We start from the raw sequence: 453,426 nt of genomic DNA, 5'->3' as shown, positions 1-453,426 counted from the left end.
AGAGTCCAGGCCTCCCAGTCCAGCGGTGTGCTGCCCCTCGCTGCCACCCACTCCACAGTCAGCCTGCCCGCTGAGGGCAGTTAGGCCCCACAGCGTGAGACAAGGCCTGCCTGAGGCCTCAAGGCCTCTAGGCCCAGGCATCTGGGACAGAAAGGCCTGACTTGTGCTTTTGCCCACCTACTGCCTCTGCGCCCTCCTCTGACCATATCAGGCGTCCGTGGCTTCCCTGTCCAATGTCTCCGCAGGGAGACATCCAGCCTCCTGGCCTCCCAGGAGCCTCTCTGGCCCTGCACTGAGATCCCAGCAGTCAGGGCCTCCTTTCCAAGGCCTCTCCGCCTGCAACCACATCATCTGCCTGTGCTTGTCTGAATGGGGGTAGGGGGCAGGCAGTCTCTCTCAGGGTTTTTCCAGTCCCAGGGCCTCAGACCCTGGGCTGCAGGCAGTGCTGGCTGGGAGGTAGGGAAAAAACTGGGGACCTGGGATTAGGGTCCAGTCAAAAGTGACTGGCTCTGGGGCCTGAGGTCCAGGAAAGAATGTGAGGCCAGAGCGTGCAGTGGGTGAGCATGTAGGTAGTGACTGGGGTGGGTGTGTGTGACCTCAGGCACAGTGAGCCCCTCCCAGCCCCCCAGGCTTTGTGGACTGTGGAGGCAAAGGGAAGCTATTGCTAAGGCATGTCTCCAGCCTTGAGTGGTCATTTAGGGTTGTGACAGTGACAGTGACCTATAAGGCTTAGGGGCAGGTCCAAGGAGGAGTGTGATATGGGGACTAGCCAGGCTTCCCTGTCCCTTCTTGATAGAAGGGGGAGCCCAGCTGGGAGGGGGCGTCAGTGGAGGCAGGTCGAGGTAGTGTTGCAGGAGGTGTGCCCAGTACTGCCCGGTCTGCACCCAGAGGGGTGCTGAGCCATGTCACTGGGTCACCCGCGGTCTATGTGGGGTCTGGGTGGAGTGGGCTCCTGCTCGCGGTTACGCATTCTAGGAGATGCACCTTGGCCCGGCATGTGGGGAGCCAGTGGCTGTGTCCTTCGAACCTAGGGGAACCTTCCTAGTGCATCTGGGAGCACACCTGAAGACAGTGGCCAGAGTCCCAGGACAACGCGGATACTGAGAAGGGAGAAGTGAAAGTGAAAAACCCTGGGGCTTCCTGGAGACTCTGGGCCGGCCTCCTGGTGCACCCTCCTGAGGTCCTGGACCCTCCCCGGCCCAGGTGGTGGAAGGGAGAGGGGAGTCCTCCCAGGCCCTCATTAACCCCTCCCTGCCCAAGCTAGGATCTACGTGGCCGGCTATTTCGTTAAAAGCTCCAGAGCAGAGAGAATTCTTCGTGTTCCACCATAGGGTGCTGGGGAGACGGGAGGGGCCCGATCCCCGCCGTTCCGTTTGCTGAGCGACTCGTTCCACCCGCTACCGATACTCACCCGGGAGACTGCAGAACCCCGGACCCCGCCGCTCCACGCGAGGGCCCTCCTGGAGCCCTGGACTTGGAGGGCACCAAAGGGGCCCTAAGCGCAAGGCCGCTGGAGCCTCCAGCCCGCTGCAGAGCCGCTGCCTTCACCGCCCACCAGTACTGCGCTCCCCCGACCCTCCCTCGGTCCCTCCTGGGGCTCCGCACCGCCCTCCCGCTCCGCCACGCTCCACCGCCCGGCGACCCGCCGAAGCTCGTAGCCGTTCGCGCCGCCCCCCTTCGAGCAGGCCTCAGCCCAGAGGGAACGGGCGCGCTAGTGGTCCCGCGCCCCTCACACCCCGTCCCTCACGCGCGCGCCGTGCGGCTGCCTGCGGGAAGTCTTCATCCCTCACCTGGACCGGCCGCCGCTCCCTTCTGCCTCGCTCCCCCTGCCGGTCGCCTCTCCATTACCGCGAGGTAGGAGGCCTGGCCGCAGGGTCCCGGAGGGCAGAGCGCGGCCCGGGGTCCAGAGCTGCGCGGGATCGGCCTCCTTAGAGCGTGGTGTGCCGTAGCGGCCTGGGCTTCGCGGCGGGTCCCTCCGCCCGGGACGCAGAGTGAAGACCAGACCCGCATTTCGCGGCGCCAGCTGCCTGCAAGGTGGGTACTATGAGACCATTTTACAGGCCCTAAAACCGAGGCTGGGCTTTGACTGGCAACCAATAGTACAGAATGGGGACCAGAAGTCTGGCAGAGGTCAGGAGACGGCAGTGGCAGACGGGGCCTGGAGCCGCAGCCCCTTTTTGGCTGGGACAGGGGCGCAGCCTTTGCGTCTCCCTCTGGGCCCCGCGGAGGGTCCCACGTAGGTGCGGAGATTCGCCCCAGCACTCGCTGCGGGAGCCTTGCGTGCCTCGGCTCACTCACTACCACCTTCCCCCAGTATCTTCGGAGTTTCGCCTGAAGCAAACCCTATTTCAAGCCCCATTTCGGATGTTTTTTTCCCTAGCGCGCAGGAGGCGGCCCCTGGAGAATCTTGGCTCACTCGCTGCCCGCTCAGCTCCGCCTCCCCAGAGCGCAAGTGGCTCCCCAGGAGAGCCGTCAAGAGGGGCGCCCTCACACTCTTTTGGCCGGGACCCCTCGCCTCGCTCTGCCCGTTGTCGAGGCACATCCACAGCTCGGAATTCATTCCAGCCTCTTTGTTCCGAGCCTTGGGAGGACCTGTGCACCCTCGTGCATCTCTGGCAGGCTCGAAGCCCACCAGTCCTTGCACTCCAGTGTTCCTCGAGACAAGGTGCACACCACCGGCGCCCACAACGGGTCTCCAGCCAGCTGGGGCAAAAGCACACGCAGATGGATCTGTGCAAGCCGCCCACGGGATGTGAGTTTGTGGCGTACTGGGGACCCCCTCCCCTAGAAATCAGAGAATGGAGCTGAGTAGAACCAGCTTGCGTCTGAACCAGGGCTCAGACAGAGAGGGGCTGGGCTTTACTTGACCCTATTGATTCGTTTCAGGATTGATTAGGTGGGGACTGCGTCCCACGCCTCCCTAAACTCAGCCTCAGAGATCTCACTGGAGACCAGGAGCAGCCTGTACCCTGTCAGCAGCTCCTCCCCCGCCCGCAGTGCTGGGCCTTGGGGGGACCGAGTCTCAGCCGGGCAGCGGCAGTGGGCAGGAGGGGAGCCACCTTCGCCGGAGACGGGAGAGGTGGTGCGCCTGCAGCTTTGCCCTTCCTTCCCTGCTCCATCCCCACTTCTCCGATTCAGGATGCCTCTTGTAAGACCCTGGCCCTTCAGGAGCACCCGTCATTCCTCCACTCAACAATGGTGCTTTGCCCAGGACACCGACTAACCCGCTTTCTGCGTGGCCCCCGTGGGCCTGATGGGAGAGCGGGGGCCGCGGTGCTCCCTATCCCTGGGACCGCTGTGCTGTGACCTTCCTCCCCTCTGTCCCCGATGCGCAGAGCTGTGAGAGGACCCGAGGAGGGCTCCGCGCCACAGAGGACAAGCGGGCGTGGTCAGCGCCAGGTCTTCGGCAAAGCCAGAATCGGATTCTAACCTTCCTCCCGCACCCAGCAAGCGCTCTGATGGGCACCTGTGGAGGCACCAGCTTCACTCTTACGGTGGGTTTCCAGACCCTCGGGCGGGTGCCGGGCCAAGATTGGAGGCCCGCAGGGCTTTCAGTGTGGCCAGGGCGGAGGCCACAGGGGAAGGGGGTCAGAAGTAGCGCAAACCCTCACCTCCAGGCGCACAAATCCTGGACCCTCGTAACACACCCCAGCTTGGGGAAAGCAGTGGCTCCGCTGACCCCTAACTGCCCCCTGGCTCTTCCCTCTGGGCACCCCCTACTGAAGCAGTAGTCTGTGCCGACTCGCTGCCCTCCCCCCGGGCTTCCTCCTTGGTGTTGGACCCTTGGACTAACCTCTGTCGGGGGAAGGAGTCTGTGCCTGGCCTTGAGCTCTGTGGGGTGTGGCAGACAGCAGGCAAAGCCATGCCTGAGAGGCCTAGGTGTATGGCGGGGTCCACAGGAGGGGGGACACAGACTCCGAAGAAATGCCCAAGTGAGCCCGGGCAGACAAACTCAACGGAATTCCTGAAAAGACAGGGCTCAGTAACAGCCTGGTGTGTGCATTCTGGTGGCTCGGAGAGGGTATGGGGGTGAGCGGAGCCATGGCCGGGGAAGGGTTGGACCCGAGACTTCCTGGACTCTGGTGCCACCTGCCTCCTGGTCCCAGAACCTTGGGGGACTGATGACTGCAAGATGAACAAGGAGGAAAACTGGGATGTTGAGTGAAGCAGACACCAAAGGGAGTGACAGGCGGGTGTAGAAGAGAAGGCAGGACCGAGATGCACACCCCCCACCCAGACCCGTGACACCAGTGCCCCTCACAGCTGGGAGGGGATGGGCCAGGGTCTGTACAGCAGTGCACAGCTGGGTCAGAGCCTCCTGTGTGCACCCCCCTCGCTGTGGGTGCCATCTCCCGGGCCCAGTGCCCATGAGAACAGATGGGAGGAGGTGGTGAGAGGGATGGCCAGGCAGGATGGGGATGTCAGCTAGACCTGGGTAATGGCACCCCCTGTCCCCCACTGGGCACCAGGGCCCCCTGCAGGCTGGAAGCTCCCACAACTCCAGAACAAACAAACAAACATACTGGTGCACAGCCAGGTCCTGGGCTCTGATTTCTGGGCCTGTTGATTTAGCTGCCTCTTTAGCGGGAGGACCCAGCCACATGGGGAGCCAGCTGTCTATCTGTCTGTCTATCTACTGGCCCCACTAGTTCCTCCACTCCAGGTGCTCTCAGGCGGAGGTGGCACTCAGACACTCAGGTGACCTAGATTTAGGCTGCCTACTGGAGGGGTGAGGAAACCAGCCCCAGCAGCCCCTTTGCTTCCCTCTGTGGCTGGGGCAAGGGGAGCCACACTTTCCAGGGAAAGGGACAGACCCCAAAAGCCCCTGGGGTGTGTTAGCTGAGGGTAAGTGGCCAGAAGATGGAGACCCGTAGACACTCTCCTCAGGTTTCTCTGGCCAGCGGGCGACCCTGCTGGGTACCAGTTCCCACCCATCACATACCCTCACGGCACCCACAGCACCACACACTCGCCTATGAGCCTGGGCCTGAGTGGACATGTGTGAACACACTGCGCATACATGAACCCCTCCACAGCTGACTGCCCCCACACATGCATGTGAGCACACCACCCACACATGTGATCAGGGGCAGGCACATGCACACGCTGTTCACATACAGGCACCGGCACAGGCCAGAGTGCCCATATGGCATGTGCAGAACATTTACATGGGGATGCACGCATGTGCAGGCATATTCCTCACAGTGGCCTCTGGGGTAGGTCTTTAATGTCAGTGACACTCATTCCAGTAACTCAAGTGGACTTTAGACTCCGACAGTCCGTGTGGAGCCTCCTCCGGTAATGAAGGAGAAATAAACTGTTGTGCTTCTCTCATGTCGGGTCATTTCCTGAAGGTGATACACTTTGATGGTACCCCAGTGGGGATGGTCAGTGGCCAGGACGATGCTCTGGATGTTGGATGCAGAAAGGGTCTCCCATAGCGGGGTGACTCAACAGGGACTTTTCTGGGTGCAGTTCCCTGGGAGGTCTCTCTCCGTGCACGAGCCCAGCCCCGAATCGGGCTGGGTGGGTAAGATGAGCCCCAGGAAGTTCTGCAAAGTAAGGAACTGGGGTCAGGGCCAGGGATGATGAAGAATGACAGCTGAGCTAGCGACACCAGCACCTTTGTCCACAGGTCCTAGGGAGGGTATTCTCCCTATAGTCACTGGACATAGTGTGTCTCCCCTTAAAGATATTTAATGCCTTTAAAGTAATTGAATGTATCAGTCGCGGAATTTTCATTAAATGCTCCATAAGGTTAACGAATAGATTCAAGTGGCCCACAGACTGACTGTGACAGCCAAGTGCAACGGTTTGGAGCTCTGGGTGGAAATCCTGTCCCGGTGCGATGGAGGGTTGGCTGTGTGACTGTGCCCTTCTCTGCCCACTCTGCTCCCTGGCGGAGCCCCAGGGCTGCCGATGGTTATCTTAAGACCACACCCAGGTGCTGTAGCCTGGCACCCAGAGCCCCTGTGCCCTTTACCCTCAGCAGGCCCTCACCTTGCAATCACCCTCTGCCTGCTGAGCTGGGCTGCAGGGAGGAGGCAGGTCCAGCCTGGGGAGCATTGTCCAAGCGGTGGGGATGCTCTGTCACGGTGCAGTCGGCAGAATGGCCGGGTGAGTGGCCTGATGCGCAAGACTGAGGGCCAGCACCCCATGGGCAGGTGGGAGACTGAGGCCTGGGGAGACCAAGGCGGCAGCAAGACCTCCCTGGTGGACTTCCGTTGCCAAGAGGTCCCCTAGCCCTGCGGAGCCTCCTGCTTTCCTTGGGGAGGAGCTGCTGGGAAGCAGATGGAAATAACAGTTCAGTGGAGAATGTGACTCAGGCAGGTCCCCTTCCTTGGCCCTTCAGAGCAGGGCAGAACCAGAGCTGGTGGTGTGGCCCAGTCATCACGGCCTGGGACCAGGTGTGAGCCTCACCCTGCAACGCTGTGTGTTCAGGGACACAGCTCAGCCTTTCCAAGACTCAGTGTTTATTATCTAAGAAATGGGGAGAATGCTAGAGGCTCCACAGTGTGGATCAAGTGAGCTCACGCTACGCCTGAGTATGGCTCCTTAGCGGATGTTACCATTGCTGTTTCCCAGGCCTCCCTGAGTCAGCTGCCCCCCAATCCAGCTGGTCCCCCAGGACTATAGGTAGGCAGCTGTTACCTCTGTGCTCCTGCGGGGCCTCCAGGCCTGCCTGGCCTGGGGTTCCGGGAGAGGGATTCCTGGCTGTGCCCCCCAAAAGCCCAGTCAGGCATGCTCTGCCTGACTTCCCAACCAGCCCAGGTCCCACCCTCAGCCTTGGTTCCCCATGTCCATGCGCCGGGCCCCGCCCCACCCAGCCAGACAAATCCCTTCTCTCCTCTGTGGATCTGCTGAACCAGGTTGGAATTTCTCAAAAGCAAACAAATAGGCGAGCTCAGAGTTGTGCTTTTCAGAGCTCAGATTCCTCGGTCTGCCTGAGCGGCGTCAGGCCCGGCTGCTGCCCACGGCAGGCTGGACGGGCCCTCGCCCGAGCCCTCAGGACACTGTCCCCGAAGCACGGGGCTGCCCCAGTTCCTTCTGCTGCCCAGAAAGGACACTGGGCCTGGAGGGGAAGGGCGGGATGTGACCAGGGATCCACCGAGGGGACAGAGGCTGGTGACAGTGGTCTGCTGAGGTGCGACAGGCAGGGCTGGTGGAGCCGGGTGAGTGAGGGCTGGAGGGGTATGGGCTCGGAGGACCAGGCGGCCGTCTGAGCAGGTGATGATGTTGTCTAGGGGCAGGGCCCTGGAGGTTGTGTGGGAACATGGGGTGGGGAGGCCTGAGGCAGGAGGGCACCTCGAGAGGCCCACAGGCCCAGGAGGGAGGGCTGGGGTGAGGGAGGGCCCAGAGGGGGCTCTCACCAGGTGGTCTTAATCTCCTCAGTGAAATAGGAGTCCTGGGGGCGGGTGGGGGAGGTGGGAGCTTGAGACAGCTGCTGGGAGGGGATGGCCTGACAGCCCTGAGGCCCCAGTGGAGCCCCTGCCGCTGGGCCCACTCTCTGGTCAGCTCCTGGGTGGGTCTCTGGGCAGAGGCTCAGAGCCGGTTCTTCCACCCACCCCTCCCCCACCAGGCCTCTTCTGCCTTCATGGCTGAGAGGGTCTGGCCTGCATCTGTGTGTGTAGGGGGTGGCCTGGCCCTTCTTGCTGTCAGAGTGGCCACCAGTGACTGGGTGGGACAGAGGCTAGGTCAATTTTGTCTCTATTGCAGCCACCTTCTTGGATTCCCACCAGCCCACCAAGCTATCCCTAGCTCTGAGGTAATGCCAGTAGAGAGAAGGAAGGAGGAGGGAGGGGCCCCTGGCCAGGCCTGGACCCTCCACTTCCCTCCAGGGCCGGGCACTGGGATCAGAAAGACAGAGGGGAGGGTCTGACCGAATCTGCCCACTCCCACCATGCCTTGGTCTTTTCTTTTACCCACCAAGGGGCCTCCTGGGGATGGGACAACTGAGGCCAAGGCAGGGTGGGTGAAACCATCCTTGGCTGACAGGCATGGCGTACAGGAGGAGGCGTGGGCAACGTGGAGGCACCGGCTGCCCGTACTGATGAGTGGACTCTTGGCACCAGCTGTGGGGGCAGACAGATAGACGGATGGAGCCGAGCTTTCATCGGTGCCCGAGGCCAGCCCGGCCCCTCCCTCCAGGGTGTTTGTGGGAGCCAAATGGACCCAGGGCTGGGCCACGCTAGGTGGAGTGGGGGGCAGCACCTGGCTTCCTCAGGCCTCGCTGGCAATGGCTAGGACTTGAGTCCAGTGTGAGTCTGGGGTGCCCCCTGGAGAAACTGAGTCAGCCCTCTGGCAAAGCCAGTGTGGAGGGGAACAGCAGGGCTTCCCTGAGTCAGCCCGGCTCTCTTTCCAACTGAACGACATGCCCCTCTCTAAATTGCCTGCCTGCCGGCCTGGGTCGTGGCTCCCACCCAGGCCCCTGGCCATGTGTCTCCTCCTTCTTGACTCCGTGCCATGGTTCCGTCCCCACCAAGGACCACATCCATCTCAGGACTGCATCCTTTGGACTTGCTGGGCCCTTTGCTCTGCTTTGCCATTTCTACCTATTTGTTGAGCTTGTAGTGGTAAGTGGCAAGGCAGGACCAAGCTATCAGGGTGAGTGGCCTCAAAGGTCTGCCATGGAGTTGGCGCATGCATGGGCTAAGCTCACCCTCAGGAGCCGGACCTAAGTTGGGACCTGGGGAGTCAGCCCTCCCAGAGCCCCTTCAACTTAGCACCCAGATAGTTCTCTCTCATGACTTCAGATGTCACTCTTCCCCCGAGTACCTCCCACCCATCTCCGCACATTGGCCATTCTCACTGTAGAGGGTATTTTGGCAGATTCATTGCTAACGTCCTCTAAGACCAGCCAGAGTCTTACTTGAGAGGAGAATGCCTTCCCTTCTGAGAAGGGTCAGCACCCTTCGGATGCGTGCAGAGCTGTCCCAGGGCCGAGGCAAGTCTGGAATGGGATTGTTGCTCTCAGATGGAAAACCACGCAGTTTTCAGGGCTGCCTGGGACGTAAGCAAAGAGGGTGGCATGAGGAAGGGAGGAGGGCGGCGGGGGTGGCTCAGGCCACAGAGGGCCATGGGCACTGTGACTCCAGCTCTGGGCTTCTGGCTTTGCTTCCCCGGGATGAGGCCCCTGCTACAGGCAGCATGTATCGTCTGTGTGGAGTCCGCCCTGGACAGGGACCTACTGCCCCATGGCCTGCAAGCTTTCGACTTCAGGGCTCACTTTTCTTGTCTGCGGGCCCAAGCCAGAGCCCAGGCCCTCCTTGGCAGCCCCGGACTGGGGGCAGCGAAGAGTGACTGTGTTACGGATCCGGGGTGAGGGCAGAGGTCCAAGGCTGTAGCAGTGAAAGGCATGTCTCAGGTCAGCCCACAGGAGCCTCAGGGTGTTGCTGTGAGAAGTGATCGTGGCTGCTGGGCACCTCACTCTGTGTCGGTAATTATACCTGTTACAAATATGCTTCATGAAGCAGCAGTGGGCATTGAGTAGGTGCTGCAATCATTGCCCTGGGGTCTGGACAACACCCTCTTGGTATGGCATGTCACCTCCTCCATTCTACATCTGCTATCTTTCTTAATGCAACCCAAGTGTCCATGGCTCTGATCTTGAGACTGATGTCTCCAAATAGGTGCCCAGTTCCTGCCAGACCCGGCAGCCCCCTACCCCTCACCACTTGGTTTATGGCCTGGACATGCTCCCCAGCGTAGCTCCCTGTAGCCACCGTGGACAGCCAGCATCAAGCATCTTGGATTTCTGACAAGAGGACCTCCCACCTGGTGGCAGCTGATACCTGAGCCCACCCCACCCAGTGGCAAGGGGCAGGGGTGAATGACCTGGCTGGAGACAGCTGCTGTGGGAAAATCCCAATGTCACTCACACTGGTGCCAGAGGGGAGACTGAGGCACAGAGCAGGGCGAGGCCTTGGGCATCTATGAGGGGTCTTACCCAGCTGGGGTCCTGTCACTTCCCAGCCTGGCCCTGCCCTTAGCGCCCTGTACACCTCTGTTGTCCACCCGCCCGCCCAGGCAGAAAATGGCCATTTCCTCTAGCCCCCGCCCTGGGGAGCGACACGGAGCTGGCAAAACAAACAGGCCATTCCTCCTGTGGCCGCTGGCTGGTGATGGATGGCCAGAAGGGCTGGCTGTGCTGATGGACGACCGCCCATCATGTGTGGGCCAGGGGCGGGGGCCCAGTGAGGCCTCTGACACAGGCACAGACACACACACGCATGAGCCGTGGTGCTGGCCTTGTCCCCCACTGACCCGCCCCAGCCACAGACCCAGGTGGACAGAGACCTGGGCAGGTCAGTGCCCCCAAGCCTCAGTTTCCCCAACTGTGTGGTCTAGGCCCCCGTCATGGGTGGGGACTGAGTCAACATGACAATGTTCCTGATGGTGGGAACCTCCATGTACCCTCTGAGACTGCTCCCTGCTGCCCAGGTAGCAAGAACACCCACCGTGGTCTCTGCACTCTGGGCCTGGTCAGGCTGGGGTCCCCTGAAACCTTTCTCAGCTCCTTGGCCTGGAGGCTAAGGTGTGCGCGTGGGCCCAGGCATTCTCTCCCTGACCAGCACCCGAGTGTGTGCACGTGGGCCCGGGGAGTGTCCACAGGCCGGGCCCCCAGCAGAGCCTGAGCCGAAGGCACCTGGTCAGGGAGAAAGGGCCCTGGAGGCGCTGGGCTCCTCAGCCCGGAGTGAGGTGGGGCAGGGGTACCAGCTGGGGCTGAGGCTAGAGGAAAGGCCAGGTAGGAGGGCTCTGAGTCCCTGGGTCTGGGAGGCCTGGACGCCCTGCACTGGCCCAGGCAGCCCGGCAGCCCAGCTCCGACGTTCGCCAACCCTCTGCCCTCAGGGCCAGGAATGCCTCCCAGTACAGAAGGGAAAACTGGGGATAAGGAAGCTCTGGCTGGAGGGAATACAGGCTGGCACTGCGGCGGACCCTGCCAGGCACTCCGGAGCCCTGCCACACCCATGGATGGCAATCCCTTCCAGGCAGAGTGGGATGTGCCCACAGCCCCCTAGGAGGCCGTGGCTGACACGCCTCCAGCCTGGGCAGGGTCAAAGACCTTCTGGCCCTGAGTGCCGGCCACCTGTGGGCCTGAGGGACACCCTGCTACCCAGCCTGAGGCCTGTGGTAGCGTAGCCCACCCAGCTGGTGACCGGCTGGAGAGGAAGGGGCAGCTGTGACCAGGCCTCTGACCCCCCCAGCCGCTCAGCCCCAACGAGAGCACGAGAGCACGTCTGGCAGAGAGGAAGCTTCCAAGACCCCCACTTCCTGAACCTCAGAGCAGGCCAGGCTGGGGCCTTGCACTTCCCTCCAGAGCCCCCAGCCCTGCCCTCAGCTTCTCCAGCCCAGTCCCGAAGCCCCTCAGCTGCTTGTTTCCTGGGGCAGAGGGTGGAGGGGGATGGCCAGGCAACTTGCCCTGATCTGGGGTCAGCAGAGGCAGGAAGCCCCATTGAATGGGGTGTGAAGACCTGGTGGGTGAGGGGCCTGGGCGGAAGGGGAGGGCTGGGCTGAGGAGGGATTTTCTCTGGAGATGAGGCGGCCCACAGAGCAGGGCTGTGACTTCTACCACGAGACCTAGGCTAGCCCACTGCTTCAAGGCCCTGTGGAGGCAAGGGGGACCCACCTTTGCCACAGCCATGGTGATACTCTGATGCAGCTGTCGGCTTCCAGAGACAGATTAGGAATGCCAGGGGTCACCTCCTCCCGCCAAAATGGGTTGTGGGGGCAGCAGGCGGAGTGGGGTGTCTGAAGGAGGGTCTGTGGGCAGGGGTCTGGGGTCCCAGGTGGAGGGGTCTGGGGTCCCAAGCACTCTGGTCCAGCGAGTTTGGACTGTGTCTACCAGGCTGGGTGAGGCCGAGACATCCCTACCCGTCCGTGCTGCTGGGGCAGGAAGTCTGGGTCTGGCCTGGGCTGGCAGAATGAGGGCAGGACCACGGCGCCCACGTGGAGCAGGAAGAGGCCCCGGGCTCCAGGAGGGATGGGTGGCCTCTGAGGGGCTGTTTCCTCCCTGGGAATATCCTGCTGGGCAGCAGAAGGGAAGGGGAGCCCCAGTCCAGGAAGGCAGGAAGGGCCTGGGGCTCGCGTCCCCTCATCCCCTCAGGCAGGGCCCCGAGAGGTCCCAGGAGGGAGTGAGCTCATGGATGTCTGAGCCTCTGGAGCTCAAAGGCTGCTGCCCTCCCCCCACCCCAACCTGGAGCTCCTGCTCCCCACCCCACCCTTGACCGAGCTCCTGGAATTTCCAGCACCATCAGCCGTCATCCTCCCGTGGCCAGGAACACAGACCCTAGTCCAGTTTCAGTTCCCCACATGAGCCATGACCAGAGCCCATGTCTCCCAGCCCGCAAGCAACTATGGACAGAGGGCCAGGAGCTCAGGGAGAGGCCCCACATGCAGGAACCTACACCTCCAGCTCAACCCAAGCCATCGGGCTGGGCCTGGGCAGATGCCCAGCCCCAGCTGCCCCTGCTCAGGGCCCCGGGAGGGGTCAGCAGCCCAGCACCCCCCAATGGCCTAAATATAACCTGTGCAGGCGCCTAGCCGGGAATAGAGACCTCTGTCAGCTCCTAGCAGGTGCTGGTGGGAGGAAGGTCAGCATGATTGGCAGGGGTGCTGGCCAGGCAGGCAGCCAGACATGGGTCATGTGAATGTCCGTGGCAAGACCCAAGGGTGAGGCGGTATGTCCTCATAGGACAGCTGGGTGCCCGGCTCGCTGTGCAGAGCAGCCCTGGACCCTGCCCTCACCCTCTTCTGAGGCTTCTGTCAGGCCCCTGGGAAGGGTGGGCCTGCTCAGCCCTGACTGGGCGGTCAGGCCCTCAGCCCAGTCCCACCCTGCCACTCTGGCACCCACGGCCTCAGCCTCCACCTGTCCCCTCCACTCTCAGGCCCTAGCCTTCCCGGTATGTTCACCCTTGTACCAACCCACTCCAACTCTCTTCTTCAGGCTGTCCTGCGCTGACAACCAGCCCAACTAGCTCGACTCCAGTATCCTCTGGATGTCCCTCTGCACCTCACCCCTTGTCCCAGCCTCAAAGTGCTCCTGACCTGACAGTCAAGGGAAGTCCCTTGAGCCTCCCCAGCATCACCAGGGTCAGGCCTCTGAGGAAAGCAAGGGGGGCCTCAGCAGGGGATAGAGTCCCTGCTCCCAAACTTTCAGCCGCCCTCCCCGGCCCCTCAGATAGCATCCTGGGCCCCAGGTCCCTCCTTGGCCTGTCCCCTAAGCCCAGTGCTGCATCCCCCCCTGCTGGGCGACACCTGGACACCGAGCAGCCTGCCCTTGAATACAGCTCTCCCCAGCCAGCCCCTCCATTGCTTCCCTGCATCACAAGCCTTCTCTCCCACTCCTTGTAAAAGGGACACTGTCCATCTAAGAGTCTGCCAATATACTAAAAAATGCAAAGTACCCTGGGAGAGATGTATCCTTCCTAGTTTTCCACTGTGGTCATTCTAGTTACTTGAATCCAAGCCAACAATTTTTACCCTCATCTGATTGAAGTCAAGTGCAAAGCCCTTGGAGCAAGTGGCAGGTGCTGGGGAGGGGAGGCCTGCTCCAGGGTCCCGTGGTCTGGCCTGACCTCAGGGGGGTATAGGGAGGACAGGGGCAGGTGTTGGGGAGAGTGGAGGCTGATGAGTTCAAGACACCCGTTGCCACTAAACCCCACCGGGGTGTTTGTAGACTGAGTAAGCGAGTGTGTACCCAGCACCTACATGCCCCGCACTGTGCTCACCACATAATACGTGTCGCCATCCCAGAGGTCAGACTCCCAGAACCTCAGGCTCTGGGAGGGAGCCTTGGGTCCTAGGACTCTTCCTGAGGGGAACCTCAGGAAACCATACCCTTCAGCCCGCACTGCCCTCTGCAGCCCACTGTGGCCTTCTGGCCCGGTTCCAGGCTCACTACGCAGAAGCAGCCCATGGCATCCAGGTCAGCACCTTCTAGCTTGGCAGGTAGAAGCTCATCCCTTCAGAGACAGCAGGGCCGGCAGAGCGGAGGATGCCCAGCGTGGCAGGAGCTTGGGCCGGGGAGTCTGGGTGTTGGCTGGAGAGCCTGGACTCTGCACCCTGCCCTTCCCAGATACTCCTCCCACCCTCTCCCTCAGGACCCCAGGAGGGGCGGGACCCAGCTCCACGGCCCTGCCTGTGCTGGACACGGCGGAGGCTGCAGCAGAGGCTTGTTTATTCTTCATCTAGTTTTTCTGGTTTGGAGCCTGAGTGCCCAAGCTGAGCCAGGGGCCTGGGAACCAGTGGGAGGTGGGGATGGAGGAGGAGGGGGCTCTGGCAGGGGTGTGGCTGAAGAAAGGAATTGGGCCTGGTTGCAGGGCCACCCCTGGGCCCTGCCTTACTGCCACCTTTCTGTTCATATCTTCCCTCACCTGCTGACAAGTGGGTGAGCTCCACCCGGAGCCGCTGGGCTCACATGGGCTTCAAAGAGGAGGCTGGTCCTCAGTGCAATTGCCTCTACCATCTGGCCCCATCGCAGGCCTGGGGGGGGACCCAGGGTGCAGCCTCAGCGGGGCTTCTGTGGTCAGAGGGGGTGGGTGGGACAGGCTTCCAAAAGTGGGTAGCTTTGGTCCCCGGCCCCTTTGGCCTTCCTTGGGGAGAGGCCTGGGCGATGGGGTCTGTGTGTGGGGACAGTGGCTGTGAGCAGTCGCTCGAGACCCTGGAGTGTGGCGCTCTTGGAGGAGGCATCCCCCATCTGCATGGCACTGTCTGCCCTTGTTTTAAACCCTAGTTCCTTGGCTTCCTACCTCAACCTCTCTGTGCTTCTGGAGGGACGGACAGGGGCCTTCCTCTTCCTCTCCCCTCTTGCCCTCCTGTCCCATGTTCTACAGCCTGACTCCTCCCCATTCCAACCCGGCTGCCCAAAGGCCTAGGAGGCCTGCTCCTCTCCTCCAATCAAGTTCTTCCGCCTGCCCTTCTCCCAGACATCTGTGGGGACGCCAAGGCCCAAAGAGTGGAAGGAAGCACTGAGATGAAGCAGTCGTGGGTGGAGTGGTCAGAGCTGCCAGGGGGGTGATGGCGGCAGTGGTGGGTGGGTACTAGCTGTGCCCACTGGACAGGCAGTGACTTCTGGGCAGCCTGGCTTCCTGGGAGGGGCCACTCTTCAGGCTTCAGCGCCCAGTGGACACAGTGCCCCAGCCCCCTGGCCTGTCAGGGCCATTTGTCAGGGGTCTGACTGTAGTCCGCGGGGTCGTCGGAAGAGGGGAAGCCCTGAGAACCTGGCTGGACAAGGGAACTACGATATCTGCACCCCTGAAGTGGCGCCCTGGGGGGAGAGGCTCCCAGCAGCTGCCCTGCCTCTGTGCAGCCCACCCTGATCTCCCTCTGTGCACTCCTTCTGGGCACCCAGGGCTCATCACCCACCCGACATCCTCTCCATTTCAGAGCTAGGGAAACTGAGGCACAGTAGCACAGGGTGTCCCTCCAGGCCTGGCAACGAGTCCCCCCTGCCCTGTGCTGTCCACCCACACACCCAGCCCCTCCACCCATGGTGTCTAGTGAGGTGAGGGAGCAGGGCCAGGCCTGGTACTGCCCCAGGGAGGGGGTGCTGGTGACCTCCAGGGGGCGTGAGGCCCATAATGCCCCCTGTCAAGGAAGTGGGTTGAGCAGCTGGAGGTGGAGCCGGGGTGAGTGTGTGCCCAGGGTTTCATTGTTCAGGCCCCAGTCACTACTTTGTTTTTATCCTCAGTTGAGGACACACTTATTGATTTCACAGAGAAGGGAAGGGAGGGAGAGAGGGAGTGAGATACTGATGTGACATCGATCAGTTTCCCCTCGTATGTGCCCTGACCATTTACCTGACCTGCCACCTTGGAGATCCTGGCTGAGAATCAGGCCCACGACTTTCCAGTTTATGGAACGATGCTCCAACCAAATGAGCCACAGCAGCCAGGCCCCATGCTTTCTGAGTGTGCAAAGGCTTTCACAAGAGCAGAAGGGCCGGTGAGAGGCCGACCACGATTGGGCAGGAAAGCAGGGCTCGGGGTGAGCGGGCAGCACCCCAGCCCTGGAGGCAGGAGACTGGGATTCACATTTGGGTCTGTCCTCACCCACGCCTAGCTATCTAGAGCTCCAACCCCCCACCCCCAGGGCCCAGACAGGAGGGCCTCGGGGTCTGGGCAGCATCTCTGAGGAAGGAGCCTGCACAGTGGGCTGGCTGTGGGCTTTCCCTGGAACTCTGGAAGGGCTGTCTCCCCCTTGGCCTCGGTTTCCCATCTGTAAAATGATCGATGGCCCCTGAGAAGGCTCTTTGGCTCTGACAGACTCCGTGGCATGGGGGGTAGGGCTACAGCCCAGCCCCGCCAGCTGAACCAGACCAAGGACTCAGTGCAGGTGCTTTGAGAGCTGGAGGCCCCGCTGACTGGGGCGGTTAGGATGGCCCACCCTGGAAGAATCCCCAGAACATCTGCCTCCTCATCCCCTGCATTCCCAGCTGGTCCCCGGCTGGCCCAGCCCCCAAAACATTTTTTAGAGATTAGGCCCTAATCCTGTCATATCCAGCAGGTCCCCAGACTCCCTGCCCTGAGCTGTCCCCCCACCAGCCTGACCCCTCCGCCCACAGTGCTCCAGCCCTCAAGGCCCTAGGAGGCTCCCAGGAGGAAGAGGGCTCCACCAAGTTCCCGGGTGTGACTTGGAGCATGGGCCTCACCCAGGCTAGCTCTACTCAGCCTGAGTTGAGCTTCAGCCCTCTCTGTCACCTAGGTAACCAGGACACCCTTCTGATATTGAGATTAAGAAACCCTGGCATGTTGCTTTTTCATCGAGCCAGTTGGAAACCTATGCTCTTACTCCTGCATCCCAGGCAGACATCGCCAATAGATCCCAGATCTCCTGCTCCGTGGACTCAGAAGTTTCAGGTTTATCAGCCCTGAATTCCAGGCGGCTTCTGCCAGTGGGGCAAAAATAGCACAGCAACTGGCCTACCCTGAAGGCAGTGGGTCAGGACAGTCTGGCAGCATCAGGGAAGGCCAGGCCTAAAGGGGTTCAGGGGTCCCTTGTGCTGGAGGCCAGAGAGAGGGGCCAGCAGAGAGAGGGAGAGGGGGGTCAACACCAGGCCCCAGCCCTTGATGTTGAAGCCGCCCTTGGCTCTAACCCCTCAGAAAGGGTCCTGCTTCATTGTCCCTCCTGTCCCAACCAGGAATGGCAGCCCAGGGAGGGGCCAGGTTGGTTCCTGGAAGGGGTGTGAGGGGCGTGGGGACTCTTCCTCTCTGGCCGGCCCTGCCCCCGGGAGGCCTGGGCGGGAGCCTTGGTGCAGCTTGGGCTCCAGAAACATTTGTTTTAAGTCTTAAAATATCAGGTTCCTGCATCACGGGGCTTCCCCAGGGGCCTGCAGGCAGGCGGGAGGGATTTCAGGAGTACGAAGATTCCCCTCTGGCCCCCACCTCACCAGCCTCTCTCCCTGCCCCTTGGCCCGAAGGCAGCCAAGCATTTGGGGTGGGGTGGGGGGGGGCACTGCCAGCTGGGCCCCTACTCTCCTGTGGTAGGGGAGACCCCAGTTGGCCCACACCAAATCCTGTTCTTCAGAGCCCCTCTGCCGCCTCGGAATGAGGGCGGGGTGGAGACCAGGGTTCCAGAGGCCTCGGTCTCTCCCTAGAACTCAGATGTGCTTCGGTAGGACCTGTGAATGTGTTCAGCCAAGGACAGTTCAGCTGGGGAAACTAAGGCCCAGGGGGTGCAGGGAGTGGTGCACCCCCCCCGCAGTTGTCAGGCCCACGGTGGATGCAGGGCCACCGGGGAGCCATCTTGAAAGGATGATGACACCATGCTGATGCGGGGCCCAGCATTTAGGGTGGCTTTTTAGGGACAGTGATGCTTGCATGGGATCTTGAAGGTTGAGTAGGAGTTTTCAGATGTTTCTGGTCCTGGTTGGGAAGCTCCTGGACAGAAGGACAAGCCTGAGCAGGACCAGACTGGAGGGTACTGGCTGGGCCAGGCTTGCGGTGTCGAAGGGAGGGCCCTGGCGGGGTGGCGGGGACCAAGGAGCCTGGAACACAGGCCCGGGCAGGGGGCTAGCCCCAGGGTCGGATGAGAGAGGGGTGGAGGCTCAGAGCAGACCTGGGAATCTGCGGCTTGGGGGACACAAGAGCCCTCCTGGACCATGGTTCTGCCACTCAGCATGAAGGTGGCTCCCCGCTAGCTCTGCTGCCCCCAGGACCACTGCCTGGAGCAAAGGTCCAGCCCCGAGGCTGCCCATTCCCTCCCAGGCAGACCACCGGCCTAGGCCCGAGGGACCAGCCTCAGCACAGAGCGGGAATTGGAGCCAGGCAGCAACAGCTGGCCCCACTCGAGTGTCCCCCAGGGGCCACCGCCTTTGTTCCCAGGCCCCCATTCCAGTCGTTCCCAGGCTGCACCCCACCCCCAAAACACACTGCTCTAGATGTGGCCAGAGGAGGCTCTGCGGGGACCACCTGCTGGGAAATTTCACCTACCCCAGGCCACCAGGCCCAGCACCGCCCTGACTCCTGACTCTTCCTCCCTCCGCCTGTGTTCCTGGGCTCTGTCTCCCTGCAGGAACACGTGCTCCAGACCGAGGGAGGCCCCGGGAGATGCCTCCAGCCAGCCACTCGGGGTCAGCTGCACACGGGTCTGTGTGGGGGCAGAAGTATATCATTTTGGTGGCCGCATCCTTCTTGGTGGCTCCAGTGGGATAAGTATCTCCTTGCCTTCCTGCAGGGAAGGAAACTAGTCCCCTTCCCTGGTCCTGGGGACTGGTCCTGGGGACTGGTCCTGGAGAGCTCTGGGCAGGGCCCACAGACCCCGTGTGTGCTCCCGTTCCCTCACCCTCCCCACCCCGTGGGGCCTGGGGTACCACTGTCTGTCTGGGGCTGAGGCGGTGAGCGCTTGCATTGCCCTCCAGAGAGACCCTGGCAGAGCACCCCCCCAGCTGTTGCCCATCCTCCAGAGGATTCCAGACCCCGCCACACTCAGGTGGTGGCCTCTCGTGGAAGGATTGTCACTATGCTCGTAGTTGGCTGCCTCTGAGTGTCCATCCACCGGGTTGTTCTACTGGTTCTCAGGTCTGGGGCAAGTCCCCACTTTTACGAGTGGGGAAGCCCAGGCTGCAGCAAAGCCCTGAGGGTGTCCCGTTTGTCCTGTGGGTCATCAGCAGTGGCAGAGGTCAGGACAGTGTCTTGGCGTGGGGAGGGACAGATGCCTGAGATCCATACTGTCATACTGTCCTGCTTCATGGCCAGGGCTGGAGAAGGCAGGGGCCTGAGTGGTGCCCTCCCCACCCCAAACCAGGTGCCCGTCCCAGAGGGGCTGAGAGTGACACTGGGAGGAGGATTAGGAGGTCTTTGGCGCCCTTGAAAACTGAGCCCGAGGCCCGATCTGGGTGTGGGTGTCTGACCCTTCCGCGGCCTCCACAATCCAGAGAAAATCCTCGAGGCCAAGTTAATACCAAGACCAATTTTTATTTCAACAAAGTTAATTCTCAACAATGTGATACTGAGGGAGAGGGATTTTCCTGCCATAGAGGGGAGGGGGGCTGTGGCCCCGACACGGCGCCGTCCCTCCCCCTCACCCCAGCTGTCCCCCGGGGGACAGAGCAGTTCAGGATGCTCTTACGGGGGTGATCCCACCCCCAGCTTTGCTTCCTCAGGCCTGCAGGCCCTGCAGACGCCCTTGGGTCTGGTGCCCTTCCCCCGCCCCATGGGCTGCCAGCCCCGCTGCCTCTCCTGTCTCCTCACTGAGGGTGGGTTCCGACCCACCTGTGACTTGGGCAGAGAGGCTCAGCAAGCTTCCCTGAGGAACGCATGAGCTCGTGTCCCTTGGGTCATATAAACCTAGTGGGCACCCCCAACCACTTCCAAGGGTGTGGTGTGGCCTGGACTTGGCCCAGGGTGCTTGCTTTGGGGCTTGGGGGGGAAGAGCTGGGACCTTGGTGACAGAGGGTGCCCCCACCTCTGCCCACCTCCAGGATCCCCAGGGCAGAGGAAGGGAGAGGCTGGGGTCAGAGAGAGGCTCAGGTGACCTTACTATCCCCAAGCTGAGCCTGGGCCCCAATCCAGAAGCTGCTCTGCGGCCGAATAATGGATGGTGTGGACAGGTTGGGAGCCCCGTCAGAAGTCCCTTCTGAGGACAGCCACGTGAACGCACTGGCCCACCTTGCCCTCTGCTCCTGCTGCCTTCCAAGTGGGGTGCCCACCTCTCCCTGCTCCACAGGGGAGCCACCACTCAGGCATGGCCCCAACACGACCCCCAGTCCATGCCCAGTGCCCACAGGCGGCAGTACCCCAGAGTCTCCTGGTGGGCACAGCCGAGGGACACTCGTGAAGGGGGGGCCCTCCTGGGGGCGGGTGGGGGGAACCAGTGCACGCAAGGTTAGAGGCACACCGGGGTTGCTGGGACTGCTCGCACCGGCCCCGGGCTCCACTCCGAGGGTACTGCCCGAGGGCAGGGGTGGGGGCCCAAGGGCACCCTACGACAGGCCAAAGTCAAACCAGATGGGCTGGGGGCCCCGTGGGGCAGGCGGGCCATTCGTCACCGTTATCTGCCCCGCCGCCGAAATCACAAACACATTTTTAAGTGAAGGACTGGCTGCCACCGGCCTTCGGGCCCTGATGCCGCCCAGCTGTGGCCACACTGGGGGGGGGGGGTGCGGTTGAGGGGGGGTTGGGGGAGGGCATGGAGGGGGGCGTAGTGGGCAGCAAGCGTGGCCTGAGGGAGAAGTGCCTACCGCCCTCAACGTGCCCCCCGAGGCTGCCCAGAAAGCTGAACCGACCCCGAGCCCACAGCTGATATCTGTGGCTTCCCCAGCGGAGCTGGGGTGCAGGACCACGGAGCGCCCCCAGCTCTGCCCCTGCCTTCCTCCTGGGACCTTGGCATCATGGATTTACCCTCTGACCCACACGCTGATGTCAAGGCTCCAGGTTGGGGATGTACCTTCTGCATGGGGCTGGTGGCTCAGTGGTCACTTAATAGGATGGGACTGGGGGCGAGACCCAGAGAGACACAGTCAGGAATAGGGCCAGATGATAGAGGCAAGATAAAGGACGAGTGAGCCTGGTGTCTGTCACGAGAGCCACCCTGGGTGTCACACAAAGCTGACCAAGCCTCGGTGGCGTGGCTGTCTCACTCCCACTGTGGTGGGCTATGCCGTGTCCTCTAGAGTGTGCAGATGAGGGCGGGTGCAGGTGAGGGTGGCCCTGGGCTCTGTTTGGCCATCACTCTGGGAGCCAAATGGGGGTCCTGCCGGGCACCCTGGGCCCCCTCGAGGCAGGCCCACGGGTGTGGGAGGCGCCAGGAGAAATGGCCTGTGACGGGGGTGGGCATCGCAGGCGGGAAAGCAAACAGTGTCAGCGGCTAATGAGCGGGAACCGGGCCTGGGGCCGGGGGCCTAGGGAGGGGCACGGCCATCGCTCATCCTGACAGGCGGGCAGTGAGGGGGGGCCAGGGACCAGAGATGGAGGGGAGCATGAGAGCCGACAGAGGGTCCCTTGGAGACCCGACCCCAAACACAGACAGACAGACAGAGGGGAGGCAGCTACGAACCCCCCATCCCCCCGGCTGGCTCACATCCCCAGTTGCAGCCTCAGGGGACCCGGCTCCAGCATCTCCCCTGTCAGACCTGGCTGGCTGCCCCTCCCCGACCTGAAGGCTTTGCAGGACAAAGGAGACTGTGCAGGAATGGGGTGGGGGGGTGAGCCTGGGACCCACATATTATACACCGGGGATCAGGAATCTGGGGTCTTGAGGTCCTGAACCTCCCTGGGTCTCAGTTTCCCCACCTGCACAAGGCAGGGAAGGGCAGGCGTGCCCCGAGGGGCCCTCCCTGCCTTGACCTGCCACCGTCACCACTCCTCCCGCCCTGTGTGCAGCCCCAACTGTCCTCGATGTCCCCGCCCTTTCAGATTGCCCTCCCCCAAATCTTTCTGCCTCCAACAGGCCCAGTAGCAGTGGGTGGGCCAGCTGCTCCTGAGGGAAGTGGCCCCTCCAGTCCTGCATGTTAAAGCTCCTGTCCCATTTCATAGGCGAGAACACTGAGGCGCAGTGTGGGGAAGGTAGATGGATGCGTCTGACGTCGGGCTGAGCTTCTGGCACCCGTGCCTCTGGCAGGTTAGAAGCCTCTGCACCCCAGCCCAGGCCCAGGCAGAGCTGGCCCAGCCTTTTGGCCTCCCACCGTCCCTGAGCACCCTGAAGGGTCGGGGTTTCAGAGCCCTCCCAGCCCTGGCCCCAGTGGCCCTGTGACAGCCCGGCTGGTGGAGTGGCCTGTAGGTGCCTGCCTGCGGGGTGTCCAGGCTCCTGTCCTACCTCCACCAGGAGGGAGGGGCAGCCATAAATTCACACTGCCAGTCGCCTGCAGGATAAATGTGTCATCAGCTGCACGATTTACAAGCGCACCCCTGGCCCGAAAAGGAGAGAAAACAAGCCTCTGTGTACAGATGGCGTGGTGGGCAGTGATGGGTGGCTGCTGGGGGCACGCCGGGCATAGCGGGCCAGCGAGCCAAGCCCACGCAGGAGGTGTGAGGACACAGACAGACTCATACAGGAAGGTGGGATGATTACAGACACATCAGAAGGTGCACAGCAAGCCAGGGACACTCAGTGGACATGCCACTCAGAAGCATGTGTGGTTAGCCTCATATTAGACCCACATCCTCAGAGGAATCTGACCCAGGAAAGGGAACACAGGAAGGCTCACTGAATGCTTGTGCATGCACGTGCATGTGTGTGAGTGTGTTTGCATGTACATGTGTGTGCATAGGTGTGCATGCACATGTATTCATGTATGTAGGTTTGCATATGTGCATATGTCTGGGGGTGTGTTTATGCCTTTTGCACGTGTGTTTGTGTGTGTGCGTGCATTTGTCCATGTGTGTGAGTGCATGTGCAGAGTCTCCCCCATCCCTAGAGAGCCCACCAGGGGACCAGGTTCATTGCACCAGGAGGCAAAGCAAAGCAGGAGACCAGCTGGCCAAGCTGGACACAGGCGAGTGTGTTGGGAGACAGGGATGTGCAGAACAGGGCGGATGGTGGTGCCTTAGTCCCGTTTGGGTCCCACCTGCTTTGAGGCTTGACTTTTTCAGAGGCCTTGCTGGTCCCTAACACCTTGTCCACCAGGACTCTCTAGGACATTTCCAGGCTTGCGGCTGCCCTGGTGCCAACCTCGGTTATCTGCTGGTACCCAACCAGGCACGGTGGCCCAAGTCTGAGAATGTGAGGTGGGGGGGACACTGCACACCAGTTCCTCGAAGCCCCAGGGAGCACTCGGGGTAGGCTCTGGGAGAACCCAGGGAGGACCGGGAGGACTCGGGAAGGATTCCGGGAGGACCTAGTAGACGCTCGACAGCATCCCCAAAATCTGGCAAGGGCTTGGGAGCTTCACGGAGTAGCCTCAGCTGTGAACGCCCATCCACTCCTCCTGCTGGTCTTGCCACAGGAGGCTCAGGAGGACACCTGGGAGGATTCTGGTGTCAGCAGATGTCCAACTCCGGGAGAAGGGTTGGCAGAACCTTGGCACCTCTAATTGCGGAGAGGCAGCATCGTTGACCCCCACACCGAGGGCCCACAGAGCAGACACCTGGGGAGCTGAGTAGAGACCTCTGAGAACACAGACCCCCTCATCAGGGAGCTACTGCACAGGGACTTCAGACCAGGGACCCTCACAGACATTCCCACTGGAGGGACCCACAGGGAAGAGACAGGCAGAATAGGGACCCCAGATGAGGGACATGCAGCAGAGAGACCCACAAGATGGGAGCCCTCACCAGGGCACCCCCAGAACAGAGGGGGCCCAGGTGAGGCATTTACTGTCAGAGAGAGAGAGCTAGGTCTCCCACAAGTCTGACTATTGCCAAAAAGGAAGCCAATGGTCTTCCTCACCCCCCTTCTTCATGGACCTCTCAGGGGGGCACACCTGTGGGCTCCTTTCCCTGCTCTGGGTCTGTGTCACAGGTGCTCTTCCAGGCCCACCCCCAGACTTCACTCCTGCAGGAGGGCGGGCAGCCCCCACGCCACAAGCACCTTCCGTGGGCACACGGGGCACTGGCGGGCGTGCTGGGGCAGGCGGTTGTCAGGGGCGCCCACCCCTCCCAGCCCTGCCTAGACAGAAGCTCTTTCCTTCTTTGGTGCAAAGACTGACTGGAATTCTTCAAGAGCATCTTTAAATAAACAAAGCACAGAGAAAAGCAAACTCCCCAATACAAATCACATCCAAATAGGCTTCTCCGCAGACGCTCGGCGGAGCTGGGCCTTCGGTCCCCACACCTGGCCTCCTCAGAACTCCCCCTGCCCGGGCACCCACACCCTCCCCCCCGGAGCACGGTCACCCCGGCTATGCCCTAGGACCCTCACTCCCCCACCCCAACCCCCAGCCCCAGACTGCAGCCTCCCTCCCCTCCTGGGGCTGGGCATGCCAGGCCTATGCACCCACCTAGTCAGGAGAACTGACTATCTTGAGTACCCCCTATTTTTCAAAGGGGATGTCCATTAAGTGAAGTCTAAAGGATCACCTTGCAGACCCTCCCACCTCTGAGGGTTTCTTTACCCCAGTAGGAGTGCAGTGACCTTGTGGGGCTGGCCCCAAGATCCTGTGTGACTGGGACAGAGGCAGACAGAGCAGCACCTGGGCAGGTGGGAAGGGCTTGGCGGGCTGCCGCCTCCCCTCCCTCACTCCTCAGCACCTGAGGGTCTGTCCGACCCAGAGCCTCTCAGTTGGTCTGACGTGCTTAAACAGGGTGAGCTGAGCCCCCGACGAACACTGGAGGTAGAGAGCTGGCCGGCCCCCTTGGGCTGGGGAAGAGTTGAGGGTACGGGGTCTCCGCTGGATGGAGGTCTGGGGATGAAGAGCCCTGCGACCAGCCCTCCCCGCATGGCTGGGGGCCTCGGGGCAGGGCCCCACTCTGTGGGGCGCAGCAATGGCTGAGAGTGAGTGAAAGATCGGGCGGCGGCTCCCACTGCACACCAGGGCGCCCTTCCGCCCTCTCCCTCCTATGGGCTGAGCTCAGCACACCTCCCTGCCCCTTCGCTCTCTGTCCCCTCCCTGGGGAGGTGTCTCCTGACAGCATAATGCTGCTCCCTCAGTCTGGACTCCCCAGGAGGCCCTCCCAGTGCCCCTCTGGACACACCTGGTCAGTGCTTTAGGTGTCTCGGAGTGAGGGGGCAACTCAGGAGGTTTGTTCTGAGGGTCAAGGGGACCATCCACATGACAATCCCCAGGCCAACCCACAGGACACTCAGTGCCTCTCTCAGGCACCGGATTCCAATCGCTGTAAAAGTCTTTCAAGCCAAGCAAGTCCCCACCCCACCCCACCCCCACCACTCTTTAAGACACAAAAGGTCTCAGGATGGACACCGTACATTTCCTTGTGTACAGGTGGCCTTACCTCTGCCACGCCAGCCCTGAGGGGTTGTCTGTGGGACAGACCACTGGGGCAGCGATCACTGCCTGGCTGGGATTGGGGCTCTGGACAGTGGGAGTGCTGAGTTCACCCCGCAGGTCCTGGGGGCACCCTCACGGGGTCTCTCAAGCCTTGTCCACCAAGTACTGACCCCCAGGGGTGGGTACACCTGTGGAGGGGGCCCCGCCTGGCCCATCTCTCAGCACCCTTTGTTCAGCTGGCCTCAGCACCCTGTCGGCAGGGGTGGCCACAAGAAGGCGGGTGGGAAGGAAGGGCAGACAGCATTTCCCCTGAGGCAACGTGGACCCCTGGGAAGGCTTCACTGGGGAGGACCACCGACCACCAGTCCCCGCAGAGCCAGCACCCGGGTCTCCCGGAGGTCATCCGGGACGTCTCCCTGCAGACCCAGAGGATGAGGACGGTGAAGGGCGTACCCGGTGCAGACAACACTGGGCAGAGTCAGCTCTGGGTTTGTGACTGTGCTGGGAAAGAGGGGTCGGGGCCAATGGATGCCCAAGGGGGTATCTAAGGAGGAAGGGACACGGCTCAGGCCAGGCCCCAGTCACCAGGACCAGTGACCCCAAAGACCCCCCCGAGCCTGGGGGCAGTGAGGAGAGAGCCCCCTGCTGATTTATGGTGGACAGGAATTAGGCCGCTGAGGACTTGCTGCCTCCCTCCTCCTCCTCTTTCTCCTCCTCTTTCTCCTCCTCCTCCTCCTCCTCCTCACTGAGGGTCAACTGGGGTAGGGTGGCTCTCAGCTGGTCTCCAGATGGGCCTGGCAGAGGAGCACCTGGGGGTGGAAAGCCAGACGCCCGGAGTAGAGAGGCCCGGCCGGCCCAGTTGCCTGCGTCTCTCTCTGGCCGTCTCTCCACCTCGAGGTCTGTCTCTGCCTCAGGCTCTGTCTCTGTCCAGTGCAGCCCCCTCCCCACGACCGCCCGGGTGGGTAGGGGTGGGAGCTGGTGATTTATCACCCACTGCCTGTCTTCCATCGGAAACGCCAGGGGTGGGCGCAGACTGAGCAGTGAGCTATGGGCCCCCAGGGCTCCACCACCCACCCCAATGTTGTTGCTCTGTCTGGTCGGCGGGTGCACCCCCCACCACCACCAGGACGTGGCCAGGGGTTCAGTCCCCCAGACCTTCCCAGGGCCTCCTCCCCGGGCCTCACTCAAGTCCCCGCCCAGTGAGTGGCCAGCCTCCTCCCCAGGCTCCCCCTGGCCTTCCCAGGCTGGAGGAGGACTTTGGAGGACCCCCGCACCCCTTCCCCCACCACCAGGTTGGTCGGGAAGTGGCGAGGTCTCTGTTCCATTCCTCTGGGGGTCCTGCTCCGGGACTCCTACCCGGCGGGCTTCCGAGACAGAAGGGGCTGAGGCCAGCCCCTCACTGTCGCCTCCTTACCCGCCTGGCAGCCTCTTTGCCCCACCCCCTCCTCGGTGCACACAGCAGGGGCTCAATAAGTGTTTTCGGAGGAAACAGGCGTCGGGAGGGCGGAGGGCACACCTGGGCTGACCACCCCTCTCTCCCCCGCGCGGGACCGGCGGAAGAGGTCCCTTATCTTCCCGGCTGATGGGCTGTCAGCAAGCTGGGGGCGCGGGGAGGGTAAGAGGAAAGGAGCAGCAGGGAGGGAAGGGGCGGAGGGGGCGCTCACCCTTCCCCGTCTATCAGCGGACCCCGGCCCATCCCTCTCCACTCCCATGGGATGTGCCACCTGCCCGCCCCTCTTGGCGATCCTCCGCCCGCCATCCTGAGTAAGTTCTCAGTCTCCTGGTCTCTGTTTCTCTCCTTGGATCCTGGCTGTCTGCACCCAGCGCCGACCTCGCCGCCCGCCCCCTGCGTTTCTGCAGACTGCGAGCGCCCTCTAGTGCCTGCTAGGGGTCTTGGCGCGTGAGGGGAGGACTGAAAGGGGACAGCACCCACCCATTTCAGGGATGAGAACACCGGAGGCTCCCAGCGTTAGGTAACGGCTGTGTCTGCCCCGGGACTGCCATTTGGCCTGTCGGGGGCTCACTCTATCCAACGCTTTGACCCGTCACTCACTAGCTGGCTGCATGCAAGCTTGGGATGTGGCTTGAACCCCTGGTGGACCTCAGGGGCACAGACCAGGACTCAGTGTCCTGCACTACGTGTCTGGCCAGGGCAGGGCCAGGAAACTCTCTGCAGAGGACATTCGTGAGTGGGACCTTGAATAGTGTGAACATAGTTACAGCAGGAAGGGACAAAGAAAGGTTCAGAGACTCTGGCCTAGTGGGGCAAGGCAGACCAAGGCTGGGCCTTGACGGAAGGCAGAGGGTGCTGGGAGCCCAGGGGGGCTGGAGGGACACAGGTGTGGTCAGAGCACCCTCGGGCTGCAGGGCAAGGAGCCCTGACTCAGCCAGCCTGGGGGCTGGAGCTGTGGGAAGGCTGGGCAGGGCCTTCGAGCGGACGCTCAGCTGTTCCTATCAGGAAGGAGTCACGCCACAGAAGGGACCAGCCTGTCCGTGGGAAGGGGGCCCTGGAACTGGTGTGTTTTCCATGAGATGGAGGACAACGCTGAGGGGCACGGTAAGCCCCCTGGTCTGGGGGGAGGGGTCTATTCTCCTCCTCCCCAAACAGGGCCATTCAGGGGCACTGAGTTGGGACCATTCATTCCCCACACTCCTCAGAGACTGAGGCCCCGGGATCAGTGCGTAAAGGGTCAGCTCAGGGTCAGAATTGGCAGCCTGGAGAAGGTCAGCCATTGAGGCCAGGCCAGTGTTCTCCTATGGTCAGTACCTTGGAAGGGGCAGGCGCAGGAGCAGGTCTACATCATGGAGAACTGGCAAGAGGGGAGGTGGCTCCTTAGGTCTGACCACGTGGCACCATCAGCCTCTTTCTTCCATCCTGCCCCTCAGTGCCCCACGCCCACCCTCTCATTTGGGCGCTGGCCCAGGAGCCCTGAAGCCTGTGGGCAGTGAGCAGTGGAGCTGGCCTCCTGCTGACCACTCCCCACAGCTCCTGCTGGGGCCTCATCCCACAGCCTGGGGAGCCTCTTTCTCTCAGCCGGGGTCACCTAGGGTTCCCAGGGCTGCTTTCTTCTGGGCTCTGCATTCATCCCCTTGAGAGCCTCAGTGAGAAGGAGGGGGGGTCCCAAGGGCTCTGGGCCCAGCAGGAGACACATCTTGGGATCTGGTTTCCTGTGGAAAGTCGGGGGGATGCCTCCTAACCACGTTGGGACTGAGGTTAGGAAGCTGCCTGTGTACCTTGCTGTGACAACAACCATCACCTCTGACCCCACCAAGAGGCTCTGGGGTACTGGGCCACCCCCAGGGAAGGCAGGGTGGCAGTTCATTTGTACAAAGGAGCCACTGTCTCCGATGTGGTGATAAGCCTGGAAGCACAGCCGGATGCCTCACACCTGCCTACAAAGGCAGGGGTGGCTCCTGCCCCACGTCCCACCAGTAGCCCCGAGATAGCATCAGCCACACCGGAGAGTCATCCATCTTGTCCTACAAAGGCCAGGACAAAGGCCGTGTCAGCGGCAGCCTCCCCAACCCGGTCAGTGGAGGTCTGGACCTTCCTGTGCCAGGCGACTGAGGCCGGGGCCCGAGGCTCCACCGGGGTCCACGGAGAGCAGCCCTCACTGTTCACAAGGCCAGCCAGGTAGAGGCCACAGCTGAGCAGAAGCAGCGACTCGTGAGCTGCTCTTCCGGGCACCCAGGGCCCCAGTAGCTGCCTGTGCTGCACTGAGACGCCACAGTGGAGTCCCTGGCCCTGAGTGACTTCAGGGACCGAGAAGCCCCGAGTTAGTCTGCGCCGTTGGGGGAACCTTCCTGCAGTGAGTGGTGGCAAGGGGAGGACGTGAGTCCAGAGACCCTGCAACCCCCGGTGCCCACTGACCCCTGCGGGGACCTCCCATGGACCCCACCTTGAATGTCTCAGACACCACCCCACCTGCCCTCCAGAGCTTCTCAGTAGAAGTCCAGGCTGTTCCAGGCGGGCCACCAGACTGTCCTCACCATCCCCTTCATCCTGACTCCTCTGATGGCTGCCACCAGGGAAACCTCACATACTGAACTGTCCTCAGAGCCACCTCATGGCCTCCCTGGCCCCGGAAACTGCCACCCAGAGCATCTTCTCTGCCCTGCAGTGTCCACCCTGCCCCATGCAGTCCTTGCTGTCCCCACTGTTCCCACCGTCTTCTCACTGCCCCACAAAGTCCTCAGTCCCCGCGGTGTTCTAGCTGTGCATATAGCGTCCTCACTGCCCCGGAGTCCTCAGCCAGTGTCCTCTCCATCCCAGAGTGTCCTTACTGTCCAGCGTCATCGTTTACAGTGTCCTCACTGTCCAAACTGTCCTCACGTGTCCCCAGTGCCTCGTGTCCCAACAGTGTTCTCACTCTCCAGTGTCCTTCTCACTGTGTCCTCCTTCCCCAGTCTCCTCACTGTCCGCAGTGTCCTCGCTGCCCCCAGGGTCCCGTTACACGTTGTCCAAACCCACCAGTGTCCCCGCCACTCCACAGGGTCCCTGCCCTCCAGCGTCCTCACCGCCCTGCAGCGCATCATTGCCCTTTGGGCTTTCCTTCCCACTTGAGCTTCTTCAAGAGTCAGTAGCTGGGAAAAGCTATCGGGGTGTATGAAGGTGTGAATGTCCCCTTGAATAGTCAGTTACTCAGAGCTATTTCTGTGGTTTGGGGGAGAGGGTTTCCAGGTCTTTGGTGTAAAAACTGGTCGGATTGGGGAAGGGTTTATTCTGCACTGGAGTTTGGCATGAAGGACTCCACAGGGTTTGGGCTGCAGTTGGTCCCCTGGATCTGCCTGCGCATTCGGGGCGTGGACTCCCTGGGATTAAGGGTGGGCTTTCAGCAACTGGCCCCTGTGGGCCAGGGCCTGCAGGGGGTGTTTGGCCTGGGAAATGGTGCCTGAGTGGAGGAGAATGGGTCCGGGTTAGGGCCAGGGCTCCTTCGGGCAGGGTCCTGTGGAGCTGGCAGGCTCGCCTTGCTCAGCGCCAGTCCTCTCCTCTCGGGTCTCCAGCTGGTCCTGCCACTAGCGGGGCGGTCAGCGACAGGCGGTGCGCGGCGCGAGCGCGCAGCCTCCGCAGGCGGCACAGCAGCAGCGCCAGCAGCAGCGCGTGCAGCAGCCCGAGGCCGAGCAGCACCAGCGGTGCCACCAGCGACGCCCTGCAGAGCACTCCAGGCGAGCAGGCGGCACGAAGCTCCTCCTCGGTCAGGTAGGACAGCACGCGGCCGAGCAGGGATGGTGGCGCGGCGCAGCGCAGATCGCGGTAGAGCTCCCGTTTCAGACGACTCGCCAGCCAGGCACGCAGTGGCACCAGGCGGCAGTCGCAGCGCCAGGGGTTGTCGCCCAGATGCGCCTTACGCAGCCTGGGCAGCGTGTCCAGCAGCCCCGGTGGTAGCGCGGTCAGGTTGTTACCCGTCAGCACCAGCTCCGTTGTGTCCGGTGGGAAAGCGGCGGGCAGCGAGGCCCACGTCAGCCCGCGGCGCCCGCAGTCCACCAGCGTCCCGGCGCAGCTACATGGTGCCGGACAGCCCGCGGCCGGGCGGCTAGGCTGCGTGAGCAGCAGGAGCAATAGGCTGAGCGCCCCGCGCGGCCCTAGAAAGGAAGCGCTGCGGTGAGCTGGGTGGCCTGCTGGGCACCTGTCTGGGCTCCCTCACCACCCCGAGCGCTGAGCCTGACTCCAGCGCCCGCTGGAGACCTACGTCACACTTTGCCCGCAAACCTCACCACCCCACCACCCCGGGCACTGGCTGGAAGTTCCCTCTAAGTCTGACCCAAATCTTTCCCTACTGAAGCCAAAACGATGGGAGCGCCTCCCAACCGACTGGGCTCAGGGAATGGCCTCGCCCAGCCACCAGACTTACCAGAGCCCATGGCGAGAGGATGGTGGCCCGCCTTGCTCTGGAGCTGGAAGCACTGCTCGGAGAACCCGATGATAAGGCTGCCCCGCCCCTGCCGGGCCGGCGCTCCCGGTACCAGGCCCACAGCACGGCGGGCCGTCCCGCCAGAAATAACCCCAAGGCTGCCCCAACAGGCGCTGCGGCCGCCGATAGAGCGCTATCACCAGGGCCAGCGCCCTGGCACTTCCGCCCCGCCCCCCCTGCTCCCAGGGGCACAAAGAGCACTCGGACACCCGCAGCAACGTTCACCAACATTGTTCTCCTGTCGCCAGGACAGGACGGCATTCACAACTTAACAAAACTGGAGGATGGGGCTTGCGAAAGGGTTCATGCGGGTGGAGGGAGTGGGGGGAGGGCTAGGGAGCCCAGGGCAACAGTGCTGCTGGGGAGAAGGGACCCCCAGCCACAGGCAGGGAACAGCAGTCTAGGCATGAGGATTGCAGAGGACAGCCCACAGCCCCCTGCTCCTGCAGCCCTCCGAGAGCTGCAGCTGTGGGGGAGGGGAGGGGGCTATCACAGGCCTCCCAGCCCCAGGCCACCCTCCCCTGCAGCTGGCTGGCCTCCTTAGGTCTGAAGAGATCCTAAGCGCTTCCACAGCCTCGCCTGCCTGCTGAGCTACAGGGTGAGAGAGGACCTGGCCCACATCCACATGAGGCGAGGTCTCAGTGTATGCTGGGAGGCCCACGGGAGCAGGGGAGCACAGCTCCCAAGTCTCTGCTGTGGCACTGGGGTGGGGGAATAGGTTGGAGACCCCAGGGATCTGCTCCCCTATTCTGCCTTGGTTTACCTGCCTGCCTGAGTAGGGCCTGGAGTCTGGGTGCTGTGACCTTCTGGGGTGGAGGGAAAAAATCTCAAAAGTCACAGCCAACCCTAGCTCCTGCTCCCCCAAAGCCAAAGGAGGGGGCGTGTTGCCCAGGCCCCATGGAAACAGATACAAATGAAGGGAAGGGCTGATGCTGAGAATAAATTAGGGATGTCTGGAGGCTGTGACCCCGTGCCTCCAGGTCAGGACGGGGACAGTCCAGGTCTAGGTCACTTGGGATTGGGGTTGCAACCAGGCCTGTTAGAGGTCCAGAGGAAAAGGGTCGAGTCCAGGCCAGTTGGGGTTCAGGGGTGAGAAGGGCCAGTCGGAAAACCGGCAGCATATCCACGGCACTGTGGAGCTGGGGCGGGGTCACTGGTCCTGCATTTGCTGCTTCATCTTCTGCAGCATCTCCTGCATGCGCCTTAACTGAGGAGTGGGCCAGGGAAACCGGAAGGCGGGGTGAGAAAGGAGCCGGGAGGGTGCTGGCTCAGTCTCCAGCCCCGAGCCCCCGCCACTCCCCAAGCCATGCCTCACCAACCTCCTCGTCCTTCATCCTAATAAGCTTCTCCGTCTCAGCGTCGGGGGTGGGCAGTGGCAGGATGGGGATGGGGCTCTCCATGCGGTTGTCCTGGGTCAGTTTGCTGCAGGGTGGACAAGAGGGACAGTGCTGGTAGGAGGTTCAGCCAACCTCGCCACTACCAAGGCTGCCCTTCTCAGTTCCCACACCTGTGGGCTGGTCTGGGGAGACAAGGTGCTGGGGAGCCAATCTGGGGGCTGGTGCAAGGTCCCGGTCTAGGTGGGCAGCCTGATGTGCCCGAGGCCTCGAGGTGCACATCCAGGTCTGGGGTGGGGTGACGCACCTGGTCATCTGCTGGATGCAGTGCGCGCGGTAGTTCTCATAGTGCACGTCACACGTCACGTCCTTGAGGTCGTGCATGTGCGTGCGGATGAGCATGTTGCGCAGCTTCACGAAGTCGCAGTGAGCCTGGTTCTCCACTGCGGGGCAGGAGTGGGCAGTGGGTGGCGCGCCAGCCCAGGGGAGCTTTCCCACTCACGGGCTGTGCCCTATGCCTGGACTCACCTTCCACAATCCCCCAGGGGTACAGCCGCCCCCGGACTCGCTGCCCCTTGGCCTCCACCACGGTGTTGCTGCCGATAACCGCGAAGGGAGCGCTTTCCTGGGAAGAGGCCAGTGCAGGGGCTCACGCCCAATTAATATGGGTGCAGGGTTAGTGGTTGGAGAGGAGCATGGGCACCCAGGGTCTGGTCAGCCCCTCCAGCATCACCATCAACGGCCTCTCCCCAAAGAGATCCTGGTGTCACCAGCCCCCCACCTTATGGCCTCTCTGCTGCTGGCTGAGGCCAGAATGGGTGCAGCTTACATCTTAAGGCCTCTGACCGAGCTTATGCCTCCTAGCAATGCCCCTGCTGACTTTGGTTGGAGTCAAGGGCCTGCCTGACCCTGTTCCTGGCCTCTTGACCCCCTGTCCCCAGCTTGGGCTCAGTCATAACCACTCTAACTGCTGGGGCACTCAAAGCCACTCCCACCTCTGTTGCACAGAATTCTGGGAGCCACTGCATACTCAGCCCCGTGGCCACTGGCTGGGCCCCTCTACTGGTGACTCATGAGAAGACTGAGGAGCAGGGTCAGGATGGTGCCTTGTTGGCAGCTGTGCCTTTAGCTCCTGGCAAGAGCTCCGTGACTCACTAACCATGAGGGACCCAAACATACGAGCCAGGCAGGAACTTGGGCAACCCTAGCCCTCTAGGGCGAGGTGAAAGGACTCTACTGTCCACACCAAAGACCCCTATCCACCCCCCAAGCTGGACCTGGGCACTTGGCCCACCTCTGCCCAATGGACCGCATGCTCACCTTCAGTTCCCGATCCTGCTGCTTGAAGTCCTCGTCCTCGTCTGAGTCACACTCGGGGAACTGGTACACATGGATCCCAAACTTGTCGATTTCCTCCCGGATCTGCAGTGGGACAGGGCTCTCAGATCAAGGGTTGGCAAGGTCCCCTGGGTCTGGTGCGGTGGTGCGCAGGTTCAGTGCACCCGGTGCCCTCAGCCCAAGTCCTGGGCCAGGCCCCACTGCCACACAGGCTCACCCGCTCCTTCAGCTTCCGGATCTCACTGGGGACCAGACAGTCAGCCTTGGCAATGAGGGGCACAATGTTCACCTTCTCGTGTAGGGCCTTCATGAAACCTACATCCACTGGCCGCAACCTGCAGGGAGCACCCAGGGTGATGAGGGGCTGGTGGGGTTGATGGTAGAGCCGGAAGAGGGTGGGGGGCGCTCAGGGAGGGGATGGCTATGGGGTCTCGGCCCACAGAGTCACGCACCCGTGCCCGAATGGAGAGATAAAGTACAGGCAGCAATGCACCCGGTTGTCTTGGATGTTCTTGCGGTTGAGGCCACTCTCGTCCCGGAAATACTGCTCAAACTGCTGGTCCACGTAGTCGGTAATGGGCTTCCAGCTGCAGGCAGGAGGTGCATGAGGCTGGGCTGCGAGGGCAGCACACTGGCACCAGGGGAGACGGAGTCAGCCCGGGCAGGGACTGCTCCCTGGCCAGGCCTTCCTCACCATTCAGAGTTGTTCACGGCATCCCCAAAGCCCGGCGTGTCCACAATGGTGAGCTTTAGCTTGACGCCCTTCTCCTCAATGTCCACAGTGTGCTTCAGGATCTCCACCGTCTGGCTGATGCGCTCTGCAGGGAAGAACACATGGCTTGAAGGGACGTCTCTCACCCCTGACCCCCTACATCGAGTAGCCAGGATCCTTTCTCCTCCGTCTTAGTGTTTTGGCCCTGATCACAAGGCCTGACTGTGGTTTGGGCCACGCCTCCTGGACCCCCAGACAGAAGACTCATGTTGTGGGGAGAGAGAAGGGGCGCTGGATTCGGAAGGGTACCCTTTGAGGGGTCACACAGGAGGGGATGGTGAACCAGTGCCAGGGAAGCTTGGGGTCCACTTACCCTCAGCACTGAGTAGCTTCCGGTCCTTGTACAGGTCTGTTAGGAAGAGGCTGTGGACCAGCGTGGACTTCCCCAGGCCCGACTCACCTGCCCACAGGTACAGCGAAGGAGTCAGATTAGGTCTCAGGCCCCCACAGCAGAGCCTGGCCAGCCAGTGGCCCCAGCCACCCCGCCTGGGAGCCTGGCCCACTCACCAGCCACCATGAGCGTGAAATCAAAGCCCTTCTTCACTGACTTCCGGTGCACCTGGTTGGGCAGTGTGGCAAAGCCCACGTACTGCTTGTCGATATCCTGCGGGCGGGGATGGAGCAGGTCAGAGGTACCCTGGGGCTCCTAGGCAGCCCCATGCTCTGTCTTGTACCAGCTCAGGCAAGGAGGCAGCAGAAGACAGAGTCCCCAGGGTGGGCATTTCAATGGCAGAAAGGGGGCGAAGGCCTGGAGGCGGGAAGGCAGGTCAGAGGGTGGCTGGTGAATGCACCCTTGCCCTGGCTTCAGAGAGGGGCTTTGGCGGGCCTCAGGACGATGCCTGTGTGTGTTCGCCCCCGCGTGTAGGGGGACACGTCTGGCTGCAGCGGACACAGGCAGGGTCCTCCCTTGAGTGGTGGACAAAAGGCACCAAAACCAAGGCCCTTCGGACATGCCCCAGGTCCTTCATAGGAAGGAGAAACCCAAACTCAATAATCACCCCTCCCAAGTGTACCCGGGGGCGGGAGGCCCCCCGTGGCCCAGATCCAGCCGCGGGGGTGGCTGGCTGCAGCAACGACGGAGCAGGGGCTATTTATAGATAGCGGCGCCGAGCCACCCCCGCTGGCGGGTCCTGAGCCCACCCTCTGTGGGCCCTGGCACTGCGGGCCCCCGTCACATCCCAGAGCCCTGGGACCTGGCCCCAGCAGACGCGCACACACTGACCCACATTCCACTCCCCTCTCCACACACACCTTGAGCCGCCTTTGGGCCTGAGTCCGCGGCGACAGCAGCTGCTCCACCAGGCGGTCCTGGGGCGCCGCCAGAGAGTCCATAGCAGCGAACCCCCCACACACACCCTGCTGACGACTTGGGACCCCAGACCAGGTCAGGCCGACAGGGGCCCAGCGCTCTCGAGGGGCTCAAACGCTGAAGTGCCTCGAAGCCCTGTTCTCGTTCCCGTTTTAGGGACACGGGAAGTGAGCCCGGGAGGCCGGACGTGGCCCACCCGGGGTGCCGCCGACCTCGGAGGCCGCGGGAGCCATCCTCCTGCCTCTGAGGACCCGGACCCGCCCCAGACGCGCGGCGTCGCAGCCACAGCCGGCCCCGATCCGCACGCGAACCAGAGGCGGGGCTCCGCGCCGAGACCGCCCCGCTCGCCGTCGCCGGGAAACGGTCGCCTGGAAATTGGGCCGCAGGCGGAGCCACCGGAAAGCTGTCGCGGAGGGCCGGGCCGAGCACAGGCGTGGGGGGACTCGGCGCGGACAGGGAGCCCACGTCCCAGCTGTGACAGGACCCACGGCCTCAGTCCAGACGTCGGGACAACCCGGGTAAAAAGGGGTCAGGGGAGGCGGGTCCCACGGGTGGGCCGCTGGGGCGTGTGGAGGAGAGGCTGTGGCCGCGGTGTCCCGCCCCTCCAGAGGTGCAGTGCAGCTTCCGTCCGCCAGAGGGCGCCGGAGGCCGCACCCACGCAGGACCAGCCCGTGCCCCGGGCCTTCCTCGCAGACTCCGCGAGAAAGCTGCCGGCAGTGTCACAGAGTCCAGACTAACTACGGGCACAGTCCTCCTGGCACTGCCCCTCCCCTATGCTTGGGGCTGAACTGTCCCTTCCCTCTGGTGTGTGCGCCTGTTTGTATGTTTAGGGCTACTTAACTGGCGCGGCCCCAGAGACATAGCAGGGAACTGGGTGAGGACAGAGCCCACCTTCCTCAGGAATCAGAGCCAACCTCAGCCTGGACCTGCCCACCCCAGGCCCAAGGAGACTTACAGCAGGAAGGGGCCTGTCAGAGCACTAGCCACCTACCCTGCTGTACCTCTGGAAACTTGGAAGCTGCAGCCAGCATGTCACTCCACAAACCTGAAGGCCACGCATGCGTTGCCATGGCTTTCCCCAGAAAGCCCTTGCCAGAGGAGGGGTGTGTGGATTGGGCCCCTCCCTTCCCACGGGCACTCCTGAGCCTCTCTGCCTGCTCTGACCCACAGAACTAGGCACTCGGGGACTAGAGAGCTCCAGCCAGCTCAGCCCTTACCCCCTGTGGCCACCCCAGGGACCACAGTGTTCTCCTGAGCCACCAAACTCTCCCCAGGACGCAATCTGAACAAGACCGCACTGGCCGGACAAAAAGGGAGGTCTGGCTAGACTACGCGTGACCGTAGGGACAGGCGGACCCCAGCTCTCTCCCACCCACCCCTGCTGAGGAGCCTCTGTCCCTTTGTCCAGGCTCCTGGTGCTGCTGTGGGGCCTGGAGCTGCTGGCACCTGGGGAGGAGGAGTGGGCCCCCAGCTGGGAACAGGAGAGTCTTTCATGTGAGAGGAGAGTGTGGAGAACAGGGGAAGCCACAGGCACCCTGTCCTCGCTCCAGGCCATGCTGACCTGTAGGAGGCCTCTGGACTGAGTCCACTTTAGACAGGGCCCTCAGACCAACACCCGCTCAGAAGACTGGCATCTCAGGCCCAGGGCCTCTCCAGAAAGACAGACAGACCTGGGTCTGGGCTCAGGCTTGAGGGAGCCTCAGCTCCGCACAGCCTGGTATCTAACGGAGCTTGTGGCTTCCAGATTGCTTCACTTCCACCCCAGGTTAGGCAGCCTCTGGGAGCCGTAGGTCGGAAGGTTGGGAGTCTCACTCCCAGCTCTCAACTTGCCTGCCGCATCACCCAACTGTGCCCAGACAGGGTCTGTGGACTCCCTGGGGGAGCCGAGGAAGGGGCCCTGTCGCCCCCTTTCTCTGGCACTGAAGCACAACAAATTCTCCTCACACTTCCTGAGCCCTAGACGCACAGCTGTGCCCACCTCCTCCTGGAGCCTGAGACTCTCGAGGCATTTCCATTCTTAGAATCGCCCGAGTCAGCTCTGGAAGCAGTCACCAGAGCGGATAGAGCCTCCATCACTGCCTGAGACTGGGTGGGGGTTGGAGGAGGGGGCACAGAGTGCCACCAGAGACCTCTTAGTGCCTGAGATGCAGAGGAAGCACAGAGAGCTAACGGAGCTCCCCCCACTCCCTTTCATAGAGTGTGAACGAGCCACGGCTCAGTAACACCAACAATGGCAACAGTGAAGCCCAGTCGTGCTCCCCCCAGGTCCACAGGAGCCTGCTCCAAACACCTGGCTCCCTGGCCCTGCTCTGGGGCCTCCCCCTCTGGTCGCATGGTGATCTCTCCCTCAGTTTCCAGGGGCAAGAGATGGGTGAGGCTGGTACCTAGCTGACTTTGAAGGGGAGGTACACACAGGGCTGAAGGGGCTCACACGTCAACAGGAGAGGTCCCGGGTGGTCCTCGATAGCAATTGCTGAGCCCAGTGGCTCCAAGTGACTGCAGGCCCAGGAGAAGCCATGGGAGCTGGTCTCCCAGGCCTTTCCTCTCTCTCCCTAAATCAATGGCTTGGTGGCATGTGTCTCTGCATCACTGTCCCACTCACTCACGATGGGGAGGCAGGTCCCCTGCCTGGGCTCCCTTGGGAGCCCCTCACTGGCAGGGTGAGGTTGACGGTGCCCCTCCCCATGAGCCTCATGAGTCCCAGGGCGGGGCGTGTCCCTGCCAGGAGACTGACATCAGGCAGCCAGTGACTCCCAGCCCCCACCCCACCTACTGGGCCTCATCTAGCCCACCTGCTTACTCTGGGCCTGCACTCCAGGGTTCCATCAGCGTCTACCTGGTACATGAACCCCCATCCCCGACAGGGTTGCAGGGCCACCCTGGTGCCAGAGTTGGGCCCTTCTTTTCTCCACCAAAGATAGCTGTTCTCAAGCCAGAGAGGCTCTAGCAGGGATGCTCCAGAGTCCCCGGACCACCTGGTTAGCCACCCACATCCCCCTCTCCAGGTTTCCAGCTCTGTTTAACCCCAGCCTCCTCTGGGTTTCACGGTGGGTGCCCAGGCCAGCCTCCTGTCAGGTCCTGCATTCCTAGAGGGTGGGGACCAAGCCGACCCCTCTGCGTGACAGGCCTATTTGTACCCACTAGGTTGGAAGACCCTTGCTGGGCTCCATGATGACTCAGACCAGGCCCCGGAGACTCCCAGTCTGGGGAAGAGGCCTGGCCATAGATCAGCCCCAAACTGGTGCGGGGGAAGAAAAGACATAAGATGCAGAAGAGTAGGGTGGGGTGGGCAGAGGCTCCCCTGTGGGGCTACTCAGGGTCTCTGCTGGCCGGTGGACACAGAGACCCTGCCCCCAGGGTCCCCCAGCCTGTAGCCTGCCGTAACCAGTGCCCTTACTCCAGGTCCTCAGCACACAGCCTGAGACCAGGTCAGCCTGAGATGCAGGTGCTGGACCAGTGGGAGAAGGGCACGCAGCTGTCACACCTATAGGAGGGGTGCACACTCCGGCTGTAAGGGTCAGAGGCCAGACCCCTGGGTCGTGGCGCCCACTCCTCCCACCCGCAGCCCCAGGCACCGCAGCACTGCCCAGGCTGACAATCGGTTATCAGGACAGGGTGGGGAGACGGCCCGCAGGGGCGGGGTCGCGCCTGGGCGCTGGCAGCGTTGCTACCACAATAGGTGACAGCCGGCCGGTGGGCGGCGGCGCGCACGTACCTGCTTGTCTTCTGCTGGGTCAGGGTCGGTGCGGGGTCAGGGTCCGGGTCCAGGCGGTTCCGGTCCGGCGAGCGGGGGAGAGACGGAGAGACATTGTGAGAGACGAGCAGGCGGCGGGGACAAAGGCGCGCGCGGGCGCGCTGGCGGGCGCCAGGCTCACCTGGAGTCGCCAGCTTGCTCTTGTACCTCAGGCCTGTGCTCATGGTGGCCGCCGGCGGGGGACGTGCGGCGGCGGGCGCGCGGGCGGGGCGCGGCGACGAGCGGCGAGGCCGAGGCCGAGGCCGGGCTGCGGGGTGACCGGCCCTCCGCGCGCCACCGCCCGCCCCGCCCGCGCGCCCGGCAACCAATCGGCGCCTGCCGCGCCCACGCGCGACCCAGGGCGGCCCACGGGGGCGGGGACCCGGGTGCCCCCCACCCACTCCCGCATCCGCGGCCTGGGGGCCACACCCCTTTCGCCTGGTGGGCACCTTGCCCACCGCCCCACAATCCAAACCCAGGCCACTGACCATCCCACCCTGTGGCTCATCCCAGCTCCTGCTCTGCAAACCCCTCTGCTCCGCAGACCCACACTGGGGAAAGGGGGGTTCTGGCTTTCTGTGCTGGAGAACAGCAGGGGCACGTGAAGGGAGGACCAGGGCTTGCACCCCATTTGCATGTGAGCAAGTGGAGGCCCCAGACCTACAATGAAGACGGAACTCTCCGCCGTGAGTGCCTCCCATCCCTTCTGTCACAATCACACTCCCAGGACCCTCGGCCCGGACCTTCCTGGACTGCTCCCAGGTGTCACATCTGGAGCCTTTGGTCCCTCAGAAAAGGACAGTTAGATCTGTGGTCACCACCTCTCCAGGTGAGGGCCCCTAGGAGGGAGATGACCTGCTGTACCCTCCACAGGCAGATGTTCCTGTCTCTCCAGCCCCTCACGTGGGGCTGATTTGATTCCGCCCTTGGCCCATGGGCTGGGTGGGGAAAGAGGCTCCTGCAGCTCCTAGTCTCTGACTCGCCCCCCGTGTAGCACAGGGTCTGCTCTGTGAGCATCAGCAGCACCGTTCCTCTGCCAATTCTGCAGCCAAAGCACCCTCACCCCGTCCTGGGGCCGGCAGCCTCCTTCTGGTCCAGGCCTGGGATAAGCCTGGGACGCTTCACTGCTCCAACCACTCATTCAAAGCCTCGGGACCCGGTGTGTTCAGAATTCAGAATTCTTTGTATATGTTGTACATTATATGACACTTCTCTGGAACTTAGGGCCATACCTCACAACCATTCACATTAAGATTTTTGTTAGGGAGCACCACTATTCAAAGGAACTGAAGAAAAATAAAGACCATAATAAATTCGGGTCCAGCTTTGCCACTGAGTTTCAAAATCTTTGTTGCAGAGCTTTGGGGGATTTGGAATGTGGATAAAAGGAGTGGGGCCGGCCCTGACTGGTGGGGCTCAGTTGGCCGGGGGTCCACGTGCCTGGTTCAATTCCCGGTCAGAGCAGTGCCTGGTTTGTGGGTTTGGTCAGGGCTCTTGCATCAGTGTTTTCCCCCCTCTTCCTCCCTCACATCTCCTCTCTCTAAAAATAGATAAAATCTTTAAAAAATAAAAGGAATGGGGCCAGAGGGGACACACGAAGTGCCAAAGAAGACTTCCGAGCTGTTATCAGCTCTAAGGCTCTGTGGGAACCCTGTCTAGGGGGCCTGTAGCTTTGCAAGTGGTTCAGCTGGTCAGTGCAAAATGACACGTGGACATTTAGCATGGACTGACCCATGCAAGCCTGTGCTTGTGGGGACATAGGAGGAAGAACAGTAACCTGCCCCTGACCAGGCAGACATGCCCCTGCAAAGGGCCCTGACGCTGGATGCCACTCTTCTCGGCTCAGGGGATGGGGCCCCAGGCGGTTCTGGCCCAGGGGGGTCGAAATTGGCCTTGAGGAGAGTGGATTGCGTGTTAAGAGCATAGCTCGGCACTGTGCCTGTGAACAAGATTCTGAGTTTTGAAGCAATCCTGAAGGTGGGGGACAAAGAGGACAGGGTGCGCCACCTAAACATGATCTTTCTTATTAAGGTAAGTGCTCCGCAAGGTGAGGGATAGAAATGCAGTTGGATGAGAGAAATGCAGCGTTTCAGGTCTGGAAAACCAGCGTTCCAGCCTGGACACTGCCAGTGGAATGCTCTAAACCAGGCCCTTACACTGCTCTTGTCCATCAAACAGCACATTGAGAAGGGGCAGGAGTAGCAGGAGGGGAGCCCCAGGCTCCCCGATTGGGGCTGTGTCTGCTTCCCCAGCAGGCAGACAACGTGCTGGCTGTGATACAAAGAGCAGTAAGTAAAAGGCTCCTGGGTAGAAAAAAAATGCTACTTTTTAATTCATAAGGAAGAGAAGTTAATGAGTAAAAAAATAAACTACACCCAGACAAATCTGTTCAACCAACTTGGGCTACAAATAGCTTAACGCTTTTCAGAAAAAAAAAAAACCCAAAAACCTCTTAATTAAATTCTCGAGAGGCTACATTTAGCTTGCTGGCGTCTCCCCCCTCTGCACAGACTCGTGGGTGCTTGTGTGGTCACACGGGATGGCGAAGGAAGGAGCTGGTGGGAGATGGCCTCAGAGTCAACCCCAGTGTAGCAAAGGGACAAGTCGGGGGCAGGCGACATAGGTGCCAGGGTCCAGAGGTTTGCTGCAGGTGACACACAGATGTCAGGTGGAGCAGGGGCCGCTGACGGCCAAGCTCTAGAACACGCAGTCTGTCTGAGGATGAGGCAGCGGCCAAGCTGGGTGCAGAAGGTGAGACCCTGAGGCCCCTCACGAGGACTGGAAGGGAGGGGCCTGCTGGTCATGCCGGCCCACGAAGGGCAGACCGTATCCTTGAGGAGAGGGCTACAACGAGAGGAGGCATGTCCCTTCGTCTGGGTGGTGGTACAACAAAGAAGGACCTCAACCTCAGCTCAAAATGCATTTAACCCACTCAAGAGAAATCGTCGTAACTTGAAATGAAAACCTTACCTGAGTTCCTGCATCTGGATGGTCTAGTACATGGGGCAACAGACCCAGAGAGTCTGGGGACAGTGACGTAACCCTGGTCCCAGCGCTCTGGGAGCTGGGCACCGGACGGGCAGTGTGGAAAGACAAGACCCAACAATGTCTTCGGATTTTCAGGCATCCCAGAAGCCAGAAGCCCTGAGATACCCCTTTCTGCTCTGACTGCCCCTGGCAAAGTCCTGGTGGTAGGAAGCTCTCCCCATGCCTGGCAGCTAGTGGGACCCTCCCTGAGGCAATATCAGCAAAGGTCCGATGTAAGGCTCTAGGCTGCGCGTCTTGAGGCTTGGGTCCTCTAAGTCGCTCCTGGGAATCTGTTGTAGGGTGTGGGACCAGTGTGCAGAGCAGGCCAAGATAAAGCTCAGTGAGGCCTGGGAGAAGGACCTAGTGCGCCGGCTGATGGAGGGTGCTCTGCTCAGGCTTTGCCCACGGTAAGCACCCTGCCCTGACGCTGCCCTGTCCCCACCTGCTCTGCCGGCTTCCGCAAACAGCCCCACCTGTCCCCCTGCTCCTGCCACACTGTCCCGGACACTGCTGTGCTGCATCCATCTGCTTCCGGCTTGGGGGCTGTGCCCCCATGTCCAGTGTCCCTCTGCCAAGGGCCCTGTTCCTCAGGGTACAATATAGGGGCTGTGGAGGGCAGTGGGGGCCGGGGTCAAGTGGTCACCCCCCTCCTGCCAGCAGGTGCTGAACCTCGGCTTTCCCAGTGGTCTCCCAGGGCAGTTCCTAGCCTACTGCAAGGTGAATTCAACCCCGCCACCCCACCCCCACCAAGGATGGGGGTAGCAGGGCCCAGGGCACTCTGCAGCCCCCCACCTACAGGGCCCCATCTGGGACCCAGACTCGGCCCGGGAATGGGCGCTGTGTCTGTGCATAGCCTAGGAATCAGGGTCCAGCGTGTGGTGAGACCAAACAGCTGCACCCAGGCCTCCGAGCCTAGGCCTTACTCCTGCAAACAGGTGTGACATGCTCCCAGCCCGGCCGGGGACCTATCCTGGTCAGGCAGCCCTGTCTGACCCTGAACTCCATCAACTGGATGGCCCAGATGCCCTTCTGACACTGCTTTTGTCTGCTTCGGGGCGCTGCTCCCACGCCCCGTCCTCACTAGTCCTGTTGTCTCGGCTCAGCTGTACCCGAGAGAAGACCTGAAACTGTCCCAGTGCCTGCGGCTCCAGCAGGCAGGCGCCCTGCCCGCTGACACGCTCTCTCCGCCCTGCACCCGTGGGTGTTTCCTGCAGCTTCCTTGTACCCTCTGCCCGAACCGCCCTTCCCTGCCCCACTGGTTCACGGAGAGCCAGGCAAAGGTGCCATCCTGGTCCGGCTGAGCCAGGTGTGTGGGGCCAGGAGCTCGGGGCAGCTGTCTCAGAGCACACGGGGAAGTGTGTCTGCGGGGAGGGGCTCCAGAGAACACTTTTCTCGATCTCTTTGTTAGAAAATGTGTGGGGTCAGGACCCACACTGGTCCTCCTCGCCAATGAAGACAGGCCGATTGAAGAGCAGAGTCCCAGCAGCTGCCACTGCCAGGAGGGCGCTGCCTAGCCCGTTACAGCAGCCAGTGTGTTGCAGGGGACAGAGCTGGGTTCCAAGTGGGGCATAGCCTTGGGCTACACCACGTCCCCCATTCACTGGGCAACAGGAGGAGAGCTACAAAGGGCGCCTGTGCTCCCAGGCAGCGAGCCAGCCTGGAGACTGGGGACTGAGGGCCCCGAATAGTGGTGGACGCCACCTGCAGTGCAGGGCGTGGGCCTCTGGCCACGTCCAGTGAGACACAGTCCCCTGAAGGGCTCAGAGAGAGAACACAGAGGACAGTCAGGGCTGGGGCCAGAGCAACAGAGAGCCTGAGTGCCGTGCGGCTCAGTGTGGAAGAGCTGCCTGACCGTGTGCCCCTGGGGAACCTCTGAAAGGATGCACTGGCGGCAGCCAGGGGGCTGGACACCTCTGAGGCTCTCTGTCCTCACTGCAGTTCTGTGATTTCATGAAAAGCCAGAGGTGGAGACAGGAAAGGGTGCCAACATGGAGATGCTCCCGGAGGCATTCGTGCATTGAAAAAAATCCCACGGGAACACGTGCTGGCCAAAGGCAGAGCGTGGGGCTGGAGCACTGGTGACCTAGATCCCGAGGCGGCCAGCCAGGCAACGTGGGGAGCTCACTCCCCTCCCTGCGACCCGCCTCTCCGCCAGGGAAAGGCCCGGGGCTGGGCTTCCAAAGGCTGGCTCCAGCTGCCCGCTGCGCCCCAGCTCCCAGGTCTGCCACTGGAGCACCAGGCTGGAGAAGGATCGGCATACCCCCAGAATAAACAGGACACGGCGAGGGCGCCAGCCCCCACCACGAGCCGCACAGGCCCTGTCCTGCCTTGGCCCTGGAGCCCCACCCCACACACCCCTGGCTCTGCCCAGGGCGGGGTGGCGTTAGCTGTGCAAGGCAAGTGTGCTGCTGGTCACACCCAGGGCCCTCAGAACTGGTGTCCGTCCACTATTTTCCTTGGTTTCTGGTAACTGGCCACGCCTGGCTGAAGGCAGGGACTTGAGGTCTCAACTCATCGCCTTCCGTCCTTCCCTCTGCAATCCTCCTTCTGGCGGCCGGCCCTCGGGGGTCCCTACCTACCCCCGGCACACACCTCCGAGGAGGAGTTCAAGGAGGGCAGGCAGGGAATGAGGGGCTGCCATTTCGATGCCTGGGCTGGGCACCCTCCTCCCGCCTCCAGGCTGAGAGCGGGGTCTCAGGTCTCCTCATCTCTGCTCCCAGCTGGCCTCAGTCCCCACGGGGCGTCCCTCGCACACCTGCAACCAGACAGAGCTAGGCGAAGCCTCGGGATGGACTCCCCCAATTGGTGCTGAAGTCGTGCTGGTCCCCTCCCTGTTCCAAAGGCTGTCTTTGAAAACCGGAGCCTGTGAGGGCTGCCCGGAAGCTGACGGGAACCACCACCATGGCCCTGTCAATGAGAGAGCAAGAGGACACAGAGCCCAGGCTGCTTTCCAGGGAAGGAGGGCCCCTCAGCATCACCAGGGGCTCCAAGTGGCATGCGGGAGGCACGGGGTCGGCCACCAAGCCTCAGCATGTCTGGCCAGCATCCCAACAGCAGTGGCTGAGCAGGTTCAGACCACAGAGGCCTCCCCAGGTTGGTTTTGGGAGCTGGACCTGGGGACACCCAAGTGGGACCGTGTAGAAAAAGGAACTGCTAGGAGTCACTCCCCTCCCTCAAGCTTGTACCAAAGGCTTATTTTTGCAGCCCTGAGTCTTCTCAACCACCCACAGGTGTGGTGTGTTCTCAGGTATGTCCTGCCCCCGAATCTCCACTCTCACCTGATGAACAGCTGTGTTCAACCTCCTCAGCAGGACGCACCACTGCTTGCCAAACCGGTCCTCCCTCGGGACTTCCCAGTCAGCCGTGGGCAGCAGGCGGAGGGCAGAGTGTGCGCGGTCCTGGTGCCTCTCGCCTGCACTGCGGCCACCAGCCCTGCCTGGTCACAACATACAGCAGCACAGGTGGGATGACACCCCTGCCCTGGGGTTTCATGTTGGAGGGTCATGTGTCACAGCCCCCCATGCGATGTTGACCACAGGCCAGAAGAGAGGAGCTGGGCCATGAGGGCTGGTTGCAGAGCAGTCCTGGGCAGGCAAAGGCCAAGTCAGGTCCAAGGAAGTGGAGAAGTCTATGGGGCCTGGGGTGATGGCATCATGCAACCAGGAGTGCATTGCTGGGCTCGTGTCCCCACTGGTGCTCGTGTCCCCAGTGGTGCTGCAGGGAGCAGGGCCAGGTCAGCACGCCGATTGGGCCTTAGCTGTGGAGGTTCTGCCTGACCTCCTGCCCAGAGTCTGGGTCCAAGATTCCCATGACAGACACCGGTGTGACCAACCAGAGCACCTCTGAGCCCCAAATGCCCTGCCCCGGACCGGGCGCCTAGCTCTCCTGAGGTCTGGAGCACCATTTGTTGAAGAAATTTGTCATTCCCCATTGAATTGCCACAACACTTTTGATAAAAGTCCAGATTTTCCCTGTATATTGTGGATTTCTTTCTGGACTCTGAATTCTGTTCTGAAAAGATTATCTGTTGCTGTTAACAACTCGAAATTTAGTGGCTTAAAACATCAGTTCAGTCATTTTATTTTCTATCGTGGTGTCTGTGGGTCAGAAATTCGGGGGGGCTCAGCGGGGCAGTTCCCGTGACTTCAGGCAGACAATGGCTGGGGCCGCAGCAGCTGGCTGGACGACGCCTTCCCACCAAGTCTCGAGGGTCCTCTCTCTGCCGGTGGGCTGGCCTGGCCTCCTGAGAGCATGGTGGCTTCCGGGCCCTGCGGACCAGTGCTCCAGCACGCGGGGCAGACCCCGCACTGTCTTTGTGACCCGGCCTCAGAAGCTGTGCGACATCATTTCTGCTGTCATCTGTTCTTCCTAAGTCACTGTCGGCTCACCCGCATTCAAAGGGGAGTGTCGGAGTCTAGAAGAACATATGGGAGGGGAAGCATTGCTGGGCCGTCTTTGAAAAACATGGTCTATAAAATCTCATCTCATCCCATTGTTGGTCAATGTTTTATCTCTCTGGTCTAAAGACTGGGTCAGTTCTGTGACCTGTCTCTGGCCAGGGGTGTGGGGGTGAATGGAGTGGGTGGTGGGGAGACGCCCCGACTCTGCAGTTGTCACAGCGGGCCTGCAGTAGGACAAGGGCAGGCATGGAGAGAGGGCCACCGGAGGGAGGTGTGCGGTCAGGGACGTCGGCGCCAGGGGCGGGGGGAGGGAAGTGTGTCCCTGTGGGCCGGTTGGCTCTGACATGCCCCTGAGACATCACTCTGGGTACTTGGGCCCTGCCCATGCCGCGGTGAGTGACAGGGCTCAGAGACAGGAGAAAAGCGGGGTGGAGCGCAGCCTGCAGGGCCGGCACTGAGCTGAAACTCCAGCGAGGCTGGCGCTGCTCTGACTCAGGAAGAAAGCCCCACACAGGCGTGTTTGCGTTGGCTGCGGTTCACGTGCAGGGCGTCGGAGCTGAATGCGGCCGTCTCAGCTCCAGGGGAGGCGCTGAGTGAGGGGGCGCATTCCGTGCTGGCGGAGGCCGCTCCACCGACCGACCGTCAGGTAGGCGGGGAGGGGACACTGGATTGTGTTTGGCCGGGTCTCTTCAAGGCTTCGACACCTCCAGGGCCCACCAACCATCTGTGTTTTTCCTGTGTGGGCGACCCCCCTTTCCCGAATCATGGATCTAAGGTGATCATTAAGAAATCACTGTTGACAGAAGGTCGAGCTGCTGTAACCCCTCCCCAAAGTGGCTGCTCCGCCTTCAGCAAACTCCCTAGCATCCTGGGTCCGATCCAGGGGTGAGGGAGATGGTCTGGTGACCACCCATCCCCTCCCCCTGAGGCAGTCTCCTTGGCTCCATCATCTCCCTGCTCTTTCCTGAACCCCCACCTCAGGGCCTTTGCTCGTCCCTGTCTCCCAGAAGCTGCTGCTCCTGGTTGCCACTTGAGCCCACTGGCCTTCCTGGATGAGCTTCTCTGCTTCAGCACCACCTGAGTCACTCTTGGACACATCTTGTTTTTCACTTACCTCATAGCCTCCCCCTCGCATGAATCAGACCCCTGAGAGCAGGACTCTGGCCTGTCGTATGCACTCGGCTTGTCCATGGCACGTTACTGGGCACAGTGCCCAGACCTAATGGGAGAGGGAAGAGGCCACTCCCTGGCAGACACCGGCCCAAGGGTGCACCTCTTGATTTTTGTTTTCATTTGCTGGTGAGGGGCCCTCGCCACGGTGCTGCCCACAGCAAGGAGTCTGTGAGGGGGGGCTGCCAACACGAGCTTGGGTGAGAGCCCTGGGTGGGTCTGCATCCTTATCCCAGAACTCCAAGCCCCTGCGTCAGCCACCCAGCTGATAGCAAGTACACAAATGTCTCGTAGACCCTGCACCCTCCAGGGGCCTGTGCCCGCTCCTGCCCCGGGCTTCCCCATCTGACATGTGACATCACCACCCACCAGCTGCTCAAATAAAAATCTCAAAATCACACTGCTTGTCCTCTTTCCCTCAGCTTCCGCATCCAGTCCATCAGCAAGTGTTGCCGATTCTATACCCAAATGTATTCAAAATTGGCTCACTTAGCTCTATCATCCTGTATTAGTGCACTGCGGCTGCTGTAACGAATACCACAGATTGGGCGCTTAAACAGCAGAAATCCCTTTTCTCACAGTGCTGGGTGCTGGAAGCCCGAGATGGAGGTGCCAGGCTCAAACCGGAACTGCTTTCTCCTGAAGCCTCTCTCCTTACCTGGGAGATGTCCCTGTTACCCCACATGGTCATCCCTCCGTGAGCGTTTGTGTCATATAGCTCATCTTATGAGGACACCAGGTGGATTGGATTAGGGTCCACCCACATGGCCTCTTTTAACTCTAATCACCTCTGTAAATACCCTATCTCTAAATACTGTATTTTACCATGTATAATGTGTACTTTTTGCCCAAACTTTTGAGCAAAAAGTAACCATGGGTATAATGATTACATGCAGTGGGTACAATAATCCCGTGTATAATGTGCACAAAGCTGTGGGTACACATTATACATGGCAAATACTATGTAGTCACATTGGGAGGCTTTAACTGGGGTTGAAGCTTCAATATGTGAATTTATGAGGACAAAATCCAGCCCTTGATGCCACCCAATATCACCTTCATCTGCAATACCATGCCTCACCTAGGGCCTTGGGCCCTCTGTGGTATGGGGGAACCTGCTGGAATTGCTCATTCAGGTCCCAGGCTCCAGCGCTCACCATGCACATAGGCCCATGTGGGAAGGTCTAAGGCCACTTTCTATCCTGCCTCACTCTCTGCCTTCACCCTGGGCTCAGGCCAAAGGTCTTCTCGCCTGCCCTCAAACACACCACACTGGTATCAGTCCCTCAGGGCCTTTGCTCTGCCTGGAGTCGAATACCAGGGCCGCCCAGTCCTCCTCTCACAGTCCTGCTCCTGCACCTACAGATTTTTTACTAACAGCTTTATTGAGATGATTCACCGCATAACCCACTTTTAGCACTTTTACTACATTCGTAGAGTTGCGAAACACTCACCCCAATCAAATTAAGAACATTTTAATGGAGACATAATTTGCATACCATAAAATTCACCCTTATAAGGTGTATAAGTCAGTGGATTTCTAGTACATCCACAAAGTTGTACCTTGATCACTGATATCGAACTCTTGAATATTTCTGTCACCAAAAAGCAGGGACTCCACATTTCCCTCCCTCCAGACCTTGGTAGTCACTCATCTACTTTCTGTCTTTATGGATTTGCCTATTTGGGACATTTTATATAAATGGGTTCTGACAATATGTAGCCTTTTCTGTCTGGCTTATTTAACTTAGCATCATGCTTTCAGGTTCAACCGTGCGGTGGCATGTGCCAGAACTTCATTCCTTTTCATGGCTGAATAACACCCCACTACGTGGGCGGACCACATTTTTCACCCGTCCCTCCATTGATGGTCACGAGAGTCACTTCCGCTTCTTGTCTACCACGAACAGGCCGGTATGAACATTTGTGCACACGCCTTTGTGTGGACATTTTTCATCCCTCTCGGATACATAACCAGTGGGGAGGGCTTACTGGATCCCAAAGTCACTCTGTTTTCCTGATCGCCTGGATTTGTTATTACTTTCCTCCATCTGGGATGGAGGCATGAGGGCAGGGCCTGTGGCCCCTGCGGGTGGAATGACCTTCGTGCCCAGAGCTGCCAGGAGCAGGCTGGCACCGGAGAAGGAGAACAGGGCCCGCCCAGGCACACCGCTGTGTGCCATCAAGATTGTTCCCTCCAGCTCCTGCCAGCCTCGGGCTGCTCCTTTGGCCTCCTCTCCTCTCCCTCTTCCCAAACCCTCTGCCCGGCCCCCTGCCAGGAGCAGCACGGTGAGTCCACGTGGCACCAAACCCTCCCAGAGAACAGAGGCGTTGTTCTGTGGGCTCACCTGGAGTCTCACCCAAGGCCCCGATTCTGCTGCCACAGGTGTGCTAGGGACTGTGTTGCAGGGAGGCAGAGCGGAGAGGTCCTGCCCGTGTGGTCCAGTGTGACCCAACCCACCGTCAGAGGTCTTTGCTCTAAGGAGCTGCAACCTCTGTGCAGGACTCAGCTCTTCTGTTACAGAAAGTAGGAAAGAGCCACCACCTGAAAGATGAGTACAGGCCCCTTGCTTTATTGGTAACAGCTACTGGAGCCTCCCTGCCAGCTCCCCCCATCAGAGAGACATGGGGCTAGGGCTGGGGACTCGGGACTGGGGCCTGGGGGCTGGGGCCTGGGGCTGGGGAATGGGAAGGAAATTCTGACACCTGCTGCAACGTGGAGGAACCTGAGGACGTTAAGCCGAGTGAACGAAGCCAGTCACAAAAGGACGGGGAGTGTGTGATTCCATTTCCATGAGGTACTGAGGGTCATCAAATTCGTAGAGACAGACAGCACAATGTAAATTACCAGGGCAGTTCGGGAGGAAAAATGGGGAGCTGCCGTCTAATGGGGACAGAATTTCAGTTTGGGGAGATGACAGCGTCTGGAGATGGAGGGTGATGATGTGTGTAGAGCAATGTGAATATACTTAATGCCACCAAACTGTATGCTTAAGAGTGGTTGAAGTGGTAAATTTTGTTATGTGTATTTAACTACAAATGTTTTTAAAAATATTTTATTTATTCGTTTTTAGAATAGGGGAGAGAAGGAGAAAGACAGGGAAACATCAATGTGTGGCTGCCTCTTGTGCACCCCCTACTGGGGACCCAGCCCACAACCCAGGAATGTGCTCTGCCTGGGAATAGAACTGGCAACCCCTAGGCTCACAGGCCTGCACTCAGTCTACTGAGCCACACCAGCTGGGTGCCTAACTACACATTTAAGAACCAATGTGATGGCTATAAAGCTTCAGTTGTGAAGGATGGTTAAGGTCTAGAGACCTGCTGTGCTGTGCTGTGCAGCGCTGCACCCATCGTGAACAATCCATAAAAAATTTGTTAAGAGGGGAGATCTCATGATAAGTGTTCTTGACACAATAAAAAAGTGGCAGGCCCGTGTATGGAAAAGGTGGCAGAAGAAAAAACATGTGTGTACATGCGTACACGTGCTTGTACATGCCAAGAGTGTGCCCTGGAAGGATACCAAGAAGCTGGCCCATCCTTTGGTGGGTGACGGGGAGGGCACTGGTAGGCAGGCAGGAGCGATGGAATTCTAGATGTGTGAACCCTTGTGGGCTGCTGGAGCCTTGAAACTTGGGTCTCTGTGACCAACTGGAAAAAGTTCAGAAATAGACTGCAAAGGAGGCCAAGCCGAGGGGAAGAGCCAAAGCACCGGGGCAGGGTTGCCCCGCCCCACTGCGGGTGTTCGCCGGGCGGGAGGGGCAGCCTGCCCTGGACGAAAACCGGCTCCTCGTGCAGACGCAGCCACCCTGGCCTGCGCAGGATCTGCAGGATCTCTGATCTCCGGATGAAAACTCGAAACTCCGCCCGTCCATCAAGAGCTAACTAATGCTGAGGGTGACGAGTGTCCACACACCGAGCCCGGGCAGTGGGGACAGAGGCGACTTTGTTTCTTCCTTCCCCTTCTAACCTCACATGTCTTCCACACGGGAGGGCAGCGATGTGGTCGGCCTGGCCCCAGTGGCTAGACCAAGGAGAACAAACATATTTGCTTTGACTGTGGAATTCTGAGCAGAAGGCAGGGCAGGAAGAGCGGGGCGTTCCCAACGGTGATGCTCAGTCCAGGCGCAGACTCCCAGCTCTGCCGGGAAGAACCTCTCAGTGAAGGGTTATCCACAGCAGAGAATGAAACGAAATACACAGAAAAAGCCAAGGTCTGAGTGAAGGCAACTAAACCCACTCGGCGTAAAGTCAGGGATTTTAGCACAGACACAAAATCTTACAAAGAAAAGCATTTTTTTTTTCCTTCAGAATTCACATCCTAGCAGCCCAAGAAGTCAGGCACTTACCTGATTAAGGAGCAATAGTAAAGTGTATTAATGGCTTCTATTTTTATTTTCTCATTTTGGAAAATTTTCAGCTTTATTACAAAGTTGGTTTGAAGTTTGAAAATCAGAAGAAGATTCGGTATTTAAATTAAGAAGTCATTCCGAGGCATCTGGCAGACGAACAGACTTTCATTAGCCAAATCTTCCTAGATCAAGTTTCTAAAAGAAATAGACATGTCTCAGGCTTTCTCAGCAAAATTCCCACTGCTCCCGTGCCGCAATAAGACAGTTCCTTCTGGAGAACAAGAATGTCCCCTGAGAAGAGAGGCGCCGCCATCGAGCAAGGTCAGCCTCCCTGTGGGAAGGGCGAGGGCCCTGCCGGACACGCACACTCCCGATACACCCTTCTCCTGCCAGGCGGGCTCTGCACAGCCAGGAGAGACGGGCAGCACAGCCCTGGGTGTCTGCGTGGCCAAGGGGCCCCTGGGATGTGTCTGGTCCTGAGCAGGATGAGCTGCAGGGACAACATGAACTTGCCCTTGTGAGCAGAAGACTGCAGGCTACCACATTCATCATTTGGTTGTTGAATTGATATTTTGGATATATTGAGTTAAAAATATTAAAACAAACCTTACCTGGTTTGTTTGCTTTTTTTTTTAATGTGGCTCTGAAAAAAATTTAAGATTATACATGTGGCCAACATTTTATTTCTACTGGTTGACTTTGGTGTAAAAAAATCAGGAACAGACCCAAGGTCATTTGGAGATTTAAGAGATGACAAAGGCAGGGGAAAGGTGGACTCTTTAAATATAAATGACACTGAGACAACCAGGAAGCCATTTAGATACAGGAAAAGTTAGATGCGTGGCTCACTCCTTTACAAAGTGAAACTACATGTGTCTCGAAGATCTGAATGTAACAGATGAAAGCTCCCTGGTGTGGGGATTCGGAACTTGACGTGCACTTTGAAGAAAAGATCAACGTGCAATTACGTGAAAACAAAACACAGCTCCTGATAAAAGATAGCGTGAGTGAAGAGAAAACTCACAGGCCCAAAATGGCTTCACTCATGCTAAAAGCCCCCGACACCAAACCTAGATTTAATATCTGATCTAGTTGTGGTTTGAACCTCCCCCAGAAGTGTAATCTTAATGAACCTAACTAGTCGGAATTTTGTTGTCAAACACCAGTAAGGTAACCTGTCACGCAGGCCCCGTAGAAGGAAGAGACAAGGCAATTTCCCAGATAGACCTTCCATCCTCTTCCCCCAAAGAAGATGCCCCCAAACAACCCTTTCTTTTCCTTTACTGGTACCATCCTTGCCTCATCCTCCTTCACGTAAAATCCTTCCACTTTGTACAACCCCCCAGAACTCCCTCCTGGTTGCTAGATAGGACACTGCCCATTTCATGAGTCACTTAATAAAGCCAATGAGATGTTCAAATGTACTTAGTTTAATTTTTTTAACAAGACTGGTGAAACACAAGTGTGGAGAGAGCGTCTGCAGGCTACTCTAACATATAAAGAACTCAACATTCAAGGTGCAGGGGGAGATAGGAAAATGGGCAAAAGATACAGACCATACACAGCACAACATAAAAATGGTCTTAAGCACTCAACCAGATGCTCCAGTTCACACCCAGGAGGGAGCGCTAATCCGGCCACCCTGAGTCAGCTGCCCTGGAGACACAGGCCGCAGGGACCGGCGTGCCTCCCGCCTGGGCTGCACAATGCGTCAAGCCAAAGTGTGATAGGGAGGTGACCAATGGGACTGCATTTGCCTTTACCTTTGGGCCTGTGACCCCTCCCCTGAGAATATGCCCTGAAGATGCGCCTCCCACTGCACAGAGAAGCCTGGGGACAAACACACTCAATTCCCGTCACCACAGATATGAGAGCCAGTCAGAACTGCAGAGCAGCAGCTACGCAGGGAGGCACCTGCAGGTCCAACCTGCTTTTATGTGGACAAAAGGTCTATATTTATATCTATACGCACACACACAAAGAGCACGCATGGTATGCTACTTTTTTGTGAAAAAGAAAAGTAACAATACACATGAATGCATTGGTTTTCTGATACATGCAAAAGAAACCAGGGGACAGAACCAAAATGACATCAGGTGTCCGGCGGGGTGCAGGAGGCGGGGCAGGAGGGGAGGGCAGCATGGTCTTAATGGTTCTTGTAGTTGCAAATAAAATTCAATCAAGAGCACTGGAGAAGGGAGGCTAAAACTGAATACAAACAGAAAACCAACCCAGCCATGTTCCACACACACAGCAGCACCACAGAGAAGAAAATGAAAAGCAAACCTAATTCATTCCTGAACGTGATGCTCTGACTATAGACAAAGACAAAGACAAAGACAAAGAACAAAAATCTAAAGGCAAAAAGAATGTTGGCTGGTGTGGCTCAGTGGATTGAGTGCCGGCCTGTGAACCGAAGGTTGCCAGTTGGATTCCCAGTCAGGGCATATGCCCGGGTTGCAGGCCAGGTAGGTCCTCAGTGAGGGGCATATGAAAGGCAACCACACATGGATATTTCTCTCCATCTCTCCCTCTCTCTATAAATAAGTAAATAAATAATCTTTTTTTAAAAAGACAGAAAGAAGTTTGGACAAGGCTTTGTACTTTTACTGCTCGTGGTGGGTGGGCCGCGAGTTTGGAGGACTGACCAGGTGAAGATGCAGTGACGGTGTCTGAGGTCGGGGCTCTCCCGCGAGGGCAGGAGCTGCAGACACGGACTGGCAGACACAAGGAAAAGCCTGCGCTGCTGAGGCAGGACTAGAAGTGACCAAGGGAACTCATGACATTACTCATTATACATCTTTCTAGGACCTGGATGACACCTGGAGAAGATGAGCACACCTGCTTCCCAGATCTTGGTGTCGAAGGAGCCTTCTGCTCTAAGGGAACCTGGGCTGCGTGGAGAATTGGCTGGCACCGGGGCTGCGGCAGCGAAAAAACAGTGCCAGGAAGCAAGAAAGGGCTCAGACCTGACAGGGACGTGCCAGAGGACACAGGAGCCAGCCCGCAGCATCGAAGCGAGCGGCGATGGGAATGGGTTACACCTCGCTGAGTGAAGTGGAGAGCCGTACGCTCAAACTCCTGGCAGAGAAAGGGTGGGGTGGGCGGCTGGACGGTTCTCACAGTGGCACGCCAACTGGCGATGGAGGGAAAGTGGACGAGTTGCAGGGTCGTCATCTTGCAACCACCGCGGTGATAACCGGTTCGGGCGAGAATGGCCAATGAGCTAGGAAACCATCGGGCAAGAGGTTCCTGAGGAAGGATGTTTACTCAGAGTTCCTCCGACGGGCTCCTTATCACTGACGCGGGTGGGAGCCCCTGGAGGAAACCAGCTGCTCCAGGAGCATCACAGGCCTCTGGAGAAGGACTCGGTGTCACTCACAACAAGGGGCCACACGGGTCTCATCCGGAAGAAACACACATCCCAGCCAGGGACGTGCTGCAGAGCAGGTGCCTGTGTCCACAGACACAAATGTCAGAGACACGGACAGGGCCAAGCAGCCACTCCAGATTCCGGATCCAAAACAAGCTGTGGTCTTGGATGGGCGGGGAAGCGGCTAGAAAGGACATTATTGGTGCAACTGGCAAAGTTTGAATATGGACTGTATTTAATGACGGTGCTGTATCAACGTTAAATTTCTGACTTGGATAGTTGAGCTGAGTGTCCTTGTTCTTAGGTAAAATATGGTGAGTTTTCGGGGTAAAGAACTAGGACATTCCTAAAGGGTCTGGTAAAAATAATTACAGCAGTGACACCACGCATATTTATACAGAAAGCGAGTGAGAGCGGAAATGTCAGCAATTGGGAAGCTGAGGTGGAGGGTGACAGCAAGCACAGTGTGGTGGCTACAAGGCCAAGGGGACTCCAAGTGGCCAGCAGACCCTGCCTCCCAGCCACAGGAGGCTGAGGCTGTTCTGGAGGAGCCATCAGGGAAGGGCTGGGTCTAGCACAGAAGCCTAAAAGATGGGGAAGTTTCCAGAAGCAGAGGTTAGGAGCAAAAACGGCCAGAGCGCCTGGTATGGGGGTGGGGGCTGAGGAAGTTAAGGACCTCGGCTGCAACTTTCGGGGAGAAGGACCAGGGCGTTTCTCAGGGGAAATGGCATGGGCAAACCGGTGTTTAACGGGGGATAATATGGAGGTGTACGGTCGGAGGCTCAAGGGGCCAATTAGCAGGGAGGGAGCGAGGGCAGGGATGGATGGTGAGATGCAGTGAGGACACAGCAGTGAGGCGACTCTGGCCGCCCGCTCCGATCAAGCCGGTCCTTCTGGGGTTTCCACACTCACTGTGACCACAATTAAAAAGCAGACTGTAGACTCCAGGGCAAGCCACTCCTCCAACCTCCTGCCTGATGCCTCTCCACCCACCGGGTCCTAGCAGAGGCGCCCCTCCTGTGCACAGCTTCCACCCAGCTCCATGTGAGGGCAGGGTCACTCCCTGCACGGGGTGTGACAGGGATTCTAAGGCTGGGCCAAAGGCGGGCCTGCCTGTGGAGGCAGCCTGTTGCAATGTGTGCAGACCTGGGACGCAGAGAGGCACCTGCCAGCTTCCCCAGCAGGTTCCTGTAGCTGAGGGCCAGCGGCCCTTCCCAGATGTGTAGAAACACGAAGAGCTGTGTTGCAATTCATTTCTTTAGCAACGTTGACCCTGAGGGAACCTGGCCTGAATTGACAGCAGATGATAAACAGGCTCCTCGGCTAGGATGTCCTTGTCAGAGGGGGAGGGTGATCATCAGACCCCCGTGGGGAACGCAGGGACCATGCCATCATGAGGGGCGCTGTGGGCCCCAAGGTGAAGGACAGGCCCTTGCCCTCAGGTCAGTGCTGTGAGGGAGCCTGAGGAAGGAGAGCCTGAGCTCTTTGGGGGCGTGGAGTTCACGGGGAGGAGAGGGCAGAGAGCAGAGCCGTGAGGTGGCTGTAGGCAGGTGAGGACAGGGAGGAAGGAACAAGGACTGAGCACTAAGAAATGCACACCCAAGGCCGTTCCCCAGAGGGCAGCTTAAAAGTTTAAAAACACAATGCCTGGTTCTGCCCTGGATTCCCGATGGGGTCTCTGAGGGTGACCCCCGACTCCAGTTCTCGTGAAATGCAGATACTGGCTTACTGCCAGGCGTGCATTCAAACACCAGCCTCACAGTCGGCGTGATTTGAATTTGTTCTGCATGATCCAAATTACACATTGCTACCTGTTGTGCACTTCTTGTAAAAAATTAAATAATATATTTTTCAGGTACAGTAGCTGTAGATTCATATGCAGTTGTAAGAAATAACACAGAGCGGTCCCTTGTACCCTTTACCCAGGCCCCCGCGGTGGTAGCGTTGTGCAAAACTGCAGGGCCAGATCACAACCAGGACACTAGTGTTGGTGTGGTCAGGACACAGGGCACACTCGTCCCCAGAAGGAGCCCTCCTGTGCCGCTTTCACAGCCACGCCCACTCCCCTCTGCCCCCCCAACTCCTGGCAACCACCAATCTGTGGTCCATTTTTATAATTTTGTCATTTCAGGAATGTTATAGAAATGGGAATGGAATTATATAGCGTGTAAACTTTGGGGTTTGGATTTTTTCACTTGTAATTATTTGGAGATTCATCCAGTTTGTTATAACATCTCATTTCTTTGTTCTTCCATCAGCATTATGCAGCTTTATGTGTCCAAAATCTGTGTATATTTTATCAGATTTACATCTAAGTGTTTACTTTTGTGAGCAACTTTAAGCAGTATTGTATTTTTAATTTCAGTACCTCTATGTTTGTTAGCACACAGAAATACAATTAATTTGTAAAAATATTTATCTTATAGCCTATAACTTTTCTTAACTCATGTATTAGTTCTAGAAGGGTTTTTGGGTAGAGTCATTGCAATTGTATGTAGGTAATCATGTAATTTTTAAATAGGGGCACTTTTATTTCTTCCTTTGCTCACTGCATGCCGTTTACTTCCTTACTGCACTTGCTGGAACTTCCGGCACTATACTGAATAAGAGCGGTGAGAGCAAACATCCTTGCCTTCTTCCTGATCTTGGAGGGAGAGTATTTAGTTTTTCACCGTCAAGTATGTTACGGGTATTTTGTAATGCTTCTCATGAAGTTGAGGAAGGTCCCACCTTTATTCCCATTTTCAGAATTCTTATCATTAATGACTGTTGAAATTTGGTAAGTGCTTTTTCTGCATCAATTGATGGGATCTTGTGGTTTTTCTTTTTTAGCCTGTCAACATGTGCATTGCTTTTATTGCTCTTTTTTTCTTTTTTAAAAATATATTTTATTGATTATGCCATTACAATTGTCCCATTTCCCCTCTTCACTCTCCTCCACCCTGCACACCCTCTCCCACCCACATTCCTCCCCTTTAGTTCATGTCCATGTGTCTTAAGTTCTTTAGTTTCTACATTTCCCATACTATTCTTGCCCTCCCCCTGTCTATTTTCTGCCTGCCATCTATGCTACTTATTCTCTGTACCTTCTCCCCCCTTTTCCTCCCCCCCACTCCCCTGTTGCTAACCCTCCATGTGATCTCCATTTCTCTGGTCCTGTTCCTGTTCTAGTTGTTTGCTTAGTTTGCTTTTGTTTTAGGTGTGGTTGTTAATAACTGTGAGTTTGCTGTCTTTTTACTATTCATGTTTTTTATCTTCTTTTTCTTTGATAAGTCCCTTTAACATTTCATAAAATAAGGGCTTGGTGATGATGAATTTCTTGAATTTGATCTTATCTGAGAAGCACTTTATCTGCCCTTCCATTCTAAATGAAAGCTTTGCTGGATAGAGCAATCTTGGATGTAGGTCCTTGCCTTTCATGACCTGGAATACTTCTTTCCAGCCCCTTCTTGCCTGCAAGGTCTCTTTTGAGAAATCAGCTGAGAGTCTGATAGGAACTCCTTTGTAGGTGACTGTCTCCGTATCTCTTGCTGCTTGTAGGATTCTCTCCTTCATTTTCATCTCGGCTAATGTAATTATGATGTGCCTTGGTGTGTTCCTCCTTGGGTCCACCTCCTTTGGACTCTCTGAGCTTCCTGGGCTTCCTGGAAGTCTATTTCCTTTGCCAGATTGGGGAAGTTCTCCTTTATTATTTGTTCAAATAAATTTTCCACTTGTTTCTCTTCCTCTTCCCCTCTGGTACCCTATAATTTGGATGTCTGAATGTTTAAAGATGTCCTGGAGGTTCCTAAGCCTCTCCTCATTTTTTTGAATTCTTGTTTCTTCATTCTTTTCTGTTTGGTTGTTTCTTCCTTCTGGTCCACTCCATTGATTTGAGTCCCAGTTTTCCTCCTATCACTATTGGTTCCTTGTGCATTTTCCTTCATTTCACTTAGCGTAGCCTTCATTTTTTCATCTAATTTGCAACCAAAATCAACCAGTTCTGTGAGCATCCTGATCACCAGTACTTTGAACTATGCATCTGATAGGTTGTCTATCTCTTGGTCACTTAGTTGTATTATTTCTGGAGCTTTGATTTGCTATTCTGTTTTGGCCATTTTTTTTTGTCTTGTTGTGCCTGTTACTTATGAAGGGCAGAGCCTTAGGTGTTCACCAGGGCAGGGCAACCCAGTGGCTGGCTGGGTTGTGACACTGTATGTGGGAGTGGGGTCCGAGAGGGGACATTGACACTTACTCTGCTCTCTGTTGGACCTCAGTCCTTTCTGCCACTTCCCCCAAGCAAACTGGGCCCTTCTGGTGCTGATTGCCTCTGTGCATTCTAGGACCCTGTGGGTCTCTCCAATGAACTCTCGTGTGAGGCTGGGAGTCACTCAACCCCCACAGGTGTTTTGAGGCTTTATTTCCTGGCACTGGGACCCTGGGTTGCTTGGTCTGTCTCGCTCTCCAGTTATATGCATGCAAATGTGGGACCGCCCGGTCAGCCAAGCCGCCTTGCACACAGTGCCTCACTTCACACTTGCCCCCTCGCTGGGTCTGCCCATTGCCACCCCATGCCTGGGGTCTTCCAACCGCTGCCTGGGTGCCCAGGGCCTGCCCACTGCTGTCTTGCACGCCTGGGGTGCCTTGTGCACCCGGTGTCACCACTTCTTGTGCCGCGACCCCTGTCCACTTGGCTGCCCAACTCTGCCCCTCCTACCAGTCTGGATAAATATGTCTATTTTAACTCACTGGCTGTCCTACTTCCATACAGTTCAATTTTCTGTCAGTTCTGGCTATTACTTTGTTTCCGAATTGTTGTTGTCCTTAGTTTGGTTGTTCGAGGAGGTACAGTGTGTCTACCTACGCCTCCATCTTGGCCGGAAGTCCTGATTGCTCTTTGAATGTTGAACCAGCCTGACTCCCCAGGAGTAAAACCCAGTTGGTCATGGTGTATACTTATTTTTATGTATTGCTTAAATTCTACTTGCTGATATTTTATTGAAATCTGCATGTCTATATCCATGAGAGATAATGGTCTGTGACTTTCTTTCTGGTATTGTCTATGTCTGATCTTAATATCAGAGTAATTCTAAGAGCATGAAACAAACTGAGAAGCTCTCCTTTCTCTCCAGTTTTCTGAAAGGGATTGTATGGAAGTTGTGTCAATTATTCTTTAAAGTTGTTTTTGTTTTTTCTTTAAGTCTCCATTGGAACTCTATGGTCCCGGAGATTTCTTTTGGGGGGAGTTCAAAATTATGAATTCAATTTCCTTAATAGAACTATTCAACTTATCTATTTCATATTGGGTAAGTTGTGGTAGTTTGTGTTTTTCAAAGAATTGGCTCATTTAATCTAACTGTCAAGTTTGTAGCACTGTTGTATTACCCCTTTGATGACCCCAATCATGGCCCCTCTTTCACTCCTGATATTGGTCATCTGTGTCTTCTTCGTCGATGCTGCAAGAGCTTTGTCAATTGTATTGATCTTTTCAAAAAAACAGCTCTTTCTTAAATTTATTCTATTATTTTTGTTTTCAATTTCATTGATTTCTGCTCTTGCCTTCATTATTTTCTTCCTTCTGCTTGTGTTGGGTTTCATTTGTTCTTTTCCTAGCGTCTTGAGATTTGAGCTTAGATTAGTGATTTGAGACTTTCCCCCTATTCTTCTTCTTTTTTAAATCCTACCCAAGCACATGCTTATTAATTTTAGAGGGAGGCAGGGAGGGAGAGAGACACTGATGTAAGAGAGAAACATCAATCATTTGCCTCTCACACACGCCTTGACTGGGGACTGAACTCGCAAGCTAGGCACGTCTCTCCCTGGGAATCGAACCCATGACCTTTCAGTTTATGGGATAACAGTCCAACTGAGCCACATTGGCCCGGGTGAGAGTTTTCCTCTTTTCCAATGCATGCATATAGTGCTGTAAATTTTCCCTTTCCATGCTGCTTTATCGGTCCAGAAGTTTTGACATGCTGTATTTCATTTTCATTCAGTTCTATGTATTTTTTTAAAGTTCCCTCGATACTTCTTGTTCCCCATGGGTGATTTATAAGTGTGTTAGTTTCCAAGTGTTTAAGATTTTCCTGTTTTCTTTCTGCTATTGATTTCTAGTTTAAACCCATTGTAGTTGAAGAACTCATTCTGTATAATATCAATTTTTAGAAAATAGTTTTATGGCCCAGGATGTGGTTTATATCAGTGTATGTTCTATGGGCACTTGCAAAGAATATAAATTCTGCTGTTGTTGAGATAGAATGTTCAATAAACGTCAGTTAGCTTCTGTGGGCTGGAAGTGTTGTCCAGTTCTGCTATTTCCTTGCTGATTTTCTGTCTAGTTATATCAATTGTTGAAAGAAGAGTGTTGAGGTCTCCAACTACACTTGTGGATTTGTCTGTACCTCCTTTTAGTTACATCAGTTTTGTTTTACATGTTTTGCAGCTCCGTTGTTCTGGGCATACACATTTAGGATTGCTGTGTATTCTTGGTGGGTTGGTTACCAGCCAGATGAGACCTCAGTTCTCGTCTTCTTGAAGGAAAAATTTCAGTCAAGAGACACAGTGTAGAAAAGCAAGCAGGAATTCATTAGCTGCAGCAAAAGCACACTCAGATGGGACAATTATTAAAGCTGAGACAGTGAAACAGGGAAGGGCTTAGCATAGAAGAAGCAGCAGGACAGCCTAGGCGGGGCTGCTTTAGCTCACTAAGAAGTCAGAGAAAAGGGGGCTTTGAGACAGGGTCAGGGGGTTAACGTGGATGAGCTACCGCTGTCCCTTGCTCCCTGACTGCAAGTCTCTGGGGACTCTGAGTCCAGGAGATGCGGGCCTGGTGGGGAAGAGCAGGGTCAGGGGGCAAAGGCCCAGGCGTGCTCCCCGGAGGGAGAGCACATGCTGCCTCCTTTGTCTGGAGGGTTTTGTCTCTCTCTTGCAGGAGGGGATCTTAGGGCAGGTCTCCTGGAGGATCTTAATAGAATATTCATCAGCTTTCAGGGTCGTGGTCTCCGCTGATTGGTGGGTGCCAGGCAGGGCCTCATTAGTCAATGCAGCTGCTCCTCAGGCAGCCAGGATTCACTCATCTGGTTTTGCTGCTTTTCTGGCCTGGAACTGAAATACCACTGAGGCCTAGATGTCGTCTCCAGAGAGGAAGAGTCCGGGGTCTCAACTGCCTGACTGGGGATATGCTAGGGGAGAAAGTGTTCCCCTGGGGGAGAGGTCCTTGCTGTCCCAGTTTTGCCCCTAGCTGTAACTGCCTATAGCAGATTGACCCTTTAATTATTGCATAACATTAACCGCTTTCCCCAAGTAATTTTTCTTGTCTCGAAGTCTACCTTATGTGATATAATATAGCGTTCACGTTTTCCTTTGATTAATGTTTGTGTGAAATATATCGAAATGAATTTCTTGTGCAACGCGTTTAGTTAAAGCATGGTTTTAAATTCAGTCCACCAATGTCTGCCTTCTAAATGGGAAATTTAGGTAATTTACATTTAATCCAATTATTGATACGTTAGGGCTTTATTCTGCCATTTTATCCTGTTATTTTCTGTTTGTTCTGTTTTCTCATTTGATTTTTGGTTGCATTCTTTCTTTTAGCTTTCTGTGATTTAAACATTTTTTTTAGAATTCCATTTTGATTTATTTAGTGTTTTGAGTGTCTCTCCCTGTGTAGATTTTCAGTGGTTGCTCCGTGTTACATACAACCTATCACAGTCAACTGCCGTTGTCGTTTTACCAGTTTGAGTGAAGTACAGAAACCTTACCTCTCTTTATATCTCCGTACCCTCCTCAGTTTAAATTAATTGTCTTAAACCTTTCCTCTGCATACATTTTTTGCTGATCTGACCAGAAAAAAAAGATATGGTTTTGATTCCTGCACACCTGATGGTTATTGTCGTGTTGGCTGTTGCCGTTTCTTTACTTGACAACCTGAGGGAAAAAGAGGTCAGTGCCCTGCCTGAACAGTCAGGTGCGGCTGTGCCGCGGCACCCCGGCTGGAAACCGCGGTCCTACAGGTGCACTCACGAGTGCGCGTGAGGAAGAGCAGCGACAGCGGCAGCACTGCTTACAAGCCCAAAACCTCTCTGCGTGAAATCCGAATGTCGGCAGATAGGTGGAGGCCAGTGAAAAACAGTATGTCCATAGCCTGGAACGTCAGGAAGCAGTGAAAGGGCTGTGCCTCAGAGACATGTCCAGTCATGGACAATACCAAGACACACTACTGAGGAGAAAACTGGTAAGCCACAGGACGCCGTGCGTGTTGTGATGTCATTTACGTCATTAAGAAAATACCCAAAGTATATTGTCATTTAATATAAAAGTACAGAAAAACAGAGAAAATAGCCAAGAACACCACGCAGCAATCTGATGATGCCGGCTAAGGGGCACTGGGCTGTCGACACTCGATGTCATTGAAAAATGTTTTGACATGGTCCCCTGGGGCAGAGCAGATACAGAAGACTGCACCCAGGGTATGGCCTCACCTAGGGGAGACGATGCATTCGGAGGCCTCATGAATGACCAAGGTGGACGTCAGAATTGCCCGTGAGCGACGCAGTCCCCTCCTACCCAGTCCTGCCCCCTGAGGTTCCTATGAGACACGTGCGGGTGAGCCTGGCTGTGCCCGGGGGAAGCACACCCACACCCCGCAATTCTGACACGTATTTTGGGGCAGCGGGATCACCATTGCTAGCTCCTCCTTTAGAATTTTGCCTTCAGCTGGCACCAGCTGGCACCACTTCTGTGATCAGTCGCACCGGCCTGATGCATGTTTATTCCGCAACAGAAAAGTCCCAGGTCAGGCGAGGGGCCCTGATCGGCTCCTACTCCCTGGGACCTGGGGTAGGTTTCACTTCTCCGGGAATGCAAGTGTTCTGAAGGAATTCTTGTTTTTTCTCTGTTACCAAAATCTCTAAACAGGACTCTGCCTTCATTGTGTCAACAGGAATCTTCTTCATTCATTCATTAAGAATTTCTGGGTGCCTGCTATGAGTAAAATGCTTTGACCAGCTCTTTAATACTTATCACATCTACTCTAACAACAGCACAAAATGGCACCAAAGTCACCACGACCCCCATTTGAAAGAGGGGGAGACTGCGGGTCAGAGGGGTTAAGTGGGCTTCTGGAGGGTCCTAAGTCAGGACTTCTTCCTGATGCTCCCCCCGTGGACCGGGAGCCAAAGCACTTTCTGAAAAGGGAGTGGCACTCCCCACACCTGTGAGATGGGTGCCACAGCAGCAACAGGCACCATCAGTTCCACAGCCCCCGGCGGTGGGCAGCGTCTACAATGGACCACAGTCCACCTCCTGGGACGCATGGCCTGCACCATCCCCCATCCTTGGGTAACTTCCTTCAGACCAGCAGCATTCGGCAACACTGAGGGTGTCACTCTGGAATTAGACCACAAAAGCTCAGCCTCCGCCCCTTGCTGGCTGCCTGACTGACAGCGGGTTGCTGTGGGGAGGAGGCCCCCATGGCAAGGAACTGAGGATGGCCTTGTCCAACAGCCCACAGGAACCCGGTCCTGCCAACAGCCCTGTGAGTGAGCTAGGAAGGGGACACCACCCAGTGGAGCCTTCAGATGAGACCCCAGCCTTGGCCGACACCTTGACTGCAGCCTCCTGAGAGATGCTGATCAGAGGACCCAGCTAAGCTGTGCCCAAATTCCTGACCCACAGAAACTGTGAGATGGTCATTGTGTGCTGTTTTAAGCCACTAAGTTTGGGGTAATTTGTTAGGCAGCAGTGAGTCACTGATACACCTTCCTGATTCAACGATTACTCGTGTTTCACTTTGTTTTTCTTATTCCCAACTGGGGCATGCAGTTAACATGATGGTGGGGGTGGGGTGGGAATCACCATCGGACTGGCAGAGGCAGCCCCCCCCCCCACGCCACTTGCCCGGAATATGCCAGGTGGTCTGGCCCTTTTAACTTCCACTTTGCTGTCACAGACCAGGAACAGGAGAAAGAAGTAACCGTAGGGGAATTTCCTCAGTTCTATCCACACTTCAGTTTGAAATCTAAATGAACAAAAATAGACATCCCATTGAGTGACTTAGACTCTTTAAGGAGGAAGGTTGGGGGTGGGACAGGGTCGATTTTAGACTACAGACACGCCAGCAACTTCAGGATGTTCCCACGATACCGGCTGCATTTGTTAAAAATACCTTCAATTCCAAAAATTACAAAGAGTGCAACAAATCCTGTTCACTAAAGCCAAGAAAAACACAGCAAGTCAAACACAATGTATGGCTGAAGGAGAGGGATTCCCACCAGCAAGAAGACTGTCTGGCGGCCCTGCAGGCCGGGCTGGCCCTGCCCTGCATCCAGACAGCAGGGCCAGCTCCTCTCTGGAAACAGGCTCACCTCCTCCAGCTTCCGGTGCCTCCAGGGGCTTCTTGGAGGGCCCGTACCCTCCATGCCATGAACTGCAGCCCCAGTGGGAGGGTTTATGCCTCATCCAGGCACTGGGAACACGCAGAGTGCAGGGTGGGGCCCTGGCCTTTATGGCTGCAGAAGGGAGCAAAGCAATGCTCTAGCACAGCAGCTCCCCACTCTCGCCCGCCCAGCACTGGCTACAGGGCCAGGAGACTGCAGGCTCACAGGCACAGGACCCAGATTATTCCAAGGGACAAGACGGCCTGTGGGCTGGTTGTAACTTTCACATACAACCCCCGGCTTTGACCCTACAGACCTCTGTGAAGGAGATTCTGAACCCATCTCTCAGACAAGAGACCCCGAGGCTCTGAGGTTGTCCAGCAGGCTGCACCACTGCAGGGTGGTGGCCAGACAGCCTGGCTGTGTCCTCCCTCCCGCTGTCCACAGCAGCCTGTCCGGACTCTGGCAGGGTCTTCATGCTCAGGGCTACATCCTCCCCTCTTCCTCGCCCAGTGGCCCAGGGGCACTGTCCAGCTAAAGCTCCTGAGGGAATGTATCCTGCAGGGAAGGGACAGAGCCTTTCAAAGGGAGAACTTCGGCCTGGGCCTTCCTCCTGTCAGTCAGCCCCTGACTTCAGGTTGGATCTCTTGCTGATCTGCAGCAAAGAGTGTGCCTGCTCTTGACCTGAGGTGACCTTGTCAGAGAGCCTGGGTGAGGCAGCAGAGGGCGCGCACAGGGACCAGCAGACACAGCCTGCACATCCACATTCTCACAGATGGCTCTCTGCGGACCCCAAGCTGGGGCCCCCTCAGCTCAGAATGCCTGCTCCTTCCCACGCACGGTGGGGGTGGGTGGGGGTGGTGGGGGCCACAGGTGCCGGAACCACTGCAGCCAACCCCACGCTGTGATCTAGCTTCTCTGAGCCTCGCGTTTATTTTTTTTTAATGTTTGAATAGACTTTTTAGAGCAGTTTTAGGATCAGAGCAAACTTTAGCACAAAGTACGGAGATCTCCCACACCTTCCCTGGCTCCACACCCACAGCCTCCACACCGGAGTGGGACGCTGGCTGCAGTCAATGAACCTACAGTGACACGTCATCATCACCCAGAGCCCAGCTCTCACGTGCGGGGCCATTCCTGGTGCTGGACACCCTGCGGGGTTGGGCAGGTGTGTAGTGACCTGTACTCACGGTCCTGACAGCACGCGGACCGGTCTCACTGGTCTGCAGTCTCCTGCGTTCTTTCACCTCTTCCCCCTCCACCCCTGGCAACCACCCATCATTTTATTGTCTCTGTAGTTTTGCCTTTTCTAGAACGTCATACAGTTGGAATCATACAGTGTGCACCCTTTCATACTGGCTTCTTTTGTTTAGTAACATGTATTTAAGATCATTCCATGTCCTGTCATAGCTTGATGGCTCCTTTCTTTTTAGTGCTAAACAGTATTCCATTGGCTAGATACACCACAGTTTATTTATCCAGTTCACCTACTGAAGGAGGTCTTAGTTACCTCCAAGTTTTGGCAATGACTAATAAAGCTGCAGTATTCATCTCATGCCAGTTTCTGTGTAGATGCACGTTTTTGGCTCTGCTGGGTAAATACCAAAGAGAATGATGGCTGGGTCACATGTTAAGAGTATGGTTAGTTTTGTAAGAAACCGTCAAACTGTCTTCTAAGTGGCTGCCCCAGTTCACACTCCCATCAGCATGAACGAGAGTTCCTGTTGCTTCACACACACTTACCTTTTAAAGCAACAGTTACTGGGGGCGGGGGGGTTAGCATTAAATATCTTCTCTATAGAAAAATTGCAAACCAAAAGGAAAACTTAAAAGTTAAAATTAAAGAAGTAAACGAGCTCCCAGCCTGACGGGCATGTTCCAGGGCTCAGCTACCCAGCGACCTGCTGGGCCTGTCTTCACAGGGCGGAGGCGACTCACCAAGTCCTTACTCCAGCGCAGGGTGGAGTGAGGTCAGAGGGGGAAAGGCCAGGAGCAAAGGAAGCAGGGGAGGGAGGGGAGCGGCAGGATTCAGCCAGTCCCCTTCCGAGAGGTGCTAGGCTTCCAAGATTTGGCCAGGGTGGCTGATCCAATAGTGAACACCCTCGTTCGCAAGCCAGTTACCAGCCCAGGCTAGTGCCCGGGCCGCTGGACATAATGCTGGGGCGGTTTGGGTCTGATCTCACGTTTGTATTCCTCCTAATAATCTATAGTGTTTACAAATCGCATTTTTCCATTTCATTTCTAACGTGACAAGATCACAATATCCTGTATTTCTGTTCAAAGAGAACAAAACGAGAGAAATGAATTAAATGCAGAAAACACCTTTGGATGTGCTCTTTCACTCAGCTGCTCTTTAAATGGAAATTCTTTGGATGGACAGAGACAGGGACCGATCTAGCTCTGTAGAGATACCCAGCATCCGTCTCTATCTCTGAGAAAATATTAAGTGGACCCCTATATACCCATCAACTAGATCTTAAAATTATTAACATTTTGCCATATCTGCTTTATCTCTTCTTTTTCCTTTGTGAAGCATTTTCCAGCATAGCCCAGACACATTTTATCCTAAATATTCTAGGAGACATTAAAAGATAAGAAATTTTATTTTTTTTAATTTCACAATTTTTATTTGTTTTTAGAGAGAAGGAAAGAGAGGAAGAAAGGGAGGGAGAGAAACATGGATGCGAGAAAGAATCATTGACCGGTTGCCTCTTGCACATGCCCTGTCTGGGAACCGAACCCGCAACCCAGGCCTGTGCCCTGACTGGGAACCGAGCCGGCGGCCCTTTGTTTGATGGGACTCCTACGCCCTACCAACGGAGCCACACTGATCAGGGCTGATTTATCTCCATTTTAACCTATTATTTCCTTCCTTCTGCTTGCATTAGGTTTAGTTTGTTCTTACTTTGCCAGTTTCTTAAGGTGGAAATTTAGGTTATTGATTTGAAGATTTTCCTCTTCCCTAATATAGGTGCTTATAGCTTTAAGTTTCTCTCTGAGTACTGTTTCAGCTCTATTTCATAGTTTTTGGTTTGTTGTATTTTTTGTTTTTATGCCTCTCAAAGTATTTTCTAATTTCCTTTATGATTTCTTCTCTGATTCATTGATTATTTAGTACTGCGCTGTTTAATTTCCACATATTTGTGAATTTCACAAACTTCCTTGTTATTAATTTCTAATTTTATTCCATTCAGTTATAGAAGATAATTCGTATGATTTCAACACTTTAATTTTTTTAAGATTTTAGTTATTCATTTATAGAGAGGAGGGGGGAAGAGAGGAGAGAAATATCAATGTGTGGTTGCCTCAGTTGCCTCTCCCACGCCCCCTACTGGGGACCTGGCCTGGAACCCAGGCTTGTGCTCTGACTGGGAATCGAACTGGCAACCCTCTGGTTCGCAGCCTGAGCTCAATCCACTGAGCTACTCCTGCCAGGGCTCAACCCTTTAAAATTTATTGAGACTTGTTTTATAGCATAATATTCCATCTTTCCTGGAGAATGTTTTATGTGAATTTGAGAATATAATTACCTCTCTAAAGTCCCATCTCCAAACAGTCACATTCCAAGGTACCGGACGTTGGGACATATGAATTTCCAGAGGACACAATTCAGCATGAACCCTATGTATTCATCTTATCCGCCTATAGCACCTAACACATAAGGTGCGCTAAAACAGTGCACACATCAGCCAGCAATAGCAGTGCTGTGAGTGAGGTCACTCAGTGGCTTTGTCCTTTCCTGGCCAACATTATGAAACCCTGCATGTCCCTTTTTCAAATCACCACTAGAGGACAGTGAGCGCTCACTAATGCAGAGCCCAGGACCTTTCTGGCTCGCAGTGGTTTCCGAGTTTCTTTTCTTCTGTGACTTGCTGACATGACTAAAGGTCCCTACAGACCCGGGAGCTTTAAAATGTGCCCATGTTCCTCCTTTGGTCTCAGTGAGGGGAAAGAACCATCTCTTCCCAGGCTCCTTCTCTGTAAGATCACCTTCCTATACACTACCTGCAGGAGAGCCATGGTGTCCAGGAGCTGGACAGTAGGTACTTGAGACTCAGGACAGATTCTAGAAAGCATCAGAGAAGGCAGTGAATTCAAGCAGTGCCGTTAGTGGCTAGCAAGCCCCAGCAATCGGGAAGGCAGGAGGCCTCTCTGTCATCTCTTCAGCCTCCTGTCCCAGCTCTCGGGCCACCCTCCCCCTCCGACCCAGGGCTCCTGGATGCCCCCTCTCTTTCAATGACCACATGTTTTCTGCTGTGCAGTTAAGGATGGCCGCTGCCCATTGGTGACTTTGGGGTTGGGCAGAACTGCATGTAATCCTAGTTTTCCGTAAGAGGCCACTTTACACCCTTATCTGGACCATGCTTCTCCCACAGGAAGAGAATTCCAGGCTGGTTTTATGTGCTCTTGCAGGGTCTGGGGTTTAGGGCCCCCACATGGTGCCCCCAATCTGGCCTTTGCCCCCAGAGCCAATGGGAGCACATGGCTGCAGAAGGAGCACTGGCCTGAATGAGCACGGAGGTGGCAGGTCACCATGTTGGTGTCCCGGCAGCCACCTGTGCCAGGAGGTGAGGAAAATGAAATGAAGCCCATAGCCAAGACAACTTTGGATTACTGCCAATCTTCTTCCAAGTGTAAAACATCTAAAATGCTAACATTCACAAAGGTAGGAACCTTTTAAACTTCTAAGAAGTGTCCCTCCCTGTATTCGTGAGCACAGTTCGCCATAGCCAAGGGGGGGCGCAACCCAGAGGCCACCAGCAGATGAGTGGATGACAAACGGCGGTGGATGTGCACAGCGGACGGTGTTCAGCCCTGTGCCCTCTCTGTGAGGAAGGAAATTCTGGCCCCTGCGACAATGTGCACAAACCTGGAGGAAATCGCCCTAAGTGAAATAACAGTCACCATAAGACAAATAATGCATGGCTCCACTTACATGAGGTACTTAGAGAGTTTTCAGATTCATAGGAAGACAACAGCGGTTGCCAAGGGTTGAGAGGAGCAGGAAATGAGGATCTGTTGTTTAATGCAGAGTTTTTCAGCTGGGAAAGATGAAAAAGTTCGGAGGATGGTCGCACATCATGAGTGTATTTACTCCTGACATGGGCTCTGCCCTCAACCAGCCATGAAACCCTGGCAGAGCCCATTCTGCCATCTGGAGTCCTACCCCAGCCCCATCAGGCAGGGTCTGGGGGCATGGTGGGCTTGGGGGATGGAGGTGTGCCCATTTGCAGAGCCCACTCTTCTGCAAACGCCTCTCCTGGGTGGCTGTGTACAACGCTGGGCCATGAGTCTGTGTATATACATCCCTGTCCCAGGGCTTCTTAGCTGGGCCCATAATTCCATAAGGGCCCCATGCAGAGAGTTCATTCAGGGCATCCATAAACTTGGATGGAAAAAAATGAGAATTTTCACTAACCTCTAACTAAGATTTAGCATCCATCTATGTATGTGGCAACTGGTGATAGTTTCAGGGGTCCACAGGGCTTACCAAGTTATTTAAGGGGTTTGTGGTCCCTGAGGAGGTTAAGGACTGTTATGTCCTCAACATTTTCAGGGAACCAGGAGGCTGTCCAGCAACCCCCAGGGAGGGTGGGGCTGCGCACCAGGTGGAAGACTGCCCCAGGGTCAAGAGGCCCCTCTTCCTGTAAATGCCCCCCTGCTCAAGCCATGGGGCCAAGGAGAAGAGGAAGCCCAGCTGGTGGGTATGGGAGCAGGTGTGATGGGTCATCTGCATTACATGTGATGGCAAAGGCGACTTTGCAGGGATGGGGCAGGAGACGCCCTCAGTAACGGGAACCTCCCCTGGCTGCTCAGCATGCCCAGTGGTCGTACAGCCTCTGCCTGACACTCTGGCCCTGGTTCAGCAGGCAGGAGGGAAGAGAGACAGGTGGTCAGGGAGGAGCCGCAGCCCCTCTGAGGCCAGTTCTCCCAGAAAGCCCCAGAGGGTCATGGCAAGACCCCAGCACACTCCCTGCTGGTCACAGTCTTGGAGGCTGCAAGCTCGTTTTGTTTATTTTACTTTTAGACAGAGAAGAAGGGAGGGAGAAACAGAGAGAAACATCAATGTGTGGTTGCCTCTTGTTTGCCCCCTACTGGGGACCTGGCCCGAAACCCAGGCGTGTGACCTGACTGGGAATCGAACCAGTGACACTTTGGCTTGCAGGCTGGTGCTCGATCCACTGAGCCACACCAGCTAGGGCCATGCACTGAATTTTTCAAAGGGGAATAGAAGTAGGCACCAAACCACAGCCTTTCCTTTGGGACCCTTGTCTCTGAGTTACCTGGCCTGACAAGGATAGAAGTGGCCGTACCCTCACAGGGAGACATGTCTGCCAAACCCAGGCCAGTAGTGTGACATCCAGGCTCCTGGATTTGGGTCCAGGGTACAGAGGCTGTGTACAGTAGGGGTGCAGCAGCACCCTGTGAATGCTTCCAGGAGGCCCCCCGCCACACACACACACACACACACACACACGCGCGCGCGTGCGCGCGCGCAGGAGTCCTCTGGTGCAGTGGCCTGATTGCACCTGAGAGCCAGGCCTGGCTTGGGGTGGGCCCAGGTGGCCCTGGGGCACATGCTGCTGCCTCTACGCACTGAGGTCTCTCTTGGCCTTGGGCCATCAACCTCTATCTCTACTTTGCTGGCGAAGGCCCAAAATGCTGACTGGTGTTCCTAAACACAGGAAAGGCTGGGATACGTCTTAGGGAGAAAATACGTGTTCGATGAGCTTGGTTCAGCCTAAGTTAGCGCTGTGGGCTGGGAGCGCAACATTAACGAACCAACAATGTAGAGTCAATACTTCACATTGTTTAAACAGACACGCACTTAGGCTGTGTGCTCATCAGTGAAGGGAAGGTTGTGACCAGAGCTGACGAGGAGACCCTGGCCTTCCCCTGGGGCCTCGGGGGATGAACTCTCCTCACGTGGTTCCTGGAGTTCTAGAGCTGCACTCCCCAGGCCCAGAGCCGAGCCCTGCCCTGCCCTCTGGACTCCCAGGTGACAAGTGACGCTGCAGCGGGTCTGTGTCCCAGCTGACAGCTGGGGAGGGATTCAACTTCCTTCTTCCCCGTCAAGGATTGAAAGGCAATCCCCAAACAAAAGTAGGGCATTGCCGACCAGTGAAACTGCCACAAATAAGGATGGCATTTTCATGTGAAAACAAATGTCCCTTCCAGAGGAGCTGACCTCCCCACACTCTTTGGAGAGCATGTTAGTGTGGACTCGGGGACAGATGGCAGGTGGAGCTCCCAGAGCTATCTCGGGAGGTCTGGGGGTGAGGTGTGGACATACACAAGGGCCAGACTGGGAGTGTCTGGGCTTTCCGGGGTCCTTGTCACTGGAGGGCCCGGGCACCCCTGGATGACTATTTCTGGGAAGTCACAGAGGGGTTCACATGCTGGGTCCCCAAGAGTTATTCAGCCAGCCATCTGCGTGCAGGGCCCTCATCGTCAGGTACAGAGCTCTCACCACCCCAGGCCTTGGGAGGCAGAAGGGAAAACACCCTCAGCTAACACTCGGTAATATTAGGACAAAGGGCTCAAGGGCTGGTTTCTGCCCCCTTAAGGTACCTGGAGGGCACCATCTGGGAGCTGGAGGGGAGAGGAGCCCCCAGCTCCAGCCCCTGACCCCCTTTCCTTGCCTAAATTCCTCCAGTGTCTGAGCTTCGCCCGGACAGTGGGAGTCCCACACACTTAATAGCCCTCCTGCTCATGAAAACACTTCAGGTCTGTGCTGGATGCTTCCGGTCCCCAGCCCCTGACTTGGAGTTCAGGGTCGTGCACCCACCTAGCTGTACGATGTTACCTCTACACCTGGCTACATGTTTCTGTACGTAAATACTTCCCCTGATCAGACACACAGCCCACAGCCCAAGTGCTCACAGCAGGCCGGCTCCTCACTGAACCCCACCACTGAGGCAGCTGCAAGTGCAGAGACAGGCGTTGGGTCCGAGCACAAGCCCGACTGCCCGCCGCTGGGCTGGGACATGCCAAGTGGACGGTTCTGCTGAGGGGCACCGTGCTGCGGTCCTGCCGACACCCTGAGCTAGCTTCGGGGACTCTCAAGCCGTTTGCAACGTGAAAGGTGGTAACAGGGCCGCACACCATCATCCTTGGGAAGCCTGGGCAGAGGCAGGCAGGCAGCCCAGCAGTGGGAACAAGTACATGGAACAAGGACATTGAACTTAACAGAGATCTCCGTGATAAAAAGGCAACTGGAACAATGGGGGGAAAGTCAGAACCAGGGGGTGCAAGAATAATCTATCAGGGCTCTTACCCAGCGCTTTCCTGAAGGGAAAAAGAAATGCAATAAAAACAAACTCTATTTCATGGTGGCGACAATGAAATAATCTCGCTTCTTGCAGTCAGCGCCATTGGCCTCCAGAGATTCTATGTTTCTAAAGATTAGCCTTCCCTTGGGAGAAAAGAAACGGCAAATATTAGTTTCCTTCTCATGAAGTCATTCTTCTGAGCAGTTTTCCTCAGAAGGTCTACATGGCACAGCTTGTGAAACTGCGTTCCAGACCCTCTCAGCTCAAGTGGGGGAAAGGCTTGCAGGCACCTTTGAGTCCCAGCAAGACCAAACAGGAACTGCCCCCGGCCAGGCTTCCTTCAGAAGCAGGAGCGCCTTCTGCTCGCCCTGAGGGGCCACCCCCGGGCCAGCCATGTCTTCAGAAGGGACCCTCTAGTGGGGGCAGCAGGAGAAATGCTGATTTTTACTTCTGATTAGCAATTGTGTTCCAGAAATGTTTTGCGCTGAAATAATACACAAGCGGTTCCCTAGAGAAAATACACACGTTCGTTTTTTGGAACCACTTAACACAACCCTGAACCAAATAAGCGTACGTTTGGAACGACATGACACGATTCTGCACTTGGAAGAACTACTGGTACAAATCGATGTCATCACAATAGAGATTAATGTGCCCTTTTATTAACTTCACGGGCCGCAGGTGAATGGCAGGCCATTGTTGTTCGACTCGCTCGTATTATTTTCACATAAATCACGGTAACGCCTAACGACGGCTGAGCCTCTAAATCAACCCACCTTTTCCTATTTGGAACATAGAGTTGGGCTGTTGCCAAGAGCGCTGGCAAACAGAGGGCTACAAGTGGCATTTTAACAAGGAACGTACCCATTTATAACAGGATGCTGGGCACGGCTTGCAAGCACTTGCCAGGAGGACAAGTACGTCTTGGGAGTTTCTCAGGAACAAAGACATGACCTACTGCTGCTGGAGTCAAAAGGGGGACTCACGCTGTTCTATTGGGATAAATGGGCGGGTGGGTCCATGTGCCGGGCCGTGCAACAAAGCCCTGAAGCCTGGGGGGCTTACACAGGAGAAATGCACTTTCTTTCAGTTTTGGAAGCTGGGAGTTCAATATCACTGTGTTCAGATAGACGGATTCTTCTGAGACCTCTGTCCTCGGCTTACAGAAGACCATTGTCACCCTGTTCTCCCTCTGTGCTTGTCTGTGTCCTAATTGTCTGTGTCCTTACAAGAACACCAGTCAAATTAGAACACCACCCTAAAAAATATCATTTTTAACTTAATTACCTTGTTATAGACCTTCATCTTTGAATATAGTTACATTCTGAAGTACTGAGGGTTAAGGCTTCAAATAAGAATTTTAGGGTGTCACCATTCAGCCCCTAGTTGGGTACAGAAAGATGTTGGCACTTTTTGCTGCTGCAGAAGGCAATGGAAAGGAAGGAAGGGAAAGAATAGACAACACCTGATTCCCTGCCGCACGTTCCACTTCGCCACAGCCGCGTGGCCTGGCTTGGACCACAGGTGGGAGGGAGTGGAGGGGAGGGAGGTCTGCCTCCAAGATCCACCCCCACCAGCCCCTCTTATGCTGGACGCAGGGGCTGGATGGGGGCTGTGAGTGGTTTTGCATTTATGCTGTTTCTTGCTGAGACAGAGGGGGTGGCCTGAGGTTGGGGGCCAGCCCTGTGTGTCTGGGGCGGGGGAGGTCCTGCTATAAGGGGCAAAGGCGGCAGCATGCGCCCCACCCCCATCCCCTCTCCCTTACCCCCTCCAAACCTCCCCAACCCCACTCTCCTTGCTACCCAGAGTTCCAAGTGCACAGCGGGGAGATGGTTGGCAACCTCAGAAGATGTTCTCTCTCACTAGTCAAAACTTTTTGTTTTTACTTTTTATTTTTAGCAAACCAATAACGCTTACTCTTTCAAGGGTTTTTGCTCATCTTTCAAAAGATTTTATTTATTTATCTTTAGAGGAGGAGGGAAGGAGAGAGGGAGAGAAATATCAATGTATGGTTGTTCCTTGTGTGTCCCCTGCTGGGACCTGGCCTGCAACCCAGGCATGTGCCCTGACTGGGAATCGAACTGTGATCCTCTGGTTCACAGGCCCGCGTAAGGGGTTTTGCTCATTTTGGATTTGACACTAGGATCTGTTTTTCTCTGCATTTACCATGTGGACCCCAAAGGAAGGCATCCAGGTGCAGCTGCCTACCCCACACTTCAGCCCCCTCTCTTCCTCAAGCAAGGGCATCGGCTTTGGCAAATGCCAAAGATACCCTGCCATTAAGAACTTTCACAAATTCTATATTTAAGAGCTTCGGGCAAGAGGGAAACTGAGAAAAGTTGATCAAATGCTACCAGAGAATGTCCCAGCTTGGCAATGTATCACCAGAATTAAGAGAGCCTCCTACAGTGTTTTGGGCCCCGTGGACACATACTTAACAGAAATCACCTTGGGGAGGACTACTGTATTTGCAAATCCTACATCTGATAAGGGCTTCGTGTTCAGAATATATAAAGAACTACAACTCAACAATAAAAAACATCGAAAACAGTCAAATTAAAAAATGGCCAAAGGACATAAATAGACGCTCTTCCAAAGATGATGTACAAATGACCCAGAGGCCCATGAAAAGATGCTCCACATCCCTAACCATCAGGAGATGCTGATGCAAATCACAGTGAGATTTCGCCTCACACCTGCAAGGATGCCCGCTACCAAAAAACAGAAAAGAACTAGCGCTGGTGGGGATATTGAGGAACCGGAACCCTCGTGCACCCCGATGGGAAGGTAACATGGTGCAGCCACTATGAAAAACAATACGGACATTCCCCAAAAAAATTAAAAATAGAATTACCATATGATCCAGCAATTCCGCTTCTGAGTATATACCCAGAGGATAAAAAGTAGGGGGTCATCAAGAGAAATCTGTACCCCCATGTCCACAGCTGCATTAGTCGCAATAGCCAAAAGATGGAAGCGACCCAAGTGTTGGTCAGTGAATAAGCAAAATGTGGTACATCCAGACAGAGGAATATTATTTGGCCCTGAACAGGAAGAAAATTCAGGCACGTACTACCTCATGCATGAATCTTGAACGCCTTACAAGTGAAATAATCTAGTCAGAAAAGGACAACGACTGTGTGATTTCACTTGTGTGAGGTTCCCGGAGTCCTCAGCTTCACTGAAAGTGAGACAGCGGTCACAGAGGTTTGGGGGGGCAGGGAGCAGGAACAGAGTGTCGATTCTACAAGATGAAAAAGTCCTGGCGGTGCATTTCACAACAGTGTCAATATACTTAACACTACTGAACTACAGACTTCAAAATTACTAAGGTGATAAATTTTATCATATCTTTAACCCCCCACACAGAACCTGAGAGTCACCGGAATGACAGCCCAGCTCTTTCCTGCTTACAGGTGACATGACCATACCAATTTCTCCCAGATGATATTGTGCTGCTCCAGGAGTGCGGACAAGGTCAACAGAAGTATTCATCCCCAAACCACTACGACAGAGGTGGCCATCTGGTGGCTTGGGGATGTGCCTACCTTTCTACTGAAGCGGGCAGTGTTATCAGGCATTCTGCTCACACAAGTTCAAACAGTGCCCCACACCCAACGCACTAACCCCCTTGCCCACCTCCTTCCCCACCTCTATGGGCCTGCAGTCCAGGATGCAGAGCCGGTTCAGCCTCACCCTGAAGATGTTGCTAACGCTGCCCGTGAAGTCTAAAAGGATGGTGCTGGGCCTGCAGGGGACGAGAGAGGGTGCCTGCACCATCCGCTTCTCTCCTGGCCCAGAGCAGAGAAGAGAAAAGAGGACAGCAAACGCCTAGGAAAACTGCGAGCACTGCCTTCCAGGGCTGAACACGCCCCACCCCCACCTTCACCCCCACCCCGCGGGGGGCGCGCGCGGGCGCGCGCACGCACACTCCTGCCTTATTAATGACAAGAGAAGACCCGTGAGAAGACGCTGCGGCTGCTGCTGACTTTTCATGGGTCAAAAGACAACTTCACTCAGAGTGAAACTAGAGTGGAAAGAGATAGAGAGAGGGACCCATGTTTTAAAAAGTAAAAAAAAAGCTTTGACCAGGGGTAGACTCAGGACGCCCTCGCGCTGGTGGCCTGCGTGACTCAGGAGTTTCTACTGGAGCCGTTCAGCTCAGGCTGTAATTGGAGATGCGTCACTCCAGGGCGTGGGCTACTGAATTGCTTTTTTTTTCCTTTTGCTACCCTACATTATTTTCCCTTATAAAAACGGAACAGATATGATGAAAATAATTGCAAAAGAAACAGTAAAAAGTATACCTGTTTCTTTCAGATCCAGGTTTTGAACATTTTACTTTTCCTGGGAAATTGTCCATTTCAGCGAAACGTTCGAATGTGTCAGCACACAGCTGTGCGCAGCACCCTCTTCTTATGTTTCAGTGTCTGCTGTGTCCCATCCCTGCCCTCCCCTACTTTACACCACGGGAGTGAATGAAGGTCCGAGGCCATGTCGATTATCCACTGCAGGCCGTGGGAGTCACAAAGGGCCTGATAAGTGGACTCTTGTGGACCAGCGGAGGGGCCTCAGGTGCCTGGGCCCCAGCTCACTCCACCAGAGAAATTTTACTGGTTTCTCCTACAACACCATTGCCAGGAGATACTTCATTAAAAGAAAGGGTTTTACTACTGTCAAAACAAACCAAAAGCCACTGTTTTATTGCATTTCCCCCTCTTGTTTCATGGTGAATGGAAAACCACAAAATGAAAGAAACCACTCCTGACATACAAAGAGCTTGAGTCGTTCATGCTCACCAGCCTTAACGGAGTATATAGCCCACTGCGAAACAAAATTCAGGATGACAGAGGTGTTAAGAACCAGAAGGAGGGGGCTCCTGTGGAGGTCCCCCCAGCCCCCGAAAGACTGAGCCTCCCCACAGTGCTGGGGCCCACTGGGGCTGTGTGGCTGCCATGTCCCTCCTGTCACCCTGGCTTCCTAATAGTTACAGGGCAGTCAGAGACTCACAAGCACGCGAGGGCAATGGGAACAGCTCCTGAACAGTCCGACCTGGGCAGCAACCTCCGCTGTGCCCTTGGCCCCATGGAAGCCCCAGAGCCACGACAGGCCGGCACCATGCACATTGGGAGGGGGGAGTGATTGGGGCGAGGCAGTGACAAGAGAATAAAGCCAGCTACTGGCAGTTGATTTTAGAAGAAAGAATACTTTGTTTATTTCTTAAAAGGTGCCTGACATTCATGTAAGATAAAAAGAGTTCCGGAGATTGGCTGCACATCAATGCGAGTATAATTAGCGCTGCTACTGAACTGCACACTTAAAAAGGGTTGAGATGATACACTCTGTTATATCTATTTTACCATAATTAAAGAGAAAAAAGCAGGGGGATGCTTGAGATCGAGAGCAGGGCTCTGAGAAGCCAGTTCGTCTTCGGCGCTCTACCCTGTTTTGGTGGGCTTCAGCACACTTCCACTTACCCTCGCTCTAAAATCAAGACCTCTGAGGAAGGCATGGAGTGGTCACCAGTCATCATCTGGAGGCACAAAGTGGCCACAGAGATGGGCTGGGAAGCTCCACAGCCCAGAAGGGACACTATGGCACAGGGCGAAAGGGACAGCACAGCCCTGTGAACACGCAGCCAGGCAGAGCGAGGCCCAAGTTCCCCAGCAAGGTCCGCTGCTGACTCGGGTGTGGGTACTGCCCAGGCCCCTCAAAGGGCCAGACTCAAGTCCACCCTAACATCTTGGGAGTAAAAGAGCCATAAAACCCAACATGATCATTAAGGCCAGTGTTAGAAAAGCTGGTTTGGGGAGGAGAATTGAAATAGAAACTTTAGTCTCTTCCTGCCCAAGCCACCAAAGGGCCTGGAATCCCAGCCACTGAGGCTTGAAAGGAGATCCTGGTTCGGGGCCATGTCACCGCCCCCAGGAGCCCCGTCCCAGGCCACCAGGTACCTGCACCGTCCCTCCCTCCCAGGAGCAGTCAGCTTAGGGCTGGCACACCCCTCCCTAGGCTGTCCCTGGCTGTCCAGTGGCTGTCACACACATCACCATGGAAACAGCTGCATCCTGAGCCTAGGCTTATGTCACTGGTGAATCCTTCCAGTCTTGCAAATGGGACTTCCTCAAAGGGACCCCTTTCTGACAGCCCCCAATCTGAACGCAGCCCCTTCACCACACTTAGGTAAGTATTTATGTAGTGGGCCATCGCCAGCTCAAGTCTCTCTCCCCTGATACCTGGCCTACTCAGTTCCGTACCGAAGTGCCTGGCAGAGGTAATCATCTGTTGAAGGACACATGAAAAAGCAAAGCCCTGGAGGATGAACAGACTCATGCACTGTCCCTTGGCAAACCCACGCTGAAGGTGAAATCCGGCACACCCTGCCCCCCACTCCCCAGGATAGGCCCTCAGGACACTGGCCTGAATTTGGGGGACAAGAGATTTTCAGGAGCCTGCTGCTCCTTACAACTGCACTGTTTCAAGGTTGAGCATATTTGGCCCTGACTGATGTGCCTCAGTTGGTCGGGTGTCATCCCGCAAAGCACAAGGTTGCTGGTTTGATTCTTGGTCAGGACACAAGCCTGTGTTGTAGGTTCGTTGGAGGCACGTAGAAAAGGCGATGGATGGATGTTTCTCCTCCTACTTTCTCCCTCCCTTGCTCTCTCTCTGAAAATAAATAAATAAACGATTTCTTTTAAAAAGTTGAACATATTTGGGGAACAGCTATTGCAGGCACTGCTGACGCATCGTTGGCTCAGCGTCCCAGCCCTCTTCTCAGGAACCTGCCCCGGGCCCTGCCCAGGAAGCACCTGGACTGACATCACTCTCCTGTCGTCCAGCGGAGGACGGTGCATCCTGTGCTGCGTCCCCCGAAAGCAAACACAGCGCAGCTCCGGGAGAGGCCGGGAGCTCGGACACGGGGGTCACAGCTCCGTGCCAAGAGAAACTCTGCAGGCTGCAGACAAGGAGCCTGTCCGCACTCCTGACGACACAGTGGCGTCTCATTCCCCAGCGTGGAGAGGGGCCCAGACCTCAATGGGCACCAGCAGGCCAGCTCAGACCCACCGTCCCCGCCTTGTGGGTCTGGCTACATCAGTGCAAGGGCAGGCACAACTCTCCCGTGGTGATGGCGGTCTGTTGGCAGAGTGGGTGGGACTGATGGGAAAGGTCATGAGAGGGCTTTCCTGAGGGCTGGCAATGTTCTGCCTCTTTGTGAGGGCACTCATCTGGCAAATCTCTAATGGAAACTGAGATCTGTGCATTGCATCAGGCAAAAATTATGCCTTATTTAGAAACAAAACAAAGTAAAACCACTCCGCACCCATTAGGACAGCTACTATAATTTTTTTAACCATACAGAGGTCTTTTATTTCTTTACACTCACAGTGTCGTGAAGTCGTAGGGCACAGGCTCCAGTGCCCAGGCCCCTTTCCACTGCTTCTCACACAATGTGCGTCTCCGGGCAGAGCAGGTGGTGCTTCCATGGGACCAGGTGGCTTTCTCTGTGGCTGCCTTCTTTCCCGATCATGTTCCTTCGCACGTTTCAGGAAGCTGTCTCGGCTCCTAAAGTGCTTAATATGCTCAATATACCCATGAATTCTCTTGGCAGGAATCTTGCCCTTAACTTGTTTGCTCCCGACAATGCCCACGGCGTGCTGGGTGACGCTGTCGACTCTTCCAGTTTTGCCCTGGAAACATCTGGGGGCATCCTTTCTGAGCAGCGCCCATTCCCTCGATGTCTGCATCACCTTTCTTGTAGAGTCACATGCGTGTGGCCCAAGGAACAACTCCAAGTTTATTGAAATGCCTGGAGAGCGTCTCGGGGGAGAGGGGGTGCCCTTCCTCTTCCCCTTTGTGTCAGTCACTTCGGCGAATTACTGGAAGATGGCAATTCTGGATGAAAAGCTATCATTTTTTTTTTAAATGACAAGTGTTAGTGAGGGTGTGGAGAAACTGGAGCCCTTGTGCTTCATTGGTGAGAAGATGAAATGCTGCTGCTGCTACAGAAAACTGTACGGTGGTTCCTCAAAAACCAGAAATAGAACTGACATACGATCCAGCGACTTCACTTGGGTGCATCGCCAAAATAATCTAAAGCAGGGTCTGGAAGAGGTATTTGCACAACCATGTTCATACCGATATTATTCACAACAGCCAAGAGAAGGAAGTAGCCCACGTGTCTATTGATGGGTGAATGAAGAAGCAAAATGTGGCAATACTATGTAAAATATACGACAGCAGAATATCATCAGCCTTAAAAAAGGAGGGAAATCATGGCACATATTACACAATGGATGAACCTGGAGGATGTTATGCGAAGTGAAAGAAGCCAGCCACACATGTGCGCTTACACACACACACACACACACACACACACACACACACACGCTGTATGGTCCACTTACGGGAGGTACCTAGGGTTGTCAAACTCACAGAGACAGAAGTGAGAATGCTGGTTTCTGGAGCTGGGAGAGGGGGAATGAGGAGCTTTTTTTTAATGGGGGCAGAGCTTCAGTTTGGGAAGATGAAGAACTTCTGGAGGCGGATGGTGGTGACGGTTGTATAACAATGGGAATATTATACAACATTCTAAGATGGTAAATCTTAGACATGTCATACAACATGTCTAAGATGGAAAATTTTATGTTATATGTATTGTACTCCAATTTTTAAAAATCAAAAACATAGAAAGAAAAGTACCGTGAGAGCAAACAGATGTCTGTGAGCAGCACAGACAGCCAGCTCCGCTGCTGGTGCGTGGCCTTGTGAACGACGGTGTTTGTGTGAATAGAACATTTTTGAGGAAAGGATATTGGATCAGGGTAGCGCCTGGGCAGAGGGATGGGGGAGCTTGGGCATTGAACTGGGTCTCTGGCCAGACCCTGTACCAGTGTATACTTGACCGCAGGAAGCCACCGTTGCAACCTCTGGTAATAATTTGACTTCTAAGTAGACTTTTCTACTGAGGAGATAATTCCGCAACAATCTAGGTTCTCCCTGTTAATTAACACATTTGCATCATGATTTTTTTATTATAGTTAAGATTTCAGACAGTCTGAGCTTGAAAAAAACGAGTTTCTAGGTTTTCAGAACTACAGACTAGTAGCTCCCACACTCCTCCCACACCAACTTTATAAGAGTAAGCATTTAGTAATTATTTTCTGGTTGACTGTAAAATTCCTTTGCCATATGAAAGCTGTTATTTGTCTTTGTATCGCTTATGTCTAACACAGTCCTTGATATGCAGTAGGTATTCGATAAACATTTGTCAAAGGGAAAAACGGCTAAGATGGTAAGTTTTGTGTTAGATGCATTTTATCACAATTTTTTAAAGCCACACAGTGAGAGGCAAAGGACCTTTGCAAACCCAACAATGACCTCAACCTGGCTTTTCACCCAAATGCCACATTGTCCTGGCCAGAAAAGGCCACCTGTGAGCTAGAGACCCACAAGTCACTGAAGACTGATCCCAGGCCTGTAGGGCCCTGCCCAGCCCTTTAATGACCCTCAGCTCCTCCTGCTGTCTCAAAAGGTCACTTCCAGAGCCAAGGTAGCACTGCTACCCTTGGAGCAGAACAGTGCTGAGAAAGGCCAGGTACCACCATCACGTGGATGCCCTATTTCTCTCTCTCTCTCTCTCTCTCTCTCTCTCTCTCTCTCACACACACACACACACACACACAGGCTGCTGCACACAGATGGGCCAGCACAGGCAGCTCTCTCTAGGGGTCACTCTGGCAACACAGGGAAAACTGTCCACAATCAGTGTCTCTTTGAGGAGCGTCCTGTGAGCTCTGGACAGAGGCTTGACTGCCTGCCAGGGGCCCACAACAGACCCTAGTCCCCTCAATGAAATACAGGTGACTCCTAAGAGGTCTCAGACCCTGAGCAGCCACAGGTACAGAAGTCAGTCACCAGCATGACCTCCCTCTAGGAATCACACTGGTCACTCCCTGCGCACGTCTTCTGCCACACTGGTTAAAAGCCAAAGGTTTGAGCTGACCATGCGAAATGTTACTACAACCTAAATCTGTCATCACAGGAAGGAGCACTCTGTCTGAGGGCCAGAGAGCCCATATCTTTAGCTCTGTAGGCCACACGGGCTCAGCAGTATCTTGAAAGCAGCCACAGACAACATGCAAATGAATGTGTGTGACCGTGTTCCAATAGAGCTTTTTTTTTATGGACACTGAAACTCGAATTTCATGTGCTTGTCACAGGTTGTGAAATCTTTTTCTTTTTGTGTTTTTCCCCCAACCATTTAACGTGGCAACAACTATTTTGAGCTCCTGAGCCATGAGTTCAGGTGTGTGGTAGGCTCCGGTTACAGGGGTCCTGCGGGTGGCCCTTACCACCCCTCTCCCCAGGGATCAGCCCAGGGCAAAATATGAAGCCACAGTGACATCAGCTGCAGAGGAAGCAGCGTGGATAAACACAGAGAGAGCGGGGCCAGAAGGTCAAAGCCCACGTACCCAGTGGCCTGGATCTGCGCCCGGCACTGATGTAATCTCTCTGAGATCCGCTCAGTCTCCGAGATCTTCAACATCATCACTCTTTCTCCTCCCAAGACTGCTCAGAAGACACTTGCAAACCAATTCACATCCCTGCAGACCTGTAGTGGAATCTTTGCACTAGAAAATTAACCCAGACATGAACAATCACTGTCCCCAAGGAGGTAAAGCCACACTCAACGCACACTCTGGGCCGTGACGCAGGTGCACACAGGTGCACCCCAGCCCCAGTGACACAGGAATGGCGAGGGCTAAGACACTGCAGCACCACACATGGGCACACAGCCCCGTCCTGTCTCCCCTCCTGCACACCTGCAGCAGGTGCGGCGGGACCCCGGGACCACACCACCGCCACGGGCTCCCACCTCCCCCACGTATGGCCAAGTGCGGAGGAATCTCCTCTCCGACCCTTTTCCAGGTCAGGATCCAGAAACACACTCAATGCTCAGCTTCTCTGTGCTTGTTTCTCCACTGCAAAATGGGCATGAAGAATCCTTGCCCCTCACAAGTCATTGCAGGGATTGGGACAAAACAAACAAACAAAAAGCCCAGCCTCAGAGAGCCCCCCACCCCACCCCAGTTAATTGAACTGACTCCCTGCCGCACTCATTCTGTACAGGCCAGATGAAAGGTAACCGGACAACAAGAACTGCGTGCAGCAGGCTTCAGGACAGCGCTTGGCACACAAGCACTCAATCAATGTCAGCGTGGCCACTATCAAGCCTGACCTCTGACAGATCCCCTTCCTTTAAACAAGAACAGCTGTCCTCAGCCGGCTCCATCCAGGCCCAGGCCTCACCGCCTGGCCCAGGCCTGGAAGCCCGAGGGGCCAGGACACCCAGAGCCCACCTGGCTCCTTTGCATGCCCCCCAAGGTGGTGTCTGGGGAGGTGGGGGCTCCGGTGAAGCTGCACTTCCTGGGTAACCCCTGGGCAGCTCTGAGAGAAGCATGGGATGGGTGCAGCCTTTCTGTCCGGGAAGGTGAAACTTCCGGAGAAGTCAGCGGTGATGGCGGAACAGCCATGTCAAGGGGTTTAAAGCCACTGAGCTTTATACTTAGAAACGGTAAAAGGGGTCAATTTTGTGTTTTGTGTATTTCATCACAAGAAAAAACAACAAGGAAAAATCACCTTGGGGAAAAAATTTAAAAAGAATAATGTCCCGGCACTTCCAAGGTCATACTTAGATTTTTGCTTCCTATACCAGGAAACATGTAACTTTGCATTTGATTTACTGCCATCTTATCAGCACTTTCAAAGCCGTGAAAACCGGGAATCGGTGCTTCCAGAGCCACCGAGCAAAGATTAAAGTGTCCAGCACCCAACACAGCCTGCCAGCCTGCTTCCCGGCAGACCTGCCTCCGCCCTCCCCGTCTGGGAGCCAGGATCCACCCAGCCCCTGTGGTCCCAGATCAGAGTATGGGGGTTGCAGCCTTCGCCCAGGGGTCATACAGCCTCTCTCCAACTCCTGTCAGGTCAGAGGGCAGCCCCCTCACAAGAGTCTGCAAGCTGGCTCCTGAGAGGGGAACGCCACAGCCGCTCACTGAGGCTGCACATCCAGCAGGGTTAACAGCGCCATCCTGACCTCCTCCGCAGAGGTGCATCCAGCCGGGAGGCCTGGTGTGCCCTTGCCCTGCACCCCTGGTGATGACTAGCATCTGCCCAGGCCCGGAAGAGACAGGGTGGCAGCAGAGGCTGGACAGAGGGGCTAAGCGGCCCCAGCAAAACTTCAGGGAACTGTTTTTAAAACAAGGCAACTTGCTTCGGGAATCTGGAGATGGTAATGCCTCTGCTGTAACAATCCGCGTGGCGGGAGTCTGCCCTGCGCTGCTCTGGAACCCTGGTCTCCGAGGCCCCACGCCCACAGCCCCAGAAATGCAGTTCTAGGGAAGAGGCCTGTGTGCAATAAGTTGCTAATCTAGGTGGAGTTTCCTAAACCCAATGCATCTGTAAGAAAACCATGCTCCAAGTATTTCGTTTTCTCTCCATGGCCCTTTGCAACATCCTGCCATTTGTGACAAACATTTCAGAGAACAGGCAGTTTTAGAGAAAACAGGAAAAGTAAACTCTGAGTCTTTACATAAATATGTATTCTATCAAAATCTAAATTTAATCTATTCACTAGCGCAAGATAAATCAAAGGGCCACTCCGGAGTCTCTCACACAGAAAATGGTATCTCAGTGTTGTACCAGTTGCTCCTATACAATGCGGAGCTTTGAACTGTTTACAACAATATCGCAGATGCACTATCACTCAGGAACACTGTTATTCTGCCCTTTGAAGCCTCCTGCAGTTCAAGAATTACACAGACAGGAAGTAGAAATCAGGGCTTTGATTTGTTTAAAATAAATTAAACACAACAGCAACCATGTTTCCTCTTATTCAGCGGAAGGTACAGAAGACCAAAAATACCAGGTGTCTGAAATGCAGAGCCAGCCTCTCCACAGGCAAAGCTCCCCAACAGTGGTCCTTCACACGCATTTGAAGACCTTGCACGCACAAATTTTACGGAGATTACCGTTGTTCAAAATAACTTGGAATAACTCTGGGTTTCTGTCAGACTGAAGAGAATTCAAATAAATTTTAAATCGTTTTTAGAACATTTTAGAATTGAGTCTTTTTTTTCTTTCAAATCCAAACCTATGCTTAGCGTTGCTGAACCAGTGCCTTCTCTGCTAGACCTTGCTGTTGCAAAACCTGCCCTAGGAGGAACAAGCTTGGTGCTGCAGGTAGAGTGCGGGAGGCGGCCACGCAATGCCGGGGTCCGGTCTCCAAGGTCTTCCCTGTAGGGGGCAGGGGGCGGGGGGACCTGTGTCTAAGCATCGTGGAGGCAGACAGTATGGAGTGAGGACAGAAGGCCTGAGGCTGGAGTGCGTCGACCCCTCCTGCACTTGGTCTGTGAGGCAAAGGCGCATTGTCAGTCCACGCTGGCTGTGGGTCTACCTGCCTCAGGTGCGTGGCTTCGAAGGGTATCCTGAGAAGCAGGCACAACATGCAAACCCTTTGAGGTCTCCCGAGTCATTACCCTTATCACCCTGAGCCAGAGCAGCAAAGCGTGGTTGGGAAGGGCGTGGGCTTAAAGCCTCTACTGGCAAGTGGTGAGAACTCGGCCTCAGTTTCCTCATCTGTGAAATGAGGCTAATAGTGCCTACTGCAGGGAGTTGCGAGGGTGAAGTGATTTAAGAAATATAAAGCATTTAGGAAAGCTCCTGTCTGGACGGCAAGTGCTCACATTGTTTCCACGTTGTTTCCACGGTGCGGTGCACACCCACCTGCCTCCACCTCTTCAGCTCTAGGTCACTTACTTCCACCCTCACCACTCAGACGGCACTGCTGGCTCCCGGGACAGCAAGAGGGCCACTGACCCCGTTTCCAGTCTAAGCTTGTGTGTAGATTCCATTGGCTTTTCCCCATAGAAAATCACATCATCTACAAACAAAGATGTTTTCTTCCTTTCTTCCCAATATCTAGGCCTTTTGTTTCTTCTTCTTACCTTTTGCATCTGTTAGAATCTCTGGTATAAAAGGTGAATAAGTGATTTTGCACATCTTTGCCTTGTTCCTCATCCAAAGAGGAAAAGCATTCAGTCGTCCCCTCTTAAACCTGAGGCTGAAGGGGCTTTGTAGCTGTTTTCATGAGTTTAAGGAGAATCTCTTTAAATCGTGGTTTGCTGAGGGTTTTTAATTATTATTGTTATTACAAATAGATGTTGGGTTTTTGTGAAATGCTGTTCTGGATCTATTTAGGTGATTACAATGCTTCCCTTCTTGAGACCAATAGGAAGAATTGTGCTGATTGGCTTTCAGATACGAACCAACCTTTTATTCCCAGGATAAACTCTCCTGAGTGTGATGTATTATCTTTTTGACATAGGGCTGAATTAGATTTGATGCTATCTTGTTGAGGATTTTCACACCTGTGTTCCTGAAGGACCTGGCTCTATAGCTTTCCTTTCCTCTAAGTCTGTTCAGGCAGCTGTTTCAGTTACTTGCAGATTAACTTGATCTTTTCTTTCTTTCTTTTTTTCCCCTAAATCCTCACCAGAGGATATGTTTATTGATTTTAGAGAGGAAGGGAGAGAGAGGAAAAAAAACCCATCTATGTGAGAGAGACACAGATTGGTTGCCTCCCATTTGGGTTCCCGCTGGGAATTGAACCTGCAGCCTAGGCATGTGCCCAGACTGGGGATTGAACCCCCCAATTTTTGGTCTATAGGATGATCCTCCCACCGACTGAGCCACCCAGTCAGGGCTAACCTGATCCTCTCAACGCTTGTTTTTAAGCTGTGTTGGGAGAATCTAATGTACCCTCATTCTAGGGCTTGTTTACACCACTACTACCGTGGCAGGACCCTTTGGGAGTCTCTGCAACATACCCAGGAGTCAGCAGGAGCTGTCCACTGTGGCTGAGCCCTTGGGATTGGCCTCCTTGCAACTCCCTGGCAGCTGTTCTTGGCCCGTCTCATAGCATCACACGCAACACATGCTCAGCTCAGCAACCTGCAAACACCCAGGCCCCTCCGAGGCTTTCTGGATCTCCTTCTCTGCAGAGCTCTGTCCTCTCCAGGATGCTGTCCCACAAACCGTAGCTGAGTCCTGAGTCCCTTCTCTTCTCCTCAGTGCAGCAAAGCCACCGGACACTGCTCAGGTCCTTATTCCCCAAGCTGAGGCCCACAAAGTGCCCCCAGGTGGAATCCGGGGCCTGTCTTGTTTCCCTTTTCTCAGGGACACAGCTCTGTGATCGGCACCTGAAAGTAGTTGACTCATACGCAGCGGTGGGCAAAAGTAGGTTAATAATAATGACAATAAATACAATAATGAATGAATAAATGATAACGCAAGAATAAACCCTGCATTTTATGGATTCATAAACGTAAACGTACATTTGCTCATCCCTGTACTTTGTTAGGTTTCTGGCTCCGCAGAGCAGCAGCGTATGTGCCGTACGGTTATCCCATCCCGTTAACTTGGCCTTGGTATTGTCCACCCAAGAAGAGTCCAGCGAGCACTTGTACTTGACCCACCTCATAGCAGACACCACCCCAGAGAGCCACGTGTCCAGGTCTGAGGGAGGCCCTCGCTAAAGGGGCCTGTCACTCCCGAAGGCCACTGTCATGGTGCTTCCTGCCGGCACCTGTCCCTAGAAATCTAATGCAGGACAGTGAGAGAAGGACTGCAATGCCCGGTCTAAACTTCTGACTTGGGAAAGTTCTGAAGAGTACATTGTGAAAAAATTTGTTTCTTTATACAAAACAGATGTCAAAAGAATCATTTCAGTCATTCAGATTGAGTCTGGGGCTCGTTTTAATTATATAAACCCAGACCTATATTTTTTACAAACTGTCTGAAATCAAGGATAGCTGCATAATATCCACAATGGTGAAACACTGGGAAAAATCCAATGCCGATTATAGAGGAATGTATAAATAAACTATAATATAGCAACCTGACAGATTGTCATATGGCTATTAAAAACAAATGACATGTAAAAGATGTTTATGAGCAAAGCTGAGCAGAAAGGACCTCAATTGCCTGTGTACAGCGACCACAACAATGTAAAATCTGTGTCGGCATCATTAAAGACCAGAAGAAAGTCTGGGGGAGTGAAAGCAGCCATTATACAGGCTGGGATGGTGAAAATAAAAGCGAAATGTTTTTTCTTCTTTTAAAAAATGTTGTAATAAACCTTTTATAATTAAAAAGGGTTTAGAACAACTACCTAATGCCCAGCTATCAGTACTATGCAAACTTAACAAGCAATAATAATAGGAAAGAACCAGGAAGTGACCCACCAACTCCTGTAAGGGCAGGAGCAGAGCCCTGCTGGGCAGACTTCCTGCACACCCAGCCCGTGAAGCCAGAGCCACCCGTGGCCTCAGGCGGAGCTGGGAAGGACAGCAGATGCATTGGAAATGAAGAGCTGCCAAGCACCCCGGAGACCCCCACTCCCGGCCCCCCACCCCCACCCCCACACAGAGTTTCAAAAAAGAAAGTTTAAGAAAGTGACCATCTACGCGGCCATGGACTTGTCAGTGGACCATTTCAGGGCTTTCTGCATCATCCGGACAGGCCGCAAACCCTCACGTGGACCACCCCGTAGAAATAAGCAATGACGATCAGATGACGGCACCCGGCAACTCAGAGCATTCACGCTGGGCCGGACTCTGTTCCAAGGAACCCTGAGACAATGTGCACATCCTGTGACCACAGTCCCTGAAAACAACCCTGAAGAAAACTAGGTGTGTGAATCCCCGGCAACGCCGTCACAGGATGTGCGAGCTGCAGGGCTCGCTCAGCCTCTGTGAGCCTCCCCTTCCTGCCCCCGAAGGGGAAGGCGTGAGCTGCCATTCCCCTGAACTACGACATGCCCCCTTCCACATTTCTCACACCTCCCATCCGTTTGCTGCGCACATCTGCTGGGACTTCAGGCCACTGACTCACTGCACTGCCCTACTACTGCAGCCTTGCAGAGCCCTAGGACACACAGGTGTGGAGAGGCACGGGCTGCAAAGTGTGCAGACTTCAGACATACTGATGCCTGGTGGCTACAACAATGTAAGCAGCTAGCACTCACTGCAGCATTCCCATTCGCCAGGCCCTTGCTAAGTCATTTACACATATCTGCTCACTTAAACTTCACAACCACCTTAAGAATGATGATATTGTTATTATCTACATTTGAGAGATGAGGAAGCTGAGGCACAGAGAGCCAATGTGGCCCACAGTCGTTGTTCACCACATCAGAGACTGTGGAGAAATCTCTGCGCACTGCTGGTGGGAACGTGGAATGGTTCAGCTACTGTGGAAAACAGTTGGTGTTTTCCTCAAAAGGTCAAACGTAGAATTATGACCCAATAATTCCACTCCTAGTTGTAAACTTGAACTGAAAGCAGGGACTCGAACAGATGCTTAGACACCCGTGTTCACAGCAGCATTAGTCACAAGAGCCAGGATGGGAATAACCAAAATGTCCCTCAGTAGATAATAGATACACAAAATGCAGTCTAGCCATACAATGGAACATTATTCGGCCATGAAAGGGAGGAAATTCTAACATATGCTACATCATGAAGAACTTTGAAAACGGGCTAAGTGACATAAACCAGTCACAAAAGGACAAGTACTGTATGATTCAATTTATATGAGGTACTTAAAATAGGCAAATTCATAGAGATAGAAAGCAGAACACAGGTTACCAGGGGCTTGGGAGAAGGGAACAAAGAGTGATTATGCAATGGCTAGAGAATGTCAGTTGGGATGATGAAAAAAATCTAGAAAGTTTATGTAAGTTCTAAGTTTAACTTCAAACAATTGAATTATATATTGAGTGCTTCAGTCATTCTCCCTTCAATAAGAGCATTTCAGTAAGATCATTCTGGTTTTTTGTTTATTTGATTGATTGATTTTGAGAGAGAGAAAGAGAGAAAGAAACCGATTTGTTTTCCATTTATTATGCATTCACTGGTTGCTTCTTATATGTGCCTTGACTGGGGATCAAACCTACAACCTTGGTTTATCAGGATGGCTCACTAACCAACTGAGCTATGAGGCCAGAGCTAAGATCATTCTGCTTTAAAGATGGATAACAGATTGGTGGGGGGCAAAACTAAAGAAAAATGGGTTCTCGCAGTAATGTGGATGAGAAATGATGAAGACTTGCTTAGAGTATCGACTTAAGAAATCGATTTGAGAATCATCAGGGGATTTAAATGAACAGAACTTGGTGGCTACTGGATTTGGAAAGAGGTGGAAGGAAGAATTGAAAGTAATGCCCAGGTTTCTGGCTTGGTCAACTGGATAGAGGACTGCTTTGTTCACTGGTTTAATTATTCAGCAGTTTAGAATCTCTCATTCATCACTTTCCCAGGAATTAGTAGCAGGTAATGAGGAAGCAAGTAATAATTTTTAAAGGTCATTTGAGAAATACTTCTCAGCACTCAAAAGGAACAAATGTCTGATGTATACAACAACACAGATAAATCTGAAAAACGCTGTGCTTGAACAAAAGGTGCCAGACTAGAAACAGTATGTATGGAATGACTCCACTTATATAAAACTCTAGAAGATAAATCTAATCCCTAGTGACAGAAATTTGATCAGTGTTTGCCTGGAGCTGTGAGTGAGAAGAGGGAGGGAGAATGGGATACAGGGAAACTTACTGGGGGTGATGAAACAGTCTCTGTTTTGATGGTAATGGCAGTTACATTGACCAGTATACTTAAAACAAATACATTTTACTGTATGTAAATTGCACTTAAAATAAATTTGACTTTAAAAAGAACGATCAGAACTTTTAAAAAGAAAATTGGAACTTTAGATAAATTCATTCTTTCTTTGAAGGAGGGATTATCCTAGAATAGTTCATGGGCTTGAACTGCTGTGATAACAAACCTTCACGGTCCCATGGATTTCTACTTTTTGAAGCTATTACTCAAAAAAACAAGTTCCAGGTTTTAAAACTCCATGTATGTAGCTTTAAATCTGTGAGATTTTCTTTACAACTTATTTACTAAAATAAGTTCAATTTTATTCTTCATGAAGTCATCAGAATTTCATTTTTGGACAATTGCAACTTTAGATCATACCAGAGATCATACACTGGAATTACTGCGTTGCAGCCGGCAATATAAGAGAAAAATTCAGCATTTCGCTTTGGGGGCACATGGCCTCTGCTCCCGCGAACATCCTTATATTTAACCTTCATTTTCAAACAAATTGGATTTTTGCTGTGACTTAGGTGTGTTTAGGAAAGTGTGGATGGGACTGTTATGGGGCTGGCCAGGGCCACACAGCCTGTTGGTGGCAACGCCGGGACTGACACTGGCCCTGGCCTCTGGGGCTGTGCTCAGAGGTCCACACCCAACTCACCTCCATCAGCCAGAGTGCACCCTCCTCACAGACCTGACGTCCATGGCTGCTCTACCGGCACTTCGGTTTCTTAGCACCACTTCCATTCATTCGCTTGCCCGTCCCAGGCTGAATTACACCTTCTCAGTGTGAACAACTGTAGATCAGAAGTTTTCGCTGCTCTTAGGAAGTGGGTGCACATGATGAAGAACTCCAGTCTCTCTCCCACTCCATCCATCCCCCATCGCAGAAGTGTTATGGGTCTTCACAAAAATATTGTACGTATGGATTTACACGTGTATGCGCAACTAGGGTTTTAAAATGGTAGCAATCTATATGTGTCATTCTGAAACTTCAGTACTTTCCCATTCTTTTTTCTGATATAAACTATAATTATGTGAGAAAATACAGAATAAGAATACTGTATATAAGGGTTTTTTTTACTTTGGTTATATAAAGGTTTTTTAGAAATCAACTTTTTGAGGTAAAGTTTATGTATAAAACAGTACATTTATATTAAGTGTACAGCTCAATGAATTTTGATGAATGTCTGAACCTGTGGAAGTGGCCACTGTCACAATCAAGACACAGAACATTTCTGCCACCCCGAAAAACTAGTGACTCTTCCCAGTCAATCCCCCCACTGCACACACACACCAGAGCCTGGGGTTCTCTGTCAGTGTAGATTAGATTTGTCCTTTCTCAAGTTTTGTATAAATTGGATCACACAGATGCACTCTTTTGTTTGATTTCTTTCATTCCACACGTCTGTGAGATTTATTCATTTGTTACATCTCTCCTTCTTTTTGCTGACAATCTTCTACTGTATGGCTACACCACATTCGTTTATCCCATATTGATGGACATTTAAGTTGTCTGCAGTGTTATTAAATGAAGCTGATGCTGGTGTGGCTCAGTGCTTTGAGCTCCGGACTATGAAGCAAGGGGTCACCAGTTCGATTCCCAGTCAGGGCACATGCCTGGGTTGCGGGCCAGTTCCCTGGTGGCGGGTGTGCAAGAGGCAACCACACATTGATGTTTCTTTCCCTTTCTTTCTCTCTCCCTTCCCCTCTGTCTAAAAATAAATTAATTAATTTAAAAAAATGAAGCTGATGGTGTGTGAACTTTCCTATATGAATCTTACTGGACATGTTTCTCATGCACATGATCTAACAGTGGAATTGGTGGTTGTAAAGAGTAAATGAATATTTAAGAGTAAAGAAAACTGCCCAACTTTTCCAAACTTGTACCATTTTATATTCCCACCAATGTTATTTGAAAGTTCTAGTGCTTTTTCTCCTAGGCAACACTGAATATTTTGAAGTCTTTTTAATTTTGGTCATTTTAATGTATGTCTAATGGTATCTCTTTGCAGTTTTAATTTGCCCTTCCCTTATAGCTAGAGATATTGAATATCTTCTCACGTGCTCATTGGCCATTCTTATATCTTCTGTGAAATGTCTGCTCAAATTTATGCCTAAGTCTAAATGAAGTTTTGTTTGTCTTCTGTATAAAAGTCTTTTGTCACACATATAGCTTTTGAGTTCTCTTTCCTTTTCTTAAAGAGTGCTTTTAAAATAAGAGAACTCTTAAATTTTGATGAAGTTTAATTAATCAATTTTTATGGTTTATATTTGTGTTCTAAGAAATCTTTGTCAAGGTAGCCAATATTTTTTTCCGTTTTTTTCTTCAAGATTTATGTGTTAGGAACCACCCTGCCTGGTTTCAGAAGCTGTAACCCCCGATGGCTAAGGCTGAGTAAAAAAGACCTTGGAACCACAAGCCATTAAGGAGACAAAGCTTATCTTCCAGGCAGGGGTGGATGACTGGTTAGCCAATGATGGGTAAGATTCCCCAAGGGAGGGATGACCTAAGACAGGCACAGTTGTGAAGGAGCCATCAGAGAAGGACTTGGGGGACTATAGAAAAAGGGAATAATAGACCCTCACACCTTGGCCTTGACAATAGCCTGAGTCCTCATTCTGTCTGTAAGAAGTCTCCTTATCTCTTGGTTGCCCGCATCCCCCCGCCTGACTTAAGCCTAAAACAATGTGGGTGAGGCCCTGTGCTGGAATGGGCAGTTCCCTGGGGAGATCAGGCCTAAGAAAGACTGCATGGATTCCTGTGAAACCTGCTTTGCTAATACCCTCAATTTAAATGATAAGGGTCCAAGCATAAAATGAGTTTGTTTCCCGAAGTTTTATGGCCCTTTAGCCATCTGACCACAACTCAGAATAAGCCCTCATAGTTCTCAGAATGTCATCTATTGTTTGATCCTTACTGCCTGACAATGGTTGATGAGCTTTACCTGTACTCCTGTGCAAATTGAGCCCAATAAAAGCCCATTGAGGAACAGGCTCAAGGCCCTTCTCCTTTGAGACATCAGCCACCTTTCCTCCCCAAGCAGATCTCATCTTGGCAGACTTATTCTCATCTGTGGCGGATCAGGGGGAGGACAGGCTATGTGTAGGTTTATGGTCCATTTCAAGTTAATTTTTGTACACTGTATCAGGTAAGGATCAAGATTCATTTCTCCCTTTGTGGATATCCAGTAGTCCTAGCACTGTATGTTGAAAAGTCTATCCTTATACCATTGAACTCCTTTGGAACCTTCATCAAAATTAATTGACTATATACCTGTGGGTTCATTTCAGGACTCTCCATTCTGTTCCACCGATTCATATGTTCACCCTTATACCAGCACCACACTGTCTTGGTTATTATTGATTTGTAATAAGTTTTGAAATCAGGCAGTGTGTTCTTCCAACTTTGTTTTTTATTTTTAAAATTTTGACTTTTTTATAACTTGGCTTCAGTCCTTTGCATTTCCACATAAGTTTTAGAATCAACTTGTAATTTTTTTACATAAAGATTACTATTTGGAACCATTTTGAATCTACATATCAGTTTGGGGAGATTAAGATTTCAATGATATTAAATTTTCTAATTCATGAAGCTGGCATATTTTTTATTTATTTAGGTCTTTAATTTCTCTCAGCAGTGTTTTATAGTTTTTAGTGTACATTTCTTATACATATTTGGTTATGTTTATACCTGTTTTATGATTTTTGGTGTTATGGTACATGACATTTTTAAAACTTCAATTTCCAATTGCTTATTGCCAATATTCTAAAATACAATTGATTCTTGAACATTAACTCTTTATTATGTGACCTTGCTAAATTCACTAAGTTTCGATGGTTTTTTGTAGAGTTCTTGCAGTTTTCATGATCATGATCATGTCGTAAGATGGACATATCCCCTGTGAGTAAAGGCCATTTTATTTTTTTCCAATTTGTATGCATTTTTTTCTTGCCTTATTCCTCTAGCTAAGACTGCCACTAAGATGTTGAATAAATACAGTAAGAGCAGACATCCTTGTCTTTTACTGACCTCAGGTGGGAAATGTTCACTTAGTCTTTCATCTTTAAATATGATATTAGTTCTAGGTTTTTAGTATTTTCCCTGTATGAGGTCATGAATTCTTTTCCCTTCTTGGTTTGCTGAGAGTTTTTTAGATTTTGTATTTTAAATCATGAATAGGTGTTGGATTTTTCGATGTTGATTTTTATTTTATTTTCTTGCATCTACTGAGATGACCACATATTTTCTTTTTCTTTATGTTAATATGATGAATTACATTGATTTCTTTAAATCAGTGCATCCAATCTTGCATTACTGGGATAAACTCCACTTATCCGTGGTTTATCATCCTTTTTGATATGTTGCTGGAATCAATTGAGTAATATTTTGAAAGAATTGTTTATGTCTTTCTTCATGAGAGATACTGGTTGTAGGTTTCTTGTAATATTTTTGTCAGGTTTTGGTGTCAGAGTAGTGCTGGCTTATAGAATGTGTTGAGAAGTATTCCTTCTTTTCCTATTTTCTGAAAGACTTTGTGTAGAATTGGCATTGTCTCTTTCATTCATGTTGGGCAGAGCTCAACAAGGAAACCACCTGGGCTTGAATTTTTCCTTGTGGGAAGGTTTTTAAGTGCAAACTTAATTTCTTTAATACATGGAGGGCTACTCAGACTTTCTCTTTATTCTTGAGTCCCTTTTGGTAATTTGAGTATTTCAGGTAGTTTATTTCATCAAAGTTTTGGGCATAAAGTTGTTCATAATGTTCCCCTATTTTCCTTTTAATGTTTGTGGAATCTGTTTTGCTATTTCTTATACCATTGCCCTTGCTGGTAATTTGAGAGATCTTTTTCTTAGTCTAACTAGAGGTTTATCAATTGTATTGATCTTTTGAAAGAATCAGCTGTTGCCTTGGCTGCTGTGGCTCAGTGGATTGAGTGCTGACCTGCGAACTCAGAGGTTGCCACACGTGCCTGGGTTGCGGCCAGGTCCCCAGCTGGGGGTGTGCGAGAGGCAACTGATCTATGTTTCTCTCCCTCTCTTTCTCCAAAAATAAATAAATTAAATTTTAAAAAATTCTTAAAGAACCAGTTGTTGGTTTTATTGATTTTTACCTATCATTTGTCTGTTTTCTATTTCATTGATTTCAGTTACTATTTTGTTCCATCATTCATGCAATAATTAATTTTTAGCAATGAGGCAGAAAACAACTTTTGCATAACTGCAAACAAAACTCTGTTCCTCCTTACCGTGCTGGAACATCAGCATTCCTCAGATTGTTGATGTCCATGATTTTGATCACACTTTCTTATAAATAGGTGGCACCAACGCTGCTAGTAAATGAGTGGTTATCAAATTGAGGTAACTCTCCTCTCAGTTTCAAAACAGTGACAGGAAATGGAAAAAGGGAAAACACCTCAGCATTTGCAAGCTGGTGATAGTCTTCTGACCAGCACAGGAAGGAAATGACTGTGGGGACACCTGCGCAGTGGCTAGGGCCAGGCTCACCCCTTTTTGGATTTCATGCAAACAGCTCACACACGGACTTGGGCGGGTAACGGACAGCATTCAGGCACTGTCCTGCCCAGGCCGGCAGAGTGTGGGCTCCCCAATGGCACCTCCCCCTCAGTCTCTCTTTCCAGAAGGTTTGTTTTGGATACAAACTGAAATACTCACAGATGACATGACATGCTATCTGGGGTTTTCTTCTAGTTAATCCAGAGTGAGGGCAAGGGGGCAGGATGGGGGTGAACTGGGACCTGGTGGGGCTGGAAAGGGGTCATGGGGAGTGACTATACTCTTCTACATTTCCATTTTCCTATAATAAAGTTTTTTTTTCAAAAGTCCTCTTTTTTTGCCTTGGTATTTTCTAAACATCCAAATGATAATAATGCTCTCTAAACAAAAACAAGAGTGATTATCTCAGCAGAACTAACTCAACCCTATTCTAAGCCAGAACTAAGCCAGAAAAACTTACAAATGAACTCTATATATTTGCTCATTCAACATATATTTACTGAGAAACTACTCTGTACCAGTTCCTCTTCTGTGACTAAGCAGTGGGGAGCAGGTGTCCTCTGGGAGAGAGGCAGGGGTGCAACGTGTTGGCAGAGTGGAGAGCGGGGCTGCGGGAGGGTGGGGCTCAGGCTCTGGGCCAGGCTGTGCTGGGCAGGAGACCTTGCAGGCTTTAGACAGACTTCAATTTGCATCCAAGAAACATGGACACCTGCCTTCACGCAGGCCTGACTGGTCACTAACCACATTCTAACCACAATTGCTATTTGGCCAAGGTATAAAAAGAGACCCCACGTAACTGGGGCCTTAGAGCCCCAACTGGTGAACTGAAAGAACCTAGCCAGGGATCTCTCCACAGGCTGACACACAACATGTACCAAGCACCCAGGCCAAAGGAGTACCAGCACGGGCTGTGCCACAGAGGAGGGCCCTCAGCCTCCAGCTCCGTGCACAAGGCTCACACCCTCCCAGCAGCTCCAGGAGGCAGAGGTCCCACTTCTCCCAAACTCTAGCAGTGTTGGCACTGTCAGGCACATGAAGCCGAGCAGTCCTCTCGGCGACAGCAACCTGACACACAATGAGACCAGCAATTCTTTAACTAGAGCCCTGACTTTCTACACTCACACCGGAGTTGTTCACTTCTTCTTCCAACAGATACTTCCTGGGTGCCTACCACCAGCAGGCCCTGTGCTGGGAACCGAGGAAGCAGCACCTGAGCAGACTTGAGGGAAGCGAGCAGGGGACATACGTGCCCATCCCGGACTGCAGAGACAGCCTGCACCACACCAAAGCCCCAAGGCCAGAGCATGCCTGGCTGGCCAAGGATAAGGTGGCCAGTGGGACCAGGAGAGCAGTAGGTCACAAAGGCCATGGCCCCCATGGGGCTCTTGACTGTTACTGAGTGAATGTGGGCCAGAGCAGCGCAGAGAGCAACATGATCCCAGAGTCATGGCTTATCTCTCACACAATTGGAGAGAAGGTCCTCGGAGGAAAGGTCAGTCTGACTTTGCTCACATTCCCCATAGGGCTTCCCTGGTACAGCCCCTGACATGACCACTGAGAGACTCGGGGTTCTGACTACATTCTGAGGCCAATTATCAAACTAAGCTGACTGGGGATTTCTAAGCACATTAATTTCTACAAGGTGTTAAAGAGAAAGTGACTGAATTAAAAATAATTGGCCCTAAGATGTGAATTAATGAAAACAAGTGTCAAAACCCTCCCAAAAAGCTTAAGAAGGTGCTTATGCACCCAGCATCTAACTGGCAAAAATTCCAGCAGAGTAAATGTCAGGCTGTCTTCGCATCAAAGAAGGAGGGTGTGTGGGGTCCAGTCCAGACACAGACAGGGGAGCTCAAGTTCCAGGTCACTCAGGGTTACAGGATTCAGGATTACAAGATACATGAGCTCCCATCTCTGACCATTGCCATCTTCTGCCCTGTTCCCTCCCACCTGACCGAGACCTGAGCTCTGAGGTGGCTGTGACTCATCAGGTCTCCTCTGTTGGGTGTCCTGCCCCAGACACCTGGCCCTGGACTCGGCCCTGGGATCCCAGCTCACGGGCCTGCCAGACTAATTCACCTGTCACCAGACCAGGGCTCTCAGTTTGGATGTTCGGCAGCTTCGCCTCTGCTCACAACTTTATAAACAGGTGGACACAAATTGTCTGATTCTATTGAAATGAAATGTCTTGGAAAATTAATAGACACAGAAAGATCAGTGGTTGCCAGGGGCTTGGGGGAGTGGGGAATAAGTGGGAATAACTGCTCAATGGATGTAGAGCTTCTCTTTAGAGCGAGGCACATGCTCTAAGCTTGATTGTAGCAATGGGTGTAGGAAGTGTAGGATCTGTGAATTATATCTCAATAAGGCTGCTACCAAACAAATTGAAAAAGAAGAGGCTGGCACCCCCCAAATCCAGAACCAGACCTGTGTGTGCACGTCCTGGGAACTGGCTGTGGAGGCCAGGAAGCAGGGGGGCCACAGCAAGACAGAGGCTCAAGTGGGCAGAAGGGCGGGTGGCCTCGTCACCCCACAGCGCCCTGTGGGCTTTTAGCCTGGACTGTGGGGTGTTTGGCAGGATCGTATGGCCAGAAACCAGCTCGCCAAGGCTCTGGTGGTGGTCTGGGCCCCAGACACCCGCTCTGCAACAAAACCCAGGGGGAAGACACAGTCAAGAAAATCACCCCCAGGCCTGGTCTCCCCACTGTGAAACCAGCATGCACAGCACAACACACTAAGAACCTTCTAGTAAGTACACATACCTCCTTGACATCAGCGTGCTCACAATCTGTGTCCGATCTGCATGGAGCACGAGGGGTCCCACAGCGCTGAGGAATGCAGGAGCCTACATCCCCCCAAACTGCAGGCTCATCTTCAAGACGAATGTCTTTGCGAGAGGCTGACAGTCACTCTCATCCCCCACTGGTCACCTAGGAAACTGAATGCTCGGGGCAGGCAGGGGTGAGTCTTGTCACTGTAGCGTGGAGGGTTCCTGAGTGCTCATCAGTGACAGCCCAGGTGAAGTGCACCCGGGAGGCCTTCTAGGCCCAACACGCAAGGTTGCGTCACTCAGAGTTGTCACAGATGCAGAGACCAGGGTTCCATCCTCAGCGTGAGGCCTGGGTGTGTCACTCACCCTGTGGGAACACTGCAGGGGGTGCTCTGCTCTGTGTCCCCAGCAGAGCTGTCAAGATGCTTCAAAGGAAAACAAGCAGAGTCTGGTGATGACTGACACGGAGCCCTGGCGGTGACATGAAAGAAAGGCAACGTCTCAGATTACTGTCTAAATTTAGGCACATCCTTGGGCTTAAGAAGCTCTCAATAATTAATATCCATTTCATATTTAAAAAAACCCGTTACAATAAAGGAAAAGGAAAGCAACCCCAAAGAAAAATGGGTGAGAGAAACCATTTCCTCATGAAAGTTGACTATAGCCAATAAGTGTTTAAAGATGCTGAAATTTGCAATGAATTAATGTAATGTAAATTAAAGTATCGATGCAAGCTTTTTTACTCAACAAATTGGGAAAAACCTAAGAACGGTGAAATCCAGAGCTGGGGAAAATATGGCGACGCATGCCATCCTGGGACGACTGGGAGGCATCTGTTAAAACTCTGAGATGTGCAAACCCTTTGACCCGGCTGGAGGACTCCAGCTGATAAAGATGTTCACAAAAGCGCACAGACGAATACACGCTCACCTGTGCATTCCTCCCTCGGGGACATTCCCTGCAGCACTCCTCTGAACGGCAGAAATCTATGGACATCCGAACGTCTTCCAGCAGAGGAACAATTCCACAAATAATGATGCAGCCGTGTAAGATACTCCACAGGTTAAGGAGGAAAAGTCAAAGGAATATGTTAACAGTGATGCCATCGGGAGGATGGAATCTTAGGAGGAGACTTTCATTACAACCTTATATTATGTTATAACATAGAAAAATCAGGGAAAAAATTGTCACAGGAAACGAGTTGCTGAGGTGAAGGCGTGGACCCGTTTAGGTAGAATGTAAAGCCATGTATATGTACATATGTACATTAACTGTACAGAAAAGGGTCTACCAGGGAATGTATCTGTATGTTCTTGTTGCTGGTTTAACTTTTTTTAAAGAGAGTGGAAGGGAGGGAGACAGAGCGGGAGAGAAACATCGATCGGTTGCCTCTTGCACATACCCCAACCAGGGACGGAACCCACAGCGCAGGCGTGTGCCCTTCTGGGAATCGAACGGCAACCCTTCGCCTTGCAGGATGATGCCCAACCAACAGAACCGCACCAGTCAGGGCTGTGGTCTAACCGTTTTACAACAAGCATGCTGAAGCGAAGCCACTTTAATTTGGAAAAGGAAACAACCCAAGCTAGGCTGGAGCGCACGCTGGAGCTGGCCAGTGCTGCCCTGTCCTGGTCTCCCGCCGCCTGGGACCCCTCTCCAAGCAGCATTTCTGGCTCCCACCGTCGCCTGCCTGTGAGGGGTCCCCCAGCTCCTTTCCCCACCCAGATCCCTGCTCTGAGCTCCAACTCCACGCGACCAGTCACCTTGGCAACATCTCCCTCCAGCTCCACCAAATTGAATGCAGGACTTCTCTGCCACCCTGGGCCCTCCCTTCTGGTGTCCCATCTTAGCACAGGACAGCCCACCACCGTGACGCCGAAAGTCCCTCTCCCTGGCCCACATCCAGACTGGCACCAAGTCCTAAATCTCTCTCAGACACCCCCGTATCCACCTCTACCTCCTCCCACGCTGTTTCACCTTCCACGCTGCCGCCAAAACGGCAGCCTGAGGACAGTCAGCCCTCAGGCACTTCAGGCACTGCTTCAACTCTTCACTGTCCGTCCACGGCTCCCAGGACAAGGGCAATTCTTTCACGAGGCCTGGCACACCCGCCGCCCACCGCCCAGCCATCACCCTGACTCACCGCAGGTGCCAGAGACTACACAGGCGAGTCCCACCTTCTGGAACTCTCTTCTCCCCCTACCCCGTGGCGCCCAGTTAATTCTTAGTCACGCTTCGACCCTCAGCTCAGGCCTCAGTCCTTCTCTGAAGCTCCTTCTGACCCTCCCCCTAATGGTTTCCACCGTTCAAGGTTTTTATAACACCCGTCCCCATGCTTCAAAGAATTCCTCTCGGTTTGAAATTCAGTGTTTGCGTGATGCTGGATGAATGTGGACCCCGCGCCCGCTCTGCGTGCCGTGAACACAGCGGAACATCGCAGCACCCACACGCCCAGCGCGGCGGGTGCAGCCAAGCTGGATGCCGTGAGAAGTGCCTGGGTAGCATATTTAAACAAATGTGTCTGTGCTACACGTACCTTTGAACCTTTTCATGTTGCAATTTTCAAATATACATGAAAGCAAAGAGAAGAATACCATGAACCCCCCTGGGGCCATCATCCAGTTGCAATAACTATCAACGTGCTGCCATTTTTCTATCCACCCCTCAAACCTTTCCCCCTTCTTGTTTTTATTGTTCCGCTCACAAAGACCTCAGTATGGACACAGATGCACTTTCAGACACCTAAATGCATACCGGGGAGGAGCACTGTGCATCCACTCAGAGAAGCACCCGCCATGAGAGTTCATCGCACCATCGGGGTCATGTGCTTTCCACAAGCTCAGGTTCTCAAGCAGCCGAGGCTGGACCCCTCAGAATAGGCGCCTTGAACCTCAGGTGGTAAAGTTATTTGGCTGTGAGCCGAGTCTCTCCCGGCTCGCTGTCACACCCTTCCCGACACGAACAAACACAAAGAGAAGCGTCCCACAGAGTCACCTACTTGGCTGAACTGTGCACCTGGCCACCCTCTGGGAGGCTTCCTACGTGGGTATTTTTCTCCATTACACAAAGCATGCCTACGAAATACACCGAGAATGACAAAAACAGGAAGGTCCGATCTTGCAGAGTCTGAGAAGCCAAGGTCTGTCCGAAAATGGGGCCCAAACTCATAACCCAGGCCCCAAAGAAAACAAACGATGCCATGGTTTCTGCGTCCACTTCTAGCCTAAAAAAATACAATAGGGAGAGTAAATCACTGTTATTGCTAGCACTTGCTGAACATACAATGAAAAAGGATAAATATGTTTATCCCTAAGAGTCCCAAATAATTCCACAGCTGTTAGTTTTGGCAACCACCCTTCGGAGGGGAGAGGGCTTGGGCCACGCATCTCCATCATCACCGCAGGCGAAAATCCCACACGCCATAGGCACATCTTTGTCTGAAGGAAAAAATAGGCTTAAGTAATGAGATTTTTAAAAAGTCAACATCTAGAAGCACATGAAGGTTCAAGAGCCTCAATACTTCAGAGATTTGTTAGTGCCAATGCCTTACCCTCTTATCAATCCCAGTTGCATGACTGCTTCCTAGTAACCCTCTTGGCCAGGGTGCTGCCTGGGTAACTGGAAACCAGGTTGAAAAGTCTGTCCCTCTCCTATGGCCCACACTGAACCAGCTACCCCAGCCCTCCCTCTCCACCCCACCCCCGACCCCGATCCCTCCTCTAAGTGCTGTCCCAAACTCCCTGTCGCTTCCTGTGCTCCTTCTCCACCGCCATCACACCAGAGAGCCACACCTGGGAAGCCATGGGAGCTGCATAAGATCAGGTCATGGAAGACAGGTGGGCCTCAGCCTTCCTGGATTAAGCCAGGATTTGAGAAACTCAGAGGTGTTTGAGTCACTGTATCTTATTTTTCAGAAAAACAAAACTGAATTTAGGAGAGTGATCTGTGTCCATGCCAAATCGTCCTCCCTGAGTGGTGAGTTTTCACGCCGACGGCACTGCCTGAACCGAGCTGCGGCCCACCAAGGGAGGCCGTCTCAGTTCCCGGCTTTCCCTCTCCAGGGCAGAGGCTGATGCTACTTCTGCTTCTGTGTAGGCAAACCCAAGGCTGCACAGTCTGGTGGGCCCTTGGCTCCCCCAGCAAATCCCCATTTCAGTTATGTCAAGTTCAAGCTCCTTATTTGACTTGAACAACAAGAGAGGTGAGAGAAGGCTTGCAACCCTTGAAGGGTTAATTTTGGCTACCGAATTACCACTGTTCATAGTAAGATCTCAAAGACAAGTCAAATAAGGGGCCACGTGCCTAGTAGTCAAGAGCTGAGATACTGGGCCTAACCTACTGAGTTCAAAATTGGTCTCTGCCTCTCACTGACCAAATGATGCTGGACCAGCTATTCCACCTCACCCCAACCTCACTGCTCACCCCAACCTCACTCCTCACCCCAACCTGATTCCCTCTCTCTCCAACTTTCTTCTACTTCACATCAACCGTCCTCCGACCTCATTTGACTTTACTCTACCCCCCTCCCAGGTTACTACACTTGACCATGAAGTACTGTGTTTAGGAAGCACCCAATAAATATTAACAATGATTTTTTATCAGCCTTCGAAGTTTTTAAATTTAGTTAAAAATTTTCACCCATGACCGGTGTGGCTCAGTTGGTTGAGCATCGTCCTGTCAAGCAAAAGGCCGCCAGTTTGATTTTCTGCTCAGGGCACATGCCTGGTTTCTGGGTTCAGTCCCCAGTCGGGGTGCATACAAGAGGCAACCAATTAACATTCCTCTCCCTCCTTTCCCCTGCCTCTAAAAATAAATAAATAATATCTTTTTTAAATTTATGATTAAAAACTCCAAGGTTATGTATGAGTGGCCTTTGGATAAATTGTTATTACTTCCTTTTTACAAAAACATTAATTCATTATTGACATTCTGGGTCACAGCAGAGGAAAAGAAAAAGTCCTTCAGATAACTGTGTCGCCTCCGGCAAGGCACCTGCTATCATCGTGCCTTAATCTGCTCAACTACAAAACGAGTTGACAATTCGCCTACTCTGAAGAATGGGGATGAAAAATAATAAGAGCCTCTGTCCTGCACGTACGCACCCGACAAATACATGATACGGTGGTACCTCGGCACTGTCGTTAATTCGTTCCGGAACTCACGATGAGCTCCAAAACAGACAAGTACCCAGCAACGAAGTATCTTCTCTTCTGGGGCAGCATCATGATTCGTACAAGTCCTAGCAAGTGCGACATGTCTTGAGCAGGCTCTGAGTGCTGCAACATTGTTTTCTCATCAAAATGCAGGTACAGGGTTTGATGAGTGCTGAGATAGGACTGTGCTTTGAAAACATCCACTGCGTGTTGAGAAAAGGCAGGCTCCCGGCAGAGCTCCACAGGCCTGGGGGCCTCCCAGAGACCCTCGGGCTCCTGGATCCGTGTGGGTAAACTCAGAGTCAGCTCCCTGTACACACAGAAATGGAAGCACACGGTAATCACCACAAGTTTTAGTAGCAGGAAAGAGCCTTGAGGTGGTCCAGTCCCAAACTATCGTGTTGAACATGGCCTTGCCACGGCTGCTCAGACGCACCCCAGGGCTCTGTTCTCTGCCGGCCAGCAGACTGTCACCAGGCACCTCCATCTTGCCCTCTGGTTGGGGGGGATGCTCACTCAGTGCTCATCTGACTTTTCTGGCATCAATGTGGATGACAGCCAGATCTACACCTCTAACTGGGCCCTTTATTTTTAGCTTCTCCTGTATTTTCCGTGTACTCTACACAGCAGCAGTCCACCTGAACCCTGAGCACCTAGAACATGGGAAAGTGCTAAGTAAATATCTGTGCAGTGAATCGTCCCAGTATCGAGAGGTCGGTATTGCCGTCCCCATGGTGCATGTGAGACCGGCTCACCAAGGCTAGGAGAACTGCCATTCTGCTTAGCTAGTAAACCGCCAGCAGGTATCTCCACTAGGATGTCCTCAGGGCCCCAGGCACCTTTCCTCCTCATCCTCTACTTCCCCCCAACTTTCCCCATACCACTCTCCTTCCCAAACCTCCCAAACCCATGCAAGCCATGCTCCTGCCACCATGGCCCAGGGTCAGCCCCCACTGTCTCACACCAGCACTCCCTGCTACCCTACCATCTATCTCTCCCTACAGTTCCTCCCCTCTGCAACTGTTCTCCGTGATGCACCGAGGGTAAGCAGTCCCAAGTCAAATTTGAATGAGCCCTACTCCTCCCAAGTAGGTCCTTCCATGGCTCCCCCTTCCCCTGAGAATAAAACTTAAGCTGCACCTCCATTTCACTCTGCAGCAGCTGGTTCTGTTAGGTCATTTACGCTCCAGCATCTGTTTCTAGTGCTCTAAGCACATCACAAATGGCCTGGCCTTCCTGCTCCTGCAACTTGGATGCCCACATTGCTAGGAACCGCCGGTTCCCTGAAACTCACACCTCCCCTCCCTCAGGAGACTTCCCTGCCTCCACCCCCACATGGCTCAGGAGGGGAAATTGTAATGCTAAGCACACGGATAAAGGTATAATCTCCTCAGTTATGTGTCAATCTCCTCTATTCAACTAAAACATCTTCAGTGTAGAGAGGAAAAGTTTTTTTATCTTCTGATCCCAGTGTCTCACACAAGGTCTGCACTCTGCAGAAAATAAAATGTCTTAATGATTTAATTCCCCCGGGGTTTTCCAGACCCAGGAGTCATCTAGGTCCAGCTGTGATGAGGAGCCAGTGACGTCTGTCCAGCATTATCTCCAAAATCTCTGTGAAATCCTGCTTCCATCCCCATCTCCACTGCACTCAGGCCCTCATCACTCCAGGGACTATGAGATTAACTTCCTTCCTCCAACATCCCCTTTATACAATTACACCACTTCCTGTCTGGTTCCTGACAGAGCTACTCTACTTAAACACACATCTGATATTAGTTCCATGCCTGAAGACTCTCTGCAGCTTTTCATTGTCTGCGGGGGCTTTCCAGACCCTCCCCAGCCTTTCACCCCATCCCCCTCCAACCCTACCTACTGCCTCCCCACACGCCCAGCACTAGTCTGGCAGCCGTTCCCAGATGGAATGGGACTCTGCAGATGCACCAGCAGCCAGTGCAGGCTTTCGGGCATTCCCATGGCCAAGAGCACCCCACTTCCATCTCACCCTTCCAGGCCCAGTTCAGAGGTCATCTCTTGAGCGGAGCCTGCACTGACCCTCCCCCGTCCCATGCAGAAGTCACTCAGGCCTGGCTTCCACACTGGTCGTCTCACCATGAGGTCTGGGGGCGAAGTCCTGGCTACTTTGTCCCCTCAGTGTCCCTCTCACCATCCCTGCAGGTGAGCCAGGCCAGGCACACGCTGCCACACCCAACGCAAGCGTGTGCATGAGTTAGTCAAGCAGCCATCCCATTTCCTTCAATTTAATAATTTGCAGGGCTGAACAGTTGCGCACCCTCCTCATTTTAACAATGGGAATAAAGAGCTCCAGGAATATGACGTGTCTGGCCCAGAGCCACGGTGTTGGGTACAGCTGGGACCTTGACCATCCGATTAGAAATCTTATTTGCCAGGGTGAAACAAAACCCCACACTTAAACAGGCGATGGTGGACGGTAAGATACACAGGGGGCTTAGGACTGGGCGCCAGCTGTTCGGCACCGGGGGCCCCTGAGTTTGTGAGGGCTCAAGTCTCTCCATTTGCGCTCTCCCGCCTCGGAGCCCTGTTCTGCTCCTTCCACACTCGGCTGATGGGAACCATTCTGTCCTTTCCTGGTCCACACGAGAGGGGGGGAAACGCTGCCGTGTACCGGTGCACGTCTGCAGAAGAAGCCCAGGCCGGGCTGGCAGCGCCGCTCACCCGAGCGGGCCAAGCCTCTAGCCTCCCCAGCAGCCAGCCAGACACTGGCGCGCCGGCCGCCGTGAGCCAGTGCACACAGCGCCAGGCCAGCGCCGCGTCCGCACAGCCCCGCTCCAGCACGCTCCCCGGCCCCGCGCCCGTGGCCTCCTAGCCTGGCGCGACCGATCTCATTGAGAACTGGGCCACCGACGGGACAAATGTCGGAGCCCCTGGCTGCAGGCTCCTCGTGGGAGACCTGGAGGCCAGGGCTGCCTGCCCCCTCCCCTGCCCTGCCTGCTGTCACTGTGCATCCGGAGCGGGAGGCTGTGGTCCTGCGGACCAGAGGCCCCTGTACCCGCAATAGGGTGCGGAGCTGCCGCGCCCCTCCGGCGTCCGTGCAGGACAGGCCGCAGGCGTAGTGCGTGCTGCCGGGGCGGGGGCGCAAGTCCACCGGGTGCCTGGGAGGTAGGGATGCGCAGGCTGCCCCTCCACCCCGCAGTCAGGTAGAGTGTGAGCCGCTCTGGGGAGTCAGAGATGGCAGCCGCGATTTGTACCTACGCCTTGTTCCCGGGCTACTGACTTTCTTATTCCTACAAATTTCAACCAGACACGCAGAGGAGACGACGGCCTTGTGGTAGTTTTCGTCGGCCTCTCCAACGTGGTGCCCGACAGCGTGCGCTGGAGCTGGACCCCCTGAGTTAGGGTTACAGCTCCGTGGCTCACTAATCCTGAGAGCTGTTCCTCTTCTGTACCTCGATTTCCTCAGCTGGAAACTGGGGTTTGTGATCGCACTTCACGGGGAGTATTGTTGTGAAGATCAAATGAATTAATATTATTAGTAGAGGGTGAGAATGGTGGCTGGAAAGCACTATTTGAGGGTTTGGTGTTATTATTACTGTTTTTATTAGAGCTGTGTGTACCGGGATGTTTAATGGGTCTTTTCCTGTTACCCTGGAATTTATGAGTCAGGGCACAAAGCTGACCTAGAGGCATTTAATGTTCTACCCGTTAAAGAGAATCCCTGACACATAAGCAAGCACCCAGAGCTCATTAAAAAGCTGTAGAATTGGACCTGCCAGAGAGAGTACGGGGGAATTTGGGGAGGAAAATGGGAGTATTTCCTATCTTGATTGTGGTAGTAGATTACATAGAGTTCGGTACCTAAAAAGGATGAATGTTACTTACGTAAATTATACCCCAATAAACGCTAGAAAATTAAATTTTAAAAAGACCCCATTAAGAAAGTGAAAGACAAGCCACAAAATGGGAGGAAATCAAAGCACATCTGATCAAAGACTTCTATCCAAAGTACGTGAAGAACTTACTCAACCGTACAGTAAAACTTCAAACAGAGCAGACACTTCACCAAAGAAGACTTACCAATGGCAAATAAGTACATGAAGGATGCTCAGCCGTCGTTTGTTATTAGGGAGACACAAAGCCGTGTCTGTAAAAGGAGTTGTTGGTGTTCAAGGGAGCGTTTTGGCAAGAAAGCCCCCCTAGTCCTTGGGGAACGAGAATGAGCGTGAACCCCACTGGACAGTGGGGATGTCCAGTGGGAAAGAAGACCCAAGGTAATGCCGCATTGCGGGCATTACAAATGGGCTTTTCAAGAAATGGGGAAATTGGGAGCCTGGCTCTGATTCTGAGCAGAGCCAGACCTGCTGGCCTGCCTGCGGGCCCCAGAAGGGCTGACTAGTCAGATCCAGCTGTATCCCCCACACCTAGAACACCGGGAGGTGCTCAGTAAGTATTTGCAGTAAATATCCCCATTTTGAGAATAAGGAGACAAGCTCATGAGGGTAAAGAGAATGTCAGCTAGGCAAAATGAAGGTTATAATCAACTGACCTTAAATGAGAGACCTCATCCTGGATGACTTGGTGGGCACAGTGGAATCACATGAGCCTTTAGCAGAAGGCAGAGGAGTCAGAGTGGGCCAGTGCGGGCCAAGGAGTGAAAAGAACTCGACCTGCCACTGTGGGCTTTGAGGGGCCCATGAGCCAGGGAACTCGGCAGAGTCTGGACACTGAGAGTAACTTCTAGCTGATAGCCAGCAAGAAAGCAGGGACCTCGGTTCTGCAACTGTGTGGAACTGAATTTTGCCAACTACCCAAAGGAGTGTGGGAGTGGGTTCATCTCGGAGCTCACAGAAAAGGATGTGGCCCTGCCCACATCTCGACCGCGGTCTTGTGAGACCTGAAGCTCAGAACCAGCTGCACGTTTTGAGTGCCCATGCTTTTTCCAAATGTCTCCCATCTTCATTTGGACCCCCCATTATTATGACATGACAGCTGTTGTTGGTCACACTGACTCAAGCACTTGTCACCATCTGTTTTAATTGTGGATCCTGAGGACATGTTACCTTCTCTGAATTTCATTCACATCCCCCCACAGTTATGATAACAGTCTGTTTTATGTGCTGGAGGTTTATGGGTACACGTTTTCATACTTTGGGTTGGCAAACACTGGGGAGAAATGTATGGCGCTTCCCTGGACCCTGAGGCTGCAGTGATGCCTAGTCCCATTCTCTGGGCCCGCTGGCAGGGCAGGGGAGTAAGTGGTCAAGAGCGAAGGGCTGGTGAGATTCTGACTCCGACACTCCCAGCTCCATGACACATCACAGTGTCCTCCCCTCCACGGTGGGTATACTGATGCCTGAGCCCACGGATTATCGTGATTTTCTGCTTTATAATAAAAAATATATATTTGATCTGCCTCCCTGCTCCTTGGCAGAGAACTCCTAAAACCCTTGACATTTCCTAAGTGAGAAGAGCGCTAAAGATGTCTGTCTTTTGATGCAGGCGGGTTGCCAGGAGAACCAGCCATGTGATTACAGGGTTGGAACCTTCAGACCCGACTCTCGCCTCTGGAGGGGGTTAGGGAAGAGCTGGAGATTAAGTTCCATCGTCAAAGACCATTGATTTTATCAGTCACGCTGATGTAATAAGGCCTTTGTAAAAATCCGAAAGGACAGGGTCAGGAGAACTTCTGGCTTGGTGAACAGGGGGAGACTTTGGGAGAGTGGTGTGTTCACAGGGCATGGAAGCCCCACACCCTTTCCTAATACCTTGCCCCATGCATTTCTTCTGACTCTTCCTGAGTTATATCCTTCTATGATAAACCAGTGGCTTTCATAAACCAGCTAGAAAGCAAAATGTTTCTCTGAGTTCTGAGAGCCACGCTAGCAAAGTAATCAAACTCAAGGAGCAAGTTGTGAGAACCTCTGATTTACAGCCAGTTGGTCAGAGTCAGAGATTACCACCTGGACTTGTGGTTGGCATCTAAAGTGGGGAGAGTCTTGTGGGACTGAGCCCTCAACCTGTGAAATTCAATGCTATTTACAGGCAGATGGTGTCAGAATTGAATTAAATTGTAGGACACCAGCTGGTGTCCCAGAACTGCTCAGTGGTGGTGGGGAAGTCCCACACATCAGGAATGGGAGGAATTGGAAAGTCGAATACGTCCATCACCCTGAATAGTACCAGGCACACTACAGGTGCCAGGTGAGCACAGTTGCTGCTGCTATCCTTACGTTACTGACTGGTCAGCTCGACTGGGTTTTGTCACTGTGCTGATCCCCCCTGGGACACGTCTACCCCCCCGTTTGGCAGGTAGGTAAGGAAGCTAAAGGTGGGAGATGCTGACCCACACCTGGTGAGAGCCAAGAAAGAACAGAGCTGGTTCTCACCATTCCTGAGGCCAGAGGTGAAAGCAGAAGAACTTATACTAACAAAGGTGTGAATTCTTTTTTAAAAGCATAGCATTTACTTGTGGACAATGAGCTGGCAAGGGTCTTATCTGGTGTTGTCTGTGGGGTTCCCCTACCTCCCAGAGCTCATTTCAGGAGGCCCAGAGAGCAAGAGGCAAGGTTAGCCTGAGTGATGGGTGGTCACCATGCCTTCCTGCCCGTTAGAGTAAGGCAGAAGCATTCCACTGCCTTTCTGCGTCCAAAGCTTGCCCAGCACCAGGCCCAGCTCACATGCTATTTCTTCTGAGAAGCCTCCTGCTACCATGGCACTCACAGCCTTGAAAAAAACAGCAACACTAACTCCCCAAGTCCTTTGTTCAGGTCATCTGAGCATAGTATCACCCTACCTGGGGTGTCAGAAGGCTGAGCTTCAAGACACCACCACCCTTCCTCCTCTGGTATGGATTCTGGGCTCTGTGGAGAAGAGGAGCTTTACCAACTCTTTTGTTTGGAGGCATTTCCCAGGCCAGCACAGGACATTTGGGAAAGGGAAAATTACCTCCACTGTGGAAAGGACAATGGACCTCTGGCATTTGCTTTGGACCAGAGGGCATTACGCTGCACAGTCCAGATAACCTTCACTCCAAACACAGCCCTGAAGAGCGGGAGGACAGAGTGGGGGAGCCACCTCTCTCCACTATCCAGGGGCATGGCTATCATTGCCCATCCCTCCCCCAAAGCAGCCACCCCTCTGGGCTCCTAGCACATCCTGTCAGGCGGCCCCCTGCCCAGGCTTCTGAAACAGCTGGCCCATGAATCCCTGGTGTAAGCTAAGCCAACAGCCCACAGCCAACTTCCAAGCAAAATCAAAGTTTGCTTTTGATCTTATGCTTATGTTTTTAAGCCCCAAAGACTACCGGTTCTGGGAAGGACTGGGTCACGCCATGACCTTAGGAAGATTCTTGCAGCCTCTTTGACTCCAGGTTTCATCTCTTGACTTCCTTGGATTATAGCGCTTTCATCTTGTGGGCACTCAGTTGCCAAGTCCTGCTTCTCTGGAGGGAGGTGGCGAGGGGGAGGTCTGAGCTAAAGGAGCCTGCTCGGTGGCACCCTTCCCGTGGGGCTGGGGTGGGTGGTGGGTGGGGCCAGGCTGGCCGAGACACCCAGGGGACAAGGCAGGATTGTTGGCCAGTAGCCCCCACCTACTGACTTCCCCATTACTTTTGTTTGCATTTGTTTTATTATAAAGATGATACTGCATTTGTGTAAGAAAGTTTAAACCATCAATTGAAAAAGTCAGAGTTGCCCCATCTCACTCCAATCCCCCCGCCCCGAGGTCACCTCTCTTCACCATTTCTGGTTCCAGTTCTTACCATGTTTACCTTCGTGACTCCAAAGTGTACACCCCATGACTCGATTTCTAAACTACAGATAATTTCTCTTGGCTCCGTTCTACAAAAAATGGGAAGTGAACACATTTGTGTGACCTCGCTTCCTCTCAACCTCCCAACTGGTTTGTTGTTACTTTTAGTCCTGTGAATCCAGTGCTTCCAAAGAGGGCCCTCTGAGCATCTGCCTCAAACACGGGTTTCCAGGCCCCAGGCAAAATGATCAGAATCTGTGGTGAGATGCAGGAATATGTGCTTAGAATCATCACCTCTAGTTCATTCATATGTGTCCTTCAGTGTAAGAACCATCATCGTAATGCCTCCCTTCACACTGAAATAAATCTCCTCTCGGTTGGGATGGTCTTGTCTGCTCTATCAGAAATCAAAGGAGGGATGTCAGCAAAAATGGAGGAAAGAAGAACTGTGCATTCCACCCCTCCATAAAAACAATGGAAACATGGGCCAAAATTGTCAGGATCAACTTGCTTGGAACTCTGAAAATTAACCAAAAGCTTGTAGCAACCTGGGCAATACCAAGATGTCAATACTTCCCAAATTGATCTTCAGATTCAATGCCTTCTTTATGCAAATTCGAACTGTCTTAAAAAATGAGATGATTCTAAAATTAATTGCAAAGGATACAGAAGAGCCAGAACAGTCTCGAAAAAGAATAATGTTACAAGATTCACGCTTTCCAATTCCAAAACTTAACACCAAACTATAGTAATCAAGACCGTGTGGTACTGGCATTAGAACAGACACACAGGCCACCAGAACAGAATTGAAAGTCAAAAACAAAAATCCATACATTTGAAATTTGACATGGCTGCCAAGACCATTCAATGGGGGAAAAATAGTCTTTTCAACAAATGGTGCTGGGACAACTGGATGTCGGTACACCAAAGAATGAACTTGGACCCCTACCTTATACCATCTATGAAAATTAACTGAAAATGGACTAACTACCTTAATGTAAAACTGAAATTATAATGCTCTTGGAAGAAAATATATGTGAAAATCTGAAGGACCTGAGATTAGGCAACATTTTCTTACCGATGCTACCAAAAGCCCAGGCAGTCAAGAGAAAAATAGAAAAATTGGGCTTCACCAACAATCAAATTTTTTGTTCATCGAAAGACAGTTATCAAGAAAGTAAAAGACAACTCACAAATGGGAAATATTTGCGAATTATGTATCTGAGAAGGGTGGGATAGACAGAATATAGAAAGAATCCTTACAACTCAGCAATAAATAGAAAACCCGAAGTAGCTTTCGGCCTAGAGGAGGCAAAGGTACAACTTTCTTCGGTTGTCCCGAATCAGGGTTCATTCATCACCAGCCGCTTCCGCCGTGCCACCGAAGTTCAACCCCAACGAGATCAACATGCACTTGGCAGGGGAGTCTGTGCCACATCTGCCTGGCCCCCTAGATCAGTCCCCTTGGGCCTGTCTCCAAGAAAGTTTGGTGATGACATCGCCAAAGCCCCTGGTGGTTGGAAGGGCCTGAGGGTCACAGTGAAACTGACCTTTCAGAACAGACAAGCCCAGACTGAGGTAGTGCCTCCTGCCTCTGCCCTGGTCATTAAGGCTGTTAAAGAACCGCCACAAGGCAGAAAGAAGAAAAAAGAAAAAAAATTAAGCACAGTGAAAATATCACTTTTGATGAGATTGTCAACACTGCCCGACAGACGCAGCACTGATCTTTAGCTAGAGAACTCTCTGGAACCATTAAAGAGACCTGGGGATGGCCCAGTCTGCAGGTGGGCTGCAGTGCTGACGGCTGCCACCCTCACGACATCACAGATGCCACCCACAGTGGTGCAGGGGAGTGCCTGGCTAGTTAGGAACTATAAAGGAAAATATTTCAATCAGAGATCACTTGACAACCAAAAAGAAACCCACAAGACAGCCCAATTTAAAAATGGATAAAGTATCTGGGCTTGGCTGGTGTGGCTCAGTGGGTTGAGGACCAGACTGTGAAGCAAGGGGTGGCCTATTCAGCTCCAGTCAGGGCACATGCCTGGGCTGGGGCCAGATCCTTGGTGGGGGCCGTGCAAGGGGCAACCACACATTGGTGTTTCTCTCCCTTTCTTTCTCCCTCCCTTCCCCTCTCTAAAGTAAATAAAGAAAGAAAATCTTTAAAAATAAATAAATAAAAGTGGGTAAAGTATTTGAACAGGCAGTTCCCCAAACAAGATGTATAATTAGCTAACAAGCACATGACAAGATGCTCAACATTATTTACTAGTCATTAGGGAAATGCAACTCAACACTATAATGAGATACCACTTCACACCCATTAGAATGTGTTTAATTTAAAAAATTGACAGTAACAAGTGTTAATAAGGATGTGAAGAAATTGGAATCCTCGTACATTGCTGGTTGGAATGTAAAATAGTGTAACCACCGTGGAGAAGTTTTCCAGTTCCCCCAGAAGTTCCTTAAACACAGAGCAACCCTATGACTCAGCAACTCCACACCTAGTTGCTCAAGGGAAGTGAAAATATACAACCACACACAAGTTTGTGCACAAATGCTCATAGCAGCTTTATTCATCATAAAGTAAAAACTACCCAAATGTCCATCAGCTGGTGAAAAGATACAATGTGGTATGTCCATGCACCGGAGTGTTATTCAGCCACAAAAAGGACGGAAGGACTAACACGGGCTATCACACAGGTGAACCTGGGACATATTGCGCTAGGGGAAAGAAACTGACCACAAAAGGCTGCATATGATATGGTACTATTTACATACAATGTCCAGAACTGGCAAATTCACGGAGACAGAAAGTAGATTAGTGGTTGCCAGGGCTTTACTATTGTTTCCCGTTGTCAAGGTTTCTAATGTCGACCTCTGTTCTCTCGTTAGCTGGCTTCCATCTGGGACTCCACGGTGGGCTGGATGGTCATCGTGGTGGCTGGCGTGCATTTCTCTCTTGGTCACACCGGCCTGCTGCTCCCAGGGGGTTGGACCCTCAGTGAGAAGGTAGCTATGGGAAGCGGTGGTCCCGTCCGAGGCCAGGCCGCTCAGTACTATGCACGCGGGGGCTGTCGGCAGGAGCTGCGCTGCAGCGTCTATACGCAGAGTGCTTTAGACTAGACGGTGAAAATGAGCAAAGTACAGCAACACACCCTGGTGGGGATGTCACAGCTGCGATGCCGGGTGAGAGATACGAGATGCCAGACTGTATGTACATGTGATTCTGTGGCAGACTGTATTTTCCAAAGATGTCACAGACACAGAACTATCCAGAGATAGCTCCTGTCACATATTCTCTCCATAGTTCTTATTGTGGAAGATAACATTCAATATAAACATACAGTTTCACAGGTTGCTATAAAGCAATTATCCATGTAGCCACTCCCCAGGTATTGCCTTAGAACACAGGTGGCGAACACCAGGCCCGCAGGCCGAATCCAGTCCTCCACCTCGTTTTATCCGGCCCAGCACCTGGTGTCTACCCAGTGGCAGCTCTGAGCTCTCGCTTCACTGTTAAGGAGTAGTTACACTTATACAGTCCTAAGAGTGCATTTGGCCCTCTGGAGGCAGCCTTGAGGCTGACATAGACCCCTGCTCTAGCAGGAGGGAGGGGAGTGCTGTAGACTGGTTCTGTCCGCTGTCTTGATCCTCGTCCGTGGCCCAGGGTCTCTGACTCACTCCTGCCCCTCTGGCCCTGAGATCCACGGGCCCTCCAAGCCCAGCACACGGCAGGGGGTGATCTTTTTTCCTGCGAATGGGAGGCCCCTTGACTTCTGAGTCTGGGCACCCAGCCGAAAGACTACATGTCACCTGTCCTGACCACTAGATGTGGCCGTGTGATTACTGCGGAATGGCAGCTTCTGGTAAGCGAGCACTTCCTGGAAACCTGGGCTTTGATCCTGTGAGATCTCTTCCGGGCATCGGCCAGCGTCAGGGAGGGGGTGAAGGTGGGGCTCCAGTTGTTCTACTGTTGTGTCCCCTCCCTTCCCCGCACCACACCAGTGCTGTTACCGCTCCAGTCCAGAGTCTTCCCTTTCCAGGAATGCCTATTCCCACTTTTGCCCTGGTGAACTCTCACTCACTCCTCTAAACCCCCTTTAAAGGGGGCTGCTCTCCACAGTCTCCCAGCGTCCTGGGAGGGTGGCAGTTTCCTAGCTTCCCAGCCCTTCTCCACCTGGGCACTCAGTCTGAGGGGTCTGGAATGAGAGCAGAAGACACAGTCTTGAAGCGGCATCCTCGGGACTGTTTGCTGGGCCAGCGTTTGCTGTTAGGAGTCGGGCCCAGCCAAGGCCAGTCACAGGGGTATTCTGGCTCCGTCTCTCTGATGACAGTGTGAGGAGAAGGGGTGAACAAGGGCAGCTGAGGGGTGAGTTTGAACACTCCGAGCCCTGCCAATCTCCCTGGGCAAACACACGGGTTGGGAGGTATGACATCCTCCTGATTCTGGGAGGGGCTGAGGGTCAAGACAGCGTGCATCCTCAGATCCTTGGCATGGTCAGCGTGGCCCTGGATGTCCAGCTCTGACTCACCCCTTGTTTGGGCAAACCCTGGCCTGGGTGCCAAGTCCCGAGGGTTTAACAAAGGCAGGTTGAGCAGAGATAGGATCTGAGGACCAGCCGTGGGAACAGTGTGGGTGCCTGGCGTGTGTTTACAGCTGCTTCCTGTCCTGCCCTCCGTCTGGAGGGCTGGGTGCGGCCGCCGTCGGAGGAGGGGAGCTGCGCGGATCCTCCCCGACGCACCCTGCACACTAGCAGCAGGGGACGGGGTCAAAACATAAAGTTTTCGTGTTTCAGGGAAGAAGGCAAAGATGTCAATGTTAGGGATTATTACCTTTTAGGTGGCCGCTGAAATAGGCACGGAAGGTACCATTTCCAGACAGGTCAAAGGGAAAAAGAGGGAATAAGAAATAAAAATTTTAAATTAATCCAAAGGAAGACAGAAAGGAGGAGTGGGCAAGGGGAGCTTGGACACAGTCTGTTAATGATAAATTCTGATAGACCTGTAATCACAGAAAATCACAGAAAATTTGGGGATCAAATGCTCTGGATCCGGGGAAAGATCATCACATCATAGAGGGGAAAGCCGGCTTTCTGAAATGATGGGAGACCCTCCTACAAAGTTTTTTAAAACCCACAACATTGAAGGTCAAGGGAGAGAAAGATACGCCATGCAAAGGCTAACCAGGAGTGAACTTGTGGGCTCTGTTAATATCACACAAAACACAGTTGGAGGCTGCAAAACTCAAAATTGACCTTCTGGAAATACAAATATGAAACAAAACTCTGGCAATAGTAACAGGAAAAAGAGGAGGCACAAATAAAAACACTAGGAAAACAAAGTAGATTTAACCGTAGATGCACCAGCAAGTGAACAGAACTAGAAAAGGCTATTACTCAACTTGATGCCAAACAGAAAAACTGTGTTTTCCAGAATGGAGTCCAAAAGAAATGTAAAAATCTGAATTGTCTTACAGTGAAGGAAAGCAGTAATTTGAAATCTGCCCTTCCCCCATGTTCAAATAGCTTTGCTAACAAATTCTACCTTTCAAGAAACAGATTGTTCCAATCTTGTACAACTTATCTCAGAGAACAGAAAAATAGGAAACACCTCATTTTTTACAGGGCTAATATAATCTTGATATGCAAACTGAACAAGAACAGAACAGAAAATAAAATTACTAGTTAACCTCACTCATGAACATTGATGCAAACTGAATCCAATAATATATCAGAAAGGTCATTGTCGCAGCCAAGTTGGGTTTATCCACAGAATGCAAGGTTGGTGTAGCATAAAGTTACATAATTCTCCCCCCAAATTATATAATGTGAATCACCATATTAACAGAATAAAGGAAGAAAACCACAGTATTATTTCAATAGAGGCAAAAGAAAACTCTATCTAATAATTCAATTCATCCATAGTAAAAAAGAGAACCAAAATAGGAATGAAAGCTAACAGAATAAAGGCATCTACTAAGAAGCTATAGCAGACAACATAACAATGGATTATGGCTTCCAGCCTGAGACTTCCACACGGTGTACTCCACTGGACATCCCAGCCAATGCAGTAAAACAACAAACAAACAAACAAAAAGGGAAATAAAATGTACAGGATTCAGAAAGAAAAACACAAAACTCTCATTATTTGCAGACAATAAGATTATAAGGAAAACCCAAAGGCATCTACAAATAAATTGTTAGAATTTACTAAGGGTGCCGGATTCAAATTGAAGTTCATTTGCATTCTATACATTAGCAAAAATGAAAAGATTTCAGTTTTTAAAAGATGCTGTCTAAAATGGCAACAAAAATTAAAAGACTCTTGGACTAAATCTAATAAAAGCATTACCCTATCATATAATAAAAATAACAGCTCTGACATTTTTTATTGCCATTATTACTTTAGGCACTTTAACCCATTTTATTCCTGTTGTTCACTTATTAGTTACTCTTTGTTCTGTTTGTTCAATTGTTTAGGGACTGATTTCCTGTTTATAGAATAGATTTTTTTATTTAATGTATCATTACATTTCTTTTAAATTTGTTGAGGGATTTTTTTTATGATTAAGATAAGCATTGCTACTCTACTCAATCTTTATTAGCTTTCTTGAGATGTACTTTACATACCATACAAGTCACCCATTTAAAGCATACAATGAAGTGGTTTTTTAGCCTACTCACAGCTGTGCCACAATTTTGGAACATTTTTCTCACCCCCAAAAGAAACTTTGTACTTGCTAGCAGTCATTTTCCAGTCACTTCCTATTTCCCCTCCACTCCCCTCCAAGTCCTAGGCTAGCCTCTAAATTAAGTTAGCTTTATATGAACTAGCTCTTCTGCACATTTCCTATAAATGGAACCAAACAATAAGTATGTCTTGGCACCTAGCTTTTCACTTAGCATATTCTCTAGGTCCATCCATGTTGCACCCTGTATCAGTGCTTCAATCTTTTTCATGGCTGAATAATATTCCTTATGTGGATATACCACATTTTATTTGTCTGTTCATCAGTTGATGGATATTTGGTTTGTTTCCACTCTGTCTATTACGAATAATGCTGCTATGAGTATTTGTGTACAACTTTTCATGTGGATATGTGTTTTCATTTCTCTTGAGTATATACCTAGGATGGAACTGCTTGGATATATGGTAACTTTATATTGTTTAATCTTTTGAGGAATTGCCAGACTGTTATCCAAAGTGGCTTTATCCGATTACATTCCCAACCAGCAGTGTACGAGGGTTCTGATTTCCTCACATCTTCATCAATACTTGTTATTTTCTGATTCTTATAACAATCATCCTAATGGCTGTGAAATTGTATCACATTGTGGTTTTGATGTGCATTTCCCTAATGACTAATGATGTTGAGCATCTTTTCATGTGCTTATCGGCCATTTGTATATCTTGTATGCAGAACTATCTATTCAGATCTTTGACTATTTAAAAAATTGGGTTATCTGAACTAGATAGTTTTATTATTGAACTACAAGGGTTTTTTAAATATTCTAGATACAAGTGTCTTATCAGATGCATTGCATACACTTGTTCTGTTATAAGGGCTGTCTTTACACTTTCTTGATGCTCTCCTGTTAAGCATAGAAGTTATAAATCTTGACTAAATACAATTCACTTAGTTTTTTTCTTTTGGCACTCAAGTCTTTGGTGTTAGGAGTCTTTACCTAACCAAAGGGCACATTATATTTACTCCTATGTTTTCTTCTAAGAGTTAGGTATGCAATCCATCTGCAGTTAAATTTCACATATGTTGACAGAAAGAGGTCCAACTCCATTCATTCGCATGTGGACATCCAATTTTCCCAGCACCTTTTCTGTTATTCCTTTCCTTGTTGAATTTCTTAGTACCCTTGCCAAAATTCTACTGGACATTAATGTGAGAGCTTTTTTCCCTGCACTCTTAATTCTATTCTCTCAGTCTACATGTCTGTGCTAATATCAGCACCACACTGGGTTACTATAACTTTGTGGCAAGTTTTGAAATCAGTTGTGAGTTCCAGAACTTTGTTTTTCTTTTTCAAGAACATTTTGGTTATTTTGGATCCTTTCCATTCCAATACAAATTTTAAGGTCACCTTGTCAACGTCTGCAAAAAAGCCATCTGGGATTTGGACCGGGATTTGGTTGAATCTGTACATCAGTTTGGGGAGTGTTGCCATCTTAACAATAGTAAGCATTCTGATGTATGAACATAAAATATATTTCCATTTGTTTTGTCCTTACTTAATGTCTTTCAACAATGTAGTTTTCAGAATATAAGTTTTTCACTTATTTTGTTAAATTTATAATTTTTATTTTATTCTTTCAAGTATCTTATTCTTTTCAATACTATGGTAATTGTTTTCTTAATTTTATTTTCACATTGTTCATTGCTAATGAATAGAAACACAATTGTTTTTTGTACTCTGCATCCTTGATAAACTTGTTTGTTAATTCTAATAATATTTTAGTGGATTGTTTAGTATTTCCTATATACAATATTATTTCATCTATAATTAGTGATATTTTTACTTCTTCCTTTATAGTCCTGGCCTAATTAACTTGTTTAAAACCCCCAATACAATGAAATAGAAGCAGTAAGAGCAGACATCCTTGTCTTGCTCCTGATCGTAGGCAGAAGGTGTTTAGTCTTTCCTCACTGCAGATGCCTTTTATTAGATGGAAGCAGAGCCCTGCTATTCCTTGTTCACTGTGTGTTTTATCAAGAAAGGGTGCTGGATTTGTCAAGTTCTTTATCTGTGTCTATTGAGATGATCGTATTGTTATTGTTCTTGATGCTGTCAGTATGGTTTACTATATCAGTGGATACGTGGATGTTAAAACAACTTTGCATTCCTGGAAAATGTCATTTGGTCATGTTCTATCATCTTTTTTATATGCTGTTGGATTCCCTTTGCTAATATGTTGAGTCTTTTTGCATCTTTATTCATAAGATTATTAGTTGCAGTGTTCTTGTGACGGCTTTGTCTGACTTCGGAACAGGGCCGTTCTGGCCTCGTAGAGTTAGGAAGCATTTCCCTCTCTTCTATTTTCTGTATGAGTTTAAAATTAATTGATGTTAGTGCTTCTTTTAACATTTGGTAGAATTTATTAGTGAAGCCATCTGGCCCTGGACTTTTCTTTGTTGGAAGTTTTTAAAATGACTAACTCAATCTCTTAACTTACAGACCCATTCACATTTCCTGATTCTTCCTGAGTCAGGTTTGGCAGTTTGTGTTTCTAGGAATTTGTCCATTTCACCTACTTTATTGGCAAAAAAAATTGTTCATTGTATTCCCTTATCATCACTTCTATTATTAGCAAAATATCATTAGTTGATAGCTCATATTTCATTCCTGATTTCATTAATTTGTCTCCTCCCTTTTTTAAAGGTCAATTTAAATAAAGGTTTGTTAATTTTGTTGACCTTTCAAAGAGCCAATATTTGCTTTCATGGATTTTGAAGTTTTTCAGTGGCCCAGAACAACAGAACATGGTCTGTCTTGGCATTGGTCTTCTGGGCACTTGAAAGGAATGTGAATTCTGCTGTTGTTGGGCAGTGTTAATTAGATCCTGTCATTTAATGCTATTATTCAGTTTTTCTATCCTCTTGCTTATTTTTGCCTACTTCTATCCATTGTTGAGAAAGAAGTGTTGAAGCTTCAACTATAATTGCCAATTTGCCTATTTTTCCATTCAGTTTGATCACCTTTTGCTTCACATATTTCCCAGCTCTGCTGTTTGGTGTACACACATTTAGAATTGCCCTTTCCTCTTGGTGGGTTGACCCTTTTGTCATTATGTCTTTCTCTGTCCCTGGTAATTTTCTTCATGAAGTGTACTTTGTCTGGATGAAAATAGCCATTCCTGCATTTATTTAACTAATGCTTGCGTAGTGTATTTTTTCTTATCCTTTCAACCTGCACGTCATTGTATTTGAGTGAGTTTCTTTAAATAGTGCATATTTGGGTCATGTTTTTTATTTACTCTATCAATCTCTGTTGTTTAATCATTGTATTTAAATCATTTACATTTAATGTATTTATGGATATGGTAAGGCTTACATCTGCAGTTTTATTTCTATATACTGTTTGTTTGTTCTCTCTTTTCTTGTTTCACTTTTTCCCTTTTCCTGACTTCATGTGGTTTGCTCAGACATCTTTTAGAATTCCATTTCGAATTATCTATAGTACGTTTTTTTAAAAAACATTTTAAAGAAAATACTTTTTAAAGTTTATTTATTTTTAGAGAGAGGGGAAAGGAGGGAGGAAGAGAGAGAGAGAGAAACATCCATTGGAACCTGGTCCACAATCCAGGCATGTGCCCCAACTGGAAATCAAACCAGCAACCATTTGATTTGCAGGCTGATGCTCAGCCCACTGCGCCACACAAGCCACTGCTGAATTTCCGACAGTATGTTTGAGTGTACCCTTTGCATAGCTTTTTAGTGGTTGCTCTAGGATTACATTATGTAAACAAAATTCATCAAAGTCTACTGGTGTCAACATTTTACCATTTGAAATGAAATGTAGAAACCTCACCTCCCTTTATGTCTGTTACCTTTCCTCTATTTCTTTTATAGTTATCCTAGATATTTCCTCTACAGACTGTACATGGATAACAACTTTAGGCAGTATAACAATTTTTGCTGCAATCATCAAAATAATTTAGAAAACTCAAGACGAGAAGAAAAGTCTATTGTACTTGCCAAGATTTGGCTTATCATGTTCTTCCTTCCTTCCTGCTGGTCCCAGCTTCCTCCTTCTACCATTTCCTCTCTGTTTAAAGAACATCTTTCAGAGCACATCTGCCAATGACAAATTCACTTAGTTTTCCTTTGTCTGAGGACACATTTATTTTCCCTTCATTCCTGAAGAATATATGCACTAGATAATGAACTCTGGGTTGATATTTTTTTCCTTCTAGCCCTTAAAAACAAAACCTGCTACTTTTGCTGTTCTCCGTGTTCTGATGAGAAATCCTCAGTTGTTTGATCTGTGAAGTGTTCTTTTTTTATCTGGGTCCTTTCAATATTTATCTTTAGCTTTCTTTTAGTTTTTAAAATTATGATGTATCTTGGTGTGGATTTCTTTGGGTTTATCCTCTTTGGGGCTTGGGCAGCATCTTGAATCTGTAGGGTCTTTTCATTTACTTTTGCTAAATGTAGGACATTTCTAGCTTTTATTTCTCTGTGTATTTATCCTTATCCCCACCCTCTCTGTCCTCTCCTTTTGGAATTCCAGTGACAGGGACGTTAGATCTGTTAGGGTCCCACGTTTCCTGAGGTTCTGGGGTTGCCATCATTGTTGTTGTTTTCAGTCCACATTCTCTCTCATGTTGAGATGTAATAACCCTATTGTTCTATCTTCAAATTTCCTGATTATTTCCTCTGCTCTCCCCCCACTTCAAGGTTGAGCGAAACTCTAAACTGCTGTTAGTCCCAACCACTCTGGCCAGAATCAGAAGCTTTCCTTGGCATGAGGGAATCTATAAGAAAATATACCTTAATTTGTATCTTCTGGATATAGAAGGGCTTTTTTTTTAAAGATTTTATTTATTTATCTTTAGAGAGGAAAGGAAGGAGAGAGGGAGAGAAATATCAATGTATGGTTGCCTTTCGTGCATCCCTTGCTAGGAACTGGCCTGCAACCCAGGCATGTGCCCTGACTGGGAATCGAACCGCGATCGTCTGGTTTGCAGGCCTGCGCTCAACCCACTGAGCCACACCAGCCAGGGTGGATATAGAAGGACTTTTTGATGGATAAAAATAAAGATAGAAATCATCACACAGGAAAACCTTAATAGATTTAAATACTCAAAAAATAAACATCTATAACATTCTGAAAAAAATCATTAATCCCGTAGGTTAGGTAGCGAATGGTAAAAGAATGTGCCACGTATATGATAGCAAGTAATGTCCCTAACATAAAAAGTGAGAAAAACATCAACGTTCTATGTGGGTACATAGACAGCTCATTAAAGAGGAAATTTAAATGAGTGATATAAATTGGAAAAGAACATTTAACACCTAAAACTAATAGAAAAGAATACTGAGTGGCAACTGTAAATTTTTTTTCAAATTTAAACTCATTACTGTCCAAATAAATGCAAAATGAAGTTGACATTTTCTACCCATTCACTTAGTAAACTTTTAAAACTGAAAACCCATCACTGGTGACGAGAATGAAAACTCAGACTCAGCTCAGGGGTCTGGCGATACAGCCTCCTCCTGGGTGTGAGCCAGACGTTTTACTTCAAGGCACTTTTCCTGAGGAAATCATTCAGAATACCAAAGCTTATGAAAAGTGATACTCATAGCAGCATTAGTTATAATAAAAAGTGTCATTGACAAAACTGTCTTGAGGGAGGGTTGCATAACCAAAATAACCATCGTCAAGGTCAACCCAGTGTCCACCTCGAGCCAAAACGTACAGTTCACCAAGCCCCTGAACAATCCTTTTACGTCAAGTCCATTATCACGCCCATTTTACAGAACCTCAGGACAGACTGCCCTCGCCGTGCCCCGCCCCATCCGGGAGTGGTGGAGACAGACATTTCCACCCTGGCTCCGTCCAGCTCCCAAGGCCATCTTGTAGGCAGTTAGAAACAACGACAATCAAGAGGATGTATTTAACAAAGTCGGGACATGTTTACAATATGATGCTAAATGAAAAAGGAGGACCCAGAATCACTATGCTTTTAAGAGGAAAGAGTGCAAATTGTTGCAAAATGCAGAGAAGGAGGGACTCTGAGAAGGAAAAAGTTGGGAGAGAGAGGCCATGGCAGCAGTGCAGGCAGGGGTGCGGGGTGAGGAGTGAGGGTACTGCGGCCATTCCAGAGAATGGGGCCTTGGCCCCATTCCAGAGGCCTTGGCTGGCCTCCCCCAGGCTCCTGGGGTGGGAGCTAGGCCACACAGAGACCACCATCTGGCGCAGTTGTGCAGGCACACGGGTGTCTCAACCAGAGCTCCCTGCCCCGCTGGGGAAGGTAAGGCCACAGTGCCCTCCAATGCTGACAAAACAGCCAGCGGCACCCGCTTTCAGGGACAGAACTGAAATCAGATGAGTTCTGAAGGTCAAGGGAGCCAGGAAGAATATCTCAGGAACCTGAAGGGCACTTGGGAATGGCAGCAGAGGACCCAGGATCAGCGGTGGCCTCCCCTCCTACCTTGCAGCCTCCACCATGCAGGACTTGGTAACCAGTGGTGAAACTAAGACAAAGAGAGGCTAACTCACTAGTCTGAACTGTGAATTCACAGGTTGTTTGTCAAAGGTGCTCTGCGCATGAGTGCAGGTGGCGCCCCTCCCAGGCAGAGTGCCTCAGGTTCCCAGGGCAGGGCAAGGCAACACCCAGAACCAGAGCTACCTCTTGCAGCACTGTCTTATTCCAAGAAACATCTGCTGCATTGGAGGAAAACATCCTTAAGTGTGTCAAAGCCGAAAGATAGAAGGAATATTGTTTTTCCCTTCCCCTGAAATGAAATCCCTTAACTAGGAGCTTCTCAAACCCCAATCCCAAAGAATTGGACCCTAAATTTAGATTGTCCTTGGAAGGTCACCGGATAACCCTGGTTCAGGGTCAGCCAGCAGCTGCTCAAGATAACTTTGCTTTTCTGCTGACTCAGGCCTTTCCCTGACACAATTAATGAGATCCTGCTGCACTTCCCCTGGGGAAGAGAACAATGGCTGTAGATGAGCAGGTGGCCTTGGCTGGTACGAGCCCATTGCCACAGATCGGGGACTGACATCCCTACCCAGCCCCTGGGCCCCCACTGAACTTGGTTCGCAGGCCTTGGTCCACTGTGCAGCCCCAGCCAAGCCAAGCCCACTTCTATCTGTCCCTTGAGGCCCTGCCCCTGCCTACCTCTGGGTCTTGGCTGAACTGTCAGCTCCTCGGGGAAGCCTTCACTCTTGCACCACACGGCTCTCTCTTTCCCAAGGCCACAGCCCACCTGCGAGGGCCTTACCCAGTTACCACTAGAGGGTGGGAGCTGCCTGTGTTGTGCGCCACTAGAGAATGTGCTTGGTGCACAAATAAGTAGTCAGGAGATCCTCTTGAGTGGAAGAAAGGGTGGGCTGTCTTCATGCCTCCTCTCCCCACACCCCCTTCTCCAACCCCACCCCCAGGTCTGGGCTGGGCTGGGCCTCTCTGTGGAGGCTCTTGCTCCACAGTGGGCCGGGGCTACAACCAGTTCAGTGGTATTGAGGTAGAAATCAGATTGTGATAGGTAGAACCTGACACCCCCAAGATACTGTGAGGCTGTCCCCAAAGAGTCGTAGGATTGCTGGGGGTACCATGGGATGCCAGGCAGGAGGTGGGCCCCACGATGGGCCCCAAAGTGGTAGAGAGAGGGAGGAGGGAAGGCGAAGGGGGAGAGCCTCATGCATCTGCACCCCAAGTTGGCCAGAGGGGCAGCAAGCAGCCCCCTACCCGGTACAGGTGCATGAATATGGCCACTGTGTTGAGATTCATTCCTAGATACTAGTGAGGAAAACTAACAAGCAGATGGACAGTTGCAGCTTGGGCCTCTGGAGCAAGGTTAGGAGATGGGGCAGAGAGGCGTCTAAGAGCAAGTGACCTCGGCAACACAATGTAGACGGATGAGCAGGCCCCAAGCCAAGGGATGTGCACTGCAGGCAGAAGAGGCTGTGGGTGAGAGACAGACCAGCCTGGGGCCTGGAGGGAGGGGAGCCTGGGTGGAGCAGAGAGTGTGTGCTGCTGGACTGATCAGGCCCAGCGTAGCCAGGCAGATGTCGCCCTGGGCCACTCCCAGGAGTCAGCACTCTGTCCATGGGCAGTGAAAGCCATGGAGGGTTTGAAACAGAGTGTGAGCCAGGGGAGGAGCCTGCTGGGGTGGCCCAGCTGCCCTGAGGAGAACAGACCCAGAGGGGTCTGGGGCCCAGACGACCTGAGGCAGGGCAGCTATCCTGGGAAGAAAGCAGTGTAGAGTGTGGGGGGGGGGGGGACCCTGGGCAAGGTCCCTAAATTTGGGCTGGTGGGGAGCAGGATTGTGAGGGTGGGGTGAGTGGTGAGTGGTACAGGTGCAGTGGATGGAATAGGGGATGTCCAGGACGGTCTGCAGGGTGGAGGGGGAGAGTCCAAAGGTTTGTAGCAGGAGCATAGCAGCCTGGTAGTTAGCAGCTAGAAGGAAGCAGTGGTTCTTGGTGCTGGGAGGTGAGGTGGGGATAAGGAAGGGGATAAAACACATCCCCCACATCCCACTCCTGCCCACAGGGCCCAGCAAAGTTGCCTAACCGCCCCATGCTGGAGGAACAGGGTATTGGCCTTATCTCAGAGCCACCTGAGGAAGGAGAAGGGACAGCTTTGTCAAAGTTCCCAGGCTGTGGCTGGCCTCAACACACTAGGTCTTCTCTGTGGAGAGTCCTCTAGCAGAGCCAGGCGTACCAGGGGCCCCAGTCCAGGACCAAGTAGACTGTGCTGGAAACAAAGGGGCTCACAGGGAGTGGGAGGGGGCTGCCAGAATGGAGCTGGTGACCCCATGGGTTGTGGCCTACGGGGCCTGGTGCCCCACCTGAGCCTAGGGGGGCCCCAGTATTCAACCCGTTGGGCCTTTCGAGAAACTGCTGGGCCATTGTGCAGAAGAATGCCCGGAAATCCCGCACCTCCCTCCTCCAGCGAGGATGGGGGCTCTTCCTCCTGGCCAGGAAACTCCAAATTGACTTCTGGAGGGCGGTCTGGGGGCTGGGGTGCCAGGGTTAGCACTGGTGGGAGGGTAGAGCACACACCCTCTGTCCCTTTGTGTCTCCCCTGTCTGAATGCCAGAGGGGGCCACCGGCTGCTCCTGAGAGGACAGCCTGTATACTGGGTCATTGGGGAACACTGGGGACTTCCTAAAGTGGTCTCGCCTAAGCTAGGCCTCCCAGGATGGGGGGATGGGAAGCATCTCAGGAAGAGGAGCGGTCAGTGCGAAGGTTGGGAGGTCTGGAAAGTCTCTGCTGCAGGGGCAGAGTCAGGGTCTTCTGAGAGAGACCGTGTCTGTGCCGCCTGCTTTGTGTTGGGGCCTGAGAGCCGGTGGGCAGTGGTGCTGGGCAGGACCTTGGACGAGGCAGGAGGCCAGCATGACTCGCACAATCCTGCCGGGTCTCTCAGTTTGCGGGAGAGACAGCGCCACGTCTTAGAGGGGCACTGAGCAGTTAGGATGAGGTAAAAGAGTCTGAGTCGGGCTTCGACTCTAGGGCAAGCTTCCTGAAGGAACGAGACGAGCTGTGCTTGGCCGCGAGAGTCCCCCACGCAGTCCTCTGCATGGTGGTGATGGTAGGGACTCCTGCAGAACTTGGTCAAGGAAGAGGCCCGAGGGTAGAGGCCATCACGCTCGTTCCGGGAAGTGGAGGGGAAAACTGGGGATCACGTTGCTCCTGAAATGGTGAGGCAGGGACGGGCACGAAGGTGGCCCAAGCGGCGCGAGCGCAGCGCCCCCTTCCCGACTCCGAACGCGCTCGGCCTGGACTAGAAAACCGTGGGTGAGGGATCGGGGGCGGTGGCCGTGAGGGGCGTGGTTCCGGCATCCTCCGCTATCACCACGAGCAGTTATTTTCTTACCTGCCGGATGCTACGGTGTTGGCGCCATGATTGGCTGCGGGCTGATGGCTCGTGCGCCGATTGGCTGCTTGGACTCCGCGGCCGAGCCCGAGTCCGCCCCCCGAACCTTCAAATAAGTAGGACCGCGGGAGGTCCGAGCAGACGCGAAACTGTGCTGTAGGCGAGTGGGGCGATCTGACGGAGTGCAGTGAGCGGTTCGCGCCGGCTCAAAGGTAGCAGGATCCACTGCCGAGCCCCCTGCGGAGGTTCCGGGGCCGTCGGGTGCGCGTCTCACCTCCAGACATGGGGTCAGCGGCGCTGGAGATCCTCGGCCTGGTGCTGTGCCTGATAGGCTGGGTGGGCCTGATTCTCGCCTGCGGACTGCCAATGTGGCAGGTGACTGCTTTCCTGGATCACAACATCGTGACGGCGCAGACCACCTGGAAGGGGCTGTGGATGTCGTGCGTGGTGCAGAGCACAGGGCACATGCAATGCAAGGTCTACGACTCGGTGTTGGCGCTGAGCACCGAGGTGCAGGCGGCGCGGGCGCTCACAGTGAGTGCCGTACTGCTGGCGCTCGTCGCGCTCTTCCTGACCCTGGCGGGCGCTCAGTGCACCACCTGCGTGGCCCCGGGTCCCAGCAAGGCACGTGTGGCTCTTACAGGTGGCGCGCTGTACGCGCTCTGCGGGCTGCTGGCGCTTGTGCCGCTCTGCTGGTTCGCCAACATCGTGGTCCGCGAATTCTACGACCCGAACGTTCCAGTGTCGAACAAGTACGAACTGGGTGCTGCGCTGTACATTGGCTGGGCAGCCTCAGCGCTGCTCATGTGCGGCGGCGGCCTCGTGTGCTGTGGCGCCTGGGTCTGCGCCGGCCGTCCGGACCTCAGCTTCCCTGTCAAGTACTCGGCGCCGCCGCGGCGGCCCACGACCAGCGGCGACTACGACAAGAAAAACTATGTCTGAGGGCGCTGGGACGGAGGAGCCTCTCCTGCCAGCCGCGCTCACAAGCCGGAGGACTGGCCAGGGAGCCCTGCATGGACGGAGGCCTCCGCTGGGCTACGCCGCGCACTGGCTACGCGGAACGCATCCCACCAACGGAACCCTTCTCGGGCCCGCAGCCCGTCCGCTCCGACTGTCACTCGCTGGGCATTAGGTGGTGCTCTGCCCTGAAAAGGCAACGCGCACTTGCTCGGTTTCTTTTCTGTGGGGAGTGCTGGCTCCGATGAGGGTAGGGTGCGGGTTCCTTGGCTGTATGAGCACTGGACTAAAGATGCCACTTTTCTCCCTGTCCCTCGTGGTCTTGGACGCCACTGTACTTTTCCAGCGGCTCCTGCTGATTCCAGAGGGACAGACTGAGGTGCCTGAAGGTTGTGTACAGCTGGCCTTTACCCCATCAGCAGGGCCTGCGCCCAGGGGTCCAAGAGACTTGGTTTGGAGCTACCTCCCTCAACCCTGCAGCTCTCTGGGCCCACAACATCTGAGCGTGAGGCCGGGGCCCTGCTCTCCTTCAGTTTGGGGGAGGGTAAGAATTTGTTTAGTAAATGGTTTGAATACTTTCCCACCTGTGTTCCGTTGTTTGTCCATCCAGTCACCACCTGTGTCCAGCAGCTCCCCCACCCCACCCCCAGACTCATCCCTGAAAGGCCCTTGCGAGGACCTCCCACAGCTGTCTCTGGAGTCCATAAACCCCCCCCCCCACAGCCTTTTGTTGGGTCCTCCCTGCCACCTGATCACACTGGGTCAAAAACAGCCACAGCTGTTTCCTACCCAGGAAGGTGCTGTAGTCAGATCCGGAGTCATGGAACCTGGGAGAGGATGGAGACCCCAGCAGAGGGTGTGCGTTGGACCCCCTCCTCCCCAAGCAGTGTGTGGTGGGCTTGGGATGTAGGAAGTGCTGAGGGCGCCTTGCTTAGAAGAGGCTGGGCTCCATGGAGTGGGGGTAGGGGGAGCTTCCACCTGCCCTCTCAGGGCTTGCCTAACTCTGGGTCACATCAAATGGCCAGACATCTGCACAATGCAAACGGAGCTCTTTCTCCCTGTGTGCAATGAGAACGGACAAATCCAGAATGTGTGCTGGGCTCCGGCAGAGCTAGCTGCAGGTTGGCAAGTATGTTGCCATGGGGAAGAGGCCCCATGGCCAATTATTGCCTGGAGAGTGCCCAGGCCCAGGCCCAGCCCCTCTGCCTGGACTCTTCTGCCAGTCTTCTGTGCAGCTATGCCTAACCTGAGGGCCATCCCAGACTCGTGCCAGCCATCAGCATCTGCTAAGAGCACCCCGTGTGACCGCCCTCTGGTGGGAGGGACCCCTGGGAGCCACACTGGCCCCAGTCAGGTACCTGGGGGTAGGGTTCCCAGATCAGAACCAGACCTGTTACAGCAACTGAGAGCTCATTGCCTCCAGCCCTGTTCTAGGCACTTGAAATCAATGTATTTTTACCTTCTGCCAAAATCTAGGGCAGAGAAGCAGTGGATGGGAGCAAGGGAGGCATTCTAAGCCTGGTCAACAGGGAAGCTTGGCCATCTGTCCCCAACACCGGCTTCAGGGGCTCTGTCCAGAAATGCCAGGCTTGGTCAGGCTTCTTGGGTGGGTGGTGGGGGAGAGAACTCGAGGACATGGGCTTGGAGAGACTGCGGCAGAGCCAGTGAGTGGGACTTCCAGGAAGGATGAAACATCTGGTGGTCTGAGCTCCCCCAGCAGAGGACCTCAGCAGCGCCCCATGGCAGTCCCACCTGGCCTGTGCAGTGGGTCTCAAGGATCGCTCCCGAGTGCAGGAGTCTGCCACCCTGGTCCTTGCAAGGCCGCGCCTGCCTGCTGGGGCCCGCTAATACTGGCTATGGGGTATCTGACTAGGAGCAGTCTGTATCCCACACAAACCCATAGCCCTCCGACTTTTTCAGCTACCATTCATCAGCTGGCATTCTGAAAGGTGCCATAGGTGCCAGGCTGCTGCTTCTGAACAGCCTCCACCACTCATGGGTGAGGGCAGGTGCACAGCCTTGGATTTTGCATACAGCCAAGGTAGGCAGCTTGAGGGTAAGCCCTGACCGCTCATGCCAAGAACAGCAGGAGCAAACTCTGCTGCCAGAGGTCAGGGCTGGCCGCCACTGCTGCCAACCTCACTGTACCAACCACCCCTTCCCAAGGGCTGCCTTGAGACCTGGGCACATCTACCCACACCCTCAATTCCAGGCTCCCCACAAACCTCTCCCCACAACTGAGAGCCCACCCAAACCACTCTTCCTCCACCTGCCCTCAACTTCAGGAACTGCACCCAGGTGGCCATGTCTTTCCAGCCTGTCACCGGTGACTTGTATGAACAGCTCTCTCCTCCCCTGAAACAGGTGAGGTACCAGACAGACCTCCCAAAGGGCAGGAATGAATGCGAGCAGGGAGCATCCTCGCCTCCAGATCAGGCTCCAGAGACATCTGGGATAGTGGGACCGGCTGATCCCATGGCTCCCCTGAGAATTATTCCTGTTCTGAAAACTTATGAGGTTGCCGCAGTCCTGTCCAGCTTGGACATTCTGTGACCAAGACACAAGTGAAGCTGACCTTGGGGTCACTGTGTCTGCATCAGGGCAGGGAGCACTCAGCCAGCCCTTCCTGGCCTGGGGCCCCGCTGTGTGCCTGTGGGGCCAGTGGTGTATGGACAGATAGGTACTGGAGGGTAAGATGACATGATCAAGTTGAACTTGAGATGCTGTCAAGGATAGGAGGACAGGAGGAAGTGGCGAGAGGGTAGACAGAGCCAGGTTCTGGCTGGCACCGCTGGGAAGTGGTCAGCGCAGGTGCTGGGTGCTCCACGTGCTCAGGGGCCTGGCCTCTGCCCATTGCCGTCCTGACACGCCCCACTCATGCTGATTTCCTGCTGGGCCCAAGGGCGTTCAGGGCACAGGAACAAGGCTCCTATGAACCCACAGAAGGCTCAGGGCACAAATAAGTGCTGGCCCTGTGACCAGAGCAAAGGATGGGGCACTGAACCTAAAATAAGCATTTTATTCCATTAAAAACCACTGTCCCTACATTTAAAACTATGCCCATAACTTATAATCTAAATAAAAGCCTATTAATATAAATACGGAGAAGGTGGTCATTTCTGAAGAAATCCAACTCTAGAAAAGAAAAAAAGAAAGACATTTCAAACATTTCTGACTGTGAACACATTGCCCCAACCTGCCCCCCGCCATGTGCCAGGCTGCTGCTTCTGAACAGCCTCCACCACTCATGGACGAGGGCCACCCCAGAACTACCAAGGCGCCTGACCCTGCTGTCCTCACTGCACCTCCTGGCCAGGTCTAGGCTGTCATTTCCTTGACAACCCCTGAAGGCCTCCTGGACTCCCAGCACCTTTTTACTTTGCAGAGCCTTCCCAGTGGCTTTTCCAGCTTCAGCCCCACGCTGACTCTCCCCTTGCTGGGAGCACCTCCCTGCCACCCCCCAGCACACTGCTCCTCGCCCTTCCTGGATGGCCCACCCTGTGCTGTGTCTTGGTGGCAGGACACACAGCAGCACTGGCATCATCACTGAGCAGACTGCAGGGGAAGGGCTGCCTCAAACACCAGCCTCACTGCCCGAGAGCCCCACTTGTAACCTTTGATTGGGTCATAAACTTATACCTCTGCCCCACCCTAAGGCCCTGTGCTAGGGCTCAGCACTTGTCTAAGGGGTATCAGCCCCATTTTAGATGAAGAAATGGGTAAGGTACCCAACAAATCTTGCTAAAGACCCTAAAGGTCTGACCCCAAGGCCCCTCCTCAACTCAAAACCTGTGTACCCCAGCCCAACCTGACAGGGACTGTGGGGTTACTCAGGCCCCCTATGCCATTCTCGGCAGTGCCCACTGGGCCCCAACACGGGGTGGGCACCCGCTTTCACAGCTTCCAGCTCACCATGGATGGGGAAGCAGAAGCCTGGGCTGGCATGAGGGGAGCCCGACATCAGAGCCTTGACAGGCCAGACAGCCACAGCAGTGGCCCCAACGCGGGCTCAGGAAAAGGCAGGGCCGGGTGTGGGCATGCACTGAACAGCCCCTGTGGCCTGTTCGGCTGTGGCCCGTTGGCTCAGGAGCCCCCCAGGAAGGAGGCCTGTCCGTTACAGCGCATGCCGGTGCAGGCCTGCGGAGAGCGGACATTTTCTAACTCTCAGCCGAGTGGCTGACAACAGCGTGGCTTTCCCAAAAGTCAAGCACATGAGGGCCTGAAGCCAGGCTGGAGGGGCAACGAGGCTCCAGGTGGCCCCCTAGGGGCGCCCTCATTGCCAGCAGTGCCAAAGGCCTGCGTGTCCCTGGCTGTTGCTTAGCCCACAATGTGTTTGGGAAAAAGAGAGCAAATGCCAACTGTTTCTGAAGAAGTCTCAGGAATTTAAAGCAATTAGCTCCCCAAAATGCCCTATTGCGGCACTGCCACCAGTACAGAGACAGACATTCTGGGGAAAAATGTGTTGCCCCTGTCCTCACACTCACCCTCAGGACAGAAGGGAAACAAGCGCATCTAAAAACTTGCTCCGATCCTCCGCTTTCAGTTCAATTACTGCAGTAATGAAAGAAAAACATCTAGTGAGACGGGAGGAGTCGGGACGGGAGTGAGGGAGAAGTGAGAAAAACAAGTCAGAGCACATTAACTTCCTCTTCCCACCATCCAGGACTGGAACCCTCCAGCACATTCCAAAATGGACTTGGCTCCTTGGTGGCCTGGAATATTCTGGACTAAGAGGTTATACTTCTCCATCCCTCTGTACTTAATCTCTAGAAACTTCCAGCTGTCCTGTTGGTGAGGCTGGGGTTGTGGTCTGTAGCGAGGACCCCCAGGCAGCCAGGGAACTAGCACTGCCAGGCAAAGGAAGGAACACAGGGGATGTGATGGCGTAGAGCACCACAGCCCTGGGCTGAGACGGGCCAGCCCACCCTGCCGACAGAGGGCTGCCCCACACTGGGCTGCAGGAGGCCCTGAGGTCTGTCAGGCAGGAGGCGGGCATTCCATCTGCTCTGGTCAGTCCCTCAGCTTCAGCGTCCTCTTCTGTGAAAGGCAGACGTGATGCAAATCGCCTCCATCTCCGGGGGACCATCAGGCTCAGACAAACACATGGCACACACCCCACACCCCCCCCTCTAGACGGCAAAGCGAGCTGGCCTAGCCCTGACAGCTGTCTGTGCCGTGGGCCACAGCTCTAGAAGGGCCAGGCCCCGCTCGCCCGGGCAGTACTAGTCATGGCTCCCTTAGCCTGCCACCCGCCATCTCCAGCCACAAGGGAAGCCAAGCAGCTGCTGCCCACAGACCCTCCCCAAGTGGGCCCAGGACATCCTGCAGGTCAGCTAGCACCAACCTCTCCCACCTCCTGGACAGGAAAGTGAAAACACCCAACACAGCTGCAGCCCGAGTGGGCCCGGTGTGAAAAGCCGGCTCTCGACACTGAGGCAACCGGGACAAAGGCTGGGTCCTGATTGCCGTGATCGTCAGGTGAAGCCTTCTGTCCTCATTCCTTCTAAGGGAATTTCTCATTCTCTTCTAGCACACCCGTGACGTGAGTGTTGGTGCACTTGATACTGTCCCAGAGGCCCCTTAAACTATCTTTTTTTATTTTCTTCTTTTTGCTGTTCTGATTGGGTGTCTTTTGCTACCTCAACTGCCAAATCATTGCTTCAGTCCTGTTTCATTTATTCTGCTGTTGACCCCTTCTAGTGAGTTTATTCCTGACTGGTCCTTTTTTGTGTTCTACCTCCATTTTTATGTTTCCTCTTTGCTGACATTCTCACTGAGTTGTCTATTCTTCCCCTAAGTTCACTATGCATCCCTGCTTACAACCAGCATTTTGAACTCTGCATCTGGTGTATTGCTTGTCTTCATTTTGTTTAGTTCTTTTTTTCTGGACTTTTGTCCTGTTCCTTCATTTGCAACGTTTCTTTGTCTCCTCATTTTGGCTGCCTCCCTATTTGTTGCTGTGACCACAGTAGGCTGACCCCGTGGGGCAGGACTCATTTCAGCAGAGCTCAGGTGCCTGCCGAACGTGCCACTTCGGCCTGTTGCTCGTGGAGGTGGTGGGTGGTACTCTAGTGTATTGTAAATCTGTCTACCCGGTGCACCGGCTCTGGGGCCTCCTGGGAGATGTAGGCCAAGGTCAGTGGCTATGTGTGTCCTGCCTGAGGGCACCTGGGCATGAGCTACAAAGTGATTTGCCGGTGGCTGCCATGTTTGCTGGGCTTAGAAGTGCCCAGGCAAAGCCAAGCCACAAACCAAGGCTGGAGGCAGCTAGTGCCGATGTTTGGGCTAGAGGTAGCCCGAGGTACAGGGCATGCCAAGGCCAGATGCTACTTGTTTGGAGCTTGACCTTTGAGATTTTTAGGAAAGTCTGTAGCATGAGCCAAGACAGGCTGAGTCCTGACTGGTGCAGCTCAGTTGGTTGGGCACCGTCTGGCAAGGTGAAAGGTGGCTGGTTCAAATCCCAGTTAGGGCACATGCCTGGACTGCGGGTTCAGTCTCCAGATGGAACATGTACGACAGGCAATCGATTGGTGTTTCTCTCTCAAATCAATGTTCCTCTTTTCTCTCTCCCTTCCACTCTCTTTCTAGAAATAATGTAAATAAAATCTTAAAAAATAAACCCCAAACTCCACTGGAAGTGGCTTGGGTGGGCCTGCAAGTTGGGTGGGGCAGGGTCTCAGGGAGTCACCCGGGCAGCATGAAAGGTACTGGCCAGGCTGATGCAGACTCGGATACGGTATCTGCCTGAGCCTGCAGGAACAGGGCACAGCGGAGGAACCATGGCTGTGACAGCACTTCCGGCTTTCACAGACAAGGCAGCCCACCAGCCCCTGCCCCAAAGCCAGACAATTTAGTTCCTCCCCTTATGTCCCCGGTGCCTTTCAAGCTGCCCCCCCAGTGCTGGAGCTCAGAGCGGCTGAGCCCCAATAAGTCCGTACCCAGCCCTCCCCTTCAGAAGGAACGCCGGGGACTCCGGAAGCCCTCCGTCTCGCTCAGCCACAATCTGCTGGTTTTCACACCCAAAAGTAACGGGGACTTCTCTCTCCGCCACTGGAACCCTGGGCTGGGAAGTCCGGTGTGGAGCTAGGACTCCTCACTCCTTGGGGAACCTCCACAGCCAAGATGTCCCTCCTGAATTTTAACCACCACGGGTGGGTGTGGGACCCACCCATTCCACATCTCTACCCCTACCAGTCTCCGCATGGCTGCTCCTTTATATCCTTAGTTATAGGACGTCTGTTCAGCTAGACCTCGGGTGGTTCTCAGTGATGACTAGTCTGTAGTCTAGTTGTGATTCTGATGTGATCACAGAAGGATGTGAATAATGCGTTCATTTCTGTTGCCATCTTGATCGATAGCCCTAAGAGCTTAGGCCCTGCTCTTTCTACGACACGTAGAAGGGGCAAGTGACCCTGATGGTTTAGGTTGGGCCCTGGAGGCTCTGGTGGCTGGCTAGTCCTCCAGGCTCCTTGGTAAACAGGTCTCAATGGCCTAGGTAACCCCTAGGTAGTGTCTCCTGTGAGCTGGTCAGGGCCCAGACAGGAGGTGCAGGGCCCCAGGCACGCCAGAGCGCCCAAAGCTGCCTACTGAAGCCAGCACAGGGCTAGTTCTAACAGGCCGAGGGCCGCTGGCAGGGTACCTCTGGTGAGGCCAGCTCCCCTGGTTCCAAGGCCAGCCCTGACCTTCAGTGAGGGGCCCCCATTCATCAGATTCTTACCCGAGAAGTCAAAGTAGTTGTGCAGTGTCCGAGAGTTGGTACCCTCTGCTGCCTTCTCGAATGCCCGCCCAAAAAAGCTGCAGACACATAAGAGGCACATGAAGGGCCTGGCCACTGTGACAGACCTGTCCCACGCCCCTGGAACACACTGGAGTCGGCCCAGAACCACCCCCAGCTGCTGGTTCTGCCCATCAGCACTCACGCCCCTTCCTGGGCCACCGCCGTCTGAGGCCTCACCACCACTCACTGCACTGTCACCGCCTCTCACTGCTGCTTCCCACCTATACCCAACTGAGTCCTTCTCAGCCCTCAAGGAGTGAATGTCCGTCTGTACCCCCAACACTTCATGCCCAGGGCTCTGGCTGCAGCCTCCCTCAGGCATGGCACTGTGCCGGCAGCTGGGGCAGGTGAGAGGCAGATGCTCAGTGGAACCTGTGCTGGGATGAGGTGGGGGTCTCAGATGAGACCAGGTCTCACACAGCAGACTAGGACTAGGAGGAGGCTGCAGGGCTGGGCTGAGCTGTGGCAAGCAACTGGGACTTGGCCCAGCAAGGTCAGGGGGCAGGAGGCAGGAGTGCCCCAAGCTGCTGAGAGCACAAGGCAGCAGGGAGACAGCCTAGAGCATGGGCCCACCTGCCGGGGGCGGAAAACGGCTGACAGCAGAAGGAATGAGCTGTGGATAAGAGGCTCGTGGGCCCACCATACAGTACAGGCAAGAGGGCCATGTGCTTCGAGCTTCCATGGCAACTCTCACAGGGACTGTGCACATCAGTCAGAGCTAACACTAAGCCTGGTGACACATATGACATACAATGATAAAAGTGACAGCTGGAGGAAGGATGCAGGTGGCTGTGATGACCCACGGGGGAAGTGCTTGCTGGTCACCTTAGGAATCTGGGCCAGGAGCACCTGGACAGCTACGAGCTGCATGATCATGAACTGGAGACCCATGAAGTGACTTTGAAGAGCAGCCTAGCCACAGAGAAGCACTTGCCTTTAAAAGGCCCATCACCTCTCCCAACTTCCTACTAAATGGTCTTTGCAGACACAGGTCAAAGCTCACAACAGTGGGACTAGGACTGATCTGGATCAATGATCAGTGTCCTCCATGGCCGAGGCCCCAAACGGCTAGCTGGCAAAAATGAGGGACACAGGACACTCATCAGTCCTCAGTGCCCCAAGCTGTCCCACCAGGAAACTGAGTGGCATCTTCCTGCTACCTGCTGTCACTCAGCATCTGTCCAGAGTGGCTTTATAGGACTTGCTGGGGAGCACTAGACCCTGGGCACTGACTGCACCTGGGAGGCAAAGACACCTAAGAACAGTGACAGGCAGCCCCTGGGATGAGCCACCAGGTTCTCCAGTTTGCGGGAAATGGAGGGGCAGCAGGGAGTACCAGGAAGACCCTAGGCCCTGCCTGCTGGTCAGTACCTGGTCTGGAAGGAGTGGACAGGAGGAAACCCAACCTAATGCAAGAGGAGGGCAAGAACACAGCGCTGAAGATGCAGGGAAGGGCCAGAAAGGCAACTAGAAGATGTGGGAAAAGCTTCTTAGAAGTGCAAGATGAGCCTGTGCATTCACACACCCACTGGCCAGTCATTAACAACAGAGGTGGAAACAGCAGGAATGTCCAACAGGAGCAGTAACCTGTTGCCCACAGACAGAAGCCTCACAGGCCTGCCACATGGAGGAAAGGGTCTCCTTGGTGTGGCACTGAGGGGAAACCTCTCCCAACTCCAAAGGGCCCATGAGCCAGTGACGCCCCTGAGCCCCCGCTAAGCTCCCTGGCCGCGTGGAACAAGGCTCACTTCTTCCTGTCTGAGCTGTCGGTCTCCGGAGGGATGCCCACCACCGTCACTGTGCCCTGCTCCATATTCAGTGGGGCAGCCATCACCAAGGGCAGCAGCTTACAGCGCCGGTTCTTCGTCTGTGGAGGCAAAATACACGCTCACTCACGGCCCCACAGGGTGAGTGCAGCCCTCTGCGCCCAGCACCTTGATGGAGCCAACTGCTCACTCCCCAGAAGTCTCCAGGGGCCTCACATCACCAGAAGAGAGGCTCGAGCATGAGCTGCTCCATCCTCCTTTTGTGCTACCGGTTCCCTCCCTCACTTCCTTCGACTCCTGAGTTATCACCTCCTCCAGGAGGTCCTCCCCAACCAAGCCCTTCTCCCTCATCCTGCCTTGTGGAGGAAAAGTTTCCCTTCGGTGTGTGCCACCACCCGACACTGCACACACTCACTCATCAGTCCCTTCGTTGGCACGTGTGCTTCCTCAGCAAGGAGACACTCGTGTTTCCTTCACTGCTATGTCACCCACACCGCACAACAAAGGTGACCAACTGTCCTGATCTGTGGGGGCCTGAGGGGTGTTCTGGGACATTAACCTATATGGTTGGCTGGTCACCCTACAATGTTGGAGTCCAGCAGGTAGTGAATGTTTAACAAATGTCTGATACATGAATGGATCTGTGAAGTGGGTATTCACTCACCCATTCCGCAGATAGGGAAACAGAGGTTCAGGTCAAACAACAGATCTCACGTCCCACAACTGGTAAATGAAGAGACTGAGATTCAAACAGCCTAGCAGACTTCAGAACTCATGATTTGTCCCTAGTATATCTTTTGTCATGACTTGACTGTATTCAAGTACTTTTATTGGTCAGTTCAGTGGTGTGAGGGAATCTCAACCTTCTATCCAACATTCGTGTCAAGTAGCCCCCAGTGTGAGCCCTCATCCTGGAAGCAGACTGACTGCTGAAACGTGCAGGATCATCTTTTCCTTGACCACACCTGGGAAGGAGCTCGTGTTATCAGGGTAGGGTCCCTGCCCCAGTGACAGCTGAGGGGGGGCGGTCCCAGACCAAGGCAAAGAAAGGGGTTAGGCCACGGGGAAGACAGAACCACACACAGAAAAGGGGAAGTCAGCCCAGAAAACAGACTTTTGCCAGGAAGAAAATCCGCTCCAACCAACCTCACTGCCCCTTGGTCTGCAAACCCTGCTCCTACATGCTCTCTGAGGCCCCTCCACACTCATCTGAGTGACCAGGATGGCCAATGACAAAGTCAGAGCTTGTAAGAACCAGGAGGTTCATAGGGGTCGGCTGAGGAAAACAAGGCTCAGAAAAATGGAGGGGCTGGCCCGACCCTGCAGCGGGCGAACAGCCCCTGGCACCCAAGGCCAGCTTCTCCGGCTCCTCTGAGCACCGCTCGAGTGCCTGCCTCCTGGCATCCTCCCACCCAGCCCCTCACCGAATACACAAAGGACTTGAGCAGGTGTCTGCTGAGCAGACTCAGGGACGCTGGCTTGGAGAACAGTGCGACATCTGGAGTGCCCTGTGGGGGGAAGACAGCCAGTCAGAGGGGGCCACCAGCAGATGTGGCCCGGTGTCCAGCCCAAGTCCTAGGAAGCCTGACCTCCATGAGAGAGCAGTAGAGGAAAGGGCCCTGGGAGATGACGAGGTTGGTGCAGAGGCAGCTGGCGATGGTCTGCTGTGTGGCGAGCAGCTGCTTCTTGGCAAGCTCCAGGCCGTGGTACAGCTTGTCCAGGTTACCCCTGTAAAAAGGAGACACACAACTTCCGGCACAGTGTCAAACGGAACGCTCAGTTCCTGGGTCAGGAAGGGACGTGGGGGTGACAGTTGGTTTCTCACCCTCCTGAGTTCCCCTTCATGTGTAAGGAAGGAATGAACAATGTATAAACCCACAGTAATGGAGATGAGAGGTGGGAAGGGATGTTGGCATCAGAAGACTAGAGACTAAAAACCAAAAGCAGGGGGAAAGATTCTGCCCAGCAGGCCCTGGAAAGTGCCTGGAGGGCACCTACAGGAACGGCATGGGCAAGGGTTAGGGGGAGGACACCCTTCCCTGCAAAAAGGAGAGTTCCCCTCCAAGTGCATTAAAATGAGCCCTCATGGAGAAGTGAGGTCTGCAAGCAAAGCCCCTGCCCTCGCAAGTTAAGTTTCCCCAAGTGTCACACTGACTCTCACCCATCAAGACGAAGTGGTGCCTTCTGGCTGGCGGGCCGTGCCCAGAGACCCAGGGTGGCACACCCCGACTTGACTGCAAAAACTGCCAGGCATTTGAGAAATTTCTGGGGCCTGAGAAAATGACCCCAGAAGACGTCGAAGTAATGTGAAGAACAAAAGAAAACTGAAAGTGAACTCTAATATCTTCAGAGAGATTTGAGCAGTTAATAAGTTTATAAACCAAGCACTGGAAGCTATGAAAAAGGAACCATCTGAAACTAGAAAGTGTTTGTGGAAAGTAAAATAATTGCAAAAACCAAAAAATTCTCTTTCGAAGGCAAAAGGACAGAGTCAAGAAAAGCTTCCTTAACATCAATAACAAGGGAATCAAAATCATGGGAATACAAGACAAAAATAAGAAATAGAACTGTTCTAGGAAGTGCGGAAAGAAAATAAAAAAGACTGGTGTGTATACGTGTGTGTGTGTTGGGGGAGTCATAAAGAAGTAACACCAAACATACCATGAAATTCTAGAACAATGGAAATAAAAGAAGAGGTCCTATAAGCTTCTTCACGAAGGATGGGGACAAATTTACAAAAAATAGAACTCAAATAGCTCGGACTTCTCATTAGCACTACTGGATGCTGGAAGACAGGGGAGCAATGGAATCCACATTTAACAACAAACTACCTTCCACCTCAAATTCTCTATGAGCTAAATCAGCAATCAGATGAGGGCAGAACAGGTATTGTCAGATCTGTGCAAGAATTCAGAACGTTTATACTTCACACACACTCTTTAAAAGTGACACTAGAATTGTGCTCTAGCAAAATGAGGGAGTTAAAAAAGAGAGAGACAAAAGATGAGGCTCCCAAGAAATGCTGGCCCCAAACCAGGGTGTAGTCAAGGGCCATCCATCCATGACGGCAGTAGGCATAGGGGCTGCAGGTCCAGGCTAAACTCAAAAGACAGCATCCCAGGCCCTCACGGACAAGGGGGCTTAGGGAACACCTGCTGGAAGGAGAGCTGGGCACAAACTGGATATGGTAAAAGGCAACGAAGAGCTCCAGGAAGAGCAAAGAGCTATGCCAGAAAATAAGGTAATCACTGGTCATTACTGACTCTGAAAATTTTTTAAAATAAATTTTATTTTTTTTTAATGTTTGATTTTAGAGAGAAGGAAAGGGAGAGAGAAGGAAAGGGAAAGAAAAATCAATGTGAGAGAGAAACATCCATTAGCTGCCTTTTGTACGTGCCCTAACCGGGAATGGAACTGGCAACCATTCACTTTGCAGGACGAAGCTCAACCAAGCCATACTGGCTAGGATGACTCTGAAATATTTTAATAGCACCATGAAGTAACACTTTTTACTGCTTTCATCTTTTCGAATCAACCTTAGTCAAAAATGAGATGACTCACATTCTATTCTCTAACTTAAGACTAAGTGTTCTCAATCTTTAAAATGCAAAAGCATAGATTTCAGGAACGGAGAGGTATGCAGAAGGGTAACAGTAGGGATGCTGACACCCTTTTTTTTACAGAGAAAGGAGACGAGAGACACTGGCGACAGAACAACATGAAGTATGTTGAAGTTACGAAGGAGCTAAAAATACTGACAGACTAGAACAACAGGAGGGGAAGGAGCACAAAGGTAGGAAAACGCTCTTTTGTGGTCGCAGAATGTCAGCAGACAATGTCTGAAACTGACTTATCAATCTGGGATGAGGGTAGCAGTTAATAGTAGTCATTTTTGGATTTTCCCATATTTCCAAATAAAAATAGACAGAACAATTCAAAACCAAAAGTCCAGGACCCACATCTAAGATACAAACCCCCAAATATAAGCCAGTATACTGGACAGACCACCACCTGGCCACAAGATTGCCAGTGTCAGTGTGGGAGGGCGCAGAGAGGCAACAAGACTTAAGAATGATGAAAACTACAGGCAACTGGGGAACACTAAGAGGGGTTCTGCACTCTCCAAGCAGGAGAGTGGGAAGAGACTTGTTCAAGTACAAGGGGCGTGGTAAAGACTAGGGGGCCGGAGCAGTCTAGCCCTGGGAGTCCCACTGACAGGCAAGAGATCCCTTTCACGCCCGCCCATCGCTAAGGAGAAACTACTAAGAATAGAATCAAAATTGAGCAAGATAGTGACAATACAAAGAAGGAAAGAGAAGATACAGATAAAAACGCTGGGGATTTAGAGAAGGCTGTAGCCAGCACAATCAGGCAGTAAAATGAAATAAAAGGCAGATTGGAAAAGAAGCAGTAAAACTATCTCCATTTGTAATGACATGATCTTACACACAGAAAACCCTAAGAAATCCATGGAAAAATTGTTGGAACTAATAAACGAGTTAAGCAACATTGCAGGATGCAAGATCAATTTGCAAAAATCAACTATTTCTACGCAAGCAGAAATGAGAACATGGAAGAAAGAAGACAAATCCATTTATAATAGCATCAAGAAGAATAAACTATTTAGGGATAAATTTAACAAAAGAGTAAAATTTATTCTCTAAAAACTATAAAACATTAATGAAAGAAATTAAAGAGGATCTAAGTAACTGAAAAACCATCTCATGTTCATCAGTTGGAAGACTTAATACTGGTAAGATAGCAGTACTCTTAGAACTGATCTATAGGTTCAATGCAATCTGACTTCTTTGCAGAAATGACAAACTGATCCTAAGATTCATGGAATTCCAAGGAACACAAAATAGCCAAAATTTGCTGCAAATCTATAGTAATCAAAACAGTGTGGAACTATGATAAGTATAGACATATTGATGGACTAGAATTGAGAACCTAGAAATAAATCTCCCCATTTACAGTCAACCAATTTGCAACACGGGTGCCAAAATAATTCAATGGAGGAAGAAATCTTCTCAGCAAATGGTGCTAGATCATTTGGATGTCACATGCAAAAAAAAAAAAAATTAAGTTGGGCCTCTTCCTTACACCAAACACAAAAGTTAAACTCAAATAAGTCATACATCTAATATGAAGGCCAAAAGTATAAAACTCTTAAAGATTTTATGTATTTATTTTGAGAGAAAGGGGAAGGGAGGGGGGAAGTGACAAGGAGAGACATTAATGTGTGGTTGCCTGTCGCACGTCTCCAACCGGGGACATGCCCTGTACCAACTGGGAATCGAACCAGCCACCTTTTGGTTCGCAGGCCAGTGCTCAATCCACTAAGCCACACCAGCCATGGCCCAAAACTATAAAACTCTTACAGAAAGCAAAGGTATAAATCTTCATGACTTTGAATCAGGCAATGTTTTCTTAGATATGATACCAAAAGCACAAGAAACAAAAGAAAAAACAGATAACTTAAACATCAAAATAAAAAAACTTTTGTGCTTCAAAGAACATCAAGGAAATGAAAAGACAACCCATAGGATGAGGGACAAACATTTGCAAGCCATGTATCTGATAATGGATGTGTATTTAGAATATATAATACAATCCTCACAACTTAATAACAAATAGAACCCAACTGAAAAATGGACAAAGGACTTGAATAAACAATTCTCCAAACAAGACATACAAATGGCCATAAGCACATGAAAAGCTGTTCGACACCATTAGAAAGAGCAGGAAATGCAGATCCAAACCACAATGAGATGCCACTGCACACCCACTTCTGAGCGTGGTTTGCTCAGAAAAGACGGAAATAAATGTTGGCAAGGATGTGGGAAAATTCAAACTTTCACTCACTGCCAATGAGAAGATAAAATGGTGCAGCTGTTTTGGGAAAGTCTGGCAATTAGTTCCTCAAAATGTTGGACACAGGGTTAGCATATAACTCTGAAAGCCCATTGCTGGGCACATACCCAAGAGAAATGAAAGATGAAAACATATGTCCACACAATTTACATGTGCATGTTTATTCATAATAGTTAAAAGGTAGAAATTACCCAAATGTCTACCAACTGATGAATGGATTAATAAAATGCGGTATATCTCTATAACAGATTATTTGCAATAAAAAGGAAGAAACTAAAAGCCATTGAATTGTATATTTTAAATGGATGAAGTATCTGATCTGTGAATTATAGTTCAGTGAAGCTATTTTTTAAAAGTATGCCAGGGAACAGGACCAGGAAACTCCTGAAAGCAGGACCACTTTTTAACACTGCACAGAAGCAACAGAGTGGCAGCTCTCTGAAGTTAGAAAGTTCTGAATCATGCCTCCTCCTAAAAAGTCAGGGCAACTACATTCATAAAGAAAATGAGCAGCAGAAATCCCCTCAAAGTAACTACTAGAAAAAAAGAGACTAAGGAGAACAGTATCCCTGTTGGCGGTGAGTGCATTATGAGACATGCCTTCAAATGATCAAAACTGTAATGTTACACGCTATTTTAAACCAAGCTAAAGGTATGAAAAATAATGTGAGACATCTCAGGAAGTAAGATAAGAAAAAAATCAGAAATAAAAGATGGAAGAATAAGAAATGAAGACTAAACTAGAAGAAACATAAGAATAAATAAACACCACAAATAATGCCGTAAGAGGCAAAAAAAAGAAGCAACTTTTAGAAAGCAAAAGGAAAAAAGACAAAAAAAAAAAATCAAGAGAAAGTGACAAGTGGTGAAGATGGGCAGGAAACACGTCATGTGCACCCCTCCCCGCCTGCGAGACTCTGGTGCACTGTGATTCCAATTTGCACTTGAACAATTTCTGTAGTCCAGTCACCCCCACACCTCAAGGGTCCCTGAGACCTGCCTCCCTGGGCAGTGTGAGGTTGACAGCAGGAGGTGGCCCTGGGCACTGGAGGCCATGGCCACGTCCACTACCTGGAAAGGCTGTCCAGAGCCTGGATGAAGTTATCTGTCCCTGAGCTGTCCTTCTCAGGTCTCTCCATCAGTGACATGGTAGCAAAGACCACGTCACTGGCCAGGAACTTATGCTTGAAGCCAAAATGAATGCTGAAAGTCTGCACGCGCATGTCCTTCATCCTGCAACAGGAGGAAGCGATGTGGCTGTCACATGGGAGTGTCCTCACCTATGAATGGGCTCTCTCCACTAGGCCAGGACAATGGAATGTGCTGTTGCTCCCCTGCAACATGCAATGGCAGTGTGGCTACTTTGGTCTGAGAGTGGAGGGGGTTAGAAGGCCTGACATAAAGCCCTCTGACCTATGGCACCGAGCGCCTTGTCCAAAGCTGCTCAGCTGGTTGGGGGCAGAACAAAAACTGGCTGTCAGACAAGGTTGTGTGTGGTCCTCTCCCACGCCCCAGGATGCCAGGATCAGCCAGGCACAGCTCCTCCAGCTGTGCTAGGGAACCTGGATGGAAAGCACTGGCCTGATCCTGCCCCAGTGGGCTCCTCAGTGAGGGATGCACTGGGTTGACCGCAAACATCCACACTTCTGCCCCGGGATCTGAGGATTCTACGTCTTCTGGGCAATTTACAAAGCCCTATTTTTAACCCAAAGAGAATTCACAACTTCAGGAAAGACTCCACCGGTCATGCTCATTTGTGCATTCCTGGTTTTTGCACTATTTTAGGAATGTGGTTAAAGCTGAAGCCACAAGGAAGCTTAATACAGAAAAACATGACTTTACCCAAATTTATTTGCAGATTCTTCAATCATCTCCCGCAAATTCTCCTTCAAGGAGCTATCCATAGACTGAAACTTCTGCTTCACCTGTTTCAGGGGGAGACTGGAAAGATGGTTAAGCATTAGGCACATGAGCGACCTGGCTTTGAATAGAGAATGCTGAAACACCCAAGGGACGGAGAGAACCCTGCAAGGGGTCCCAGTGTCTGTAAACAAGGGACATCCTGTTTGGGCCTTCAGATGACATTATGGTCAATTCAGAGAGAGGAATGCATGGCAGACACAGGCAACAGCTAAATATTACCACGTCAGTGACAATGAAGGGGAGGGGCCTTTCCTTGGGGGCTGTAGGTGGAGGACTCCAGACTAAGGTGGTCACTCACCCCATGTCCGCGAGGAACTCCTGGAGCCGCTTCTGCCCGTGCACAGACCAGAGTTTGAACCTGGCTGCAGTGTAGCACGTGTTGCACAGGCTGTCGTGGAGGGACCAGTGCTGGTAGAGCACCAGGCGGAGGCTGGGCCCGCAGTCAAGGAGGCTGCAGTGACCTGGGGTTGCACCCACCCTGTGACAGCCCACTTTTAATGCTCCAAGAGATGGCCTGCTCCACTCACCAGGGTACAACCAGTTACCACCTGGGTAAACTGGAGCTCTTTGACCTTCGTAGCTAATTTTGACCCGCACAGAAAATTTGCAGGCTGGTGGGTATACACCATTATCTATGTGACAGACAGGAAAACTGAGGTTAAGGGGTTCTGAGAGTCTGTATACTGTGGTCAGAGAGCCCCTGTGGCTCCCTGTGTCCTCTACCTGACCCTGCCCTCTGTCCCACTCCACCCTTGCTGGGACCCCCTCAGCAAGCTCCCACCCTCGCTGCTCATGGAGTCAATAATGAGGCTGTGTATGAGGATGGGCCCATCTCCCAAGGCCTCTCCTCACACACTGGAGGGTCTCGGACAGGATGCCGGCTGGCCCTGACTGCATCTGAGTGCCGCCACTCCTGCCAACACACCGGCCCTGACCAGCCTCTGTCTTCTTCGCTGTGCCCCTCCAGAGGACTAAGCTTCATGACCACCATCCTCTTTGCCCATACCCCAGACAAGCCCTGGTCCCTGATGTCATGTCTGGACCCAGTTCCTGGTGGGCTCCTGCACAGTATGGCCCGTCTTCCAGGAACTCGAAGAGTTCCACAGTGTGGCCCCACACCCAGCACCTCTTCCTGCATCTCCCATATGACCTGTCCAAACCCATGTTTATTCACCCCCAGCCAACCCAGCACAAGGAAAGGGAGGCAGTCTTTGTCCTTACTCTGTCCACTGCCGAAGCAGCAACCCCAGCATGCCTCACGCTCACCACTGTGGTCTCACCCAAGCCACCATCCAGTCTCCTTCCCTCAAATTGGCAGTCCAGGGACCTTTTAAATACCAAGAACCAGACTCAGTCACTGCTGGGCTCACAGCGCCACCTGCTCTGGCCTCTCTGACTCCTAAACTCTGCCTATCTCTCTAGCCCCTTCCTTGAGTTCACCTGAGGGCCTTTGCATGGCCAACAACCTCTGCCCAGGCCGCTCTCCCTCCCACAGAGCATAGCTGAATCTCAGCCGGGGCAGTGGCCTCTCCAAGGACTTTCCCAAACATGGTCCCATTGCTCTTTGGTTACTCCATCAAACCCCACATGATCTCACAAGCACTCATGAGATGGCATCCACACTCTGTAATCACATGCTGGCTGACTTTTCTCCCGACAGGAGTCTGCAAATGTCACTGAACTGCCTACACCACACAGGCAGCCCCACATGCCCTCACTCACAGATATCTAGCGCCAGGCCTAGAATGAGCTCTAAAAAGATACGTGATGTTTCTAAAAAGAGCTGTGGTTTCTAGGAGCCAAAGCCACACAGAAAAGGTGAGGCAGAACCTGTTCCCCAGTACCTGCTGCTCTGCCCAGCACAGGGTCACATGGGGCACCTCTTCTTGAAGCCTTTTATCCTGTCTGCTGCCCGCCCTGGGGACATGGCAGCCACAGCCGCACAACCTGTAGCTCTGCAGCTCACAAGCACACCACACACAAGGTGCGTGAGCTGGAGTGTGCAGAGGTGAAACAAATAGCACACATAGAGCAAAGTGTCTGAGGGCGGGGGCACTGTCTGCACCCCGAAGGCATGAGTGACAAGGATACTCATACTCAAAGGAGATGCGCATGCAGTCCACGGAGAGGGCGTTCTCCTCGTCCTCATCCCGGTGGTTGTGCCGGGACACATGGCGCTGCAGGATGCCGACGTCCGTCACATACTTCATCCTGAGGAGGAAGCACCGCTGGCTTGGGTGGGCTCGCTCCTCTCCTCACAGGCAGCCTGCCGCAGCTTGCCCTCCCAGGCTCAGGGGCCAGCCCACCATTCAGGTTGTTCCTCACCACCTCTGCATAGAAACCATCATGGCAAAGGGGGTAACAGGGATAGGCAGCAGGGGGAGCTGAGCGACAGAACTGGAAGAGGTGAGCTCTGGTCTCCCTGCCCCCACCTCCCACTCCTCTGGGCATCAACTGCACTGCCATTACTTATGTGAGGCCTCCGGAGAGTGGGCACTGCAGACGGCCACAGCCCTGCCCACCAGTTACAATCAAGTGGACCCATCCCTGTGAGAGTGATCAACAGCAAAGGGTGTTGACCAGGCACGGGAAGTGCTTATGAGCACAAATACCCCAGTCCAGGTGGCCACTGAGCAGGATGGTGACAGCATGGCCTCTCCAGAGGGGAGGTCACAGGCCAGGAACGGTACTTGGCGCTACACACACCCCATGCTAGCCTTGGCAGGGGAGGAGGGAGGCCCAACGGGCAGCAGGCTGGGCCAAAATGACAAATCCAGGAAGTGCCCCAGGCCTGTGAAATCAGGACCCTCCCACGCCCTGGGCCATACTACAGGACCTGGACAGGTAAAGGAGGCGAAAAATAGGGAGCATGGGGACTTCTGCAGACTACAAGGAGGCTGTGCCAGGGACGATGCCACGTGACAGACTCGGGTTCCCCGGGAAAGGGTTAGCGTCTTGGGGCTGAGGTCTCTGATTCCCTCAGAGTCCCCATCTGACAGCCACCAGCGGAGTGGGGATGAGACAGGCCTCTGGCAGCCTACCCCTCCCTGGCACCTGCATTCTGGGGTGGCCTTTCAGCTTATCTATCCAACTCCAATGGCAAGCAACAAAGTCTGCCCGCCAAGGGGCTTCATTCTATGACAGCCATCCCCGCAACCCTCTCGAGCTTTCTCTTTGCTTTTTGAGATCACACCCGCCCTCCCTGGCAGGACCCCTGGGGCCCACCCCTCCTCCTGCCCCGTCTATTGCGCACGAGCCACGCCTCTACACTCGACCATGCCTGAAGCCCGGGGCATAAACAGCACTCAGAGCTGGGACTCTGGGCGCCCTCCTCTCCCCTCTGGCTCCACCTGCTGGGCTCCCCGAGGGTGGACAACATGTCCACAATAAGGCCACATGCTATTCTGACAGAGTTCCCAGCACTAAGCCCTTCCTTGGTGACAAGGACACAGGCCCGAGGCCAGCCCATCCTCGGTGGGGTCCACAGTGGTGCTGCCACCGTCCCCCCAGCGCAAACTCAGAGGCTGAGGCCAGGCCGTGTACATCGTCACGGCACAGGCCCGCCTGACCAGCCTGAGGGAGTACATCCTTACTGGGTGATCTTGTCCTGTACCCACTGGTCCGTTAGTCCAACGATGGCCCACCTGAAATGGGAGGTGGACAGAGCAGTGAACAGAGAGGGGCAGGCAGGAGCGTCCTGCCATTGTGACCAGACCCAAGCCCACCCTCAGGTAGGCAGCCCCCCTCTTCAGGGTGGACAGATGACGGAGGAGACTGAGGGCTCCTGGTTCAGTGTCTTCACAGCAGGAACTCTTGGTGCACAAGGAGACCGAGGACAAGGACACAGGGAGCTGCTCTCTGTACCCCGGCTGGCCCTCCACTCTCACCCTGGCCCTGCCAGTGCAGGACGGCGGCAGACACTGGTGCTCAGGCCTCTCGTGCCTCACTCTGCCTCTCTGAGCCCCTCAAGTTCCCCCTCTCTGCGATATGCCCACAGAAAAACATACCCTTGTCATATCCACAGCTCCCCGTCCTTCTAGAGTAAAATAGTGGGACACAGAGTGACAGCATTTAGGCCCCTTAATAACCTTCCACGTTTCCTTCTCCAAGTTTATCTTTTGTGGATGAGATACCAGAGATCTAGGCTGGCCTGACCTCCCTGGGGTCACAGACAGCTCACAGCAGCAGGGACCAGGACCCCCGGAATGTGCCATCTGCTGGTCCCATGCAGTGGCCTTCAAGACGCCCCTCCTGAAGAGGCCCACAGCTGAAAACAGCTGAGGACACGGGCACAGGGTGAGGCAGGAGAGGCCCTGGGGGTGGGAAGCTGGTCACTGGAGCACCCACCCCAGCTCTTAGTGCAGCACGCCCCCACCTCACAGGGACCTCTTCAGAAAATGCCACCTGGGCTGTCACCTGGGGACCAGCCCCACCTCCTGATTTTTCCACTCGTGCACCAAGAGCTCCTGCTTGAAGCAAACTCAGAGGTGGCAGGACAATTTTTCCTAAATCAGATTTCACCATATACCAGGGTTGCAAGGCTGCCGAGCACAGGCTGCCTCCGCTCCTTCCGTAACCTGAATTTCCTGGGCAGCAAGGCTCGGTGGTAGGGTGGGAAGGGAGGAGGCCCCACTGTCCTACTGTCCGACCCACTGCACTGGCAGTGCTTCCTCCACGTCTGACCTGAGAGCCTCACAGTTAGAAAGAAAACCAGGGCCACGCGCACTCCCAGAAAGGGAGCTGCGTTTGATGTCCCCAGCAGGGATAAGGAGAGTGCACATGGTGACATCCTCCTCCAGACCCTGCCCTCACTGTGGGAGGACAGAGCTGCTGGGACAAGGAAGCCACATGTGGCACTGACCTTGACTAAAGGCTACATACCACAGCATATCATTCAGATCCTTGGACATCATCCATGCCAGGTCAAACATCACCATGGCTGACTGCAAGAAAAAGAGAAGCCTGAGTCCAGAGACAGCCACGCCCACAGAAGGGGCCATCCACTGGGGCCAGGCCAGACCTGAATTGCCCAGGGCCCAGCCAAACTCCTGCACATCAAGGGTCTGCCCAACCACATATGTGTGGATTCTAGGCTAAACTGAGGAAGACAGAGTCACTCGAGTGACCTGAACTGTCTCCTCTGCTAACTGAAGTCATTATTATGCACATACTCCATCCAGCTGGGGAGGGCAGCCAGGTGCAGCATGTGCTAGGGCCTTTACACATTCCTTGGACCCCTTGGTGTTACCCAAGGGAGGCACTGAATTTGGGAAGTCAGGGACCACATCATCCTCATGACCCTTTGTCCACAGGCTCTTCCTGGCTGGCTGGTGGCCTCTAACACATTTCAGAGACGACCAGGTGAGGCAGGGCCTCGGTTCCAGTTACCTGGATATTAAAGAGGGAGGGGGCCTTAGGACCCCTTGTGAGGCAGGTCTTCCTAACATGACTGTCCATGGGTGGAAGCACACAGCTCCTTGCGAGCACAAGGTCTGTGTTTTAGTAGAAGGCAATGAAGGCGGCTCAGTGTCCGACTAGAAGACACTAAAATCTCCTAAGCTGTGAGAGACTGGACCTCCTTCTATGAAGAGGATTTCCAAGGGAACATCCACAGATCTGAAGGGACCTGGGTACCCGCTGCCCCGTCTGCACCTTCTCAGAGTGAGTATCACCCATCTACCACCCACTGGTTAGACATATCCATTGGCCAGGGCAAAGCAGAGGAGGCAAAAGGTCCCACTGTCCTCCTTCGAAGGACAATGGGACCTCGACATAAAAGGGACACTAGAGAGATGCTGTTCAGAGTTCAAGGCCCCAGGGCCAAATGCAAAGACCAAATATGGCATGTTCTACTGGAAACTTAGTTTCCAGGCCTCCTGAAGGCCCTGAGCTCTGCTCAGCACTACTGGACAAACAGAGTAGCTTCTGTATATGAAATTCTGTTCCATAATGCACACGGAAGAGGCTTTGTAAGTCTACAGTCTTATCTTCTTTCACAGAGGCTAATACAGACTAGTCGTATATTTTTAACTATGAATAAAAATAATCACTGGTGTTCTTTGGGCACGTAATGGGTGCGAGGAGTCATCCTAACAACTGCCTCTGAAGTGAAGATTGTTCTCCTTCTTTAATGGAGAGGAGGAATTTAAGGCTCAGAGATGCTCTACCACTTCCCCAAGGTCACACAGCAGGAAACTGTAGGGCTCAGATTCAAACTACACTTTTGTAGCTCTAAAACCCATGCTCATTCCTCATGTTTCAGGACCCTGACCTTGCCCCAGTGGGAACTCTGTAGTGAATTCTACCTATATCCATACTTACCGATGTCCCGTGATACTCGTACTGCTCATAGTCAAAGAGGATGTCTCTTCTGCAACAAAATAAAGTGCGACATAAAACGCGGATCTTCACCAGAAAGCTCAGGAAGCCAAAGATGCGGGGAAAATGGTAAAATTGGACAACACTCAAAGAAATGCAACTAAAGTCACGGTGCCTTTGTTTTCACTCATTGACTCCTCCTTGGAGTGTACGGGCACAAGGCTGGGAAGGGAGCGATAAAAATACAAACCCCTTGCGGCGATGGAAGATGTACAGCGGCACAGTCCCAGAACCCCACTGCCGAGGGGTTATCCCAAGACAACCACTCCAAGGAACAAGCAAGACCGAACTTGCTGTGTGCACAAGGTTGTTCACTGTGGCCTCCTTGTCATGGCAGAATACTGAAGCAGTACACAGTTCAGAAAGGAGGAGAACAGCCAACTAAGTACTATGTGCTTATGAAAGGCTGTTTGGATCTAAAAGGGTATATTAGGTGGGAAAAAGCAAAATTAGGCACCTATTATGATTATGTAAAATATGTGCAAGTAGAAATAATCCAGGAAGAGCAATCCAAAGCCAGAACCTCTTCCCTTTAGTGAAAATAGATTATATTCACTTTTCTAATACACTTCCCAAAATAGTTTGACATTTTCCTTCCACAAGGAACAGCAGGGCACAGCAGCCTGACCTTGAACAACTGGATCCAGCAAGGAATTCCCAGCCGGGGGCATTGCTGCATGTTCGCTTCAAGCTATAGAATAACCTATCCAATATTTTTATTTTAGAGCACTTCAGGTTTTAAATTTGCAATGTGAAAAGGAATTATGGATAACTTCATTTTTTCATATTTTTGTTCCTATGAAAAGTTCTATATAATTGGCATCTAACTCATTTGTAAAAATTCGTAAATAAAAGGTATCTACATCTAGAAAATAATAAAGATAAAAGAACCAGGGCCGTCACCCTTAACAGATGGCATGTATTTGGGAGAACTTTGGGCCTGTTTCTGTCACTCATGGGACCAGGACCACTACAAAAAGGACCCAGAGTTCTCCAATCAGGGATCACATGATCACTACCCACTGGCCCAGTGGTTCTACACTAAACAAATCATCCTCAAATGGAAAAAAATGCATGCAGCTTCCATGGAAAAAACAGGTGCCAGTGACGCCATAGATGCTCAGGGACAACGGGGTACTGCTTGAAATGCACACTCACCTCCGGGCTTCCCACTCTCTTCGTTCCCTCCTTTTCATGGTCTGTGCTACTATCTCCTGATACAGGAACAAAGAAAAGGGTAAGCAAATGAGCCAGGACTGCATCACCACAGCCTGAGAAGGTTCTGATTTGACGGAAGCCACTGGGCCCGGATCCAAAACATGGGTCATGCCCAGCCCCGAGCACAACCTGCTCCTGCAGAAGGGAGATGCCGCGGGGATGGCTGGGACCCCTCTGGCCCATCAGCACTGAAGATGCTGACGAGAGTAAATGCTTCCACAGTGTCTGCTCAGGCTACACTCTGTCTACCTCAGCTTTCTATTGCCCCCCACCATGATCTGGGATGAGTGCACAGCCACCTCACACTGGCATCCCCACCAGGTTAGTAAGAGCTAATGTTTCTTACATCCCAACACGTGTCAGTGACTATTGTAATTTTACAAGCACAATCTCATTTAGTTCTCACAGCCAAGGAGTGAGGTAGTGTGGCAGTTTTAAACGTCACAGTTCTGAGACTTCTGCTTCTAGGAAGATGTGATAAACATATTTTTCCCAGTATGTCCATTAACTGTACCTAAAAAACCTAATGTTATATGTAATATGAAATAAGATTCTGAAAGGTGGAGAGAAGAAAGGCTCACCAGCTAGGGACCCCAGGGCCCCAGGACCTAAGGAAATGACACACTGATAAATTCCCTGGGTTTATTTTTGGCTCATATATCCCAAACTTGGAGCTGAAGAAGCTAGTAACCTAATAACACCAAGTACAGGCAAAACAAAACAAAACAAAACAAAACCCCAACAAAAGCCAAAGTATCAGGAAGAAACAGCCTTCACATGCAAAATACTTGTAGACAGTAACTGCTCTACGCCAGCCAACACCACCCAAAATACCATGGCCTCACCCCCATCTACCCCAGTAAATGTCGAACACCTCCCTCCCACCTGTAACATTTCCCAATATCCCCACTGAGGGGGGCACCCAAGAAGCCCAAGCAGGGAGACTAGACTGTCCTTGCTCAGTGGTAACGTGGAGCCGATCCCCCCAGAGATGAGATCCCCCCAGAGATGAACGGAGGTCAACTGGGGAGCCTAATTTCTACCTCTGCCTGGCTGTGAAGAGTGCACACCGCCCACCGCCTCCTTTGCCAGAGTAGTACCGGAGGGAGTAGGTAAAACAAAACGTCCATATAAGAACCAGAGTCTCCTAACATAATACAAAAATGTCCAAGCTTCACCTGAAAAATCACTCATCGTGTGAAGAACAGGAAAACAAACTGAATACAAAAAAGGAAATCCAACACCAAAATGACAGCAATGTTAGACTTATGTGACAAAGATTTTAAAGCAGCCATCATATCAACACTTCGACAAGCAACTACAAATGTACTTGGAACAACAGCCAGCTCTGCCACTGCTGCTGACTCCTGAAGCTTCTTCACCAGAGTCCTTGAACTCTCTGGCCTTCTTTTTAATCTGCTGCACTGAATCACTGGTGTGCCCCACCACATCAGATGCGGCCATGGACATCAGCTCTGAGATCACCACCAAAGACTTAACAGAGAAGGAAGGTTTGGAGGAAGCAGAGAATGGACGAGATGCACTTGCTAATAGGAATGCCAATGAGGAAAATGGGGAGCAAGAGGACGACAATATGGTAGATGAAGAAGAGAAAGGAAGAGGGGAGGAAGAAGAGGGAGAGGAGGAAGAAGGCGTTGGTGAGGAAGAGGATGAAGATGAGGTGGCTAAAGCAGCTAAAGGCAAAAGAGCAGCTAAAGACGATGAAAATGATGACGCTGACACCAAGAAGCGGAAGACTGATGAGGATGAACATATAGCAAAAAATAAAAAGTTAAACTAAAAAAAAAAAAAAAGACTGCCATGACCTATGCACCCTCTGCTTCTCCTCCCAGAATCCCAAGGCGGTGGCCCTGGAGCAGAGTCCTGTCTGCCCTCCTGCTGGCAACACAGGCTCTCCACCACCCGACCCAACCGCAGCGTGAATTTGCAACGCAGGAGGGTCCCGGCTTTTTTTAATTAAAATTACTCTTTAAAGAATTTTGGATTTTTAATTTACATTTTATTTTTTCATACACATGTATTGTTAGGGATCAGCCACTTTGAATAAACTCAGGATGACCAAACCAGCCTGTGGAGTGTTCGCTGTCTTACTTCTGACTTTACCTGTGGTGGCAAGCAAATTCATTACAATCTCAGAGGAAACAAAAACCTTGTAAAAAAAATCTTATTCTGAGCATTCCAGTAAGTTTTTTTATTTTACTTAGCTGTACTATAAGTAGTTGGTTTGTACCATATGGTTAAAAAGGCCAAAGATAAAAGGTTTCTTTTTTCCTTTTTTTTTTTTTTGCCTATAAATTGCTATTTATTTATTTTTGGCCAATAGACGAAAGCTCTACCATACTCTGGCATCTCGTCAAGACCCCTGACTTTCTCCTAGTGCTACACCCGCTACTCAGTTCTCACCTGCCCACTTCCCCCATCAAGTGTCCACGGCCACGTTCATACACCGCCAAAGCCACTCCCGGTCAAGCCTCTTACCTTGCTGTATTTTTTCTCATAATATCTCACCCTGAAAACATGCTCTGTTTATGCTGATTTACATGTTCCTTATCTGTCCCCACCACGAGAAAGGAAGTTTCATGAACACAGAACTTTGTTTGCCCCTTGGTATCCCAGAGCCTGACCAGTATGGGGCGAAGGGTAAGTGAAAATGATACTTGGGGCCCAAGGAAAAGCAGCTCATCAACAATTAAAAGAACACTATAAAAAAGAAGCATTCAGAGGACATCTAAGGGCTCACAGAAATCAAAGATTCGAAGATAAAAACCAAAGGTCTGTCAGAAAGTAGAATAGATAAAAAGCCAGGAAGGAGGAAGGAAAATCTGAGCGTGCCTGATGGTCCCCACCAGATCACTCAAACTTGAGAGAAAGGAGTGGGCAAAGGGGAGGAAAGCAAGGAGACATTCCTGGCTTTGCAGGACACACCTGCCCCAGATGCACAGTGTCCCAAATATGGCTCATAAGGGCTCTGCTAAAGCATGGTATTTAGAGATGCCAGGCCCAGGATGAAGGGCATACCCGAGAACATTCCCGAGGCAATTTCAGCCTGCACACCAAGGATCAGGAGCCAGAGAGCATCAGCTTGTCAACACTAAGCACTAGAATAAAGCATGGCCTCCGTGTTAGAGGAACAACTACCTCCCACCTGGAATTCTACATTTCCGAAAGCCAGGCCCCAGATCTAGCACTGGCCAGGCCCCAGATCTAGTCTAGTAAGTGGCTCAGATCCAAGAGGCACAAGCCATGTCTTTGCGCACAGGTGCTTCCCCTGCAGTGACCATCTGGGACCAAGCCTGGCCGAGGGCCACAAACCCATGGTGCTACTCCATGGTGACCACACAGGAAGCAATTCTGGAAGGAGGTGGGAAAGGGAGGTAACACTTAGGCAATTTATTGTTTCTCCGTATCACTTTTTATAAACGTTTGCTGTCCACGTGCACAACTGAGCTCTTCTCTCTTTCATTTCATCTGGGGTTCTACTGTACAGATAAGAACACTGTGCCTCAGAGAAGTCCAGTAATCTGCCACGCAGCCAAAACACAGCACCCACACCTGCCGCCTCCCATCTAAGTCTGGGCCCAGCAGGCTCTGGACCGACCTCTGACCCCTCGAGAGACAAATTTCTTAAGATTGGTAAGCAGCCCAAACGCACCTCTTCTAACCCTTCTAACCGTGTGCGCTTCTCGGAAGGCTCTGACCCATCATCCTTTTCATTTTCCGAATGTTCTTCATCCTCCTCTGCATCCCTGAAGATGTCATCGTAGGCAGGAACTTCAAGGTCATCATCTTGTTTAATGAGTAGTTTGATCTAAGAATAAAACAAAGAGCAATCAAGTCTCTCTCTCTCTGTTGACAAAAAACTATTCATCATGTTAATCTCTTGAAGAATCTTATTTCCTAGTTGGGTGACTCATAACTTTTCTGTACATACAAGTAGCCACCTGTCTGTAATTTCAAACTTTCTTGGTATTTAAAAATTTTCATTTCCATTAAGTGAGGTGCTGGAGTTGCACCGCACTGTATGCAGAAATTACAAAACCTTGAGAACTATCCATAGCCACCAAGTCTGGAGAAAAACTCCCTCTTATGCCCCATACCAAGCCAACAAAATGAACAACCCCAACTTGGCCTGACAAAGGACATGAAGATGGGCAAGTCCAAAGTGAGTAAAACACCTGCCCCTAAAAGCCACTCCAGGCAGGTTGATTTCTCTGGGAGAAGCCTTTCACGTTAGAATTCCAAGGCTGACTCTTCGTTAACATGGGTGGGAGAAGATCAACTCAGAGAAAGGTTGGGTAGCTGCTGTGTGCCAGGCTCCCTGCTTGCTGCTCAGGAGTTCAAAGAGTAAGTGCAGCAGAAGCATTTTAGGCTGACGGTGGCCTTTCCCACCGCTGTTTTGCTGGTCCTCATGCCGCCCCTTGGATGGGCAGGGCAGATGCCTCTGAGTCCCCTTGATATTTAATGAGGCTGAGCTGTGTCTGAGTTCTGAGGGCAGACTCAGTATAGGGTTCTGATCCCTATAGCTTTCCGGTCAAACAAATCCTACAAATGCACTGAGCAACTCCAAGGATTAGATGTCACGTTTCTCATCAATGATACACAAAACCAGGTTTTTGTCTTGCTAGGACCACCGGATACAATGCTGTCACTGGCATACAAGGGAACAGACAGAGAGATGGGAGAATGCAGGAGACGGGTGGGCCCCAGAGGCCTAGTTACCTGGGTATCATTGTACACATTCACAACATTGACCGGCCTATGGGTATCACACACAAAAAATACAGAGTCTTCATCAGGTTGGAGGATATCCAATAGGTCTGCATTAGCTCCACAGTTAATGAGGATAAAATAACGGAACTGGGGGAAAAAAAGAGATATCATGAATGAAGTTAAATACATGGAGAGGGTCCCTTTACCTTCAGTGCACTAGGCCTCTGAGTCCTAGTGAGACACATCAAACCCCTAACACTTGGCAAGGCCTGATGGCAAGGGGCTCCAAACAGGGCCAGAGCTGGCCTGTACTCAGTGCTTTAACATACTCCATATACTATTTCATTTCCATCACAATACTGTGAGGTGTCCTATGGTTGTTCCCGCTTCACTGTAGAGCATGCAGAGGCTCAGCACACCTGGGTCTCACGCACTGGAGACCCAGAATTTGATGAGGGTCAAGAATTGGATGAGGAGCAGACCAAGACTTCAAAGGTATAACTGGGCCTCGCCAGATCTCAATCATTCAACTGTGATGAGCTGTCTCCCCATGCTAATAGTATTCTATAGGTTTAAAATTTTAGCAAATCTTGGGGAGCCCATACTTAACAGATACCTAAATATTGAGTTTTTATTACACCTCATCGCTATAGAAAACCCTTTCCTTATAAATACAGAACTCTGGCTGAGGTCCCTCCCATGATGACAGGAGCTCCAGGCCAGGATTTACCTCTGCCGGGCAGTCCTACATCCAGCCAGAGACTACAGGAGCCCTCTCTCACACTCCAGTCTCCTCCACAGGGTCTCGAATGGCCCAACTCTCGTTATAGCCCCGAGCAGAGGTGAGAGAAATCCTGACTTCTATTGTTTAAATTATGTTCTGGATTTCAAGTTGGAAACTAGAACATATCTTCTTGGAGAAGTAATATAAAATAATGGTCTAATATAAAATATAATTTTTAACTAAGCCATATCTAAAACAAACTGCTAAATTTCAATGACCTTACAGTGAAATGTCTGCAACACAAATTCAAAGTTAGAGGCCATCCATGTTCACTACCTTTTTTGGTTGTCTTGACTTGAAGGTAAGTCAACCAGACATAAAGCTTATATTTCTCTTCCATATTGCCTAATATATTTGATATTAAATAATAAGTTGTAGTTGAGTTTAAAAAGCCTAATTATTCCAAAGTATGTTTTGCATACCTGTTCTTTATGTTCAAGAAATGCAGTTTCAAGTTCTTGCCAACCAGAGACCGGAACCAGTGTATACTGTACGTGGTCGCACTGGAACAGGGCCTGGAGGGAGTATTTGAAGGCCTATTACATTTGGAATGTCTTTAACTTACCTTGAAATGCACTTAAAAAAAAAATAAGATGGATCGAGAGACAAATCACATGTGATAAAGTAAAGTTAGTAGCCCTGGCTGGTGTAGCTCAGTGGATTGAGTACGGGCCTACAAACAAGAGGATCATGATTCCATTCCCAGTCAGGGCACATGCCTGGGTTGCGGGTCAGTTCCCAGTGGGGGACGCACAAGAAGCAACTATACATTAATATTTCTCTCCTCTCCTTCCCTTCCCCTCTACAGATAAATATATAAAATCTTTAAAAAAAAAACAAAACAAAAGTAAGGTTAGCAAAATGTTAATGGGAAAAACTAGGGGATGGGGATGTGAGTGTTTACTATACTATAAACTTTGTCGAATATTTTTAAATTACCATTGGGAGAAAAGGTGATCTTATTTCTAGGTTTCTTTTTTTTAAGACTTTATCTATTTATTCTTAGAGAGAGGGGAAGGGAGGGAGAAAGAGAAAGACAGAGACATCGATGTGTGAGAGAAACAGCAACTGGTTGCTTCTCGTCAAGGCCCTGACCCACGGATCCTGCAACCCAGGCACATGCCCTAATGGGGAATGGAACTGGAGACCTTTTGCTTTGCAAGATGACACCAACCAAGCCACACTGATCAGAACTTTTTAGGTCTGCTTGGAAGTAGTTCCTGAAGCAAGGGTCTGATCAGAGCTCACATAAACTTCCATCACACCATATTCAAAATCTAACCAATGACCTTCCTTCCATAATAGACTACCCTGCATTTCCAGTATTGCTTATGGTACCACTATGCCCTAGATTGTCACCAATTCTTCTGTCTCAAACCCCATGTTTCAGAAGCCACTACAGGTCTCTCTAATGCAGTCATTTTTTTGCCTAGTTTATGCAAAACTACTACCTAGTCTCCCTGACTTTCGCCTAATCCTTTCCTAATCCAACCAATACTGTCCCGCCAGGGAGGCGACCTCTCAAAAGTCACCCTCCCTAGCTTTCGATTGCTGCTCCAGCCCCACCCAACCAGGGCTCTCACCTGGGAAGGGGTTTCTTCCCTTGCTCCTCACCTCCCTCCATGTTCCCCACCCCACCAAGTTCCCTGCAGACTCTATGCCCCTCCACCTCCCGCCCGTGCCCACCTTGCACTCTCACATCTAGCCCACTCCCACCCTCCCAGGGTCCTCAGTGCTCACCTGAAGGATCTTGCAAGCGCACAGAGCATCCACGTCCGAAGCCACAAAGAGAAGGACCCTCTGTCGGGTAAAGAGAGGGAGAGCTGAGCGCAGCGCCTCTAACCCGGACCCCTCGCATCCTCCCACGGCGGCTCTCTTTCATCCCCTCCCCGCGAAAGCCTCGGGGCCCAAAAAAGGGGGGAGTCACCTGGTTCTGGACCACCTCGTAGAATTCTTTGCGGAAATCGGACACGAACATGACCACAGCAGCCAGACACTCAGAGCTCACGCTTAGTCACCTAGAGCCCCGGCTGGGGTCAAGACTCCCGCCAAATCAGGGTTCTTCCCATTGGTCCAGGGGCCAACCAATAGCTACTTAACTCCCGCCTTTCTTTCTTTATGATTGGTTCATAATCGTCAAAGGCTCCGCCATTCACGATTGGAAAATTCTGTCCCTCCCCAAAGGCGCATCATCAACGTGCCCCACGAAAACAGTTTACCACTCTGACTCTTATTTACCCAGAAACCCCACGGTCTGTGGAAACCTTTACTTTGGGCAGAGAAGCCTATTACTCCCCGGCTAGAACTCCAGGAAAAATTAAGTATATTTAAACGTCGAACGAAGGCGTCAGTTCCAGATTGCAATAGGCTCTTGGTCTATTTCGAAGGCGGATGCGTAGCTTACTTCCGCTCGAGCCCTCACTAGCTGCAGCAAAGACCAGAAGGTCTATAGTGCATCTTGGGTAGTGTAGTCAGTAAGGAAAATGGGCCCTAGTAAATTCGCCTAGAGGGGGATACTATCAAAATGTAATTTTAAATAATGTTTTAAATCCCTCTGAAGTGGACACAAGTTCGAAAAGGTACTTCAGTGTTCATCCCGGGAAAACTTTAAACCCAGGATCCTCTGCTTGCCTTTTTCTCTTTCGCCACGGCTCCGTGGCAAAAGAGACACCTCCCCCCGGATCTCGAGTCCGGCACTTCCGGTGAGCTTCCCTGGACTTCCAAACTGAGGCGGCAGCGGCTGTGAGGGGAGCAAGTTGGCCGCCCCTGGTCTTAACGTTCCCTGGACTTAGTGGCATCCGCGTGTCAGAGGCGCCATCATGGTGAGCGCGGCGGGACAGGGCTCGGGAGCTGGGGCCGGGATTGGGACCCGGCAGGGCGGACGTGACGGCTGGGGAGATGCCGAGTCACCCGGGCCTGAGTCAGGCCCGTCTGCGCGTCCGGAGAACGTCGGGCCAGCGCCGTACCCCTGACCACGAACAGTTGTGGGTCATCCCCGGTAGTTGGAGACGTGGTTCGCTTTTCTTCTCAGTTGGACTTGAGTTCCTTCCATGTTTGCCTCCACCCACGGGTTTCGCAAGTGGTAGACACGGAACGGGTTTCCATAAACACCAAATTAATTGAAAGGCGGTTGGGGTGAGGAGCAGAATCAGGCGCTCCTCAGGAAGACTGCTTGGGGGGAAGGTCCCTGTGAGCTGGGACACTCCGCTCGTGCCCCAGTTCCTTGATTAGCCCAGTACTGCCTGCTTTAGTAACCATGTCTCCAGCTATTTAAGCGATTCAGTAAAGGTAACAGTCGTAGCTAGTATTTGCTGGCGCTTTTCCTTTTACACGGCTCTTTTTTAAAAAAAAAAACAACACCTACAGTCCCTCGTTACACCTATGTCATCTAAAGCTTACGGTGCCCTTGGAGACAGGAGTGATAATTATCGTTTTAACCATGAGAAAACTAAGGTTCAAAGAAGTAGATAGTTTAGGTCCCAAAAATGGGGAGTGGAAATTTAAAACCAAGCCTGTCTGTGAAGCTCCGTCTTTGTACACAGCCTTGCCTCGGTGTCGCCTGTTCATTTTTGTAAAAACGAGGAATGATTATTAGACTTTATCCTAAGTGTGTCTGTGTCGAATTGTACTTCCATTCTCAATTTTATCCACTTAACAGACATTGAAAACCGGGTGCGCGGTAGGCAATATGCTAGGCATTGGGCTTATTATAAAGGAAAGGAGGGTTTGGTGTGGGGAGCAGCAGGGAGGGGCAGAAAGTCAGGTGTCTGGGTGGGTTGAAGGCAGGCTAGTATGGGTATTAAGTACTTTGCCTATTTTCCTCTTTCAAATTGCAAAGAGAAGAAATGGTTTACATCAGGTCATGTGATGAGAGGGGCTCAGGAAGGCCCCCACTCTTCTTCCTTCTTTCATCCAGAAGCACTTTCATTTGTTTGGCTTCTGGCCAAGATGGTGTTGGTTAAAAGAAGAGACACAAAGGCTTGAAAACTGCTAGAACACAGGGAGTGAAGAACCATTTGAGATTTTAAGCAGGAGTGTGCTGCAGTTGCATTTTAAGAAGATAACTGATTCATTTTGCTAATTTTGGAACTGCTAGTAAACTCGTCAGTAGATGGCTTTCCCTCTGCTTAATAATATTTGGAATCAAGTCAAGAAATATTTGTCATTTGGGGTTCTATTTAAAAACTTATGGTAAAAAAAAACAATTTTAAGTGTACAGTTGAATAATGTTCACATGAGCTCTTTCATCTTGCAAAACTGAAACTGTGTACCCACTAAACAATCCTCTTATTTCCCCATCCCTCAGCCCCTCAAAACCAACATTCTACTTTTTGTCTCTGAATTTGACCACACTAGGGAATTCGTATAAGGGGAATCATCCAGCTTTTGTCTTTTTGTGTTCGGCTTGTTTCACGTAGTATAATATCCCCGAGGTTTACCCGTGTAACATATGCAAAATTTCCTTCCTTTTTAGGGCTGAACAATATTCCATTGTGTGTATACAGCACATTTTCTTTACCCACTCATCCATCAATGGACATTTCTGTTGTTTTTATCTCTTCTCTATTGTGAACAGCACTGCTGTGAACATGGGCATGCAAATATCTCTTCAAGACCCTGCTTTCAATTCTTTTGGATATAGACCCTGTTGTACTATTATATTCTTTTTTTGGAAATGTCATAATTGCAGTATTTTGAGAAGACCCCAGGTTGCTATGTAACATATTTTCTAAACTTCATCATAAGCCACAGCTTTAAGAGTTGGGATCTTTCCTTCTTGATGACACCATGTCTCAGGAGGGAAGGAGTGCCAGGGTGTACAACTTGAGGGCACACTGGAGGGGCACCAGCCCTGACCCTGGGCAGAGCAGAGAAGTTTCCTGGAGAAAGGAAAGGGGAAGAAATGAAAACACTGGATGCCACTCTCCCCACTGTCTGAGTGCCATTCCCTGGTTTTCTGCTTGGCTCCCTCTCCGGGCATTCCAGACACTGTAGGGTGCCTTCCTGACCACCCACTTAAAATGGCATTTCCAGGAGCTCTCTGTTCTTTAACCTGTTTTGTGCTCAGAGCATTTATTACCTCCTGACAACAGGTGTTTTTCTTCTGCATGTTTCCCTTGAATGTCAGCTCTTCCTGGGCAGAGGTTGTACCTGTTCTGTTAGTAAACAGACATCACTGGAGTGATGTTCCCCTAGTGCTTAGATCAGAGCCAGGGAGATAGTGGGCACTCAATAAATAGATGTTTTTTTAGTTAATGAGAGGGGAAATGTACCAGGCAGAGGAATCAGACCAGTGAGGGAATGTGGGGGGGATGAGGAAATGGCAGGTGTAGGAGATTGTGGGGCCTTCAGTAACCAGTCCAAGAGATGTGTGGAAGTCCTACCTGGATCTCAGCATGTATATGGGTGGGGGGGGTGGCTGAAAGAGATTAAGAACAGACTTAGTGTGCCCAGTTATTTTAGTAAGATCATAATATCTAAAGATGGTGGGGACTAGATCAGACGACAGACTGAGCACGGCACAAAGGGTGGAAACAAGTGTGAGATTCACTGTTCTGCCGAAAAGGGCTTCAGGCAGGCCGCTGTGGTCCTCCAGGAGTTCGATGCATCTTGGTCTTTGACAGTGTTTAGCAGCCATAACAACCCTGATCTGTTCTGGCTTTTGATGAGACGAAATGTACCTTTGTTTGTTCTAACTCTGGCATCTCTTTTCTTCTAGTTCTCTTTCAACATGTTTGACCACCCGATTCCCCGGGTCTTCCAGAACCGCTTCTCCACACAGTACCGCTGCTTCTCCGTGTCCATGCTTGCAGGGCCTAATGACAGGTCAGATGTGGAGAAAGGCGGGAAGAGTATGTGCTTGTTTTTACTTTGAATAGTAATTTTTCCTGCCCCCAACCTACAGTGCTTATAATCTTCAACAGTCCTTATTTTGCATGTGTAACAGTATCTACCTACAGTGAAAATATTGCTTGACCCAGATTTGCTGGAGTGGAGATGGGGGGGGGTCCAAGTTTGATTAGATTTATGGCTAGTAGCCATTTGGTTCCCCAAAATAAATTACAGCAAGTGAAATTCTTTTTGGAAGATCATTATTAAATTCTGGCTACCATATAAGTGCTTTTTAATACATTTTAAAGATACGACAGAAAACTGCATTTTGGCTTTTATTCTGTCCTTTTAATTTTTATTTTCTAATGTTTTTTTAATGTTCTTTCCACAGTAATTATGCCACCCTCAGCCCTCGATCAACTCAGTAAGTATTTTCTACATGACTTGAGAATTGAGGTAATATAAAGATGGGTGTCACATCTGGATGGGAGTTGTCCCTGGAATATCCATGCTGGGCTGTGAGGGCTGAGGCCACGGATGCCCCTGTGAGGTGGCCCTGGGGGCCATGAGTATTCAGATCCAGATCCCTCTGGGAGGGATCTCCCCAGACCCATATCTCTGATCTCATCAGTACTAAAGGAAGCCTCCAGCACCAGTGCTTATCACACTGCCTGAGCAGTGGATGCTGTTGGCTGGGTTTAGTAGGTCTTCTCTTAGAGGGTGATGGTTGGCTCCCAAAAGGATGCTCTGTGGCAGGGCTCTCTTCTCCTCCCCAAGGGTCTTTCCTCGGTCCAAGTCCTTATTTCTACCCCTTCTGCTTTAGTACATCTGCAGCCTGTCAAAAATAGTCTTCTACCCCTGAAGCTGTCCCTCTTACTGGCTCTGTCCCTCACCCCCTCATCCCTTGAGAGCAATTTGGAGTCCTCATGCCCTGGCTCCACTCCACCTGGACACAGAAAACCCTGATCACAGGTGCAGCCATTGCCTTTTGAAAGTCAGTGGTTTTTCTGGTGTGAATTCCTCCCATCTGGAGCAGGAGATGTGAAGGCCCCCAGCAGGAGGGCCCATACTTGGTGTTTAGGACACCTAGGAAAAGGGTGCCAACTATGGTGTCACTCTGGCTTGAACTTTGTACCTTGTACAGCCTGGCTTTAGACTAGTGACTTGGCCTATCTGAACTTAAGTGACCTCATCTTTAAACAGGGACACACAGCACCTGTCCATCAGAGCTGCTGGCAGGAGTACCTCCTCCTAGGCAGTACCCTGGGGTGTGTTTATAAACAGCCTGAACCCATGTAACACCCACCAGAAGGCGTGAAGTGGTAGTCTTTAGCTCTCACCGATGCCAACAGCAGCAATGGCCACACCCAGTGGAAGCCTTTAATCCTGGCTTCCACTCAGCCAGTGGGTAGATAGAGTTGAGGGGTTCCTGTCCCTCAGACAGGTCCCTGTGATAACAGAAGGGGTGAAGGTCCCCAGAGAGCCTGCCTTTCTATTTGAGCTGATCCAGGAGCTGAGCACCAGTGTGACCCTTTGCACTGGACTCAGGGACGGATCCAGTGTCTGTTAGATCAGTGTTGTTCAAGCCTTTTAAGTCATGGGAGAACCTGTCCAAATGAAATCTTACAAAATTTATAAAAAGGGTCGCTACTTGGGCTGGAGTAAGTGAGCAAGTGCAGACTGCTTGGGAGCCCCAAGGCATTTCTCTGAATCACAAAATGCACTTTGAAAACCAGCAGACCAAGGAACACAGGGTTTTCTTCCAACCACAAGAATTCTGAACCCTCGATTGGAGCGTGATCCAGTTCACCCTGTCTGACTTCATTTCCTTCCATGGCTCGGCAGCTGGGAGGTTCCCCAGGGCCTGAATGCCTGGCTTGTGTGCCCTTGTCCACCTGCTGTCAGCATTCAAGTGCCCTTTGTGATGGGGAAACGCCCAAGCCCACCACTGCCTCTGCAGTGACAAGCCACTTCAGGAGGCTGTCCTCTGCTACCTGTGGTGTCACACCCAAGTTTGTTGCTCAGTCTGCTTTACCAGAATTTTTAGGGGGTCCCAAATGGAGTCTGCCTCACCTCCCTGACTGCTGAATGAAAACTTCTGTTGCTGTGTTTGCCTAAATCAACAGGCCAAAGTGGGCTTCTGTGGGTTTAAGCCCCGGACTTGGCCAGTAGCCTGGGTTGAGTCCCAGCATCACTACTTCTGGGCCCTGGATCCTGGGCGTGTTGCTGAACCTGCAAGCTTTAGTTCTCTGTAGATAAAATGGGTAATGGGAAGACTGAGTGAGGGCCTGTCCCAGTCCTGGACTCTCCTGGGTCCTGCTCCCCATTGGTAGCCACTCCTTTTCGTGTCCCCTGCACTTCTGGGTCATCATGCCAGCAGTCCTGTTTACTTCCCTGTGGCCTCACCCTCTGAGGGAAAGTACTGTGTCGTGACCCTACTGGGAGTCCACACTGCTGACTGGTATTAGTCACCCTGCATGGTGTCCCAGCCTTCCTCCACTCCTAATGGCTTCATACTCTGTCCCTGTGCCCCAGTCTCACCTAATTGTCAGCCATTCCTGAACTGGCCGGGCTCTGCTGGGCTCCCCTCCCCTCTGTGCCGTTGCTCAGTCTGCTTACTCTGCCTGGAATTCCCTTCCTGGCCTTCCCACTGTGACTTGACTGGAGGACACCCTCTAAGAATAGCCCCGTTCCTCCTGCCCCACCCTTCCCACAGCACCACTGCATCTGGGTGCACTTGTTTTTTTCTCTGCTTGCTCACTAAGAACTTTCGAAGGTGGAAGTTTTGTCTAGCACATGTTTGGCACTTAAATTATTTGCAAATGAGTGAACATGCCACCTTTTAAAATTGGAATTTCAGGAAATCACAACTATAAGCTGCTGCTGAGAACCTGAGTCACTGAACTTTTCTGAGTTCTTGGCCAGGTCCTGTGATCTCACAGGGAATGTGGGGTGTGGTGGGTGGGCAGGCACAGAAGGGCTAAGCACCATGAGGGTCCAAGTGCCTGCTGTGGTGGGGCAAGGCTATTATATCCACGGCGGGTGCCCAAGAGGCTGCTTCCTAGGGGAGCCTGTTGGGGGAACAGGGTTTCTCTCCCTTGCAGAAGCCTTGTCACATAGCCTTTTTTGTTTTCAGGCCGACTCAACATTACCTACCCCATGCTGTTCAAACTGACCAACAAGAACTCGGACCGCATGACACACTGCGGTGTGCTGGAATTTGTGGCTGACGAGGGTATCTGCTACCTGCCACACTGGGTGAGTGAGGCCGTCCTGGTCTCTGGAGAGTGTGTGAGTCTGTCTTGGGGCTGGGACCTCAGGCAGGGATACCCCTTGCCCACAACCATGTGCAAGTGTCTTTCCCTCAGAGTAAGAGTGAGGGAGGGCATTTGGAATAGCTTTTTCTTTGATAGTTACTTAACTAGTAGACTAGACACCATATCCATGCCATTTACCTGTGAGCTCCTGGGTAAGGCTTTTTAAAGATAATAAAGCAGGAGCATTTTTTAAATGATCTAAGTACAGAATTTTAGATTTTTATACATTTTCTCCCTATTTCTAGTAGTTTCTCCCCCAACGAGAAACTCTGTTGCAGTGAGTGTGTGTTTACTATCTCGCCTATAACCGAACCTTTATTTTAAAGTACACACTTTGCTGCCATAGAAACAACCCCTTTCTAGAGCACTGGCCCTTCTGGAGTGCCAGGCAGGGCCAGCCTCTCCCTGGAGACCTCCACTCCATCACACCTGCTGCCTGGCCTGTGTTGTGCTGTTTCACAGTCTCAATCCTACTGGGATCTCTTACATCTCAGAGCCCAGACCCAGCTTGCTTTCTTGCTCACTTGTCCTTCCCAGCACTTGCCTCCTGTGTGTCTGGAGGTGCCCCTCCAGGGTTGGAGGCCTTCAGCTCATCCAGTAGAGTATGGTGGGTGGCTGAAGTATTGGGCAGTGACAGCTTCCCAAGGCAACTCAGGATCTGCAGAGACCCCTTCATGGCCCCTCTCTAGAGGTGAGAGAGGAGGGGTGATGCTGGGGTACACTAGATTCAAAGGTTCCCTCTCCAACCCATGGACTCAGTAGCCCTTTGTCTAGGTTCTTAGACCACTTTGAACCAGGAAACTAATTGAATCCTTTTTGTTGAGAAACATCACATCCCTGGGATGCTTGTTTTTATGTAGCAGCGAGCTGCTGGCTCACCTCTTCCTGAGCTGGCCTTCCAGCTCTCAGCAAGAGTAGGTGTTTGCCTGAGGTTTCTCAGCTGCTGCCACTGAGTCAAACCCCGTGAATAAGCATTCTGTTGGGTGATTGGCAGGCTCCATCCCACCTAGGCTCCTGGGCTTCTTCAGGGTGAGTCAGTCTGGAATGGGCTCCCAAGGAAGAAGCCACCTGTATGTCAGGCTTTAGCCTGCCCAGCGTATGGGTTGGTGACAGTCCTGCTGGTCATTTGATTTCCAGGAGCCTCATGTATCCTTCTTTTTCCTTTAGATGATGCAGAATTTGCTGTTGGAAGAAGGGGGCCTGGTACAGGTGGAAAGTGTCAACCTTCAAGTGGCAACTTACTCCAAGTTTCAGCCCCAAAGTCCTGACTTCCTAGACATCACCAACCCTAAAGCAGTGTATCCTTTTGAGACGAGAAGGGTTGTAAACAAAAGAGGGGTGTACTGGCAGTCGGCAAAACACAGTGCTTTTTTAAACGTGTGCCTACTTTGGGAAGCACATACTTACTGTGATTGGAGAATAATGACATTCAACCAGCACATCTGCCACAACTCGTGGACCTGAACCTGACAAGTGCACTAGACACTCTGTGGGCCTCTTCTGTATTCTCTGTGTATTTCTCACGGGCAAACCGGATCCCTTCCTTCAGGTGGACTGTGACACCTAGCACAAAGCCTAGTGTGTCCTGTAGAAGGGGGCCAACTGGTCTGCCTCTCAGCCCCCAACCCTCATGAGGCACTGGTGTCTGTGAACTTGCTACTCCCTTTTACCCAGGCTTAGGGCTTTTCATTCCAAACCAGTGGGGAGCAGTGGTTTAGTAAGTCTTCTCTCGGCAACAAGAAAGCAAAGGTTTTAGGTTCTAGTGATTTTTTTGGTAGGTTCTCTTCTAAACATAAGCCATATGTGTGTGTTTATAACTTAAGGAGTGACCAGTGTGGGTAAAGGGTGAGCTGTGTGAGGGCTACAATAACTTGGAGCCCCCAGTTTGGCTTGTTGAGATTATGGTATAGAGTAGCTACTTTATCACCTATTTGTTTTTAAAAATGCGTGTTTGGAAAAAACAAGTCAATAGTTAAAGAAAAGCTGCCTCCACCTGCCCCCACCTTCCCCCGCCCCTCGTACACTCTCCCCAGGCATGAGCTTGGGAACAGCCTGCTTCCAGCCGTGTTCAAGATACAGGTGGGTCATGTCGACCTGTCTTCTGAATGTGTCTGTGGGGTGGCGTGTTGAGCCCCCTGTAGCCAGGTCCTGGACATGCAAGGGTGCTGGGCTCTGCTCACGGCAGTCAGTGGTGGGGGCTTCCCATCTTGCAGGCAGGACAGTGTCCTGTGGCTAAGTCTCATTACCTTGTCCTTCAGAGCTTTGCTTGGAGATGCTTGTCTGGCTGTCAGTGTCGAAGAGCAGGGCCTGCCTCTGTGATCGTAGCCCCTCATGATTTTTCTCTGAATTTTTACATGAGTTTCATTCTCACTGGATTGCCTTCAGAAGCAATTTCTCTCATAGTTAACTTGTTAGTCTACAGAGGAAGGGCATTACTTTCATCATCAGAGTCAACAACCCAGTGCTCCCGGGTCTAGCTGACAGTCTGGATAAATGCAGTCAGCATAGAGCAGAGAATGTGGAAGACACACAGAGCAGCAACGCAGGAGCCATTTTCATCCTCAGAGGCCCAGTGGATCCGATTTGACAGCTCAGGGGTCATCAGGAGGAGTCAAGGACAGGGCACTCCTGCAGTGTGCATTTCAAATAAGGAGCGAAGGCATCAGTCTACACAAGGCCCTTTTTACAAAGTTGCTGTCACCATGGAAGGCTGCGTGACCAAGAAAGTGAACCTAGACAGCTTGGCTTCTCCCTCAGGCTCTAAGATCCTTTCTGGGATGTACCATGTCACAGTGGCGGATTCTGAAGCCATAGTTTATGTTTCTGCCTTGACACCATGTCTGCAGATTAGAAAATGCATTGAGAAACTTTGCCTGTCTGACCACTGGGGATGTGATTGCCATCAACTACAATGAGAAGGTGAGTGTGTCAGCCGTGGGGCCAGCAGCACCTAGAGAGAAAGAAGCATCCATCTGTTGTACCTGGTTTTTGTCAACTAATTGCTGCCTGCTGTTTGCTTTTTAGAGACCTTTACTACATTCAGGAACTGTGTTTTGATGATTGGTTGATTGATTACATTTATAGGTGAATAAGCATAACGCTGTCATACCCGTTAATCACACATCGCTGTATCATGGTACACCAGTTAGAAAGGTGTGCTGCTGATTGCGCCCCAGTTAGAAAGGTCTACACTGCTCCTAAAATCTGAGATGAGCCTTTGTGAGGCTGTCAGGACACAGAAACGGTCCAGTCTGAGGCCTTGTCCTTGTGGTTTCCTCCCCTGGAAGTACGTAGGCCCTCCTGGAGCTTTTCCGTGCAGTGCGCCTCTGGTGCTGCGGTCCACCTGGAAGCAGAGCCTGGGTCACCGAGTGATAATGCCACCTGAGGTCACCTCTCCTCATGGGATCCCACGTCCTTTTCCTTTTTTCTCAGGTCCTTTGGGCTTGTCCATCTTGGCACGAGTTTTTCAGGTCTGAACACCACTTTTGTTCATCCATGATTTCATAGTTGTTAGGTGTCTGCGTCTAGACACTTTAGCTGGAAAGTGAAATACTATGTTTCATCCTCCGTTTCTCATTTATTTCATGCATAGTGACTGATGATTTCCCACAATTCAAGACTAAGCATCCACTTACTCATTTTCTGTGGCACCTTGTCTGAGGGAAGGTGAAATAGTTGTTAGTCCTACTGATAGGCCATCCTAAGAGGCATGGAGCAGTGATGTGTGTATCCCTTGTCCACTGCGCCAGTGACCATGATTGACCCTCACAGAGTTGCTGTCAAGGTAGACTGCCTAGTGCTCAGGAGTGACCGTGGCCCTGGCGTGCCTTTTCTCTGAGGCCAGTTCTTAGCTCCTTCACACACTCTCCCATCCCCTTGGGGACTGGGGCCCTCATGGCCATGAACAGGGGCTTGTGGTTCAGCCAGTCCCTTCCTCCAGGGTGGAGAAGACAGTCACTGCCCCCGTGTCAGAGTAGGGATCTGGCGTGTTCTCCAGCGGCCCCTTTTCTTTGCAGCATCTGATACTGAGAGTCCTCACTTTTCAAGTTTTGGGGTTTGAATCACACTTTTCTCTAAAATTAAGAAGTAATCCTGTTGTCTTTAGCTTTGTGGGGGAACAGTTTAGGTATTGTCTACTTTAACTGATTTTATAAGCTTTCATATTTAATTACACATAGTCTTAATGTCATTCTTAATATTAAGGTAGTAATGCTAAATATAACTAAATTGATTATATTTTTGGACTGAAAGGGAAAAATGAATTACATGCTATATGGAAGCATGGGAGACTGGATACTCTAAAGGGCCCTTTGGTGGAACCCTGTTGTTCGGATCAAACCCAGGTTGTTAATTGCGTTGGTGGGCTCACGAGAAACATGGGAAGTTTTCAAGAATCTCTCTGTTCAATCATGGAGAGGCTTTTAAAAACAGACATGGCACATTGAGCCTTCTCACTTCACGTTGGTGGCTTCCCCCCAGTGTTTAGGTCTTTTAAGTGATGGCAGTATCTGGACTGTTCATTACAAAAGCAAGGCATATACTCTCGGTCAACAGAAATAACTTAAAGTGATGTTGAAAACAACAGATTTAGATACTCTTAGTTCCTGTCCTCTGGGTGTTTTTAATGTATATTTTTACACACACGATAACTATCCTAGACACATAGCACCATAATTGGTTTTTTCATTTATTTTCTTTTGGCTACATTGTATTCCACTGGTGACTATAACTTATCTACCTATGACTAAACTTTGACCATATATTACTCTTAGCAGTGTTGGAGTGAGCACCCTTAGAATTTTCTCTTTGTGTATTAATTATTTACTTAGAGTAAATTCCTGCCCTGGCCAGGTGCCTCAGTTGGTTGGAGTGTTGTCCCACACACCCAAGTGTCATGGAATCGGGGCACATACCAAGGCTGCAGGTTCACTTGCTGTTTGGGGCACGTATGGGAGACAGCCTATCGATACTTCTCCCTCTTCTCTCTCTCTTGCTCACTCTCTCTCCCCCACTTTCTAAAACTAGTAAAATATATCATTGGGTGAAGATTAAGGAAAAAAATAAATTCCTAGGAGTATACTTTCTGGGATAAAGGTTATAAATGTCTTTTGCAATTTGATTCATAATTCCCTTGCCTAATTTGAACCACTTTTGGGAAATAGCTTCTGTTGAATGATGGGCAGGCATCAAGGTAGTCCACCCCTATAGACTCATTGTCACAGCAAGTGGTGTGGCCAAGGAGGGTGTCGTGGAGGTGAGTGATATGTCTGCAAGCCCCTGGTCGGGAGCCGCAGTGACGCGAATGATGTACAACTCCCAGTGTGGCCGGGAAACTGTCCAGCTGATTTCTTTATCTTCCCACAGATCTACGAACTACGGGTGATGGAGACCAAGCCTGACAAGGCCGTGTCCATCATCGAGTGTGACATGAATGTGAGTGGCTTTGCTGCTTACAGTGCATTCAGGCCTGGGGGAAACAAGTATTCAGTAGCCCCTGCAGGCCAGCGTCCCAGATGGGTATCACTGTCACACAGCCCCAGGGACTCTTTGGGTGAGGGGGGAGGAAAATGCTACCAGAACATCTTGAGGAGGCTGCTGACCTGGCGATCCTTCTCAGGGCCAGTGGAGGTAGCAGACTTGCCCGTAGTTCTGAGATGACTGAATCCACTGGCATCTCAGACCTGCCAAGGAGTGAATGTTCTTAAAAGCTAAGGAAGCCCTCAATTAAAAAAAAAACTAAGGAATGCTACTCAGCTCCCAAGTAGGAAGGAACTACTGGGACACAATAGCGTAGTGGCTTTCCAGAGAATGATGCTGAGGGGGGAAAGCCAATCCCAAATGGTTCGCGCTGACTCCATTTTTGTAACATTTTGAAATGACAACACTTCAGAAAGAGAGGACAGCATAGTGGTTGCAAGGGGCTCTGGGAGGTGGAGAGGGCCACCAGTAAAGGTGTGGGTGTTAGATATAGAAGCATAACTCGAAGGGGTTATCCTGTTCAGTATCTTGACTGTGGGCAAGGACGCACAGAACTACACTGGTGATAAATTTTGAGAACTTGCAAAGTGAGTTCTTGTAAAACAGGAGTTCTGAATAGTGTAGATGTCAGTATCCTGGTGATACTATGGTATAATTTTATAAAAATTTCCCCATTGGGAAAAGTATACAGGGCATCTTTCTGTGTTATTTCTTACAATTGCACATAAATCTGTCAGTTACAGACAGCCAAGCTAGGGGAGTCTGAGTGCCCCCATGTCTCACAATTTCACTTTCACCTTGGGAACGCAGGTGGATTTTGATGCTCCACTGGGCTACAAAGAACCTGAAAGACAAGTCCAGCATGAGGAATCAACTGTGAGTTCTTTCTCCCCACCTTCCCTGCTCACCCTGGCAGGTTTGGTGTCCTCTTTGGTAATCGGGTTCGGGAGTGTGCCCTAATCTGTCTGTCCTGACTGCTGGCCCATGTTTGGCCTCTACTGGTCATTGCAGCCACATTCCCTGTTTTTCTTCCAGCCTTGCCTCCAGGAGATGTTTGGGTGCAGAGACAGTGATAAAAATGAGGGGCCCAAAGGAAAAGTTGGGGTGTCGCTGCTGGGAAGCTTATCTCCCATTTTTCTGTCCTTGGCAGGAAGGAGAGGCTGACCACAGTGGCTATGCCGGAGAGCTGGGCTTCCGAGTGAGTACCAGGCCACGTGTTCTACTTCCTGTGCTACTGCCGTGCTGTCCGCTCCTCCCAGCCACTCTGTGTAACGCTCCAGGGACCCAGCAGGGATTGGGCCTCTGGGTGTCTGTACACGCATGTATCTGCCACTGCATCTGTTCGTCTGTTATGGCACTTGACGTCCACTTTCTTGTGGAATCCTTCTAACAAATCTGGAAGGCAGCCACAACTTTTTCTCCTTTTGAATGTTCTAACCTACCAAAAAGTTAAAATAGTATGGTGGACACACATACCCCCTTCACTTAGATTCGCCAATGTGACTGTGTTTGCTTTTTCTCTAAGAACATGTCCTCTTTTCGCCAGCACTGTTTGAAGGTAAATTGTAACGTGGCCCTTCACCACTGCCGCCAGCCAGTCTCCCTGGGAAAAACGTGGGGGTGGTCTGTGTGAGGGCAGCGGTGCACTGGGGGGCAGTGGAGGAGGCAGGATTGGAAAGCGGAGCTGTGGGGCAGTTGCAGCAAAGGCTGTAGCCCACCACAGGGCCCCAAACTGGGTGGCCCTGCAAAGGCCAGGGCTAGGCCTTTCAGCTTATTATTGGCTACCGGCTGCCTCTGGGGGATGGCTGCTCTCGGGCCAGGAGGCTCCCTTCAGCTCACAGCAGTTGAGGGGCTGCTCACAGTCAAGAGCTCTCAGCTGCCCATCCTGAGGGACTGGGTGACGTCACCCTTCAGTGGTCTCAGCAAAGGGCGTGCATGTGCTCAGTCTCGGGGCTCAGTGCACCCACACTCTGCTGCTTGCCTGTCTAGGCCTTCTCTGGCTCCGGAAATAGACTGGATGGGAAGAAAAAAGGTGTAGAGCCCAGCCCTTCCCCAATCAAGCCTGGAGACATTAAAAGGTGGGTCTACCCTATCTCTGCCCCAGCCTAATGCTTTATCACCATCTAAGGAGGGTCTGTGCCAGACCGCTAGGGTGGGCAGGCGCACTCCAGCTTTGGAGACAAAGCCTGAATCAAAGAGACTGGCTGGGTAGATGAATCGCTTCCACCCCCCCCCCCCAACCTCCTGTCCTTGGGGGACTAGTAATCTATTTTTCTGTTTCGTGACTTCATCAAGTCACATACCTTAACTTCCCTCAAGCAGGAGGCAGGAGCTGCCTCAGTGAGATGTGTTTCTATTGTTTGATCCAGGGACTCGGAGCCAATTCCCTGCCTGGTGGCTGTCACAGTGGTGGCAGGGATGAAATATAACACCCGTCTACTGTGTGTTACAGCAGAAGAAAAATGCTAGAAATGGGTTTTTTACCCACTGTCTGAAGGAGTGAAATGAGTTTAGTGCAAGTGTACCCTTTCCAGGGTGATCCATGAGGTTGGAGGACAGATTTGATGAGGGCCTTCCAAGCCTCCAGGGGACCCCTCACTGCAGGCCAGGCCCCAAGTCTGGAGGAGGCCCCTGACCCAGTTGCCTACTGGTTCTGTCCTGGAGGGCTGGCCAAGGGCAGCGTGCAGTACAGCCACATACTGCAGAACAAGAATCGCCAGGAGGACACTCATCATCTCTTTGGCTTGCCTTCCTCTTTGTCAAAAAAGAATATGAGTTCTTTTCTCCTGGAACTGAAATTTCTCATCTTCTGTCTTTTTTACAGAGGAATTCCCAATTATGAATTTAAACTTGGTAAAATCACTTTCATCAGAAATTCACGTCCATTAATCAAAAAGGTTGAAGAGGTGAGTATACTTCATAGGTAATGAGTTTTATTTTCTAGCGATGACCAACTAGCAACACAAACACATAAAAGATATCTGCTGTTTTTGAGGCTATGATAGACACATTGTGATTGTGTGGTTGTGTTTTCAATTTAGTTGATTTTGATTTGTATTTTTATTTCAAAGACATTTCTTATGAATAATGTGGAAGTAAGGAAAATGTGGATGGTACAATACAAGAGTAACAGAAGAAAGCATTTTCTATAAACCTCCAAGAAGTTTCTGAAAGTAGTATTTTATCTTCACACAGGATGAAGCTGGAGGCAGATTCGTCGCTTTCTCTGGAGAAGGGCAGTCATTGCGTAAAAAGGGAAGAAAGCCATAAGTTGGGACTGTTAGCTGATTGGAAAATAAAATCACCAATTGCAGCATAATGGCTTTTAGTTACTGGCTCTCACAGGGATGAGACTACCGCAGAGAATGCTCTGTCACTTTAGCTTTGTTTAGAGTTACCTAAGAATGTGGAGTTTAACCTGGAAGTGGAACAGCAGGACTTTACGTACTTGAATTGGGGGAAGAGAAAGCTGTCCTGAGGTCCCAAAGGTGGCCTTGCCACTCCTTGCTTTCAGCCCCTGGGAGCTCTCCCACCGCCTCAGCAGAATTAGAGACCCCGTTCCTGATAAAACTCAATGGAGGGGATTGACTTGCTCTAACTTGTGTTCTTTCTCTTTTATCCTTTCTTTTTTGTCAGTCTGTAGCTTAGACATTGCTGTTGGCCTAGAGAAAAGTGGTTTAAATAGATTTGTGCTCTATAAATAGTTGTTATTCCATTACTCTGGCTGCAATTTAAGTATTTATTTTATATATTGTTTTTCCCCCCCGGAAGAACCATTCTTTAGAAGGAAAAACTGATCTGAAAGCATTTCTACTTTTAGAGTTCATTTGGAAATAACTATGGTGGGGGAAACCTTCGTGGTGAAGCACAGATGTGAATATTAGAATAAATAAAAGCTAAAGATAACAGTCCTCTCTTTCCTCCCCAATCCCCCACTCCCAGTGTAAAGTACTAAGTTATCCAAGGTTCTGTTGGCCTGTCTTTATTTTGTCTTGGTCTCAGATCCTCACTTTCTATAAAGTGAGATCTTTTGACATGTTAATCCAGTTACATTAATCTTTTTTGTCCCTTGAAAATAATTCCAAATGAAGAATTTCAAATAAAAACAGGGAATGACTAAAACCTGGATTGCCTCCAAATGTTTGATTAAGTGCCAACACGAACTGATGATGGGGACACTGACCAGGAGTTGGAGGAAGGCCTGCTTGCAGGAGACCCTCGTTCCATCCTGCTGTTAGAAAAGAGCTGTTCTGGGGTGCTTCTCCCGGACAATGTAGGGAGGAATGAGGCTCTCTGACCCCTGGGGTGGGGATGGCCAGGCCCAGCAGGGTCTCCACCTTGTACCAGATCTGCTGTTTGTGGGCAGAGGGGTCCTCTGCACAGGGCTCCCCCCAGCACTCAGAGGAGGAGAGGATGCACCACTCCAGGACATGAGCCCTAGAGCCCACCCATGTAACCTCAGTGAATAAGCATTGATGATTGTCATGATGACCAGGACTGGGCCTTGTGGCCCAAAACACCACTGGTGATGAATGTGGAGTGCTACTGTGACCTACCTGACCATTTACTTAAGGGGTCTCAGCTTCACCAGCAAATGTGGAAGCCCATGCTAGGTAGGCAGCCTCTACTGTCAGGGTCTCATTGCCTGACACATTGTCATTTATGCACAATAAAGAAAGAAGCTGGCCTTGGGTTTTTGTCTGAACTAAGCATCACTTACTGTATATGCATTGAAATCACTACTGTTCTCTTGCTGGAGATGCACTCTTCTGCTCTGGACAGGAGTGGACCCCAGTTGATGGATCTGGTAACACAGTGGGGTCACCTGGAGCAAATGTTCTGGTCATTACTGCTGTACCCTGGCCTGCAGCCTTATTGTCACACAGTGTCTTCTCCAAGCTTGGTCTGTGAGCCAACATGGCAGGACTCCTGATAACATTGCAATTTGCTGGGCTTCTGACCCAGTCTCAGTCCTAGAGGGGGCCCAGCAACGACCCAGCACATGATTAGGTTCGCAGAAGTCAGGGAACCATTGCATTGCTATTGTGGAACTTCCTGTCTCCAAAGTTTTCACTGCTAATCATACAAGCCATCTCTGGACTTGTATCGTGCTGGTCACAGCCTCCATTCTTTTGCTCAGAAAGCCCTTCACTTCCATCCTAGGTTCCCTCCGGAGTTCATCCGGCACCCTAGATACTCAACCCTCAACATATGTCATCCCCAGGCAACCCCGATTATTTTGTGAGTTCATCTCTGACCTTGAGTGGACACTACAGCAGTAGACTTGGCAGGTTCGCAACAGTATGTGCTTACTGCACACTACGTAATTACAATAAATCCAATCTTTGAAATTTATGAAATAATAGCCGCTGAAAAGAACTGGCCTGAGTGGTTTCAGAAACAGCCAACTTAACGTGGCTGTGCGCGCTGGGACGCCTGCCCAGCAGCAGGCGGACGTCCTCTACACTGTTTCTTTGCTGGCTTTTAGCCTCACCCTGCTGGCACACGCCCATCCACAGGGCTCCGCCCCTCCTCGCCTGCACCACCTTCCCCAGCTGTTATTGGCTGCCCCACTTAGATGTCTTGTTTATTGGCGCGACTGAAAGAGGTGGCGAGGATTTAAATCGTCATATCTGAGTTCCTCGGTCTCTCACGTGGTGTTGGCCTAATCAATCTTCATTGGCTAGAGGGCTGAGCAGGCAAGGGTTTGGTACTCCTCTTGACATGGCTGAGGGCGACGGCTGGCAGGTAAGTGTGGTGGGCACCAGGGACCTGCAAGACCTTGTCAGACCGTGTGACCAGCTTACCAGAGCTTTCTCCCGGGACCGGTTCCGGGTGGGCGGCACAGCGCCCGTCTTAGGTGCATCTCTCACTGCAGCCGCCACGCCCCTGCGAAGCCTATCGCGCCGAGTGGAAACTCTGCCGCAGCGCTGGGCACTTCCTGCACCACTACTACGTCCACGGCGAGCGGCCGGCCTGCGAGCAATGGCGACGCGACCTGGACAGCTGCCGCGAGTGGGAGGAGCGACGGAGCGCCGAGGCCCAGGTGCGCCCGGGATGCCGGGGGTGGCGCTGAGCTGCCTGGGCGGATGGCGGGGCACCCTAGTGCACAGGCCATCCCGACCACGTCCCAGGTCCCCGGACTCTGGAAAAGAGCACTGCCGGAGACCTCCCTTTTTTTGTGTGTTTTCTTACTTTCGAGAAATAGCAAAAATTAGTCTATTAACGCGGTTTTCAGACACTGAAGGAAAAGAGGTATAGATTGGTTTGGAAAAAGAGGAGGGTCCCCTTACCTGCAAAGGTGTTGATATTGCTGAATCCTGAAAGACCAGGAACCAGCCTTAGCAGCCCTCTTACAGCCTCAGGGGATCAAGCTAAGGAACAAGGTCCAGGAACGTGGAGCAGAAGGAGGGTGGACTGTAGAAGGGTAGGATGAGGCTGGGAAGGTACCAGACACCTGGTGGGCGTCCAGGGGTGTCTAACCTGCCTCCCGCCGGCCTCATGAGGCTCAGGATGGCTATGAATGCGGCCCAACACAAAATCGTAAATTGACTTACAACATACTGAGAATTTTTTGTGTGGTTACATGTTGCAATGTATTTAATGTGTGGCCCAAGACTTTTCTTCTTCTAGTGTGGCTCAGAGACACCAAAAGGTTGGACACCCTTAGATTCTAGCCTAAATGTGTGCTGAGAAGCATGATTTGATTTGTACCTTTAAAATATCAGTCTGGCTGCCAGGGTGGGAGAGTACATTATGGAGCGCACAGAGACCAGTAAGGAGGTGGTTTTAGTTGTCCATGCATTCAGCAGATATTTGATCCTGTGGGGCACTCTTAGGGATACAGGAGTGTTGAGAACAGAGCACCTACACTCCTAGCACCTACATTCTAGAGCACAGTGGTGCCTCAGAGCTGTTGTGGGTGGGGAGATGGATAGAAGCTGTGAGGGTGCATGGGGAGGTACCTGGGGAAGGGTAGCCTGCAGGACTGGTGGCTGCTTCAATGTTGTTAAGTGTATCTTATTATTGAAAGAAACAAACTGATACAGAAACCAAGCTACTGTATAAAAGAAAATGTGACAAATCTATAGTAAGTGGAAGTCCAAAAAAAATGGAAAAGATAACTTGTAGCCTGTATGGCAAGAGATTTAGTAACCTTTATATATATATATATATATATATATGAGCTCTTATATATCAGTAAGAAAAATGGAGATGACTTTAGAATAGAAAAGTAGGCAGAGGACACGAAGAAGGCATTCATTCAAAAAGAAAGCCCCCATGGCCTGGCATAGAAGTTGAAATGAGAGTGGGTGGTTTCCACCTAGCCCATGTCGGAGGCGTCCGTAGGAGTTTGGGGAGGCAGGAGTGCTTGCGCAGCATTGGTGGTGTCCAGTGTTCCGACTAAGGTCAAATGCATACCTTTTGACCCATTTTACCTCTAGAAGTTTATACTAGGGAAGTAATTGGGTAACAGAGCACAGTTAAAAGTTCAAAAATGGCCACTTTGTCACTGTTTGTGATAGTGCAAAAACCGAAAGTGTCCTAAATTACTCCGACAGACATTTGACCAAATAACTTCTTCCACACAGTGGAGTATTACATAGCCATTAAAGAATAGGTGGGAACATGTCCTGGTTAAAAACAGTAGCTACTAACATATCCGAGCACAGAAAGATGCCTTGGTGAAAAAAGTGGAAAATATACACTAGCCAGTAGAAGATTACTCCCTCTTTAGGGAAACATGTAATGGCTCTAAAAATTTAGGCCTAACAGTGTGTGGGGGACGCTGCTAACTTCACCTCGGGGGTGAAGGTCTGGGAGTGTTTCACATCTACTTTGGGTTCCTGATCACTTTTCAAACAAGAACAAAAACATCTATTTGAGACAATAGAGCTTAAGAAGAAAACTGAAATTAACATGTGTAAAGAGGCCAGCATAGCTCCTGGCACCTAGCCAGGAAGCCGTGTCACAGTTGTGATGTGTGTTTATTTTGGGGAGAGTGGCATCTGTGGTCTGGATTCTTCCTTGCCCATCCAGGGCTCCCTGGACATGTGTATCTTACCTGGTCTTCCTTCCCCTGGGCCACTCTTTCAGACTCTTTCTTGTCTTTTCTTCCAGCTCAGCTCCCAAGTAGCCTTAGCAGTTGAATCTTATCAGGTCAACCAAAGGCATCAAGCCCTGAGACCTGAGAGAAGATATTTGTGAAATTATGGTGATCTACACAGTACAGTTGATCCTTGAACAACATGGGTTTAAACTGCATGGGTTCATTTATTATGGATTTTTTTTTAGTGGATTCACACTGTTCAAACCTGTGTTGTTCAGAGGTCAACTGTATTTTCCACCCACAACTGGGAATCTGTGTGTGCAGATGGCCAACTGAAAGTATACAGATTTTCAACTATGGGGCAGGTTGGCACCCCTACCCCATGTTGTTCAAAGGTCAATTGTAGTTTCTCACAGTAGCGCAGGATAAAGTATGATCTAGCTCTGTGCATGCTAGTATGGAACAATCGCCAGGGTGCATTAGATGGAAGCAGAGTTTTAGAGTGGTGTGTATCATACGTTCTGTTTGTCTGTGTTTGGGAAGTGGCTGATGAGGAGGGAGGTACAAGGGCATGTGAGGTGTGAAGTGACCAAGGTCTCCCTTGCACAGCGGTCCCTCTGTGAGAGCGAGCGTAGGAGAGTCCAGGCTGCACGAAAGCACACCCTGGTGTGGACCCCAAGGCAGAGCCCCCCTGCAGACTGGCATCTCCCTCTGCCACAGGAGGAGAAAGACAAGTGACAAGCACCTTTGCACAGCTTCCTCTGGTCTGTTTCAAGTGGGGCTGTTGTATGCGACCCTAAGGACTCTGACTTGCCTGAACGTTCCAGTAGTACCTGGGAGCTTCTGCCTGGCTTGAAACACCAAGCACCACATCCCCAGGGCTACTTGCCCAGCCCTCACCTGCATTCCCGGCCCCCTGCTGCCATTGCTCTGGAAGACAGTTTTGCCCACTGCACAGCTTTCAGGAAGCCAAGGGCCATCGCAAATTGCTGCGAGCTACAGGTTGGGCTGTCTCATGCTCTTCCCGCCCACCTCCCAGGGGGACAGCAGCACAGCAGATGGTCATCCTGAGGTCTAGAATTCTCAAGTCAAGTCTTGAGTGGTAGCTATGACCCCTGGGGACACACAGAGGTGTCAGAATGAGGAAACTAAGTGGTCGTGCTGCCAAGAACACCTTGCCTAGCCCTGGTTTGGTGAGGACCATGCATGGCCAGCCACTGCTCACACAGGTTTGGCTATGGCCCGCTCACTCGCTCAGGTCCTCTGCAGACACAGATGGGGCGTACCTCTAGACCAGCATGCTGCACCTCCTAGGCTCACAGGAGGTGAGATTCTAGTTTTTAAGAACTGCACACAGCTAAGGACACACCACCTTCAAAAAAAAGTGTTCATGGATTCTTGGCTGAAGAAACCCAAACCTGGAATTTTGGTCTGCTTAACATTTCCCCTGGTCATTTTTAGAAAATGTGGAGTATGTCAAAGGCTATTTTACACATTAGAGTTAAAAGAGAAGCTGAAATGTAAATCAACAGTTTTAGTTGTTGGGACTGTTAAATTTTCTCATCCGATGTACTCAGACAGTGTTACAGTGAGGTCGTTAAGGTCGGCCGTAACCCCGCATGGCTGGAGAGGGATGACCACGTGAGGACACAGCAAAAAGGTGGCCATCTAGAGGCCAGAGAGGCCCTCAGAGAAACCAGCCATGCAGGCTGGCACTTTGTTCTGGCAACCCCAGCACCCTAATACAGCCACCATCCCAGACTAACAGTACTCAAGTAAGAGTCCTCAGCCCCAGCGGTCCCACCCTCCTGCGGGACACAGCAGCTTTGTTCATTAGTGTGTCCCTGGCCTGCTCCACCTTCTTCAGCCTCCCTCCCCAGCTTAAAATTCGAAGCTGGCCCTGCTGCTGCTGATGTGAAGAAGTTCATATGTCCTGCCTGACCTACCCATGAAGATACAGTGCACACAGCCTGCACATCCTTCACCCGTCTCTTGGGATCATTTTATGCCTCCTGCTGGGGGCATCTGCCCCACAGAACTGGCATCTACCTTTTTACTGGGGGACAATGGTCAAGGTTTGGTCATCCTCTCCCCAGTACCTGGTGAGGAAGGACAGTATCTCTCACCTGTATCCATCCTCAGATGAATTAATTTTGACCCCATCATAACACAAAGAAACACTTGATTACACTTACATTTATTCTCAGCATGGCTCACACTGTGACAAGCAGACCTGAGCCCTGGTCATTCTGGCTCTGAAGGGCAGAGTGTTCAGACAGCTGCCTCCAGCTCTACCTCTTGAATTCCACTTGTGTGTATACCTTGGTGATGTCGTGGTACCTGCCTTCAGGGGGCTGGTAGTTGGAGACTGGTGGTGTGTAAGTTGGCCCTTCTCTCTCAAAGGGGAACAGACTGGGGTCCCTCTTGATGGCCTCCCCATGCAGCTCCTGGGATGTGAGTTTCAGCTCTTGCAGAGCTTCCTGCTGAGCCTCAAGCATGGACTTGATGGCTTCCCTCTCCATCTCATGCTCTTGCTGCTTGTACAGGGACCATTTCTTCAGAAGCAAAGCTCTCCGCTCAGCCTCCTCAAAGGAGAGCTCTACCTGAGGCCGCTGTCTAGGAACACACAAATCCAAAGGTGTGAGCTGGGCAGCACTGACCAGGGAGTCTGGGTGACTGCTTATGGCCTGTGCATACTCCCTGCCAGACACAGATGGAACTTACGAAAGGAACTGAAAGTTTGGGACAAATTAAGAAATGGAATGTTCAATGTGGTGGCAGCTGCTACTGATGCAACGAGCCAGTGACATTTGCTTTACTTGAAGATAAGAGACACTGGTTCTCGGAGGAGACTATGGTAGCACTTCCTCTTTCTTAGGGAGTACTTTTGGTAAGAGGTGACTTTGGAGAAAAATGAAATGGTATAATGAAAACAGACGCCAAAATCCCAGGGAGTCGAGAGCCTATTATCAGCCCCAGAGTACCAAATGACACCTGCAGTGTCCCACTTGTATGGCAAGGTGCTGCTACTTTACAGATACCACATACTTTTATAAGGCAGTAATCCTGCGCACACACAACTGTGAGCATGTGCATCACAAAGCAAGAGGCTAAGGGCATTCTGCCACCAGGATGGGCAGTGCCTGCAGACCCAAGGCCCAAGTCAACAGTCACAAATACAACCTCTTCCAAAAGAACAACTATGAATTTTTGAGCAGCGCTGATAAGAACTTCACTCAAGTCTCTGGTCTGGCTTATCAGACAATTATTCTGAGTTTCTTTCCTACATTCAGCCATTCAAGAGCACCACCCAGGAATATTTTCCAACTCCTGCGAGACATAATCAAGGAGAAAAGGACTCAGCCCAAGTCAGCCTAAGCCTACTGACCCCTTCCCATCACTGGCATGAACTGCAGATACAATCACCTTTAGGCCATGAACTCCTTTGCCCTGAGGACTTCAACCCTAGAGGACCCTTACCTCACTTTATCCAAGAACCTCACAGGTGTAATAAAATCTTCAATGGGAATTAGCTCCTGGCTAGCCTTTTCTAGTCGTCGGATCCTCTTTTTCAAACGGTCTCTCACAGCTTGGTCTTTTTTAGGATCTATCTTCTTCTTCTTCCGCAGAGGTTCTGCTCTAATGGATAAAGCAAACATTAAAAATTTTCCTCTTCAGTCTCACAAACATCCTGAAACATGGCACTAGGTAAAGTACCCCAAGCTTTGAGCTCTTCACTGGGGAGTGGACTGTGTGTACATGACCCTGACCTTGTAAAACGAGTGTGGCAGGGAGATGTCCCCCACCCCAGGGTCCTTGTGAGAACCGTGTGGGCACTGTCAACCCAGGAAGGGGTAGAAAAGCTTCAGGGGTCATCAGGGTGTAAATTAAAGGGAAGTGCTCATCTTTGGTGCTAGAGTACAGGTGTGCCTTGAAAAGGGAAAATACCAACTGATGAACTAGAAGCTAATTACTCATATCTTAAATGAATTTCTGATTTATAAGAATGATTTCAGTAAGAGTAAAACAGCATAAAAATGACTGGCATGTCCCTACTTTGAGGGATTTCTTAATTAATGTTCTCATCCTAGAGTATTCACAAAAGTCTAATTTACACTCAGGAATGCATTTCCCATGGTGGTAATTTACTATTAGGAATAATCAAATCCTCTTAGCAGCAAGACCAGATTTCTTGAATCAAGTCTCTCGAAAGCATCCAGAGTTCCAGGTGGAAAAACTGGTCCTCACACCTCCCCTCACTTCTCCAGGGAGTCAGACATGGAAGGTCCATGGAGAAACAGAAGTTTATGCTTTGCCCTTTAAGACACAAGAATCCATTCAAAGCTAATTAAAGTTTTGTTTAAACTACTTTTACATTTTTTGTTTTCTGATTATAGACACAGCATAACAGAGAATGTTGAAAAGACATTAAAACATCTAGCCAAATTTAACTTGAGAAATCTTGTAGGCTACTAATTTTGTAAACCAAAGACTAGTCTTGCTTTGTTTTATTCAAGTGCCTATCTATGTTCTGCTGACCGCCCCCCGCCCCCCGCCCCAGTTAAGTTTACCTCATGGGAATGAGTTCCCAGAAGGACAGCAATGAGGCTCGCTGGTGGGTGTCTCTAATCTGTGTCTGCCAAGTTCCCAGTCGCCTGAAAGAGATAAGAGTATGTATAAATATCTCATTTTCCCCCAATAAACAAACCCAACCTCCCCTTTCTTTTTAACAGTGCCCTCAAAACCTAAAGCACTTAAAACTTCTAGATGTGACAGCAAGGTCAATGAGGGAGCTTTTTCAAAATCCCCGGGTCACACCCAAAAGCAGTTGCAAGGTCCTGCCAGCCAGTATCGTAGAATTCTCAGCTACAGAAAGAGGCGGGATCTGCCACCTTCTTAGATATCCGTGGACAAGGGCAGCTGCAGAGGAAGCGCAGGCAAGGCCTGTGCTAGCCAGTACGGAGTCCCCCGCGTGTGCCCCGGGCACCCCGCGTCGAGTCTGAGGTCCGTACTCACCAGCACGACGAGCACAGAGCGCGCGCGGTAGATCCCAGCACCGTAGCAGCCATAGCTACGGCTAAGGCAGCCAACCCGCTGCTTCACTGCGCGGACCTCCGCGGTCCGTCCCGCTGTGCTTCGCGATACGGTCCGGCCGTGCTGTCGATCCACACTCCCTAGTTCCGCCCTGGGGCGCGGTTCGCGCGTGCGGGATCACGCTAGGAGGGCCCGGACGTAGTGGCGGCGCGCGGGCACGCCCAGAACGGCGGAATGGATCACTCCTGGCCCTTCCCAGAGCTTGCCCCAGGCGGCCGTGTGTGTCCTCTCTTCTGCCTCGGTCCTGCGTCGCAAGTCCGAACATCACTCCCCTACCTCGTCGGGGTGCACCCCTGCGAAGGCCAAGACTCCTCAGTCCTGCCGAAGTGGCCGTGGGGATAGCCCTCCACTCCAGGTCTAAGTGTCCACGTCTGTGAAAAAGGTCCCCAATCTTCCAATAAACGCGCCGCCTCGGCGCTCCCCTAGTCCCACCGCAGGGTTGGCTCACCCCCCTGCATCCTTGCAACCCCGGGACCGCGGCCGCCCGCCGGTGGCTGCACGTGGCACGGCGCTCGCGAGATGCCCAATAAAACGCGTATTGATGAATGACGGAAGCTAGTTAATTAGTCGGTCCTAACTAGCGTGGTAGAGCTGAAGAGAGGCGGGCCACGCCACTCCGATCTTGTCTGGCTCCGCCGACCTGGGCTGAAACCCGAGGCCCCGGTCGCCCTCCAAGATCCCAGCCGACCCTCCCCCTTCCCCTCTTCTGCTGCTAGGTCCAGGCTGGACCCGAAGCGGAGCTGCCCTGCGCTGCCCCTGCCGGCAGAGGAGCTTTGGCGGCCCCGTCCGCGTGGGGAGCGGTTTCCCGCCGAGGCGATTTGGCAGGTGCAAGCCGTGACTTCCGGCGTTGCCCGGGAGCTGCCGGAGGAGGAGCGGCGCAGGGGATGCGGCTGTGGCGGCGGCGGTGGCGACCGAACGCGGGAGGCGGCTGTGGCGGCGGCCTGGGGCGCGAGCCGGCGATGGCCTGGCGGCACTGAGGGCACGGGGCGGGCGGCAGCTGGAAGGCGGGCGGCGCGGGAGGAAGCGGCGGCGGTGGCTCCATGGCCCGCGCGCGTTGAAGGACGCGGCTCTTGCCTCAACCCGGCGGCGGCGGCCGAACAATGAAGCTCCTGAAGCCGACCTGGGTCAACCACAATGGTAAGTGAACGCAGGGGTCTCGGGAGGCCGAGCCTGGCTTCAGATCCGGGTCTGGAGTCGAGTCGGAGTCGCGCGCAGGCCCTGCCTGCCTCGCTCCCGACGCCTGTGCCCGGTGCCAGAGCCGCGGGGCGGGAGGTAACGGACTTTGTCCTCGGAGCGTGTAGATCGGCGAGCCCCGGCACGTGCTCCGCCTGGCTGCAGCGAAGTCTACCTCTGCCCCCAGCACTTTGGCTGAGCCCTCGACCGCCCACCCGTGGTCCGTGGAGGTGCCGCGGCCTGGCTCTGGGGAGCGGCCCTTGGGCGCCAGCCAGTTCCTGCTACTCGTCTGCATCAGCCAGGATGTGTTCAGATGGTCCGATGTGTGAAACCTGGGCGCAGCCCCCCTTGTAGCCTTTCACTGGCAGGGTGAACACCTGAAATCTGCAAGTCTATGCCATGCTGGAGAGACTGTTATTGCTCCGGCTGAGGCTTGGAGCTGGTGACAGTGCCCCCCAGTTCGGGGACCATGGCTCAGGGCTGAGGTTCCCCAGCCAGTGGAACCACGTTTATTCTGAGCTGGGGCATCAGGGTGACTTGGGTTGAGGCCAATAGGATACAAATGTGTTCTAAGGGAGGGGCTTCCTTAGTTCTGTGGCAGTGCCCCAGTGCACACCCTGGGGGAATCAACTCTTCCAGGCCTCTGGTTGAGAGCAGACTGTGGTACAGAGAAGCCTTTGGTAACCAGCAGTGCTGTCATAGTTCTGCCTTGTTGGCAGCTATAGGAGTTGGTTTTAAACCCCCCCCCCAGGGAGATGAGGGGAGAGAGCCCCCTTCCCCTCCCTCACAGCACGGAAGTCCAGGGAGCACTCCCCAGCATAAGGCCTGTAGCCCTGATTCCAGCCTGTAGGCAGGCTACTGGTAGGCAGACTACTGGTAGGCAGGTCACCCCGATTCTGCCGTGTTCCTCATTTCTACTTTGCAGTGTGACCAGAAGGAGCTCCAGTGTTCTTTTAGAGCGAGTAGAGTAGATGCTTTTGCATCTTTTGTACATGTAGTCTTTCAATTTTGAACCTGATTCAGGGTTGCTCTCTACTGCAACTGAACAGATGTCAGTCAAAAGTGCTCTCCCTTTCCATCTCCTTGTGTGATACCTTTCTCATTTTTCAGGGTCTAGGTGAGGTCACCTTTTCCTTTTGTTACCATTGCTCCTGAGTTACTCCACTAGATGAGGTCTGTCCCTGTAGGTGTACTTTCCGTATGCCCCCCAGGTAAGGACTGCCTCATTTCCCTCTGTATTCCTTGCCACACTTAGGGCATATGATAAGTGTTGGCTAAAACAGATAAGAAAACTGAGGTTTCTGCAATTTATGAAGACACAGCTAGGTTTACTGTGCATGAAAGCAAAAGCTGTGAACTTTTTTTCACTTCTCCTGTGTTGGTTTGCAAGAGCGTTTCTTGATGTGTAGTATGCAGACCTTTCCCTGGAGAACTGGGCAGTTGATCAGTAATTATAAATTATGAATCAGAAACAGAAAGATTTCATTATGAACTAGTTATATAAGTGAATAGCTGAAGGAATTTTTATTTTAAAATAAAATTTTTTTCCCAGATCAGTTTGTGTGTGTGGTCAGTCAACCTTTCTCCAGTGTCTCTTCCACCTCCTGCCATATAATTTCTAACTTTGTGATAAACTCCTTCATAGAATACAAGTTCTGTGCTGTGTAAGCATATGTCAAGATGCTTACTTGATTATCTAGGTACAAACGAGTGAGAGTCTCCAGCCAGGCCAGCAGCCAAACATCCCAGCCTGGCAGAGTGGGCAGAGCAGTGGGCCTGGGCCCCTTGTTGCTATGGCCTCGTCATAGTCCTAGGATGGAACTTGATGATTTCTGCTCTGCCTTCTTCTCAATATAATTGTGGTGTGTGGTTGAGAAGGTAGACACAAAAGTGCACCCCAGACTATAAAATGCAGGACATAATAAAAAAAAATAATTGAGACTCTGGCTAGCTGGGGTTTAACTTTTTTAATACGTGTTCTTTGTTACATTTCCTTTGTTTTAAAATCTTCTGAAATCAACCTTTGTCTCATCAAGTGTTCAGAAGAACTGTCAGGGTGAATTACCACAATCCTGAAGGACATGCTGATGGTTTGAGTCTCCGGCCAGTCCCACTGAGCAGTCCTTTAAAAATGAGTGAATAGTGAGGGCTGCTGGGGCAGAAGCTGCTTAGCCAGAAACCAGAGTGTTGGGTGCTTTGGATTAACAAACTGAAATGACCATGGGACTTTGGAGAGTGCATCATACCACTTTCTGGCTTCCTGTCTCTGCATTTATGTCTCCTGACTTGTTTTGTGGCTTGAACATAATTTACCTGGTGTCTGACAGTCCAAAGAGGGAAGGAGCAGAGAGCCCACAATTGCCCTGTGGTGGCAGGATCCCTTCAGACAGGGTGGAAAGGGCAGATAGAACAAGGCATGGCTAAGGCAGAGCACGAAGTATATGTTGAGGTGTAGGCATACTTTCAGACTTCATTTTCCTGGCTGGTAATCGTAAGACCTTTTCTCTAAGGTTTCTCTAAGGCTGACCTTTTCTCAGCCTCAGCACTGTTGACATTTGGGGCCATACAGTTGTTCTGGGGACTGTCCTGTGTATGGTAAGATGTTAGCATGGCTGGCCTCTACCCATCAAGTGTCAGTGGCACCCATCCCCCCAGTTGTGACAACCAAAAATGTCTCCAGGAATTGCCAGTGTCCCCTGGTGGCCAGAATCACCCCCATTTGAGAATCTCTGCTCTATAAAGATCGGTAAGTTAATAAATCTTGAAGTTATCATACCAGAGTGAAGAGAGCCTTGAATATGAAATTAGAGAAGTCATAGTTTATTAGCTGTAAAATCTTGGGATTATAATTCTACTTTTGGACCTTGTAAAGTTGAATAAATATAAAGACTCATCCCTGTCATTTTACCCTGTACTGAAATATTCAAGTGCCTTAAGGTATATAATAAGAGCTACTAATATTTATAACTTATATAGAAGTTAACTGCCAGGCATTATTCACACATATATTTTACTCTGTATTCTTAGATACAATATTCCTTATATATTTTATTTTATTTTAGGCTTGGCTAACATAAGGGTCATTTCTTAGCTAGGTTATGGCTGTATATTAGTCAGAAAGTAAAAGCAATTGGGTTTTTGGTTGTAGAAAAATGTAGTTTGTATTTAGGAAATTTCGCTGAGGTGGGTTCTTCCCATCCCTGGCCCTTTGTTCTTAAGAGTTTTTCTGGAATTCTCACCCCTGGGGAGACGGCACTGATGCTCAGCTCTTCCGTGAAGCCCATTCTCAACAGAAGGACCAGGACTGAAAGAATGCTCATTCCGCTTTGGCCTCTGGCTCACACAGATGGCAGTGTTGTAAAAGATGTTTGGCAGATTTTCAATAATGGGATAATTTGTCGGTTAATCACATTGCCTTGTAGTGTGTTTTCTCTCTTGTCCAGTGATTGCATTATTTTTCTTCCCTACCCTATCTCATTCCAGAAAGGATTTTTAAGGCATCCTATTGAGACATATTCTGCATCGGAGTGAAAAGAGATAAGTCAGCTTGAAGGGGAAATGTGGGGAGGAGAGCACAACAAGGAAGTCGGGCCTGGGTGTGGAAAGGCCCTGCACAGCTGCTGGGGGGCACTGCAGACCTGCCTCTGAGAACAGGCTGGGAGGGACCTTAATGGTGATATTTTATCATTGCCATGGTTGTTAAGGTGAGCTTTGCAGTTGCTCTAGATCAGAGGTTCTCAAACAGGCCAGTGTCTGGAGGCGTTTTTGGTTTTTACACCTGACGGTGTGGGAGCCACTGGTGTCTAATGGGTAAAGGACAGGACTGCTGCTTACACCCTGCAGCGTGCAGGACGTATGCACTCACACTACCAAAGAATCGTTGGGCCCAATACGTCAGTAGTGCCGGGGTCAAGAAATCCTGCTCTAGATAAAAGTATCTTCATTGCTGTTTGTTTTTTCCTGTATTTGTCTCATCAATCCAACTGGATTGTGTCTCGAGGACAAGAGTTTTGCGTTTTATTTTGGAGTCTTGTTCTTGAGTCTCTGTGCTCTGCCGCTCACCAAATGTGTCATGGAAGGTTCTTTTGATCTCTTCCTGGTCTGTTAAATGAAGCCAGTAACACCTGCCTCACCTGCTGCCTGTGAGGGCTCAGGAAATGTGAGCTGTCTTCACACTGTTGGTCACTGACTTCTGCCTGAAGACAGTAGGTGATTTAATAAAGTAACCAGAATACATCTGAAGAGGATTTAGAAGAAAACTGGGTGGGATTTTGCCTTGGATAATATACATGTGGATTTTTCACTGATTTATAGCCAGACATTGAACCCTTCTAGAGAGAAGTTCTGTGGGGGTCAGAGGTACATGATGCTAGCCTGTGTGTGGAAAGCTATGAAGTAGGTGGGAGAGAGGGGTGGATCTACACCACATTCTAGAATGCAGGACGGAGGGAAACCAGAGCTAAATGCGTGAGCTGCCATGGCCCCAGGGAGGCGGCCTGCTTTGTGGTGTGCCCTTGGGTTGATCCTTGACCACAGGACTGTAATGGTGCAAAGGGCCCTGCTGCTGTGGGAGTGTCTGGAGCAAAGGCCCAAGGAGGGCTGACAGCATTTAAGAGGAGACAGAGCATGTTAGTGCATGACCGAGCAAATGAGGGGAGAGAATGGTAGGCAAAGCCTTAAGCACCTTGAGAGAAGCTTAGACTTTCTACTAGGGGGCTGGGGGAGGGGCACACTGAGGTTTCTGAGGACGCTGGATGTAACATCCTGTGTCTCCAGAAGACCCCAGAGGAGTTAAGACCGTTCATTCCCTGGGTCTTGGTGAGAGATGAGGGAGATATGGAGGTCAGTGCGGGGGCGGGGGGGGGGGCGGTAAGGAACGGACACGCACTGAATATAGGGAAGAGGCAGGTGAGTATAGATTTGAGTCACTCTCGGTTTTTTTTTTTTAATTGTTGTTCAAGTAAGTTTTCTGTCTTTTACTCCCATCCCAGCCCCCCCCCCCGAGTTTATTTCTTTAGTATGCTAAAGAAAGTAAGAATGAGGGCTAGAACAATTGGAGTTTCTTTAACATTTGTTTTTCTCTAAGAAATGGTTGAAAAGATGTTTTCACTTCATGAGCACAATTATAGTTTACATTTCGGAGGGACCTCTGGGCAGCACCTGGCTTTGGCCACTGAGGGGACCTGCTGCCAATTGCGCTGATCTTGGGCCTTGTCAGTGACTGCAGAGAGAGCCCTGCCTGCCTTGACCCCTCCTTTTCCTGCATTTCCCCTCCTTTTCCCCAGAGGTTGCTCAGCTGTCCTGTTTATGCAGGGTGTTTGCCTGTAGCCTGCAGAGGTGTCTAGCACATCAAAAATAGGTCTGGAATGAACCCTGAGACCAAAAAATTGATGCAAGCACATTTTATTATCATGTCAGGATGAACAGCAACACTAAGAGAGGTGAGTGGGGCCATTGGCCGTATCCACATTATTAAATAGCAGAAAGGGAGCATTGCAAACACCGTGTGGGTTGTCTGTCCTCTTCTGCAGGCCAAGCTGCAAGGGGCAGGTCTTAATAGCCCTAGTCTGTTATGTGGGTAAGTACCAGAGATTTGTTGGGGAATACCCATTTGATGCCATTCTAGCTGGTAAGACTGGGAAGGGGTGTCTACTGGGGGCTGCTAGGGAATCGGATAAGAGGAGATGTGTGAGAGGCCTTTCTTTGTTCACTGGACTTCAAACCTGTGATCACAAGGATGAGGCTCACACCGAGGATGACATCAGTGGAAGGATGTGGCTCCTTAAACTGCTAAATGAATGCACCCAGAAGTTGACCCATCTCAGAACTTGTTACGTGTAGATTACCCTTGAAGATCCCTATGACTTGCAGCAGAAAGAAAGATCCATAACATGCAGGTGGAAACAGACTGCGTGAGATTAGGTGACCTCCCCGGGACTATACTAGGTATAAAGGGATGAGTTAGGACTCACACCCGGACTCCAGCCAGAGGCCAGGCTTGCTCGTTCTAATTACCAGGTGTTGGTCCCAGTGCCAAGCACCTCTGTCCTGAAGAGCTTGAGCACCGTTTTCCTCCTTGTAAAGAGCTTTTGAAAACCTGGTATGTTGTGGTACCAGAAGTCCCTTGTTGTTGAATATTGTTGTCCTTTGGCTGCTTCTGTAGCCACTTAGAAGGCCTTGAGGCTTCTAACGTGGCAGATTTCCCTTGAGGTATGATTGGCAAACCTTCTCTGACATTTGGTTTTCAAGAGCTGGCCAGTCATGGGGTATCAACTGAGTGCTTTCAGGAACAGGGAGGTCCCTGTGCCCCAGTCATGGATTTTGAGTCTTCCTCATTTCCCTTTCTTACACCAATCACCTTTGCCTTGCTGGCTTACGTAGGGGAGGGGTAGAGACCTGACTAAAATTGAGGTTCTGCTAGAGACCTCCCCACCAAAAGTAAGCTATTGAAGGGCAGAGGCTTTGCCTTTGCGCTCTATTCCCAGGGCCTTGGACAGTGCTTGGCATGCACCACAGTAGGCACTCAGTCAATGTCAAATGAAGGTTGAATACTGGAGGAGGGCTGCTGGAAGGTGGCTGGTGGACGCACAGCTCAGTGTCTACTACCCTTGGCTGGCAGAATTGATTTGCTTCAACAAAATTCCTGTTCATCCTGGCTTGCTCTTCTAATAGATCAGCCTTTCTTATAAAATTTGCTGGGGATTCCAATGATGAGGGGAAGAAGTATTGTGTCCAAGTGCTTATCCAAGGAGCCTATTTATATATTATGATTTAGAGCTTTCTATTTTAGGAAGAGGGGGTAGATGAAACAGAACAGAGAGCAAATGGTTTAGAATACCCTTGCAAAAAGAAAAGCCATTCAGGTCAAAACCTGTCCTTAAAAGCAATACCTGCTTTGATGCATTACCAACTTAGAACAGCCCAAGTCACATAGAAGCTGACCCCTCCCCCACCCTTGAGGGACAGACAGAAAAGGCAGCAAGCCTCATTTGAGGGCCAGGAGCAGACTCCTGGGCTGCTGCATCCTCCAGTGGAAGGGCATGCACACAGAGGCACTCAACACATTCATCCATTCAACCAGTAACGAGTGCCAGTTATATCCCAGGGCTCAGCACTGTGAACCACCTGCATGCCAGGATCTGTTGAGGAGCAAGCAGCATGTGATGCATTCTAGGCAGTGAGGCCGGGACGGCTGTCTTCTGGGACTCCTGTACAAGCAGAAAAGGAGGTGTAGGACAGGAGCATGCTGGGGAGACAGAGAGCAGACATCATAAACATGAGCAGTTACCTAGAGCACTAGGCTAGTGAGTGTGGTGAGAAACAGCAGCCAGAGATGAAGAGTGCTAGGCTAGGGGTGGGAGAATTTTAAATGGGGTGATTTGGGAAAGCCTGAGAGGAAAGGTCATGTGTGAGTGGAGACCCTGTCACAGGAAGCAGACTCAGCTGGAGAGTTTTGCAAGCTGGAGAATTACTGGGGAGTGCTCTTAGGATCCATACCTGCAGGGTATTGAGGGCAGTCAGACTGGATTACAAGTTAAGTTGTAATGCAAGTGCAGCGAAAGTTGCAGCTGACCCTATGGGGGGCTCTCAAGCTGGGGTAGTTCTTCAAAGTTATTCTGAATTGAGGTGAAGGGCCCAGGCTTTTTATACTGCCAGGTCCACAATCATTAGGCACATGCTGTCCTGGGAAGGGGGCCTGACTTTGGTTGAAACAGTTCTTTTGCTGAGGGTAGGTCCCACCTGGAGAAGGACTCAGCTGGGAGCTTTCACATGCTGTCAACACTCCCACAGCTAGGGAGTATGCTTCATTCCTGGAGGGAGGGGACCTGGACAGGGTACCACAGCATCCACTCAGAACAGACCTGATGGCGGTAAGGAAGGCAGCCATCTGAGGGAGGAACATTCCAGGCAGAGAGAACAGCCAGAACTTGCCTAGTGGGTTTGAGGAACAATAAGGATTTCTTGTGATTTGAGTGAGACTGGAGCAACATAAGGGCAAGAGCACCAGGAGATGAGGCCAGAGGGAGAACAGTAATAGAGTGACCAGGAGACCCTGGTGGGCTATTAGAAGGCTTTGATTCTCAGTGTGATGGGAGCAGAGGAGTAATATGGTCTCACTTGGGTCTTAGAGATCTTCCCCACTCTGCCTGGGGACTAGGTTGGGAGTGGTAGCAAGAGATACCTGTTAAGAGGCTGTCGAAATGATCCAGGCAAAAGATGACCATGGTTTGGACCAGGGTGGTGTGGAGGTGAAGGTGCTGGTGAGAAATGCTTGGAGTGTGTGTGTGTGTGTGCGCGCACGCGTGTGTGTGTGTGTGTGTGTGTTACACGTATGCAGTACTTTTGGGGTTTAACTTACAGTAAAATGCACAGACCTAAGGTATACAATTTGATGAATTTTGACAAATAAATACACTCTCTAACCGATTCCCCACTCAAGATACAGAACATTTGCACTTCCCCAGAAAGTTTGGGGTCCAGACATACTGCAAAGGTAGAGTTGCCAGGGTGGAAGGTGAGGTATGAGACAAGGGCTGGCTGAAGGGCCAGTCCTGTGCGAAGGGTGGAGCTGCTCTCCACGGAGATTGGAGATCGGAGATCATCGGTAGTGAGAGCGGAAGAGGAGCGGCTGCAGAGAGCCAGCCCAGACTCCATTAGAGAGGGCGGTCAGGTGAGGCCGCCACCTGGGGCCTTCCCCCAGCACCTTTGTCATGGGTGGCCTCTCTGCCTTCTCCCTTTTGAAAGCGCTAGGGCTCCATTCTAGACCTATTAAGGAACAGGACAAATACCTTTTAGTTTTGGCTAATGACAGTTGCCATATATAATTATACCAGGACACATTTTATGGTATTTGTGTAGATACGGGTAATGAAGCATATTATGATTGGATATTTTTAACTTACAAAGTGTAAAATTCTTATAAAAGTAATACTTGTTTAATTTAGGAAAAATTAGAAAATGCAAAAAGGAGAACATTGTTAAAATTCATCTTTCAGACCATTTGAAAAAAATAACTGGTAACTTGGTGCTTTTTTTAAAGAACACACATATTATTTACTGTTACATACCACAATATACCACATTATAAAAGTATCTAAATTTTTTAAGACCTTAACCAAATCCCTGGTGCCATAACAAATTCAGTATTTCTATTGTGTAGCCTCCCTTCAGACCTTGCACATATAACTGGAATTGCTAACATGTTGCTGTGCCTTTTCCGTTTAATACTATAATTTGTTATTTCCTTTTTCTTTTTTTTAAATTGCAGTATAATTGAAATGCATTACATTAGTGTCAGGTGTGCAACATAATGATTCAATATTTGTAAATGTTATTAAATGATCACAAAATACATAGTTTACCTCTATCACCAAACATAGTTGCAGAATTGTTTTTTCCGGGATGGGACTGTTTTGAGGTTCACTCTCCAAGCAACTTTCTAATATGCAACAGAGTATTATTAACTATAGTGTTATTTTTTTAGCTGTGGTGGTGGTTAAGCAAACAGATCTCCCTACCCACCCAATGGGAATGTGGTTTTAATTGCTTTTAATTTTCTAATAGAACTGGCTGGAAGAGATGATTATGATTTTATTTGTGGAAATCCAATTTACAGGTAACTTTTAAAGAATATCTCTGTTCTGCAAAATGAGAGGAGAAAAGAATGTGAAGAACCAGATCATGACTGTTACCAAAACTTGATTATGTGGTGGCAGGTGCTGCAGGAGAAGTGGTTATGGTCTGCAAATGATACACCTGTTACTTTCCTCTACTTTAGTCTGGGGGAGGGGACAGTGGTTGCATGGTTGCTACGGCTTCCTTCTCATGCTGTGTCTGACTCTCAGCTGCCTGGCACCTATTAGATGTCTTGTGGTATTGCTTACCTAAGACTGGGGAGGTTTTTGTGGTTGAAAGTAGTAGAAACAATAGCAGCAGATGGCTCTGTGAGGTGGTTGGTGACATCTGTGTCCCCACCTCAGGAGATGAGGGGCCTACCTCCCAAAGATTGGGATGCTAGTGATCTGGGAAGGTGTGTTTGAACTTTGGGCCTTTTGCTGTGGGCCTCTCCACCATATAGATATATGTTTGGTTTGGTTTTGATTAGCATTTTCTGAGTTATAGTAAAACACTCATAACATAAAATTTATCGTCTTAACCATCTCTTAAGTGTACAAGTCGGTGGTGTTACGTATATTCACAGTGTTATGCAACATATCTGCAGAATTTTTTCATCTTGCAAAACTGAAACTATATATATACCAATTAAGCAACAACTCTCCATATTACCTTCCCCAGCTCCTGGCAACCACCGTTCTACTTTCTGTGTTTATGAAGTAACGACTCTAGAGACCTCATATAATTGGGATCCTACAGTATCTGTGCTTTTGTGACTGGCTTATGTCAATTAGCATAACATCTTTAAGGTTCATCCATATCGTTGCATGTGTCTGAATTTATTTTCCTTTCTAAAGCTGAATAATACTCCATTGCATGGATATACCACAAGTTGCGTATCCATTTATCCATCAGTGGACATTTTAGTTGCTTCCACCTCTTAGTTATTGTAATGCCTCTATGAATGTGGGTGTACAAATATGTCTTTGAGATCCTGCTTTCAGTTCTTTTGAATACACAGGAATACCCAGAATTAGAATTTCTGGATCATAGGTAATTCTGTTTTTAGTTTTTTGAGGAACCACCACACTGGTTTTGCATAGTGACTGTACTGTTTCACATTTCTACTCGCAATGGAAAAGCTTTCCAGTTCTCTGTATCCCACCAATGCTTGTTCTTCCTTTTTCTTTGATAGCACCCACCCTAATGGGTGTGAGGTGGTGTCTCATCATGATAGTTAATGATACTGAACTCTTTTCATAGGCTTTTTGGCCATTTTGTATATTTTTTTGGAGAAATGTCTGTTCAAGTACTTTGCTCATTTTTTTAGTTGAGTTTTCATTTTTTGTCATGTTTAGTAGGAGTTCTGTGTATGTTCTGGATATTAACCCTTTATCAGATATGTGATTAGCAAATGTTTTCTCCCATTTGGATTGCCTTTTTATTGTTTTAGATCCTTTGATGGGTAAAAGTTTTTAATTTTTAAGAAGTTAAGTTCATCTATTTTTCTCTCTTAACACCTTTGGTATCATATCTAAGAAATCATTGGCAAATCCAGTGTTGTAAAGCTTGTCCCTTATGTTTTCTTCTGAGAGCTTTCTAGTGTTAGGTTTTATATCTGGGTCTTTGGCCCATTTTGAGTTCGGTTTTGTATGTAGATTAGGTAAGGGTCCCACTCTTTTCCGCATGTGGACATTGTTTTCCCAGCCCCATTTGTTGGAGAAACTGCCCTTTCCTGTTTAATGGCCTTGTTACCCATGTCAGAAATCACTTGACCACAAATGCACAGGCTTATTTCTGGGCTCTCTGTTCTATTGAATTGGTCTGTATGTCTGTCTTCACACCATGACCATACTGTTTCAGTTACTGAGGTTTTGTAGGAAGTTTAGAAGTCAGGAAGTATGGGCCCTCCAGCTTTGTGCTTTTTTAAGATTCTTTAAGTTATTTGGGGTCCCTTGAGATTCCATATGAATTTTAGGGTGAATTTTTCTTTTTTCTGCAGTAAGTGTCATTATAGTTTTCATCATAAGATTATATATATCTATAGAGCTTTGGGTATTAGTAACATCTGAATATGAAGTCTTCTAATTCATGGACACAGGGTGTCTTTTCATTTATTTGTGTGTTTAATTTCTTCCAGCAGTGTTTTCTAGTTTTCAGTGTACAAGTTTTGGCCCCCTTGGTCAAGTTTATTTCTTAGTAATTTTTCTTTTTGACTTGATTTTAAGTGGAATTGCTTTATTAACCTTCTACTGTTCCACTGTTAACATCTAGAAATGCAATGGGTGTTTGTTGTTTGTAGATCCTTCAACTTTACTAACTTTGTTTATTCTGTGGAATCTTTAGGGTTTTCTACATGTAAGATCATGTCTTTTACATCCACCTTATATTTTAATATTATTTTGTAATTTTGTTCACTTAATAAATGTTTCAGCCCTGGCTGGTGTCGCTCAGTGGACTGAGTGCGGGCCTGCGAACCAGAGGATCACAGTTCGATTCCCAGTCAGGGCACATGTCTGGGTTGCAGGCCAGTTCCCAGCAGGGGACTCACAAGAGGCAACCATACATTGATATTTCTCTCCTTCTCTCCTTCCCTTCCCCTCTAAAGATAAATAAAGTCTTAAAAAATAATAAAATAAAAAAATAAACGTTTCAAAATTTGTTCACACCAAGTATTACTGGGTTGTGCAGGGATGTGTTCCCAGAGCAGCAAGCAGTGGGCGGAGGCCTCTACCTCCCCAGGTGCCCACTGCAGTGGGGCGCACTCACGGCTGTTCCCATCAGACGCACCCAGTGAGCTGGCCAGTGTGAAGGCCTGGAGAAGGGAATCTAAACCAAAGGTCCTGGGGCCAGGGGGAGGGCCAGCTGCTCCTGTCTGTGCCCTCCCTCCTCTCTGGCCAGTGCTCTCTGCTCAGAGTTTCAGTTCCACATTTGGACCTCCTCTGGGCATCTCTTCCCCCGAGTGCAGCCGGGTGCCCCCAGACCACACCCTGTTGAACCGAACCTCCCATAGCTTTTTCTTATTCCTGCCGGATGGAGCGCATTCATGCTCCAGGCATTAGGTCGGTAACTGCCAGACAGGAGACGGTGGCCAGCTGTGTGGCTCTGTAGAGAGTGACAGCAGGGTACTACATGTGGATTAAGAGGGGGGCCAGGAAGGTGGCTGGGAGGGGAGAGCTGGAGGCGGCAGAGCCCCAAGGAGAATGCGCTGGTGGATGTGCAGGAAGAGCATGCTGGCCTTGCTCTCCCAGAGGATAGGAGATTGCCTAGTGGTCTAGGGGATGGGGGATGTGTTAGTTTCTTTTGTCTCTGTCTCTACACAAAGGCAAATGCTGGAGCAAGTTGGGAGCTCATCTTTGTCCTTATGCTATGCCACAGGAAAAGCTCTATGAGTGGTTCAGCTGTAACATCCCTTTCCTTACCCGTAACCCCCCTCAAAGAGCCCTTTGGAAAAAGAGGTCTGTTCCCACTGAGGGAATGTGAGCTGCTGTTTTCCTTGGGACTGAAAGGCCTGGTGCTCCAAGGAGGCAGAGAGCCAGCACCATGCTGGTTGGTGGCTTTGTGTAGGCCCACTGTCAGATCTCATCTCTTCTGTGGCACATCACTGTGAAAGCTCCAGGGTGGCAGTTGTACCAGCCACATCTTCCACCAAAGTGGGTCTTGATTCCAGAAGTGTTCACATATGAAACATATACATGTTAGAAGCAGTATGACTCACACTGCGTGACTTGATGTATTCTTGAAGGAACACGTAATACATGTGTCAATGTCAGACTTAAGGAACTAACGAGCATCTCGAGGACTGGGTGCACGTTCCTTCCTGATGGCCCATTGTTTTGGTTAAAATGGCAAATGCCCAGCGAAGGTTGACTTGATCAGGAAAGTGAAAGAATTGCCATTTTGGGTTCTCTCTTGCATAACAAACTACCCCAAAACTTGCTGGCTTAAAAACAACGCATTTTATTATTCGTTTGTGGTTTTGAAACTTGTCAGGGTGCAGTAGCTCATCTTGGTTCTACATGGGTCTGCTGGGATGGCTCAGCTGGAACAGCTCATCTCGGATCACGTGGTGGGGCCTTGATCTCACTGTTACCTGGGTTCATCGACTGCTCCATGTGGCCAGCTTGGCCTCCTCTCAGCATGTGGTCTCAGGGCAGTCGAACTTCTTACATGACAACTGGCTTTCTCTAAAGAGCCAGTGTTGAACTGCTGGACCTTCTTCAGGCTTAACCCTGGAACTGGAGAAGTGTTGCTTCTGTGACATTCTGTTAAAGTGGGTCGCAATGGCCAACCCATATTCAAGGGGAGGGAAGCACAGGGGCCCACGGGACTGAGGAATCCAGGTGATTGATGCTCAGCATGGGCAGCCCCAGGCCCAGAGCCTCTCCAACCCTCTCAGCAGCTCCACCTCCCAGCTCACCAAGAGAGGCCACATACCACAGTATTTAACACCGTGGGCTCGAGCCAGATACCTGGACTCCACCGCACAGCTTGTGGCCTTGGGCATCAATTGTTAGCCTCTCTGCATGCCTCAGTTTCCCTCTCGTATTCCCCTCAGAGGACCATGTGAGATTTATAGCATGCCCTGAGCCATGCTGCCTGCAGGTTTGGAGAGCCATGTCAGATACTCAAGAACACGTCATTGTCGGGCAGCCGAGGGCCTGGCCTTGGAAAGGCAGAGCTCCACAGGACACACCCCAGCATGGCTCTGGTTCCCTGGAAGGAGTGGCTGGCTGACACCTCCATGGGCTGGCCTGCTACAGAAGTGGAGGTGGTAGCACCAATGGGGTCAAGTGTCCCCTGCTGCTGACGTCATCACACTTGGAGACATACACTCTTGAATTTTACAAGGCTCCTAGTGGTGCTCATTGGTCACTGTTCTCTGGCGTCTGGCAGTACTCCACGCCTCGTTCTTGGCACCAGGTGCCATGGTTTCACCATTCTGCACAGCCTTTGGAGCGGGGGTGTCTGCACCTCACACCTCTTAAGGCTGGGCCCGCAGCCCTAATTGTCCTTACTCGTTTCTTGAGGCTTTCCTGTGTGACACTCCTCCCGGTCAAATGGGCAAGAAACCTACCCTTTCACAGCTGCTTCCCTCCCAGGCCCTCAGCCCATGGGAAAGAGTGACACATTTGTAGTAGCTGCCTGTGGGGCTCTGGCTTATCACACATGGCAGCCACCGAGCCCAGGAAGGGTGTGGGTAGCCAGCATGAGCCTGAGTGCACATGCAGAGAAGGACCAGTTAGGGCACTTCCAGTCCTTCTCACCTGTGCTCTCAGCACCTGCCATTTTTGGCTCACTCTGTAGAGTTTTCTAGAGTTCTGTCTTGAAGCTTAAGGTGGGAGTGATGGTGCCTGCCCTGTCCAGGCGATCGATGGGTGAAGAACACCTGGCAGGCTTTCTCTTCAGGCCTTGGGGAGTGCACTTCACTGCCGGGCCTGGCTCCTTCAGAGCTGTGTAGAGAACCAAGCTGTGCTGGGGCTTGTCTCTCGAGTCCTTTGAATGAAATTTCAGAACAGACCAGGGCTGAAATTCTTGTGTGTTTGGGATAGCTTTGAGCACACTGCAGTGCTCCAGGAATGCGGTCAGCAGCTACTTGGCTGAACTTGATATGTCATTACAGAACTCTGGCTCTTGGTGTGGGCCTGAGGTGACCGAGGGGCTCAGAGACCAGGATAGAGATGCTAACGTGGTGTTGTGGGGGAGCCTTTGTTGTTTTGGATTCAGTAACTGCTGGAGATGAAACAACATGTGGTGTGATTTCTAAACTTTCCAAGGTTTCTACTTAACTCTCTGAGACAAAATAGGGTATTTGCACCTGTTTGCACAGCCGTGTCCCCCACCCCCTACCACGTAATGACCAATAAGAAGAGGAGTGCATTTCCCTTTGTCATGTGGAAACTCATGCTTGATTTGACTCTGAGGGAGTGGTCCTAACCCTAACCCTCCAAAAAAAAGGTGAGGGAAGCTGGGTGCTGCCTGGGGCCAATATGGGCCATTGCCTTCTAGGTACCAGCAATTGATTTTCAGCACTTGGGTGGGAGCCCTGGGAGGACTTTCAGCTGTTTGGCAGCTACTGCCCACACTTGCCACCTTGTAGAGCTGGTAACTTTTGTCCTAGTGTCCATGCCACCTCTCCTTGGGTGACAGAGACATAGCATCCTTGACCAAGAGACTTGACAACAGCCCCTTGTCTTTATCAGCAGTTGCTGTGCTCAGTTCATTGTCATGCCATCTAATTTGTCACTGAACAAATATTACTGAGCTCCCACTTAGCAGGCTGGTGCTAGAAGCCGCTGATGTGGTGATGAACTCGACTGTGATTGATATGGTACTCAGAGTCTGGAAGCAGACCAGGGAGCTAGACACATGCTCTCTGGCACTGGCCTCAGGATTACTTCCGCCATCTGCTGGCTTTGGGGTTCTTATGGTGCCTTTGCCAGTCTGGTCCACCCAGCTAGCCATCTAGCTTCGTGGGCTCTTACTGTAGGCTGGGGCCCTTACTGGATACTGTGGTGACTCTAAGAGCTAGTGCCATAGCCCTTTTCCCCTGGAGGGACTGAACATCTAGTTGAATGTAGGGCACATACCACGGAGGAGAGTTGGCAAAGGGAGATGCTGAGAAGGCCGTCTCTCCACAGACTTTGATGCAGCACAAATGTATGGGGTCGGGGGGTGGGGAGCTTTTTGAATGCAGAAGCGTGATGAAGGAAACAGTGTATTGCAGCCAACCACTGGCCTCACCCAGCTCTCAGACAGTTAGAAAAGCCAGGGCATGCTCCCCATGTCCAGGCTGACCCATGGGATGGGGAGATGGCCGGCTGTGCATAGCCCCCATGACGCAGAGCTGCTGTCACAAATAGCCTTTACAAACACACATCTTCGGAAGGCACTGGGCTCTTAACCAGTGGACCTCTGTGTGAGTGCCCGGGCAAGCTGTGAGCTCAGTAGCTCTAGTGACAGGGCGGTCTGTCCCACTTTTAGACTTTCAGCTATTTAAGGTCACTTAGAGAGTCTTCCAGTAGTTTATACCTCCAAGTTAGATTGCTCCACCTTTACTCACAGGTAAGTTATTAGCAGGATAGTATTTTTTCCTAGGATCAGTGAATAGGGACATTACTTGAATAACGAATATTTTTAAAGTTTGAGCCTGTCCCTGGCTGGCGTAGCTCAGTGGATTGAGCACGGGCCTGCGAACCAGAGTATCGCAGTTTGATTCCCAGTCAGGGCACATGCCTGGGTTTTAGGCCAGTTCCCAACAGGGGACACATGAGAGGCAACCATACATTGATATTTCTCTCCCTCTCTCCTTCCCTTCCCCTCTGAAGATAAATAAATAAAATTTTTTTAAAAAATGTTTGAGCCTGTTGCTATTCTGCAGTGAATAAAAGCCAAGACAGATGTTGTATTTTTTTGTTTGTTTCCAGGCAAGCCAATTTTTTCAGTTGATATTCACCCTGACGGGACCAAGTTCGCAACTGGAGGACAAGGTATGTTCATGGGATAACGGGAATGTTCACAGCCCTGCCAACTAGCTCTGCCTCTCTGCATTACCCTTTGAGGCATAGAGAAAATATTTGCTGTTTTCAGTATGGTTATAACTCAGTTTTAAGTCTGAACAAATTACATCAAAATATTTTTTTCACACTAGAGTGTGCTCTCTTTATATATTTTGGAAGCAGCTTTATTCTTCTAATTTCTGTTTATTGGGTTAATATTAAAATCAATTTGCATGTCTGAGACCAAGCTTATTGACCGTGGAGAGTGGCAGGCGGTCTCATAGACGAAGCCCCAGAGACGAGGACTCTTGCTTCTCATCTTGTTTTTGGCATTGTTTTCTCATCTGAAAGGGGAGAGGAGATGGGTAAACCCCAGAGCCAGTCGTGTAGTCGTTAGGCCCATTCTCTTGGCTCAGAGGAATTCAGCTGGGTTAGAGGGCAAGTGTAAATGTGCACACCATTTGAAAATATGGTCCATGGTATTGTTGGTGTGTTTTATCCAGTGTCTGCTGCAATACTGCAGTTACAACTCTGTTTGGAAAGACACAGTCACTTTTGAGGCCAGGACACCAAGATGCACACAGCGTTCCCACAGAGCCCAGTCCTCACAGCAGGGTCCTCCTCTGGCTGAGGCCTCCCGGGACAGGGCTTGGAGAGTGCCCCTGTGAGTTCCAGGTCCTCCTGCCAGGTACTGCAGGGCAGGTTGTCTGCAGACTTCCTGCTTCAGAGGCATGCAAGGAAGCCTTGATCTCCTTCCTGCGTGCTGTGGGTTGCACCCAAGAGGTGCCCACAGGCATCCCCTAGGGCCACTTAGCAGGGATGACAGGTTTCTCTCATCCGCAAGAAGTGGCACATCTTCCTGACCTACTTGGCGTAGCAAGCTCTAGGAGAGCTGATTAGGAAATATTTTTATATTGGCCAAGAGACAGGTGCAGGCATACCTTCTGGTAATTTTGACATGTCCGTATGCAGGCATTTATTGGTTTTTGCCCCTCTGTAACAGAAAGTTAAGTGAGGGACTAGACTTTTGTTAGTTATCAATAATGGAAATCTCAGAAAGAGGAATCATTACTAAAATGCATGGCTATATTTTTTAGCTCAGTACTCCATCAGCTTATGACCCCCTCATCTGTAGATGATGGCAAAGGGCAGGTAAGGTAAGAAGCATCTTCTCAGTGTTTAAAGGCACATTTCACACTTGGGTCTCAAAGAATCTAGTCAGCTGTGAGAATAGCTATGCGTTCCAGGCAGCACCTGAAAAGGGAGGGAAGCCCTGGCAGGGACTGTCCTATTCACCTTGGTTGCTAGGGAGCCTGTGTGTAAACCTGAAAGGGTGCTAGGACATGGGCTTTTCCAGCCTCTTCATTTACAAAGGAGGGGTCTGTGTCCTGGGCAGGAACAAGGAAGGACCTTCTAGGGGACCCTGGTATGTCCATGTTAGAGGCCAGATCGGCGCTCTGTCCTTACCTGATTCTAGTCCAAGAGTTCTTTTCATAAAGTCAGGTTGGCCTCAGCATAGTACTAAATCCACACTGTCTGAATCCCCATTAGCACTAGTTTTTCTTCATCTTCTCTGTAACTTACATTAGTAATTCAAATTCAGTCTCCTCCAATCCAGTCAATTATGATTTATGAAAAGTGAGGGCTGTGTCTCATAGTTAATAGTCTACTCCTTGTACATTGAGTTATTTCTGCCCCTTCATTCCAGGACAGGATTCTGGGAAGGTTGTGATCTGGAATATGTCTCCAGTCCTCCAGGAGGATGACGAGAAGGATGAAAATATTCCCAAGATGCTTTGCCAGATGGACAATCACTTAGGTATTACAGAGTGGCCCTTTGCAGGCTTTTCGTGTTGGCAGAGTGCCCAAGGTTAGCACATGTGTTTGTAATTAGAAAGATAAGGCCCCGTGCGGCGGTAACTCCCCTCGGCCTGCTGTCTGAAGGCACAGATGTTGGCTGCACACCTGGGTGAGTTATTCGGCAGAAGACTCGGCCCGCCCACAGAACCATCTTTGGACAGTCTGCAGGTACCTCCGGTGATTTCCTGCTCATGAGTCGTTACTGCCTGATTCCATGGGGCTTTGGGGCCAGCGACCTGGAAGCAGTAGGGTTCTGGGGAAGGGTACATAAAAGACAACTTACCAAATGTCTCAGATTGCCACTGTGTCACTCGGAGGCCCTCTGCCAGGACCCTGGACAGTGCTGTGGTTTCCTTTCCCGTGTTAGTGCCATTAGTTTCCCCCCTGCCCCTGAGCATCAGGGTGACTGTACCTGGCTCTGGGTTCCAACCTAGCTGCTTCCCCTGAGATGCTCCATTAACAGTTACATCCCCTTCCTTTACTGTGTGTTCTTGCTTCCTCAACATGTCTCTCGGCATCCTCCAACTTGGAGCGCAAGTCACCCACAGGCCGGGCGGGGGCCACAATTCGGATAGTGCCCCTCATGTTGCAGGGCCCCCAGAGGCTGGGCTGTGAGTGCTCTCAGAGGCTCCAGCCCAACTGGAGGGCAGAGGTGGGGTTCTGTTGGTCTCAGTGTATAAGTGCAGGGTCACCCAACATGCAGTGCTGACAGGTTTGGAAAATCTGAATTTAATTGCTGATAGGTAGAATGAAGTCAGTTTTACATTTTACCAAGCTTCTCTCTGAAAGCTCTGGAGAAGGCATCTCGGCCTATTTAGCTCATGCCTTCCTATCAAGAGTTGTCCCTGTTCAGAAATACATCTCATCATTAGACAGCCCTTTTTAAGTAATGACTTTGAGGTGTTTACCAGTTTTCATGGAAACGAGCCTCCTCCTCTTGACTATTTCACCCAGCACTAACACTTCCCCTTACGTAGCCTTTCCTCCTCCAGACTCTATTCTGTTCATTTATTTTTATAGCACAAGAAGGTTAGTGCTGTAACTGAATCGTTCTTCTAGGGCTTTCACACAGTAGATGCCTTGAGTAGATTAGACAGATTGGATTTTATAAAACCCTTTGCATCTTGCCAAACTCTGCATAAAATAAATGGGCATGACTGTTGGATTTTCATCACCCTGTTTCTTTTTCTTCCCAGCATGTGTGAACTGTGTGCGGTGGTCAAACAGTGGGATGTATTTAGCTTCTGGGGGAGATGACAAACTGATTATGGTGTGGAAGCGGGCTACGTAAGCATCATTTTTCTTTCTTCACATTTTATTCTTAGAAGCTTTTTTACAGTCTTTATCACAGTCACTTTCTCTACCCCAGCACTGAAGTCCCCAGAGTCCCAATTTCATAAGGAGTAGGAAGCCCACGTAGGCCAGGAGCAGCTGAGGAGTTGGAAGGCCACCCAGCTCCCTAGTAACCTGCTCCGCTGTCCCTTGCAGAGCTGCAGGGTTTCCACCTGAAAAGGAAGGGTGAATCCCTTCCAACGCTGACATTGGTGGCTTCGTTTGTTTTATTCTTCAAGTGAAATTTCCCAGCATACAATGTGTTTAAAAGTCAAGGTGCTTTGATAGAATCTGGGCAGGGGAATCCAGAGCCTGCCCTCATTTTCTGTCAGCCTCACTCTGACCTCTAAGGAGTCCCCATTCAAAAGCCCTTTCTCTGTACTAATATTGAATCAACCATCACCTGCAAAACTCTTTTCCTTTACACCTAGGCACAGTCTCTCAGGGTGGGTCCTGGGACTCTTCCATAACCAGCACCCCAGGTGACTCAGGGGCCAGTCAAGCTGGGGACTCAGGCTTACCCTGCTGCTCAGCCAGAGTGGCCCCATGCCCCTGGCTTTGAGAGCAGAGGCGGACTGTCCACTCAGATGCCTCAGGGAGTTCTTCCTGTGGGTTTGTGAAGAGTTCTGCTGGAGTGAAGGCTGTTAACGGAGGCGCTGTGCCTCCACAGTGTGGGCGCCACCTCCCTGGGGGCAAATGGCAAGAACTAGTACCCCTGGTTCAAGTGCTTTCTCTGCCTCAGGTCTTAAGGCAGAGGCCTTCAATTCATTACAAAAGGGCTTTAAAAATACTGTTGATTTTGCCGCTTTGGCCAACATAAATAATATTTGGTATATAATTTGGAATGCTGAAAAAATACGAAAGAAAAGTGTCACAGTCCCACCACCTAAAGAAAGCCATGGCTAATATTTTGGTATTTGTGTATGTGTCCTTCTGATGCATTTTCTATGCATATGTGCAATTTTTTTCATTACATATTCTGTCCTGTGACCTGCTTCTCTCACCTAATTATCTACTGTGACTGTGAACCTTTTCCTGTGCAATAGTCTTTTACCACAAGCTTGATGGCTGTGTAGTAGTAGTTCATCAAGTGCAAATAATCTTCCTAGTCAGCTCCTGCTGTTAAGCAGTTAGGTGCTTTCCAGCCATTGTCTGTTTTTGCTCTGTTCTGTCTGCCATGTTAAGCCGTGCTGCAGTACGCATCTCTGTGCAGTGTGCGGAGCATTCCCGGAGTGCCTTTCTGACTCCTCTTTCACACAGGTACATTGGCCCCAGCACCGTCTTCGGCTCCAGTGGTAAGCTTGCCAATGTGGAGCAGTGGCGATGTGTCTCCATCCTCCGGAGTCACTCAGGCGGTGAGTGGGGTGGCCTGTAGGGGTGGGCGGCCCTGGCAGCTGTCCGAGACCAGCAGCAGCACCTCCACGGCCCCTGTGGACTGATTTGGTCCTTAAAGCAGCCCTATGTCTGGGTCATTCTCCCCATCACCATCGGTCACACCCTGTCTGTCCCCCAAGGTCTGTGCAGTCACTGTCCCCACTGCCTGCCTCCAGCTGCATTCAGGGTCCCCACTCCTGCCCTCATGGGGTATATGTTTATATCTTTAATGTAGAACTCCCCACGTTCTGCTGTTTATCCTGGTGAACTGAATCACTACCTTCATCAGTGGATCACTAAGTCCGTAAGCACACTTTATTTATTCCACAGAAACTAGAACACAGGGGTCCAATGAAAAGTTTTTTAGTTGACCTCAAGTATGTTTGCAAAGTGTAAATAGACTTGGAATGGAAAGAAACACTTTACCGATTTGGACTGAAGAGGAGGAAGGTCAGTCAGTAGCAGACTTAAACCATGCGCTGTACACTTGTTTGGGTGCCAGAATTACCACAGTGAATACAACAACTTAGTCTTACCTTGGAAAGCCTGTGTTCTAGCCCAGGAATGGTCTGACGGGCTTCCCAGGCAGGGAGCCCAGCAAAAGCAAGAGAGGTTGGCTGTGTATGATGAGTTAGCGGCATTTCACCACTCATGAAGTGAGGAAGCAGCACGGAGTAGGGCCAGCTGAATGTGCAGGGACCAGGTCACGGAAGGCCCGTGCTCCCTGTAAATGGAGGTGTCCTTGTCATGGGAGAGACTGGGAGCCATTAAAAGACAGTTATTGGGGAAAGGAGGTTGTTTCAGTGGTTCTGGTAAAAACTTCAAGGGCCTGAACTAGGCCTATGATAATTGGGATAAAGAGGAAGAGACTGATTTGGGAAATTCTTAGGACAGAGCAAGGGAGGGATGAGGGAGATACCTAGCTGGGTGCCTGAGTAGCCAGTGGTGTCCTCTACTGAGACCATAAGAACAATAGGCTTATGGAGATGTATACACCAGTTCAGTGTGGGATATGCTTAGTTAGGGGATGAATCAAGAGACTATTGGAATTGAGCCTGGAACTCTGGGGAAAGATGGGGCAGAAGCAAGAGGTTTGGAAGGCATCAGCTGTAATCCATTGTCAGTATAGGCTCAGCAAATACCCTGCAGACACTTTAAGATGTCTGCAAGACTCTCTTGGGTGACCGGATTAATTCTAAATTTGCGAAGGCTGACAGTAGCATTGTGTTCTTGTTGATAACAGTAAAAATGGGTGCTTAATCTTACTGTTGCTCAGCTGTTCACAGTGAAATCTGGTGGCTTCTGGAACTTTGGCGCACATGTCTGTGTGGGTATCCAAGCATGGAGTGCAGCCTCAGTGAGAACTTTTACGGGGCTCCTAACCTGAGACTCAGGTTATGAGGCTGATCCATAACCTTGACTTCTCTTCTGGTCCAGTAGCCCAGGGTTCTCCCTTACCAGCCAGGTAGGGTTGCCTACCTTCAATAGGGGTACCTGCCACTTCTTATTCAGTGGTCTTGGTAGTAAGTATGGGTGGAACCATTTAAGAAGAAAAAGATCAGGGAAAAAGAAATAAATGGCCCTGGCTAATGTGGCTTAGTGGTTTGGGTGCCGGCCAGTGAACTGAAAGGTCGCTGGTTCAATTGCCGGTCAGGGCACGTGCCTAGGTTGCAGGCCAGGTCCCTAGTTGGGGGCATGCAAGAGGCAACCAGTCAGTGTTTCTCTCTCACTCACCAATGTTTCTCTCTCCCTTCCCTTTTTTCTGAAAATTAAAAAAAAAAAAAAACAGAATCTATAAAAGAAAATAAATGGATAGATAGAAAGCAGTGGGTCTCTGAAAGCAAAGTGTGAAAAACATCTACTTGGCATATTTAAATGGGGTAGGAAAGAAAACCTAGGTGAAAATAGAAGTAAAGGTCTAGAAAAACATTTAACCTAGAGAAAGAATATCATCAAAGAGTGCAAAATGTAATGTTCATAAGTTTTCAAAATTGATTCCATAAGGTTAAAAAAAACTGAACAAACTAGTAACCAATGAAGAAGTTGGGAAGGGGGGGAAAGGTACAGAAAATAAGTAGCATAGACAGTAGATAGAAAATAGATGGGGGGGCAAGAATAGCATGGGAAATATAGAATCTAAAGAACTTGAGACACATGGTCATAAACTAAAGGGGGGGTAATGGTGGGGACAGGGGGTAGGGTGGAGGAGAATGAAGGGGGGAATAGAACAACTGTAACAGCATAATCAATAAAAAAATTAAGAAAAAGAAAAGAAGTTGGAAGCCACCTTCAGAAATGGTTCCTGAGCCTAAATAATTTTTCGATGTGTTGTTTTAAGCTTTTAAGAATAATTACTCTGGAACATAGAAATACTTGTTCTTTAAAGGAAGCTATAGCCCTGTTTCCAAACTTAATAAAAATAACAGTGAAATGAAAGCATAGGGAAATATGAATAAAGATAGAAAAGTCAAATACAATACTCACAAATTTGAAAACATTCATTTTGACTAAATATGATTTATGGTGGGAGAATTTTGTGTAAAGAAAAGGTATTAATATAACTCAACATACTAGGAGGTTAAATGAGAAAAAAAAACAGTCCTCTGATGAGGTATTCTGAAAGGAATGTCAGATAACTCAGCATCAATTTCTAATAAAAATGCTTTTTAAGAAATTACCATAGAAAGTTATTTTCCTAACAGGATAGAGTTCTCTGTCTTTTTCAAAGCAAAGGTAAATGTTACAATTCACAGTTGAGCCTTGTTCCCATTTATATTGAGAAAAGACAAGGATGGTGGCTGTCGTTTAATTTGTCACTTTGAAATTTTTGCAGTACAGTGAAACAAATCAGAAGGAGTAGACATAAAGGAAAATAAGACAAAAATGAAATGATGTGAGGTGGTGTTGTGTGTCAAGAAAACCAAAGGAATAAAGCTTTTTGAACTTATGTAGCAGTGAAAAGCACTTCAGACCAATGAAAATGAGTTACTCAATGGGCCTCATATAAGGAAAAAATTTTAATTATTTATCTCTCACTGGTAATAGCCTATTAGAATATCTAATGATAGAGGAAGAACTACCATTGTAGGATCGGAAATTGTAAATACTCAGGAATAATTTTACCAAGAAGTGTATGAGATTTAGAAGACTTAAATACAGACCTCTTTTGAGAGATAATAATTGACCACTTCATAAATGGAAAGATTAACTGAAAAATAAAGACTTTATATTTTCTCCCAAATTTATATTTATTATTTATTTAACAAACATTCATTGAGCACCTTGTATACTCCAGGTGCTGTTCTACCTCAGGGGTTTACATCCCTGCAAAAGAGACAGATAATCAACTAGTCGTGTAAGAAGCTGAAAGATAAGTGCCAGGGAGCAAAATGAGGTGGGGTGCCATTTCATCCAGGGTTCTCAAGGAGGGCCTCCCTGAGAAGGTTCCATCCACGGAGAGGCCCTGTGGAGGTGAGGGGCAGCTGTGTGGTCTTCCAAAGAGCTGTCCAGGCCGAGGGAACAGCCAGGGCAACAGCCCTGGGGTGGGCGTGTGATTGATGTGGTCAGGGAAGCACAGGAGTGAGGATAGAGAGTGAGAGGGGTGGGAGGAAGTGCGGGTTATGGTGAGGGCTGTTGTCTGAGTGAGACAGGAAGGCTAGGCAGGGTGGTGAGCAGAGGAGTGGGGAGGCCTGTGGCAGCTGTACGGAATTCACGTTGTGGGGAACTACGGGGCAGACCAGGGAGACCAGTGAGGAGGCTCTTGACAGTCTAGGTGAGAGACAGGTACCGTTTGGACCTGCGTCTTAATGGCGAAAGTAAGGAGAAGTGGTAAGTTGCAGATTTTCTGGTCCATGGGATATGGAGTGTGAGATAAGCAGAGGCACCAGGATTCGGCTGGAATGTGGCCCGAACAGTGGAAAAGATGCAGCTGCCATTACTTGAGATGGGAGGTGTGTGGGTGGGACAGAAGTGTTTGTTGGGGGAAATGTTTAGGAGTTGTGTTTGGGGGTGCTGTTTGCAGCACGTGGCAGCCGTGTGAGTGGACCTGCTGTGTAGGCATTTGGATATATGAGTCTTGAGTACAGGGGAGAAGTGCAGGTGGAAACAGAGGCCAAGGATGGAACCTGGGGTTTGGGGAGATGAAGAACCAGGAAAAGAGGCTGAGATACAGAAGCCATTTAGGGTAGTGGAGAGTGCTTGAAGGAAAAGGGATTGAGTAATGTGTCGCACATTGCCTAAGGTCAAGTGAGGAGTGAGGACTGACCGTTGAACTTGACAGCATGGAGGCTACAGGAGGCCTTGGCAAGTATAGTTCATGTTAGTGTAGCTGAGTGAAAGCCTAATTGGAGTTCAAGGAAGACCAAAAAGAGGGCAGAGCCAGACCGAACCGGGCTGGGATTTGTCAGGTACCTGTGAAGATACAGGAGAAGAGCAGAAGGGATGGTGGAGCCAATGGGTGGTTGGTAGACTCTGAGCCGGATATAGAGACAGACAGTGGAAGGCCTGTAGCATTTCAGGTCTTAGCACCTGAAAGAACCATTGGAGTCGAGAGTGAGCTATAAGCACCAAATTGGTGGTAGGAGCATGGAAGGGTTGGAATTAAGACCAGGGAGGGACTCAGGGCGTGACCATGGAAATGAGTGGCTGAGGTAGTAGTGGAAGCCAAGGTCATTGGAGGAGAAGGAGGGATTTAAGGATCCAAGAACCTTAGGTGTTAGGAAATCATCCTCTTGGAATCACTAAGAATGACGATGGGAGTGTTGGCAGGAACGACAATGACTACAAAAATCTTCAGGTGTATGGAGGGTGTCAGGTGTGTGGGCTCTGCAAGGAGAAGGAAAGTGGGCAGTAGGGTTTTAAAACAAGCTGCAAAACTGAGGTCTAGGGAGAAAATTATGTCACATGTGGATTTATTCAGAACTTAGCAGTGTGGAAGAAATCATTCAAAGCTACAGTGTTTGTCACAGCATGAGTTTCCGGGTAAAACTAACAACACTGGAGTAGGCTGCGGGGTACCTAAGAGCCTGGTGTATCATGAAGGTGGCATCACTTATCAATAATGGAGAGAAAGGATTATTCCTCATTGGGGTAGAGTAACCATTAGCAATTTCTGGGTAAAGGGGAAGTAATTAGAGCCCCACTAACTACAGCATACACCCAAATAAATTCTGGGTATTAAAGAGAGAAACATTCTAAATAATTAAAGCAGGGGAAAACAAAATTGAATATGTATCAAACCTCTAGTAGAGGGAATGTCTTTCCAGATTAACTGAAATAAAAGGTGTCACAAAGGAGAATAACAGACTTTAGTACATAAACCTCCTACAATAGAGGAAGGTCAATGGGTGGAATTTGCAGCTAATGCCTGCAGTATCAATAGTCCTTGGAAATGGCAGAGAAAATCGCTTCTCTTTTCTGGATTCCCAGCTAACTACTTCTGTGCTCTAGGACTTAGGTACCACAGTGAGTCCTGAGGTTCACATGCCTGCCCTCCTGGTTCTCGGTCCTGGGTTTGTTGGATCGCTGCACAGGAGAGCTTGACAAAGACAGGAGCAGAGTCGTCCAAGGACAGGACAGTCTAGACAGATGGGGGAAACCTCCACTGTTACTATTAACCAAGTAAAATTTAAAATATAACAACATACTTAATAAATTAGAAGGGAAAAGATCGTAATCCCCAAGCTGATGTGGGAGTCTTGAAATGGACATTCTGCTTAGAGAAGTGTGAGGTTTTTGAAAAGCAGCCTACAGTTCTAAGAGATGCTAGACTTAGGAAAACATTCAGGTCTTCTTCCCAGATTCCCACTTTGGGTATCTGTCTCAAAGAAATGATCCAGGGTGTGGGGAGTAACATACACATGTGCTCGCGGGCACGAAAAACTGGAACCCATTCAAAGTTCATTGTTAAATTAGATCCGTTTATGAATGCTCTCAGTGACAGAATGCAGAACAAGTCACAAGGAGCCCTGAAGATCACATACACTACTAGAATATTAAATGCAGCGTACAAGTGCATATGCAGTGTGAAATACAAAGGCTAGTACAGTGTGGAAAAGTCTCATCAAGCTGTCACTAAAGATTGCTTTAAAAACTAAAAAAAAACAGCACAATAGAAGCTTTGTTTTGCTTACACTTCTTTTTCAAAAGCCTGTGAGGAGAGGACTGATAGCTGTTAACTTGCCGCTGCGTTCCCGTTAACTCACCTCACCCGCCATTCTGCACATGTGGCACTGCATCAGGCATGAGGTCAGAACCGTCGGTTAAGACTGTGCCTGTCAGTCACACCTGCGCGGTGAGATGGGCACCGTGACCACACGGTCAACCTTTGTGGATGCCGTGGTGTGTGTGCCGGACACTGTCCTATGGCAGTTTCTTGCCTGTAACCCTCTGAGGAGAGGTGCTTTTTTTAGTCCTCATTTTACATGTGTGGAAACTGAGTCACAAAGAAATGAGTGGGATTAACTGTGTGTGGGGACTCCACAGGGAAGGCGTACTCCTGTCAGGGCCTTGGAGAAGAGACCCGGTTCGTGAGAAGTAGGGTCTGAAGATGACTTTGCACTCACTCATTCAGTTAGCCAGCAGCTATTAGCTCTGACTGCATGCCCAGCATTCTGCTAAGTGCTGGATCTACAATGCCCACCAGGCTGTTTGAGGAGGACCCGGGTGGGATGGGAGAAGCCAGCTAGCAGGGTTGAGGAGAGGGCCCGGGCTGCAGGTCCAGTGGTTATCAGCTGTGGTCCTGTCGTTTGGGTGCAGTGCCACAGGCACCAAACCCCCGGCCGTGCCTTCAGTTGCTTCATGTGTGAAAGGAGTAAGGCAGGATCAGTTAGATGCTTCACATTTTACGACCAGTTGAAAACCCTTAGTGGGGAAGTTTTTCAGATTGGTTACAAGAAGAGGAATGGTGATAGTGTTGGGTCAAGTCTCAGACATGATACCAGGGGCTGGGGCCCATCTAGCAGACGCGGGTGTCATGTTACTGCATGCGCCCTTGCCAAGTCTGCACGCCAGGTAAGACTCACTGCCAACCCTCTGTCTTCCAGATGTGATGGACGTAGCGTGGTCTCCCCATGACGCCTGGCTGGCCTCGTGCAGCGTGGATAACACTGTCGTCATCTGGAATGCAGTGAAATTCCCAGGTCAGGGCCGCCTCTGGCTGGGTGGCGGCAGGAGTGGGTCACTCATCTTCAGGGCCAGCTGTCCATGTCTGGAGGGACTGGGCTCTGTCTCTCTGGCTGGTGGCAGCATGTCTCTCACAGTGGACAGGGATTCATGTGTCTTGTCAGTAATCTGGCTCTTTTTTCTTTATCAGTTACATTATGTTAAAGAAAACTAGTAACTGAGGGCTAACGTGGATGTGCTACAAATCGTGAGTGTGGTACATTCATTGACGGTGGAGTTGGGGACCCTGCCCAGCTTGTGCTTGGCTTGCCCTGACACTCCTGTCTGTCCTGTGCCTGCACACGCCTCCTGGCACCTCCACACAGGTGCCTTCATGGGTGGCCCTTCCTCCCCTGGGCCCTGGCCTCAGCTCAGTGGCCACCTCCTCTGTGGCACCCTTGAGCAGATGCAGGCTAACAAATCCAGTTTTGTAAAAGATTAATTTTTCTTAGTAATGTGTTTGAAGTCGTGGCAGATGTCATGACCCTCATAGCACTGCAATTTATAACTAGTAAGATATTTCTTATGCTCCTGCTTTGTATCTGGACTGTGTTTTCTCATGGGAAAGCATCATCCATGCACTTGATCGAAGCCAGTTTCTCTCTATAAGCCACCAGTATGTGTAAGGACCCTCAACCTGGCCACCAAGTGGCAGATTTAGAGGCTGGGTGACATGTAGGTTGCAGCTGTCTAGGAGGTCCTGTCTCACACTTTTTCCTCAGCAATGACTTACAGGGGACTCAGTAGCACCCAGTCCCCAGAGCCACCAGGGAGGTTCGCATCAGAAATGCCCATGTCACAGCCCAGGTGAGCGTGGACTTCAGTCCAGAAAGGCAAACCACAGGCAAGACCACCAGCTGCAGACAAGATAAGGGGGCAGAGTTTGGCTCCGGCTCCGGCCCAAGCCTGGGCCCCCGATTGCCTGCCCCTCCAGGGGCGCGTTCAGCCTCAACCCACACATGTTAGCTGTGAGTGAAGGGAATCGTGATGCCCACCTCCTTGGTGCAGTCATTTCTTCAGATGGGTTTTGTCTTGGTGGAAATCAGAATAGGGAGCTCTTCCGCCTGTGCCCAGGGGTAGTGCTGGCCAGGGTGCACTCCTGAAGTCCCTTCTCTGGGCTAGCCATTCCATAGCCCATGGGTTGTAGCTCATGTTTCTATATAGAGTTATTGTTTTCCCCTAGGTAGCATCTTCCCAACCTCTCTTTTTTTTCCCCCCCACAGAAATTTTAGCTACTCTGAGAGGTCATTCTGGCTTGGTAAAGGGCTTGACCTGGGACCCTGTTGGTAAATATATTGCCTCTCAAGCTGATGACCGCAGTTTGAAGGTGTGGAGGACACTGGACTGGCAGTTGGAGACCAGCATCACCAAGCCTTTTGATGAGGTAATGAGACAGCATAGAGAGCTCAGCCCAGCGGCCTTCCAGGCCTCCATGCACGGAGTCTGCACCTTGTGGGTGAATGCAGAGTCCAGTGGCCTGAGCAGACTGAGCAGACCAGTCAGGGTTCTCTGGGGCAGGCACTCTAGCCTGAAGAGTCGGGTGATGAAAATCTCTCATTTCTCAGATGCTGTCAAATGTCCAACTTTGAGGTCAAAAAGATTTATAAGTCTTTTATATGCACTAACCCACGCCGGGGATAGCAGGACAAGGGGTAGAGTTGGCTCTGTCTGGTGTTTTTCCCGACTGCTGGCCCTGCTCCCTGACTTCCATCTGAGGCCAGCTGACTTTCTTGGGTAGAATTACAGTAGTTTGCAAAATGTCTGGAGGCCAGACCACAGCCACTTGAGTAGCCCTTACTATCATCTCTTCTGCTCGAGTTCTCATTTTTTGTGGGATCGGCACTCAAGCTCACCATTATTCATTAGAGATTTTGTAAGTGCCTACTATGTGTGAGGCAGTACTGTGTGCAGGAAATAAAAGTGGCTCTCTGTGGAGTCTCTTCCTTAAAGCTGAGAACATGGCGGGAAAGGCAGACATCCACGTTGTTGCGGGCGTGGCGCTGGGGTTGCGGAGCGTGCAGAGACGGTCCGGGCGTGTGGCACGGTCTCGTCGGAGAAGGCTGCTTGGGACAGGGCGTGAGTGCAGCTCTGCAGGGCAAGTGGAAGTTGGCCCACTGCTCAGGGCTCGTTGTGGGAGGACAGTTGAGGTATGTGTTCAGTTCTGCCCACACCAGCAGCAGCTCCTGGACTGGGCACACTGGCACCAGCATTCACCTCACTTAGTCCCGCCCTTCTTGGCTGCAGCCTTGTGCAGGGCACACAGGCCTCACACCTGCAGCTCCTCCGGGGCAGGCCTGCCCTCCCTCGGTCCATGGCCTGGCTGGAAATCGTGTCACTGCATTTGGTCCCTGCCTTGTCCTGCCCTCCTCTGAGGCTGGGTGTTCAAGATTTAATCCCTAAGTCTTTGGGGCTGCCCTGGACAAACATCGAGCTTCAGGGGGTTGGCGGGGGCTTTTGGCCTGTATCATTTCACTTTGCAAGGGAAACAGAGAGAAGGGATGCCCTGACTCATCCCTCATTCTAGGTCAGGGGAACAGTGCCTTTCTACTGGGCGTTTTATGGTCTGTTCAGACTTCATAAATCTCTTCTCCTTCGCCAGTAGCATCACCAGGCTTCAGGTGAGGACAAGGCTTGAGAGAGTGAGTGGTGGCTTGTGGTCACCAGCTGCCATCACAGAGATGGGCTCCTCCGGGCCAACAGAGCTCATTCTCTACCGCAGTGAATGGTCTTCAGACTTCATGTAGTGGGGTTAACAGGTGCTGGGCAGAAAAAAGGGGTCAGCGGCCAGATTGACTTGGCCCATGCAGGGTTGATGGATACAAGAGGTGTCCATCCTGTGGGTCCCCTCAGGGGCTCCCTCGCTGCACTGTGCTCACCTCCTGCGGGAAGAGTGCAGCGTGCTGTAGCTCCAAATCCCATCTGACTGCCTTTTTTGTTGTGTCGTCTGGACACACTGGAGTTGCAGCTGTCAGAGTAGTCAGAAGCTTGGCTGCAGGCTCCCCCATCACACATTTACGAATCGGGGCTCAGCTTCATTCTCCAGGCCAGAGTGCAGGTCATGGGACTGGCCTTGATTTCCTTTCAAGCACAGCTGTTTCTTTCAGTGCGGGGGGACAACGCATGTGTTGCGGCTGAGCTGGTCGCCCGATGGGCACTACCTGGTGTCTGCCCATGCCATGAACAACTCTGGCCCCACCGCCCAGATCATCGAACGGGAGGGCTGGAAGACCAACATGGACTTCGTCGGACACCGAAAAGCTGTGACTGTCGTGGTGAGTGTACTCAGAGTGGTACCCCCAGAGCCAGGGCAGGGCTGTGCTCCCCAAGGCTGAGTCACATATGCAACTGAGGTGACGGGCTCTGAGACTCATCACGCGTCATGTTTTTATTTCATTATAAATACGTATGTTCTGATGTTTAAAAATTACATTTATGAAGTAGCATGTGTATTCATGTGTTTTATTGGCAAACTATAACATGAATAACACAAAAATCAGCCTCTGATTAGTAACACTGGTGCTCTGCACTAGCCTTTTTACACGTTCGGATCTGTTCATGAGTGCTCAAGCACACGGTCCTGTCCAGTGCCCCATGCACCAGGCTCTGGAGGGCGCTGTGCGGTTTTTGGTGCGGTTTTTGCACCCCCAAGCATGCATGCTTCTCTCCACAGTGACCTGTTGTAGTGTCAGGGCTCTGCTTTGGCTGTTGTTTGCGTCTGGAGCTGCCTGCCCAATGTTGAAGTGGCGGGAGTGGAGGAGGTGCCAGAAGATGTGGGCCCTGTTACCCTCCCAGGGGTCAGAGCTTATCAGCCACTCCTTTTATGCTTCTGAAAAGTGTCTAGGGGAGTGCCCAAGGCAAACAGCCTCTGAGAACCAGAATCTCCTCCACACTGGGTAACGACAGCAAAGGCAGCAGACTGACTGGCAAAGGCTGATAAAAGTGAAGTATCACTAGGCCCCTGACTTTATAGTCTTTTTATTGACCAAAATGGGCTCCTTCTTCCCATTGTTTGAATTGATAATATCATATATTATGACTTAAATTTATACAAACAATATCACTTCTTTAATTTTTTTGTACTACAGCCTGTGTATGATTTTGTTGGAAACCAGAACCACATTGCTAAAGTGTTTGACAGTCACTGCTTTGTAGTTTGCACAGTGCTTCCATGTGACTCTCTCTCTCGGGACCCTCACGGAGCAGCTGTGGGAGATGGTTGTGAAGATGCAAGCCCAGGACACACGCCTCTGGGTTTCGTGTCCTCCAGGCTCTGTGTACCTCTGGCCATTCTTGCCTACCCCCACCCCCCCGGGGGCGCGGTTAGAATGCCTTGTGCCACCTGACACCGTTCCTTCTCGGTTCTCCTGGCTTGTGAATTTCACCTCTGAATCTAGAGCTTCCAACTGTTTTCAGTCCAGGAAAGCAACAAGGACCTCAGTGTGTGCTTCCAGCCTTTCCAAAAATGACACCCAGGTTACACTGGGGTGGTCCCTGAGCTGACCTTAGCCTGACATAGCCACCATCCCTGTTTGTGAGATCATGTAGGGCTGATCAGTCGCTATAAGACAGTATTGACTGTGAGCAAGGAATACAGTGAGGGGAAAGGAATACTGGAGCAGCCTCCCCTCTGAACCTTGTCCCTAAAGCCCAGGTCCTAGAGCTCGCCCTGCCCAGGCCAGGACGGGTTCAGTAGCTCCCCTGCCATCCACCCAACTGCAGGCCCAGACTGGAGAGATGATAGAGCCTGTTTCAAGTCCTTGTCTCACAACTTACTCATCACATGATGTGGCACACGTTTTATGGCCTCTCTGAGCCTCACTTTATCCTCAGCAAAATGCCTCCTGGGTGGTTGTGAAAGTCACCTAGGGGGATGTCTGCGGGGGCCCTCCTGGCGGGCTGCGATGGTGCTAGTTTGCAATGCTTATCATGGGATACCTGCTTAATGCTTGATCAATTATTTTAGCATTTGTTATTTGGCTTTAGAAATTCAACCCCAAAATCTTCAAAAAGAAGCAGAAGAATGGGAGTTCTGCGAAGCCCAGCTGTCCGTACTGCTGCTGTGCTGTCGGCAGCAAGGACCGTTCTCTCTCCGTCTGGGTGAGCTCCCCACTCTGAGTGGTTGCTGCTCCTGAAGGACAACAGGAGACAGGGCTGGTGACGGTTTGGAGCCTGGAGGCCCGGAAGAGGAGGGACCCCTGCTTTCACCCCATACCTGCAGCCCGTCCTCCTGTAGCCACTAAGGGGAGCACTGGAGACAGGGCCTCGGCCCAGCCAGAGCGGCTCCTGTGTCCAGACGTGGGGAACACCCTTAGTGATTGCTGCCATGGTTGGCTTGTGGTGTTTGCTTCATTTTTAAAATCCTGTATTGACATAAGATCTACATAAAGTGTATTCACCTGAAGCATACAGTTCGGTGCATTGTTGTAACATATTTACATGTGTAACCACCACCACCCCAAAATGTTCCCCGTCCCTGCCTAGTCGAGACCCCAGCCTCCAAGTCCCCCTCAGCCAAGGCAACCACTCTAGTGATGTCTGTCACATCGAGGAGTTGTGCCTGTTCTTAAACTTTATTGAAATGGAGTCGTGTAGTGTTTACTTTTTCTTGCATTGCTTTCACTCAGCACGATGTTGTTGGGACTCGTGTATGTTGTTACATTTAACAATGGTTTATTCCTCATTGTTAATTTTCCTGTAAGCAGAGCGGATTTGAAGTTGTAGGTGTGAAGGTTATTCTCTGGCTGCATTTATTACGGTCGTTTGTCACAGAGAAATTGATTGCTATGTTACACTGTGATTTTTTCAGGCCCAGTATTCATGTTACATCCATTGCAGAACCTGACCCTAGTGCCATCATAGGCAGTTCCAGGCATGTTCTTCCTGGGCTCCTCCTGGCCTGGGGCTCCATTCATGGTGCTTTGACCAAAACATCACTGATCGTGTGCTCATGTTTCTTATAAAATGGAGGTCAGTTGCTCACACAGGTCCAGATTTCTAAAGGGGTGTATAAAGACTTTTTTTGGGAGGAGGGCAGAGCTCTTTATTCTAGAAGTAGAATTAGGGTAGGGGCAAGATTCTTCTTACAGATTCCGGGTAACTCAGACTGCAGCCCTTTCCTCAGGATTAAAGTGGCTGAAACGCCTTTTTTTCTGCAAGAACAGTCCCAGCCTCCTGGAAGCTTCCACAGTACCTGGTGGGAGCCCTGCAGAAGGGTGTTCCCACCCTGTCGGCCACGCTGCGGCCCCAGGACCTGTCAGCAGAGAGTCAGACACTAGTGTTTGAGAGGTGGATCTCACTGTAAGGGTGGGAACGTGAGGCAGGGCAGGGCCCAGCATGAGAGTGACTAGATAACAAATAGGCCTGTGTGAATGTTACACAGTCATCTAAAACAGCTGCCCTCAGGACATTTAATGACATGCTCATTAGGTACTAAGTGACAAAGCAGGCACAGTCATGTGTCTTATTTTATGAAAGAGAACAGCTCATCCAAGCATTAATAGTGGTTAACTTTGGGTCTGGATTAGGGCAACATAAACCATTTTTATGTGCTTCTGCACTGTCCACACCCAGTATAGAGTGACATTGTGTGACATACACCAAGCCTTGCACAATGTGTACCAGAATTCCTTGGACCCAGAGAAGACGTGCTGGGTTTTCTCTGAGGCTGTTTTCCTGTCCTGGGAGCTGTCCTTCCTGTCTTGTCCCCTGCTCAGGCCTTGGCATGCTATCCCCTGCTTGGTAGATCTTCTCTGCCCAAGTCCTGACCCTTGCAGAGTCCCCTTCTCCATTGTTGGTGGTCTGTGTAAAAAGGCATCTCTCTGCCAGATCACAATGAGCCCATCAGACAGGGGCCACTGTAATTTGCACATTTCAACAAGGTTTCTACAGATTAGGATCTTGGTGGTTGCTGTTTGAATAGAGATGAATGTGTCCTATATGTCAGCAAAATTCTTACCAAGGCTTCAAGGACTGGTAGTTCTTAACTGAGCTGAGTAGACAAAAAAAATGGTCTTAATTCATTTTATTAACCTTTGCGTCTTCCTTTCTTCTAGCTCACATGTCTGAAAAGGCCTTTGGTTGTCATCCATGAGCTGTTTGACAAATCCATCATGGATATTTCCTGGTAAGATGGATTCTTGTAATGATGTACAGGCGAGGAGCAGAGAGGCCATGCATTGAAATACAGGGGCCCCTGGGTGTGAGTAGATTCAGGTAGCCAGGAACACCACACCACCTTCTGGATTTTGCCAGTGGAGCAGACCCCAGGGTGCTGTTTGCACACAATTCAGGAAAGGGCAGCGTGGTCCTGCTTTTGGGAGAGCGTCTGCTGCTGTACTCCCTGCTTCACTGGGAGGTGCCCCTAGAAAACTCCTTGTCCAATGAACTGGTCCTTAGGAGAAGGAGAGTGCTGTGTGCCTGGCTAGCTCCACTTCCGCTGTCCTTGCGTGATCCAGATTAGCCTAGGTGCGGAGACACATTCTGCTCCTCAGTGACCTCCTTTAGATGTATACTCCCCCATGTGTTTTTTTAAATGGTTTCAAAAATGAGATAAATGAAATGAAATTCTTACAAAAGACATGGTAAGAGATACTTTGTGCATGTGCTTAGAACTAAAGGGTGCCAGAACCTTCTGGGACTCTATTGTCTCCCCTGTCCCCATCCCCACAAGGCCACAGAAGGAATCAGAGGTTCTCAGCGTCAACCGAGAGCCCTGCCCTGCTGTTCTATGCCAGCCACTGAGGCATGCGGAGTACCCCAGGCACTTGCTCCCAGGCTGCTAACAGTCGTCTCTTTCAGGACTCTGAACGGGCTGGGCATCCTGGTGTGCTCCATGGATGGCTCTGTGGCATTCCTAGATTTCTCCCAGGATGAGCTCGGAGACCCCCTGAGCGAGGAGGAAAAGGTAGGAGAATACACTGCTGGCTAGTGACCCATGTGCTACACACGCTCTGGGGCCGCAGAAATGGCCACGATAGCTCTGAGAGGCCTCTTAATTCATGGGTGCCCCTTCCATTGGACCCGCTTCTCCTTTTTCTTTCTTTTCTTCTTCTTCTTTTTTTTTTTAACTTATAAAGAGAGGGGAAGGGAGGGAGGGGGGGAGAGAGAGAGAGAGACATCAACGTCTGAGAGATACTTCCATCAGTTGCCTCTTGCACACCCCACAGTGGGGACCTGGCCCACAACTCAGGCCAGTACCTGATTTGGAATTGAACTGGCAATCTTTTGGTTGGTGGCAGGCTCTCAATCCACTGAGCCACACTGGCCAGGGCAGGACCCTTTTCTTGTGATATACACAGATACGTTGTTTCTTAATGTACTATTGGGAGTTCATCTTTTAGAGATTATAATCATTGTTTTCTTTACAAAATAGATTCATTTAAAAATGAGTCTCTGTTCATGTCCAAACTCAGTTCTGGAATGAAGAGTAAAATAATTTGGGGCATCTCCTCCTGAGCTGATAATTAGCCACACACTGGGAGGTTTCACCCTGGGAGAGAGCTGGGGAGAGAGAGCTCCCCGGAGTCCCCGTTCTCGTCCCTTTCCCCATTGTCTTGTACTGACACAGTTGCCACGAGGCAGCAACTAAATAGTAGTATTGACTGTTTCTCAGCGCTTATTACATGCCAGATTTCTGGATTGTGTGTCTGCATATATTATTTCACCTAAATTACACAAAACCCTTGAAACAGAGCTTACATGTTTCATCAGTGAGGTAACTAAGCCTCTCAGCAAATAGTATGGCCCTTGGCTGAGACCATATATGACCTTTTGGTACAAGAACAGAAACCTGAATCAGGCCCACTTAATGTCTTTGGACTAGACCTCTTGCCTGTGCTATGTCCAGGGCAGTGTGGCCCATGTGCCTTTTCTCAAGAGCTTTAAGAACAACTCTGCTATAACCATAAACTTAGAACCAGCATTTCTACAAATGGGCCTTTGTCAACACTAGTTTGTCTGATAGGAGCCCTCTGAAAGCTCAGAGCAGGTGGGCATCTCCCTCCCCTAGTGTTTCAGTTGCTAGTAGAAGCTCCCTCTTAAGCTGCTTTGTGGACTTCCCACTATGCTGTAAACCCTTCAAGGGTAGTGTGTCTGCCTTGCTGACAGCACCTAGCATAGAGCCTGGCACCCTGGCAGTTGATTGTCAGTGAAAGGATGAATGTCTCAGTGGCCTCAGGTCTTCCTTTCACCTTTTCACTGGAATCACTGTTCATGCCCCTCCCCCTTAAAGAGTCACAGTGGGAGCCTACATAATAACCTGTCTAGCTTATCATATTCCAGGTGACAGGTAGGGATCCCGTGTATGAAGAATGCTAGGGAAACTTTGGCCAAACACTGACTTCTGCCTTGAGATTCCAAGGGAGGGATTCAGAGAAGAGGGGCCAGGAACCAGGGTGGTAAGGGAGGGAAGTTCCTGGCCACATACAGGCATACCAGGCCTTGCAGGAGTACGTCCCAAGGTGCCACTTCCCCCATCTAGCATCCTCTGCTGTGAGGCAGATGCCTTCCTGACCTCCACGTTGTTTGTAACATATCATTACGTGAATCTCTTCATCGTATCAGTCACTCCCAGTGTTCTGGGGACATCATTCCTGCCCTCATGGTATGTTGTGTCATGGGACTAATGAGACTTGGGAAGATAAAGGGAGGGGCCCTGCTCAGAAGGTTTGGGACAGCAGGGACAGAGAAGATTTCCCTAGGTCTGCTGTGCTGGGCCCTCCCTTGTTCTTAGAAACACTGTTAGCAGCCTCATGGCAACTTCCAACCACACGGGGCTGATGGCTACAGATAAGAGCAGTGGAAGCGCACTCTGGGTTCAGCATCTGATTCCCAAAGAGTGTTTGGGGCTCTTGAAGTAATTTAAAAGCCTGAAGTTATCGATTTGAGTGTCTTAACTTTAGTTCAACAAACACTACTTGTTCTGCACCGAATATATAGTAGGTATTTTCTAGTTGGTTATTCATTTACTTTCGTCCCCAGCTATAGATACACAGGAGGCTATAAATATCTAGGGAAAACACAAGACTGCTGCAGAGTCATCTAATAGGCATCAGGCAGAAAGGGGAGGGAGGCCGTGGAGAGCTGGCATTGACGCTCTGGGACCCCTGTTCAGGGCTCTTTCTGCTCTCAGAGTCAAGAGAGCCAACACACGCACGGCTCACCCACTGGTGGGCAGTATCTATCGCTTGGTTGCTCACAGCTATTTGTACTTTTCTCTGCTTTCTCTAGAGCCACATTCATCAATCCACCTATGGCAAGAGCTTAGCTATCATGACTGAGGCCCAGCTCTCTACAGCTGTCATCGAGAACCCTGAGATGCTTAAGTACCAGCGGAGGCAGCAACAGCAGCAACTGGACCAGAAGAGTGCCGTAGCCAGAGAGACGGGATCAGCTGCCTCAGTCACTGGCGTCGTCAATGGGGAGAGTCTGGAAGACATCAGGAAGGTGAGAACTTGGCCCAAGGGCACTGAGAATATAGCACATGCTAGGGACGGGGCATGGGGAACAGGCAGACTGGGCAGGGCACAGACTCAAGTGGTCAGGAGGCAGGTGTGTGCTGGGCCTGGTGTAAGACCTGGGGTGAGCCAGCTTGGGCCCACTTGGCACCTTACCTTCAACTGCATGAGGTAGCAGTGGGGATTAAGCCACCTTTATCAAAGGCCTTTTTGCCTAAGGAGCTCTAGAGAAGTTCATTTCTTACAGGAAATTGGCCTTTCTAGGAAATTCTGTATGCAGCAGGTCCTTGAATAATGTCATTTTGTCATTACAACATTGATGAGAAAATAAAAAATTGATTCCTGGCTGGGCCCACTCTGTGTGGAGTTTGCACGCTCTCCCCATGTTTCTCCCACACCCCAAAGACGTCCATGTTGGGCTTACTGTCTCCGGTGTGCCCTGAGCTGTGGAAATAGGCTCTGGCCATCCATGACTCTGAACTGCAATAAGTGGGTTGGAAAATAATCGTCTTATTTGCTTTTCTTAATCTTTCTTACATGTATGTTGTAGCTCACATATATTTCATGTTTAATATTAGAAGTATTTCAGGTCTCTAATTTGGTGATGTTTTTATGATCAGAAATATGTCGTAGGAGCTTAACTCTTGTTTATATCAAATAGCCTATGGTGAAATTGGTTCCTTACATGTTGTCCTGCCCACAGTCAGTTTCCAAGACCCTATCGATGACACTAAGTGACGATTTACTGTACTGAGAACATTGGGTTTTAGTCTCTGCCCTTAGGAGACATCTGTGGGCCCCCCGTTCTTCATCTGGAGGTCCACATCTCACTGAGGGGCAGAAGGTAGAGAAGGGCAGCAAGGTTAGAATTGCCTAGAGTGCTTAAATCATCTTCAGGAGTTTGTGAAGGGTAATGAACATCTCCAGGTGGTTCAGATACCATGTGTGACTGGGAACCCTTTCTTCCACCCTCTAGTGGAAGAAAGTTTGCAAACCACAGCTTAGAAAACAATAGAGTGGCTTATGAGTGTAAGTCTCATCTGTTAGTTCCCTCCTCATTGATCCCCGTGGCTACTCACCTTCCCCTGGAACCTGGCCAGGCCTGCAGTACTAGTGATGAAGAGGGAGGGGCTGGAGCCGGTTCACCTGGAAGCGTTCTGTCCTTTCTCATTTACTATGCAGGAAGTGGAGCATGCACCCTGATGGAAACATTTGCTCCTGGATTAGGTGGCTTAGTTTAGTTGGACTAGAAGTCTATAGAAAGGGAAGTTAAAAAGCATTTTCTTAGAGGCATTATTTTTTGTTATTTGGAGATAGTTGGCATAAACTTTTCCATTCATTTATGTCACTCTGCTTTGCCAGAATCTTTTGAAGAAACAAGTTGAGACTCGGACGGCAGATGGTCGGAGAAGAATCACTCCTCTCTGCATAGCACAGCTGGACACCGGGTACTCGATCATTCACCAAGCTTTCCATGGCCTTGTCTGGGAGGCCTTCCTCTCGCCTTTCACCAGTTGGCACTTTCATAGTCAGGGTCTTCGCAGGCTCTTGGGCAGATCTGACCTATAGAAAATGGAAGTCGATCCCAGCTTCCCCTCAGCCTCAAAGTCCAGTGTTCCACACAGAGCCCTTACACAGACTTATTTCATCCTGAAGGTGGGCTAGGAAGAGCCTGTGACGGGCCAGCGGGCAAGGGCACCTTAGGAGCGCCATTGGATCTACTCAGCCAGCCCTGCTTCATTCTTGGTGGGGCACTGGAAGACACCAGGGAGAGAAATTGGACTGATTTTCTTTCTATTTCTTTCTTCCCTTTTATATATAGCCTTCTTCTTTTAATTGTGAAAGGAATATATATATATACACCTTGTTGAAAATAGTAGAATCCGTCCCCGACTGATGTGGCTCACTGGGTTGGACATCATACCACAAAATGAAAGGTCACTGGTTCAGTTCCCAGTCAGGGCAGATCCCTGGGTTGCAGGCCACGTCCCTAGTTAGGGAGCTGCGCGAGGCACCCAGTTGCAGTTTCCCTCTTTCGTCCTCCCTTCCCTTCTCTCTAAAAATAAATAAATAAATAAATTCATATTTGCTTTATTTTTATTTATTTATTTATTCTCAGAGAGGGGAAGGGAGAGAGAAAGAGAGAAACTGCAACTGGGTGCCTCTCGCAGGTCCCCAACCAGGGACCCAGCCTGCAACCCAGGGATCTGCCCTGACTGGAAATTGAACCAGTGACCCTTTGATTTGCAGGCCAGCGCTCAATCCACTGAGCCACACCAGCCAGGGCCATTTTGGTTTTTTAAAGAAAATGGTAGAAGTCCAAAGATGAGCATAAACATTATCCATAAATCAGTTTTTCAGGTATAATCACTGTTAATATTTTGGTATCTCTATCTCCATTCTTTTTTCCCCACTTGTGCCTTTACCTGGACCTTGTACTCATTTTAATAAATAGTCCTCAGAAGCACTGGCTTGCTGAATGGGCAGGTTCCCAGCCTGTGAATGCACCATGATTTACTTAACCAGCCCCTTCATAGACTTGTAGTTTTTTACTGTAAATGAATCTCTGAGCCTACCTGTGACTGTTACTTCAGACTGGGTCCCAGAAGTGGGATTGCTGGGTGCAGAGGGGGTCTCCGAGGCACACTTACCTGAGGGGGCCAGGAAAGGGAAGCTCACCTCTACGTGTTTGAGCACCTGTAGTGAGGCTGGCTTTTGTATGCATCCTTCTCCCCCAAACGACGTATATTAATTTGCTGATAAAGGCCTGTGTGAAAGAAAGCGATTACCCCCTGTTCAGGATGATTTACCTGGTTTTATACTCATGCAGTGGACCTGCTTGGGGCAACCACACACAGTAGGCCTCTACACTTTGCAGTTGTTCATCCATGAGCTATTCCAAATCTTGCAGGGACTCTAAAGAGACCTTCAGTCACAGGATGTGCTAATTGACCTCCTGGTGTTAGGTGTTTTGGCGCTGAGGCCCTGGAGGGCAGAGACCTGACTGGTACAGCCAGGATCAGTGTCCTGACTCCTCTCAGAGGGTAATTTTCCTTTGAGAAGAGTTTCCCATTGTGAACCTATATAGGGTAATGCTGCCTGCCTACCTTTTATTGGAACCAAGTGCCACCGAGTATGTGACTGTACTTTGAAGACTGCGAGATTTGCGGGAGGGTCATGAGGTGGAGGTGGTGGAGGTGGTGGCCGCAGCAGCACTTCTGTTCTGTAGGTCCATCCTCGTAGGCCTCCCACGGCGAGAGGCAGAGGGAGAAAATGGCTGCCTGCCTGCACCTGAGCCAGCTTCCTGCCTAGGGCTCATTTTCTGCCACCAAAACTTCATTTTCTTGATCTTCAGGGCTTTTTTGCCCTCCTGATACCTATGTTAAAGCAAGTAGTTACAGAATAATTATTAGCTAGCTAATTAAGAAAGAAAAGAAAAGCACAAATGTTTAAAGTAGGACTAAGTGGGAAATAACTATGGATAAAGAATAAATCAAAAGGATGAAAGTATTTGCTGAACTCTGCAAATAAATTCGAAAGTGGATGATTTTTGAGGAAAATAAAATTAGCAAACTGAAGAAATCTGTGCAGATGGATTATTATAGAAGTAGTAGAGAACACCGTCAAAGGGTTAACCTGCCAAAACCCACCAGACTAAGAAGGCTTCACGTGCAAATCCTAACAGACGTTCAAGGAACAGAGCATTCTAATATAATTGAAAATGGTCGAGTATGTAGAAAACAAGCCTACAAAATCTTTTTCTTTGAAATGACACAGTATTTACTTCAAAACTTGGCAGAGACAGAATGTAATAAATCCCTGGTCAGTTTCATTTCTGACTGTCAATGCAGAATCCTAAATAAATAGTAATAAACAGAACCTTCCAGTGTGTTGAAAGGTTAATACATTAAAACTAAATAAAGATTAATTTAGGAAAGCAAAGCGGTTCAAATTTTGGGAAACTTAATTTACTTCTACATGTCAGTAGATCCAAAAATTATGTGGTCATTTCTATAGATGCTGTAAAGGTATTTATACTAAACTCAACATCATTCTTATTTAAAATTCATTAAATGGGAATAGATGTATGCTTCATAAACTATCTTAATTCAATTAAATTTTAAAACTAATCAAATGTCTACTCTTGTGACAATAATTTGCCATTGTTCTAAAGGTCCTTGCTCAGTCCAGAGAAAGAATAAATTGGAAAGGATATGGAAAATGTATTATTATTTCAAGTTGATATGCTCTATAAGAGCATCATCACCTGGAAAAACTGCCATGTGCAATAAAAAAAGAAAGTAAGAGGACTGTATATCACCAATGTGATGAGATTAAGTAGCAGCAACTACTCTGAGAAGAGATAAAGGAAGAAACCAGTTTCACAAATGCAGTACCTGATGGTAACAAGAAGTATAGAAGATCTTAATGAAGAAAAAGGTTTAACCCTACTGAGAGACCTAAGAAATTCAGAGTTACAGGAAATGTGTATCATTTTTTTAGCTAGGATGACTCAACATCATAAAGTTGACAGATTTCTCTCAACTGCAAGTATAACATGAGCCGTAAAAATAAACACAGTTTTCTAAATCAAACAATCAGATTCTGAATTTAAGTAGAAAAAATAGGAATAGCTGAAATATTTTTGAAAAAGATTAATTAGGAAGACTAGCCCCATCAGAAATTAAGGGTTAGAATAATTAAAACAGGAAGATACTGACATATGAATAGACAGAATAGACATTGGGATACAATAGAAAAGTAAGAAATTAGTTCAAATATTTGTAAAAATATTAAAGGTAATGTTTTGCATCCTTGGTGAATCATTACCTAATTCAGTAAGTGGGAGTCAGGACTATTTGATACTCTAGAAACAAAACTGAAGCCCTGCCTCAACCTAAAAGTCTGAACAGCTCAGAGGTTTTTTTTTAATGTTTAACTATTTTGTTTAAAATTTTAGAAGAGTCCATAGAAGAATATTTTCATAATCTCTGAGGTAAAAACGTCTGCTCTGACACAAAATTTAGACCACAGAAAAAACTTTTGTGACCCATTTCTTTGCAAAATAACTTTTTTTTGCAAAGAAAATTTCATGATAAAGAATCAAAATACAATATTCTGGGGAATGTATTTGTTGCTCATATAAAGAATTCTTTTATAAGTGAATAGTCTTCAAATCAGTAATAAAGACCAAAAACCAGACAGACCAGCAGGTGAAGGATATGTACAAATATTTCACAAAAAAGAAAATGATGTTTCCATATGAAAAAATTTCAATCTTACATCAAAATAACTGCAAATTAAAACTGTAGGAAGATACTATTTTTCATCTCTCAGTTGTCAAATATTAAGAAATTTGATAAAATTTCTGGCAAGGGTGTGGGGTTATAGATACTCATACACAGGTTGTGATTTTAAACCTTTAAGGAGGGCACTTTATCACTATTTGTCACAGATCATTAATGAACATTTCACTGGCTGCTGCAATCCCACTTTTAGGAATTTATCTTAACGTCGAATGTGAAGCAACAAGTGTAATGACAATTACAATAATGGGCATCTTTGAGCAGCCGCTATGTGTTCTGAGTGTTCGCTACACTAACTTTAGTCCTGACAGTAACCTCCTGGGGAAGGTCCTGTCATTTTCTATTTTGCAGATAGGAACCTGAAGCACAGAGTGGTTGATGAGCCCAAGGCCCCAGGGCTGGTGCACAGCAGAGGAGTGAACCCTGGCTGGTCTGGCCCAGGGCCCTCAGCCTTAACACTGCGGCACCTCGCCCCTGTCGCAGCAGTGTCTATCACTGAAAAGGCTGGGACACAGCCCTGCCCGGTTGTTCCTCAGTAAAGACTGGTTAGGTAAATTATGGTACATCCATGTAGCCTGTAATGGAAGCGAGGCCCACTCTGTCTGCTGTATTTCATTAATTCTGAGGCTCGTGTTTGCACGTTTTAGCACCTCTGAGATTAGGGTGCATCTTATAACTGGTGACAGCTGACAGTTATATTTGTTAACAGTTTTTTCTCAGTGGTACGTAAAGTATCGGTTCACCTTAGATTCATTTAGACGGAGTATATGGAATGATTTAGTTCTGTATTTTTACAAATTTTCTTCCATAAAAATAAATTACCTTTGGATCCAGAAAAAAGTTCCTTAGGAATGTATAAAGTACTTGACGTGGACTCTGGTTTCCGAGGCTGACTTTGTTCTTCTTGGCCACAGGGACTTCTCCACGGCGTTCTTTAACAGCATCCCACTCTCAGGCTCCCTGGCGGGCACCATGCTCTCCTCTCACAGCAGGCCGCAGCTACTGCCCCTGGACTCCGCTACCCCCAACTCCTTCGGCACCCCAAAGCCTTCCACCGAACCCGTGGCAGCAGCCGGCACCAGGCCTGCGGGCAATTCTGTCAATAAGGACAGGTGAGTGAGGGCCAGAGTTGCTTCTGTCCCTAAGGGAAGTTCAGGTTTAGGCCATTCCAGGGACATTTCATGGCCCCTCCAATAAAAAAAGAAAGAAAAGAGATACTGTATTTTAGATGAGGGCCTGCTCGGAAGGGACGCCTTACTCAGGTTTGTCTCTGATGCATAGGACTGTGAGGACTTGAAGTCTTAGGGGAAGATGCATTCCCAGGATTTGGCTGCTAAGCGTAGAAACCAGCCAGGCACACGTCATCTTCCACAGGATCAGCCCCACCTTCTGGCAGGTCTACACTGGAGGTGGCGTGGGCTCCACTGCAGCATTGGTAGCATCGCCACACCATCATCGCAGGCAGGGTGCTCGTGTGCTGGGGCACAGAGTCCCCTTGCACTCTCAGAATTATGTTTGCTCAGGGAGCTTGTGTCTTCACCAGCCATTCCCCAGAAACCAAACGAGAAGTCAGGAAGAACCAGAGGAGCATGACCAAGAGCCAGAAGCCATTTTCCCAGGATCTGCTCTGGGCTACACATTGTCTTAGGGCCCAGACATCTACAGGGGGTTGACTGGTGGGTCCTTGTACCCAGAGCATGTGTAGGCTGGTTGAGAAAAAGGCAAATGCAGAGGTAGGGATGGCTCCTGGGGTCTCCTGGATAAATGGCTAGCCATCCAAAGTAGTGGGGTACAGGGATTTTTGATCTCAGGAAGGCTTATTAGAGGGCTCCCTGCTTAGGGCCTATACACGCCACCCAGGGGAAAGGGTTGGGGACATCAGCAAGAGTAGAACTCCAAGGCCCTGAGGAGTGACAGTAAAGGGGGAGAAAGCTGGGCTTCTGTGCTGAATCAGGTATCCCGGGCTTTTCCACGGAGTGGGGACTCCAAAGGCTCTGGACTTCCACCTCAGGAGAGTTACTCCAGGAGGCTTTAGTGCCCGAGTGTAGCTGCCACCCTGGCACACAAAACTGCTACTGTTCAAATGATTCTCCATGGGTGGGGACAGGTCTTATGTTATTGCAGCCTCCTACTTCCTGGGCTCTGCTGTCATGGCCACGGGGGCACGCACCAGTTGGCAGGCATCACGTGTCTGAGGGAAGTATGAGGGTAGAGGGGAAGGGGGAATGTGGAGCAGCTAGACAGTTAGGAAGCAAAACTTCTGGGAAGGGTGTCTGAAGGACAGAAAGCTCCAGATCTGTGAAATGTTTCAGCAGTTGGTCTTGCATTCCCTAGAGAAGAGGAGAAGGCTGTCAGGAGACCTGTCAGGTATCTTGTGTGGGGTCCGGGCAAGTGGATTTGGTCATTAGGAGGCCAGTGGTTTGGGGACCCGCTGTGAGAGATGCACTTGTACACAGGGAAACCCCTCAAGCTCATGCCTGGGCTCTCCTTTCCCAGGAGTAGAAGGCAAGGGCCATGGGGTGAACACTCGCACGAGAGTGTGAAGAATGTGTAGTTGTCACATGGAGGTGGCATGGGCCACCCAGACTGGAGGTTGAAGGCCGGGAAAAGGCAGTGGCTTCAGGACCCCAGGTGGGGCTTTTCTCATTGGACCCATTGTCAAAGTGGGAAAAGGTGGTGGTTGGAGTGTTTTTGGATTCAAGCTGTATTCAAGTTGTAGAGATGGGGCCAGATGGTGAGAAACAAGGGTTCCAAGAACCACTTTCTGGACCTCACGCTGCCCCCAGAAGCTCTCAGAAAAATGCAGTGGGGCAAATGGGAGTGTATTTTCTTATAACCTTCTCTGATAGCCAAACTTCCAGAATTTTAATACATGAAAAAATTTTTTGAATAATTAGGAATAGTAGATTATATCTTGAAATTTTTGTTTGTAGAAGTTTGATGTTTGTGTCCCTTTGACTTGACTCCACGTAATGCAAATCCCAGACTCCCAGATCCTTGATGAATTGTGCCTGACATGCTCTCCTGTCTTCTTCCCCTACCCCAGCATGAACGCTACCTCGTCTCCTGCTGCCTCATCCCCCTCTGTGTTGACAACCCCATCTAAGATCGAACCCATGAAAGCATTGGACTCCCGGTTCACGGAGCGGTCCAAAGCCACACCCGGTGCTCCTGCCTTGACCAATGTGACTCCGACAGCTGTTGAAAGGTAGGTGGTGGCTGCGTGGGGCTCCGAGGGACCAGGGAGAGTGCAGTCTTGGGCCAGCAGTACAGCGTCCTCACTCCTACCGAGCAGCCTGCACTCCCTGGATGCAGGGGGAGCAGACTCCAGTCTCTCCGTACTTGGGAGCCCCTGTTTCAAGGAGAAAGGAAGAGCTGCTTCAAGTGGGAAGGCTAATGGAAGGAGCCCCAAGTTTGCCCAGAAGAGGAGCCGGGGATGGTTGGAGAGATGGAAGGCTTTGATATTGTTGCATTGTGGTTGAGCTCTTGCTTCTTGCCCACCCTCTGCACCTCCCTTGGAGTGTGGGGGGGGGTTGGGGTCCGGAGGAGGTTTTGACCCAGCATTTAGAAAGAGTATATGTTCTGCAGGGACTTTCCCTCCTAGGGGGTACAAGTTCCCAATAAGCACTGCCTGAGATGGATCAATCCAGAGTTGTTTGTGGCTATGGGTTTTTCTATCATAAAGTTGTCAGATGCAGACTATCTTGTTTATATAGTGCATGAAGGTAGGAAAGATTAATATACTTTCCCATATATAAAAATTAACTCAAAATGGGTCAAAGAACTAAATGAAAGAGCTAAAACTTTAAAACTCTTAGAAGAAAACATAGATGTAAGTCTATGTGGCCTTGAGTTAAGCAACTTCCTTCAGGTGTCATCTCACACAACTAGAGAAGAAATAGAGTTCAGTGACAGTGTCTTTGACCCAGGGGCTCTGTCATGTCCAGAGGTATTTATTCAACATTATAATGGAACACATTTACCCAATTTCCTTAAAAGACAAGTGTTGAAAAATAAGCTGTTGATTATGAACCTCTCATTAATGTTTATGGAGACCGAAGGACTATGGGAAAATAGTGTAAACAGAGTATTATTTGAAAAAGACAGCATATAGTTGTATTAAAATATAATTATAAAGTAAATTAATCAGAAATGAAAGAGTTGAAATTATTACCAGTTTTACAAAAATAAGAAAGGTGAAGGTATTTAATTGTATATCAATAAGTTAGATAACTCAGGTGAAATGGATAAATTTCTTAAAGACATAAACTACCAAAATTGACTCAAGAAGAAATGGCAATATGAATAGACCTATAACAAGTGAAGACTTTGAATTAGTGATCAAAACAACTACCACTGCCCTGGCTGCCATAGCTCAGTGGATTGAGCGTGGGCCTGTGGACCAAAAGGCTGCCAGTTCGATTCCCAGTCTAGGGCACATGCCTGGGTTGCAGGCCAGATCCCCAGTAAGGGGGCATGTGAGAGGCAACCACACATTGATGTTTCTCTCCCTCACTTTCTCCGAGACTTCCCCTCTCTAAAATTAAATAAATAAAATCTTAAAAAAAAAAAAAAAAAACACTACCCACAAAGAAAAGCGCAGATGGTTTTATTCTTTATCCTACCAACCATTTAAATAAGTAATACCAATTCTTCACAAACTCTTCCAAAAAATAAAAGAGGTCAAAACATTTTCTAACTCATTCTGTGAGGCCATTATCATCTATATACCAAAAGCACACAGATACCACAAGAAAAGAAGACTGCAAACCAGTATCTCTTAGGAACATGGACACAAAAATCCTCAAAAATATGGCAACATATAAAGAAGCAGACACAGTGACCAAGTAGGATTGATCTCAGAAATGCAAAGTTGGTTCAACATGTGAAAATTAACTCACATAATGGACTATCACTAGGAAAAAATACACCATGTGATCAGAACCCAATACCTATTCATGATTTAAAAAAAAAACAACTCATCAAAGAAGGAATAGAAGGCTCCTTTCCCTAATCTGATAAAGGGCACTTTGAAAACCCCACAACTAACATACACTTAGTGGTAGAAGACTGAACGCCTTTCCCCTAAGGTCAGAAACGAGACAAGGGTGTCAGCTCTCCCCACTTCTGTGTCACATCATACTAGAGTTTCTGGGCTAAGCGACTTAAGCAAGGTTGTGAGATACGAGGTCAATACATAAAAATCACTTGTATTTTTATATACTAGCAAAGAACAGTCCAAAAATGAAGATAAGACAAAAACTCTATTTACTTACAACAGCATAAAAGAGAATAAAATACTTAGGAATAAGTTTAACAAAAGAGCCCTGACTGGTGTGGCTCAGTGGATTGGGCGTTGCCCTACAAACTGAGAGGTCACCAGTTCAATTCCTGGTCAGGGTACATGGCTGGGTTGCGGGCCAGGTCCCCAGTTGGCAGCATGCAAGGGTCAACCAGTTGATGTTTCTCTTGCATATAGTTTCTCTCCGTCTCTTTTTCCCTCCCTTCCCTTCTCTCTAAAATAAATAAATCTGTTTTAAAAAATTTTAACCAAAGAGTTACAGTGTAAGTATAAAACTTAGACTCTGGACACTGTAGTAAAGGAACACATTTCAACACGTTGTTGAAAAAAATGAAAGGAGGCCTGATTAAATGGACAGACATTTCATGGACTGGAAGACAGTATTGTGATGGTGACGGTGACTCCCCAAGTTGACCTACAGATTTATCACAATGCTTTCCAGAATTCCAACTGTCTTTTTTTTTTTAATTTTTAATTTTTAGAGGAGTGGTAGAGAAACATCAGTTTGTGAGAGATGTACAAGAGATACACTGATCTGTTGCCTCTTGTGTGCTGCCACCTGGGGACCTGGCCTGCAACCCAGACATGTGCCCTGACTGAGCTTGAACCAGCAACCTTTTGCTTCACTGGCCAGCACTCAGTCCCCTGAGCCACACCAGCCAGGGCTTTTTATTTTTTAGAAGTAGGAAAGCTAATCCCAAAATTCATTTGGAAAGTCAAGGGCCCCAAAGTAGCCAAACAGTCTTGGGAAGAAAGTAAAGTTGAGGGACTCTCGCTTCCTGATTTCAAACCTAACTATAAAGCAATAATAATCATGACATTGTGGTTTTAGCCCAAGCATACACATAAGGTCAAAAGAATAAAGTAAATCTAAAAATAAAGCAATATGTCTTTGTTAGCTCTAGGTTTTTTCTGGTTATTATTTATAAAATTGAGGCAGTTCTACTCTATTCCTAGTTTGCTAAGAGTTTTAATCATGTCTAGATGCTTGGTTTTGACATAGATGTTTTTTGAATGTTGAACCTGTATGCATACCTAGAATAAATCTCATTTCATCATTATATATTATTCTTTTTTATATATTGTTGGGTTCAGTTTGCTAGTATTTTGTTGATTTTGTGTTTATGTTCATGAGAGGTATTGGTCTGTATGTTTTTTTTCTTGTCTGTGTTTGTGCAGGTTGAAAGAGCAGAACCTTGTGAAAGAGCTGAGGCCCCGGGACCTGCTGGAAAGCAGCAGTGACAGCGATGAGAAACTTCCTGTGACCAAGCCCTCTTCACTCTCCAAGCGAAAGCTGGAGCTCGAGGTGGAGACAGTGGAGAAGAAGAAGAAAGGGCGACCCCGGAAGGACTCTCGACTCATGCCCATGTCTCTGTCTGTCCAGGTGAGGCCAGCAGGCCTGTGCCACCTTCCACAGTCCACCTGCTGAGCTTGCATGTGCCCAAGTGGGAGAAGGGAGGCCCTGCACACCAGTGTGCCTCATCAGTGTGGGAACAGCTGGTTTAGACATGTGCTCCCCTGGAGGTAGCATGGAGGCCATGCTCCCCTCAGACCTGCCCTCAACCCACCCCGAGCCCTGGAGCAGCTCCCTGGTGTCAGCTGCCTCATCTGTCAAGTGGGATCTGCACTGTTGTCCTCCCAGAGTGGGTGGAAAAGCCTGGGGAGCTGGCCTGGCTTCGTCTCTAGTTGACTCACCTTTACCTGACACTGTCCTACAGTGCTGGGGAGGGGCTTAAGGACATTTCTGCTATTGCAGTCCCCAGCTGCTCTGACCGCAGAAAAGGACACTGTGTGTTTGTCTGTGCCAGCGCCTGCACTGAAGCTGCCCATGCCGGGCCCCCAGAGAGCATTCACGCTCCAGGTGAGCAGGCCTCCTGCCTCTCCCTCACAAGTGTTTTCCCTCTCACTCTGTCCCCACTTCTCCCCCAAGCCCCAGTGTAAACCCTGAGTTGTCATAGACAGGGCTGTTTCCCAGTGGCTCTCCGTCACCTTCTGGGGGATGTTGTAGTCAGCAGGGCAGCCTCTGAGCAAGATCGCCAGCCTGTTCTCCAGAACTCTACACACCCCCCTCACCGCTGTCCGCACACTTCTTTCTCCTCTGGCTTTGCCCTCACAGTCCCTGCTGCCATCTTCTGGGTACACAGCTCTTTCCAGATTTGTCTCAGGTGTCGCTTCTCCGTACTTGGTCCCGGGCTGCCTGGAGGCAGGGAGCACAGCCCCTCTCCCAAACTCCTCCAGTGGTCCCAGTGCGTTTCACCACTGAGTGCTATTTGGGACTGTTCTTGGTTTCCATATGGCCCTCTGCCTCAGGTCACCCACTCATGCAGCTACAGTGAGTACAAAGTATTCAGCCATTCTGCCTGGTTTTCCACACAGATTATCAGTTATTTCCCCAGATGCAAAAAAATGAGGCTGAGCTGATGTGGAGCCAGGCACTGAACCAAGAGCTTCTGTTTATGCTCTTTTGAGCACACTCCTATGAGGTTGGTTTCAGATGAGTAGACAGAGCTTTACTACCAAAGGAACTAGAGGGGACTTTGGATTTTCTAGACTTTTCCTTTAGACACTGGCACAGACTTTGTGATTGCCAAGCATTGCCATCTTTGAAGGCCTTCAGCTAGGAGGCAAGAGACCCATGTCTCACTTGCAGCTCTGACCCCAGCTGGCTGTGGTCCTCACTTGCAGTGTGCTCATGGACAAGTCATACAGCTTCTCTGCAGGCTCCCTTGGGAGAGAAGGGGTCAGGAAGCTCTGGAGTCTTCAGCTTAGGCACCAGTTCTCTGCTCTGCTGCATGGATGACCAGGCACAAATCAGCTCCCAACATTCTCCCAGTCTTGGCAGGCCGTACATTCAACCCTCTGGTCCCCCACCCTATCCCTGCCCTCACTACCACCCTTCTGTTGGCCAGCCAGCTCTGTCTGTCTCTTATGTCTTACTTCTGCCTCAGGCCCAGGGCTATGGGCCTCTAACGCCTCCCCTGTCCCATGACCCAAGTCTGGTAGGCCCACCGTTACCTGAAAAGAATGTCGTGTTTGCTTTCCTCCATTCAGGTGAGCTCCGACCCCTCCATGTACATTGAGGTGGAGAATGAAGTGACAGCAGTGGGGGGAGTGAAGCTGAGCCGCTTGAAGTGTAACCGGGAAGGGAAGGAGTGGGAGACGGTGCTCACCAGCCGCATCCTCACTGCTGCTGGTAGCTGGTAAGGGCAAGGGTCTTCCCCCGGCTCAGCGCTTCTGGCAAAGCAAGCACCGTGTGTTGTGCTGTGCAGCACACTTGCTATTGGAGAGGATGAGCTGCCCCCGAGTGCTAGCTCCCGTGGAGACCTGTGCCAGACCTCGCTCTGGGCTGAGTGCATGCACCTGCCATCCCAGTCGCTGCAACACCCAGTGAAGTTGGCGCCGTTATCTCCATGGCACAGGAGGGGAAGCTGAGTCCTAGCAGCTCACCCACACCAGGATTTTTGACCCAGGTGTTCCGATTCCCCCGTCTGCCCAGAATTCTGAAGTCTCAGGTCCCAGGAGGAGCTCTGCCTGGCTCTGACTTGGGGTGGTTCTTTCTCTGGATCCCAGATTTTAATCCAAGGAGGTCAGGACAGATTTCTGACTGCCCCTGAAGCCTCATCCCAGCCCTTTTGAGCTTAGGCACTGTGAGGGGAGACCTTAATTCAGTGTTAGCCACCCGTTGTCTTCCGATGGGCGTCTGGGCCACTACCCTGTGGAGCTGTACCTGTGTGCACCTCCTCCACCCCAGCCACGAAGGCTTTCTGAGCACACAGTTGGTGTCTCCTGTGGAGATGTGCTCCATTGTGCCCTCACTTTTTGGGGGACTAGTTTGGTTAGTCGTAGCCAGGGGACTGTCAAGTGGAAGCTCTGTGGCCTCATATGACAAGTGAGATGTGCTTCCTGGATCACCATCAGTGCAGTGGTCCTCTGAAGCCCCACCCCCCGGGTCAGCATTAGGGTCAGCACAGAAAAGCTTGAACAGCCCAGTGAGGGAGGAGAATAGAGTCTCAAAGGAGAGGTCTCAGGTTTCATCAGCCCTGCTGCCCCACCCTGCCCCAGTCCCACTGGCAGGTTCTGTCCCCATCTCTCCTGCTGCACCCACTCAGGCTCAGGGCCATGTAGAGGGAGGGCTCTGCGTCTTGGGGCTGCTACCTCTGCCACAACACCTGATCTTCATGACACCTATCCACACTCTGCCTTCTCAGTGACGTGGTATGTGTCGCCTGTGAAAAGAGGATGCTGTCCGTGTTCTCTGCCTGTGGTCGCCGCCTCCTCCCTCCCATCCTCCTGTCGTCCCCAATCTCCACGTTGCATTGCACAGGCTTCTACGTCATGGCACTCACTGCTGCAGCCACGTTATCTGTCTGGTGAGAGACTGGCCTGGGGCGAGGTGGGCTCTGCCAGGGCAAGGGAAGGCTGTGCGGGTTCCTCTTCACTGCAGCAACAGGGGAGGCAGCCAAGGAGGCCACCTGGTGAACATGCCCTTGGGTCCTGCTACTGTGGGGGTCTTAACAGCCAAAGAGACCCCAAGCAGTCGGACACCAGACACTGCTTGTGATAGCCACTGTGTGCACGCACGCACACTGGGGGCAGATGTGCAAGCAGAAGTGGACCAGGATACCTATTCCTGCTGCCACCCTTATAGGAGCAAACCACATGACAAAACATGGTGCCTACCTGCATGTGCCAGAGTCCTTATATGCTGTTAGAAATGGGATCTCAGCTGCTACAGTGTGGCTACACTTCTCCCAAAGTTGGTACAGCATCAGTGGCAAACCCCACAGCTCTGTTGCCTGAACCCTTTGCTATAGACTTAGTGGAGGAAGTAAGTGACTCATAGGGAACAGAAACCACTGCGACCCAGAGCTTCTCTCAGAGGAGGCCAGAGCAAGGTGTGCCCTAAAGACCGTGGAGGAGGGGTCTGCGCAGCGAGGTACACTCTGATGCATTCACCCAGATTGGAGGGTAAGCTCTTCCTTTTCTCCTTCCTAGGGATGTTCACAGACAGGTCGTTGTGGTAAAGGAAGAATCTCTACACTCCATCCTGGCAGGTAACTGGTAGTGTGAGGTCCCTGGTCCCCTAGGGAGGGAGGGAGGGGAGCAGGGCAGCTTGAGTCCTAGGCCCCACTTAACCTACATAGAGAGCCAGAGCCAGTCTCTGGGCCCAGCCCAAGGTATTCAGCGTGACAGGGTATCATAATTACATTGTGGAGAGATGCACCCTCTCTAAGGCACATTTTTTTGGCTCCTTGAGAGTTAACAAAGAACCTAGTGGGTGGCAGAGAAAGCAGCTTTCACAGAGAAGAGATTCCCCGGTTGCTGAATCAGCGTTAAGGTGGCAGTTGCTGGCACCGGAAGCCATTGTTAGACCTCTCTCTCCTTTGGTGTATGTGCCAGGACTTGCTGATCAGAATGCACCCAGAACCTATTCTTGTGGTGTCTCTGCAGGAAGTGATATGACCGTGTCACAGATCTTGCTCACACAGCATGGAATCCCAGTAATGAACCTGTCTGATGGAAAGGCGTACTGCTTTAATCCGTCACTTTCTACATGGTAAGCAAGCCACCATTCCCCAGCCCAGCCCCAGGGGAGAGTGTCCGTCTCAGCTGGAGCCCAGAGCAGCGAACAAAGGCTTCTGGTTCTGGTGGTCAGGCCTGGCTGCCTTGACTTCTCCCGAAAGTTGGTGAAGTCAACTTTCTACTCTGTTCCTGGAGTGGAAGCTACAGTGACAGCTTTGATGTGCTCTCTCTGCTGGAGACAGGCTCAGAGCCGCCTGTGTAGGTCCTACTGTCACTGTGAGGGGCTGGTGGCCCACAGCCTCTCTGCTGTGAGCACCACGCACAGGGAGCTTTCCTTTGTCTGCATCGTTCTCTGAGGTGACTTCGTTTGGAGTAGACATTTGAAAAATGTTATGGTTGTATGTATGTTTCCAGCCTGGCTTCCTTAGCCATCATCAGCATAGGTGAGTCAGCTTCACAATAGCTTCACCAGCACATGTCAGTTTTTGAAGGCACGTGGCATTTCCAGCTTAGTGAACTAGTAAGACTGCACCATCGCCACATGGGACGATGTCTTACCAGATCTGTGCCTTTCCTCTGCCCATTTTGGAATTTGGAGCCCCTTCCTTCTTCCTTCCTTCCTTCCTTCCTTCCTTCCTTCCTTCCTTCCTTCCTTCCTTCCTTCCTTCCTTCCCCTCTCTCTCTCTCTCTTTTTTTATTTTTTTAAATTAATCAATTTATTTTTTTTATTTTTTACCCTGGCTGGTGTAACTCAGTGGGTTGAGTGCAGGCCTGCAAACCAGAGGATCGCAGTTTGATTCCCAGTCAGGGCACATGCCTGGGTTGCAGGCCAGTTCCCAGCAGGGGACTCACGAGAGGCAGCCATACATTGACACTTCTCTCCTTCTCTCCTTCCCTTCCTCTCTAAAAATAAATAAATAAATAAACTTTTTAAAAAATCTTTTTAAAAAAAAGAATTTTTTTTTTTTTGAGCCCTGGCTGCTGTGGCTCAGTAGATTGAGTGCCAGCCTGCCAACTAAAAGGTCATGGGTTCATCTCCTGGACAGGGCACATGCCTGGGCCAGGACCCCCATAGGGGGACTGCAAGAGGCAACCACATACTGATATTTCTCTCCCTCTTTCTCCTCTCTCTAAAAATAAAATCTTTAAAAATTTTTAATTCTCACCTGTGGATATGTTTATTGACTTTAGAGAGAGAGGATGGCAGGGAGACAGGACGGGAAACATCTGTTGGTTGTGTTCCCTACGTGCCCCGACCAGGAATCAAACCCTTGTTGTGAACGGGAAGGTGTTCCCACCAGCTCAGCCAGCCGCCTGGCCAGGGCTGGAGCCTTCCCTGGGATTTCTTAAATCCCTTTATGCATCAGTGATCTTAACCCGAACATGTAAACTGTGTACATTGTGTACCAGCCACTCTGAGAAATTCTTTCTCCTGCACCTGTGGTCCTTCAGACCCAAGTCTTCCAGCACTTTTCTGTTTAGTTGTCAAATACAAGTTTATCCCACTCTGAGATCTCTTTCCTGATTTAAAAAACACCAACCCCAAACCCCAAACTCCCCACTGCCTGCTCGTCCGAGTTGTGAAGTGTTGTACATTGTATGATTACTGTAATAACAGAAACAAGCCAGGTGTTGAGAAGGGAAATGTTGACCCTTTGTATTGTGCACGTTTACAAAGGCGCCTGTCTGTTTTAAAAGTGTGTCAAGAATGTTTTACAAAGATGCGAAGGGTCTCGAGAAGGTGAAGAGCTGACTTCCTCAGATGTCGTGGAAGCACAGGAAGGCTAGAGCTCTGGCGTTCCTTGAAGTTTCCATGCAGGCGTTTCAGGCACACGTCACACATAGGCCTCCTGGCCCCAGGAACCAAGACCACAGGGCTGAACTGTTTGCCACAAAACCCTTGCCAGTGACCTTCACTGTCATTAATGTCCCCTTGTTATTAAACCCGACTGTGAGGGGCCCCTGGTGAGAACGTAGTGACACTCAGCCTTCGTTGGTGTTCTGATAACACATCAGGAGGTGCTTGCTTCTTGGCCGCCTCACTGCCCACCTGCTCTGCTGACGGGTCCTGCTCTGCTGGACCTCCTGGTCCTTCTGATCTCAGCTTCTGCTTTTGCCTCCCCAGGAACCTGGTTTCTGACAAGCAGGACTCCCTGGCCCAGTGTGCGGACTTCAGGAGCAGCCTGCCTCCCCAGGACGCCATGCTGTGCTCAGGACCCTTAGCCATAGTCCAGGGCCGTGCCTCCACGTAGGTGACCTGAGTGCTGGGAGAAGTGGCTGGGTCATGCAAGTATAGTCCCACCCAGACCAGTTCTCTGATTGCTCTTTCCTATGCCCAGCTGCTGCCCAGCACAGGCAGGCCATAGGTGTCATGAGTTTTGGGCCCACGTTTGATAATATCTCAGTGTGCTGGGATGCAAGCCCTATTATTTTGGGGCCCAGGTGGCAGTCTAAGGTGCTACGGATCATGAACACCCATGTATTTTGTTTGGGGGTCTGGGCCTCTGGCCTGTCACCTCAGAAGTCTAAATAGCAGGTGCAGAGTGGGGTACACCTGGGGTACCAAAGCATCCAGGAGGTCCACAGCTGGGACATAGGGATGGGTGGGCCAGTGTGGAGTGATATCTACACCTGTGCTGGCTTCTCGGGTTGCCCTGGGGTGCACAGTGACAGCCTCCTGCCCCACATAGTACCCACTGCCTCATGACATGTTTCTGCAGTTCAGGGAGGCAGGCAGCCCGGCTTTTCTCCGTGCCTCATGTGGTGCAGCAGGAGACTACCCTGGCCTACCTAGAGAACCAGGTCGCGGCAGCCCTCACCCTGCAATCCAGTCATGAGTATCGCCATTGGCTCCTCCTCTACGCGCGGTACCTCGTGAATGAAGGTGAGGTTCCTGGTAGCCCCTCCATTCTCCTGGGCCCAGCTCACAATCCCTGTCCCAGTACAACCCTCCTCAAGCCTGTGAATTGGGACAGAGGTGCAGTGGCCTAGGGCTCCTTTTCCTCCCAGTCTGCCATGGTCATCCCGGAGGCCCTGGCCTCCAGCTCTCCCATCAGAATGGTAGTCTCCCAGCCTCCCTACCTCCTGTCCTGAGTTCGATCAGGGCAGGTCAGCAGGCATCCAGCCCCATTACCAGCAACTCCCTGAGGGTCAGGAAGATTAACAGCAGGAAGGAGCAAGGGCAGAGGATATGTGGAAAGACATGCAAATGTGATGCTTAGACTTCTCACACCCTTGGAGCCTGAATGGTCAGTGAACTGATCACCCCAAAGGAGGGTGTCTTCTTATAGCATCCAATGTGCTTGCATTCCTCTTCCTTTCCTGAGCCTCCCTTGTGCCCTGGAAGGACTGTCCTGCTGTCTAGCACCTCCCCATGTCCCTCTAGCCTACCTTTCCCTGTCAGGGCTCTCAGCACCTGTGTCCCGTTCTCAGTATACCCTCACCCACACTGTCCCTGTTCAGCAAAAGTGAGGTGTGTTGCAGGAGGTGATTGTCCTTTTCTTACGGTGACCTCCAAAGCCTCTCAACTCTCTGGTAGGCAAGCATGGAGTCTGCCTTACAAGCCTTCCTTCCCTTTGAACTTGGCCTCCAGGGCTGTGACCTGGGGACTGGCCCTCTCAAAGTTCTGTCTGTGTCACCATGCAGGTTACCAAGCAGCCTCCCCCTCGGCCTTTTCTGGCCTTGCTTTGCTTCTTACAGCACCCTTTCCCTTTCCCTTCCCCTTTCCCTTTCCTGTATGATATAGGGGGCATGGGGAATGAAGCACAGAAAAGACAGAAAAAAACATGTCAAACCTCTACAAAGGTCACTCCCAGAACTCACATGTTATGTTGCCTCTGGTGCTACTAGGTGTGTATATACACCTTACAATATATAATATATATACATTCCTGATGACAACAAACATGGCTGACCAACTCGAAGCCCTAAGCCCTTCCCCAGCAAACTCCAGTAACCAGTTTGACGTGTATTCTTCCCACCCAATGTGTGGTCACCCAGCACATTTGATCACTGGCATTTCTAAATACCCAATCTTTCCAAGTCCTCACCTCTTTTCTAGGATGCTCCAGTAACTTCTGGGCTTCGGACCCCACTCTGCTGGGGAAATCCTTCCTCCAGCTCCTCTCTGGTTTGCTTCATCCTAGGTGTTGGTCAGGACTCACCCTGCTGCCCTGCGTAAAGTCGCTGCCCCTCTGGGGCCTGCACCCATTCGTGGGATCGCTTCTGCTGCTTGCTTCTCTTCCTCTCTCACGTGCCTGTTCCAGGGTCGGTACATAAGTCACCTCTCGCTATCCCTTGCTTCCTCACTGTAAAAGGGACACTCAAGTTTTAAAGGGAGATCCCACTCCTGAAATTCCTCAGATTCCAGCTTCATCCTGTTTATTTCCACCCTTATCTTTGGGTGATTTCATCTATTCCCTGTGGCCTCCGCTGCCCCCAGTGCCAGCAGTCCCCATCTGCCCCCTCCCTGAGCTGCTCTAGCATTTCTGGCATTCCACTTGGTTATGCCCATAACCCTTGAGTCGACGGGCCCGGCCTGCTTCTCCTGTCTCCTCTGCTCGGTCACCACCTCCTCAGTCTAAACCTCCTCATACCCTTGCCATCTGTTACCACCTGACCCTGCTGATCTCTCACCCTGGCTGCCAAGTTGTCTTCTCTCAAATGAATCTGCCTAATTCTCTTCCCTCCTCCTACAATCTTCCACATTTTCCCATAACCTTGGGGAGTTCATCTTGGAGTTAGCCACATCTCATTTTTTTCTCATCGGCCCAGTGCACAGAGGGGCCACCACATGCCTTGTCAAGCAAGTAGGTGAGTAAGAACCTGTCATCATGAGTCTCGGTGCCCCAAACTGAGACATGCAAGAGGCATCTGCCCTTCATAGGCAACAAAATAAGCATTTGTTCATTCTGTTTTGATATACACAACATAGCATATTCTTGATTTTTTATTTCTTTTTGTAATGTGTTCCTATTTCTGTTTTGTTTTGTTTTGTTTTTGTTCTTTTGTTTTTTCTGTAATTAGGGTTTGAATACCGACTCCGAGAAATATGCAAGGACTTACTGGGTCCGGTTCACTACTCCACTGGAAGCCAGTGGGAGTCAACGGTAGTGGTAGGTGCTTCTTTCATTCTTGCCGCAAGAATCTCTTGAAAAGTGAAGGTGGAGATTTAAAAAGTAAGCCAAAGTGCTTTGAAATTCTTCCTCATTTGATGTCTCCAGCATACTGCCTTGGGTTCGAGCGTCAGTGAGTGGGTGAGACGCCTGCACTGCACAGTCTAGCAGGAGCTGGGCCCTCCACATCAGGCCTAGGCAGCACTCAGCCACACAGCTCTCCTGAGGAAAGTGGCCTGCGCAGGGCTGTGGGCTTGTTCAGTAATGAAGATGAAAGATCCTTCCCTGTCCTTATTGAGCTTATAGTCTGGTAGGAAGGCAGATATAAGCAAGTGAGCAATTTAGTCAGAATAGGTTTAGACTGTGAATTATGCTAAGAAGGAAATAAGCGGGTCAGTGGGAAATGCGTGACTGGGAAAGAGTGACCAGAGAAGAACTCAGAAGAGGACTCTGAGGATGAAACCTGACGTTAAGAATGAGCCAGCTCTGCAAAGCCCTGGGGAGAGTTTCCTGGTGGAGGTAGTAGTAGATGCAAAGAGGGCGTGGTGCATTAAAGCTACTGTGTATGGGACATAGGAGGCCAAAGAGAGGGTGGAGAGAAGAGGCAAAAGAGGTAAGCAGGAAGTGCAGCATGGAAAGCATGTGAGAAGCGGAGTTTTAGTCTAGGCAGTGAGAGTTATTGAAGGATTTTGCACAGATGTGATATAAACTGATGCAGACCAGTCAGCAGAGGTGACGTGAACTGACATAGAAAACTAGTCAGGGATTGTTTTTCCAACAGTTCTGGCAATAGATGCAGGTGACTTGGATCAGTGTGATAGTTGCCAAAAGGGAAAAGAAGACAAATTGAAAATGTATTTTGGAGGCAGAACAGAAAAGATTTGGTATATGGATGGGTGGCTATGGAGTAGATGAGGGAAAGAGAATAATGAACGTGTGGTCACCTCCAGGATCTTTTGGCTAGTACATTGATTAAATTGGAAAAGGAGCAGATTGGTGAGGGATTGGAGAAGGCGTGGGCCCAAGAAGTAGTTCCAGTGCTTTACTTGGTCGCTGAGCAAGTACTGATGGAGCACCTTCTACGGCGGGGGATAGTCCAGGCACAGGGCAGGCAGCTATGACTAAGGCTGACGGGGCTCTGCCTTTATGGATCTTCATTGTTGTGGAGAGAGACAGGTTCAAAACAAATGAACAAGTACATATAATGTGTTGGGTGGGGAGGATGCCGTGAAAAATAATAGAGGGCAGTGGGGACAGGGAGTACTGGCAGGGTGCTGTTTTATATTGGGTGATCAGGGAAGACCTAACTGAGCAAAGATCAGAAAAAGTGAGGAATGAAACCCCACATATATTTGGGGAAAGAACATCCAGGTAGAGGGAACAGCAAGTACAAAGGCCCTGAGGTTGGGGGTGGGGGCTGGTCCTTGCAGCATAAAAGGAACAGCTGAGGAGAGTGGTGATATGAAGGCGAAAGACTAAAGGGTCCGCCTCCCAAGGCTCTGAAGGCTTCGGTGTGTACTTAGCCTCCTCTATTTTTTATGACATTTTCATTACATTTTTATTTTGTTGCACTAGATCTTAATTTGATTGGCTAATAAAATCTTAGATTCAAAATCAATTCCCCTGGGAGCGTTGAATGTGTTGTACCAGAAACTTTTAGCATCCACTGTTGCTATTAAAAACTCTGCCCAAAATCTGATTTCCATTGCTTTGTAAGTTCTTTTGGGATGCTCTCTTGGTGTTTGAAGTTTCACAAAGCTCCAAGCCTATGTCTTTCATTCTGTGTATTTTCCTGGGTTCTCTTTGATTATATTTCCTTCCATTTTCTCCATCCTAAGAGATACAATATCCTTTTTTTGGAATTTGCTTTATTATCTTTATAGTTTCAATTCTCCCCCCAACTTTCAATTTAGTGTTTTATTTGCTTGAACATAGTTCTAGTATGAGGAGCCCTTGTGGATCTGTTTCTATTTCCTGTAAATGTTTCTGCTAGTTCTCATTTATGTTGTCTTACCTCCTTATATTGTCCTACCTCCTAGTTAGTTTTGATTGTCTGCTAGACTTGATATTTGAAAGTTTTTTTATAGAAATGGTTTGAAGCTTCAGTGATGTTACCCTCAATGGGGCACTTTTATTTGCTGCCACCAGCTTTTGGCCCCAGCCCTACAAGGCCCCCTCAACCCAATTCAGGGATCGAGGTCTCTAGGCTGCTGGGGACTCAAAGCTGGATACTAATTGGTGGAGAGACTAGTTTACTACCAGTTTGCCCTTGTTCTAGAGTGCATTTCTTTGGGGTTCCAGCACAGAGGGGTGATTTACCAGTGACCCCACTTTTCATGGTCCTTTGGTCCTCCCAGGCCCTCAAGTCTGGTAGAAGCCTAGCCTCTTTAATAAATGTTCCCAAGGCAAAGGCGTCTCTCTGGATTTCCACCTGCCTCACACCCAAGCTCGGTCCTTCATCGCTAGCACATGAGCTCTGTGAGGTCTGTTTCTCTTTGCCCAGCTTTGTTCCCTTTCTCAATGGGAAGGGTTTTTCTGAATTACCTACAAGAATAGAGCTATTTCCCCAGCACACCTTACCTTCAGGTAGCTTGATAATCTTAGATGGGAGACCGGAACCAAGCCCTCCCATGGCCGAGTTGTAGGGCTTCACTCCGTGACCCAGTTGCCACTCTGACAGCCTTAGCCCCAGACATCAGAGAGAGCTCTACCTAGCAGTTCTCCTTCTCAGCCCACAGGTAAGCATTCTAGGCCAGTGTGGTGCACATAAAAGAGGATACAGACAAACCACTAATTCATGGCTGTGCACTCTCCTTTCCCCCTACTTCCTGCTGCTTGTTTTTGCTATCTCTAAGCAGGAAACCTCATTAGGGATTTGCCCAGGAAAGTCTGTGGCCTCCTTTCTGGGCAGCACTGTCAGTGTGGTCCCACCGACCTTTCATCTTCTGTAAACCACTTAAAATAGCTGGTCTGCTCATGGTCCATGAGCAAATTCATGGCAGAATTCCTCCAAATTGCTTTGTAGGCATTCTTTATATAGGGGAAATAACTCTTTTTGATATGAGCTGCCAGCACACCTCAGGGGACCCCAAAGATCCAGGCTTCTTTTCTTCCAGGATTACAGCCCAGTGTTCATGGGAGGGAAGCAGGAAGTAGAGGGTTGCAGCACTAAGAAGCCGCCCTTCAGGTGCCTGAGCTCTCTGCTCCCCACTGTGTTTTCAGCCAGGGACTATTTTGGAAGTCTCCCTCTGCCAAGGTCTTCACTGTAGTATCTGTGACATTGGTCAGAGAGAGGATGACGAGCTACGTCCCAGACTGCTGCCTGAAACAGCGGGGAACATCATCTATTACTGAGAGCCCAGGGAAGGAGATGGTACTTTGTAGCTGTTGGTATTGAAAGCAGCCTTCAGGCCAAAGGGCAGATCCTCTTGTAGCTTGCCCCTGGTGCCATAGGCAGGCTAAAATTTTTACTTTGTTAATAGCAGTTTACTTTGTACTCTTCCATTTTTTTTAATGGAGTTTTTTTAGGTTTTAATTTTAAATTTTATTTTGAATGGTAATATAGTCACATAGTTCAAAAATTAAAAACTACATTATTTTTTAAAGATATCATTTATTTTTAGACAGAAGGGAAGGGAGGGAGAGGGGGAGAGAAACCTTAATATGTGGTTAATGTTTCTCTCACGCACCCCCTACTGGGGACCTGGCCTGCACCCCAGGCATATACCCTGATTGGGAATTGAACTGGTGACCCTTTGCTTCACAGTCTAGCACTCAATCCACTGAGCCACACCAGCCAGGGCAAAAGTACAGTAGTTTTGAAATATGTTTTAAAGTCAGGAAGTGTGAGACCACCACCTTTCTTTTTTTTTTTTTTTTTGTAAGATTCTTACAGCTATTCAAGATCACTGAAGATTTCATTTGAAGTTTAGCATGGATTTTCCTGTTTCTATAAAAAGTGCCATTAGGATCTTGACAAATATATTAAATCCATAGACCACTTTTGGTATTATTGACATCTTAATATTAAGTCTTCCAATCCATGAACATGGGATCTTTCCATTTATTTCTGTTTTCTTGATTTCTTTCAGCAACATTTTGTAGTCTTCAGTTTACTAGTCTTTCACCTTGGTGAAGTTTATTTCTAAGTATTTTGTTCTTTTTGAGACTATTATAAATGGAATTGTTTTCTTAATTTACTTTTCATATTGTTCATTGTTGGTATATAAGAACCGATTTTTTTTGTTGGCTTCATATTCTGCAAATTGGCTGAATTTATTAATGCTAACAGTTGTATGTGTGTGTGTGTGTGTGTGTGTGGTATCTTTAGGGTATTCTACATATAAGATCCTGTTGTCTGCAAACATAGATATGTTTACTTGTTTCTTTTCTATTTGGATGCCTTTTCTTTCTTTTCCTTGCCTAATTTCTCTGGCTAGCATTTCCAGTACTATGTTAAACAAAAGTAGTGAAAGTAGTCATCCTTGCCTGGTTCCTGACCTTAGAGCAAAAGCTTTCATTTCAGTCTTTTAACACTGAATATATATGTTAGCTATGGGCTTTTCAAAGATGGATTTTATTATATTGAGATACTTTTCTTACATTACTAGTTTCTTGGGTGTTTTTTATAATAAAAGTGTTGAAATTTGTCAAATGCTTTTCTGTATCAGTTAAGGTGCTTCTGGGATGGATTTTTTTCCCTTAATTCTATTAATGTGGTATATATTACATTATTTGATTTTAGTTTATTGAACCATCATTATATTCCAGGAATAAATCCCACTTGATCATAATTAATATTACTTTCAATTTGCTGTTCAATTCTGTTTGCTGATATTTTGTTCAGGATTTTTGCATCCATGTTTACAAGAGATACTGGTCTGTGTGTGTGTGTTTCTTGTAATCTCTTTATCTGGCATTGATATCAGGGTAATACTGGCCTCATAGAATAAATTTGGAAGTGTTTGCTCTTCAATTTTTTGAAAGAGTATGTGGAGAATTGTTCATTCTTTTTTATGTTAATGTTTGATAAAATTCACCAGTGATTAGTCCGTGGCTTTCCTTTGTTGAGAGGTTTTTGATTACTGATTCAGTCTCTTTGCTAACTACAGATTCGTTTGGACTCTGTTTCTTCATGATTCAGTCTTAGTAGGTTGTGTTTTAGGAATTTGTTCATTTTTATCTATGTTATCCTATTTGTTGATACATAGTTGTTCATAATATTCTCATTTACAATTTGCTTTCTTTTTGTGGAATCAGTTGTAATGTCCCTGTTTAGTTTCTGATTGTCATTTAGTCTTCTCTTTTTTTCTTAGTCCATCTAGCTAAAAGTTTGTCAACCTTGATGACCTTTTGAAAAGAAGGTCATCATAAATTTTGAAAAACCAAAATTTATTTTTGGTTTTATTTTCTCTTTTTTTCTATTCTCAATTTATTTATTTTTGCTCTAATATGTATGGCTTTCTTGTTTCTGCTTGCTTTGGATTTAATTTGCTTTTATTTTCTAGTTTAAGATAGAAAGTTGTGTTACTGATTTGAGAGCTACTGGGTAGATTCTTACGGCTATAATTTTCTCTTTAACCAATACTTTTCCTGCATCCCATAATTTTTGGTACGTTGTATTTTCATTTTCATTTTTCTCAGGATATCTCCTAATTTCCCTTGTGATTTATTCTTTCAGTCTCTGGTGGCTTAACATTGTGTTGTTTAATTTCCACACAATTGTGAATTTTTCAGTTTTTTTTCCGCTATTGATTTCTGGTTTCATTCTACTATTATTCAAAAAGATTTTTTTTATGATTTCAGTGTTTTGTTTTGTTTTTTAATGTAGAGTATTTTATTTTTTTTAAAGACTTTATTTATTTATCTTTAGAGGGGAAGGGAAGGAGAGAGGGAGATAAACATCAATGTGTGGTTGCCTCTCATGCATGCCCCACTGGGGACCTGGCCTGCAGGGAACCGGCCTGCAACCCTGCTATGTGCCCTGACTGGGAATCAAACCACAATTGTCTGGTTCGCAGGCCCGTGCTCAATCCACTGAGCTACATCAGCCAGGGCTGATTTCAGTGTTTTTAAACTTATTGACACTTTTTTTTTTTTTAATATTTATTTTTATAGAGAGGGAAGGGAGGGAGAAAGAGAGGGAGAGAAACATCAATGTGTGGTTGCCTCTCACATGGCCCCCATTGGGGACCTGGCCCACATCTCAGGTATGTGCCCTGACTGGGAATTGAACTGGTGACACCTGTTTTTTGGCCCAACATATGATCTGTCCTGGAGAATGCTCCATGTGCACTTGAGAAAAATGTGTGTTTTGCTGTTGGGCAGAGTGCTCTCTATGTTTATCAGGTTCAACTCGTCTATACTGTTTTTCAGGTCCTCTGTTTCTGTATTGATCTTTTGTCTGATGGTTCTATCCATTATGGAAAAGGGGATATTGAAGTCTACAATTATCATAGAGCTGACCATCAAATCCTTTCAATTCAGACACTGTTTGCTTCATATACTTAGGAGCTCTGATATTTGGTGCATGATTGTTTATAATTTTTACATCTTCTTGATGAATTGACACTTTTATTATTATATAGTGATCTTCTTGGTCTCTTATAATAGTTTTTGATGTAAAACCTATTTTATCTGTTATTAGTATAGCCATCCCTTCTCTAGTCTGGTTACTGTTTACATGGGCTATTGTTTTCTATCCTTTTACTTTCAACCTCTTTGTGTTCTTAGATCTAAATTGAGTTCCTTGTATGTAACATATAGTTGGATTCTATTTTGTTAAAATCCATTTTTTGATCAGAGAGTTTAATCCATTTACACTTAATATTGCCATTTTGTTATTTGTTTCCTGTATGCTTTATAGCTTTTTGTTCCTCCTTTCCTCTCACTATCTTTATGTTTACTTGATTTTTTAGTGATATGTTTTGATTCCCTTCTCATTTCCTTTTGTGTATATTCTATAGGTATTTTCTTTTTGGTAGTCATGGGAAATAATAAAAACGTTATAAAATTATAACAATTTATTTTCAACTAATAATTTAATTTCAATTGCATACAAAACAGTGCATATTCTTTACAGGTGCACTCCACACATTTTGGGTTTTTTTTTAAAGATTTTATTTATTTATTTTTAGAGGGGAAGAAAGAGAGAAAGAAAGGGAGAGAAACATCAATATGTGGTTGCCTCTCATGCGCCCTCCACTGGGGACCTGGCGCATAACTTGGGCCTGTGCACTGACTGGGAATTGAACCACTGACTCTTGGTTCATAGGCCAGCACTCAATCCACTGACCCACACCAACCAGGGTACATTTTATGTTTTTGAGGTCTCTAAACTATATAGTTTATCTAAAGATATAAAACTAAAGATACAGTTTTTGAAAACTGTATCTTTATTGTGTAACCATTAACATATATTTCTAATTTCTTATGCTTTTGTTTTTAAATCTTATAAATGAATTAAAAATGGAGTTATTGCCCTGGCTGGTGTGGCTCAATGGATTGAGCACTGGCCTACAAACCAAAGGATTGCTGCTTTGATTCCTAATCAGAGCACATCCTGGGTTGCAGGCCAGGTCTCTGGTGGGAGGCATGCAAGAGGCAACCACACATTGATGTTTCTCTCCCTCTCTTTCACCCTCCCTTTCCCTCTCTCTAAAAAAATAAATAAATAAATTTTTAATGGCATTATCAAACAAAATTGCATAATATGGGTTTATGTTTGTCCCTATATTTACCTGTACCAGGAAACTTTGTATTGTATTGTCTAGTGTTCTTTCACTTCAACTTGAAGGACTCCCTTTAGCATTTCTTGTAGGGCAGGTCTAATGGTAATAAACTCTGACAGTTTTTATTTATCTGGAAATGTCTTAATTTCTCCCTCTTTTTTGAAGTACATTTTTGGATGTGAGGGCAATCCGGCTGCGACATCTGTCACCCCATTGATCGCCAGGGTTGATTCGGCTGATCTGGCTGGCTAGGCAGGTGTCCCCTTCCTCCCTCACCCATCCATGTGCATCCCTCCCGAAGCTGCGCGCTCGGTCGAAGAGGACGATCTTCCCAACTAGAGGAGAGGACCAGTCTTCGGTCAAGGGTATACGAGTAGCTGCACTCCCCTGCTAGAACCTCCAAACAAGCTCTCAAGGTCCATTTGAAGTACATTTTTGCCAGATATGCTATTCCAGATGTCAGCTTTTCTTTCAGCACTTTAAATATGTTATCCCACTGCCTTCTGGCCTTCAGTGTTTCTGCTGAGAAATACACTGATTATCCGATTGAAAATCCCTTTTACATGCACAACTGTCACTTTTCTGCTTCCAAGATTCTCTCTTTGGCATTGACTGTCCACAGTTTGACTTCCTCACATGTCACGAGATGGCTTCCTTTGGGTCTTTCCTACATGGAGTGTTTGTTGAGCTTCTTGGATTTGTAGGTCCATGTCTTTCCTCACATGTGAGAGATGTTTAGTCATTATTTCTCCAAATAACTCTCTTCCCCTTTATCTCTCCCTCTTATTCTTTTCGGACTTCCATAATGAACATATATTGGTCAACTATAGTGTCCTATAAGACTCTTAGGCCATTTTCACTTTTCCATTCTGTTTTCAGTTTGTTTTTCAGACTCAGTAATTTCCAGTAACCTGACTTCATTCACTGATTCTTGCTTTTGTCTGTATGTTGAACCTGTCTGGTGAGGTTTTCTGTTTTTAAGCTCCAGAATTTGTTTGATTCTTCTTTTATAATTTTTATCTTTTTGTTGATAACGTCCCTTTGTTTACATATAGTTTTAATGATTCCATACATGTGTCTTATTCGTGTTCTCTTTTAGTATATTTAAGACAGTTGTTTTAAATTCTTTTTCATGTAAGTTCCAGGCCTGTGTTTCTTTAGGGTGAGTTTCTAGAGATTTATTTTGTTCTGTCAGATGGGCCTAGTTTCCTTGTTTCTTTGTGTGCCTTGTGGCCTTTGTTAAATATTGGGCATTTGAATAAAATAGCCTTCTTTCCAGACTGGCTTCACTACTCAGCCCAGAGGGAAGCTCATCGTCCCCTCAAGCCTTTTTTTTTGGGGGGGGGGGTCTTTTCTAGGCCTTTGCGTGTTTTGGGTTTTTTTTCCCCATTTCTCCATATATGCAGCTGTTTTCAATATTTTTATTTTCTTGAAAGTCTCATTCTTGCTCCTTTCTACGACCTCAGATGTTCTGGTATTCTACCCATTATCTCTTGCTCCCAGGCGCCTCTGGGCCTGCAGTTCCCATGCAGCTCTTACAAGCCATGGTGACCACTACTGCCTTTTGCAGGCTCTGCCCTACAAATTAGTCTATTTTTTCTTCTTGCCACTCTTCCCATCAGCACTCTTCGTTCATTTAGGTTTTCCTTCATTCCTTCAGTAAAGTGTTGTCGTATTCAGCGCATAGGCCATGCATATCTTTTGTTAGATTTACTCTTAGGTATTTTACAGTTGTGGCCATTATGATATGATATATCGTTTTATGTTTTCTAATTATTCATAGCTGCTGCATATAATGCATTTGATTTTGATTTTTTAAAGATTTTGTTTATTTATTTTTAGACAGAGAGGAAGGTAGGGAGAAAGGGAGAGAAACATCAATGTGTGGTTGCCTCTCGCACACCACCTCTGGGGACCTGGCCCACAACCCAGGCACGTTCCCTGACAGAATTGAACTGGCGACCCTTTGATTCACAGGCCAGCACTCAACCACTGAGCCACACCAGCCAGGGTTTGACTTTGATTTTTTTAATTAATTTGTCAACAGTTCTGTTTTCTATGTGGAATAAGCAATGAAATCATCTCAAATAATCACTAAGTCATGAGCTATCTTTATATATACTGCTATTATTTTTATTAATTTGTCAGTGGTTCTGTGTTTTCTATGTGGAGTAAGCAATCGTCTCAAATAATGATTTCATTTCTTATTTTCCAAGCCTCATGCCTTATTGTTATTAATATTAAGATCTATTAATATAGTAAATTATAAGTTTTTAAATTTTCCATGTTTCCCTGGATAAACTCAACTTGGTCAAAATTATTTCTTTATTTATTGTTAGAATTGATTGCTAATTTATAGAGGATTTATATCTGATTTCATGAGTCACATTGGCCTGGGATCTTCTGTTCTCATTCTGTCCTTTTTGGGGGGTGGGTTTAGAATCAAGGTCATTTGCCTCTTAGAATATATTAGGGATAGTTCCTCTTTTCTTATTCTCTGAGTTTATATAAGATTGGAAAAAAATTCGTTCCTTAGAAGTTTCTTAGACATCAGTTTAAAAATCTAGTATATACCCTGGCTGGTGTAGCTCCGCGGATTGAGGGTGGCCTGTGAATCAAAGGGTCACCAGTTCGATTCCCAGTCAGGGCACATGCCTGGGTTGTGGACCAGGTCCCCAGTAGGGGCCACATGAGAGGCAACCACACATTGATGTTTCTCTCTCTTTCTCCCTCCCTTCCCCTCTCTCTAAAAATAAATAAATAAAATCTTTAATTAATTAATTAAGCTCTAGTATATCTGATGCTTTCTTCATAGTAAGAATGAAATCCCATTTCCTGTTTCTTTTTGTGGCAGTTTAAATAAATTATATTTTTCTAGGAATTAGTCTGTTTTCTCTAATGTTCAACTTTGTTGGCATAAAGTTGTTGTTAGTGCTATTTTTCTTTTCTATATCTGCCGTATATTTTTAATTCCTAATATTCTTGGAGCTTTCTGTTTCTTGATAAATTTTTTTATTCATCATCTTCCTCCTGCTTTATAAAAATGTTTTCTGGTGTCTTTTCTTCTTTTTCCTCCCCTTTATATCTTAAGTTGGACATTTGATTGTCGTTTTTTCATGTTCTATAATATAATCTGTTTCATATTTGTAAGTGTCCCTACGTAAGCCCCACTTTTGCTGCATTCCACTGGTTTTACAGTGCTTAATGTTTTATTTCCATTTACTTGTAAATCATTTTTAATTTCAATTATCTAATGTTAATTAATAGTCTGATCCATGAGTTTTATTCAGTTGTGTTTTAGACAGAATATGCTCTATATCAGGGGTGGGCTTTGCGCCACCTCAGGAGTCAGCAAACTTTTCACGTAAAAGACAAAAAAATAAATATTTCCAGCTTTGAAAATCCACATGTTCTCTTGCAACTACTTAAGCCTACAGTTATAACACAATATGTAAACAAATAGGGAGGTATGACTGCATTTTGATAAAATTATTTACAAAAGAGATGGTAAGATGAATTTGGCCCAAGGCAACCCACAATCAGTGTAAGACCTGTTGTTTTGTCAAGCTGTGCTTTTAGAGCAATTTTTCACATTTCCATGTGTGCCAAAGAAAAATTTGTGTTACTGATTTTGTGGGTGCCTCATCCTATATACGTCCTAATGGTCGTGTTTACATGTTCTGTTTGAATTACCTGGACCTGCAGAGTTTTGCCTTTCTGGACCCTCATCAATGGGATGTGCAGTGAAAGCTCCCCACGAGGGTGGCTGTGTCCCTCTCTCTTGACTTTCTCTTTCTCCAGTGATGGTTTTGTTTAAAAGTCTACTTTGTCTGATAATTATAAAACACAGGCTCTCTTTTACTTATTTACTTACATATCTTTCTCCATCTTTAACTTTTTAACATTTCTCTATCTGTGTTTGTTTGTGTGTTTCTGGCCAGCGTCATGTGGCTGTCTTTTGTTTGATCTAATTAGACAAGGGACCAGCTGTTTTTCTATCACAAGTTGAAACCACTTACATTTTTTGTTTACATTTTTTAAAGACCAGCATAAACTTTAGCAAGAGAGTTGATCACACTGATTTTCATACCTCTTTTAGCATTATCTCTGTTTATTTTTTTCTTACTTTGAGCATTTACTCCAGGACATTTTCAGGATGGATCGTTCTGTGGGAAATTTCCTGAGGTCTTACAAGCCTAAGAATATTTTTTATTACAACCTCTTATGTGAATAACTGTTCAGCTGAATAAAAAAGTAGATTGTGAGATTTTGTTCCAATATATATAATTTTTTAACTCTATTTATTTTTAGAGAGGAAAATGGAAAGAGATAGAGAGCAAGAAAAACATTGATGTGTGAGAAAAACATGGATTGGCTGCCTCTTATGTGCTCCAACTAGATACCTGGCCCACAACCCAGGCATGTGCCCTGACCAGGAATTGAACCAGCTGCCTTTCGGTTCACAGGCCAACTTTCAATTCACTGAGCCACACCAGGGCTCCAGTATATATAAAATACTACCTGAATTTTACCAGCATGGCTCAGTGGGTGAGCATCATTCTGCAGAGTGAAAGGTCACCAGTTCCATTCCTAGGCAGGGCAAATGCCTGGGTTGCCAGCCAGGTCTCTAGTTGTGGGGGGAGGTGAGAGGCACATGATTGAGGTTTCTTTCCCTCTCTTTCTCCCTCCTTCCCCCTCTCTCTAAATTTTATAAAAAATTTTAAATAAAATAAAGTAATACTTTATTATGAATCTTGGTATCTCTTCCTTTGTAGCTGATGTGCTCTTATTTTTTAGAAATTTTGAAAAAAAATTTGTGTTCAATATTCACAGATTCCCCTACATTTCATTTTAATAATGTGTCTAAATACCAGTTTTTCATATCATCAGTACTCAATGGAGCCTTTCAACCTAAGGCAATTCATTTTCCTTTAATTAGGTGAATCTATTCATATTATTTCTTCAAATATTTCCTTCCTCTGTGTCTCCCTCATGTGGGCCTCGTGTAGATGTTGGGCCCATTGCTCTGCTCCACTTGCCTTCACTTTATCTGTACAGTCTCTCCTCTTGCAGTTCCCCTCTGTGTGCCTTCCTGCTCAAGCAGCGGCTGCTCCTCCATCTGATCCCACTTGACTTGGTCTTCAGCAGTGTTCGGTCTCCTGCTAATCCCATCTCCTTCAACCACCATGTTGCCCAAACTTAATATCTACACTTTTTTCTTTTTTGTAATTCCTTGTCTTGTTACCGTGTCAATTTTAACACCTTACACCTTCTCATCTGGTGGTCAGTGTTGTCGGTTGGTGGTTTTCCCTTTGCGGCAACTGTGCTTCTCAGGGTTCTGTGCAGTGGAGACCCTGTCTGGCAGTGCATGTTGCCAAAGTGCCCAGGCAGACCTTGGTGCCAGTGCACGTAGGCATGGAGGGGGCGTGGGCAAGAGCCAAGGGCAGACACCCCAGGACTGTAGAACCAAAGCCAGTCATTGCCCCCAGGAGCCTCCTTACCCCTAGGCTTGATCTCAGGCCCCTGGAGTGCATTTGCATGAGGGAGCAGCCCCTCCCAGGTGGCCATCTACCTATCCCTCTGCCCTGGTATCTATACTGATCCTGCTCTGGAAGGCCAGGCTACTGTGGCCACTGAACAGTATGGTCAAAGGCTAGTGATGACTGTGCCAACAGACTTAGGGGACAACCAACAAGCAGAAGCTTCTCTGGTTTTCTCTGCAGTATCTTTGCACTGTATCCCTCCCCTGCACCCTGCCGCTCCATCCCACATGCCCCAGGTCAGCCTTTCAGTTCTCCCAGGGCTTCCTAACATGCAGAGAAATTTTTCTCACCCACCTCTGGTTTCTCCAAGGGGTACCTGGGAGTCAGATGGGCAGACACAAGGGTCTCTATTAGGCCAGGAAAGCCCCCCACAGTGTAGGTCTTCTCACTGACACACAATGAGTTGTCACTCCTATGTCCACAGGGTCTGCGGAAGAGGGAGCTACTAAAGGAGCTGCTGCCAGTCATCGGGCAGAACCTCCGCTTCCAGCGCCTCTTCACCGAGTGTCAGGAACAGCTCGACATCCTGAGGGACAAATAGCTTGCCCACACCTGCCACAGCAAGGGAAAGGCCACACTCTTGCCACTGATGACGAGCAGGGCCACCTCTCACCTTGTCGGGCTACAGTAGGTCAAGGAGACACTGGCAGGAGGTGGGCTGTCCTGCACCAGCACCAGCCCAGCAAACTGGGTAGACCTCCCCTGTGCTCCGGGCCTGATGCTGCTCCCTTGGAAGGGGTCGGTTCTGCCCGCTACTCGTCCCTCCCTCCAGGACCCCCATGCGGAGCAGGGGCTGGGGCCCTGCCCTGCTGCCCTGGAGTCAAAGAGGCACTCCCAGACCTACCGTCTTCAGCACGGTCCAGAGGTGGACACTAGCCCCTGCCACTGCACGTGCCGTGCTGCTTCAGCTATGACTAATGAGCCATTTGTGAGAGAGAACCCTGAAATGTTAGTGTACTATGCAGTCAGTAGACTGATGCAAGACCTATGTAAAAGGAAAGGGTATTCCAACACACAGACTATTTTTGTACTAGAATTTGCTAACTTGTAATATGGAATTTTCCTTTTGGCCAATAATCAGGATTTCCCTATAAGTCACTTGGACATTGGTTACTTGTAGGAAAAAATTTAAACTCTAATTATGACAGCTACATTGAAAAATAATTGTACTGAAATTAACTTGTCTATCTTCATTTGGTTTTAATTTTTAAATGTTTGTAAAAAGAGACTGTTTGGGGAGGGATGGGGGAGAGGGTGGGTGATTTTTTTTGTAAGTGTAAAATAAATGAACACGCATTGGATATCAAATCATCGTGGTTTCCTCTGCCTTTTTCCTTCTCATTTCTTCCTTTCTCCTCCAGCTATGGATCCCTCCTGATATGGGGAATGACAGAACATCACAGCCAGAAAGGATCTTTGATATTATCTAGTCCTGCCCCGCTTCCAGCCCTTCCATGCAGAAATTCATTTTGCTCACCCTGACTGGTGTGGCTCAGTGGACTGAACGCTGGCCTGTGAACCAAAGGGTTGCTGCTTCAATTCCCAGTCTAGGGCACATGCCTGGGTTGCAGGCCAGGTCCCCAGTAGGGGGCACACACGAGGTAACCACACACTGATGTTTCCCTCTCTTTCTCCCTTCCCCTCTGTCTAAAAATAAATAAATAAAATCTTTTTTAAAAGAAATTCATGTTGCACATTTTGAAAAGTAGAGGTCACTTTGCCTGGTCATGCAGAATCTTAGAGCTAGGGTTTCCCGGCAGGCCACCTCGCATGCTTCTCCTCCCATGCCAGGCATTGAAGCCCTTGGTTCTGGCTGTGTTGTGCTTCAGGTGCCTGATCACACCGGGCACCAAGGACTGTGGCTGACTTGGCGATTTCATGGAAGGAAATCAGTAATTAAAGACTCACATTTTCTGAAGAATTATCTGGAAGCTGGGATTTTCTTAGTAGTCTAAATGCTAACTCATAGGAGAAAAGTTAGCTAGAATTTCAGAATCTACAAATATGGTCAGAGCCGAGCAATTTCACCCGTGTCATGGACCTCATCATTACCTCCCTGCCAGCTGTGTGTGATCCTGGGTCAGAGGAAGAGAAGAAGGCCCGGACTTGGAATCAGAAAGCCTAGGTGACTCTGGCCCTTGACACCTCTCTGGCTGCTTCCCTGCCTAGAGGTCATCTTACCCATCTCATATGTCAGGCAGCCGGATGAGACCCAGCACACATGCATGCCTGGCAAATCCAGCACACAGAGGCTGCATTGTAGCATGGATACTTCCAAGGCCAGGCTGCAAGCGTAAACTTTTCTTTAAGGAATAAGGAGCCAAAGATGCTCTGAGGGTCAGGCAGCTCCCCTAACAACTCTGCAGCGAGACATTGAGAACTTTGCAGCCACAGGATGTACACAGCTGAAGGACTAACTGGCCTGTCCGAGGCCCAAACCAGCAAAAATATGGGCTTCACTTTTCTGCTGTCAAATGGAGCTGAGGTTAAGGAAACCTACATGGTTCTGAGAACTAACCAGGATCATGCAGGCAAAGTCCTGGCACTTGGCAAATGCTCTGTTGAAGAAAACTTTGGCAGTCTGTACACTATTTGAAGAGGAAAGGAAGATAAGAAGCAGAAAAGTTGGAGACTTTTGCTTTCAACCAAATGAGTAACAGGGAGCTGATTGACCCTTCTGCTTGAAACAACCAAAGGAAGCAGTCAAAATACATGAAACAGTCGTCTCGAGACACTGGTTGTCAGAAAACAAAGAATGGTGATCCCCGAGAGATGGGAAAAACAAAACAGAATAAGCCACGACTGCCCCAGCTTACTACCTGGATAGAGTTTCCAAGCTACAGCAAAGGGAGGGGAAGGTCAAGTGGAGCCCAGCTGACCACTTGTGTTGAAGAAATGAAGCCTAGAGAGACTAAAGCAGCTGGAGTTCACACAGCAGAATACCAGAGAGGGAAAAGCTCCATGAAGAGAACCCTGGAGCTCAGCAGAGGGAACACTTTGGTGTACTCAAATGAGTGCAGGTCAGTGCATGCACGTGTGGGAACAGCCAAGGCCAGGCAAAAGAACCATCTGAAAGGATTAGATCGTGAAAATTGCCTAGTTATCACCCAGGGCTGGAAATAGTGCCTGTTCCCACCAACCAGGCTAGAAAAACTCATAACTCATAGGCTTGGGGTAGAGTAGTAGGGAAGTCTTAGGAGAATAATTAGAGCACTACTCGAGATCCATCTAACAAAAAATAAGACCAAGACCCAAAGGATCAACTTACCAAGTAATGGAATATATGACAAAGCAAAGTTCAAGAGAATTTATAAGAATACAAAAGTATGCAACATCCAACAAGGTAAAGTTCACAATGTCTGGCCTCCAAACAAATGCCAGGCATGCAAAGAAGCAGAAGCACAATCCAAAATGGGAATACTCAGACTTGACTGATAGATCTGAACTGACCTAGAATTTACAAAGCTAGCAGAATTAGCAGAAAAGGACCTTAAAATGGTTATTATTATAACACTATTCCTTATGTTCAGAAAGTTAGCTGGAGAACTAGAAATTCACAAACTTCTAGAGATGCGAACTATAACATGAAATATATGCATGGGATAAAATTAATGGCAGATTGGACATTGTATAAGAAAAGAGTAGTGAACTTGAAAGTAGAGCAATAAAAATGTTCCAGAACAAAGGAAAAAATCCAAAGAGGAAAGAAAAGAAAATACCATCAGTAACCCATGGAAGTAAAGTAAGTAAAGGACCTTAATGTACAAATAATTGAAGTTCTCAAAGGAAAAGAGAGAGAAGGTGGTGACCGAAAAAAATATATTTGAAGAAATAATGGCCCCAAACTTGTCCCACCCCTTTCTGCTGTCGCTGGTACCCACTGTTTGCTTTTCCCTCAACCCACCCCCTAAGGCCATGCTTGCTCAGCTCCCTACCCCTGTCCACTGATGCCCCACATCTTCCCATTAACTATGCTTGCTGACATGTTTGCAAGCAGACTATTTGGTGCCAATATCTTTCCAGGCTGGGACTCTGTGTCTCTCTTCTCAAAGCTCTGACCTGATTTTGTGAGTACATTTATTAAGGCTGGGGACAATGAGACAAAGGAAGGACTTGGAATAGAAGAAGCAACAGGAGAGAGTCCAGACGGTGCTCTGCTTTGGCTCCCTAGAAATGTTGTAGGAAAGAAGTGAGCCAAGAGTGGGGCTGCTGTCAGCTCACTGGGAAATCAGAGAAAAGGGGAGCCTTGGAAAGATGAATGAGCAGGGGTAAGCCGAGGACGAGCAGCCGCTGCCCACTGCTCCCCAGGATGCAAGTTTCATGGGGACCTCAGAGTTTAGGAAGACCAAACTAACATCATTTGGGAAGGAGAAAATGAAAAATGACAAACATTATTTATGCAGCTGAGGCATCTGCATTCAAAACACACTTCAAATGGTAGCTCGCAAAACAACTAACTGGCCACTACTACTTAGTAGGTATTGTGCGACCACAGGCAATCCAGGTGACCCTAAGTGGTCTCCGTTGGTCCTGTGCTGCCAGATGGGATCTTTGCAGACTCTTCGCATTGATATTCTGACATTATTCTCTAGAAATTATCAGGTATGAAACATTTTTCCTAAAGGAGCAAGTGCCGAGCCTTGAGCAGGAACACATCTGTCACACGTACTTTGAAGCCACCTTTTACGCTGTTTTGAGTACAGTTTGGGATTTTAGAAAGTGCCTTTGAACGCAACGGTCCAGAGACTTAGGTAGAATTTCTCTACACATGCATGGCTCTAGGCAAGGGCGGCCGTCATTCGGTTTCCCTCTCCCAACAGCTCTATCACTCACGGAATTTGCTGAAGGCAGCCCACGCCCACTATCACGTACTCGTGCAGCGGCCCAGGGCTCAGGCACCCCGCAGCTAGAGTGCCGCCCGCCCTACGTACAACCTGGCCAAGGCTGGTCTGAGCGCTGCTCAGGGCGGTGCAGACTCGCCTTTCCTCCAGGGTATCGAAGTGCCGCTACTCCTGGACTACTTTTCGCGGCCCCTCAGGCGGAGGGCGAAGGGAACACAGCGATTCGAAAGCCGAGGGAACGCTCACGGCAAACCAGAGTCATTGCGCCTGCGCCTGAGGGTCGGCGCGGCTGCCTGTGCGCCGGACCGGCCCGGCGAAGGGAGCCGCTGCCGCCGCTCCAGCCTCAACCGCCGAGATGCTAACCCTCCGCATTCGCTTCCGCAGCACTTCCAGGTGTGGACGGGGGTTCCTGCGGGCAGGTCGCGCGCTCCGCTCTGTCAACCGCGTCCCCGACCTCCCCGGGACTTGGCGGCGCTGCTGACCGGGGGTCCACCCTCCACCGGACACCAGTGGGGACGGCGCGCTACGCGGAGCACAGTTGGCTGGGGCAGGCGGTTCGGTGTCGGGACGCGATGGCCCTACCAGTGGACCACCAGGTGCGCCCATTGTGGAAACAGTTACCCGCAGCGACAGAGGGCCCCGGCGGGCGGGGGCCTGTCTGGGTAGCCGCTGTCAGGGCCTTAGAGTGGATGGGATGCTCGGAGCCCGCGTGATGGGAGCCGAGAACTGCCGAAATGTCCCGTGTCAGGGCCTTTGAAAAGGTAGCGATTTTCTACCTTTTTCATCTCCTGGCACAGGTAAACTACTAAAATTCTGTGGCACACCAAAAATACACATTTTTGCTGATCTGACAAAAAGTAGGTATAATGTTGTTTCATTCACACCGGACAACTATTGTCTTGGTTGCTGTCATTTTTTTATTTGACGATCTAAGGGAAAAGAGGTTGTGCTTCTGACTAAATACTCAGATATCTCATCACTTGCCATAATACCCTCTAAAAACTCTGGCGGCACACAAGTTGAAGAATTTTTGAAATGTAGCACAGCTCAGTACACAGAGAATCTGTAAACACGTCCCCTCAAGGATTAGATTATGTAGTGTAGCTCTTAGGAGATGTTCTTAATAGATAGAGTCTTCCAAAGGGATCTGTGTAAATTATAGGAGCAAGGTGTTCACTGGTCTTAATCAGGGCTTCTCAGCCCAGGCTGGACTTTAAAAACACCTAGGCAGGCGCCCACCTCAAATGTTAAACTAGAGTCTCTGAGAGGTGAGGGTGGGGCTTTTCTTGCCAGGTGAGTCTCACATACAACCGGATTGAACCAATCTTTTATATATTGTTTATTATTCATACTTAAAGAAAGAGGTTGGTGTTTGAAGTCTTTTACATGTGAGTAAGGAAAGCAGAACTCAAGGAATACATCGAGCTTGAACTGAAAACAGTTCATGAGCACCTGTTTGCTGTAGAGGCCTCTGGAAAGTCACTCTGAAAAGGGGACACTGTACCCACAGCCCAATATATGTTTGGTTTAGGTAGCTATCTTATTTTGTGAAATGGTTTCTTTTTCTTAATCCTCGCCCAAGGACATGCGTATTGATTTTAGAGGGAGGTAGAAAGAGAGGGAGAGAAACGCTGATGTGAGAAACATCCATCAGCTGCTCCCACACGCACCCCAACCAGGGACTGAACCCATAACCTAGGTATATGCCCCGACTGGGAATAGAACCAGCAGGCTTTCATTTACCGGATGATGCCCCAACCAACCGAGCCACACCCACCAGAGCTGAAATGATTTGATACACTGAGATAATGGTCTGATACTAGGCTCCGTGTCCTGAAATTGTTGTACACCTGTGTCAAACTTTTTTTAAGGTCTCGTGCAAACTGTGAAATTTTGCCTGTTGGCAGACTTACGATTCTTGTGCTGGAAATAGATACTAGGCCAATTGTTTACCTTCTGGCTTTCTTATTTACAAAGTGAAGAAGGTAACCAGCTGCTCATGGAGGGTGTCTGAGAGGGTGAGCCCTTGCGAGAGTGCCCACAGCAGTGGCGTGGTGAGTGACCAAATGTTAGAGGAATTTGAATAGAGCTGCCTTGGGAAAACAAGTTATCACTACATACCATGTTTTGTTTTTGTTTTGTATTTTTAGTTAATTGGGTCCTAGAAGGATCTCGGTCAGTGTTCCTCTCCACTGGTTCTTGAGTATTCTGTAGCTGGGACAAAAGTCCACCTGGAACAAGCTTTCAAGTATTACAAGTATAGATGGGAGAATGGCCCTGTACAGAAAGTGTAAATTACAATTAAAGCCTTCCTGGGTTTCTCTCCAGTAGATATGACTATATTTTTCCAAAAAATGATAAAAAGAAAAACAATCCTACTGTAAATATTCTCCTGCTTTTTGCTTTTGTAACTTATTATAATTTGAAGAGCTTTCTTTTAGGATCTCAGACAGATCACAGTATCTATATGACAGTATTGTTTGTTAATATCCTCCTGGGATGGTAGTTATTATCACCTGTCCGCCACCCTAGAAGTATTTCTTTGCTTTTCCCTGCTCTTCCTGTATTTTTTTCCTTGCTGCTTCACCTAATCTGCTGCTTTCAGTCTCTTCTACATTTTCTTCCGCTGCTTTTCTTGCTCGAGGCCTGCTTGTAGCCTCCATGCCGGGGAGAGGTCACCATCACCCTTGGCTGCTTAAACAAGGAGCCACAGAGCTGGGACAACAAAGTTCAGTGACAGAATTAGAATCCAAACTGATCTTCACAGGCTGGAATCCAACTAGTTGACATTTAACAGGGATAAATATAGGGTCTCATGTTTTGGTTTTAAAATACAGAACACCTGCAGTGGTGTAATTTGAGAGAAGTTCTATTAGGCACTAAAAAAAGTGTAGTTGTTAAACTACCCTGAACTAACCTAGTCTTAGAATTTTAGGTAAATTCTATAAAAGACCTTGGTGACATCCTTCTTTATAGGCACTATTTACAAAGCTCCCTCTTTGAGCCAGGAAAAGCTCGCTGATAAGTTTAAAATATAAAACGTTTTTAAATAGATTTAAAGATAAACTAAATATGACTGCCTAAAATAAGTAACTTCTACCCCCTGGTAATGGGCCAGGACACACCTGATTGGTGATGTTGCTCTTACATCAGTCAGGGCAAAGCAGTCGTACAGTCCTTAGTTCATCCTAGCTTGTTGCCTGCATTGGTGGCCAGAGCTGGTTCATGCCTGAGGCACATTAAAAAAAATTTTTTAAATTTAAAACGTACCTTATTTATTGGTTAATTATTTAGCATCCCTGTACTGGGCACTGGGGTAAGGCTGTGAATGAGCCTGGGAAGGAGACATATGCAGAAGGACAAAGGGCTAGCATCCTCAAAGACACGGAGGCATGAAAACCTGCGAATGTTCCTGCACCTCGAGTGTTATGTCCTTCTATAGGCAGTCGGAGCTGTCACCAAGGGTCCTGTGTAAACACAGCTGAAACCCTCTCAGTGTGCTGCTGTCCCTAAGCCCCTTAAAGAGAGCAACCATGGGACTGTCAAGTGAGTAATTTCTTTTTATGTTTTCCCCAGCGTCAGTTTTTAAAAAACAATTCATAAGTTTTATTTATTTTTATTTTTTATTTTTCCATTATAGGCTGCATTCAGCCTTGTTTTGTATTCGTTTCACGTATTACAGCACAGGGCTAGACAATCAGATACTTTACAAAGTGATCCCTCCAAAAAGTGTCGTCCTCACCTAACACCATACGTAGCTATCATATTATTTACTATATTCCCTATCAGTCTACCACCTGCCACAGTGAACCTTCCACTCTATAGCCTGGCGACTGCTTTATAACTGCCATATTGTACTTCTTAACCCCTTTACCGTTTTTACCCGGCACCCCCAACCTCCCTCCCATCAGGCAACCATCAGTTTGCTCTCTGTGCCTGTGCGTCTGTCTCAGTTGGTTGGAGTGCCATCCCCTACAGCAAAAAGTTGCAGGCTCAATCCCTGGTCAGGGCACACACCTAGGTTGTAGGGCTGATCTCTGGTCAGGCACATACAGGAGGCAACTGATCGATATTGCTCCCACATCAATGTTTCTCCCTCCTTTTTCCCTTTCCCTCTCCTTCTCCCTCCCTCCCTGCTCCCTTCTTATTCTCTCAAGTCATGAGAGAATGGGTGAGGATTTTTATTAAATTGTGTGATCATATCAATAGATGCCAAAAAAGCATTTGATAAAATCCAGTACCCCTTTATGATAAAAATTCTCAAGAAAGTGGGAATAGAGGGACAACACCTCAACATAATAAAGGTCATATACGACAAACTCATAGCTAACATCATACTCAGTGGGAAAAGCCAAAAGCATTTCCCTTAGGAATAGGAACAAGACAGGGATGCCTGCTTTTACCACTCTTATTCAGCATAGTACTGGAAGCCCTCACCACAGCAATCAGGCAAAAAGAGGAAATAAAAGTGATCCAAATTAGAAAGGAAGAAGTAAATTTATTATTCAAGCCCTGGCTGGTATAGCTCAGTAGATTGAGCATGGGCCTGTGAACCAAAGGATTGTGGTTCAATTCCCAGTCAGGGCACATGCCTGGGCTACGGGCCAGTTCCCAGCAGGGGACACACGAGAGGCAACCATACATTGATGTTTCTCTCCTCTCTTTCCCTTCCCCTCTAAAGAGAAATAAATAAAATCTTTTTTAAAAAACTTATTATTCACAGATGATATGATACTATACATAGAGAACCCTAAACAATCCACCAAAAAACTACTAGAACTGATTAATGAATTCAGTCCAATAGCAGGATACAAAATAAATATTCAGAAATCAGTTGTATTTTTTAAATCAATAATGAACTATCAGAAAGGGAAACTAAGAAAACAATCCCCTTTACATTGCATCAAAAATAAAATACCTAGGAATAAATTTAACCAAGGAGGTAAAAGACCTGTACTTGGATAATTATAAAGAAACTGAAGAAAGAAATTGAAGAAGAGACAAGTAAATGGAAGTATATACTGTGTTCATGGATAGGAAAAAATTAACATTAAAATGTCCTTACTACCCAAAGCAATCTATAGATTCAACTCAATTACTATAAAAATACTAGTGCTATAATTTATAGAACTAGAACAAATAACCCCAAAATTTATGTGGAACCACAAAAGATCCTGGATAGCCACAGCAATCTTGAAAAAGAAAAACAAAGTTGGAGATATCACCCTAACTGTTATCAAACTATACCACAAGACTATAGTGACCAAAACAGCGTGGTACTGGCATTAAAACATGCATATAGATCAGTGGAACAGAATAGAGAGCCCAAAAATAAACCCACATCTGTATGAGCAATTAACATTTGACAAAGGAGGGAAGAACGTACAATGGGCTAACGACAATCTATTCAATAAATGGTAGTGGGGAAATTGGACAGATACATGCAAAAAAATGAAACTAGATGACCTTCTTACACCATATATAAGAATAAACTTAAAATGGTGTAAAGACTTTAATGTAAGACTTGCAACCATAAAGCTCCTAGTAGAAAACATAGGGAAACCTCTGACATTACTCTGAGCAACTTATTTTCTGATCTATGTCCTCTGGCAAAGGAAACAAAAGAATAAACAAACAGTGGGGCTACATCAAACTAAAAAGTTTTTGCACAGCAGAGGAGACTATCAACAAAACAAAAAGACAGTGAACATTCTGAATGGAAGAAGAAAATTTCTCTGTGATAGAAAAACCTTCCAGCTAAGTTTCAGCAGAGTGAAAACCTGCACATACACTATAATGAACATACAAGCCTAGAAAAAAGACCAAGATGGGACAGTGGAAACTGCTAAGATATGAAATTGGGCAATATCATATTACTTTCCTTTTACTTGCCTGCGTTAGCCAAGTTCTTCTTTTAATCAGTGAACACACTTTTAAAATTACAATCAGAAAATGAATAAAAGCATTAGAAAACAAAACCTTGCCCAAAATCTCCCTCTGAATTCGGAGCAGGATTCTCCTGAGGGGGAGAGTCTGTCAAACACAGTAGTCAGAGGAGCTGCCCTGGGTCATGCAGAAGTTAAATCCCACCTGAGACTGGGTGGACTGGGGAGCTCACCACCTTCCACAGTCCTCCTGGGTGGTGTCAGTACACTTCAGCCAGACTGGTTCTCACGGTCTGGTTTCTGCTGACTGCATCTCCATGATGTCATGTAACTCATTTTCCCTGAATTTCTTGTAAATTCCCTGTATTTCCTTTGATATAATACTTTCTTTGTTCATCCATTCAACAAACTTTTATCAAGCATCTACCTTGTGTCAGGTGGGGGCTATGGATGCAACAGTCAAAATAGTAGTCAAATTTTTGCACACTCAAGAAGTCTATGGTGTGTTAAGTGTGAAGGAAAAAATGCAGCAGGGAGGCACAGGCAGGTCAGAGCAGGCAGTGGGTGTAAAGGTGAGCCACATTGTTCTCAGGGTGGTAGGGAGGGAATCTCAGAGGGGCGGGCTTGAGGCTGCATCTCCCCAGTGCTGGGCAGGAGGGAGTGTTCGGGCAGGTTGCAGAAGCAGTGCAGAGCCAGCCCTGGGGGCTGAAGCAGAGCAATCAAACTCCAAAGGGCTTGGAGTTCAAGCCAAAGAGGGAACTGTGAGGAAAGGTCATTGGCACTGTGTGCTGGGACCCGTGGGCTATAGTCAGGGAATTAGCTTCCACTCTGGGTGAGTCTGGAGGATTCTAGGCAGAGCAGGGATGTGATCTGAGTGAAGTGTTCACAGAACCTCTCTGGCTGCTGTGCTGAAAACAGACTGAAGGACAGAGGCAGAAGCAGTGAAAGCAGATAAAAGACATCAATAACCTAGGCAAGAGTTGAGTGCCAGAGCTTCTGATGAGTCTGGACATGGAGCTACTAGGGCTGCTGGCGGAGTGCATATGGAAAGAAGGGAGCAAGGCAACTTCATGCTTTTGGGTACAGGACAGTCCTTCTGGACAGATGGACTTGTGCTCACTGATAGGGGCAGGGTGTGAACCTTGTCATGGAGGGCAGTTAGGGCTCACACTGACAAATTTGACCTCTAGTCAACATCCACAAGGGGTCTATCCAGCAGGATACAGAAGTTGGGTTTCCAAGGAGGGTTCTAGACTAGATCCGTAAATGTGGCAGCCTTCACTATACTTGTGGCAGTGAGGGGAGTGCTGAAACCTGAGACTAGGGCACACCACAGCTCAGCAAGCAGTGGAGTTGGAAAGTGGCCCAGGAGACGGGAGAAAAGCAAGGGGCAATATCCAGGGTACCCAGTAGGTGGCTCTCAGGGAGAGCTATAGCCAAACACTGCATGTCACAAGCTGGAGACCTGTCTGTGATGACCTGCCATAGAGTCTGCAAAAGCCCAATCGCAGCAGGTTCCAGAGAGTGAGGACAGCTCTGAGGTCCACACCACCTCTGCTGAGAAGTGTAGCTCTGAAGGAAAGGACAGAAACGGAGTGGTGCCTGGTACTGAGCTGAGATCAGAGTTAAGCTGGTCTGGTTTGGCTTGGTTTCAAGCTGGGGAAGAGAGGAGTGAGTGGTTCCTGAAGCTTATAGGAGTGATTTAGTACAGGGTGAAATCACTGAAGGGACCGGCCGGGACAGTGAACTGGGCAGATGAACAGGGCTAGGGTCACATGGGACAGTAGGGTTGGCCTTGGTGACCAGGTGAGGGGCAGGCACGGTCCTGGTGCCTGTGGAAGAGCTCTGCTGGTTGTGTCTGTCTGCTTGGAGGTGGGAAGCCAGTACACAATCTGAGCTGTTAGACATTGAGAAGAAAAGACAGGAAATGGATGACGAGGGCAGAGTACCTGGACTAAGGGAGTAGGATTGCCAGTGTGGGGCACTCCTCTGGGGTCAGATTACGAAGTTCAACAAAGACCAGTCTAGGGGTTCTGCTCAGCAGTCCCAGGGGTGAGTCAGCAGAGGACTAAGCGGAGCCTGGGTTTCATCAAGGAAGTAGGAACAAGTACAACCAAGAGTGAGGGTGAAGTCACACAGCTTGCCCAGAGATAGCTGGCTGGGAGGAGCATAGGCCAGGTAGGGTTGTGGGGCCGGAGTTAGAGTGCTTGAGGCAGTGAGCCAAAAGGAGGGGAGGCGGTAAGAAGAGTGTGGGTTCTTGTGCCAGGGTTCCCGGGAGTGGCAGCTCTCTGATAGTAACCAGCTGTTGTCATGAGGAACACTAGGCCCCCACAGCACAGGAAGTTAAAGCTAAAGCTATCAGTGAATGAGGAAGATGTGTTGAAGGCAGCAAGGAGGGCTGGTGGGTGACCACTTGCACAAGATTCACAGTGGGCAGTTGTTAGTGAGAAGGAAGGGACTGGGCCTCCTGGGGTACAGATGTGGGAGATAACAGCCAGCACGTGCAGAAGCAGCCCGGTGGGGAGCAGGTCCAGCAGCCGGGGGCGTGTCTTGTTCTCCAGGAGCTCTGTGGTGGCCCAAGCTACTGTGTGAGCAGAAAGACACTGACCTCCTTGGAAAGCAAAATAGTCCTGCCACCCAGGCACTTCAAACAAGCCCTGGGGAATCTTCCTGTTTGAGAAGGTTTCAGCAGAGCTCACCAGTTGTCCTTAGGTAGGAGACTGCTATTATAAGGAGGGAGTGTTCAAGGCCACCACGCTGCTGCACACCAGTGTTCTAACTGCCTACCTGGCTTCCCCCTGGTCCACCTTAGGCAGTATCAAGCAGTGGTGGATAGCAGCCACAAGGCCAACTACACACATGCAAGAAAAGAGGTAAAGTGTGGGAAGTCTCCAGGAGAAGGCAGCTACCAAACCTCCCCTCCTCCTTCCTGTGCCCCACACCTTGTGCCACATGGAAGAGTCTGGATGCCTGCCTCGTCCCAACAGCATTGCAAGCCCTCTGGGTTGGCATGGAGACCTTTGTAAGCTAGCATTTGTGGTTGTAGCAAAGGTCCCAAGGAGCCCCATGTTGGCCCAGTCAGTCCCCAGAAGCTATCTAATAGCGTGGAATTATCAGTATTATAAGGTAGTATCATAACTTAAAATATTTTTTAAAATCATGTCATCTTATGAGTGTAATTAGTGCCAATTGACGTTACTGGCCTTTTGTGGTAAATTGGTAGGGAAGGTTGTCTTGAAACAGCTCTCTGAAAATATCAGAATCATCTGTGAGTGGGAAAAAGTTTGTACAGAGATATGTAAAAGATTTAGCTTCAATTAATCTCCAAAGCATCATTTAATAAAAGACTAAAATCAAACCATTATCAAGGTTTTGGTTGAATAGTATATATATTGCAATTCTACCCTGCTGTCCAAAATTAATAGGCACCCTGGCCAGTGTGGCTCAGTTGGTTGGAGCATTGTCATGTAAACCAAAGGGCAGTGGGTTCAATTCTCAGTTGGGGCACATACCTAGGTTGCAGGTTCTGTCCCTGGTCAGGGCACACGTGACAGTCAACCAGTTGATGTTTCTCTCTCACATTAATGTTTCTCTCCCTCTCACTCTCCCTTTCTCCCTTCCCCTTTCTCTAAGATCAACAGGCATGTCGTCAGGTGAGGGTTAAAAAAAAAAAAAAAAAAAGTGGGACAATTGCTTCATAAGAGTGGAAGGATTGAGGGCATGTTTATTTTTTTAAAAAATGAACGCCCTGACCAGTGTGGGGTCTTTCTGCAAAGCAAAAGATCGACAGTTTGATTCCTGGTCAGGGCACAGGCCTGGGTTGCAGGTTCGGTCCCCAGTCGGGGCGTGTACAACAGGCAACCAGTTGATGTTTCTCTCTCTCCCTCTTTTCCCCCCTCTCAAAAATAAAAAATGAAATCTTCCTTTAAAAAGTGAATGGGCAGAGATACAGGAGAGAATGTTTGCAGTATTCTGTGAGAAGTATTTTAAGAAGAATGTCCCCTGTAATTCCATTATGTGTGTGAATGAAGGAGAGATCTGGTGGGGACTAGTGCACGTGTCAGGTGGAACCCAGTGGGCAAAGGTCGTGTCTTGCGGTAACAGCTCCTTTTCTCCAGGTTGTGTGATTATTTTTGTTCATCAGCATTTTCTGCCTTACCTACCACGAATATACATTATGTACACATATGATGTGTACATATGTATGATGAAAATACATAATGTATACAGAAGTCAGGGAGGTAGGGAAACTTCAAGAAAAGCCAGCTCTGCTTGAGGAGGAGGGTATGTTCCTAGTCAGCCCTCAGAAGAAGTACAGCTCAAGGGTCCCCTCCTGTGTCCTTTTGAACAGAAGCATCTTTCTACAGAAGGACTTTCTTCACTTCTTACCATTTGTTATTAAGTGTGCATTCTGTACAGCGCCTAAAACAAAAGCACAGTTTAAAAAATGGTTATTAAAGCAGGCTCCTCCTGTATGAACAGCACCCAAATAAATGTGCCCTGATGACGGTCATTCTTGAGCTTTGTTAAATCCTTTTCAAACCCCAAAGCTAAAATCCAGCATCACTTTCATGTCACTGAAACTCCCCATCTCAGGCCTCAGAAGTAATGCAGGAGCCCTCTTTTCTCCATGGTGTCAAACACCCCCGTGGCTTGCGGATTAGATATATCACCATTTTTTATCCCAATTTCCTGCAGCACATCCTATAGTTTTCTCCTGTTCAGAATCCAACTTAAAACATCTTGTTTGTTGGTATTTCTGCATTTGCAGTTGCATCCCTGGTAGCAGCTGTTGGGTGCTATGCTCGGTCTTGGGGTGCTCATACTATCTAGCCTTCCCTCCCCCAGGTGTGCTTCGACGGTGCAGATGGGCAGGAGTCTGCCTGGCACAACTGCATGGTCCTCACACCGTCATTCACGCCAGTGAGCTGGAGGAGCTGATGCGCTTTTACCAGGTAACTAACTAGGCTCTGGCCAGAGATAATCTCCGATGGCAATGGAGATGATGACAGTGACACCTAAATGCTGCAAATAAAGGGGCAGTCCTTCCCCTGGTGTATGTCACATGTGTGCTAAGCATAGATGAAGCCTTGTCCCTGTGGGAAAGCCCCTTCATGTGCTAGACACCTTCTATGAATTAACTCAGTTAACTCAGACTGCTGTGGTAGATATCCTGAATTTCATTGCTGGCTGATATTTGTATTCTTAAAAGTACTCTCCCTCTTTCAGAAAGGTACTTTCAGAAGCCCAGTCAGTGGTTTGCATGTGGAGACAGCCCTTGGGTAACTTGCTGAAAACATGGGGCCAGTCGTGTGGCAGAGCCACAGCCCCTACTTCAGGTCCCCAGAGTGTGTGCCCACAGAGGGTATGATTATTGAGTGCTGGAGAGACAGGCATATTCAAGAGTCCAGGAGAGGGAACCTCAGGAGAGCTGTGGAAGTATAGGGGCTCTCCACGTTGCTGCTGTACTTATACTTTGCTGTGGAGTAGTTGACAGACCAAATATTCAAGGAGGAAGGGGGGCAAGAAGCCAACATGAGGGACTCAGGCTGTACTCATGGTAGGGTGCAGGACCTGAAGGGTGAGGAGCCCTTTCCGGCTTATGTGCTAAGAACTCTTCAGCGGTGGGCAGATGGAGGGGCAGATGAAAGCTGAAAGAACATCTAGGGTGGTGGTAATGCAGGGGTGGGAAGTCATCGGGTGACCAGGTTTGGGGGGCTGTTTTGAATGTGCTAGCAGAATGGGTGTGGGGTGAGAAAGAAAGTCAAAGACAACTTTATTCATTGTTAATTTGAACTAGAAATAGTTATCACCGGAGGCATGGTGAAGACTGAAGGTGGGGACTGTGTGGAGGAAAGGAGTCCAGTTTCGAACATACTCAGTTTGACTTGCCACTGTGGTGTTCACGTAGAGCTGTCAAGTAGGCAGTGGGAAGAGGGGTCTGGTACTCACTGAAGGCATCCAACTGGAGAAATAAAATGGGAGCTTTTGGCATATAGAGGGCACATGAAGACTGACTACAGCCGCCAGGGTGAGTGTAGACAAAGACAAGAGCACCGACTGAGCCTGGCCTCCCACTGAGTTGGAGTAAAGTAGGAAGGAACCCCAGACACGTGAGGTCTGAGCATCCCGGTGAACAGATGCACTCAGGAGGGGGAGTGGTCAGCGGGGGGGTCCTGCTGCCCAGAAGGTGGCAGGAGAACTGAGGGGAGAGGACACTGGTGACTGTGAGTCCTAGGGCAAGACAGCCTATCTGGGTGGGCTCTCAAGAATAGGGAAAGGAATGGGAAGAGCTCTTAAGAGTTTTTTGCTGCAAAAAGGTGTAGAGAAATGGGGCATGGGGTGAAGAAATGGCATTTTGGGATGGAAGAATTAGCAGGATGTTTGCTGAAGACGGTCTATAGAGAGGGTACTGGTGCCAAGAGAGAAAGCGGGGAGTTGCTGGTACAGTGGCCTGGGTAGGTGGGAAGCAGCGGGACCTAGAGCTCCAGGCTCAGTGGGTTCTAGCACAGACAGCGTGCCTGTGCACAAAACGTGGGTACAGGCACTAGGAGGTGAGCAAACACAGCATTTTCTTCTAATGGCTTCCATTTTCTCAGTGAAGCAGAAGCAAGGCTATCTATCCACGGAGAGTTAGGACAGGAATGAGAGAGGTATGAAATGGTCCTCTGAGGTGGCCCTTGGGATTTGTGGTCATTAATGTGAAGGCAGCCAGGCAGGGTGTCACCAGAGTACATGACCAAGAGGGAGCTGGGGCTGGACACAAGGACCTACAGTCATCCCATGCCTTCCCTCCTTGGGAGTGGGTTCTCCTGCAGGGAGGCTGTGGTCCAGTGCATTTACCCCGACCCTGAGTGTGGCTTTTGGTCTGTCAGGATTGGAGCAACTTCAAGGAGCTGATCTCCCAGTGGAGGCAGCCCTGGACCTGGAACAGGCCCACATGGGCATGTTCCCAGAGCTGGCCATCCTCTACTTCAGGGTAAAGCTGCAGAAGATGCTGGAGCACCTGGAGTTCTTCTGGTCCCGTGTCAATATCCCAAAGGTAATGCAGCCCTCCTCTAGGTTCTGGCTGCCACATGCACGCGTGGCACCAGCCTGACCCTCGGTCATATTGTCCTACCAGGTGCTGAGAGCCACAGGACAAGCCCATCTCTGGGAGGAACTGGTGTTCTTCTATGACAGGTATGAGGACTATGACAATGCCATCCTCATGGTGATCAGTCACCCCAGATGCCTGGAGAGATGGGCAGTTCAAGGACACCATTGCTAAGGTAAGAGGGTACCTGAGTGTAGTCTCCTGCCTGCTTCTGCCAGGCCCGTCCCAGGGGCAGGTGGAAGAAACACCAGTGTGCCACCCCAGGGCACGTTTGCACCTCTGTACAGGGGTAGTCATTCTGTCTGCACAGAGGGAGCTGACCCTTAGGAAAGGTTATGACTGGCTGAGGCTGCACAGCTAGGCTAAGGGCAGGGTAGGTCAGTGTGCCGCTGTGGCCCTGCCTGCCTCTTCTGCCCCTCCTGCCACTCCAGCCTCTCAGGACCATGCTTTCCTCACCTCGCTCCCACGCTGGGCCCTTTGCAGCTGGACCTTGCCGTTTGCTCTTCCTTCTGTCCCGTCAGCTCAGGACTCCCAGACCCTGTGTACCACGATTTCCTGGTGTATTTTTTAATATTTTTCACCACCCAGGATTTTTTCCTTCATGTCTCTCCCCCCAACACTGCAAGCATCTGTCTGACAGAGGGGCAGTAACATCCTCAGGGGGAGACATGAACCCAGGTCTGACCCGGGTGCCCGCCTTCCCAGGAGCTGCCACCCACCCATAGTCTAGATGGGTTAAACTAGAATCCCAAGCTGTTCCACCAGCCACCAAAAACTGGTGGGAGGCGTCATATTTGGGTGCAAGCATCACACAGGCCTCCGCTGTTTTGTGTTTCTGGTTTCCGGGCTGCTCCTCTGTGAGCTCCATGCACACGTTAGCTGGTAAGGGAGTGAGCTCCCTATCTTCAGGCCCTGGACCTTTTACTCTGAGTGTGCTCCTTTTGTGGTGGCCTTAGGTGAATAATTTGCCCTCAGGTCTCCCATTCGCTGTCTGCCAGGGAAGGGAGCTGACTGCATGTCCACCCTGCTGCTCCCACGGAGCAGGGTGCGCTCCTCTGCTCTGGGTCAGGGACTTGTGTGCCTTCTATTCCTCGTATGGCTGCTGAGGGAAGGCCTGGGTGGCAGGTGGGGTGTCCAGCCAAACCTCCTGGGAGCTGTTAGAGGAACCCTTGGCCCCGAGGTCATACTCATGCACAGTAATCAGCACGGCGGTGTGAGAAGTCTGGTGTCTTGCCAGTTGCTGGTAGAAAGAAAGCCAGGCAGATCCCACATTCCTGTGCCCTGGCACACATGAAAAACATGCTGGAAAACTCATACCTAATCAGTTCTAGGTGACTTTTTTCACATTTAACTCCTGGTACCAGGATGCTTTTTAAAGTTGATGACATGCCATAGTCGAGGTGACAGTGCCTTTTTTTTCTTTTGATTTGAGAGAGAGAAAAACATCAATCTGTTTGTTCCACTTATTTATGCATTCATTGGTTGCTTCTTGCATGTGCCCTGACTGGGGATTGGACCCACAACCTTGGCATATCAGGATGACTCACTAAGCAACTGAGCTACCCAGCCGGAGCCAGTGCTTTTTGTTTCTTAGTGATATCTGGGTGCTGTAGCTGTCCAGAGAGCCAATGTATCCCCTGACCCACGTTCAGTCCATCTCGATGACAGGATAAGCAGATTCCTGAGGAGAGGTGGTACACAGCACAGTGTCTTGGGTCCCACGACATGCCTCACAGATGAGACTGTGGCATGTGAGAGCGGTGATCGTATCGCTGATGGCCAGAGCTTCTGCAGCATTTCCCACTAAAATGCCCATGGCTGAAATTGGCGTCTACTGAGAAATCTTGGCAGCTCTCTGTGCATATGTGCTTGTAGGGCTAGTCAATTCTAGGACACCAGCCTGTCAGCATGTCATGGGGCCCCCAGCCCAGTGGTTCCCCTACTGGGGACTTGTCTGAGTGTACTGCTCATTCTCCCTGCTCAGGCAGGCCAGTTGTCCCTGGTGAAGCCTTACCTGCGGTCAGTCCAGAGCCACAGAAAGTGTGTGAATGAGGTGTTCAACCACCTGCTGATGGAAGAGGAGGATTACCAGGGGGTGTGGGGAAAGAAGCCCTATCAGAAGGCTGCTGCGGCCTCCTCCTGTGCTTCAGGGGGCCATGATACTGGCCTTGGATGCTCAGGGACTGGAGAGCCTCTGTCTGTACCAGCCAGTGTGTCCTCAGCAAGCTGCTCTTGCGCAGGATGGGGTATGGACACCAAGCGGCACCTTAGATAGTGGACAGAGACCTTTTTGGGGCTGCATTGGCAGCAACCAGTACTGAGTAATACCTAGGGCCTGCTCCACCATGTCCCTCACCCACAGAAAGGCTGTGTCCTCTGAGGTCTGAGAACACCTGTCTACACCTACAGCAACTCTGACAACATCGCGCTGGCCCAGCGGCTAGAGAAGCACCAACTGATCCAGTTCAGGCGCATCGCCGTGTATCTATACAAGGGCAAGAACCAATGGACCAGAGCTCTGCTAAAGACCGCTTCTTCAGGGTCAGTCTCAGTACCCTGCTTGCCCACCCCTGTATGCTTCCTGATGCTTGTGTGTAGGGGGTCAGGGGCCAGTCACAACCCTCCACCAGGAAATTCTCGTGGTGGAGACACGAAGTTAAGGAGGCAGTGTTTTTAGAACACAGGGTGAGGGTTGGGAGCAATCCAGAGGATGAATATCTATTGTTAACATATAGCCTTTGAAAGTTATTTGGATTGAAAGACTTGCTTTCAAATGGGTGATTATTTTCCCAGCAGTTATTTGTGAGTTTTACTTTCCCTAAACACAGTGTGGCTGTGTTCACTTGGCACCTACTTTGCTTCCTATCAAATTTGGGGAATTAATAACCCCTAAGTAAATATCACATTCATAATACTTGCTTCCGCTAGTGGCGTGGCACTCCCTGCAGAGCCAGATCCAGGTCTAGGCACATGCTGGTCAGAGTGGGCTGCCGGAGAGATCCCAGGCCCACGAGGCATTACCGTCCCTCTGCCTGGCATCTCCCCAGGGGGTAAAGTACAGTTACACAGGAAGGCCCTTGTGTAATATGCTTCACAGCTGAGCCAGTTTCCAAGGGTTCGGTGTCCCAGGAGACCCTGAGAGCCGTGAGCTCGACCTAGGGGTGTTATTTCCATAGCTGTCCTCAGCACTCCTGAGTACTTCCCCAGGACAGACACCTCCCTCTCACAGCACGTGGGCTGATGCCCTTAATGTCAGGGTACATTGAGCTTCTCACCGAGTGGTCACCTCCAGTTTGGGACTGTCACATGACCTCTCCTTGCCCTTAGTGACAGTGCTTGTGGTCCTTCCTGGGATGCTGACAGGGCCCCTGTAGAGGGAGCTAAGAGGAAATGCTGAAAAAGCTCTGGGACTACATGTCACAGTGTTCAGGTGCTGGCCCTGGAAGGTGGCAGTGGGTCTCTGACACGCCAGAGGGAAGCTGCCCCCGGCTAAGAGGTCACAGCTGCCCTGTCCTGCCAGTGGCACACCAGGGTCTCGAATGCACAGGCTTCTCACAAGCCAGGGCAGGAAGTGAGTGAGCGAGCAATGCCGTGAGCACTGCCAGAGGGACGTCCGCTCTCCCCAGCCAGCAGTGGCACTCCGAGTGCCACGCACCAGGAGGAGAACCCAGAAGAACAGAACCACAGAAAGGAAGTGGTTAATATAGTTTCCAGCACAGTGGTTCTCAATCAGAGGTGACTTTGACCCCCAGAGGATACTTGGTTGTCACATCTGAGGGTGCAGTGCTGCATCTAGTAGCTGGAGGCAAGAGCGGTGGTGTCCTCTCACACACACACATACACACAAAGTGTCAGCAGTGCCTTGGGAGGGGTACCACCCTTGGTAGCAGCCCTAGGAGAGTGGACATTACATAATGTCACCCCAGAGGGGGTGAGTGGTGACTACTCCTATAACAGTCATGGAGCAACAAGAAGTGTGCTTTCCAGATTCCAGAGCTGAGGGTGAAAGCACGGTGGCTGTCAGTCATCGGGGGGACTTCTTGGAGGTGTCCACATTTTACCTAGGGAGTCAGCTGAGCAGAGGGAACAGGAGTGGACTGCTGAGGAACATCGGGACAGGCAGCACATGAGGGAAGGTGTCAGGACATGGGCAGGTGAGAGCTAGTGGAACCACACATAGGTGTGCAGGCAGGTGAGAGGTCGTGGGCCCACCATGCCCACAAGTGAAGAACAGTAGTCCACAGGGATGAAGTCATGGGCCAGAACCAGCAGGGCCAGGGGCTGGAGCAGGGCCCTAGCAGGAGCTGGCGGTGATTTGGTAGGAGATGGAGAGATGCCCTGATAGTGACATGGACAGTGTGGTAACAGGGAGTGGGGAGGTATGGGGGAATCTCAGACTTGACCTTGGTTCCAGGCTGTGGGAGGAGGGCACAGACTGAGACGTCCCCTGCAGGGCTTATTGCATCTGAGCCTCCAGAAAGCTGCCAGGTTCTATAAACATCCACTTTTTGCTGCTGGCAGTTGAGGCTGTGGGAGTTTGTGAAACAGCCCACAAGACCTGAGGAGGGAGAGAAGAGCCTCTTTCTGTGTGCAGGTTGAAGACAGGCCAGCTAAGAAGCTCAGCTGGACTGGAGGAAGCTGCAGGGAGAGTGATGCATTGGCATCTGATGTCGGGGGGACAGGACCTGAAGGTGTCCTGGAGCTTTCGTTTGAGTCTCCATTGACTTTGATGGCAAAAAAAGAAAGAAAGAGCCCTGGCCCGGTGCCTTAGTTGGTTGGAGCGGCATCCTGGACACTAAAGGGTTGCAGGTTCGATCCTGGTCAGGGCACATACCTAGATTGCAGATTCAATCCCCATTTGGGGCATATACATGTTTCTCTTTCACATCTATCTCCCCCTTCTTCTATCTCTAAAAAAATCAATAAACATATTCCTCGGGTGAGGATTAAAATCTTAGAGAGAGAGACAGACCTGGTGCCTTGTAGGAGCAGTGTGGGGACAAGGCGGGACTTGGCAAAGAAAGCAGCAAGCTTGTGGGATAGGATCCTTCCAGGAGGAGGATCGAGAGCGTGTGCCACGTGCTCACAAACAGGGCTTTGGGGCTCCTGTCAGCCTCCAGAGGGACCTCAGAGCCTGGTGTTGGAGGCGACTGAGTGAGCTCGAGGCGTAAGGACGACAATATCTAATAGTTGTCCCTGGGTGGTGGCAGTCCCAGCGGGCAACCACAGTGCCTTTCACACCAGCCGTGCCCACAGCAGCCGAATGTGTGGAGGGTTGTGGAGGCTGAGGGAGCTAACATGAGTTGGCAGCCTGGGTTATTCAGTTCTTGCTTTCAGAGCTAAAACACAGAGGATGGTTATAGAAATGGCTAATTTACTGATGACTAAGCACAGGGTGGGTATAATGTTTTTAATTGTTTTAGACTAAGAAATTTGCCAAATATGAAAGTAGTGATTAGGGGCTTTTTTAAAAAAAATCCTCCCTTGGCCATCAAACCCACAACCTTTTGGTGTGTAGGATGATGCCCTGACCAACTGAGCCACCCGGCCAGGGCTGATTAGGGAATTTTGAGGGACTTTCTTATGTCAGGAAAAAAAGGCAAATTGCTGTTTCTTGAGCACTAGAGTGTCCCCTGTAGCTGCTCCATGTTGAGTTTGGAAAGATAGTACTGGCCATTGGCCCAAGCAAAGTGACTCTGGCTTTCACAGCAGCCCTGCTGGCACTGTCACCATTCCCTTCGGTGCCCGTGCACTCCCTCTGTGTGCCGTGGGGCCTTGAGGCCGGATCTTGTCTCATAGGCACCTGCGCTGTGTGTGCTGCTTCCCTTGGGCAGTTAGTTCAGCAGCTCTGCAAGATCGAGCTGCCAAGCCCATGCTTGGTGCCCTCCTCAGCCCTCCTGGAGGTGGTACTGTGTCTACCTGAAGGCAGCCGAGGTACAGGGAACCCTCCACGGGTAAGGAGAGGGCCTTCATGGACCTGGCACTGTCCCTGTACCCTATCAGCCCAGAAAGGCAGGGTGGCTGAGCTCCGTCGCCTCGGTTGCAGGATGCCATGCAGCACACTCCGGAGTTCAGGGATGGCAAGCCAGCGGAGAGGTGGCTGTCGTGGCAAGTGGGAGTGCTTTGCGGCCTCACTCTTCATTCACCTGCCAGGACCGGCTTCCCCTAATGTGATGCTGGAGCTGGCCTGGAGGCCCAGCCTGGTGGACCTGGCCATGCCCTGCTTCACCCGGGTGATGAGGGAGTACCTTAGCAAAGTAAGTACCTGCCTTCGGTGGCTCCCTGGGACTCTGGCTCTGGTCTGCAGAGGCCCCGCAGTGGCCTTTTGGAGGGCAGCCCAGATTGCCCAGCCAGCCCAAGCTGCGGATGGGAGAGGGGTCTCTTGCCTTCATACTTGATGGTTTTCTACCCAAGTTATTATTTCTAGAAAACCACCGTAGCAGGGGGACGGGGGGAGCTGGGTAACTTGCCCTCACAGCAGTTTCCCTCACACCGCTGGGGGCATGCAGTGTGCTCGCTCACCAGCTCACCACCAGAAGGCCCAGGGCCACCTGGTGTGGGCCACTATCTCAGCGCCAGCCATTGGCAGTTGGAGGAGTGTTTAATAGGAATGTTAACACGTATTCTAGCCTTTAACACCTTAATGAGGGAGGCAGTCACACCTTTACAGCCATAGACACTGAAGTTCAGGTCCAAAGCTGACATGTGAAGGGGGGTAGCACTTAGACACACGTCTCCCTGGCCCAGGGGCCATACTTATGTCTTGGCACATTGCTTCTGCCACTCCAGATGTCACTTCATGTCCCTAGTGTCCCACACTGGCTTTCTTTGTAGGTTGATGAGTTGTTTAACAGAGCGTCAGTGTCTGGTTTTCAATTCCGTGTCTGTCGAAGCCCTGGGAGTCCCTCTCTAGGGCCTAGCTGTAGCCACTGCCCAGAGACCCATGTCATCTGGGTCAGTTTGCTTCTAAGCCTACAGAAAAGCGATTGCTCGGCAGTAGCTACTTGCCCGTCTAGCCACATACCTAACCTGCTTCCAGCCAGACGGGGGCCCCACAATGCCAAGAAGCCACCCGCTGAGGCTTCTCTCAGTGTGCGTGGAAGGGAAGAGCCTCCCAGGGTTAGTATGGGGGTCAGAGAAGAAACAGGTGGGGGCGGGCTTCCTCTGCCTGCCACATGCAGAGCCTCCCAGCAGCTGCCCAGCCCCTGGCAAGGGTCATTCCCAGGGCTATTCAAGGTCATTCATTGCCCTTCTGCAGAAGGAGGAACCCATAAAGTGTGCCTTCTTATTAGAAGAACTTTGGCCCCTGGCCCAGAGTCCCCAGACACCTTCCCTGGTCCTAGAAAGCAGGAGCTGCCTGTCATGGCAGGGAGAGGAGGTGCTCATGAGGGATTTCTCTGACAGTGGGTGGGGTATGGTTCTTGGCTTGGGCTAGAGCCCAGCAGAATGGACACTGCTGGAAGCGGAGGAGCCCAAACAAGAATGCCACAGCCCCTTCCTGACTAGAGATCCAGACCCCAGGCCTCTTGACTCCTCTGAGAAGCTTGAGAGCCATCTCTCTGAGAACCTCTGCCCCCCAGGGCTCTCCCAGTACAGCCAGCTGATGGCAGAGAGGACAGGCTGTGAGAGGACAGCCGACTTGCTCCTTCTTCACCTCAGCCCAGGCCCCATGGAGGGAAGAGGAAAGCAGCCCACAGGGCTGGCGTCAGAGCTGTCTCTGCTGGGTTTCTGGCTCCTGGCCTGAGCACTCCCAGACCTGAGAGCACGTGGGGCACATAACTGTTTCTTCTTTCTTACCTAAGTGCTTGTTTGGTGGGGGGTGGGGGGGTGCTGACACACAGTTGCTGTCACCCCTGCTAGCACAGTGCTGTGCACCCTACATCACCCATGGCACCACCTCACTCTGTTCCCTCTCTATTAGTCTGTCTGTCTGCACCAGCATGCAGGTGCTGCACCTGGCGAAGCTTTGAGGAAGGGCAAAGTGCTTGCTGCTCATCTTCAGATGGCCATCACAGCCCCTCCCCTCAGGTGGTGCATCCTTGCTGCCAGCTGAAGGGTCCCAGGTATAAGGTGACCAGTCTCAGAAGGGGTGAGCAGCCTGGACTGGAACCACTGCATTGTCTTGGTGGTGTCCCTGTTCCCAGAGGAGAATGCAGCCCTGTGAGCCATGCCACACTCACAGCCTGTGGTTGCAGCCCACGGATCCAGTGTGCCTGGTCTGGTGGTCAAGTGCCCACCCGGGAAATACTGGCTGGAACAGCAGCTGGGGTCCACCAGGTCCACACTGGGCACTCACATCTCCACCTGATTAGAGAGGCCTCATTTTGTGGAGTGAGGTGGTGGTCACTGCTGGTTCAGCAATGCTGTGTGCACCTGTCTTCAGCTCTACCTCTCCTGGAGGCTACGTGCTTGACTCCCAAGTTTACCTCCAGGCCTAGACCGCATGTGGCCTGTCAGGTGGGCATTCACAAGCTCTTGCCTCTTTGCAGACAGACTGGAGGCCTAGGAGAGTCTGCACATGCAAGAGAAGCATGTGGTAGAGCCCGCTTCTCTCCTGTTTAGTAGGTGGCAACCCACAGCTCCTGTCTTCTAGGAAGGGGAGGCAATTTACACCACTGGGCTTCAGACTGCGGCAGGAGTGGACAGGGCTGGGGATAAAGGACCACAGTGGCTATCAGGTGTAGAGGTCAGTGATCCATGAATGTTAAAAGGGACCACCATTATCTTCCCTGCTCCAAGGGCAACTGCCTCCTGGTGGGGGTGCCCCTGCCTGGCCTCTGACAGCAAGACTGTTGTTGGCTTTGTACTTTACAGCCCACCTGGCTGTTCTGGCCATTCGGTATACAGATCACTTGGTGTCCAGCACACAGAGAGGCCAACGGGTCCTAGAATGCATTTGCAGGACTGACATAGGTCTAAACGTGCAACATGAGCATGCACCACCTGAGTCTCCCAGGGAGACTGTGCTCTTTGGGAGTCATGGCGCCCACCCACCATTAATGTCAATCTGGTTTTTTTTTTAGATATTGATGGGCATGAATGAGACCCAGCCAGTTGAGCAAAGTAAGTGCCTCATTTGAGGATGAGCTTACCCTCTAGTCTGGCCAGCCTCTGGAGCTGGCCGGACAATTGCAGCTCCCACAGTCCTTGCCTCCTGGGTACCAGCTCTGGGTGGTTAGGGCTGGTCTGAATCCTGTGCCTGGGGCCCCTGGCCACTTGGGGGCAGCAAGAGCCCTGCTCACCCTTGGTGTCTCTTTCTGCAGGCCAGCAGCTGGCTTGGACAACAGGCCCTGCTGCTGGACCAGCCCCTGCGGGCTTTCCCTGTGGAGGGCAGACGCTCTGCCTTTGTCCGGCCTCCTGTGTACTACTACTTCAGCATGTAACAAGCCCTCAGTGGCAACACTCCCTCTGCAGAGTTATTAACCTCTCCGAGGAGCACAGAGGACCCGGATGAAAGGCGGAGACACCTGGGTGTTATTTTTTTTCTTTTGCTGAGGCCCAGTGATGGCAGCCACTAGGCCATTCCAGAACGCCTGACTCCCTAAGAAGACCAACTCCAGACACCAGGCAGGGAGATCAGTTCAAGCCTCCAGATCCTCCGGCAGCTGGACATCCTGGGGAGTTCTTGATTGCATTGACTCCCTGCGCTTGGGGGAGGGGTGCCTTCTCTCTACTCAGCACTGCTGGAGCTGCCCCCTCCTGGTTTTGAGCCTGCTGCCTATCATGAATATTAAAGTCGGTTTATCAAGGCAAAGTTTCCCTGCTTGGTGGTAGTGTGGGTAGGAGGGTGGGGGACCTGCTAGCTGTGTGCAGTGCCGGTGGTAACCGCTGGGCGCGTGGGTATGGGAAGGCCAAACTCTCAAACAGTAAGGATGGGGCTAGCCCACGTGTCTTCCCACCGCCATTTCTGTAGGTCCTGCCGTACAGGGCAGAAGCACAGACCCCAAACCTGCTCTTTCCTGCACCAGCCCAGGAGATTGCACTTAATGTTTTGTTTTGTTTTGTTTTTTTAAGATTTTTATTTACTAATTTTTGGAGACGGAGAAGGGAGGGAGAAAGGGAGAGAAAAGTTGATGTATGAGAGATACACCAATTAATTCACACGCTTTCTACGGGGGATTCTGTCCGCGACCCAGGCACGTGCCCTGACAATGCATCCTGGTGCTCAGTCCACTGAGCCACATGAGCCAGAGCAAGGGCACTGCACTTTGAACCACAGCTCCTGCCTGATGCAGCACCGCCTCCCAAGGGCCCCGCCCGCAGCACCAGGGACAGTGGTTATCCCGGACCCGTTTGGCCATTGGCTGGGGTGCCGGCCCCGCCCCGGCCTCAGTTTCCCGGGCGCCCGGGGCGGACCTGGGGCGGAGACCGGCTCGAACCACACTGGGCGGAGACCGCTCGAACCACGCGGGGCGGAGACCAGAAGCTGACGCGACCGCCCCGCCCCGCCCCCAGGCTTAACCACTAGTCCGCCACCGCCTCCGCAGACAGCGTTAAGTGCAGGAGGCTCGGACCCGCGGCTGAGGCCGGGTGCCCCGCCTCCCGGCAATGGCGGCGTCCCGCGATCTGGCGGCGGCCGCGTCCGCGCCCGGAAAGGCCAAGCTGACGCACCCGGGGAAAGCCATCCTAGCAGGTGGGTTCCTCGAAGACCCGAATCCAGGGCCCAGCTGTCCCACCGGTGCTTCGAAGTGGGCCCGGGATGCCCAGAACCCTCCCTACTTCCGGGTTGGGCGGGGGGCGCAGCCCTGTTCGTTGGCGCTCACCCTGTGTGTCACCCCAGCGAGCCTCCGCAGGGCAACGGGGGTGGGGCATAGAGTCGTGGTCGGACAGAGTCCAGAGCGGGGGAGGGGCCGGGGCAGAGGGCGGGGCGCCCGGGTAGGGGGTCTCAGGACAGGAGTTCCCCGTTCCCGCAGGCGGCTTGGCAGGCGGCATCGAAATTTGCATCACCTTCCCCACTGAGTATGTGAAGACGCAGCTGCAGCTGGACGAGCGCTCACACCCGCCGCGCTACCGGGGCATTGGTGAGCAAGGGACGGCGGCTGGGAGCTCCAGGGGGCGGGCCCCGGGTGAGGCGGGAGTCGCTGACCGCCCCCTCCCCCAGGGGACTGCGTGCGTCAAACTGTCCGCAGCCATGGCGTCCTGGGCCTTTACCGAGGCCTCAGCTCCCTGCTCTATGGCTCCATCCCCAAGGCAGCGGTCAGGTGAGGCGGACTCGGGGCTGGGGCAGTCTCCGGAGGGTGCTACGGGCAGTGGCAGCCCCTCTCACCCGACTGCCTTGTGCCCCAAGGTTTGGGATGTTTGAGTTCCTCAGCAACCACATGCGGGATGCCCAGGGACGGCTGGACAGCACCCGTGGGCTGCTATGCGGCCTGGGCGCCGGGGTGGCCGAGGCTGTGGTGGTCGTGTGCCCGATGGAGACCATCAAGGTGAGGAGGTCCCTTTAGGGACAAAGCATGCCAAGGGGCTCTGGGGTGGTGGAAGCTGGGGTGGCCCTGTGTCCAGCAGAAATGTCGAGGTTGGGAGGGTCCAGCAGGAGGGGGCAAGGTGTGCATAGGGAACTGCCTGGAAAGCTGTGTGCAGGAGGCCTGCAGGATGGGCCTCCTGGGGAGGCTGTACTCTCCTGAAAGCAGTGGGAAAATGGTAAGTTTCTTAAAAACACTTTTACAAACAGAAAACTGTTTTCTGCTATTGCCTTAGCTATGGGCAATACCAGCAAACACAACTGCAGAGGCTTCCTGCTGAGGATGGCCCTCTTATCTCTTGGGCCTCAGGTCCCACAATAGTCTTGGCTGGCCCTGTGTCTAAATGAAAAGGTGTATCTTCAACCATGGCCTGACCTTGGTGGGCTCTGGACCCGCAAGCCAAGGGGCCATGTGTGCCTTACCAGTGGCAACCTGAGAGTCAGCTCCTTTGCTTTCCTTTCTCTCAGGTGAAGTTCATCCATGATCAGACCTCCCCCAACCCCAAATACAGAGGATTCTTCCACGGGGTCAGGGAGATTGTGCGGGAACAAGGTGAGTCATTTGGCCTTACTCTTCAGGTAGGGTTGAACCTCAGCCAGGATGGAAAGGACGTGTGCTCACTTCCTCTTCCTCCTTGGCACTTCTCTGTGTAGCCTCCCGAAGTCCCCATCTGGGGCTAACCCCCATGTCTTCCTGCCCCCAGGGCTGAAGGGGACATACCAGGGCCTCACAGCCACCGTGCTAAAGCAGGGATCCAACCAGGCCATCCGTTTCTTTGTCATGACCTCCCTGCGCAACTGGTATCGAGGTGTGTCTGCTGCCCTGAGACCCCATCTCCATACACTTTTGGGCTTCCCTTGAGGAGACTGCCCCTTGAGGCCCCCACCTTCATAGGCCCAAGTCCATGCTCCTCCCCAGCCCTCAGAGTTGGCCCCTTTTCCTTCCCATCACCTTCTGATTGCAACCCTACCCACCTCTAGGGGACAACCCCAATAAGCCCATGAACCCACTGGTCACTGGAGCCTTTGGAGTTATTGCGGGTGCAGCCAGTGTTTTCGGGAACACTCCTCTGGACGTGATCAAAACCCGGATGCAGGTGGGGTAAAGCTGGGAAGGAGGGAGGGGAGGTTGGGACGGCCCCTGGCTGCTGAGCCCTGCAGTGTGCTGGTGTCTCACAGGGCCTGGAGGCAAGCAAGTACCGGAGCACGTGGGACTGCGGCCTGCAGATTCTGAAGAATGAGGGGCTCAAGGCGTGAGTGGAGGAGAGATAGGGCTATTGTCCCCGCCCCAGACCCTTCCTGGCCTTCTGGCTAGACCTTACCAAAACCCCCTCCAGCATCTAGACTCACCCCCACTGCCCAGGGGCACAGTCCTTCATTTGCCTCCTCACCTACTTACTTTTTACTCCCACCCTACCCAGGTTTTACAAGGGCACTGTCCCCCGCCTGGGCCGGGTCTGCCTGGATGTGGCCATCGTGTTCATCATCTATGATGAGGTGGTGAAGCTGCTCAACAAAGTGTGGAAGACGGACTGACCCTGAAGGGTCTGCCTCGCAGCTGCCCTCAGGCAGCTCCGCACCAGCCCCCTCCACCCTCTTCTCATGATTCCAGTGCAGTTGTGCCAAAAGGCCCCCTTCCCTGTCCCTTGCACTCCATGGCCTGGGCCTGTTCCCCGTAGCCATTGAGTGCATGTGCCTCATAGTACAGTGTGTCCCATGCAGTCCATATAATAACCACCATTGTGTCCATGTGTTCAGCGGAGGCTGGGTGTCTCTCTGGCCTGTGACTCTGTGCCCACTTGTCCATGTGCTCACTCATGAGCCATGTGCCTGTGGTTCATGTTCTGTGTTATGTGACCCTGTGTCCCACTTCCCGGGGGGCCTCTGTAGTCTGGGTCCATGGCCCTGTAGCCATGGCTCAGTCCTGGCCCAATGCCTTTCACCATGGGCAGCAGAGGCACCTGCCCCCGGCCTACCACAGCTGCCTCCAGGCCTCAGCCTGGCCTCATTGCATTCCAGGGGCTGCATGCCCCCCGCTTCTCCCGCCACTGGCCTTAACTGGCCCTTGGGCCCTCCCTCCGCCTGGGACAGGGTGGCACCCTCCACTCTCAGGACCACCCTCCCAAGGCAGAATAAACCGGATCCTGTCACACCCTCCTGTTCCTGTGTGGGCCCTTCTGTGGGTGGGCAGTAATGGCCACACCTTTGTGATGGCCAGGCCCACCTCATCTGTGTATACTGGCAGGGGGACAGGGAAGCCAGGCAGCGGGCAAGTTGGTGGGTGAGCCAGCTGTAGCCAGCCACAGTGTCTACCCCGAGAGTCCTGCCACCAGGCCAAGGAACATCCGAGCCCCATCCAGCCCTTGCCTGTGGCCAAGATCCTGTGGGGTCACTGGGAAAGGCAGCACTGCGTGGGCAGAGGAAAGAACCACCCAGTGCCACTGGCTGGGTCAGGGGACAATGCTCCTGGGCTCTTCTTGTTTGTCCCTCAACCAGTAATTACGCCCACTTCCCTCCCTCCCTTTTGGTTTCTCTGTAAAATAGTATGTTACTGTTTCTAGTCCCTTGAGGCTGTGAGCAGGGCAGCCTTGACTCACCCCAGCCAGGCTGGGAGGCCACTGCCTTGGGGCAGGAGTGGGTGGAGCCTCCAGGCCAGGGCCCTACTGGTCACTTACCCCACAACCCTGCACCTCAGAGGTAGGCAACCCTCTTGCGGGAATCCCAGGATCCTGGCACACGTGGCAGCCCCACAGGGCTCATGGGTTGTGGTTCTCAGCCCCTGGTCTGAGGGGCCAGGAAGAGAATCCCCAGGGCTCTCCACCACCTCAGATCAGGAGCTGGGAGCCACAACAGCAGGCCAAGTGGAGGACACTGAGAGCAGGATGGGGTGAGCCAGTGCCCCTGGCCGTGTGGAGGCAGGAGGGGCCTTCCTGTCTGGGTGACTCTGGGGGTAAAAGTCATGGAGAGTTTTGGCTCAGGCTGGGAAGTAACTTGCCAACAGAAGCCTCCCAGTAGGAAGGTCCTCTTCCTGGAACTCTTCCTTCTGGCGGAGGGTGCCCCATCTGGTAACAGCACCTGGATCCCAAGTCTGAGGTAGATCTGAAAACCAGACGGCTTGGAGGGCAAGGGAACACAGGGTTTTGAAGGGCTGGGCCTCGTGCTCTTGGTGTTCTCAGGAGACCTGCCAGTCTTTACCACAATGGAGGAGAAGGGGCCCAGCAGCAAAGCTTGCCTGCCCACAGGGGCCAAGGGCTATTCACCCACACACACACCAGGGTGTGCAGGAAACTCTGGAGGCTGGAGCCTCAACCTCTGGCCACCAGGTCAGCCTCAAGCTTTGCTGTGAGGATGAAAGCAGGTGATGGACAGCGCTGTCCCACAGCACAGGCTACTGAGGCAAGAGGGGCATACATCCACCCCAGCACCTGCCGACCTGGCCACAGCCTCTGTGCCAAGCATAGATAGAGGCAGAATCCTTGCTCCCTCTGTTCTCTGTGTGACCTTGGGCAAGTCACCTAACTTCCAGTTCCTAATCTGCAACATTGGGTGACACAGGAACCCACCCCAGTAGGTTTTGGGGATGAAATGATGTGGTCTTTGTAAGGTGCTTAGAACAATGTAGGCCCACACATGGTAGCTTTCTTCTTCGGGTTGTAAGAGGTTGTTTGCAGTCTCGGGTGTCCAGGCAGTTCCTAGAGAGCAAGGACCAGTAGCTAGGCCCCGAGGGGAAAATGCCACCCCCTGCCAACAATGACCTCCAGAGATGGTATCCACTCACTGACTATACACCAGTACCCCAGAGTCCTGTTCCTGTCCCCTTCACAGGAAGGAGGGGACTGAGCCTACCCTTGGCTGAGAGGAGGGCATCAGGACCTATACTCAGGAGTGGTGGGAACCTTGCCATAGCTTTAGGGTCCCCTGCTGTGCCTCACAGCATAATGTGGACAGCAGGCGGAGTTGACCGAGCTGGTTCTAAGTCACAGCCCTGGGGCTGTGAGCAGGGAGTTGCCACCTGCATGTTGGAACCCTCCTGTTCACATGTTGCCCAAAAAGTGCACAGCCTGTTTCTGGTGCTGAGACCTGAGGGAAAGGGTGCTGGCAGGGAGGGGTATACTGCAGGCAGGAAAGAGCTTGCTGTGTCAGTTGAGAGCCAATAAGGTTAAAGGGAAGTGAGCAGGAGGGCAGCTGGAGAGGCAGGCAGGGGCCAAGAGGGAACCCAGCTGCATTTGACCAAGACCCAAAGGCTCCAGAGAGGAGGCAAAGGGCAGGAACCTGTGCAGATGCCAGGCTACTGGAACTAGAACCACTGCCTGCCACAGCCGCAGTGGGAGCAAAAGAACAGAAAGATATGGGCAGAACTTCAAGTAATCAAGAAGAAGAACAGACTGTACCTCTGTTCAGTCTGGTCGCAGACCAGGGTCAGGGAGGAGGCGGCTATGCCCGCCTATCAGGAGAAACGTGAGTTGTGGAGTGTGGAGACCCAAACTCACCATATTCCTCCCACAATCAGAGCCTCTGTGCCCAGCTGGAAGCCACAGCCAGCCTCCACTCAGCCTCAGGCAGCCTTCACCATCAGGCGGGGCCTTCAGCCTGGGATCACAGAATGTGCCTAGGAAGGACAAAGGCCTCAGAGACAGAGCAAGGGAGTGGAGGTTGGGGTGGTGGCTGCATCTGGGGAAGGGCTCAGCCAACCTCCAGCCCCTCACGACTGTGTGGCTAGCCCCTCTAGCTAAAGGCCCTCAGGCAGCTACCCTTCAGCCCCCCACCCTAACTTCACTGAACCCTTTCCTCACTGGGCAGCACTACAAAGGTTTCCCTGGGTTCTCCCATGTCCTTCTATAGGTAACAAATGGCAAACAGAGCTTAACACACACACACACACACACACACACACACACACTACAGTCACTCGTGACAATTGGCCTGTCTCCTGTTAGCCCAACAAAGAGAATTCTGGTTTTTGGGTTGTGCCCTTGGCCTTCACAGCAAACACAATCTCAGCTGAGGATGCTGGAGTATTTTCCTCTGACTTTCTACTTCCTACGTGTTTTCAGATACCCTCGTCAGGGGTTTTTGGTAAGGGGCACAAAATTAGGGGGCCTAAGGAGCTCCTGCCTCCTCAAGACCTGGGAACAGGGACTGGGCACACCAGGACAAGGATGGACATGCGGGCGCAGTGGAAAAGGACCACAGGAGGACCCCTGAGAACACCTGGGATCCATGGCCTATGCCAACAATGTGGGTGATTTACAGAAAACGTGATAGTCCCTGGTGTGGCCTTGTAGCTCCCCTCCTCCCACACCCACCTGGCAAATATTCCGGAGAGCAGCTTCCCCTCCGCTCCGACTGGGCCAGGCACTGACCCCTGACCCTCTCCAACTGTTGTCACCTTTGTCTTCTCTGCCAGGTTAGCCACACCCACCTCTCGATTTTCCATTGGCCTGAGCCTGACCTGAGAGGCCCCACTGGGCCCAGGGGTGTCATCTCCTTAAGTGACCTCAAGGGATAAGCCATGCCACCCCCTCTGCCCCTAAGCACTGCTCAGATTCCTACATTGGCCTGCTGCCCAATGGCCGGCTGGAAAGCACTGCCTCGGGAAGCTACCGGGGCCTTGGGCATTTTAAGAAGGCTGACCGGGTTGGGGCCTCTGAAGCTGTCTGCCCGGCCTGCTTATTGGTCACTGGCGGCCCGCACCACGGAGTCTCCTCCTCCACCCCGCTGCCCGTGACCTGGCAAGGCACCCCGTTCTCGGTGCCTAGATGCTTGGGAGATTCCTCCAGGGTTGTGATGGAGAGAAGGTAATTGAACTGCCCGCGATCGTAACCCGGGAGCTTATCCTGCGGGTTGGATCAGGTCACGGGAGAGGGGTTAACGCCTATCAGGGCTGAGAGGAGGGTCGCCTGGACGGTCACTCATCTGAGGCCTGGGGTCGGCTGCTAAAGCCCGCAGACCATCAGGGCCTCTCTCAGCCCCGGGTTTTGGAGGTCCGCAGACCGGGGTCTGTGGGCGCAGGAGGTACCCAGTAGGTTTCCCGGGGCCCATTTGTGAAGAAGGAGCCGGTTCCCACGGGGTCTCCCCAGGACAAGCGGCGCTCTGGGAGGAGCCCGGAGAAGCAAGGCTCGCTACCGGAAGTCGGGGGCGGCGCGCGCTGATGACATCACGGGCGCGCGCCCGGTCTTTGGGCAGGGGGCTAGGCTGCCCGGACTCCCTTCACGGTCACTGCCGCCAGGCCCTGGTCCTCATATTTCACCGCCAGCGCCCCAACCTCGCCTGCAGTCCCTCGACACCTAGCCGCTCCCTGAGTCACTATGGCGCCTGCCCCAATAACCGACTGCTCAAGGCCTCACGCGTCAGCCTATGGGGACCCCTTCCCAGGCGCTGCCTGGAGATCCCTGTTTCCCCAGACCCGTCTGCCCTCTCTTCACCCCCAGACCTCTGCACAGCTGCCGCTCCCTCTCCCTGAACACTTCCTCACCCTCGACCTGTAATTCTCAGTGTCTTTCAGGCCCTGCCTGATCCATGCGCAGGTAGGGGGCATGGTCCCCTTTCCCCGCTGTGCCCCTTTCCGGCTTCCTCAGACCTAAGCCCCCAGAGGCAAGAGCCTGGCCCCATGGCTCACCCTCTGTGCCCCTCCACGGGGGTCTGGGCTAGAGAGACCCTGGTTACTGCCATCGCCAAGTGCAGGAAGAAAGGATTTCCAACTGTGTCATTTTCTCCCCCTGCAGCTTTTGCTCCAGTATTCCCAGTCTCAGCCATGGGAAAGGAGAAAAAGGTCACAGGCCAAGAGGGCTCCTTCAGCCCCCTCCGTGCTAACCCCTAACCTATTCTACCTTACCGGCCAACCCCAGTCCAGCCACCTGTTGCCATCATGTGCTTGTGTGAGGCATGGTGGTCTTGCCACATGCCCATGGCAGAGGAGGCCAGGGAAACCCTATGGTGCAGGGTCACCCCTCTAAGTGCTCCACTGTGGGAGCCTGTCATTTGCAACCAAAGAGGAGTGGAGGCTGGGTGGGTGTCCCTACAGGAGGCCGTGGTGAGCACAGGCTGCACGATGGAACAGTGGTGCCTCCCAGCTGGAACTTTCCTCCTCTCAGCCAGCCCCACTTCTCAGATGGGAAAACCAGGCACAGACTAAGGACCCCTCTGGGGGCTACGGAGCCCCAGGCCCCACCCTGCCCCACATAGTGAGAGTCGGCTGGAGATAAGTGAGGGGGGAGACAGCAAGTGGTATCACATCAGCTCTGTCAGCTAGTGGATGAACAAACATGCCTCTTGGGGGGTCCCTACCTGGGAAGGGTCTCCAGGGGAAAGATGGGGAGTCTGCAAGCAGTTGCTCTGTGTGCCGGTCGGTGCCATCAGCCAGCACCCTCAGTCTGAGTCCTGCTTTCAGGCCACAGGTGCTGGGAAGGGATGTGTGCCTGGCTGAGGAGCCCAAGCTCAGTGAGGAGGCAGACACCCAGGGTCATAAAGGTGGAGCGAGGAGAGGAAGGTGTCCTTTCTGCTGGGCAGGAGAAGGGAAGGGTGATAGGGCAGGCAGGGGCCTCCCCAGTCTTCATAGAAGGCTGGCAGAGTTTTCAAAGGCTGCAGCCAAGAGCAGGTTCCACACACAACTAGTGGGCCAGGTCTACACATCAGCATAGGCCATCCATGATGTTCATTCCATTCCTCTCTCTGGCTGCCAGGACCAGTATGGCCTGGGGACAGCAAGCCCTGGTGACAGTGGGGGAAACAGAGACCAGCCCCAGAGCCTGGACTACAGAGGTAACATGGTTGCTCCCCTTAGGTGTCCACCTCCGGTCCACCTCCGTTCCCTGCTGACAATTGAGCGGCCAAAGCAGATTAACCCGGGTGCTAATCCCCCCTAATGGCTTCAGAATCCCCAGCGCCAAGCAGCTAAGCCTGCCTTTCTCCGTGGCCGCGGCCGGCCTCCCTGGCCGCTTCAGCCTGGCTGCGGGGTGATGCTATCTCCGCCCGGCGGGCTGCGGGTCCGCGCTAATCCGCAGCTCTCGCTTTCTTCTCGGTCCCGTTCGAGATCGGGCCGATTGGCGTTTGATTACCGCCTCTATCGAGGGCCTCTTTGTGAGATCGGTCCTAAATCCCCTAATTCCGTGATAAAGGCGGCATTAGCGGGCTTTTGCTGCAGAGAAAGGCACCGCGATGAAAGAAAGCAATCAGGGGAATCCTGATGCCATCGCCTGCTGCAGGCTGTGGAGGAAGGCAGGAAAGAGGCCCCTGGAGGGGGAGGGGGAGAAGGAGGGAGAGGCCTCCAGGACAGAGGCCAGCCCTGGCTCCCCACCTTCATCCGTGTCCACTTCCTCAGCCCTGGGTCGCAACCGGGACCCCTCCCCCCAACCTGGCTGCCATCTCACCTGAATGCTGAGGGACCACTCACACCCCACTCCCTTCTAGCCTCAGCCCTACACTTGCTGGGACCTAACCCCCAAACCAGCCCTGGACCTTGCCTGTCTTTCAGTCCTGGCCTCTGACTATCCAAAGCCAGTGGCCTCTCAGTGCTCATTTGCATATTCATTTCTCCATGACCCCTGATGCTCCCCCAGCCCTCCCCGCTACCTGCCACACCACTCCCCCCCACTCACACAACAGTCCCTGCCCCACCCTTTTAGCACTGACCGGCTTTGATCAGTCCTGGGAGCAGCCGGGCCTGCTCTTCAGTCTGGGAAACAGAAGTAATGGCAGCTAGGATTGTCAGGGAGCATGTGTAGGTGGCTGGAGCCTGAGACCTCCAGTGAAGGGCAGGTGGGGTAAGCTGAGAGGGCTCCTCTTCCAAGGCCACACTGAGCCCCAGGCTGGCTGAGAGGGGCCAGGCTGCTGCAAGCTGTGGGAATTGGAGGAGCTGACTTGGAGCCTGGGCAGCTGGGGAGAGGAGGCGGAGGCCCAATGGGGCAGACGGGCTGGGGCGGCAGAGCACAGGGGCTGAGGGACTTCGGGAGCTGGGCAGCTGATCCTCTTATCCTGAGACGCTGAAGCGGAGGAGCAGCATGATTGGATTTGTGTTTCCAGAGATCACTGCTTCTGTGGCAGCCTCACTTGGGAGAGGGTGCGAGGCGAGGAAAGCGACCAGGCGTGGGTTGGAAGGTGCTCATATTAATAGTTTTCTGAGGAGTATTTAATTGTATTTCATTCAGTCCATTCAACAGTTCATCTGTTGATGGACCTTTGGGTTGTTTCTTGTTTAAGGCTAGTACTAATAAAACTGCTATTAACATTCAAATACAAATCTTTCACTTTTCAATTCCCTTGGGTAAATTGCTAGGATTGGAATGGCTGCATCATACAGGTGTGTTTAACTTCATAGGAAACTGCCATATTATTTTCCAAAGTGGTTGTTCCTTTTTATACTTCCACTGCAAGTATTATATCATCTGTATATAGAGACAGTGTTTCCCTTTCCTTTATTAAAAAATAATTTGATTTATTTATTTCTAGAGAGAGGAGAAGTGAGGGAGAAAGAGAGGGAGAGTGGTTGCCTCTCACACACACACCCCACCTGAAACCTGGCCCACAACCCAGGCATGTGCCCTGACTGGGAATCAAACTGGTGACCCTTTGGTTTGTAGGCCAGCACTTAACCCATGGAGCTACACCAGCCTCTTTTTCCTTTTTTGTTCTTTATAACTTTTATGCATTTTTCCTCCCTTATTGCTATGGCTAGGACTTCCAAGACAATGTTGACCAGACGTGGTAAATGTGGACATCCTTGCCTTATCCCTGATCTTGGGGAGAAAATGTCCAATATCTTATCATAAAGTATGGTAGTAATTTTAGGTTAACTCTAGGCTATTAATGAAGTTGTTCCCAATATTTCCTTATTGTCTTTTTTTTAAGGTTTTATTTATTTACTTTCAGAGAGAGGGGAAAGGAAGGAGAAAGAGAGGGAGAGAAACCTCAGCATGTGGTTGCCTCTCATGTCCCCTACTGCGAACCTGGCATCCAATCATGCTCCTCTGCGTCAGCATCTCAGGATAAGAGGATCAGCTTGCCCAGCTCCCGAAGTCCCTCAGCCCCTGTGCTCTGCCACCCCTGCCCGTCTGCTTCATTGGGCCTCTGCCTCCTCTCTCCAGCTGCCCAGGCTCCAAGTCAGCTCCTCCAATTCCCACAGCTTGCAACCCAGGTATGTGCCCTGACTGGGAATCGAACCAGCGACCCTCTGCTTCGCAGTCCAGTGCTCAATCCACTGAGCCACATCAGCCAGAGCTCCTTATTGCCTTTTTCATGTCTGCATAATCTTTAGTGGTATCCCCTCTTTCATTCTTGATATTGGTAATTTTTTTTCTGGTTGAATTTAGTTGGTCCATTTTGTTCATCAATAAGCACGTGACCAATAAGCACATGAAAGGATGCCCAGTATCGCTCATCATTAGGAGAGTGAATTCAAACCCATGAGACACACTTCACATCCATTAGGATGACTGTAAATTTAAAAAACAGAAAATAACATGCTGGTGAAGATGTAGAGAAATTGAAACCCTTGTGCTTTGCTGGTGGGAATGTAAGGTGGTACTGCCATTGTGGAAAACAGTTTGGTGGTTTCTCAAAAAGCTAAACTCAGAATCAGGATGCAATCTAGCTATTCCACTTTTAGCAATATACCTGAAAGAATGAAAAGCAGGAATTCAAGTAGATATACACCTAGAATCACAACAGCATGATTTAGAACAGTCAGAAGATGACTATCCTAAATGTTCACCAGTAAATGAATGGATTTTAAAATGTGGTATATGGCCCTGACCTGTGCGGCTCAGTTGGTTGGGAATCGTTCTGCAAAGCAAAAGGTCACTGGTTAAATCCCTCCCAGGGCACACGCCTGAGTTACAGATTCGGTCCCCAGCTGGGGCTCATAGGAGAGGCAACTGATTGATGTTTCTCTCTCACATGGATGTTCCTCTCCCTCTCATTCTCCCTCCCTTCTTCTCTCTCTAAATATAAATAAATAAAATATTTTAAAAATAAAAGTAAAAATGAGGTATATGCAGTCAATTGAATTCAGTCATAACCCCGATCGTCTGGCACTAACACTAGGGGAAAATGGGGTGTTGCTGCTCAATGAGGACAGAGTTTCTGTGAGGGATAACAGACATGTTCCAGAAGCGATAGCACTGGTGGTTATACAACATTGGGAACAGACTTAATGATACTCAATTGTACACTTAAAAATGCTTAAAACAGCCCTCGCCAGGTGGCTCAGTTGGTTCGAACGTCATCCCATAAACCAAAAGTTCATGGCTTTGGCCCCGGGTCAGGGCACGTGTGAGAGGCAACCAACCGACGCTTCTCTCTCACTGTAGCGCTCCTCCCCCTGTGCCCTCTCCCTTCTCCCCAAATCAGTGAGCATGTCCCAGGGTGAGGATTTTTTTTAAAAATGGTCAAAACAGTAAATTCTACGCTATGTATATTTCATCACATTAAAAAATAAGTAAAAATAACCCTGGCTGGTGTAACTCAGTGGATTGAGCGCAGGCCTGCGAACCAGAGGATCGCGGTCCAATTCCCAGTCAGGGCACATGCCTGGGTTGCAGACCAGTTCCCTGCAGGCCAGTTCCCAGCAGGGGACACACTAGAGGCAACCATACATTGAAAACTAAATAAATAAATAAATATAAAAATAAATAAATAAAAATAACGGAAGAGCAAAAGGACAAGGTCACCTGAACCAATGGACTGTCGTGATCTCTTCCCCAATTTCTAGCCAGTTCTCAGGCCCAGGTCTTACCTGCCAAACTCTCCTTCCCAGGAGGAAGGAGCCAGCAACACCATGGGGAAAACATCTATAGGAGCAATGCCCTGAGTCCCTCTGCAACAGGACCTATGTCCATTTCCCCGGGTAACTGTACACGGAGGGAAGGGAAACCCCAGATCATTTCGGAGCTGCTGTGCACACGGAGCTTCTGGGTACAGGCTCCAGGTTCACAGTGATGCCCGGGTCCCGAAGTGCCGCCGCGGCCTCCCTGACAGAATGGGGTATGGAGAGGTCGGGCTCTGAATGAAGAACTGGCCTGATTCCAATGTGCACAGGCTCCACAACCTCCTGCTGGTATTTCTCCAGTTTCAGGATGTATGTTTGGCATATACATACTAAGCATTGGACAGAACGTCAACACTGGTTTCTGATCGTTAGAGCAGGACCTATTTTGTGACAGCTTCCGAACTGCCTCTCTACCGAAGATAAAATAATAATAATAATAATAATAATAATACTGTCTCCCAGGAGGAAGATCAGAGGTGAATGTCATGGTTAAAGACATATAGAACGCAGGGTGGTGGTCTCTAGCAAATCCTTGTTTAATTCATTAGTCTGGCTCCTACAAAAACTGGATGGATCCTACAACACCCCTTCGTGATAAAACACAGCAATTTTGAAATAGAAGGGACTCTTTTTTTTTAATATTTTGTTTATTTATTTCTAGAGAGAGGGGATGGGGAGGAGAAAGAGTGGGAGAGAAACATCAATGTGTGGTTGCCTCTCACGTGTCCCCTACTGGGAACCTGGCCTGCAACCCAGGCATGTGCCCTGACTGGGAATTGGCTGGCGACCCTTTGCTTCACAGGCCCCTGCTCAATCCACTGAGCTACACCAGCCAGGGCTAGAAGGGACTCTTAACCTGGCATCTGTGAAAAGTCCACAGCTGAGATGATACTTTAGGAGGGAAACTGAGTCCTTTCCCTACCAGATCATGCCCACCCTCACCACTTCTGTTTGACATTGAACTGGAGGTTCTAGTGAGGGCAATTAGGCAAGAAAATGGAGTAGAAAGCATTCAGCTTGTGACAAAAGAGAGATCTGTGTTCACAAATAACATGATCTCATATACAGAAAATCTGTTGGAATCCACACCACACACACACAAAAAAAACTATTAGATTTAATAAATAAGTCCATCAGGTTGCAAGATAGAAGATTGAGGTACAAAAATCAATTGTAGTGGGGGTGATAAGGGGGATAATGAGGATAAACGGTAATGAAAAAATACAATAAAAATCAATTGTATTTCTATACACTTGCAATAAACAATCTGAAAATGAACAATATGAAAATTCATAGCAGCATTAAAAAGGACAAAATAATTTAACCAAACAAGTGGAAAACCCATATTTTGAAACATAAAATAAAGCAGAACTAAGTAAATGGAAAAAAGCCCATATTTATGGATTGGAAGGGTTAATATTAAGACGGCAGTGCAGCCCCGGCTGGTGTGGCTCAGTGCACTGAGCACTGGCCTGTGAACCAAAAGATTGCCAGTTCAATTCCCAGTCAGGGCACATGCCTGGCTTGCAGGCCAGGTCTCCAGTGGAGGGCATGTGAGAGGCAACCACACATTGATGTTTCTCTCTCTCTCTCTCTTTCTCCCTCCCTTCCTCTCTCTGAAAATAAATAAATATCTAAAAATAAATAAAATAAAATAAAATAAAAAGGATGGCAGTGCAGCCCTCACTGGTGTAGCTCAGTGGACTGGGTGCCAGCCTGCAAACCAAAGGGTCACCAATTCAATTCCCAATCAGGGCACATGCCTGGATTGCAGGCCAGGTCCCCAGTAGGGGGTGCCCCAGAGACAACCACACATTAATGTTTCACTCCCTCTCTCCTCCCTCTGTCTATAAATAAATAAATAAATAAATAAATAAATAAATAAATCTTACAAAAAGGAAAGACAGTATAGGAGGTGGAAGAGGGTATAAAGGGGATAAACGGTAATAAAAATACAATAAAAATAAATACTGCACCTGAAAAAGACAGTCTATACTGGTGTTAGGGGAGGCAATAGATCAAGGGGGCATAATTCAGAATAAATAAGTTCTCTCATTTACGGTCAATGGATCTTCAGCAGGAGCACCAAAACCACACACCAGGGGAAAGAGTGGTCTCCAGAATGGTACTAGTTCACCTGGATAAGCCACATGCAAAAGAACAAAACTGGACCCTTACCTCACATCATGTATGAGAATTCACTCATGTATCAGTGTAAGAGCTAAAACTATAAAACTTACAGTTTTTAAACTGTAAAACTTTGGAGCAAACTTTCTTGACCTTGGACTTGCTGATGCTTTCCTAGGTATGAGACCAAAAGCACAAGCAACCAAAAGACAAATTAATTTAACTTACTAAAAAATTAAACCTTTTGTGTTTAATGGGCACTATCAAAAAAGGGAAAAACAGCCTATAGAATGGGAGAAAATATCTTGGGCTTGTATCTTGACTAAAGAACTCTCACAAAACAATAATAAAAAGATACATAAACGAAGGTCCCAGAAGTCCCGGGGTGCTGTGCTGGGTGATCCCTGTGAGAACACCCCCTCAAAGTGAAGGACACATCACCGCGCCCTGCTCCTCCTCTGCTGAGCAGGAGTGCACTGCATGGAGGCTTCTCTGGGTTTTGGAGGCAGCAGTGCCGTCGGCCATTTGTTGGATGAGACAGAGCATGCCAGCTTTGAGCAGAGCCCAGAGCAGAAAAGGAGTCTGCAGCAGGCCCAGGCTTTGGCACAAGCAGCCCTGAGCCCCGCCTGCGACCTGGCAGAGCCTGTGACAAATGCTACAGCAGAGAAAGATGTCACTTGGGGCCTCAGGGAGTCTCTAGTGAGAGAGCTGCATTGCAAACTCGCAAGGTTCTGGAGTGAGGCCTTTGCCACAGGCCACTCACAAACCAGCTCCTGGCTGTTACTGGCCCCTGGCAGGAACTGAGCATCTGACCTTGGGCTACCAAGGGACCACATGGCCAGAATGGCTCATCAGAGCTACCAAATCTTAAGGTGCTGTCACACAATGGAAGAGGCATCACTAGGGTCAACTCCCAGCAAATCCAGAGGATATAAGTAAGCTGCATGAGCAAGTGACTGCCACCCCCATATGGCCTTGTTTGCTGACACCTCTGGTGGCCCTGAACAGCAGCAGTAAGAGGAAAGACCCCATGAGGCGAGGTTTCTAAAGGGCACCATGTCGTCCATGTTGTATGGAGGGAAAAGTGCCGAGGAAAAGGAGAAGGGGGTCCTGTAGCCACAGCAAACAGTGATTAGGCTGGTGCAGGGGCCTGGACAGCCAGAGTAGAATTTCAGAGACAAGGGAGTCAACCAGTGTGACATGGTGCTGTGTTTCCAACTAGTGGACTACAGGGGTCTGGACCTAGGGTGGACATGGGGAGCCCCGCCCCCCAGTATTTCCAGGGACCCAACTGGGGAAGCTATGCTCACATCCTCGCAGCTTTAGGTTCTGAGTCTTGGAGAGGATTCTTTCACCAGAAATGCAGCAAGAGGGGCGCAAACCAGGGACTCCGACAGCTGTTGGGTCACCTGGCTCCTCATGACAGCAAGCGAAGGGATCCCACCCTGGCAGAGTACTGGGCTCAGATCTCGGGAGCTGGGATGTTAGGTCTTCCCGCCACTGGACCTCCTCGAGGAGGAGGATCTGGATCCATCCATTGGGTGAGCCCTGCAGACCTCCAGCAGCACTCACCACTCCTGGGAAGGGGAGTCTGGTAACAGCTTCACGACCAACTCAAGCATCAGAGGCAGAAACCCATCCCACCAGCTTCCCTCTCCTACATCTGCCCAGGAATCGTGACCGACCAGAATGCCGGGGAGTCTGAATGCAGTGGACCTACTATGAGAAGCAGCGGTGCTGAGCACAGCAGGGCGGGGGCAAGGGCCCTCCACCCCACCCAGAGCCGCTCCTCCCCCAAGATGTGAGCTGGGGGCTCACAAATGACTGCTGCTCAGGAGCACCGGCCAGATGGGTGCCTCCCTGGCAGGGGAGGCAGTGCACCCTGACCTCACTCAAGGTAGCCCCAGACACCCCAAGCTAGAGCAGAGCCAGCCTCCCTCTCAGCATCTTCCTCTCTCCCTCCCGACCCCCTTGGCTGCACCCTCACCCCAAAAAACTCCCTCTTGGTCCTCTTCCACCCCAACCACTGATCTGTTCTCTGTCACTCTGATATCGCCTTTTCCAAAGTGCCACATAAGTGGAATTACACAGTAGGGAGACTGTTAAGACTGTCTGGCTTCTCTCACTCAGCATGGCGCATCCATCCACTCACCAGCTGATGGACTGCCAGCTGTTTCTAAGCTCTGGCGATGATTAATAAAGCCTTAAACACTCATGTGCGGCACTCTGTGTGAACAGAAGTTTTCACGTCTCGCGGGTGAAGCCCCAGGAACAGAACTGCTAGTTCACGCAGGCAGCGTGTGTTTAACTCAGGGGGCTGGCTTCTCTGCGGTGAACGCTTTCCTCTGCCTCTCAGTTCTCTCTTCTCCGTGCATTGTAGGGAGCTAGCAGAAGTCGGGCAGTTGCTTCAACACCACCCACCCCGGGCATCTCCTGAGCTAGATCATCTATCTCATTCATTAGGTACATTTTCAATTTTCTATTTTCTTGCTCTACTGCAGGTGACAATTTGCTAGATTCTTGCCACTGTGTAACAAGGGTCTTCTTCCTTCTGTGTTCCAATAGCATTTTCCTCACTGACACACTGTCAGTCTCAGCTGGTCCTTCCAGTCCCAAAGCCAAGGCCATGTGCTTTAGGGTTTGTATAGGCAGCATCCCCTTTCCAGTACCGAACCTGTCTGGTCATCTACAGCTATATAACCAATCACCTCTGACTTACAGTCATCTCATCGTTACCTCTTGCAGGTCTCATTTCTGGTCTCTCGCGTGATGGCAGTCAAAGGTGGCTGGGACAGGAGTCTTCCTCACTCACCGTTGGCGCCCTGCGCTGGTTACTGGCTGGCCCTTCAGCAGGGGCTGCTGACTCAAACGCCTCTGCCTGTCTTCTCCTTGTGGCTGTTGGTGCCTCTTGACAGCATGGCAGCTGTCATTCTGGGTTCCAAGAGCAAGCACCCCAAGTTAGATAAATAGATAGATAGAGACATGGAGGTGGAGAAGCTGCATCCCCTAGTTGTTTGGCCTGGTCTCAGAGAAGATCAGTGACCCTTCGGCTGCATTCTAGAAGTTAGAACCAAGTGGTTGAGCCAGCCCACGTTCAAGGAGAAGGGAATTAGCTTTCACGTCTTGAGGGGAGGTGTGTGAAAGTCTCTGGCATGTTTGAAAAGCACCACAGTGGGCCCCTTACCAAGGTGGACTGGCAAGGAGACGCGGTATATGCAGCAGTGGAGAGATGGAGAGAGGCTGTGTTGACCCAGGTGGCCGGTGGGCAGGTGCTCCACTTACCACGGTGGGGAATACCAGGCAGCGGATGGGGTTTAAGAAGATCTTGAGTCTATTTCAGAGATGGTGGCTGGAGATGTTAACTGGTGATTAAAATGGAGAGGTGGAGCAGACTCTGGGAGATGCTGGCCTGGAGCCGGGGAAGTGCTGGAAGTGTGAATTCAGGAGTCACTGTCACAAAGTGGTGTCTCAAGTTCCAAGGCTGGAGGAGATCACCGAGGGAGAGAATGGGGAGGGATGAAGAAACAGCCAGGTCTGGGAGGAGGAGGCACGGCCTTCCTGACCACTGACATTGTCGCCCCCACTCCAGCAGAACTCAGGCCTTGACGGGTAGTAACACCCAAGGGCTTCTCTGAGCTAATGGTGAGCATACAGTCCTGGGAGGGAGGTCAACTAGGAAAGGTTTTTACGGTCATCCTAAAGGACCTGTGGGAAGAGATGGGAGGTCTGGGGCCATGGCAGCCATCCTGTGACTAGGAGGCAGGACCATCCACAGAGTGCATCTCTTTCACTGAGCCACCAGATTACCAAATCAAGGGGGACCAAAGAAACTTATGAAAGGTCCCTCAGGAAGTGACCATTGTGGTATAAGTTGGCAGTCTGTTGCTCTGTCCTGTGGGCCAACCATATCTTTTCAGAGATCCAGAAAGGAGGGCCTTAGACCCAAGTGCCTGGCCAGCTGTCCAAGTTCCTAAGATGAAACAGTCTTCTCTGAGTTTGGCAAGGTGCAGGTCACCATCATGAGGGGGCATGCAGATGGGGGTGTGCATGGACAAAACTGAAGTGGCCTGAAGAATAAGGAGGTGGAAAGCCCACGGGAGTCAGCTCTTGAGAAGCATGGCCACGACAAGGGTGATGCAAGAGAGATGTTTTCTAGGGGGATTCTGGGACATATAGGAAAGCAGGAGGGTAAGTTTTTCCAGACGATTGGGAGCGCGGGGGGCTTGGATGTAGTCCAAAAGGCTCCCCTGACCCAGGAGAGAAGGCAGAGAATTGGGGCTACTGGGTGGCGGGGAGAGGGGTTGTTGCGGGTTCCGCGATAACCAGACATAGCTCCTCTCCTTGTCCCCGTTCCTCCGGAAGGCTGAGACCCCGCTCTGAAGCAAGTGGGAGGTTTGGGGCCCCCAAAAGGTGGGGTTGTGGGGCCGCCAATGGTGCCAGGCCCGACTTGAGGTTAGAGTTCAGCAGTTCTGGCCCTAGTTTTGCACAGTTGGTGTGGGTTTCTCCAGACCTGTCCATCCGCCTCAGTAGGGCCTGGAAGGGGACAAGGAGCAGCCCTGGCGGCCCTGGCTACAGGAAGCGGGGACCCAGGGTCTAGCCCGAAGGCGCCGTCACGCTGAGAGGGCTCCCCGGGTCAGGGCGTCTCAGGGTGGCTACCCTAGCAGCAACAAGGACGTCGACGGCCAGACCCTGCGGGCAAGGGAGGCGCCCTCCGCGCCGTCCCCTTTGCATCTCCCGGGCCGGACAGGAGAACACACCTAAGCCTCAGGCTTCCTGAGTGCCCCCTCCCGGGGGGGGGGGCGGCGGATCCTCGCGCGCCGTGGCGGGGCAGGATTTTCCGCAGTCAGGGATTAGTGCGCTCATGACCACGCGGCGGGATTAGCCCGCGTGGACCGCGCGCCCGGCCCGAGGATTATGGCGCGCTCCCCTCCGACGTATATAATTCAGAGGCGGTGGCAGCCTTGCGGGGCCGGCATGGCTGCGGCGGGGGGCGCGGCAGGCCGCAGGGGCCCAGGGCGGCCCTGCTCTTTCTCTATCGAGCACATCCTCTCCAGTTTGCCCGAGCGGAGCCCCCCGGCCCGGGCCGCCCGAACACCGCAGCCGGCTGGCCGCCAAAGCCCTGCGGAGCCCGAGGAGCCCGGGGTGCCCGGGTCCTCGCCCTGCGCTTGCTGCTGCTGCTGCGGCCCCCGCAGGCCCCCGGAGCCGGCCGCGGGGCTGGGTGAGTGGGATCGGCGTGGGCGTGAGGGACCTGGGATCGCAGCGAGGTTGGCGCGGAGCGTGACCCCCGCCCCGCGCCTTATTGCACCCTCGTCCCGCAGGCGCCCGACTGCCGTGGCCTTTGAGGCTGGCGCCCTCGGCGACCTTGCCCCTGACCGTGCCGCCCGGAAGCTCCGGGGTGCTGTCCAGCGCTGGCGGCCCGGGCCCGCAGCGGCGCACGCGGCGCCACCGCACCATCTTCAGCGAGGAGCAGCTGCAGGCGCTGGAGGCGCTCTTTGTGCAGAACCAGTACCCCGACGTGGGCACGCGCGAGCGCCTGGCCGGCCGCATCCGCCTGCGCGAGGAGCGCGTGGAGGTGGGGGCCCGCCTGCTGTACTGCCGAGGGCCCCAAAGGGTCCAGGCAGGCTGGCTGCCTTTCTCCCTCGGAAGGGACGGCCCTGGTGCAGGGGGCTGGCGTGGCGCCGGGAGGAGGCGAGGGAGTCCCTGGGTCCGGCGGGGCAAGGGGCGGGTTCCGCGGGAGGGGTGAACGGGGACAGGCACCTGCGGGGAAATATCGCTGGAACTAGAGGGTAAGTAAGCCTAGTTCTCCTTTCCTTTCCATTTTTTTTTTTTTAATTTACTGGTTTTTAGAGAGATGGTGGGTGAGAGAAAGACCGACATCTACTTGTTGTTCCACTTACTTACTGGCTGAGTCTTCTACGCGCCTGACCAGGGAGCAAATCCACAACCGCGGCGTCTCTGGAGGGCGCGCTAACCAACCGAGCTGCCCGGCCAGGGCCCCTTCCGCTTTAAACTTTATTTTCCCCTTACAGTCCAAGAGGCGCGCGTTCCCGTTCCAGAATTCGGGAGGCTCCGAAGAGCACAAAGTGGCAGAAGGGGCTCCCTGGGCGCCCTGGGGCGGAGGTGGGGGTGGGAAGGGGTTGGGAAGGGGTGGCCGGCCCGCGTGAGAACGGGGTTTCCGTCCCGGGACTGAGACCTTGGCTTATAACCGCTCCCCGTGCGGACTCCGTAGCGCTCGTCCGCCCACACACTCGCCAGGACCCCACGCCTCCAGGTCCACCCGCAACAGCCCCGCGGGACTCGGGTCCCGCCTGAGCGGTCCCCTCCTTCTCCTCAGGTCTGGTTCAAGAACCGCCGGGCCAAATGGCGACACCAGAAACGAGCGTCCGCGGCCGCGAGGCTCCTGCCCGGAGCCAAGAAGACCCCCAAGGACAGCTGCTGATCCCCCGTGAGCTGCTCCTGGGCTTGGCCGCGTGCGGGTCGGCTCGGAGAGTCCGCGGTCCCTCCCGAAAAGGAGTTGAGGCAGGACTCCTGCCTCTTCCCGTCTGCATAGCTGCCTGTGTCCCGGAGCTAGGGCTGGACGCAGGAGTCCCTCTGCAGGGTCGTGCTGTGTCCCTGCGCTACCGGCCCGTGAAAGGAGAGAACACGAAGTCCCAAGGTGCGCTCTCCTCCCCAAGGGCAAGCGGGCCAGAGGACCGACCAGGAGATTCCCTGCAAAGAATGGGGACAGAGAACCTAGTAGGTCGGCGCCCTCACCCCCTCCTCCCAGGCACTAAACCCGCCCCCGGACAGGAGCCGCCCTCTGTCAACACTGGACCTAAAATCCTCCTTTTGCCGGGGCCTGGGGCCGCCCGCCTTTCTTCTGCCCGGACATCGCCCTCTACCCCCGGCCTGGCCTATAACCCGCCTGCGGGGGGGGGGGGTGGGTCGTGTGCGTGCATCCTGGGGGTTGCTGCGGGTTTGAAGGGGCTGCACTGAGTTCTGTGTCCAGGCCTTTAGAATGAGAAAGTTGGGAGGTCTCTCCATACCGCCCCCACCCACGCCCCGAATACGGTGAACCTATCACAATAATGAAAAATAAACAACTAAAAACACTACAAAAGCAGTCGTGTCGAAGTCTGCCCTGAACCTGACTCTCCTCTCTGCTTCTCAGGGAATGGGGGGCCAGCTTATCTTGGGGAGCACAGCCTAGTGAGTACTCAGTCCCTGCACTAATGTGCCCCTCAGCAGAGTGTACTGCCCACCCATAGTGGCCTGGTGGCCTGCACTGGCCTCTAGGTGCTGCTTCATGGGTGGGGGTCCTCAGCTTCCTCCCTGGGTGGGGGTGGGGTCCATGCCATGGTGTCTGCGTCCCTCCATCATCCTGCCCCACAGGGTGAAGGAGAGTGTGAAAACATGACTTCATTTCCCCAAGTAGACCAAGCAGTGGGCCCAAGGAATCTAACATCCCCCTCATCTGGCTTAAGGACCTTGTCCTGCCTCCTCACAGGTCCTGGAGGAAGTTTGGGAGGAGTGTCTGGCAAGACACAGTTCACCCATAAAAGTCACAGAAATCAGGGCTGCAGTTCTTGGAACTGTCCAAGGTTGGCCAGCTCGGGGAATACCTAGTGGGCAGGACGTCCTGAGCCAGGGGTGCCCTAACACTGCTGGGTGCCTCCACGACAGCAGCTGCTGCCTCACCGCCCAGGATGCACACTGCTGACTGTCATGAAGCTTCTGTTCCTGAATCCTGGCCTTATCCTTGGCCCGTGGCGCAGTCTGCCTGCAGAGCTCCCTTGCAGGCTGGAACACCCTCATCTTGCTGGGTTCCAGGACCCTTGCCTTCCTTGGCTGAGTGGCTATTTGTCATTGGTGCGGGGCCACCAGGATCACAGTTCCATCTTCAAGGAACTCGTGGCTATGCTGCTCTTCGATTTTTCTTCTTTCTCTCTAACTGCTCTTGGGCAGGCTCATCTCCACAGCCGGCCATTAACATAAATGTCCTTGAGGCTGAGTCCCAGGCACCCCACTCTCATCTCCATTGTCACCCCGGTTTATCGCTTCTATTTTCAGCTGCCACGTTTACATCTCCAGATCAGGCCTCTCCCCTGAGCTGGCTACTTATGTCCAGCTGTCCCTTTGACTACTCCACTGAGAAGCCCACAGCTCCTCTAAGTTACTTTGTCCTGGGAAGTCAAGCTCTTCCCCCATGCACACCACGTACATGAACTGGAGGGCTGCCATTCATCCTGCCCCTCCTCTCCCTCCCCCAGTAGACAGAGGCCAACAGCAAGTCAATCTCACTTCCCAAAACAACCCCAGAATCTCCCCAGCTTCAACTGCACAGCCTGATGAAAACCTCCGTCATCTTCACCTTGATCATTGCAGCCACCTCCAGTCTTGCTGCCTCTGTCCACTCTGGTTTCTCTTTAGTTCATTCTCCAGAAAGTCTGCAAGTCCGAACCTACCTCTCCCCTGCCTACAGCACTCTAAGGGCTTCCCATTGCCCCTACAGAAAAGACAAACCTGACCATGACCCACAAGGTCCTGTCCCATGCAGCCTGGCCTGCTGCTCTGCCTGGCCTCACTGCTCACTGCTCCTTGCACTCAGCATATTCAAATGTCTTCTCCCTCCTGCGGCCGGGCCTTTGCCCATGCTTCCTTCCCTGCCGGCCTGATCAGTGCCTGCTCACCTTTTGGATCTACAATCACATCCTGCCCAGGGAAACTTCCCCTGCATGTCCCTAGGTAAGATATCTCAAGTACAAACGTTTTTCTTGTCCTGTCAACTGCAGTTCTAAGCTTGTTCAGGGACTGTCAGCTCCCCGAGGGCAGGAACCACCACCAGTGAATAAAGGAATGACTGTCTCTTGTACTAAATCATTCTGGGGTAAAGCTTAGTTGTTTGACATAATTCACAACCTCCTTTTGGGAAGAAATGATCAATCTTTAAAAATGTTTAGGCAATTTTCTGGTCCATTTCAGTGAGAATTAGTCCTCTTCTGAGAAGCCCATTCCGCCATTTAGGGACCTGATAATTTTTAACTAGACATTTATTTATTGAAACATCGTATTTCACTTTCTTTTATTTGTTGGTTTTTTTGTTAGATAACTATCAAGACAGAATTGTCTTAGGTTCTTTTCTTACATAAAGTCTGAATAAAAGCTTTGAAACGAGTATATAACCAAATTTTCTGAAGAGTGTGTTTTTGTTAACAATATAGAAGCATACGCAGTGATTATTTGCAAATTGGAATTGTACGGCCTTACTCAGTGCAGAAACTTCACTAGCGTCAATGACACCTCCCTTAACCCCACCACCACAGCTCCGTCTAGTGCCCGCATCCCAGATACACATACACAGCGCGGAGCGAGAAGAAGACTACAATTCCCATCAGGACGAGGGCTTGTGACGTCATTGCTAAGCGCCGGTCGGCCTTCGAAACGCACAGTACCCCCATTGGTCAACTGTTGGAAGCGCTGTGCTACTAACACAGGCCCACCTCTCTGACGCTAAGACGCTTTCGTTGAGAGGTCCTGGGACAGTGATGGAGACGCCTGGTGCGTCTCCTGGGGCCCTGTTAGTCTCCACCGGGTCCCACCCCGGGAGGAAGCGGGCGGCAGGGGAGGCCGGGGCTGCGACAAGGAAGCAACGGGTCTTGGACGAGGAAGAGTACATTGAGGTAAGACCTCGGTGTGGACGCCAGCGACTTCTGGACCCATCCCCGCCCCCCCTCCACCCCTTCGCCTTGCACTCCTCTCCGATACCTCCTCCTCACAGGTCGTGGAACTCTGGTCCCCTCGCGGAGGTGGAGCAACCGGAGTCCTTGTCCTCGGGGTGTGGACTGTACGAGAGTCAGATAAACACAATGCAGGGGGTTGTCCTTGATGGAGGAGGTGCTAGCAGTGCTCTCGGGGAGAGAGGAGGCAGTTATGTTTGCATGTGGTGGGGGGTTAGGGAAGCGAGGTTTTCTGTTCAAGCATCAATAAGAGTTTGGAAGGCTAGTGGCAAAGAGGACTTTCTAGGGAGTGGTGATAGCAAGTGCAAAGGCTGAGTGAGGGTCCTGGAAAGAGGCTGCTATTGTGGCACCTTGAAATAGGTCTTTATCCTTCTGCAGACACGCAGGAGGAGGAGCTGGCACGGAGATCAGAGTCCGTTTGGTTTGGGACTGGTTAAGTTTGGGAGGCTTCTAGATGGCATTAATGAACAGCTGGGGGCACAGATGTGCAGCTGAGGAGCAAGGTCTGGCTGGAGGTGGAGTTGGGGATCTCAGCTAGTGCCAGTGGTGGGGTGACTGGCCGAAGTCATTTGGGTCAGGGGGTTATATTGGAAGTAGGAGGTCACTGTTGGCATGAAGGTGGCAACACTCACATTGGTCTAGCTGATGTGGAAGTGAAACCGGCAAATGAGAATGACCAGTCAGTGAGGGCAGAGAGAAGGGCTTCGTGACAGTCAAAGGAGCACTTAGTGATGTTAGATGTTGTAGCAAGGCCTCACAGGATGTTATCCTCACTAGAAAATGCCTCTAAGCTCTGGGGATTGTTTGGCTGGACAGAGGCTGGGGGCGGGGCTCAGCAAGGGTGTAGGTCTTTGCCCATGCATTGGTTGGCTGAGAGAGGCTGGGGAGCCCAGAAGGCTGCTCTGACCCTGGTTCTGATCCCTTCTGACAGGGCCTCCAGACAGTCATCCAGAGAGACTTCTTTCCTGACGTGGAAAAGCTGCAGGCACAGAAGGAATACCTGGAGGCTGAAGAGAATGGAGACTTGGAACGCATGCGCCAGATTGCCATTAAGTTTGGCTCTGCTCTGGGCAAGATGTCCCGAGAGCCTGCGCCGCCCTGTAAGAGAACCCCTGTGGGTGGCAGAGACAGGAACACCTGCTGAACTGTTGCCTCGGGCTCACTCTAACCCCCATTTTCTCTCCAACCCCAGATGTGACTCCAGCCACATTTGAAACCCCTGAGGTGCACACTGCCACTGGGGCAGTGAGCCACAAGCCCCGGGGCCACGGCCGGGGCCTGGAGGATGGTGATGGTGAGCAAGTGCCCTCTTTTTGTCACATGGGCGGGATTTCCAGGGAATCTCATCCTGAGAGGGTGGTCCAGAGGCGGGTCATACCTTGTTCCTGCTGTGTCTCCATGTCTGAATGGCAGCCCATTGGTCAAAGAGCACTGTCTAAGAGACAGAAGATCTGGGTCCAGCTCCCAGATGCGCACAGGCCTCTGTGCCTGTCGTCCTCCTCTGTGGTATGGAAATGTTGCATCCTCTGTCACTGCCTGCGTCCTGTGTGCCAGCCCCAGCCCCAGGATTTAATGGGCCTCAGAGGGCTCCTTTCCTTGCTGTCTCCTTAAGGTGCCTCAGGGCCTCTGCACTTGTTTCTTCCAGGTTGGCCACTTCCCTTGGATAACTGCATGGGCCACTCCTCTTTCTCCAGGTCTCTGCTCAGATGTCACCCCTTCAGGGAACCCTTTCCTGACTCCCAGTGTAAAGTCATGCCGCCCCCGATGCTTTGTGCTTTCCAGGTTTTGTTTTCCTATTGCAGGACATGGCCCTTAAGAAGGCATTTGTGTTTGGTTGTCTCTCTCTCTCCACTGGAGCAGGTTCTTTGTCCTGCTTATGTCTATATACTCTGCATCTAGAATAGCTCAGGTGTGATGTGGGTTTTCCACAGATATTTGTAGAGCAAATGCATGCTTTCTTCTGGAAGACATTTACTGAGGTGTGTGTGATACATCTCAACTTTACAAGGGTGCCTTTCTAGGACATTCTGAGCATTCTAGAACTCAGAGCATTCTGAGTTCTGTTGAACATAAGCATTCCGCGTGCTACAGGACGTCTTCACGGTCGTTCAGTGTCCTCGTCTGGAGTGGAATGTCAGCACCCGTGCAAATGGACGAGGTGCTGTTCTCTGTTAGATTCTGGTCTACGGTATCATGCCCTAACATCGATGCCCTGTGTACTCACAGAAATGTGATGCTTTCTGCTTTAAAACCTGGCTCTTCCTGCCATTATTGCAGTCCCTTGTGTGGTCTCCTTGGAGGGTAAGCCTCTATTGCATATAGCACTTGAATCACAGGCAATTTGCAGATCCTTTGTTTTCTAAGTACCTCTTACTGGTCAGTAAACAAGGAATCCTTTCAGTAACCTGGTACCATCATCACTCACAGTCCTAGGGGGAAACTGAGGCTCAGGAAGACAATACTTTCTGCAGGTCCCTGAGCCGGTTGTGGTAGAACGGGGTTTGAGTCCTCATCTTTCTGACCGAGGGTCTTAAGCTTTTAGTCACTGTTCTTTGCACAGTCTAGTGGGGACTGGTGGGCGGTCAGGGCTGGCACTGGAGTGGAAGAAAAGGCTGTCCTCCTGACAGCCTTGCTGAAGTCCGTCCTGCCAAGCACGGTGCATGGGCTCCCCCTCAGTGGGGGTGCCATTTCTGCTGGCTGCTGGGGTTGTGGCCCAGTGCCTGCGAGACCCCATCCAGAGCACTTGCTATGTGGGGTCTCTGCCTCCAGGCCCACTAGTAAGTCAGGAGGCTTAGGTGACAGTCAACCACCTGTACCCACAGGTACCGGGAAGGGAGGTGGAGCGGTTGGGGTGAGGAGATCCCAGGGGTGGAGAGAGCCTAGGCTTTGGAGGTATGTCCTGCAGGACTGGTGCAGCTTGGGTGGGGGAGACCCCCTGTGATCACTGCCCTTTCTCTAACGCCTGGGCATTCCCCTTCCGGTCTGTCTGAGTCAGCTTGCACACTTTACTTGGCATCCAGCAGGTGGGGAAAGCTCCTGAGGGCTTGCTGGGCAGTTGGGGTGGTCCATGCTGCCCCCAGGTGGGGAACGATCTGGCAGTCTGGGCTCTCTCAGACAGACCCAGGGCCAGGTGTGAGCATGCTAACCCTGCTCGTAGGGCATTGTGGTTCCTGGGGCTGACAGACTGCAGAGTTGTGTTGCTGCCACTCATGGTTCTGTGTCATCCCCCGCACCCCATACCCTGAGCAGGAGAGGCTGGAGAAGAGGAGGAGAAGGAGCCCCTGCCCAGCCTGGATGTCTTCCTGAGCCGGTACACAAGTGAGGACAATGCTTCCTTCCAGGAGATCATGGAGGTGGCCAAGGAGAAGAGCCGGGCACGCCACGCCTGGCTCTACCAGGCCGAGGAGGAGTTTGAGAAGGTGCCCTGGGGTGCAGGGGCAGAAGCACCCTCTGTTGGGGCAGGGGAAGTCCCAGGGCCAGAGTACAGTGCCTGGGGGCTCTCTGACCCTCTCTTTTCCTTCTGTGATGCAGAGACAGAAAGATAACCTCGAACTTCCGTCGGCAGAGCACCAAGCCATTGAGAGCAGCCAGGCTGGTGTGGAGACCTGGAAATACAGGGCCAAGAACTCCCTCATGTACTACCCAGAGGGTGAGCAAGCAGTGTGGGTGGGGCTATGTGTGGATCTGGCCTCCAGGATGTGATCTGTGTTCCCTTGCATTCTGGGCCTCGGAGGGGTCCTGGCCTGTCTTGGGGCAGGTGGGCCTGTATGTTAAGTCACTGAGGGAGTGAGGCCCTCTCCAGGTTTGTTTGGTTCTGTGATGTGGAGGCTGAAGTAGGTTTCGTGCTTCCGTTCAGTGGGGAGTGACTTGCCTTCTCTTAGGCCCTGAGCACTGGGAGGAGGTGTCAGCCCACCCGTCTGACACCTGCTGCCCTGTCCTTGCTTTGCCAGGCGTTCCTGACGAGGAGCAGCTGTTTAAGAAGCCCCGGCAGGTGGTGCATAAGAATACTCGATTCCTCAGGGACCCCTTCAGCCAGGCCCTGAGCAGGTCTCAGCTGCAGCAGGCTGCTGCCCTCAATGCCCAGGTGGGTGTCGGGAGCCAACAGTGGGCTGGCTGTGGGCAGAAATGATCTCTTCGATCTTGGCTATTCCTCTTACATTAGGACCATTCTTGGGCTTGGCAGAGTTCAGCCATGCAGAAGTATTTGGAGCCCCTCTGTGGCAGGGTCCCGAGTTTTCTATACACATTGGGGTGCTGTTTTGGTCAGACACATTCTTTGGGTCCAGTTCTGTGCCAGTTCCCTTGGGGGGCAAGGGCAGAGACAAAGTCAGCTGCCATGAGCCAGGCCAGTCTGGCCAGACCTACACCTCTGCACTAGGCCCAGCCAGGGGGTGGGAGGGGTGGGCGGGCTGGGTTGGGGGGCTTGGCATGGCTGATGGCAGAGGTTTCTGAGCCTGAGAGCTCCTGTGTGATGGCACCTTTGGTGGTCATGGGATTGAAGGTGGGGAGACCGCTCTAGAGGTTCTTACAGGGGCCTCATGGGAAGAGATCAGAGCACAGGCACCCATAGTTAGCATTGCCCCTGCAGGAGCCTGAAGACATTAGCCCCTGAAAGTACCCCATGTGGGGTGTGGCCATGTGCCACCCTGCATGGAGGGGAAGGACCGAGGAGAGCTTCCTTCTTTGGAAGCCCCTGGTCACAGGTCCTCAAGGTCTTTGCAGGAGCCAAGTCCTCCCTCTCTCTCCTCAAGGGGGTTACCGGCCCCAGAGGCCCAGCTGTGCTGTGCAGGGGAGGGAAGTGTTTCCACTGTACACCTGCCCAGCTGCCAGTGGAAGAGAGTAGTGCCCCCTGACACTAGCCTCTGCTTGTTCCAGCACAAACAGGGCAAGGTGGGCCCTGATGGCAAGGAGCTGATCCCCCAGGAGTCCCCTCGTGTTGGTGGATTTGGATTTGTCGCCACCCCTTCTCCTGCCCCTGGTGAGAAATGCGCCTTCTGGCAACCTGGCCCACTTACGGGACTGCCTGTGGGGAGGTGGGACGTTCGGTTGGCCCTGGCCACTCTCTGCTCCCCTGGGTCTGCCACACACCTTGTGTGACTCAGAGATCCAGTGTCCCATCCACAAGGACAGGGTTGGACTCTCAGGCAGACCCGGCTGAAGATGTGGGGGGCCTGGCCCGTTAGCTGGGTGGTCTTTATCCCTCACCCAAAGCTGAGTGGGACAGACTGAGTCTGTTGGAACTAGGCGGTTTTGGGGGGCTTTGCTGGACAGACTAGCATGGTGAGCCCGCTGAGGGGTACGGGGAGGCCTGAGGCCTGCTTTGCAGTGAGGGCAGCGTTGTCTAGTGGGCTTCCAGCAGGCACCTCCCTGCGTGGAAGGCAGGTCATTGTCTGCAGGAGGCTGGGTGCATCTGGAGCCTCAAGAGGCCATGCCTGGCCTGTGTGGGGTGGGCAAGATAGGCCTCAGGGAGCTGCAGGATTGTGTGCCCGTCTCTCAGGCCCCCTACCTCCTGCCACTGGCCTGGGCTGGGGCTGGACATTCCCTCCATCCTGGGATGATGTTTCTTAGTTCTGGGTCTGGTGTCAGCAGGTACCCCATGCTTACAAACCTAAATGTAGAGAGCCTTGTAAGGAGGGGTCTCTGGGCTCCAGCCCTGTGTCTCCTCACACAGGTGTATGACTTTGGGGCTGGCGTCCCAGTGTACACACCATCCCTATACCCTCTTATGCACTGGTCTTTGCGCTCTGGGGGGCTGGTTGCCATGACACAGGCCAGGGCGTATGGAGGTGCCACAGGTTTGCCCGGGGTCCTGGGAGATACAGGAGCTCTGGAAGCCCCTGAGTGTCTCCTTCTTTGGTGTGGGGTGCCAGCAGTGACCCCTAGGAGTCTCCCCTGGCCCTGTGCTAGGATGGGGGCCTTGCTGACCCTGCCCAGCTTCTCCAGAGAGCCCCCTCCAAGCTAAGCCCCATGGCTGTAGGGGCCTGGGCTTGCCCTGTGCCCATAGTGGCCTTGCTGTTTCCCTTTCAGAGGGCAGAGATGTCAGGGTTCCAGAGACTGGGGGAAGGACAGAGGCCCAGCTGCCAGCCAGGCGTTTGTGAGCGGAAATGTGTGTAGGGGTGGGGATGTGGCTGTGGTGGGAGGGTGGGCCCAGCTATGCACCTGCCTGGGTTGCCCTACCTGAGATGGCTGTGGGCTCGCTCTCTGTAGGTGTGAACGAGTCCCCGCTGATGACCTGGGGGGAGGTTGAGAACACACCCCTGAGAGTCGAAGGATCGGAAACCCCCTACGTGGACAGGACACCGGGGCCAGCCTTCAAGGTACGTCATGGTGAGGGGAGCACAGGCGGGACCTCAGGCGGACTTGTGGTCTTGAGCACCCTTGGCTCTGTGCACAGAGGATGGCCCAGCTGCCGGTGGTCACAGCAGGGCTGACCAGTGGGCTGGGCCACGTGCCTGGCTGAGCACCCACTCAGGCACTGCACTTCTGAGTGGGGTCAGGACAGTGGGGACAGGAGCGGGTAGAAGGGTGACTTTGTCGAGGAGGGACTGGCAGAGTGAGGTGGCTGTGTAGGGCAGGGGTGTGGTGGCTGTGGCTCCTTTGAGCCCAGGGGACAGGCTGCTCACAGATGACGGGTGGTCTGGGAGGCAGATCCAGAGCCCCACTGTGCGGTAGGCCTGAGGACTGGGAAGGGTCCCAGAACCGCACGTTCCACACGGTGTGATGTTTTATCCTCAGGAGGGCTGTGTGCTTGCACAGAGAGGCCTCAAGCAGAGATTGGGGTGGCCTAGGATGGTGCAGGCAAGTGGGCAGGCCGGTGGGGCCTGACCCCAGAGGGGCACTGGGGAGGTGAGGTGCTCTGGTCTGCACGCAGTTTGTGAGGAAGCTGAGTGACTGGTGTGGTGTGGAAGGTGGAAGAAAAGAAGCCCCCAAATGTTGGGAGCATGCAGTCCTGTTGTCCAGGCAGGGTTGCTGCCTGTACCCACTTCAGAGTTTGGGGAGGCGGAGGGAGGCAGAGGTTGGCGTTGTCACAGAGACAGAGGGCACAGGGTTACATTGCTCGGAGTCTGGGATGGATGCTGAAGGCCTGTGTAGGAGGCTGGGTCGGTCACCTTGAACCAGTCCCTTAATGTTGGCAGCAATCAGTTTGAAGTGCAATAGGGAAAGAGAGGTCCCTCACTGTAGCAACAGAAATTTAGAATAACTGGGAAGAACTTAGCTTTTGCAAAGAAACCACGGACTTCCATCAGGAGAACGTGGCTGACTCCCCCCACCACCCCCCAGCAGGGATGTGGGCTCAGCCCTGTATAGACGCACCACGCCTTGTGCCCTGAGGAGTTCAGAGGGGAAACGTGTCCAGACAGGACCTATGCAGAGGGTTTTGGTACCTCGGTTCTAAAATTTGTGTTGCAAGAAGAACAAAAAACCCGAGAGAGGAATGACAGAGAGGAGCTGGTGCTGTCTGATACTAAAGCCATAGGTTGGTCAGATGTGCCCTGGGCCTGGAACCTACCAGTCAACAACAACAACAAAAAAGTTCTGAAACAAACCGAAGTCCAAGTCAGAACTTCCGGTGTGTGAGAGATGCTCACTCACATGTGCTGAGCAGTAATTTGGAAATGAAGTGAACTGGGTCCTTAACCTGTACAGCAGAATGTATTCCAAAATGTTGGATAAGTTCAATATAAAACAGTAAGCATAAAAAGTTAGGAGAGAATGGTGGTCAATATCTGGTCTGATTTTAAGGTAGAAAGAGCTTTGTAAACTGAAAGCAAAGGAAGTGACGTTTAGCTTACACTCTGTGGAAGTGACAAGCTGAAGTTCAGCTGAAAGTCATTTCTAAAACTAAAATAACTGAAAAGGAATCTGTAGGGCCCAGCGTAATATAACCAACATGGATAAAACTCCTGCGAGTGAAAAACAGCTAAACCAAAAAGCAAGGGAAGCACCGCGTCATAGAAGTCGGCCAAGGACACGTTTCGGGAAGTTCTCAAAAGAAATACAGGCAGTCGATAAAGGCAGAGAAGTAGAGGGCGGCAGATTAAAACAAGACCCTCCTCCTTTTTGAAGGACTGTGAGGGCCCTCACTCAGCAGTGCTGCCTTTGAGGAAACCATGATGACAGGTGGGGTGGGCAGCTTGCCTCGCTGGTTGGGGGCTCTTCAGGGGCTTTTAGGGGAGGTGATGTTGGAATTGTGGGGGGCCATGGGAAGAGGCAGCCCCTCCAGCAGCAAGGGACCGCCTGGCTCAGTGGCATGCTGGCGCAGGCCACCCACACACCTACTTTGCAGATCTTGGAGCCAGGCCGCAGGGAGCGGCTGGGGCTGAAGATGGCCAATGAGGCCGCTGCCAAGAACCGGGCCAAGAAGCAGGAGGCCTTGCGGAGAGTGACGGAGAACTTGGCCAGGTGAGGGTGCCTGACCCTTGTAGGGGTTTCTCCCCGCTCCCGCTCGCCCCCCACTCCCCACAGTGTGGACATTCGGTCTGCAGGGCAGGCTCAAGGGTCCTTCCTCGGGTCCTGTGGCAGCTTCTCTAGTCCAGAGTGAGGCCCTGTGTGAACCTGGATGTGGAGGACCCCTCCATCTTTTCTACAGCCCCCTCTTTGGCACATCCCTGAGAGGCACTTTTAGGACTGTTGTCCCACTGTGAGCTCGTATCAACCCTGTGTAGATGGGTATTATCATTCCCCATAGAGAACGTGGGGGTTCACCCCAGCCCCACAGGCAGGGGCAGCAGCAGCACCCATCCTCAGGTTTGGCCGTGCTGTGGTAACCCGGGCTGCTGGGGCGCTCCGCCCAGGATGACCAGGAGTCTCCCATGTGTCTTCCTGTGGGGCTGTGGCAGTCCCTGCTGCTGCTGGTGCCCCACCTGGCCTAATCCTACCTCTTTTTTCTTTCCTGCCCTTCTCATTCACCGGCTCCACCCCAGCCTCACCCCCAAAGGCCTGAGCCCAGCCATGTCCCCAGCCCTACAGCGCCTTGTGAGCAGGACAGCCAGCAAGTACACAGACCGGGCCCTGCGCGCCAGCTACACACCGTCCCCAGCACGTTCAGCCCACCTCAAGACCCCAGCCGGCGGGCCCCAGACCCCAACGGGCACACCAGCGCCTGGCTCTGCCACACGTACCCCCCTCAGCCAGGACCCAGCCTCCATCACGGACAACCTGCTGCAGCTCCCCGCCCGGCGCAAAGCCTCAGACTTCTTCTAGGGCCAGGCCCGGGCTGGGCTCATGGGAGATTTGTGGAGCCCACAGGGCAGCTATCCACCCAGCAGAGGACCCGGCCTTCTAGGGACCCAGGCCTGGACCAAAAGCATAACTGTCCCAGAAGCCACAGAAGAAGGGTGCCATGTCACAGCCAGGCTGGCGCAGGACCCACCCTGTGGTCCTTGTTGTGCGTCCCAGGGCTTTGCTAGTACTTTTTTCTATGGAAACCCATGCCCGTTTCTCTGTAACCAGAAGTAAAGAACACCTAGCAGAGCCTGCAGGCCGACTCTACATCCTGTTGCCTGCACAGCCCCGAGGCTGTCCCTCGGCCTGCATTGAGGCCTCAGGACAGTGGGCCTCCTGGGGAGGCTGCCACGCTGTGGGGTGACCCTCGGAGGGCCAGAGTGTGTGGCCTTTCCTGTCACCACGTGCATTGCTTTCTGCGGCACTCCTGGGCTCAAAACCTTCTGAGCTGAGCACATAGTATGACGGTCCCCTACTTCCCTACCCCTGCTCCAAGTTTTGTTCCTCTGACGGAGGGACAGAACCCTTGGGAGTTCAGCCCTTGGGAGTTCAGACTGGGGCTCTGGGCCCAGGTCTGCAGCCTCCCCAGCTAGGCCTGGCTGGCCTGCATGGTTTGCCAGTGACAGGGCTGCATGGGTCCTACTTGGGTGTCAGGCCACACTTCTGCATGAAATACCCAGTGGCCTCACCATGACCTCTGAGCACCTGGCTTCTAGGCGGGGCAGGGCTGTTTCCTTCCTGCCCTTCTCCCCAGTGCTCCAGGCGTTGCTGGCCTGAGGCTGCTAAGTAACCAGTCTCACCTGGTTACTCCCACCAAGAGCAGCCGCAGGTAATGGTAACCTGGCCACAGTGTTAGGCAGTGGGGCCTGGCTCCATGCAGACCTGACAGCGCTGTTTGCACCCTCAGCCAGCATTTTCTCAGCAGCCTGAGGGCTTTGCTGCCCAACCCCCAAGAGGTCCAGGATCAGCCGCTTCACATGCAGGTGAGGGGCCCAAGACCATGGCTGCTTGCCACATAGGTCTCTTCTGGTCTCAGCTGGGGCCAGACCGTGCCTTTGAGGGCTCGCTGCTCAGGGAGGCAACCTGGAATCCCTCAGGCTGGAGTCCTGCTTCAAGTACAGCCAGCCCTGCCCTAGGCCATCTTCCTGGGCACCCCTGCATTGGTCCTCTTCTGCCCTCCAGGAGTGCCAGTGTCCTGTGGAGGCTGGTGCAGGGCTGCTGCCTGGTGGGCACCACTAGCCTACACTCCTGGACAGTGAGTTCCTGCATGCTCCTGGAGGCCAAGCCCTGGATGTGCCCTAGGACCCACAGAGGGGGCTGGGGGCAGGCTTAGCAGGTGAGCTTGGGCCAAGGGCTGGGACTGGAACATGTGCATTTTGGTGCTTTTCCCCCATAGGGAAGGGTGGCCCTGGGCCACCCTGAGGTCATCTTCAGGAAGCGGGGGAGACAGGTCTGAATGGGTGTGAGTGAGAGGCAGAGAGGAACACTGTCCAGGCAAGGCTACCCAAGTCCAGATGCTGATGACTTCCAGCACTTGGGCTGGCCTATTGGGAGTGTGCCCTAGGGAATGACAGGTGACAAAATAGGGCTCTAAGCGGGGTGATCAGGACGAGGGGGTGATCAGGACGAGAGAGTGCCGGTCAGAGGTCTCAGCTGGGGTTGCCTGCTTGGGAGATGAGGGGGACACTCTGAGGGGAGGGGAGAGGGAAAGGGGAAGTTTGAGGAAGGACCGTCTGAGGGAGCGGGATGGGGTCAGAGTGGGCTGTGCTGTGCCTGAGGTGGAGATCCATGCCCCTGGCCAGCCCTGGAGGCGCTGGGCACAGGCGAGTCACGGAGGCCAGTGGGCGCCCAGTGGGTGGTCCAGGGCTGGGACCTTCTCCTTGCCCACAGGCTCTCTACATGAGTACCTGTGCCTGAGCATGGGTCCCTGGACCCCTATGCTGGAGACCCCCACACCCCATGGAGGGTGGCTGGCTGAGTTCTGGAGAAAAAGACTCCTCAGGGGGCACTCTTGATGCTTGTTTACACTTCGTGGTTTATTTGGTGGTCAGTAATTAACGTCTTTGCTACTAAGTGGAAGAAAGCCAATAGAACGTAATCAAAATAGTGGTTTAATTGACAGATTTTACTTGTTCCTTGCACCTGTGCCTTCTTCAGCTCCTACCTGCCTACTTAGCTTACTTGGGCGCCACCATGCACCACGCTCCACCCCCCCGCCCTCTGTACCCTAGGTACAGCCTGCCTTCCCCACCTCAGCTCCCAAGGCATGATGGTCTTTTGCCCTGGAGGTCTCAGCCAGCCTGTCCTCCATTTTGTCCTCATTCTCAGGCACCACCAGCATCCGGTGCTGGGTTTTAGCCCCCGGCTTGTGATCCTGCCGGTGCTCAGGCCGGTGCTCTGGCCGGTGCTCAGTCCGGTGCTCAGGACGGTGCTCAGGCCGTGAGCCTGGCCGGGTGTCCAGTTTGCAATCAGCCCGGTATTTGCCCTCACCCTCCCTCTTTAATGAGGCAGAAGACATGGCTTTTGGTTTGGGGGGCTGCAGCCACGAGTGGCTAAGGATCTCATCAATGTGCAGCCGCCGGTTGACATCTGGTTGCAGGATGCGATAGATGAGGTCCTTGCACTCACCCGTCAGGTTCTTGGAGCGAGGGAAGTCGATGCGGTGCTCCTTCTGGATGCGCAGCATCTTCTTGATGTCAGAGTCGTCATAGGGCATAGAGCCACAGACCATGATGTAGAGGATCACGCCCAGGCTCCAGATGTCATAGACCTTGGGCTGGTAGGGGATGCCCTGCAGGACCTCGGGGGCTGCGTATGCCGCTGACCCACAGAAAGTTTTGCTGAGGGCGATGCGCCCGCTGCAGTCCCTCAGGCAGCGCTTGGAGAATCCAAAGTCAGACAGCTTGATGTTGAAGTCTTTGTCAAGGAGAAGGTTCTCGCACTTGAGGTCTCGGTGGACAACATCCAGGTCGTGGCAGTACTTGACGGCTGAGGAGAGCTGGCGGAACATCTTGCGTGCCACATCCTCGTGCAGGGCCCCCTGGCACTTGATGAACTCAAGGAGGTCACCCTGGACACCAAGCTCCATGACGATGTAGATGCGCCCGTCCGAGGTCTCAAAGATCTCATAGGTCTTGATGATGGAGCGGTGGTTGACAGTTGCCAGAATGTCCATTTCCCGAGGAAGGAATCTCTCCACAAAGTCAGTGGGTGTTTTTTTGCGGTCAATGATCTTGACCGCCACATTGAACTTGAGGCGCTCAGAGTAGGCTGATTTGACTTTTGCGTAGGAGCCCTTGCCAAGGTTGATGCCCGCGATGTAACCCTTCTTCCTTAGGACCGCGGCATCATCCATGGTGCCAGGAGCGGCCGGCGCCTCTGCCTTCTACATCCCCTCCCTACATGGGCCAGCAGGCACCATCCTCATTTACAGTACGGGGAGCTGTCTGGCTGGGCTGGCCTGGACTTGTGGAATGCTCAGCATTATCTCCACGTGACTTCAGCCTGTGAAGTCATAAAGCCAGGCAGCCAGGAGTGGAGCCTGGACTGGGGGGAACAGGGCCCCTAGAACCCTGAAGCCAGGCTGGCCTGATAGGAGTGCTACTTGCCGCCCACTGGAAGGAAGCCAGCACCCAGGACCGTGGTAACCCTTCCTGTTTCTCCTCGTCATGGCTTCCCTGTCGCAAGTCAGGCCCAAGATTGGGGCTGCCTGGGTCCAGCCGGAGCACCAGCCCTGTGCTGATTTTCCTTTCCTGACTGTGAGGCCTTACTCTGCATTGGTTCCTGTCCCATTGTGGCCAGTTTGCTGCAGCTTCTCTTGGATATGAAGAAAACTCCATCTAGGGCTTGTGTCCTTGGGACTGGCAGTGCCTGGGAGGGACTGCTCTGGTCTGGCCAAGCTGGCAGTGTTTCCAAGCTTAGTGAACAAGAGCAGCGTCTGGTGTCCAAGCTGGGTGGATCAGTGCTGCTGCTGCTGCTGCTGCTGCAATGGGTGGGACATGTGAGGGGTGGAAGGGTAGGCAGGGCTCTGAGGTGCTGCGGGTCCCAGGCTGGCAGATTCGTCCCGAGGACTGGGGCAGACCTGCAGGATGAGTTGGGCTTGTCAGGTAGAGGAGGAGGTGATGAGGCATCCAGGTAGGGAAGAGCCTGGGAGAGGAGAGGGCTTCTGAGAATGGTGGAGTCCACAAACAGGAGGGAGGTGGCAGAAAAGGTCAGTGGAGGCTTTTCCCTGAGTGATGGGCAGCCGTTGCAGGGCACAAGGCAGGGAGAGCTGTAAACCACTTCACATTTTAAGGTGGCAGCACAGAGAATGGGCTTTGGGGAGAGTGGAGGCCAGTGCCTTCAACCAGGCAAGAGGAAGCTGGCTGAGGGCGGGTCTGGGGGCTCCAGGCAACACAGGGAGACAACAGGGTCTAGCGAGCTGGTTGGTGATAGGGAGGGGCCCTGGGCAGATCCTGGGTGCTGGGGGTCCTGACGATGCTGAGGTCCCGCAGCAGCCATAGCATCAACTGTAAAGAGCAAGCACCTGGGTGGGGAGGGATCCTAAATTACATCAGTTTGGGCCTTTGTGAGGAGTGACATGTTGTAGTTGTTGGAACCCTGGGAAAGTGCCTTGCATGCATCTCTCAGACCTCCTTTTGCACCTGGAAACAACATGAAAACTCTTTCTCAGGGCACATGGGTGGAGTTCTGCTTTGGAAGATAAGGCCTCCCTCATACATCTCCTTAGGCACATTGGAAGCCCTGCAGCTCATTTGTTTTCCCCCACAGGCATCCCATGTCGCAGGCAGCAAGTTGTCAGGACCCACGTGCCATGTACTCTGTGTTTCAGGGAGAGGGAGGAAGGCCTGCCTCTGTGCGGGTGGACAGGGGCTGAAGATGGAGCTGGTGTGCAGAGGATCAATAGGGCTTCACCAGGTTGATGAGGGACAAGACATGGCCGGCAGACACATGTAACATGGACCAGAGCATGGCCATGTGGATGTACCTGGAGCCTGTCGGGAGCTCTCTGGGTCTGGAGGTCCATGTGGAAAATGGCAGGGGCAGGGCAGCCAGAGTGCAGGTGCCAGGTGGGAGTGACTGCCCCCAGCAGAGTGGGCCCACAGTGGGCGACTACCCTCCAGCAGCCAGGCCTCCCCAAGAGCTGCTTTCTCCCTGAGGCCCACTTCTGGGGGCTCTTTTTAGCCTTAATGACCAATACCTTATTACTCTGTGTTCTAGAAGGGGCTAGCTGTGATGATTAGCCGTCCAGGACCTACGGCTGGGTGAGGATGAACCCCCATTTCTTCTGTGCCCCAAATGTCCTGTCTGTGATGCTCCTGCATATCTTCCTTTGTGACCAATTCCACTGACCCACTTTGTGGATTCTACGCCCTCTTACCCTGATCTTGCCTGGATGGTGTGGCCTCTTTGGTTCTTGGACATAGCGGAGGAGGCAGGTCTCAGCATCATGCAGGGGCATGGGCAGGCAGCTTTGCCCATGTTGTCCACGCTGAGGTAGGGCTTCCCGGTATGTGGAGGCAGGAATGTTAGGTTGGACCAGGGCACATCCAATAGGGCTCCCGAACTGCAGTCCTGTGGTTCAGAGACCTGCAGACCCTCAGAAGGGCACTCCTGAGCTTCGGTTTCCTCCATAAATAGGGCCACTACCTGTCCATTCGCCCCATAAGCATTTAAGGGACACTTCTAGGGCTTGGGGTACACTGATTAACTAGAAAGGACCCATGCCTTCCTGGGGCCCAGAGGCCAGGGAAGTTCATTGTCGCTCCGATGGACTGGGGAGGCTAGGAGGTCTGGGAAGGCTGAGGTCTTAGGAGTCAGCCACATGCAGGCAGATGAGGACTGCAGGTGCATGTGATGGCCTGAATGGACAATGTGTCGGAAGGATATAAGGACAGTAGGGAGCACGGTGGGTCACAGCACCCATGTAGAGGGTCTTGACCCTAAAGCCTTTGGGGGAACAGTCACTGAAGGGGTCTAAGCCAAGGCTGAGTCCAGGGTTGAGCAGTTCTCAGGCATGGCCAGCATATGAGGCCACCTGGGGAGCTGTGGTTTCAGTCACTCAGGCTGCCACTCCATGCTGTGTGATTTAGGAAGTTGACTGCCTTCTCTGAGCTGTCTCTCTACCTGGAAAGCACACAGTAAGTGCTCCTTCCTGGGGCCCATCCCACCCAGGCTCACCTCAGGGCTGGGCTGCAGTGAGACTCAGGGCCCTCCTTCTGCCCAGTGCCTGCTGCCCTGAGGACCAATGTGACTGAGAGGAGGAGGTTCAGGAGCCTCTCCTTGGGACGTTCCCATCTCAGGTCCACTTGGTGCTCTGTAATCCCACTCCACCACCAGACAAGCCGCATGACTGGGCTCCAGGAGCCTTCAGTCTTCACTGAGAATTGGGCGGCCTGATATGTGTCTGGGCCCTGGGCACTCACTGGCCTGCCATGGCAGAGCTCAGTGGCTGGCTGCTGAGTGCTATTAGAAAGCCTTGTGGAGGCCATGACCCCTCAGCTGAGGCTGGAGAGAGACCCCTGTGAGGTCTGCAGGGATGCATGCACAAGCATGATTATAATGTGTGTGAGGGTGAGGGAAGAGGCTAGGAGGCCAGGAAGAGGCCAGACCAGGGAGGACCTCAATGGCCAGGCACTGGGATCCCTCCTCAGCAGAGGGAGCCAGACTGGGTGCTGTGGGAGGCAATGCCAGGGCAAGGACGAGGCCTCAGTGGTGGCTGAGCCATCGCACACTCACACACACACACACACACACACACACACACACACACACGGAGATAGGAGGACACGGTCTGTGTGAAGGCGGCTGTGGGGAGAGAGGAGGGAGCCAGGCAGAGTGGTGAACTAACTTCTGGGGGAGGGTTGCAGGTCGGGTCTCACTTCTAGAGGGCTGGGGATTGGGATTTTCCAGAGACAGGAGGCAGGGGTAAGTCTGAAGGCACTGGCCCTCTTGATGTGCTAACCCTGCAGGTCCACGTGAGGCTGTCAGAGCGAGTGCAGGGCAGGAAGAGAAAGGGCCATCACAGTAGAGGTGAGGACCGCATGGGAAAGGGCAGGCAGGGCCCTGCAGAGCACTGCGGTTGGTGATGCTAAGTGCAAGCCTGCTCCCTCTGTGGGACACAGATGGCCGCAGCAGCCAGGCAGGCATTGTGAGGATAGCGGTCTCCTACTCCCCAGTATCAGCTTGTCCACTCTGGCAGGTAGGGGCATTCCTGGGGACAGGCTGGAACCAGAAGGGAACAGGGTGTGGTCAAGACCACAGAGTTGCTGTGGGACACACGGGCTGGAGTGTGGCTGGGCTGCCCAGCAGAGCCCCCTGTTTCCTCTGGGCTGAGGCAGTGCCCCAGGGCGGGGCGACTCAGGGAACCGTTGAGAGCTGGGAGCCAGTTGGACAGAGGGGAACCCCTGGTGAACAGAGCAGAAAAACTGAGTTGCCCATCAGGGTGGGGAGCTCAAGAGTCTGAGAAGCTGGTCCACCTGCCTTCTGCAGGTCCCTCCCCACCAGCAGCTTTTTGGGTCCTCCTCCCATCCCACCTGTTATCTACAAGCAGCCACCTTGCCCTCCTTGGTCCTGTCCTCTCTTTATCCCCTCCCCACCCAACACTGCACTCGTGGCCTGCCTGTTGAAGCAGCATCTCCCTCACTTCAGTGCTCTGCTCTGGTCCAGGGCCCCAGGTCATGGTCAGGGTTAAGCACACTGGGATATATTTTCCAAACTTGGGGTGGGGTGGGATGTATCTTCTCCCCGGACGAACCCAGTCAGCTGGGGCAAAGACATTCACCATAGAGCCTGTGCTAATATAGTGATTTATTCCTTCTTTACCTTGTGGGTTACCAAGTTCAAAGGGAGGGAAAATAAACTGCCGAAAATAGTAGCCTATTCCTGGACTGTCTTCCCTTCACTTGCTTGTCCCTTGACTTCTTTGGAGCACAGGCTCAAAGCTGTCACCTCTACCTCATTCCCTGCCAGCCCCTGGGCCATGCAAGAAGCTCACTAGCTATGTGTCTCCGAAGGCTTTGGGGAGCCCTCTTCTACTGTCTCCTTGTTTGGCTGCTTGCCTAACAGGGCAAGGCTGGTGGTCTCCAAAGGCCTTGACACCTGCACTTGCAGCGTCTTCTCTTCCGGTTTTGACTCCTGCTTCACTTCAGGCTGTGCCTCTTCCTGGGGCTCCAGCTTGGTGACAGACTTCTTGTCAGAGACAGGCTCAGAGGTCCTTGAGGGCTCAGTTTCCTGGGAGGTCTCCCCCTCTTTGTTGATAGCTGCAGAGAACAGACCCCGGGCCTTAGGCTGCACCCAGCCATGGCTGAGGATCTCATCAATGCGCAGCCGCCGGTTGACATCTGGTTGCAGGATGCGGTAGATGAGATCCTTGCACTCACTTGTCAGTTTCTTGGAGCGAGGGAAGTCGATGCGGTGCTCCTTCTGGATGCGCAGCATCTTCTTGATATTGGAGTCATCGTAGGGCATAGAGCCACAGACCATGATGTAGAGGATCACGCCCAGGCTCCAGATGTCATAGACCTTGGGCTGGTAGGGGATGCCCTGCAGGACCTCGGGGGCTGCGTATGCCGCTGACCCACAGAAGGTCTTGCTCAGTGTCATTCGGCCACTGTCATCCCTCAGGCAGCGCTTAGAGAAACCAAAGTCAGACAGCTTGATGTTGAAGTCTTTGTCAAGGAGAAGGTTCTCGCACTTGAGGTCTCGGTGGACAATGTCCAGGTCATGGCAGTACTTGACGGCTGAGGAGAGCTGGTGGAACTTCTTGCGAGCGTCATCTTCATGCAGAGCTCCCCGGGTTTTGATGAATTCAAGGAGGTCACCCTGGACCCCAAGCTCCATGATGATATAAATCCTGCCATCCGATGTCTCGAAGATCTCATAGGTCTTGATGATGAAGCGGTGGTTTAGCATGGTTAGAATCTCAATTTCCCGGGGAAGGAATTTCTCCAAGAAGTCTGTGGGGGCTTTCTTGCGGTCGATGATCTTGACTGCCACGTTGAACTTTAGGCGCTCAGAGTAAGCGGATTTGACTTTTGCATATGAGCCCTCTCCCAAATTTATTCCCATGATGTAGCCTCGTCGCTTGAGGATGGCAGCATCATCCATGGTGCCAGGAGCACCCAGTGCCTCTGAGGCTGCCCTCTACATCCTTGCGAGACATGGGCCAGCAGTGTCTTCATTTACACTCTGAACAGAGAGTCCTCTGGGCTGGCCTTGCCTGCTGTCCCTGCCTCCTTAGAGGCCCAGACTCTGGGGTGGAACGTTCAGCATTGTTTCCCAAGCGACTTCAGTGGGTGAAGTCATAAAGGAATCCCTAGGGAATGTGGCTCTGGCTTAAGCCACTTGGACTCAGAACCCTGGAAGGCTAGCCACTGGGCTGCAGCAGTCTGAAAGCCCACAGAGAGTGGCCTTGCACTTGGCTGGGACCAAAGGTAGCAGGGGGTCCATGGGGACACCATGTCTCCAAACCAAGGACTGCTTGTTGAGCAGCAGAGCTAATTAGTGCAACCTGTGAAACCCAGGGCGGGTGGTTGTCCTAGCAGGAAACAAGATATACTCCAGTTGGGGTGGTCTGAGGGTTTAATAAGGGCATAATTTGCAAAAGTGGGAGCAGAGTGTAGGAAACCCCAATGGTAGTCACACACTCCTGGAAGAAGGGAGGAATGATCACTGGAACCTGGAAGGGTAGTGTAGAGAGGGCGACCTTGAGGTAGGCCACAGTGACCTCACAGGCAAGGAGCTGGGCAGAAATATCCCTGATCTTTTCTCTTCAGTCCTGGAGGCCCTTGCTTGTGTCCACACAGGTGGCCTGCAGGCCATGCAGCAGGGTGAAGGGTGGAGGTTAGTCAGGAGGAGCAAAGACTCCAGGCCCTGGGGGGGTGCTACCTTCAGGAAGCCAGAACTGTGCCCTCTCCTGCACGTTTGGCTGGACTCTTCACCTCTCTGTAGTTCTCTTTCCTCATCCCAAACCTCACTGGCCTGCTTCTCTGACAGTGATCTGCACAGTGGACAACTGGCAGGGATTTCTGCTTTTGGCTGTGTGTTCCCCTTTTGGGGGTCTGCCCAGACCATAGCCCTGGCTGGGCTCCCAGGGCAGATCTGGGGCTGGGGCAGAAGCTGGATCTTGCCTTGAGTGCCCTCAGCTGCTCCTGGAATGCCCACTGAGGACAGTGCAAGTGGAGACGTCAGCGCTGGACAGGGACCAGTTTCTGCCGGCAGTGAAGCCCTCTGCTGTGACAGCCTCTTTGTCTAGCACCTGCTCAGGGCCACACTGAGGAGCAGATGCAGGTAGGTCTGGTCTAGCCTTAGGTTCAACCTTGGCCATATCTGCCCAGGGGGTATGGGTGCCTTTCTCTCTGATGGCCCTGTGTCCCAGGGTTAAGAGACACTTAGGAGAACCATGCCTTGAGGGAGCTTGAGAGGCCTACTCCTGGGGAGTGGGCCGGTGGGGATGGGTCCTCACCTGCCATGGTCCTCCCTGCTTTCTCTGCTTCCATCTTCACCCTCTTTTACAGCCTTCACACCCTGTGCCAGGCCTCATATACATGGCTGATGGTCCTTTCTTTGGAGAGCTTGCTCCTCTCTCCTGCTAAGAACACCCTATCTGCTGCCCCCCCACACACACACCTTGTTCCCGATAAAATCAGGTGCAAAATCAGTACTTAGAGAATTGTCCCCAGTGGCTTCCCTCTTTGCACATGTGGCCTGATGCGGCAGCAACTTTGCCCAATATTCCTTTCCTTCCTACCCCATTGTGTAGTCAGGACCCTTCCTCCAGAGCCAGCTTTACTACAGGGTCTCTGTAGAATGGGGCTTCCCTGTCAGTTATCTTCGTATGACACTCCTTTAGGCTATTTCCTCATGTTTGAAACATTTTCAGTTGTGTGTGCTGGCGATGTCAGACCTGCGTGTACCTCAGAGTATTGATCCTCCTTCCCAACTTCCTAGAATATAGTACGGGGCCTTCCAGTTTTCCTCACTGCTTTGGAGACCTTCCTAAAGACCACATTAGGGTGCACTCTTGGGCCGTGGACCGGATCTCAGCCGCAGGTGTGCAAGGCGCGAAGACCCTTTGTGTCCAGTCCGCCTTCTTCCATGCACTGCCCCCTGGGCCACTCCCGGCCCCTCCTCTCTCCACCTTTCAGCCCCACTGGGCCCTGCCCCTTTCTGTGTCCGTCCTCTAGGTCGTCCCCTTGCCCCTGCCCCGCCCCCTAGGATCCTGGGCCCTTCGGAGTCCCTACCGCCCAGGTATCTACTCCGAGCCCCACCTCTTTGTTTAGCCAATGGTACACTTCACTCCCTAAGTCCTGCCCCCGTCCCTCCCCTCACAGTCCCGATCTCAGGCCTCGCCCCTTTCGGGCCCTACGGCTCAGGCTCCGCCCCAGCTCCGCCACTGGTTGGCACCAACCGGGAACGCTCAGGCCCCGCCCAGCCTCGGAGCTCACTGGCCTGCACGGGTGTCGAGGGCGGGAGGCGGAGCCTCGCGGAGCGGAGCAGGACGGCCGCCATCTTGCGCGAAGCAGGAGTCCGAGCCCGAGACTGTGGCCGAGGCTGCGTACCAGTCCGCGGCCCAGTGCAGCCACGGCCCAGCCGGAGCCCTCTCTCGCCGCCTCTTCGTATCCGGCCCTGTCTCAGGTCCCATCCCGGTCCGGTCCCCCGACCCTCAGCCAGGCCCAGTCTGGCCTCCCCGCGGGGTCACGCGGCCGCCCCGGGGACGATGAACGGAGGATAAATGGTGCCCAAGGCAGACAGCGGTGCCTTCCTGCTGCTCTTCCTGCTCGTTCTCACAGTCACCGAGCCGCTGCGACCAGGTGCGCGGCGCGGGGGGACGGGGCGTGCGGGGCAGGGTAGTCCGGGACCACCTTCCACCTGGCTGGGCCGCGTCCTCAGAGGCCGCGGCATCGGCCGCCCTGGACCGTGCACCCCGGGAAACCATGAGTTTACCTGGGCTCGAGCGCCTCGTGCACCATGGAACTTAGTTCTCGAGGCGTGTTGCCTGAGGGTGCACGTCCGTGGAGCACTACGTGCTTGAAGGTTGACGGAAGCGAGAGTGATGGAGTTCTCTCGCCCGGGAGCTGCGCTCTGGACGCGCCCTCTTTGCTGGTCCAGCGGCTGGGGTTAGGCTGGAGTGCTGGGGGTCGAGAGAGCATCTCGTGGAGGGACCTGGTTTCCCTTGCTTCCGCCCAGCAGTGAGTTGGTGCTGGCGTCAATCCCTGGAAACCCCTCCGCTGGACAGCGGTGGCCGTGTCGCTTATTGTCAGTGAAGTATTACACTCGAGAAGTATTCTGCTCAGAGACCTGCCCCTAGGAGGTCACCCAGCATCGCGAGCGGGCCTGTCCTGGGACAGAGACTGTCGCGATGCCCCGCAGGTGTGTCACAGTAATAGGAACCTGGACAGTGCCAGGTTCTTAGGACTGCTCCTTGTATTTGATGATTAAATACCTTTGGAACTCTCCTTGGAACTTGTGTTTCCATAAAAAAAGCCTGTGGTGGGGGGTCAGAATCATGGCAGCTAGAAGGTTCTAGACAATTTTTCTCTAACTACTTTCTCTACCCCTTCTCCTCTGAACTGCAGCAAAAAAATCAAATCCCCAAATGCAGGGCCAGTTTGTGTAACAGGAACAGGAGACACAATGCTGGGTCCCACAGTGCTTTTAGGAGCCTGTGACAATGTGATTTATATATTTTTAAAAAATTGTTTTTAGATGGGAAGGGAGGGAGAAAGAGGGAGAGAAACATCAGTGTGTGGTTGCCTCTCATGTGGCCCCCACTGGAGACCTGGCCTTCAACCCAGGCATGTGCCCTCACCACAAATCGAACTGGGACCCTTTGGTTCGCAGCCTGTGCTCAATCCACTGATTGAGAAATCAGCCAGGGCTGATTTCTTTTAAAAATAAGTAGAAAAATGAAAAACCTTGTAGGTTAAAAAGTGTCCGCATATAGGCATTCATTTTTATAACAATGCAATGGAAAAGTAGGGCTTTTTTAATTGGATTTTTTTAAGAGAGAGAGCGATTTTTGTCGTTCCACTTATTTATGCATTCGTTGGTTGATTCTCGTGTGTGCCCTGACCAGGGATCAAAGTGGCAACCTTGGTGTATCAGGATGACACTCTAACCAACTAAGCTGGGCTGCCAAAGTATGATTATTAACATTTTTTTCTTTTATTAATGCGGGAAGGGATTCATGAAGGTGTAAGTGCTCAGGTCCATCTTCTGTGAGCACTGCCAGGCCTCAGTGGATGAAGGCAGGTTGGGAGCAAGGCTGTGTGCAACCCTCCGCTGCGCCCTAGCCAGGCTCCTAACCCAGACTCGCCAAACCTCTCTACTCCCCAAGGTCTACCTGGTGGCCAAGGCCCTGGGCCCACACTCAACCTGGAGTCTCTCCAGTGATACTTCCCTGGACTCCCTGAGTAGAGCTGCTTGCTCACTGCTTTTGATGTTCTCTGGGCAGCAGGGTGACGAGTTCCGGGACAGCAGCCTTGGCAGGAATGGAAACCAGGAAAAGGGCCATCTGTCTAGGACAGACATCTGCTCTTGGGGAGCAGAGCCAATGGATTGTGGGTTGTTGTGATTAGGTCCTTTAGACAACATGTCTACACCTGTAGAGAGGTGAGACATCATCCTATTCTGGCTCCTGGGTCCCAGTTTTGCGCATCAGGTCTCTAGACTCTGAGGGGTGAAGCCATGAATCACGCATGCCTGTCCTCCTTGGGGTGCCTCTGGTTCCAGGTCCAGCATCTTCTGCCTGGATGATAGAGGTGATGAATGTTCCCAACTCCTTTTCTATCTGTCCACATATCCTGCCAGCTGGCCAGCAGCCATTCAACAAGCATCTCAGTGTTCAATGCCTGCCTGCCCATCACTAGGGATACTCAAATGGAGAAAATAAGCCCTTCCCTCTGGGTGTGCCCTTTGGGTGTGGAAGGAGAGATGAGGTGTAAATTAGTCTGGTGGCAGAGATGATGACCATTTGTATCTATGAAGCAAGGCAGGGCTTCACGGAAGACATCGTGCTTAGGTCTGAGTTGGGGCAGGGAGGCAGCTCTGGCAGAGGCAGCAAAGTTACCCTTTTCGTTTCAGGACTCTCCAGATCAGAACTTGTTAGTGGCCCCCAGCGGTATCTTGCTCTGCAAAATTGGGGGTTCCTACTGGCTTCCTGACTTTGGGTGGTGAGGTTACATCTCATTCCAGGCCAGATGTTCTTGTGTGCTGTGTGCTCTGTGTCCTTCCAGTCAGGGGTCCCCTGGCTGCCATTCTCGAGGGGGTGCTCCTTTGTGTGCTGTGTGCTCTGTGTCCTTCCAGTCAGGGGTCCCCTGGCTGCCATTCTCGAGGGGGTGCTCCTTTGGTCTTTGCCCGCATTCTTTCTGTTGCAGTCCTGACTTAGACGCATATTTGGGTGTGAGGAGGGCACCAGTCAGAACCTGTTTCCCAGGAAGGAGGGAGGGAGGGAGGCGGGTGTGGAGGGTGCCCTCTGATTTCTGCCAGGTGGAACCCTTGACAGGGACTAAGCCACCTTTGGCTGTTGTCTGATGCAGGCCAGGGCATGAGACCTTTTACAGAATGGGGGCAACACGAGAGTGCTGAACTTGACCTTTTGCCACAATTTCTTTTAAATACATGTCTGATACTGCTTGAGACTTTGTTACATGCCACATGCTGTTGTATCACCCACACATGTGTTGATTAAGTGAACTCCAGTGGTCCCTGTAAGGTAGATACTGGTATTAGCCCTGTTTACAAACGGGGAAATTGGAATACGGGGAGCTCATTAAGCTAAGAGCTGAGATGAGACCCGGTCCTGTAACTCTGGCCTGACCCCACCATGTACCTTTCTAGGGGCTTGTGTAATGTCCTGCTGTCCGTATGCCTTGCTGTGGAGCCGCACACTGCTTCTGTTCTCCCAATGGACTCCAGCAGTGCTGAAGCTTTTTCCTTCTGAATAATCTGGTCTGAGAGATAACTATAACCCTCCCCCCAAATTCCTGTTGTGGTTAATTGAGCACAATGACTAACAAAGGTGTGCATTATTATGTCTGTGGTGAGAAAGAAAGGTTGGGGGTCTCTGCCAAAGGACGACAGATAGAGGGGCAATTAGGGGCCACTGACCGTGATATCATGTCACTGACCCTTTACCTGTATATGGAATGCAGCATCAATTGCTGGCTCTACAACTGTTTTTCTATCATCAGTTATGAAAGAAAATCATGCCACAGCTCCCTCCAGGCTGCCCCCACCATATGTAGCTGAGAAAACATTCACCTTCCCTGACTTATCATGTTCTCGGCTGAGGTCCCCAGCCCAATAAAAGACGTGTGTTTGGGCAGGCCTCCTGGTGAGGTAGGCTGACTGGAGCTGTGTTCCTTGGGAGAAAGAATGCCTTTCCCTACTGGGAGGGGCAGGTGACTTATATGAGGTCACATAGCTGGTGAGCAGCCCAGCTGGGATTCAAACCCAGGTGAACCGGCTCCTACTTCAGGGTTCTTTCTCCTTGGCCATTAGGGACCCTCAGGGGCCTGCTGGGTTTGCTGAACTGGTAAGTCCTCAGTGAGCTGAGAAGTGGCTGGGGTTACCTTACCTCTGGAGCAGCGCACTGGTTAATGAATAGAAAGTGTGGATTTTTTTAAAAGATTTTATTTATTTATTTTTAGAAAGAGAGGGAGAGAAACATCTCTTGCGTGGTTGCCTCTTGTGTGCCCCCCACTGGGGGCCTGGTCCACAACCCAGGCATGTGCCCTGACTGGGAATTGAACTGGCAACCTTTTGGTTTGCAGGCCCACATTCAATCCACTGAGCTACACCAGCCAGGACAAGAGTGTGGATGTTTTATAAACAGAAGTGGCCGAAGCTTATGGAAGTAGCTAGAAAGTTGAGCCTGCACCTAGGCTGGCCAGGTGCCTTTGAGTTTGGAGCTCTCTCCTCTACACCCTGCCACCCTGTAACACTCTACAACTTGCCTGGCTAGCAGACTGGGCTTTGGGCTTTACAATTTCATTCTTTTTTGTTGGAAAGTAGTGTTAACACTTTCCAAGTTCACTAGCTAATAATTGTCTTAAAAACAACAACAACAACTAACATTTTGGGGGGGAAATAATCTCAAACTTACAGAAAATTTTCAAAAATACAGTTAGTGCAAAGAACCCTTGAGCGTCCTATACTAGATGTACCATTGTTAGCATTTTATTTTATTTACCTTACCCCTCATGTGTTGGTACTCATGCTTAGAAATGTGTGCATACACGTGATTGCTTTCTGAGCCATTTGGCAGTGAGTTGCGTATGTCATGGCCCTTTCCCTCCAAACACGTTGACCACTTCAGAGAGCAGGAGGAGGCTCCTGGTACTTAGTGCCCCTGAGACGTATGGTGATGCCCCCCCTGCATTCACCCTGTAACAAGCCGTCACTGTCACCTGCTGTGTGCCAGGCATGGTGTCAACCACAGTTGGGGTTGAGGGCACAGGATGTGCTTGTGGTTAAAGCTCCCGTTGGCCCAGGTGGCCACTAGTCAGGGTTAGTGTTTCGGTTGGTGGTTCTAGTCTTAGGAATGAAGAGTGTGCTGTTGTTGTGCACTTTGGCAAATGCACCTGTACCTTCTCGCTCCTCTTAGGCTGTGTGTTTGGTGTTCCTTTGGTCCAGATCGCTCTTGCCTGCAGCCTTGCCCTGCTTTCCAGGCCTAGCCCCTTGGCACTGTCTTCTCCCTGCCCTCTCCTGGCAGTTCTGCAGCGCTTAATGAATGCACTCATCATGGGAGATGACCTAGTCGTGGGCCCTCCCGCACACATGATATCTTACCTCTATCCCTCTCCCTCCCTTTGGCATAGGGATATACCTAGTAGATTCTTGACTCTTAAGAGGAATGTGTCAGTGACAACACTTAGGACCTAGTAGATAGCAAGACACTGATTACATGTCTTTCCCTTGGTGTGCTACTAGAGTGTTCCCTTGTCACATGTGCTTTTGTGTTTTGGTTGCTGAAAAGCTGGTGACCAGACCCTTCTTCTTCCTGCAGATCAGGTCAGTAATCCCAAGAGCCTACTTTTGGGGCAACAGTTTGCTAGAGGGAAGGATGGGATCATGATGTGGTTTTTATGTAACACCGATATTTTTGTTTTTGTGTGATTTACCAATTGACGTAGGAGGTTTAGCAAAAGACAGTCCTGCTGTTCTAAGATGGGCCACAGTCTGGGTGGGGCAAGTCCAGGGGAGGGTCAGTGCATGTTGGCAATGGTCAGAGTACAGTTGGCTGGGGACCCAGAGTGTCCTGGGGCTTGTAGCCATCGACCTGGGAGGAAGGAGAGCCCAGGCCTGGCGTTAACTTTCGTGAGCTGTCTGCACGTAGCAAGTGGCTACACTCTGGTCAAGGGATGCCCAGTATTGTGGTTTGAGAACATGGACCCAAGAGCCACACTGCTTGGTGTCAGGTCTTTCTCTGCTACCCACTCTGGGACTTCTCTGTGCCTCAGTTTCCTTATCTGTAACTTGAAGATAACAGAACTTCATTGAGATGTTGTGAGAATTAAAATGGGTAGGTATAAAGTTGAGAGAAGTGTCTGATATAAAACAAATGCTTCATAAAGGCCAACTGTAAATGTTATCCATGAATGGATATCAGGGAGTGTAGGGACATGTCCTTAAACTATAAGCACAACTCTGCACACACACACAGGGCATATTTATCAGGAGAAGGTCCTGTTCGTGTGTCATTGTCCCCCCCCCTCCTGCCCCCCAACCCCGACAGCAGAGCGCAGTGGCCTTCAACATTGTCTGATACCTAGTGCTGAATGAGTCGAGCCATTTTTGATGGTCTGGGTGGGGGTGGGGTATTAGCTTGTGGAGAGCCACCAAACAGCCGCAGCACTTTGGACAGGGCCAGGATTGTTCATAGTGATATGTTTTGCTCTTTGTCACGTTCATGCTGTGCCCCCTGGGCCTGGTCTGGCACAGAGTGGGCACTCAGAAATGAGTTATTGAGTAAATGCACAAATGGCTATTTATATTTTGACATAAAGAGCAATAGCTCCCTTAGCCAGCAGGCCTTGCAGCTGCCCCTGGGGTGGGGGCGAGGATGAGGGCCTTGTGGCTCACTGCAAGAATGCCTATGGAGGATTGGGGGGGGGGGTGCTGCAGGAGCCAGCTGGCCTGGGCCTCACACTGCGAGGAGCTTACTTCTGCAGATACGGGCTGAGCTGAGAGGTGAAGGCAGGTGAGGGCTTCTCACAAACATGGATCTTCACTGAAGTTCTCTAGACACCTAGCCTGGGGTTCGGAGGGCCTGGGGGCTCTGCAGTTTGGAGCCCCAGGGCCTGGTTGCCTCTCTGATGGACTTTCCTGGCACGGAGGCTTTAAGAGCAGACTGCCCCCCGCATGAGGAAGTGACCTGCCTTTTCACAGGCCATTGCCCAGTACAAGCCTTGCTTAAGAGGTGACGGTGAAGCACTGTATGCACTCTTCTCTTGGCCTTCTCCCCTCTTCTTACCTGGTGTGGCTGTCTCTGAAGCGAGCCTGGATTGGTCATTGTCCCTAGTGCCCCTGTGCTCTTCCGGTCCCTCTCTGTGGGCTGACTTTGGATCCCTGGCAGGCAGCCATTCGTTTGATGAGCTTCTTGTCTGTCTGGCCTCAGCTGTGGATGGCTGTGTGTGAGGATGTAGCTGAGAGCAGAGCCCCACCAGCTGTGCTGGGCCAAGACAGCATCCAGGCCTACCTTGCACTCCCACCTTGTCTCAGAAGTCTTGTTCCCTGGGGGACTTTCCTTAGGACAGGGGTGTCAAACTCCTTTTCACCGGGGGTCACATCAGCCTTGCGGTTTCCTTCAAAGGGCTAAATGTAGAGCTCCTTGCCCCATAATTAAGGAGTAATTACATTTATACAGTCCTAAAATTATATTCAGCCCTTTGAAGGCAGCCGCAAGGCTGATGTGGCCCCCGATGAAAAGGAGTTTGACACCCCTGCCTCAGGAGTTCATTGCTGTGGAGAGCATTGCCTGGGGCTGCCCAGGGCATTGGGTATGGGCAGGAACTCCTGCAGAGTGCATCCTGGAGGGCCAGTCAGGAGACATGAGCTTCCAGGACCCCTGCACACTGAGGTTGACATCAGGTCTCCTGGTGCAGAGTCCTTTCGAACATCACTGGTCACCTCTAGGGACCGTGGGTGGTTCGGAATCTGTACAAAGCTTTCTCTTAGGGTACAGAACAAGGGGACTTAGAAGTACCTGAAGGGGACAAGGCTCGCTTGGGGCTCAGGCTTGTACTGCAGCCCTTAGTGGTTTGCTTGGCCACCCCTGGGAGGGGGAGATCAGATTTCCCTCCACCCTGTTGGTGTGAAGGGTGCATGTGCAGACCATCATGGTGAACCACAGTGAAAGCTCAGGACAGTCAGGACAATGTTCATGCAGAGTATTTTATGTAAATGGAATTAATACTTTTTATATGGTTTTTTGATGTTTTTGTTTGACAGTGTTTCAAGGATCTTTGTAAGTTACCTTAGAGACCTCATACCAAACTTCTCATTCACCAGAGGCTGCACGTTAGTGAGATTTGCATTAGAGATGCTGTAGGCTGGAGGACCCAACGCCTGAAGTGCACGAGCAGTGCTGTCAGCGGACTCCCCGACGCTCATGGGTTTGTCTCACTTGAAAACTGGATCTGCAGTAACTCCAGTTTGGCCTCCTGGTTTTTACATGTCTTTGTACTATAACTCAGATTTTTGTGCTTATTTATCTAATGGCTTCATTTCACCAAGGGTAATTTAGAATCAGAGTGGACATTTTGGGGAACTTAGACATGAACAAAATTAATTTTGCCTTGACGGCAAAATGAAACCAAATCCTGAAGATCTCATGGTCTGCATTTTTTATTGGTATGAGGAGGCCTTGATTCCAATAATTTAGATTTCAAAGCATCTCTTTTCAGAGTAAAATGGGGTATTTCATTCTTTTTAAATTTTATTTATTTTTTAAAAAATATTTTATTTACTTTTTAGAGAGGAGAAGGGAGAGAGAAAGAGTGAGAGAGAAACGTCAATGTGTGGTTGCCTCTTATGTGCCTCCTACTGGGGACCTGGCCCTCAACCCAGGCATGTGCCCTGACTGGGAATCAAACCAGCGACCCTTTGGTTCACAGACCAGCGCTCAACCACTGAGCCACACCAGCCAGGGCTCATTCTTTTAAAAAATTTTTTTTTTACTTTGGAAACAGCTTATACCTACAGAAAAGTTGCAAAAACAGTGTGAACTCCAGCCGTGTACAGTTCACCGAAGTTCACCAGTTAACATTTGCCTCACCGCACATTTGCACAGGCTCTCTGTGTGCATTTGCTAATGGCAAGGCCATCCTTACAAACAGCACAGTTACCGCACTTCGGAAGTTAAACATCGGTGCGGTGCTCTCAGCCGCGTCCTCACATCACCAGCTGCTCATTTACAGCAGTGTGTGTTTTCCTCAGTCCAGGAGCTAATCTGGGATCATGTGTTGTATTTAATTGTCCTGTGCATTTAACCTTTTAACATCGGGAACAGCTCTCTAGCTTTTTTTGTCTTTAATACTATGGACATTTTAAAGAGAACAGGCCATTTTATAGACTATTCCTCATTCTGGGTGATCAGATTGAGTTGGTGCATTTTTGGCAGGCATTGAATCCTCCTTAGTACATGCACTGCGAGACGTAGCCTGTCATTTTGTCCCAGGAATGGCCATATTAACGTTGGTCATGGTACGGTGGCTTCGGCTGTATTTCTGTACTGGAAAGATGCCTCTCCCCCTTTGGGATTGGCCAGTACCCAATAGGGAGATAAATAGCCTCTCCCAGATGGTTTTACGCATCTGTTCATGATTTTTGCCTGAATCAGTTACCACTGTGATATTGTTAAATGATGATTTTCCTTACCATTCTTTTAGTAGTCGTCTGCTATAAAAAAGAGCTTTCTCTTTTTATTTTTAGTGTCTGTATGGATTCATGGGTTTTCTTTGTATTCAGTGTATTATATGGTCTGTTATTATCGTTCAGTTTGATGATTATGTTATAATTGATTTGGACAGTGGAAACCTCGCAGACTGGCTCTGTATCCTTCTGACTGTCCCCATCCATTCTAAACATTCCTTATCCAGGCTCATCTCATGTCTTTCCTGTCCCAGGCATCTTTCCATGGAGCGCTGGTTCCTTTCAGTGGGAGGTGGTATTTAGGAACTAAGATTTTTGGCGCTATTAGGCGTGTTTATAGCTATTCGGATGTGGCTGCTGCCAGAGCTTTCAGAGCAGCGGGGTCTGCGCACCTGCGCCGTCTGCCCGCTCTTGTGTCTGTGCGCCTCTTCTGCTGTAGCTTCATACTGGTGCAGTTCTGACCCAGCACCACGGGGTCTTCCTAACTCCCCCCTTTTCATATCTGTATCTCTCCTTTTCTACAGTCATAAAACTGGCTTCCATCAACATCAGGAGATTTACTCATTTGCTTACTCCTGCAGTGCACACAGAATACTTTCAGGAGTCGTGCACCCATTACCACTATCAACAGCGAAGCAACTGAGTAGAACTTTGGGGGTTTTTTCCAGCTCTTTTTGAATTTAGACTGATGGTATGTACTCAAAGTACTGGGTCAGAAATCTGCTTGGATTAGTTCTCTCCTAGGTAGGTCCAAAACCGTATTGATTTGAAACCACTTTTATTAAATAAATAATATTGAGAGAGGTATTTATTGTAGTCTCATTTTTATAAAAGGCTTCTATTTATTACAGTAATTTTTAAGGAAATATCTCATTTCAAATAGGTTGTAATATTTTCATCAGTGAATTAAAAACATTTTTCGAGTAGATATTTATAGTTTTAACTTGTCAGCTCTCATTAGTATATATTGCTATTTGCATAAAATATTTTTTCCAGTTTTGTTTTTGTGGTAGGAAGAGAATTATGTGTCAGTAAAAAGAAAGTCCAAGTAAAATTTGTAAGCAGTTGCATTCTTTAGATTTGGGGTATTAATAAATACTATTAATTATTTTATTAACCCTAATATCTTATTAAAGTTTCTTGGCCCCTCACCCAAGGATATGTTTATTGATTTTAGAGAGAGAGGAAGGAGGGGGTGGAGAGAGGGAGAGAAACTGTTGATTGCCTCCCATACATTCCCCATTGGGGATCAAACCCACAGCCTAGGTGTGTTCGCTGAGCAGGAATTGAAACCTCAGCCCTTTGGTGTGCGGGACAGTGCTCCATGCTCCAGTCAGGGTATTGGATATTTTCTGATGGACTGCATTAGAAATTACTTTGTAACACAAGTTACGAGGTAATCATTGTAACACAAGTCCTGGATTTAATCCTAGAACAGGAAAATGACATTAACGAAGTAACTAGTAGAGTTTGAATAGTCTGGAATTCAGTTCATAGAAATGTACTGATACTGATTTCCTAGTTGGGCAAACGTGCCGTGGTAGGGTTACTGCGGAGAACCAAGCTAGGGGGCTCTCCCTCCTCAGCTTTTGTCTACCTCACAATAGAAGAATTCAGGCAAGAGACAATACATACAGTGGAAATGAGATAGCAAGTTTATTTTTGAAATATACTTGAGAATGAGGCTGCAAGCAGGCACCCAGCTGGTCCGAGTGCCACACTCAGGGCGTTTCCTGTAGTGAAGATGAAGTTGTGTGTTTATAAAATACGCGTGAGCGTGAAGCTACATGGGGGCACCCAGCTGGTCCGAGTGCTCTGTCTGTTGGGATTTTAGGGGTTTTATGCTTGTAACCACCTTCTAGGTTCCCCCTCCTCACCTTTGCAGACCTTGGGATTAATACACAGTTTCAAAGACTTTCTTTACCAGGGAGTGGAAACCATACATATGGAACTTCAAGGGCTTCCCTCCTCCTGTGCTATCATGGTTTTTCTTGTGATTTTTGGAACACCTGGCAGTCTTATCGGACCCTGTGTTGCTGAATTAATGAGTGGGACATGTCTCCCCCCGCCCCTTGGTTTACTACTTATCCAGCTAAGCAGTAGTGTGAGATACTAACAGGGGAAACTGGCTAAGGGCCATGTGGGAACTTTTCTGGAAACCTAAACTTTTCCCACAATCAAAAGTTTAAAAGTTATTTTGTGATAATAATTGAATATGTTAAAATGAATCATTTTTTTATTTTTAAGAGTTCTGAGATCTAGTTGTCCTAGTTTTTTCATGGATTGCAATTTTTGCAAATCACTCTTTTTTAAATATTTTATTTATTCATTTATTATTTTTTTTAGAGGGGAAAGGAGGAAGAAAGAAAGGGAGAGAAACATCTATGTGTGAAAGAAACATTGATGGGTTGCCTCTTACATGCCCCCAACCAGGAACCTGTCCCACAACCCAGGCACGTGCCCTGACTGGGAATCAAACCAGTGACCTGTGGCTTTGCGGAACAATGTCCGGCCAGCTGACCTACACAGGTCAGGGCCTTCATGTGGTTTTAACTGCATTACCCTGGGAGCAATGGTAGTGAACACTTTTTCACATCTTGGTAACATTTCGTTTGTCTTTTGAGAAGCATCTCTTCAATTCATTTACCCATTTTTATGAGGTTGTTTGCCTTTTTATTATTTATATTTATTATTGAACTGTAGAAATTCTTTGTATATTCTAGTTAAAAGTTCTTAGATATGTTGCAGATATTTTCAATGACCTACCCATTAATTTACTTGATTGTACTTTTAAAATGTTTTTTGTTGTTTTTTTTATTTTTTATTTTAAATTTTCTTTACTTTTTTGTTGAACTTATTTTTTTAATTTAGCACACCAAAATTCACTCTCTGGTAGATCATTTTCAAGCTTTGACAAGTGTGTAGAGTTGTGTAATCAACCCCACAGGTAAGATACAGAACACGGGTCTGTCACCAGTTCCCTCTGGCTGCCACTTTGTGGTCACTGCTGCCCCCACCTTGAGGTTCCCACCTGACAACCACTGAGCTTTGGAGGAAATCCAGCTTATAACATTTTTTCTTTCTTGTTTTTGGTGATGTATGTAAGTACTGTGCCTAACCCAAGTTCACAAAGATTTCGTGTCTTTTAGTCTTAGGTTTTATATTTAAGTCTTTGATGTGTTTTGAGCTAATTTTTATACCTGATATGAGCTATGGATTGAGGTTCATTTTGGATAAGTGGACATCATTTGGTAGGAGGATGTCAGGTTGCCCCACCGTCACTTGTTGAGAGGTTGTCCTTCTCCCCTGAGTCGTTTCTGCACCTGCTCAGAAAGCAGGTGGGCAGGTCTGTGCATTTACTCCGTACTCTGTCTTGTGTTCTGTGCTGTCGATGTGTGTCTGCAGTGAGCTCCTGGCCAAAGAGGTGGTTAATTTTGAAGAAATCCATTTTATCTTCTTTTTTTGTTTATACTCACAGTTTCTGTGTTTCTCTGTGAAATCTTTGCTTACCTCAAGGTTGGAAGGTCAGCCTCCCTACTGGACTTTGAGCTTCAGGAAGGTGGGAACCTTGTATTTTTGTTTTTTGTTTTTTAAATATATTTTATTGATTATGCTGTTACAGTTGTCCCATTCCCCTGCTTCATTTCCTTCCACCCTGCACACCCTCTCCCACCCATATTGCCCCCCTTTTAGTTCATATCCATGTGTCATAAGTTCTTTAGCTTCTACATTTCCCACACTACTCTTGCCCTCCCCCTGTCTATTTTCTCCCCACCGTCTATGCTACTTATTCTCTGTACCTTTCCCCCCTTCTCCTCCTCCCACTCCCCTGTTGCTGTCCCTCCATGTGATCTCCATTTCTGTGGTTCTGTTCCTGTTCTAGTTGTTTGCTTAGTTTGCTTTTGTTTTTGTTTTAGGTGTGGTTGTTAATAACTGTGAGTTTGCTGTCATTTTACTATACATGTTTTTTAATCTTCTTTTTCTTAGATAAGTCCCTTTAACATTTCATATAGTAAGGGCTTAGTGATGATGAACTCCTTGAACTTGACCTTATCTGTGAAGCACTTTATCTGTCCTTCCATTCTAAATGAAAGCTTTGTTGGATAGAGCAATCTTTGATGTAGGTCTTTGGATTTCATGACTTGGAATACCTCTTTCCAGCCCCTTCTTGCCTGGAAGGTCTCTTTTGAGAAATCAGCTGACAGTCTGATGGGAACTCCTTTGTAGGTTGTCTCCTTATTTCTTGCTGCTTCTAGGATTCTCTGCTTAATTTTTATCTTGGCTAATGTAATGATGATGTGCCTTGGTGTGTTTCTTCTTGGGTCCAACTTCTTTGGGTCTCTCTGAGCTTCCTGGATTTCCTGAAGTCTTTGCTTTGCCAGGTTGGGGACGTTCTCCTTTATTATTTGTTCAAATAACTTTTCCACTTATTGCTCTTCTTCTTCCCCTTCTGGTACCCCTATCATTCAAATGTTGGAACGTTTAAAGATGTCCTGGAGGTTCCTAAGCCTCTTCTCATTTTTTAAATTCTTGTTTCTTCATTTTCTGTTTGGTTGTTTCCTTCTTCCTTCTGGTCCACTCCCTTGATCTGAGTCCCAGTTTTCTTCCCATCACTTTTGGTTCCCTGTATATTTTTCCTTCATTTCACTTAGCGTAGTCTTCATTTTTTCATCTAATTTGCGACCAAATTCACAATTCTGTGAGCATCCTGATCACCAGTGCTTTGAACTGTGCATCTGTCAGGTTGGCTATCTCTTGGTTGTTTAGTTGTATTTGCTGTGGAGCTTTGATCTGTTCTTCTGTTTGGGCCCTTTTTCTTTCCTTTCCTTTTTTCCCCCCCTTTTCCCCTTTTTTTGTCTTGTTGTGCCTGTTAGGTATGAGGGGCAGAGCCTTAGGTGTTCACCATGGCGGGGCAACCCAGCTGCTGGGTTGTGATGCAGTATGTGGGGGCAGGGTCTGAGAGGGAGCAGTGGTGCTTGCTGCACTCTGCTGGATTTCAGTCCCTTCTCCCACTTCCCCCAAGCAAATTGGGCCCTTCTGGTGCTGATTCCCAGGTAGGTGGGCTTGGGTACATTTTAGGACCCTGTGGGTCTCTCCAATGAACTCTCCTGTGAGGCTGGGAGTCTCTTCCTGTACCTCAACCCCCACAGGTGTTTTCAGTCAGTGTTTTGAGGCTTTATTTCCTGGTGCTGGGACCCTGCAATGCAGGGTCTGTTTCGTTCCCCAGTTTCACCTGGTGTATCTATCTGCACGCGAATGTGGGACCACCCAGTCCACCAGCTGCCTTGGGCACAGTACCCTGCTTCACAGTCACCCCCTTGCTGGGTCTGCCTGTTGTCACCCTGGGTGCAGGGTCTGCCAGCTGCTGCCTGTGCACCCAGGGTCCGCCCGCTGCCGTGTTGCGCGCCCAGAGTTTGTCAGCTGCTGCCTTGCGTGCCCGGTGCCACCGCCTTTTTTTGCTGCAAACCCTCTCTGCCTGGCTGCCTGACTCAGCTCCTCCTGCTGGTGTGGATGAATGTGTCTATTTTAACTTCTTGGTTGTTCAACTTCCATATAGTTCAATTTTCTGTCAGTTCTGGCTGTTATTTTGTTTCTAAATTGTTGTTGTCCTTATTTTGGTTGTGCAGTGAGGCACAGTGTGTCTACCTACACCTCCTTCTTGGCTGGAAGTCCACCTTGTGTTTTTTTACTTTGCTCTTTTCACTTGCCTGCAGCACGGTGCCTGACCTTCAGGAGGCCTGCGGCTGCATTTATCGAAGTGGGAAATGGCTGTGTCTTAAGGATTTAAATATAATAATAATAATGTGTTTGATTCATTGCATGGCACATGCAAAATGAACATTCAGGAATCTGCTTTTACTGCGGCTGTGTTTCTCTTGAGACGCACTGGCCATACTGTGCTGTGGCTGTCAGCAGACGTGGTGTGAGTGTCGGATGGACTGCCAGCAGCTGTTGTGTCAGATGCGAGATAGCTGTCACTCCAGTTCTGCCCTGTCCTCTTGCTCTGCCCTTTCTTAGTCCCAGGTATGTGCCTCCGAGCCCCCTCCTGCACATCAGCCTTCATAAACTGTAGACACACTGCAGGTTGCTGTTACTTTTTTGGAAGTGCCATTCATTTCATAGAATTTTGCTGACCCTGCCTCTTCTTTCCAGTCACATTCTTTTCCTTTGGGGCCTCTCCCTCCTCTTGGAGGATAAGTTAATTACCAGAGCCTTCTCCCCCAAGCATCTGCCTGAGGAGAGATTAACTGGAGGGCAGCTCAGGGGTGATAAGCTAGCGTCCAGGTTGGGCAGTGTCTGAGGATAGAGGGTAGCAAGTGATGGTGGCTTTATCTCTTGGATGTAGAAAATGCGTGTTATTTATGAGAAATAAATACTGGAGTTCAGCCATGTCACTTTGTTCTGGTCTGGCGTTCTCTAGCGTCTGTCATGTGACTCTTTGGCTAATAGGAGAAAGTAGCTAACACTCCCCCTGAGCTCTGCAGTCCCCCTGAGCTGGTCACCTGCCTCTTCTCTCTTGTGCACAATGGTCATATGAGCCTCCCCCCTCCCCACGTGGAGAGCTGACTGAGTGTGATTCTCTTTGTGCCCCAGAGTCTATTTGGGAATGGGTTTGGTGGCGATAGTGCCTGGGGAGCTGCTGGCATTTAGAGAGGCAAATCAAAGAACTTATGGATGTATTTCAGACCTACACAGAGCAGGAGCCCTGGTCAGGTGGCTCAGTTGGTTGGAGTGTCATCTCAAATACCAGAAGGTTGTGGGTTCAATTCCCAGTCAGGGCACATACCTAGGTTGCTGGTTTGATCCCTGGTTGAGGCACGTGTGGGAAGCAGCCAATTGCTGTTTCTCTCTCACATCAGTGTTTTTCTGTCTCTCTCCCTCTGTCTCTAAAATCAATAAACAAATCCTCGGGTGAGGATTTTAAAACACACACAAAAAGCAGGAGTGTTTTTGTGTTCCTAGTGTACCAGTCCCCGTTGGCAGGCAGGCGCTCTTGGTCCCCTGGGGCTTCGCGTGGCTGGCCTCTTCGGAGACGCAGCATTTTGAAAGTCCTGTCGTCTACGGCCATACCACCCTGAACGCGCCCGATCTCGTCTGAAAGTCCTGTCTTCTCTCTTAACGAAGAGGAAATGGGTCCGAATCAAAAATTTGTACCCGGTCCTTTGAAGGGTGATGGTTTGGCCACACCCCTAATCAGAACGAAGGGCATCTTGGCAGGGGGAGCTTTGATTCCACCCCAAGTCCTGACCCATCCTTCTTAGCTGTGCTGGCTTTGGGGGTGTGGATCTGGGTGAGAGCGCAGAGCCTGGTTTCTGGCCTCATTTCTGCTGCTGTCAACTTGACACTGGACATGGAGCAGGTGCTGGACTAGACGGGGTTCAGTAGATATAGCAGTGTCTGGCCTTCTCTTACATTTTACTAGTAAATCTTAAGCACTTTAGTTTTCTCTGAGCTACACATGTCTTACTTCCCCTTGTGTGGAAATCTGGGCCCCCGTGTGAAAATCATGGGGCCGGTTGGACTCTGAGCTCCTTTCAGCTCAACGTTCAGGTGCTGGCCACCTTCCTGCTGTAGCCCTGGCACCTGCCAGAGCTGAGAGGTGCCCAGGCCTGCTGTTAATGGCAGCCATAACTGGGCTTTGCTTCTGGGACCCAGCAGCGGGCCATGCCGAGCAAAGCCCCGTTCACTGGTCCCTGCCCCCATCTTCCCTTTCCGCCTGTGGGTCCCTCTGAGAGCATTTGCCTTGTCAGAGGTCCTCAAGAAGTATTCCAAGGGATGGAATACATGAAACTGTTCAGCAGCCAAGCACTGTTTTAGTGGATTTCTCCTTTGGGCCTTATGACTCCTTCCCCCCCCCCAACTAAAAAATTAGGACAGCAGGGTAAGGACGATCACCCCCATGTTTCACAGATGAAGGAGGGAAACCCAGCGAGGCTGAGTAGGTGTCATTGCTGATGCGGGGCTTCACTGTGGTCTGAGAGCGGGGACCTGTGGTTTTTCTTGGGATAGGCCATCGGGTCCTCATTCAAGGCTGATACATTGTGCCAGAGTGCTGCAGGAGCAGGGAGGTTGTAGGCAGGCCTGCTGGAGCTGTGAGGTGACAGTCACCATGAAAGAGCCAGAGGGACTACAGGGGGAGCTGCAGAAGCTGCAGAAGCTGCCAAGCCAGGGCTCCTAAGAGCCCGAATTGGGGGAGGTGCTCCTTCACCTCAGGAAAGGGCAGATGGCATTTAGAGCACTGTAGAGACCCGTGAGAGATTGTAGCACAGTCTCGCTTTCTTCTAGAATGACCACCGTGGATTGTTGCAGATGCCTGGTAGTGCTTTCCCTCACCCGGTTCACCTTCCCAAGTCCATTCTGCGTCCTGCTGCCGGTTGGTGTTTAGAGGGAGTACTCCTCCGGTGCCAGCATCATCTACCCCTGGGGCCATGGTGCTTCCGTGGAAGCCATCTGGTCCTGCATCTCGGCCTCGCCCCGGCCGAGCAGAGTGCTCCTTTCCTGCTCGGTGGCACTTGTCCAGGCTGAGCCCTTGGCCAGTAGGCCTTCCCCATGTTCACTGGTGGTTCAGGTGCTGCCTATTCTGAGGCCCAATTTAAGCCCCTCATTTTCACCTTCTTACCTCAGGACACAGGTAACCATTTTTCAGAAGGCCTGCTTAGCAGGGATGCCCTCTGTATTTTTAGTGATCTCTGTTGTCATCAGTGGTCTCTGTCCCCTCCTGAACATGTCCAGAGAAGAGACCGTGGCCCAAGTTCCGTGGTGCTGGAGAGGACCCAGCATCCCACGGGAGCTCTTTTCCTAGGGCTGCCATGTCACTTGCACAGCAGGGCCCAGCCAGCACTTATTTTCAGACCTCTCCCTTCTGGTTCTAAGTGTTGTGTTGGTTAAATACCTCTGTCCCAGTACTGCCCTGTGCGCGGGGGGCGGCGGGGGGGCAAATGAGAGCCCGTGGGAACTTCTTGCCCTGCTGGGAAGCAGCTGTTAGCTCTTTCCAAGGAAGAATGCCGCAACAACCTGATGGAGGCTATGCTGCCCTCCCCCCCCCCCCCCCCCCCAGGCTGGGGCCTTCTGGTCCCAGGGCAGGCGCTCCAGCACGGGGCAGGGGCTGTGTCTAAGGGTCTCTGTCCAGTAGTAGAGGCCCTGGAGCAGGCTGTGGGCAAAAGGAAGAGAGGGGGTAGCATTCTCTTCTGCGTTCCTTGGCAGGGCATTTTTTCATTTCCTGAGCAGGGTGACTGGACAGGTATGCTTCCGCTGTACTGTCTTCCTCTATTTCTTTGTGGGCAAATGTTGAGAAATCAATTCTGAAAACTGAGACAGCATATTAATTTTCACACAGTAATTTGAGATGGCTTGGTTTACGTAATTCAAAATGAGGCCAAGGCCTGCTGACAAAGAACAAATGGAATCTAGAGAAAGACTGTATTGCAGAGACTTGTGAATTTCTACAGGGCATGAATCCTTTAATTCCCACACATTGCATAATTTAAAGCGGTAGTTCTTCAGGTGTGGCCAGAGGCCTGGGGAAGGGGGTTCTGCAAGGTCAAATCTATTCCCTTTAATAGCAGTTTTGACGCCGAGGTGCCATTCCCCACCCCTCTCTTATTCTCTCCCCAGTGCACAGTGGTATTTCCAGAGGCTGTGTGACATGTATTGACCGCTAAGTGGGACGTGTGCTTGGGATTCCTTTTTTCTCTCTCTCTTTTTAAAGGATTTTTAAAAATTGTGGTAAAGTATACATGACATAAATTTTAAGCACTTTGGACTTGGCTGGGTGTCGGGTGGGTGAAGCGCCGTCCCAGTGCAGCAGGGCTGCATTCGGTCCCCTGTCAGGGCACATGCAGGACTCAGCCAGCGAATGCCTGGATAAGTGGAAGATGGATGGATTTCTCTCCCTTCCTCTCTCTAAGATCAGTGAATAAATACATGGAAAAAGAAACAAAAGTTACCGTTTTCACCACTGTTCAGTGTCCTCCTCAGTGGTGTCAGGCACATGGACAGTGTGGTGCAGCTGGCGCCCAGCACTTGTTTCCAGACTGAAACTCCATCACCTCTGCCCCGCCCCCGCAGCCTGTGTCTCTACCAGGTTGACTGCTCTAGGGAGGGACCTCATGTAAGCGGAGTCACAGAGCGTTTGTCCTTCTCTGTCTAGCTTATTTTCACCCAGCAGAATGTCCTCAAGTTTCATCCATTTCGTAGCATGTGTCAGTCTCCTTTTTACGACCCAGTAATGTGGTGATGCCCCATTTTGCTTATCCACTCATCTGCTGATGAACGCTTGGGTTGTTTCCACCCCTGGGCCGGTGTGAGTAATGCTGCCATCAGTGCATGGGTGTGTGTGTGAGTCCCTGCTTCCAGCTCTCTTGGACCTGTGCCTAGGAGTGGGATTGCTGAAACACGGCAACGCTGTGTTTAACCTGTTGAGCACAAGCTTGGGAATCGTGTTTAAAAACATTTCTCAGTTTTGATTTCTGACACAGTAAATGTCCATGTGTTTAGCCCATATAAACTAAAGGTCTTCTGAGTCCTCAGAAATTTTAAGGGTGTAAAGAGATATTGGGAGCAGACCTGCGGGCTAATGTGGTAAAGGTTCGTGTTTGGTGCTGTGGCCTTGCACTTACACGGTGGGGGTATGGGTTATCAAACAGCGGCAACAGTCTGCTGGCTAGAAGAGCCCGCTTAGCTCTCCCGTTTTATACCCAGGGGGCAGCTATTGCAACAGAAGGCCTGGGACAAGGGCCTTAGCAGAGCCAGTAGTGGGGAGAGGAGGTGACTGTTTTGAGCAACTTTGAGGCAGAAATTATTCTGATGCTTTACCAAGGGCCTCAAGAGGATACTGAAGAAGAAAGGAAAGGAATTTAGATTTACAGCCAGAGTGATGCCAGTTAGAGCCATCAGGACCCCGGGCTGATGTGCCGAGCAGCTGACTGCGCATCAGTCACCCCCACACAGTGCGAGTCCTGGGTTTACCCTGCTTTGTTTACTGCTCTGAGCCAGCCACCTGGAGAGTTGCCTGGCACAGAGTAGGAGCTCAGTAAATACTTTCTGAATGTGTGCTTCACGTGTGTTAACCAGTGACTCACCACTAGATCGATTTCAGAACAGCCCCTGCACTACAGGTGGCTCAGGAAGGGAGAGAACCTTCCCCCAGGATAGCAGAGGATTGTTGTTGTTACTGTTTTAACATTTATATATTTTAAAGATTTTATTTACTTTTAGAGGGGAAGGGAAAGAGAAAAGGAGAGAAGCATCAACGCATGAGTGGTACATCCATCTGTTGCCTCTCGCACACCCCCACCCGGAGACCTGGACAGCAGCGCAGGGTGTGTGCCCTGACTGGGAATTGAACCAGCGACCTTTTGGTTCACAGGTCAGAGTTTCAGTCCACTGAGTCACACCAGCCAGGGCCAGAGGCTTGTTGATACTTCGTCATGGACGTTAAGAGTAGAGGGCGACCTTTGAGCAGCCGTCAGACATTTAGTGCCTGCCTTTGCTGTGTGTTGGTTATGGGGTTGAGGTTAACATGTTATCTCTTCGGTTAAACTCCAGAACACGGGCTGGCAAACCACCACCTGCAGCCGACCCTTGTTTTTGTTCCATTTTGTTTTGCTTTTACCTATTGCTGCATTAAAAGTGGCTGGCTTGTCTCTATAGCTGAGTAATATTCTTTTGTATAACTGTACTGCACTTTGTTTATCTCCATTTACTTGTCTTAGACATTTGGATTGTGTCCAGCTTTTGGCTATCACAAATAAAATTGCTATGGACATGTACTTTCATTACGCTTGCGTAAAGAACTAGGCGTGGAGTGACTGGGTCATATGGTAGGTAGATAGTCAATCTTGTGTTCAGAGTAGCTGTAACACTTTGCATTCTCATTAACAATGTAGGAGAGTTCCAGTTACTTCACATACTTGCCCACACTTGGTATTATCCTTGTTTAACCACTAATAAGTATGTAATGGTATCTCATTATGGTTTTATTTTCCATTTGCTTATGTTCTTATTTGCCATCTGTATACCTTCTTTGGTTAAGTGTTTATTAAAATCTTTTGCTCACTTTAAAAATTGGGCAGGTTATTTTCTTATTGAAATAAGAGAGTTCTCAGTATATTTTGGATACAAGTGCTGTATTAGGTATTTGATTTACAAATGTTTTCTTCCAGTATGTGACTGGTCTTTTTCCTTTTATTAAAAAGATTTTAATTTATTTTTAGAGAGGGGGAAGGGAGGGAGAAAGAGAGAGAGAGAGAAATATCAGTGTGTGGTTGCCTCTCGCAAGGTCCCCTTTCAGAGATCTGGCCTACAGCCCAGGCATGTGCCCTGACTGGGGGTCAAACCAGTGACCCTTTGGTTTGCAGGCCGCTGCTCAATCTACTGAGCCACACCAGCCAGGGCTGATTTCATCAGGCCTTGCTTTTAATCTTTGTTAGGACTGAGCAGCATTTAGGCTGGAGTTCATTTTTCCCCACTAATGACACAAAACTCTTCTGAGTAGTCGACTCAATGTCCCACAAGTTAGGAGTTTTTTCCAGACTGACTGCAGAATAGGGATTGTTTGTGGTCCTGCTGAGTTTTGGTTACTCTTCCCTCTTACTCTGTAGAGTGGTAATAGTGCAGCCTGGGGTAGTTTCCTCCCACCACGCACTGATCAGCACCATGCCTACTGCCCCGGCGTCCTTCTGTGCATCTCCAGAGTCTCGTCTGTGCTCTTTCCCATCCCGTGACCCCACAGCGCTGCACCGTGGGTGCTACCTGCCTTAGTCTCCCCTGGCTTTTAGCTGTTCCCACTCATCTCCAAGAGTGTTCCGGGTCCCCCTGGAGTCCCTCCCCCTGCTCTGTCACCTGGAAATGTTCTGTGGGTGGTAAGGCTCACTTGTGTGTTTCCTGACTCGCAGGGAATCTGCTTTGTCACCTGGAAATGTTCTGTGGGTGGTAAGGCTCACTTGTGTGTTTCCTGACTCGCAGGGAATTTCACTGCTCTTCCTCACCTGACGACCAGTGCCTGGAGGACCGTCGTTTTATGTATTTTATTGTTACAGGTGGACAGTTAAGTTTATTCCATCCATTCTTCTTGTGACATCACACTGGTGGGCAGGACTTTGTCCCTCTCATCTCAGAGTTGTTCGCGGGTTCCAAGGTTTGCCCATTTATCAGCTGCCACCTCAGTTCTGGAGTCTGCAAACTTTTTCTTGAAGGACTAGAGAGTAAACATTTTCAGCGTTGCAGGTCATACAGCCTCCCTTCAACTCTGCTGTTGTAGCTTAAAAGCAGACATAGACTAGATATGTTTGTGGCCGTGTTCCGAGAAAACTTTTATTTAAAAAAAAAACAGTGGGCAGGGCAAGGGTTAGCTCATGGGCTGTAATTTGCTGACCCCTGCCTCAGTCCAAGATCTTTCTTGGCTATTTAATATTTTTGTCTGGTCCCCTATTTTAATTGCTTCCAGAAACCATTGCCAGTGATGTCTGCTTAAAATATAGATCTTATTACATCACTTGTCAGCTCCCTACAGCATACCAAATACAGGTCAGAATTATCCTACCCCCCGAAGCCTCCGCAGTCTGATCCTTCTTACATTTCCAACTTCATCTCCAGTGACTCCTCATCCGTCAATTCACACAGTATAACTGGCTCCCCTCTGGTATTTCCTTAGGCCCGGCTGTCTCTGGATTGCTCTTCCCTTCCTACTGTGTCATATATGCCTCTGAAACCGTCCACCTGCCTGGGGGACCCTGTTCACATCCCACCGTCTGTAAGCACGCCAGCCCCACAGGTGGAGGCAGAGTCTCCGTCATATCGTTTAAGCGCCCTGTGGTGGTGACCTGCTTTTGTGCTTTGTCAGAAACTCCAGTGTGTGCATTTGTCCGTGTGTGTATAGAGTGTACGTGTGTCTTCTCTGTTGACCCAGAATCCCTCAGGAGAGAGAGGCGTGCCCTCTTGTTTCTGTCTCCTTGCAGTGCAGCGCAGGCTCATGTGGAGCAGAAACGTGGCAGTGTGTGTTTGAGTTTGAGCACGAAGGTCAGTGTCTTGGGGGGATGCAATGCTCTGGGGACCTGTGGCATCTGGGGCACAGCTCTTGGCTTGTTCTTGGGGCATGTGTGCAAACCCCTGAGTAGGCGGGCTATTGGCAGGCTGCTTGGTATCTGGCTCATGATCATGGGATTCGGGCAGCAGCAGGACCGGGCCGTGGCAGCTGGCCACTCCAGGTCTCCACTGCTACTGCCGCTTCCTCAATGGCCTCTTGCCCTTTGGTTTCACAGAGCTGTGGTGCAACCCTGGGCAGTTTGCCTGTCGCAGCGGCACCATCCAGTGCATCCCCCTCCCCTGGCAGTGTGACGGCTGGGTGACTTGTGAGGATGAGAGCGACGAAGCCGACTGTCCAGGTGAGTGTGTCGGGCAGGCAGAAGCACGTGGCCCCTGCGTCCCATTGGGAGATGGTGTCATCCAGCCCCTCACGCTATAGCCATGCACTGGAAGGTTATTTTGAGCACCTCGTCCCCTCTCTTTCTCTGTCTTTTTAAAAAAGACACCCAACACAAATAGATCCGAGAACTTGTGAGATGGCAGGGTCAGGGCTGTGGTGAGGCACGGAGGGGCACCCATGATGCCATGTTTCGAGAGGTGCCACTGGCCCTGAGGGTAGTGCCCTGAAGTGTGGTGGCCTCTTTCTTCCCTCTTGCCTGGCTTTGGAGGTGGGTGCCTTTGAGACGTGGCTAGAACCCCGATGAGGGTCATTTAGACGGACCTTGGCTCTCCCTCCATCCTGCTCACTCAGTCACCAGTCACCTTTCACTGGGTATTCTCTCCTGATGACGCATGTTTCGTAAAGACGGGGAATGCCGCAGAAATCTGAGTTGTTGGTGTTCCTCCTGGTTTCTGGTCCAGCACCCTCACAGAGGCTAACACACCCATGAGTAATCGTGTGCACTGCGTCCCTGGCTCTCGGCTTGAGCTGTAGTGTCTCGTGTGCACTCTGGCACGTGTGTGTGAGACAGAGGCATAGGTGCACATTCTAATATGTTTCAGACCCAGGTGGCTCTGATAAAGGCCCTAAGAGGAAGGTGCATCTTACTCCAGTGTGAGAATCTCAGTCCTGTGCTCTGGCCTTGCGTTCAAATTTCTTCACAGTCTGCCTTGTCTTTTTGCCATAGCAGTGTATTGCTGTTTTCCCTCAGTGACTCAGCTAGGCTATTTCCTGTGCTCACCCCATGAAGAATTTCCTAGCCACATGCTTTGTTTACGCCTTTCTGCTTTCTCCTTCCTGGGAATCCCCTTGTCCTATTTCTGCATGGACAGACCCTGCCCACCCTTCAGGGAACACTTGGCTGGATGGTTCCACAATGAGCAGGCATCTCTGGGTCTGCTGGCTGTAGTGCGGCTTCTGGCAGCACCCGCCCTGTCTCTCTGACAGCCCATAGAGCCCCTGGTAATTCTTACCCTCACTTGTGCCTGTGCTTGGTCTCTCTTCCAGACTGAGCCTCCCTCGGGGCTGGAGACCAGTCAGTCCTCTTCCTCAGGGGGACCTAGCCTAGGACGGGCTTCTTTTCAGCGTTCAGCCAATGAAAGGAGGGCTGTAGCTGCTCTAGGCCAGGTGCTGAAGAAAACCGATGAACTCCAGCCTGGGGATCAGGAGGCAGGTCCAGTGGAATTTCACAGCTGAGCTTGGGCTAGTGCATTGGGGGGTGGGGGAGTTCCCAAGTAAGAAATAGAGGTGGTCTCTTCAGACTGTATTTGCCTGTAAAAAGACCCCTTTTAATCATCCCTGTGCCTGTTCTTCCTTCACCGGATGCGCATGTCTGTAGTTGAGCGTCTGCCTTTCCAAATGAGAGTCAGGATGATAGTGGCTGGGTTAGGAGCTTCTGGGATAGCCCTGTGTCTGGGAGCCTACCTGGTCATTCCTTGGGTTGCCGCTGAGAACATGACCTTCCCAGTACTTGAGATGTGAGTACTAGGTGCTGGGTAGCCTGGTGAGGAACCAGTGATGGTGCCTGGGAGTGCCACCTGCTCTGACTTAGAGGATGAGACTTTATATCTAGCCTCCTGCAGAATTTTCTGAACAAAGAACCAAATGGTTCTTGGCTTGCTTTAAAATGGAAGCATGCCTTACTTGCTGTTTTCAGTGTCTTTGGCTTAGCTTTTAAGGTTGTGTGTGATAACTGCCCTGCTGTAGATGCTGAAAACAGTGGTGAGCGCTCTCATGGTTCAACCTGCTTATCTCTCCATGCACTGTGGACTTGTTGAAGCCAGGGACTCATCTGGTTTCTCCTTGGGTCATGTGGTTGGTACAGAGGGTTACAGGTCGCTTAGTTTAAGTGTTAACTTGAAGTTGCATAGGTTCCTATATCTTCTCCCCAAACAGAAAAGGTCTGACCTACAGGAGCCCAGTGTTCTGAGTAGATGGCATGTTTTGGGTCCCAACCATTGAGGGTGTGATGACAATGACAGTGTGTGCAAACTCACTGAGGCCTAGAAGGGTCTGCTGTACCAGAGGAGGGGTGCGGAGGCCGAGGGCCTGTAGAATGCCCAGCTCCCCCGCTTTCCCCTCGACTCCCGGTACCGCGCCTGGCTTGTGGTGTAGTGCCGCACCGCGATCCAGGAGGGGTGGCAGGGTAATTTCTGATGGTTTCAGGCTTGTGGTTTTGAGCAATTTATCAAAATATACAAAGAATAATATTTGTTTCTCACTTCCCTGAATTAATAACTGCTGAAATCTTGTCATAGTTCTTTGTAGTTTATTTTAAAAGAAATTAAATTTTTAAAGCACCATAGATATGCTCTGGCCAGCGTGGCTCAGTTGATTGGGCACCGTTCCGCAGGGAGAGGGGTCCCTGATTCAATTCCTGGTCAGGGCACGTGGCTGGATAGCAGGTTCCGTCCCTGGGTGGGGTTTGTGCAAGGGGTGGCCAGTCACTACTTCTCTTTCCCATCGACACTTCTCTCCCTGTCTTGCTCCCTCCTTTTCCCTTTCTCTAAAAATAAATAGAATCTTTTAAAAAAACATAGATATAGGTTAAGTATTCATTAATCTATATGAGGGGGTATGGACAGGAAGTTAGTTAATAGTCATTTCTGCTATGGCGTTCCTGTCTGTAGGGAGAGTTTAAGTAAACCTCTGGGAAGCCCCAGCCATGGTTGGTCAGTTTGCTTTTGAACATGTACTTGAGGACTTCTGGAGTGAACATGAGATTATCTCATTGTCCTGCTAAAATTACAATAAAGGGAAACCACAGGGTCAAAGAAAATGGGAAAAGATGTAACAGTAGATCAGTAATTTCCGCGTGGTTTTAGAAGATAGAAAATGGGTGGGATGCTAGATATCATCCGGGCATTCAGTACATTTCCTGCCTCTCGGGCTGGAAGGCTGGAGGTGTAACACTCAGACCCCCTGCCAATAGACCGGTGGGTACCATTTAGCCCACGAGATCCTTCCCATGAAATTTGGAAGGTGGAAGAGAGACAGAAGAATCCTTCCCCTGGCACTGGAGTGGGTGGCATGGGCTCAGACCTCCGTGAGTGAGTTCAGTGGCTCCCACCCCCCTGCCCCCCACTCGCTGGCCATCTCACCTGTGCAGGTCCAGCAGCGGCCACGCAGCTCCCTCACCTGTGCGTGGAAACAGCAGCTTCCTGATTGTCCCACTGCAGCTGCAGAGGTTAAACAGGCAGAGGTGGCCCACTTCACTTGTGTGCAAAGCAGCTTTCAGTGACGGTGCTAAAAGCTAGTGCTTGTCCTTTGTGTTTGAAATAGCCAGCATGATTTCTGTTCTAACCGAACCATCTTTGATATAAATGGGAACTAACAGAGGTTGTGCAAAATTTTTAATGGAGAAAAATTTACAGCTGTAGTAAGAGTCATTAAAAAAGACTTAAATAAATAGAGACAGGATGTTCTTGCTTAGGAAGACTTAATGTGGTAAAACTGCCTGTTCTTATATTGATCTCTGGGCTCAGTGCATCCCCATAGGGTTTTTGGGGAATATGACAAGTCAGTTAAAAATGTTTAGAAGAATAATGTCCTCGTGTTGTTAGTGCACTTTGAAGCAGAGTAAGGGGAGAGCACTTGCCTTAACAGTTTCAAGGCTTACTTGACAGTTGGGTCAGGGTGGCATGAACTGGCCAGTGGGACAGAAGAGCTGCTAGAAGTGGACCCAAGAAACTTGACGCTCATGGCGGACATGGAATTACATGTCACTGGGCAAAGGTCAGACTGCTCAGTGTGGGGTGCTGTGACAGTCGGGAAGGAGGAAATGGGGTCCCTAATGTACAACGTACCGGAAAGTCAGTTTCATGTTAATCAGGGAAAAACTTCTACAAGATAATACAGGAGCATACCTAAGATCGTCCCTTTGTCAAAAAGTAGCAGTAAAGAATGTGCATACACAAGACAGATTGGGAGGATGTTTACAACATTTGTAGCCTATACAGGATTATAATCCAGCACGCATAAGTAACTCCTACAAGTGGACAGAGGACAGACAGGCGCGTCACAGAAGAATTGATAGGAGTGGTGATTAAACACGGAAGGACATTCAACCTCATTAGTGTTCTAAGACCAGGTGAGACACACCACTTCATGGATACTTAGATTGGCAAAAATTTCAATGTCTGACAAAACCGAGTATTAGGAGAGGATGTGGATGGCTTAGAAATCTCACCTGCTGCTGGTGAGGATAAATGGATACACAGAAGGGCAGGAACTTGCAAAGCGGAAGAGTCACATATTCTCTTCCTGAGTTTCCACGTGGGGACACTCGAGAGAAATTCTCACAGCACCGCTCATACCGATCTATATCTTGAAACAACCCAAATGTCTGAGTTCACCTGTTGGTGTATTCTGAACCCAAACAGCAGGGGAATGTTAGGTTTTTGCAGCAACATGGATGCATCTTAAAAACAATGTAGGTGACAAAGGCAGTTTACCAAAAGTACATATAGCATAAACACAAGCAAAACTGACCATTTTACCTTATTTACAGATACATATATGTATGGTCAACTGAAAGGAAAAAAGGTAAAACCGTGATTCTCAAAATTTGCACTCCTGGCCCCTCCCTGGTGGGGAGACAGAGAAATAAGACTGGAAGAAGCAAGTGTGTAGTCAGTCCTAAGCTGACATTTGAGTTCTTAAGTCAGGTAGAGGTGGGCATTCGTAACTATTTTATTATTAGGCTTTATTTCTTCATGTATGTTCTTTAGAGTATATCGGATATTATGCAGCCTTTTTTTTTTTTTTTAAGAAAAGCCCATAGATGGGAGAGTGAAACCAACTTAGCATAGCAAAGAAATTGCAACCGTGGGCTTCCTTGAGAGAAAGAACACGAGGAAATGACCTGGCTGACAGGCAGAACCCCTCAAAAGCCGTGGCAGTTCTCAGTGCCACTGCTGGTGGGTGTCTGGGGCGGGAACAGAATGGGGGTGGGGAGACTCGTCCACCATCCATCTCTCTTCCTCACTCATCAGAGCCAGACGACTCCTCCCACCGGTAGACCTGACATTTACTTTCCAAACCCACACTGTCCTGGATGGTAGCCATGGGTTACACAGGGCTGTCGAGCACTTGAACTGTGGACGTTTCAAACTAAGGTGTGTTCCAAGTGTCAAGTATACATTTGATATTAAAGACTGAGTTTTTAAAAAGTAAGATGTCTCATTAATACTTTTTAATATTTATTACATGTTGAAATTATAGTATTTTGAATATATTGGGTTAAATGAAAGTTCATCTTTTGTTGAAATGTGGCTTGCACGGTATTTCCATTAGACAGCACCTGGACTTAAAGTCAACAAAATAGGAGATATCAGGCCCAGCAGAGGGGAGCCATGGAGGTGGAGAACAGAGGAATTAAGATAAATTCTCTATGGGGGCAAGGGAGAACCTCAGCCATCTCTCCCGCCCTGCCCCCTGACTGCTGGCACCCAGGTATTTTCCCAGGCAGGGGATTGGAGGAGTCTCTCCTGGAGAAACTCACACATCATGGAAGAGGTGTCAGCATAATGGAGGATTCTGGTCCCCACTTTGAGGCTCACCTGACCCTACCAACACCTGGCTTTTAGTGCTCACGAGCCTCTGGGAAGCTGGACCACCTTCCTCCAATCCATGAGAGGCAGCTAGTGTTCTAGACTGGAAGAAGTCATGCACTGGATGCTTGCCAGGCTCCGAGCAAAGCATTCTAGACCAAAAGAGCCAGAACAGAGTGGCTTGGTGTAGCTAGCTCTGCTGCATGTAAAGCAGTGGTTAAAGGTGAGGGCCTGGAACCAAGCTGCTGGGGCTGGTACCCCCACCTCCACTGGCTGTGGCCCTGTCTGTGGCCCTGTCTGTGGGCAGGTTGCTTTGTGAACTTCATTGTCCTCATCTGTAAGATGAGGAAAATAATAGTGTCTACCTCCAAGGGCTGTCGTGAGGCTTAATAGCATAATGTACAGACAGTTCTTGGAACAGAGCATGGCACAGAATAATGCCTCAGCACATGTTAGTAGCTATTCTTATTTTATAACTCAGAGAATAAAACTAGACTATAAAAATATACTCTGAGACTTCCGGCCAAAATAGAGGTGTAGGTAGACACACTGTGCCTCCTCGCACAACCAAAATAAGGACAACAACAATTTAGAAACAAAATAACAGCCAGAACTGACAGAAAATTGAACTATATGGAAGTCGAACAACCAAGAAGTTAAAATAGACACATTCATCCACACCAGTAGGAGGAGCTGAGTCAGGCAGCCAGGCAGAGAGGGTTTGCAGCAAAAAAGGCGGTGGCACCGGGCGCGCAAGGCAGCAGCTGACAAACTCTGGGCGCGCAACACGGCAGCGGGCGGACCCTGGGTGCACAGGCAGCAGCTGGCAGACCCTGCACCCAGGGTGATAACAGGCAGACCCAGCAAGGGGGTGACTGTGAAGCAGGGTACTGTGCCCAAGGCAGCTGGTGGACTGGGTGGTCCCACATTCGCGTGCAGATAGACACACCAGGTGAAACTGGGGAACGAAACAGACCCTGCATTGCAGGGTCCCAGCACCAGGAAATAAAGCCTCAAAACACTGACTGAAAACACCTGTGGGGGTTGAGGTACAGGAAGAGACTCCCAGCCTCACAGGAGAGTTCATTGGAGAGACCCACAGGATCCTAAAATATACCCAAGCCCACCTACCTGGGAATCAGCACCAGAAGGGCCCAATTTGCTTGGGGGAAGTGGGAGAAGGGACTGAAATCCAGCAGAGAGTGCAGCAAGCACCACTGCTCCCTCTCAGACCCCGCCCCCACATACTGCATCACAACCCAGCAGCTGGGTTGCCCCGCCATGGTGAAAACCTAAGGATCTGCCCCTCATACCTAACAGGCACAATAAGACAAAAAAAAGGGGAAAAAAAGGAAAGGAAAGAAAAAAGGGCCCAAACAGAAGAACAGATCAAAGCTCCACAGCAAATACAACTAAGCAACCAAGACATAGCCAACCTGACAGATGCACAGTTCAAAGCACTGGTGATCAGGATGCTCACAGAATTGGTTGAATTTGGTCGCAAATTAGATGAAAAAATGAAGGAAAATATACAGGGAACCAATATTGATGGGAAAAAAACTGGGACTCAGATCAATGGAGTGGACCAGAAGGAAGAAGGAAACAACCAAATGGAAAAGAATGAAGAAACAAGAATTCAAAAAAATGAGGAGAGGCTTAGGAACCTCCAGGACATCTTTAAACGTTCCAACATTTGAATTATAGGGGTACCAGAAGGGGAAGAATAAGAGCAACAAGTGGAAAAGTTATTTGAACAAATAATAAAGGAGAACTTCCCCAACCTGGCAAAGCAAAGACTTCCAGGAAATCCAGGAAGCTCAGAGTCCCAAAGAAGTTGGACCCAAGAAGGAACACATCAAGGCACCTCATAATTACATTAGCCAAGATTAAAATGAAGGAGAGAATCCTAGAAGCAGCAAGAGATAAGGGGACAGTCACCTACAAAGGAGTTCCCATCAGACTGTCAGCTGATTTTTCAAAAGAGACCTTCCAGGCAAGAAGGGGCTGGAAAGAAGTATTCTGAGTCATGAAAGGCAAGGACCTACATCCAAGATTGCTCTATCCAGCAAAGCTTTCATTTAGAATGGAAGAGCAGATAAAGTGCTTCTCAAATAAGGTCAAGTTGAAGGAGTTCATCATCACCGAGCCCTTACTGTATGAAATGTTAAAGACTTGTCTAAGAAAAAGAAGTAAAAAATATGAACAGTGAATGGACAGCAAACTCACAGTTATTAACAGTGACACCTAAAAAGAGCAGAGCCACAGAAATGGAGATCATAGGAAAGGTTAGCAACGGGGGAGTGGGAGGAGGAGAAGGGGGAGAAGGTACAGAGAATAAGTAGCATAGATGGTGGGGAGAAAATAGACAGGGGGAGGGCAAGAGTAGTGTGGGAAATGTAGACGCATGGACATGAAGTAAAGGGGGAAATGTGGGTGGGAGAGGATGTGCAGAGTGGAGGGGAATGAAGGGGGGAATGGGACAACTGTAATAGCATAATCAATTTATATATATATATTGATCAATATATATATTGATTTATATATATATTGATATATATGTATATATATCTATATAGATATAGATATATATTATAGATATATATTCTGCCCTGGCTGGTGCAGCTCAGAGGATTGAGCACGTGCCGTCGAACCAAAGGATTGCAGTTCGAATCCCAGTGAGGTCACATACCTGGGTTGCAGGCCAGTTCCCAGTAGGGGATCCACGAGAGACAACCATAGATTGATGTTTCTCTCCCTCTCTCCTTCCTTTCCCCTCTAAAGATAAATAAAAATCTAAAATATATATATATATTTTTTTTTTTTCCTGACATCAGCAAAATGGCAGTCTAGGAATCTCCAAGTCCTCATTCCTCTACATAGACATTTTAAAAAAGCAACCAGAGCCATGGTCGGTGTGGCTCAGTGGATTAAGTGCCAGCCTGCAAACAGAAAGGTCACCAGTTCAATTCCCAGTCAAGGACACATGCTTGGGTTGTGGGCCAGGTCTGAGGTTGGTGGGGGACTGAAAGGCAACTGATCAAACCGATTGATGTTTCTCTTCTTCTGCCTCCCTTCCCTCCCCTCTCTAAAAATAAATAAATAAAATATTTAAGGAAAATTTTAAAAAGCAACTAGAGACTGGCTACAGTAACTACAGAAGCTCTAGAAATAGTCAAAGGGGAGGACTTCCTTCAAGATGGAGGCATAGGTGGAAATACTTTGTGTCCTCACACAACCAGATCTAAAAACAACAAAGTTTTAACAACAATAAATGCAACCAAATCACAGAAAATCGACAATACGGAGTCCGAAAACAATGAAATGCTCAGCTAAATCGGTGAGAGAGGCGAAGCTGGCAGCAGAGCGGGGTCTCGGGCAGGAAAGATCCCCAACCTGGACAGTGCACAAGCAGCCGAGGGCGCAGATCCCAGTTGCGGGCTAGCTACGGGCAGACACAGGGAAGAGGTGCGGCTGGCTGTCTGCGGTTGGTCTCACATTTGTGCGCAGATAAACCAGCAGGGGCGAGCAGTGAGGCAGACCGGGGGAGTGAAGAGGACCGCCATTGCTCCCTCTCTGACCCCGCCCCCACACACAGCGTCACAAAACAGCAACCTGGGTGGCCCCACCCTGGTAAATAACTAAGTCTCCGCTCCTCATACGTAACAGGCACAAACAGATCAAAACATGGCTCAAGAAGAACTCAGAGCCCCAGAGCCAATCAATCTAAGTGATGAAGAAATAGCCAAACTTTCAGATGCACAGTTCAAAACACTGGTGATCAGGATGCTCACAGAACTGGTCCATTTTAGTCACAAATTAGAGGAACATAATGAAGGCTAAACTAATTGAAATGAATGGTAATGACAGGAAACCAATAGTAATGGAAAGGAAACTGGGACTCAAATTAAGGGAGCAGACCAGAAGAAAGGAAAAAATGACCAAACAGAAAAATATGAAGGAACAAGAATTAAAAAAAATGAGGAGAGGCTTAGGAACCTCCAGGACATCTTTAAACACTCCAACATCCGAATTTGAGGGGTACCAGAAGGGTAGAGAAACAAAGTGGAAAAGTTATTTGAACAAACAATAAAGGAGAACTTCCCCATTCTGGCAAAGCAGATAGACTTCCAGGAAATCCAGGAAGCTCAGAGAGCCCCAAAGAAGTTGGACCCAAGAAGAAACACACCAAAGCACATCATAATTACATTAACAAGATTAAAATGAAGGAGAGAATCCTAGAAGCAGCAAGACATAATGGGACAGTCACCTACAAAGGAGTTCCCATCAGACTGTCAGCCGATTTCTCAAAAGAGACCTTACAGGCAAGAAGGGGCTGGAAAGAGGTATTCTAAGTCATGAAAACCAAAGACCTACAACCAAGATTGCTCTATCCAGAAAAGTTTTCATTTAAAATGGAAGGACAGATAAAGTGCTTCTCAGGTAAGATCAAATTCAAGGAGTTCATCATCACCAAGCCCTTATTATATGAAATGTTAAAGGGACTTTACCTAAGAAAAGGAAGATAAAAAAGATGAACAGTGAAAGGACAGCAAACTCACAGTTATCAACAACCACACCTAAAACAAAAGCAAATTAAGAGGACAGCTAGATCAGGAGTGAACCATAGAAATGAAGATCACATGGAGGGTTAGCAACAGGGGAGGGGGAGAAGGTACAGAAAATAAGTAGCATAGACAGTAGATAGAAAATAGGGGGGACGGTAAGAATAGTAGGGGAAATATAGAATCTAAAGAACTTGAGACACGTGTTCATGAACTAAAGGGGGGTGGGGGAGGGGAGTGCAGGGTGGAGAGCAATGGAGGGGGGGAATAGAACAAATGTAATGGCACAATCAATAAAATAAAAATTAAAAAATAAATAAAACTCAAGCAGAAAAAAAATAGTCAAAGGTCTACACTCAGTGGTGTCCAACCTTTTGGGGTCTCTGGGCCACACTGGAAGAAGAGTTGTCTTGGGGCACACATTAAATACACAAACATTGACGAAAACTATGAGAAGAAAAAAGATTTTAAGTAAATTTACTCTTTTGTGTTGGGCCTCATTCATAGCCATCCCAGGCAGTGGGTTGGACACCCAGCCACAGGAACACCCAGTCAAGAGAAAGCCACATTCAAATGGTAGAAAATTTTGTAGCATCAACCAGCCTTTGCCCCATTCCTTCCCCTCCTGGCACACAGGTCTGAAGGAGCAATAGTCCAGTCCCTAATTGCTTGTCTGTAACAGGAGGAAGGGATCAGGACAGACATGACTTGAAACATTTTAACCTGTCCGGAGGTTGCCTGAGCCACTGATTTTCCTGTGTGACTCAGAGCTCAAGCAGGGAAAACCAGCATAGCTCAGATCTCAGGCTGTGAAAAGCAGGGGAAACAATTCAGGAAACAATTCAGGAAACCTTTGCAGAGGTGGAGTAGGGGACCACAGAGCTTCAGATGCCTGTGGCCAAGGACTAATGGTGGAGGAATACAATAGAATATCTAAGGCTTTGAGAAGCTGTCTGGGAAATTAAGACATTTAAAGCAGTTAGGTATATTTAGGAATCAAAAAAATTCACACTTAGGCCCAGATAGGATGCAAGTGCAGGAAAAACTTGAGAAGACTCTAAACTCAAAACAAGCCGTGCTAATTAGTGAAGGTCTTCCCCAGTGTCAGGGTCGTTGGTAAAGACTGGGAGAGGCCGCTCTTCCCTCCCATACCTGAGTTTCGACAACAGCAAAATCACAAGGCGTGAAACCAAGCAGGAACATTAAAGGAATACAATTAAGTAGCAAAAACTATCCCTAACATACTAGACAAAGGCTTTAAAACTACATTGAATGGGCTCAAGGGACTAAAGGAAAATACAAAAAACTAAGGGTAACTGGGAAAAACAATATATGGAGACAGTGAGAATACCAACAAAGAAAAAAATTATTAGAAGGAACCAGACAAATACTACAACGGAATTGAAAAATTCACTAGTGGGGTTCAGCAGGCAGAAGAACAACTAAACGAATGTTTTTTTAAAAACTTTTTTAAAATGGACTTTTCTTAGGTAGGGGGAGAGAAACATCAGTTTGTTGCTCCACCCATGTGTGCGTTCATTGGTTGCTTCGTATACCCACCCTGTCCAGGGAACCCACAATGTGGGCAGATCAGGGTGACACTGACCACTGGGCTGCCTGGCCACAGCCAGAACTGAGTGAACTTGAAAAGAAGACATTGGAAAGTATGTATTTTGCCGTGTATAACACACGCTTTTTGCCCAATTTTTTGAGGGAAAGATAAGGATGCACATTATATGTAGGCATAATGATTATATACCATGGTTATAATAATCCTATGTGTGATGCACACAAAAACGTGTGCATGCGTTATATGTGGCAAAATACAGTATGTTACCAAACAAAAAAGGACGTTCGTCTGCCTGACACCACAAAAGCTACACTGAGGCAGGTGCTGGTGGAGAAGGGAGGACTTTCATTCAGTAGCTGTGTGATCGGGGGGAATGGCAGATGCCCCATCTCAAAGCCCATCTCCTCAGCAAGACCAAGACAAAAGCCTGTGTCCAGAATTCCTGTTCCAACTTATTTTTTCAGATTTTGTGTATTCATTTTTTGAGAGAACGTGGAAGGTAGGGAGAAAAAGGAGAGAAACATCAATTTGTGGAAGAAACATTGGTAAGCCGCCTCTCCCGCATGCCCCAACTGGGGATCAGGCCAGCAACCCAGGCAGTGTGCCCTGAGAATCGAGCCAGTGACCCCGCCTTGAAGGATGACGCCCAGCCAACAGAGCCACACCAGCCAGGGCCCTGCTCCAACTTAAAGTACAGTCGCTGTGGTCGTCCGGGTGGCCTGGCTTGTTCCCAGCTGCTGCCTGCTTCAGGCTCCCTCCTGTGTGGAGCTGCTGGGGCCTCAAGGTCAAACACTATGGTAAGAGAGGATACGCTTGGTAAGAGACAGACTCCCTCCTGGAGGCCATGGGCCATGGGGAAGAGAACCGGTGAGTCCACCATCAGAGTGCAGGTCACCAGCCAGTTAGCCAGAAGCAGGAGAGAGCAAGAGTTTCTTTGTTTCCCTAGGACTGCATTGACTTGGGTGTGGGGCAGTCCAGGTGCCCTCTCAAAATGACCAATCAGCTTCCCAAACTTTTCCTCGCTTTGTGTGACTCCACCTCCCAACCCATCTCTTCTTTCCCCAGGCGAGGCTGACAGGTTGCTTTGGTTCAGCACCACCCCCTGCCACTATTTTGGCCACCCCCATCCACCACTGTGGTGCATGCACCTGTCTTCCCCTGGTCCCACCCCCAATCTGACAGGTAGGGGAGGCCTTTTCACCTACTCAGTGTAAGCACCTCCCCTTGCCGCCATCCTGGCCACAGGGGAGTCCAGTGTCCCCATGACCTCCCCACAGTAACAATTAGTCTTGGGAACAAAATGAACAGAGAACGGTGAGCAGAGCCCTGGGGACGTAAAGGCTCACCGAACAGCAGAGGAACACACGTTTCTTCCCCCAGTGCACATGAAACGTGGGCATGTCAGGGAAAGACCATGGATAGACCATGGATACATGGTCTGTTCTCAGGATACACCATGTATCAGGCTACAAAGCAAGTCCTAAATTTAAAAGCAACTCTAAATTTAAAAGATTTAAATCATACAAAGTGTGGTTTTTAATTGCAATAGAATGAAACTGGAAATCAACAGAAAGAAACTAGAAAATTCATAAATACGTGGAGTTTCACCAACTCTTCAGAAGTCAATGTCAAGAAGAAATCACAAAGCAAATTAGAAAATATCGTGAGACAAATGAAAATGAAAACACAACATAGCAAAATTAATGGGATGCACTGAAAACGCTGAGAGAAATGTATACTTGTAAATGCTTAAATTTTAAATAGAAATATTTCAGATCTAGAACCTAACTACACTTTAAGGAACTAGGGAAAAAACTAAACCCAAAGGTAGCAGAAGATAGAAGAAGGAAAACTTTTGAGAAAAAGTCAGTAAAATCAAAAATCAACAAAATTGACAAACCTTTAACTAGACTGACTAAAGAGAGAACATCCAGATAACTAAGTTGGGACATTACTAGCAGTTTTGTAAAAATAAAAAGGACTGTAAGAATATTCTGAGGAATTGTGTGTCAACAAATCGGATAACCTAGACGAAATGGACAAATTCCTAGAAACAGGATCTGCCAAACTAAAGGCCAGTATCTCATAAACACTGATGTAAAAGTCCTGGGCAGTACGAGCAAACAGAATTTAAGAGCACATTAAAGGGATTATATACACCTTGACCAAATGCACTTCTTGTAATACAAGGATGATCCAGCAAACTCAAATCAATATATATACCACACTAAAAGAATAACAGATTATTGGGGTTGGGCGGGGGACACCACATGACCATCTAAATGCAGAAAAAGCATTTGTCAAAATAGGAATTTTCATGGCACCGACCGCAGGCCCAGGCTCTCTGACCTGTGCTTCTGACTGACCAGCCGTAGACTGGAGGTTTCAAAGACCCCCTCCTTGTGCTCAGTTAATTTGTCAGAATAGCTCATACGAATCAGGAAAATGCCTTTCCTGATTTCTAGATTACTGACTTACTACAAAGGATGTCAGAGCATATGAATCAGCAGCCGGATGAAGAGATGCATGGGGTGAGGTCCCGAACAAAGGAGCTCTACTGGTGAGGAGCCAGGGGTCCACAGTGGCACTCGCCAGGTCAGGTTCCCCGGTGGGGAGGGGACTGGGCAGTCCTGTGTTCTTCGGGAGGCTCCATTACATAGTGGTTTTTAGAATATTCACAGATGTATAGCCATCGCCACAGTTAATTTTAGAATATTATTGTCACCCCAAAATGATGAGCAAGCACTCTCCGTTTCTTGCCAAGCTAAGCCCTGGGCAACCTCTAATCCACCTCGGTCTCTGTGGATTTGCCTCTTCTGTGCATCTCACAGAAATGAAGTCACACACCACATGGTCTTTTGTGTGTGGCTTCTTTCATTTGGCATAATGTTTCTAAGGTTCACCCATGACATTTTCTTTTTGTTTTACTTTTATTTAAACCTATTATGTACTTAAAAAAAAAAAGTATGTGTCCTGTTAGTCTTTCAACTTTTAACAACTTTACTGATACAATTTCTGTACCGTAAGATTCACTGGTTTTAAAAGTGTCCAAGTCAGCGATTTTTGATAAGTGAACTGAATTCCGCAGCTGTCCACACAGCGCTTTTAGAACACTTTCATCGCCTGCAAGAGCTCCCTGTGCCCTCCCCCACGCCCAGTGACCTCCTTGTCTGTTTTCTGTCTCATACAGAGTTGCTTTTCTGGACACTTCATATAAAATGAATCACATAATGTGTGTTCTCTTGCTTCTGGCTTCTTTCACTTAGCATAATGTTTTTGAGGTTCATCCATGCATCAGTAGTTTGTTCCTTTTCCTCACCGGATATTCCCTTCTGCGGATAACACCACATTTCACTTAAGCATTTGTTGTTTGCTGGGTATTTCCTTTGTTTTCCCCTTTGTGAATAAGTGGTGTGAACATCAGTGTACACAGTTTTTTTAAATATATTTTATTGATTATGCCATTACAGTTGTCCTATTTCCCCCTCATTCCCCTCTACCCTGCACACCCCTCCCCCACTACTCCCCCCTTTCATTTATGTCCATGTGTCACAAGTTCTTTAGATTCTATATTTCCCATACTATTCTTGCCCTCCCCCCTATTTTCTACCTACCATGTATGCTACTTATACTCTGTACCTTCTCCCCCCTTCTCCTCCCACTCCCCTATTGCTGACCCTCCAGGTGATTCCATTTTTACGGTTTACTCCTGATCTAGCTGTCCTCTTAGTTTGCTTTTGATCTTCTTTTTCTTAGATAAGTCCCTTTAACATTTCATATAATAAGGGCTTGGTGGTGATGAACTCCTTGAACTTGACCTTATCTGAGAAGCACTTTATCTGCCCTTCCATTCCAAATGAAAGCTTTGCTGGAGAGAGCAATCTTGGATGTAGGTCCTTGCCTTTCATGACTTGGAATACTTCTTTCCAGCCCCTTCTTGCCTGTAAGATCTCTTTGGAGAAATCCGCTGAGAGTCTGATGGGGACTCCTTTGTAGGTGACTGTCCCCTTGTCTCTTGCTGTTTCTAGGATTCTCTCCTTCATTTTAATCTTGTTAATGTTATTATGATGTGCCTTGGTATGTTCCTCCTTGGGTCCAACTTCTTTGGGACTCTCTGAGCTTCCTGGACTTCCTGGAAGTCTATTTGCTTTGCCAGATTGGAGAAGTTCTTCTTTATTATTTGTTCAAATAAGTTTTCCGCTCGTGACTGTTCCTCTTCCCCTTCTGGTACCCCTATAATTCGGATGTTGGAGTGTTTAAAGATGTCCTGGAGGTTCCTAAGCCTCTCCTCATTTTTTTTAATTCTTGTTCCTTCATATTTTTCTGTTTGGTCAGTTTTTTCTTCCTTCTGGTCTGCTCCCTTGATTTGAGTCCCAGTTTCCTTTCCATCACTATTGGTTTCCTGTACATTTCCCTTGATTTCAATTAGTTTAGCCTTCATATATTCCTCTAATTTGTGACTAAGATCAACCAATTCTGTGAGCATCGTGATCACCAGTGTTTTGAATTGTGCATCTGAAAGGTCAGCTATCTCTTGGTCACTTAGATTTATTGGCTCTGGGGCTTTGAGCTCTTTTTCTGCTTGAGCCATAATGTTTTGGTCAGGTCGAGCCTATTACGTATGAGGGGCGGAGCATTAGATGTTCACCAGGGTGGGGCAACCCTGTCACTGGGTTGTGACGCTGTATGTGGGGGCTGGGTCAGAGAGGGGCAATGGCGTTTGTTCCACTCTCAGATTTCTGTCCCCTCTGCTGCTTCCCACAAGCAAATTGGGCCCTTCTGGTGCTAGTTCCCAGGTGTGTGGGCTTGTGCCATCCTCCAGGACCCTGTGGGTCTCTCCAATGAACTCTCTGTGAGCCTGGGAGCTTCTCCCGGCACCTCGACCCCAGAATTTTTTCCAATTGGTGCTTTTAGGCTTTCATTCCCGTCACTGGGGTCCTAGCCTGAGCAGTCTGTGTCACTGCTTGCTCCTTCGCTTGGTTTATCGGTCTGGATGAACAGTTCGTTGTTGTCGGACTTCCTTACAGTTCAATTTTCTGTGTTTTGGCTGCGTTTTTGTTACTAAAACTTTGTTGTCTTTAAACTTGGTTGTGCGAGGAGGCACAGTGTTTCCACCTATGCCTCCATCTTGGCCGGAAGTCTGGTGTACATGTTTTTGACAGGACATATGCTTTCGTTTCTTTTGGGAAGGTATGAAGGAGTAGAAATTCATGTTGTACATATATGTTTAACTTTTTAAGAAACTGCCAATTAAGATCTCCGTAGCAGGACCTCTGTCGTAACTTCTCCCCAGTTGTAGCTCTATCACAGGTTCTGCCAGAGTCGCTCTGCACCCTTCTCTCCTGGAGACTTCTGACTGCGCTGGTCAGGGCGAGTGCTGGCAGGGCCTGCTGCCCACTGTCCCGGCCGCCCTCTCGGGCGCTCCCTCCACCATCAGCACGGAGAGAATCCAACTTCTCCCTGTGTCTCTCTCTCTCTTTTCTGGTTCTTGTTTTTGGATTATTCCCACATTTAAGTGGTGTACTGCCTCCTTTGGTTCCTTCTGCAGAAAAGGAACATGGGAGACAGGTTTTTGATTCCTTGTTTGAAAATGCCTTTATGTTACCCTCACATGTGATAGATTGGGCTGAATTTTAGAGCTATAAGCTGGAAATCTTTTTCTCCTATAGTTTTGAAGATCTTCCTCCATCTTTTACAAGCTCCCAACATTGCTGTTGGTTCTTCAAAGGTACATAACTTGTTTCTTTCTCCCTGGAAATTATAATTTTGGTACATTGTGCTGGCCATTAAGCGGACCTTTCATTTTGGAAACGCATGCCTTTCAGCTTAGGGAAAGAAACCACTGGTTCTTGTTTTTGTTTTCTCCTCCGTGTATTTAGTCTCTGTTTCTAGAACTTCCGTTATTGGACATTGGAGCCGTGGCACTAATGTTCAGTTTTTTTGTTTTTTGTTTTTTTTTAAGATTTATTTATTTATCTTCAGAGGGGAAGGGAAGGAGAGAGAGAGAGAAACATCAATGTATGGTTGCCTTTCATGCATCCCCTGCTGGGAACTGGCCTGCAGGGAACTGGCCTGCAACCCCAGTATGTGCCCTGACTGGGAATCGAACCACGATTGTCTGGTTCGCAGGCCCGCGCTCAATCCACTGAGCTACACCAGCCAGGGCTAATGTTCAGTTTTCTTAGTCTCTCCAGTTTGCCATCTCTTCGTGTTTTTGTTTTACTTTTAGGAAATTTCTACTTGCACCACATCTTTTAATGAGCTTTTATTTTTGCTGTCATATTTGCACTTATTTTCAAGGGAGCTTTTTCTTTGGGGGGGTGTTGTCTTGTTCTGTGGGTACAACATAATCTCACTTTGAGGATGTTAATGGTGTGTTTGTCTGACTTTGCAGCTGCCTGTCCTCGTTTCTTATGTGCTGTTTTCCTTCGTAGTCTTGGTTTCTCCCCATCTCATTTGAAGACTCCCCTCAGGCGGGTGGTCCTGACCTGTCTGCTGCATATGGCGAAGCGCCTCGAAGCTCGTGGGCCCCCCTGGAGGGTGAACCAAGGGAACTGTCTCCACCGGGGATCTTCTCCCCATTTGGACCTTTTTCTTGGGCTGGCCAGATTTTCCCGTAGAGGAATGCTCATTCTGCTTGGAGGCCTGGGTTCTGGGAGCTGAGCAGAGAAGGAGCTGGGAGTCTGCCCTCCCGTCTCCAAATGCAGAACTTTGACTTTCAGTTGAACTTGCCCCACAGCCCAGCAACTCCTGTTGTACCTCCTCATCAGTAACTCACCCATATTTCGCTAGAGTGGGATGAGGGGAGGGTTGCCTGACCACACCAAGTACAGAGGATGGGGTCTGGGTCTGGGTGTGTAAGCTGTCTTCTCCCCTGAAATTTAATGTGAGAAATCTCAGAGCTGCAGAAAAGCTACAAGAATAGTACAACGAATGCTCACACAGCCTTTGCCTGCATTCACTGATGGATAGCGTCTGGCCACAATCACTTTCTCTACATAGGTTTTTTTCCTGAAGCCACTGAGAGTGTGTTACTGAGAAGACGTTTTACAAACAGTCTTATAGCATCTGTCGTCTAGGAACAAGAACAGTCCCGTGATAATCACAATACGCTTTCACGTGGGGGAAAACTCACTACACTATGGTATTATATATATATTGCCCATATTGAAATTTCTAAAATTGTGCTTCCAAAATGTTTTTTACAGGCTCTGGTATTTGTTTTGTTTCTCTAAAACCAGGATTTATTCAAATGTGACATACCATATGTTCTTGCCATCTTGCTTTGTTCTTTAATCAAGAAGTGTGTTGGCTTTTTTCTTTTAATTGATCATACACATCACTGACATATTTGAAGAGTCCAGGCCAGTTTTGTAGAATGTCTTTCAATTTTGACTTGTCTATTTACTCATGATTAATTTAGTTGAGACTTTTTTTAAAACATCACAGATGGGATTTTTTATTTGTTACCATTAAATGTCTGAAATTTATTTTTTTTTTAATTTTCATCTGTCATTTCTCATAAAAATTTTCTCCTTATTTTCTTTTTTTTTTAAGGTTTTTTTTAATTGATTATGCCATTACATTTGCTCTATTCCCCCCCCCCATTCCCCTCCACCCTGCATACACCTCCCCCACCATTTCCCCCTTTAGTTCATGAACACGTGTCTCAAATTCTTTAGATTCTGTATTTCCCCTACTATTCTTACCCTCCCCCCATCTATGTTCTATCTACTGTCTATGCTACTTATTTTCTGTACCTTTTCCCCCCTTCTCCTCCTCCCACTCCCCTGTTGCTAACCCTCCATGAGATCTTCATTTCTATGGTTCTGCTCCTGATCTAGCTGTCCCTCTTAGTTTGCTTTGTTTTAGGTGTGGTTGTTAATAACTGTGAGTTTGTTGTCCTTTCACTGTTCATCTTTTTTATCTTCTTTTTCTTAGGTAAGTCCCTTTAACATTTCATATAATAAGGGCTTGGTGATGATGAATTCCTTGAATGTGGTCTTATCTGAGAAGCACTTTATCTGTCCTTCCATTCTAAATGAAAACTTTGCTGGGTAGAGCAATCTTGGTTGTAGGTCTTTGGTTTTCATGACTTGGAATACCTCTTTCCAGCCCCTTCTTGCCTGTAAGGTCTCTTTTGAGAAATCAGCTGACAGTCTGATGGGAACTCCTTTGTAGGTGACTGTCCCCTTATGTCTTGCTGCTTCTAGGATTCTCTCCTTCATTTTAATCTTGGCTAATGTAATGATGATGTGCCTTGATGTGTTCCTTCTTGGGTCCAACTTCTTTGGGACTCTCTGAGCTTCCTGGATTTCCTGGAAGTCTATTTCCTTTGCCAGATTGGGGAAATTTTCCTTTATTATTTGTTCAAATAAGTTTTCCACTGGTGGCTGTGCCTTTCCCCCTTCTGGTACCCCTATAATTCGGATGTTGGAACGTTTAAAGATGTCCTGGAGGTTCCTAAGCTTCTCCTCATTTTTCTGAATTCTTATTTCTTCATTCTTTTCTGTTTGGCCATTATTTGCTTTCTTCTGGTCCACTCCATTGATTTGAGTCCCAGTTTCCTTTTCATTGCTATTGGTGTCCTGTGCAATTCCATTCATTTCCATTAGTTTAGCTTCCATATGTTTCTCTAATTTGTGACTAAAATCAACCAGTTCTGTAAGGATCCTGATAACCAGTGTTTTGAACTGTGCATCTGAAAGACTGGCTATTTCTTCATCACTTAGATCTATCGGTTCTGGGGCTCTGAGTTGTCCTAGAGCCATTTTTGGTCTATTCGTGCTGTTAAGTAAGCGGAGCGAAGCCTTAGTTGTTTACCAGGACGGGACGACCCAGGTCGCTGGTTTGTGACGCTGTGTGTGGGGGCGTGGTCAGAGAGGGAGCAATGGCGGTCCTCTCCGTTAGCCCAGCCCGTCCAGTCACACCACTCTTCACGGGCTTGTTTATCTGATCGGAGTTGTGCGAGCCTGCTGCCCCACACAGGCTTCCCTTCTCACTGGTTTCTCCGCACACAGATGCGCTCGACCGACCGAGACAGCCCGCTGCGCCTCTTCCCTATGGGCTACCGTAGCTAGCTCGCATCAGCGCCTTCGGCTGCTCGCTGCACCGCGCACCACCCGGGGATTTTTTCTTGCTAACCTGCTCCGCTACTGGTTTTGCTTCTCTTACCGGTTTAGCTGAGCATTTAGTTGTCCTCTGGACTCCGTATTGTCGATTTTCCGTGTGGCTTGGTTGTGATTGTTGTTAAAAATAGTTGTTCTTAGATTTGGTTGTTTACAGAGGCAAGGTGGTTCCTCCACCTACGTCTCCATCTTGGCGGAAGTCCTCCTAAATGTCTGAAATTTAAACGGATTCTTGGACTGGGGGCTCATATCCATCAGCTCGTTCAACTTCAGCACCCATCTCACCCCCAGTAGCTCTTACAGAACTGTGACCTTCACCATGGAGCTCCGTGAGTTGTCCAGTTCAAACTTGAGCTTCTTCAGCATTTTGACTTTTCTAACAAAGACACTGTGGAACAGACGAACATACTGGCAGGCCTCTTCTCTGCCTTCGCCGGTGCTCTCTGGAACCAGTTTACTGACCCCTTCTTTCAAGTCGTTTGTACCTCTCAGGTCATGATTTCCATGATCCTCTGGATTTGGTGGGCCCGTGGATGCCAAGCATAAGCCACGCAAGTGGGTCTTCTGAATCTGATTGTGTTTTTAGTAAAACCAGCGCAGAATAGATGAAGTAAATAACCATTGTAGTCTTGACATCAGCATGAGCTTCAGTCTGGTCTGCTGGGTTTTGTTGTTGTTTTCTTAAATTCTTGCCTGAGGCTGTGTTTATTGGTTTTTAGAGAGAAAGGAAGGGAAAGAGAGAGAGACACAGATACATTGATGTGAGAGAGAAGCATCAATCAGTTGCCCCCCATATGTCCCCTAACCAGGGACTGAACCCACAACCTTTTGGCATATCGGATGACACTCCAACCAACTGAGCCACTGGCCAAGGTGGGTCTTCCATTTTTTAGACCACGGAGCACATCTTGTCACAGGTAAGATCCATGTCATGGAAATGAGTCAGGTAGTTTTTACCGAGCACATCCTCAGTAATTAGCGTGAGTTTTCTAAATGCAGCTTTATCATTCTGCGCATCAGCCAGGCTTGCTTCAAAAACACAGCCCTTTGAGACCAACTGATGTGATTCTGGTTCCTTGAGTTCTCATGATTTGTGCTTTTCCAGTATTTCTTGTATTGACGTAACTGGTGCTTTCACATCACACCAGTCTTTCTTAGAAAACGGGTCAGCCACTCTCTCCTTAGCTCCCCTTTGGCCACCTTTCCTAAGGTGCTTGTGCTTGCCCAGCCCAAGCTCCATGGTGCTTCAGGTGCTTCAGACTTTTTAAGTGGGTCACAAATCCCATCAAGGGACACTTGAGGTCAGTTTGTCCCATTATTGGTGATGTTAAACTTGATCATTTGGTTGAGCTAAGGTATGCCTTTATTACTGTAAATGTTTTTTCCCCTTTTGAAATGAAGAATAATCTGTGAAATAAGTACCGAATAAATCTGGCCTGGTATTCTAGGCGTTGTCAAACAACTGTGCTCCCAAGTGTTTTACTGATGATTCGTAGTAAATGATAGTACCTACAAAGAGCTTTCCAGTTTTATGGCACCACAAGACGTTCCAGGCTCACCTTGTACTTTTCCTGCTCCAGGCCTGGAGGCAGCCATTTTTCTAAGGAGGCCTGTTCCGTTCGGTGAGGGATGGTATTTAGAAATCAAGATCTGAGTGTTAGCTGTGCTCATAGTTATTTTGGGTATCATTGCTTCTAGGCACTTTCATTGGATATAGCTAGAAGACCTTTTTTAAAAAAATATAAAGTTCATACGTATTGATACCTCCAATTCCGATTCTGATCCACACTAGAGTTCGGCCTCTCCATCCATCTCATGTTCTTATCTCTCTACCATAGTGAGAACCCTGGTTTCCAATATCCTCTCTACCTGTACTCATTTGGCCAGTCCTAAAATATACGTTTAAAAGTTTTGGAATTACTGCTCTTACACTGCTACCAAGAACAGATCTGCTAGGTCAGGTCCAGGGCTTCTTTTCACTTCTTTGTGTCGTTAGGCTGTTTCCCATGGAAGGTGTGTAGTCTGTTCTCTGGTCAGAAGTCATTAAGATTCAACCTCTTTTCTTCTTTTGGGTTATGTTAACATTTGATTGTCTCAGTACCCAGTTTTAGGACTGCCTCCTCACCTGGTTATTTTAATTTACTTTAACTTTGGTATTGAAATAAAAATTCATATGCCATCAAATTCACCTCTTTACAATCTATAATCTCACGGCGAGATTCAAAAGACATAACTGTGTAAAAGCATATTCTTAGAAGTTCTGTTTCCTGTCCCTTTACTCTGTCCACTCGCTTCCTGTAGGTATTTTGAGTAGTTTCTGGCTTATCTTTCCTGAGTTTTTGGTTTTACTTTTTAAAAAATTATCATGAAAATATACATATTTTACTTCTTTTTTTGCCCCTTTCTTACATAAACAGGTATTTTACAGTGTATACTCTCTGTCCTGTGATTTTTTTCCTCTTTTAATTTAACAAAATGTTATCAAAGTCACTCTATTAATTCATAGAATCTTTTAAATTTTTTACAGCTACATTATACTCTGTCTTATGGATGTATCCTGCTTTATTTAACCAGTATTCTGTGTATGGGCTCATTACTTCCCAGTTAAGTATAATGCCACGGTAAATAACCTTGTGCATATGTATGCCCCACCCCCCAGATTGCTGGAGCTATATCTTCATTGTAAATTCTTAAACGTTAAGTTGCTGGGTCAGTGCATCTGTACTTTCGCTAAATATCAGCAGATTCCTTACTTTGCCACTTTCACAGCTGTTGGCCTAGACTTTAGCTTTTTGGGCTCACGTAAGTTTAGAGTGGTATTTGCTTCCAAAATAAAACAGTTTTGAGACTGACAAATACTAAACACTTTAGAATAGGATGTTAGGACAGCAGCATAAACAGGCATTGTCCCCAAGCAGATGACAGGGTGTGGCTACCTCCTCTAAGCTAATTACCACTCTGTCCTCTGTTTTCCAGTTTTAGAACTTTGTCATTCATCCTCTTCCGCGTTCTGTTTGTCTTCTGGACTATGTGCCTTTTAAAAAGTCCTATTGCTGTTGTTTTAATGAGTTTCAGGAGAGACTAGAGGTTAATAAATATGTTTGTTCAACATGATATCTTTAACTAGAAGCTTCAACTTTCAGAAGTTTCCAGATCTGGACAGACTCATAAAGTTGCTCTGCCCTTTCATAGGAAAGTGTGGTCTTGTAAAAGAGAGTAAAGCAAGTAAGAAGGTGGCTGGGGTCCCGGAACAGGGTCCCAGAACGGGGGCAGCGCACGACCGACCCCTGGGTCCCCCGCCATCCTCTAGCGCAGATGGTGCTAGAAGGTGGGGTGCAGGAGAGGCTTTCTGGAAACCAGGTGGAGCGGGAGACTCTGATGCGGTATTTTTTTTTTTTGAGTGTTTAATGCTTTTATTGCTACACCTTGTTATCTACTATATAGCAGCTGAAAAAATAATGTAGCTATACAGAAAACCAAGTAAATTTAAAAATCGATGCAAATATTAACTCTGGGAGGAAATTGACAATTCAATTTTCAACTATCAATTATTTAGGATACTAAATAACCTTAGTATCCTATTTGGCTCACAAGTAAAGATACATTATTACGTTATTCTACTAGCTTTGATTATGAAATTGGTTCTCCCTTGTTGGGAAGGTGAGAGCCTGTGTGAGCTAAACCGTTGCCCACCCTGACAACAAGGCAGTGAGCCCATCAAGAGGTGAAGGGAAATAGCTGGCTCTGGGAAATGTTTAGGGACAGGGGGCTGGGATGAGGGTCAGCAGGCTTTCTGTTTAACCTTGTGATGAACATGGTAGGAATTAAGACCTGGGGTGAACTATCCTACCCAGGTCAGTCTGCCTCTGCCATATCTCGGCTGGCAGTTGAGACACAAGGTCACAGCTTGAGTGTCGTAGGACTGTCTGGTGGCTTCAGGTCTTGTCAGGGGCAGTAACAGAAGATAAGCCACTCCCTCTGTGAACCTGTGCTGGAGGCATTTGTGGACCCAGAAGCAATAGAAGTGAGGCAGGCTTTGGAGCTTACAGGGCCGACTTTGTGCAGTGATTCTCTGTGTTGTGTTATGTGTGTCCCCATGGGGAGTGAAGTGGGAGAACAGAAGTGCTCATGTTGGTGTTTCAGAAGCACAGGTCTCAAAACTCTGATAGAACAGAAAGAGACAGCGGCCTCTGGGCCAGCACACCCGGCCTGCTCTCACTAGCAAGGCCACTGTGGTCCTAGCTGGGAGGAAAAAGCATCGGTTTAAAGAACAGGTATGACATGGAAGTACCATTAGGGATTTCATATTTTGGGGCTTTTTCATGTCAGAAATCCTGTCTTGGTAACAGGTGTTATTGGACTTTCCAAGTAACACTGGGCTTTTGACCACGATTCTAAACCCGTTCCGATGTCAGGCAGGGACGTGCTGTGTGTTCTGACAGCCTGGAGTGCTGGAGCTCAGTCCTCTGCCCGCTGTAGACAAGTCCTAGAAACACAAATCAGAACCACGTTTTGTCTTTTTCTTGCATGCCACCCCCTACCCCGACTCAGTTTCCCTGTTAGACTTGAGGCTCTCAAGCAGCCCCCAGCTTTCCTTTGAGGCGTGTGCTGGGGAAGCAGGAAGCCTGGTGCCAGTGGAGCTGAAAGCCAGGAGAGGAGGTGGCTACCCAGAGGGTCAGGTGGCCAAGCCACGAAGTGGGGGGCTCAGGACCCGTGGACTTGGAGGAGGAGGGGTGCCCACCTCCCTGTGTTCCACTTCTGCTCTGGGGCCGGTCTCCTAACACTGAGCCTGCTTTCCCACCAGCAGAACACTGCCCTTTCCTCCTCACTGTTGTCCCCTGCCCACTGCCGTGTTCCCTGATGCCTGGGACAGTGCCTGGCGCACTGAGGTGGAGAGGGACAGCGCGAGAGGGAAGTCTGCCTGGGGTGTCTGCAGAGCTGCCCGGGAATCGGCTTGGCCATGAGAGCTGCCCACCGTCCCCTAGTGGCGAAATGCTGTCTGGGTCTCAGAAGCAAATTATTGATGGTCAGAGGTGATCATCGGGGTCTCTAAGTATGCTGATCCTAGCTCTGCCTCCTCCCCAGCTGCCTCCATCTCCTGCTTCTCCAGCACACTTGGAAGCCCCTTGTCCATCATCAGCACCATCTCCTCGGCCAACCCCTTCCGCTTGCTGACAGAGGGCTATGTCTGTGCTGGTGGGTTTCCTCTGCAGCGTTTAAGGGGCGCCGAGTGAGTGAGTGGTGAGTGGGTAGATACAGATATCGGGACAGAAGGAGGAGTGATGGAAAAGAGAAGGGCTCCGAACTGCTCCCCAAAGCGCAGAGAAGCCTGCTCAGCACAAAGTAACTTCTTCCATCACCACCAGGCCTTCTTTCCTTAACCATCTCACCTGTCGCCCCCTCACCCGCGTGCTGTAGCTGGCTTCCCGCCCACAGAGTTGGCATCTGGGCTACCTGGCAGTGTTCAGTACCCACGTCACCCCGCAGAACGCTGTTACCTTTCTTTCTCTCGCCCCTCTGTCCTAGATCGGCGGTTTTTCACCCAGTGTGCCACAAGAATTTTTAAAACATGCAGTACCTATTTAGTCAAGGATACTGATGTCTTTTTCCTTAGATTGTTGAATAAAAACAACAAGTCACTACAACAGTGGCCATCCCTTGTGAATGAATCAAAATCACACTTTTTGGTCGGGCTGGCAAAAATTCCATTTTTGTGTGCACCACGGATTTTTGGTAATTAGTCTCTGTGTCATGAGATGGAAAAGGTTGGGAGTCACTGTTCGGGTCCCTCTGTGTCTCCGCGAGCATCACTGCCTGTCCCAGACAGGCTGTTCTTGATCTGGGAAAGAGGCCAGGACGCAAAGTGGAATCACAGGTCTTGCTCATCTGAGTAGACAGGAGGGAGATGTGAGATGTAGGCGTGGCTTCTGCTACACCCAGGCTTGTCCTTAAGCCTGTCCCAGACATGCCTGCTTGTGCCCCAGCTGTGCCCTCTGCTGGGAAGCCCTTCTGTCTGCCTCCCTCATTCAAGGCCACCCTCCCTGAGAAGGCCACTGTGGACCTTCCTGATCCTCCGCCCGCCTGGGGGAGGGGGGAAGAGGCAGCACCTTTGTGGTGCTGTCCCTGCGCCTGAGTTGTCTGTCTCCGCCCAGGAGCAGTGTGCTCAGGATGTGTGCGTGGGGCACTCCGGTCCTAGAGAGAGGGTGTCGCTGGCCCCTGGGGCTGGTGATGGGAGCAGCTGCAGCCTCAGGCACCTTCTGCAGGGGAAGCAGCAAATGAGGTGGTTGTGTTGGTGGCGAGGTGGCTCCAAAAGCCTTAAAGATGCTTCTCCTTTGAGGTCTCTGCTTTGTGTTGAGCGTGTCTCAGACGATGGTAGGACATTATATATGTTAGAATGATTCACAATCAAATGGCACCTGATTCCCATCACAGGGCCCGAGATGGAGCTGGAAATACTCTCCAGAATACTTAGCGGGGAAGAGAACCAAATCGGGTAGGGTTCATAGCTGCCCAGGTCTCAGAAGGAAACAACGAGGCACAGACAGTTCTGTACAAGTAATTCCTTCGCAGAGTAATAGGAGAATGCAAACAACCTAAACTTTTTTTAAACTATTGCCACTTTATTTTTTTTTAAGATTTTATTTATTTTATTTTTAGACAGATGGGAAGGGAACGAGAAAAAGAGGGAGAAACATCAATATGTGGTTGCCTCTTGCGTGCCCCCTAGTGGGGACCTGGCTTGCAACCCAGGCATGTGCCCCGGCTGGGAATTGAACTGGCAACTCTCTGATTCACAGGCCTGTGCTCAATCCACTGAGCTATGCCAGCCAGGGCTATTTGTAGTCTTAAGCTTACAAAGTAAACCCTAAAATAGAATGTTTGGAGTCTGTGGCTAGCAGAAGCAGATGGCTAGTAAAGCTTTAGTCAGTGGGGCTAATTGCCAGCCACAGAGTCAGGGAGGTTGGGTTTATGGGACACCACCCTACCCTGCAACCCCTTGCCCTTAATTGACCATGGTCCCCCATGCCATGCCACGCCCCTTGCCAAGCCAAACCACACCTCCGTATCCTTTGCCTCAGGCTAGCCATGCACACGGAGGGCTCCGTATGTAGCTGTGCAGACCCAGCTTGTCACTGTCTGTCCAGGCCTTGCACCAGAATAGTCCCTGCTGTGCACCAAGGCAGCCCTCGTGCAGGCAGAGTGGGAAGGAGGGTGGCTCAGGAGGGACACTGCCTCTGGCTCTTCCCTACAGGGGGTTAGAGAAGCCCAGAGAGACTGCAAGGACCGCCCTGCAAGTTACTCTTAAACCGTGATACATAAAAGTAGAATTCTTCCTCATCTTCAGCTTCCTGCTACCACTGCCAATCAGGCCTCAAGGCTTGCTGCACACAGGGCCTGTGCCAGGCGCAGGGAGCCCGGCAGCAGTGTGCCAAGGCCCAGTGCCGAGAGGGCCGCACACAGCAGTTCCCCCTTCGTGCTAACGGGAGGCTCCTAGGCAGTCTGGGGGCGGGAGGACAGCCGAGGGTCTGGAAGAAACCTCCATGCGGCTCAGCTCCTGAGGGAGAGACAGCAGGAACGGCTGACCTTGTGCTGTGCCAGTGGCAGCGGCCCGAGACCGCACTGGGGGGAAGACCTTATTTCACAGCAGCAGTGAAAAAATGAAGACTGTCGAGGGGTAGTTTTAGTAAGACACGCTTGTGGCCCATTTGATGCAAACAGTGACATTTCGTAGAGCTCTTAAGCTGACACACACGTCTGGTCGTCTGGCCGCGCTGCTGCGAGAACCGTGCTTACAGCCACTTCTCTTTTTGCTTCCAGAAGTGACCGGGGATTCACGTCCTTACCATGGGAAGGAGGCTGTGGATTCGAGGCAGGGGCGGGCCCGAGGTGGCGACCCCACGCATTTCCACGCGGTGAATGTGGCGCAACCTGTTCGCTTCAGCAGTAAGTTGCAGACCTGCCCTGTTTATGACCGAAGCCCCACAACCCCATGCGGACCCTGGCTCTCCCAGTGCCCCTCGGCTGTGCAGAGAGCATGGGGGTGTCTTTTAAAACAGCCCTTCAAGGAGTCTGGGCATCCTCCTCCTCTGCTAAGAGTCTGTGCCGTGACCCACCCAAGGCCATCCGGGCTGAGAATGGGGAGGCCTTGGTGCCAGCCTGGCCTCCAGTGCCAGGCTGCTCAGTTTCACAGGACGGCTGCCTGTCAGAGCAGGGCTGCAGAGCCCTTCCGTAGATGTAAACTGGCTCCAAGAAACTAGGTACAGCTGGTGGCATGGGAAGGCTGTACCAGTGTTTATAAACATTTTTTTTAGTGACTACTCACAGGTTCCTATGACATTAAGATTTTAAAGGCATGTAACAAGATTGAGGAAGGTCGGAAGGCAGAAAAACCACAGCCAATAGACATGCGTAGGCACGATGCCGTGCGTGGTAGGTGTGATGAGCAGCGACTTGCCAGGACAGGAGGAGCTGACATGACATGTGATGCTGGGCCTGGGTGCTGGGTGGTCCTGTCACTCCTGGCCACACAGACGCTCAGTGCTGGGGACCTTTGACACGCGTCTAGTGTCAGGGCCCCTTTGACAGGGGCCTAGTGCAAGCTTGGCGAGAGAGGAATTGGCCCCTGGCAGGCCACACGGCCAGTGGGGCAGCCCATGGAAGCGTGACCTTTGGCCCTGTGCACTTTCTGTTCATCACTTACTGCTTTCTTCTATATAGGTAATATTCACCTGGGGAATAATCCCACAAAGTTCAAAAGGCAAATACAGATGTTCCCTCTCTCCCTTGCCCCCACGCATTGGCTTCTGTCCCCGGGGAACCTCCTCTGAACTCATCCTGGGAGGTGAGTGAGGAGGCAGAATAGAACCCTGAACTGACGCTCACCAGCCAAGACGCTTGGCCTCTGCACACCTCAGTGATCCCACCTCTAACCTGGAGACGGGATGGCACCCATGTGTGGGGGTTGTGGCAGGTTAAACACATCGTGGTGGTAGGGGCTTACAAAACCTGCAGTGAAAGGCCTGGTGGTCCCCTTGTACTCACATGACACATACCTCCCCTTCCCCTGCTCTCTGGTCCTGAGGGCTGGCCCCCATCTCCGGCGACAGCCTCCCTGTGCGCTCTGTCACGTGTGAGCAGGCCCCCCACTGTCGGCACTGCAGCCGTGCTGGGGCGTGTCTCATTGGCTCGGGGGCCAGAGGTACATTTCCTCTCTTGTCATCTCGGTCCCATTGTTTGTAATTCATACCCACGTGCTCTAAATAATAAAAACATGAGCTTTAAGAAGTTTTACTAGTTTCACATGATGTAGCTACATCAAAAAATTGTATTTTATTAACTGGCTTTGTTAAAAAAAATTGTTACTCTTCCTCAGTGTACTCATAGTTAGGAGGTAGGTTCCCCACTGTTCGAAGGCTACAGATCCTGCAGAACAGGTTGCCGCCCTCACCCTCGGCCACAGCCGTGTGTCCTGGAGCCTGGTCGCCCCCAGGGGTGGGTGTACCTGGCAGCTGGGCTTTCACCCACCGTGGAACTGCCAGGGCCCCCTTTTCTCATCTGTGGGAGGCAGGAGTTGGTCTGCCGTCTCAGTGGCCCTCCTGGCTCTGATCTCCCAAGCTCCCGTTTTAGGAGAGTGCGGGCCAGCACCAGTGTGAACGGAGAAGGAGGGCTGAGGGGTAGACTCGGAGCCAGCGTTGGGGCAGTGAGGGTGCCGTGGGCAGGGGCTGGTGTGGGCTGCTCTGCCGCCGGGTCAGCCAGACTTCATCAGAGAATGAAATCTACTTTATTGAAGGAATTCGGCCGCCAGTCTTTACTACCAAGTAAATTAAAGACCTTATAGAAATGGGAGGGTTCACTGGATGCACTTGGACCTTTGCTTACATCTGTATCTTAGAGAAGCAAGTGTTCCACCGAGTATGTGGTCTTAGAGGCAGAGCTTGTCCTCTTGAGCCTCAGTTTCCCCATTTCTCTAGAGTGATTTCTGAGCAGTGTGTGTGATTTTGTTTTGGAGTGCGGATCCTAATTTTGGGGGTCAACTCCCCCCCGTCCTTCATGTTTCCTAGGGAAGTGCCCGACAGGGTGGCACCACTATGAAGGCACCGCCAGTTGCTACAGGGTCTACCTGAGTGGGGAGAACTACTGGGACGCTGTGCAGACCTGCCAGCGCGTCAATGGCTCCCTTGCCACCTTCTCCACTGACCAGGAGCTGCGTTTTGTCCTGGCTCAGGAATGGGACCAGCCGGAGCGGAGTTTTGCTTGGCAGGACCAGCACAAGTAAGTCCTGGGAGGGGAATGAGGAGCTTGAGGGTCAGGCCGTCGTCCACCAAGCACATGGCCTCTTGGTCTCTGTCGTGGTCCTAAGGTTGAACCAGCAGCCGGCAAATGGGCGAAGAGCGCTCCGCCCCTGGAAACAGAGACCCAGGGTGCGGAGTGGGCATTGAGCTGGGGTGGGACGTCTTGGGAGGGCAGAGATGGGCTGCCACCTGTGTCGCCTTGGGCCAGTCCCTTTTGTTGGTCCTCTTCTGTAGGTTCTGCTGCTGCTCACCTGCAAGGGGATCCAGCCCATGTCAAGAGGGGCTACTGAGTGTGGGCTTTTGTGGGCCCGGCGCAGGGGGTACACAGGCGGGCAGTGGTCCCTGCTGAGAAGTTGGGCTCTGCCAGGCCCTCCACTCGGTGCTTTCCATGGGCTCAGTCCTCCCAGAAACCACAGAGGCCGGCGGGTGAGCAGGCGGAGGCGGGGACCAGGGCAGACTGCGGGCTCATGCTCACGGGGCTGTGCCGGCTTCCCACCCAGTCTGGCTCCACAGCCGGGCCCGTGACCCCCTCAGGCCTCCTGCTGCCCCATCCACGCTGCTGGGGGCAGGAGTGTGAGTCGCAGGGGTCCCAGACCCTGCACTCCCTCCCGGCGTCAGGACAGGCTGTCGTGCTGCCACCGGAACGAGGTGACCACATCAGGTGAACGCAGCCTTCTTTTTAAGACCAGAGCCGGGCTTGGGCTCTACCCTCATAGCCACGACACCGGCAGACTGTGAGACCATGCTGTTTTTCTTCTGCAGCTACGAAGTGAGAATAACTCCCAGCTCATAGGGTGGTTGTCAGTTTATGATAAACCGAGAGGGCTCAGCCCCGTGAGTGGGGAAGCCCTCCGTCTCCTCAAGGTGGGCATGGGTGTGGCAGTAGGCCAAAGGGGCAAAGTGGCACCCTGCCAGGGTCCCCACCCACCCCTGGTGGCAGTAGACCTGCCAAAGGCTGGGGTGAGTGCGCACACTCACAGGTGGCTGTGGCGGTCGACCGGGTCCGCACACACCATGCCGGCAGTGCTCCGAGGTGCTCAGCAGCAGCCGCGGCCCCGGGCGAGCTGCATCCCAGCAGGTGACCCAGCAGGAGGCCGTGAGCGAGCTTTCGCCCCACTGCAGTGTGCGCTCACAGGGCTTTCGTTTTTGTCGAGATTAATTCACGTACCATGGGATTCACTCCATTCGAGGGTGCTGTTCTCTCCCTTCAGTGTATTCACAGAGCTGTGCTCCCAGGGCTCTGTCTGCCCCGAATAAGGTTGGTCTTGCCTTGAATGTGAAAGCTTCATCGGGTCAGCGAATGAGGACGGTCTTGGCAGGAGTCACTCAAGATAAAATTCTTTCTAAAAATTTTTTATTGTTTAGCATTCTAATGTATTTTATTAAATGAAGTATCAAAATCTTTTAAACATCGTTAGTACGGGGGGAGTTCAGCACTGTGGTGGTCAGCGTAGCTATTGCAATGCGCTCGAGCAGCATCGGTGGCCGCTGCCCTGCTGTCGTGCTGAGGCGCTCTGTGTTTCTGCCCTGTCGCAGGTTGTGGGTTGGCTACCAGTATGTCGTCACCGGCCAGAACCGCTCCTTAGAGGGTCACTGGGAGGTGGCAGCATTCAAAGGTAAGCCTTTGTGATTTTTCAGAAGCATTGTTGAGTTTGAAATCAGGGTCTACCATCCCAGATGCGGTGTGCTCCCAGGGTCCCCTCTCCTCCCTCCACCCCTCTCATCAGTGGTGCCCGGCCTACAGGGGTCCCTGGTTCAGGGGGCACAGAGAGGAGTGGGCCCCGCATTGCAGGGAGGGTGGTAATGGTGGGCAGGCGCCCCAGGGTCAGGCCCCTCTTCAGGCTGAGTTCTTTCTGGAACCCTCGGTTGGCCAGATCTCTAGACCGACCAGCCTCCTTTACAGTTGAGGACTTCAATTAGGGCATAAAGAGGAGCCTACGAAGTGTGCAGCTGGCATGCGCTAGGGAGGGAAGGACAAGCTTTCTAGGACCAGTGAAGTTCAAAAATCCAAAACTCGAAAGGAGAGCTGTCAGGTAGCTAATGTTAAAATGGAGGAATCTGCGGGGCCCCAGGGCCCTCCCTGTCTCCTCTCACGCCTCCCACCCTCTCAGACACATCCGGAATCTCCTCTCTTGTTGCCAGATCGCAGCCACCAGCTCTGCTGTCACTCACATTACTGTGGCCACTGCTGCCAGCCTGGCCTCCTTGCTGCCACCCCTACCCACCCACCCCCATCTCCTCACATGGCTGCCTGAGGGTCCTCTACTCCTCTGTCCCCAGCCATTCATGACTCTCCTCCCAGAAAGGCACTGTCCTCACCGAGGCCCGCAGTGCCCTCTGCTCTCCCCTTCCATCACTCGAGTGGCCCTCTCCTTCAGCCGCAGGGATGCCTGACCTTCCCACAGGTCATGTTTGTTCCCACTGCAGCCCTCGCTGGGCCACTGCTGCCTGGCCCAGGGCTCCTTCCAGTGCAGTGCAGAAGGAAGCAGCGTAGCCAGGCCAGCGCTGCCTGGCCCCTGGGGCCCCCCCTGGGGATTGGGTGGAGCCTGCTGTGCCAGGTGGCCCAGACTGCGCAGACGGGAATTTCTGGTGAGCTCCTGCTTCCCTTAGTGAGTGTGGAATTGCGATGGGCAGGGGTCGGCACCAGGCTTTTCTGAGCAGAAGGCGCGTTGCAGTGCTGCCAGCAAGGACCCGCTGCTCCACAGCACCTTCTTCCCTGGAGGGCAAGTGCTGGGGAAGCCTGGCCTGGATTTTTCCTGGCTCCCCCGGGGCTGTCTCTTCTCTTGCTGCATTGCTGTCATAAATCTGAGCTGTGCCGTGGCTAGAGCTAGATGCAGGGTCCCTTGATCTCTAGCAAAACAGCGAGCCTGTGGGCGGTGTGAGACCCCCAACCCAAGCAGTGTCAGGAATGTCAGTGTGCCCTTCTGCCTGCTTTCTCTGCTCTGAGGCTTGCCTTTGCCTCCATGCTCCAGCTTGCTTTTGCTGTAGCAGCCCTGACTTTCTGATGTGTGTGCTTCACTTATTCTGCTGTTCGGCATTTGTCTCCACCATTTACACTCCTCACTCAAATGTCAGCTCCACAAGGCAAGCTGTTGCCGCCCAGTGCACCCCGAGTGCCTGCTACAGGTCTGGGGCTTGCCAGTATCTGTTCAGTCCTGAGGGAGAATGACCAGGAGGCTGTGTTAGATTCTTGGGACTTAGGAAAGAGGCTCAGGGGTTCATGCCCCCCACCCTAACACCCCTGTACCCCCACCCTGAGCTGCGAGGTGGTTTCTGATCACCTGACTCCCAGCTTGCAAGGCAGTGGCTGCATGGATGACAGAGAGGTACCCTGGGGCTGGGAGTGGATCTCAGGGAGCCAGCGCTTCCCCGACATTCACCTGGCCAGCTGATGGCTCCTGGTGGGTGTCGGAGCCACAGTCCTGCCTAAATTAATGCATTGGCGGCTGCTTCTTGAGTCCTTCTGTAACAGCTGATACTCTGATGTGAGGAAGAACTTTTCTCTCCCTTTCCCTACTTATTTATGTTCATTTTATCCATGTGGATTTACACAGTTTCATTACTGTGGTACAACCCCTGACTTCACCCTGCACGTTGTTGCTGTACCTTTCAGCGCCCCCCAGCCCAGCACGGTTTGCCCATGTGCTCGCCTCCCTGACTCCACAGGAGTGCGGCCTCTGTCGGCCCGGTGCCCACACCTGTGCTCAGTGAAGCTAAAGGAGACTGGGAGTGAACTCCGCTTGGTGGTCCGTGAGCTCTCTGATCGATGGTCCCGTTTAGGAGGCCTTGGTCCCCGCACAGACTGCCCATGGTTGGGATGTTGACATTATGTTGGAATGGCCCTCCCTTTTGTCTCCCCCACAGGTTCCTCAAAGGTGTTCCTGCCCCCAGACCCCAAACTCACCTCGGCCATGTCTGAAAGCGACAGCATCCTCTGTGCCCAGCTCCACTGCTTCCACTTCCCCACCCTCCGCCACCACGACTTGCACAGCTGGCACGCCGAGAACTGCTACGAGAAGTCTTCGTTTCTTTGTAAAAGAAGTAAGCCACCTTGACCAGGACTCCTTTAGTGAGCTGTGAGGAACAGTGCTTCCTGTGAGAACAGGGTCTTCTAATTTCTGATCCTTGGTGTTGACCTTGAGTGGACCTGCCCATTTTATAGCAGGCGCACTGTGCCCAGCCCACAACTCTGGGGGCAATAAGGTGCCCAGAGGGTGAGGGCTGGAGCCTGGGCTGGGACCCAAGGCTGGGATGAGCCTGGCTGGCCTGCTTCTCAGTTCCGTGACCTGGACAACGGTTATGTCTCCTCATCCTTTCTTCTCTGGTCTAGCAGAGAACGGTGCTACATGAGTTTCCTGACCTGGAATTTCCTGACTGCATGAGTTAATGTAGGTTTGACTCCAGTCTTCGGTGAGGCACAGACCAACGGTTGTGGGGTTTCTGAAGCGTATTTGTAGGCTTCCCTACCCTATTTAGAGATTAGAGCCAACTTCCGCTTCATGTCCCTTTGTGTTTCACTGAACCTGAATCCCTTTGGAGACCACCTCCACCTCATCTTAGTCCCTTTCCCAGGCATCTGCCATGTCTGCCAGCTCGGGCTCCAGGTTCTCAGCGCACTCCCAACTCTGGCCACAGTCATTCCTCTAAGTCCAGTCCAGGTCGGCTCTGCACAGTTTACCAGTCCTGTCTCAGTGTGGACTGAGCGGACCACCTTCCCGAGTAGTACCAGCAGCAGCTTGGGCAGCTCATTCAAAAACAGTCTGATTTTGCCCTGACTAGTGTGGCCCAGTTGGTTGGGCATCGTCATGCAAAACGAGAGGTCACTGGTTTAAGTCCTGGTCAGGGCACATGCCCGGGCTGCAGGTTTGGCCCCTGGTCAGGATGCGTACCAGAGGCAGCCAGTCGATGTTCCTCTTTCTCCCTCCCTTCTCCGCTCTCTGTAGATAAATAAATTTTAAACAGTTTTAAGATACATTTTGATTTTTAAATGGTTAATACATGTAGCAGCTACATCTTAGCATTGAGGAACTCACAAAAGTAAACTGCTTAACTTAACTCTGACTGGCGCAGATCAGTGGGTTGGGCACTGTCCTGCAAACCGAGAGGTCGCAGGTTTACTTCCTAGTCAGGCACATGCCTGTGTTGTGGGCCAGGTCCCTGGTTAGTGGTGTGTGAGAGGCAACTGATCGGGTGTTTCCCTCCCTCTCCCTCTCTTCTCCTCTCTCTAAAAATAAATTTAAGTTTGTTTTTTTTTAATTAAACTGCTTAGGCACCTTAAAAGCAGACCCTTCCATGTGCCTTCACCTGGCGTCTGGTGTTCGCCTCCGTCCCAGCTGTCCAGGCTCATGGCCGGGGGCGCCCTGGCAGGTGTGCTTCGGCCTAGCAGAGTGCTGCAGTGACCTCTCTTGAACAGCCACTAATGGGAGGCCTTTCTGGCCGACCGTGCCAGCTCCTCTGTTGTCACGTTTGTGGGGTGAGTCAGAGCTGATTCTGCTGGTGACACGTGTGTGTGTGTGTGTGTGCGCGCCGCTGCAGGTCAAACGTGTGTCGACATCAAGGACAACGTGGTGGACGAAGGGCTCTACTTCACCCCCAAGGGCGATGACCCATGTCTGAGCTGCACCTGCCATCGCGGGGAGCCGGAGATGTGCGTGGCCGCCCTCTGCGAACGGCCGCAGGGCTGCCAGCAGTACCGCAAGGACCCCAAGGAGTGCTGCAAGTTCATGTGCCTGGACCCAGGTGAGACCGATGGTGGGTCACGAGTCAGCCTCCCCATGCGGGGCCAGGGGCTGCGCGACCTGCTGCTTCCTCAGTGGCAGGGATTTGTGAGAGCTTAACTACGCATGGTGTAGCTGCAGTGGCATCGTTTGCACACAGAGCTGTGATGGGCAAACACTCCAACCAGCATGTGTCTGTCTCACACAACCTGGCCTCCGCTAACTGCTGCCTTGCAGGTCGGCTCTCAGGTAACAGGTATCATTCATTCACTGATGAACTTGAATGTGGCTGTATGTTCCCAAATCAACTGTTACTGATGTCTTCAGGCCTGTCTTTCTCCTCTCATTTAAAGACTAAGAACAAGACTTCCAACCTACCTCCCCATTTGAGTCCTTTCTGTTCTCAGTATGGTGATGTGGTGGGTAATGACAGTTTTTATTGCTTACAGTCATCATCAGTTTTTACTATTAGAATCTGTAAGATAAGTAATAAATCGTTACCCTCAGTTTCATGATAAAACCCCCCACTAGGTGGCGCTTTGCAGGTGGACACTATGCAGCCATGTGGTCTCTGAGGGACATTCCTTCCACTTCTAAAAAAAAGAGCAGCAAGTGGGGCTTCTGCTCTGCAGGGCCATTGGGACACATCAGACTTCATACAGGGCACTGTGGGTTCTCCACACCAGTGCAGTTGGCACCTCTGTATGAATTCACGATCTCAGGAGAAATGTAAATCAAAAGCATGATTTTTTCTTCTTTCTTGGCTGCCACAGTGCAAGAGTGGGCAGAGACTGTGGAAGGCCCTGGACTCACAAACTCGACCAAAAAGCAGCGTGGGTGGGGTCCCTGTGGAGGAGGGGCTGGTTCAGTGAGAAATGGAACTTTCACGGGAGGGCCACAACCAGAACTCTCCCCAAGTGGAGAGTTGTCTGTGTCCTCGCACACGAGGGAGGCTGCTGGCAAAAGGGCAGGGCAGTGTCAGAGGCTGCCTCTGGCTCAGCAGAAGGGGGTGCCCCGTCAGAAGCGCCCAGCTGGCTGCGGAGAGGGCAGAGGCCATGTAGGACCAGGCATGTGTCGTATAAGCACGTGTGGCCTAGGGAGCTCTTCCATCTCTGGACCCCTGAGCAGGGCCCTCGGGCATCCGGGCAGGCCCAGAGCTGCTGCAGGCCACTCCCCTGTGTAGCTAGAGCAGCTCGGCCAGGGCCTGCCCTTGCCCTTGCCCCTTGCTTCAGCCTTGCTTCTGCAGGCGCCTGACAGCCTCTCCGGTTGAGTGCCTTTGCCTGGTAAGTGCCCGCACTGCCCCAGGGGGAGATACTGCCACCACACCAACGCTGGGGACACCGGGACAGTGTCCATTCTAACAAAGCAGGAATGTCTGCTCTTACTGCTCTGTCCAGAGTTGTACAGGATATCAAGGGCAGTACCAGAAAGTAGAAAGGCATCCAGATTAGGAAGGAAGAAAGGAAATGACCTCTCTTTGTAGACAACATGATTGTCTGCATAGACAATCCCAGAGGATCAACAGGAAACTAATAACTGTGTTTAGCAGTGTCCAGATACAAGGCCAATAAAAAAACCCATTGTATTTACATACACAGGATGGGGCAAATGCAGGTTTACAGTTGTGAGTGTGCAAAACACATTTTATTCTTGTATTGTTAACAATATTTTTCATACAAACATCCGTAACCTCCTTTTGCCCTACCCTGTTCTACCTGTGAACAGTTGGAAATTGAAATTTTAAAAATGCCATTTCAGTAGCACCAAAAAGCATGAAATACTTTGATATAAATCTTACAAAGTATGTGCGCTGTTTGCCACAAACAATAAAATACTGATGACCAAAATCAAAGACGTAAATAAGAGATTCTACAGTCTTGGATCAGAAGACAGTGTCATTGGGAGGTGAACTCTCCCCCAGTCATCTGTAGGTTCAATGCCGTCCCAACCAAAATGCCAGCATGTTTTTCGTAGACAAGTTGATTCCCTTCCCTTTCCACAGAAATTTAAGAATTAGAATAGCCAAGCATTTTTTAAAGATTTTATTATTTATTTTTAGAAAGAGGAGAAAAAAGAAACATCAATGTGTGGTTGCTTCTCACACGCCCCCTACTGGGGACCCCGCCTGCAACCCAGGCATGTGCTCTGACTGGGGATCAAACCTGTGATATTTTGGTTATTGGCCTGTACTCAGTCCACTGAGCCACAACAGCCAGGGCAGCCAAACCATTTTTTTTTTTAAAAGAACAAGGCTGCCCTAGCTGGTGTAGCTCAGTGGGCTGCAAACTAAAGAGTCACCAGTTTGATTCCCAGTCAGGGCACAGGTCTGGGTTGCAGGCCAGGTCCCCAGTGGAGGGCATGTGAGAGGCAACCACACATTGATATCTCTTTTTCTACCTTCCTCTCTCTCTAAAAATAAATAAATAAAATCTTTTAAAAAAAAGAACAAGGTTGGTTTCACGATACCTGGTTTAAAATTACTATACGGTCATAGTAATCAAAATAGTGTGGTGTTCACAAAAGAATGGACACATAGATCAGTGAAACAGAACAGAGTGTAGACGGATTGCCACACTTACACGGTCAGTTCTTATCTGACAGAGGTACACAGGCAACATTTTTAGATGCAACGTCAAAAGTATGGCCCTCAAAAGAAAAACTGATTAAGACGTTAGTAAAATTGAATTTTTATTCTTTGAAAGACATTTAAGGAAATGAAAAGATAAACCACTAAGGAAAAATATTTGTAAAACACAAATCAAAGGGTCTTGTGTTCAGAGTATATAAAAGAACTCAAAAGACTCAGTAATAAGAAAACAAGTTACTAGCTGGGGGCTTCCAGTCAAGATGGCAAAGTAAGAAAATGCAGTGCTGTTATTTTCCCACAACCACATCATCAGTACAGATAAACTGGAGATTAACCATTATGGGGCACCGCCCGAAACTTAGCTGCACAGAAGTCCTATGACTAGGGATTTAAAGAAGCCTTGTCAAGACTGGCAGGAGGGGCAGAGACTCTGAGTGGACTGCTCCCACAGCCACGTGTGATAGTTAAAAATTGGGGCATCTCAGCTTTGGAGGTTTTTCCTGGGGAGCAAGGGTTCTTGCCCACACCAGGCTCCCCAGCCCAGGGTTCTAGTGCCAGGAAGAGAAGTCCCCATAACTGCTGGCTGTGAAAACCAGCAAATTTGCAGCTGAGTGAGGTGGAGGGTTGCTGGAGTCCCCAGCGTTCCTCTGCAGGGGCTCGCACAGATTTACTTTCGACTGAGCTCTAGCACTGAGGCAGGAGTTCAAAAGGTGCTGGGGATAGATGGGGACAAAATGAATTGTCTGGTTTGGGGGCAGGGACTGGAGGGGCACCTTTCTCCCAGGCAGAAGTGCTGGCAGAGGCTGTTGTTCCTTCGCTGTGCCCTCTCCACACAGAGCTAGCAGGCTGGTGCCAGTCTGAGTCTCCATCAGCCTGGCTAATACAGTTCAGCCCACCCTGGGGACCCCCTGAGACCCTGCCCTGTCCAACTTGCAGGCCCACCCACACCATTCCTAATGGCTTTCCATACAAATGGTGTGTCTCAGTTCATTGCTACAATCTCAGAGATCCACACACCACAAGCAAGAAGCTTCTGGCTTCAGCTTGCTTCGTACTTCTTGCTAAGCAGCCCCAAGTTCAGCATTAGCAGCATCTGACCTCAGTTCCTATCTTGGCCCCTCCCAGGCATCTCTGGGCTCAACACAAGTGGCAGCCATCAGCAGATCATTTTGTAGCTTATGCTGGGTGGTCCTGGGCAGGGGTACCTTGGCCTGTACCTCCTAGGAAGCCCCAAAATCAGCACACCCAGTGAGTAGCTTCAGTCAGAGCATCACCCAGCCACCTGCATGAACAGTACATTTCAGTAAGTTCTGTTCTGTGAAATTGGCCTTTGCACTGGTTGTGGCCAGTCCTCATGGCCTGGAGGTAAATCCATCCCACCGATGTGCCAATAGCCATTAAGGCTCCACTACAGTAGGAGGATGCAAAGAACCCATGGGGGGTGAGGGATGTATCTGAAGTGCCTCTGCTTGGGTCACCTGGGGTGCTGCATCTCTGGGCCCCCCAGCATGACTGCTGCATGAGGCCGCTCTGCCTACCACACAGAGACAAACAGAGAGGCTGCCAAAATGGGGAGACAAGGAAGCATCTCAAATGAAAGAAAAGAATAAAACTCCAGGTAAAGGACAAGCAGAATGGAGACAAGCCATCTGCCAGATGCAGAGCTCAAAACACTGGTGATAAGGATGTGAAATGAACTTGGGTGAAGAGTAGATGAACATAGTGAGAACTTCAACAAACATGGAGACAGAAAATGTGCGAGCCAGAAAAGCAGAGTATAGTAACTGAAATGAAGCGTACGTTACAGGAAACCAAAAGTAGAGTAGGTAAAGCAGAGGATCATATTAGTGATTTGGAAGATAAAGCAGAAAATGAAAAAAATGGGAATAGTTTAAGGAGCCCCTGGGGTGACTTTGAGTACACCAACATTCACGTCATGGGTGTGCCAGAGGAAGAGAGCGAACAAGGAATTAAAAACCTACTTGAAAAAATAATGTCAGAAAACTTCCCTATCCTGGTAACGGAAATAGACACACAAATCCAGGAAGCACAGAAAGTCCCAAACAAGATGAACCCAAAGAGGCCCACGCTAAGACATATCATAATTAAAATGCCAAAGGTTAAAGACAAAAAGAAGAATTTTTAATTGATTTCAGAGAGAGAAGAATCAACTTGTCCTCTGTTGTGTGAGGACAGCACTCTAACCAATTGTGCCACCTGGCCAGGGCCTCAAAGAGAGAACACTAAAAGCAGCAAGAGGAAAAACATTATTTACAAGGAAGGTCCCTTAAGATTTTCCGCTGTTTCTCAACAGAAACTTTGCAGGCCAGAAGGAATTGCATGAAATATTCAAAGTGATAAAAAGCAAGAACCTACAGCCAAGATTACTCTGCCGAACAAAGCTCATTTAGAATCAAAAGACAGATAAAGAGCCTCCCAGACAAGAAAAAGGTAAAGGAGTTCATCATGAAAAAGGTGTTATGAGAAATGTTAGTGTCATCTCGAAGAAGGGGGAAACAGATTAAAAAACAGGAATAATAAAATGGCAATAAGTACATGTCTATCAACAATTACTTTAAATGCAAATGGGGTAAATGCTCTAATCAAAAGACACAGTTGCTGAATGGATAAGAAAACAAGACCCTTCCATATGCTGTCTATCAGAGAGTCATTTCAGACAGAATGTCACACACAGACTGAAAGTAAAGAGGTGGAAAAAGGTACTGTATAAAACTGGACATGAAAAAAAGTTAGGGTAGCAATACTTATACCAGTCAAAATAGACTTGTGAAACAAGAGACAAAGAAGGACCTAACAGTTCCACTTCTTGGCGTTTATTCAAAGAAACCAAAAATACTAAATTGAAAAGACGTGTGTGTCCATCTGTGTATTGCAGCATTATTTACAATAGCCAAGACAGGGGAACGGCCCACGTGTCCGGCACAGGTGAGTGGATGAAGAGGTGGCACGTGCATACGGTGGGGTGTGACAGCCATAAACGACGGGATGAAGTCTTGCATCTGCAGTAACATGGATGGACCTGGGGCGTATTGTGCTGAGTGGAATAAGTCAGAGGAAGACCAACGCCACATGGTTGCATTTGTACGTGGAATCTAAAAAAGGATATAAACAGAACAGACTCGTAGATACAGAGAAGATTCTGACGTTTGCCAGATGGGGGGGTGTTGGGGAATGGGTAAAAAGGTGTGGGGATTAAAAATACAAATTGGTAGTTACAGAGCAGTCACGAGGAGTGCGATGTACAGCACGGGGGACGTGGTCAACAGTACTGTAAAAACTGGTGTCAGATGGGGGCTGGATCTACCAAGGTGATCACTCTAAGTTACAGAAATGTCTAATCACTGGGTTGTATACCTGGATCCAAGATAATGTACATCAACAAATTGAAAAATAAATATTTCAAAAAAGATAACAACCTACCCTCTTTAAAGATGGGCAAAATATTTAAAATGACACCTCACCAAAGAAAATACAAGGCAGCAGCCAAGCACCTGAAAGGATGTTCATCAGACAGGTCATTAGGGAAACAGTGAGACCACGCTGGCTCCACAGCTCATGGGCCCTGGAACTGCGCGGGGCCACCTGTCTCCCAGGGCTCTCCCCTCCCGTTGTAGGGGTGCCCTGCTGGGCAGCAGCCTGTAGCAGAGCACACGTTAGGGTCCAGGACACAGACCTCTGGTTCCTTCTAAGCTTCCGCCCCATCTGCTATCTCCAGCAGAGATTTGGAGCTGGCTCCTTGCCACTGAATTCAGTGACAGTGTGGGGCTCTGCACATTAGCCTGGGGAGGACTCAGACATCAGACCAACCGTCAGACCTGGTGGACTCTGGGGCACCTTTAGTTCCAACAGCGTCTATCCTAGCAGGATGTGTCCTCTGTGGATTCAAGAGCTCCATGAAAGGACCAGTCATGTCATGGGTCACAGGGACCCCTGGGCTGCCCTCTGGCTCCTTGGAAAGTGGTCTCTGTGTCTGACTGCAGGTGGCTTGGTTCTAGGACATGCCTCTTCCTGGTGACCACTGTAGAAAGGTGATCAAGGACCTTGACCATGCCCTTGGGTTTGTTTTAGAACCAGTGAAGAGTTAGTTATTGCAAAGGGGCTGCTACATGAGGTACCTCACTGGGATCGCTGAGCTGGCTGCCAGTTAACAGACATGTCAGCAGCCCCCAGGCTGACGGGCTTCCTCCTGGGGCAGAATGAAATGTTCCCTTAAAACTGGAAGAGGATTAAAGGCCTCACAAAAAGTAGGTGATTAGTGAGAGGATGTATCCTTTCCACATGCTCACTTCCAGTGTTGTCACCAATAAATGCAGCTTTGGAGGAAGCTCTCTGGCCCTGGGAGTGCAGGGTAGGGGTGAGCTCTGGCCACCTGTGTTGGCACAGAGCAGGCTGGGCCCGCGAGAGCGACAGGAGAGCCTTGCGAGCCTGGTCTCTCACACGTGGGGCCTGTGTTGGCTGTGAAGTGTAGTTGGGGACCTGCCATGTGGCTGTCGCGGAGACTTGACAGTCCTCAGCCCTTCCGCCCATGCAGAGGTTTACTACTTCCGAGGGCTCTGTCTGGGTCACCTCTCCCCCCAGTGCCTCCTGCGTCTGCCCCCTGTCTGTGGAGACAGGTATTCCCAGGACCCTGCCTGGCTCCCAGTACTCTGTGACTTGGTGCTACCGGCCCATCTTACTTGGGTGAAAGGACCTGGCCATGGCTGTCACATCCAGACACCTGGCAAGCACTAGTGCTCTTCCTTCACACCTGTCCTGTGAGCACCATGGCTCAGCAGCTTCAATGGTGAGCACCTGAGAAACCCCGCTGAGCAGTGGGGCAAGGCGAGGTGTCTCCACCTGGGCACTGTGGACATTGGGGACAAACACCCTGCTGTGGGGCTGGCTTGTGCACAGCAGGGTGTTGAGCCTGTCCCCGGCCTCTACCTGCCAGACACCTGTAGTACCTCTGCACACACCTTCCCCCCAACCCCTGCCTCCCAGTGATGATCAAAAGTGTATGTAGACATCACTGAATATCCCAGGGGGAGAGGGGTACAGAGTTGCCGCGGAAAACGTGCTCAGAAATGCTGGTCCTGGAACGTGGCTTCCTTGCTCACCAGGCTTCCTGGGCATTTGCAAGCAACAGGTATCAGAGCTGCTGCTCCTGAAGGAACATGTTTGGTCACGCAACACAGATGAGCCGGGGGGAGGCCAGGCCCCCACTCTTGACACCTGCAGTAGGTGGAGAAGCACATCGCCCAGTCACATTAGAAACTTTCCTGGCCCATGATCTCTTCTGTGCTGATACTGCAGTGTTCTTGATCTTGGGCTCTTTTGTCTTTGTCGGGGTGAGACTGCGTCGGGCAGTAAGTTGCCTTGTCCTCATAGTGCCATGGTGGAAGGCTGAGCCTTCTCATAGCACGAAGCTCCTGAGAGCAGCGGGTTTCTTCTCTAACAGATGGGAATAGCCTGTTCGACTCTATGGCCAGCGGGATGCGCCTCATTGTGAGCTGCATCTCCTCCTTCCTCATCCTGTCCCTGCTGCTTTTCATGGTCCACCGGCTACGCCAGAGGCGCCGGGAGCGCATCGAGTCCCTGATTGGAGCAAACCGTGAGTGCCCCAGTCCCTGCTATGACGGTCACAGGCCTGCCCGTGGCTGTGTCCCCAGGGGCGATGGGGACACAGGAAGCAGGAAGGGGCAGGGAAGAAGGGGAGGACATAATAGAGGGTGCCAAAAGGCGTCCCTGTCCTACCCACCCACCTGCTCCTGGGCTGAGGGCATACCTGGGGCACTAAAGGAACTCTTTGCAGGACCCAAAATCAGAGGCCATGGGCATGTGGAGGAAGGGCGTACCTCCAGAGCCAGCCAACTCCAGGCTCCTCCCACAAGAGAGTAGAAGATGCCCATGGTCATAGGCAACTTAGTACATCTCAGCCCCCTTAGTCCAATTTGCCTGCAGTGACTTAAGCCCCCAGAAGAACTTCTGAAATCCCCCTGTGTCTCAGTGAGCCAGCCTGGGCTCCCCAGTCCTGTGTGGGGCAGGCAGGCAGGAGAGAGTTCAGAATGGAGGTGGCAAGAATGCTGAGCGACCTCACCAGCTTTGGTTCTGCAGTTCCCCATCCATGTGGGCTGACGAGTTTTTCCTGAGACCTTCCTCAGTTCTCACTGAGCTGCAGGGTGGGCAGAACTCCAAGGCAGTCGTGGGTTAGATGCCCAGAAACATGTCAGAGCTGCAGGGGTGTGGCGAGGGCTGGAGCACAGCAGGCAGACCTGTTGCATGCGGTGACGGGCGGAGGTGCCGAGGGGAGGGGCCTGGACAAGTTCCGGGCTCTCGTGTGGGCAGCTAGGCACAGAAGTGCGATGGTCAGGGTGTCTGCAGCCTGGGCCTGGGGGCGAGGGCATCGAGTGACATGACTCTGTTGCTTGTTTCTGGCTTCCGCTGCCCAGTGCACCATTTCAACCTTGGCCGGAGGATCCCTGGCTTTGATTACGGCCCAGACGGGTTCGGCACAGGCCTCACGCCGCTACACCTTTCTGATGACGGAGAAGGCGGGACTTTCCACTTCCACGACCCTCCACCCCCCTACACTGCGTACAAGTACCCAGATATTGACCAGCCCGATGACCCACCACCACCCTATGAGGCCTCCATCAACCCCGACAGCGTGTTCTACGACCCTACAGGTGCTTCCCCAGTAGGGAGAGGGGGCAGCCTGTCGCCACCACCTGGCCTGCAGGACCTGAGGCCCAGGGGTCTGCCCCAGTGCACGGGGCTGTGAACCCCACCTCCTCCAGCCTTCTCTTGCTATCTCTGGCTTTCCCCTTAAATTGAACTGCCATCTGTCAGTGAACAAGCACTTCCCAGGGTCAAATGTGCAGGTGACAGCTGACAGTGGTCACACTGCCCCTTGCATCCTTCCCAGAAACACCTATTAGCAAACAGCCCTCAGACACCTAGTCCTGGCTCTGGAGAGCTGGGGACCAGGCCTGGGCCCCCTGGGGGCAGGGCTGGCCCAGAGCCAAGTGAGAGGCTGTAAAGACATGTGCACACACATGGTGAGCTGAAGAGACACCACGTGACAGCTCCTCGTGTCCTGAGGCAGCTTTGTGACACGGGAAGAAACACTGGCTCTGTGATGTCGGGCCAGGGGCTGTGCAGCAAAGGGGATTTCAGGTGCCTCGCCCATTGCCTGGCCTGTTCCTGTCTCCAGTGTGCAGTGCAGATGTCTCACCCTTTCCGTGTCTGTCACTCCCTTTAACACACACGCCCCTGGCAGACATCACAGGTGGTGTCCCGTCCCATGGCGGCTGGCTCTTTGCGTGCCCACGCGGCATAGCAGGATGGCACTGTGAGGCCAGCACTGCCATGGTCTTTGTCCTGTTTGTTCATTTGGTCAGCTCGTACCACCCTGGAGGGTGCGGGCAGGAGAAATCTGGATTTGACCCTGGCCCTCAGGACATTGTCACCATCTGCTGTCAAGGAGACCAGGGTAGAACAAGCTTCCTGCCGGGGATGCTGCTGGGGGTGCAGGCAAGAGCTCTGCAGCCCCTGCACCGTTTGCAGGGCTGCCTGCTCTGGGCCCGTCATGCTGCCTCTCCCCTGCACCTTGTACCAGGACGGCCCGAATCTGTGGTGAGGGTGAGGGGCGAGCACAGCAGAGCTGCAGTCTCAGTGGGACCGTTCAGGCGAGAAAAGTGCCCCCAGCTTGTCTCCGTGTCCTCTTCCCTCATGTCGGGCCCCCACCTGCTGACACACCTCTGTCTCCTCCTGCAGACGACGATGCCTTTGAGCCAGCAGAGGCCAGCCCGCCGACCCCAGGGGATGGTGGCAGCGAAGGCACATCACCCCAGCACCTGGAGCAGCCTCTGCCCACCACAGGGGTCTCCCTGGCAGACCTGGAAGGCTCAGCTGACAGCAGCAGCACCCTGCTCATGCCTCCTGGCCCTGCCCAGAGCGGGACCCCCCAAGCCACAGAGGCACTGCCGGGGGGTGGCCACAGCCACAGTTCCCTCAACACCATGGTGTAGGGGTGCCCAGCCCACAGCCCCCAAGGGGCACGGAGCACCTGTTTGCCATCAGGAAAACTGGTTCCGAGGGGGGCTTGCAGGGCCCTGCGTGAGCCTGGACGCGACAGCACTGCTGCCCCCTGGGGTGTGCACGTGTGCTTAGAGACTGCGCCTGCCTCCTGAGGGAGTAGGCGCCTACACCGCATCTCCTTGAGGGCTTCAGAACATGCGTAGCTTTGGGCCACTGTCTTTTTCTTTTTAAATGGCAGAAGGGTGACAAAGTTTGTTCATACCACACGTTTCAGAAGTAGGGAACAAAGAGGCACCGTAGGCCTGGGCAGGGGCCAGACCACCCCAGGCTTTAGCGGGCTTGCTCACCACAGCATGTCGTCCAGAGGAGCCCGCCACCCAGCCAGCGAGCCCCACAGCTGCCGCCATGGTGTGCCTCGCTGGCCACTGCTCAGGATGGCACTTGGGGGCACCATTGCGTGGGGGCTGTCAGGGGTCGTCTGGGCAGTGGGTCTGCTGCTGGACAGGTGGCCCTGGAGGTGCTACAGTGGCTGCACTGGGGGGTGGTCCCCCCACAGGTCCAGCTTGATATTGAGGGTGACCCTGCCCGGGCTAGAGGCTGGCCTGGGACTCTGGTCCCAAGACCCTAAGAAGGAGAGCTTGGAAGGAAGCCAAAATCTCCACTCTGTCTTTCCAGCTGGGCTCTGCAAAGCCCAGTCCTGTGCCGGAAAGCCTCACCCCTAGTCTTTCGGGTTTCTCCCCAACATTGCTGTGCATGGCCCCCCAGGAGGTGGCTGTGGATCCAGGCCGAGGCCGTTAGCCTTGCATGAGGGGCTTGGGGCTAAGCTGGCTCCTCTTTTTTTACCCTCTGGAGCCCCCCTCCTATTAAATTTGCCCCTGGGCCTGGCCTGCCTCCACCCCACTTTTTTGTGCCATAAAGGGTTGTTTCTTTGGCAGGGGTGGCTGATATTAAAGTCCTGGCCTGCGTCCACCTCCTGAAAGTCCACTTCTTGCATGCCACCGCCACTGCTGGAGCCCAGTGCCCGGTGGCTGCATGCCACCTTCCTGTCCTCAGCAGCACAGGGTGCTGGGTGCCCTGCCCAGGGGCCTTTTGATTGAGGGACCCTGTTGCCTACTCCTGGGCAGTGGTCTTGTCTCCACTTGACACCAGGCTTTTAGCATTTCTGAGGTTTGGAGATTAAGCGGGTTCTGTGCGATTTTTCAGCACATCCATATCTTTTCTATGTTGAATGTCAAGGTGTGTGTGTGTGTGTGTGTGTGTGTGTGTGTCTGCAGCTGGTGATGGTACATGGGAACTAGGTCCTCAGTTTCCCAGGCCAGCCGTGGCCACATGGGCGGCACTGGGGCTGGGCCTGGGCCTCGGCCTCTTCTGAGAGCACGGAGCCCTGCTCCTGGGCCCCCTTGCAGCCTTTCTGGACCAGCACACAGCGAGGGAGAGTTGACTTGCAGTGGGTGCTCCGAGGTGCACCTCAGAGGCACAGTTCAGCCCTGGGCACGTGCTCACACTCCATTTGGAAGGCCCATTTTGTCCTTTCACTATGGAGTGGGGTTTCAGAGTTGCCCGACAGGCCAGCCAGAGGTGTGAGTTTCACCACTGAACTCCCTGTCCTTGGGTGCGGCCCATAGGAGGCAGATGGCATCCTGGGCACATGTGCCCCACGCCAGCTGCCAGAAACAAAGCAGGAAGTACATGGTACTGTCAGCATGTGCTGGGTGCAGGGCAGCTGCGTTCCAGAGCAGCAGTCGCAGGCCTTGGTGCTGGGTGAGGGTCCTGAGCAGGCCTCCTTTGAAACAACCACCCTAATGGAGCCCCATAGGGTCTGGCCCCCAAGCACGGGGTCCTTCTGGCCCAGGCCTCAACTGTGTGTACAAGGCAAGGTGGTTGGTACCAGATGTGTGGAACTGGGGGACTTCCTTTGTGGACTGAAGGACTGCTGGGGACAGGCATCGGGAGGGTACTAAGGAGAAGGCCTGAAGCAGACCATGGGGGCTGCAGAGGGTGGGCCTGCCTCTGGACTGGCCAGGGCTCTGTCCAAGGGTGTCCAGCCCACTAGCATCCTTGGGCTGTGCAGAAGGCTACCTGCTGCCCAGTGGCCTCAGGAGCGGAGCTCTGCTGGAAGGCAGTTGTGAGGGCATCCAGGGGAAACCTGTGGTCCACCCAGCTGACGTTGGCCTCCTGTCTAGTCGCCACCCTTGGTAAGATCTGGTTGTGTTCCATGGTCCAACTCTGGCTGACACTCGTGTCCCTGTGAGAGGCGGTTTTTCCGCCCCATGTGCACTGGGCCTCCAGAGGGACAGGGCAACGTCTTGGGAGGGGCCTTCTCCCCTGGGACCTGACCCTGACCTGCCTGGTGGAAGTGAGGGTCAAATCTGTACATTGTCTCAATGCCTGTTTTTTGTTTTCCTTTCTCTAAGGGTTTTTAGTTTGGGTTTCTTTTTGGTTGGGTTGGCACTAATTCTTAAGATGCTGTGAGAACCATTTCATCCAAATGCCAAATAAATTTGTGTTCTGGAAAAGGAGGAGTCAGTCTTTGGTGTGGCCCATGTTGGGGGCAGGAGGCTCTGGCCAAGTTGGGACTGAGGCGCAGGTGTGAGGATGGGTGGGAGGGGTGGGGTTGGGCCGCCTGAGGAACCTGGGGGCGGGGCTTGGGTCTCTGAAACCCCGCTGTGCCTTTTTCCTCAGGCAGTGGTCCTTTCACTAATTTCCCAATATGTGGTGTGGGTCACCCAGTGGACTCAACCTTGGGCAGGTCCTCCTGCTCACCTTCCTGACCCAGCCTCCTGGCCAGAGTGCTGCAAGCCAGGATGGGGAAGGACCAGGGTTGTGAAAGGAACCAGTGGGTCCCTTGGTGAGGATAGGAGATTCGAGGAGGTGGCCCCTCCTTGGACACATCCGTGGGGTGGCGGTCTGTCCTGGGCACCCTGGGCACCGTCAGCACCATGGACAGCTCCACACTGTCCCACTGTGGGGGAGCCCCACCCTCTCAGGACTGGAAAGGGGCCAGGGTCTCACTCACACCAGAGGGCACCCTGTCACCGGGTGTGCACCTCTTTCTAGACAATGTTGCCTTCTCTCGGGGCCGCACTGAGGGTAGAAGAAAGTAGTAGAAGAGAGTACCAGAGCCCCACCTTGCAGGAGAGCAGGCAGGCTCCGCTGCCGCCTGGGGTCCATTCCCCAGGTGCTGAGGAAGCACAGTGCCTCCCTCCACCTGGACTGTGCTTCCCACAGACCTGCTGAGTGGGGTGGCCCTTGGGAGGGGCTGTGTAAAGCCCTGTGTAAAAAGCTCTAGCACACCAGGTCCCAAGGGGGAGCCAGTAGGAGGGTGTCTGGTCTCGAGGTGTCTCACACCCACAGTGAAGAAGAGCCTCCTACGCCCTCCCCATTCCAGCCCCGCAGGTCAAGGACGTTAGGACCCAGGGTGCCTTACCCCTTGAATGTCCTTCGTGGTGGCTGTGCCATGTCATTCCTGGTCCCCAGCCACCATCTCCTTCCTTGTCTCTAAATAGGCACCTTTATAGTTTCCACTCCCAGGATGGTTACTTGGGGGGCGTGGGAGAGTCTCTGTAAAGCTTTAGCTCCGGCAAAAGCTGGCAATCATTGCTGGCACGTGGCCCTGGGGATCCTGGAGCCCCTTGTTCCCCACCGGTGCCCCCTCCTGGGCACCACCCCTCTGACCTACTGTAAAAGCCCACAGAATGTAGCCACGCCCCTCGCCCACCTGGCAAATATACAGCCACCTGACCATGCCCTGGGCTAGGCCCCCAGGCTCAAGGGGAATCTTCTTTGCTGCAGCAGCCTCTGGGGGCACAGGGTCTGGGCCTTGTCTGGTACCACCCTGCCATGTCCACTGCCGCGTCCACTGTTGGATCCCTCTCTCCATGACAAGGTCCTGAGAGGGGGTGTAAGACTTCAAGGAAGCATTTTCCAACCTGGTGGACGTGGCATGGAAGGCCCTGCAATACCTATTGTGATTGTGCTTGCTTTGGGGATCATGACCTTTTCTGCTTTAATCATTATGAATACCCTGGCAGTGATTCAGATAGTGCGCTTAGACCTTTCCCGGCTCAATGAACAGAATAATGATACCATACTAGAAACGTCAGGGAATGTAGGTACAAAAAAACAACCAGAACATTCTGAGAATTCAAGCTTAATCAGTAACAGATCATTGGAAAAACACCCAAGATAAGTTAGAAAACTCTGGGAAATCAGGAGATGATCTCACTGCTTTCTTAGAGGGAATCAAAGTACAAAACGTCTATAGAAGAACTCCTAGAGAAACTTGAAAGAAGTACCCTTGAAAGCCCCCTGCAACGTAGGAATAGCCCTATGGGACAAAAGCCCCTCCAAAACCTAAGAATAGACCCAGGAATATTCCACCAACCGTAAAAACTCCATGGGGACCAGCATATCTCCTTAAGGGGAGGCCGTGGTACCCACCTAAGGGAGCTAAGGGCCTTCAAGTAGTTCCTACACCCCCCAGACCCACACTTCCGTACTATGGGGTCTGGGATAAAAATAAGAGTAAAATAGGTTTCAAAGAATAGGAAAAATATAACAGTAAAAAGCCTACCCTGGGCAGAAAGACTAGCAAGATCAGACAACACCCCAGAAAAATGTATGACTGCTCAAAGAAAAATAGAAGAAAAGTCTCTTAAGATACTACTCTAGAATATGGCCAACTAGATATAAAGAGATTTTAGAAGAACTCAAAGAATTACAGCCCTTAGCAGAAGAGGAAATAAGAAAAGGCATAGACAAGTATACAGGTCAACCTGGAGGGCGTAATTACCCACCAACCCATTTCTAATATTAACCCAGACACGGAACAAAGAATAGGATACCTGCGTCAACAAGCTTAGATCAGACAGCCAAGTTCCTGTTTCAGGAACTTTGAGAAACCACAAAACCCATGAAACCAGAACTGCTAGCCAAGTAGAAAAATATAAAAACCCTGCTTGATTCTCGATAAACGTCTTCAGAGCATCACCTGCCTTGAGCTGTGTAGTTGCCTGATTTCCGCGCCGACTCCTACCTTCACCTCGAGGGCACCCTTTGACCCGCTGCCGCAGGACCGCGGCACCACCCCTTGTCTGGCCCCAGACCCTCTCGGGGCTCCCCTGGGCCTGGGGCTCCACCTGTGGCTGTGGCAGGGACCCTAGAATTAGACTCCAGATCACACACAGTGACCTCAGCTTCACGTGGCCCAAGACAGGAGTGTGGAGGTGAGAACACACTGCCTCTCCCACAGAACTGGGGTTCTTAAACCCACGGGGACCTTAGTGTGCCTGTTTGTACCCGGGGGAGGCCCCTGAGTGACCCTCCACCCCTACCCCACCACAGCTGGTCTCAGAACCCCCAGATCTGTCTCGAAGAAGTTGCCCCCATTCCCAAACTACACATTATGTCGGAATCCCCTGGTCAGATGGAAGGGAAAAAGCAAGTTCTAAAAGCACCGTCTGCTAAAGCCTAAGATTACACATTTTATTTCAAAAACAAGCTGGTGTCCACCCCAGGTCACTGTTAGTGGTTAAATGAAGACTCCAGGTAGTTTCCTGGAGACCAGGAAGTCAGAAGTGCTGGCTCCAGGACCCACCGCAGGCTGCCCTGGGGGGCGAGTCCTGGCAACAGGGACGGCTGGTGGCACTCTGGGAGGTTAGGCTGTGGAGTCTGAGTGCACATGACACTTTCTGAAGAGGCGCTGGTGTCCAGGTGACTGCCTGTGGCGAAACCACTTTAAGTGAAGGGGTTAGTGTCCGAAGCAAAGCCAGGAGCGCAGGTGTAGCTGTCAACCAGATGTGGCTGTTCCCGGCCACGCCATCCTCTGGGAGGCTGGGTCTGGCAGGCAGCAGAGTGAAGCTGGCCAGAGTCAGGCTGCTGTCCAGTTGGTGGCCTGTGGACTGTGGCTGTACATCAGGGTGACACTGGTCTGAGTGACACTGTGTTCAGGTGACAATTTCCCAGCAGCCCACCTGTCCCAGGTATCGTACTTGCTGTGTGGGTCATACTTTTTATCTCAGCGCATGGAAGTCCTACCTCCTCCCCGAGACTCTTAAAGAAAAATGAACCTGCAACCCCTCCTCCTAGACCAGGAGTCCCAAGCCCTCGGCTCTCCCCGGAAGCTGACACACGCCAAGACCAGATCCTCCTCCAGCTCTAAGGCCGAAAGGGGCTCCACGCCCCCTCCAGGCCGGACTCCATCTCCAGAAGTGATCGCCGCGCTGGCCACCCTCACTCCCCGCCACGCCATCCGACCACCACACCTGAAGCCCGAGCGCCAGCAGGCAGCATCGGAGGACCCTTCCTCTCCGAGCTGGTTCCGCGAGGGGGCAGATCTGTCCATTTGCCCCTCTGGCCAGTGGCTCCTCCAGCATGGCCCATCCTCCAGGCGGCCGCCCTCAATCCCCACCGCCCTGCGAGGCCCCGGGGGGCACCGGCGTCTTCTTGAGGTTCTTCCGGGCCGGGGCCCGGTTCGCGCCGCCATTGGCGGGGCCGTCCGAGGGGTCGTCAGCGGGCCTGGTGACCGCGGCCAGGGCGTTCACGGTGCCGAGGGCCCGCAGGAGGCTCGGGCCGCGGGGCGCGGCGCGGGGCTCACGGCGAGCGGGCGGCGGCTGGGGCGGGGCAGGCAGCAGCGCGCGCAGGGCCTCCAGCTCCGCCTGCAGCTCCCGGCGCAGCGCTTCCAGCTCGGCGCCCAACTCGGCGCGCAGGGCCGCCAGGCCCTCCTGCAGCCGCCGCTCGCTCACCTCCAGGACGCCCGCTGGGTAGGTGGCCCCGACGCGGGGCTCCCCGCACACGGAGCACACGGAGCCACGGCTGCGCGTGTCCTCCCGCTCCCCGGCCCCCGCCTCTCTGGCCCCTGCCCCAGCCGCTGCTCCCGTGCGTTCCACCAGCCGCAGCAGGCGGGGAGCGTCCGCCCGTGCCTCTGCCTCCGCCCGGATCTGGCCCCGCAGGCGAGCCAGGCGGCCTGGGGCGCGGGCTTCTTCAGGGACCGGCCCATTGGGCTGAGGCCCCAGGTCCCGCCGGCGGTCCACGCCGCGCCGCATTGCCGTGCTCGCACCATAGGTGCTGCGAGCCTGGGCCCACGAGCGCCCAGACTCCGCCGCCATGCATACGTGCTGTTGCCGCCGCCACCGGCTCCATCAGCACCCGGCTTGGCCAGGCGCCCCAGTCCGCAGCCTAGCGACCGCTGGGGCCCGGGCCACATGCGGTGGAGCGTACCCTCGGGAAGGCTGTGGGGACATCCGAGTTTCTCGAGGGATCCTGCCTGGGGCCGGGAGAACCCCCCACCCCCCAAGGCCCAGACCCCAAGGGGCCCTGGGAGGGGCAGCAGTGCAGGCAGCAGTGTGTTGAACTTGCCCTCGGGGACGACCTGCCGGTGGGTCCCAACGAAGGGCCTGGACCAGCGTCTGGGCAGAGGCGACAGGAACCGAGCTCACATCCTCCGTATCAGTCAGGGGAAAGCAAGTGCGGTCATGCACCCAGCAGCCTCCTTACTGGCCGGAGCCACCTCCTTCCATATCATAGTCCAGATCACTATTACCTCCCTGCTTCGTCCCCGCACCCCCACCCCCGCCCCGCTGCCCGCACAGCGCAGGAATCCTCCTGGTCAGGGCACTTCCACTCAACTCAAGCTCTTCCGTAGTTTCCGATCCTGTGCTTGGCGCCCTGCGCTCAGGAGGCCCTGGAGGTCGCAGCCCATCTCCCACTGTGGGGCCACATCTGTTTTAACCTCCTCCAACCCAACAACCTTCTACACCCCTCTGGGTCTTTGCTTAGGCCGGTTTTCCTGCCTGGAAAGCCCTCCACCCCCACTTGCCTGGCCGACCTCATTCATCCCACTTCAGCATGGCTGCCTTCCTTGACCATCCCACAATGACCAGGTAATCAGGCCTCTCGCCCCAGCACCCCTCACAGTGGGTTTCAGTGGCCTGTTCTCTGTCCACCAGGGCCCACGGAAGAGTCCCTGAGCACGGGGCTGGGCCACGTGGTACTAAGTGCTGCTAATCATGCCGAATGCTGCATGAAGGAGTCTAGGGTGGGAGACCCTATGGGGCAGGCCTCCCCGCCCCCTTTCCCACCCATCCAGGGCAGCCTGTGTGCCTGCTCCCTCCACCTGGCCTTTGAGGCCCTTATGGCCACCCATGCTGCCTCTTCTGTCCCTGCCTCCTTCTGTGGGAGCCCCTTCTCACTACACCCTGTCCTTTCTCATCCCTGGGCCTGGCGCCTTCCCACGGGCAGTGCTGCCCATCACAGGGCCAGGGCAGTGTGGCTGTGGGCCCTCTGGAGGGCAGTATTCCCACCCAGCATGTTGTTCTCACTGCACCCTAGAGGCTAGTTAAGGCTCTGGGTGCCATGGGGCCTCCCCAGCAATTGTGGCGAGGGAGGGCCTGGCACGGCTCCATCCCAGGGCCCACAGGGGCCTGGCCTTATTCAGCTCCCGTGGTGGGGGAGGCAGAGGGATGCTGTGGACCCAGTTTGCCGGCAGACCTGGCCCCAGCCCCTGTGAAGAGGCCTATGTCCCCTCTATTTGTTAGTTAACTCACTCATTTGTTCACTGCAGCCTGTCTCTCTGGAAGGTACAGGGGAAGTGAGAACTTGGCCCTCGGACAACCCCTCAGACCACCCTGTTCCTGCTGAGTCACCTGGCCTGCTGGGACTTCCAGCATCTGGTTCTGGGAGGATCCCTGGAGCCTCATTAACCATCCCCTGCTCCCTCCCCCAGTAATTAAAATACTGCTGGCAAAAGGGCCCTAGGTCCCCTCCCCAGCCTGTGGAGCCTGGCCGTGTGCTCTGTGGGCTCTGCCCTCTCTGAGCTCAAGTGGAGTCCCCATCTGAAATGAAGCAGTCCCCTAAGATCCCCAGGAGGGGTCGACCAGGAGGCCGGGAGTGTGGGAGAGGGCTCAGGAGAAACTCGAGATGTGCTAACCAGTCGATGTGGCTGTGGCTGAGAGTCTGGAGGGGGGAGGTTAGGCTGCCAGGGCCCCTGGAAGCCTGGGCAAACAGGCCTTGGTGTCTCTGGCTGTGAGGCTGATGAAGGGGGTGGGGCCTGGGTGATGGGACAAAGCCTCTGCAGTAAGTAAGAAGCTCAAGTTCCTGCAGGGGCTGGCGGCTTGTGGTGGAGGGTCCCAAAGCCTCGAGTTGGAGGAGACATTGCACAGGAGCAAGTATAGTGTTGGAAGGGCTGCCAAGGTGTGGATGAGTGGGGAACAGGCAGGTGTGGTTAACATGACCCTCAGCCCCTGAGGCCAAGTGCAGTCAGGATGGAGACAGAAGTAAGTTGTGACCTGGTCCGAGCTTCATGGGTGAAAGGGCAGGGGCAGAAGCTCAGGACTGGAGGCCAGGAGGTCGTGGGGGAGCCTTCCTCCTGGCTGGCTGGTTAGAGCTGAGATAGGTGTGGTCCCTACAGGCAAGAAGCAGGGACAGAACTGCTTTCAGGGTCCTCCTGAAAAGCAGCCCAGCGGCTCCCTGCACAGAGGAGCTGACGGGCCCCGTGCAGGGCCCAGCTCCTTCCCAGTTTCACTCCCCCTCTCTGTTCCCAGGGCCAGGGGCCAGGCCAGCTGTTGGGGTGGGGAGGCTGGTTGTGAGACGCCATTAGCACCCAGGACTGTCCCCAGCCTAGCCCCAGGCCATTAGGGCCTTGCCACCCATCAGCTCATTAACAGTGGGGGCCTCAGCAGGGCAGAGGAGAGAAAGCCCTGGGGAGAAGAGGGGCAGTCCCTCCATGTGACTTAACTGCTGTCACTCTTGCCCTTCACGGCCATTAAGCCCTGGCTGCCACCTGAAGAGGTTTTACTTCCAGAACCTAAGAGCACTTGGGAGCCAGGAGAGTTCAGCAGGCAGGACCAGGCAGGCTTTGCACGTTAAAGGGCTCTGGTGGCCTCAGAAGGGGCAGAGGAGCAACTGGTGGTCCTCGGCAAAGCGGGGCATGTGGAGGTGTGGGTGAGGTCCCTGAAGCTGGCCAGGCAGCACCCGGCAGCGTCTGTGTGAGGAGCAGGCACACTGGGCAGGGAGGGGCCCAAGGGTGAGCTAGACGGGACCTCTGTGGGAAAGCAGGGGGCAGGGCCTGCCTTGAACAATAGGCCACCAGGGTGGGGTAGGGGTTAGTCTTGGATCTGTGACATAAAGGGTAGGTCTGTGGACTCCGGAAGGCCCTGAGCTGCAAATGGCCTGTCTTAAAGAAGGGGCCAGAGAGGGGAAGTGACTCACTCTAGGTCTTATTGCAGAGTCTGAGGCTTCCTGTGGGGGCTGGACTCCAGCACATCTTGCCCCTGAGAAGGCCCTGCAACTGTTCGCTGGCCTCCTGGAGACTCTGGTATCTAGGTGTTCCCAGGGAACTGTCCTGGGGCAGGTGGCTTCTGTGCAAGGGCAACTCATTGCCTAGAAATGGCCTTGCCTGACCTCATAAATGAACTCATTACCTGATAATGACCTTGTTTTCCTGGTCCTGGCATCAGCAGCCCTAGAATGTCTGGCCTGGGGGGGCTCTGATCAGTCTGGGCCACAACTATAACCCGCCCCAGATGGGCATCAGGCCTTCCAGCCTCCATGTGTGCCCTGAGGGCCCAGACTGGCTTCTGGTGGGACAGCCTCCCGGTTCTGACTGTCTCCCTACAGCTGGGAGCTAGCTCTCTGACCAGTCTCTGCCTCATGCTCTCGCTCACAGAGGGGGCAAAAGAGCGTCTGTGTGGGGAGGGCTGCCTTAGAGGGACATGCCCAGCCCACACAGGGGTCCTCAGGGCTCCCCTTCTCCAGCCAGCTGGACTGGTCTCATGTCAAGGCCATCCACACGACCACTGGTACCTGGGTTGACCACATCCTATCGTTCTCTGGGTGGGATTGGGAGGAGAGTCCTCAAGACCCAAGTCAGCCTGCCCCATTAGGGTCCCCTCCACCTCCCGGTGGCCAAAGGTCACTGCTCTTTTCTCTTTGATCTCTTAGCAGCACCAAGGCAGCTGGCATCCCTTCTGGTTCTTTGTCCCATGGCACCCCTCTCCACTGGGTCGCCTCACCCTCACCTGCCTCACCTCTCCAGGCCTTGGGTTCACCCTTGCCCTCTCAAAGCTAGCTTGTTACACCTGTCTGATCAGGGCCAGATAACTCAGTTCGTTAAGCATGGCCCTGATGCGCCAGGACTGTGAGTTTGATCCCCAGTTAGGGCATATATAAGAATCAACTAATGAATGCATAAATAAGTAGAACAACAAGGTAATGTTTGTCTCCCCTCCTTTTTTTTCTCTCCAAAAAGCTGACAAAGCTTATTAAACTTATGTTACAATTACTTTATACTTCAGTTCCCCCACTGAAATTTCTTACATTGCAAGGATTTAGCATCTTTATTTCAGGCTAAGAAATAAGAAATGGAACCAAAGATTCAAATCCGAAGCAAATGATTTCTGAAGAATTTTCCCATAGAGTAGTAGAAAAAGTCAAACCAGATGACATTTCGTATCGCCCAGATGAAGCCTCGGATTTTAACGACCGCAGGGAATCATTGGAGAAGCCGCCAGTTTGAGTGGAATCATATCCTGTGTGGTCTATTGTGACTGACCGCCTTCACTTAGCATAATGTTTTCAAGGTTTGTTCATGTTGTAGCAGGTATCAGTCCCTTATTTCTCTTCATTGGTGGATAACATCCCGTTAGATATTCCACATTTTATTTATGCATTAAGCATGTGGTGTACGTGTGGGTCATTTCCACTTTTTGGCTGCTGTGAACATCCATGTACAGCTTTTGGGTGGGTACATGTTTTCACTTCTCTCAGATATATTCCTAGGAGTGGAATGAGGCTCATATGATCATCCTATTTTTAACCTTTCAGGGAACTTCCAGACTGTTTCCCAAAGCATTTGAATTATTTTATATTCCCACCAGCAGTGGATGAGGGACCCAATTTTTCCACATCCTTGCCAACACTTGTTATTATCTCTCTCTTTGATTACAGGCATTCTAGAAGATGTGAGATGGTATCTCATTGTATTTTTGTGCATTTCCCTGATAGCTAATGATGTTGAACTTCTTTTCATGCAAATTCATCTTTGTAGCATTTTTCCTGGCTGTGCCCTAGATATAACCCTTGCCTACAGGTCATTTCTTAATTTTAGCACCCTTTGCTATCTGAGAATGCTGGGAATTTTCAAACCCAGCAGTTCCTGGCTTCTTTTTATTTGAAAGCACATTTATCACCTCTCCTACTTTATTAGGAGCAGCAAGAAGCCAGGAGGCACCCTTCACACTGGCAGGAACTTTTCTCAGCTACATCATCTAACTTTTTAGGTACATTTTCCACGTTCCACGTTACTGTGGGCAGCCGTGCTGCTAAACTTTCTGCCACAATTTAACAAGGATTTCCTTCTCTCTTGTTTCTTAAAACATCTTTCTCCCTTCCCTTTATATTTTTTAGATTTTGTTTATTTATTTTTAGAGAGAGGGGAAGGAAGAAAGAGAGAGAGGGAGAGACACCAGTTGGAGAGAGAAACACTAATCGGTTGCCTCTTGTACACGCCTGACCAGGGATGGAACCCAAAACCCAGGAAGGTGCCCTGACCAGGAATCGAACTGGTGACCCTTTGGTTTGTGGGACAACACCCAACCAACTGAGTGACCCCAGTCAGTGCTCCCTTTCCTCTGAGCTCTTATTCAAAGCCTCCTCAAAGACCTTCTAATAAAACTTCTCATAGATCCCTCAAAGGGATTTGCACTTCACACTTCACTATCACTTTTCTCAAAGTCCTTCTTGAGTCTGACCTTTTCTGGTTCCAAAGCTTCTCCCACATCTGCCGTTTCATCTTCATAGCATCCTGCTTCCGAGGACTGGAATTAGTTATCTGCATTAATTACATGTACTATTTTTATCTGTGCTGCTGTACAACAAATGACCAATAAATTAGTGACTTAGAACAACAATAAACTTTGTTATTCATACCATGTCTGAGTATCCTGTGTTGTCCTGACTCAACATACTTCATAAAGTTGCAGTCAAGATATCACTGGGGACTGGAGCATCCACGTTCAAGATCATCGTGGGTGGCAAATCAGTGCAGCTTCTTGCCAGGGCAGACCTCTCCCCAGATTGCCGGGGTGTCGTTAGGATGTGGTGTTGGCTTCCCCAAGAGGAAGCGATCCGAGAGGGCAAGGCTGAAGCTGCAGTCAATGTCTTCATGACCCAGCTTCGTGATTCACACACCAGCATTTCCACAATTTCCTTTTTGTTAACACAGGTCAGTCATATTCATTGTGGGAGATGCTACACAAGGGTGCCCATACAGGGAGACAAGATTTATAGGGGGCAGTACTGGAGGCTAGCTACCACAGCAGGGCAGGCCTGGGCACAGCTGTGGTGTGCTGATATTGGCTGCGCAGAGCTTGTGGCCAAAACTGAGCCAGAGATCCGGGTGGCAGTGTTAGAGCACTCTGTCAGGTTGGGCCACTACCCAGACCCTGAGGGTGGAGGGAGGTCAGGGTCACACCTGCTCTGAGAGCAGAGCTGGAGCTTTACCTTCTCCTCCACCTACCCTCACCAGGGTCCCCAAGTGCCTGTCGCCAGAAGGGGCGGGGTCCCTGGGCAGGCCACTGGAAAACCCTCAGACGGCCTACCCACCACCTCTAGCATCCCTAGAGTTAGAGACCGCCTTCCTGCAAAAATAAAAGTAGGCCAGAGCCAACCTGACTCCACTGAAGACACTTACACACTGACAGGACAATTCCACGTTCCTGGGCACCCTCCTCTGGATACCCCTCCAATTAGACAAGCAGCGGCCAAGCACGCACCCACAGACTGACAACCCCCACCCCAGCCCCCAAAATACTGCCACATGCCGGGCCCGGGATCGGCAGGTGGGGCGGGGCCAGAGTGCAAGGTTTCTGGCCCCGGAACTACATTTCCCAGAAGGGTGTGCCACACGCTCGTTGGCTTCGGGAAGTCTGAGACGCCCTGGTGCCCCGATGCTTTCTGGGAAATGGAGTACGCTGCCTGCGCGGTGCAAAGGCTCAGGGGAGTGGTATTTTGCGTCTGGCCCGCGCAGGCGCACTTTCCCACAGCGGCCGCTGGGCTGCTCCTTTGTTGTTGCCGTCGTCCTTTTGTGAGAGGCCAGTCGGCTAGTTGATGTATCCCTCCGTCCGTGTGTCGGTCTGTCTGTCCGTCCGCCCCGGAGCCTGTCTGCTGGCCGTGCTCCGCGCCCACCTGCTCCGTGTGCTTCGGGTGGCCGAGCCCTAGGCCTGCCCGGCCCCGCGCGGTGTCCCCGGGAGGAGTGTGACAGGCTGTGTGGGGCGCGGCGATGGGGCGTGCACGCGGCCTGGGTTGCGGAACTCCTGAGCTTGCCTGGCCCCGACCTCCGCGGGGCGCCAGACCCGTGTGACCGTGCAGCCGGGAGTACACGTGCAAGGCTGCGGGGGTACCCTACAGGCCGCTCTCCCTGAGCAAGACTCGCTCTCTGGGCCTGGCCTGGGGCCCAGGAGGCTGCAGAGGTGCCCACGCCTCCGGGGGACGCTGCCAAGGCCCGCCATGGAGACTCCTGCCCCGAATCCCCAGGAGACAGGTACAGTCGGCTTTTAGTCAGTGGGTGTGTGGGTTTGCAATGGAGATTGACCCTCAAGAGAGGTCGGGCTTGTTTCCTAGAAGCACCAGCAGAATCAGGCCTCCTGTCTTTTTGCTGTACACAACCATTTATTTGTTCCCATGGTCTTGAACATGCTTTCTGAGAATGGGAATGACAGTGTTTTTCCTTGTTAATTGGAGGTCTGACACTGAGTGGCAGAATTAGCCCCCCGATGCTGTGTAAGATTGTATCAGGTATTGGGGCTCGCTCCCCACTGCATCTGAGGGGGCAGTTCCCAGCCCCTCTGATTTTCTCTGGTGCCAGGGGTGGGGTGGTTTTCAGCTCGGTCAGTGCGCCTGATGGTTATAGCTGAACAGCATGCCCTTACTCATTTCTCCTCCCCAGCTCTGTCCTCACAGGACCTTGCTCCCCCTCTCAAAGGGAATCCAGAGAATAAATTGGGCCAGGGTCTCCTGGAAGCCAGATCTGAGGTGAGTGCTGTCTTTTCTTCCTTCTAAACATCTTGTTCTTTATGAAGACGGTTGGCAGCTTCCTTCCCCTGCCCAGGATCTTTAGTCATTCAAGGGCCCCTGCCCTGTACCCCTCCCAACCCATCTGGGGACCTGCCCTTTCACCCTCAGAAAGCCCTGTGCTTAGGAAACAGCTCCAGTTGAAGAGTCCAGGTGATGCCTCAGGGGTGGCCTGAAGATGAAGGTCCCTTCCAGCCCCATTCAGTTCAATGGTTCGGTCAGGTGTCCAGGACCTGTGTGCCCACATTGTGCCAGGAGCTCCGAAGAGTGATTTTAGTGGAACTCCTGCAAGTAGGTCGCCCAAGATTACTTCGTTTGTCTCCACTTGAAGACCCAGGCACTGTTTGTGGTGGCTGACCCTTGTTTGGGGAAAGTTTCTGGCATAGCAGCCAGTATGGAACAGTTAAAGGAAGGGGTGTTGCATGCAGCGCTCTGGTAAGAGTGGTGATGAGGGTCTGTCCCTTTGTGCTGTTCCTCTGTACTGGGCCCCTGGCCTGGGGCCTGCATAGAAAGCCTGGAGTTTTAGAGGATGGGGGCTCAGCAAGGAATTGACCCTGGGGCCACGTCTTCAGCGAAGCAGGGCCCAGGTCCCCTCCTTTCACAGAGCAGGTTTGTTCCACTGCTGAGATGGCCCCTGCCCATCAGTGTTTAGGAGGGTGCGGTTGGTAAGGAGAGTGTGGGCTAACCCCCCCAACTTTCTTCATGATTAGTGTTTATAGGGCATATATGTCCCTATTCTTTCACTTTTTAAATCTCTGTCTTTGTATTTAAAGTAGGTTTCTGTAGCTAGCATATAGTTGGGTCTTTTTTTTAAAAAATATATTTTATTGATTATGCTATTACAGTTGTCCCATTTCCCCCCCTTCACTCCCTTCCACCCTGCACACCCCCTCCCACCCCCATTCCCCCTCTTTAGTTCATGTCCATGGGTCATACATATAAGTTCTTTGGCTTCTACATTTCCCACACCTCTCTTGCCCTCCCCCTATCTATCATCTATGCTACTTATCCTCTGTACCTTTTAACCCTCTCTCCCCCTCTCACTCCCCTGTTGCTAATCCTCCATGTGATCTCCATTTCTGTGGTTCTGCTCCTGTTCTAGTTCTTTGCTTAGTTTGCTTTTGTATTAGGTGTGGTTGTTAATGATTTTGAGTTTGCTATCATTTTACTGTTTCTATTTTTAATCTTCTTTTTCTTAGATAAATCCCTTTAATATTTCATATAATAAGGGCTTGGTGATGATGAACTCCTTGAACTTGACCTTATCTGAGAAGCACTTTATCTGTCCTTCCATTCTAAATGAAAGCTTTGCTGGATAGATCAGTCTTGGTTGTAGGTCCTTGCCTTTCATGACTTGGAATACTTCTTTCCAGCCCCTTCTTGCCTGCAAGGACTCCTGAGAAATCAGCTGACAGTCTGATGGGAACTCCTTTGTAGGTGACTGACTCCCTATCTCTTGCTGCTTCTAGAATTCTCTCCTTCATTTTAATCTTGGCTAATATAATTATGATGTGCCTTGGTGTGTTCCTCCTTGGATTCATCTTCTTTGGGACTCTGTGAGCTTCTTGAACTTCCCGGAAGTCAATTTCCTTTGCCAGATTGGGGAAGATTCCCCTTTATTATTTGTTCAAATAAGTTTTCCACATGTTGCTCTTCCTCTTCCCCTCTGGTACCCCTGTAATTCGGACATTGGAATGTTTAAAGATGTCCTGGAGGTTCCTAAGCCTCTCCTCGTTTTTTTCTGAATTCTTGTTTCTTCATTCCTTTCTGTTTGGTTGTTTCTTTCTTCCTTCTGGTCCACTCCATTGATTTGAGTCCCAGTATTCTTCCCATCACTATTGGTTCCCTATATATTTTTCTTTATTTCACTTAGCGTTGCCTTCATTTTTTCACTTAATTTGAGACCAAATTCAACCAATTCTGTGAGCATCCTGATCACCAGTGCTTTGAACAGTGCATCTGATAGGTTGGCAATCTCTTAGTCACATTAGTTTTGATCTGTTCTTCTGTTTGTGCCATCTTCCCCCCACCCCCATCTTGACATGCCTGTTTTGTAGTGAGGGGCGGAACCTTAGGTGTTCACCGGGGTGGGGCAGTCCAGTGGCTGGGTCCTGATGCAGTATGTGGGGGCAGGGTCTGAGAGGAAACAGTGCCACTTGCTCCGCTCTCTGCTGAATTTCTTCAGTCCCTTCCCCCGCTTCCCACAAGCAAATTGGGCCCTCCTGTTGCCGATTCCCACGTGGGTGGGCTTGGGTATATTCTAGGACCCTGTGGGTCTCTCCAACTAGCTCTCCTTTGAGGCTGGGAGTTTCTCCCGGCACCTCCAACCCCACAGGTGTTTTCAGTCAGAGGTTGAAGCTTTATTTCCCCGTGCTGTGGCCCTGGGTCACGTGGACCATCCCGCTCCCCATGTGTTCCTCCCGGTTTATCTGCGTGCGAATGTGGGGTCACCCGCTCCACCAGCCACCATCTTGCCTGAGTCCTCTCCGCCTACCTGCCCACTCTGCCCCTCCTACTGGTCTGGGTGTTTTGGGTTTTTTTTTCTTTAACTCCTTGGTTGTCAGACTTCCATGCAGTTCAGTTTTCTGTCAGTTCTGGGTGTTTTGTTTTTAAATTGTTATTGTTCTCTTCTTTTTATTGTGTGAGGAGGCACAGTGTGTCCACCTACGCCTCCATCTTGGCTGGAGGTCTGGGTCTTTTTAAATTCAGTTTGCTATCTCTAATTTTTCATTGGCGTTTGAACATTCATACTTAATTTTATTATTGGTATGGCTGGATTGGTTTACATCTGCCATTTTGCTGTTTGTTTTCTATGTTTTGTAAGTCTAATTACTGTTTTTTTTTTAATTTTCTTAAATGTTTTCTCTTAAAATTTTTTTTCAGCTTCAGTTGATACTCAGTATTATTGTATATGAGGTTTGGAGGTACAGCATAGTGGTTTGACATTTGTATAATTTGAGGAGTGTGCCCGCCCCCCCAGTAGGTCCAGTCCCCACCTGGTACCATACCTGGTTATTACAATATGATTGCCTATATTCCTTATGCTTTGGTTGACATCCTGTGACTGTTTTGTAACTGCCAGTTGTATTTCTTACTCCCAGCCCTCCCACCTCTCCCATGTGGCAAACCTCAGTCTGTTCCCTGTATCCATGAGTCTGCATCTGAAACTCATATAGAATGATATTGAATGTAAAAATATTTTTAAGTGAAATCATGGTATTTCTCTTTCTCCGTTTGACTTATTTCACTTAGCACAATACCCTCTAGGTCCATGTCGTTGCAAATGGCAAGGTTTCATTCTTTCTTATGGCTGAGCAACATCCCATTGTGTACACGCACGCACCTCTTCTTCTTTATCCCCTTGTCTATCGATGGGCACTTGGACTGCTTCCTTATCTTGGCTGTTGCAAATAGTGCTTCAGTGAACATAGCGGTGCATATATCTTTTCAAATTAGTGTTTTGGGTTTCTTCAGATAAACACCCAAAAGTAGAATTGCTGGGTCATAAGGTAGTTCTGGTTTTAATTTTTTGAGGAACCTCCATACTGTTTTCCCCAGTGGCTGCACCAATTTATAATCCCAGCAACAGTGCATGAGGGTTCCCTTTTCTCCACATCCTCATCAACACCTCTTTGTTGATTTCTTGATGATAGCCATTCTGACAGGTGTGAGGTAGTATCTCATTGTGGTTTTAATATGCATTTGCTTGAAGATGAGTGATGTTGAGCATCTTTTTGTATGTCAGCTGAGCATCTGTATGTCCTTTTTGGAGAAATGTCCGTTCAGGTTCTCTGCCCATTTTTTAATTGGATTGTTTGGGGGGTTTTTTGGTGTTAAGTTCTTTATAAGTTTTGGGTATTAACCCCTTATTGGCTGCATCACTGACAAATATCTTCTCCCATTCAGTAGGTTTTCTTTGCTGGACAAAACCTTTTTAGTTTGATGTAGTCTCATTTGTTTATTTTTCCCCTGCCTGAGGAAATATATTTAAAAAATATTACTAACAGCAATGTCAGAGAGTTTACTGGCTATATTTTCTTCCAGGAGTTTTACAGTTTCAGGTGTTACAATTAAGTCTGTAATCCATTTTGAGTTAATCTTGTATATGGTGTAAGAAGTTTGTTTAACTTGATTTTTTTGCCAATATCTTTCCAGTTTTCCCAAACCCATTTATTGAATAGATTGCTATACCCCATTGTATATTCTTACCTCCTTTGTCATAGATTAATTAACCATACAGGCATGGGCTTATTTTTAGGCTTTCTAGTCTGTTCCATTGATCTACGTGTTGGTTTTTATGTCAATACCAAGCTGTTTGATTACTATAGCTTTGTAGTGTAAATTGATATCAGGTAGTGTGATACTTCCAAATTTATTTATTTTTTTAAAAAGATAGGGCATTTTGCAGATTATCTTATTACTTGTTTATTTATTAGAGGGAAAGGGTGGGAGAAAGAGAGGGAAAGCAACATGGATGTGGGAGAGAAACACTGATTGCTTGCCTCTCGCACACACCCTGACCGGGGACCGGACCTGCAGCCCAGGCATGTGCCCTGGTGGGGAATGATTTAGTGTTCCTTATGGAACCAGTGATCTTTTGCTTTGTGGGCCAACGCCCAACCGAGTCACACCAGTTGGGGCCAGATTTATTCTTTCTCAAGATTGCTGTGTCTATTCTGGGTTGTTTTGTTTCTTTTTTATTGTTTCTCCCTTAATGTCGTCTTTTGGAGGTAAACACTCTTTTAATAGACTCTAACTTCCTCTGACTTTATTGTTTTTCCTGTTGATTACTTGACTGGATGCTAGACATTGTGAATTTTACTTTGTTGAGTGTTGGGTTTTTTTTTTCCTTTTATTTCTTTTTAAATAAAAAGAGAGAGGGGAGGGGGAAAGAGAGGAGGAGAAACATGGATGTGAGAGAGAAACATACATCAGCTGCCTCCTATGCACTCCAACCGGGGACTGAACCTGCAACCCAGGCAGGTGCCCTGACCAAGAGTTGAACTGGCAGCCTTTCCTTTTGCTTTGTGGGATGATGCTCAACCAACTGAGCCGCACCAGTCAGGGCTTGGAATTTCTTAAATATTTCTGGAATTTGTCTTGGGATGCAATGTAATTACTTAGTATAAATTGGATCCTTTAGGCCTGCTTTTAGGTTCTGTGAAGGCAGGGGCAGAAAAGCCGTGGTCTCAGGCCGGTCTCACCTCACCTCTGAGGCAGTGCCCTTCCTGTCCCTGCACAACAGGAAGGCCTTACATGCTGGCCGGCTGGCACGTAGCTGTTCCCAGCCCATTGAGTGCTGCTGATTGTTCTGCCTGCTTCCTTTGTTGTCTCGAGTTTGGGTGGTTTGCTGAAGGCACAGGCCCAACCAGCCCTGTCGACCTCAAGCGTAGCCGCAGTTCGAGTCTGCAGGCTCCCTCCGCGCTGGCATTTTGCCCGCAGGGTTCAGTCTCCTGGTCCCTCCAAACTGCTCCGTCTCCTCAACTCCAAAAGCCATGGGCTCTGGGCTTCCACCCCCAACACTGCTGCTTGGAAACAGGGTACAGGCAGGAAGGCGGGGCAGTCGAGGGCTTGCTTTGTGTCCTCTCTCCCAGGAGTCTGTTCTGAACTGCCCCTTGTTCAGGGTCTGGAGACCACCCACTGTTTTATCTGTTTTGCCCAGTTTACTGGTTGTTTGAAGGAAGGGGACACATCTGGTTTCTGTCACACCGTTGTGACTGGAAGCAGAACACAAAACCCAGTTTTTATTGAGCTGTTGCTCCACTCCTCCTGCCTTTCTCATCCTGCCTCTGGCAGAATACAGATATTGTCACCTGGGGCTAGATGTCTTCTTACTCTGTTCACAGCGCCACCTCCCACCGCCCTGATGCTCCTCATGCACTGCGCCTGCCACACTGTGGAACACCCCCCGCCCACTACTCTCCAAACTCAGTCCACTGCACAGCCGAGGCCCTACACGCCCCACCTCTGTGCCCCCACCCCACCCCACACTGCGGTCTGTCTCTCCTCTAATGCCTGAGACGGAGGGGACCCTGTCAGGACTCTGGAGGCAGCACCGACCGCTGTTTCTTCTCTTCTCACAGCAGCAGGAGCACCCTGCTCCTGGTGTGCCCAGCCAGAGGGGTGCGAGCTGGCTGCCCGGGGGCGCTCAGGACTCTCATGCTCTTACCTCCTTTCATTGTTCATCCTCAACCACTGCAGGCCCCCTCTTCTCACTCCACTCCCTAGTGGGAGAAACTGAGGCTCAAAGAAGCTGCGTGGCCAGACCAGTATGGTAAGGTTGGTTCCGGCTCTGCTCTGATTTTCCTTCGTCATTGAAAAATAATTTAATTTACAAAAACAGTGTTTGCTGTGTAACAAGTTAGTCTGTCAGTAACCTTTCTCCTGCACACAGGCACGTTTCCCTGAGACAGCCGGTGTCCTCAGCTTTGGCGCTCGCTCTTCCCTTGTCCTTGTGGGCATGAGCAAGCCCAGCCACGCACAGACATAGAATTGAACGTGTTTCAAAAGTGAACTCGTATTGGACACATTCCAGTGCCTCTTTGTCTTTATTGAGATACAGTTCACACCCCAGAAAGTCCACAACTGTGCACTTTCCAAGTACACAATTCAGTGGTTTGTAGTGTATTCACAAATGAGTCCAGCCATCACCACCACCAATTTTAGAACATTTTCATCACCCCCAAAAGAATCTCAATATCCATTAGCAGTCACTCCCCATCCCCGACCCCCAGCCCCACCCCAGCCCTCAGCAGTCACTAACGTCCTTTGTGTCTCTGTTTGCTTATTCTGGACATTTCCTACCCGTGGGGGCACACAGCCTGTGCCTTCCTGCTCTGGCTTCCTCTGCTCCGCAGGGTGTGAGCTGCACTCCTTTGGATAGCTGCGCCGTTTCCTGTGTTCCGCCCAGTGCCCGCACCTAACTCAGTAGACCAGCCGTTCTAATGTCCGTGGCTGGTTGGTTTGGTAAGCACGGCACTGTGACATCCACCCTCGCATTTGCCTCTTTCTGTGCAGGAGCTTGGGCTCCTTCGGTACAAACGCCCAGAAGGGTGCAGCAGTTCCCGCTCCTGCCAAAAGTGCGTTCTCGTTGTCCGGTCACCAGGTTTTTATTAGTGCTGCTCTGAAAGGTGGAAAGTGTTATTTTTGTTTGGATTTGCATTTTCCTAACAGAAATCACTAATCTTTTTTATAAGTCCGTTGGAAATTTACATTTCTTCTTCCTTGAATGGCTTTTTCTTGTTTTTAAATTTTTGAAACATTTAGAACAGAGAAATAATAACCTGTATATTTACTTTGCAAACTTAACAAATGTCTAAATTTTATCATATTTGCTTCCAGTCATTTAAAAAATAAAGTACTGCCCTGGCTGGTGTGGCTCAGTGGATTGAGCATGGGCCTGTGAAGCAAAGGGTTGCTGGTTCGATTCCCAGTCAGGGCAACATGCCTGGGTTGCAGGCCAGGTCTCCAGTGGGGGGACACATGAGAGGCAGCCACATGTTGATGTTTCTCTCCCACTCTTTCTCCTTCCCTTCCCCTCTCTCTAAAAATAAATAAATCAAAAAAATAAAAAATAAAGTGCTGCAGGTAAAGACAAAGCGCTTTTCGTGCCCTCCCCTTTCCCCCTCCCCTGACCTCCCGCCTTCCCCCGCCCAGGACGGTGTTGGAGGATGATGGCCAACAACAGACACCAGGGGGCGCCCTGACGGGAGCCTCACACTCAGCAGTCACTCACTGGCTCCTCAGCGCCCTCAGCGCCGGTGCAGTGTGCAGACTTAGGCCCGGTCAGGGCCCCGATGTACGAGCAGGCAGATGGAGGCGCCCCTCCACTCACATGGCTAGTAAGAGCAAGAGTGAGGAGTCCGCCCAGGCTCCGTGCTCAGAGCCCGTGCCCTTATCTGCTGGATGGTGGCGCTAGATGCACACCTGAGCGTTCGTAAATGCCGTGCGGTACTGTGTGCAGTTCTAGACGGTTCTGTGAGGAGCATCTTACTGGTGTTTCCTTCAGCCTGCTTTCGTGCCCATTCTTTTGTGCCTGCACTCTTGAGGGACACCCAGGGTGGGTTTGTCCATCTACCCGGCCCTTTTTGCTGCTGCCCAGTGTTGTTTCTGTCCCTGCCCCCACCGGCGGGGGTGCAGTTTGTCTCCTGGGTTTTCTTGGTCACTCTAGGCTGGGTAGGATTTCAAAGTGGACTTTCAAGGCCCAGGTAACACACCCTCTCAGCTTTACTAGAAACGGTTAAATGGATGTTTCCCCACCACACACCTGCCCAAAGGTGTCTCGTTTTTATTTTTCTTAGTGATTTGTCAGCATTGCATGCAGAAAACATAAATTTTCATGGAGCAAATATAAATCTCTCCATGGTTTCTGGGTTTCCCATTGTACCACCCAGGGACTCACGGAATTGTCCCCACATGTCTCGTGTTTAGGTCCTTGCTCCACCTGGAACTGCACTGTGTGTGGTGTAAAGAGTGGCTTAATCTTACTTTTACTGTTGACATTTGTCGTAGTTTGGGCTGCCATAACAAAATGCCACAGGCTGGGTGGCTGAAACAGCAGAAACTTGCATGGTTCTAGAGGCTGGAAGTTCGATGGTGAAGGCTCCCTTCCCCACCTGTAGGTGGCGCCTCATCTCGGGTCCTCACAGGGACATGTCTCACTGGATTAGGGCCCCACGTAACCTCAGTGCCCTCCAAAGGACCCATCTTTAAATCACTTTGGGGCTTAGGACAAATTTACAAATACAAATTTCAGGGAGACAGTTCAGTCCACAGCAATATTGATAACTTTCTAAAAGTATAGCCACCTTTAGACCTAAAGGTCAAAACTCCTGTGGCCCAGGGTCGCACTTCTGCTGACTGCTTGGTAAGCCTCCTGTGGGCACGTGGCCTCTTCTCAAGGCTTGCCAGCCTGTGCCCCTCGCCCGACTGGGTGCTGATATGGATCCAGAGCTCCTCGGGGAGTCTGGTGGCCCTGGGAGCTTGGCCCCACACCAGACCCTTCCCAGCAAATACTTACAAGGTGGGAACCGGGCCTCCCTCCCTTGGTTTCTTCTTCATCTTTATGTCTAACATAACTACGCTGTAACTACACAGCTCAGCCAGGCTTCAGAGCCCTGGCGTCTTTGAGGAGAGAGCAGTCAGTCAGCAGCTGCTTAGGAAGCAGCCCACTGCCTGTGCTGCTGGGGGCAGAGCCCTGATGGGCCCTGGAGCTTATTTGCTGGCTGGCTGACAGGGTGGGATCCAGAGCCTGCTTTCACCGTGGGGGGTGTGGAGACTGTGGGCCACAGCCTGGAGGCTCTGGAGGGGGGTGGGGCACACCAGGTGGCAGAACAGCCTAGGAATTGAGGGCAGAAGTACAAGGGTCATCATTTGAAGCATTTGTGAGCTTGAAACGTGAGGGACCACATGGGAGGAAGGGTCACCCTGCAATCAGTGGCCAGCATCAGAGGAGGGTGGGAGACCGTGCATGGGCTGCGACTCAGGCCTGGGGAGGGTGGAGCAACTGGAGCTCTGGTGGGAAGGAGGGGCAGGGCGGGGTGGGGGGCAGGAAGGACGAGGAATGGCTCCGTTGGTCTCTCAGGCACAGAGCTTGCTGATGAGGGTAGGGTTTCCTCCTGTAGGGATGCTAAGGGCTTTCTGTCTAGGGTCAAGTCCTTCTGCAGCGGTGAGACTGGAACAGGGTTTCTGGGTTCTTTGCATTACTCTTAAGTTCTCTAAGTCTGACATTCTTGACACTGGTGAGCACAGCATCTCACCCAGAACTTAGCACAGCAGCGTCCTGTCCCCTGCGGCTCGCTCACATGGGCTGCCGGGTTAGCTGGGCCCTCCCGGTTCAGAAGGCCAGGTCCAAATGGTGGTGCTGGGCTCAGCCATGGTGTGTATGTTGGGCTGTACAAACAGACAGTGTCTACGACCACCTTTCATGCTTGGGAGACTGTCACCGGGGTTAACTCCTTTGGAAGCACCAAAGCCGTGAGAGTCACTCCCGTCCTGGGTGACTGAGAACATGCATGCCATCCCAGGAATCGGTGACCTTCAAGGATGTGGCCGTAGACTTCACCCAGGAGGAGTGGGGCCAGCTGGACTCTCCGCAGAGGGCCCTGTACCGTGACGTGATGCTGGAAAACTACCAGAACCTTCTCGCCCTGGGTAAGATGGCTCCCCGAGGCTCGGAATCTGCGGTCGGGCATCCCGCCACACGCAGGTATCACCGAGTCTCCTTCAGCACCCACACTGACTGATGCCGGGCTCTGCAGGGTGTGGGGACGTGGTCTCTGTGCCCCAGACCCTCGTGGCAGGGCTCTGTGGTACCACTGGCATCCTTGCCTGGCGGTGTGGCTGGTCACGAGGCGAGCCAGAATGGGAGGGTGGATGGGGCCCTGGAAGCCCAGCCTACCTGGAGCTCTCCAAGGGAGACGGAGGCGGGGGGGTGTGTCCATGTCTGTGGGTTCCTCAGAGTGCCTGCTTCAGTTTGGGTTCCCATCCTGAGACCCTCCCCCATCCTTGGGGATGGCACACACCTCTCAGTGCCAGCCCACACTGTTCCGGGGGCCGCCCTGTTCTATCTGCTGGTCTAGAGAGCCTCAGCACAAAGGGCCATGCCACCTCCTCCCCACAAGCAGGGCCTCTGGTCTGCAAGCCGGACGTGATCTCTCATCTGGAACGAGGCGAAGAGCCATGGCAAGTGCCCAGGGAAGTCCCCGGAGGGGAGCCAGGTGAGAGCGGGGCACAGTGGAAGCACGTGGAGCCCCTGCCCCCGCGTCCCTCCCACCACCCCATGAGGCCTTCCCACCACAGCCCCTGCCTCAGCGCCGTCTGCCCCTGCTCATTGCCCCTCTAGACCCCTCCCTCCTGCCTCCCTCCTTCAACACACCGTGGAGCGCTGGCCATGTGCCAGAAGCTGTGCTGGGAACGCAGCTGGAGAACAGGCAAAGACATCTGCCTTCTCATGGTGGAGACAGAAGTAACTTCTACGTGTGTAGGGATAGTGAACAAGCGGTGGCTGTCAGATGGCACCAACGAAGCAGGTGGAAAGTGAAGCAGGACGGGCAGGAGTGCGTGTGGAACCAGAGTCAGTTTGCTCATTGAGGGAAGGGCAGAGGCCGCCTGCTGGTGGGGAGAGGCGGGAGACAGTTCACAGAGGTGGCTCCGAGGAAGACGTCCCTTCTGGGATGCGAAGCTGGCAGAGGCTTCTTTAGCTTTTAAAGAGGTGTGTATATACCTCAGGGGCAGAGAATGCATTTGTAGAGTTCCTCTGCCCCTTCGAACAAGGGACACTTTAAATTTAATTATCGTTTTGGACTTTTGTTTGTCCCGGCCGGCGTGGACCCGGCTTTGACACACAACAGTCTCTTGGTGTTTCAGCAAATGAATCACATCCACAAGCACTTCTCACTTCCTGACCCCCTGCTCTTTTCGGAATTCCCTTCAGGGGTGCCTTACCCTGTTTTTCTCATCTTGCCTTATTGCCAGCTTGTTTGCCTATCTGCTTTCAAGCTCCCTCACTCTGTTGTTGCACTCTCTCTCTCTCTTTTTTTAAAAAAGATTTTATTTATTTATTTTTAGAGAGGAGAAAGAGAAACATCAGTGTGTGGTTGCCTCTTGTGCACCCCCTACTGGGGACCTAGCCCATAACCCAGGCATGTGTCCTGACTGGGAATTGAACTGGCGACCCTTGGGTTTGCAGGCTGACACTCAATCCACCGTGCTGCTCCAGCAAGGGATGCTGCTCTCTTTTCTATGCTTATCTACCCCTCAAGTCTGCGTTCCGGGGCCTCGCTTCTGCCTACTCACCAAAAATTGTGTTTCCGCTTCTTGCAGAATGGGAGCCCAGGCCTGAGGTGAAGGAGGAGCTGGGTCAGCAGTGGGGCCTCTACAAAGAAGAGCCATCCCAGGAGTCGGTTGCGGAGGGGCTGGCGAGGTCCAGTCTCCACAGCCTTGGTCCAGGCACCGGGTGGGCCTGGGAGGGCCCCGTGACTGCTCTGTCACGAGGCGAGGCCGTGCTCTGGAGGCACACGCCTGGTGGCTGTGGGGAGGTTCCCACGGAGGAGCGGTGGCAGGAACACGAGGCTTCAGCGGAGGCTTTTTCCCTCAGGTGCACCCTCTTGGCCCCGCAGAGCGAAGGAACTCTCATTCCTGCAGAGGGGGAGCCTCCTGGCAGACACGCCAAGAATTTCCAGTCCAGCGAGGCTGTAACCCAGCAGCCGAGAACGTGCGTAGGGAGAGATGGTGGCGAGTCCAGTGAACAGGGACAGCCTCCACCCGCCAACCAGTGTCGGGGTGCCGGCCCTGGGGAGGGCCTGTTTGTGTGTGGCCAGTGTGGGAAGGCCTTCCGCCAGAGCTCGTCCCTCGCCCTGCACCAGCGGTGGCACGCCCGGGAGAAGGCCTACCGGTGCAACGAGTGCGGCAAGGCCTTCACCTGGAGGACCAACCTCGTCGAGCACCAGAGGATCCACACGGGGGAGAAGCCCTTCCTCTGCGGCGAGTGCGGGAAGGCCTTCAGCTGCCACTCGTCTCTGAACGTGCACCACCGGATTCACACCGGCGAGCGGCCCTACAAGTGCAACTCCTGCGAGAAGGCCTTCAGCTGCAGCTCGCTGCTGAACATGCACCTCCGGGTCCACACCGGGGAGAAGCCCTACAAATGCAGCGAGTGCGGGAAGGCCTTCAACCAGAGGACGCACCTGACACGGCACCACAGGATCCACACCGGAGAGAAGCCGTACAAGTGTGACGAGTGCGGGAAGGCCTTCACTTGCCACTCGTCCCTGACCGTGCACGAGAAAATCCACAATGGAGACAAGCCATTTAAATGCAACGACTGTGCAAAGGCCTTCAATAACCGTTCACGCCTCACCCTCCACCAGAGGATTCACACCGGAGAGAAGCCCTTCAAGTGCGGCGACTGTGGGAAGGGCTTCAGCTGCCACTCCTACCTGGTGGTGCACCAGCGGATCCACAGCGGGGAGAAGCCCTTCAAGTGCAATGAGTGCGGGAAGGCCTTCAGCTCCCACTCCTACCTCATCGTGCACCAGCGGATCCACACAGGGGAGAAGCCCTTCGACTGCAGTCGGTGCTGGAAGGCCTTCAGCTGCCACTCCTCCCTCATCGTGCACCAGCGGATTCACACTGGAGAGAAGCCCTATAAATGCAGCCAATGCGGCAAAGCGTTCAGCCAGAATCACTGTCTCATCAAACACCAGAAAATCCACTCTGGGGAGAAGTCATTTAAATGTAATGAATGTGGCGAAATGTTCAGCTGGAGCGCCCACCTCACCGAACACCAGAGGACGCACAGGGAGGAGAAGCCCTTTGCCCTCCAGTTCAACAAGCATTTGCTGGGCACGTACTATGTCCCCAGCAGCGTGATGGGTGTGAGCGGCATGGACCCCATAAACTCACTGGATGTGGCTGAGCTCCTCTGTGTGGTTCCGCCCTCAGCCAGCAGGAGCTTCCCCCTGGGCAGCAAACCTGGAGATTAACACTGTGTACTTGTCATCTGGCTTCTGCAGGGTGACTGGGGAGAGCACTGGTTCGTAGGTACTTGCTGCAACAGACACCCTCTTAACAGTGGTCGTCCCCTCCCCAGGAAGGGACCCACTGCAGGGGAGTAGCGTTGAGGGCCAGCTGAGGACGTCCCATGGTCCTGTCTCCTTTGACGGGTTCGTAAGTCACTGACCAGGTGACTAGATCTGTGCTGCAGGTGAAAAGATATGTCAGTTATTGCCTCCTCAGACAGGCTCCTGGCATGATCTCCATCAGGAATTCCATCTGGGAACTGGTGTGTTTAGAATAACACGAAGGAGTATTAAAAACCAGAGTTATGAATGGTATTCCCTCCAAGCAAATGTTACCATGTTCCTGGAGGGGAGAGTAACCTTGGCTGATTGGAGTTTGGGAAACAGTGGATTTCCTGGACTCACCTAAGTGGCTCTACTACAGGGTCATTTGTTAGAGGTGCCACCGATGTCACAGAAGCACAGACTGGCATCAGAGTAGCCAGGTCCTGACACGCAGGCATCACGCCTGGCCACCTGGTCTGCGGTGGAAGGTTGTGAGCGCACAGGCAGGGCCTGGTGCGTGCAGGGAAGGTGGGCGCAGTGTCGGGTGAGGTGTGTCTAGGAGCGTAGCTTCACCCAAGCTGGGGCTGCCTGGAGGGTCTCCCCACGCACCATGTAGCTCGGCTCATCTGCCCCCACAAGGGTGAAGCGCCTCCACAGAGACCACCCCTGCTCCCTGCGGGGCAGGAAGATGGTGTTCACCTGGAATCCTCGTTATTTCTCCTCAGTCTAAGCAAGTCCAAGATGCCTTCTCAGTGATAATACTTTGCATTTGTATAGAGCACTATAGTTTATGAGATGCTTTTTAGTATACTTTTCAAATTATGGAGGCAAAATAACCACGTTTCAGAAAATGTGGAATAAAGGAGAGAAAACCTCCGTAATTCTTAATAAAACTGCATTTTGCACTTTGATACTTATTTCTGCTTTTTTTCATGTTGCATTTTTACATCACTTTAAACATAGTAGGTAATACCACTTTAATCTTTTTTCCCCACTCAGCTGCATAGAAGGACTTTTCTACGTGACTGCCTTGTCTTTGGAGGCTGCCTCTGTGTGGGAGCAGTTTTCTATCAGATGCTCTTCGCTGGATGTTGAGGTTTATTTCCATGTGTTCTGCTGGTATAAATCATTCTTCATGGAGCATCTTTGCATTATACTTCGTTAGCATTTTCCTAGAGTCGGTTTCTAGAAGTGGAAATTTCAAGATAAAGGAAATGAATTGCATAAGGAATCATCTCAGGACGTTGGCTGCATGTTTGCAGAGCGATGCCGTTCCGTTGTGAAGAAACCGATCCACGGTGCTGGCCGGGTGGGGCGCCCCTGCTCGCCCACCCCCGGCCGCAGGCACCGTCCGAAGCTGAGTGTCCAGGCGGCCTTTGCTCAGGGCGTGGGGACGACACAGCAGTGATCCCGGGCCTCTGCCACTCTGTCGCCTTCCTCCAGGGTGTCTGCGGGCTGGCCTGCCATTCTGCGGTCCCTGGGGCCACATCACGTCAGGCACGGGCCCTTCCATGCACCTGTGTGGGCTGGGCACGCACAGTTTCTCTTCGCGGCTGCATTTTTTATGTACAAAGGTTTTCAAACTCTGTTTAATAAGATCTACTTTAATAAGATTTTTTTTTTAAGATTTTACTTTATTTATCTTTAGTGGAGAAGGGAAGGAGAGAGGGAGAGAAATATCAATGTGTGGTTGCCTCTCGTGTGTCCCCTGCTGGGAACTGGTCTGCACCCAGGCATGTGCCCTGACTGGGAATTGAACCTCAGTTTGGTTCACAAGCCTGCACTCAATCCACTGAGCTACACCAGCCAGGGCTGATTTTTTTTCATTTATATTTTTCTTCTGCTCTTAGAAAGCCTCTTCCTTAAGTCCTTTTTTGGTTCCATATTTTATATTTAACTCTTAAATCCTCCATCTGTTCGGGATGTGAAGCTGGAGGTCCCTGCATCATTCCTGAATTGCCTTCCTCACCATTCGCAGACCAGCCTTTTCTGTCACTGTAGCTCCATGATTCCCTTTACTACGTAGTCGGCCCGGGACCACTTTTTTAATCGTTTTTTTTTAAGTTGTATCTGTTTTTCCAGGTGAACCAGGAATCACTTTCTCAGAACTTCTTCATTCCCCTGCATATCTCAGTGGGATTTTGATTAGAATTGACTAGTTCTTGAAAAATTAAGTTCCTTATAATATTGTCTTCACATCAAAAAATGTGGTAAATAACTGTTCATTCAAATCTACCTCTAACCATCAGAAAAGTTTTACAGCTTTCTTCATAGATGTCTTATATTTAATCTTAAGTTCATTCTGGTTTTGTGGGGTTTGAACATTGGGTCTTCCTGTTAGAAGATGTACCAGACCCATGTCGACTGTGCGTGTCTTCTCGTGTGCGTGTTTTGTGCCCAGTGACATTGCTGAGTTGTTCTAAGGTCTCTAACAGCTTCTCAGTGTTTTCTGGGTAAACAGTCATAGCAGCTGGAAATAAAAAGCTTGCCTCTCCTTTCCATATTGATGCCTTCTATTTCATTTTGGGGGGGTAGGTCAAACCATTTTACTGGGGACCTTCCAGGGAGGGTGGAAGGGCTGGGAGGCTGGATCTGATATCCTCTGCCCAGCCGGGATCTCGCCTCCCCAGCTTGCAAGCCGCTGAAAAAGCTACTTCATTTACTTTATTATTTTAAAGGTTTTGCTTTATTTATTTTTACACAGAGGGGAAGGGAGGGAGAAAGAGAGGGAAAGAAACATCAATGTGTGGTTGCCTCTCATGTGTCCCCTACTGGGGACCTGGCCTGTAACCCAGGCATGTGCCCTGACTGAGAATCAAACCAGTAACCCTTTGGTTCCCAGGTCGGCGCTCCATCCACTGAGCCACACACCGGCCAGGGCCACTATTTCATTAGCTTGTTAAAACCCACACTGGCCAACACTTACAGAGCATCACTCTGTTGCTGGCAGTGGTCATCTGTGGCGGATGTGTGTCCATCTCCAAACACTTTGGCCCCGAGGCTCAGTCGTAGCTGGGTGGCCACACAGCCCCCTTCTGACCCATGAAACTCCAGCGGAGGCCGGCCAGAAACTTTAAAGCAGTCTTTGCTTTCCTGAGGGGAAAACTGTTCCTTCCTCCCCTCTTCTCCTTCCTGTCTGGAACTTGGATGCAATGCCCAGAGGTGTAGCAGCCATCTTGCAACCGCGAGAAAACGGAGGACAAAAGCCACACATAGTGAAGTGGAAAAACAAGGCTCCTAGGCCTTGGATGAAATTTTGGAGCCACTGTTACAGCCACCAACAGTCAACTCCCTGAGTTCTTGCCGTTGTGAGGAAAATAAACAGCATAAGTCCATGGGGCACTCCTCACGGGGGTTTCACGCCTCACGGCCACAGCCTCTGGGACTTCATTCCGACTTCGAGGGAGACCAAGCTAGTGTTTCGCGGTCAGGAAAATGCCAGCCGTCACCGTAACTGATTGTTCGTCACATTCACAAACTATCTCTATAGGCCTTGTTTGCTAAGGCTTTAAAAAATCAGGATTTGATGCTGAATTTGACCAAACGCCTTCCCGGGATACCTCAGAAATGGTTATGTGGGTTTCCTTCCTCGTTATAGAAACAGAGTTGGACGTGTAAAGGGATTTTCTAACATACTATCTTTGTGTTATTGGAATAAACCCCATTTAGCAACTGTGCGTTAGTGTTTATTATGTATGGACTCGCTTTTCAAGAGCCGGGGTGTCACAGCAGAACTGCCTGACGGTGAGCCCAAGATTTCACTCTGGTTCGGCCTGTGACTGTGCCCGGGAGGAAGGGTCATGCCACCCCCTCAGTGGCTGGGCTTCGTCAATAGGATCGTCCTTCCCATTTGCTCCCATTTACTAATAAGTGGGGGTGGGGCCTCCCCCAGAGGGAGGCACAGTGGCTGGGGAGACCCCTAACATGTGGGGTGTCCATACAAAGATGCACCAGAGGTAGCTGCTTTCTAGACCACAGGCCAGGACGGGCTTTTATCCAAATCACTGGAATGACAGACACATTACTTTGCAGTCAGGGCGGTTAGTCCATCACTCTTCCTATGCTGCTGCTCCAGAATGACACTTGTTCCTGTCCTGACTGGAGCTGTGACCAGCTGGAGCAGGAGGGAGAAGCCAGGAGCACACATCTTGTCCCGGCCAGGCCCACTCCCAGGGTTCCGGGGCTCGGGTTACTCAGCAAACCGAGTTTCCTGCCAGTTTGCCTGCAGGAAGGTTGTGCCAGAGGGAGCCACAGGCAGACTAGAAGCTGAGAGGAGGGCAGTGGGCCTGCCCGTCCCTCCCCCCACCCCCCCAGCAGCAGAGGGTGGAACGGGGCTTCCTGGAACCAGCGGCACTTTGCCTCGTCCAGAGGTGGAAGCTTCTGTGGGCTAGTTAGGATCCGGTGAGGGGTGAGGTCTGGGTTAGGTTTGGGAGGTTAGGGGAGGTGGTGAGGGCTGGGGTGTCTAGAGGTTAGGGTGGGAGCTAGGGCTGGGATTAGGGTGGGCCATTTCTCCAGCGAGCACTGGAGAAATGGCCCACCATTTCTCTGCTGGCGTGAGAAAAAAACAGGTGTCACGCCTGTGGGTGCTGGTCAGGTGGAAACGGCACATCCCCTTCCACAGTCCGGCAGGCCCTGGATGGCTAACAGGGCCACAGAGCAGCGGGCCAGCCTGCCCTTCTCAGCAGAAAGGTCGCACAGAGCCTGGGTCACTTAGGCACCAAGCCGCCTGGTGCCCTTTCTGTATTCTAATTACATCGGCCTTCAACAAAGCTGTGAGTTTCCAGTTCAGTCCGGTTGGAGATGTCTGTCTCTGGTTCAGTTTCCTCCCCTTGTAGAATCGTTCTGGGGATGGGTTTGTCGGGGGTCCTCTGCCGCGGCTCAGGGTAGGTGCCTCTTTCTGCAGGGAGTCCAGTCAGTGGGTCAGGGTGAGGTCACCTCCTGGCCATTACTTCTGATGGCTTTTGGGGCCTGGGACCGAAGCAGGGAACAGAGACTCCCTGGAGCGTGTGTATCTGCAGCAGCACCGAGAGGGCCCATAGTCACTGTTGGTCCATTTCACTGTGATCCCCAGCCGCTTACAGCACATCGGGGTCCCCAAACCACCTCAGGCTTGATGATTCACTCGAAGGATTCCCAGGACTCCACAACGGTTGCAGCTTACTGCCCTCCAAGGACATGGACTCATGTGTGCAAAGGAAGAAGGAACAGCAGGCTACACCCAGGAGAGACCGGGCATGTGCTCCCAGGCACCCCCTCCCTGTGCACGGCGTGCACGAGGTACACGGGGTCACGTTAACTCCCAGCAGCTGTGTGGTGTGAGCACAGAGCCCCGACCAGAGGAGCTCACCGTGCCTTGGTGGCCAGGGTTCTCCCTGGGGGCTCACCCCAAGGGTTGCAGCCCCCTGTGACCAGCCCCAGCCTCTCAGACTCCAGCCCTCACTTCCCCCTCCTACCCCAGAGCAAAAAGAGGTGTTCACAATAAATCTCCATCTTAAACGAGACTCAGCTGGTCACACTAGTGTGTGGAGCCCAAGGCCTCAGGCGCACAGGCGCTCTTACCCGTAGAGCAGCCCAGAGGCCCAGAGGCGACCCGAAAATAGGCTGGTCTTCGGAATGCGTGTGGTCTGAGCACCCAGGTCTGCTGAGCCCACCACTTCCTGCCCCTGTGTCCTTTGCCCTTGAGGTGGGCCCAGTGGCAAACATTTCTGGCCATTTTCCCTAAGTGTCGGTGCCACAGAACACCTCGCACATTTTCAGGTGAATCGGAGTCTCAGTACAGCGGAGATCAGGGCAGTGGCGGCAGCTGTGAAGGCATTTAGGCCAGGGAGGGTCCACGTGAGCCACCTGTTCTTGATTACGGACCTCAGCATGTCCCCTGGTTCCTGGTGGTCTTCCTACAACCACCGCCCGAGGGTCCTGTGTTGCATAGGGGTGTCTGTTTCCCCTGAATGTCCTGTGCAACGGGGGTCACTCCGGGTTGAAATATGCAACCAGCATGCAGAGGAGAATACCTTCCTCTCACCCCTTATGCTGATAAGGGGACCCCAACCTTGTACTCTTCCCCCCAAAGTGTCTCAGGTTATAAACCCATAACAAAGGCCCAGTGGGGACCAGCAAAGGGAAACCAGCTCAGCACCACGCATGGGCAAAGCCGTCCCGGAACTGGGGAGTCGGTTCACTTACCACAGCCCAAAGCTCATGCTTTGTGACCAAGAGCAAGAGAAGAAGAATCTCAGAAGATGACAGTCCCCCGCTGGCCAGGTAGCTTGGTTGGAGCATTGTCCCAATATGCCAAGGTTGAGGGTTCGATCCCTGGTAAGGGCACACTCAAGAATCAACCAGTTCCGCCAAGATGGAGGCGTAGGTGGAAACACTGTGCCTCCTTGCACAACCAAATTTAAAGATGACAAAGTTTTAGTAACAAAAACGCAGCCAAAACACAGAAAATTGAACTGTATGGAAGTCTGACAACGACGAACCATTCAGCCAGACTGGTAAGAGGGACAGAGCCAGTAGCGGAGCAGGGTTAGCAGGAAGATCCCCTGGAATGACCCAGGCAGTTGGCAGATCCCAGGTGTGGGGTTGCAACGGGTGGATCCAGTGAGGGTGCAAGGCGGCAGGCTGACCCCAGTCACACATTCGAGTGCAGATAAAGTAGCGAAGGAGCGAGCTTTGAGACAGACTGCGCAGGCCCCAGCAGCCGGAAGCAGCAGAGGGAACCGCTATTGCCCCGCTCTGACCCCACCCCACGTACAGCGTCACAACCCAGCGACCTGGGTTGCCCCGCCCCAGTAAACACCTGGGGCTCCTCTCCTCATAAATAACAGTCATGAACAGAGCAAAACATGGCTCAAAAAGAACACAAAGCCCCAGAGCCCATAACTCTAAGCAACCAAGAAATAGCCAACCTATCAGGTGCACAATTCAAAACACTGGTGATCAGGATGCTCACAGAACTGGTCGATTTTAGTCACAAATTAGAGGAACATATGAAGGCTAAACTAATTGAAATGAATGGAAATGCACAGGAACCCAATAGTAATGGAAAGGAAACTGGGACTCATATCAAAGGAGTGAACCAGAAAGGGGAAAAAAATGACCAAATAGAAAAGGATGAAGAAACAAGAATTCAAAAAAATGAGGAGAGGCTTAGGAACCTCCAGGACATCTTTAAACACTCCAACATCCAAATTATAGGGGTACCAGAAGGAGAAGAGGAACAGCTACAAGTGGAAACCTTATTTGAACAAATAATAAAGGAGAAATTCCCCAATCTGGCAAAGGAAATAGACTTCCAGGAAATCCAGGAAGCTCAGAGAGTCCCAAAGAAGTTGGACCCAAGGAGGAACACACCAAGGCACATCATCATTACATTAGCCAAGATTAAAATGAAGGAGGGAATCCTAGAAGCAGCAAGAGATAAGGGGACAGTCACCTACAAAGGAGTTCCCATCAGACTGTCAGCTGATTTCTCAAAAGAGACCTTACAGGCAAGAAGGGGCTGGAAAGAAGTATTCCAAGTCATGAAATCCAAAGACCTACAACCAAGATTACTCTATCCAGCAAAGCTTTCATTTAGAATGGAAGGACAGATAAAGTGCTTCTCAGATAAGATCAAGTTAAAGGAGTTCATCATCACCAAGCCTTTATTATATGAAATGTTAAAGGGACGTATCTAAGAAAGAGAAGATAAAAAATATGAACAGTGAAAGGACAACAAACTCACAGTTATTAACAACCACACCTAAAACAAAAGCAAACTAAGAGGACAGCTAGATCAGGAGCGAACCATAGAAATAAAGATCACATGGAGGATTAGCAACAGGGGAGTGGGAGAAGGAGAAGGGGGGAGAAGGTACAGAGAATAAGTAGCATGAATGGTAGGTAGAAAATAGATAAGGGGGAGGGCAAGAATAGTATGGGAAATATAGAATCTAAAGAACTTGAGATACGTGGTCATAAACTAAAGGGGGCAATGGTGGGGGAGGGGTGTGCAGGGTGGAGGGGAATGAAGGGGGGAATAGAACAACTGTAATGGCATAATCAATAAAATGTATTTAAAAAAAGAATCAACCAATGAATGCATATGTAAGTGGAACAATAAGTCAATATTTCTCTCTCTCTCAATATTTAAAAGAAAAACTTTCCCTTTTATTATTGGCTTTGCCAGATTGGATGCTGAGGACTTGCCCAAGCCACTAAAAATATTCATGTGGCTCAGTGTGTGTGAACATGGGTTTGAAGGACAGACCCATTACTCACAGAAGGATGCTTATCCCTACTCTGTCTCCGTTTAACAGCTCAGTTTGGCCTGTTTTTCAATTCAGAAATGACAAGAAATTCACCTTAGAATGGATTCCTGAAACTTTAACCGGTGACCCATGAAAGCCCCACCCCTAACAAACTGAAATGATGAAGGCCGTTCATTGTACCAGGGGCCAGTATTCTGTTGTTACGACTTGGCTAATACATTCTATGCAGCCCTCCAGGCAACAGCCTCTCAGTCTCCACTCACATTCACTTCTCCTTTTCAGTTTGTTTTAAAGATTTATTTATTTATGTTTAGACAGAGAGAGGGAAAGAAGCATCAATGTGTGGTTGCCTCTTGAGCGCCACCTACTGGGACCTGGCCCGCAACCCAGGCATGTGCCCTGACTGGGAGTTGAACCTGCAACCCTTTGTTTCTCAGGCCAGCACTCAATCTGCTGAGTCACACCAGCCAGGGCTCAGTTTTTTTCTTTAGTTCATATTATGTTTTTTCATTGTGATAAAATACGGATAACATAAAATTTCTATTTTAACCATTTGAAAATATACAACTCATCAGAATTAAGTGTGTTCATGTTGTTACACAGCCATCAACACTATGGTTCTGGGACTTTCTCATCTTGCCAAACTGAAGCTCTGTGCCCACTAAGCACTTACTCCCCATTCCGCCCACTCCTGGGCCCTTCCATCTCCATTCTACTCTCTTTTCTTTTTTTAATTTTAGGGAGAGAAACATTAATGTGTGGTTGCCCCTCGTGGTTGCCCCTCATGGGTCTTCTGAAGGGAACTGGCCTGTAACCCAGGCATGTGCCCTGACTGGGAATCGAACTGTGATCCCTTAGTTCACAGGCACGCACTCAATCCACTGAGCTACGCCAGCCAGGGCTGTGTTCACTCTTGAAGGAGCACTACACTTCATTACTTGATTGCTCATGGGTAGCACACCCCTGTGCCTGCGGAATCTTGAGGGGAGATTCAGCCGTCATTTTTGCTCAGACCAAAGAGAGGGAATGGGCTGTGGTCCCACATAAAGTAGAAAACTCTGTGCCTCAGTGAAACTCCTAGAGATGTCAGCAACTGGTCCACACACACCCATGGGGATCGGGCCCACCTGGTGTCTCAGGTAATATAGCACCCACATCAGGCAGATGTTATCATTCAGCTTTCCGGCTTTTCTCACCTGCGTATGTCTACTTTGGGGAATAATCTAGGCCTCCGACATCACATCCCCTGGGGGTGGGCTGTGGGCTCCATCTGGCAACAGGAGAGCTGTGTCAGCTGTGCTGTGGCCCATGCTTCTTCAGGTTTTTCACGATGCTGCCACTTCCAACCACTAGATGGCAGCATTGTTCCATTTTCCACCGGCTTGGCCTGGGGTTCTGAGGTGTTGAAGGCAGTACTATTAGGCTGTTGTTCTAAATACACTGAGTCCACAGCAGAGGGCGCATGAGTACTCAGAATGCCCATTGTTAAGTCTCTTGACTTACGCTAACATCTCACCTCTCAACATGCCTGTCAGACCATTAGTAAAAAGCCACTGGAAGCAACCAAATTGCCCTTCAGTAGGTGAATGGATAGTAAACTGTGGTACATCAAAACAGTAGAATGGCCCTGGCTGGTGTAGCTCAGTGGATTGAGCGCGGGCCTGTGAACCAGACAATCGCGGGTGGATTCCCAGTCAGGGCACATGCCTGGGTTGCCGGCCGGTTCCCTGCAGGCCAGTTCCCAGCAGGGGATGCACAAAAGGCAGCCACACATTGATATTTCTCTCCCTCTCTCCTTCCCTTCCCCTCTAAATATAAATAAATAAAATCTTAAAGAAAAACAAAAAACAGTAGAATGATGCCCTGGCTGGTGTGGCTCAGTGGATTGAGCGTGGCCTTCAAAGCAATGGGTCACGGGTCTGATGCCCAGTCAGAGCACATGCCTGGGTTGTGGGCCAGGTCCCTGGTTGGGGGTGACACATGAGAGGCAACTACACACTGATGTTTCTCTCCCTCTCCTTCTTCCCTTGTCTAAAAATAAATAAATGAAATCTTCTTTAAAAAAAGAGTGGACCCTGATGTAAACTATGGACTTTGGGTGACCATCATGTGTCACTGTAGGCTCATAGACTGTAACAAATGTCCCATTTGGTGGGGGATATAAATAGTGGGGGAAGCTGGGGGGCAGGAGTATATGGGGACTCTGTACCTTCTGCTCAATTTTGCTATGAACCTAAACCTATTCGAAAAAAATAAAGTGTACTTTTCTAAAATAAAGTAAATCAAGGTGGGAAGGAAATGACTCTGAAAAAAATTGACCAGGAAACTATGGACTCTAGTTGGTTATGGTATAACGAAAACTGAAGGGCCAAAGTTTGTGCTTTGTCTTCCTATTAAACCACACCCTACCACTTAGCTTGGGCCTTGGTCTTGGAAGGCAAAAAAGCTGAACACCTGATTCAACATCACTGTAGGTGTCCTTGAACTTCTGAATGAAAGTTCCACACTGCGAGGGATCAGCGTTGACTCTGAGCAGGTGAGCCCACTCAGTAACACTCTCAGACACGTCAGTGGAAGTTTTTGTTAATACTTGAATATTCGCTTTCGCAAATAAGTGAACATTAAAATTTAATTTGAAGTGGAAAAAACAAGCCACCGGACGGTCTCACATGAGGATGTATACAACAGCCAATTTTGGGATGATCGAGTCCCCAACAGTAGCCTCTTCTACTGCCCCCTGCATCCCCTACTGTCGCTACCCAACTACAGATATACATTTCCATGACTCGGATCAACAGCTGCCTCCAGGTCCAGAGGTCAGCCCAAGGTCATCACAGACCTAATGCAGCTACTGACCTCCCTCTAACCAACTTCTTTTTGTTATTGTAGTTGTGTTAAAATACACATAACAGCCCTGGCAGGGTAGGTCAGTTGGTTAGAGCATTGCCCCGATTAGCCAAGGTTGTGGGTTCGATCCTTGGTCGGGGCACCTACAAGAATCAACCAATGGTCCTGGCTGGGTGACTCAGTTGGTTGGAGCATTGTCCATACATCAAAAGGTTGCAGGCTTGGCCCTGGCTGGTGTGGCTCAGTGGACTGAATGCTGGCCTGTGAATCAATGGTCGCTGGTTCAATTCCCAGTCAGGGCACATACCTGGGTTGCAGGCTAGGTTCCCAGTTAGGGGGCATGTGAGAGGCAACCAGTCAATGTATATCTCATATATTGATGTTTCTTGTTCTCCCTTCCCCTCTCTCTAAAAGTAAATTTTTTAAAAAAGGTTACAGGTTCAATTCTATGGGCACATACATATATAAGTCATGGGCTCACATATGGAAGGCAACCAACCAATCAATATTTCTCTCTCAGGTCAATTTTCTCTCTCTTTCTCTAAAATCAATAAAAAGATATTTTCAGGTGAGGATAAAGAAAAAAAGAATCAACCAATGAATGAATAAATAAGTGGAACAACAAATTGATGTTTCTCTTTCTCCTTTTCTCCCTCTAAAACCAATAAATAAAAAAATTAAAAATACACATGACATAAAGTTCACCATCCTCAAAGAGCATCAAAATCCTGTGTTTACCATGTAACAGTGAACAAGAGCCCAGTGCACAGGACAGAGCGGCGCTGTCTGTAGGGCCCAGGGCCACCAGGTCAGGGGAGGTGCACGAGGCCTCCCAGAGGCCCACTGCCTGGAGCGAAAGGCAGGGGACCCAGAGGCAAGGCTCAATCCGTGCCCAGCAGGGGCCCCAGAACCGCGGGGGAAATGCAGCAGACACTTACCCAGATGGTTTTATTCAGGGAACAGGGAGAGGAAACTAACGAGGAATGTCTGCAAGGATAGGAAGGGCTTGGGTTCTTCTAGCGTCAGGTAAGCAAGGGAGCCCTAGGAAGAGTGAGGGCGAAGCGGTCCCCTCAGGATCAACCATTTCTCAGTGCACAGAAGGACAGAGTACCGTTCACCCATCGCTGCTTTTCCCCGAGCACCGGGCTCCAAAAAAAAAATCCCAGTGTCATCAGCTTCTGCGCGTCTGCTGGTCTGTGCGTGTTTCCACTGGGCGTCTGCCTCGGTGCTCTGCGTTTCTGGAGGTGCGCCTGCGCATGCGCAGGGTGCTCGCAGAACTCGTGTCTGGGCTTCTGGTGGAGAGAGAGTGTGAGTGTGTGTTTCGGGGTGAGGGTCCGTCTCTGCACTCCACGCCGCTGGGCCGGGTGGACTCTGTGCGGCTGTTTGTCCCCGTGTTTCTGTGTGTTGTCGGATGTGTGTGTTTCCTAGTGTGCTTGTCTCTACGTCTCTGTGCTGGGTGGCGTGTGTGTTTATAAGGTACGTGTCTCAGTGTTTCCATGGATCTGGTGGAGTGTGTGTGTGTGTGTGTCACACTGAGTTTCTGTTTGTCTGGCGGTGTGTGAATGCGTCTCGACATATGTCCATTGGGGTGTCTCTGCCCGGGTGGGGGCTGTGATTGCAGAATGAGAGCCAATCAGGGCTTCCGGAGGTCCGGACTGTTGGCCCTGTGCTGGTTGGTGTTCTTGGGTTCTTGGTGTGCTTTCTCGGTTCTCTCGTTGGGTGTGTGTGTGTGTGTGTGTGTGTGTGTGTGTGTGTGTGTGTGTGTGTCGCAGGGTGAGAGTGCCTCTTGTGTTCCTGGGGGCTGGCTGTGGGTTTCCGTTCCCTGCAGGGCTCTCCTGGTGTTCAGTTCTTTTGGTCCGTGTGTGCGGAGTGCGTTTCTGTGTGGTAGATGGTGTGTTTGTGTTGGAGAGAGTTGTGTGTGTGGGTGTATGTAGCCGTGGGTGTGCCAGTCTTAGTGTTTTGTGTTGCCGGCAAGTGGCTCTCCGCATGTCTGTGAGTCTGGCAGTGCGTGTGTGGCTCTGTCTGTGTGTGTGAACTGTGTTCCTGTTTGGAGCCTGGCTGGGCCCAGGCCTTCGGTCCCACATTCCTCCCGCTCCTTTGTGCTCTGTGCTACAAAAAATATTTGCGTTTTCCACGACTCATAATTTTTCCTCCTCAATCGCTACCAGATGTGGGTCCTGTGGTCCCCGTCCCCATAGCAACAGAGGTTCCAGCAGCCATAGTTCCTTTTTGTGGCGCCTGCCCCAGGAGCTGGCACTGCTGCAGCCCGGGGGGGTGGGGGAGAGAATTCGTGCCAGACGGGGGGGGGGGGGGTGCGAGGGGTCCCAGCAGCTCCCTCCCCAAGTGGCTACCCACACCATCCTTGGTGGGGGGTGCTTCTCTTCCTGGCCCCTGCCAGGCCACAGCCTCTGACCCACAGGGGGTGACAGGGATCGGCAGCCAAAAATTCAGGAGGTGACCCTCCTCTTCTGGGAGGGATCTTAGGTTGGGATCTGAGACACCCGGTGGCCTCCCAGGGCAGGGGGAAGAGAGACCCTGGGAAAGGCCTGGCTAGTGTGACTGCTGCTGGTCCAGGCTGGGGGAGAGGGAGACATGGAGCTAACTAGGGGTGAGGGGTCAGGAGCCACAGTGTGATGAGTGGTGATACAGGATAGAGAGGGGAACAGCCAGAGTGCAGCCTGAGCCACTGCCCTGCCCACCCCCACCACTCAGTCACTACCCTGGGCTCACTGCACCCCGCTGGGCACCTGGCCCTCCGGAAGGACTCTGAGCCTGTGTTCTTAACTCCAGCAGCCATCATGGCCTGGTGCCTGAAAGGATCAGAGGCCAGCCAGCCGCAGGGCCACAGCTGGGAGGGTGGCCAGCTGGCCTGAGGGAAGCAGCGTGTCCTGGAGATATGGAGCCTGTGTGCTGCCTAATCCGGCCAGATGCAGGGACTGTGCTCATGCAAGCCTGGCCAGATGTCTCATCCCTGGCATAAAGCCATCCCCTTTCAGGTGGCTGAGTCCCTGTATGAGTCACTGAAGCTGACCTCAATGTGGCATCCAGCCAGAGGACCAGAGTTGCCAGGTGAGATCCCGGAGGTGCCAGCGTTGGTCAGACTTGTGTGGTGACACGGCCCATAGAGTGGGGCGGGAGATGATTGGTGGACCCTGGCAGAATCTCCTGATCAAAATTGCTGGTGTCAAAAGATGGGGGAGAGGCCCAATAGGCAGAGGCAGGAAGACAGGAGGAGCCCAGATGGATGGAGAATGGTGGGAGCCACAGAAAAATAAGGCTCTACAGCTCAGGAAAGTCACCTGGGAGGCCTGCCTGAGCCAGAAGCAGTGGAGACTCTGGGAGACAAACGGTCAGATAGAAAGCCAGGCCAGAGCAGGGGGCTGCCTGGAAGGCTAACAAGGGCTCTGGGCCAGGCCAGCTTCCCTCCCTCTCCCTCCACCATCCATGGACCAGCAGGGTGGGTGAATTTCCGGCTGAGGACAAGGAGCCTATTGAATCAGACAGCAGGGTT

At 51.0% G+C, this 453,426-nt stretch overlaps 18 protein-coding genes and 2 pseudogenes across 28 annotated transcripts; 13 read left to right on the top strand and 7 right to left on the bottom strand.

The window, feature by feature from the left end:
• Window positions 1-30,022: 30,022 nt before the first annotated feature.
• Window positions 30,023-31,349, bottom strand: GP1BB (glycoprotein Ib platelet subunit beta). Its single transcript, XM_037141545.2, has 2 exons — window positions 31,174-31,349; window positions 30,023-30,904 (listed from the first exon to the last, which is right to left on the bottom strand). Exons 1-2 carry the CDS (start codon window positions 31,181-31,183, stop codon window positions 30,294-30,296), a joined length of 621 nt encoding a protein of 206 aa, XP_036997440.2. The 5' UTR covers window positions 31,184-31,349; the 3' UTR covers window positions 30,023-30,293.
• Window positions 31,350-31,449: 100 nt separating this feature from the next.
• Window positions 31,450-39,992, bottom strand: SEPTIN5 (septin 5). 3 transcript variants are annotated; one of them, XM_037141525.2, is made up of 12 exons: window positions 39,862-39,992; window positions 39,702-39,715; window positions 35,185-35,281; window positions 34,991-35,077; window positions 34,600-34,723; window positions 34,358-34,492; window positions 34,123-34,240; window positions 33,888-33,989; window positions 33,096-33,192; window positions 32,875-33,010; window positions 32,553-32,655; window positions 31,450-32,440 (listed from the first exon to the last, which is right to left on the bottom strand). In XM_037141525.2, exons 1-12 carry the CDS (start codon window positions 39,902-39,904, stop codon window positions 32,384-32,386), a joined length of 1,113 nt encoding a protein of 370 aa, XP_036997420.1. In that variant the 5' UTR covers window positions 39,905-39,992; the 3' UTR covers window positions 31,450-32,383. The 3 variants fall into 3 exon arrangements, with proteins under 3 accessions (XP_036997420.1, XP_036997428.1, XP_036997411.1); XM_037141533.2 differs by having other exon boundaries at window positions 39,702-39,712; XM_037141516.2 differs by lacking the exons at window positions 39,702-39,715; window positions 39,862-39,992 and adding an exon at window positions 35,929-36,481.
• A 64,064-nt stretch (window positions 39,993-104,056) lies between these two features.
• LOC128627270 (60S ribosomal protein L12-like) lies at window positions 104,057-116,421 on the top strand (annotated as a pseudogene).
• Window positions 116,422-131,162: 14,741 nt separating this feature from the next.
• CLDN5 (claudin 5) lies at window positions 131,163-132,653 on the top strand. The gene has a single exon (XM_037141557.2). The coding sequence runs from the start codon at window positions 131,399-131,401 to the stop codon at window positions 132,056-132,058; it is 660 nt and encodes a 219-aa protein (XP_036997452.1). The 5' UTR covers window positions 131,163-131,398; the 3' UTR covers window positions 132,059-132,653.
• A 2,428-nt stretch (window positions 132,654-135,081) lies between these two features.
• Window positions 135,082-164,918, bottom strand: CDC45 (cell division cycle 45). Its single transcript, XM_037141567.2, has 19 exons — window positions 164,452-164,918; window positions 164,265-164,324; window positions 162,947-163,039; window positions 161,750-161,887; window positions 160,683-160,838; window positions 156,950-157,005; window positions 155,735-155,783; window positions 154,295-154,356; window positions 153,007-153,057; window positions 151,505-151,624; window positions 149,712-149,843; window positions 149,333-149,431; window positions 148,562-148,723; window positions 143,206-143,344; window positions 143,041-143,124; window positions 141,599-141,717; window positions 139,791-139,867; window positions 136,558-136,624; window positions 135,082-135,208 (listed from the first exon to the last, which is right to left on the bottom strand). Exons 1-18 carry the CDS (start codon window positions 164,500-164,502, stop codon window positions 136,560-136,562), a joined length of 1,713 nt encoding a protein of 570 aa, XP_036997462.2. The 5' UTR covers window positions 164,503-164,918; the 3' UTR covers window positions 135,082-135,208; window positions 136,558-136,559.
• LOC119046246 (prothymosin alpha-like) lies at window positions 158,334-158,952 on the top strand. The gene is made up of 2 exons (XM_037141195.2): window positions 158,334-158,786; window positions 158,863-158,952. Exons 1-2 carry the CDS (start codon window positions 158,334-158,336, stop codon window positions 158,950-158,952), a joined length of 543 nt encoding a protein of 180 aa, XP_036997090.2.
• Window positions 164,919-165,139: 221 nt separating the features above from the next.
• On the top strand, window positions 165,140-181,059 carry UFD1 (ubiquitin recognition factor in ER associated degradation 1). The gene is made up of 12 exons (XM_037141579.2): window positions 165,140-165,346; window positions 168,244-168,376; window positions 168,748-168,780; window positions 171,493-171,614; window positions 172,841-172,971; window positions 174,520-174,592; window positions 177,038-177,106; window positions 177,962-178,027; window positions 178,302-178,349; window positions 179,141-179,229; window positions 179,976-180,057; window positions 180,347-181,059. Exons 1-12 carry the CDS (start codon window positions 165,344-165,346, stop codon window positions 180,419-180,421), a joined length of 924 nt encoding a protein of 307 aa, XP_036997474.1. The 5' UTR covers window positions 165,140-165,343; the 3' UTR covers window positions 180,422-181,059.
• A 1,696-nt stretch (window positions 181,060-182,755) lies between these two features.
• CUNH22orf39 (chromosome unknown C22orf39 homolog) lies at window positions 182,756-187,309 on the top strand. The gene is made up of 3 exons (XM_037141604.2): window positions 182,756-182,899; window positions 183,030-183,197; window positions 185,811-187,309. Exons 1-3 carry the CDS (start codon window positions 182,876-182,878, stop codon window positions 185,937-185,939), a joined length of 321 nt encoding a protein of 106 aa, XP_036997499.1. The 5' UTR covers window positions 182,756-182,875; the 3' UTR covers window positions 185,940-187,309.
• Window positions 187,310-187,382: 73 nt separating this feature from the next.
• On the bottom strand, window positions 187,383-191,053 carry MRPL40 (mitochondrial ribosomal protein L40). The gene is made up of 4 exons (XM_037141591.2): window positions 190,218-191,053; window positions 189,773-189,856; window positions 188,682-188,840; window positions 187,383-187,817 (listed from the first exon to the last, which is right to left on the bottom strand). Exons 1-4 carry the CDS (start codon window positions 190,268-190,270, stop codon window positions 187,493-187,495), a joined length of 621 nt encoding a protein of 206 aa, XP_036997486.1. The 5' UTR covers window positions 190,271-191,053; the 3' UTR covers window positions 187,383-187,492.
• A 60-nt stretch (window positions 191,054-191,113) lies between these two features.
• On the top strand, window positions 191,114-266,539 carry LOC119046622 (protein HIRA). Of its 4 annotated transcripts, XM_053664838.1 has the most exons (25): window positions 191,115-191,432; window positions 208,511-208,573; window positions 210,291-210,401; window positions 211,639-211,729; window positions 213,035-213,129; window positions 220,192-220,287; window positions 221,533-221,693; window positions 223,414-223,581; window positions 225,293-225,406; window positions 227,362-227,432; window positions 228,107-228,212; window positions 230,537-230,752; window positions 232,126-232,211; window positions 236,984-237,181; window positions 239,116-239,277; window positions 242,551-242,755; window positions 243,128-243,232; window positions 244,423-244,571; window positions 245,580-245,741; window positions 246,367-246,425; window positions 246,823-246,928; window positions 249,020-249,142; window positions 249,615-249,778; window positions 251,920-252,008; window positions 265,706-265,912. In XM_053664838.1, the coding sequence occupies exons 1-25, from the start codon at window positions 191,396-191,398 to the stop codon at window positions 265,820-265,822; spliced, it is 3,054 nt and encodes a 1,017-aa protein (XP_053520813.1). In that variant the 5' UTR covers window positions 191,115-191,395; the 3' UTR covers window positions 265,823-265,912. The 4 variants fall into 4 exon arrangements, with proteins under 4 accessions (XP_053520810.1, XP_053520813.1, XP_053520820.1 ...); XM_053664835.1 differs by lacking the exon at window positions 251,920-252,008 and having other exon boundaries at window positions 191,114-191,432; window positions 265,706-266,539; XM_053664845.1 differs by lacking the exons at window positions 191,115-191,432; window positions 208,511-208,573; window positions 251,920-252,008 and adding an exon at window positions 210,477-210,610 and having other exon boundaries at window positions 210,339-210,401; window positions 265,706-266,539.
• Window positions 266,540-270,426: 3,887 nt separating this feature from the next.
• Window positions 270,427-292,857, top strand: CLTCL1 (clathrin heavy chain like 1). Its single transcript, XM_053664956.1, has 8 exons — window positions 270,427-270,515; window positions 280,856-280,962; window positions 282,883-283,049; window positions 283,131-283,278; window positions 285,513-285,644; window positions 289,150-289,360; window positions 292,127-292,166; window positions 292,367-292,857. Exons 4-8 carry the CDS (start codon window positions 283,238-283,240, stop codon window positions 292,555-292,557), a joined length of 615 nt encoding a protein of 204 aa, XP_053520931.1. The 5' UTR covers window positions 270,427-270,515; window positions 280,856-280,962; window positions 282,883-283,049; window positions 283,131-283,237; the 3' UTR covers window positions 292,558-292,857.
• Window positions 273,220-273,364, top strand: LOC119046649 (uncharacterized; annotated as a pseudogene).
• A 669-nt stretch (window positions 292,858-293,526) lies between the features above and the next one.
• Window positions 293,527-296,716, top strand: SLC25A1 (solute carrier family 25 member 1). Its single transcript, XM_037141613.2, has 9 exons — window positions 293,527-293,736; window positions 294,017-294,124; window positions 294,205-294,304; window positions 294,391-294,529; window positions 295,033-295,117; window positions 295,269-295,373; window positions 295,546-295,661; window positions 295,744-295,817; window positions 295,986-296,716. Exons 1-9 carry the CDS (start codon window positions 293,652-293,654, stop codon window positions 296,098-296,100), a joined length of 927 nt encoding a protein of 308 aa, XP_036997508.2. The 5' UTR covers window positions 293,527-293,651; the 3' UTR covers window positions 296,101-296,716.
• Window positions 296,717-313,377: 16,661 nt separating this feature from the next.
• On the top strand, window positions 313,378-315,354 carry GSC2 (goosecoid homeobox 2). Its single transcript, XM_037141171.2, has 3 exons — window positions 313,378-313,673; window positions 313,774-314,027; window positions 314,790-315,354. The coding sequence occupies exons 1-3, from the start codon at window positions 313,430-313,432 to the stop codon at window positions 314,892-314,894; spliced, it is 603 nt and encodes a 200-aa protein (XP_036997066.2). The 5' UTR covers window positions 313,378-313,429; the 3' UTR covers window positions 314,895-315,354.
• A 2,540-nt stretch (window positions 315,355-317,894) lies between these two features.
• ESS2 (ess-2 splicing factor homolog) lies at window positions 317,895-327,648 on the top strand. Its single transcript, XM_037141616.2, has 10 exons — window positions 317,895-318,114; window positions 319,103-319,271; window positions 319,364-319,465; window positions 321,421-321,590; window positions 321,703-321,820; window positions 322,122-322,255; window positions 323,047-323,149; window positions 324,379-324,488; window positions 326,459-326,574; window positions 327,096-327,648. Exons 1-10 carry the CDS (start codon window positions 317,980-317,982, stop codon window positions 327,373-327,375), a joined length of 1,437 nt encoding a protein of 478 aa, XP_036997511.2. The 5' UTR covers window positions 317,895-317,979; the 3' UTR covers window positions 327,376-327,648.
• Window positions 327,649-329,547: 1,899 nt separating this feature from the next.
• On the bottom strand, window positions 329,548-330,797 carry LOC119046510 (testis-specific serine/threonine-protein kinase 2). Its single transcript, XM_037141628.2, has one exon. It carries the CDS (start codon window positions 330,749-330,751, stop codon window positions 329,624-329,626), a length of 1,128 nt encoding a protein of 375 aa, XP_036997523.1. The 5' UTR covers window positions 330,752-330,797; the 3' UTR covers window positions 329,548-329,623.
• Window positions 330,798-335,391: 4,594 nt separating this feature from the next.
• LOC119046239 (testis-specific serine/threonine-protein kinase 1-like) lies at window positions 335,392-336,756 on the bottom strand. Its single transcript, XM_037141184.2, has one exon. The coding sequence runs from the start codon at window positions 336,502-336,504 to the stop codon at window positions 335,392-335,394; it is 1,113 nt and encodes a 370-aa protein (XP_036997079.2). The 5' UTR covers window positions 336,505-336,756.
• A 2,102-nt stretch (window positions 336,757-338,858) lies between these two features.
• Window positions 338,859-412,701, top strand: DGCR2 (DiGeorge syndrome critical region gene 2). 4 transcript variants are annotated; one of them, XM_037141645.2, is made up of 10 exons: window positions 338,859-339,209; window positions 362,535-362,657; window positions 391,368-391,493; window positions 393,611-393,821; window positions 395,378-395,457; window positions 397,706-397,882; window positions 399,377-399,580; window positions 407,604-407,756; window positions 408,595-408,831; window positions 409,922-412,701. In XM_037141645.2, the coding sequence occupies exons 1-10, from the start codon at window positions 339,131-339,133 to the stop codon at window positions 410,173-410,175; spliced, it is 1,644 nt and encodes a 547-aa protein (XP_036997540.2). In that variant the 5' UTR covers window positions 338,859-339,130; the 3' UTR covers window positions 410,176-412,701. The 4 variants fall into 4 exon arrangements, with proteins under 4 accessions (XP_036997540.2, XP_053520777.1, XP_036997551.2 ...); XM_053664802.1 differs by having other exon boundaries at window positions 391,368-391,495; window positions 393,604-393,821; XM_037141656.2 differs by lacking the exon at window positions 362,535-362,657.
• A 2,947-nt stretch (window positions 412,702-415,648) lies between these two features.
• Window positions 415,649-417,707, bottom strand: LOC119046549 (protein FAM246C). The gene is made up of 2 exons (XM_037141663.2): window positions 416,449-417,707; window positions 415,649-416,091 (listed from the first exon to the last, which is right to left on the bottom strand). Exon 1 carries the CDS (start codon window positions 417,289-417,291, stop codon window positions 416,584-416,586), a length of 708 nt encoding a protein of 235 aa, XP_036997558.2. The 5' UTR covers window positions 417,292-417,707; the 3' UTR covers window positions 415,649-416,091; window positions 416,449-416,583.
• A 6,526-nt stretch (window positions 417,708-424,233) lies between these two features.
• Window positions 424,234-442,493, top strand: ZNF74 (zinc finger protein 74). 3 transcript variants are annotated; one of them, XM_037141690.2, is made up of 5 exons: window positions 424,234-424,721; window positions 425,127-425,212; window positions 435,277-435,403; window positions 435,877-435,969; window positions 437,075-442,493. In XM_037141690.2, the coding sequence occupies exons 1-5, from the start codon at window positions 424,688-424,690 to the stop codon at window positions 438,733-438,735; spliced, it is 2,001 nt and encodes a 666-aa protein (XP_036997585.1). In that variant the 5' UTR covers window positions 424,234-424,687; the 3' UTR covers window positions 438,736-442,493. The 3 variants fall into 3 exon arrangements, with proteins under 3 accessions (XP_036997585.1, XP_036997576.1, XP_036997567.2); XM_037141681.2 differs by having other exon boundaries at window positions 435,874-435,969; XM_037141672.2 differs by lacking the exons at window positions 424,234-424,721; window positions 425,127-425,212; window positions 435,277-435,403 and having other exon boundaries at window positions 435,412-435,969.
• Window positions 442,494-453,426: the final 10,933 nt, after the last annotated feature.

This window comes from Artibeus jamaicensis, unplaced genomic scaffold, assembly GCF_021234435.1.
Source record: "Artibeus jamaicensis isolate MK-2021 breed Jamaican fruit bat unplaced genomic scaffold, CSHL_Jam_final contig_1128, whole genome shotgun sequence".
Taxonomy (NCBI): Eukaryota; Metazoa; Chordata; class Mammalia; order Chiroptera; family Phyllostomidae; genus Artibeus; species Artibeus jamaicensis.
Note: the sequence above shows the minus strand (reverse complement) of the source record. Positions and strands in the feature narration are given on the sequence as shown.

What these genes read in the sequence shown, in the direction of transcription:
- SEPTIN5 (XM_037141516.2), bottom strand. Translation starts at nt 36,009, where the DNA reads ATGGACTCTCTGGCGGCGCCCCAGGACCGCCTGGTGGAGCAGCTGCTG. An exon ending in AGGCCCAAAGGCGGCTCAAG is followed by an intron (nt 35,282 to 35,928) that starts GTGTGTGTGGAG and finishes CCCCGCCCGCAG; the next exon opens with GATATCGACAAGCAGTACGT. An exon ending in GAAGCTACTCAGTGCTGAGG is followed by an intron (nt 34,724 to 34,990) that starts GTAAGTGGACCC and finishes TCTTCCCTGCAG; the next exon opens with AGCGCATCAGCCAGACGGTG.
- CLDN5 (XM_037141557.2), top strand. Translation starts at nt 131,399, where the DNA reads ATGGGGTCAGCGGCGCTGGAGATCCTCGGCCTGGTGCTGTGCCTGATA.
- LOC119046246 (XM_037141195.2), top strand. Translation starts at nt 158,334, where the DNA reads ATGTACTTGGAACAACAGCCAGCTCTGCCACTGCTGCTGACTCCTGAA. An exon ending in CTGATGAGGATGAACATATA is followed by an intron (nt 158,787 to 158,862) that starts GCAAAAAATAAA and finishes TTCTCCTCCCAG; the next exon opens with AATCCCAAGGCGGTGGCCCT.
- CDC45 (XM_037141567.2), bottom strand. Translation starts at nt 164,502, where the DNA reads ATGTTCGTGTCCGATTTCCGCAAAGAATTCTACGAGGTGGTCCAGAAC. An exon ending in GCTCTGGACAGCCTTTCCAG is followed by an intron (nt 143,345 to 148,561) that starts GTAGTGGACGTG and finishes TCCTTTTTACAG; the next exon opens with GGGTAACCTGGACAAGCTGT. An exon ending in CAACTACTTTGACTTCTCGG is followed by an intron (nt 136,625 to 139,790) that starts GTAAGAATCTGA and finishes TCATTACTGCAG; the next exon opens with TAATTGAACTGAAAGCGGAG.
- UFD1 (XM_037141579.2), top strand. An exon ending in TGTGGAGAAAGGCGGGAAGA is followed by an intron (nt 168,377 to 168,747) that starts GTATGTGCTTGT and finishes TTCTTTCCACAG; the next exon opens with TAATTATGCCACCCTCAGCC. An exon ending in TCCAGCATGAGGAATCAACT is followed by an intron (nt 178,028 to 178,301) that starts GTGAGTTCTTTC and finishes TGTCCTTGGCAG; the next exon opens with GAAGGAGAGGCTGACCACAG.
- CUNH22orf39 (XM_037141604.2), top strand. Translation starts at nt 182,876, where the DNA reads ATGGCTGAGGGCGACGGCTGGCAG. An exon ending in CTGAGGGCGACGGCTGGCAG is followed by an intron (nt 182,900 to 183,029) that starts GTAAGTGTGGTG and finishes CTCTCACTGCAG; the next exon opens with CCGCCACGCCCCTGCGAAGC. An exon ending in GACGGAGCGCCGAGGCCCAG is followed by an intron (nt 183,198 to 185,810) that starts GTGCGCCCGGGA and finishes TCCCTTGCACAG; the next exon opens with CGGTCCCTCTGTGAGAGCGA.
- MRPL40 (XM_037141591.2), bottom strand. Translation starts at nt 190,270, where the DNA reads ATGGCTGCTACGGTGCTGGGATCTACCGCGCGCGCTCTGTGCTCGTCG. An exon ending in GCTCTGTGCTCGTCGTGCTG is followed by an intron (nt 189,857 to 190,217) that starts GTGAGTACGGAC and finishes TATCTCTTTCAG; the next exon opens with GCGACTGGGAACTTGGCAGA. An exon ending in TGGGAACTCATTCCCATGAG is followed by an intron (nt 188,841 to 189,772) that starts GTAAACTTAACT and finishes TTTATCCATTAG; the next exon opens with AGCAGAACCTCTGCGGAAGA.
- LOC119046622 (XM_053664835.1), top strand. Translation starts at nt 191,396, where the DNA reads ATGAAGCTCCTGAAGCCGACCTGGGTCAACCACAATG. An exon ending in GTTCGCAACTGGAGGACAAG is followed by an intron (nt 208,574 to 210,290) that starts GTATGTTCATGG and finishes CCTTCATTCCAG; the next exon opens with GACAGGATTCTGGGAAGGTT. An exon ending in GCGGTACCTCGTGAATGAAG is followed by an intron (nt 249,779 to 265,705) that starts GTGAGGTTCCTG and finishes CTATGTCCACAG; the next exon opens with GGTCTGCGGAAGAGGGAGCT.
- CLTCL1 (XM_053664956.1), top strand. Translation starts at nt 283,238, where the DNA reads ATGCCTGGAGAGATGGGCAGTTCAAGGACACCATTGCTAAG. An exon ending in CTAAAGACCGCTTCTTCAGG is followed by an intron (nt 285,645 to 289,149) that starts GTCAGTCTCAGT and finishes CCTCGGTTGCAG; the next exon opens with GATGCCATGCAGCACACTCC. An exon ending in GACCCAGCCAGTTGAGCAAA is followed by an intron (nt 292,167 to 292,366) that starts GTAAGTGCCTCA and finishes CTCTTTCTGCAG; the next exon opens with GCCAGCAGCTGGCTTGGACA.
- SLC25A1 (XM_037141613.2), top strand. Translation starts at nt 293,652, where the DNA reads ATGGCGGCGTCCCGCGATCTGGCGGCGGCCGCGTCCGCGCCCGGAAAG. An exon ending in GGGGAAAGCCATCCTAGCAG is followed by an intron (nt 293,737 to 294,016) that starts GTGGGTTCCTCG and finishes CCGTTCCCGCAG; the next exon opens with GCGGCTTGGCAGGCGGCATC. An exon ending in TGATCAAAACCCGGATGCAG is followed by an intron (nt 295,662 to 295,743) that starts GTGGGGTAAAGC and finishes GGTGTCTCACAG; the next exon opens with GGCCTGGAGGCAAGCAAGTA.
- GSC2 (XM_037141171.2), top strand. Translation starts at nt 313,430, where the DNA reads ATGGCTGCGGCGGGGGGCGCGGCAGGCCGCAGGGGCCCAGGGCGGCCC. An exon ending in GGAGCCGGCCGCGGGGCTGG is followed by an intron (nt 313,674 to 313,773) that starts GTGAGTGGGATC and finishes CTCGTCCCGCAG; the next exon opens with GCGCCCGACTGCCGTGGCCT. An exon ending in TGCGCGAGGAGCGCGTGGAG is followed by an intron (nt 314,028 to 314,789) that starts GTGGGGGCCCGC and finishes CCTTCTCCTCAG; the next exon opens with GTCTGGTTCAAGAACCGCCG.
- ESS2 (XM_037141616.2), top strand. Translation starts at nt 317,980, where the DNA reads ATGGAGACGCCTGGTGCGTCTCCTGGGGCCCTGTTAGTCTCCACCGGG. An exon ending in GGGCCTGGAGGATGGTGATG is followed by an intron (nt 319,466 to 321,420) that starts GTGAGCAAGTGC and finishes TACCCTGAGCAG; the next exon opens with GAGAGGCTGGAGAAGAGGAG. An exon ending in CACCGGGGCCAGCCTTCAAG is followed by an intron (nt 324,489 to 326,458) that starts GTACGTCATGGT and finishes CCTACTTTGCAG; the next exon opens with ATCTTGGAGCCAGGCCGCAG.
- LOC119046510 (XM_037141628.2), bottom strand. Translation starts at nt 330,751, where the DNA reads ATGGATGATGCCGCGGTCCTAAGGAAGAAGGGTTACATCGCGGGCATC.
- LOC119046239 (XM_037141184.2), bottom strand. Translation starts at nt 336,504, where the DNA reads ATGGATGATGCTGCCATCCTCAAGCGACGAGGCTACATCATGGGAATA.
- DGCR2 (XM_053664802.1), top strand. Translation starts at nt 339,131, where the DNA reads ATGGTGCCCAAGGCAGACAGCGGTGCCTTCCTGCTGCTCTTCCTGCTC. An exon ending in AACCTGTTCGCTTCAGCAGT is followed by an intron (nt 391,496 to 393,603) that starts AAGTTGCAGACC and finishes CGTCCTTCATGT; the next exon opens with TTCCTAGGGAAGTGCCCGAC. An exon ending in GCTTGGCAGGACCAGCACAA is followed by an intron (nt 393,822 to 395,377) that starts GTAAGTCCTGGG and finishes GCCCTGTCGCAG; the next exon opens with GTTGTGGGTTGGCTACCAGT.
- LOC119046549 (XM_037141663.2), bottom strand. Translation starts at nt 417,291, where the DNA reads ATGGCGGCGGAGTCTGGGCGCTCGTGGGCCCAGGCTCGCAGCACCTAT.
- ZNF74 (XM_037141672.2), top strand. Translation starts at nt 435,495, where the DNA reads ATGCCGGGCTCTGCAGGGTGTGGGGACGTGGTCTCTGTGCCCCAGACC. An exon ending in AGTCCCCGGAGGGGAGCCAG is followed by an intron (nt 435,970 to 437,074) that starts GTGAGAGCGGGG and finishes CGCTTCTTGCAG; the next exon opens with AATGGGAGCCCAGGCCTGAG.